The 568,298-nt window shown below is 50.4% G+C and overlaps 10 protein-coding genes, 4 long non-coding RNA genes, 2 other non-coding genes and 1 pseudogene across 41 annotated transcripts; 11 read left to right on the top strand and 6 right to left on the bottom strand.

Annotated features, from left to right (window-relative positions):
* Positions 1 to 16,184: 16,184 nt before the first annotated feature.
* LOC123652403 lies at positions 16,185 to 46,653 on the bottom strand. The gene is made up of 3 exons (XR_006741735.1): positions 46,257 to 46,653; positions 17,319 to 17,442; positions 16,185 to 16,318 (listed from the first exon to the last, which is right to left on the bottom strand). It is a non-coding gene; the product is annotated as an uncharacterized LOC123652403 (long non-coding RNA).
* TIAL1 (TIA1 cytotoxic granule associated RNA binding protein like 1) lies at positions 16,317 to 35,410 on the top strand. Of its 11 annotated transcripts, none has more exons than XM_036439224.2 (14): positions 16,318 to 16,497; positions 18,700 to 18,767; positions 19,260 to 19,321; positions 22,867 to 22,963; positions 27,954 to 28,052; positions 28,293 to 28,347; positions 28,546 to 28,633; positions 30,444 to 30,519; positions 31,901 to 32,009; positions 32,295 to 32,390; positions 32,497 to 32,581; positions 32,838 to 32,961; positions 33,294 to 33,433; positions 34,925 to 35,410. In XM_036439224.2, exons 4-14 carry the CDS (start codon positions 22,952 to 22,954, stop codon positions 35,049 to 35,051), a joined length of 1,011 nt encoding a protein of 336 aa, XP_036295117.1. In that variant the 5' UTR covers positions 16,318 to 16,497; positions 18,700 to 18,767; positions 19,260 to 19,321; positions 22,867 to 22,951; the 3' UTR covers positions 35,052 to 35,410. The 11 variants fall into 11 exon arrangements, with proteins under 11 accessions (XP_036295116.1, XP_036295117.1, XP_036295113.1 ...); XM_036439220.2 differs by having other exon boundaries at positions 27,903 to 28,052; XM_036439222.2 differs by lacking the exon at positions 18,700 to 18,767 and having other exon boundaries at positions 27,903 to 28,052.
* LOC123652402 lies at positions 37,458 to 38,866 on the bottom strand. The gene is made up of 2 exons (XR_006741734.1): positions 38,269 to 38,866; positions 37,458 to 38,038 (listed from the first exon to the last, which is right to left on the bottom strand). It is a non-coding gene; the product is annotated as an uncharacterized LOC123652402 (long non-coding RNA).
* A 5,829-nt stretch (positions 46,654 to 52,482) lies between the features above and the next one.
* RGS10 (regulator of G protein signaling 10) lies at positions 52,483 to 82,455 on the top strand. Of its 3 annotated transcripts, none has more exons than XM_036439232.2 (5): positions 52,484 to 52,841; positions 64,629 to 64,747; positions 65,833 to 65,919; positions 75,411 to 75,554; positions 81,968 to 82,455. In XM_036439232.2, exons 1-5 carry the CDS (start codon positions 52,793 to 52,795, stop codon positions 82,115 to 82,117), a joined length of 549 nt encoding a protein of 182 aa, XP_036295125.1. In that variant the 5' UTR covers positions 52,484 to 52,792; the 3' UTR covers positions 82,118 to 82,455. The 3 variants fall into 3 exon arrangements, with proteins under 3 accessions (XP_045438104.1, XP_036295125.1, XP_036295126.1); XM_036439233.2 differs by lacking the exon at positions 52,484 to 52,841 and adding an exon at positions 58,853 to 59,000; XM_045582148.1 differs by lacking the exon at positions 65,833 to 65,919 and having other exon boundaries at positions 52,483 to 52,841.
* A 15,071-nt stretch (positions 82,456 to 97,526) lies between these two features.
* GRK5 (G protein-coupled receptor kinase 5) lies at positions 97,527 to 254,576 on the bottom strand. 5 transcript variants are annotated; one of them, XM_045582147.1, is made up of 17 exons: positions 254,284 to 254,576; positions 233,761 to 233,895; positions 179,919 to 180,014; positions 141,093 to 141,205; positions 131,409 to 131,486; positions 116,391 to 116,491; positions 114,450 to 114,542; positions 111,193 to 111,256; positions 110,225 to 110,365; positions 107,109 to 107,299; positions 104,665 to 104,702; positions 102,972 to 103,061; positions 102,158 to 102,366; positions 100,467 to 100,604; positions 99,441 to 99,578; positions 98,802 to 98,933; positions 97,527 to 98,195 (listed from the first exon to the last, which is right to left on the bottom strand). In XM_045582147.1, exons 1-17 carry the CDS (start codon positions 254,333 to 254,335, stop codon positions 98,097 to 98,099), a joined length of 1,908 nt encoding a protein of 635 aa, XP_045438103.1. In that variant the 5' UTR covers positions 254,336 to 254,576; the 3' UTR covers positions 97,527 to 98,096. The 5 variants fall into 5 exon arrangements, with proteins under 5 accessions (XP_045438103.1, XP_036295106.1, XP_045438102.1 ...); XM_036439213.2 differs by lacking the exon at positions 233,761 to 233,895 and having other exon boundaries at positions 254,284 to 254,575; XM_045582146.1 differs by lacking the exons at positions 233,761 to 233,895; positions 254,284 to 254,576 and adding an exon at positions 252,364 to 252,673.
* A 148-nt stretch (positions 254,577 to 254,724) lies between these two features.
* On the top strand, positions 254,725 to 291,226 carry SFXN4 (sideroflexin 4). Its single transcript, XM_036439211.2, has 15 exons — positions 254,725 to 254,876; positions 276,212 to 276,250; positions 277,798 to 277,863; positions 278,257 to 278,331; positions 279,522 to 279,548; positions 279,634 to 279,688; positions 281,433 to 281,458; positions 282,186 to 282,239; positions 282,321 to 282,377; positions 282,504 to 282,569; positions 284,084 to 284,162; positions 285,223 to 285,338; positions 287,062 to 287,147; positions 288,660 to 288,777; positions 290,857 to 291,226. The coding sequence occupies exons 2-15, from the start codon at positions 276,212 to 276,214 to the stop codon at positions 290,932 to 290,934; spliced, it is 942 nt and encodes a 313-aa protein (XP_036295104.1). The 5' UTR covers positions 254,725 to 254,876; the 3' UTR covers positions 290,935 to 291,226.
* PRDX3 (peroxiredoxin 3) lies at positions 265,228 to 273,868 on the top strand. Its single transcript, XM_036439217.2, has 7 exons — positions 265,228 to 265,328; positions 266,901 to 267,036; positions 268,768 to 268,909; positions 269,897 to 270,032; positions 270,744 to 270,847; positions 272,377 to 272,542; positions 273,056 to 273,868. The coding sequence occupies exons 1-7, from the start codon at positions 265,293 to 265,295 to the stop codon at positions 273,107 to 273,109; spliced, it is 774 nt and encodes a 257-aa protein (XP_036295110.1). The 5' UTR covers positions 265,228 to 265,292; the 3' UTR covers positions 273,110 to 273,868.
* Positions 291,227 to 293,304: 2,078 nt separating the features above from the next.
* Positions 293,305 to 310,388, bottom strand: DENND10 (DENN domain containing 10). 3 transcript variants are annotated; one of them, XM_036439206.2, is made up of 9 exons: positions 310,241 to 310,388; positions 307,747 to 307,943; positions 305,811 to 305,890; positions 302,452 to 302,600; positions 300,548 to 300,659; positions 299,165 to 299,265; positions 297,648 to 297,755; positions 294,928 to 295,022; positions 293,305 to 294,745 (listed from the first exon to the last, which is right to left on the bottom strand). In XM_036439206.2, the coding sequence occupies exons 1-9, from the start codon at positions 310,293 to 310,295 to the stop codon at positions 294,569 to 294,571; spliced, it is 1,074 nt and encodes a 357-aa protein (XP_036295099.1). In that variant the 5' UTR covers positions 310,296 to 310,388; the 3' UTR covers positions 293,305 to 294,568. The 3 variants fall into 3 exon arrangements, with proteins under 3 accessions (XP_036295099.1, XP_036295100.1, XP_036295101.1); XM_036439207.2 differs by lacking the exon at positions 294,928 to 295,022 and having other exon boundaries at positions 310,241 to 310,328; XM_036439208.2 differs by lacking the exon at positions 297,648 to 297,755 and having other exon boundaries at positions 310,241 to 310,328.
* LOC118719650 lies at positions 301,656 to 301,752 on the top strand (annotated as a pseudogene).
* Positions 310,389 to 312,932: 2,544 nt separating the features above from the next.
* LOC123652401 lies at positions 312,933 to 323,012 on the bottom strand. The gene is made up of 3 exons (XR_006741733.1): positions 322,704 to 323,012; positions 315,811 to 316,111; positions 312,933 to 314,589 (listed from the first exon to the last, which is right to left on the bottom strand). It is a non-coding gene; the product is annotated as an uncharacterized LOC123652401 (long non-coding RNA).
* Positions 323,013 to 323,128: 116 nt separating this feature from the next.
* On the top strand, positions 323,129 to 356,601 carry EIF3A (eukaryotic translation initiation factor 3 subunit A). Of its 8 annotated transcripts, none has more exons than XM_036439203.2 (23): positions 323,132 to 323,323; positions 330,198 to 330,388; positions 330,542 to 330,678; positions 331,055 to 331,218; positions 332,681 to 332,880; positions 334,231 to 334,439; positions 335,353 to 335,524; positions 336,230 to 336,334; positions 336,709 to 336,807; positions 338,555 to 338,671; positions 338,920 to 339,105; positions 339,678 to 340,025; positions 341,022 to 341,126; positions 341,211 to 341,324; positions 342,734 to 342,856; positions 343,378 to 343,531; positions 344,113 to 344,297; positions 348,137 to 348,234; positions 349,021 to 349,290; positions 349,351 to 349,892; positions 353,052 to 353,253; positions 354,095 to 354,285; positions 355,384 to 356,601. In XM_036439203.2, exons 1-23 carry the CDS (start codon positions 323,275 to 323,277, stop codon positions 355,611 to 355,613), a joined length of 4,191 nt encoding a protein of 1,396 aa, XP_036295096.1. In that variant the 5' UTR covers positions 323,132 to 323,274; the 3' UTR covers positions 355,614 to 356,601. The 8 variants fall into 8 exon arrangements, with proteins under 8 accessions (XP_045438101.1, XP_045438100.1, XP_036295096.1 ...); XM_036439201.2 differs by having other exon boundaries at positions 349,321 to 349,892; XM_036439200.2 differs by having other exon boundaries at positions 349,021 to 349,625; positions 349,656 to 349,892.
* LOC118719665 lies at positions 336,441 to 336,570 on the top strand. Its single transcript, XR_004988226.1, has one exon. It is a non-coding gene; the product is annotated as a small nucleolar RNA SNORA19 (small nucleolar RNA).
* Positions 337,673 to 337,800, top strand: LOC118719664. The gene has a single exon (XR_004988225.1). It is a non-coding gene; the product is annotated as a small nucleolar RNA SNORA19 (small nucleolar RNA).
* A 2,879-nt stretch (positions 356,602 to 359,480) lies between the features above and the next one.
* NANOS1 (nanos C2HC-type zinc finger 1) lies at positions 359,481 to 363,088 on the bottom strand. The gene has a single exon (XM_045582143.1). The coding sequence runs from the start codon at positions 362,876 to 362,878 to the stop codon at positions 362,027 to 362,029; it is 852 nt and encodes a 283-aa protein (XP_045438099.1). The 5' UTR covers positions 362,879 to 363,088; the 3' UTR covers positions 359,481 to 362,026.
* A 76,761-nt stretch (positions 363,089 to 439,849) lies between these two features.
* CACUL1 (CDK2 associated cullin domain 1) lies at positions 439,850 to 479,417 on the top strand. Its single transcript, XM_045582219.1, is given in 12 exon segments — positions 439,850 to 439,912; positions 440,003 to 440,465; positions 440,468 to 440,587; positions 440,590 to 440,709; positions 452,521 to 452,647; positions 453,540 to 453,642; positions 461,143 to 461,238; positions 463,718 to 463,820; positions 465,777 to 465,866; positions 469,123 to 469,261; positions 475,662 to 475,705; positions 476,101 to 479,417. Coding segments are annotated over 12 exon segments (1,509 nt in total). The 3' UTR covers positions 476,142 to 479,417.
* Positions 479,418 to 507,446: 28,029 nt separating this feature from the next.
* LOC123652420 lies at positions 507,447 to 509,983 on the top strand. Its single transcript, XR_006741755.1, has 2 exons — positions 507,447 to 508,763; positions 509,830 to 509,983. It is a non-coding gene; the product is annotated as an uncharacterized LOC123652420 (long non-coding RNA).
* Positions 509,984 to 511,642: 1,659 nt separating this feature from the next.
* On the top strand, positions 511,643 to 515,114 carry PRLHR (prolactin releasing hormone receptor). Its single transcript, XM_036439198.2, has 2 exons — positions 511,643 to 511,869; positions 512,153 to 515,114. Exon 2 carries the CDS (start codon positions 512,159 to 512,161, stop codon positions 513,281 to 513,283), a length of 1,125 nt encoding a protein of 374 aa, XP_036295091.1. The 5' UTR covers positions 511,643 to 511,869; positions 512,153 to 512,158; the 3' UTR covers positions 513,284 to 515,114.
* Positions 515,115 to 568,298: the final 53,184 nt, after the last annotated feature.

Below are 568,298 nucleotides of genomic sequence, written 5' to 3'. Positions count from 1 at the left end.
CTGTGTTACGGGCTTTGTGGGATTACCTCACTGAGTCTCGGTGGTGGGGGCTGGGATTCCCTTTCAGCAATGAAGGGCTGGTTCTCCCACCCGCTGCAAACACTGCGGGAAGCCAGGCCCAGCTGCCCCGGGGGAACTGGCTCAACTGCAGAAAACGCCCTGGCCAGGCCTCCCCCCCCCCCCCCAACCTGCATGGGGGACTGACCTAGGGAGGGGCTTGAGGGCCTGCCCTTCTGGACAGACTGAGAACAGGGCCGCGGCGCTTTCCCAGCTCCAGAGCGCCCTCTGGGGCTGGCTGCTCCTTCCTTTGGGACTGCGTGGCCACTCAACGCCCTCCTCTGCCCAGTCCTGCCTCCTGCACGCCCTTTAAGGGCGTTGCTGTAAGAGAATTCCTTCCTCAAATCCTGCAAGCTCCCTTGGGCCTCAGTCTGCTTCCCAGTCCCCTCAGCAAGCAGCCTTCTGGGTGTGAGCATGATTCTCCCCGGACAGATGAAACAGTGAAGGTTTAGAAGCGCTAAGGAGCCCTGACCGGTGTGGCTCAGTGGATAGAGCGTCGGTCTGTGGGCTGAAAGGTCCAGGGTTCGATTTCCCTTCAAAGGCATGTACGTTGGTTGCAGGCACATCCCCAGTAGGGGGTGTGTGGGAGGCAGCTAGTTGATGTTTCTGGCTCTCTATCCCTCTCCCTTCCTCTCTGTAAAAAAAAATAAAATAAAATAAAAATAAAATGTGTGTTTTTTTAAATGCTAAGGAACTTGCTCGGTGTCCCAAAGCTCATGGCTGGGGGAGGCGGGTCTGAATGTAGGTAACTGGATCTAAAGCCCATGCCATTCACCGGGCACTCACTCAGTACACCCAGTGAGCGGATGGATGGGTGCACAGTCGGTCTCCATGGAGAACGTCTGAGGAGCTACAGCTCGGGAACAAAGCTGCGTGCCCGCGGTTTCTCTCGGCGCCGGGGCAGATGGCAGGCAGCCGCCTGGCTGACTCAGAGTCAGTGGGAGGACTCACAGGTCACCGCGGGGACTCAAGCCCAGCCTCCACGGTGAGTGCTCAGAGAAAATGTCTCCGCAAAGATGTCCGTGCCTGCACGGGTGAGTCCCTTTCCCATGGAGCACGGGGCTGGCACAGGAGCGTAGCCGAGGCCGCCCGGCCTGTGCCAGACGCTGGGCAGCCCCAGGCCTTTTGGTTTGTGTCTGGGATGTTATCACAGATCCACACACACGGCCGCGCACAGCTTCACCAGCCAGTGCCCCCCAAGACGAACCACTCCACTCTGGGCAGCCGACAGTGGGAGGCCATCCACGGGGATGGGCCCGAAGGCCTCTGACGCCCTGCTGGTCAGTGCTGGGGGGAGAGCAGCCTCAGCAGTGGGCGGCAGAGCAGAGAGGGGACAGGAAAGGTCTGGTTTGGTTATGCCACGTCTGGTCTCAGTGATAAGCTCTGGAATCACACCAGGGTGGCCCACCTGATGTGGCTCAGGGGTTGAGCGTTGACCCAGGAACCAAGAGGTTACTGGTTCGATCGCAGCCGCCGATCAATGTTTCTATCTCTGTGTCCCTCTTCTTTTCCCTCTCTCTAAAATCAATAAAAACCTATTTTTTAAAAGAAGAAGAGAAATAGGCCCTGGTGGAGGGGAGGGGGAAATTAACAGTGCTCAGGTGCAGCGTTTCAGATTATGGCACTGGCTTTGCATCTGTTTATTATGAGAAGTTCAAGTCCCGCTGTGCTCTCTGACCTCCGTGGCAGGGTACATCCTGTACCGGCCTCAGCCTTTAATCATAAACTGTCCTGTTTTGCTACTTAACTGTCCACGTTCCTCCCTGAACGCATGCCAGGAGCCATGGAAATGGGGACTCTCGCATTCAATTAATGGGCTAAGTGTGCCAGGACCTGATCTTATTGACTTCACCCAGCAACCCGGGCGGCATAAGCCCATTGTGCAGATGGAACACAGGCTTCACGGTGTGGGTTAACTTGCCCACATTCACCTGGCTGACCAGCAGGTAGAACCAGGATTAAAACCGAGTCCGAGTCCAAGGCCCTTACTCAACTACCAGGCTAAACACCCCCTTGCCCCTGGCTGCTTCTCCGTCCTCAGGGAGCTCTAGCTCAGCAGCTGCAATGGGTTGAATTTACAATACATTCACCCAGACCCTCAGAATGCAAACTCACTTGGCAGATAATGTCATACTGGGTTGGAGCAGGCCCTGGTCCAGTGGCCGGTGTCCGCCTGAGAAGAAGTGTGCACACCGAGTCACAGACAGAGGGAGGATGCCCTGGGAAGGTGGAGGCAGAGATGAGGGTGACGTGTTGACAAGCCAACGTCAGAAGAGGGAAGAGGCAGGGATGGACCCTCCCCCAGAGTCTCCCAGCAGAATGCGCTGACACCGGGATTGCCAAAGTCTGGCCTGCAGCACTTGAGACAATAAATCCCCGTGGTTTTAAGACACCCGGTTTGTGGTGCTTGGTTACGGCAGCTCAGGAAACAAATAGAGGAGCCTGCCTATCGATCTTTAGTGCCCAGTGCAAATGTCACTTCCCTCATCCCAGGCCTGCCCTTTGGGACAAGACTGACAGATTCTTTCACTGGTCCCTCATCAGACCAGCAGCTCAGAGAGGAAGCCTTTCCTGATTCCTCATCCCCCACCAGGCCAAAAATAAAAAATCTGTTTAAAGGATTATCTACCCTGAAAAGTACTAAACCCCCAACTCATTTGAAGTGAAATTCTTAAATATGTATTTAAGTGATGTATTTTTCCTCCCACTTATCCTCCAAAAATTTAAGGTCAGGTTTTAGTCATGTCACTCTGACTAAACATAAATCATTAGATAGCTTATCAAGCCCCCAAATCAACAAATAGTGATAGAAATGTAGGCAGGGAGTGAAAAAGTCGTTACCCCTATTCCTTTACTCCAGCAAACATCTGAGGGCCCGGCTCTATGATTGGAATGATGAAGGAAAGGTATAATACATAAGCTTGGCACCGTTTGTGAAGAAACGAGCCGTGGGAAGAGTCAAATTATATTACAACCCAGTAAAGCTGCTGCGGGATAAAATGTTCTGTCTATAAAGTTGGCCCAGCCTGCCAAATCTGGGAAGGCTTACGGGAGGATTGGACATTTGTGTTGGAAAAGTTTTAATTGGTGACACAGGTACATAATACAGAATTAAAAAGACACCAGCCATGACTGGTTTGGCTCAGTGGATAGAGTGTCGGCCTGTGGACAGAGGGGCCCCGGGTTCAATTCCGGTCAAGGGCATGTACCTTGGTTGTGGGCACATCCCCAGTAGGGCGTGTCAGGAGGTGGCTGATCGATGTTTCTCTCTCACTGATGTTTCTAACTCTCTATCCCTCTCCCTTCCTCTCTGCAAAAAAATCAATAAAATATATTTTTAAAAAAATAAAAAATAAATAAAAAGACACCAAAGGATATTGTACTGGTTTGCCAGGGCTGCGGAACCCAGGTACCACAGACTGGTTGGTTTACAGAAATAGAAATTTACTGTCTCAAGACCAGGGCGTCTGCAGGCTTGGTACCTTAGGACTGAGAAGGGAAATGTACTCATTACCTCTCTCCTGGCTTCTCAGGTTTGCTGAGCATCACTTCAATCTCTGCTTCATCTTCACCCAGTGTCCTCCGTGTCCAACCCCCCTTAATTTTTACAATATCCTGTTATATGTAATTATTAATAATGAACTACAACGTTCGCTAATGACTAGTTACTATAACCGTGTTGCATTCATTTCCCTTAAGCGTCTTTTTTGCAGGCACGCCGTTTCTCTCCACTAACACTAGCAGAGAATATTTTAGCAGCCGATTGCCACATCATTAGTCTTGAACTGACTTGTTTGGTGTGTACAACAGGAAATATTTTGCTTTCGGAGAACAAGAGAAAAATAGGTTTATTTGCATTACGCTTATTAATTTGTTATTCAGTGTCTGGTAAGTTAATGTTCAAAAAATATTAATTTTTATTAGAAATGTTCTACTTTAAGTTAATGATGACTCATTTATTTCAGCCTTTTGTATTCAGCAAGTCTCTATTGAAATAAACCTACGTTTCTATGAAAATCAAAGCTTTTGACTTTTTGTGGCCCACATCAACTTAAACCTGTTTACTTGGCCTGTATTGCCCTTTGAGTTTGACATGCTCGCTTTACACTGAGCAATAATGGCCCGGTGAAATTTTCCATATCAGTTCGTACAGACCTTCCTTATTCCTCTATAAGTGGCTGTATAGGAGTCCATCATTCATTTAACAGGTTCCTATTAATACACAGCTGCTCTTCAGCTGTTACAAACAATGGCACATGCACATCCTTGGCACATGACATTTTGCACGAATATAGGAGTGCATCTGTTAATGCTTGGATGTGGAAGTGGAAGTGTTGGTCATCGAAATAGCGCATTTTATTTTTTATTTTTTAAAATATATTTTATTGATATTTTACAGAGAGGAAGGGAGAGGGATAGAAACATCGATGAGAGAGAATCATCCATCACTGCCTCTTGCATACCCCCTCCTGGGGATGTGCCCTGCAACCAAGGTACATGCCCTTGACTGGAATCAAACCTGGGACCTTTCAGTCCACAGGCCGACGCTCTATCCACTGAGCCAAACCGATCTCGGCGGACTAGTGCATTTTAAAATAAGATATTTTGCCAACTTGCTCTCCAAGGGGGTCAGAGAAGGTTGGCCTTGCAGCGGCAGCATTCACAGCTCATGAATTAGTTAACCAAACTGTGTTAACTAACGTCTGCCCTTAGCTAACGCGATATTCCCTTTGTACTTCCCATTTGCATTCCTATTGTGATGAGCATAATTGAGCACCTTCCCATGCGCTGAAGAGACATTTGGAATTCCTTGTCTTTGACTATCTTTCGCCTATTTTTCTGCTGGTCCTGAGGAGGAACGACAAGGATTTTTAGAGATGCAGAAGAGGGAATAAGAAAGGGCACACGATAATAGCCAAAGCAGGTTCCTTCCTGCTGGAAATGCCGCTGCCTCTTCTCTTCATCCGGGTCCTGTCTGTCTCATCCTTCAGGACGTGGTAGAAGTCTCCATAAGGCGTCTTCCCCATCTGCCCAGATACTTCTAGTACAGACTTAAGAGACACAAATTATTTGCTTTTGGGTGTCTTTCTCTCTAAACAGAGAGGCCAACGGTCATCTTACTTTCGTCTTCATTTTTCTTCTGTCCACCTGTGGTCCCTCAGTCCAGCACAGGGCCTGTAGAGCAGCAGCTATGTTGGGTGGGTTACCCTCCCTGAGCCCTGTCCTAGCCCCTATTTCATCTTAGCGAGACTGTCCTGACTGCAGCCCTGTGCGAGAGAATCAGTATTTGGACCATGTGAACCTTGCCTCCCCAAATGTCTGCGCTCAGAGTGGATCCCAGAAAGCCAACCCAGCATGAGACCCGTGGTGACCTGGGGGAAAGATGAACTGAGCCTCAGGCTCTGCTTTTAGGAGTATGAGGTAAGAAACGTGGAAAGAACTGGCAGGAAGACAGCAGGGATGTGGCTGAGTCATGTAAAGGGAAGAGACGAGGAGTGAAGACTTGAGGACACCTGCCACTACTGTGTCCAGAACTGCCGTGGCTCCGGGAGGGCTGCCTGGGGGGTGGCTGCTGCTCTGGATTTCTGAGCCCCGGTTCGCCTCTGTGGTAGCCCACCTCCAGGACCTATGACCATCTCCCCCAGGTACTCGCTCTGTACAGGTGATGTGGGTACTCGCCCTCCCACAGGGAATAATGCTGACTTGGGTGACTAATGGGATTCACAGAACAGATGGTGCATGACTTCCAAGCTAGAACATAACAGATGTTGCAGATCCTGCCCGTGGTGGGGAGCCAATCACAGTGCTGTGAAGACACCCAAGCGGCCTGGTGGAGGCCCATATGGGGAGGAGCTGAGGCCTCCCACCGACAACCAGCACCGACTTGTGAGTGGATCTCCAGGAGGGCGGGTCTCCCTGCCTCGGTCAAGCCTTTGGATGACTGCAGGCCTCGCTGACATCTTGACTGTGTGAAACACTGAACCAAAACCACCTCGATAAGCTGCTCCCAAATTCCTGACCCACAGAAACTGGGTGAGTAATAAATGTTTGCAGCTACTAAATTTTGGAGGTAATATGTTACACAGCAGTAGATAACTAATACACCTTCTTGGGTTTTTAAAATTCTTTTTAAAAAATATTTTTATTGATTTCAGAGAGGGAGACATGGAAACATCAATTATGAGAGAGAATCATTGATTGTTTGCCTCCTGCATGCCCCCCAGGGATCGAGCCCCCAACCCAGGCATGTGCCCTGACTCTCCCCGTGACATGGGCAGTGAGCATGATAACAGTGCCTATGGTGGTACGTCACAGACTTATCCTGAAGGTCATAATTCATGTAAAATACTCGGAACTGTGCTGTCACATGATGAGCCCTACAATGTCAACTCTCACTCCCACTGCTACGACGATTCCCATTTTACAGACAAGGAGATGGAGGCTTGGAGATGTTCAGTAAGCCACACCCATGCTTTTAACTGTATCACACAAATATTTTCCAAAATGGTGGTAAAGGAAGGCAAACCAAGATCCGTGGCAGTGTATTTTCTTGTAAAGATAAGGAAGAGCCGAAACCGGTTTGGCTCAATGGATAGAGTGTAGGCCTGTGGACTGAAAGGTCCCCGGTTCGATTCCGGTCAGGGGCATGTACCTTGGTACCTATTGGGGATGTGCAAGAGGCAGCTGATCGATGACTCTCTCATCGATGTTTCTAACTATCTCTCTCCCTTCCTCTCTGTAAAAAATCAATAAAATACATATATTTTTTAAAAAAAGATAAGGAAGAATTCATTCACATCTGAAGATGATGATCAAATCAGTGGAGAACCTCGTCTGAAAACAGTCTCCCTAAACCAGTGGTCGGCAAACTCATTCGTCCACAGAGCCAAATATCAATAGCACGACGATTGAAATTTCTTTTGAGAGCCACATTTTTTAAACTTAAACTTCTTCTAATGCCACTTCTTCAAAATAGACTGGCCCAGGCCGTGGTATTTTGTGGAAGAGCCACACTCAAAGGGCCAAAGAGCCGCAGTTTGCCGAGCATGGCCCTAAACCAAGTTCAGCTGGATTCTGGCCATAGGTTGCTCCCCTCCTCCTCTCAGAGGGTGGCTGTTCCTGGCAGAGACGCCTGCCTTCGGGTGGGGAGAAGGGTTCACTGATGCTGTAGGACTCACCAGGCAGTTTATGGCGCCGGTTAGCTTCACCGGGGACAGGGGAACTACTAACCACACTGTCCGCTGATGTAAACTCCATTTGGATACAGTAATGTTTTTAAATAACCTCAAATCCAGTTATCACCGAGGATGGGGCTGGTTGAGTGACTGGAGAAATATCATTCAGATGGTTCATTAACTAATTAGAGCTCGGCAGGCAGCATCCGCCAGCAGGGGATGAGGCAGGGAGCTGAGCTCCCGGCCAGCGGCCGGCGGGGCTTCTGCGCTCTCCTGGCGCCGGCATCAGGAGGCGGCAATCTTTTTTTGCTTTCATTTTTTATTTAGGTATTATATGTGTACATATCTTACCATCGCCCCCCCGCACCCATACCCCTCCCCTCCCTCCTCAGAGTTTTGCGTCCATTGGCAGGAGGCGGCAATCTTGGTTGATACAGAGGGACTCTTCCCCTGCCTGCTGGCTCCCTGAGACCCAGAAATACAGCCGCGCCAGGGCCCCTCACAGGGCTTCCCACTGATTTCAGAGAGCGTGTAAGAGAAAGGGAGAGAGAAATATCAATGTGAAAGGAACTCATCCATCGGTTGCCTCCTGCACGAGCCCTGACCGGCCTGGGCTGGGAGGAGCCTGCAACTGAGACATGTGCCCTTGTCCGAATCAAACCAGCACCCTTGGGTTCAGAGACCAGCGCTCGACTGAGCCAAACCAGTGTGGTTAGGGTTTTTCCTGAACTATATATATATATATAAATATTTATATATATTTATATATATATTTATATATAAATATTTATATAATGTTTTTGTTGATTTCAGAGAGGAAAGGAGAGAGACAGAAACATCAATGATGAAAGAGAATCACTGATTAGCTGCCTCCTGCATGCTCCATACTGGGTATGGAGCTTGCAACATGGGCATGTGCCCTGACCCTTGACTGGGAATCAAACCATGACCTCCTAGTTCACAGGTCGATACTCAACACTGAGCCACATTGGCTGAGCCTGAACTTTTAAAATCAATGGCAGCGGCACCCAGTCTCCTGAACAGCAAAGGTCCCCCAACAACTCCAGGTTAAAATCGGCAGACCCCCATTTCTCTCGCCATTGTTTAGGGGAAAAAACTAAAAAGCAAACTTTAAGAGAAATAAAATTGAGCCTAGCTGGCTGCACTAGCCTATTTTTCTATTTTCCTCCAAAGTGAGTACCAGACATTTTGGGGGCCAAAGACAGGATGAACATTTCTCAGCCGGGTACACACACCCATCTGGGTTCAGTGCAGAGATCGTTTCCTGTGATCAGCCGGAAGGACCAGGCCACAGACTTAAAGCAAATTTTCCATCCAGAAAGCTGCTCCCATCACAGCTTCTTGCAGATGAACCTCAGGTGGGCGGCAGCCATGGCACTTCTGTTAAAGCGGCCCACTGGGGGCCTTGTGAAGAGGCCGCCTGGAGGCTGGCCAGTGACATACCTGCTGAGCGCCTGCACAGGCCAGACCTCAGTGACACTGAGCAATGCCCGGGGGCCAACTCTGAGCTCCGTCCTTAAAGACCTGCGGGCCTCGGTGGAGGACGGTTTCCATGTAACGAGCCAGGGGCCGGGGAGTAGGCGGCAAACCCCAGTGCAGTGAAAGCTGTGCCCAGCATGGGGTTGAGCAGGTCATCGACATTGGAGTTGGTTAAGTCAGTAGTGTGAAGAAAGGTGGGAATGGCCCTTCAGGTAGAAGCAAGCCGAGACCCAAAGGTCTGAGACGTGTGTGCCTGTGTGCGTGTGTGTGTGCGCATGTGCACACATTCCAGGCAGCTCAGGATTCAAGTGCAAGATGAGGTGAGCCGGGCACACACTTGCCCATCACCATCATTCAGCATCAGGAAGTCCTCGGGTAACGGCGCTGGGGGCATGTCTTCACGCCACTAGATTTCCAGGGCATGAGCCCTCCCAAGACATGCTGGGGCCAAGCACCCTCATTGCCAAGCTCCATCGTGGAGGGGAATGGGCCCAGGTGTTAGAATGAGGGTTCAGCGGGGGCAGATTGGTCTGAGGCGGCTGGGGAGCCGGAGCCGGAGCCGGAGCAGGAGCGGGACTTAAGGATGCAGCAATCAATCCAGAAAGGTCTCGGCTCTGGCCACAGGAACAAGATTCAGGGCGATGCGAGGGCAGATTCTGCTTTGCTCAGCGATCCTTCTGCGAAGGCGAAGATGAAGAAGGCAAAGGTGAAGAGGAGCAGGCAGGGCCTGGCTCGTGAGGCAGGAGCGAACACTGTTTCATTGGCTTGTATCCTACAGTTTGGTGAAGGGTGCCTAGTGAGGGAGGGCTGAGCGAATGAAACCTGCGACACGCGGCTGCCACCAGCTCACCCCTGGGAACCCAGAGCGGGAGTTAACGGGAGCCAGACAGCCCTAACCCTGTAGGTTGCTGAGGGACTTAAACTAATGAATTTCACAAAGTGCCAGATTCTCTGTTCAAATGGGGATGATGTTGCTCACGGGCTGTTGTGGGTGTCAAACCAAGTATGAGTGTGAGGTCTGGCATCACAATGAGTGTTTAATAATAATTTATTTCCAGGTGCCCAGATAAAAGGCTGCAGCCAGTGGCTAATCTTGAATTGTTCTGGCCACTTGGAGGCCCCCTTTCACGTCCCCACGGTGGCAGTGGGGTCAGCTCTTCGTCATCACACGCTTAGGAAACCGGAGTGGGTTGATCTTGAAGCCCCTCCCGCCAGCTTTTCCTCCCTCCTGCGCTGTTTTGCTGAACTCTGCTCATGGCTGGAGCAGGTGCTGCCCGCCTCTCCAGACCAGGCTGCCAGGAAAAGGGCACCCGCTGGAAGTGACGCAACCAGCGTTTGCATTCACTGTTCTGATGGAACTGGAGACTGAACATTCCCACTGCCCCTCTTGGTTTCAGAATCCAAGAGGAAATGATTTTAAGTTATTAAGGAGTTTGTTTTTATGATAGAAGTAATGCAGATTCAAGGTTTTAAAAAATACCTCAAGGAATCTGGGACACTGAGGCTGGATCCTTTCCCTTCTCCTGCCTTCAGCTTCCTGACCTGCAAATGAGCCAGTAGGGACAGCTCCCCCAGGGTGACCTGGAGATTAAACGCAGGCGTTGGAAGCATACTCGGTGCAATGCCTGGCAGAGAGCAGCATCTGACGTGTTAGTGATTATCATCGCAGCCATTCCATTTCCAGAGATAACGGAGGGTCTTTTTCCAGGAACATTTCATGCTTCCAAGAAAAAACATCTGCATATCCATGCACACAGAGATGTTATACTTAATGCTCTGCAGTGTCGTTTTCAGTGAATAATCATCTTGAGCGTTTCCATATTAATGCATATTGATCGCCTACATTCTTTTTAAATAATGGGCCAGTTTTTCATTGACTGATGTCCCACAATTTATGACCAAAGGAGAGCATTTGAAATATATTATTATATATCTGTTCAGAGGTTTTATATTCTAAAACATATGCATTCATTTGAATAATTCAAAGATCCTTTTCAACATTCACAAATCATAAACTTGACCCACATTGTGTGCCAACAGCACTGCCAAGAGGCAAACTGGAACCTCAAATCAGGAGCACTGTGGACCAGACTAGACATACCTACCTGCTGGGTTAAAAAAACAGAGTAGGTTACTATGCTTATTCCAGATTAAACTGGAAGTGTAGTAGTTGTTTGTTCGAGCTTTTAACGGCAATATAAAAGGATCACTGGTTTTACTATTATTTTTCTATTTGGCTTCCTGGCTCCTTGAATTCAATCAGCATCCCACTGTGCAGAGGTATTTTGAAGTGTGCGAGTCTTAATTGAAGTGGTAGTGCCTGAGACCAGATTAATCCCGCGAGCAACAGGGAGTCCAATTTGTGGAGGTAAATTGCTGTTGGCTCTGCATTTCAACTACTTTTGGCTCCTGGGACCCATCTGAATTCTGATGGAAGGCCGGGTGCTGGGAACCGGGTTGGGCCAGAGCTGTAGCTCCTGCTTCTGCTGAGCTCTGGGTTTCCCTGGAATGTCTGGCAGGAGTCCGCTCCGGCCCCAGGGGCCTGGTTAGATAGCACCTGGCATGTGAAGTCTGCTGAACGCACCAGGCTCCGTGGTGGAAGCTGGAGAGAGGGTGGACAAGAGGGTGGACAGGGGCCCTGTCCTGCAAGGTTCTCGATGGGGGACAGACAGGCATAAGCAAAAGAAACAGCTTGCGATTGCACCCACATGGGATAAAGTGATAAATGGGGAGTAACCGGGGACCCCACTTTCCGTTTGGTTAGGGAGGGGACTCACGAGCTGAGACTTGATAGATGAGAAGGGCCCAGCTCCAGGAAGAGGTGAGGAAGACCATTCTAGGCAAAAGGAAGAACGAAGGTGAGGCTGTGGGTGAGGAGGGCTCTGTTTGGTGAACTGAGACAATCCCCTGTGAGGAAGAGCAGGAGAAACTGTCCCAACGGGACCCATACTTGCGTGGTTGTAGAGACCACAGCAGATCTGGATCTCCTTCTCACTGCTATGGGAGGCCACAGACTCTAGGCCAAACGACGATGTAGTCTGTTTCCATCTTTTCAAAAAGATCACTTGAGTTCTCTGTGGAGAGTGCACCGAAAGGAAGGAGAACAGAGAAGGTGATGGCTGTTTTCCATGCAAGAGATGATGGTGGTGGAGGCAGCAGCCACAGCAGGTAGTTTTAAATCCTCTCCAGTAGGCCAGAGCCCACTAGAGGCTCCAGAACATCAAGGTTTTCCATGGATTTTCAATCAACCGGTCGCCACTCATTGAGCACTCACCTAGCAGAGACAAATGTCTGGTACCATCGGGGTCATAGGACACAGCCAGACAGACACCTGTCTCACTGAGTAGAATAACAACGCGGGCTCCTGGGACTCCACTTTTTATTATTCTTATATATTCTTTTGTATGTGTTACACATGACAACATGTTTTAAAGTGGCATTTTGGCTAGGGGAAGTCAAGAACAGCCAGATTCTACCTCTGGCCTGTCACTTCTACCTAGACCAAGTTCCACGGCAGGAGCATGTGCACAGGAGGCAATGCCAGGTAACTCCAAACCCCAGTCGAGGAGGAGGTAGCTGGGCACTACCCCTTTTCCTGGTATTGGTTGAACTATGAAACCTGTTTACAGGTTCTGAGGTCTAAGATTTACTAACCCAGAGCTCATACTTGCATCTCAGATTTTGTGGCTGTGATGAAAGGAAAAGTAGGGATATACCCAGAGGTCAAGATCAAGGGAACCTCAGAACCAGGTGCAGGGCTGGTGCAGGTCAAAGAGGAAGGGAGGAGGGAGAAGGTGGTTAAGTGTTCAGGGAGCAGGCCTGCCCTTCCTTATTCTTGATCCTATTTCATAGGAAAGAGAGCCATACCTACCCGGAGATCCCTTTTACTCAGAGACTCTGTCCACTGGCAAATCTGGCCCACTCCAGAGAAGCTTCTGTTAAATCAGGATGGAATCGGCTCAGGTGGGAGGAGGGCAGGAAGGGACCATGGATCCCTCTTCCTGGAGGGAACCCTCTTCAAACAGAGCAACTCCAGCTTACCATAATTTAAACTAGGGGTGTCGAACTCAATCAGAGAAGGGGCCAAAATCTAAAATCCAGCCTAAATCGCGGGCCGAATGGTTTACTGAACAGTCATAAACTGTCATTGTGATGGAAACACAGCGGAGTGCAGTGATGACAGCGCGGTGCGGGCCACGTGTTTGACACATGTGATTTAAACAGATGCAATCTGTGGGGCTTAATGCTAACTGCTTCCTTTCCCTTCGGCTCAGGAGCCTACAGTCTCCTGTGACGAAGGGCTAAAGACTCGCCCAGTCCTTTTATTTTTTTTAATTTCAGAGAGGGAGAGAGAAACATCAGTTAATGATGAATCACTGATTGGGTGCCCCCTGCACGTCCCGAACTGGGAATCGAGCCTCCCTCCCCTCCCACGGGAATCTGTGACCTCCTGGTTTATAGGCTGACACTCAGCCACAGAGCCAGTGAGAGCGGCTGTCCTGGTCCTTAGGGACAGAGCTCCCTCTGCTGGCTCACTGGCTGGGCCTTCAGAATGTTAAACAGAACCCTTCCTATAGAGGTGACATCAAGTAATCATCATCATAATCTACAACACGCTGCTGATTATACAGTACAATCACCTATTGCTATAGATTAATAATGTTAATATGAAGTACAGACAGGGCTCTGGAGTCAGCCTAGGCCCTTATTAGCAGTGAGCATTTCAATCTCCTGAGCCTCAGTCTTCTCATCTGTAAAATGGATATAATAATACTGTATCAATCGGGTCCACTTAGGAAAGCAGAATTTACACTAGTTATCTTGAATCCATAACTTTGTCTTTTCCTATTGCTACTGGCTAAAATCCACTCAATCTGTATCTCTTGCTGGACTATTCTTTTTTGTGTTTTTTTTCCCCCCCCTTTTAAATATATTCTTATTGATTTCAGAGAGGAAGAGATACGCCAATGATGAATCATTGATCCGCTGCCACCTGCACGCCTCCTACTGAGAATCGAGCCCACAACCTAGGCTTGTGTCCTGACTGGGAATCAAACTGTGACCTCCTGGTTCATAGCTCGATCCTCAACCACTGAGCCACACCAGCCGGGCTCTTTTTTCTTTTGCTCTTCTTGCTTGGGTTATTAAAATTATGTCACGAACTCTCTCAGGCTGAAATCATGCATTCCTATAATAATCCATACAACTGCTTGCATTACCTGCTACAATACACATCTGGTATACTTCTCTGCTTCATCCATACAGACGAGTCAAGGACCAAGAACAGCCAGGACACTCTAAAGCGCAGGAAGGTGGAGACTAACCTGCCAGGATTTGAACTTAGGAAGTGGAAGTTTTGCATTGGTGCAGGCACAGGGGGGTTGGCCGGTGGAATAAAACAAGGCCCAGAAACAAAGCTGTGCCTGTACGAACTTCTGGTGTGTGACTCTGGTGACCACGAAGGTCACTAGACCTTCCTGCAAGAGAACCTGCTACAAGGTGTGGAGTTAGTGGGACATAATTTTAACCAGGTCTTCTCCAGGTTAGAAGACAGCAACTTAACATCCGGTGTAGCCTTCATGCAGGGACCGGCCTTCCCGCGAGACTGCGGGAGCAGGGTCCTGGGGCAGGGCCAGGTCTGCGGGGACTCCTCACGGGGCAGTCTCTGCACGGGGCTCCCCAGGGGCCTAGCCAAGGCTTTCTTAGGGCTGCCCCAAATCTGGGGCAATTCCTCAGAAACCCTCCTCCCTTCTCTTACACAAGCGTCCAACCTGTGCTGCGGGCATTCTTGCCTTCCGTCATTTCTTCCGTGGGGCGGGGGGAAACCAAACAGTTCAGCCCCGGCCTTGGCCTCTGTGGGCCTTTGCTGTTCCCACTGACTCTCCATGGGGCTCAGCTCCCTAGTCATGGTCTCTTGGAAGCAGCCCACGTTGAAACACACCCTCCCCCTTCATACCGACATTAGCCGCTTTAGCTGCAGCTGACTCCCCTGGGGATTAGGATTGGGTGGAACCAGCAGACAGCAGCTAGCAGGGCAGGCCCTCCGTACCTCGGTAGAACCAACGCTCGAGGCACTGTTTTATTTATTCGTTACTCCTCACCTGGGGACATTTCCCCCCATTGCTTTTCAGAGAGGGAGGCGGAGAGAAAAAAAACGTCCTTTTATCCACTGACGGGCATGCACGCTGTCCGGGGGTCCCGGAGCGAAGCGGCAGGAATCCAACCCGAGAACCGTAGGAGCGCGGGCCCGCGCTCCAACTCGGGCACGGTTTAACCGGGCCCGCTGAGCTCGGGGCTGAAAACGGTCCTCGGTGCCACCATCCTTCATAAGCTTCCAGAGCGGTATGACCTCCACAACGTCCTCCTAGAGACGGTCGCGGCGGAGGTAGTGGGGAGAGTACTGTGGGGTGGGGGTGGGGGTGTGGGGAAGGGGGACTACAGGGCGAGCGCCGGTTTGAACGTGGCTTCCCACGTGCCCATCAAGGCTCCGTTCCGCGCCTACAGGCCGGGTCTCTGTACACACAGCCTTAGGTCCGGCACGCCTCCGCCCAGAGATGATTATTTTTTTCACTCTAATAAGTAAATAAAGGGGTGGAGGGCATTGCCAATGCACCTTGCGCCGACTCAAGGAGTCATTTCAATGCAGGACCACTCCTTACCCTTCTCCAGGGAGATCAAGGAAACCTTTAAAACCGGTAAAGCTTCTGCAAAGCGGGCTGCCTGGGCTGGGAATACCTGCTTGCGGAGGAGCGCGCCCGCAGGCCTGCGGGGCTGCGCCGGCCCTGGGCGCGGGGCGGCGGTTGGCGTCCGCGGGCCCGCCGTTCGGACCAGCGCAGGGCCGGGAAGACCCGCCGGCCCGGACACCATGCGGAGCCGGAGCGCCGCCGCCGGAGCCGCGGTTGAAGAAACCGCTCTTGGACTCGACGGAGGCGGAGGAGCGGCTCCGGCTGAGCCAACAGAAGAGCCTTAAAATGCCTGGAGCGCGAGGCACTCTGGGACTTGTAGTTTATGTGTGGGACGGCGTTTTCCCCCCCCCCCCCCCCCCACTGGGTTTCCCAGCCTTTTTACGTCGCCTTTTTCCTCCCCACCCGGTCCCGGCACCCCGACTTCCTGGTAGCCGCATGGCCTCGCGTACTACCGTACCCAGAAGTCTCCTCTTCGCGTCCCAGCGCGTGTCTCCTGTGGACTACAGTTCCCAGAAGCGCTTTGAAGCGCTGCCCTCTCTCATTTCCAGGACCACAATTCCCAGAGACTTCGGTTTCGCGGCGGTTCTCCTCTCACTCTTTCCTCGAGTTGGCCGGGCTCCGGCCGGCCAGGGGGGCGCACCGCGACGACGTGCTCCCTCGTGACCGGACACACGGTTTCCGCGGCGGCGGCGGCGGCGGCGGCGGCGGCCCGTTTCCCTCCAGGCTTAGTTATCCCTCCCGCAGGCCGCCGCGGCCGGCCGGAGCTGTGACCTGGCGGGCCGCGCCTGCGCCCTGCCCCGTTTCCTGCCTGGCTGGTGGCGGCGGCCATTTTGTCCATCCTCCTCCTCCTCCTCCTCCTGCTCCTGCTCCTCCTGGTTGGAGCGCCGTGTCCGGAGCGGGCTGGGGGGAGAGAGCCCGCGAGCAGGGGTCGGTGTCCTTTCCTTGCCCCCACCCGGTGCCCGGAGCCCCCCTCCCCTTCCTCCCCGCCCCCTCCCCTCCCCGGCCCTGCCCTCCCCCTTGTCCCGGGATCGCTCCGTCGCACCCACCATGATGGAAGACGACGGGCAGCCCCGGACTCTGTGAGTACCCGAGACGAGGGGGTGCCAGGCGCCGCGAGGCCCGGGCGCCGCGGGAGGGAGCGCAGGAGCGCGGGGCCGAGGCCGGGAGGCTCCCGGCGGCGCCCTGGCCGGGGCGGCGCGGATGCGGAGTGCATTCCTCGTTTTGTCCCCTTTTCCTCGGGAAGGAAGCCCTCCCTTCCCCCACCGGTCCCTGCCCGGGGCCCGGGTCCCGGGGCCCGCTCCGATCTCTCTGTCGCGCCCCCCTTCGCACGCCTCCCCAGGCCGGCGTCTGCTCCGCAGAGGCTGCGGGGCCGGCAGCGCGCCCGCCTTCCCCGCGCTCCAGGGTCCGGGGCTGAGCCAGGCGCCGTCTGTCCCCGCGGGGGCCGGGCCTGGCGGGGGTGGGACCGGGGGTGGGGCCGGGAGGGATGGGCACCCGCGCCCTCCGGGCCCCGGGCTCCGGCTGCTCCCCGGCGGGGCTCCCGCCGCGGAAGCCGGGCCCTCCGGGCGCCGAGCCCCTGCCCGCGCCCGGCCCCACGTGCCCCCGCGCCCGCGGCGGGAACTGGCCGCCCGGCGCCCGCTACTCGGGAAGCGCGGAGGGAGGGGTGCCGCCCGGCCGCCGGAGCATCTCTCCCTCCTTGGACCACGAAGTTTACTCTGCGCGCTCCCTGCGCTCCGCTGACAGCCAGCCAGCTGGCCGGCTGCTTTTGTCCTGTGGGTGCTCCCCCTGCTTCTCTGTCCAGACCCTCAGGGTTGGATAAAAAAAAAAAAATGATGCATTTTATCCACCACTCGTTGTGTGTCCTTGCAACGCTCCTCCTCCCAGCTCGCTGTGGCTTTCTTACCTGCAGCCCAACCTAATGAATGAGTTTCACCTCCCAGCCGCTCGCTGGAGTTCCTTGCCTTCGGAAGAGTGATGACTCAGCACTCGCATTCCCGTCTGGATCGTGAGGCACTCCTTCCTTTTTCCTGCATTAAAAATTAAAAAAAAAAGTCGAGTAGTTTCTAATGACACGTTTTAAGTTTGGGCACCTTGGGTTTTCCCAGCCTCTCGAAGCCCAGCGCCTGCCTGCGGTCGCTGCTCTGTTTTTCCTCTCGCCTCTGCCCTGTGGTGCTGATAGGGTCAGAGTTCGCCTGGCTCTGCTGTTCGAGGGCAGATTGCTTTTGGGGGAATGGATGCAGGCGGGTAGGTCCTCAGGAGGCTTGACAAGCTTCTCATCTCTTGGGTCTTACCAAAGAAACTGGCTCAGGGAGGCGGATGGATGCCTGTACCATATTGATACGGGCTTGACGGTTCGTTTGTTTTGAGGGGGCCTCGCACTTTTTCATTCCTTATTTTTCTCCTCACTAAAGTATCTGCCATCCTGTTTTGAGAATTTGAGGCCAGCTGAAGCACCAGATGTTTGAATGGAAAGCCTGCTTAGCGAAACTTTTCTATTTGTTTTGTTCCGTCTTCCATCTTGGCCTTCTTCTCCCAGAAAGGGAATTGGGACAAGCTTGAAATTTGTTAACATCTGTTGAAGCCAAGGCTTGATATTTAGTTAGTGTGTGTTTTGATGGAAGCATCTGGGAAAGCTGGGTTTGGAGCCAGCTAGCCTGTGTTTAACAAAAAGTAACATTGTAATGCCCTGGCTGGGAAAGGTCTCCAGTTCCGTTTTTGCAGGCCCCATCCCTGGTTAGGGTGTGCAGCAGCCTGACCTGTTTCTTTCTCACATGATGTTTTTCCCTCTCCCTTTCTCTCTCTCTCAAATAAAGACGGTTTTTAAAAAAGGTTACATTGTATCTAAGAAACTGAGACGTCATGATTACATCATAATAGTGCTGAATAATTGGTAAATCCTCATGGCATATTCTCATTACCTCTAACTTTCTTATGAAGAGAAGTTCTTGTTCCTTGCCATGCTAAAAGTATGCTGTTTCAGTACTTTTAATTCCTAGATCTCTGCATCTGTCTTGTCTTCATCTCCATCGGACCTTAGACTTTCCTCAACTGACCAATAACGGTAAACTAACTTCTTTGTCACTTACTTCTGACCTGTACCTTCTCCAATCTCCTGTTCTTTCTCCAAAACACACTTACTTTATCTGTGTTTGCAGCTGTCTAAAAATGTGACATGTGTACACATAAGTAAGGAAGCGTCTTGAGCCTTGATGTACATGCTTACTCTTCTGTCTTCCTGTTTCCTCTCCCACTGTTCTCATGGGAAGGGTGCTTTTTTTTTTTAGACAAGGACTGCTCCATCTTCCTAGGTCTTACCCCTGCAGCACTTAGTTCACTGCCTGGACAATAAGAGGTATTCAAATATTTTACAATGATTATACTCTTGTCATTAGTATTAAGTCCTTTTTTTTTTTTTTAAAGTCCAATTGATTTAAAGTTATAGGCAGACTTGATTGTCATATGCACATGATTCTGTCTGTTGATTTTATATATATTTTAAAACCTTCAAATGTAAAATTTTGAAGTAAAAGCAGATGTTTCACAACGGGGATTTTTTTTGGGATCAGATTTTAATTAAAAAAACAACTACAATGCATAGTAGTTTTAAGTTTATTTTACTTATTACTCCTGAAAGGATTCTTTAGATACAAGTAATGTAATAAAAACTTTCGAATGTGACTGTAGAGATTGATATCTAGTAGGGTTTTGTTTGTTTATGGAGCTCTTTTTATTTATTTGACATTGTGATCTACGGATTAGGTTTTCAAGTGGCCAGTATGTTTTAAAAGAATGTACTGTTTCCTTAAAATGCCTGTGTGTTACTAGTGAGGTTTTTTTCCTGCAGACACACACAAGCTAAGACATATGGTTCTATCATCAGAAAACAATATGGTGTTTATAGCCTAGGTAGGTCTTTAAATATTCATTACCTACAGTATTACTAATTTATTCGATGGTATTTAAAGTGGTATAGAATTGCTTTGATGTTGAGCCTAAAGTTTTTCAAATAGTTGCTTTAAAGGTCTGTTTTCTGCTGCTTTCCATTCTCATTTGACATTTATTTTGGGGTAATATGTATTGGGTAACTTGTGATTTAAAAAAGCAAACAAATGGGACTGAACTGCCTGATAGCTACCTTGTAGGACCCACATCTCAGATGTGTTGTGGGTAGCTCAAAATGCAGTGATTTGAGCCATGGTATATCTGAATCTGCAATCAACATTAAATTATCATGGTGTTCTATTATAGTTTACTTTCTTCATCCATCTGATGCACCAAAATGAGTAGGAATTGTGGATCTGGGATTATATTATACCTTCTTATGCAGTCATCCTTTATGGCTGTCCTTACTGATACTCAGTTGAAAGGAGGAAATAAACCAGTGATTGAGAGTATAATCTGAATAAGGGCAACAGCAGAAGGAAATACTATTAAATTCCATTGTAGTATCGACTAGCTACACCATGGAGTTGCTTGTATTATGGCTGTAATTAAGCCTTTCAACTTAATATAACATCAGTGTCCCTTATGTGGTTGGTCAGTTCACCTGTCCCTTCCCTGCACTTTGCCTGCCACCTGAGATGAACAGTGACAGATTGATAATTCATTAGATGCCCATTGAAGGGTGTTGTTGCAAAATCTCCGCTTGTATAGGAACTTTTCAAGAACTAAAGTAAAAACGTTACTTTTCAGAGAAATGTGGTTATACTATGTTATGTAAAAATGCTGTAATTTCAGCCCTGGTAGGTTACTCTTTCCAGAGTAAGAAAACATTCAGTGGTGAAATGTGTGATTTGTCATTTCTCTGAAAGGCATGATGTTCTTAACTTAAAATTCTGCCCAGTGGGACAGGGGAAGTAGTTTGGCAATGTGATCTTTTGCCTACCGTGCAGCTGGGAAGTTTCTATCTTAAGTTGAATTTTAACCCTGATGTTAGGGATGAAGGCATCATTTTCCACTTTTAATGCTTTCGCTCCTACAGTTCCTGTTCTTAGAAGGTAAAATAGACCGAAGGTATGCTTTTCTTTTTTCTTGAGTTAAAAATCGTTTACTCTGAGTTGACCTCTCAATACAAAATTTGAGTCATTTGTCTTTTTCTGTTATTTTATATATGATCTTTGAATTGAAATTTTATATTTAAACACTTGGAACTTTAGTATAAATGGCCTGCTTTATAACCAGAGCAGAAAGAAGTTTGCTGCTTTACCACAGAACTTTTAGTGGAGATATTTGAAAAATAGGAAACATTTTAAAACTAGGTTTTTCTGTATTTAATGTCATTCTAAAGTCTGGCTAACATTTTTGCTCTTTGGCATCAGTGCTTGAGATGTAAGTTAATATATCTAAATGTGCCTCTAGAAATTCTCAAAATTATAACGTATTGGAATAGATTGGCTTGAAATAAAACTCGTATGAAACAGTAACAGCTTTGATTGTGACTTATACTGTACTAGAAGGTAATTAGTGCCTTTGCAACAAATCAAGGTTTTAAGCAGTAATACAAATGTAAAACAATTTAAGATCTGTTACATCACAATGATCATTTTGTTTTAACTTTATTACTTGTTAGCTTCAATATGTGAAAATTAGTTTTATCCACGTCAAATCTCTTAAAAATAAGCTATCTAGCACTTTAGGTTAGATGAACATAATACTTAGGAGATCAAGGTTACTTGTTCACTTTCTTTATAGATAGGTCTACCTTGTGCAAAAAGGAAATTCCATCCATGATTGCTCACAAACCCCATATGAGTTGAAAAGGGACAGGCAGTTGCCTCGCTAACTCCTAAGGCTCTCACCTTTGCTGCTGCTGGAAGAAGTGTGCCGCTGCATGCCCTGGCCGGGCCTGTTCTGCTGTCATTGTGAGGGAGGGATGGTATGGGTGACCTAAACGAGTTTGTCCCTGGGTTAGTCTTCTGTTAATTAACATGGGCTTGTGTTTCAGTCTTAGAGCACACAAAGTAAAGGTATTAGTACTCACTGCAAGGAAATTCTTAGCTGAACTGGAAAGTGCCTATTCAGTCCTAATCAGATAATTTTCTTTATTACACATAACTTTACCTTTCTCAGTCTGTTTCCTCCTTTCAAAGTCTTCCATCTTAAAGCAGTTATGTATTTAGTATGTTAATAGATGCAAAGCTTATTTTGGTCTCAGTACTAAGTTTCCATATGTAACATATTAGGAAAATAAAAACATATGTCCATTTATTTTCCAGAAGAAACTGTTAATTTTTACAAATATTGTTTGCTTGGTGAGGTTCATAACAGGCAAATTATAGGAATTATACACTGAGGACCAGAAAGACTTAGAAGTTTGACAGTTAAGCTAAATTACAAAAAATCCATGGTACAAGAAAAACCAACGTTGTCATCTCTAGGTGATGGTGTTCTTTTTTCCTTTTAAAAATTCTTCTGTGTTTCAAACTTCTTTTTAGATAATGTTTTCTAAAATATATTTTTATTGATTTCAGAGAGGAAGGGAGAGGGAGATAGAAACATCAATGATGAGAGAGAATCATTAATTGCCTGCTTCTTGCACCCTCCACACTGGGGATTGAGCCCATAACCCAGGCCTGTGCCCTGACTGGAATCGAACTGTGACCTCCTGGTTCATAGGTTGACACTCAACCACTGAGATATGCCAGCCAGGCTGTGTTTTAAACTTCTTATACAAAATACATATATTCAATTTATAAAACAAACAAAAACTAATCCCAACCCTTTAGGCATACTCAGAAGTATACCTGTATTTGTCTTAAATTTTCTCGGAGTTTCTAAAGAAGTCTTTATATTTGTTTTATCTAGATCAGTATATATTTTGTTGATTACGATGTGTTTTAGGCTAGGAAATTTTATTTTACTTTGCTATTCTAAAACAAAACAAGAAGTAACAATTTTATTTAGCAAGACAAAACAGACCCATTTGATTTTTGTGTGTTTTGCTGTAACTAACTCTCTTTTTTGTTCATGTAATTGCTTTGATTGGAGGTCTAAGATAAACTCTTGTTATATTCCTTTATATCTAATATAAAAGGCTATTCCTTTATGATCAGGTGTTTTGATAAGTCAATAATTATGAGTATGTGTGTGTGTTTTACATTATTTTAAATTGTGTTTCATATTAAAAAGTTGTAGTTATCTTGAGATTGCTTTAAGTTTTCATTATTTTTATTCTAATGAGATGAGAAAACTATGCTTTTGGTATACACGATTATGTTCATTTGTTTTTTATAAAAGTCTTTTGAAGTGGTACATTAGTGGCCTAAGTACATTTGTTGCTTTCATAAACAAGGATTAATTTTACTTTCATAGAATGAGTCTTAATTGGAATAGCTATATGAAGTCAGGAAGTTAAAATGAACTAAAAGGTGATAAGTTAAATAATAACACGAGAGCCAGGGCTGAAAGAAATTACTGATTTTTTTTCTTTTTCTTTTTTTTTTTTTGTCCAGATACGTAGGTAACCTCTCCAGAGATGTGACGGAAGTTCTTATTCTTCAGTTATTTAGTCAGATTGGACCCTGTAAAAGCTGTAAAATGATAACGGAGGTAAGATCTTCCCAGTTCCATGTGCTGACCGTTAGCATGATGTTTAACATTTTGAGATACATGAGTTGACTAGTATTTTAAAAAACATTCTAAGTAAACCTCAAGTTATTCTGATGGGGAGACTCATGTTTGTTGTATTGACGTATTACTTGGAACTGGCTGACAAACTCGGTTTGGAATGGAGTTTTATTTGCAGGGACAAAGTTCCTGTCCTGTTATTCTCAAATGGTCATTCTTCACGATGTAGTTACCTTCAGGTGTTCTTCCTTGGAAAGAATTAATACAACTTATCTCAGAGTATGAAAAACTAGATGACATTTCATACAATTCAACAAGAGTGTTACTGATTTAGATAGTATACACTTAACTACAGTTTAGGAATTGGTGTATATTGGGTTATTTGCATAGTGCAACATTTTGCACCTTGTGTGTTTTTAGTAAATACTAATAACTGAGTAGCCTATTGTAGGTGGGAATTGAAATTGTTAGCGTAATGATTTTGTATCAACAGTTGTTAAAAAATTATTATTTACTGGGTAGCAGGTATTACGGTAAGTCCTAGGGATGTAGTGGTGAGTGAAATGGTGCAGAGCCCGTAGGTTAGAGTCTAATGAGGAGCCAGAGGAGCTAGCAGACAATAATGATGTAGGCTAATGAACGCGATGGGAGCAGTTTCACGTGCTGTGGGAGAACAGGGAAGTTCCAGTCAGCCTTAGTCTGGAGAGGCTTCTTAGAGGTGTTAGTGTCTAGGCTGAAGCTGAAAAAGAGAGTAGTGGACACTGGCTAAAAAGGAAGTTGAGGAAGAAGGGATTCCCAGGTAGAGAGGAGAATGTTGATCTGGTCTGGTAAACAGCGGAAATGCTTGAAAGGAAAAGACAGAGGTGATAGCATGCTTGGAGTTTGCAGTGGGGTTGGCTAGTCACAGAGATGCTAAGAGGAGAGGAGGAGTGTTCGGTAGGGACCACAAGCTGTGCTGAGGAGTCTGTGTTATGTCCTGAGTCAGGGGGAGTGTTAAAAATCTGTAAAGCAAATTGGTCTTTTGGTCTTTTTTTCCTGACTAATGATAATTATCAGTCTGTTCTGATATATTATGTTTCCTCTTCTTCCTATTTCTGATTATTCATTCATTATTTTCCACAAAATTTACTTTGTGCTAGGCATTATTCAAAACTGGAACTATGAAGAGAATAAAGCAGTTCTGGATGGTGATTGGAGGGTAGCTTTATGGGCTAGGTGTGAGGGAAGGTGTCACCTCCGAGCTGAGTCGGAAGAACGAGATGGTGCCATCTACATTCAGAGCTGGAAGCAGAGTTGGTATACAAAGCCTGAGTTGGTAATGAGTTTGGTGTGTGGGTTCAATGAAAGACCCAGGATAGCTGGAGCCTGGTGAGGGGCAGGGGAAGTGGTAGGAAGTGAGTGTGAAGAGATAGGCAGGGTTGGGCATCACAGAGGGCAGTACAGACCATGACAGAGCAGTGGGGTTTTAAGTAGGGTCATGTATTCTGATTTGAATTTTTAAGGTACTGTATTTGGAGAATGACTGTTATGTGGAGAATGGATTGTAGGGGCAAGAGTGGAAGAAGGGAAACCAGCTGAGTTTATTTCACTAGACTAGTTTAAGTGGTGATGTGGACTTGTTCTCTAGAGTGGAAGCCATAGAGATGGAAGTATATAAACGTGGTATATATTTTGGAGATAGAATAACAGATTGGCTGTGGGGCGTAATGGGAAAGACGACTTCAAGAAGGACTCTAAGATTCTTTTTCTTTTTAAATATTTTTATTGACTTCAGAGAGGAAAGAAGAGGGGGAGACAAAAACATCAATGATGAGAGAGGATTATTGATTGGCTGCCTCCTACACGGCTTCTACTGGGGATCAAGCCCACAACCCGGGCATGTGTCCTTTGACTGCAATCGAACCTGTGACCTATCAGTCTATATGCCATTGCTCCATCCACTGAGCCAAACCGGCCAGGGCAACCCTAAGATTCTTGTTTGTGCAATTATATGGATGGTAATGCTACTTATTTGCTAAAGAGGGCATGAGTAGGGGAGGCACAGGATGGATGGGGGGGGGGGGGAGTGGTGGGAATCAGGAACTCTTTTTTGGCAATGCTAAATTTAAGATGTGCAGTAGACAGTTAAATTGGCATGAAATGTAGGCAGTTGGATAAACTAGTTGGGTACTTGAGAGAGACCAGTGCTGATGATACCAGCTTGCAGTAGTATTTGAAGCCATGGGACTAGGTGACATCCAGTTCCTGAGAGTGATGTAGAGAAGAGTAGAGGGACTCCAGAGCATCTCTACACTTAGGACGTTTAGAGTCTAAGTTAAGAAGAACTACCGGGCGCGCGCGCGCACACACACATACCCGTGAGAAAGCAAAAACCAAGAGAGTATAGCGGAATGTGAAGGAGAATGTTTAGAGGGTTTTTTGGGGGTTGTCACTTGTTTTGAATTCTACTTGAAAGTCAAGATGAGGACAAAAGGGATCACAGCTGGCAGAGGTCACTGGTGAGTATAACAGAGTTTCAGTGGCTTAGTAGTTGGGCTGGAAGCCAGTTGGAGTGGGTCTAGAAGAGAATGGGATGTGAAAGGGGAAAGAATCATTAGAAACTTTTGCAAGTCATTTAATAACGACTTAAAGTGTTTTTATAAAAACCCGCATGTACAGCCATTGGAGGGGTAGAGGGATTTTAGTGACTTTTCAAAATTTACAACTCCCTCATTTGAACTTGTAAATAGTTGTAAGTCCTTGTATTTTTCTGTCTTGATCTTTATGTCATCCCACAAGAATTGATGACTACAGTCCTGGCTGGATGGCTCGGTTGGTTGGAGTGTGGGTGTTCCTTCCATACACCAAAATGGTTGTGGGTTCAATTCCTGGTCAGGGCATATGCCTAGGTTGCAGGTTTCATCCCGGTTGGGGCACATACAGGAGGCAACTGATGAATGTTTTTCTCTCAGATCAATGTTTCTCTCTCTCTTCCTCTCTAAAATCAGTAAAGATTATATCCTTGGGTAAGAATTTTTTTAAAAATTGGTGACCATAGTAATTAAGACGCAGTTAATTTTTAGTGCCACTTGCCTGTGGTGTAGGTGGGAAGCTTCCAAAGGGCATGAACGCTGCTCCAAACCAGCGGTCGCCAACCTTTCGGACCGCACGGACCAGCAGTGGTCTGTGGGCCACCGGTTGGTGACCACTGCTATAGGCATTTATTTTTCTTTCGTGAATTTCATTTCAGCATGTTAAAAATCATTCTTACCCTTAGTTTTATGTTTGTTTGTTTTTTACTTTAGGTACTATTTAGAGCTTAGCTTTCCCTGAATACTATAATAGATGTATATTACCTAGTAAATTTTTTAACACATCTGACATTTGAGATGTGGCAGAAATCAGTACGGTCTTAGATAAAAATGTAGTGTGGTGTGAATATATGAATGTGCATGTTTACGTACGTTGAATGGGGTCCGGCCTACTACCGCCTAGATAAGCATGCAGTCCACATGCATGAGTAGACGAGTTCACTGAAGTCTGTTGTTATAGCTCTACCACTGGACTTTCTGTGTTTGCTACAGTTATCAGTGCTTTCCTCAGAGGCCATAGGGCAGAAAAGGTAGGACTAAAAGGAAAAATTGACTAGTTGTTTTAGCTTATTTACATTTTAAATCCTTTCTTTTCTGACCGTTACTAGTAAATATTAACTTTCTTAAAGGAGGGCTTTAAGATTTGGAGTCCCATGTCCCCCCCCCCCATTTTCTTTCCCTACCTCTTAAGAACAGTGTTCATGTTGCTAGGACAGTAGGATTTTGTATGGGAGCCCAGAGTTTTCTTGTTAGTATTAATGATCACACTTTTTCCCATCTCAAGGAAATGCCTCTGGTTGCTTCGCCACTATTGTTTTAGACGTCTTATTTTGGATTTTTCTTCTAAAACTTTCCTGGGATGAAAAACAGTGATTGTTGAAAAGATCTTTATTTTATCTGGTATTTTTATCCTTTGTAAGTGCAACTAGAATTCCACATTTTTAATTTTTTTAGGGCATTTTACACAGTACAGTGATGATTGTTTTTAACCTTATGTAAATATATTTATACAGTTGTGTAACTCCAATTTAGGTTGCAGGTTTATAAAATTTACTTCCATGTAGGTTGTGAGATGATATAATTAGGTGTACTACTTTCTCATCATCTATAAACACCTATTTGCCAACTACTGTCAAGCATAATGTTGTAGAATATATATAATATTTTTTGAGTGTTTTTGCGATATAAAATTGTAGCTTTGTCTTGAAATGTTTAGTTAAAGACATTTTTAGAAATTTTTTTCTCAATCACTAGTTTATTTTTCTGGTCTTTGATGACCAAATTAAAAAATTTATAGAATCTCTAATACATTAAAATATTTTGAAAGGAAATTCACTTTAATAGCAAGTTATAAATTTGAACTTTTTCAATATTATTCTCATTTCTTATCTATAAAAGAAATACATAATCTCATCTCATCATATGTAGAGCTAATAGGAGTAAAGTTTGCAAAGTTGGTCATTTCTGTAATTTTGGTAGTCATGGGTTACAGTTAGTGAAGGATTCTGATGCATAAATAGAATTCATGTTGAGAATTCTGTTGGGAAAGAAGAGCAGTGGTAAGGAAGTGGTCCTTATCCATCACATCTGAACTGAGGTTTTGTTTGGTCTAATATAAACTTCTACTTCATATTTACCATACTTCACTAGAATTCTGTATTTTGATTTAATGCTGATAGTCATACTTCTGTGTTGCTTTGGCAGTTCTGTTGGCGTACAACAGAATCCTGAGGTGCAAAGTCAGGTCTAGCTATAACTCTTTATAAAGTGTTAGGCTTTCATAAACTTATGCAATCTCACCTGTACATTCCTAGCTATCAGTAATGTTTTTTCCTGGATTTTCTTCTCAGCAACCCGATAGCAGAAGGGTCAACTCTTCTGTTGGATTTTCTGTTTTGCAGCATACAAGCAATGACCCATATTGCTTTGTGGAATTTTATGAACACAGAGATGCAGCTGCTGCATTAGCTGCTATGAATGGGAGAAAAATTTTGGGAAAGGTAAGATAATAGAATAATGGCACCTAATGAACATACGTGTTTGCATGTCAAATTAGTTTGCATTATTGCTTAGCAAGTTTTTAAAAGAATATTCAGCTCTGCTGAGTGATGATTTTGCTTTATTCAGCCTAGTACTTTTATAAAAATTATCCTGCTTGATAAATGACTTAATAAGTGGTAAGTGTTATGCTTTTTAATGATATCCCTAATAATTTTATTAAATATAATCTTTATTTTTAGGAGGTCAAAGTAAACTGGGCAACAACACCAAGTAGCCAGAAAAAAGATACTTCCAGTAAGTACTCCTGCTGCGTTTTCCTGTGGAAGAGTTCTGAAATTACCCTGGCAGCATTACCAGCCTAAGTAGGGTTTTTCCCTTCCCTTCCTGTTGCCTATATAAGGTTTAGTAGCAAAAATAAAAAAAATAAATAAACATAAATAAAAGGTTTAGTAGCTCACTTAAGTATTTGATTACCAAATGCTTTGATTTCAGATCACTTCCATGTGTTTGTTGGGGATTTGAGTCCAGAAATTACAACAGAAGATATCAAATCAGCATTTGCTCCCTTTGGTAAAATATCGTAAGTATCATAATCAATACTATACTCAATTGTGATAGGCACAGTAGTATCTGATTAACTTGTATAAGAATTAAGGTTTTCTTTTCCTAATTAGTGTGATTTTTGTTTTGTTTTTGTTTTTATTAGATGTTGTTGAAAATGTTGTCATTTTAATGTTTTGGGATCTTGTTTTCATCTAATCCTGTGTATAATGTGTTTAAAAATTTTAAGTGATTGTTATCTTTGAAGCAGATGTTTGGGTGGTAAAAACTATTATGAAGTCCAACTTTTTGTCAAATGTTTTCGATATTTGGTGGTTAAAGATAATGGGTTAAAATAAATGTGATTTATACTGTGTATTAAGCTTTTTATTAGTGGGGGAAAGTAGATAAATCCTGGGGTATATTGTGGTTAAATGAAAATGTATATGTTAAATTATAATGATAAATGTTGTTATAGTATTAAGAAGTTTCAATGTTTGAGCCATAAATTTGGATTGTTTTCTGTTTTGTTAGTGTTTTATTCTGCTAATTAGGGCCCAAATGTGGTTTAATTTTTAACAAAGTTCATGCTCAAATTTCACTGTATGTTACTTGATCAAATATATTAGAAAACTAAAAGTGGTTACAATTCTATAAAATGTTTATCATAATTTATCTTTCTGATTAAGATCTATTTGTCTTACGTATTTCCTGTAGATTTAAATAATACATTTTAGTATTACTTTACAGGAATATGTTTCAACTAAGAACAACATCTTTCTGTATACAATTTGTTGTTCTATAGTTTTATTTGAAAGAAATATTTAATTCTTAATTTTCTATTTTGATATTTGCTTTGCTTTTTAATCTCTAAATGTGGTAAGTAAAAAATCAGTATAAAAATAATACAGCTTGCTGTTTTTCAATCTTTATTTATACCTGAGAGCTGCAGTTTTTCTAAAGTCCAAGTCACAATTAAAAGTAATAGCATTCTGGTTATTTTGCAGAATTGCTCATAAGAATGGACAGGATCTTGAAGGCTAACTGCAAGGAACTGTGCACACTGGAACTCAGTTGTAGATTTTTTTCTCATTTCTATTTATTCTTATTATACATTTATTTATATATACATATATTTTAGTATTTACATTTTAACATTCTATATTCAGTGGAGTTCTTTATTTCCAATCATTTTAACTTACTCACTAAAATTTCTGTGTAAATTTGTTGTTTTCGTACTGGTGTGCTTAGCATTGTTGTTAGTTTTTTATTCTCCTTTCTTAAATTTCTGAAAATGTCAATTTTTCAAAATTTACAGCTGCCCAAACTCCAAAATGATGATAGAGAATTGATCAAGAAAAATAAAGAAATCTGTTAACAGGCCATGTATGCCTTTTTAATTCCTATTTTTTCCTCTTTTTCAATTTTTTAATATTTCATATATTTTGTATCACTAGGCAGAAAACATTTAACTATTTAGAGATTGCATGGTGGTAAAGTAGTTAGCATTGTTACAGTAATTTATAGAATCAGTAAACCTTAGAGGACACTAGCCAATAGAATATTAGAAAAAGAAACCATTGTTCCTATTTATCTTCAGATTTGAGCATTTAGTTTAGAAAGCACAGGCTATTTGATTAGGTTGCATGTTTATTACATGTTTTTGTCCTACTGCTTTTTTCTAACAGGTAAAGAAGCGTTAGGGAGAGTTCAGGAATGACTGTAGTTAATTAGGGCTAACTGAAATTTTATTTTAAAAAATGCTCACAATACAGTGTGTGTGGTTCCTTTTAGTTTTTATTTTGAGGATGACTCTTACTTCCCTCATTTAGCTGTGCTTCTTTTCACAGGGACGCCCGAGTAGTTAAAGACATGGCAACTGGAAAATCCAAAGGCTATGGTTTTGTATCTTTTTATAACAAACTGGTACGTTCTTTCAATGCAATTTCAGTTTAATACAGAATTTAGTCATTAATTAATCTGAAACTTGAATGGTCTTAGATGTTAACTGCAAACACAGCTTTTATGTAATATTGTATGTCTTAACAATAGAGCATAATTCATTTTGTCATAAGCTTGGAAATAGCTGGAAAAAGATAGCCTGCTTATAAGGAAGAGTAATAAAGTTGCATTTGTGCACTGGTGAAGGTAAGATATAACTTAGAAGTAAAGCTAAAAGGTAGGACAAATGAGGTAGTCAGAATTTGGAGGGAAGTTAGACTGTATTTTGCCTTCACTTTGAAAATCTCAGTTTTAACTTCTAATAATTACTCATACTTTTGTAGCTGGGATATTAAATGAAAGTTGAAGCAGTACATCCTGACTTTTGCATGTATTTTTTAAGAAAGAAGTACTAAAATATTTAAGTATTTGCATTAACTATAACATCAGATTATAAAGTGGGCTTTGGCATCAGCATTTTAGAACAATTTCAGCAACTTAGATTACCTGCATTTATTGAAGCAGTAAGATAAAGAGCAGGGGTCATATACTTTCTTTGCTTAGATTCATTGCATTTGTTGCAAATTCGCATTAATTCTGAGAATCCAAATTCATTTTTTATTGGCAGCCACTTTACAGCATTTTTCAACAATGCAGAAAGTTTTCTGCTTTAAATGAGTTTTTAATATTGTGTTATAGTTACAATACATTGCTACTAGAATGTACATTTTCGGGGTTAGGTGATTTAGACCATAACGTTAGAGTTTTTATATATTATTCAGTAAAAGTTACATTACAAATCATAAAATCAAAATATTAGAAAACAACTTTTATGGGATTTCTGCCTTTTTATTTTATTTTATTTATTTATTTAAATATATTTTATTGACTTTTTACAGAGAGGAAGGGAGAGAGCTAGAAACGTCGATGCGAGAGAAATATCAACCAGCTGCCTCTTGCACATCCCCTACTTAGGGATGTGCCCGCAACCAATGTACATGCCCTTGACCGGAATCGAACCTGGGACCTTTCAGTCCACAGACTGACACTCTACCACTGAGCCAAACCGGCTTCGGCTGCCTTTTTATGTTTTAATCAACGGGATTGTGATATTTTTCTTGCATATTTGAATTATGATAAATTTCTCTAATGCTGTCGTGGTATTTTGAAATCTATAAATAATAATAGCTTTTATGAATCACTTAATATAAATAATTTTCTTAGTATATTAATCCAGCTTTGCTTAGGATGCTCAGGGAATTAATTTACTGATAAGATTTATTGGATCCAGCATTTTCTTTCATCTTCTGGGTCTTATATACCACAATTTTCTGTTTGTAATTGCTCTTTCTCTTTCTCTCTATAGGATGCAGAAAATGCAATTGTGCATATGGGAGGTCAGTGGCTGGGTGGTCGTCAGATCAGAACCAATTGGGCCACACGCAAACCACCTGCACCTAAAAGCACACAAGAAAGTAAGCTACATGTACTCTATTAAAATGATGGTGCTTCACAAAGTCATGTATTGGCATAGTCTTAATTGGTATAGTCTTAAAACTTTATTAGCATTGCAAGCCTCGTTTTATCTTGAATATAACTTTGGGCTTTGAGATATTATATTTGGAGCTGTGAACCATCTGATATAAATCAAATCAGAGCATGAAGAAAAATACTTTCTTTCACTTTTTCCCCCCCAAATGAGGAATATCTTAATAAAATATAATAATCTCTCAACATTTTTGTTTTCTCTGTGCATGTAGATAACACTAAGCAGTTAAGATTTGAAGATGTAGTAAACCAGTCAAGTCCAAAAAATTGTACTGTGTACTGTGGAGGAATTGCTTCTGGGTTAACAGGTATTGTGTTTGGTTTTCTAACCCCCTTCTCTGGAGCTTCATCACTATTATACCAATTTTATGATAAACATGAACCTTGAATAATCTATATGTTTTTATTTTTCAGATCAGCTTATGAGACAGACATTCTCACCATTTGGACAAATCATGGAAATAAGAGTTTTTCCAGAAAAGGGCTATTCATTTGTCAGGTAAAATTCTATCTGTAATATTATTACTCTTAAATTTGATTTGTTCCTTTCAGTTACATTATTTGATCTTCCCCCCACCCCCCAAGTATCAGAGGTTGTTATGTTAGTATTACTTTGTAATGTAGAACTTTAAACTACCTATGTAACGTACTCTACGATACCAATGCCAAATTGACACTTATAAACTAACAAGAGTGTATGTAAACTAGTACTGTGTTAAGTTCTTTAAAAAAAACTTTTTCTATTTTTCTCTCAGATTTTCAACCCACGAAAGTGCAGCCCATGCCATTGTGTCGGTGAATGGTACTACGATCGAAGGACATGTTGTTAAATGCTATTGGGGTAAAGAATCTCCTGATATGACTAAAAACTTCCAGCAGGTAATTCGATTTTTCATAGCACTGTTTAAGGTTTCTATCTTAAATATCTACATAAAAACTTTTAGAAACTGAAATTAAAAAATGAAGCATTTATCTGCTTTCACTTGATTTTTATTAATACTATTTCAAAAGTGATTATTTTGTGGTATTAACTGAATCTTAATACTTTCTTTTCACAGGTGTCACCACCCAATAAACTTAGACAATGATAAATAACAGAGTCCTATTCACATAAGGGTGCTTACTTAGTTTTTCTCTTCCTTGTCTCCCACTTTTCTTCAAATACTGTGTTTCTTACTTGTTTCCTAAAACAGTAATTTGCTTTTTCCTAGGTTGACTATAGTCAGTGGGGTCAGTGGAGCCAAGTTTATGGAAACCCACAACAGTACGGACAGTATATGGCAAATGGGTGGCAAGTACCGCCTTATGGAGTATACGGGCAACCATGGAATCAACAAGGATTTGGAGTAGAGTAAGTTTGGTTTTTTGTTTTGTTTTGTTTTGTTTTTTCATATATTTTACTGATTTTTCACAGAGAGGAAGAGAGAGGGCTAGAGAGTTAGAAACATCGATGAGAGAGAATCATCGATCAGCTGCCTCTTGCACACCCCCTACTGAAGATGTGCCCACAACCAAGGTACATGCCCTTAACCAGAATCGAACCCAGGACCTTTCAGTCTGCAGACCGATGCCCTACCACTGAGCCAAACCGGTTTTGGCAAGTTTGTTGTTTTTCAGTATAGAAATATGGTTCTGACAAGAGCAATAAAAAGTGTGTTTTTCTAGGGAGAATTTATTTAAATTAAATTTATCGAGCTATTAAAAAACTTATGAAAAGAGATTTATGGTGCTAAAAATGTTCTTATTACCTAGGTGAAAAGGGAGGTTGGGATAATGTTTGGTATGTCCTGCTACCTTTATAAGCAATTGGTAGAGTTTGGTTTACATTTCTAACGTACTATTTTATCTATTTGTTTATTTTGGTGTGGAAAAGATCTTTGTCTAGATATGTTCAGAAATGTAATGATTTATACCTGTTGGCTTGTGTGAGGAGTTTCAGAGATTTATCTGATTAAAAAATAGCTTGCTTTTTTTCCTTATTTGATAGAGTGGGCTGGTCCCCAGAGGTCCCTTTATTTTCACTTGTTCCTTTTTTAAAAATGAACTTGTGTTTTTAAAATTTCTTGTAAATTGATATACAGTGTGCAATATACAGTAGGTAGATGATGTGTTGAATCATTTGTCATTTAAAAAAATTAATATATTTTTCTTGATTTCAGAGAGAAAAAGAGGAGACAGAAACATCAGTGATGAAAGAGAACCATTGATTGATCAGCTGCCTCTTGTATACCCCCTATTGGGGATCAAGCCTGCAACCCAGGCATATGTCCTGACCAGGATTGAACTGTCATCTCCTGGTTCATAGGTCGACGGTCAACGCTCAACGACTGAGCCAAGCCAGGGGGCCATTTGTTTGTTTGTTTTCTTAATTAGTTTTGAGCTACTCTTCAGAGTAGTCATTGTGTTAAGTTGTGGGTATTTTCTTAACAATTTAAGACTAATATTGTGCCCAGCTGGTTTGGCTCAGTGGATAGAGCATTGGCCTGTGGACTGAAGGGTCCCAGGTTTGATTCTGGTCAAAGGCATATGCCTGGGTTTCGGGCTCAGTCCCCTATGGGGGGCATAGAAGCGGCAGCCAATCAATGGTTCTCTCTCACCTTTGATGTTTCTCTGTCTCCCCTCTCCCTTCTCTGAAATCAATAAAAATAAAAAGACTGTAATATTGTAATATGTATTCTACATATGTGGCTGGCTATGTATCAGTTATTTCTTTGCTCTTTGTTGTAGGTTTGTTGATTCTTTGTTGTCTATTCTGTGATTTAGCTCTGCTTGGTTTTTGTAAAAATGTACAGATGATTTTTCCTTGTGTTTGCTGAAGTGTTTGTTTTTCTTCTCTTTCAAGTCAATCACCTTCTGCTGCTTGGATGGGTGGATTTGGTGCTCAGCCCCCCCAAGGACAAGCTCCCCCCCCTGTAATACCTCCTCCTAACCAAGCTGGATATGGTATGGCAAGTTACCAAACGCAGTGAGCTGGGACTCTAAACAAAATTGTAATTCATAATAGCTTCAGTTTCCTGTGACACTCTGAAGACATGGAAGTAGACATCGGAAAACGGAAATATTTATTTTAAAAATGGAAATGTTTGGAACCTTTAGCACAGCTTTGCTTTGGTGAAGGACACATGTCTTCTAGTTCTGCCTTTTTAAGTTTTTGTTCATGATGGATATGAACATGATTTTTCTTTGTGTACAAAAACTAAAATAAAGTCAATAAAGACAATTCTGACTACAAATTTTATAGGAGAAATGGGTAATACATTTTGATTACTAGATACTATTCCATTTTTACCTTGCTATTCAGTATTTTAACTCACTGTTTTTAAAAGAGGAAAAAAAAAGGGAGGATCGTGAAAAACTGGGAATCACATATAAGTTCATCCTGAATCTTGACATTACCTTCCCCTACTCTGAGGTGGACCACATTCGAAGTCAGCAGAAAAAAAGTGTGATGTTGAGAAGAAATGCATGGTTTTGGAGTCGCTTTGGAGGAAATATTTACTTTATGCTTAAAGAAACCTGAAGCCAGACTGATAAAGAAATTTTGCAACCTAAATAAGGAACAGCATTGCCTGAGTTACTTGAGCAAATGTTGGTGATCCACATTAAGACATATTTTTAAGACTTTAAAAAGTGTTGATTATTAAAACTGTAGTAAATTACATTTCACTTTTGGGGGAAAATTCCAAGTATGGTGTTTGTATTAAAGTCAGACAGTCATACTTGTGCTTTTACATGAAGTTTAAATGATATACATTGTAAATATTAACTACAGTGTTTAAAAAGCATGCTTCAACATAGAAGTAGCAATGTAATTATTTGAAGTAACAACACACTCCACTGCATTGAATGCAATGGATTGATAAGAATGTTTAAGACTGACATTTCCAAGGTTGGCTACTATGTAAAATTAAAATTATACAAATTACTATACAGAAAAAGCCTTAAATTTAATTTCATATAAATCTTTGATGCAGAAATACATTTTAAAATGTCATTGCAGATTTTTTTCTTTGCCTTTTCCCTTTGCTTTACATCACTTGGTATGTAAACACCTTAAAACCTTGTAAGCCATTTCAAGGTTCCTATAAATTGTAAAATACAAGTGTTTTTTTAAAAGTCTTTGGGTGTTTTTTAAATTAGATATATTTTGCCCGATAATTTTTTAAACAAGATTGCTAAAACATCTTATTTAGACAGTTCATTGTACCAACTTATGATTGGCTCTTTGCTTTGACTAGCGTACAGAGTTGTGACTTTCCTTTTGGTTCCTTTGTTCTGTGTGGGTAGTGTGCCAGGGAGGAAAAGCCTGAACAGAGGCTGGGCTGTGTGAGTGCAGTTTGCAAATGAATTAGCAGGTGGAGAAGATGGAGGTTTGTTCCGGAGGCATTTTTCGGGCTGTGTGGATAAAATCTGCCTCGAACTTTTATCGTAACAGGGATGTAAAAGGGATAAAATCCTCTGTATTTGAATTTTGACAGCTAGGGGGTGCAAATGTTTAGGCAATATATTTGAAATGTTTTGAGGCCTGGACACCAAAATGAGAAAAGCCTTTATAGTTTAGTAAGTTGGAACTAATATCCACAGATGATTATTGAAACTTTTGAAATCTTACAATTAGCTTTGAAATAATGATGGTTTTATAAATTGGTAACCACAATAATTTTGGTATTATTTCCCTTTCTCCCCTATTTAGAAATACAGCCAAATGTTACTATACCTGAAAATTCAGTGTCTGAAGTTCATCTTTGGGCCAATTTTTATAGTCATCTGTTATATTCTTCTATTACAAAACTTACCCTTATTTCTTTTGCTCATGGTGTCTTTGGGGGATGTTATGGAAAAGTTACTTTACATTTTATAAGAGAACACTCAAGTACAAATTATATCAATTATGCCTCCTAATAAAAAATTTCTTGAATATATGTGAAACTTGAACAATTAAAGACTTAAAAATATATTGATAAAAGCCTATTAAATTTGCCTTTTTTGGTCTGCTAGTAAATCAATTAGCTTATTGCGATGACAGCTAAAATATAGCTGCAGTATTTCCTAGTTGTATATTCTATGAATTAATAAAAGTATAAGGACTAATTAATTATATTGCCATAGTAAACACATGACTGAAGTGTCCTTCGACTTAATCAGAAAGAGAACGAGAGTTCATGATCAGCTCAGTTAGTGGAAGTTATTTCATAGTAAGTTTTTTAAATATCCAAACAAAATGCACTACCTTAGAATAAAACTGTCAAGCTAACACCGGCCATAACTAAATGAAATCAGTGCTATTTTCATCCAATTTAAGCCTAAGAATTGTTGCCTTTTCCATGTTCATTAGAAACAGCAGCACAGATTCTTCGGCATGCAATGAAAGTTTATTTTGAGGTTGGTTTTGGTGATGTGTTTTTGACTGCCATCTTTGCTCTAATCCCTACTAGTTATTTCCCCCATGGCATTCCCACTTGGTTTTTATGTCTGCTGGCAGTAACAGGCTAAAACGACTGGCCAACTTAAGCCAAAGCTGTAAACCACAGTTGAAGTTAAGTCTTTCAATAAAGACTACACTCATCATAATAAGTGGCCTTTTCTTGTTGTTTATTATATAATCCAGTTGCCATGAAATAAGCAATTTTCCTGTAATTTGTTAGTGAAGTGTGTGGAATGTATAGACATTCCACTCCCGTTTCTGTGTTCTATGGAAGTGTTAGGAGTCCATTAGCTTTGTTGAATTAAATCTTAATCTCTGGATATAGAGGAGTAGAAATTTGCATGCTTCTAAAAATGTATGCTCTGTTCAATATTAGTACAGTCAAGTCTCAATTTAGAGTCCACAATGATGGAAACCGTTATTTTACATGTCTAGGTGGAACTTTGGTGGTAAAGATTGCATTTAGACAAAAACTGAGAATTTAGTAAGTTATCCGGACACTTCAGCTGGTATGGCCAACTTAAATCTTACCTACAGGCCGAAACCGGTTTGGCTCAGTGGTAGACGGTCGGTCTGTGGACTGAAAGGTCCCAGGTTCGATTCCGGTCAAGGGCATGTACCTTGGTTGCGGGCACATCCCCGGTAGGGGGTGTGCAAGAGGCAACTGGTCGATGTTTCTCATCGACGTTTCTAGCTCGCTCGCTCTCTCCCTTCCTCTCTGTAAAAAAATCAATAAAATATATTTTTTTAAAAAATCTTACCTACTGTAGTCAGCATTTGGGCTTCCACTTAATATATTAACTATTGAATTTTATAAGGAGACTTTGCATTCTAGTATGCATTGAAAGATAAACAATATTTTTACTAGTTTATGTAAGCCTTAAATGGTCTAAATGAGCAGGTTTTCTTCTATTGTATAGTGATAAAATGTCCTACCTAATTGTGTTCAAACAGGTTAATGCGAATTAGAGTGCCATCTATGCTATTTTTAAACAAGAAAATAAAGTAAATAATTATGACTTTTAAGAACTGTATTATTCCCAACTATAGTTAGTGTGGTATCTAAATGCCATATTAATATGAAATACGGGGTACTTAATTGGGTCTGTTTTGAAACTTAAGTGATGGGCTAGAACTAATTCACAAGGTAATTTGTAAATATTTCTTAGGGGCAAAAATGACTTGGTTTTAGAATTGACTAAAGGTGAAGGAAGTTTGATTTATATATAGGAAGCAGAGAGAAGGGGGAATATATATACTGGTATTTGGATTTTTAAAAATCTAAGGCAAAGGAAAGGGGGCACTTATAATAATTTACCCTTCTGTCAACTTAGGCTTTTGTTTGAGGGAAGAGAGGGTAATCCATGTAATATTCATAGTTTGTTTTTTAAACAAGAATGTCAGAGTAACAGCTGATTAAAGGTGTGTATATAATGACTTCCTTAATGTACCAAATCAGTTGTAATACATAAGCTACATTTTTTTACTTTTCCAAATTGCTGCATTAAAAAAAAGTTTATTACTTTATAAAGTAGTTGCCTTTACCTTAGTTTCTTTCTTTCTCTTTTTTTTTTTTTTTTTAAGATTTCTAAAATTGATTTTGAGTGGGAGGGACAGAGAGAGAAACATCTATAGAGCAGAACATGGATCTGCTGCCTCCTATACACCCTGCATTGGGGATCGAGCCTGCAACCCAGGCGTGTGCCCTGACCGGGAATCAAACAGGTGCACAAATGACTGACTGACAGGTTCCTGTGGAAAAGTGATCCATATCTTGAAGTTGGCTTGGTAAAGGAAAGCCAGAATGATTGCATGTTGAAAAACCATCTCTGTGCACATGTTGGTTTTGCAGCTGCGTTTAGCTTTTCTGTGTTTTGACTCTGCTTCGTTCTTGTGAACTGACTGGTTTGCAGAGAGCCTGGTTAGCGGGTCGTACTGCAGAATTGCATTTTTGAGGTAAACCAGACTTGGCTGTATACCATACTTGCCTGCCCAACTATGATGTTTTTGGTTTGTTTGTTTCCTGTTCATACATCTTTCCCCCCAAAATAATGGTTTATCAATGAAGTCCAGCACCTTCTGGGTAAAATGTAGCCATATCCAACTGTCTGTTCTGAGAACGGATACTAATGGTGTATAAATTTCAGCTTTTCAGTCAGTTACTGGTTGAATTATGAGTTGGGACTATTCAAGTCATTAGTTTAATATGATTACCTTTGCTCATAAAAGTAAATATATGTCAGCTAAACAAAATTGAGAATGCCCGTTTAATAAATTTTAGTTTGCTTCGTTTTGAAAAGGACTAAACTTGCAAAAGCATTTTTAGCTAGTTTACTTCAGCTGGGTTACATGTTAGCATATGGCCTGTCTCCTTCTGGGGAGAAGGTCTTGATTCCGAAGTGTTAAAACGGGGACAGACAGTCCTGGGCAGATGAAGTAAACCATGCCTGACAATCAGGGCTTGGATGTTGATATTTAATATATTAGTTTAAGACCACACACATTTTATCAAGACTAGGAGACTTCCTGTTTTTGAAAATAAAATATTACATTTTTATCTTATAGGCCCTGATCATTTTTATTTAATTAAGGTGTGTTTTTACTAGTCTATCTACTTGTATATTAGATGTTGGCCAACAGCTGCTGTTTTAAAATACTGCCTTTGAGCATTTTCAGGAAAATAATGGGATTGGGATATCTGTCAAAATCCACATTTTGTTTATTAAAACCAAGCACCTATTTTTAAAAATGGATGGCCGTTCCCAGGTTGCTTTGCTACTTTTATGTCTTTGGCTATGTCAGTCTCCCTCTCTCGAATGTAAGCTCCATGGGGCAGGGACTTCTTTTTGATAACTGTTCAAACCCTAGGTCTTACATGAATGGTACTTGGCACATGGTAGATGTTCAGTAAATGCTGCCTGCATGAGTGTAATTGAGGAAGTAAAGGTAAATGTGTAGTCTCTCTTGGGAAACAAGAACACCACTTGGTGGTCTACTTGAGTAGAACTTGATTGGAGGCAGCTGGGTGCTTGCTAAGATGCAGATTCTGAGGCTGCACAGTTGTGGTTGAAGGTAATCTGAAACGTCATCAGCAGGGGGTTCCTTTTTTCCTCTTCTGGCTCTTGTCGGGAAGAAAATCCTGTTGATCTGGTCACACATTTTCCAGAAAAACTACTTTTTGGAGTTCGTGATCTCTGTGATTGCTACTCAGTATAGTTTGTCAATTGTCTTTCAAAGGGTCTCTGAGCGCACTGCCTGGGGAACATAGCTGCCCCTGCACAGCGCTCTCAGGAGTGGGTGGTGCTGGCTAGTCTGGGGGGGGGGGGGTATTTTTTAGGAAGAGGGGCTACCAGCAAGGCAGAACTGGGTTCCTGGACAGGCAGCATCTGAGTATAACAGATTTGGAACTAGCCATGGGAAGTGACAGTTAAGACTCTTGAAGTGGCATTTATACTTATGGCACATAGACATCACAGGTCTGTGTGTTTCAGCATCTTTGCTGACTGGTTAGAAGGAAATTTCTTGTTTAAGTGAGAATAAGAATAGAAGGACATTTCTTACTTAAGTGACAGTAAGACAACTTATAAAAGACTTGTAGCAGCAGATAAGCTGAACTGTTGATCTTCCACGGTCTGGTACCCCCGTGTGAGCGCACAATTTACATAGTGTGTTATTTCAAGTGTACTTTCCTATCTGAAGAAGGGTAAATGTTTACTGAAGACCTTATTTTTTCTATGCGCTTAGTTTGGTTGGATCTTAAGTGTGCCCGGAATCTAGTTGTGCTGTCAAATGCAAAAGTTCAATTCAATTAATGTATCTGGAAATTACTTGCATTTACTCTCAAGTATTTATAACCGTTTTCAAATCTATTGTCTCTTTCCAGCAAATGCTTATTAGTAATTTTGACATTAAGTCTGGTGGTGATTTTGTTTGACTTACTAGACTGCAAAAGCAGAAACAACAAAATAATGTCACCGTAGATCTTGTCTTCACCTGCTTCCTATCGTTACCCAAGTCTGAACTACCACCTTCCATCCGAACAAACTACTGCAATCGCTTTCTGCCTGGTCTGTGGAGTTTAGAATGTGACCCAGAAAACCACACATGTGCACAGCCCAGAATGTTCACAAAGTGGACGCATCTGTGTCGTGGCACCAAGACTGGGAAACAGGACCTTGCTGGCAAAGACCTTCATGCTCTTTTCTAGTCTAATCTCCGCTAATCACCCTTTGGTGATTTCTATGACCATAGATTAGTTTGCTTATCTTTAACATAAATAAATGTGGAATTCAGCAGCATACTATACATTTTTATCCAAAAGAAAAAAGATAACCAGAAAATAGTGTTGACGAGGCTATGGAGAAATTAGAACTCTTATGTACTGTTGGTGGGATTGTTAAATGGTGCTATTGTTGTGAAAGACAATATGGAAGTTCTTAAAAGAATTAAAAACAGAATCACCATATGATTCAGCAATTGTACTTGTGGGTGCACACACAAAAGAACTGAAGGCAGATATAGGAAGAGACCCAAACCCATATTTATAGCAGCATTACAATAGCCAAGAGGTAGAAGAACTCCTGCCCACTGACAGATAAACTAAATGTATAGGCATGCAATAGATGATTCAGCCTTTAAAGGAAGGAAATTCTGACACACCTTCAACTTGGATGAACCTTGAAGACATTAAGCGATGTGAAATAAGGCAGTCACAGACAAATGCCAGTGCGGTTATACCTAAAGCAGTCAGATTTCTAAGAGAGTAGAGTAGAGGTCATTAGGGGCTGAGGGAGGTGGAAAGGGGATTGTTTAATGGGCACAGTTTTAGATTTGCAAGATGAAAATGTTCTGGAATCTGTATCACAGCAACGTGAGTACGTACCCTACTGACTGAACACTTAACTGTGGCGAAGATGGCCCTGCCAGGGGCTCCTTTGGGCTCCATCCCTGCAGGGAGAGGTTGCTGGTGCAATTCTTACTTTGATTCCCATCAAGGCACATGCCCAGGTTGCAGACTTGGTCTGTTTCTTCTCCCTCTCTCAAATATCAATAAATTACTTTTAAAAAGTTGGATGGCGAAGATGGTCAATTTTCTGTTGTGTATTTCCAGCACAGTGAGGAATATCATCTTTAACTTATATGTCGCATTGGAAATGAACAAGAGAATCATCTCTGCTTGGGCCTAGATACTATTCCTTTCAGGTGTCACTCCTCCCCAAATTTCATTGCCTTATGGTGATTTTAATCCAGCACATATATATATTTTGGTAATAAAGGTTAACCTTTATTTTTATTATTAGTGACAGAAAATGGCAAAGGCCAATGATGATCATATTAATTTGCTTGGGCTGCCATGACAAAATGGGTGGCTTAGACACTTCTCCAAAGTGGCAAAGACACTTCACATGACCACGAGACATATGGAAAAATGCTCAAAGTCACTCACTGGTCATCAGAGAGATGCAATTTAAAATGACAGTGAGGTATCACTTCACACTTGTTAGAATGGCTATCATTAATCAGTAAATGACAAGTGTTGGTGAGGATGTGGAGAAAAGGGAATCCTAGTACACTGCTGGTGGGAATGCAGACTGGTGCAGCCATTATGGAGCCCGGCTGATGTAGTTCAGATGTTGAGCATTAACCCAGGAACCAATAAGTCACAGGTTCAATTCCTGAGCAGGGCACATGCCTGGCTTGCAGGCTCGATCCCCAGTAGGGAGCAGCTAATTGATGATGTTTCTCATCCATTTTTCTATCTATCTCTCTCCCTTCCTCTCTAAAAATGAACAAAAACATATAAAAAATACAGTATGGAGTTTCCTCAAAAAATTAAATATGGAACTGCCTTTTGACCGAGTGATCCCTAGGTCAAACATCTAAATAGAAATATATCCTAAGAAACCGGAAACACCTATCAGAAAGAATGTATGTGTCCCTGTGTTCATGGAAGCACACTTTACAAAAGCTAAGATCTGGAAACAGCCCACGTGCCCATGAGTAGATGAACGGATAGAAAAGTTGTGGTACATTTACAACATGGACTACTACGCAGCAGTAAAAGAAGGATCTCTTCCCCTGTGAGACAGCATGGAGAGACCTAGAGAGTACTATGCTAAGTGAAATAAGCCAGTCAGAGAAAGACAAGTATCACATGATCTCACTCATATGTGGACTCTAATGAGCAAAATAAACTGATGAAAAAAAATAGATCCAGAGACACAGAAGCATAGAACAGACTGCGGAATCTTAGAGGGAAGGCAGAGGTGGGAAGAGATCAACCAAAGAGCTTGCATGCATAGATGCATAACCCATGGACACAGACAATGGGGTGGAGAAGGCCTGGGGTGGGGGTTGAAGCGGGTTAGAAGGGGACAGAGGGGGGAGAAGGGACACGTGTACTACTTTCAACAATAAAGATGTAATTTTTAAAAAATGGCCGCCTTCTCACCACATCCTCACAGTGTCCTCTGTGCATGCACAGCCCTGGCGTCTTTAATCTGGCATTTTTAATCTAAAGGCCTATAAGTATCAGATACAAAGGAAGAAGCAGATCAGCAACACTGGGAGATCCTACATGCCTGTGAAATGTAGCAGGTTACCTACCGACTGTGTTCCCCAAGGGTCACAGATCCATTTAGCCTATAAAGTTAGGAACTGGGGGTCCGCACTTGGAGAATTTACTGCCATTCCTGTGAAGGCTGAAAAAGCTTTCTGGGGACCCTGACTGATGAAGGTTGGGGGTAGCGGCCACTGAGAGCAGCTGGAAAGACTGAGGTTGATTTTACCTGCATCTATAAGTCCCTTCAAAGTATGGACGGGATCCAGAAGAGCCCTTGATAGCCCATTAGGCAAACGCGTGGGATTGATGTTCCTAAGGGAAGTCTCTTGGCATTTATGCCTGGAAGCATATGGCAGGAAGTACTGCTAATGGATCCTCCCGTCTTCATCAGCAGAGATCCTCTGATGGTCCTGATAACCAGAAATTCCTCTTTAGGGAGACATCTTTGGGCTTCAAACGTTGGAGCTGACGATGGCCAGGTCTCTGGAATGAATGCCTGCTCCAGAGAGATGGGAGTTGTGCAGACTGTCTGCCTCTCCAGTGCATTTGTCCAGCTGCTGTGCCAACCACCTTCCCGGCTTTTCAGTTTGCTTGCAAACTCATTTAAATATGTGTATGTATATATGCATACACATGCCGGCACGTATGTTTATTCATATAAACATGCAGGCATGTACGTTTATTCGTATGTGTATACACACTTTTTTTTACTATAAGTATCTTCAAAATCTGAGTTATGGCTTTGTATATTATTTTAGCTTTTAAAAAAAATGCCTTTATGGTACAAAACTTTGCATGTAATATTCCTTTAACACCTGACAAAAATATCAAACTTGTGAGCTGAGCCAAAGTACGTTTTCTGAGAATTTGGTCAATGTATACCTAGGAAACAAACTTTTAGGAAAGTGTCCACCTGGCTAAAATTCAAGCAAGAATGGAATGCTCTGCAGTCCCTGCATTTTTGTCAGATGATTTTTTAAAATACGTTTACTACCTTTTTTCACATATTTTCTACAACCACAAGTGAAAACACATAAAATAGCTTTTAGGTGTGATGTGAAGTAGAAGGTAGCTGGAAATCAGAAATGGGAACATTTTGATAAATGATCTCTCTTTTCAATATTGCTTTCTATGTCTCAGTTGGGTTTTATGATTTTAAGAAGCATTTTAGAGTTTTGGAGGTTAGTTTTATAAGCATAGATGAATAACCATAAGACTTTTAGTAAAAACCATCAAATTGTTATCATTTTAAATATGAATTAAAAACAATTTAAATTTTTAATTGTTCTGTCTTATACAGTGATTAGTTCACAAAATGTCTATTCTTTTTAATAAATGGTGATGAAAATTTGTAAGTATTATATGATGGTCATAAGTTTTAGTAATGTAACCTATTGCCTTTATAAAGTGAATCTTTTAATCATGTCATATATGACTGCTTTCCAAAGTGGCTGTGCCACTTTCTATTCCCACCAGCAGTGTGCTCTTGGTACGTTGCAGGGATATTGTCTACGTGTTGAGATTTCATGCTGGTGTAGGTCTGTCACTGTGCCCACTACTTGAGCTCTTTCCGTCTGGAGATGTGCTCCTCAATCTGGGCGATTTTCTTGAATTATATCTTTGGTTTCCTCTTCAGTTTTCTCTGTAATGTCTTTCTGGAACACGCAAGTATGACCACATGCTGATAGAATGGATGTGCCTTGCTCAGCAGGAATCGCCATATAATCTAAAAATACATAAAGGTTTCCGTTTTGGGCGTATCTTCACGGATGCAGCATGGCATGGCACAGGATGGAGTGCTATCCCAGGAAGACCACCTGCTGACGACCTGACCCAGGAAACCGAGCACCAGGCCCTGGCCTGTCCTCCCTCACGCTACCTGGGCCTCCAGCTCCTGACCTGCAGCGGAGTAGCTGACCTCGGAAGATCCCTGTGCTGGGATACGGCCTGAATGTGTGACTTGAAATACAAGGTGGGAAAAGCAGGCATCTGCTTGCCTTTCCCAGAGGAAAGTCAGAGTTTAAAGAGAGCAAAACTGATGTAGAAACGAGAGCTTAAATATTTATAGATTAGACCCAGCAGAGATTTTGACCAGTTTCCAACTACCGAATCCCCTGCTCCTGATTTAAAGGTATAAAATTGCAGAAATTTTGCCAAACAGGAAAATACAATGAAAATTAAACTCACCTGTTATCCCATCATCTAGAGATAAAAATGCACGAATACCTCCTCGAAGATGCTGTGGGTGGGATCCAGACCACTGCAATAAAGTGAGTATTGCAATAAAGTGAGTACTGCAATAAAACGAGTCATAATCTTTTTGCTGGTAGAGGGTCTTGCCTTCTATTTGTAAAAAGTTCAACTTCTGTGAGGCACCATAAAGCATAATAAAATGTATGCCTTATTAGTAACAATTGGCATAGTTTCCTACTGTATTTAGTAACATTTGGCATTTTCTCCTCTCCATGATGGAAAATTTTCTCTATATTTGTATCCTGCTTTTTTTTTTTTTCAATGAAAGCTTCATTATATGTATGTTCCTACATCACCAAATATTCTTTACACAGTTCTTACAACTGTTCAATATTCCATCATAGGGATACTAGAGGCCTGTGCACAACATTTGCGTGGGGAGGGGGAGGTCCTCTTAGTCCAGCCTGCACCCTCTCCAATCTGGACCCCTTGGGGGATGTCCAACAGCTGGGGATTGGGACTAAAGTGGCAATTGGACATCCCTCTCACAATCCTGAACCTCTGGCCCCTAATTGTTTACCTGCCTGCCTGCCTGGTCACTCCTAACTGCCCTCCTCTGCTGGCCTGATCACCCTTCACTGCCTCAGTGTGCCAACCTGATTGCCCCTCTGCTCCCCCCCACTGGCCTGGTCACCTCTTACTGCACGCCCAACCCCCTCCCCCCCAGCCTGGTCACCCTGACTGCTCCCACTCTGGCCTGGTTGCCCCCCACAGCCTGCTTGTTCAGTCGTTTGGTCATCCCTCACTAACCCCCCTGCCAGCCTGATCATAGGCAGCCATCTTGTGAGGGTGTGAGGGTTAATTTGCATATTACCTCTTTATTATATAGGATACTACTGTAACTTCGTCATTTCATTAATGGGCATTAATAACTACCATAAATACACTGATAAAAGAAGTGTTGTGATGTTCAACTTTGCACATAAGTCTTTGCATCTTTTCTCTCCTTGGCATAACCATTTGTGGAATTATCCACTGGTCCAATGGGTATATAAACATTCTGAAGGCTCTTACATTTGTTACCAAGAGCGCATCTTGACACTCCAGCCTCTCTTGCCTTCCAGAGAAGTCCTAACAGTTTACTTGCCTCTCTTTATTCTGCTTGGCGATCGCATCACTACTACTAACACTGCCAACTTTCGATAGTTTCTTTTTAAAAAATGTCTCTTTTTACTGTGTATAGGCGAAAGTTTGTTATTTGTTGAGACAACATTGTAGGGGGTGTAATTGAGATTGGAGTACATTTTTGTGTGCCTACATGTGCTGGGCACTGTGCCACATGCTCTGTTTATTGCTTGTGAATGCCACACCCTTGAATGTGGGTGGCAACCTTCTCTTGTCCAATCCCAGGGGGCTGTGTTAAGGGACACATAGCTGGTCTGCTATGTGGCCAGGATGAGTACCTCAACTCAAATAATCGCTCGACTCAAATATAATTTCCTTACCTATTTTACTATATCTCACCTGCCTCAAATGGCCTAGCATATTCTTTGTAAGAGATTCTAAAATATATGTTCAGAGACTCTGTGATAGTATTTGCAGCTTACCAGTATTTTAAAATTCCTGAGTAGGATAAAAAAGATATGAAACTCTAAGGTCAATCAATAATCACTTGGACATTCTGCTTTACTATAACATCTTGGCCTCTTGCTCCCTCTTGGTCTTGCTCAACCAAAGGGGGAACAGCAGGGATAGGAAGGGGCCAACGTGCTGTTCTCTTTTTGCCCAGAGGACTCCCAGGGTTGGCGAAGGGCTGAGACGATCCACAGAACGTGGACGCCGCTGCCCGGATGGCAGGCGCCGCAGCCGCGTGCAAACCGCAGGCGGCGCTGATGGCTGCACCTGGACAGGGCGGCTCGGCGCCTGTCCTCCATCCCGCGCACCTGCGGAGCCGGCTCTCAGGTCCTCACCCACAAAACAAGACACGAGCGATTTCAGGACGGACTTTTCTGTCCTGAAGCAAAATTTAAACTGTGTGTTTTAAACCTTTACCAGAGTGCGTGCCCATACACTCACAGGACAGCGAGAGTGAACTGAAGCTGTTCCGTTTTCACTGTATTTCCGAAAGTCCTGGCCACCTTCCGAGCTGGGGAGCACTCACAAGCCTGCCCGAGGCCGCACCAGGGCTGTGCGCGCGCGTGTGTGTGAGTGTGTGAGTGTTTCAGGAAGGCAGGGTGTGTGTGTGTGTGTGTGTGTGTGTGTGAGTTTCAGGAAGGCAGGGTGTGTGTGTGTGTGTGTGTGTGTGTGTGTGAGTTTCAGGAAGGCAGGGTGTGTGTGTGTGTGTGTGTGTGTGTGTGTGAGTGTTTCAGGAAGGCAGGGTGTGTGTGTGTGTGTGTGTGTGTGTGTGAGTTTCAGGAAGGCAGGGTGTGTGTGTGTGTGTGTGTGTGTTTCAGGAAGGCAGGGTGTGTGTGTGTGTGTTTCAGGAAGGCAGGGTGTGTGTGTGTGTGTGTTTCAGGAAGGCAGGGTGTGTGTGTGTGTGTGTGTGTGTGTGTGTGTGTGAGTGTTTCAGGAAGGCAGGGTGTGTGTGTGTGTGTGTGTGTGTTTCAGGAAGGCAGGGTGTGTGTGTGTGTGTTTCAGGAAGGCAGGGTGTGTGTGTGTGTGTGTGTGTGTGAGTGTTTCAGGAAGGCAGGGTGTGTGTGTGTGAGTGTGTGTGTGAGTGTGTGTGTGTGTGTGTGTGTGTGTGTTTCAGGAAGGCAGGGTGTGTGTGTGTGTGTGTGTGTGAGTGTGTGTGTGTGCGTGTGTGAGTGTTTCAGGAAGGCAGTGTGTGTGTGTGTGTGTGAGTGTTTCAGGAAGGCAGTGTGTGTGTGTGTGTGTGTTTCAGGAAGGCAGGGTGTGTGTGTGTGTGTTTCAGGAAGGCAGGGTGTGTGTGTGTGAGTGTTTCAGGAAGGCAGGGTGTGTGTGTGTGTGAGTGTTTCAGGAAGGCAGGGTGTGTGTGTGTGTGTGTGCGCGCGCGTGTGTGTGTGTGTGTTTCAGGAAGGCAGGGTGTGTGTGTGTGTGTGTGTGTGTGTGTGAGTGTTTCAGGAAGGCAGGGTGTGTGTGTGTGTGTGTGTGTGTGTGTGAGTGTTTCAGGAAGGCAGGGTGTGTGTGTGTGTGTGTTTCAGGAAGGCAGGGTGTGTGTGTGTGTGTGTGTGTGTGAGTGTTTCAGGAAGGCAGGGTGTGTGTGTGTGTGTGTGTGTGTGTGAGTGTTTCAGGAAGGCAGGGTGTGTGTGTGTGAGTGTTTCAGGAAGGCAGGGTGTGTGTGTGTGTGTGTTTCAGGAAGGCAGGGTGTGTGTGTGTGTGTGTGTGTGTGTGTGAGTGTTTCAGGAAGGCAGGGTGTGTGTGTGTGTGTGTGTGTGTGTGTGAGTGTTTCAGGAAGGCAGGGGGTGGACCAGGCAACCTCCATACCATGGGTCGGGGCCTAACTTCTTGCCTCATTTCCGGGGTCAGGGTCACCTGTCATCTTCTAGGGCCAGTGTTTCCCCAAACTTCTCTCACGATGAGAAGCACCTGGTGGAGTGGTTAAACTACAGATTCCCGAATCCCAACTAAGAAGTGCCAAGCTAGCGTTTCTGGGAACATACAGGCACAATTGCATACTTACCCAGCGCTCTAAGCTTGGTAAGTGTACAGTTTCACCTCTATGTCCCACCAGGGGATTCCCATCCCGAGGGAAGTTTGGGAAACCCCGTTCCAGGGAGAGGCCGCCGCGCCGGCCCAGGGCTGGCCCGGGTTTGAGTCTCCCTCTCACCGCAGGGAGACGGCTGCCTGCGGCGGAGGCATCGCCGCCGCTCCCACTGGGCGGAGGGGGAGCTCCGCGCCCGCCCGCGCCCGCCGACCGCGGGCCGCGCTCCGAACCGCAGCTCCGGGCTCCCGGCGGCCCCGTCCCGCTCCCGCCGACACTCACTCAGTCCCCGGCCTCCGGGGGGGTGGGGGGACGGAGCCCCGCAGGGACCCCACCCTGGCGGCGAGGCCCCGGCGACCCCGGAGCCCGGCGGAGCCCGGCGGAGCGCGAGGCTGTGCGGCTCGCCCGGCCCGTCAGCCCCGAAAGTCGCCGGCCGGGGCGCGCGCGCGGGAAGCTCGCTGAGACGTGGGCGTGGCGCGCGGCCGGGGGCGGGGCTAACTGAGACCTGGGCGGGACGCGTGGTCGGGGGCGGGGCTATCTGGGACGTGGGCGGGGCCGAGGCCGGGGCCGGGCCGGGCAGGGACTGGGGTTCGGGGCCGAGGCCGGGGCCGGGCCGGGGCTGGGGTTCGGGGCCGGGCCGGGGCTCGGGTGGGCTCAGACTCTGACCCCGGCCCGCGCTGCCCCTCGTCCCGGGAAGTGAGGGCATGGATTCTGGCACGTCCCCATCATTTATCGTTTTTCTCCCCGGAAGGAAACGGAGGGTTCCAGCCCCAAGTTTGACAAAATGCTCATTCTGCCGGCCTTTACCGAGCGTGCACAGTACGGAAGTAACAACAGCGGCTACGAGTTTTCTGTGCCATCTTCTACCAGGCGTGGTGCTAGGTGCTAGGAACACAAATAACCACCGTTATCACCAGTCTGCTTTGCAGATGCAGAAACGGGAGCTTGGGGAGATGGGGTTGTAGCCAGATCACACAACTAGTGACAACCCACCGAACCCAGGTTTCCTCCTCAGCAGTTCTTGAGCCCGCCCTGCCTCAGACCCTTCACCTCCCAGCTCAAGACTGCCCCAGCCTCCCAACCGCTCTGGCCTCCAGGGGGCTGTTCTGCCCTCCTCCCATCTGTTCTCCTCCTTATGGGCAGATGTACCCCTGGCGACGATGGGTGGTGGGCTTAGGGAGGTTCGCTTTGTCATGGTTTGACATTTTGCATATATGAACAACTTTTCGGGGTGCACTGAATGTTTAATAAAAATGTTCTAAAGGAAAACCTTGAGCTTTTGAGCTGGATTCTAACCTTTCTCCTAATCACCGTGGAGTTGCAGCCCCAAACCCCTGGAACTCTCAGGACCGGAAAAGCCTCTCTCAGGAGCAAAGAGGGAACGTGCTTAGAAAGACCAGAGGACACTGCTGTGAGGGGATGTCTAGCGAGAGAAAGGAGACGCAACCTCGGGGCCAGAGATGGGGTGAACCGGGACTGAGAGGGTGGGCGGAAAAACGAGCAGAACGGGAAGCTCAGAATAGAAGATATAAAAGAAAGTGCCAACTAGAGAAAATATTGCGAAAGGGGAGGGGGAGTGAAAGGGGTGGGGGCAGTGACTGGGGATCGGTTTAGAAAAATAGCAATTAGCCCGGCTAAAAATAAAGTCCAATTTAGAGACAAAGCCAGATCACAAGGAGGAAAATAAGACTCGCCAGAAAGGCAATTCTTTGCAAAGCAAACGCTCAAGAAAACGGGGCTAATGACATGCCTTCTCGGCGTGTTTTGCAGAAGAAACGAGATAATAGATCGGAGTGGGGCGCGAGGGAGGGGAAACAGCAGAGCCGGAGCGCGGAAGGCGTGCCACGTGGCCCCGAAGTTAAGAGAGTGTCCCGGGCCAGCCTCCGGGCGCAGGAGAGGCATCACCCTGCGATGGAGCCCATGGGGTTCCCACAGAATTGCCCCAGACCCGCCCCCGGAGCCTTGAAGGCCCAGGGCAGGTGGCGCCCAGGGCGCCCGCCCGCGGAGGCTCCGCTCGTCCCTCTTGGGGGAACCGCGGCTCGGACCCTGGCCGTGCCCCACCGGCATCTGCGGGTGTGCCCAGCGCCCCCAGAGCCCCGGTGGGCACGCGGGGGAGCGCTAAGATCCCGGACCCCGGCGGGGGTGGGTGGGGAAGCGGAGGCCACGGGCCGCACCCAGGTTTGGAGAACCCCGAGGCCTCGGCACCCCAGTCTGGAAACCTGGGGCTGGGAACCCGCGGGGGGTTCCTGCAGCGCCCCTCCCCGGAGAACACAGCCACCCTGACGCGGAAAATAAAGAGGCGGGCACATGGGTGACAAGTTGGGCGTCGCCAGGCGGGATGCCGATTGCCAGGTGCGCGCCGCGCCGTGTCCGGGGCCGCAGGAAGAGGGCGCCCGGGACGGACTGGAGTTGGGAGCCGGACGGGCGGGGCCGGGGCGGCATCGCCGGAGTCCTGGGGCCGGGAACGCGGGAACCTCTGGGGCGCGGTTCCCAAATCCGGGGGGGGGGGGGGGGGGGGCGGGGGCCGGGGGCGCGGGATCCTGCTGGGCGAGCGTCTCCATCCCGGGCGCCGGGTCCCAGCGTCGGGAGGCGGCCGGGCCCACCCTGGCCGCCTGGCACCCCTGGGCGGGACTGCGAGGCCCCGCGGGGCGGGCTGGCAGGGCACCCCGAGCGCGCCACGCGGCGCCTGGTGGGGAGGGCGGCGGGGCGGCGCGGAGCCGGCTCCTCCTCTCCTCGGCCTCCTCCTCCTCGTCCTCCTCGGCCTCCTCCTCCTCCCTCCTCTCTCCTCCTCCTCCTCCTCCTCGCCTTCCTCCCGCTCAGCCGCCGCGCGGCCGGGCCGCTCCCCCTTCCTCGCCGGGCGCCCGCGGAGATGTTCAACCGCGCGGTGAGCCGGCTGAGCAGGAAGCGGCCGCCGTCAGGTAAGCGGGGGACCGGGGCGCCCCCGGGGCCGCGGGCTGGGGATCGGGGCGCCCCCGGGAGCCGCGAGGAGCCGCCGAGCATCCTGCCCTCCCGCCCGGACTGGGGCGCGGCCGGGCGCTCCCGGCGGCTCCGCGGCTCCAGCTGCTCCAGCTGCTCCAGCGGCGGCTCCGGGGCGGCGGGAGCGCGGAGCCCGCCCGGGAGGCTTCGGGAGGAAGTTTGGCGGAAGGAGGAACCGGAGCGTCTTCTTTTCAGTGATGGGGGCAGAGGAGATGCGGAACCCCCCAAACTTTGCATGTCGTGTGGGCTCCGGAGGCCGCTGGGTCCCCGCTCCGGAGCCGCCTGTCTGCGCCGCGGGCGCCGGGGCCGGGGTGCCCGCTGGGCGCCCAGGGGGCGGCGGGACCTGGCCTCCGGCTTCCGAGGGGGCAGCCGGGCGCCTTCAGCCCCGAACCTGCAGCCAAAACGTGGGGACACCGTGACTATGAGGGTGGGCGGAGAGGACCCCGCTGTCGTTTCTATCAGGGAAGCGCTGACATTAGGTACAAAGGGTTTCGTCTTGGCTGTCACTCTGGACCAGCCTGAGCTACAATTTGGGGCAAGCTGATAGGACAATAAACCCCAACCAACCAACCAACCAACCAACTAACCAACCAACCAACCAATCAACCAAACTCCCACCGTGAAGAGGAAACCTGTCCTCGATTCCACCTTTTTTGTTTGTAGTAATAGCTACGCCCCTTTGGGTGCTCCATGTGGGTCCAGGCCCGTGTCCACCCTGCTCTGTGAACTGCCCGTCACCTCTAGGACCACCCGGTGAGATACCCCTGGTCCGGGCCACTCCGCAGCCCAGGGAGCCGAGGCAGGAGCTGTGGGGTAACTGGTGATGAAGAATCCAGGTGTGCCTGGCTCAGGAGTTCAGTGGCGTTCCTGCTGCCTCCCACTTCCAGAATAACTTGAGTCTGTACATGGTCCCCACCCTCTTTCCACCTCAGATCACTTTATGGGGGACGTTGTGGTTAGGGGATGGCCTGGATCCGGACTGGCTGGGTCCTGAATCCTATCTCCACCACGTAGGAGCCGGGGAACCTGTCTGTCTATGCAGATAAGGATCTACAAGGTGGAATAATCATAGCTACCTTTTAAAAAACAAACAAACATTTCTTTTTTAAAATTGATTTCAGAGAGGGAGAGAGAGAGAAACATCAATGATGAGAGCGAATCGGCTGCCTCCTGCTTGCCTCTAACTGGGGATCGAACCTGCAACCCTGGCATGGGCCTTGACCAGGAATCCAACCATGACCTTTTGGTTCATAGGTTGTCGTTCAACCACTGAGCAACACCAGCCGGGAATTTCCCCTTTTTGAGCATTTAATTGGAGCTGATTTCGTCTGGTTATGCAGATCATTGCATTTAATATTCAGGACAACCCTAATGAAGTAGAACACCACAGGGTTATTGTAAGGCGCATGTGTGAGTGTCAGTGGTCATGGAAATATGGTCGTATGGACTGCGGGCCAAAGCAGTTCCGTATGTGTGTTCCGTTTAGCCGTTCCCTCCTGCCGGACGTTCACAGACGTGTAGAGCAGCCCCCGGAGGCTGTACTCTAGAGTTAAACTCCTGGCTCCCACCCTGATGACCAGTTAGTGACCCCTGAGCCAGCTGCTAAATTGTTGGGAAATTGGGGAGCTGGTTGCCAATCCATACGTAGCTTGAAATGGGCTGCTATTGGATATTTACATCATGGAAATGGGCAAATGCTAACAATCAAGTCTCTTCCCCTCCACCCCCTCGTTTGCCGATACGCCTCTGCATCGATTTCCCCATCTGTAAAGTGGGCTTCATAGAGCTGTGGGGTTAAATGCACCAACGCATATGAAGCCCTTAGGGCAATGCCTGGCGCATAATAAGTACTCACGTGTGGTTGGCTCCCCCCCCCCCCCCCCCCCTCTTACAACAGAGCTGCTGCGAACATCCCTGCTCAGGTGGCTTTGGATCATTTTGGGTTTGAAGTCTTCCAAACAGAATGACGGAGTTATGGCCCAGATACGGTTTTAGGGTACTGTTGCAGGTGGGCAGGTTGCACCCCAGAAAGACTGGGGGCAGTTTCAGGGACACCAGTGGAATGTGCCTCTTTCAGGACAAGGCGTTTGGAGCCGGATAGAATGAGGGTAGGTGGCTGGTAGGGAGGTCAGTAGCTAAAAGATCGTGATTTGGAATTGGCTGCCTGGCGTCCAAGGGCTGGGTTTCCTTACGATGTTTAGGTTTCAAGTCTGTCCCCCTGACGGGAAAGGACAAATCAGGTTCTGCCAGTTGGGTCTCACCCAGCAAAAGAAGGAGCCAGTCAGAAAGGGGGCATGTGGGCCCCGAGGCAAAGGTACCACGGGACCCTGTATTGATTTTGTGTGTGTGGTTCTTTAAAATCTTTTTTTCAATATATATTTTTATTGATTTCAGAGAGGAAGGGGGAGGGAGCGAGAGATAGAGACATCCATGATGAGAAAGAATCATTGGTCAGCGGCCTCCTGCATGCCCCACACTGGGGGTGGAGCCTGCAACCCGGGCATGGGCCCTTGACAGGCATGGAACCCAGGACCCCTTCAGTCTGCAGGCCGATGCTCTATAGAGTCTATACTAACCCAAACCAGCGAGGGCTGAATTAATTTTCTTAAAGTGGCCCCACAAAAACAGGGCCCACCCCTGCAGGACCCCTGATTTGGACCTGGCTGCAGCCCCGTCTCCCAGCGCCTTTTACTCTGGACCCTTCCTGCTTCTCTTACTGCAGACGCTGTCTTTAAGCGGAGGGTTTGGCGTTCCCGGCCCCCAATTCTGAGGTTTCAGGTGGGATTCCCTTGTTCTCCTCCCTGAGGTTTCTCAGAATGTGCTCCACAGCCACACGGGGGTGGAGGGGGAGGGAGCTCTCACCAGACCCTCCCATCCAGTGCTGGGGACCGAGGCTGGAGGGAGAGTGGCCCCATGCCCACAGCCCCCCCCCCCCCCCCCCCCCCCCGTGCTTCTCATGTCCCTGAAAGTGTGAACACCCCCCCGAAGGATTCTGCCCCCCCGCCTCCCGCAGCCACCTGCACTGTTGATGGCAGCTGTGATGCTGCTTAGTTGAAAAGCAAAGCCAAGACCAAAGCCACAGCCCTGTGACCTGACCGAGTCTGGGGGACAGGAGGATCTCCCAAGGGGCGGGCAGGATCCCCATCTGCCAGCCAAGCCTCTCAGCAGCCCTCCCTCGGTCCTGTATTGCATTATCCCATTAAACTTTCGGGTCCAAATACAGATTTATTGCTGGGCTTAAGTTTTTATTTAAAGATGACAGTTGACATAGCAATTTTAATGCCTTTGTTTTAACAACCCAGCAGCAGAGCAGTCTTGGCAACTGGGACACTCTCCCTGCAGAACGGCCTGGCCCTGGGCTTGGGGTTCAGGGAGGCCCTGGCCCTGGGCTTGGGGTTCAGGGAGGCCCTGGCCCTGGGCTTGGGGTTAGGGAGGCCCTGGTCTTGGGTTCAGGGAGCGTGGGTGGGGCAGGGGCAGCGAGAGGCTGGCTGGGACGGGGCGGGGCGTTGTTTGATTGGGGCGTGGTCAGCACACAGCCAGCGGAGTCCGGGTGTCAGCGCTGAGCACCGGGCGGCCTGTAGACTGGGGCAGAGGAGCTCCTGGTGCTGTATTTACTTCCACTGACTTTGTAGTTGAATGGCCAGCCGACTCCTTTCCTCGCTGCCGTGAGGCATTCTGGAAGCCTAGACAGGTGCCCGTTTCCTGGGTGAACCGAGTCACTTCCCTCCTGCGGCTGAGTAATCCCCAGCCCCCTGCCCCCCGCCGGGCACTGGGAAGTTGCTGTTTAAATTAAACTAAATTTACTCTCCCGGCTGCTCCTGCTTCCCCCAGATAGCGCTCTGACAGCGCCCCAGCGGGGGCTGCGGGCGCGGGGCCCAGGCGGGGGACAGCAGCCGCTCCGCTCCTCGATAAGCGCTGTCAGGAGGCCTCCCCGGGACTGAAACAGTGCCCTGCAGACTTCCGGGGGCCACGTGCCCTTGCAAGTGCATTCACATCTCTCCGGGCCCTGCGTGTGGGTCAGCTCTTCTCTCTCCTCTGCGGGGTGCTCAGGGGCCCCTCATCGGGCCTGCCCCGTTCCACCCCCCTCCCAGCTGGTGGCTACATTCCCCCACCTCTGTGCCTTGGCTCTGGAGGGTGTCCTCTATCTGGCAAACCTGCTCTTCCAGCCTCCTGCCACCCCTCTCTCTCCCCGGAACACAGCCCATCCGTGGCACCTTTCCCTGGGCAGCTGCTGAGGCCCGCCCCCTGGTCAGGGACTTGTCCCGAGCTGCCCACTTCCAAAGGGACAGAGCAGAGAACTCAGATCTCTGCCCCAAGCCAAGAGCTACCTGGTCATCTCATTAAAACATATTTAGCCCGGCTGGTGTGGCTCAGTGGTTGAGCGTGGACCTATGAACCAGGAGGTCACACTTCCATTCCTGGTCAGGGCACATGCCCGGGTTGTGGGCTGGATCCCCAGGGTGGGTCATGCAGGAGGCAGGCAGCCCATCAATGATTCTCATCATTGATGTTTCTCTGTCTCTCTCCCTCTCCCCTCCCCACTGAAATCAATAAGTATATTAAAAAAATAGTTATGTATTTAGAGAATGAAGATGGAGGTGACTTTTCTCTTTCCTGCCTCCCTGCCTTCCTTCCTTTTTATTATTATTATTATTTTTTTTACTTTCTTCCTTTCTCCAGATGGGATGTTAAAAGCAAAGCCATCACCAACCATCTTTATCATTCCACAAATGCCAGGATGCCTTCACTCCCCGATAGGAGGGAAGATATAATCTCATGTGGAGACCTCTGTGCTGCACAGGTCTTCTCGGGAAAGGCCCTGGGGGAGGGGAGAGGAAGACCTGCCCTCCCGTGCCCCCTTCGGTAGCCCTGGGATCATCCACCATGCACACAGCTGTCATCGTCTGTTAAAAAAAGGAAAAAGCCACCAAAAATCCCAGACTGTCTTTCCCTGTCCACCCAGCTTCCTTGGCTTTTCTTTCCATTGCTTTTTAGAGAGAGGGAAAGGGGGTGGAGGGGTGGAGAGGGAAACAGCAGTACGAGAGAGACATATCGATTGGTTGCCTCCTGCACGACCCCTGACCGGGCCCGGGATTGAACCTGCCAGCCAAGGCACGTGCCCTTGATCCGGAATCGAACCCATGACCCATCATGAGACCCCTGAGCCAAACCAGCCAGGGCTCACATGGTGCTCCTTCTTCTCATTCCTCATGGGCCAGGGAAGGAAACTTCGTGCCGGCCCGGGGCACTGCAGGCAGATGGCCGTTGGGAACTCCAGGTCTCAACTCCTCAGTTAATTTTAAGTTCTGTGAGGTAAGGGGCCCTGCCTTTTATTTTTTACATCTTTCACAGCCCCTTCCTGCTCAGGCTCTCCAGCCAGACGGCCTCTGGTTGAACCCTAACTCGTCTGCTGCCTGGCCTGCTCCTTTGGAGCAAGTTATTTCACTTCTTTGTGCCTCAGTTTCCTCATCTGTGAAATGGACCAACCGTGCACCTCCAAGGGTTGCTGGGAAGTTGAGATGGGATCTGGTCAGTGCTCAGGAAGTGCCAGCTAATTTTACAGCTGCCACTCTCCTCTCTGCTTGCCCCCAAACGGCAGGACGACACAGTCTGCCCGGCTGACGCTGGAGGGAGAGTCACTTACGTGCCTCGAGGTAGGGGGCGGGGGAGAGTGACACGGAGCGGGAGAGCGAGGGCCCGGTTAGGAATACACAGGAGGTTCCTGGAAGCACCGGGGGAAAGTGAAAAACCATAATAACAGGAAAGTGAAAACCATAATAACAGGGTCTTCGCCCCCGCCCCCAAGAAGGGGCTCCTGGGGGCAGGCTTGTTTTTTCTGGGCCTTTGCCTAGAGAGCAAGGATTCCAGGGAGGCTGCGAACACCAGGCCGGCCGTCTTAGTTCCTTCCCTCTGGGGGGAACAGAGCCAGTGGCCATCTGTTGTTTAGTCCACTCAAAAGAGGATGTTGAGGTTTGTTTTTCCTTCGGACCCAAGGGTGCCTGGGAGGCCTGCAGCCCCCGGCCTGTCTCACACGAAGCGCCTCTGAGAAGGCAGAGGTTTGGGGCTGCCCGGACCTCCCCGGCGGACCCAGAGCATGGAACGTAAGCACGGCCCCTCCGTGGCAGGTGTCCTGGGTTCACCCGCCCCCGGGCGCTGGCCGGGCGGATGGGGCCGGGCCGTGCGGGGTGCAGGCAGGTGCACAGGGGCCCTTTGGAGGTACAGCCTGAGCACCAGGCTCTCTCGGGGGGGAGGGGGGGCCCAGGCCTCCTGGGAAACGGCCGAGATGCTGCTTCTGAGCCGAGCCAACCCGCTGCACGCTGCCTGCTGCCTGCCCCGCTCTTGGACGCTGGCTATTATTATGATTACTTGCACACTTTTTTTTATTTTATTGTTATTCTTTTCGGCTAATTGCAGTTCACGCAGACCTCCCCGCCCAGGGAATTGCGTGCCTGATGGGTAATTATTCTCAGAAGCTGGAGACGGGGGCTGACAAACGCTTAAGTGATATTTAGAAGATAGAGTGTTTCCATGACCCAGTTTCTCCAGAGCTTGCCGTAGATCACGGGACCTAACGAACGCACTGGCTGCTTCTGAGTCGGGGTGACTTTTTTTTTTTTTTTTAAATGGAGCATGTTTGATGTGGTGGAGGTGATCTGGGGTTGAAATACGTGTTGTGGGGTGTGTACTTTTTTTGAGTATCTTAGAGGAGTATGGTGTATGCGCACGTGTGTGTGTGTGTGTGTGTGTGTGTGTGTTGTACTTCAGAATTTAGGGTTAACACTCCTGTCTCTTCCTGGGCTTGAATGTTTAATGTGCTCTGGGTTAGGGGTAATTGGGACAGACCCTTTGAGGTTGCACGTTGACTCTGCTGTTGAAGGCGCTGGGCTTTCAGATTTTCACTAACATATTGTCTGACTTGGGGAAACTGTCAGAGCAGAGTCCCTGCCCAGACCTTCTTGCAGGCCAGCGGCAGGAATCCCTGCTGTAAGCACTCAGCTCCGGGGGGCGATGCAGACACCTTTCTGGGTGTCCCGGGAGGCGGTGTGCGGAGAAGGTCTCTGGCAGCGGTGACGTCGTGGCAGCTGTGAATAATGCATGGCACCACCTGCTCAGGCCCCGGCCCCGCCACCTGCACCGGAGGCCGCACCGTCTGGGACACAATGGCTTTTACGAAGCCAGAAGCCACACAGAGCCGCATACGCGTGGGCGGAAAGTGCGCGTACATGTGTTTGCATGTTAGACGGTCCTGGCACCGTCGGAGGGGAGTTTTGGTCGGCGCAGAATTGGACTCCTACCCAGTTCCCTCAGTCCTCTCCCCGCGGTGTGATGGCTGTAATCTCTTCTGGCCTCTGTGAGTGTGGAGATCAGCAGATAGTAAGAGTAAAAACGACAGCGCAGCCTGGTGCTAACGGGCAGGCCCTCTGTAGCAGGCCTGCCTGGGCTTGGCCACGGTCCCCATGTCCTAGCCGGGCCACCGGTACCTTACTGTGCCTGTTTCCTCACCTGGGGAGTGGGGATAATACGAACCACACCAGAGAGTCATTATGAGACAGAACATTGTAAACAACTTGTTTACTATCAGCTAATGGCAGATTCATCTGAAAATAAAGTTACTGAAAAGTAAGGATTGTGTCTGCAAAAGTCTGAAGTTCTAAAATGCTTTCAAGAGCCCAAGAGGTACAGAACTCATTTAAAAAAATATATATTTTATTGATTTTTTTACAAAGAGGAAGGGAAAGGAATAGAGTGTCAGAAACATTGATCAGCTGCCTCCTGCACACCCCTCCACTAGGGATGTGCCCGCAACCAAGGTACATGCCCTTGAGCGGAATCAAACCTGGGACCTTTCAGTCCGCAGGCCGACGCTCTACCCACTGAGCCAAACCAGTCAGGGCAGAACTCATTCTTCTTTTAGTTACAAAAATGTTTTACAGTTGAACTAAAGAACAACAGAAAGCAAACAGAGCTGGACAACCTTGAAACAGATGTTGTCACCAACAACTCCTTCCTAGCTTGAGGTTCTTGAAAAACCAGTGTCACCTCTCTCCCCGCTGTGCGCTCCCAGCCTGCCTCCCTGTGGAATCCATCGCCAGTGGACACTCCGATCGAAGAAGGAGAGAGCGTCTCGGGCCCTGTGGCTCCAAGCGCCAGCAGCTGGGAAGCCGGGTTCTGCTTTACTCTGAAGTTCGGAGCGTGAACCAGCTTGCTATGGAAGAGGTTATTTCTATCTCCTGTGCATTATTGGGTTGAGGATAACATTTAGAGGGAATTGAGACAGCTTAAGGGAACCTTTACCTACACCCAAAAGTGGCAGACGTCTGCTGAGCGGGGGACAGACCCCGAGGAACGGAAGTGCTGCGTTAGGGGCGGTCTGCAGGGCAGCGCCCCAGGGAGTGGCCTTCTGCGCAGTCTCCTCGGAGGTCAGGGATAATGGCTCTGGAAAGAGAGATGCTGTTAAGGAAATGGAGTTTGCAAATGCTGATCTGTCCAGACCGATCGATCTGTATTAATACCAATCAAGAAGGATGATAGGAAAGAAGGCATAACTGAGAGCCTGAATCCAATCGAAAGACTGTCAGGTTCCATCCAGCTGTTCCTGGTCACCTCCCGTGGGACAGGTGCCCTTTGCACCTGTTATTCCCCGGGCTCCATAAAATAAGGCGGCTAGCTTCCATCAGTGGGTTTTGAATTGTAAAACCTTTGGTTCGAATGAAAGCGGTTGCGGAAACCTGACGTGCAGAAGGGTCAGTGTATGAATGAAGGGCGAGGGGCAGTCGCCGCTGTCCAGGGCGCTGTCCAGTGGTGGGGACCGCTGCCTCAGCTCTCCACCAGCCAGAGCGCTCCTAGCGGAATGGGAGTCCATCGCGTGTGTGCATTTGCATGGCAGCACCTCAGTGGAGACCCCAACGGTGGTTTGGTTTGTGACGGAAAAGAATGCCAAGCGTTTTAGGATCCTTTGAGGCCGAGGGTGAAGACGCAGGGCCCAACCGATGGATCTGCAACAGCGAGAGGCACGCGCAGCCGCCGGAGGCTGTTCCCGGAGCCCGATCCTGTGTCTCCACTTCTATTCACTTAAGAGGGGCTCTGCCGGGAGATGGGGTCAGCTGGCCAGTGGCGCCCTCGGGGTCAAGAACAGAAGAGCGCGTTAGTGAGAGGCCTGGCAGAGCGAGCGCGGCTGCAGCCGTGTCTTCTCATAACGATCTCTTAATCTGATTTACACGTCGCTGGGGAGAAGCCCAGGGCTCCTCGGCCTGCCATTCCCGCTGGCATCTGCAGAGCGTGCAGGAAGGGGAGGTAGCGGCCACGAACCAGGGGTTCACTTTAAGGAGGCGGCAGATCCATTTGCGATGTGCTCCCGAGAGCCCGCTTCTCCACGAAAGGAAAGGATTTGTCCCAAATCGTTCCCTCCCACGCTCCATCACCAGTGTGCATGGAAGCACAGCCTCCCGCCCTCACCGGTGTGGCTCAGTGGCTAGAGCATCGGTCTGCGGACTGAAGGGTCATGGGTTCGATTCTGGTCAAGGGCATGTACCTTGGTTGTGGGCACATCCCCAATAGGGGGTGTGCAGGAAGCAGGTGATCAATGTTTCTAACTCTCTCTCCCTCTCCCTTCCTCTCTAAAAAATCAATAAAATATATTAATAATAATAATATAAAAAAAAAGGAACACAGCCTTCCAGGGGGTCCTGGCTTCCGCCTAATTTAACCCAAGTCAGCCCGAGATGGTCTCAAATCCAGGTAGTTTTCCTCGCTGCTGGGAGATGGAGTCTCAGCTGCTGGAGAAAGTGAAGCGTGTGTTGATCCCCAGTAGAATGTAGAGGTCATGGAAGCTGAATGACTACTAAGTCCAATGTGCTCTGATACAACTTTCCTCCCAACCATCCTCGTTCTCATCTGCTTGGCTGATTTAGTCTTTGTTTTTCAATCACAGTTTACATGCAACATTATTCTGTATTAGTTTCAGGTGCGCAGCATAGTGCTTAGACCCGTGGTCGGCAAACTCATTCATTAGTCCACAGAGCCAAATATCAACAGTACAATGATTGAAGTTTCTTTAGAGAGCCAAATTTTTTAAACTTAAACTAAACTCTATAGGTAGGTACATTGTTATTAACGTCATTAGGGTCCTCCTAAGCTGGCCTTTGCTAAAAACTCAAGGGGCCAAAGAGCCCGCAGGTGGCTTGCGAACCTCGGATTGCCGACCACTGGGTTAGACAATCCTGTACTTTACAAAGGGTTCCCCCCAGTTTGTCTGATTTCTTCGTGAAAAGCTTATTTCCTCCTAGATTCAGACGTTTCCTTATAGAAACATGTCTCTGCCTTGAAAGAAGAGGAAAAAGGCAATGGAGAAAAAAGCATTAGCTACAAAAATAGTCACCGGATAGTCTTTTAGGGAAGGGGAGAGAGGAACTATATAGCATGGCTGGGATCCACAGTGAGCGTCCAGGTGCCCGAAGCTTCCCCTTTTAGTCCGTGAGGAACCCGGGCTCTGGGGGGTGTCTGTGTTCCACGGTCTCACGGTTTGAATTGGCCAGACTGCGTGTGAGACCTGGGCTCTTCCCAAGTACATTCCATGGTTTCCCTCCATGGAAGGAGCCAGTGCCTGTAGACTGAGGCGTGTTTGTGATGTCGCTTCCTCCTCCAGGCAAGCAGCTAACGTGTGCCAGCTGGAGGTCCCCTGTGCCCGATCCCTTAGCCGAGGGGCTTTGGAGGCGTCTGGAGTGAGCGAGGCAGCAGATGGGCGGGTACAAAGAGTCATTCAATCCTTCGGTTCACTCATGTAGTTAACGGCTCCATGCTGGAGCCCGGGGGAAAAAGGAAAAATCAGTAACAACGATCCTGCCTTTATTGTCAGTGTTGGCATTTTGCTCGTTATGGGGTGTTTTGCATTCATTTCAATTTTTTCAAAATATTGCATGAAAATTTCTTTAAAAAAATATATATTTTATTGATTTCTTACAGAGAAGAAGGGAGAGGGATAGAGAGCTAGAAACATCGATGAGAGAGAAACGTCAATCAGCCGCCTCCTGTACACCCCCTACCGGGGATGTGCCCACAACCAATGCACATGCCCTTGACCGGAATCGAACCTGGGACCCTTCAGTCCTCAGACCGACGCTCTATCCACGGGCGGTTTCGGCGCATGAAAATATCTTGATGTCCGCGTGTTTTGGCAGCTCCTTTACATTTTGCACCTGTGGCCAGGGCCTCCTTTGCCCCAGCCTGGTCCCTGCCCCAGCACATACTTTGATTGGTGTGCCGGGCAACGAGCTACGTGCTGGAGACACAAGATACACAGGAGCTTTCAGACCAGAAAGAGTCAGTCATGCCTATAGTCACGGCTCCACACGACAAGTATAGGACAGAAAGTGTGATGGGGAAGGAGACTCTGTTGAGCCCAGGTGTCTGGGAGGATGAGGCTTGCGGGCTGCCTGCACTTGGCTGGTGGACACAGGGGTGGGGAAGGAAGTAAGGGGAGTGTCGGGAAATGACAAGTCTCTTCGTCGCCCGGAGCCTCAGTTTTCCTCATCTGTACAATGGAGGGATGGCAGCTCCTACTTCATAAGGTTGTTTGTTGTCAGGGCTAGAGTGAGCTCACTGGGTTAAGGGCCTCGGGTAGATTCTGGCACCTAACTTAATGTCCGTTAGCCTCAAGGGTGATTGTGTGCAGATGTCTTTAAACGATAGTATCTCTGGGTCGCACACACAGTGTGAACTTTGCTTTGCAGACATCCACGACAGTGATGGGAGTTCCAGCAGCAGCCATCAGAACCCCAAGAGCACAGCCAAGTGGGCGGCCTCTCTGGAGAATCTGCTCGAAGACCCGGAAGGCGTGAAAAAATTTCGGGTTTGCCTTTTTTTTTCATTGAGCTTTAGATGGGAGTGTAGGGAGGCACAGGCCCAGTTTTTAACACTGTCCCAACTCAAGAATAAGAACTTCTCAGCTGTCAATGCCAAGACGGGAAGTCATGGACCAGCAGCGAAGGCCATGCACAGAGCGTGTCTGGGTTTTTCATATAGCTGAGTGGGAGGGGTTGGGTCAATGGGGAAGACATACCATGTTCATTGATAGGATCTATTGATACAAAGAATGCCCAGCTCGGTGATGCCTGGGAGGGGAGGGGGGCATCTCTCTGAGCAGAAGTGTTGTTCTTTTGTGTGTTGGGGCTATTAACAAGGCGAGACAGGCAAGACAACAGCTGGCCAAGTGAAGTTGAACTTCAAGAGGAAGCTGATGGATGGAGAAGCGTCAGAGCTGCCTAGAAATAACTTTTTTTGGCCAGCAGTAACCCACGTGTCAGAAGGAGATGGTGTGAATTTGAAAAGTTCCCTGTGTCTGCCCGAGTTCCACCGAAGTGTGTCCTTAAGTCTGGGGTCTTAGGAGGGGGGAGGCAGGCAGGACTACCAATATTCCTGGACACCAGGCCACTGTGAACTTTGGTCTAGATCTCACGGAGGACACTTTTCTGTGTCACTAATCCCTAATGTCTGCCAGAAGAGAAATATACACACCTCCAACTTAAAATAGTTTTCACCATGACATTTTTTTTGGACATGCTTAATATATTTTCTTTTGTTTTGTTTAAAAAATGGGCCTGATTTTAGAGGAATGTACTTTGTTTAAACATTGTCTGGAAGGAACCAATATATCTTCCGCTTCAATTTACTTTCTGGTAATTTACTGTTAGCTTAGACTTGTGGAGAGAGAGCCTTGCTTCATTTTCACTCTTCCCTACAATGTCAAAGCCATTCTGTTCAAACGCACTTGGAACTCTAGCTTTTACGTTAAAGAAGAGCTTTGTTTTTCAGGGTGGACTTTTCATGCTCACGTTTTGGATTTTACCCAATCAGTGCTTGAAGGGAAATGTTTGTTTGTTTTTTAAAGTATTATAGAATACTGTTTTATGCATTTTTTTCTCTCTCTATCCATAGGAATTTTTAAAAAAGGAATTCAGTGAAGAAAATGTTTTATTTTGGTTAGCCTGCGAAGATTTTAAGAAAACACAAGATAAGAAGCAGGTATTTCTTACACTTTGTCATTGTGTTCTCCATAATGCTTTTCTCTGCCGTGTATAAACTCACAGCTGCCTTTCCCCATACAGTGTGACACTGCCTAAAGACATCTGATCCATACTGGGTTTGGGGGGAAGATTTAAGCTTCAGATGAGGTATCCTGTGTTGCTCAAATATTCATAAATTGAAAAAGAGGGCGTCGATCCTTGTTTAAATGGAGCTGTGCAAATGGACAAATATTTAAAGTAAAAGTAACGGTTTGTCACTTAGAGCTCATCACTGCGTACGGTTTTTTTCCTCCGTGAATAAGTTATGGGGATGCTCCCCTGCGTTTAGCATGTCGGTGTTTTGTACAGACGTAGTAACGTGACAGGCAGACGGGGCAGTGAGAGCAGGGCGCCTCAGACGGATCGTCAATTATTCACTCCGTCTTCATGAAACATCCTGTAGTTGGCAGGCATCCCACATGAAACGTGTCTGGCTGACCTCCTGGGGAGACATGTGCACTTTGCAGGCCACAGCCTTTCATTCTAATGTCAGCCAGCGTGTTTACCAGGGAAGGTTGGGTTAGTAGGGGTGTCGAACTCAATCAGAGAAAGGGCCAAAATCTAAAATCCAGCCTAAATCGCGGGCCGAATGGTTTACTGAACAGTCATAAACTGTCATTGTGATGGAAACGCAGTGGAGTGCAGTGATGACAGCGCGGTGCGGGCCACATTGCAAGGCCTGGCGGGACGGATTTGGCCCTCGGGCCTTGTGTTTGACACATGTGGGTTAAGGGGAGGTGGAGGGGATTGTGGGGAAGGAGGTCTGTGGAGTGGGGGTGTTGACCAAGCCTGTGACTGTGAATTTCTTTTTTTTCTTTTTCTTTTTGACTGTGCGATTCTAAGAGGCTATCAGCTAAGTGCTTCCAGGGTCCAGAAAGTAATGTCTGTGAGTGAGGCTTTCTGTGTGAGGCTGTAGGGAGTGGTGGGACGGGGCCGTCAGGGGGCAGCTGGCTCCTGGGCTTTCCCTGCTTCCAGTTCTGCCCATGTGGGTCTTCACGTGCCCACCCTTGCTCCCCGAAACCCGAGGGACCTTCCTTCCTAAGGCCTTTCTCTCGTCTTCAGCCCAGGGCTGCCTCTCTCTCCAGAGAAGCTAAACATTTGGAATTTGATGTGAACCAGCTGATATTGCAGAATTAAAAAAAAAAAAAAATAGTGAGACCGTGCCTGCCAAGCACAGCACATCCGTGGGCAGATGTGGCCTGTGGGCTGCCAGCTACTCACATCTGTCTCCAAACGCTGGGCTCCAGCAGCCGTCACGTGTGTGCAGGCCACAGCCTGGAAAACGTCCATTGGCTTATTCCAAGGCTCTTCTGGACTCAGACACGCTTTCCCCAGGATGGAGCGGGTGGCCTTCCTCTCTGCAGGGGCAAGGACGGAGTGCCCTTGGCCCCCGGGACAGGGCCCCGGGACAACCTTCCGTAAGTGCTGGATGGTGCCGCTGGTTTGCCCAGCATCACCTGAAACCCCAGCTCAGAGTCAAGCGGGGGAGCAGATGCCCACCCTTTGCCTGCTCTTTCTGTGCTGGAGGGGAGAGGGGCCTGGAGGTTGGCCAGCCCACCCATCACTGGACACACCGAGAAGCTAGGTTTCCCGAGGGCCCCCCGCCATTTCCCCTGCAGAACATGCTGGTGTGTCCCTCAGTTCGGCTGAGCTCAGCGATCTTCGCGGAGTGCCTGCTCAGGGCCAGGGACACGCGGGCACCAGACAGATGAGCTTCCCGGGGAACAGGCGCGGGGAAGGGCAGCCGCTGGCTGAGCCTCTGCCAGGGCGGCTGGAGAGGGAAGTGAGGGTTCGGGGAGCACAGGCCACGGGCCGCCGGAAAGCCCCCAGGGGAAGTGGCTTTTCAGCCACCAGACATGGCAGTGGAGTTTGGGGGTGGGGCCGTGCTCCTGGAGGAGGGGGCAGCATGAGGAGAGGAACTCCTGGAGCGGAGAGAGAAGGTAGACCAGATGGCTGAGGGCCATGCTCTGCTGAGCTCTTCAGCCTGGCTCTGCCGCTCTGGAGGCTGGTGGGCCGGCAGGGCCACACCTGCAGAACCTGGGCCCCCGGGAAAGCCATGTGGTAGGCTGCATTAGCCCACCCGCATCCCACAGACAGAGCTTCCAGAATCCGGCAGCCCCTCGCTGCCCCCCTGCTTCACCCCCCAGACTATGACCCCTGGAAGGTTCGTGTCCTTCCGCCTGGAATGTGCCTGGCGGTGGCTCCGGTGCAGGGCCTGCTGCCTCGCTGTCCGTCGGGGCCTGAGGAGGCTGGGGTCCGGGAGGGGGCGCCCCAGGCGCCCACACCTGCCTGCAGGAGCCTCAGGGCGGCGCCCATCCTGCCGGGGCTGTGGCTGAAGATGATGGCAGCTTGCCCAGGCGGCCGTGCGGGGACAGAGCCAGGATGCAGGCCAGCCTCCGTCCCGGGGCCTGGGAAGTGCTGGTGGGGCTGGCCGCAGGGGAAGTAAAACCTCCAGTAAGCTGGGAGTCACTCATTTAGAAACGCGGAGGAGGCCACCAGCGCGGGGAGGAGTCGGCTCAGCTGAGTTTCACAACCAGACTCACGGCATCTGTGGTTCGGCGAGGGTTCATCTCACCGTGCACGAAGGCAGCTGCGGGATCAGGGCACCTCACTGTTGCCTCCCATGCAGGCGTCTTCAAACTACGGCCCTCGGCCCTCGGGCCACATGCGGCCCGCAGAGGAGTCTGATCCGGCCCGCCAGGTTTTTTGGGCAGTGAGCGCAGCCGAGGTGTTACAGTAGGAATTAGTAGTTCATATAGTCTGGCCCTCCAGCTCTCTGAGGGACCGTGATCTGGCCCCCACTTTAAAAAGTTTGAGGACCCCTGGGACCCGTACTGGTTTGTTGTTCGTTCTCTTAGCTGGTTTATCCAGGGGCTCTCTCCTGAACACTTACTGATTTATCTGGTTGTATAATTCCTTTGTAAAAAAAAAAAAAAAAAAAAAAAAAAAAAAAATATATATATATATATATATATATATATATATTATTGATTTTTTTTTTTTACAGAGAGGAAGGGAGAGGGATAGAGAGTTAGAAACATCGATGAGAGAGACACATCAATCGGCTGCCTCCTGCACTCCCCGCTCCTGGGGATGTGCCCGCAACCAAAACACGTGCCCTGGACCGGAATCAAACCTGGGGCCCTTGAATCCGCAGGCCGACGCTCTATCCACTGAACCAAACCAGTTAGGGCTCTTGTATAATTTCTTTATTCATCTTCTGATGGTTGGCTTTCCCTGCTGCCATGCAGGCTCCGTAGGGTTTAAGATCTTGGCCTGCCTTCTCCCCCAGTGTGTCCACGTGGGTGCCTGAGCCAGTGCCAGGCACACGGGACTCCCAGCTCCTTCCACTCACGTCAGACGGCACCTGGGCACCCACCTGGCTGGGGAGCTAGCCTCCCTCCCTCTCACTCTGAGCTGCTCTTGGACTTGAGGGTTGAACGTGAGTCCATCCTGCTGAGGCTCGTACGCTCAGAGGCTCCAAACAGTGGGAGCTGTGTCTCCACCGTCCTCCCAGGCCTGTGATCCGCCCCGGAACAGGCAGGAAGCAGCCCCTTGGTTTGGGCGGTCTTGATCTCTGCCTTTATGGTGGGGGTGCTGGGGCTGTGAGGGTGATGCCCTTTACCCCACCCCCGCCTTGGGGCCCCTGGGGTGGTATCCCTCCTAGGTGTTCAGCCAGCAGCATGCAACACAGCTCCCTCCCTGTGCCCTTTCTCTGCGGTTTAACATTTTTCTGTCCAGCGCCTCTTCCCTGGGAATTAGCATGTGAGCTGCATCTATCTGCTACAACAAGGCAGCATTTATATTTTCAAAACCTCAGAAGGAAACTCCCAACAAGGTGTTCATTCTTCGGCTACTCCTGAATTCATTCATTCATTCATTCATTCACTCACTCACTCATTCCTCAGCATGCGTCTTCATTGCTGTTAGGAATCAGCATTTCTATGGGAGCGAATTTGTTTTCTTTGGGCCAGTGTAGAAGAGGGAAATGGATGTGGCAGCCTGTACAGATTTGTAAAAACCAAACTGAGAGTGGGGGAGGAGGGGGACAACGTGGTGGGGTGGGACAAGGTTTCTCCTGATCAGAGCTCTGAGAGCGGCCTGCACTGGCACGGAATATGCTATCTTTATTTATTGTAAGACATCGTCAGGAACAATTAGGTTGTTCATTCCTCTCTGCCCTCTTCGCTGGTTTCCTGGACAGAGTTCACCTGATCCCGGACACTCCCTCTGTCTTGCAAGTGTTGGGCTTTCTCTCTCGGCTGGCTTATGCTTTGACGTCTTGAGAACAATTATCCACTTCAGGCGAACAAGCACTCCGACACCAGCCGACGTCCGTCACACGGCTGGAGCCGGCCGCCATTGATGATATCCTTTAGGGTTAACAGAGTTAGGGGCGGGTCCATCATATTTATTGTTTTCATTGTAGCTTACTTAACACTAAAACTGGATCCTGGATTTTGGAGTGCTTGATATTCCTTTTTTTTTTTTTTTTTAAATAATATATTTTATTGATTGTTTACAGAGAGGAAGGGAGAGGGATAGAAAGTTAGAAACATCAATGAGAGAGAAACATCAATCGGCTGCCTTTTGCACACCCCCTACTGGGGATGTGCCCACAACCAAGGTATATGCCCTGGGACCCTTGAGTTCTCAGTCCAACGCTCTATCCACTGAGCCAAACCGGTTTCGGCATTGATATTCTTATTTAAAGTAACGGTAAAGGTATTTGAAATAAAAGAAATAAAATAATAAGAAATAAAAGCATTTGAAAATTCCCAAAGTGACCTGTGCAGCCTCAGGTGAAATCCGCTCGTTGGAAGGGCCAGCGCTCGCTCTCCCTCCGGTTCGGGCTGGCTCTCTCCAGCCTCTTTCTTCCCACGCGGACTCGGCCGGGTCCGGGCGGGACTGACCGGGCCCAGCGGCTCCTTTCCTTCCCCGCTCGCCTTTCATTCTCAGATGGTATCTGCCACTTCCTCTTCCTATCGCCGAGGTTCCATCACTCACATCCTGTCTACTGCGTGTTCATTATGGACATATTTACTGTCGGTTGTTTGCTGCTGAGCCCAAGAGGACGCTACAGTGAACATTTTTCTTCTTTGCACCATTTCCCGCCGTTTCTTCTTTTCAGAGTCCTTTAAAATGCTTCTCGATGCGATAAAATGCAGGGGCTCAGGCCTCTTCGCTCATCGCTCCGGCCCGGGTTCACCTGGGGACAGTCCCCCGGGCCTCGGACCTCAGCTCCCGGGTCTTCCCCGGCCACCGCTGGCCGTGCCCTCTGTCCTGAGGACAGCCATCGCCTCCCGAGGAAGGGGTCCCGGCAGGCGGACCTGGAAAGATCTTGCTGAATGAGAACGTGACCCCCCTCCCGCCGGCTCTCCCGCTTCATTAATAACCCGGACCGAGTGCGGATCGGAATGAAGTCCGGGCTGAAACGCATTCGTTGTTCCGTTGTCTTCACTGCTGTTGAGCATCAGGCTTTCAGTTGGAAGCTGACTTGTTTTCTTTGTGTTTTTTTTTTTCTCCCCGAAATATATAGCACAGGCTCTTCTTTTCGCCACGGGCGTCCTAGAGCTGTGTGCCGAGTGAGGCATCGGGAGGGGTGGGCTCGTCCCCTGTGTCGGCGTTTTACCGGAACATTTCATCCGGACACGATGGCTCTGGACAGTGTTCCTAGGTTATTGTCTTTATTTTTTCATCTCTTTGGCTTTTGGTGCCTACATTTCTCTGGGGGTTCCCACTTTATCTTCAAATCCTTCTGTGGAGATTTTTCACGCATTTTTGTTTATTTTCTCTAGACCCTCCGGTCTCTTCCTGGAGGCCACAAGCCCGAGGTTATGTTTCTGAAGGAAACACACCTCCCATCAGCTGGGCTGGGAGGCGGTTGCTAGGGGGTTTGCATGCGGGATTTCACTCCACCCCTCAGTCCACCTGTCCGTCCATGGGCTTCTCCTCGCCCTCCTGCATGCTCTGGTCAGTTCCTTAGGGAAGACAACTCCAGGTGGGGGGAGGGAGGAGGGGAGAGGGAGGGAGATGATGACGGGGTGCTCAGAGTTGCGGGTCGGCCTGGGGGTCTAACAGCCTCTTCCTGCTGCTGTCCTCTTCATCCCTCCGCCTGGGTCACCCGCTGCCCGCGTTTGGACGGTTCTTGCTGGCTCTATCCTCCCCCCCGGGGCGCCCCCCACCCCCACCCCAGGTGCTGAGGTCTGTTCTCTCTGCAGGGGAGCCGTTCTGCCCCTCCACCCCTCCATGCTCTCCATTTCCCAAGCCGGTTTCCGGAAAGACTCTCCAGTCTCTTACTTGCTATTTCCTTGCCTCACTCTCTGTCTGAAGTCGATATTAATGAGGGCAGCGGCTTGCTCCTTTAGTGTTCTGACGTGGCCTCTCCCGTTGGAACAGCCGGTGAGAGAGGCAGGAAGTGGCAGTCAGGAGGGAGATGTAGGGGATCTGGGTCCCCAGCTTCCTGGAGGAGCGGCTGCAGGGTCCCCTGGCGGGGGGGACCACCCTGTGATTGATGTCACGGTGTCTGTGGACATCTAAGGCCGCCTTTCTAGAGATCAGCTGGCAGCTTAGGTGAGGGCGGGGCTCAGATCTCAGGGGAGCACGTGGTTAGGAAAGCAGCTGGCCTAGGGCAGAAGTCTGGGGAACCCAGAATTTATGGGGGGCGTGGAGGGGGGTGAGGGACAGAGGGGTGTTGGAGAATCCTGAGAGGGCCTGGGCGCGGGGCCAGGGCCTGGGGACAGAGGGACTTGGCTCCGTGGCCCTCTGTGAGCCGGTGGGAGGGAGGCGGTGGGGGGCGGTGGGAGCCTGTGGGAGCCGGTGGGAGCCAGTGGGAGCCTGTGGGAGGCGGTGGGAGTGCGGCCGTGCACCCTTAGCCGTTGTGATGCTCCCATAGAAAGCTGGGGGCTGGAGGCCATTAGCTACAGGAGGGTGTGAGTGAAAGGAGGGGTTTTATTTTCCCGGTGGGACACATTTCGGCTGCTTCCTGGGTGAGGGCGAGGAACCAGACACACAAAGCCATGCTCTTCGGGGTGTGGGGGGTTGCGGGGGGCTGTGCCTTGGCGCTCCTGGGGGAGGGGACTGCTCTGCTGATGGAGGGAACTCGCTTCTCCTGCGTGTGCGGTGTGCTCTGTGCTGTGGGGGCAGAAGCTGCCTGGCACCTGGGCACCCGGCACCCGGGCTGATGCCGGCGGGAGGAGCCCAGGCTCACGGGGAGTCTGGAGGAGCTCCCCTGGGTGCGAAGCCCCCACAGGCGGTCCTCAGGCCGGGAGTCCTGGCGTGGCCCCGCAGGGTCCTTTTCCAGCCCCTTCTGGGGCAGTGGGTGCCCCCACAGAAGCCAGAGGGGGCTGGCAGACTGGGGCCCCCGGAACGTCCTGGAGCGCAGGGTCCTCTCGGGGCGCTGCGGGGGACGGGCCCCGTGACTGGCCTGCGGTCTCCGCGTCAGGGTTTCCCTTCCCGGTCACGCTTCCTCCCGGCCATAAGCTCAGCTGACGTGTGTGAGGCCGGGGACCCACAGACACGGGGAGGGCAGCTGGGGGTGTGCAGGGGGTGAGCGCAGGTCCCCCTGAGCCTGCTTCCTCCTCCCCTCCCAGCCCCCCACACCCCTCCTTTCCGCCTCCAGCTACCCATCACCCCACGTGTTTTCAGAGCCACCCAGTCAGCCTGGCTCCTCTGGAAGCGTGTGTGTGTGTGTGTGTGTGTGTGTGTGTGTGTGTGTGAGTGTGTGTGTGTATGAGTGAGTGTGTGTGTGAGAGAGGGTGTGTGTGTGTGTATGTATGTGTGTCTCTCTGTGTGTATATATGTGGTGTGAGTGTGTATGTATATGTGTGTGTGTGTGTGTGTGTGTGTGTGTATGAGTGAGTGTGTGTGAGAGGGTGTGTGTGTGTGTATGTATGTGTGTCTCTCTGTGTGTATATATGTGGTGTGAGTGTGTATGTATATGTGTGTGTGTGTGTGTGTGAGTGTGTGTGTGTATGAGTGAGTGTGTGTGAGAGGGTGTGTGTGTGTGTATGTATGTGTGTCTCTCTGTGTGTATATATGTGGTGTGAGTGTGTATGTATATGTGTGTGTGTGTGTGTGTGTGAGTGTGTGTGTGTATGAGTGAGTGTGTGTGAGAGGGTGTGTGTGTGTGTATGTATGTGTGTCTCTCTGTGTGTATATATGTGTGTGCATGTGTGTGTGTGTGTGTGTGAGTGTGTGTGTGTATGAGTGAGTGTGTGTGAGAGGGTGTGTGTGTGTGTATGTATGTGTGTCTCTCTGTGTGTATATATGTGGTGTGAGTGTGTATGTATATGTGTGTGTGTGTGTGTGTGAGTGTGTGTGAGGGGGGGGCGGGGCTGTTCGAGGGGGAGGGGGCTGAAGTGGGCTGTTTCTCGGACTGGCTGGCACTTTCAGGAAGTGGGAAACAGCAGCGTTTCCCCAAAACTCTCCTTCCTGGGAGAAGCGGGGCTGAGGGAGGCTGGCGGAGGGAGGGAGGCTGGGGGCTTCATGGTGGGGGTGTGTCTTTGAGAGGCAAACAGCCCCAAGGTGCTGCCCGGCCCGGATCTGGATCTGGATCGTGGGCCCGACGTGTCCGCTGGCCCAGCCACACGGATCTGGGGCTGCCTCAGCCTTGGGGCTGTGTCTGTGGATCCGCGTGTTCCGGGCGCTTCAGGTGAAGGGGATCACACCTTTGTGCCTTCCGTGTCCGGTTCTTCCGTCAGCATCATGTTTCACCGTCACCTGCGCTGGCCGGTGCCAGGGCTTCCTTCCTTGTTGGGCCTGCACAAGGTTCCCAGAGTCCTTTATTTTCTCTCTCCTCTCTTTTAATTAAGTTGATGGGGGTGACATTGGTTAATATGACCATTGGGTGTCAGGGTGGGTTTCTGTGCTCCCAGATCTGTAGATCGCACTGTGTGCCCTCCATCCCAGGCCAGACCGTCCCCGTCACCCTGTCTCCGGTCCCCCTTCCCCCATCCCCTTCCTCCCCGGCCTGGACTCCTTCATCTGGGGAGTTCACAGGCCTCTCTGAACGGCACCAATGGCACCCTGGGGGCCGGATGCGTCCCCACACCCTTTCCCGGTGGGTGTGGAGCTGTGCCGTGACAGGAGATGGAGCCGCGGGCAGAGCCCCAGTCCAGCCAGAGGGAGGAGCGGGCTCAGGCGGGAGGAGGAGGGAGAGCGGGCTCAGGCCGGAGGAGGAGGGAGAGCGGGCTCAGGCGGGAGGAGGGAGAGCGGGCTCAGGCGGGAGGAGGAGGGAGAGCGGGCTCAGGCCGGAGGAGGAGGGAGAGCGGGCTCAGCCGGAGGAGGAGGGAGAGCGGGCTCAGGGAGGAGGAGGGAGAGCGGGCTCAGGCCGGAGGAGGAGGGAGAGCGGGCTCAGGGAGGAGGGAGAGCGGGCTCAGGCTGGAGGAGGGAGAGGGGGCTCTGCCGGAGGGTGAGCTCACCGGGAACAGCTGTGTGTGTCGCCCGCAGATGCAGGAAAAGGCCAAGGAGATCTACTCGACCTTCCTGTCCAGCAAGGCCTCGTCGCAAGTCAACGTGGAGGGGCAGTCCCGGCTCAACGAGAAGATCCTGGAGGAGCCGCATCCCCTCATGTTCCAGAAGCTCCAGGACCAGGTAACCTGACCTCCCGGCCGGCGCTGGGTCCCCCGAGCCGGGCACAGGGAGGGGGGAGCCGTGCTGGCAAAGCAGAGGCCTGGAGAGCCAGGCTCCAGGTTTACCCCCCAGGCGGCTCCCCCACACCAGAGTGCTCCCGGCCTGCACATGCATGCTCCCGATCCGCACACAGCGTGCTCCCAGCCTGCACATGCATGCTCCCGATCCGCACACAGCGTGCTCCCGGCCTGCACATGCATGCTCCCGATCCGCACACAGCGTGCTCCCGGCCTGCACATGCATGCTCCCGATCCGCACACAGCGTGCTCTCTGTCTGCACACGGCGTGTTCCCAGTCTGCACACGGCGTGCTCTCTGCCTGCACACGGCATGCTCTCTGCACACGCGTGCTCCCGGCCTGCACACGGTGTGCTCTCTGTCTGCACACTGCGTGCTCTCTGCCTGCACACGCGTGCTCCCGGCCTGCACACGGCGTGCTCTCTGCACATGGCGTGCTCCCGGTCTGCACACGGCGTGCTCCCGGCCTGCACATGCATGTTCCCAGCCCGCACACGGCGTGCTCTCTGTCTGCACACGGCATACTCCCAGCCCGCCCACCGTGTGCTCCCGGCCCGCACATGGCGTGCTCCCGGCCGTGAGGAGCAGGCTGAACATTCTAGAAAGCGAGCACAAAGACTCAAAGTGCCCGGGAACCTGGGGCGGTTTTTGGGTGCAAATGCCCAAACACCATCGCCTGCGTCTGGTGGCCCAATACCGAGAGCTCGTTCCTGCGAGGCCCCTGCGTTAAAATGAAGCGTTACCATCAGGCAGCACGTAATGCAGGAACAATCAGGTTTAAAGGGACCTAGCGGGGTGAGTTGGTTTTCTGGAAAATTCTCCTGTGAGGAATGGCCATGGTCGCGGGCAGAGGGGGAAGGGGCACCGGGGGTTCTCACAGACACGGCTGGCAGGGGGCGCTGTCCACAGCGCGCCCCGTTCTTGTGAAACGTCACACACACCTGTCGTCAGGGGGCACAGGTTTCTGACTCCTCCCGGCCCTGTGCTTGCTGAGGACGTGAGGGCCTCACGTGGCACACAGGTGGCGGCTGTTTCAGCTCCACTCAGCGTCCTCCGTCTGCGCACCCAGAGGCCCCGGGAGGGCTGCTTAAAGCAGACGCCGGGCCCCATCGCTCCCGGGATCTGTTTCAATGCGATGCTCCCAGGCGGGAGGAGACGCTGCCCTCCCGGCAAGGTCCCGGGGATGCGGTGCTGCCCGCCCGGGACTGCACTCTGAGGACCGCCGGTCCAGCCCGCGGGCTGGCACAGAGCCGTATCGTGCACGCCCAGATCCCTCCGATCGGAAACACACGCTAACAGGGAGGCAGCTGCAGAGTGTTTCCACCTGACACAGGGGCACGTCCAACCCCTCTGGGGTCTGAATCAGACGTGGGTGCTGAAGGGACCCCGTGCGCCGGGAGACGTGCTGAGGGCCTCCTGGCGGAGGCGATGTTGAGTCAGTGGAAAGGACGCCAGGCAGACGGGCTTGTGGAGGAAAGGAAGTGGCACGTATGACCCGCAGGCAAGTCTCTGTGGCCCTGGCCGCACGAAGATGTCTGCCCCACCCGGACCTCCGTCTTTTCACGGTTTCCTACTGCATTTCCACAAATCACAACATGTGCCTTCCGATACTGTGCCCGGTGCCACTGGGCGTGCTGCACCCACGGCATCGCCAGGGAGTACGGCTCCGTGTGACGGAGGCAGCAGGGTTCAGGGATGCCAAATCCATGGCACAAAGTCACACCTGCTTCCCAGTCAGGGGCAGCCTGTGGCCGCTGCTCACAGCCCAGGAGGCCAGTGGAGCAGAGGCCTGGGAAGGCCGTGTCGGGACAGGCCCCCTTCCTGGCTGCGGACCCCCAGGCAGGAACAGGGAGTGAGACGGGCTGATGCCCCTCTATGCAGTGGGAACTCCGCTCTGGGGGGCCCAGCCACACCCACTAGAGGCAGACGTGGGGAGCTTTGCTGGCTCAGAAAGGAGGAGCACAAGGGACAGAGGAAGATCTAAGTGACAAGAGAAAAATATTTAAAAAATAACTTTTATCTACCCAACTATAAAAGTCACACGTGCTCCACAGCCACAACAAAGAATCATCCTTCCAAACCTGGACAGGACCCTAACGAGCATCGGATCGCTAGACTTCCGTCCTTCTTCCTACAAAAGCATGCAATGCACACGTATCACAAATGCCGCACGACTCTTTTAGTTCCAACCGTCCCATGTAATAAAGGCACAGGTGGCACAACACCCTTGCGTGACGCCATCACAAGATGGCCGCCACAAGATGGCCATGCGCTCAGCGGAGGTGGGGCCCGGCAGCCGCTCTGCACAGTGAGACCTGGGAGTCCCATGGCTCTGTGCAGCTCGGCAGAGTCCGGTCCTGGCAGAGGAGTCGGGTCTCGGCAGGGGAGGGCAGCTGTGATTTTTAGGGAGAGTGAAAGCGAGAGGGAAAGACAGAGAGAAACACATCCATTTGCTGCCTCCTGCACGAGCCCTGACCAAGGCCCAAGCCAGGGAGGAGCCTGCAACCAAGGTACCTGCCCCTTGACCAGAATCGAACCCGGGACCCTTTGGTCCGCAGACCGACGCTCTATCCACTGAGCCAAACTGGCTAGGGCCGTTCAGCCATTTTTAACACAAAAACCGAACTCAGTTCTTGCAGCAGATACGAAGCCCCATTAGTAAAACGTGCACGTACAGATGGACTTTCCCCGCCCTGTACCCCGTGCCCTTGCCGGGGAGAGCGGCAGGGGATTTATTGGGCTGGAAAACTCTTCACTGGGACTGCGCGAAAGTCTTCCCCGAGGGGCCTTCAGGCTGGGAAAGCTCGCTCTGCTTGGACGCCGAGGGTTCAGGGAGGGAGTCCCTGTCTGCAGCGGCAGACCCGGGGCATCTCACGTTGGGGCGCCCACGGAGGGAAAGACAGATGCCAGCCAGTCCCCGCTGGGAGGGGCCCGGGGAGGGAGGGCGCACGGCCGGCAATGACCCCGAGCTGTGGGGCCTTGTGGGCCCCCACCCCCACCCCCGGCAGGATCGCCTCCCCCGGCAACCATGCCAGACAGCTCCCAGTCCGGGCACGCAGCTCCCAGACGTGGGGCTGCCAGAACCGAAACCTGCTGAGCCACAGCCGTCTCGGGGGGGGAAAAGGAGAAAGAGGCTCGGAATGCCATTCAGCTGCCAGCGTGCGTTTTCTGCCTCCCCGGCTGCCTGTGCCCGGCAGGCGGACCGCGCCCTCGCTCTGCCGCCCGCCCCGCCCGCCTCACGCCTGTCCCAGGTGTGGTGCCACGTTTTCTCTGCCCCACAGACTGCCTGGCGCGCGTCGGTCAGGTGCTGGTCCCTGCCCAGGCCCACGGAGGCCCGTTCTCCCTATCAGAGCGTCCTGGTTTTACAGAACCTTCTAGAAGCCTGAGGGCGGCCTTGTTTTCTGTGCTCACTCAGGAGGGAGGGGAAATCAGTAATTCAGGTTCCAAGGGCTGTCATAACAAATTGTCACAACCTGAGTTGCTTAAAGCAGAAACTTACTCTCACAGCTCATGAGGCCGGAAGGACGAAATCAAGTTGTCAGGAGGTCTGCACTCTTTCAGAAGGCTCTAGGGAAAACTCCTTAAAAACTAAAAACTAAAAAAAAAATATATATATATATACTGTGTATATATATATATATATATATATATATATATATATATATATTTATATTTATTTATTTATTTATTTTAAATAAAATATAAACATATATGTTTTAAAAACACACATATATATGTTTTTATGTTTTTATTTTTTTATTTTTATTTTTTTATTTTTTAAAATATATATTTTATTGATTTTGTACAGAGAGGAAGGGAGAGAGATAGAGAGTTAGAAACATCGATGAGAGGGAGTCATCGATCAGCTGCTTCCTGCACACCCCCTTCCGGGGATATGCCCGCAACCAAGGTATATGCCCTTGACCGGAATCGAACCCGGGACCCTACAGTCCCCAAGCCGACGCTCTATCCATTGAGCCAACCTGGTCTCGGCTGTTTTTATTTTTTAAAAATATATCTTTATTGATTTCAGATAGGAAGGGAGAGGGAGAGAGAGAGAAACATCAATGATGAGAGTCATTGATTGACCGGCTGCCTCCTGCACGCCCCCCATGGAGGACTGAGCCCACAACCTGGGCATGGGCCCTGAGTGGGAATGGAACCACGCCCCCTCCCCCCCACCCCGTTCATATGTTGAAGCCCTAAGCCCAGGCACCTCAGCAGGTGCCTGTGTGTGGAGCGAGGGTCTAACGAGGAGGTTATTCAAGGTTGAACGAGGTCACTGGGGGTGGGCTCCAACCCGTGCAGCTGGTCACCCGGGGCCCTTACGAGTAGAGGCGATGGGGACAGACACAGCGAGGAGAGGCCCTGTGCACACATGGGGGGTGGGGTGCCTCACAGCCGCCTACAAGCCGGAGAGAGAGGACTCAGAGGGACCCACCCGGCCCACTCCTTGACCTTGGACTTCCAGCCTCCAGACTGGGAGCAGAGACATCCCTGTAGTTTAACAGCCACCCCCGCCCCCCACCCCTCCTCTGTCTGTGGGACTTGTTAGGGCCGCCCAAGCAGACGAATACGCCAGCCACTGGGCAAAGCATCCAGCCGCTCAGGCCCGGTTGCTTTCCCCGTGCGACCGGGCTTCTCCCGGGGTTTGGTGAGGTCACATGGGCACCAGCTCTGCCTGGTGCCGGCTGGAAGGCGCTCGGTGCACCCGCACTGCCCGAGTCACTTGGCCGGCTGGGTGCGTGCTGGACGGGTCTGCTCATTCGCCGGGGGGACAGTTAGCGGGCCGCGCTCACGCCACCTGCCCCGGGGTCAGGGCTGTGGGCCGCAGGTGGTTACACCTTCTTGGGAGAGACTTTTGGTGCGTTCTCTCCTCTGAGCCGTCTTCGCTCAGCTCCACCCTCCATGGACCGTGTGATCGGAGTGCCCTAGGGCCCTGTGGTCCGAGGCCGGTGCCAGGGAAGGCCCTGTGCAGAGATGCCAGGCAGCTCATGGCCTCAGAAAATGGCCATGGGGGCGGCGTCTCCTCTTTCACATCCGTCCGGCCTCCCGGCTGCAGCTGCCCCAGCGACCTCAGCGCCTGGAGGAGGCCAGGGTCCTGGAGAGGAGGCCCCAGCCCGTGGGACTTCTCGGGCCCTTGTGCCTTTGTTACCGAGCTCCCGGCCCCTGCCCTCGGCTCGCTGAGGGCGCCTGGGCCTCAGGCTCTGCTTGGGGGGGGAAGGCATCTGCCAGCCGCTGAGCAGCCGGAGCACTCCCTCTGCCGATGCCGCCCCCTCGCCCGCCCTCCCGCCTCCGGGCCCGGGCCCGGGGTGCCTCCAGCCCCTGCCTTTCTCCTCTCCTCTTTGAAGTGTGAGCCTCCGAGCCACGACAGGCAAACAGGATGCTCCCCTCCCACACGCACAGACTTCAGACGGACGCTGGTCGGAACCGCATCCTGCAGGCAGTGGGGGTCCCATCTGCCCTGACCTGGTGGGGTGGGGGGGGCGCAGGGCTGGGTGCGGGGGACGGGTCTCGGGGGGCTGGCTGCCTTAGTCACTCTCCGAGCACCGGTTCAGACTTGGAGCTAGGTGCTTCTCAGAGTTCCCGTGGGGCTCTCAGGCCTGCAGGGCTGGGCCAGGCAGGGGGTCGGGGTGGTAATGTCGGCTTGGCATGTCCGGGGAGGCCATGAGTGATGACTCCTCACCCCCTGTCTTACCCCTGGTGTGATTTTAGTATTTTCTGGGAGTTATTATTTTAATTATATTTTTATTGATTTCAGAGAGGAAGGGAGAGGGAGAGAGAGCTAGAAAGAAACATCAATAATGAGAAAGAATCATTGATTGGCTGCCTCCCGCATGCCCCCCACTGGGGATCGAGCCCACAACCCGGGCACACCCGAGAATCCCGTCGCTGCCCGGGACCTGCTCCCGGGCCCGCGAGGGAGCTTGCCCCGTGCAGCCTCCCGCCGGCCCTTCCGTCCGGCCTGTCCCTGAAGCCTTCCCCCGCCCCTTAGGCTGTGCCCTGGCTCCCGTGCCCGCACTGACTGAGCCTGCGGCTTCCTGGCGGGAGCAGGGGTCTGAGTTCTTAGATGTTGGCATCAGCTGATGGGACAGGGCCCTGCACCCCAGCCCGCCTCTGCGGGAACGGTTCCCGCTCCTCCGTCTGGTTCCTGGGCCATTTTCCCACACGAAGGGCCTCTGGCCACACGGCGTGAATCCGGGCTGGTGCACCTCGACTTCCGTGGAAAACAGAGCGGGGCTTGTTCATGGGACCCCCCCGTCCCGGCGTGAGCGGTGGCTACGTTTAATAAACATTCGCCGGGCGAGCCAGGGCCCGGCCGCCCCAGCCCTCAGCCGCCGCCTCCTCTCTCCACAGATCTTCAACCTCATGAAGTACGACAGCTACAGCCGCTTCCTCAAGTCCGACCTGTTCCTGAAGCACCAGCGGACGGAGGAGGAGGAGGAGGAGGAGCCGCCCGACAGCCAGACGGCAGCCAAGCGCGCGTCGAGAACGTACAACACCTGAGCCGCCGCCCCGCCCCCGCCCCGGCCGCCGGCACGGCCGCTCCCGTGGACGAGGGACCCCCTCGGGACCGTGCAGGGGTGGGGTCGCTTTACTGTCTGCCAGGACCCAGACGTACAAAGCCCGTCGGTGGGATCTGTGTATTCTATTAACGGCCTGGCCAGTGAGGGTTGCATGATGGCCAGTCTTACGTAGAAAACACACACACACACACACACACACACACACACACACTGCTTTGAAGTTCACAAGCTCATCGTGGTGGGCGGAGTCCTTAGACACTGGACACGGAGCGTTTTGCAGTTTGATTAAACGTCATGCGAGGCCACCAGGCAACACGTGTAGCCACCGCTGACCTTTCAAGTCTGTGCCCTGCCCACAGGTTCCCGGGGTGGCCCTCACAGGCTCAGGCCACGGCGGGGGGCTGGGTGCTGTCTGTTGGGCGCCTTTTGGGTTACATACTTCTCTTGGGCGGCTCTCAGTGCTGGGAAAAGGAGCCCCTTCCTCCCCCCTCCCTCCCCAGCCTCCTGTCAGCTCCTGCAGGTTTGGGAGCTGAGTGTGAGCATCCTCAGAGGGCTTTTCTCTTGGGCCCGGGTGTGTCCTGGTTTCGCCCACAGCCTGTGACATTTCATGCAGCACAGACAAATGGTTCACCCTGACAGAAGACCTCCAGGAAGAAAGACGATGGGAAGTCGCTCCGGGTCCCCAGGGCAATGGGGGTTGGGGGTGGCGTTGAGTGGGGCCCAGGGCACGGCCTGTGCAGGCTCCCCGTCTCCCATGGCCCGTCTGGGACACACCCTGCTCTGCCCGCCCTCTGCGGCACTCCGGGCTGAGTCTCCCCCCAGACAGGAATGCCGTCCACGAAAGGCTCCTTTCGAGGGCAGCCCAGCTGGGCCAGGCTGACCCCACCAGCCCGGTCACCCCCTCCTTAGAGCTGAGCCCACCAGCCTGCTCAGCGCAGGTGCCTCTGCTGACTCTCCTGGCACCTCAGGCCTTCCCCGCAGGTGTGCCCAGCCTCCCACTCCCGCTGGCAGACCTGGCGCTCGTGTACAGACACACGCCCGGTGCTGAGGGTGACCGACCGCTCTCCCGGCAGCCAGGATGCTCTGGAGAGGGAAGGGCGAGTTTACTTATTCCCCGGGGGCGATGGTTCTGTTCTGGGCGAAGCAGTTCGCAGTGACCCGGCTGACAACCCTCCTGCAGGGTGGCCTGTGGGTAAGGTGACCAGACGTCCCGCTTCTGGCAGTACGGTCCCGATTTTCAACAATTTGTCCCACGTCTCGCGGCCTTTTAAAAAAAAAGTCCCCATTTTTGGTTAAAAAAATGGGACTTTTTTTTTTAAAGGACGTGGGACAAATTGTTAACAATCGGGACGTCTGGTCCCCTTGCCCGTGGGACAGTCCCTTGAGTGTCCAGCCCGGGGCAGGATGGCCAGAGCCATTCACTGAGAACTCAGCCACCCACTGAGCGTCCACGGGAGCTGCCCGGGCTGGACCCCCCACAGGGCTTCCCTCCCTCCTCGAACGTCTCAGGCCTCTTCCCCCAGGACCAGAGAGGGACGCTCAGAATGACCCCCAAGGGCCCTGGCATTTGAGAAACTCAGTCCTTCCTGCAGAGTGGACTGATGCGTTTTACTTAAACACCAAACACTGCTTCCTAAGGAACGCTAGCTAAATTTCTTTTTCCACAAACTATTTCTATAGATTTTTTACGGAGAAGAAAGAACAGAGGGAGGGAGATCAATGTTAGATTTTGATCAGCTGCCCCTATGCACGCCGCCTACTGGGGATTGAGTCTGAAGCCCCCACCCCAATATGCCCTGCCCGGGAATCGAACCCAACCTTTCAGAGCCTGGGACAATGCTCCGCCAATTGAGCCATGCCGGCCGGGGCAGACGGATGCATTTTATTATTATTTTTTGAAATCTATATTTTATTGATTTCAGAGAGGGAGAGAGAGAGAAACCCATGATGAGAGAGAATCAGTGATCAGCTGCCTCCTGCACGCCCCTCACTGGGGAAGGAGCCCACAACCCGGGCCTGCGCCCTGACTGGGAATCGAACCCTGACCTCCTGGTTCCTAGGTCGACACTCAACCACTGAGCCACACTGGCTGGGGCCGCTGATGCTTTTGCAGGAATAAAGGCTCTCTAGTTTGACTTTGAGTTCACCGGCCAGGTCGCGCAAAGCGCCGTGCCCCCCCCCCCCCCCCCCCCCGCCACCAGTGTAGACAGAGGGTCATGTCAGGGTCCTTGGAGCTGAGTACCCTGCCTGGAGCTGCCTCTGAGAGTCTGTACCCACAGGGGGTGGGGGGCTGGGGCCTCTTTCTGGCTTCCCCCTCTCCCCAGAGCGGCCAGAACCCCTTGGAGGTGGCGGCGGTCTGGGTGTAGGACACTGAGTTAGGCCGTGGACTGTCCCCAAGAGCAAAGCCTCTCCCTTAGGGGTGGCCTGTAAGGCCCAGGGCCAGAGGATGGGAGCCGCATCCCGTAACCACAGCTGCCTCCTGCCGCCTGAGCTCGGCCACATCCCCGCTGTTCCCCCCCCCCCCCCCCCCGCCTGGCCGCCTCCCATGCCCCGCCAGACCGAGGCCGGCCCAGAGCCCAGCTCCGGAGGCCCCTGCGGACGAGAGAGAGGCTGAAGCGTAGGGGCCCGGTGCAGCAGACGCGTGCTCTTCCAGCTTTCACGCTCCCCGGCCCGTCCGCCCGCCCCTTTGTCGGTTATCCCAGGGGTCGGCAAACTCATTCGCCCACAGAGCCAATAGCAACAGGACAACGGTGGAAATTTCTTTGGAGAGCCACATTTTTTGAACTTAAATTTCTTCTAACGCCACTTCTTCAACATAGACTCGCCCAGGCCGTGGCATTTTGTGGAAGAGCCGCACATGGCTCTCGAACCGCAGTTTGCTGACCACGGGGTTAGGGTAAAGCTGCCAGGTGCCGGGAGTTACGGGCACACACGGCCCTGATGCTCGATGCTCCCAGGCAGCCTGCAGGTGGCTCACATGGAGGTCTTATTGGGGGTCAGGCTCGGGGTGCAGCCTGCAGGTGGCTCACATGGAGGTCTTATTGGGGGTCAGGCTCGGGGTGCAGCCTGCAGGTGGCTCACATGGAGGTCTTATTGGGGGTCAGGCTCGGGGTGCAGCCTGCAGGTGGCTCACATGGAGGTCCTATCGGGGGTCAGGCTCGGGGAGGCCGATGGGCGGGGGGACGGCCATTGGGAAGGGCATTGGTTACAGTTCCCAGAGGAGGGGGCCAGGCCGGGCCACCTGGGGAAGCCCCAGGCCCCCCGGAGGCGGAGGGCGCGGGCGGATGTGGGCAGGAGGCGTTGCTGTGGTTTCCGCAGGAAGGCCCGCCGGCGAGCAGGCTCAGAATCAGCCGGTTTGAATAAATTCTGTGGGCTCTGGGCACAGGGGCTGTCCCTGGCTGGCTGGCACCTGTTCCACGGCCCCGGGTGCCTGGCCCTGGGTGAGAGGGCAGGTAGCACAGGGGGCGAGGGCCTGAGAAGGGAGGGAGCTGGGGAGCCGAGCCCTGCAGTGGCTGCTTTGCTGTGGAAGCTGGGCTCCAGCTGTGGCCCCCCTGGGAGGTGTGGGCCCTCCGTGGTTAGCGAGGCCCAGGGGCCAGGGCATCAGAAGAGGAGACCTGCCTCCTGCCTCCACCTTAGCAGGACCGTCCCAGGGTCTCCACCTCTCCCTGCGGTGAGGCACCTGTGATGGGGCCAGTGGTTTCCCTCTTCAGTGCAGGGGCCTCAGGCAGAGCATGAGTGAACTCGCCAGCGAGCCCCAGGCCCCAGCATTCCCTAATGCCTTGTTCCGGCACCTTTATGTTCTCTGCTAGCTCCCTAGTGTGCATCCTGCGCTTTTTAAAAATATATATATTTTATTGATTTTTTACAGAGAGGAAGGGAGAGGGAGAGAGAGCTAGGAACATCGATGAGAGAGAAACATCGACCAGCTAGGCAGCTGCCAGGCTTTCTAAGTGTAAGTTGTGGTCTGTGTCCTCCCCACAGCCTCCCGGGGATGTGCCCACAACCAAGGCACATGCCCTTGACCGGAACCGAACCTGCGACCTTTCAGTCCGCAGGCCGACGCTCCATCCACTGAGCCAAACCGATTTCGGCACGCCCTGTGCTGCTTTTGCCATGCACAGAGAGCATGGCCTGGTGACATTTTCCTCTGTGACTTTAATTATCCCTCCCAGTCTATTCTGTGACCTGCTTGCTTTCTTTCCTACTCTTTTTTTTTTTTTTTTTTACAGAGAGGAAGGGAGAGGGATAGAGTTGGAAACATTGATGAGAAACATTGATCAGCTGCTTCTTGCATACCCCCTACTGGGGATGTGCTTGCAATCAAGGTACATGCCCTTGACCGGAATCGAACCTGGGACCCTTGAGTCCGCAGGCTGACACTTTATCCACTGAATAAACTGGTCAGGGTTCTTTCTTTTTATTTGTAATGATTTCAGAGAGGAAGGGAGAGGGCGAGAGAGATGGAAACATCAACGATAGAATCATTAACTGCCTCCTGCAGGCCCCCCGCTGGGAATCGAGCCCATAACCTAGGCCTGTGTCCTTGACCAGGGTTGAACCTGGAACCCTTCAGTCCGCAGGCCGACACTCTATCCACTGAGCCAAACCAGCCAGGGCAGCAGCCAGGCTTTCTAAGTGTAAGGTGTGGTCTGCGTCCTCCCCATGGCTCGCACCATCCCTTCCCCTCGGTGGCAGGAAGTGTGGAGGGATCACCTCACCCACACACAGCGCCTTCCAAGTGCCTCGTTCCCATCACCTCACCCCCACACAGACCCCCGAAAGTACGAGGCAGTGATTTTTCCCACTTCAGAGACCCAAAGACCCAAACCAATGACGTGCCTCACACAGACACGTGCTGGTGAGAGGGAGAGCCTGAGGCTGGAACGAGCTGCTGTCCCCCCTCCCTTTTCTGCCCCTTCCTTGTCTGGACAGCCGTCCGCCCCCAAGACCAGGGCTAGGGGAATGGGGAGTGTCTTCTGGTAAAGGTTCTCATTGGCTCACAAAACGTATTTCATGAGAACCTGCTATATCCCAGGCCAAATACTAGAGACAGGACTGTGGGCGATGAAAGGAGGCGGAAACCTTGCCTCCAGGACCCTGAGAGGGGGCGGTGAAGGATTGAGAAAAGACAGACGAGAGAATGAAAGCTGGGTCTGGGTGGGACGCTGCCTCTCTGATGAAGAGCTAGCGCCAGTGCCATGGATTACAAGCCCTGTCTTTATTTTATAGCCGATGCCACGAGGCAAAGTGAGGGCCTGGCCAAGACGTTTACAACGTTCTCCTGGGATCCGATCCTACTCAACTACATGCACCTGATCGAGCTTTGTTTGCTTGCAGCCTCTATCACTCAGGCACGTGGGGCCGGCCACGTGCTTGCACCATAGGTGCGAGCTCCCAGCCACAGCTGTTGGCTATCATTGTGCGGGGAGGCCCTGCCCTCCACGCTGGGACTTGAAAGGGGCCACGAGAGGACTGTGCCCGCTCTCAGTCTGAGGCTTGAACCTGTGCAAACTCTGTAGCCGCTCTCCGCAGCGGCTGGGACAGGCTTATGGCTGGGAACACCGCTTCCATTTATAAGCCTCTCCCCCGAGTACCAGGATGTTAAGCTTCATCGAGAAATGATGGGGGATTTTTTTTTTTTTTTTTTTTTTTAAACAACACAATGCTGACTGGTTTGGCTCAGTGGATAGAGCGTCGGCCTGCGGACTGAAAGGTCCCAGGTTCGATTCCGGTCAAGGGCATGTACCTTGGTTGCGGGCACATCCCCAGTAGGGGGTGTGCAAGAGGCAGCTGGTCGATGTTTCTCATCGATGTTCCTAACTCTCTATCCCTCTCTCTTCCTCTCTGTATATTAACACACACACACACACACACACACACACACACACACACACAAAAACAAAAAACCAACAACACAAGCAGGAGCGCTCTGCTCTGTGGGGACAGCTCTTCACCCCGGTCTCCGTCAGCTCCCGAGGAGGAGACTCAGCCAAGTGCTTTCCCCCTGACGACGGCCTGTGAACCGGGACAGAGGTCCCCGTGTGTCACCCACCCCCAGGCTCCGCTCTGCCTCGGAGCACGCGTTGTTTACAATCTTTGCGGCCGGCTCTGTCCTGTTTACTCGCGTCGGCCGTGGGTGTTCTGGAACTCGCATTCGCTGAAGTGCTAACTGGCCTTGTGGAGCCACCGGCTGCCAGGGCTGCACGTTTGCATCTCTGCCCACGGGGAGCTGCAGACAAAGCAGTGAGCTCTGTCTGGGCTGGTGCCTGGGCAGGGAGACGGGGCGGGGGGAGAGAGACCTCATGCACAGCTGGGGGCGGGGGCACAAACCTTGGGCAGAGCAGGTGGGCTCTCCTTGGATTCCCACAGGCATTGCGAGCTTTGCAAGTCCAAGTTGCTCCCACAGGGACGCGGGGGCCTCTCCTGAGTGAGGGCCGTGTGGGCCGTGCCCTCTCTGAGCGCTGAGAATGCTGATGGTGCTGTCTGCCCCTGGAAAGAAGGATCGTCTCTCATTTCCCACAAAGCCATGGGGCGGCGGGGCGTCTGCGGGTGGCCCAAGTCTCTCCTTTCCTGCGCTTCTAAGTCTGACCCCTGAGTTAATCCTCTCCAAACTCCAGCTCGCATGTATCCCCATTTCCACGGCCCTGGGCCCTGACCAGGCCGCCTCCCTCATCTCTTCCCCGGTTGGCATGACAGCCTCCTCACCCCACACCCCCTCCCCATCTTCACCCAGTGCCCATCTTTTACTTACTTTTTAATTTAAAAATATATATTTTTGTTGATTTCAGAGAGGGAGAGAGAAAGAGAGACGGAAACATCAATGATGAGAGAGAATCATTGATCAGATGCCTCCTGCACGCCCCCTAGTGGGGATCGAGACTGCAACCCCGGCATATGCCCTTGGCCGGAATTGAACCCGGGTCCCTGCCAACACTCTATCCACTGAGCCACACCGGCGAGGGCCAGCCCACAGTCTTTTAGGCCCCACCCCCACCATCTTTCACTCTACCAGGCTGGGCCAGATTTCTGCTCAGGCAAACCTGTGGCCATTCCAGCTAAAACATGGGCTTCCTTCTCTACCCTCCCTGGGAGAAGGCAGCCCTCTCCCCCCACCCCCATCCCCCCTTCCCTTTCCCCCCCTCCCCCCCAGCCAACCTTCACCCACCTTCACCCACGCCTCCTTTCCTTCTGCAGGACATGCGGAAGGACCTCGCCCCAGCCAGGGAGCTGGAGTCCAGTGTTCCTTTAAGAAAGTCTGGCTCTCTGTTCACCACCAGCTCTCTCCCTCCCTCCGTTAGTAATGTATCATGACCATCTTTCCTGCCGATAAACATAATCACACACCATCCAAAAAGGCCAGTTTCAAAGATTATCGAGGGAAGATAAATGCTTCCCTTGTGCTAATTTCAGCACAGTTTATATGCTAGTTTGCAAGTAGGGTAAACGGTTTTCTTCTTATTTAGGCATTTAAACTCTGTTTTTTAAACTGTTATGGCATAGGGATCGCCTAAGAGCAACAGATGTCTGCTTGCCAGAGATGTTCCCAGGAGGAGAGTTTACGGCTCCTTGGTCTCCAGAGGAAGGCTGGCGTTGCAAGTATGTGGCTTTTGGTCCACATGTCGCCGCTCCTACCGCTTTAAGAGGAGTGTGTGTGTGTGTGTGTGTGTGTGTGTGTGTGTATGTGTGTGTGTGAGATACAGGCTGCCCCGCAAATACCTGGAGGTGCAGATCCTGGTGGGTACAGAGGTGGGTGTGGGGGTCCACTCTTCATTGGCAGCTTTCCCCAGAATCTGAGCAGTAAAAGAATTTGTCGCCCTCCCCGATCCCCCTCATATTTCAAATGATTTCTTACGATCTGAGTTTGCAGATTTTTAGAGCTCTCTCTCTTTTTTCCTTTTTATTGAATCTATTGGGGTGACATTGGTTCATAGGTTCCGGGTGTACAGCCCTATAATGCATCACCTGTGTGTTGTGCTGTGTCTGTTACCTTTATCATCCTCTAGGCTATTGGTTACCGAGAGAAGGTTGGTTAAGAGCAGTCACCAGGTTTGAAATGCTCACTCGGCTCCTCCCCGTCCTGGGTGAGGCACATGCCTTTCCAAGCCCGTTTCCTTGGTGGTCAGACGGGGAGAACATGGGTCCCGGCATAAGATTCAACGGGATCATGTGTGTCATGTGTGTAGCTCGGTGCCTGGTCACTGGGATCCATACACACCAGTGACCCAGAGCAGCGGAGTGGTCTCCCCAAGGTGACGCCCAGAAGGCCAGCAGGTTTGGACCCATTTCAGCCTCCTTGCCTGGACTCTTGACCCCATGACCTCTGAATGGTGGAAGGCGGAGAGCCCCAATGGCAGGACCCGAATGCCAATCAGACGCTTCCAGAGGGAGGCGGGAGCAGGAGAGCGTGGGGCTCGGGGCTGGAGGATGTGCAGAGGGCAGGCAGGGGTGCGGGGACACCCGGTGGGCTTGGGGTAGGGCAGTGAGGCCAGGCGAAGGCTCCCTTGCCAACTGGAAGCTAGGCTCCTTGCCCAGCCAGGTGGCCAACGTCAAAGGGAGGGGTGTGGGTTAGCCAGTGGGAGAGCGGGGAACCCATGGTCACCTCGGGAGACACTCTGCATCCAAAGGGAGGAGCAGGGGGTGCAGGAAATGTCCTTTGGGGAGCCTCTGGCACCCCCAGTGACTTCCCCGTGGGAAGCGAGCCTGAGGAGCTGCCCTGATGTTCTCCCCAGATACCACCCCTTCCTGCAGCTCCCGGCTCGGGCTCATGGGGGCGCTGGTGAGCCGCGGAGGCCACTGCCAGAGGCTGCCTTGCACGCTCTCCTCCCCCTCCACCCCAATGAGCCCATCTCCCCAAACCTCAGTGGGCAGGGAGCACGGGAGCCTCTTTTTCAGCCCCGAGAGGCTGTGGGTTCACGTTCTGGAAGATGCTTCTCCGGAAAGACTGAACGCTCATCCCTTGCCCGCCCCACCACCCCTCCATCCTCCCGGGGAAAGAAAGCAGGAAGTGAGAAAAGATGACCCCAAAGGCCTTGTCTCCGCTTTGGAACAAGCTCTTCGGTGTGGGCCCAGAGGGCTTCGAGGACTCCGTCAGCCAAAACCATTTCCAGGAAAGAAAAACAGTGATTCCAGCCGAAACCGGTGTGGCTCAGTGGATAGAGCGTCAGCCTGCGGACTGAAGGGTCCCGGGTTCGATTCCGGTCAAGGGCATGTACCTTGGTTGCAGGCACATCCCCAGTAGGGTGTGTGCAGGAGGCAGCTGATCAATGATTCTCTCATCGATGTTTCTAACTCTCTATCCCTCTCCATTCCTCTCTGTAAAAAAAATCAATAGAATATATTAAAAAAAAAAAAAAAAGGAAAAAAAAAGAACTGAAGGCTGAATTGTCATTCTGGGTCCGCCCGCCCCTAGGCCTTCATTTGCTTGCTGGAGGCACTTTTTAAAGAGCCACTGAGCTGTCTGTGAAAGGGAGTGGCACAGAGGGGCCAGGCTGCTCCTGGCGCTGTGTTCCCGCGGTGGCCACAGGGAGCCGCAGGCCGCCGCCCCAGCTCCCGGTTCCACGCCGTCGTGTTGGGAGGCGGCGGGGAAGGAGGAGCAGGTGTCTCCTGGGAGCAGATGGGGCGGGGGAGGCAGCGAGCAACTAAAAACGAGGCCGCCTGGGTTCCGCCTGCAGCCACTTCAAAGGACGCGGCAGGTGCTGGGCCTGAGGCGTTCGGAGTCCGGCGTTTAGACGGAAAAGCAAACGAACGGCTGGGCAGCTCGTGGCACAGAGGGGCGTGGGCAGGCCCCTCCTCCCGAGAAGAACCGCGGGTCCCCCAGGAGCCGGGGGGCCGCAGGGGGGCAGGGGGAGGGGAAAGAGGGCGATGGAACCCGTGCTTGGGATGGCCTCGCCCACCCAGCTTCCGTCTGGGGACAGCGGGGGCGGGGACCCGCCTGGCATCGGAGACTCTCAGACGCAACCAGACTCTATGCCACTCCAGTGCAGGCTGCGGAAAGCACAGCTCCTTTGGAGGCGGAGCCCAGGGGCTGACAGCTGTCACCTGCCCAGACGCCGCTCCCCGTAAAACTCTGCGAAGTGTCCCCAGGCCTGCAGGGGGCAGGGGCTGTGCTCCTTCCGCTCAAATGCCCAGAAGCAGAAACCGGGTGACCTCTGTGGGGTGTCCTGCCCAGCGTGCCCTCCTCCCTCCTCCCCAGTGGCTGTCCCGGGAGGATCTGACGAAACTGCTCCCTCATCCATGGTTCCTTCGGCCCCTCACTCCCCAGCGAGAGCCCATGAGTGCCGAGCTCGATGGGAAGTGCTCTCGGGACACTCGCTTTGAAGCACAGTGATCCCTCCTTTGGAAAAACTGCTGCTTGAACTACTCTGTTATTCTTAGTCTCTCATTCTGTATGTCAACTCTGTTGGTTTTAGCCTGTAAAATAACTTTGATTTTGCTTGAATAGAAAAGATAAACTTAATTGTCTGACCTTGCAAGCTAGCCATCTAACTGGCACGCTGATATTGATGCCAGGTGCCTGTATAGATATGATACTCAAGGTCACAGGTGTTTGTGAGATATATGTACTCAAGGTCACAGGTGTCTGTATAGATATGACAGGTGTCAGTATAGATATGATATGCACTCAAGGTTGCAAATGGTCTGTAAAAATAACTTACCCACGGACCCAAAGGATACAAAAAGAGGATGCTTCCTCCGCCGGGTGCTCAGAATGTGACAGAGGTGACCTGCTCCGAACCTGCACGCAATAAAGACGACTCCTGACTAACCGGCTCATGAGGCGTCTCGTCCGGCTTGCTGGTCTGCGAGGCAACAGCTCCTGGGTTCCTCTCTAAGAAATAAAGGCGCACTCCTGGGATTCTGCTGTTTCGGAGGCTGCTCCGAGATTCTTTCCACGGTCCGATCGCTCCCTAGCGGCCGGCCTCGGGAGGCCCAGCCGGGAGGCAGGTGGGCATCGTTGAACCCAGAACCAGGTGCAACGAGGTGTTCTCTCCACGTGAGACCGCGAGGCCTGCCCATCAGCGCGTGCCTCTCTCGTCACTCAGGGCCTCTGGTCCGGCGTGAGACCTGAGGAAGTGCCTCAACTGTTGAAATGGCCACTGCGCTCTCTCTTGCTCTCTCTCCCTCTCTCTCTCTCTCCCTCCCTCCCTCCCTCTCTCTCTCTCTCTCTCTCTCTCTCTCTCTCTCTCTCTCTCGGACAGAGTTCCATCTCCACTGATGGAACTTCCTTGTACTCAGAGACTCTCAATCCCAGCACCCCCCCCCCCCCTGACCACCCCAGATCCCGTGGCTGAGCTTGGCCAGCACAGACCCGGGCAGAGGGGGGCTCTCTCGCAGGGAGTGTGATGCCCACCAGCTGTGGGCAGTGAGACACGAGCAGAGCAAGGACGACGGGCCAGGCCCAGAAGGTCAGGGGAGGGAAGGCCCAGGTGCCTACAGTGGACAATCGGCTGTAGAGTAGGGTCCTGCCCCGATGGTGACTTTTCCTCCCCGAGCACCGTGGTCGGCAAACTGCGGCTCTCAAGCCACATGTCGGGCTCTTCTGCCCTTTGAGTGTGGCTCTTCCACAAAATACCACGGCCTGGGCGAGTCTATGCTGAAGAAGTGGCGTTGGAAGAAGTTTAAGTTGAAAAAAATGTGGCTCTCAGAAGAAATTTCAATCGTCGTCTTGTTAATATTTGGCTCTGTTGGCTAATGGGTTTGCCGACCACTGCCCTAGCATGTTGGAGGTCACGAGGTTTGGAGCCCCTGACCTTCCCTCAGCTCTGTCAGCTCCAGCTCCAGCCCAGAGACGCAACAACACCAGTCCCCGCTGACACCAGGACCAGCTGCCCGGATAACGGCCGCCTGCCCTGGTGCCGCCAACACATCATTGGAAACCACCATCCTGAGTGGACACACCTGGGGAGCTGCCGAATATTCTACTGAGATCTCCCCCGGGGTCGCGGGTTTGATCCCCAGTCTGGGCACGGGCGGGAAGTCACCAGCTGATGTGTCTCTCTCACATCAGTGTTCCTCTACGCTCTTCTCTCTTTCTGCCTCCCTTCCGCTCGCTCTAAAAACCAATGGGAAGAATATCCTCGGGTGAGGATTCACAAAAAAACAAAGATTCAGAAACACGTTCTCTGTCCAGCAATGCGCAGAGAGAGAAAAACATGGCCGAAAGACGGTCGGACAGATGAGCAGAGACAGAGCTCAGGCCTGGGCGGTGGGGATGGGGAGAATGGGGGGGAAGAAGAACAGAGAAGCAACGATTCAGTGGATTCAGGAGGACAGAGATAAAGTTTACATCGATTTTTCTTTAGGAATAAAGAGATCATTTTTTTTTAAAAAAAAGCCACTCCTGCCCCAGCTTTTCAGATCTCCAGGAACGACGTTGCAGAGATATGAAGGCACACACCCCGCCCAGCGCCGGGCATGGCCCCGGTGCCCAGTTGCCCGTCCGGCCACAGAAGGACGGCTTTCCCGCCCCTCACAGGGGGACGTGTCTGTCGTTTACGAAAACACGAACAAACCCTGCCCGGCACTTTCCAGCCTCAAACCCTCTGTTGTCTCTGGGATCGTCGGCGAGTCCGGGGTCCGAGGAGGGGAGGGAGGCCCTTGCAGCTGGGCCGGCGGCTCAGAGGGCCTCCCTGATCGCCGAGGACCGGTGCGAAGCCCACTGAACCGCCCCCTTGTTACTGGTTTCTCCCTCCTGGCTGTGCGAACCGGGTCCCTCTGTGGGCCTGGCTCATTCCGGCCTCAGGGCCCCACCTGCCCCCGGGAGCTCCGTCCGAATCCTCCCCACATCCTGCCGCTCCTCTCTCCTCCCTCTAGTCTTCCATTTGCACATGTTCAAGGAAAACGTTTACCTTTGACATAACTACAGGGTCACAGCAAGTGGCAGGCAGCGAGTGCGGCCCCTGGACCCTTCACCCAGGCCTCCCCACCCCCTAACCCCCGGCTGCAATCAATGTGGCCACAGAGCAGCTCCGAAGCCGGACACTGACCTGGGCCTCATGCGTGAGGGCGGCTTTGTGTGATTTTTCAAACATCTATTCTTTCATTGATTTCAGAGAGGGAGGGAGAGAGAGAAACATCAATGAAAACAGAATCACTGCCCTCACCGGTGTGGCCCAGTGGATAGAGCGTCAGCCTGCGGACTGAAGGGTCCCAGGATCAACACCTTGGTTGCAGGCACATCCCCAGTAGGGGGTGTGCAGGAGGCAGCCGATCGATGTTTCTACCTCTCTCTCCCTCTCCCTTCCTCTCTGTAAAAAGAAGCAATAAAATATATTTAAAAAGGAAAGAAAAGAGAATCACTGACCACCTGCCTCCTGCATGCCCCACCTTGGGGACCACCGCAGTCACTGACCTCTCAGCCACGTTCCTGCCTCCGCCTTTGCCATGGCCGTCCCAGCCGTGGGTCTCCCACGCCTCCCCGCACGCTGAGCCCCGAGGAGCAGACCTGCCGCTTCAGTTTCCCCCGAGGGCCAGGCTGGCTGCGCGGAGGGAGCGCCTCGCAGAGGAGAGACCTGGGTTTGGGAAGTCGGTGGCGGAGTCCCCCCCCCCCCCCCCGCCCCCTTGGCCCCCAGCCCACCTCACCCTCGCCGGCTTCCTCCTCCCGCCAGGCGCGGGCAGAGCGCTCAGTGTCTGTGTTTCCCTTGGCGGGAGGGCCACCGGCGGGGTTTTCAATGGAACTTTACTGACAGCCCGTAAAGCCCACAGGGAAACAAACAAGGGGAACACGAGGACTGGGGAAAGGCTGGACTGGGGAAATGGATTTTTTTCTTTTCTTCCTCAGCACGTGGCGTGGGGCCCGAACAGGACGACAAGGGAGACAGACGGCCACGCAGAAGGCGTGGTGCCCAGGGAAGCATGTTTTTAATTTGTAAGAAATGTCGTTTTATCGATTTCAGAGAAGACGGGAGAGGGTGAGAGGTGGAAACACCAGTGATCATCCTGGCCAGTGCGGCTCAGTGGTTGGGCACCCACCGATGAACCAGGAGGTCACGGTTTGATCCCCAGCTTTCAGCTCAACCTCCAGTAGAGGGCGTGCAGGAGGCGGGCCCTCAACGATTCTCCCGTCATGGACGTTCCTTCTCTCCCTCCCTCTCCCTTCTTCTCTCTGAGATCGATAAAAACATATTCTAAACAACCATCTCTCTTCCCTTCCTCTCTCTTTAAAACAATCAATAAATCACATTTAAAAATGAAACGGGCTGGCAGGGCTGTGGATGAGGCAGGCAGGGGGGGCGTGGGGACATGAGCAGGACTCTGGGGCCTGTAGTAGCCTATATTACACTGGTGAGAGATCTTAAAAAATAACAAAAACGATACATGAAAGTGAGGTCCATATTAGGAAACCTCCCGGCCTCCCAACGGCGAGGAGGAGCTGTGGGGACGGGGTGGGGACTGGCCCGGCACCGCTGAGGGGCAGCCCAGGGGCCACGAAGGTTTGGGACACGGGGCTCCATGATTACTCCGTTTCTCTTAAAACAGAATAAAACAAACCCCGGACACCCGCTGCCCGAGGGCACACTGGCAGTCAGAGCCTCTTAGAAAGAAGGGCCCAGAGAAGATGCTGGCGGGGCCCGGCCATCTCACAGGAGGAGGGGGGCTGGGGCCAAAGCCCCGGGGGAAGTGTGCATCCCCGGAGCTGGCCCCCGCCCCTCCTCGGCCCGGACCAGGGCGGCCTGGCGGGGGGGTCCCAGGTGCGTCTCTGGGCATCTAATTTCCATTCTTCCAAGTGACCAGAGGGTGATGGCCATTTGGATGATGGCCATGGCCGCAGGGCAGAGAGAGGACGGTGATGGCCATGGGCGCAGGGCAGAGAGAGGGTGGTGATGGCCATGGCCGCAGGGCAGAGAGAGGATGGTGATGGCCATGGGCGCAGGGCAGAGAGAGGACGGTGATGGCCGTGCCCGCAGGGCAGAGAGAGGACGGTGGTGGCCATGGCCGCAGGGCAGAGAGAGGACGGTGATGGCCATGGGCGCAGGGCAGAGAGAGGGTGGTGATGGCCATGGCCACAGGGCAGAGAGAGGGTGGTGATGGCCGTGCCCGCAGGGCACAGAGAGGGTGGTGGTGGCCATGGGCGCAGGGCACAGAGAGGGTGGTGGTGGCCGTGCCCGCAGGGCACAGAGAGGGCGGTGATGGCCATGGCCACAGGGCAGAGAGAGGACGGTGATGGCCATGGGCGCAGGGCAGAGAGAGGGTGGTGATGGCCATGGCCGCAGGGCAGAGAGAGGACGGTGATGGCCATGGGCGCAGGGCACAGAGAGGGCGGTGATGGCCATGGGCGCAGGGCAGAGAGAGGACGGTGATGGCCATGGCCGCAGGGCAGAGAGAGGGTGGTGGTGGCCATGGCTGGCACAGATGAGAGAAAGGATGCCACCAACCCTTTCAAGGTGCGTGTGAGTCATTTTCTACGTTTAATAAAAACGGTCTCTCATTCGAGGCTGTGGAAGTCTTGAGTCACATTTTTTTTTTTTTTTTTTTTTTGGTAAATCCGGACCCCCCCCCCCCCCGCCCCCTCTAAAATGTCTGAAAACACATGGCTTACCAGTGGCTGCACAGAAAATATACACCCTCCAAGTCTGACTTTCATTTAAATACAAATATACAAAATGTAAACTGAGGCGATAGAGAAATTTACAAAACGTTTCTTTAAAAATAATAAAGACCAAGTTCCGTCCTAGTCAGGATGCTGTTAAAACGCACGCGCGTCGCTGCCGTCCTATCGGCCGGAGTGCTACTGCCACAGGCGACAGAGACGGAGCCGTCCGCCCGGGCGGGCCGCGTCTGCTCAGACCTGAGTGGAAGCTGGGGACCCGGGGCTCCGTGCCCGGGGGCGCCTCCTTCCTTCGCCGGCTCCGGGCCGGCCGCCCGTCCACCCTCCGGCGTGGACGCTCCGCCGGCCACGAGTTCTGCTCCTGAGGACAGGGCCTAGCCCGCCCCACGTGGACCTCCGGGCCAAGCGGCACCTAGCTGCTTCCGGTGGAGTTGGAGCTGACGTGGTTGGAGTGTATGTGGTGGTTGAAGTTGGTCTTGGAATTGGGCGAACTCTTGGAATTGTTCTGGTGCTGGGAGCGCGGGCGGGGGGGGGGGGGGGGGGGGGGGGGGGGGGGGGGGGGGGAGGGAGAGAGGAAGCAGGTCAGTCCCGTGGGGGCCTCTGAACCTGAAGACGGGGCTAGCGGGCGGGGCAGAGCGAGCAAGGCAGCCTCTGACCTAGGAACCAAGAGGTCCCGGTTCGATTCCTGGTCAGGACACATGCTTGGGTTGTGGGCTGGATTCCCAGCAGGGAGCATGCAGGAGGCAGCCGATCAATGGTTCTCTCTCATCAATGTCTCTCTCTCTCTCTCTCTCTCTCTCTCTCTCTCTCTCTCTCTCTCTCTCTCCTCTCTTCCTTCCCGTCAACAACAACAAAATTAACCCAAAAGGTCAGTATGCTGAGGTGGAAAAACCTTGCTAAAGGTCAACTCGGCCCTGCCCCTTCCACCTGGGCCCCTCAGCCAGTGGGTTTCAGGGCCGCAGACAGCTGCCTGCCCCCCAGTCCCCGGGCCCCACACCCAGGTGGGCTCTGCATGCTGGTCTCAACCCTGAGGACGTTCTGAGCCATGGTCCCCGGGCCGAGGCCAGGACCCGGGGGTGGGGATGGGGGTGGGGGAGGGGATGGGATGGGGGCTCACCTGACGCTTGAAGATCCTCTGGAACAGCCCTTTCTTCGGTGGCTCCGGAGGGTGGCTCCGGTCCAGGTCTGGCGGGAGGGTACCGTTAGGTCCAAACACGTTCAGCTCCTTGAAGCACTCCGTTTCTATCATCTGGAGGAACACACAGGCAGCGGGCGGTGAGGCTGCGGTGTCACCAGGGTGGACAGTCCCAGCGCCGAGCCCTGGCCCACCCCCAGCCGGGCCCCACTAGGTTGTCTGCCGCCCTCCGTCCACCGGGGCCGAGACCAGACAGCGCCAGCCCTCCCACCCGCTGCCTCTCCCCTGAGAAAGCCGAAGTCGGCACCCCAGACCCACAGCCACCTCCTGCTCGCCCCACCCAGCCCAGGCCACCCCCATGCTCCAACCCTCCCCACTCCAGGGCTCGGCCCCTCCCCCGCCCCATCATTTCCGTCTCATTCCATCCAACTCTGTCTCCAACGCAGTTCCATTTTCCTCCCTTCCCAGGCCTCCTCGTCCCTCCGACCCCCCACGACGCCCAGCACACCATGGGACCCGCCCCCGCCCTCTGACCCGCACGACGCCCAGCAGAGCTGGGACCCGCCCCCCGTCCCTGCACCCCCCGGACCGCCCCCGGCGGGGCGGCCGCCCGGCGCTGACCTCGCTCTGCCAGGGGATGGGCACGGAGCCCGTGGAGAACTTGGAGTAGAAGTCGTCGTCCGTGTGGTCCAGGTTGACGCCCTTCACGGTGGAGAACTGCTCGATGTCCAGCACGTCCTTACAGTACACGGCCCGGGGCTGGGGGGAGCGGGCGTCACACGGGCGTGCCCCCGGCCACCGTCCCTGCCTGAGCCTCCCCGCCCGCCCCCGGAACCTGGCTGCCCTCTCTCAGGTCTGCCAACGGGACCCTGGCGGGGGACACAGGAGCTCGGGGCGCCCAGGGCCAGTCACCCCGTCCCTGAGCTCACCCCTCCATCAGATGGTCTTTGTTCCCCGGAGGCCCCCGGGGCTGGGACGGGAAACTGTTCCCAGCGCCCGCTCTGCTGGGGGCTCTGGGCCACCCCCCGGGGAGAGCGGGCGCTGGCTCCCAGGGCCGGGGACACGCAGTCCAGTCCGGGGTGAGGGGCGCCTCCCCATCCCCTCCTCACGTTACAGGCACCAAGGGGCCCGGCTCTGCAGCCAGACGGGCCGGGCTGGGTCCCGGCGCTGCTGCTCAGGAATTCTGGGAACGTCCCACGTCCCACAGGCCAGTCTCCCCACTGCAGGCCGCGCCAGGGGAGCCCCGGGCCTGGGCTGTAAGCGCTGCCCGGGAGCCTGGGCCGCATGGGCGGGCGGGAATATCTCCACCTCACTCCCCCAGACACGCACTGGGCTGCCCTCTGCCGAGACCACGGAGACGCCCCCGGCAGGCCTTCCCCTCCAGGAACTCAGAGTTGGGGGGGAGGGCATGGGGGAGGCCCCCAGGGGCTCTGCGGCCTGTAGGTCTGAGGGTGAGGACTTCCTGGAGGAGGCGACTCCAGGACAGAAGCAGGACCCCCAGCCCCGGTGACACATCTGTCCCTGGAGGGCAGAGGCTGCCGCCCGCCCACAGGTCTCCTGGGCCCATGGACCAGGCCCAGGAGCGACAGTGGGCGAGGCCAAGGCTGAGAGCAGGCACAGGCCCCGTCGGGCGGGGGAGCTACTCACATCGGGAACGAAGGGCGGGTCCAACATGCCGGCTTCGAGGCGCTTGAAGTTCATGTTCCTGAAGAAGGGGTGCCTCTTGACCTCGGCCGCCCCCTCCTCCCGGCAGCCCAGCCGCTGCTTCGCGTCTTTGGTGAGCAGCTGTGAGGACAGAGCCCGTGAGGCCGTGCCCGGGGCACCTCCCTCTCACAGGGGCGGCCCTGGGACTCCCCGTGTCCCTCCTCCGGCCGGTGCCGCCCGGGTGCCCGCAGACACCGCCCGGCCTGCTCAGGCCCGGCTTCAGGGCTCCGGAGCCGCGGTGAGCTCTGTGGTCCTGCGTTCACGGCCTGGAGCCCGGGGAGGGGAGCAAGGCTCCCGTCCGTGTCTCCCCGTGACCACATGCCCAGCACCTGGTGAACGCGGGGCACCCCTGCTTGCTGAATCGGTGTGACCTTCTGCCACGGCGAGCTTACCAAGGGCAAGAACTCGGTCTGAAGGTCTCTGATTCATTTTCTCAACTCACCCATGGGGGTGAGTGAGGGAGAGAAGGAGGGAAGGAGGACAGAGAGGGAGGGAGGAAGGGGGAGAGGGAGGGATGAAGGGAGAGAGGGCCCTGAGGGTTTGGCCTCAGCAAGATCACATTTAGAGGACCCATCCAGGCACCACGGATGGGGTTAGAGAACGAAAGCTGGCTGCTTGCTTGGGGGTGAGGGAGGCCGAGGGGCCATAGGGGTGGGGAGGAGCAGTGCTGGGACTAAGGACCAGCAGGGGCCTGAGGAAGGTGGGCTGAGGATTGACCTAGAGATGGGGCTTGGGGTGGGGAGTGGAGGACAGGGAGATGACTGAATGTCTGCACCCCAGGAGCAGGGAAAGGTCTTGTGGCAGCCGAGACCGGAGGAGGGACAGAATCTGGGTCAGGGACCAGCTTCCTGGCGTTGCCGGGGCCTCTGTGGTCTCCTTACAGTCAGGCCCTCCTGTGCCCTGAGCTGGCGCCTGGAGGGGCCAGGGCCGGCCTGGCTGCCAGACCAGAGAGCGCGCAGTTCACCACACAGAAGCAGCGCAGGGTCATTTGTCAGAAGACGGAGCAAGGCCTCTGGTCATGCTCCCAGGTAACGAAGATGAGGGACATCGGTGTGACACCTGGATCCCCCGGGGGGCCGCTGCCGTTCCCTCAGTGCACACCAGGGGGCAGCAGAGAAACAGCAGCGCCTAGTCCAGGTGCCCCAAAGCCATGTGCCCAAGCCCATGACACGGGCAGGGCGCTTCTCTGAGCCCTGACCCCGATCCGGGACACATGCTGCTGCCCTCCCCTCTATCCCTCACCCAGTGCAGTGCCACTGCCTACAGGCCTCGCCCGACAGAACCGAGTCTTGTCAGCACACCCACCGGGTTCTCAAGCACCCCTAGGAGCCACGTCCCCGTTGACTCCCTTGTTCTGCCTCGCTCCTCCGGCCCCCACACCCTCCTGCAGGGCCATGACCTCCTGCTTCCTTGGAGGCCCGGGCAGGCGGGCAGGGGCCCTGCCACAGGTGGTTCCGGCGTGTGTTTGCATGTGTGCATGCTGCCCCTCCCTTGGTGTCTCACATGCAAATGGCAGGAGGCAGGTCCAGTCCCTCTTTCCTCCCGGGGCTCTGACCGGGGCCGGACAGGAGGCGGCCCGGCCCGGGGCGGGCAGGGTGGGAGAGGGGGAGAGGCCAGCGGGCCTCGGAGCTCACCATCTTGCAGATGGACTTGGCCTCCTCGGAGAACTTGGGGGAGTACACCTCCTCCGTCTCCAGGACCCGGCGGTCCACCTCCTCCCGCTTCACCTTCTCCTTGCGGCCCCGGAACGGCGACTGGCCCTCGATCATCTCGTAGATGAGGCAGCCCAGGCCCCAGTAGTCGGGGCTCAGGCCGTACCTCTGGTTGTTCAGGACCTCGGGAGCTGGCGAGGAGGGAGCGAGCAGCGAGGTGAGAGGCCGCCGGGGGCAGCACGGAGCCCGGGCGCCCGGCGTGGGCTGTGGCTCATGCCAGCCGGGCCCGGCATCCTCCTCCCTGACGGGAAGCAGGTTCCAGGCCCCGGATGTAGCTCTGGGCCTCTTCCCTGCAGCCCCAGGGGGATGGTCGGGAGTCGGCTCCGGGGGGCAGGGCAGGGCCCCGGCTGCTGTCTGCTTAGTCATGCTTGGCACCCGGCAGGCGGAGTGCGCTGTGCCCAGCCCCTCCTGACGGCCTCCCTCCTGTCACCGGTCTCCCGAAAGGCTGTCCACCAGCGGCTGGACCCCCACGTCAGCGGGGGCTCCTCCTGAGCATGGCTGAGTGCCAGCCTGGCCACTGGCCCCGAAGTGGACTGACTGGCTTCAGGCGCAGGTGGGCTCAGGTGGGGGTGCAGAGAGCTGGGTCCAGTCACGTCACACCTTGGGGCTCCACCCGCCCCGGCTAAGACCGCCCACCTCCCACCATCAGAAGAGACCCCGCCTCTGATCAGAGTGGCACAATGAGGCCAGGGATCCACGAGGGGGCTCGGGGTTCAGGGTCTGCGCCCACACTCACCCATGTAGCCGACGGTGCCCACCCGGCCTCGGATCAGGTCTCCCTCGGGGATCTTCACGGCCAGGCCCAGGTCGGAGATCCTGATGTGGCCTGAGGGGGAAGGGCAGGGTCAGCGGCCTCAGGCAGGCGGCGTGCCCCCGGGCAGGGCACGGGGACTGTGTTTTCATCTGCCCCGTGCAGAGGGGGCCCCCGATCTGCCATCTCGGGGTGACGGCAGACCCTGGGGAGACTCAGGTGCTGGAGGGCGTGCGAGCCGCCCCCCTAGGAGGGAAGCACACGGACTCGGGGCCCTCGCACTTGGCTGGACGCGGGCCACCTGCCGCATGCGACGCTCTGACTGCTGAGGGCAGCGTGTAAAACGCCTTGGCCCGAGGCTGGGATTGCCTCACGGAAGAAATGCGAGATTCTCCTGACGTTTTGCAACAGTTTGCTTAAGGGGAAAAATTATAAGGCAATTAAAAGGGAAGCAACTTCCCGTTCTGCCAAGATGGTCTTTGGGGGCTGTTTTCTCCCTCTGGAAAGACAAGACTGGAAGACGCCCAGGGCCCCGGAGACGAGGAGGTGGCCTGGAGCTCCCGGTCCCCGGCTGAACCCCAAGAGCAGAGACGGCTGTGCGGGGGCCAGCCTCTGGGGTGTCTCACCTGGTGGCCCACCAGGCACAAAGGGGATGCCACAGCCACACCCGGCCCTTCAGGAAGGACCCCTCCCCTCCCCGCTGTCCCTGAGGGCAGGACCCCCACAGCCTGGGCCTGAGCAAGGCCCTGTGACAGGGACCCCGACAGGTCGGAGCCGAGTGAGGCCCCCGCTCAGTGGCCCCGGACAAAGGCAGGAGAGGGAAAGGGGGCACGTGGGTTTAAGTCAAAGGTGGGCGTGGCACTGAGACCAGGAGGCTCATCCGTGCAGGGGAACGGGGCCCGGGACCCTCTGGCTGCCGCCCCCCCTGGCAGCATCGCCAGGCCATCCACACACTGAGGAGACCTGGCCTCTGAGCTCGGCTCCCTACTGATATCGCTGGGTGACCTTTGGCAGCGTGGCTCCTCTGAGCCTCAATCTTGTCATCTGTGAAATGGGCACAGGGATGCTGGCCCTGCCCACTCTGTGGAGATGGGCAAATCTAGTTTCCAGATTAAAAATGCGGAGACGGTTTCCCACCAGTTAGTGTGAGAGGCTAACAAGGATGGGTTACCGCGGCCGCCCTTGCCGTCCATGTGAAACGTTGACGGTGGCGACACACAGACACTAATGACCAACACGTTTCTCAGGCTGTGGCTGACCGAAGAATGTCCCCTCGGCTATCCTGTCAGACCCTCACCTCCGTCATCAGGCCTCTAAGCTGGCAGGGCCCATGCTTCCAGTGAAAAACAAGGAAGATGAAGTGCAGAGAAACTGTGTGAGGTCAGTATTTGCCTGGCATCTCTGAAATCCTGGACACCTCATCTCATTCCTCTCTCTCTCTCTCTCTCTCTCTCTCTCTCTCTCTCTCTCTCTCTCTCTCTCTCGGAGCTCTGTCCATGCCCACTGTCTTCTCTGGGTCCCCAGCACTGAGGAGAGAAGTGGCTCTCCCCTCCCCCTTGCCCACTGCTCCCCGGCGGGCCCAGGGCCGTGAGTGTCCGAGAGGCCCTCTGCGTTGGGTTGCGATGCTCGCCTCAGCGACAGGGCGGGAAAAGGACCTCCCAGCCCCTCCCGGACTCACCGTAATCATCCAGCAGGATATTCTCGGGCTTCAGGTCTCTGAAAGGGAAAGACCACAGTGTGTGAGTGTGGGCACCGGGGCGGCGGAGCGCACTGGCGTCTGGGCTGACCCGGTGGGCCAGCCAGGCCCGAGTGCTTCCTTCCCACCTCAGGGGGTCTGGTCTCTGGGTCAAGAGAATCTTGGGCTGATCTCTCTCCTCCCGCCCTTTGCCACAGGCATCTGCCCCTCGCTGGAGAGTGATAGGAAGGAGGTGAGGCAGAGGCTGGTCCTGCTCCTCCACACGCTGGCTGGAGTGGCACCAGACCCCTCCAGGGCTGGGAAGACCCCCCCCCCCCTCCCGGCCAGGTCTCAGCAAGCCCTGAAGGCAGAGCAGGGCCTGGGGATAAAGTGCCAGCTGCAGAACTGGCACGGAGAACTGCAGGGAAGAGGATGGTGTCCCTGGAGAAAGACCCCCTGGGTATTGGCCCCCAGGAGCCTGGCACCTCCCCAACTCCAGGGGGAAGCAAGCACAGCAGAAGGCGCGGCTGTAGGCCCGGCCACCTCCTCCTGTCCCCAGCGATCGCCTCCCCTTTGATGACATCATCACGCTCCCAGGAAAGGGAACCCCTGTTCGCAGGAGGGGCAGAGGCAGCAGAAGTGTCCGGTTCGCCAGGGAAAGGTCTCCCCAGGGTGAACCCACAGCGGCGGGATGGCAGGTGCCTCTCAGGTGAGCCGCTGGGCAAACCGTCCCGCAGCGTCTGGACTGGGGGTTGGTTCTCCACCAACTGGCTTTGTTTATGGAACAGCCGGCAGCTGTCCCCGCGGGCGGGCGTGGTGACTGCCCATCCTGCCGGCCTCTCACAGTGATGACTGGTGTCAGCAGGGAATTATTCACAACAAAGTACATTTTGTTGCTGTTGTCGTTGAATTTGCATTCTTTTGATGTGTTAACAATCCCAAGTAAGGGCAAGAGCGGGGCTTCCAGACCCCAAAGGCCAGTGGGCGGGGCCGAGCCCACAGCCGCCAGGGAGAGGCCCTTTTGGTAAACGAAGGGCACTCCAGTGGAGGGTTCATTTTTCAACCCTTAGGAAAACTGTCCCGACTCCTTCTATGGAGTGAGAACCACACACAAGCGTAACTGGGGAGACCGCATGCTACCAAGACCCCCCTCCTGGTTTCCAAAGCCTTCTTGGTCTCCCCAGGTAATCTCCGCCCAGAGCTCCACGCCAGGTCTGAGAGCCGCAGGGGACTGCTCAGGAGACCCCGGTGGGAGCCCACTCACCTGCTGGCAGTTCCAGGAATGCGCATTTCTGGATCCCTGACACCAGGTGCCCCTGCCTCCTCTGGGGACCCTCCCTCCCCCCGCCTGCCCTTTCTCAACAGCTCTTTTCCCAACGACAGGAGAAAAGCGGGGTCCCGGGGGCCCCATCAGAAGTGAGACCTAGTCGTAATAATCATAACGGCAGCTCAACAGAAGAAGTTATTTGACCACTTGCAGGGGTCCTCAAACTTTTTAAAGTGGGGGCCAGATCACGGTCCCTCAGAGAGCTGGAGGGCCGGACTATATGAACTACTAATTCCTACTGTAACACCTCGGCTGCGCTCACTGCCCAAAAAACCTGGTGGGCCGGATCAGACTTCTCTGCGGGCCGCATGTGGCCCGAGGGCCGTAGTTTGAAGACCCCTGATTAGAGCCTCCTGATATAGGAAATTAAAAAAAAAAATCTTCCATGTACCCACACATTTCAATAAAAGACTTTTAGGCCAAAAATATATTACATTATGGTAACATTATGGGAGGGGGATGGGGAATAGAAATGACAGGAAGTTCCTCACCACTGAAGAGCTTTATGCGTGTTTAGACAGACGATGATGGAAATCAACATGCTGCCGCAGTTGGATTCCCCTGGACCCCTTTGAAAAATGGAAGTAACTTCCATACCAACACATGGAGACCAGCCACCAGGGAAACAGACGGTGGCCTGTTTCAGAGTCCATCTTCGGGTTGTGAAGATGCTCGTGGAGGCCGTGAGACAAGTCCCGCCCCCGGTGACGGGCAGTGTGGGAGGCGTGGTCCAGCCAACACCAGCCACCATGTTGGCCCTGAGCCTCACCCTGGTGCTGCCCACAGAACCTGGACCCTGGGCCTGCCACACCGGGCAGTATGGATGGACGCAGGCCTGCTTATGGTGGTGACTCCCCGGGTCCTTCCGGGGCTGGTCTTGACGGAGGCCCTGGGCTGATGGTCCAGGTTACGGCCACCAGGCCTCACCAAGCTTCCCCGGGCACCGGACTGGAGGAGACCGGGGCCCAGAACACCTGCCCCCTAAGCAGCCCACTTCACTTCCTCAGTGTCAGTGGGAGTCTGCGCCCTCACCGGCAAGGACAATGGCCAGGCCTCGGCCCCCGGGCGGTGGTCCCCACCCTCCCAGACGCAGGTGCAGCCCGGCGGGCGGGCCGCCCACCTGTAGACGGTGTTCTCCAGGTGCAGGTCCTCCAGGCCGCACAGGATCTCTGCCGCGTAGAACAGGGCGCGCTCCTCCTCGAAGCCGGGGTTGCCCATGTTGTAGATGTGGAACTTCAGGTCGCCCCCGTTCATGATGGTCAGCACCAAGCACAGGGCGTCCTTGGTCTCGTAGGCGTAGGCCAGGTTGACCTGGGAACACAGGGCAGCGGCGCGGTGAGGTCCTGCCACCGCCCCACGCCCGCCCTCCCTCCTCGGGGCCCGAGCGGCTGCGGGACGGCTGGGCTAGGGGAGGGCAGTGCCTTCACGCCACCCCCGAACCCTGGCAGCCTCGGAGTGCCCTGCCCGCTGGCCCTCTCAGCGGGTGAAGGACCCCCTCCTTCCCAGCTGGGTTCCCGGTGAGGAGGCGAGGGGGGGGGCCTGCCAGGATGGCGTTCCTGCGTTCACACCACAAGCTGTGCGGGCATCCGTCAAACTGTGGTCCCTGTGGCTGGTCAAGAAGAGCAGGGCCAAGATTCCCTCCCGGCACCAGTAGCGCAGGGACCGGGCAGTGGGCTGGGTGGTAGCCTAGGGCAGTGGTCAGCAAACTGTGGCTCGCAAAGCTACATGGGGCTCTTTGGCCCCTTGAGTGTGGCTCTTCCACAAAATACCACGGCCTGGGCGAGTCTATTTTGAAGAAGCGGTATTAGAAGACGTTTAAGTTTAAAAAAAAATTGGCTTTCAAAAGAAATGTCAATCCTTGTCCTGTTGATATTTGGCTCTGTGGACTAATGAGTTTGCCGACCACTGGGCTAGGGGCTTCGAGAAGCAGAACACAACTTGGCAAAGACGGTCTCCTCCTGCACGCAGGACCCGCCTGGCAGAGGGACCATCATAGAGAGGAGCCAGCCCTGTGCAGACTCTGTGGATACGGGCTTGGGGGAGGGAGGAAGAGGGGGAGGACTGGGTCTGGGGCAAAGGACACTTCTCCACTGAGGGGCTGGCACACGTGGAATCTGGCCGCCACAAAACGTGGTGCAAACACAGGAACAACAGGGCCGTCGCTGAGGAAAGGTGAGGATTGCGCCAAAGGCGAGAGCTCTGACCAGGTGACCCCGAGGAAGGGCTCCGGGAGGCGCTCGGGACCGTCCTGCCAGGGGCAGAGGACGGGGCACCGTCGAGGAAGGTCCAGGCCCAACCCTTCCCCTGAGTGGGACTCCCCATCACCGACCCCGAGAGCCAGCCCTGCCCCTGAGGACTCACTGCATGGGCAGCCTGGAGGCGGTGACCTGGGGTCACTGTGGAAAGGGCTGTGACACAGGCTCACGGCCAAAACGCTGACCGCCACCTCCCACACGGCACGTTCCCCTGGGCGGGGCTGGGGGGGCGGGAGGGGACAGGCCGGGTCAGACCCAGAGACCACACCTCTGTCACCTCATAAAACCACCCCCTCGAGGGAGTGGAGGGAGTGACGGAGGCCCTCGCTGACACCTCGCCGGCCTCCAGGCACAGCTGTGGGCGTTTAATTGGGCGACCCGCGTGGAGAGCCCCTTGGGAACGGCGAGCACAGGGAAAGCGCACACCCTCTGACACAGCCAGGCCTCGGCCAGGGGATGCGGCCACGGACACGTCCACAGCCACGCCAGCGCTCAGGGGCGCAGCCTCGCCCACAGCAGCGTCACCCCCAGGATCACTCTCCCCCCTGGGGGGGCCCCCACAGGCCAGGGTCCCTCTCTCCCATGTCTCAAGGGAAGGGGGCATAGTTTTTGTTTTTTGTTAAAGGTGCAGCTATGTCTGGGTTTTTTATTTTTTATTGTATTGATATTTTACAGAGAGGAAGGGAGAGGAGAGGGCTAGAGAGCTAGAAACATCGATGAGAAACAGTGACCAGCTGCCTCTTGCACGCCCCCTACCGCAACCAAGGTACATGCCCTTGACCGGAATCGAACCCGGGACCCTTGAGTCTGCAGGCAGATGCTCTATGCACTGAGCCAAACCGGTCAGGGCTGGGTTTGTTTGTTTTAAGATCTATTATACATTGTCAGGGGCAGAGAAGACGGAAGCATGAGAAGTCTAGAGCGAGCCCATTGGCTAAACGTAATGAGTCCAGCATGTGGGGATGGTTCCGCAGAGGGAGCCTTCTGGTTTCCTTCTGTCTCCGCCTGTGCTGCTGGCGTTTCCACCTGGCGCACATATTGTTTGTTATGGTGACATGTGGCGGACGTCTAGAGCAGACCGTATGTCCTGTGCTCCTCCAAGTCCCCCCCCCCCCTCCTGCAGCTGGCCTGTGCCCGCTGGGACCGGCGCTGGCCCACGGGCTGTGGGCGGGAGTGAGGAGCGCCACGGCAGCCGAGGCTGTGACGGCCCCCGCAGGCCCCTGCGCACACCTCCGTGACTCCGGACGGGGCAGCTGCGGGGAGGGGGGGGGGCGATCTGACTGGACTCTATGTGAGTGACAGAACGATCTTGGTTGGCCCAGCCAGTGTGGCTCAGTGGTTGAGTGACCTGGTTGACCTATGAACCAGGAGGTCGCGGTTTAATTTCCGGTCAGGGCACAGGCCTGGATTTGGGGCTCCATCCCCAGAGGAGGGAGTGCAGGAGGCAGCCGGTCCATGATTCTCTCTCATCGTGGATGTTTCTGTCTTTTCCCCTCCTTGCCTCCCTGAAGTCAATACAAAGATTCAAAAAATAAAAAAAGAACGGTCTGGGTTGTTTCCAGCTGCGGTGAGGCAGGGTATATTTGTTACAGCAGCAGAGCGAAGCCTAGACTGAGGAACACAGCAGATGCGCACACCATGGCGCCTCTCAGGGTACCGACACCGAGGACACCGGTCTATGGGGGCCTGTGGACATAAAGCTCCCGGCTGGGCCCTGGGGGGCTTCTTCAGGCCACTGAGCAGTGTCCCAGGTGGTCCTGCAGGTCAGAGGCCTCGGGCCCACACACAGGGCGGCCAGGCCTGCTCTGTGACCTGCCACCAGGACCCAGAGGCGCGTGGGGAAGCAGGCGGGGCCTGGCTGCCTCTCGGCAGGCGGTCCTCCCACTGCTTCCCGTCTCCCTGGCGATGGGGAGCTGCCACACTGCAGGGCCACCCACTTCCCAAGGAACAGAAGCCCTGGTCCCTGGCCCCAGACACTCACCACGAACGGGCTATTGACCTTCTCCAGGATCTGCTTCTCGTTGAGGGCCATGGACTCCCCTTTCCTCTTCTTGATCCTCTTCTTCTCCAAGCGCTTGCAGGCATACATCTTCCCTGTGGCCCGCACCTGGCAGGCACAGACCTGGGTGCGAGGAGGAGCCGGGGTCAGGGACATGGGGGCTGCCCGAGTGCCTCCGTGGCCAGGACGCTGGGCTGAGGGGTCGGGAACAGATGGAGCCAGAGCCGGCTGTGCCTGGCCTTGAACCCACGGCTGCCCGGGACCACACCCTCGAGATCTGGCTCCAGCCTCATCTAGCCCTCCTGGAGGGAGCCCCGCCTGGGAGGTGCAGAGTGAGCCATCGTCAGCAATGCGGAGCTGGCCGCCAGGGCCTGAGGTCCCGTCCCTCTCTCAGAGGCAACTAAATCTCTGTCCTCAGCTTCCAACCAGAGGCAGCCATGGCCCGCGGGGCACTTTCAAGTAGCGGCTGCAGGCGGAAGATGCTCGTTGGGGACCAGGGACGGGAGATCCCCCCCGAGAACCCTGAGTATATGGTTCAGAGGATCGGGAAACAGGGCATTTGGGTTCTTGTCTCCGTTCTGCCCCTTGCTGGCTGGGTGCCTGTGGCTGGGCCACCTCACCATTCAGAACCTCAGCTTTCCCGCCCCTAAGTGAGCCACAGGCTGCCCCCGCCTTGGGAAGCTCAGACAGAGTACAGCAGCCCATACAGCAGTGCCATCTGGCCCCCTGTGTCCTCCCTTCTCCCGCCAAACACAGCCAAGGGCACCTGTTTCTCCTCCCCGGACTTGAACCTGAGGCTGCCTCACCCCCAGCCCCAGACACTGCAGACACACCTGACCCTCCCAAACGGCGTGGACCGAGCAAAGGTGGGGGCACCTCAGGCAGACAGAAGGGCCAGGAGAGGGGGCTGGAGCACAGGAACTGTCACCGGAAACAGGGCGCTCACTCACCTCCCCGAAGCCGCCCTTCCCCAGCACGCGGTACTGCCTGAAGGTGTTTTTGGTTACCGGTTGCCTGGAAAAAAGCAAGAATCATGGTGGTGAGATGCATAACCCATATGCAACAGACAGCGGCAGCATTTGGCTTAGGCGGTGCAAGGCACAGTTCCGTGCCCGGGGACCCCCAGGAATGACGGCTGCAGAGGGGCCCCTCCCGGGCTTGCTCTGGGGCTGGGTGTTCAAATTCCAGGCCACCTGCCCTCTGCCCTGCAGCCTGGGAGACAAGCGGGAAGGCAGAAGGCGCGAAACGTGAGCCAAAGCAGCTTCAAGGGCCTCTCCCTGTGGCTTCCCCTCTCCCAGTGGCTCCACTCCGAAGGAGGCCGTGAGCCCAGGGCAGGGAGAGGGGAGGGCTGGAGTCACAGAGGCTCAGTGTCCCCCGGAGGGCATGACGGAGACCTGCCCTCCTGCCCCTGCGCATCTCAGCCAGAGCAGCGGCTAGCTCAGCCCGGCTCCGAGCTCGGGCTGCCCAGCAGGACGGCGCCCTTCCAACCTCTCCACCTCCCAGGCCCCTTTGCTGTCCCCCCAGGACTCCAACACTGCAGGTCCCGTCTGCCAGCGGGATCTATGAAGTCATCATCACTTAGTGCAGGCGTCCTCAAACTTTTTAAAGTGGGGGCCAGATCACGGTCCCTCAGAGAGCTGGAGGGCCGGACTATATGAACTACTAATTCCTACTGTAACACCTCGGCTGCGCTCACTGCCCAAAAAACCTGGCGGGCCGGATCAGACTCCTCTGAGGGCCGCATGTGGCCCGTGGGCCATAGTTTGAAGACCCCTGATAGTGTCTCCGACTCCCCCTTTAATTAGCCCAGGCCAACCTCTGGCCGGGGGCAGGGCGGGGAGTGAAGACCGGACGGACGGTCCTCTGGTTGCCTAGAGCCCAGGGTTGCGGGCAGCTTGTGCTTTTTCACCCCTGGTCTGTTTGCTGTGAACAATCAGCTTGCTTTTTTTTTTTTTTTTTTTAAAAAACTTTTTTATTTCAGCTTTATTGAGTATGATTGAGTGTACAACTTGATGTTTTAATATGTACACTGTGGAATGATCACTACAATCAAGCTAATTATGTGCTATTACCATAGTTCCCTCTTTCTCTCTTCTTCCCTCCCTCCCGCCTCCCCTCTCCTTCTAATGAGAAGACTTAAGATCTACCCTCTTAGCAAATTTCAAGCACATAATGCAGTATTTGTTAACTAGGGTCACCATGCTGTCCATTAGACCCCCCCACAGCGTCCTCATCCTGCAAAATGAAGCTTTGCCCCCTCTGGCCAACATCTCCCCATTTCTCCTCCCTCCTCACCCTGGCAGCCAGCACTCTACTCTCTGCCTCTATGCATTTGACCGTTTTAGGTTCCACGTATCAGTGAGGTCGTGTGAGAGTTGTCTTTCGGTGTCTGGCTTATTTCACTTAGCAAGTGCCCTCCCAATGGACCCACGTTGTCAGAAAATGGCAAGATCTCCCTTTTCAGCCGAGGCCGGTTTGGCTCAGTGGATAGAGCGTCTGCCTTCGGACTGAAGGGTCCCAGGTTCGATTCCGGTCAAGGGCACGTACCTTGGTTGTGGGCACATCCCCAGTGGGGTGTGTGCAGGAGGCAGCTGATCGATGTTTCTCTCTCATCGATGTTTCTAGCTCTCTATCTCTCTCCCTTCCTCTCTGTAAAAAATCAATTAAAAATTATTTTTAAAAAAAGATCTCCCTTTTCAGGGCTGAGTAATATTCCATGGGGTGTGCACACCACCCTGTCCTCCTGTGTGCACTGCAGCATCGCTCACACTAGGCAACATGTGGAACGATCTAAATGTCCGTCACCTGGTGGGTGAGCAACAAACAATCCACTTTACAAGGTTAACACTGGCTCTCGGAACCAGAACTGATATTTTTTGTTTGCTAAGACAACAACAACAACTTTTAAAAAATCGATTTCAGAGAGGAAAGGAGAGGGAGAGAAACATCAGTGAGGAGAGACAGAGAATCATTGATCCGCTGTCTCCTGCCCCACACTGGAGATCGAACCTACAACCCGGGCATGTGCCCTGACCTGACGGGGAATCGAACCGTGAGCTCCTGGTTCATAGGTCGATGCTCAGCCCCCGATCCATGCCAGCCAGGCCAGAACTCTTTGTGAGCAACTCCCACGCCCCCCGAGAGCGCTGACCGGGGCCGAGGTGGGCGCGAGACTGAATTGGGCCAGTGACCTGGGTCGGCTGGAGGACAGTGGGCCCGGCAGCTCCTGAATGAGTCTCCGCGGAAACTCTGGCTGCTGGGTCCTGGAGCGGACCTGGGTTTTACCACAAACCCGCCCCTGTTCTCACAGGATGTCCCAGACCCAGGGCGCTCCCGGCATTCACTGCTGTGCCTCCCTCTCCCTGGCATGTCCGCGGGCAGCACAGCAGGGCCCTAATGCTCTCTCTCCTCTGCAGGGCCCCATGCTCGGTCTCTCTCCTCTGCGGGACCCACTGCTCCGTCTCTCTCCTCTGCAGGAGCGCCAGGGCTGGAGCTCCCTGCCAGGCACCTTGTCCGCTATCACCCAGGAGCGTGTCCGACAGCCGCCCTCGAAACCACATGAAGGCGCCCAGGCCCGACAGTTTACGATGCACGGAGAACGGACAGTGGGGTGACGTGACCGCAGCGCCCCTGTGCTGGGGAACTCATTGGAATACAATTTCTGAGGAATTTCTTGGTTAACCTTGGGGAAAAGATCCCTTTACTATTTCAACAGTATCGCGTGAAGGGGCCACGGTCTTGGCAGAGGCAGGGTGGGGGGACAGGAGGAAGGAAGAGGGTTGTCAATCATTTAGGACGTTTCTAGGCCAGTGTCCTGATGTACTGGCTTCAGCGACTTAGTGCAAAGGGCTTAACTTCTCTGATCTAAAAAGCCCGTTTCTCCATTTCCTGTGCTCGGTGCAGACAAGTAAAAGCTCAGAGACGTTGATGCAATGGCCCTGGGTCACACAGCCTGAGGGGGTGAGCGGAGGGTAAGCCACATTCGCAAGCACGGGCAGTGGGCTTCCAGACGCACCCACGGGAGCGGAGTTCACGGGAGAGAGACCGTTCACGTTGTGGGAACCGTCGGCCCACGGAGGGGACTGATTCTTACATGACTTCCCAGGTGAAAACCTGCCCCCCCATACACACACACACACACACACACACACACACACACACACACGCTGGCACACGCCTGCGTGTGGACTGCCAGGGCGGTACTCACCTCTCCAGCCACTTCCACTGGAGAAAGCGGTCAAAGTACATGCTGTCCAGGTACTCACGGAAGGGCCCTCCCCTCAGGTAGTCGTGCACAGACCTGTCGGGGGAAACAGACGGACATTCACTATCCTGGTCTCAGATGGGCAGAGCCGCGTCCAGCCGGTTCACGCCGGCCTCCTCCCCTCCCAGGTTTGGGAAAGGCAGACACACGGGGGCCAACGGCCCCATCCTCTGAGGAGGCGGTTGGAGATGCCCCGCTGGCCCCGCCACAGGCACCGAGCACCGGGGGGCAGCAGTGGGCACTCGGGTGGCATCGGGAGGGGGGGAGTGACAAATACTAAATACAGGACCCCAGGGACACGTTAGGAAGAAGAGTTAAGGAGGTCCCTGTGGGGTGGTGGTCAGGGAGCTCTCTGTAGAGGCAATGGGTGCTGACATGACAACAGGCAGACTCAGCTAGGTGCAGGGGAGGGACTCTGAGCGAGTGGGTGGTAGGGGCCGAGGGGGGTGTGTGGCCCTGAGGGCCCAGGACCAGCAGAGCCTCGGGGAGATTTCATCTCTGCAGCACAGTTTACGGTCACCTGCGGCCCGGCCCTGGTTGGGAACCCAGCTGCTTCCCTTTGAAAAGTGGTGATGCTGCCGAAACCGGTTTGGCTCAGTGGATAGAGCGTCGGCCTGCGGACTGAAAGGTCCTAGGTTCGATTCCGGTCAAGGGCATGTACCTTGGTTGCGGGCACATCCCCAGTAGGAGTAGTGCAAGAGGCAGCTGGTTGATGTTTCTCTCGCATCGATGTTTCTAGCTCTCTATTCCTCTCCCTTCCTCTGTGTAAAAAATCAATAAGATATATTTTTTTAAAAAGAAAGAAAAAGAGGCGATGTTGACCAGCCTGGCCCAGCACTTGGGACCCGGGGACAGAGAGGACATGCCCGTTAGAGGCTGTGTCCTGACAAACCTGAGGCCCGGGGCTGGCGTGGGGGGTCAGGGGGACCATGTCCTCAGGGGGACAGCCCAGGGACCTCACCCATTCTCAGACCTGACCCCCGGCCAGTTCTAAGAGGGCAGCAACCAGGCTTGTTTCTGCTCGTGGGGGTCTCCGCTCGGCACCCAGCGCCGGGCTGGGCCCCAGCTGGCCTCCCTGGTGTCCGTCCTCATCATCCGGCTCCCAGGGCACGGGAGCCGGCGTTCCTGTCCGCCCCTCCTGCCAGTGAGCCCTGGAAGCCGGACTGGGTTCTGCTCACCATGGCACCCAGCACCCAGCACGGTGCCAGGCGCACAGCGGGCACACAGTTGTCTGCGGACAGAGGCTGAGCAAAGTCCCAGACTCACCCAGCCTATGGGTGGCCTGCTCCAGAGGCCTCTTGCATGTAGGTATGTGTGTGTTCACACACCTGTCAGCTCATGGGGAGCGATGTGTGTGGGCACATGAACACGTGTGTGTTAAGCCTTTGTCGTGTGTGTGTGGGGGTTTAGGGGGGCTTGATTGGTACAGAGCTGGCACCAACTTATCTCCTGTTCCATCAGGGTCGTTGTGTGCCCTGCAGAGGTGATGGGGTGTCAGAGAAGGCAGTGCCCCCGCCTCTGGCGGGTGGCCGTGGAGGGGGCTGGGGGCCTGGGAAGGATTTCCAAACCAGCCAGACCAATCAAATTTGTGCACATTTCTCCGTCTCAACAGCCTAAGAGCCACTGCTTTCAACGCCCTTTGCAGCTGATGTTTTCTTTGGACTTGGCCCCCCCTATCTTTTTCCTTCTTAGGGTGTCCACAAACAGCTGGGCGGGCTTCACCGGGCCCTGGCCACTGCGACCAGCCCGCCATGCCTGCGTCCAGCGTCCAGGTGGGAGCTGGTGGCAGCCCCCCCACCCCACCAGGTGGCTGTGTGGCTGCCAAAGGCCAAGAGGGAGGGAGGAGAAAGGGAGGGAAGAGGGAGGCGGCCGCCGGGCACTTACTGAGCGCAGGCCGAGAAGAGCTCTTTGCAGGGCCGCTGTCGGAGCTTCTCCTCTGTCTGGGAGACCAGGTCCCGGCCGACTTGGGCGACGAAAACCGGGGACTGGAGGGAAGAGAAGAGGTGGCGGGTGAGGGGGAGGCGCAGGGCGGCTGGGTGAGTGAGGGGAGGGTGGTCTTCCCCGCCCGCCCCTGGCCCTGGGCCGCCTGCTCAGTGCCCAGGGTGCAGGGAGGTGGCTGGGCCGGAAGGGGGTGCACGGGCCCAGACTTCGGGTCAGGGTTCTGCTCGGCTGCTGTCAGAGGGGGGACCTCCTGGAGGTCACATGGCTCCTGTGACATCGCCGCCCTCATGTGCAGAACATGGACAAGGATGGCCCATGCCCTGGGTCTTCGGCAGAACCGGATGTGGTGGGAGTGCTCCCGGTGGGAGTGCTCCCGGTGGGAGGAGCCGTGCAATAAGCCGGCTCACTGGTGAGCCCCTCCCCCCCAGGGGCAGACTTGAGATGAGCCCCTGCCCAGCCTCAAGGTCACGTCCAGAAGGATCTGGAAGGGGTAAAAGGGAAAGCAGACAGGGCGACCCAGCAGCGAGGGGCGGGGAGCTCAGCAGCGCTATGATCAGAGCTTTGGCACCGACCCGCCAGGGTTCGAACCCCACATCTGCTCCTTGTAGCCGCGGGCCCCTGCTCAGCCTCAGTGATCAGGAAGATGATCAGAAACAACAGCTTCTCTCAGAAGGAATCAATAAAACCACCAGATCAAGCCCTTGGCCCAGATCCTGGCACGTGACAGAAACGTGTGCAGTAAACGTCCTGTCATTGCCTTCTGCGCCTCGGGTGAGCTGCCTGGCCGGAGCAGTTCCCGCTGGAAGGACAGCTCCAGCGTCCTCCCGGGGAGCAGCAGCCAGCTGGGCAGGCGGCCCCTCCCACCCCGCACCATCACCCTCCTCCCGCTGCTCACTCACCAGCTGGGCCCTGGGGTGGGCTTTTAATAAATCACAGGATTAATTGGGAAAATTGCAGGGAGTGGGCTCAGAAAGATGGGTGTGGACGCATCTTTTCCAAACATGTTGTGTTAGGAAAGACTTGCTTTCTCTTCCCAGCTCTTGAGTGTTGACATATGAACTAGGTCACGGTTTGATTCCTGGTCGGGGCACATGCCCGGATTGCGGGCTTGATCCCGTGTAGGGTGTGCAGGAGGCAGCCAATCAATGAATCTCTGCCATCATTGATGTTTCCAGCCCTCTCTTCCTCTCCCTTCCTCTCTGAAATCACCAGATGAGTCTGACTGGAGGCTGGGTGGGTGGGTAGGGGGTTGTCTGAGCCTCCTGTGCTCCCTCATCCACTCCCCTCCTCCCAGAAGGCCTCTGAGGTGTGGCCTTCACCCTGGGGCTGACCAGGACACCCCCAGGTGCTCTGGCAGAGGCAGGCAGAGCTGGTACGGAGAGGGCAGCTCAGGGCAACGAGCCACCGGGCCGGGAGAGGAGAGCCTCCGGGGTGGTGTCATCGGGGAAAGGCTGCAGGGAGGATGGGGCAGAGGCAGAGCGGAATGTGGCCTCAGACCTCCCTCCCCTCACGGTCCCTCCCACCTGCCGCCGAGGACAGCCACCTGGCTGCCTTCTCAGCCACACCAACCCCGCTCTCTGGCACCGGCTGGCGGGGGGCTCCGGGGGCTCTGCCCACAGCCGAAGCCGGACGGGAGTTAATGAGCAGCTAAGAATGTGTTCAATGTAACAACCGGGGCTTCAATCCAGTCCTTGGCTCGACATGAAGAGATTAAGGATTCCAACCAAACCGCTTTCAAGTGACTCCAGGGAATGCCACCTTTGCCAGTAAGACGGGAGGAAGAAGCGGCTGGCCAGAACCGGTCAGAACCGGAAACCCAGACGCCAGGGGAGACGGAGCAGCTGCTCAGAGGGCATTTCAGGGGGAGAAGTGAATTTCGGGGGGGAGACCGTTAGGAAGGCTCACGGGCGCTCCAGGCAGCGAGTGTACCCCCTCTCGTAAGAAAGGCTCTGAGGCCTCAGCACCCCCAGCCCCCACCCCGTACCCCCCTGTCCTTGAAGACGGTTCTGATCCCTTCCCCTCCCGGTCCCAGGGGCCCTGTGAGGTGAGCTGAAGGTGGGGTGTGCCCTACAGGCCAGGGGGCTGGGCAGCAATGCCGCCTGGGGATAGGGAAAGCAGGGGAGCTGGGCTGGGCAGTGCAGTGGCTCCTTCTACCAGGGCCTGTCCCTCTAGGAGGAAGCTAAGGGTCAGGGTGGGCAGGAGGGATGGGCGCCATCCTCCTCCATGTCCAACAGCAAGGGCCTTGAGGCCTTGGGTGTTTACAGAACGAACAGCAGCCGGAAGGTCTCCGAGGAAGTCCCCCGGGTCCTGGGACCCCTTCCCGCCAGCAGGGCCTGAAGTGACACTTACTCTTTGGCCACCACAGCGTCTCCTCAACCAGCGCCAGCCCGCGGGCCTTGGCTGAGAAGGACGCTGCCTTTTAGGGGTCTAAGTCCTTTCAAATGTGTGGCACCGAGTCTGGGGGCGTGGCTTCCGGCCCAGGGGGGACTGGGACAGGGTTTCTCTCCCCCGGAGGCCCCGCCCTGGACGCCTGCCTCCCGATGGTCACAGGCAGCCGAAGCTAACCAGCCGGCCGCCCTCGGCTCTGCCAGAAAGTCCCCTCTGACCACAGTCATGAGGACCCCGCGGCTCTTGGGAGGGCTCTGTGGTCACCTCCCGGGGCAGCTCAAGACAACGAGGCGTGCCTGCGGGACAAGGCCTCGCAGCCCGGGGCACTGGCCAGAGAGCTCTGTCCCCTCCCGCAGGGAAGAAAGCGACCTGCCCTCGGACCCGTGGCCTTGGCCAGACCTCCCTCATCTCTGCTCCATCAAAACGGAAACCGCTGCCCTAGCCGGTCTGGCTCAGTGGCTAGAGCGTCTGAAGGGTTCCAGGTTCGATTCCAGTCAAGGGCTCAATCCCCAGTCGGGGGCGTGCAGAAGGCAGCCGATCAGTGATTCTCTCTCATCATTGATGTTTCTATCTCTCTCTCCTTCTCCCTCCCTCTCTGAAATCAATAAAAGATTTTTTTTTTAAATGGAAACCTCTACCATATTCAGGCACATTATCAACCAGGAATGATTCAGTGCCCAGGCAGCCAAAAGCCAAGCCCCGTGGGCTCTGCCTGCACCCACCAGGTCATCCAGCCTCGGCCAGTGTGACGGTTAGTCCACAAGGTGGCGCTGCAGAGCCCCATGCGCCCATGCTTCACTGCACTGACACCCACAGGTAGACCTGCCTGCAGGCCTCTAAGACCGGGTGGCACAGGGGACACAATGCCCTAGTGAGTCCTCTCAGACCTGAGGTGTGCGGCCTCGTCATAACAGGTGAGGGAATAATGTGAGCTCCTTTGGGGGGCGGGGGGAGCCCTGAGGGAGAGGTCGATAATCCTGGGGTCACCCTCGGAGCCCTCGAAAGCACATACCCTCTACTTCAGTGTTTCCCAAAGTGTGGTGCGCGTACTCCCAGGGGTATGGGAAGAGTTTGGTGGGGGTACGCGTTGCACCGGAGTTTGGTGGGGATATGCACTGCACCGTGCTTAGCTGCGCCTAATTCTACGTTCTCGTGAGTACGAGGGGCACTCAGCGTTACGAAAATTATAGAAGGGGCACACATGTGTCAAAAGTTTGGGAAACACTGCACTTGTTCAGAGACTCGGGTCACAGGATGGAGCAGCAGGAGGAGGAGGAGGAGGTCGCAGAGGGCTCTCCTGGGAAGACCCCTTCGGGCCCAGCTGATTAACCCACGCGTGGCACAGAGGGGGGACTGACAGAACAGACCAGGGAGGGAAGGACCCCTCCACGGCCGCACTGCTGGCCCCTGGCAATCTATTCCGAGCCTTACTCCCCCCCGCCCATCACCGTGCCCCCCAAGGCGTCCTTCTCAGACAGTGTGAGGGATGTGACCTTGGCCCTGAGGAGAAAGCCCTTCTTAGGGCCACGGGGTCGGAGAATGAGGTGCAGCGGACTCTGCCTGTTTGGGCAAATGCTATTTGCATAATGCTCCCCCCGATCCCAGGCTAATGGCCACCATATGCTTCGCTTCAACATATGAAAACATCCCGCCGAGGAGCTCCGCGCTCATTAGCGGCGCTTCCATCAGCGAACAAAAGGTCAGCCCGGGAGACGGGCGCTCTATCTCCAGACGCAAGCACTTAGGCCTTAATGACGTGTATATTTTCATATGTGGGCAGCTGACATTTCCCATGTAAACTGTGTGCCGTTTCCCAATGTGGACGGGCGCGGCCTTCAGGAGAAGTGGGGCGGCCGAGAGGCAAGGCACTCTGGGAGAAAGAGGGTCCAGGGTCCCCGTCCTCCCACACGAGGGGCTGCCTGGGGTCCTTCCATCCTGCCAGACCGGGTGGGGGCAGCTGTTTTTGTGTGTGGTTTTTTTTTTGGGGGGGGACCACCATTCCCCTCCAGCACAGGAGCAGGGGAGGCGTGCTTTCACCACACACCCTGCCGCCCACAGACCGGTCACGAGGGGGTTCTGCGTCAGCGGCCCAAAGCTCTGCGCACAGCTGCCGGGGCCCGGCCGTGGGCGAGGGCGGGTGGGACCCGGGCTCCACTGTGAGCGCCTGGGACGGGGGCCGCCTGACGGTCACGATGCCTCGACGTGAGTTTCCCCACAACGTTCTACTTCTGTTGCTCCCCAGAACAACTGTAAGTGGGGGGCAGTGGGGAGGAGGCTGTTCCTGGTCACCAGCAGAGACTAGGCCTCAGCAACGCTCCTGCTCATTCCTGTCCCATCAGGGTCCACACCGCGCTGGGTGCTCCCCTTACCCGCTCACAGACTGACGGTCAGCAGTGGACCTGAGACTCCAACCCAGGCCGGCCTGCCTCCCAGTCCCGCTCTCGCCCCACTCGCTCTGCTGGGGTGAATGGTGATGCTCCTGGCACACGGGAGACCCGTCCACGTGGGGAAGAAATGTGTGTGCCCACAGGAGAGAGGCAGCAGGGAGCACAGGGTCTGGCCATCAGAAGCACTTTCAACAGGCCATCTGGTCGACCCCCAGCCTTCATGACAATGGGGTCAGTGAGAGTCCTTTGGGATTGTCTTAGTCACAACTGGCTGGAGTGCCTGTCTCAGGCCAAAATGGTGGGCTGGAGGCGTGGGGGTGGCCAGCAGGGGCCGAGGCATCCCGGTTCCTCAGCCCCTCAGCCCAGGGGTTCCTCAGCCATGTCTCTCTCAAGTTCATTCAATTGTCCCTCACCTGCCAATACATTCCTCCTTTGTTTGAGCAACTGGACTCAGTGTCTGCCCCTTGGTGCCAAGAATCCAGACTAACTCACCATCTGTAAGACCAGGAGGTGGGCCAGGTGACGAGGAGGACCCTCCAAACGCTACCCAAGCCACCAGGGGCTTCTCTCTCCTGATTTTCTCTCCCGTCCTCCAGTGGGCTGCTTCCAAGGTCCACACACTCCCTCAGCCCAGCTCCCTGGCTCCAGGGACGGGAAGGGTGAGGAAAGCAGGGCCGGGCAGGCAAGAGGAAAAGGCGGGGGGGGGGGGGGGCGTTCCAACCCTCACTCCTGGCCAGAAATGAAACCTGTGTGTCCAATCACAACCAGAGACAGAGGCGAGCGGCCTGCACGCAGCCTTGGTGGCGTTTCCTCACTGGAGGGCTGACTCAAGAGAAAGCGCCGTCCTTCCACCTCGTTCATCCAAACCCTCGGTGCCATGCGGAGAAACCGCCGCCACCGTCACCACGTCCGTCTGGGGCTGTTCCTCTGTCTGTCCACGGCCGGGCAGCAGACCCGAGCCGCGAACAAGAGCAGGACCAAAGGGAAAAGGCGGGGTGTTGTCTCCTCGGTCACCGGGGGAAATAAATCAGCCCGGCCCCATGCTCACGAGTGACATGCCATGAGGCCACCGCCCCTGCCGCGCGGGCCTGATGTCTGTGCCCCGCGGCTCTGGGCCAGAACACCCCCGGCTCCTCCCGGAGGTCTGCATGGTCAGCCTGGTGGGTGGACCGCACGGCCAGCCACACAGGGTCCCCGGTGCCCAGGCTGTGCTCAGTGCACGGTCCCCTCCCAGGACTTACCGACCAGCTGTCCACTCGGCCAGCGGAGGGCAGCTGAGTGTGGCCTCCAGGAGGGAGGGCTCAGAGGGGCGGCCACGTGGGACGCTGCGGATTCGTGGCCGAGGTGAGGTCTGACGGAGTCTGGGGGTTGCAGGGCTCTGACTGGGCCATAGGAAGACCTTCCTTCGTTCGGCCTCTGGCTCTTGCCCCCTGGGAGATATTCTGAGGAGGCCTGTGGCCAATGGACGCTTCTCTGGACACATGGAGGATGGCCCTGAGGACCCCGCACACACAGCAGGCTTCCAGAGGTCAGGGAGCGGGGGGGGGGGGGGGGGGGGGGCATAAGGCCAGGAAGTGCCGAGGGAGGGGCTCCAGCCTTTTCCCACGATGCCCTGCTGCCTGGCCGCCCTCCGTCCCGGGTGTCACTTCCCCGGGTGAGTGACGTGCAGAAACAGCCCCTGAGAAACCCCACGGCCCTTCGCGAAGGGCACCGCAGTTTGGGGCGTAGAGGATCCCGACCCCCGTTTCCTTTGCTGCTCAAGCGGCTCCGCAGAAACGAGGCTGAAGGACTGAGAGGCAGGACGGGGGAGGATGTTTTCCAAGCTGGCAGGGCTCCTCTGGGGGGCCTGGAGGGCTGGGCAGCTTTAATGAGGAAGAAGGGAAAACACACAAGCAACCCTGACCCAGACCTTGACTCTTTGCGTCAAGAGCGAAGAAGGCTAATTAGCGAAATGAAATGTGCCTGCAGATGTGGAGGGGGCCGGCCCGGCTCTGCCAATGCGATAATCCCGGTCACGACCCCACACGGTGTGCGAGGGGGGATGACGGCTGTTTGCACGGCCGAGAGCGGGCTCGGGAGTGGGAGGAGCGAGTGGGGTTTTTTCTGGTGAGCGGCTTGGACCCAGCCAGCTCTGCTGTGGGTCAGAGCGGCCTCGTCCAGGGAGACGGGGGAGCTTGGTCTGCAGGGCTGGGTGCAGGGTGCTCCCCTGGGGAGGCTCCCTCATTCCTGGTGCGTGAGAGGCCAGAGTGTGGCGAGCCAACTTTCCATCTTCCAGAACATCCTCCCATCCCCCGGCTTCCAGACCGGCCCTGCTCTGCAACTGTGTTGGAAATATCTTGGAAGGTCTTCCCCCCAATCTCCCTCCCCCCCGTGAGGATTTCATTCCGTGGGGCTGGGGAGGGGCAGGAGGGGCAGGAAGACCCAGGGGACAGAACCAACCCCCTCCCCGTAACGACCCCCTCCCTGTAACGTCATTTCTCTGCCGGGGCCCACCTGTCGGGCCACACACAGGCACCGGGGACCCTGTCACTGCCCCCCGAGGGCGGGGGTGGGGGCAGGAAGCCCGTGGCTGACTCCTCTGGCTCCAGCCACTCTGAGGAGAGGAACGCCGGGCAGGAAATACTCCACACACATGGGAACGGGGTCAGAGCCAGAGCTGGCTCCACCAGCATCAAAGGAACATCCAACTCCCTGACCTGGAAGGTCACGAGAAAGGAAGAGGGACCAGACGGGCCTGCTGGGCCTGCTGTGAGGAGCCCCAGCTGGCACGCCGACTCCAGGACACCGGGAGGAGCCGGAAACGAGAAAACCAGGCTTTGGGCAAAGAGAACTGGTTTTCCAGGAGGCTGAGGGTGGGAGTGATGGGGGGGAGAGAAGAAGGCCTGTCTATTTGAAGGACAAGCACACAGTCACTTTCAATGTTGTGTGGGGAGATGGTGACATGAGGAAATGCTAAGGACACCATGCAAAGTGCCGGTCGGTGCCCGGGCCCGGGGCCGATCGCCGGAGAGGGGCCAGGAGAGACGGGCCGGGTGGGACGTCCTCCGTTCACCCCGCCTGCCCTCCCGGATAATCTACTCATCCCTGAGGCACCGGGGAGGCCGGTTTGGGGGGGATTTTGTCTTTGATTAGCTTTTGAAGAAGCAATGCCGTGTTTGGCGCTCAGTAAGAGCTGCTCCTCCCTGCAGGTCTTACTACTGTCGGTGGCCAGAGTGGGAGGCGCCGTCAGACAGCACCTGGCCAGCCTGCCTCCCCCACCAGCAGGGGAGGGAGGCCCAGGGACAGGAGCCTGTGGCTGGGAGGGGAGTGGGAAGAGGACAGACCGGGGTTCGGCTCCCCCCTCTGAGCCCCAGTTCCTCACCATTCCAGCGGGCGGCTCTGGGAGCCGGGGAAACATGGAGTTCCGGGCACAGGGCAGTTGCCCAACAGAAGCCAGCGCTCATCTGTCTCGCCCCAGGAGAGCTAGTGGCCCAACTGTGGCTTTGTTTTTGTTTTTGTTGTCCCCTCTCCCTGCTCCCTCCTCCCGCCCCCTCCGTGTGGCTTGAGAAAACTCCATGGCAGGAAGTGGGAAGAGCCGGCCCAGCTGCCCTTCCAGTCCGGCTCAGGGGGGGCTCAAGCCGGGGGGAGTGCGAGCTCCCCAGGCTCCCCGAGGACAGAGGCTGTCCCGGGAGCTGGGAGACAGACGAGGGCCGAGCCATGTTAGCAGAGATGAAAAGGGGGTCCAAGGCCAGGGGCTGGGACCCCAAACCCCACAGAGACGGGGCAGGCCCTTGGAACAGAGGGATGTGCCTAAGCCACCCATGTTCTGGGCCCTGGGTTGCCCTGGAAACCAAGGCGTGGTCCGATGGGCGGTCGGACTCTACGTTGGCTCCCCCAAGGCCAGCGACCCCAGGAAGGAGGGTCAGAGGACAAGCCTGACTCCTGCTCTCGGCTCTAGGTCACAAGCCGCCATTTCTGAAATGCATCGTGGCTGGGAGGTGGTTATCCCAGCATCTCCCAAAGATGCCGAGGTGGTCTCTGGAGGCGAGTCATGCTGAATCCCTCCGGGAAACGGCCGTCCCTTTTACATTCTCAAGCCTCCCAGCCTGAAGGAGGAAGTCTCAGTGTGGGGCTGCCATCTTGCTAACGCATCTCCAATCCTTACCAACCGCCTTCAAACAGAGAAAAGAGGCCTCAGGCTCAGCGCCTCAGGCAGACAAGAGGATCCAGCGAGAATTCACTATCCACGTTTCCAGTCATTTTTTTTTTCCAGATGTGTTCCTGATACAAAGATTCCTTTTCACACTCCTTTCCTGTTCTGCGAAAAGGCGGCTTGATCGAAAGGAAAACGTATGTAAAGTAATTGTAAGGGTGGTGTGCAATTATGGCCAAAGCGGTGACGGTGCTTTGAGAATGACCGATGGACGTGAGCCCCTGGGGACATCGTTATCAGCCCCTTACTCAGATGGGCAAACTGAGGCTCCAAGGAGGCTCAGCAGGAAACGGGCAGGACCGGGTTCCACGTGAAACAGGACAGGGACGGAAGCTGCTAACTGCCCCCGTGGCCGGGGAACTGTCCCCTCTGAGAGGCAGCCGGCCGGCTCGGGCTAGCTCAGACGCCTGTGCTGCCGCCTGGGTGAGGAAGGGGAGTGATTATTGTTTCCTTTCGTTCAAACTCTTTACTCTGTAAAACTCGGCAGGCCAAACAAGCACCAGGAATAGGTTTTGGTTTGTGCGGGAGCTTGGGCTGATGGGGAGCCCCCCCCACACACACCCCCTTAACAAGAACGAACTTCCCTGCCTGCCCTGGCATTGTTCCGGAAACAAAGAGGCTGTGGCTGGGGAGGCCCAGAGAACAATACGCCGCCAGCGGACCTCCTGCGAGAAATGGTCTCCGAGGGCTGCCACCAGGGCGGGGCCTCCCAGCATCCCCCACACAACCGGGCTGCTCCCACACACCTGTCCGCCTCGCTGTCAGGAGAAACCCACACGGGCCTGTCAGCCGTCCCTGCCCAGGTCTGAGCTCCCTCGGACTCCGCTGTACCGCCTGCCAGGCACAGCGGTTGGGGCGGAGCAGCTCAAAGCTGGAGACCAGGCACGGGTGCTCCTGGGCCCCCATTAAAATGAACCACGGCAGGGTGTCCTGCGGACACTGCTGCCAGAGCAGGATGCCCAGCGGCTCCACGTAGGCCTGCCTCCGCTGTTCTAAATCAGCCTCTTGCCTTCCCCAACCTCGGTTGCCTGATGTGTAAAAATGGGCACACTCATACCCATTTTAGGGAGATCCAGGAACAGGCGTGTAAGATGGCATGGCAGTGCTGGACACAGACGGCCTAAAGAAGACTGTCATGTCAACTAGGAGAAGGGCGGGAATATTGCTGAAGGAGCAGGTCTGGCCCAAGTATTCCCAGCAGGCCATTGGGCTTTGGTTCTCCACAGAAAGACAGATTCCTGCTGAAACCGGTTTGGCTCAGTGGATAGAGCGTCAGTCTGCAGACTGAAGGGTCCTGGGTTCGATTCCAGTCAAGGGCATGTACGTTGGTTGCGGGCACATCCCCAGTAGGGGGTGTGGAAGAGGCAGCTGATCGATGACTTTCTCTCATTGATGTTTCTAACTCTCTATCTCTCTTCCTTCCTCTCTGTAAAAAATCAGCAAAATATATTTAAAAAAGAAAAAAAGAAAGAAAGACAGATTCCTGGGCTTGTCCTACGTGCACTACCATTTGTTTACTTTGTCCCCATACACACCCTGCTCCCTCCCAAAGCAAGGCCTTCTTACAAGGACAGGTAAGACAAAGTAAAAACAAGTAAAAAAAAACAATCCAAATTTCATAAAAATCTAAAATCTTTATCCTTCCAACGATACTGCCAAGAAAGTAAAAAGACAACCCACAGAATGGGAGAAAATGTCTGCAAGTCACTGATCTGATAAGGAAGTTGTATCTAGAACATACAAAGAACTCTTAAAATTCAACACGAGGAAGATGAGCAATCCCATCTTAAACCGGGACCAAGGATTTGCGTAGACATTTCCCCACAGAAGACAGAGAAATGGCCGCTAAGCACATGAAAAGGCGTTCCACATCATTAGTCCTTAGGGATATGCAAATCAAACCACAGTGAGGTACCACTTTGCACCTTTTAGGATGCATAGAATGAAAAAGACAGAAATGTCAAGTGTGGAGGAGGATGCAGAGAAAGAGGACCTTTCATACACTGCCGGTGGGAATGCCAACTGTGCAGCCACTTTGAAAACTTTTTAATCAGGTACCCAAGTGATTAAACATCAAGTTACCATGTAACCCTCAATTTCACTCCTAGGTGTATCCCCAAAGAAATGAAGACATAGGTCCATGCAAAAACTTGTGCATGAATGCTCCTAGCCGCATTATTCATAATAGCTAAAAAGCAGAAACAACTCAATCTACCCGTCGATTGATGGGAAGATAAATAAAATGTGTTACCCACACAATGGAACACTATTCAGCCACGTAAAGGAAGGAGGTACTGACACGCTCCACAGCATGGATGCACCGTGAAGACACGCTAAGGGAAAGAAGTCAGTCACAAAAGTCCATACATTGTCTGATTCTATCTGTGTGAAATGTCCATCAGAGGCAAATCCATAGAAACAGAATACAGAGGAGTGGTTGCCAGAGGCTGGGAGGAAAAGGGAAAGAGAGAGGCTGCTAATAGGAGCAGAGCTTCTATCGGGGCTGATAAGATGTCCTGGAATCAGATAATGGTGCACGCTGTACAACTCCGGACATTTTAAAAACCAGTGAACTGTACTCTTTGAGAGGGTGTATTTTACGGTATGTGCATGATACCTCCCTACAGCCAGTACTTCAAAGTGAAGTCTGTAGTGATGAATGATCACAGCATAGAATACTGCTTTCAGGGTCATTTATTATTGTTATCCATGTTTCCCAGCCCAGAGCAGCCCTGCCGCTGAACACCTGTCACCCGTATCGCTCCAATCTGCAGGCACCTTGTGGGTGAGGTGCCTAGATCCCTACAGAGCCCAGCACACGTGTCTGATTCCATCCGGGGGCCCCTGGGCAGCTCCTCTGAGCTGACACACCGGAGAATAGCTGTGAGACATGGCCTGCTGCCCCGCAGGCCTGGCTCAGTGGTTGAGCGTCGACCTATGAACCAGGAGGTCACGGTTCGATTCCTGATCAGGGTACATGCCTGGGCTGCAGGCTTGATCCCCAGTAGGGGGTGTGTAGGAGGCAGCCCATCAATGATTCTCTCTCATCACTGATGTTTCTCTCTCCCCCTCTCCCTTCCTCTCTGAAATCAATAAAAATATTAAAAAAAAAAAAAAAAAAAAAAGAAGTGCCATGCTCCTGGCCGTCTCAGCAGCTCAGAGACCGGCCTGCCACACAGACAATGCTTTCAGCTGCGGGGCTAGGGGGTGAGGACACGGGGCTAGGTCACAGAGCGCGGCCCCTCTACCTCCCACCCTGCAACACTGACTCCCACACCTGCCTCACCTCTACACCCGGATTCTTAGCCTCGGCCCTGCTGACAGGTGGCCTAGGGCAGGGATCGGCAAACTCGTTAGTCAACAGAGCCAACTAACAACAGCACAATGATTGAAATTCTTTTTGAGAGCCACGTTTTTTAAACGTAAACTTCTCACGCCACGTCTTCAACATAGACCCGCCCAGGCCGTGGTATTTTGTGGAAGAGCCACACTCAAGGGGCCGAAGAGCCACATGTGGCTCAAGAGCCGCGCTTTGCTGACCACAGAGCTGGGTCACAGAGGTGTTTCCTGGGTCAGTCTCCTCCCGCCACCCCCGCCTTGGAAAATGGCCCCTGGAGCCGAGGCACCTGAGCTGCATCTTGAGAAACCCGAGGCACGGACCACCTGGGCTTGGGGACCACAGCCTCAGCCACTGGCCGCCCCTCGCTCCCCAGCACCCGGGGCGTCTGAGGGGCCGAGAGGGAAGCCGGCTCCCGGGAGAGCAGCCACAGGAAGGCCGGGAAAGCGGCGCAGAATTTATTGTCGGAAAATAGTCGGCCCCAGCCCCGGGCCATAACATGTGTGCAGTTTAAACGTTAGAAACCGAGGCGCACGTGAGAGGGACCTGCTTGGCGGCTCAGGCCTGTGCAGAGCTGTCTGAGCTGCGGGGGGCTGGGCTGCCTGCCCGGAGCGGGAGGCGGCCTGGAGGGCCCCGCCTGGGGGTCCCCTGGCAGAGGCTGGGGATGAGGCTGGCCAGGTGGAGAGAGAGGTAGCCCACGGCAGCCCTCAGAGAGGCAGAGGGAGTCGGCGAGGCCAGGCAAAGAGCCCCTTCTTTATCATCGCTGAGCTCAGCCAGGCTGCAGGCGTGGAAAACAGTGCACCACAGGGGACCCGGGCTCCTGGGTCACCCAAGCCGGGCTCAATCCCGGCTGAGTGACCCCGGACAGGGACAGCCGGTCAGGAGCCTCCCGCCCTCCTCCTAAGGCGGAGCCAACAGCAGCACCTCACACGTGACCGCAAAGACTAAGGGATGGCGCCGGCACACAGTGGGTCCTCAGGACAGCATGGCGGCACTGCCTGCAGGGAGCTCAGGCAGGTGGGCAGAGCTGAGCCGCCGCGGAAGCGGCCTGCTCTGTCCCATCGGCTGCACCTGCGGCAGGCTCCCTGCTCCCGGCCGCTCAGCCTGTGCGCCGGCCGTCTGTCCCTCGTCTCTCTCCGGGGGCCGCACTCCATCACAGAGAACGTCGGGGTGGCGTCTGGCTCCCGTAGGCGCCCAGCCGGTGAGCTGTCCTCCTCAAAGCCCCGGGGTGAAGGGGCTGCTGTGGGTTAACCCCCTGGAGTCCCACAGACGCCTTCACCAGGGGCTGCAGGCTGTCAGCAGCCCAGCTGCTGCTGGGGGCGCTGCTGCACGTGGCCTGGATCCTGTCCACCTCCCCCCCCCACTCCCCGTCTCCCCAGTGGCTTCCGCCCGGGGACCAGGCTGCCCCGGCCTCAGTGCTGTCGCCCACGGACACGGGCCCCGGGGTTAGCACCCCAGGTGGTGGGCAGGGAGGGCCTTCGGAGTCAAGCTAATTAAGGGTCAACTGATTAATACTCTGAGGTGGGTCAGGGGGCAAAGGTCACACCCTGGGAGTCTCCGTGTCCCACCCGCAACACACGCCTCTCCCTGCCTGGAAGCGTCTCCTCTGCTTTCTCGCCTGGTTCCCGCCTTGTGAACAGCCCGTCCTTCCCTCGGTGTGGGCTGGGAGGCGGCAGAGTCTGTGGCTGTCCAGTGTGCAGGGACCCTCTGCCATGTACGGCCCAAGCCTCACCCGTTTCACAGCAGAGAACACCGAGGCCGGGGCAGAGGGCAGCCAAGGTCTCGTGGGCGTCAGGAGGGGGCGGTTTCCCGGCCTCCGTGCCTGTGTGTGGCCGCCCCGGCCACATGGTGTGGTGGGTGGGCAGCCAGGACCCCATCCCACAGGCCACGGTGCCCTTACTCCGCCAGCGGCCTGGGCGTGAGGAGCGAGCTTCCCGGGGGGCTGGCGCCCACAGAGTCCGGGTCCCGGGGGAGGATGAGGCCCCGCTGCCCACAGGATGCAGGACGCACACAAAGCTGTCCGCGTGCTGGTCCCATGGCAGGCGCTCAGTGCCTCCGGGAGGCGGGTCTGGGGGAACGGCCACGTCTAAGTAAGGGAATCGGAGGCCCAGAGGAAACAGGACGGCGTGGCTGGCAGAGCTGGGATGGAAACCCAGCCCCCGCCCAGGCCAGCTCCTCTGACGTGGGCACATTGATCTGTCAAGTGGGGGAAAGAAGACACAAGTTCCAAAGACCAAGGCGGCCAGGGCCCTGGGGGGAGGAATGGAAGGGGCTGGCACTGCCTCTCTCCCTTCAGCCACCACGGGGTGCTCCTGAGGTGGGGTCAGGGCGGCCCCGCACGCTCAGTGTGCTCCAGAACCTGCTTCAGAACACTCTGCAGTCTGTTATGTGCTCCACTAGCATCGCCTTTGCCAACACAGCCTCGGCCACTTCCCCTCCCATCTCCCCCAAACCCTTCCCTGCCACACGAACCCTCACAACCCCCTGCTGGCCTGGGCACCCGTGTTGGTCCTGCCAGGCATGGGCACTCTCTGGGGAAGGATGAAGATCCTGGGTCTCTGGAGACCCATGGCGGCCACGGCCCAGCACAGACCTGGGGCCCATGCTCCTGGGCCAGGCCCCCAGGCCTCCGGCCGTGGGTGTGGGCAGCCTCTTACCTTAGGGGTGAGGTACTTGGTCAGAATTTCCTTCCCTTTTTCGCCCAGCTTTTCATCTGGAGTAACTTCATATTCTGCCTGAAACGGAAGGAGGAAAAAGAACAGTGAGAGATTTGCTCACGAGCCTCTTGGAGTCACAGAACCTCTGGGGCCCCAGAAGGAGACTCCCTGGAGCAGCCCGTCCCCTTCTACAGGGCAGGGAGCCGAGGCCCTGGGAGGCAGGGGGCCCGCCACCCCATCCAGCCTGCTCCGCACCAGCGTGGACACGTGCCCGGGGCAGCGGCTCTCCTCCGGGCTGCACGTCAGAACCCCTGGGGAGCCAGCGCTGTGCCCGGGCCTCACCCGCCCCACCCCGGTCAGACCTTCTGGCGACAAGGGCCAGGCATCCAGGCGGCCGAGGCTGAGATGCCAGGAAGCAGGGCTGAGAATCATGGGCGGGCGCAGACAAATCAAAGGAAGTCACTGGAAAATAACAAGCCACCGAAGCGGGAGGCCCACCCCCGAGCGGCCGCCTCTGGCCACTCGGACCTTCCAGGCTGGGTGACCTGAGACAGCGTCCTTGACCTCTGCGAGATGCACACGGAAAAAGCACGGACTCACAGGGACTCTGTGCGGCGAGAACGGGAGAAAGCTCTTAGCCCAGAGCGGGGCACATACCCGCGTTTTCCCCGAAAATAAGACATCCCCTGAAAATAAGACCAAGCGCAACTTTGGGAGAAAAAATTAATATGAGACACTGTCTTATTTTCGGGGAAACAGGGTAGTAAACACTCAGTTAACAGCTGCCATCAGGGTGGCTGTTGTTAGGACCACACTTCGCCAGAGGACACAGTTTTTCAGATGCTCCTATCGGAACCTCCAAAGAGCCCAGGAAACGAGGGGGAGGGCGGGGCTCCCCTACCCCCTTCCTCTGCCTGTGAAGAGCAGGGGTGGTGGAGGGGGGTTCCATGGGGTTGCCCAGGGGAGGTGGCAGGGCCGGGACGTGGCCCTCCCAGCCCAGAGCACTTTGTCAACACCACCCGGGAATTTAGAACCCGAGGCAGCAGACCCAGCCAGTGGGCCCCGGCCCTGAGGGAGCGAGGCCTCAGAAAGGGGAGCCTTTTCATTCCCCTGGACCCCCAGGGGCTCCGTCACCGCCCTGGCGCCCTTGCCAAGCGCCTGAGAGCCTGGAGCTGACCAGAAGCCCGCGGGAGCCGCCTTTCCCGTGTGGACGGGGGAGCTGACCACGTTGTTTACAGCCATGTCAACACCACCTCCCGCTCGAGGATTTGTCAATCTCGGCCCCAAAGCACAGCTATTCCAGAGGAGGCAGAGACAAGGACGTCAGCACAGACGACAGAACGCCTCCCCACTTTGGCTGCCCCTCTGCAGAGTTAGATGCCCCAGGCCTTCCTGCCCTGGTTCAAGGCGACCTCTGGACCCCGTGGCTAGGCCAGTGTCTCCCAGGCCCCCCAGAGACCCTCCCAGGAAAAGGGAGGTGCAGACAGCCTTGGGGACGCCCACAGCGGCGGCCAGGCACGTTTCCATCCGGAGTGAGTGAGTGTCCGCGCATGACTGTGCCTCTTCTAACGGAGGGCCAAGATGCAATGGCTTTCTCCGAGGAAGAAACATGGACACAACAGTCCTTGGAGACACAGGACGATGGGATGGTGGGTCTGGAGGAATCCGAGCCACTTGCTCTGCAGGCTGGACACGAGGCTCAGAGAGGTCAAGGCCTGGCCTGAGGTCACACAGCTGGACGCAGCGCAGCCAGCACAGAGCACCGTCCTCCTGACCTCTGGGGGGCCCTGGCCTCTGCCCCTCTCCTCTTCGAAGGCCAATGGCCCTCACCATTAGGATGAGCCTGGTCATTTCTTAATGATTTGATTCATGATGTCCTGAGACCACTTAAGGAGAGAAGGTAGCTCTTTATTCTTGAGTTTTTCCTGTTTCCTTCTCACTCTATGCTCCCCAACAATCCCCCAAACTGATACTCATGTGAGCACACACCTCCACACAGTATGGAGTATATTAGACTCACCCTGAGAGGTGGGTATTATTATTCCCAATTTACAGATGAAGAAACTGAGGCCAAACACAACTAGTTCAAATGCAATGAAGCCGGCAAGCAACAGGGCTCGGAGCTGAGTCTGGAGTACAACGGACCCCGCTTTTCCAGGGTGAGGAGAGAAGCACCCCGTGTCTGCTGCTCTGGACGCCCCGCCTGGTGGTCTGGCACCATGGGGAATTTACCCAGACTGCTTTGCAAGGCCCAGACCACCTTTTGGGGTAACTCAATCCCATGCAAAACCCTGGATTTGCACCGTCCCAAAATACATCGGTGAAGACGGCTCTATTTAACCTCTCGGAGACCTGAGACTCACTAATCAGCCTCAATAGCCGGCTGAGCATATCCCTGCTCTCGGTGTGTATCCAAACCCACGTGAAAACAAAATAACATCGCTGTCAGGTCAGCTGCCTCCCAGCAGGGCCTGGCGGGCGGCGGGCGCCGCCGTTCCACAGGGAGGCAGCCGGGAGCACGCGGGGACAGCATCCCGGCCGGGATCAAAAGGCCTTTCTCCCGGAGTCCACGTCAGGTCACCGCCGCCTGCAGAGATTTGTGTCGGGAGGCAGCAAACCAGCGGCGGCTCCCGGTGGGCTTTCCACGCTGATTAGGTCTCCTGGAGTGACAGCCTTGTCTCCTCAGTGACACCACCCCCCCCAACACACACACACCAGGAGGGGCTCATGGGAGCCATGTCCTAAGAGGCCACCTGCAGAGAGGAGGCCCCTGGCTGCTCCACTGTGGGCAGAGCCCAGGCAGCTCCCACCACCTGAGGCAGGGGGTGCCCCCCTCCCCCCCGGAAACCCGCTGCCGTGGGCACACATGTGCCCGGGTAGTGGGCGAAAGCTGCAGAAATCACCCTCCACCGGAAGCCATAAGCAGCAGAGGAGAGGTGGGGCCGCCAGCCTAGGCCATCACCATGAGAGCTGGCAGGGAAACGGCGGAACTCCCTCCTGCCAGAGAGGGTGCTGGGACCTGTCCCCACCCCCACTGAGGGGACACACACCGTTCTCTCTGCAGGAATTCCCACAGGAAACCAGCTGCTGCCCACAGCTCAGCTCTAACAGCCAGGGCCCCAAAGGGCACCCAGGCCCGTCCACTCGGAGAGCATTTCTCTTCCCCAGATACATCGAGGTGCCCGCTGACGGAGGCACCCGCTCTTGGCACTGGGGTTTATGCCACAAGCGAGTGCCCTGTGGGAAGAAGATGCTGCTCCAACACAGAGAGCGAAACGCTACCCTGCGCTGAAGGCAAAAGGGGCTGTGTATGTACCTGCGGCTGGAGAGAGAACAGGACCTGTGTGCGTCCTCGGTTATAAGCTAACGCATCCCTCTCCCGGCCTGTTCCTACTGAACCACCGACCTCAGAGGACGCGGTGAAATAGGTCCTTTCTCGTAAGACACGCTTCCTCAGAGGGTGTTTGAGAGCTGGTAGGAAGGGACCTCCATGTTTTCAATTAAACTGGTTTAAAGAGCGGAGTGTCAGGCCGGCTGGCATGGCTCAGTGGTTGTGAATTGACCTGTGAACTGGGAGGTCAGAGTTTGATTCCTGGCCGGGGCACATGCCTGGAGTTGCTGGCTCGATCTGCAGTGCGGGGTGTGCAGGAGGCAGCCAATTGATCATTGATATTTCCCTCTCTCTCTCTCTCTCTCTCTCCCCCAACCCCCCATAAATATATATATAAGAAAGAGAGAGAGACAGAGAGAGACAGAGAGAGAGCGTGCGCGTGCGCGCGCTCGCAAGCTGGATGGAACTCTCTTAGCCTCTAGCTTCAGCTTCACCTCCTTCTCCCGGGAGACCTTCTGGTGCCCTGACAGGAAGGTGAAGTCAGAGATGCTATGAGGTCTGGCCCCTCCGGCTCTGTAATCACCGATGTGGTCAGCTTTTCCAGTCCTCACAGCAGGGACCAGTGACGTGCTGGTTGGCAGCGGTGCTCGCCATGGCCCTTTCTGGAGAAATACCCGCTCTGCCCTGTTGGCCTTGGTGTCCTGCCTGTGCTGACCATGTGGCTGGGGGAGGGGACTCTCTAGTTGCCCCTCCAGAGCCACTCCCCACCTTGCTGCTGGCTCCCCGGCCTGGACACCATGGTTCCTGCACCTCCCCCCTCTTTTAAATAAATACGTTTTTTATTGATTTCAGGGAGGAAGGGAGAGGGAGAGAGAGATAGAAGCATCAATGATGAGAGAGAACCATGGATTGGCTGCCTCCTGTAGGCCCCCACTGATCAGGAATCAACCATGACCCCCTGTTTCATAGGGCGAAGCTCGATCACTAAGACACACCTGAGTAGGGCCCTGAGTGTGGGCATGGCAGGATGCCAACAGAGCTCAGAGGCCATGAGACTCCCAGAAAATAGGTTAGAGAAGAAGCATGTCCATTTAAAAAAAACATTTCTATTGATCTTTAGAGACAGAGGAAGAGGGAGCGAGAAACATCAATGTGAGAGTAGAACACTGATCGACTGCCTCCTGCAGGCCCCCCACTGGGAATCGAGCCGGCAACCCGGGCCTGTGCCCTGACTGGGAATTGAACCGGCAACTTCTTGGTGCATGGGACAATGCCCGACAGAGCCACGCCAACCAGGGCAAGGTCATCCGTTTTGTTGTTGTTGTTGTTGTTAATCCTCCCGGGGGGATATTTTTCTATTGATCTTTTTAAGAAGGGTGGAAGAGAGAGGGAAAGGCCAAGAGACAAACATCTATGTGAGAGAAACACATCAATTGGTTGCCTCCCTCACATGCCCTGACCGGGGCCCGGGCTGGGGAGGAGCCTGCAACCAAGGCATGTGCCCTTGACCAGAATCAAACCCGGGACCACGGCTGACTCCATCCACCGAGCCAGGGCAAGTATGTCCATTTTTAAGAAGTCCATGGCAACTGGAACTCTTTCTGATCCTCTTTGCCCTCCAGGAGCCAAATCTAGCCATAGCCCTCATTTAGGCCACTGACTCTATTTCTTGGTGGGAAGGGGAGGGGGTCGTCCTTCTCAGGGTCCTGGGAGCCCCTGGACAAGCACGGTGAAGGCTGAGTCACCCTGCGGTCTGAGCAGGTGCACAGACAGTTCTGCTGCCCCCAGCCCCGGGGCCCCGCTCTGAAGCCGCCCGTCTCCTGCGGATTCGAGACGAGGACCAGCCTTTCCCGAGGGCGAGGTCAGAGCCCGACAGGACGGGTTATTTTTAATAAACTGCACTTGGCAGAAATTCGGGCGAGAGGTGGGCACGGTGAGGACAGCGCCGGCTGAGCCAGGGGGCACTGGCACTGGGCGGCATGCGACGCGCAGGGCAATGCCACCCTCTCCCTCCTCGGAGTTCCCGTCCGGATGGAAGGAAGGAAAATAAAAAACCCCCACGTATTCCAGACGAGCATCACGCCAGCCCTGGAAAACTCAACAACGGCTTCATGCGTCAAAGGTGTTCCCAGAGGCGGCCGCTTGACGTCACGATGGGCGATGGAAAGGCCCCGCCGGCTCCGGGAGAGGCGGACAGGACCGGGGAGCCGGGCGGCCTCCCTGGGTGGCAGCTCGGTCAGGGCGTGCGTAAAGAGCATCTGTCATGTCGACACCGGGAGCCACGCTCACGTCTCCCTTCCAACTGAAAACCCCGGAGCCGGCCCGGCCGCAGGGGCGTCTGCAGGATGAGAAGGGGCCTGGGCATCCGTGGGCTGTTTTCTTCTCCTCAAACTGAGCATCTGACGAGACCCGTGGCTGGAAAATTCCACTGGCTCCTGGGTTAGCCTCGCCGGCTCCGCCTCATCAACTCCAGACTGGTCCCACGGCTGCGGACGCAAAGGCGTCTTCCCCAAGGGGGCGCCCGGGTCCCGGGCTCGCCCTCGGGGTCCGTGCCCTCTCCATCCACATGCGTCTCCGTGGTGAGCCCACCCCGCCCACGGCTCTGAGCACTCGCTGTGCGGGGACAACTCCCCCGTTCAGGCTCGAACACATACCTCCCTCGCACTTGGATGTCTGATGGGCGTCTCTAGCTCAGTGTACCCAACGAGCCGCCCTCAGCCACCCTCTGACCCCATCCTTCCGGTGGCTCTGGTCAACACTTTTAAGTCATCTGTACATTTTCTCTCTCACCCACCAATACATCAGAAACACTGTGAACTCTTGCCCGGGCCAGACATACTTGGAAATATGGACATACTTGCCCTGGCTCGGTGGATAGAGCATCAGCCTGTGGACCAAAGGGACCCGGGTTTGATTCTGATCAAAGGGCACATACGAGGGAGGTCCCTTCCTACCAGCTCCGTTGGTAGGAGCGTCATCTTGTACACCCAAAGGTTACGGTTCCGTCCCTGGTCAGGGTGCATACAGGAGGCAGATGATAGATGCTTCTCTCACATTGATGTCTCTCTCTCTCTCTCTCTCTCTCCTTTCGTCTCGCTCTAAAAATCAGCAAAACATATCTTCGGGTAAGAATTAAAAAAAAAAAGAAACACTGTTAACTCTGCTTTCAAAACATGCCCCAAATCCAACCACGCTCACCACTGCCAGATGCTGCCACGTGGCTGGGCCGCCATCAGCTCTCACCTGGACGGCAGCCGCCCCTAACCAGAGCTCCCAGCTCCCGCCCCGGCCCCTCATGGCCTGTTCCCATCACAGAGTCAGAGAATCCTTTAAAAACCGACCTCAGACCACGCCCCTGCTCTGCTCAGAGCCCTCCAGTGCCCCATGTCACTACAAGTTCTTTAGCGGCACAGGTCTGGCATGACTGACACCTCTCCCTGCTCCCTCCACTCCTGCTGGGACTGAGAGACTTGACCATCCTGGCAAGAAGGAGCCCCGGCCAACAGGGGCAGGGCCAGAATTCAGGGCCCGGCAAGACCCGGGAGGTGGAGGACGAGAGGGCGGGCAGGGCCTGTTGGTAGGAGGTCTGGTACATCAGGGTCAGAACTCAGACGGTGTCCTGGATGCAATGCTTCCCACGCCTGGACGCGCGGTGCAGTCGGGAAATGTTACAAATGCCACGCGGTCTCCAGTCCATTCCCCAGACAGCGGAGCCAGGGCTCCTTGGAGACACCAGGAGCTCCAGGCGTGGGACAGGAAGCACCGGCTGAGCTGCCACCACACGGCAGCAGATGGCCAGGGGGCCGCCGCGATCACCGTGTCCTCCAAGGGCCCAGCAGCCAACCCGAAGGGCTCCCACTGGCCAACGAGGAGACCATCCACACCAGTGCCCGCTGTGCACCAGAACGCACCCCGTGAGCCCGTCACTGCCAGGGAGCCGGTGGGTACTTGAAAACACGAAACCAGGAAAGGAATAAAGCACTTCCTGTATGAACTTGACCACTGGGTGACCAGGTAGTCATCGAACGTGTTTCCCAGTTAGCAAATGAAGGGACGACAGACTCAGGATGTCGCCATGGTGTCACCCCTCATTCATCAACAGATTTGGGTACTGAATATCAGCACTTCATTTTTCTGTTGTCAGTCCTCACCGGAGGGTATTTTCCATTGATTTTTAGAGAGAGTGGAAGAGAGCGGGAAAGACAGAGAGAAAGAAACATTGATGTGAGACAGACACATGGATGCACGTGCCCTGATCAGGGTCAGGGATGGAGTCTGCAACCAAGATAGGTGCCCTTGACTGGGATCGAACCTGGGATCCTCTGGTCCACAGGCCGACGACGCTCTATCCACTGAGCCAAACCGGCCAGGGCTGGGTGTTCTCACGGCTGCTGCAGCGTCAGGAAGGACAACCAGAGAGTATATGACCCCTGACAGAGCAACTCAAAGCCACTTAGGCAGTCAGTCCCCTCCCTCCAGCTGAAATGGGCCTGATTACTGAGCAATTCACAAGGAACACAGAGGAGCCTGTTAAATGCCACGTGGGGGGGAGCACGCAGCATTCCGACCACAGGGCTCTGTTCTGGGTGGACGAGGGAGACGGCTGTCAACCGCTAACACGGGCATTTATAAACCAGGGGGAGCCAGACGTGGGAGTACGGACTAATAGTGGGTAATAGGGGATAATAATATTTGAGTTATGGTAATGGTATTGCGGTTATATCTTCGTTAAAAGAGCCCTTTTCGTTTGGAGACCCATCTGCAATGTTCACAGATAAAATAATACATGTGAGATCTGCTACAGAACGCCACGGAGGCGCGGAGGTGGGCGGAAAAGACTGGCCTTGAGTTCAACCTTGCTGAAGTGGGTGAAGGAAGCGTGGGGGCTCGTTAACCCACTCCGTAGGCTCTTACCTTTCTAGCTTGACATTTTCCACAATAAAAAGCCATGAAAATGCCAGGCCCCACCCCCCCAGAGAAACACACTGTGGAGTCTGGGCTTCCGTTCGCGCGCTGGTATTTTTTTTAAGGCTCCCCGGGTGTTTCTACTGCTCAGCCAAGGTGGAGAACGCTGAAATTGCTTACAGCAGACACGCAGAGAACCTGCACTAAGACCAGGACGGAGGCCATGGAGGGGAGGGCGCCGGTCTGGGAGGATCCAGGAGCCCTGCACAGGGTCCTTGATCGGGTGGGAGAAAGGAGGAGGGAGAAGGAGAGATCAAGGACGATGCAAAGGATTCAGGCTTGGGTGACTGGTTACTGGCCCAGGGAACGAGTCAGGGCTGGTAGTTTGGGGGGTCTGGGGAGAAGTTCTGGGTGTTTAGGATAGCGGTCGGCAAACTCATCAGTCAACAGAGCCAATATCAACAGTACAACAACTGGAATTTCTTTGGAGAGCCAAATTTTTTAAACTTAAACTTCTCCTAATGCCACTTCTTCAAAATAGACTCGCCCAGGCCGTGGTATTTTGTGGAAGAGCCACACTCAAGGGGCCAAAGAGCTGCCTATGGCCCACGAGCCATGGTTTGCCCACCACTTGTTTAGCACATGCTGACGTTGAGGGTCCCGTGGAGACCGTCAATGGGCAGTTGGGTTTGTGGTCCAGAGGGCCACAGCGAGACCCGGGAGAAGACACAGAACCGTAGGCCCTACGGGGCCGTTCCCTACACCAAGACAGCGGTGGGATGGCTGCAGCCAGTTGGGAACCTGGGGGCAGAGGCCAGGCGGAGGAGCTCCTGCGCATCCCTGCCTGCGGTCCCTCACATCTGCTGTGCAGGTGAGCGGCCAGAACAGGGGCAGGCGGCCCCCGTGGTGGGAATCACGGCCCATGTGCCAGCAGCTGTCAGACAAGCTGGAAACCGCCAACACGCGTTCAGTGCACACACACCTGCTGGATGCCAGAGTGGGCTGGGCTCTGTGTGAGGCAGGGGGGACCCGGAGCCAGGGTCCTGGCCTCAGGGAGCTTGCTTCCTAGTGGGCAGTAGACAGGAAACAAGTCTATGACCACGAACTTTGGACTTTTAGACAATGGGGTTCCAGCATGACCTCGGGGTGTTGGGACAACCACACAGCATCCCCAGTGCAGTCGTGCGCAGCCCAGGCCCCGGAATGAGGGAGCTGGCAGGGCCTCCTGTTAAAGCAGCAGGAATGGGGCCCGGCGGGGAGATGGCCACCCGCGGCCGCCCGGGGTGCAGACCTGGAGAGGACACGCCTGTCTGCACGGAAGTTTCCTGAGCAGCCATTCTGGTCGCCACGCCCTTCCAAGCCACACGGCCCAGCGTTTTCGTTGGGCAAACGCGATCGCTGATCCCCCGGGACCCAGGGCCCTCCTCCCCCCGGGACCGGGGACTTACCACGGAGTCCAGAAACTGGATGTAGCACTCCAGCCCCGGTCTCGTTTCACAGAACTGCCGGAAGAGCAGCCTCCCGATCGGCTGCTTGTCACACAGGCTGCAGTAGTCTCTGTCTGGAGACAAGAAGAGAAGAATGCGGTGAGACCCGGGGGAGGGCCAGCCAGGGCCGTCCCAGTCCCACCCACCCACACCCGGATGTAATGTCCCGGGTGGAGGGAGCGAGGTGCCTGGCAAACTCTCAGGGGCCTTTCTGTGCCCCCAGGCCCCGCAGACTCAGCCTCCGCTCCCAGCCCGCTCCCCTTCCCGATGCCCTGGCTTCTGTGTGGAGGTGCCATCCGTTCTGGGGATGATGGCTGCACCTGGCCGGCCATCAGCATGTCACATGCCTGGGTTAACGTGACCGGATAAGGGTGGCAGGCATTTCTCCCACGCCAGGAAAACCAGAGTGAATCACACTGGCGGGCTGAGCAGAGGTGGTCTCTTGGCCTGTGGAAGGGGTGTGAGGGGCAAGGCCGGAGCCTGCTGCCGCGTTCTTGACCCTGGGAAGGGAGCAGCTGCGAGGACAAGGCTGACTCGCAGAGGAGGCCAGAACTGGGGGGATTACAAGTAGACGTGGGGCCTGGTGGGGCCATGAGTCTCTGGATCAAACCCCGCCTGCAGCCCAACCATATCTGAAACACTTAATAAAGAGCCTTGCTTGTGGGGGGGGGGGGGGGGGAGAGTTAATTACTTGTAATTCAAAGCATCCTAATGAATACAGTAAAAAACAAACAAAAAACTTTCATTCTTGTCCAACTGGAACAAAGCCAGTCTGGGATGCTTCGAATTACGAAAAGCCTGCTTTTGCCCCCGGAGGCGCTAGAGGCCCAGGGACAGAAGTGGCCGTGGCCAGCCCTCAGCCGCTCAGTGGCCGCCAGAGGCCTCGCCACGGACGTGCTGTGTGCCCTCAGGAAGCTCGCGTGTCCTTTCTGGGCCCCAGGCTCCTCTGGAAAATGAAAGCCCACGTGGGACGTCAGATGGAGGTTGGGGGTGGGGAGGGGGGGGTCCCTTCTCGCCTCTTCCTGCAGTGGCTACCAGAGGCTTTCTCAAGGGCCGAGGCCGTGGCCGTGAGCCTCCTCGAGCGCCGTGAGTTTGCCTCTGACCCTGCAGCTGTGCAGAGACGGTCCGGAGACTTCATGGGGGCTGAGTCAGACCTGGGTCAGGAGCTGCCTGGACAGGAGGGCGACTGTCCTTGCCTCCGAGGAGGAGCCAGGACGCGGTGTTTCTCTGGAGATGGGGACCACAACGGGAGATACCAATACGGCCATCGTGTCCATGCACCAAGAACGGAGCCACGGGCAGGTCGGGAGTAGGGGGCTGTGAGCCTGGGTTATGGAGCTATACCGCCTGGGTTCAAATCCCAGCCTCACCACGTTCTGCCCATGTGACAACTCACTGGACACAGTTATCCCTAGGTTTCCTCATCCGAAAACTGGAAACGGCAATGGGACCCAGCTCCTGGGACTATCACGAGGCCTGAATGAGACAACACGTAGAAAGGACTCAGACCAGAGCCTGGCACATAGCAAATGCTTAACAAACCACCTGTTGTCATCATGGGTGTGGACTCTCAGTCTGCGCCATCTCCCTTCCTCTAGGGCAGTGGTCGGCAAACTGTGGCTCTTGAGCCACATGTGTCTCACGAGCTGCGGTTTGCTGCTCTGTTGACTGAGTTTGCCGACCACTGCCTTAGGGAAAAACACTTAAAAAAAACATTGTGATAATGTACTAATGTCTTTAACCTGAAGCCAAAACTTCCTGGGTAAGGGTAATGCCTTACACCACATGTGTCAAACACAAGGCCTGCGGGCCAAATCCGTCCCGCCAGGCCTTGCAATGTGGCCCGCAACGCGCTGTCATCACTGCACTCCGCTGCGTTTCCATCACAATGTCAGTTTATGACTGTTCAGTAAACCATTCGGCCCGCGATTTAGGCTGGATTTTAGATTTTGGCCCCTTCTCTGATTGAGTTCGACACCCCTACGGGTCGGCAAACTCATTAGTCAACAGAGCCGCAGTTTGCCGACCACTGCTCTGGGGACTCTTCTCTCCCGGTCTGTAAGAACCCAGCCATCCCTAACCAATCAGAGCCCCGTTCCCATGGCCACAACGATAGGTTCCCTGACCTGAGTGGGCCTCGGACTCTTCCAGGGTTTTTGTTAGAACTTTGCTAGGTACTTGCTCTTCTCTGGGTGACAAGGCTGAGGAACTGGCCACCCCTGAGCTGCCACAACTGTCCCTCCAGCAGGCAGTGAGCCCAGGAGAACGAAGCCAGCACCGGGGGGAGAGCCGAGGGAAGTGGGAACCTGGTGACCAAACAGCACAGGGGCCCGAGCCAGCCAGCCTGCCTGGCCAGCGGTGCCCGCAGGGTCCTCACCCCAGAGTCGGTGCTGAGGCCAGTTGGTGTTGGGTTTGACTCTTGCAACTGAAGGAGCAAGTGACTAGGTCTCCAGGCCAGAGTCTCACAGCCCAGCTCTCTCCCGGGAAACTGCCTGAGGGCGGGGACTGGTTTTGCAGGAGCTCACAGCTCTAGCTATTCTGCTGGACAAGAAGCCACTCCCACATTTCCCATTCTCACAAGTGGGCACTCTGATCAGTGGGGGCCCCTCCTTGAGTGGTTTGGGGGCTGAAACTAGCCTTGAGCTATCCCCTTAATCCAGTCCACCTCTCCATGCACAGACGGCTCACAAACAACCCACAGCCCTGCGGTTTTGTAGGATGGGATGTGGTCCAGGCCTCAGGGATCTTGGATTCTGTTGGAAAGGAGTGTGTGTGGGGGATGGGGGGGGGGGGGGAGGTGAGCTGACAAGATCCCGGGTGACAGTAATAAAATGTCAGGTCAGATGAGTGTCCTCCTCAGCCACAGTGGGAGTCTGGAAGGAGGCCTGGAGGGTGGCAGGTCTGGGCTGCACCTGTGAGCACACCGCCCTGCGGGCACGGCCTGCCTGCTCCCTGCCGCCCACACGCCCACGCCCACAGGTGAGGAAAGCAAATGCCCCCTGCCCTTCCCCATCAGCGGAGCTTCCCCGGCCCGGACACAGGAGAGGGAAGCACCTGCTGTCAAACTCCCGCTTTACTCCATCCTGGCACCGCGCGCCGCGCTGCTGATGTGGCTGAAGCAACCCCCGCCCCCGCTCCTCCGAAAGCAATTATGAGGCTTCATGTACTGTGTTGTGATTGCCTGAGGGCTCATCTGACAGCATTTTTCCCTCTCCATATGGCGCTCGCTGTCAGTATGGAAACAAGGCTGTCATAAACTCACAGCGTAGTAAACACCCAACATGAGCTGTCAGCACCTCCGTTCGTTCTCCGCCGCTCCCAGCGACACTCAGCATCCCAGGCAAGCACGCCGCCCCCCGGAAGCCCAGGGAGAAATAAAAGGAGGAGCAATCATCTATGCGGGCTCTTTTCTCAGCATAAGTGGGGAGAATGGGCCAATCTGAGGAGGCACCAGCAGGAGCGACAAAACCAAAGTGCGACGCTTGTGCATCTTTCAGAAAAGGGAGAACGAAGCCAGGGGAGGTGGGGAGGAGTCGGGAGTTGATGGAGGGGCGGGAGGAGGTGCAAATCCAAGCGCCTGGGATGGTGAGGGGGCTGGTGAGCAGGAGCGTCCAGGACAGTGGGGCAGAGCCTTCTGTCTGAATCTCTCAGGCTGGGGCCCCGCTGGATGCTGTGCACACAGACACCACGCGCGCGCACACACACACACACACACACACACACCCCTGCTCTTCTAGAACCCGGAACTCCTGCTTTGGGCCATGCGCCTTGTTGGTCCTTCCCTCCAGCCAGAAAGAGGCTGTTGTTAAGTATGACAGGAGGGGCACAGGGCCCGCTGCCCCAAAGAATCCAGCATCAGCCAATCACTGCAGCTGTATTCTTTCAGCTCCCTCACTTAGCCCACAGACTCTCTCCCGAAGTCTCTTGCTTTCTGATATTAGAAGGTTCCTTCAACTCTAAGACTCTCTTCTTGAATTTAACACCTGGGGAGGAGGGAGGGGTGGGTAACTGGGTGGGAAGGGGTGCACCTTATACACCCTAGTGGGCTAATGATCCAGGCCTAGAGTCAACAGCTGGCCATCAGCTGAGACCAAGAATAGGGGTGTGGTCCTAGTGACGTGGCCTTGGCCACAGTCCCAGAGATCTGGTGGACAGGTGTCCAAAGGAATCGTTGGTGCTCTGACATCGTGGATGCCACAGTGGTTCAGTGACTCCATTCTGGCCTCCTTGCCCTGGGGGTCCAGCCCTGGCCTGTCTGAGCCCAGCCTGCCTTCCCAGGGTCTCGTTCACCGCCCTCCTGAGTGCACAGTGGGCTCCAGCCCCTCCGTGGAGCGCATGGCCCCCTGGCCAAGGGCACAGCCCCGTGTCCTGGAGCTTGTGATGGTCTTTTAGGCCCCTCTCCATTCACGGATTGGCTGGGAAGAGCAGCACAGAATACGCTGCAGACGTTCGAGGAGGCACATGCTGCCGGCATGCCCACGGGTGGGTTTCGGTGGTGCTCAAGGGACAGCACGTGGAACATGGGAATGGGAGTGACAGGGTCGCCGAAGGCAATGCCGGCAGGGGAGAGGCTGAGTGCTGGGGAAGGAGAAAAAGGTCAAAGCCAAAGAAACGGGGCCAGAGGTGAGGATTCGGGGCGAGGAGAAGCCACGGTGGGGGGGTAGATCCCCAGGTGGGAAGCCAGGAGGCGTAGGGGCAAGAATCCCAGGCCAGGCCTCAGATCACTGCAGGGAGCCTTCGAGAACCGCTGAAGGGGGTGGAGGACCCACAGAAAATTAAATTGTCATCATATAGCCACCAACCCCACTTTGGGGTGTCTGCCCAAACGAAACGAAATGAGGACGTCAGAGAGCTATGTGCAGGCCCATGTTCACTGTGGCACCCTTCACAGTACCGAAATGTGGGAGGAACCGAAATGTCCACCGACCGATGCAAGGACTGAAAAACGTTATATACCGTACATACAGCTGCCAACCAACAGAGGGCGCAACAAGACCAGGGGCCCATCCTCCCCACCTCTGTGTCATTTGGGTGCTTTGCTGAGAATCTCCCAGGCTGCTGTCACAGTAAGCTGCTGATGGTACCCCCACCCCCCAAAAGGCACCTGCAGAAACCTCATCCCCACTGCGATGGTACTGGAGGGCGGGGCCTTTGAGAGGGTGGAGCCAGCACGCGTGGGATTGGCGCCTTTTCCACAGAGACCCTGAGAGCTCCTCATCCCTCTGCCCCAGGACCGTGGTCGACAAACTGCAGCTCGTGAGCCACACGTGGGCTCCTTGGCCCCTTGAGTGTGGCTCTTCCACAAAATACCACGGCCTGGGCGAGTCTATTTTGAAGAAGTGGCGTTAGAAGAAGTTTAAGTTTAAAAAGTTGGGCTCTCGCCAAGACTGGTTTGGCTCAGTGGATAGAGCACTGGCCTGCGGACTGAAAGGTCCCAGGTTCGATTCCGGTCAAGGGCATGTACCTTGGTTTTGGGCACATCCCCAGAAGGGGGTGTGCAAGAGGCAGCTGGTCGATGTTTCTCTCTCATCGATGTTTCTAACTCTCTATCCCTCTCTCTTCCTCTCTGTGAAAAATCAATAAAATATTTTTAAAAAATAAAATAAAATAAAAAATTGGGCTCTCAAAAGCAATTTCAATCGTTGTCCTGTGGATATTTGGCTCTGTTGGCTGATGAGTTTGCCGACCACTGGCCTAGGAGGACACAGTGCGAAGATGATTGCTTATGGACCAGAAAGCAGGCTTTCCCCAGACACAGGCTCTGCCAGCACCTTGATCTTGAGCTTCCCAGCCTCCGGAATGATGAGAAATACATTTCTGTTGTTTATCATTGGTATTCTGCCACCGCAGCCCAAATGTACTACCTTGCTATCTGGTCTTGGGCAAATCCCTTAATCCTGCCTCCCGCACCACGCGGGCAACCGGGGTGAGCCGTTGCTACTGAGCGCCAGCAATACCAGTCCACGTGCGTGCCCGGCCCAGGCTCAGCACAAGGCGGGCCCTACATACACAGCTGCCATTTGAACAGATCGCATCTCCTCCACAAGCCCCAAGGAGCGGTGGCTTTTACTCCCCTGAGGATGCCGTGGGGGGAGGGCAGTGGCTAGCGAACGGGGCCTTGACTGCATAAGCACCAAGGAAAGAGCGAGCCACCCCACCCACGGCTGAGCTGCTGGAGGCCCCCAGGCCCCCGGAGGGCAGGGGCCAGGCCTCGGCGGCCTTCGGCTCCCGCACTCGGAGCCTTCCCCTCAGAGAGAAGCCACACGTGTCCTCAGAGCACATGGCCGGGGTTAAACTCTCACAACCCACAGCCGATTCCTTCAAGACTCCTATCCCCCCCCCGTGGGACTTGGAAACAGGAATGATATTGATAGTGGAGATAAATAGATGCTGTCACTGTTTTCATTCCTTTCGAGTGACATGAAATGGGAACATACTTTCTTAATTAAGAGCCTGTGGTATGTGGACGCTTGGAGGGCAACCAGATTTTCCCAACCGAGGGCCAGAACACGGGGACGGCCCGCTCCGGAGGCCGGAGCCCCGGGAGCGAGGCCGCACTGCCCGCCTCCCCTCGGAGAGCTGGCCCCGATCCCTCTCGGAGGGGGAGCAAGGAGTCACGGCCGGGAGGGGGGAGGAGGGGGTGGCCCGCGGCTGAAACCTGCTTAGGACTGTTTTCTTCGCTGCCCCAGGCCCTCCTTGAACTTGGGCCAATGAAAATGCACGTCCCATTTCAGAAGTAAGAGCTAGAAACGCAGCTTCCTGAGGAAATGGAACCACTCAGGCCCGAGGCCCTGGAAATGAAACCACATGTTTATTGTACCTGGGGGGCGGGGGCAGGGGCGGGGGGGAGGGTGAAGGGGGGGGTGCCCCAAAGTGATCCCTGGAGCCATCTCTACCTTCTGGGGATTTGTTTCTGTTTCATTTGATTTAATTTAATAACATTGTTTTATCGAAATACCAGGAGTTGGGGATTATTATGGTTCTTTCTTGCGGGGGCGGGTGTGTGTGTGTGTGTGTGTGTGTGTGTGTGTGTGTGGTTCCTGGTAGGTCCTCCGGCAATTTAAGAAAACAGATGTAAGGAGACTGGGTCGGACAGGAGCCCCTGACGTTGCCACACGCCAGGTCTGAAACAGCCATCGGGAACGTGCTCTGGAAACAGCTTTCTCTGAGACATTCCTGCCAGCGCTGGGAGAACAATCGGGCGTTTGCTCGGAGGGAAGGCGCTCTGACGTTTGAAAGGCGAGATAGCATCACGGATAACGGCAACGCGCCGCTGCCCGCCCGCCCGCCTCCTGGAAGGCGCAGGCGGGAGGAAAAGGGAAACATTTGGTGTTTGGTTAGCAACAGCTGAGTGGGCTCCGATGACTTCAAGGAAGATGTTTCTATGTGGATGAAAAACGGCATATGGCACATTACACAAACACGCCCAGATTAAGCCCGTCCTCCTGTGCCGTGTGTCCCTCTCGTCCTGGCCTCTAGTTTCACCACGTGTCATACGTGTCACGTGTCTCTCTGCGGCACCAAACGTCTTACCAAGCTCGGTGGCACCTGGACAAGCCACAGGTACCATCCACTCGGTGGTAGGGTGTTTGAGGCTGGGCTGCCAAGCGGGGAAGGGATAGAAATGGGGAGGAAAGGGGGCCCTTGTGTGTGGATCTGTGAGGTGAAAAAGGGAGGTGGGTTGGAGTGTGCTTCTAGGGGCTCAGGGCAGCAGCCGCTACCAGCCCGGCCTCTTTGATGAAGGTCCAGGTCTCTGGCTTGAACCCGCCGGCTGCAGTCAAACCCTAGGAGATGTGTGGGAGTCTGGAAAAGGGCTGGGGGCCGAGCTGGGCAGGACAGGGGTGTACGCCATCACCGTGGGGCCCTTTGGAATAACCGGGCTCCCCCGTTAGGCAGTGACCTCGCCTTATTCTCAAGGCCAAGCAAAGCAGAGGAGTAGGGAAAGGGACGAAGAGCTGGGTGGGTGGATGGAGGGGAAGGCGGCGCAGGGGGGCCCAGGAGTGGCTAGGTAGACACGAGGCTGTGCAGGGTTGGCGGGAACGAGCCTGGCATGTTGGGAAGGCTGGGGACCAAGCGGGGGCCCGGGTTCCAGGCCTGGTCTGTGATCGCTGAGCTCGGGCTGTCCTATGTGCACTGCTCCGTCAGCCTCCCCTCTGTGCTCGCACAGGGCTCTGACAGGAGGGCCCAGAGGCGCCGGGCACAGCAGCATGGGAGCTCCCGAAAATGCCAACAAGAAGGAAACACAGGGACACAGGGCCCGCAGCTGTGGCCTGGGAAGCAAAGGTGTTGTGACCGCCAGACACGACCCCCTCGGGTGCAGCGCCTGGTGCAGGCGAGTGCAGAACTCCCTGCTCGGCCCTGCCTGGCCTGCGGGGGTCCCAGCACCTGGGAAGGCCTCCGTCCATGGCAGTGCTCGCCACCTGGCGGTCAGTGAGGTCCCCAAGGTGGGCGATCGGTGACCTAGGCCTCCCTCACTCTGCTCACAGCCAACCTGGGGCCGCCATCCTGCTGGGGCCACATTCTTCCTAAAGCTTTCTCCTCCCTGGAAAGAAACGTCCATGTGGGTACAAGCAGCTTTGGTAACTGAGATGCCCAGGCCACACCCAGGCCACTGCGTCAGATCTCAGAGGGTGGGTCAGCACTGCTTACAGCTCCCGGGTGATTCCAACACTGCATGAAATGTCCAGTTCAGCTTTAAAAAATATATATACATATACATATTTTTTGCCCTAACCAGTCTGGCTCAGTGGATAGAGCGTCGGCCTGAGGACTGAAGGGTCCCAGGTTTGATTCCGGTCAAGGGCATGTACCTTGGTTGCGGGCACATCCTCAGTAGGGAGTGTGCAGGAGGCAGCTGATCAATGATTCTATCTCATCAATGTTTCTAACTCTCCATCCCTCTCCCTTCCTCTTTGTAAAAAAACAAAACAAACAAAAAAAATCAATAAAAAATATGTAAAACAAAGAACAAAAAACACGTTACTATCTATCTAATTTATTTCAGGGAGGAAAGGAGGAGAGAGAGAAACATCAACGATGAAAATCACTGATAGGCTGCCTCCTGCATGCCTCACTCTGAGGATTCAGCCTACAACCCAGTCAAATGCCCTGACTGGGAATCGAACCGTGGTCTCTTAGGCTCATAGGTCGATGCTCAATCACCAAGCTACACTGGATAGCCAGCCCAGTTTTTTATCCCCGGCACCTGGGACGGTGCCTGGACAGAGCAGGAGCGAGGGTGCCTATGGAAGACGAAGGAATGACAAAGCCGATCAGGGACATGTGGAGACCACATGCTTCCAAATCCAGCAGTAGAAACCTTGGACCTGAACTTGCTCAACCCCGCCCCCCAATAGTTAACCAGCCAGAAATGAAGGTCTCCTGAAGCAACTAGATGACAGACAGTTGCTCCCAGTGGGGCTTCCGTCCGAGGGGAGCAGAGGGCTCTGGGTGCCCAGTGAGGTGGGGGGGGACAGGTGGTGTGCTGCACTGGGAAGTGGCAGCCATGATGGCCCAGGACCCCCAAAGAGAGGTGGGCCTGAGCAGGGCCCTGCCCGACCCCCGCTCCAGAAAAGCTCAGCAAAGGCCAGGCCTCTGGACTTCGCCTCCAGCTCCTCCTCTGACCCCTGCATGACCTCAGACCTGCCATTGTGCTCTCTGGACCTTGGTTCCCCTTCTACAAAATGAGGCTGGTTCACAAGGGAACTTAAGTGCCCCGCCTCCCAGTTTGGTGGCTCCACGGGGAGAAGGCTGGTGGGGGTGGAGACAGGGGCATGGGCATGGGCATGGGCCTCTACCCAGTACCAGGGTCCCTAAGCCCACGCAGCTGCCTGCCTTCCAGCGCCTGCCCGGGCCGGAGTGCCAGCAGAGTGAGCGTGAGCTGGACAGGCAGCATTTCTGGGAGGCCTGGGCGGGGCTGCTCGAAGGCGCCAGGGGTCCCGGCCTCCAGCAGTTTGTGAGGAGCCCAGCTGTTACTCCTCCTCTCTATGCCTGGTCTCTCAGAGTGCTCTTGTCATTTACCCTTGGATGACAATGCCTGTCCCCCCTTTTTGCCCTCTGCCCTGGCCTGCGGGGAGACAGCGGGGAGATGGGGAGGGGGTGTAAGGGGGGCAGAGGGAGCTCAGAAGCCATCCAGGGCCCTGGGGACTGGCCTCACCTGGAGTTGAGCTAATGAAGCAAAAGCCACAGGGGCGGTGCCAGGAAGTGGCTGGGCGAGCGAGGCCAAGGCAAACAGCGGGCTCCGTGCAGAGGCAGCTTGTTGCTTCCTGGGCCGCCGGCCAGGGCTTATCGGGGCTCCCAGCTGTGCCGGCCCAAGGCGCTGGAGGAGGAGGAGGAAATGCTTGGCGAGGCGAAGGCAACAGACGGACAGTCTCCTGCCAGTGCTGATGGCTCAGGGTCCGAGCAGCTCAGCCACCCGGAGCCTCTCAACATGACCCTCCTCAGAGGCTCAGTCAGCCTGGGTCCGTGCACTTCGCCTGCAAAGGGCTCAGCCCTCCCTCTTCATCGAAACTGTGTGAAAAGTCTATTCTTCATCTGAGACCGAACTCGTCTTTCCCTCAGACCTGCCCCCCCGGTCCTCATTTTTGGGGTACAGAGGACAAATGCTAGGCGGCAGTTATTCTCTGCTCCTGGAGTTTTCGCTCACACCAAATCATGATGATGATGAAAATAAAAGCCCAATTCCCCGCTACCTCACCACAGCACCCGTAAGACTGGCCAAACCCAGTCTGGGCTTCCCCAAGGAACAGAGCCCGGAGCGCCCCGGCCACTGGAAGCCGACTGAGAAACCATGTCCACGCCTCCCTTCAAGCCACCTTGCCTCAGCTCGGACCCAGACCCAGGAGGGGATCGATTTGGGACGAGAGGGGTGCACTGGTCAGCACCCAGAAGTCACCGAAGCTCACATTCCAAAGGAGGAAGGGGAGAGGCATGTTGCTTCGGTAGAAACCTACGTAGAGACAGCTGGGGTCTCGGGCCAGACTCCCCTTAGCGGAGTCACGCTCCGGTGCTGGGATCTCAGCCGGGGCTGCACGGAGCGGGGCAGAGCTAGTTTTCAGAAAGAGCCCTCCTTCGGGTCCGATGGTGCACTTCCCACTGCCACCTGGTGAGTGAAACCGGAAAGTGATGGGGTGCTTGCTGTCCAGCAGGCAACGTGCTGGGCACTTCTCACGCTTTGTTTCCTGCAATCCTCCCAACAGCCCTACGGAACAGGCGCTAATACCAGCCCACATTTTAAAATAGATATTTTATTGACTGTTTACAGAGAGGAAGAGAGAGAGGGACAGAGAGTTAGAAACATCGATGAGAGAGAATCATTGATCAGCTGCCTCTTACGCACCCCCTACTGGGGATGTGCCCGCAACCAAGATACGTGCCCTTGACTGGAATTGAACCCGGGACCCTTCAGTCCACATGCTGACACTCTATCCACTGAGCCAAACCGGTTTTGGCCAGCCTACATTATTAGATGCCAAAGAATGAGGAGCTGGCGAAGGCATTTAGTAGCACGAGGCCCCAGAGCAAGAGGCAGATGTGAGATTTGAACTCCTCTCTTCCTGTTTTGCTAAACAACTTTTCTGCATCTTTTAGCTTTTAGGGATCTGCCTCAGCAGCAGGCAAGGACCTAGGACCCAACCTCAACATCCTGGCAATCTCCAGCGGCCCAGAGGGCAGGGCACCCTGGAAACCTGGACATACCCATGACCTACTGGTCACTCCAAGGCTCCGGGCCCAGGGCTGCTCTGCACACTGAGTCCGGAAGCTCCTGTCTCCAGAGACGAAGGCCTGGGGAAGCCAGGCCGCTCAGGGCTCGCTGTCAGCTGGCCCGTGCGCTCCAGGGCTGGGCCGGCGCGGAATTCTTTGGAGCACTCTTCCGTCCTCGCCCCCTCCGGAAAGCCCGAGAATGCCGCCCCCTCCCCAGCTCTGAGCGCTACGGCTGGGAGGCCCGCATCTACATGGACACAGAACCTACATGCCATCGCGTTCCTTCGGCTGCTGTCCTCAGAGTTAGCCTTGTCCCCACACCTGAACCACAAATTCTCTCTCTCCGCCGCCTCCCCCTGGACGGTGTGCATACGTATGAGCTCACCCAAAACGAAGCCACGGACTCCAGCAGGAGCAGCCGTGAGAAAAGTCACTCGCCAGGCTCCTGTTTACCCTTCTTTCGTCAAAACAAACCCTTTGCTCCTTGGAGGGAGCGATCTTAAAAGTCCCCCGTGTCCACACGTCAATGCTTGGCTTTTTAATAGGGTGTTGGAATTGCGTCTCGCAGCACATTCCTGCGCTCAGACCTACAGCGAGACAGGCCTGCAAGCCAACAGGACGGGCGTCCAAACAGGGCTGGACCCAACTTGGAGCAGGCAGGGCCCAGGCTGCCTTGTTCCCTGCACCCCCTCGCCCCCCACTCCCCCCACCCCTGGCCCCACACCCAGCACAGGGCCTGGCACGGAGCCGGCAGGCAGGAACAGTTAACAAGTGAATGAGTGACAGGTTGACGACCTAACGCATCCATGTGCGAAACAGGCATTCTAGCATGCCTGTTTCCCAATCACTCTGTGCCGTGTCAGGGTCACGCAAGGATCCGCCACGCGGCAAAAGAGCCCTGCCTGGCGCCCACCTCCTCCTCCTGTGCCGTGCGGTCGTGTCAAAGCAGGGAAGGTTGTGTTGGGGGGAGCACAGTCACAGACATTGCGGAAAACCCGCAGGAAAGCCAGTCTGACCCTCTCATCTCTCAGATGGAGAAACGGAGGCCCAGGTAGGGGAGGGGCCTTGTCCTGTCCACCCCCTGGTGCCTGCTTAGCTGCCTCAGCTACTCCAAGGCTCTGGATCAGCATGAACAGGGAGGAGAAGTCCTTCGTTACAATTCAAAGGCCCTCACCCGAGGGTCCCACCCAGGTCTGGCGCCGAGATGCCCGATCAAGTTGTTCAAACCTCCCCCACCACCACCCAACCCCAGGAACTGACATTTTGTTTTTAAATATATTTTATTGATTTTTTTTTTACAGAGAGGAAGAGAGAGGATAGAGAGTTAGAAACATCGATGAGAGAGAATCATCGACCAGCTGCCTCCTGCACACGCCCCCCCCCCCCCCCCACTAGGGATGTGCCCGCAACCAAGGTACATGCCCTTGACCGGAATCGAACCTGGGACCTTTCAGTCCGCAGGCCGACGCTCTATCCATTGAGCCAAACCGGTTTCGGCTGGGAACTGGCATTTTAAACTCTGTGAAGTGCAGCTATCCTGCGGTCGATGCCATGCAGGTGTCTCACATAAATCTTCAGGGGCCCGTCTCTGCGTGGAGCCAAGGAGACGCTTTTGCTCATCAGGAGGGGGAAGCAAGGGCCTCGTGCCCTTTTCCTTTTTTAATCGAAATAAAACAGCAGTTGATCTGCCAGCAGGCAGTACCACTTCTTGCCAAATACCACGTGTTTGAAACCGAAGCCCTCTCAGCTATACAAACACGGAACAGAAGCCTGCGGGACCCCGAGCGCACGCTCTCCTCTCGTCCCGGTTTCTCTGTGAAGTGCCACATAGCTCATCGCTGTCTAGACCTGGGAAGCGAGGCTCAGCGGGGCACGGCTCTCCGCTGGCGCTCCTCCTCCCCCTCCGCCGGCCTGGCTGGGAACAGACGCTTTGACAGATATTTAACTGATGCTCCACCTAAGAGGCCGCCTCCTCCATTACTCAGCACAGGAGAGAAGGCTGGGGAGAAAAGACTAAGAGGAAAGACTGAGCCGATCAAAGAATACCATTGCGGTGAAACCCCGAGTTCCAACTGGTCTCCAGTGTAACCCACACGGCTGTTTGTTTTAAATCATTCCTTGCCAAGAACAATGTTCAGATGATTGAAAAATTCCACACTGAAACCCCCGACGCCGGCTTGTTTTTCCTCCTGAGCACCTGCGCGCAGAGCAGCCTCGCTGAGAAAATGCAGCTGACCACAGGGCAGCCGAGCTCTCCGCTCCCGGGCTCAGCACGGTCTTCCCGGGGCCGGGCTCGGAGAGGTCAGGCTGAGACTGCCTCTTGTTCTGGATGAGTCAGGGCCAGGGAGAGCCAGCAGCTGGGGCTCGGCGGGAGAGAGGCGGAGGCCCTTCCCTGCATGGGGTCTGCAGGGGCCTGCAGCTGACACACAGCACCTACACGTGTGTGCAGGAGGACGGGAATCGGGAATGTACACACACGGCCAGGTGCCCGCCACTGGGAGAGAGTCCAGCTCTTCCCAAAGGGGGCTCAGAATCACGTTTCATCCTGAAAGCTCAGCCTGCAGACATCGTTCAGGCACGTTGGGGTTCAGCTGGGGGAGCCGGCAGGACACCCTGAACCTCTCGTACAGACAGAAGTAGCTGCGGACTCCACCCTCAAAGGAATCCTGACCCAGCAGCCAGCTGGCGGTGGTCACGGCACTTCCCAGCCCCCTTCTCCTCACATTCCTCACAGCCAGGTTTGCTCAGCTCATGCAGCTGAGGTTGGATCTGATAGGCCAGGTTCCTCTCTCCCACCCCATCCCCCTTGGTGCCCTGCTGGGAGCTAGCCCAGAAAGTCAAGGGATCATCAGAAACGCCTACCACCTCACCCACCCAAGGGGCTTACGGTATAGCTCTGGGTTTTTCCCCTAGAATTCCTCCTGGATGAGAGGCGGTGGCGAGGTGAGGGGCATGGGCCACCTGGACTCACATCCCAATCACCCAATGTCTGTGCATCATGTTTCCTGTTGTAACAGGACTCCTACTTATAGCTGGGCACATGGCCACCCAAAGGAAAAACTACATTTCCCAATCGCCTCTGGGGCTACGTGTTGGTGATATGACCAAGGTGGCTTTTGGCCGATGGAATGTAAGCAGAAACAGTGAGTCCAATCTAGTTCTGCTTATGCCCTTAAAGGAAATGCTTCATTCTTTCACCACCCCCTTTCCATGGACCAGATTGCAGACACGGCGGGGCACCATCTTGGATCGTGTAGAAGACAACAACATCCTAAAGACAGAAGAGAAGGAGCAGCCACACAGAACGCCCACCGCAGCCCTTGACCCCTTCCCAAGCATTGCTCCATGGGAGAGAAATAAGCTACCTTATTTAAACCCACGTTCGTCTGGGTCTCTGTTACCGTAGCTGAACCTATTCTCTGCCTGGAACCATCACCTCCTAGCTGTAGGATCTTTTTCTGAGATTCACTTTCTTTGTTCTTAAATGGAGATAGCCATACTATGACTGACCTCATCGGTGTGATTCCATCGAAGTGCTTAGCACAGCCTGGCACATGGTACACCCTCAGAGGACACTAGCTATCCACTACTATTCAAAGGAGTATTCTTGCCCAAACCCCCTATACCCGTGGTCGGCAAACTCATTAGTCCACAGAGCCAAATATCAACAGTACAATGATTGAAACTTCTTTTGAGAGCCTAATTTTTAAACTTAAACTATATAGGTAGGTACGTATGGTAGTAATCGTTATTAACTCAATTAGGGTACTCCTAAGCTGGCCTTTGCCAAAAACTCAAGGGGCCAAAGAGTGACATATGGCTCCCGAGCCCCAGTTTGCTGACCACTGCCCTGCACCCACCTCCTTCACCACCCAACCCGGAGAGAGTGTGAGCGCACACTGCCAATGAGGGGTTAACTGGAACCAGGCTGATCCACCTGAGCCTCGTCTCCTTAGCCAGGCGGAGTTTCAGGAGTGGGAGGCCCAGATGCTGCTCCAAACACGGGGTACCCACCCTCCCTTCACCCACAGGCTCTGCTAAGGCTCCCAGGGTCCCCCGCACTTGAGTGGGAGACCGAGGGCTGTGCCCTGGGGGAGCTAAGTCCCCGAGTCTCAGAAAGCCTGGGTTTACTTTAAGGACGCCGGCCTGAAAGGCAGAGCACAGCTTCGTCTTCCTCCCGCGATCTCCCGGGTAACCGCTTTTAAAGGGCATTTCAGCAAGAGTTATAGTTTGGATGTTGGAAGGGAGTGAAGTCAACATAAGTGTTTTTTTTTGCTGTATATTATATAAAACAAACACTCTGCTTCCAGGAACTCCAGGCAGCACCCTGGGAGCCGCATCTGTTTTCGCAGGCCGGGGAAGTTGTGCAAACCTGCCCTCGTGGGGGCCACGCGGGAGCCACTCGGACCCACGTGTCTCTGGGGTCCCCAAGGGGCATGGGCAGGGGGGCAACCCTGAGCTGGCCACACAGTACCTGTGGTGACCCCGCCTTCCCTCACAGGGCTGGGCAGGTGGGTGCCGGGCACCCCTCCAGGGGGAGGCATCCAGGCAGTTTCTTACCCCTTTATTTAAGCAGCTAAACACAGATTGTACACAGGGCCACTGGGGGCTTCCTAAGAACTGGTGTTTCTTTTTTTTTTTTTTTTTAATACTGACTTTCTACTTGCAGAGCCATGCCTCTGATGGCACAGAGCACAGAGTGGGGGCAGCCCGCAACGGTGCCCATACTGCCCATGGGCAAGGGCTGCCTCTCAGTTCTGAAGCCCCTTGGAGCCTCCACCGGTGCGGGGCACCCATAACCTCTCCTCCAGGCCCTCACAGGCGGCCTTCCAGTCTGCCTGCGGATGGTCTGAGTGATTCCCGCCCCGCCCCCTGGGTCTGTGACTCATGCCTGTGTCCCCAGTGCCCAGAGCAAAGCCTGGCACGTGGCGGGTTCTCAGAAATGGGAGAATGACTAAATGAATAAATGAATGAATGAATGAATGAATGCTGGGCTTGCTGAATCGCGGCGTGATTTTAATCATGAGGAGGAAGGTGAAGGCTCCATCCAGGCAGCTGGAGAGCAGCAGAGGCCACATCCTGGAGAATGAGCGTGGGCATCTGTTCATGTGCGCCCGCAGGTGCCAGGAACACTCACACCATAGTGACCACACATGTCTTCGGCACCTACGGGCAGCCACACGCTTTCAGACCCCATGCTCGCACTTACTGCCACCCTGCGGGCTGGCATTCGGGGCCGAGGGCCTGGCCCGCACTCACACCGTGTCGGGAGAGGAGCTTGGGTCTGAGTCCAGGCCTCCTTGGCTCTGAAGCCCCCACTGCTCCCAGCATGCACCCAGGAGGCAGGAACCGGCCTGGCCGGACCGTCCCAGAGAGGAGACCTGCCCTTGGGAATCGGAGGGCGGAGGGCACACTGCTTCTCCCTCGCCGGGAAGCCGTCCTTTCCCACCGGAGGGGCCGCGGGGCCACGGGCTCAGGAACACTCAGGGGCCTCCCTCGGGCCAAAGGGAGACCCGGGCCTGGGAACAGCGCGCGGCCTGGATCGGAGGGCCCTGGGCCAAGGGCAGAGGAGGAAGGCCAGGGATGGGAGGCGGAAAGGTAGACACTCCGTCTGGCTAAGCAGGGGCAGCAAAGAGCGTCCAGGACTTGACCGTGCGGCTCCCTGGGCCGTTTCCCTCTCAGACGAGCTGCGGCTTACACTCTGCAAAGCAGCTTACTGAACACCCTGGGAGGCCACTGGGGGCCCGGTGTGCTAGCGGAGGAGCAGACGTGAGAGGCCAACGGCAGGCTCTGCACCCAAAAATGACGCGTTCACAGTCCGCTTTGGGGCAGCCCCTGGCACGGAGGCCTCCGTGGAGGGACTGTGAGAAACAGGAAGTTCTACCAAAAGAGCTGAGTCCCTCAGGCTCCCCCAGCCTCCCCAGGCTCTCTGGCCTCCCCTGGCCTCCCCCAGTCTCCTCCAGCACCCTCTCCCCTCCGCCGCCTCCCCCAGACTCCCCAGCCGTCTGCATTGTCCCTCCTGGCTGGGCACCTACTTACAGCCCCGCCTGGAACTGGAATCTGCCCGGACCCCGCGGAGGACTCGGTGTACGAACGCCGTTCTCTGCCTGGGGAACACCGCCCGCATTCCAGAAATGCAGACAAGGCAGGACTGTGCATTTTAAACCTGGCAGTGAGGGTTCCCTCCCCGGCCACAGCGAGCAAGGGAGTCTGAGAAGGGCAGACAGACGCTGGGGGCGGGGCGGGAGAGTTTACAGCCAGGGCTCTGCACACGGTCCTGTCCGAGCTCAGTGCTCCTTTGCCGAAGGACCAGGCTCCCCAAGGAGCCGGGGCTGGCTGCCATGCGCAGAGGCCTGGGTTCTTGGAGCCACGCCTGCCCTCCTTTGCCCACCTGGAATTCCATTCTCTTCCGCATCAAAGACCTGAAATGCTATCTGACTGGCTGCGTCGAGCTACAGCTGCCGCGTGGGCCAAGCACGGGACCAGACAGTCCCCTCTTGCCACATCAACGGAGAGGAAGTGGCTCCTGGAGAGCAGCCACAGCTCACCTGAACCAGTGGGGGGACCTCGTGTGAGGTTGCCCTGAAATGGGCGGGAGTCCCAAATGGGCCAACTTCCCAAGCCCAGCAAGTCTCTATATGCACAGACACCCCCAGAGTCACACACACACCTCCTCCAGGAAGCCTTCCCGATGGCCCAGCCCTACCCCTGGGTTCCTGCACAACTGTGACTCCGGTGATGTGCAGTAGAGGCCATCTCCTGGTGTGATCTGGGGCCCAAAACTGGCAGGGGCTCAGGGTCATTACAGACTGAATTGTGCCCGCCATCCCCACCTCCCCAAATTCACATGTCAAAGATCTAAGCCTCAGTGAGCTTTGGAGATGGAGCCCTCGGGGAGGTGTGTAAGGTTATATCGGCCCTAAGGATGAAGTCCTAATTCAACAGGACTGGTGTCCTTATAAAGGGAAGAGACATCAAAGACTGCTCTCTCTCTCTCTCTCTCTCTCTCTCTCTCTCTCTCTCTCTCTCTCTCTCTCTCCCTCCCTCCTTCCCTCCCTCCCTCCCTCCCCCCCTCTCCCTCCCTCCCTCTCTCCCTCTCTCTTTCTCTTTCTCTCCCCCTCCCCCCCCCCTCTCTCTCTCCTCCTCCCGCCCCCAGAGGAAAGACCACGTGAAGACACAGAAAGAAGGCAGCTGTCTGTAAGTCAGGAAGAGAGGCCTCACCACAAAGGAACTCTATTATCAGCACCTGAGCTCAGGCACACGGCCCCCAGACGGTGAGAAACAAGTGTTGTGGAAGCCACTCAGCCTGCAGGGTTTTGTGGTGGCAGCCCGGGCTGACGAACACAGGGCATGTGATCAAAAGAGGGAGGTTTGAGGCTCAGCCCTGCCGTTTACAAGCTCCGTGATCTCTAACAGCCATTTGGCCTCCGTTTCCTGGTCTGTAAAATAGAGCTATGCCTCTCTCTGCCCTGCCTGCTTCCCCGAGAGGCCTATGGATGCCCAGGAGAAGGCAGTCAGGTGGCAGGGTAAGAGGGTCTGGCCTGGGTCAAGAGGTGAACACAAGGTCAGTCCTGGCTCACCACTCACCACCTGGGAGGCCCCAGACAAACCACATGATCAGAGCGTCTACTGTAGGGGGAGCATTTGCTACGAGTGAGGCACACTCAGTCTGTTTTCTCAGGTGAGCAACGGGATGAGGATCCTGCAGCTCCGGGGAATGCAGCCCGATGCTAACATGGGCACAGCACTGGAGCCTGGGCTAGCCATGCCCTCGGGGCAGCCCCTCAGGAACGCTGCCTCCCAGCCCTCACTACCCCTGGCCCCGAGGCACTCACTGGTGCCCTGGGACCTGCGTGAGCTGGCCCTTTGCTGCCTCTCAGGGCACAATGGGGAAATCAGCTGGGGTCTTGGAAAGAAACGGCCAAGCCATGCCAAGCCACCACAGTATGATCCAAGGCCCACATACTTTCCATACACCGGGGCCTCTCTCCTCGGCGTGTGATTGGCACGGCCATCCCAAGAGGACCAGGATCTGTTCGGCAGACGCCGCCCGGCCCCGTTGGGAAGGCTGCCACAACACCTTGTCCAAAACCCAGTCTCCATGGGGCCAAGGCGTCTGAGTCAAGGAGCAGGAGCCCCACCCATCCAACACCCTGCTAGTGGCCATGCAGAAGCTCTGATACACAAAGGGGGTGCGTGGGTCACCACGTGGCCACGAGGGCAGGTGGGGGGTGAGAGGTGGGAAGGCGATGGGGGACCCTTGCTTGCGTGGAAACACAAGCAGAGCTGTCTAATGGCGGGGTGCTGAGTTTGAGCTTCAGTCACAATTTCCCTGGCGCCTGGACACAGGTCTTTGGAGGGCAGCCAAACCAACAAGAATTTGGACTCTAATGCTCCCCACCCCCCACCCACGGGGCAGAAATTCAGTCTAGGTATGCACCAGAGCGGACATTCCCCACCGATCCCCGTTAATGACCATGACCTTTTCAAACATCTCCCAGACCGCAAGCATCAATGGCACCCAGCATGCTCCCCCGTGGTGCCTTAGCCTCTCTCCCAGGAGACAGATCTGCAGGCAAGACACAGGATCCTCTTAAGGCACCTCCTTGTGGTGCCGAGACTGTCTTGGGCGCAAAGGAATTTGACCAGAGTAAGCAGAGGGCCACAGCCCAACCCGTCTCCCATTTAGTCGCTTTATCTTTGGAACAAAAACAAGCTTCACCTGCATTTTTGGTCAAATTGGTCAAATCGCCATTCCTTACTCAGCCCTGCTCTGTCACATGAAAGGAGAAAAACAACAACATGTACAGAACACTTTTATTGCCTCGGACAGGGCAAAGCACTTGGCAGCACGCTCTCTGCCTGGGCTCCGGGCTCTGCTTGGCCCCGGCTGCTTCTACACCTCACTGGCTGCTAAGAATCTTTCCTCCCCTCGCCTGGCGTCACCCACAAGCTGTTGTTCAGTGCGGGTGGCAGCTCGCAGGCCCAGGCTGGGTCTGCTCTGACAATGCCGTAGCAGGAGCGTGCGATAGCCAAGCACTGGTGGGTTGAAAAGGGAGAGCTGGAGACTACATTTCAGTAAAGCAAAGTCTTTATCCTTTTGTCAATGTGAGAAGGGTTCCCACACAGGAAGGCAAATCCTCCCCTAGACTGTGTCAAGAACTCGTGAGCAAAGGGACCAGTGGTGGCTGGGCTGAGTCTACTGCAGTGGCTCTCCACCTTCCTGATGCCGCGGCCCTTCAATACAGCTCCTCATATTGTGGTGAGCCCCAAGCATAAAATTATTTTCGTTGCTGCTTCACAACTGTCATTTTGCTATTGTTATGAATAGTCATGTAAATATCTGTGTTTTCCGATCAAGGTTCTCAGACCTACAGACTGTATTAGCACCTTACTTCATAAGTTCTCTAAATTTAAACAATTCTAGCACGAGTTATTTTAGAGTGAAGAGAATGAAAGATAATTATAGACCAATATAACAATTGTTCTCAAGGCTCAGAAAATGCCTTTTCATAAGGATTGTCTTTTAACTCACTGTTTCTCTTATCCTCCCCCCTCCCTCTACTTCAGCAGTTCTCAAACTTTATGGACTCAGAACTTCATTGCACCTCTAAAAATCGAGGGCCCCAAACAGCTTTTGTTTGTGTGGGTTATATCTATTCATATTTTCCATATGAGGACATAAAATTGAGAAAACTTTAAATACAAGAATAGACAAGTGTACCTTCCATTAACCCTCAGAGTGATGGTGTCATCACACATCAAGGAGCCTCGAGAAAACTATTCTACACGCACGAGAGAATAAGAGTGAAAAGGAAAAATAATATGATTGGGGATGGTTCTGCATTATTATGAAAATAGTTCTGGCCTCACCGAAAGGGCCTCAGGGTCCTCTAAAAGTCCTCATCTGCATTTGGAAATTGCCACTCTACTAGTTTCCAAGTTATCACTGTCTGTCATTCACAAATCCAAAATTCATCAACATGTTTACTTCCCTCCCGAAAGAGACAGCCAGAGCTCCCAGTGCATTCATTCTGATTATGCTCTCCCAGCTCACATGTTCTAATCTACAGTCCGGTACTTTAGCTCTGTCTTGTTTTTATTTAATCCCTCAATGGAGACATCATTTTATACAGCCAGCATTTGCTTAAATATAGCCAAATATTTACCAAAGTGGTTGCACAGCATCCCACCTTGTACCTCACACCTTCTGTCTAGTGTTTTCTTTTGCCTCCAAACATCCTAGCGTGAAGTAAATATGCAGAAAATTATCCAAGCTTTGTTCTTCTTTCTCTACCTCCTGTCTCTAATGCTGCTCTTATTCTCGAAAGGAACTTCCACTGGGTATAGAACTATAGGCTAACCATGGCTTTCTCTCAGCACTTGGAAGATATTTTACCATTTTACGGCCTCCATAATTGTTGTTGAGAAGCCACGCACAGACTCCTCACTGATCCCAGAAGGAAAATCTTGTTCTTCTCTCTGGCTGCTTTTAAAATCATCTCTTTGTCCTACGTGCACAGCAGATTTATTTTTATTTTATTTATCATCCTTGGGATTCAGTGAACTTTCTATCTGAGGTTTCATATCTGTCAAAAGAATCTGCAAAATTCTCAGTCATTATTTCTTAAAACATGACCTCCTTCCCATTTTCTGTATGATCTCCTTCTGACAACCCAGCAGGACAGGTATTGGACCTTCCGCTCTGTCCTATATGCCTCTTACCCTGTCTTTTATTATTCCCATCTCGGTATGGGTCTGGGCTGCGTTCTAGTTCGTTTATTTAAACGTAGCTTTCACCTGCCTAATTTTGCATCCACTAAGTCTAATCTGCTCCTTCATGTAGCCATTGAATTTTTACTTTCATTTATTAAATTTCCATTTTGCAAAGTCCTCTTTTCACATCTGCCTTGCCATTTTAAAAAAATATATATATTTTATTGATTTTTCAGAGATGAAGAGAGAGGGATAGAGCGTTAGAAACATCAATGAGAGAGAATCATCGATCAGTTGCCTCTTGCACACCCCCTACTGGGGATGTGCCCACAACCAAGGTACATGCCCTTGCCCGGAATCGAACCCGGGACCTTTCAGTCCGCAGGCCGACACTCTCTCCACTGAGCCAAACCAGTCCCAGCAGCCTTGCCATTTTTTATAGCCTCTTCTTCCTCGCTCATAGTTCCCAGTCTCTCTTACACTTGCTACGAAATGTATATATTGTACATCCCACAGGCTCTTGATACGAAGTCACTGACACCCCTTCCGCGGAGAGGCTGGGTCTGTGCTCCCCGCCTTTGAGTCTGGGCGTGGCCTCGTCACTACTCCAACCAACAGGGCGTGGGCAAGGAGACGCTCTGTGACGTCCCAGGCTGGGTCACAAAAAAGCTGGTAGCTTCTGCTTAGTTCTCCATCTCTGGGATGCTCACCCTCGGAACCAGCCACCAACTGTGAGAAAGCCCAGGAGAGGAGCCGAGGCCCCACCAACAGCCAGAACCCCCAGACCTGTGAGCACATCCCCGCTCCCAGATTTCAGGTCTTGCCCCAGGCTCTTCGAAGGGGTTGGGGGTGTGTGTGTTAAAACACAGAAATAAGCCACCCCTGCTGTACCCTCCTTGAATTCCAGACGCAGAGTCTGTGAGCATAATAACTAGCTGTTTCATGTCCCTGCGTCACTCAGCCGTGGAACATTGGCCAGTGTCTCTCCAGTGCCTACTTCAGGCCTGCTGCGCAGTGGGTGCTTAAATATTTATCGGATTTACAAAACACATCCATTCGCTGACGTATTCTTCTTCTCCTAGCATCTACAGCCGCCTCTTCAGAAAGGCCCCGTTCCCATCGCTGGGTATCTCCGACCCCTCCCTGGAGCCAAGGCCAGTGACAGAAAGCCCTCCAGCTCCCAGAGGGCTCCCGCCCCAGCCATGCTCCTCCTCGGAGAGTGGAGGGGTGTGGTCAGCTCTGCTTCCTGCGCTCTGCGTTCCACCCTCAGAGCCAATAAAGCACCCATCCCTCTGTTTCCCAAACAAATATTTAGATTGCCCTCGGCAGCGGTGTGGATGCCATTGAGTGTTTCGTCAGGTTCTTTCAGGACAAAAGTGATGGGGGGAGAGAAAGACGTTTCCAAGCAGCACCTGCCTCCTCCGGCCCAGAACTGACGCCAGGAGAACCGATTTTAGGAGCGAGGCCGCTGCTAAAAATAAGGCTCAGACGTATAACGACCTTAGCAGGTACCCGGCCTGGGACGTGGGCCGCTGGCAGGCCGACGCCTCCAGGAGCTGCCTGCTTTCCGAAGTGCGTCAGCACCTCCGCCACGCCCCACCCCACCTTCAATTGGGGAGGCCCGGGCTGGACCCACTAACTCCCTGCAAGAGGGATGGCTGGACACAGGGGAAGCCTGGATTGGGGGTTTTCATTAGAAAGTAACAGCCTTTCTGTTTCAAGAACAGAATGCCTGTCGGCGTGTTGCCAAGGAAAAGCTCTCCAGGACCCGATGAAATGGTAAACAAGTACCACTGTAATTAGCATATTGATAGCGGTTTGATTTCTAAGGCCCCGTGAAAGCATCTCTGCAGCCTCTTCACAATCCTACCTGCTTGGAGGTGATTGCACAACAGACAGAGCCCTGGAGTCTTCCCCCCCTCCCCCCCATCCCCGCTGCTTCTACTTCTAACTGGCCGCAGCCAAGTCTCCCATCGAGAAGGGAGGCCTGGGGTTCATCCCACCTCTCAGCTCCCGAACCTTCCACCTCCGGGGCAGTGAGAGCCCTGACACTCTCTCCACGGGCTGACAAAAAAGTGAAAAATCCTCCCAAAGTGAAAAGGGCACATTTCAGACACAAAAGGCCCCCACATCTCAGCAGAGGGGGCTTCGAATGAATGACTGGTTGACCTTCCGTGAACAAATCCTCAGGATAACTTGGGCAACTCCAGTCCACACTTGCTCCTCCTGGCAGCTAGCCAGCAGGCGTGCCCAAGAGCCGAGAAGGGAAAGGGGAACACAGGCCTCCAGGGGGTGACGAGAAAGAGAGGGTGGCAACCTGCAGCTTCCAGGCCTCACCACGGCCTGCCTGCCTGCCGTGAGTGGCACAGAACCCCGCCCTTGCCTGGGGCTCCCTGCCCTCACCTGGATTTGATCCTGGTCTGTCTGGCTCCTGATCAGGAACTACTTATGCTATATGATACAGTCCTGCAGTTGGTCAAATAAAGGTGTAATTATTTTCTCCCAGCGCATAATCCAGGAAAGCTTCCCGGAGGAGGTGGCCTTGCCTGAGGGGTAGGATTTAGGAAAGGCAATTTGGGTGGTAAGGCAGACCAGGATCAAATCCAAGTTCTTCTCCTTCCTAGTCATGTGACCTCGGGCAAACCATTTCACTTCTTTGAGCGTCGCTTTCATCAGCTGTCAGTCGGGATAGCAACACAGGCAAAGCCCCTGGCATCCCACGAGCATGCAATGAACTTGAACTTAACTTTTCCAGACATCAGTCCACGGGTGAGCCCCTGTCATGACTGCTTTCCACCATGACTGACCACCTGTAATCGTTACCACGGTTACTTAGTTACAATATTTACTTGGTGTTTTTCTTTCTTTAACTTGGATTTTAATGAACTCCCTCAGCATTTTTCAACCTGGCCTTTCTAAACGCTATCCGGTGGAACGCGCGGTGGAACGTGGCCCGGCGGTTACTGTTTATTTTTGAATGGCATGCACGGAAATAAACGCACAGCCACAGCTCATCCCTGCACCACCTGAAGTCATCTCACACGGGAAGAGGCGTGCCTGCCCCCCTCCCCGGCGCGGCTCTGCTGTGTTTAGGAATGACGGGCACACGCATCTCCCATTCCCTAACAACCGGTCTCTTTGAGGGCGGGCCGGGCTGCGTTCATCTCTGATGAATCCAGCATCTGGGACGGAGAAAGAGCCTGGTGAACGTTTGCCTAATGAGCAGGAGAACATTCCTCACAGACCTGGCCGGAGAGCACAGCCCGATTCCATTCCAGCACATTCCACGGGCTGTCCAAACGCTTCGGCTGCCGGGCGTGTGTTCTATCAAAAGCTTACACATCAGAAGTGAGCTGTCAGCGGAGGAGTCTGCCATGGTTTCCACCAACACGTCCACGAACCGTAAGCAGCCTTTGCTGTCATGGGGTTTGGTCCGTCTCACGGCGCCCCGGCCAGGCCCGTAGTGGCCAGCGGAATGTGGCAGGGACGTCGCGGGAAAGGGGTTCTTCGCGGAGGAGGACAAAGAGAACCCGGAGGGCTTTGGCGCCGCCGCCACCGCTAAACACATCCTTGCAAAGTATTTCCACCAGGGAGCATGGGCCTCGCGCGGAGCGAGGGGCGGTAACGTTCTGGAAACACGGGGTCCCGGAGGAAAGGTGAGCGGTGACAAGGCTGCAGGGGGACCCGCCTGTGTGTCACAGACACTTTCTGGGGAAGACGGAAATGTTTTGATGGGAAACGGTACACTGGGCCTGCGAAGAAGTAACCAAGTCAAAGGGCTGCTGGCATGGAGAGAATGTTTTACTTGGCAACTCGGACAGAAAGGTAACTGGCTTCTCTTGCCATCTCACCGTTCCGTGGCCAAACGGCAGATCTGAGAAATGAGGCAGGTGGAGGCGGCGGGCTGCCGGGGACCAGACGGCGGGAGAGCAGCGTGCAGACGGCGCTGCCGCCAGAGGGTCCCCAGGAAAGAGGCAGGGGGCTCCTCTGACAGGGACCGGCTCAGCCACCCCGCCACCGGCCCAGAGGCGGCCTCCTCCCTCCCCCTATGCCCAGGCAGGCTGTGGGGTGCTCGCCGCCCCAATGAACCCCGAGAAGCAGCAGGGAGCCGTCCCCGGCCAGGCCTGGCCCGGAAACTGGTGACTTAGGCAAACTCCCAGGAGCCCAGTGTGTAATGCGAGAATGAAGATACCACCTCCTGGCGGGATTGCTGGGGGATTACGTGAACTCAGCGAGTGTGGAGAGGGCCGTGCAGGCTGCACAGCCCCCGCAGCCTCGGTGGGGAGTGGAGACAGGCACACTCGGAGCGATCGCCGAGGCCATGGGGCTGAGTAACCCCCACGAGGATCATCGGAATCCCTGGGGGTCCCGTGAGCGGGGAGGAGCGCCATCCCTGAGTCTCCCCAGCAGGGCCCAAGAGCCAGCCAGGGCCTCTGAAGCCACACGAAGGGCCGGCCAGGTGGCCTGTGAGCCCGAGGAGGCGCCTGGGCCGTGCTGCTCAGCCCGCGTGTCCCCGGAGACCCAGGCCTGCCAGGAGCCGTGGGGGAGGCTGGCCGGCAGCGCCCGCCAGTGGAAGCCAGCTCCAGCAGGGGCGCGCTCACCCTCCGTGACCCCAGCCCCGTGGGGCTTTTTCCTTCCTGTCCAGGAAATGATAGCTCTGACCCAGGAGGTCACGGTCAGGAAATAACGGAAACACACGCCAGAACCCTGCAGACGGCGGAGGTGTGAGGCCGAGGCTGCCGGGCCGGGCCGTGAGCGGCTGCGGCTGCACAGGACGCTCCCGAGGACCCCTCTCGGGCCCCACCACGTGGTGCCCTCCCGCCACTCACTCCTCCCGGCCCTCCCTCGGTGACTCTGGCTCTGTGGACACCTTCCCAGCTCCCACAGAGGCCCAGGCACTTGGGGGGAGACTGGGGGTGGGGGAAGCTAAGTTATACCACCTAGAACCTCTAAGTCGGCTGAGTTAGTAACTAGCCATTTGAGGGATGGGAGTGGGGCTAAGGGAAGCGGTTATGTTCGGGTTGCATGGAAGCTCATGCAAGCAGAGCGGAGAACTGTTCCCTTCAAGTTCAAGTCAAACGAGGCCGGGGCCAGGGAGGGGAGGGCAAAAGCCCAAGAGAATGAGCCTCGTGGCCGGCCGGCCAGGGGACTGTCCGCTCCCTCTGCGCCCCAGACCCACATTCTGATCCCCAGTCAGCCCCCTCCTGGAACGTGACCGAGATGATCTCCGGGCACAGCAGGGGCAAAGAGATGGACAGTGTGACATCCATGCCCATCTGCCACCTTCCGAACGGCCCTGCAGGAGGAGGAGGGCGCGAGAACAGCCAGCAGGGGAGCGAGAGCCCGCCCCCCAGAAGCGGGAGGAGAGACAGGTGGGCGGCGGGAACAGCTGCTGGCTCAGAGGCCTCACCCCGGGACCCGCGTCACGAAGAGAAACCTGCCCCCAGCCCGGCGCTGTGGGTGGCAGAAGCCCAGCTGCTGCCTCGAGCCTCGGTGTGCGGGCCTCGGAAGGGGGGCACTGGCGGGGCGTGGCAGGGCCTGGGTGGGCACCGGAGGGCGCTGTCTCGTGTCTCCCTGGCATCGAGGGGGTAAGGAAGGGGAGGACTCTCTTATCGCCCCGGAGGCCCGGCCTACTCTGCCCACCGCCCCTCCTTGCTCTCCGCTCTCACCCTGAGGATGGCTGCAGGGGCTGTCAGAGGTGAACATTCACTGGCTCCCTACTACCTGCCGGACGAGCACCCAACCTTTCCAGATGGAGTCTCTGGCCTGACCCAGCCTCTCCTGGACCTTCTCCCTCGTGGCTTTTCCTCACGCAGCCCACCAAAGCTGCACACACATCATCCCCTTATATGCCCCATGCTGTCCCACCTCCAAGGAGAGGGTGTGACCAATGGGGTAGAAATCCACAGCCAACCTGGCCTTGTCTCAGGCCCAGGTTTCTGCTGCTTCCAGAGCTTTGTAACTGAGCAATGCACTCATCTCTCTGAATCTCTGCGTCTTCGTCCGTAAAACGGGTTGGAAAATGCACCTGGCCGGGAGGGGTGGGTAACCACTCACTGAGCTTGTCTACAAAGCAAGTAGCCCGGCCACGCTGAGCACCCAGGAAATGCTTGCTGGCTGGGTGATGTGATGCTGCTGAACTGCCAACGTCTCCCCTTTCTCCCACTTGTCGCCTGGAAGCTTCCTGTCCCATAGAGATGTCCTTGTCTCCCTGCCCTGCCCAACCTCTGGGCAGCTGGTACTAAGGACAGACATGTGACAGCTGCCCACTCTCATGGCTGTTTCCCAGCACCATGTGTGCGCTTTCTGCCCTGTCTTCCCACCAGGCCAGGTCCGTAAGGGATGGAGCGGGCCTCATCTCCCCCCTGGACCCTCGGCAGGCCTCGCCCAGCCCAGAGTGAAAGCTGAACAGGGATTCGTGGATGGGACTGCCCATCACCCATGAGTCTGAGAGGCCCCTGCTGCCTGGAGGAGGAATGGAGGGCTGGGATGGCCTTTAGGAAGGGGAGGAGTATACCATCTAGAACCCCTAAGTTGGCTGAGAGTTAGTAACTAGCCATGTGAGGGATGGGAGTGGGGCGAAGGGAAGCGGTTATGTCCAGGTTACATGGAGGCAGTAACTGTGGCCCAGCCCATGCTGCCAAAAGCCACTTGTGAAAGCAGCTCCCCACCACCTGGCAGCTCCCCGGGTCCCTGGCACAGAGCGAGGGCTTACCAGATGAACGAACGAATGAATGAACAGATACACTGAAAGCCAGCGGGATCTGGCAGCCGCCTCGGGCGTGGAGGGAAGTTGGGAAACAAGGCTCTGACTAGACGGGAATTGAACAACGGTGAGGACGATGAGTAACGATGACGATGAAGGGAGAGGAAGATGAGCTGAAGCAGCTGCTGCCCACGGGCACTCCCTGGGTGCCAGGCCCCAGGCAGAGCTGCCCTCAGTCTGCAGTTACCCCCGGCAACGCTCCCAGTCCCGTTTTGCAGACGGGGAGACTGAGGATTAGAGACGTGAGACCACTTGTCCGAGTCACAGTAAGGAACAGAGCCTGGCTCAGCCCCAGGCCCCTCAGACACGCGAGCTCATGCTCTTCACGGTCTCCATCCCAACGTGACTGAGCCCCTCAACCGTCTGCTCCCAGACGACCTGCCTGGGGCAGAGCACGGGGCTTACAGCCGCTGGGCACCCCTGGGGTGATGACACCCAGGCCTGACGGCGGAGGGGCGGAAGGAGAGGCTGAGAAGGGATGTGGGCGGGGTGAAGCCGGAGCAGTGAGCAGGGGTGCGGAAGGCAGGCCCGGCCAGCGCTCGGAAGACCTCTGGCTCGGCGTGGACCACGGCGGGAAGCGACAGAAGCCGGTGGTGATGGGAGTGGATGGGATTTTCAGAAAGAGCCTCCGGCTGCCGCATGGCGCCTGGTTGGAAAGGAGTGAGCCCAGGGGGAGTCCAAGGTGACCGAGCAGCTCAGCAGGCGAGGAAAGCGCCGGGAGGAGCGAAACAGCGGGGATGGGGAGAGAGGGGCCGGCCCAACACAGACGGTGGAGGCAGCGCTGCCTGGTTTCGGAGAGAGGCAGGCCATGTGCCCGGGGCAGGGGCAGGGTGGCAGGGCAGCGGGACAGGGAGCTCTAGGCCTCTGGGCAGTGGGTGGGAGGTGGTGACGGTCACTAAGATCAGACACAGGGCGGCTGGAGAGGAAAGGGTCCTGGTCATCGGGGAGACAGGGGCATGACCTCAGCCGCCTGCCCCACCCAAGGGCCCCAAAACCACATTGAAAACGGACACCATTTGCAGAGCGCACTACCAATCCCTCTGCGCCAGCAACTCCTGTGGCCACTTGGTCATCCCCTGGGTCCACATTTTAAAGTTGAGCCAATCGAAGCTGCGTAACTTTCCCAAAGACTCTGACTCCAGGAGGCAGCACGAGAGCCAGGGGCCTCCGCCTCCCAGCCCAGCGGGGACGTTACAGCCACATGTCTCAGAGCAAAGTGTTGCCTGACTCCTGGGCCAGGACGCAGATGACAGGGGGTGCGATTCTCCCCGCAGAAGCAGAACAAGCTCCGAAAGAGCCAGAAACCAAAATGCTAACTGCGGTTATCTCGCTGGCAAGTTTCTCGATTGGTCTTCAGAGAGAAAGGAAGGGAGAAGGACGGGGAGAGAGAAGCATCGATCGGCTGCCTCCTGCACGCTGCCTACCAGGGATCGAGCCCCCAGTCCCGGCAGGTGCCCAGACCGGACACTGAACTGGCAAGCTTTCGGTGCCCGGAACAATGCCCAACCAACGGGCCACACTGGCCAGGGCGCAGCGGCGAGTTTTAATTTTCCTCTTTTTAGATTGTACGTGGGAAATGGATCCCTATACCATTTTCGTACAGAGAAAAAGAGCTGAAAGATCATCTCAAAAATAATTGCTCCAGATGACGCCAGGATAGCAGAAGCGCGAAACCAAAAACAAAAACAAAAACAAAAACAAAAAAAACAAAAAAACAGCCCACAAACACACCAAAGGCCGCGCTTGGCGAGTTCCTGGACTTGGCGTTTTCCTTTCTGCCAGCGGCTGGGACGGGCCGCGGCCAGAAGCCCCAGGAGCTCTTGGCGGGGATACATTTTTTGTTGTTCTCTGGTTGGTCATTTTGTTTTATTTTATTTCAAAAGTTTATATTGGCCCCCAACTCTCCCTCCACCCACCTTTTCTCTCCTCACCCTCTCTTGGGTGTGGCTCCGGGTCCTCGGAACAAGGAGCAGACGGAGCCCGGGCAGTAAAATCCGTAAACAGAGCCCGGGCAGAGCCCGTGTTGTCCCAGCACCTCTTTACGGCGGATAATGTCCTGCTCAGGCTGCCGGGGGCCGGCTGGCCTCGAGGGCGGGCCGGTTTGAGGTCCCTGTGGCTGCCTAAACCGGCTTGTGTCTCCCCTCTTTTCAGCGACAGGCCTTCGCGTGGACAGAAAAGCCCTTCTCACACCGGGGCCCGCGGCGGATTGGGGCTGGCAGGCGGGGCCCGGGGTGCTCACCACACCCCGCTCGCTCTGCCCGTCGACAGCAGGTTCAGGGGAGTGGCGTTTGCAGGGGCTGAGCTGGAGATGGAACATTCCGGGGGAAGCAAAGGAGGCAGAGGCCCCTGCACCTGCTGCTCGGGGTCAGCTCAATGCGTGTGGGCCTCCTGACCCCTGAGCCAGAGATGGGCACGTCACAGCGGACCGCCAAGATGTCCGTCTGAGCGCTCACTGTCATGGCAAACGCTAGAGGACACACCACATCGAAGAGCACAACATAAGCAGGTGCTGGGTATGGAGGAAGCCCTTGCAGTTCAGGCTTATGCTGGGCTCTGGGACGAGGGGTTGTATGCAAGATACCTCAAAGGAAGAATCACCCACAGAAAAGAAATAAGCCACACGCGGGGGAAGCTGGGGCCTGGCTGCTACTGTAGGGGGCGCAGAGGGGTAAAGGGAGGGTGGGGCAATGGGCTAGCTCCCTGCTGGCCCCGCAGGGGTAACCACTCCCCTGGAGAGGGCAGCCGAGACAAGAGGAATGCTGTGTTTTGGTCACTGATGTAGCCTCCGTGCCTGACACTCCATAAATATGTCTCAACTGGAAAGACGTAAATCCCATTTACAGAGAATTTTCATGACATGGGAAAATATTTTTTGAAATTGTACTAAGAAAGAAAGGAAGACACACAACTGTGGGTATGTGCACCGGGGAGAGCTAGAAGGAACACGGAGTGGTAATGCCGGCTTAGAGCGGAGTGACATTACCGGTGGCCTTCCCTGAACATTTTCTGTGTGTGTTTTAGCAAAATAATTTTACCGATTGCCATGACTGGAACAATAACGACAACGGCAAAAAGAAGGGATGGGAAAGACCAGGCCGCACGGTTTGGGAAGCCGTTAAGCCTCCGTACATGCTCCCGTGGCCTGTGGACACTCGGGGAGCCTGGGCCTGCAGGGGTTAACCCGAACCAGGCTCTGGAGGGCGGGAAGGGTCTGCCCTCAGACATGGGAGTCAGGGTGCCCTGGCTCCTGGAACTTGGCCTCCACAGACCATGTGAGAAGGTGGGTATCGGGGGTTGAATTGCGTCCCCACATAAAAGATATATTAGAGTCTTGACCCCAGCACTTTACCGTGTTTCCCCGAAAATAAGACATCATCTGAAAATAAGACCTACTTACAGGTTTCCTTCTGAGTGAAATATAAGGCATCCCCCGAAAATAAGCCCCCCCCCCCCACTAGGCTAAACATGAGAGATTTGGTCCACTGATTCTGAAAGAAATGGAGTCACAAGAAATTCACCAGGAAATTCAGGAATTGGATTGTTATGATGATGTTCCAGAAGATGATGACATGATTGTCATTGAATAAATGAGTAAATTCCTGATACTGTAGGATTTGTTTGTCTGGTTTGTGTTGACAACCACCCTACTCCCTTACCGTATACAGGTAATAAATTTCCTTTATTTTCATTTAACAATAAATGTGTACCGTATTCTTCTTCATGGAAAAATAAGACATCCCCTGAAAATAAGACCTAGCGCATCTTTGGGAGCAAAAATTAATATAAGACACGGTCTTATTTTCGGGGAAACAGGGTAGAAGATGGCCCTATGTGGAAACAGGGTCCTTACAGAGGCGATCCAGTGAACATGAGGTCATTGGCATGGGCTCGAACCCAAAATAACTGGTGTCCTTCTACAGGGGGAATGTTGGACACAGACATTCACACACAAACACACAGGGAGAATATGTGAAAATAAAGGCAGAGACGGGTGGCACTCCTGTAAGCACAGGAACGCCACCGATCCCAGCACGCCGCAGTGAGGGGAGAGGCCTGGACTGGATTGTTCCTCCCCGCCCTCAGAAGGAACCAGCCGGCCCACATCCTTACCGGAGACTTGCAGCCTCCCGGGCTGGGAGCTCATGCCTCGCTGGTGTCTAAGTCCCCAGACAGTGGCACTTGTATGACAAACTGGGACAGTGGGGGAAAGCCTGCCTGGGGTCAGGTCATGGGGGGGAGCCTCAGCAAGCCACTTGTCATTCTGGGACTCAACCTACTGGTCTGGAAAATGGGAGACCTGGCCTGGAGCAGTGGGTGTCAAACTTGGTTTTAACGCTGGAATAAAACCTTGCCCAGAGGCCCAAACCAAAAAGGGAAAAAGAGACCCTGAGGAGGTAGACGCTTTCCCAGGGCCCCATCCCATCCCTACGGAGCGGCCGTTGACAATCACAGCGCCAGGCCGTCTGGAGAATCCTTCTCGGAGCGACATCCCGAGCATCAGAAGTGAAACCCGCTGACCGGATGGCTGAGCAACTATCTCCCACGCGCTCAAGCTCGTGCCGGCACGGAGCGCCCGGCCCCCTGACCTCCGGTGGGGTGGCGAGAGCAACGTCTGGAAAACAGCGGGCAGACAAGCCAGGCTGCTCCCGCTCCCGAGAGCTACAGCTGCGAACAGGTCACCTGATGTTCTAAATCCGCCACATCTAAATTTATCTCGCCCTCCAAGGACGAGCAGATGGGGGCCTTATCAGGGAACCGTAAGTGGCTGAACGACAGACGTGACACGCCCTTATCACCCCAAGGACGAGGATGACGTCTCCCTGACGACGAGATCCAGAGCTCGATGCCACCCTGGCAGCCTGAAGGGCACGGGGTCACTCTGGCCCCCCTGGGGGAGGCGGGACTGGTCCCAGGAGCCCGGAATCCTCTCCAGACCCTGCCGTGTGCCTGGCGACCCCAGGGGCCAGGAGCCCGTGGGCAGGAGTGAGCAGAAAGGGAAGGTGTCTCATAGCCCAGCCCCTGCTGCATCCCCGGGAGAGGACCCGAGCCCCCATTCCACTCAGTGACACCGAGGCTGTGCGGGCAGGGACCACGTGGACTGCGGGAAGGGGCCGCTGCTGATCGGACTGCAGAGTTGAGCACCTACAAGGAGGCTGGACACCCCAGAGATGGGGTCCCGGGTCAGACTGAGCTCATCCAGGCCTGGGCTTCCCTCCAAAGCCTCGCAGGACAGAGGCCCTGAGATCCCACTTGCGGGACTCCTCTGTCCCTCAGGGTGTGCAACAGCGGTGAGGCTCCGACCATCCTCCGGAGTCCACAGACTCATCAGGAGACCAAACGCCCAGGGAAGAGGGACAGGCGTCACTGTCCCCATTGCCCCGCCGTGGCATCAGACAGCAGGTCTGGTCGTTATTCATTCAGCTTTTAATGGCACGAATAAGATGCCCACTCACTGTCCCTTTAAAATACCACTTTACAGAGAAAGCAAACCTCCATGCCTTCCCTGTTAGGGGTATAACTTTCCAAAACAATCACATGTCCCTGCAAAGAAACCCTCCCGCCAGGCCAGGGGGCTGGGCAGAGAGTGGCGCTCGGCTTCCCCGGGCATGCTGTGGTTCCAGGAGGAATCTCTCCGGGCGGGCCTCCAGGAGGAAGAGACTGGAGGCAGGGACTTAAGAAAGGGTAGGATTCCAATGCCCCCAAGGCAAGGGTTGCTGGGACACTGGACCCATGTGGTGTCAGCATAGAAACGGCTAGCTTCATTCATTCCTATAGTCAATTCAGCTTCTTTTCTTTTTTTTTTTTAATTATATTTGTAATTGATTTCAGAGAGGGAGGGAGAGATAGAAACATCAATGATGAGAGAGAATCATTGATCGGCTGCCTCCTGCATGCAGCCCACTGGGATGGAGCCCGAAACCCGGGCATGTATCCTTGACTGGAATCAAACCTGAGACCTTTCAGTCTTTAGGCCGACACTCTACCCACTGAGCCAAACTGGCTAGGGCCAAGTCAGCTTCTTGAGGAACCTCTAAGGCCCTCCGAAAGGGCCTTCTACCTCTGCCCTCAGGCCACTGGAACCACATTGATGATGACAACAATGATGATGACCACGACGTGATGGCATATGCGAGGCACTCTGCCAGCCCTCCCACCGGCTCTACCAGCTTGGCATTAGTGTCGCCATTTTAGAGACAGAGAAACCGCAACCTGGAGAAATTAAACCACTCGCCCACCATCACTCGGCTGGGAGCAGTGGAGCCACCATCGGACCTTAGGGCCTGTGACCGAGTCCGTCCCCGAGACTGCCCGCTTCTGCGGCCTGCAGCCCAGCTCTGCGCCTGCACCAATGCCGAGCACACAGCAGGGGCTCGACAGATATCCGTAGGCCGGTTTCTGGTTTAACACGTTAAGCCCTCAGCCTGCTTTGTCTTCCAGACGGAAAGCAGAGCGTCAGTCACGGGCGACTGGGCGCCTCACGTGCAAAGGAACACACGCAAAAGCTGGGGGAGTGAATTATCAGGTCCGAGGCCAGTTCAAGGCAGGCTTCCCATTATTGTGGTGTTGTTCTTTAAGGCTAAGGTTCGCAGCTCAGAGTCCCTGCTCCCGCGGAGGGTTAAGGCTTTGGCCGGAGGCTCTACCACCAGGCGAACGGAACGTCCCCGGGCCCGGGGGTCTGTGGGGGCACCGGGCACCACAGCAGCTCGTTTCTGCTACCAGCCTCCTCATAAACGTCAGTCTCGCCAGGGGGCGCCGAGGGGGCCTTGATTTACGATATAGCTTTTGGACAGTTCCTACAGAAATATTGCCAAACAGCGGAATAATCAGCTCTTTCACTCAAGCCCCCTCATGCGTGTTTTTTTTTTTTTAATGAAAGAATAAAGTACGCAATGAGCCTGAGCTAAATAAATAAAAATGCCGCACTTTTCCCCAGCAGAGCTTTCTGCGTCACTGAGAAATATTTGCAGACCTCAACAATCTTTTATCTTCACAATGACGCCCTCGCCTTCCAAGTTTTGGAAGTTCTGAGAACGCCTTTGATTTGCGCCTTTCTCATTCAGGCGTCTTCAAACTACGGCCCTCGGGCCACATGCGGCCCGCAGAGGAGTCTGATCCGGCCCGCCAGGTTTTTTGGGCAGTGAGCGCAGCCGAGGTGTTACAGTAGGAATTAGTAGTTCATATAGTCCGGCCCTCCAGCTCTCTGAGGGACCGTGATCTGGCCCCCACTTTAAAAAGTTTGAGGACCCCTGTGAGAACAATTAGCTGATTAGCAATGTCACGGTTGGGTGTTTCATTAAGAGCCCTTTCCTCCTCTCATGGCCCGGCTGCCCTCTGCCACGGCTGCCTAAGATCAGTTACTCACGTCTGGGGCTCACAGATGTGTGGCAGGAATTTCTATCTTGATACTCATCGCTGCCAATTACAGTGTCTGGGCTGGGAGGAGAGCAACATCCATGCCGCTACTTTATCAACCCACCCACTCACTGTGCCAGCAACAGAGACTCCAAGATGGACAGGACGTGGTCCATGCCCGCAGGGAGCTCACACAGACGGATGCCCTGGGAAGCTCAGCGTGATGCCACCTCCTCCAGGGATGGTCATGTTCCTGATGGGTACAGACCCTTGATACTTTGCCCCAGCTCAGCAACCTGCTTCTCCATCACACAACTTTCTTAGCTTGTTATCTCTGCTTGTTCCCCCTCTGTCTCCTGGGCAAAGCCATGCATGAACTCCAGGGGCACATAATAACTGCTCAGTAAACACTTGTTGAATAAAAAAATGCACCTACAACCTACTTTTTGTTTTTTAAGAAAGACTATATATATATATATATATATATATATATATATATATATATACACACACACACACACATATATATATTCGATATATATATATATATATATATATATATATATATATATATATATTGATTTTATTTTATTTTTTTACAGAGAGGAAGGAAGCCACGGGTGGGGGTGGTCTGGGTTTATTCCGGGCGGGGGTCTGGGTTTATTCCGGGCGGGGGTCTGGGTTTATTCCGGGTGGGATGGAGGACTCTGCAGAGGTTGCGGCAGGGGACTCAGTTTTCATTTTCCAGAGTCACTGGAAAGGAGTGGCCTGTGGCTGCGCAGGGCAGGGCAGGGACAAGGCGGGCATGGCCTCCCGGGCCACCGTTCTGGGCAATCCAGAGGGGGCAGCGTCCCTCTGATCCCTGGGTCCCCATGGGCTCTGCATGTCCACTGGGCTCTGATCAAAATGGGCTCGATCAAGAGCCTTCCCCCGCACCACCCCATGCTGCCCTCTGGGCCCAAACGCCCTTTCACCTCAGCCCGAGCCTGTCCTGGGCTGTCCTCCCCAAGGGCTTCGGAAAGGGAGCTCATGGCTCCACAAGGAAAATAAACGCGGCTCTCGCCGCTGTTTGCTTTGTGTCCTGGTCCAGAGGAGCAGTGAGGTTTTTACTGAGAGAGCCTTCCAACAGGACCCCAGCAGAGCTGGGCAAACACCGGGGCGACGGACTGTAAACAGGCGGCAGGCCCCGCGCTGGGGCCCGGGCCACGGCTTAGCCCCGGTTTGCGGCGGCCTTCCTGTGTTTCCCCGGTCCCCTCACTCTGCACTCACACAGAGTCTTTTCTATATCCTCTAGGACAGGGTTTCCCAAAGTGTGGTACGCGCACCCCCAGGGGCACGGGAAGAGTCTGGTGGGGGTACGCGTTGCACCGGAGTTTGGTGGGGATATGCACTGCACCGTGCTTAGCTGCGCCTAATTCTACGTTCTCATGAGAACGAGGGGCACTCAGCGTTACAAAAATTATAGAAGGGGTACACATATGTCAAAAGTTTGGGAAACACTGCTCTAGGAGAACGGAGAATTCACGTCCCCACGCCAGCACACACGTGTCTCACACCTTCCCGGGGGAGTGGGTCCTGCCAAGAGGACGTCCATGGACCTGGAAGGACCCCTGGGGTGGGGTCCATGGGCAGAGAAGAGCTGAGGTGAATCCTATGCTCCCAGCGTCCCCCAAAGCGGAAGTGATGAGGGCAGGGCCAGGTTGACTAGAAGGGGGGGGACAGTGTGTCTGTGGGAGGTACCTGACCAGGTGGGAGCTGTGCCACTGAGCAGGGTGGCCCCTCCATGAGCACTGACATCCCCACAAGAGGAGAGGGAAGAGCAGATGCTCACCTCAGTCTTGGCTCCCAAAAGCCTGGGGTCGTTTCCCAAAGGCAGGACCCCCAAGGAAGGGAACTGTTACATTTCGGGGCTCAATGCTGGGCCTGGTCCCCTCCGCCATTCTCCCTCAGGCTGTGTCACCCCCATCCAGTTACACAACCCTCTGCGCCTCGGTGTTCCCATCTGAAAGGGGGAGTAGAATAACAGTACCTGCCTCAAAGGGTAACAGAGGCAATCTGCCCAGCACCCACCGAATACTCAATAAACGTCGCTGCATCTTTACGTCAATCAGCAAGGACGCCGGCCCGGAGCCCTGCCTGGCATCATGGCGTTGGTTGGTTTGTGTCCGACCTGCCATGTGGGGGTGAACAGCCCCTTGCGCACCCCCCCCTCAGCTCCTCCCCACGCTCCCTCGAGGCCGGACACTCACCTATGGTCCTCCGGAGGTCTTCACACTGGCTGATGTGAGGGAACTTCAGGATTTCCTTCCACTTCTTGCTTTTCCCTTTGCGTTTTCCTCCGCCCCCTGCAGAGATGGAGGACAGATGTCAGTTGATGTTGGTGAAACTATTACTATTCCCATGGGACAGACAAGGAAACAAGCGGGGGGTGGGGGGGGAGGCCTACAACCTCACAACTCACTAATGGCGGAGCCAGGTCCCCAGCCTGAGCAGAATGCAGACCCCAGGCACTCACCCCCACCCTTTAGACACTCTCCCTCCAGGTGCACTGAAAGCACGAGTACTTCTAAGAGATCAGAGAAGTCTGGTGTCAGACCTCAGAAGTAACACAGCACCTGTAAGAGGACCTGGGAGGGAATCTCCCTCGCTGTGGCCCGAGACTATGAGCTCCAAGAAATAGACGCCATCCCAGACCCAAGGCTGCAGACTTTCTGTTTGACCCACATGGTGTGGTTTGCCCATTCACTGGACCAACAGTCAAGAGCTAAACCTTAGGAGATTTCGCATACAAATCCAATTCAGACTTCACCCCATAACCCAGCAGCTGGAGGTGGGCAGCAGCTGCCCTGTGGACAGGCCCTGTGGCCTCCACTCAGGAGCTTGCCCAGCCTCCTGGGGGGCAGAGGTCAGGATGTGCAGCCCCCAAGGAGAAGGCTTGCAAAGCCAATGCTGCCGTCTCAGCCACTCACAGGCTGCAAAGCCTCAAAAGGCCATCAGCATCAGCATTCCATATCCCTTCCACTCCCCCCATTCCCACCCTCGTCATTCCCAGACCCGGGATGAAGTGCTTTTTTTGTGTGTGGTAAAATATACACCACACAAAATCGATCCTCTTAACCATTTTTAGGTAAACTGAACTCTATACCCATCAAGCAACTCACCATTCCTTCCACCCACCCCTGGCAACCTCCATTCTGTTTCCTACCTCTACGAATTTGACTACACTAAGGACCACATATAAATGTAATCATACAATATGTGTCCTTCTGTGACTGGTTTATTCCACTTCACATAATGTCCTCAAGGTTTATCTATGTTGTAGCGTGTCAGAGTTCATTCCATTGTTAAAGCTCAATAATAGTCAGTTGTGTGTAGAGACCTGTTTTGTTTATCCATTCATCCACTTGGGTTGCTTCTTCCTTTTGGCTATTGAGAATAGTGTTCAATGGATGTAAGTCCCAGCTTCCAATTCTTTTGGGTATATGCCTATGAGCGGAATTGCTGGTGTGGGGCAGGAAGAAATTTTTCTCTTCCATTCAAGGTTCGTTTGCTTTTCTTTAATTCTAATACTTAGAGTTAAAGAAAATCTGCATGAGACAGAGCAACAGGAGAAAATAACCAAATTTAATTAAATACATATGTTTGGGAACCCAACGAATACAAGAGAGTCAAAGACCTCACAGACATGAGAGGTTCAGAGACAGACAGGTAACACGAGGTGTATACAACATTCTGAACTAACTAAGGATGGGATTAGGCATGTTGGGGCTTCACAGGGGAGGAAGATCGTTGCAGGATGTGCCATAATTGTAAGTTTGCCCTCCCTATAGACAGATCATAAAGTTTTTTTGTGGTAATAACCCTTATTATGGGCAAAGCCCCTAATTAAAATTCTTTAAGGGAGAAGTAGCAGTTTCTTATGAGCCCATCTCAATTGCCTTTAGCTCAAAACCATCACATACCATAGAGGCACCTTTTGGGGTGACTCATTCTGTACCCCTATGTTTAGTTTTTTGAGAAACCAATGAAGTACTCTTGACAATAGACTCCTAGGCTGTACCCCATCAGGCTGTTCCCCAACTTTCTGTGATTGGAAGCCAGGAACGTGACATCTTGAAGGGCTCCTCAGTTAATTCTCAGGTGGCCAGTCTATAGAAACCAGGAGTCTATTTTATCCATATGTGTGTGCGTGTGCATGTGCGTGCGTGTGTGTGTGCGTGCATTTTTTATCAATGAACTTATCCATTAACTTAAGAAAATTAACACAGATTCGTCAATTCATTCAACCACCAGTGTTGTGCATCTACTAAATGCTGAGTGCTGGGCAGGCGCTGGGGACATGGTGAGAAGCAAAATGGATGGGGTGTCACGTACTTGGAACTCCAGCCTCTTAGGTCACCCAATCTAGCAAGAAAGACAGACACCAGAGGCTTCATTTCAGCGGTTCTCAACCGCTCTCAGCAGGGTGTCCCCTAAAAGGCCACAGGGGCCCTGGATGGCCCAGCCACGCATACCCCCCTCCCCTTCCTCTACAAGTCCCTAAAAGCCGGCCCCTCCAGAACTCGGATAGGACGGGGCAAGGTTCTTCGTCTTAACAACAAAGAAAACCTGCTTCAAAGAGGTCTCCACTTCCAGACACATATTTGGCTTGTAAGTAAGCTGGTAGGTTATTAAATTGCATATTTGATACTGTTTATTATTCCAGTTGGACTTGCTCGTTTCTCAGTGTCCTGAGGTGGCCAGGCCAACCTACCCTGTGGCCCCGGCTGCCCCAGGCCCACCGCCCCACTTGGGAGGGCTGTCAGGCCTCCAAGGCAACCTCCCACCTGCTCAGGGCCCAGCCCGGCCCCTGCAGGCAGATGGCCGGTTCCCAGGCCTGCCCGTCACCCGCAGATCAGCTCGTTCTCTGGCCACCATCTCCCCACGCGTCACCTCCCTCCCTGGAGTGGCTCTCAGGGCCTCTGCGCTTGCCTTTTCCTCCATCAGGGAACTTCTCAGTGGGCCTCCCGGTTCAGACCGGAAGCCCCTGGACGGTGCCCGGTGTAACCACAGGCAGCTCGGACACAGGCACCCCCCCTCCCACAACAGTTCAGGGCGCCGCTGGTCAAAGGAACAAGGACGCAGGGTAGAGAGAGGCCCGGGCTAGGGCGGCCCCAGGATTCCGAGGAGGGCTCCTTTCTCCCGTCCACTCACGGCACGGTCTATGGGTCACAAGGGGCCGGGAGGCTTAGAAAAGTCAGCCTTACGCTTACGGGAGGGAGTAAATGTTTAGCAATCCGAATTCTGTTGCTGGGTAGTAGTCTTCAGAATATACGTATAGGGAGGTGGCGGGGGGCGGAGGGGGAGCGTGAAGCTGCTCTCAGCACACCGTGATCAAGGTCTGGGAGGTTCTCAAGTATCCTAGTGACCGTACGTGGGAAGGATGCTCTGTGTTCCCAGCCACGAGATGCCGATGACTCACCGGCTCTCGGCCGGTCAGATGGAAGGTAGGGTTACCATTTAGCCTTTGACGTCCGTGCAGCTAAAGAATCTGCTCCGTGCCTCTCCGCCCAGGTAAGCTTTCACGACTCAGTTTCCACGGCACTGCCAACAGAGCTGCTTTTCCAGAAAACAACACCCTGGGAAGGCCGTGGGCGTTCTCCAAGGCCACGGCCCAGCGGAGGCGGCCGGGTGCTCTGCCGAGGGAGGGACCCCTGCGTCTGCCGCCTCCACTCCTGCCTGCCTCCCGCTGACCTTGCTGTCACGACCAGAGTGCCTCCCCCACCCCCACCCCCGCTGAAGCTGATGAGGGAGGTATGTGGCATCTCACTGGTGCAAACTTTCTTTTCATTCAGCCCCAAACAAGGCAGGATCCCAATTACAGGGCCCGATCGGGGGCAGCGTCACGCAGCGACTCGAGCCTTTTCGAAGGGCCGTGATTACAGCCTAAGTGCGCTCGAGGTGACCTCGGCCTGCAGGGGACTTTGTCCAACCCAAGGCGCTTGGCAACCGCTGTGAACGGGAGGCAGGCCACTGGGGCAGCAGGAGAAAGCAGCACCCCTCTGTCCACTGCTTTCTCATCTGGGATCAGGCGGGTGGTGCCAGGCAGGGCAACAGAACCCCTTTACTTCAAAAGGATTTTTCTTGGGAGATCCTGGCAGGTGAGATAGACAGCAAGAGAGACGATTGGGTAGGTGTGGGGTGAGGGAGGAGAATGGAGCTTGCAAATACAATATACCAGGCCCCCATCCTACTTGTGTGGGTCTCACTTTCTGGAAATTCCCAGCACTTGTAGGGTGTCTGCCTCAGGGCACTCTCTGCTGTGAAGTTTCCTGGATGCCCAACCAGCGTGGCTCCGTGGTTGAGCGTTGCCTATGAACCAGGCGGTCAAGGTTCGATTCAGAGTCAGCGCACATGCTCGGGTTGCGGGCTCAATCCCCAGTGCAGGGCATGCAGGAGGAAGCTGGCTGATGATCTCTCTCATCACGGATGTTTCTATCTCTCTCTCCCTCTGCCTTCCTCTCTGAAATCAATAAATATATATATATTTTAAAAAGGTGACTCCTCAATTTCCCCCCAGCCCCTGCCCTCAGCTCCTAAGTTACCTCACTGTCCCAAAGCACTCAAGTGGGAGGCCGGGCTCTGGTGGCCCCGGAGGGGGGAGGGGGGGAAGGACCCCTCCATAACTGCCCAATGACTGACTGCTTAGAAGAAAACGTCACAGCACGAGGGGCCACCAAAGGCACCCCTGGGCCGGATCTCGGGGGGTGGGGGCCATTGAAGCTGGGTGGCCTGAGTCCTGAGTCCTCAGGGCCGGAAGCAGCAGGGAGCCCTGGTGTCTTGGAGTGTGTCCAGCGCCCTCTGAGCTGGGCACAGCGCCCCAGGGTGGGGGAGAGAGGGATGAGGGGGCGTCTGGGGGGCACAGAGCCTCTTCCTACCCAAACGTGCTCTCCGCAGCCTAACGCCACCACCACCTTCAGCACGTGGTGGGCACTGGTCCTTCTTACCACCTCAGACACCTGGAATGGGCCCCGAACACTGGAGCTGCACAGCCAGGCCAGGGGGACACTCTGCCCAACCTCAGCGACGCAAGAGGGAAGCAGCGGAGGGGAGGGCTGAGCTTTTCTGGGTCCTGTCAGCCAGCCTGGGAGCTGAACACAGCTCTAATCCGGGGCTTCTGCTGCCCCGGGACCCTGCTGGGAGGGTCAGCGCAAAGCCATGGCGGGCAGAGGGGAGCGGACACCAGCACACCCAGGCCTTGAGGCCGGCTCCACCCTGTGGACAGGACGTGGGGCGGCGAAGATACGCAGTTCTCCTGACCCCAGAACATTTCGTGGTGCTGTAGCTGTCAGCCTCAAGAACCCGAAACCTCCAGAAAGTTCTTCAAAGGAAGTGCCTCGCTGAAGTGGGGCGAGGCGTGGGAGGCGGCACGGGCCTGTGGGCCTGTGGGCCTGTGGCCTGCGGGCAGGTCCCAGCACCTCCGGGCCCCACCTCACGGCTCACCGCAGGCGGGTTCCCAGAGCAGACAAACCTCAGGCACACCAGAGGGAACCCACACCTCAATTAGGAAAACCCAAACCAACACCAGGCCTGGGAGTCGGTTGCCATGGGGATGGGAAGACACAGCCCCTCCCCAGCAGCACTCTGAGCAAGGAGGCCTCTGGTGTGGCTTTGCGGAGGGGGGGGGGCGGGCAGCTGGGCACGGTCCTCCCAGGAAACCCTTGCTGCCAAGGGCAGCCCTGAGCCTGGGCCACCTTGACCAGAGGCTGCCGCCCTTGAGCGACAGCTGCCGTCTGCCGGGGTTTCCGATGCCCTGAGGCCTCCTCACCACAGCGGGAGGGGGAGCGGGTATCACTGCATGTTACCGGAGCCCTGCCGCACCCCGGTGCTATGGCCTTGCTCAGTCATGCAGGGCTTTTCCCCCCGCAAAGATGCCCCTGTCCAGTTTGCATCTCGGTGCTGAGAATGAGAGCCAAATGCGCAAGTGCCTCGCGTAGAGTAGGAGGCTCACAACATGTGGCCATTCCCATCACCTCCACCACCACCACCCCCAATACCACCATCCCTGACACCATCACCACTGTTCATGTTACCGTCATCGCCATGGCTACCACCATCCCCATCCCCACCGCCATCATCCTCATCGTCATCCTCCACATCTCACTGTGGTAGCCGTCCCGACCCTGGACCAGGGGCCCCTTCTCCCCGGCAGCATAGAGAAAGACGGGCAGGGTTGGCCTTCTGACACCTCCGTCCAGGCGCTGAGTAGCCATAGGCCCCAGGTCGGCAAACTTCGGCCTGCGAGCCACATGCGGCTCTTTGGCCCCTTGAGTGTGGCTCTTCCACAAAATACCACGGCCCGGGCGAGTCTATGTTGAATAAGTGGCGTTAGAAGTTTATGTTTTAAAGAATTTGGCTCTCCAAAGAAATTTCAATCGTTGTAACTGTTGATATTTGGCTCTGTGGACTCACCAGTTTGCCGACCACGGCCCTCACTGATAGCACAGCCAGATGCCCTTTGTAAGAGTCAGGTGCAGAGTGCACTCAAAGCCCTAGCACTGGGCCAGGCTCTGGGCGGGAGCCAAGCCAGCACACGCAGAAGCCTCTCACTCCCCGTCCTGGCTCCCACGCCTCCCCTCCCTGTGGCTCCCCCTCTCCTTTCTCCCCCTGTGTCTCTTTAGGACTTTCGAGAACATTTCCTTCACGGGGAAGCAGACCCCCGTTCTCCTCTTGCAAACACTAATGGCCTGCTTTAAAAAATGTCCTTTCCAAGGAAAATCATTTTTCCAATGTATTTCTGGGCTTACTACGCTCTGCCCACACCGGTTTTCACAGTTGAGAAAGTCTGGCCACAAAAATTAACTTTTCACTGCGAAAGTAATCCCCTTCTCTCAGCAAAGCCCAAACGTGGTCACGTTTGTCTCCGCGATGTTTTCTCTGGATTAAAAAAGAAGAGAAAGAGGGGAGAGGGAGGAGGGGGGAGAAGAAGGGGAACCGACTCTGAGAAAAGCCACTGGCAGTTACAACCCGGGCCCGCAGCACAACGGCCACTATTTTGTTGGAGAAATAAACAGGACTATTTGCTCCTGCGAGAAAAATGCCCCGATTTTTCATAGGATATTCATAAAAATATTTGCATTTCTCTGGGAGTAATAATTACTCCTGCTGTCCCCAGAATGCATCACCTACTCAAAAGAAGCTGAACAGACTCTTTTGAAATCATCCCCGATCAAGTCTGCCCGGCGACCTGGGCCATTCTTTCGGCAACGTGACTGCTCGCAGGAAAACGCAGAGGGCTGCGGTCCAGCGGGGCCCGGGAGAGCCAGGCCCCGGCCTGAGCGCTTCAGCCCCATCACCTTGGGGTCTCCCCACACAACAGCTAAGTGCATGTTTTTTAAAGATGACGAACAAGCCCAGAGAGGCTGGGTATCTGGCCCAGGGTCACACAGCCGCTCAAGGACTAAGCTGGGAGTTGTACCTAAGGATCCCTGGTTCTTAACTCTCGGTCCATGAGCCTGACACGGAGTTGGCTCAAGGAACAGATGAGGACTGGGCCCCGGCAAAGGGTCCCCAGACTCTGAAGCCACGGGAGCCCCAAACCAGCACAGCACCGGGGCCGCCGTGGAGAGAAGTGTCTGACAGAGAGGTGAAGTCTCCGGAATGGGGGCCAAGGGAGGGTGCTTGATTCATTCCCACCTGACTTCACCCAGAACATGCCCCCTCCTCCTCTCGGTAAAGGGCACCACCCTTCATCCAGTCACACGGACAGAAATAAAAAGTGACCTAATGCCTTGCCTTGAGCTCGGCGGGTCCCAGCCAGAGTTCTTCCTTCACACAAACAGCAGCACACTCTGCCCGGTTCGCCCCCATTCACCTAGCCCCGTGGTCGGCAAACGGCAGCTCGCGAGCCCCATGTGGCTCTTTGGCCCCTTGAGTGTGGCTCTTCCACAAAACACCACGGCCTGGATGAGCCTATGTTGAAGAAGTGGCGTTAGAAGAAGTTTAAGTTTAAGAAATGTGGCTCTCCAAAGAAATTTCCATCGTTGTACTGTTGGATATTTGGCTCTGCTGACTAATGAGTTTGCAGACCACAGAGCGAAGGCACGCACAGCGTTTAGCACAGCGAGGAAAGCTCAGTGACAGCGCGTCAGCTACCCTCGCCTCTGCATCAGACTCAGGACTCACAGACGTCAGAGCTGGGAGGGACCGGCCCTGCCCAGCGCTGAGCTGCACCCTCTGAGTTAGCTGGGGACACAGAGGCCCAGAGAGGAGAGTGAGTCACACAGCATTTTCTCACGCAACCCCCAGCCTCTGCTAACCACCGCCAGCCACAGGCCAGCCCGAACGAGGCCCGGCAGGTCCTGAGGCCGCTCTGCAGCCGGGAGACGCCGGAGGACACGGCAGCCAGCCGGTCACACGGAGGGGGAGGGCGGAGCTCCCTGGCAGAGCGTCTGTAGGAAGCACCTGCAGGTGAGGCCGCCCCTGGCCAGGATCTCATGCCCGCGCTCCCACCCCACCCTCCAGGCCCGGGAGCCAGCGTCAGACAGCGCGCAGCTTTCCTCGGGAGGGGTCAGCAGGGCTGAGGTCCAGCGGGACACCAAGACCCAGGATCAGGGCCAGGAGCAGGTCCTCTGGACTGCAAATGGGAGCCAGGCCCCTCACTTCCTTCCTTCTCCAGGCGACCTCACATCGGACACCTCCCCTCTTCCGGCCTCCATCTCCCCTCCATCAGGAAAGCGAGGTCCTGGACCAGACCAGTGGCCCTCAATCTGCAGCCCGTGTGTCCAGGGTTCGGGGCCCCGGACCGAGCTTCAGAGCGCTCTCAGAGAGGAGTGTGTGGGCACAAAGCTGCAGCACACGCCGGCTGGCTGGGCCAGGTGTCAGAGTCCATCCGGGTACAGCTGAGGCTGAGCAGACCCGCTCAGAGGTGATGGTGATGAATAAAACGGGGAACAGTGACTCGCCTCACGCAGAGGCCCATTCGGCGGGCAAGTTCCTCCCCAAAATGGGAGAGGAATCATGGCGAGCCCTTGGGTACCTGGCAGAAGCTCAGCGAGGCTTGCTGCTTCCAGCCAAAGAGGCTGACTCACTCCGAGGGCCCTGCCCGCACACAAGTCGGGCCTAGGCGGGCTCTGCCCCCAATGGTTCCATTTCCTACCATTACTCTGACCTCCAGCTGACACCCAGGACACCTCGGAGGCCTTCCCAAGACTCAGAAGAAGGCCTTTCCCAGGGTGTCAGAGACAGCTGAGAGCAGACCTTCAAACAGAGAGATGCCCAGAGTGGTGTGGCCTCCAGAACAAAAGCCAGGCCTTCACGTACGTCCTCACTGGGAAAATTATAAAATTATTTCCTGCCCCAGGGCCTTTGCACATGCCATTCCTTCTGCCAGACAGACACTTCCAGCAGCATTTTTTAAAGTGAAATATTTCAGGCTCAAAGGGAACAAAAATGTATAAAACATAGATAGCTGCGGGTTTTGTGAAAATATTTCATTCATCCGCTCCTGCTGAGACACATGGATGTTATGGTTCCCAGATTTTCACCATCGCATAGAAGCTGCTCTGAGCACTCCGACACACATCATCCCCACTTCACCTGGCCAAGTCTTCAGTCTCATCACTCCCTGGACCCCTCCTCACCCATCCAGGAGCTGTGTCCCCACATTTCTCTCCCACTGCTTCCCAGTCTCTCCTTCCAAGCGGCTTAATCTGTCTTTATTGGGATCCCTCCAAGAGGACAGGGACGACGCCCCTGTAGCTCACCTCGTGACCAGGGCCTCGGACAGAAGACCTCACAGTAGACCTCAGTAAGTGTCTGTCAATGAACGAGCGAGCAGAAGTGCCCCCCCCAGAAGCTGGCCATCTGTGCTCCCTTCCCTCCAGGACTCAGAACCTGGCACGTCGGAGCCCTGGGAGCTGAAAGGTCAGAGGCTCGAGGCCAGGCCCTCGGTGACGAGCACAAGCCGCGGTTCACACCTCCATCCTGACGTCCCCAGGGCTCCCCGCAGACAGACACTCTGCTCAGCCGCAGCAGGTTGGGGAGCACACCTGCCGCCGCCACCACCCCCAGCGTAAGAAGCAGATGCCCTGGGAGCCTGGATACCTGGACCAGCGGCTGCACCTCATCCTTCAGCATCATGAGGCGGCTAGAGTGCACAGGCCCCCACCTGCTGGCCACACTGACCTTGGGATGAGGCCAAGGTGCAGGGCTGGCCATGTGCCTTCAGCTGCTGTCAATCGTCAGGGTCTGTTTCCAATGCTTAAGCGGATGCACTGGATGCAGAAAACTGGGGGCAGCCAAGCAAACAGACATGCGTTAGCTGTTACCGAGTGATGCTCTCTCCAGGCTGAGCTCTCTCAACTCGCCCCTCACCCGGGCGAGGCAGGTCCTGCTCTGACAGGTGAGGACACGGAGGAACCGCAGGCACTCTCTCCTTGCTTTGAAGGAGCCAGGGCCTTAACCAGCGGGCTCAGAGACCACCCAGTGATGCATGCCGGAGACAGAGGGACGGACAGACCCACGTAGACACAGTAAATGAATGATATTCTAAAAGACAAGCAGCTCCAGGCCTCCCTGCCCATCTAGCTAGCCCTGCCAGCTGTGAAACTTCCGGGTACTGGGTCCGAAGTCCACCCTCCAGGCACCCAGTGCAGACCCAGGTTCAAGTCCTGGTGGTCTACCCTTGTTAGCCTGCGTGGCCTTTAGCAACGCGCTTCCCTTCCTGGCCTCTGTTTTACCCTCTGTGAAATGGGCTAATGCTTCCTGGATTGGGAGGACCAACTGAGGAAATGGACGGGAAGCCCAAGCACTAAGGTGAGTCCTGGTGGCTTCCCGAGCTGCCAAGGGCCCCAGGGCTCCGAAACGCCATCCCAGTCCTGAGCCTGCCCCCCCCCTTCCAGGCCCGGAACACTGGACCCCGGGGACGGAGAGGAAAGCATGCGCCACCCTCCCACACGTCCACCGCCAGCCTCTCGCTGAACACAAAGGCTGCTGACGGGCACCTAAGCGCCCGCCCAGAACCACAGAGGGCACGGGCTGTGACGGCCTGGGGGAGGGGAGCACCCCAGGGACTCAGGGTGGGGCGCAGTGGCAGCCACCCGCCTGCCCCCCGCTTCCTGTGCTCCCCACCCTGGGGCTCCTCGGGCCGAGAGGAAGCCAGCCCGCCTGCCTTCCTACACTCCCTCCTGACATATCAGCTGCCTTGGGGCACAGTGACTTTTCACTTTTATTTACTCTCCTCCGACTCAAAACAGTCTGTATTCTGAATCCCAGGAGCTGGGCTCAGTCATGGCCTGGCCAAAAATAAAACACAAAAAAAAATAACAGAAAATCAGAGCCTGCCTCTTTAAGAGACAGGGGAGCATCCTAGGTGTACACACACACCACAGGCGAAGAAACTGAGGCTCAGAGCCCTGCCTTTGGTAACACACAGGGATGGGAGAGTCGGGATTCCAGCCCGGGTCACTCGAGCCTTTCAAAGACGAATACCATAGCTCAGTCAAGGCATGCTGCCTGAGAGGGCTCTAACGCAAGCCAGTGTAAACCTGGCTGGTGGTCACATTAGAAAGAGGAAAAGGAAATTGTGAAATTAATTGTAATAACATACTTTTGAGTCAGTATGGAATCAGTATAAAAAGTGATCAGTGAGACGTTTCACTTCCTTTCACACTCAGTCTGAAATCCAGTGTATGTGATACACCACCGCATCTCAGTTCCCACGGGCCACACCCTCTTCCCCCGGACATCAGAACGATGACTGCCCCCCTCCGCGCTCAGGAAAACGTGGCACTGTAACCTGCCGCTGTGACTCTCGTCCTCAGACCCCGAGGGAGTCCCCTGGGTTCGCCCAAACCCACTCCCCGGCGGCAGGAACAGGCTGGGGGCAGATCAGGTGGCGCCTGGTCAGGTGTGACCTGCAGGTGGCAGAGCACGAGGCGGGCAGGGCGGAGGCAGCTGCGGTGGCCACCCAGATGGCAGGGCTGGCAGAGCTCCTGCTGGGGCCCAGAGGTCTCCTCTCCCTGCAGCTCTCACCAGGCCTGGGCCCGGAGCAGCCCTCTTGGACAGCAAGGAGAAAGGAGCTGGAGGGGAAGGAGGAGGGAGGTGCCCAAAGGTCCCTCCCTCAGTAAGAGAAGGACAGCTGCTGACAGCTCTTTCCGCAGATCCCTGCGGTCCTCTTCCGGTGCACAAAGCCAGCACCTCAGACGGGGATGGGGGTGTCGGTTCTCAGGGCCCTGCCTAGGACAGGGACAGGCATGGAGCAGGCAGAGAGGGCCCCCCCACCCCCGGGTGCATGGCTGGTGGGGGGACAGTATGGCACATTGGTGACAGTGCTGGCTGCTGGTTAAGACTTCATACCTGGCCCTGGCTGGTTTGGCTCCGTGGATAGAGCACTGGCCTGTGAACTGAAGGGTCCCAGGTTCAATTCCTGTTAAGGGCACATACCTGGGTTGTGGGCTCAATCCCCAGTAGTGGGCGTGCAGGAGGCAGCCAATCAGTGATTCTTTCTCATCATTGATGTTTCTATCTCTCTCTCTCTCTCCCTCTCATTTCCTCTCTAAAATCAATAAAATATATATATATTTTTAAAAAGACTTAATACCGGAAGTCAAGGGCTTGCTGGTGAGCTCAGCCCATCACCAGCTGGGTGACCTTGGGCCAGACAGGCTTTGAGCCCCGGTCTCCATATCTACCAATGGGAACAGTGTACTTGGCCACCCGGGCTGGGAATAGCTGAGAAAACTCAGGTGGGCTCCTGGCTCGGTCCAGGCTGAGTGCTCCTGTCCCGCCACTGCCGTCACGGAGGACCAACCACTTAGCCCCGTGCTTTACCTTCCTCCCTCCCCAGCCGTATTCCGCTCCCTGGGCCCATCAGCCAGGGCTGCCCACGGCTGCCGCTCTGGCATTAAACTCAGTCCAGGTGAATCGCCAAACTCCCAGTCTTCCAGTTCCCCAGCCTCCAGACAACAGCACACCGGCCAGCCCTCTGGCCCCGGAAAGGCAGCTGCAGGCAGCCCCTCGGAGTGGGATGGTGGGCATGTGCAGGAGCCAGCGCCGCCTGGCACCTCAGGGAGAACACGGACCCTGGGTCCACCGGAGGAGAGGACACCCTGAGTGAGCAACCTGGGAGGTGAGTGGGACAGAGGAGTCCCATTGAGCCCCAAGCCCAGGACACATTCTGGATTCTTCTCTCTCCCTCCCCTGCCTTACGCTCCACACCGGGTTCAGCCCCAAATCTGTGGGCCCCAGAGCAAAACCCATCCCTGTCTCCTCCCTCTGTCTCCACGGCTGCCATCCTGGACATCTCCTCCTGCCATGCAACTGGACCGGCCTCCCTCACGCTCTCGCACCCTCCAAACCATTGACAGCATCTGCTCCCCAGCAGCCAGTTAGCCAGACCCAAATCAGATCATGGAAGTCTCTTGCTCAGAGTCCTCTAATGACTTCCCAGCAAGCTGGGAAGGATGTCCAGCGGCCCATGCTCTACTCCAGACGCTGCCCTCCTCCCGTTCCCACGGAGACTTCCAGCTCACTCCCGCCTCCAGGCCTTTGCCCAGCTGTGCCCCCGGCCAGATGAGTCTCATGCTGACTCCTTTCTGACTCACGTGGAGACTCCCTGGGCATCCCCCCTAAAGAGGCACCGTCACCTGCAGAGTCTGCCTTATTCTGCTCCCTGGGCCCATCAGCTGATCCTGCTCATCTCATTGGCTCCACTGTATGCATCGCCATCAGGAATTATTACTGTTTATGCACTGATGGGTTACTTATTCCTACATGGCAAGATCATCCTTGCTTCCTTGCTTCACGGCTGCTATTCTGGACATCTCCTCCTGCCATGCAACTGGCCCAGCACCCCTCTCCGAGGGCAGGGTCACCTGCCTTGGTCACTGCTCATCCTCAGAGTCCAGACAATTCTGGGCACACGGTCCTCCATAAACGCATGTCACCATCCTCCTCCCCACTGAGCAGTCTGGGGAGGGTCCCAGACCCCACTGACTCCCGCTGTGACATGACACCTCCTAGCACTGCCTCTGAGAGGGGCAGGGTGGGGCAGGGGAGGAGAAGGGAGCAGATGCTGTCACCACCAGAACGACCTTTGCGCCAGGCACAGCGTCTACAAGCAGTGGCGGGGCAGGTGGGGCGCTGGTCACCCTGGCAGCAGGTGGTGCCTCCAGAGGCCCCTGGCAGAGGCCCCAGGGAACCCCAGACCTGAGAGGAAAGAGCCCGACAGGCCCTGCCCTGCCCTCCCTCCGGCTCCCGGCCCAGCAGCCGCTGCTTCAACACCTGGACAGCCCTGCTTTCTGGCCCCCAGAAGTATTTACATTTTGATTAGGTCTGGTTTTCAACCACCAGGTAGTCTGGCCCGAGGCCGATCTGCCCGGCCTGCCCAGCTGTAATAACAGAGTGCGCTGGGGGGCGGGCAGCAGACGCGGGGCCCAGGGAGGGAGTGACCACATTTCCAGGGCCCCCTCCCCACCCTCTGCCCTCAGCCACCTGCTGGAGAACGAGAACAGCCGGCCCTTGTGGACAGAGGCGGTGAGCTCCTCCGTGAGCCCAGAGTGAAGCCCGCAGGGCGAGGAGCGCAGGCACCCTGACCCACCCCAGCCCATCCCTCCACCAGGGGGTGTCTCACCCAGGAAACAGGAAGTGAGTCTCCCAAACTGGGGCCTTGCACCAAGTCCCAGCTTCGTCCTGTTGGACGCATTCCGGGGGCTCTATGATGGTGGGACCTCGGAGGATTGGGAGTGAGCCCAGTTACTTATTTTCCAACCTTCAGGTCTCCTTGAAAGCGTGATTCTAGAAGCAGCAAGTGACACCCTGCCAACATGGACCCCTGGATTCAAAAAACACAGTAGACATCTCTATCTGCGGCTTCAACTGCCCTTGGTTAACCGTGCTTTGAGAACATTGAATGCCCAGGATGTGAGTCATGCTCCCGTCCAGTGCATCCACACCGTGTACCTACCTACCGGCCCGTTAATCACTTAGCGGCCTTCTCAGCTACCAGATTGACTGTCCCAGGATCACTTGCTTTCAAGTTGCCCTTATTTTACTTGACAATGGCCCCAGAGTGCAAGAATGGTGATTCTGGCCATTCCGATATGCCAAAGAGAAGCCGTCACCTTGACCAGGATATGTATATACTAGTATAAAGGGAAACAGGGTAGGTAGGGTGCAGGTGGAGCTGAATGACAAAAGTATTTTGTTAAGCTTGTGAGCTCCAGACAGATGGCGTTGGCTGCTGGAACTCAGGGGTCGCAAGTGCCACGATTGATTAGCAATGTCTGCCCCTGGCACGGGCAGGGGGAATAATGCTGTGCATGCTACATGTTTGCTGTCGAGGACTTAGCTAAAAAAAAAAATAAAAAAAGCAAAACCAGCAGTGGGAATTCAGAAAGCCTAGGATTCAACTGGTAAGGAAATCTGGTCAAAGTAACTCAGAAAGAGAGCCAGGGGCCTCGGACTAGCAAAGAACGAGCCCCTGGCAATTTCAAGGGCAAAGGGACAAATCACTCCCAGGAAGATCAAGTCACGTCCTCAGCAGCTGTCCGATGGGACATGTCCCAGAGCCATCCCCCATCTGGGCTGTCATTCAACCGCCGGTCCAGTCCCAGCTCCTCAGAGAGACACAGCCCCGGGCTTCTGCAGGAGGCAGGAGGACATTTGACCTTTAGGGCCCAGAAATAAATTCCCAGCGTCAGGAACACAGTTTGCTGCTGCACTGCGGGGCGGGGGCGGGGCGGGGTCTCCCTGATGTACACGGGGGCGTCCTGTGTACAGGCCAGGGGGCAGGAGCCGCTGGGCACAGAATGTCCCCTGCTGGCATCCGCCAGCCAGGGCCGTGCGGGAGGAAAGCACGGGCCTTCCCAGCAGGGCGCCGTGGGTACTTTTCTGGGACAAAATAGGCACTTCTGCCTCTGTGTTTCCATCTCAGCATGAGGCCCCAGGAGCAGGCTCCTCCGAGCAGGACGGCCTGGGGCAGGCTTCCCAGGAAAGCCAACCCCGTTGAGGAGGAGGCGTAGAGGTGAGCAGCCTGGATAATTACAGGGTTGGAAGAAGGGCAAGTTCAAGACATCCCTCAGCCTCCCGCCACTGGGTGACTTCCAGGGAATGCGGGTTATTTCCCAGAAGAGGGAAGGAGAGCTTCCTGTCTCTACAGAACAAAAGGATACGGGGGAAATGAACCCCCTGGCCTTACAGGATTAGCGTGAGACCGGAGGGGAAGGTTCCAGAACGCATCACACCGAATTGAAGGAGGAGGCTCTTGGTGCAGCGTCTCAGGGTGTGTGTGTGGGGGGGGAGAGGGGGGGGAGAGGGGACGGGGATGAGGGGGAGGGAGATTTGGGGAGCTCTATCCGGAGGGACCCCAGCCCACCGCTGCTAAAGGGTGTTACCTAGGCCTCCTCCTCTATCGGCAGGAAGAACAGTCCCCATCCTGAACCTCAAGGGGCTGCTGTGAACATCGAATGCGTGGGGAAGACGGTGGAATACTACAATACAACAAGCCAACTGCCACTCATGCAGCCGCGTGGCTGAATCCCGACGCCGGGCGTGAGTGAAGAAGCCGGAGGCGAAAGAGCACACGCTGGACGATCCACGCACCAACCCATGGGGTCAGAACCACCTCGGGGCAGAGGGCACGGGGGCACAGGTGCCAGGATGCGTGTGCTTTATGATTCCCACAGTGCGTCACGGTTTCCGCACTTTCCCAGCAGCACTGCCCCTCAATAGAAAGCCCACCCCCAACGGTCTGGAAGGCTTCTGTAAGCCTCCCGGTGGAGATATGAAGGCGGGAGAGTGTTCTAACACACGAGTGCCACCTTTAAATTTCACGTGTCGTTCTCCCCTAAGAGAAAAGGCTGCTGAGCGGAGGGGAAAGGTGCCCTCGGTCTGAGTCTGGCGCCGCAGCTGGGGGCTGCTCGCTGTCCCCGGAGCTGAGCGCCCGTGAGGATCAAGGGCTGCGTCAGAAAGCCTGCCTTCACGGGGGGCACGTGGCACCCCGGGGACGGCTCTGTCGCCGTCACCATGAGATTGGAGGCACCTTCAACCCACCCGCTCTCGTCCTCACTGACAGAACGAGAGCTTGGCTACACCAGGGGGTTTCAAACTATCTCACTAGGACCCCACTGGGCGTCCCATTAGAACCATTAATCCTCTTTCCTAAGGCCTGACCCGGGCTCTGCTGGTCCTGGTCGCAGTGTTTCCCCAGCGAGGGGGGGCCACACGGGGAGCCAACTCACTGCCGCCGCGGAACCCAGGGGATTAGCAGGTGACTGCCAGGCACCTGAAGACAGAGTGCTCCTGTCACCGCTGGACACGATGGACACCTATCGCGTCCTCCAACCAGCGGTGTCCATTTCAGGTTCAGCATCAGAGCAGGGTATTGTTCCCGCTCCTGACCCGGATACCACCTCCCAGAGACGTTGCAACGAGGGACGATGGGGCAGCACCTGCGCCACCGGCTCCTGGCACTGACTGCTGCCAGGGCTGCCGGGCACCATCCCCTCCTCCCTCCCACAGCACACCTCCTGGCACAGGTCTGTGCGGGGGGAAGCTCTCACCAGCAAGCTAATTGGCTGCTGCCTGTGCCTGGCCAACTGCTGCCGCCCAGCGTCACGGGTCAGCGGAGGATGCCCGCGGGCAGTCACTCAGAGGGCGACGACTGAGTGCCCGCCCACCGCTGCTCCTCCCCTGGATGCCAACCCTGCCGTCGAGGTTTTGCAACGGTCCTGGGGCGAGGAGCACATGATCCAGGCAGCGTGGCCAGAGGAGAGCGCGCTGGATCACAGGTCAGGAGCCTGGCTCAGGCCGCATGCATCTAGGTAGGGCTCTCCCAGCCTCGGTTTTCTCATCTGTGAAATGGGAGGTAAAAAAAGACTTCCCCCTTCTAGTTCACATGATTGCCGTCAGATTCAAAGAAGAATGTAAATGAGCCCCATGTCTGCTTAGTTCCGCGCTGACGACCTCAAACAAGGGTCGTGACTTCTTCTCCGGACCGAACCGCAGCTTCTTTATCTATAAAATGAGACAATTCCGGCTCCTATCACTGCCAGGAAGGCGATAGGAGATGATGCCCCGAAGCACTTAGTGCAGAGCTCAGAGCGACTCGAGAGCCCCATGCTACCCGGGATTAAGCTCTTAAAGGCGCTTTGCAGGCCACAAAGTCAATAGGACCGGGAGCCCTGCCCTACCCTGGCTGGCCAGTGGCACGCTGAAGTTGGGGTAAAACCCCAAATGCACTTAGTCCCTGCGGTGAAGAAACCCCAAATGCACTTAGTCCCTGCGGTGAAGAACAGAGCTGGGGGCTTACTTATTTTTTCTGAATTCTCTGAAAGACCCTCAAAATAGCCACCCGCCCAAGGCAGCAGCCCCACAACAATGAGCGGATGAGTGGCGGGCCCAGCACCAGCGATTGTAAGCACCGAGGAGGAGGAGGAGGAGGAGGAGGAGGAGGAATAGGAGGAGGAATAAGAGGAGGAATAGGAGGAAGAGGAGGAGGGGGAGGGAGGAGGAGGAGGTCCCAAGAGGCAGGAGGTCCCAGGAGGGGGAGGTCCCAGGAGGAGGAGGTCCCAGGAGGCAGTTCCTTCCTGGCTCTGGGCAGCAGCTCTGCACCCACCAGCACCCAGGGAAGCCGGGCCACACCCACTCACCCAGCCTCAACCTGGACAAGTGACCCCAAAGGGAACCTGTGCCCAGATCCCTGTTTTTCCAGGGACACCAGGCTGAACCCCCGACCCAGGAGGGCAGCATCGACTTTCCTGGTGAATTGGGGACACGTTGGGACCCCGAAGGAGCCCTCCTGTGCCTCTGGTGCCGCCTGCAGAGAGCGGGCGAGATGCAGCCCCAGGAGACGCCAGGACCGTGGAGAAAACTGCCCGTCCGGTTACCCCGCCCTGCTCACCTGCCAGCACCTGCCCACAGCGGGCTCCCGCGGCCTCCTTCGGGGCGTTCCCAGGACCCGAGACCCCCAACCCAAGCCCACCCACCACCCGAATGCCTCCTCACCGCTCCAGGGCCCACCCGAGTCTCACCCTCCACAAAGCGTCCCCTGCTGCTCGCACAGCACCAGCTTTCCTGTCCCTCGTGCTCTGCACCGTCCTCCCCGGGTGCGCTCCCTGAATCAGCGCTCCCGTCTCTGACTGGCACGGCGCTGGCCTGTCGCTGGGATACTGGAGGAAAGCCCCCGCGTTAGGGGAGCCCAGTCAGAGGCTGAGACAGGCACGGAAGTGGACGATGATGCCCAACAGACGAGGCCAGGGGTCGGCAAACTCATTAGCCAACAGAGCCAAATAGTAACAGGTCAACGGTTGAAATCTCTTTGGAGAGCCACATTTTTTAAACTTAAACTTCTTCTAATGCCACTTCTTCAACATAGGCTCGCCCGGGCCGGGGTATTTTGTGGAAGAGCCACCCTCAAGGGGCCAAAGAGCCGCATGTGGCTCGCGAGCCGCGGTTTGCGGGCCACGGCGCTAGGGCTACGGAAGGGGACGCCAAGCCCACGGCACCTAGAAGGCTACCCAGAGGAGGGCCATCTCACCGTGACCCGGGAGAACAGGGAGGTGGCAGCCGCGCCGAGGGTGCCGGGACCAGAGAGAACTCAGGGGGCGGGGTCCTTGGGAATGGCTGGACCACAGGGAGTCAGTCAATCAACAAACTGCTGTTGGGCCTCGAGCGGTAGACTGAGGGGTGGGGGGCATCTGGCACAAACACCCAAGGTGCAGGGAGGCCGCCTCCTCCCGGCCTCCGGCCTCCGCTCATTGCCATCGGTGGCTGGGGGCCACGTCGCTGACCCTCTCTGGGTCTGCGATCCTACATCCAGCAGGAGAGAACCCAGGGGCTCAGATAAGCTCCCAGCATCCTTGGCCCCCGCAGCGGGGGAGAGCGAGAGCAGAACCTTTGCTGTCCCCAGCCCGCCCAGCCACGGTCCCCACGGCCGAGACCGAGCACGTCCGCCCGCCGTGGGAGGGGAATGCCGGGCACAGCCCTCCGCGGCTCCCGCCTGGGTCTGCAGGAGAGGAACGGGGGCACAGCCACGGCCGGCCAGCTGCAGCCCGGCCAGAGAACCCTCGTGGGATCACGGGGCAGCAGCCTCCTCCGTGGGCTCCGGGCAGAAATAGATCCAAGTAGCCCACTGCGCTGAAAAAAAAACAAAACCACCTGCCGCTCCCCGGCCCCCGAAGCCTGTTTTCAAACGAAGAAAGTTTTTACAATGGCCGTGAAGGGAGAAACTACGCCACTCCCTTGCCATACTTTCTCATGAAGTTAAAAATACAAGTGTTGGAGGGGGAAGAGTTTTGTTGAAGGTCAGAGGGAGGGGAAGGCATGTTTTTCAGAAATCTCAGAAAATAAACAGACGCAGCCCTGACCCGCAGGCTCCCTGGGAATGTGACCTGAGAGCCGCTGGGGGTTGCAGAGCGGTTTGAAGGGAAGTCCAAGGACACGGCAGAGGCGGAGGATTAGTGTGGACACTGTGTCCCCCTCTCCAGATGACCGGCCCGCCGGCCACCCGGGACCGGAGTGTCCGGGAGGGAGATGAGAAGGGCGAGGAGAACTCAGAGCAGGCAGCCCAGCTGCCCTGGGAAACAACCCCAGGGGCAGCGAGGGCCGCAGAGGCTTAACCAAGCCAGCCAGGCTGTGGGGACACACCCCAGACAGGCCGGAGGAGTGACAGCGGTAGACACAGGGTCACACTGGGGCCCTGTCCACCCACCTCTCAACAGTAGCTCCAGAACCCCCGACAAAGCCAGCTCTGGAGAAGGTCAGCAAAGCAGGGTGGTACGTGTTTATTAAGCACCTACTATGTGCTAGGCCTTGCAACAGGCACCGCAACTAGCAAGACAGATCAGGCCCCAGTCTGCATGGAGTTTATATCTGGGTCCTCAGAGCCCCTCCACTCTTTCCTCTACCCTCAGGAGACCTTCTGCTAATCTCACTGGGTAGAGACGCTAGCTTGCTGAGCCCAGTGGCAAAGGGGCTAGAGCAAGCCATGTCCCTGCCCCCCACCCTGGGCTCATAAAACCCTGGGGTCTTTGCAGGCGGTTGGGATGGGGAGGGGAGCAGACCCCACACCATTGTCCATACACAGGATGTGCCCCCATTTGGCTAATGTTCTCTTTCTGCGTCCCTAGCACTGAGCTAACCCTGGAGGAGCGGACACAGACTGGGAGGACCACCCAGCCCAGAGGAGGAACCAAGAGCAAAGGATTGAGACACGCCTGGGAGGGGAGACAGCAGCAGGGCTTTGCAATCAGATAAGGCTCAGATTGGATCTAAGCCCAACCGTCGGCCGACTGTGTCTCCCTAGGAGAGTCACTTCGCCTCTCTGAACCCGTGTCCCACATGGGAACGTGGAGATGACAGTGCCAACCTCGTGGGTGGCGTACGGGCACTGGCTTGTATGTCATTGGCATTTGACAAAGCAGAGCAATGCTCAGCCGGGCTTTACAGAGATGGGAGCTCAGGGGAGGGGCCGTAGAGCTGGCCAGAGAAAGTCCAAAAACATTTTAACAGATGAGCTGTTATCTGAACCGAGCCTGAGATAGGAGTACAATTCCTACAAGAAAAACTAGAGATGATGTTCCAGGCCCAGAAGAAATGGGCATTTCTTTTTTCTTGGAGATTTTCTAAAATTTCCTTATCCTGAAATGAAAGATTTGTGATGCATTAATAACAGACAGATGGCCCTAATCAGTTTGGCTCAGTGGCTAGAGCATCAGCCCCACAGACTGAAGAGTTCTGGGTTCAACTGTGGTCAAGGGCACATTCCTTAGTTGTAGGCTCGGTCCCCGGCCCCACAGTTAGGGCACGAGTGGGAGACAACCAATCGATGTCTCTCTCTGTGTGTCTCTAAACCTCCCTTCCACTCTCTCTCTAAAATAATAATCTATACTAATAAAAGAGGAGGATGCAAAGATGACCATACCTTTGTGATACCCACCAGCCAATCAGGAGTGAGTATGCAAATGAACCCAACAAAGATGGTTGGTTCATTTGCATACTAGGCGCCAAGCAGCCAGGGGTGGAGCAGGACGCTTGGGTCGTCGCATGGCAACAATGCAGGCATTCTGCACCCCCTCCCCTCCCCCGCCCAGCAGCTCCAGGCCTCTGGGCAGCATGGGAAGGTAGAAAGGTAGCTCTGGGCAAAGGCGGTGCTGGCAGCCAGGGGAAGGGAGGCCCATTCTTGCACAAATCTTCATGCATCAGGCCTCTAGCAATAACAATATTGGATGGAGGTGGCTTTCCCCTCCCTCCCTCTTATTCATCAATATAAACTTATTGAGCACTTACTATGTGCCAGATGCTGTTCTAGGCATAGGCCACAGATTAGTGAACCAAACAGACACTTACATTTGACCCTCACAACCACCCACCCAGAGTAAGTCTGGCCAACGTATCAGCATGGACACCATTTAATAGACGAGAAAAAGAGCCACAAGTTAAGAATCCTTACTCAAACTCGACCACTTGGAGCCAGAACAGACACAGCAGGCAAAAGCACCTTCCCCCCTTAACCCCACACCTCTCCCCCCAGGACCTTCACACCCAGCAGAGGGGAAGGGTGACCGTCCCCCCAGAGGGACCACTCCCAGGGGGCGCCGGCCTGGCGGGCTGAAATGAGTGGAGGCCGCTGCCCGAGACCACAGGCTCCCGGCTCCCTCATTACCCCCGCCAGCCACTCCCAAGCGTCCATGTAAATAATCAGTTAAACTCCACAACAACCTTTTCCCTTCCAATTATAGCAAGCTGAAAAGCAGTATCCACAGAGGCCCCCAAACTCCTGAGAGAACTGAACTTGCCCTCATGCCCAGGGATCACGGGGACCATCAGGCCCACGCCGCCCACCGAGCACTCAGATGCCGACGGAACGCCAATCAGGTTGCGGCAGGCGTGTCCGCCCTAAAACCTAATGTACAAAAAGCCATCATCTTCCTTTCTGCAAGGTTTTTCAGTAATTTATTTAGTCAGATTCTACTTCAAAGGACTTCAAGCACTTTGGGAGCTCAATTAATGAGAGGGATTATTAAGTGAGTTCAAAATCTTGATGAAATACTAAGAATCGCTGGTGTGGGCTAAAGGGCACGGGAGGGGGCTGGGGACTGACGTTCTGTCCTCTCCGTTTCTGAATACATGAAATTTTTCAAAATGAAAAGTCTTTAAAACCCGGATAAAATAACAATTCGAAGCCATAATGCTGTAGAATGAATGAAAATCAAATAGTCGCAGGAAGTTCCTTAAAAATAACCCCTGGATTTGTGAGGTGCATGACCCTACAAAGTGCTTCCACATGTGCAGCACCTAATTTGAACTTCCAAGAAGAGGAGGGGTAGTCCTAACCGGTTTGGCTCAGTGGATAGAGCGTCGGCCTGTAGACTGTAGGGTCCCAGGTTCGATTCCGGTCAAGGGCATGTACCTTGGTTGCAGGCACATCCCCAGTCAGGGGTGTGCAGGAGGCAGCTGATAGATGTTTCTCTCTCATCGGTGTTTCTAACTCTTTATCCTTCTCCCTTCCTCTCTATAAAAAATGAATAACACACACACACACACACACACACACACGTGTATATGTGTGTGTGTGTGTGTGTATATATATATATATATATATTTTTTTTTTTTTTTTTTTAAGAAAATGAGGGGTTACTAGCCCCGTTTTGCAGATGGGGAAACTGAGGCTCAGGTTCACAGGAGGACTTGCCACCAGGACCTTGTGCAGTGAGAACTTGAACTCGGCTCAGGGCTTCACTTAGACTTGATCCCTCCCTCCGCTGGCCCAGCCCCATGAGCAGCTCCTGCTCCTCCACTCCGTCTCAGGGGGTGTGGCTGTTATCAAATACTCAGGTTTATTTAAACGCTAAACTACTTTGCCACCACCCCAGATTTTACGAACTGCACCACGGCCCCCCACAAGCCATGCTGACCTGACGTTTCAGTCACTCCCCAGGGCCCCTCGGCCCAGCCAGCATCCATCTTCCCTGCTGGGTCTGTCGATCAGACACTGGCCTGGCCGGTGGGCGGTCCTCAGCATTAAACGTTTCCAGCGGAATGAATCAAGTCATAACGGAAGGCTTCCCCTGGCCAACTTTCACTGCTCCCACCCAGACTCACCTTTTCAGAAGCTTTGTGTGGATAGAGTCTGGCCAAGATTCCTCTGATCTCTGCTCTCAAGCCAGGAATCCAGGGGGCTGGGTGGGGGGGAGGACTGGGGGGAAGGATGTGAGGGGGGCAGGAAAAGTCTCACCACCCACTCTCCTCCCACTGCACCTTAGGAGCAATCCAGGAAATGTTCCGAGACCCGCTTGAGAAAACTCGTTTTTTTCTGCCCTCCCCCGCAACCCCCCCCCCCCCCGGTTATTTCTGGTCCCTCTGCTACGGACCACCTCCGAGCCTGAGGAGCCCTAACTGCGTCAGCCCCTGCTGACCCGGCGATGGATGGGTCTGATGACTTCACTCCTGACACCAGCCCGGAGACGTCCGCTATTTGTATACTCAAGAACCCCTGTTATGTCTGAAACCTCATAACCTTTTCCCAAGAACACATCGTACCTGTTCTGGGCTCCGGGAGTTTTGCAACCGCCGTTAGCCAAAAGCAACACGGCTCCGAGCCAGATCCCCACGCAGACTAGCAAGGCCTCCCTGCAGCTCAGACGCTGGGAGCCCGGGGTGTTTGTGCTCTGCACGGCCCTGCTGGGCCCTCCTGGAGAGGGGGTGGGATGCTGGGGCGTGAGGGTAGCCCCTGGTGGGACATCCCTTTGCCCGTGTGGCAGCTTCCCCCAGCGCTCACACTTGGGGAGGAAGGCACAGCGAGCGCTTTTGGGAACCCAATGCACATGCTCAGGCCTGCCATTCCACCTCCATCGGCTGCTCCCTCTTCCCACCGCCCCCCGCTTCCCTCCATCCCAATGACGGACAACTCCCAGCCCTCACGCAGTGACTGGCAGAGTGCTCCAGAGCTGCCCGCCCGGCACAGAGGCCAGTGGACACAGGTAGCCATTGAGCACACGAGACACGTGGCCAGTCCACACGAAGATGTGCTGTAAGTTCAAACACACGCTGGATTTTGAACACCCGGTATGAAAAACCGTAACATGTTGTAATATACTGGTTACATGTTAGAGGTATTTTGCATATACTGAATTAAGCAAAATAGAGTAAAGCGATTTCAGCTATTTCTTTTACTTTTTTAAAATATATTTTTATTGGTGTCAGAGAGGAAGGAAGAGGCAGAGATATTATAGAAGCATCGAGGAAAGAGAATCATTGATAAGCGTCCATGTAAATAATCAGTTAAACTCCACATTTAATCAGTTAAACTCCTGCATGGAGATCTCCTAGTTCCAGGCCCGGGGAATGGGACAGGCAAAGCAAGACCATGAGTGAGGGGCAGTGCAGTGGTCCACGGGCCCGGGGTCTGCGGGGGGAGGAGTCAGTGAATCACTGTTTTGGGGGTGCAGCTTGGATTTGGACTCTAGGGAGACTGTGCTGCGTACCCAGGCGGAACGGCAGGGGCGCGCCACAGTGGAGGGACCACGTAAGAAGCCGCAGCGGACAGGGGAGCGGGAGGCGAGGGCGGATCTTTGGGAGGGAGACCTGCCGTGCAAGACAGGCCTGACAGAGGGTGCCGGGTTTTCTGGCTTGGGGGACCAGGCCACGCGGGCTGTTTTGTGGGTCATGAGACGCGCCCTAAGAACTCAGAGGCTTGGTAGCCACCGAACCTGCCCACAGAGTCGGCCACGGCTGCGTCCTCCTTCGTCACTCAGTCACAGTAGGAGCTTTCGGCCCCGCATCTCGGCGCTGTGGGGATCGGAGGACCCGATGGCCTGGTTCGGGGATGGCAGCGCTCGAGGGCATGCTTCCAAATGGGCAGGGGCCCAAGAGGAGAGGCAGCCACTCACTCACCACCCTGGGAACCTGAGGCAGCCTGCCAGCTTGGGAGGCTCAGCACGCTCCCGCCAGGGGCCAGCCAGGTCCCTCCCTGCGGAGAGGATGCGCGTGGGGGCGGGGGACCGCAGAGCAGCGGCCTGCACACAGCCTGGGCCTACAAGATGGGGGCGAGCCAGGCGCAGGCACCACCACAGCGAGGGGTCCCTGGCTGCCTTCGGTGTGCTGGAACCCCAAGGAGAGCTAACAGGCCAGAGGAGGGGGAGGAGAGCCATCTCAGGGCAGAGATCACTAAGCCACGTGCGTCAGCCAGGAGCATGGGGCGTGGAGTCAGACCCCAAGAACCGCCTTGGGAGCGAAAGGAGGGGCGATGCTTCCCCTCGGAGGTGCGGAGGCAGGGTTTGCACTAGGTCCTGAGATCCCCAGAGAGAGAAATGAGCGAGCCAGAGCGTGGAGGCAGCCACAGGAGCACATCCGTGTGCCGGGGCCAGAATGAGCAAGTCCTGTGTGCGAGAGGCAGGCCCTGGGGGTGTATCCCACAGGCAATGGGAAATCATTGCCTCCATGGCATTCGTGAAGAAAAGGTAGCAATTGCTCCAAAAATTAAGCATCATTCAGCAAGTCCACCTCCAGATGCATACCCCACAGAACAGAACACTCCGTGCCCGAGCAGCACTAGTCACAATAGCCAGAGGGTAGAAACAACTGGAGTGTCCATCAGCGGGTGAACGGGGAAGCAAACTGGGGTCTGTCCACCCAGTAGAACATTCTTCAGCCAGAAAAAGAAACAGAATGCTAAAAAGCGCTCTGAGCCGAAACCGGTTTGGCTCAATGGATAGAGCGTCGGTCTGCGGACTGAAAGGTCCCAGGTTCGATTCGGGTCCAGGGCATGTACCTTGGTTGCGGGCACATCCCCAGTGGGAGGTGTGCAGGACACAACTTATTGATGTCTCTCTCTCATCGATATTTCTAACTCTCTATCCCTCTCCCTTCCTCTCTGTAAAAAATTAATAAAATATGTTTGTTTGTTTTAAAAAGCGCTCCGACACGGATGGACCTTGAAAAGACTGTGCTGAGTAACACAAGCCAGGCACCAAAGGGCACATCCTGTGCGATGCCCCTTACAGGAAGGACCCGAAGCAGGCACGCCCATAGAGGCAGAACATCGTCAGAGATATAACCAGGAGCCAGGGGGAGGGAGAAGTGGAGAGGCATTGTTTAATGGAGACAGAGCTTCTGTCTGAGATGCTGAAAAAGTCTAGAAAGGAATCATGGTGATGGCTGCACAGCACTGTGAATGTATGTCCCTGAATGGTGCGCCTAAGAATGGTTAAAATAGTAAAATCTACTTTGTGCATATTTTAGTGCGCACACACACACTAACAAAAGACAAAAAACCTACAACATTATGGGAGCCCCCCCACACACTCCTGCTAGGCTGAAAAAGGGCCCCCATATGAGGATGGTCCAACCATTAGATAGCAAGGACCCAGCCCCCCGAAATGGAGACCCGGTGCACTTCCGGGCAAGCCTGGGGGAGCTGAGCCACAGGTTTATCCCAGTCCGCCCTGAGACCGCTAAGCAACAGCCAGGCAGTAAGCCGGGCAGCCCGCTGCAGAGATGGAGGGAGCTGGAGATGAATGACACACGGCAGATCAGGGCCCCGAGGACCGCCGCTGAGGCTGGCGGAGGGAGGGACGGCGGGCTCTGCTGACGTTCACACGCCTGCAGGTGGCGGAGCCACCGAGAAAGAGCCCATTTGGGAGCCGGGGACCACCCGTGTGCCAGCCCTCAGACGGGAGGACGGATGGTGTGTGTTACAGCGCCCGCTGCCATCATCGTCGCCTGCGAACACTCAGACAGAGTGTGCTTGGGGTGACTCATTCCCAAACACCTCTTGTCCCTGCTCCCATATCTGAAGTCCCTTCCACCTTGACCGCAGTTGCTCTGCAGAGACAGGAAAAAGCCCTCGGAGTTCAAGGTTCTAAGACTTCCCAACACCCACAGGTAAAGCCCAACATCGTTGGCTAGTGCATTCAGGGGGTTTCCGTGTCTGGCCCCGGCACAACACTCAGGCACCAGATTTGTGGGGATCGGGACAGCGGGAACCCAAGCGAACAGGGAGGCCGGGTGGTGGGATGCACGGCCCCTCCTGCTCCACCACCACCAGCGGGAGGTGTGTGCCAACCGGCCGGCAGCACCTCCAGGAACAGAACAGACTTCCCGCGTCCCGAAGGCTGCCCTATTTTTCGCAAAAGCTTCCCTTCCACTTCGCTGCCCGCCAGAAAATGGTGTGAGTTTCTCCAGGGAGAGCACTTGCTGAAACACCACGGGCCAATTGACGTGTGTGTCAGCGCTGGCGCGGGGCCTGGAACACAGTCCTTATCCTGCTGGGCTCAAGCTGGCCTGAGCCACAGAATGCCAGGACTGCCGGCCACACCACTGCCTCCCGGGCCCGGCGTGCAGGGGAGGGGCGTGTGCACAGCGGAGGGAAGCTTTGCTGTTGTCACTGGAGTCAAGTCTAGCTCAGCCACCCTCCTGCCCCTGTCCTCACCCCCAGTAGCACTGCCCCTGCCCCCTTCGGAGTCTCCTTCCATCCGAAAATCTGCCCCTCCTGCCCTTTGCCCCAGGATGCTGAGCTCCGCCAGGGACAGAACTGTCCTATCCCTACAAGGAGCACCTCGCTTAGGGCTTGGCACTAGAGGGGCCGACCATAAGTGCTGGGTGATGGGCAGAAGCAATGGGAGGATGCCGGGAGGAGGCTGGGAGGCGGAGGGGAAAGAGGGCCTCTGACCCATCCCTTCTGGCTGCTCAGATTCCAGACTGCACCCTCAGGGGGCTCATGTCAAGCCAGCGGTCAGTCCGGAAATGACCCCCAAGGCAGACGAGCATTCACGGGGAAGCCTCTGTGTGGAGTCTGTGGCGTTAGATAAGGCCGCTCCCTGCCACGTGGCCCATCAACCCTCTGGAAAGTCGATGCCTCTGCAGAGGCGTGGGTGAGCGGAAGGTGCGTGTGGATGGAAAGAGTCCGAGCTGCGGCCGCTGCTTCTCCAGCGTCCCCACACAGAGGGGCGGCTGCAGGGAGAGGCCAGGGCCAGGCTCGCTCTGAGAGACCTGCCACTCAAGGCCAGCCACAGGGCCGTCACCTGGTCTCAGGGAGGGAAAGGCTAAGGGAGAATCGCTGGGGAAGCTTGTGTAAAAACACAGATTCCTCGTACAGTGGTATAATCACCTTAGAAAGCAGTGGGTCCATTTCTAAAAACAGTAAACCTATACCTATCACCTGATCCAGCCATGCCATCCTAGTTATTTACCAAGAGAACAGAAATGTGGATCCAAAGAAGGATGTATAAGATGTTCTGGCAGCTTTATTTGTTACAGGGAAAAAACCTGGAAATAACCTAAATGTTCAGACAGGTGAGTGAATAAGCCAACTGTGGTGTACACTGAGTGGCCAGACTGTTATGACCTCTGAACGCATGATAATCTGGCCACTCAGTGTATATCCTATATAGTAAAAGGCTAATATGCAAATTGTCCCCTCAACCAGGAGTTCGACCAGCAGGCAGGCCGGCCAACTGCCCATGTCCCCTTCCCCTGGCCAGACCCCACCCATGCATGAATTCATGCACCGGGCTCCAAGATACACACACACACACACACACACACACACACACCTACACTGAGTGGCCAGATTATTATGCATTCAGAGATCATAATCATCTGGCCACTCGGTGTACATGTACATGTAGTGGAACACTACTCAGCAATGAAAAGGAGTAGCCTATCGAAACACACAGCAACATGAGGATCTCAAAATGCTTATGCTGAGTGAAAGAAACAACACAAAACAAAAGAATACTTCTTATATGACTCCAATTATAGACGTTTCTGGAAAATGCCAAGTCATCCAGAGTGACCAGAGCAGAATAAGTGGTTGCTTGAGGTTGGGGGTATGGCAGGAAGGGATTCTCTCTGGTCATTGATGTTTCTCTCTCTCTCTCTCTCTCTCTCTCTCTCTCTCTCTCTCTCTCTCTCTCTCCCTTTGCCTTGCTCTCTGAAATCAATAAAATAAAATCTCACCCTTTACAGCAGGATTTGAGCTGTACGTTTTTCCAGCCAAAGCCCAGCATAACCCATCACTGGGGCTAAACGTGTGTGCGAACGAGAAGGAAGGACACCAGACTTGGGGATTCCTGTCTGAGTCTCCGGCACCCCAGCAAGACGGTCCCCGAGCTCCCGCAGGCCGTCCGGTCTGATGCCGATGTTAAGTGCCTAACACCCATTTTTACACGTGCTCAGCCTTCGCCCCCAACCAACGCGGCATTTTTACTCCAGTGAGTAATTTCTGAATGCCTTCCAAAGGCACCCATCTCATTTCTTGGCATCCGACGCGGATCCTCAGCCAGACGGAGCAGCAGCCAAAAGCACAGCGTGCCACGACTTTAACACCATGGCAGCAGAAGAAATAAATTCTGCCTTGAAGAATTCAGGCCTGACCTCGGTTCCAAAGGTCATCGTTTATCACAGGAAATAAATGGTTCGGCGTCTGTTTTTCTTCCTCCGTATCAGGCCTCCCTCGCAGGAAAGTTTAAGTAAATGAAACGCAAAACTGAAAGGACGGGCTGTCTCCAGGAAGTGGTAACAGGCGCAGTGGTCACGGAGCCGTCCCGCCCAGGGGAGAGGAACCCCGGCCGCCCGGGGCTGTGCCGGACGGGTCAGGCCCGGGTCACAGCCACCCAACACCCAGGTCGCTGCTTGGAGACGAGAAACCAAAGACGCAGATCATGGTGTGCCCTGTCATTTGGCTCTGGATGCTTATCTGGGCCGGACCCTCAGTGACAGAAACCTCGCTCCCTACGAGGATGGTGGGACGGCGGAGGGGGGGGGCGGCGACGGCAAGAGATACACTATGACCATGACAATGGGAAGGACACCACCTACTGAGTCTCCCCAGTGTGCCAGTAATCATTCTCTGGTACCCATCTGGTTTCTTCTTCCCCAAATCCAGCAGCAGGGATCCTCCTGAGCCCATTTTACAGGCCAGGAAACTGCTCCCCACCCCCTTCTTCAGGGAGGCCCCCCATGTGCTGGCTCTGGGCCAGGGCCAGGCCCACCTACACACCTGACAAATCCAAGCGCAGTTCATGCTCATGCCCCCCGTCCCCGTGACTCAGGAAAGAGAAACGCTCGGAGGAGAGAGGCAGCATGTCCACGTCACACAGCTGGTGAGAGCAGGAGCCAGGTTGAAGGCCCAGGTCTGTTCCTTTCGGTGTCCAAGTTCGTACTATTGTCCTGTTCGGCTGTGCATCCACACAGGCGGGAGTGCAGAACGTTCTCAACCATTTCTGATGAGCAGGCCACACCCGGGAGGATCTCATCAGCCTACAGCCATGAGCTCCTCGATTCCACTTCCGGGTCAAGTGGGTCTGCAGGGAAGCCCTGCCCAGAAGGATCGCTGAGGAGAGTCCACAAAACAGAGCCCAGCAGACAAGTAGCAAGAGTGGCCAGCACCAGGTTCTATACCCGTTGTTTTCCAAATATCAACCCCTTTAAGCCCCCAACAGCCCTATGAGGTAGGTACTGTATTTACCGACGAGGAAACACACTTTCCAGGTAAGCAACTAAGAAACGATTTGGCACAGGGGTTCAATCTCAACTAACCTGGTTCTCAAACGTGGGTCCCCCTGGACTAGCCCAGCATCCCCTCCAACAGCTGAACCTCTGCACGCAAGGGCGGCGCAGATGGGATGGGATGGGATGTGTCATTTACAAGGTCAGACCCATGGTTGACTCTTTGGCCCCTTGAATGTGGCTCTTCCACAAAATACCACCGCCTGGACGAGTCGATTTTGAAGAAGTGGCGTTAGAAGAAGTTGAAGTTTAAAAAATGTGGCTCTCAAAAGAAATTTCAATCATTGCACTGTTGATATTTGGCTCTGCTGACTAAGGAGTTTGCCGACCACTGGGCTAGACCACCCAAGGTCTGCAGGCTCAAGGAGTCGGTGACTCAGGGCAGCCCGGGGTCCAGGCCTCAGGCCTCAGATTTCTCTTTGTCGGATGTGTAGGTCTGTATATGCTAACGGTCTGTTTACTGGGGCAAAACAAAGAAGTCCACGCAGGCAAACAAAATCTGTAGGAAACACATTGTTCCAGCAAGTCACCGGGGCAGGAAACAATAGAAGGGAAGGCCACGCGGAGATGTCTGCGAAGACAGACAGACAGACTGCCCTGCGGTCCCAGCCCGCAGGCCTCTGCCCAGCGGGCAGGCTGAGAGGCCACAGGTCTCCACGGCGCCTCTCAAGGACCAGCGCCCCAGAGGGCGTGGAGGATGTGACTGAGCACGTGTGGCCAGGGTGGGGCTTCCGGCCAGCACGCCAGCCCCTCTCCTCGGCGGTGACGGAGCCAGCGGGCGCCTCCTCGGGCTTCCCAGTCTCGTCTGACAACGAGAACTTTGGAAAGCGCCCGTCTGCTATTCAGCAACCTTTGGGCGGGTCCTGTTATTATTATTAACAAAGATAAGATTATGACTAATAATAACACGCGTGACATTTAAATGCAGTTTGTCCTATCGCTCTTTTCTCTCGGAGGTGGGGTAGAGTTCAAACTCCACCTTTGCATTGCTCCCGAGGCCAGCCAGGCCCATTAGCCTGAATGCCTTCCTAAGAACTAAGTGATTTTTTTTATTTTTTTTATTTGAACTGCGTGCTGGGCACACTGATGTTTGGAGCTGCTAGAAGGAAAATGCCTGTTGTTTGACTGACAAAAACCATACTTAACTCTCAACATCACGCCATAGAAGAAACCTCTGAAAATCTAGAGGACACCCCTCCCCCAAACTAATTCATACATCCTCCCAGCATGGGAAGGCCTGCGAGCCAGGCTGGTGCGATGGAGTTGGCAATGGGCAGCATGGAGCAGGCCCAAGCAGCTTTGGTCCAGTTGGGGAGGTGGATGGCACGCCAGTGAAGCAGCAGACGTACAGTGACAAATTCTGGTGAGGAGCAGGAAAGGAAGAAGCGAACAGGGGCTGTGATTAGGAATGAAGGCGCTGGCAGTGGTCGGCAAAGGAGCCCAGCTACTGAGACAGCACAGGAAAGCCCCCCGAGAAGCTGAGGTTTATGGAACGGGTGAAAGGCAAGGGAGAAGGCAGAGGGGTGCGGGCAGTGGCATCAGTGTGCGGGAGGGCACACTCAGGGACCTACAAGGGGGCCAGATGGCAGCAGTAGACAAAGCAGGGAAATGGGCATGAGGTGCAGCTCACAGGGCAGGCAGGGGTAACAAGCCCCGATCCCCAAAGGTCAACATCTGACTCTGCCCTTGAGTGGCCTTAGCCTGTCCCTGCATCTCTCAGGGACTCAGTTTCCCAATTGTGCCATGGTCCAGGCCTGGGGCTGATGAACCTCTTCCGGGATGGTTCCGAGGACGAGGCCTAAAGAGCTGAATTCAGTTTCTCTGTCAGTCCTGCACCGCCTCCGAATTTTAAAAAAATATTTGAATTGATTTCAGAGAGGAAGGGAGAGGGAGAGAGAGACAGAAACATCAGTGATGACAGAGAAGCACTGATTGGCGGCCTCCTGCATGCCCCACACCAGGAACCAGGCCCCCAACCTGAGCGTGTGCCCTAACCGGGAATTGAACCGTGACCTCCTGGCTCATAGGTGGATGACCATCCACTGAGCCACGCCGGCCAGGCTGCCTCAGCATTACTGAGTTAACACGTGTGACCCTCGATAATGTGAGCCCTTCCTGCTCTCATCGCTGGGCCGAACCCCCAGCAGTGGGGACCGTGAGGAGCCCCTGAGCACATGGCGAGGGGCTGCGGGACACTCTCAGGAAATCCCTCCCGGCCGGGCCTCGGGACTCCCACCTGTGCCCATTCTTCCTCCTCACAGGAAGCAGGCCACCACCATTGTCTATTGTCCCCGAGCCAGCCGCGCCGATTGTCCGAGAAGGAGCCACACGCCACGGCGAGCAAGGAGAAGGTGTCGGGGCTACACGCTTCCTGGGAAAAGTCCCTCTTTGTTTGGAAGAGATGCCGGTTCCTTTCTATGTTTCTATGAGAGAACAAAACAGACACTCGGCCCGGAAGCGTGTGGGATGAGGTAAGTTGGATCGCCTGGGACCAAGGCCCCACTTCTACCGTGAGAAGGAGCCTCGACACCCTTCCCCCCTCTGGAGGGTGGCTTCCCGGGCCCACAGGGACTGGGCTGTCAGGTGACGGCACCCCCTCTGTCTAGTCACCCCAGGAGCGAGGCCAGCTGGAGCCCAGGCCTCTACAGACAATGAATGGACCCCACCTTTGGGCCCGGACAGGTTCTTTAATGACTAAACAAACAGGGCAGCCCGTTCCTCTATGTCCCGAGATGATGACAACAAGGACAATGACAACTAAGGCCATGGGCTCCTATGACAAAGACACACACTTAGTTGGCCTTTGTCATGTGCCATGTGTTAATGTTTAAAGCTCAACAACTCCGTCATTATCCCATATCACAAATGGGAACTCAGAGGCTCAGAGAAACGGGGTTGTCAACTCCAGGCCACCTGGCCTTCCAACTACAGCCACACTCCGTCTGTGCAGTGAACGCAGCAAAGGGGTCGAGCTCATGACGCGGCCGCACGAATGGAGGCGGGTCCTCGGACCTCAGGACCATCTGTGAAGCCCTCACATGAGGCAGAGGGAGGTCGAGGCAGGCCTCCCCCAATAGTAAATTCATTCATTTGTGCGCGCGCACACACACACACACACACACACAAAACACTGAGTTGGATTTTGTTTTTTAAATAATCTGATTATAGTTGCCTAATTAACACAAAGCTTGACAGTTGACTTGGCTAATTCAATTCTCCCATCTGCCGCTTCAGAAGTAACCGGTGAGGCCAGACCACAGATAGGATTTCTCCACCTCGGCGTGCACGCCTGGTGTGGGTGATGCCAGTGCACCGAACGGGGCAGAGCTGGCATCAGCCGGCTCTACCACATCCTCTGCCACCTGGTAACAATACACACACCCTGCAGGTCCCAAGCCCTGGCAGCCTTCCGAGAGGACACTGGCTTGGGGATCAGCACAAATGAGGGGACCCTGTCCTCTTCCTGTGTCTGCAGAATTCAGTCGGCTTTAGTCCCATCATATCCTCAGGGGACACTGTTTCCCGTGAGGCTGCAACTAGGGCTTTGGGCCCAGCTGGGCAGACGGGGTGGGGGGAAGGGCCCATTTTCCGATGCTCAAGCAGCCGCCCCGGTCCCATGTCACCGTGTGTGGGGCTGTGCCAAGGCAAACCTCCCAATCAAAACCGTAGCTTTGAAAACCTTCCTCGAGGTCTTCTAACCTGACCTCCCCTGTTTCGTGGAGAACAAAGCTCAGGGCCCACAGGCGGTGCTGGACCTGCGTGCCAGAACCAGGTCCGGTCGGTGCTTTTCATCCCGGCTCCACCATGCCATCTTCTAGGAGCGGCAGCACGAGTCGGAGCAGGTTCTGCCAAACGGCTGAAAGGCCGCGAGCAGCCTCTCCTCGGCAGGGCGGGGCCTACGCCGTCCCCCGCCCCCACCCCTCCACCCCTGCCCCTCTGGGTCTACCACTAGGAGGGCTGATCACGTGTCTGCTTGGGGAGGGATGGACACTCAACCCAAGAGACTCCCATCCCTAGGCTGGCTGGTTCTGGAGACTGGGGAGGACCGATAAACTCTTTGTCCAGGACCCTGAGACAAAGCTGGGGGCACTCAGCCATGGGGATATGAGAGCCACAGGATCACACAGCCTGGGGGACAAGGCGGCCACCGTGGGCCAGGGACTAAGTTAGCAAGCAGTCCTTGAATTATGCAAAAAACAAACAAACAAAAAACCCTGACCTTTGTTCCTTATTTTCCAGTCCACTTTGCATCCTCATGGAGCCTGTCTTGAGGTGCCCATTGTAACTGTGCAATAAACCACCCTCCCCTTTCCTGAATTAACTCTTACGGGATTTCCATTATTTTGCTTTATTTTATTTTATTTATTTTAGAGAGAGGGTAGAAGGAGGAGAGACAGAGAAACATAGATGTGAGAGAGCCACATCAATTGGTTGCCTCCTGCACAGTTTCCCAACCAGGGCCAGGGCCTGCAACCAAGATACATGCCCTTGACCAAAATCAAACCCAGGCTGATGTTCCACTGAGCAAACCAGCTAAGCTTTAAGATAGATATATATAGTGTTTTTGTTTTGTTTTTTATTTCAGAGAGGCAGGGAGAGGGAGAGAGAGAGAGAAAAACATAAATGGGAGAGAAACATTGATCGGCTGCCTCCTGTGCACCCCTACTGGTTTGTGTCCTAACTTGGAATTGAGTCAGGGACCTCTTGGCCCACAGAACGACGCTCAATCCACTGGGCAACACAGCCGGACGGCGTTTCCCTTTTTCAGACCAAACCAGTAAATGGAACTCACTCATCCCATATCGGTGCATAAAACCACACGGCGAGCAGAACAGAGAGGCAACTTGGAAAGAGCACACATGAGCATGTGTGATGCCTGTAGGTCAGAATCACATCCAAGCACAGCCGCTCGGAGTAATTTAGGTCATCCTATAGACACACAGACGAGAGGGCCTGGAGCCCTTACGCTGCCCTAGACCCAGACTAGAGAGGAGCGGAAGTGGGAAATGCTGAAATCGGAGCGGTGTGCCACGGGAAGGATACAAAGACTGCCTCACAGTCTGCAGGGGTGGGTCCAGCCCCTTGCAGCCCACGAGATTCTCGAAGGCCACAGAGTTAGCTTTCGAAACCGCTGGTTGCTCCAGCATCAAAACCTTCCGTGGCTTCCTAGTGCTAAAGACCTACCCACTTCACTGAGGCACCCAGGCCCTGGCTTCAGGCTCCAGCCTCCTCGCCTCCTCCTTTCCCACCTGGTAGCCTGCGCAGTCTTTCTCTTCTACAGACAAGTACAGAGGGAGGGCTCACAGGCCACCCTTAGGTGCCCTGGTTTAAGGCTTTGCCTCTCAACTTACCACCGTCCTCAAAGCCTAAATCAGGGCGCAGTCAGCTCAGCCTCCTGTGGGGAGGGCTGTCCAGCCCCAGGTGGCTATCCCTTGTCTGGCCAAGGCGAGAAAGCCTGCAGCCCGATGCCAGCTTTCCCAGCAACTATGAATCCAGCCCCCAGACTGTAAGCTGGCAGGAGGGGCCATGTATACCGGTGAGCAACCAGTGCCAGATAATAAAACCATAATCCCACCCCTACCCCGAACCCTGCAAACTGGCGGGATCCAGGTCTTGTGGGAAAGCAGAAGGAAAAGCCCTCTGGTTTCTTGACCAGCTGCCCCGTAAGTAAAAGCAGCGAAGTCTCCATGTAGCGCTGCCTTTCCGCAGCTCTGATGCTAGCCGCAAGGATTGACAGTGTTCCCTTGGCCGACCCTACGGCTTTACTATTTAAACTTCCTTACCTTTAAGAACATACGAGCTATGAAAGGGAAGGAAAAACTCGCTGGAGGGTGGCTGCGCATTTGGGAAGGGCTCTCTTTGGTAAACAACCGGCATTGTTTCTAAAAGTAGGTTAAGAACCCAGACTGCTCAGGCCACAGCCGCCTCGGATAAACTTCCCGGAGACAATGGGGGCGACTGCCTCGCTCACGACATCCTCCCAGCAGAAGCCAGGGGAGCCCGGTCTCCAGGTGGCCCCGGGCTCAGCTGGGGGTGGGGTTCTGGGAGAACTCCCTTTGCGGGCCCCAGAAAGGGAACCAAGGTCGCTCAGTGCATGGGACCAGGACTGCTCAGAGCGGAGCCCAGGCTTCAGACCTAAGCAGGGCCCTGGCCTGAGCAACTTCCTGGCATTGGCTGCAGCTCAGAGGGCACCGGCCAGCGGTACAAGACCAGGCCCCGCAGAGCCCAGGGTGTTGCTGGTGCATCCAGAACGCCTGGAACTATGCACATGCCCTTCTAGAAGGGGGGGGGGGGGGGGGGGGGGGGGGCTTGCTGCTGTCACCGTGGAGCCCAGGCACCAGAGGGGGGCTGAGAACCCCAACTGTCTTAGTCAGCTCAGGCTGCCATAGAAAGTTCCAGGCTGGGGGCCTAAACAGCAAACGTTTATTTCTCAGAGTTCTGGGGGGTGGGAAGTCCAAGATCAAGGCGCTAGCCAATGAGGGTTCCCTGTGAGGGTTAACTTCCGGGCTTATAGACACTGCCTTCTCAGTGTGTCCTCACATGGCAAAAAGAAAGCAAGCTAGGTCCCTCGTCTTCTTCTTTTAAGAACACTAATTGCAACCTGGGGCCCCACTCTCATGGCCTCATTTAATTCTAGTTACTTCCCAGAGGCTCAGCTCCGAATACCATCCCACAGATGTCATGTGTATCAACAGAGGTTCTGCTGGATAGAATGGCTCTGAACTCTCTGACCCTCCCCCTGGCCACAGCCAATTGGCCCAGGTCAGGTCACCTGACCAAAGGGCAGCCAATGAATGGCCAGTGTGCCTATAGGATGACCTAAATCAAGGGCTTTGCCCCATTTCTAGGCAGTGACTCACTCACCAATCAATTTCTCTCTCTGGGGAGTCTGCCCTCAACCCTCAGTCAGTGGGTTGGGAGTGGGAAATGAGAGACACCCCGGCAGGAATTATGAATCAGAGAGTAGGCCGCCAGTGGATGGAGCCATGCTGAAACAGGGGGCATGGAGAGCAGCTGGAAGGAGTCATCGGGCACCTGAAGAGCGTGCCCCTTCCAAACGCTCTTCACCTGGGACGCTGTCCGCCAAAGCAGCTCTCCCCGCACTCCCAGCAGCTGGAAGTGCCCGGAAATGAGGAGCCGTGGGCCGCGGCCCTTGGCCAATGACGGGGGGGGATGGTTGAGAGCCCGGCCCCTGGGCCCTCGGGTGGGAAGGGACTCAGGCATGCGCTCTGTACTGTTTCCAGAGGTCCCAGAGGCACCGAGGGTGAGTTGCCCCCAGTGGTGACTTGCTTGATGACAATCTTTCATTGGCCTCCTTTTGTGTCCTCGGTTCTCCACTCCCCTGCTGGCGTTTCCCAGGACCGCCTCCCAAACAAAGCACTTACACTCAGATCACCACCTCTCCGTCTACTTCTGGGGGAGCCCAAACCAAAACACGTAAGCAGTGTGTCTCTGTTCCTCGCAACGAAAAAAGCCAAGCTCAGAGAGGCTCCGAAGAGATATTTTGGGGGGTTGGGTGTCTAGAACCTAAGGTAGGGGTGTCGAACTCAATCAGAGAAGGGGCCAAAATCTAAAATCCAGCCTAAATCGCAGGCTGAATGGTTTACTGAACAGTCATAAACTGTCATTGTGATGGAAACGCAGCGGAGTGCAGTGATGACAGCGCGGTGCGGGCCACATTGCAAGGCCTGGCGGGACGCCCGCGGGCCTTGTGTTTGACACATGTGACCTAAGGGATAAAGAATGCATGCCCATCACTGCCGGGATTGTAGAGTGCTCTGGCTCTTTGGAGAACAGTGCGGAAGTTTCCTATAAAATTAAACATAAACTTACCCCATGGCCCATGAATCCCACTCCTGGAGATTTACCCAAGGGGAAAGAAAATGTATGTTCTCACAAGAAGCTGTTCATGAATGTTTATAGCGGCTTTATTCGTAATCACCAAAAGCTGGCAACAGCCCAGAGGTCCTTCGGCTGGGGAACAGGTCAGCGATGGAATGCTACGCAGAAGTAAAAGGGCCTGAACCGCCGGCAACACGGCGACTCCAAACGCAGGACGCTCAGTGGAGGGCGAGTCACAGGCTCTATGATGTGCCATTCCACTTACACGTCATTCTTGTGAAGACGAGACATAGGGACCGAAACAGACCAGTGGCTGCCAGGGGCTGGGGACGGGGGCAGTCGGGGACTCTAACAGAGTCTGGGGGAATTTTTTTGTGGGGGGAGGGAGGTATGTGTTCTTGATGATGGTAGTAGTTACCTGACTGTGTATTTGTTAGAATGTGCAGAACTGTGCGTTGTACAAAGGTGGGTTTTACTGCATATAAAGGACATCGTCATGAAATGAATGGGGAAGGTAAAAGACAACGAAGGCACTACTCTGAGCCAGGGCCTCAAACACACCCTTGGAGTCATTGCATCATGGCAGCCCAGGCGTGGTAAAAGTAAGCTTTGCGCCAAGCCGGTGGGCCGCCCACCCCACCCACAGCATCCTCTCTTTTCTTCTTCTTTTTTCTTTTTTATAATTGCATTTAAAAATTTTTTAGTTATTTTTCTGGATTCACTTTTTTTTCCATTTTTTTATTAAGGTATTATATGTGTACATATCTTACCATTGCCCCCCCCCCGCCCCGCCAATCTCATACATGCCCTCCCTCCCCAGAGTTTTGCATCCATTGGTTATGCTTATATGCATACACACAAGTCCTTCGGTTGATCTCTTATCTCCCCCATATCTCCCTACCCTCCCCGCTGTAATTTGACTGTTGCTTTACTGTCTCTGTATCTATCTTTTTGTTCATCAGTTTATAATGTTCCTTACTATCCATAAATGAGTGAGATCATGTGGTGTTTTTCTTTCATTCACTGGCTTATTTCACTCAGCATAATGTTCTCCAGTTCCACCCAGGTTGCTACAAATGATAAGAATTCCTTCTTTTACATGGTAGCATCAGCTGATGAGAGCCAAGGATGTCTGACTGCGGCTGTGGGCCTAAGCCATCAGTCGGACATCCCCTGAGGACTCCCAGGCTGCTAAAGGGCTTAGGCTGGGCTGAGGGACACCCCCTCCCCACCCTACCCCCCGCCAAGTGCATGAATGACGTGCAGTGGGCCTCTGGTTAGACTATAAGCCCCCTAAGCAGCAGGACCAGGTGTGCTTGCTCCCCACTGTCTCCCCAGCACCTGGAACAGGGTGTGTGACAGTCAGAGTTATTAAATGAACAAGACCAGAGTGGGGGGGCACTCTAAAACTTGTCACAATATATTGTCTGAAGATTAAAGTAGGACAAAATAGACAAAACCTTTTCTGGCCTTCAAGAGACAGAATTCAGTTTTGCTGCGCGACCCTGGGCAAGTCTTGGGTCTTCTCTGGCCTGCCGTTTCCTTTTCCTTTAAAATCAGCCATTTAGCCGAAACCGGTTTGGCTCAGCGGATAGAGCGTCAGCCTGCGGACTGAAAGGTCCCGGGTTCGATTCTGGTCAAGGGCATGTACCTTGGTTGCGGGCACATCCCCAGTGGGGGGTGTGCAAGAGGCAACTGATCTATGATTCTCTCTCATTGATGTTTCTAACTCTCTATCCCTCTCTCTTCCTATCCGTGAAAAATCAATAAAATATATATATTAAAAAAAAAAAAAAAGAAAGAAAAGTAACTTATTTAAAAAAATTTTTTTTTAAATAAATAAAATCAGCCATTTGGCCAAGATGACCTTTCAGGCCTCGAGCTGGAGGACCTCAACACTGCATGATTCCGAAAGCATTTTCCAAGGGCGTTGAGAATTAAGGCAGTACCATTTCCAGGGGGAGTCAGCCACCCAACCGTCCCCATGTGTGGCTCATCCTCTCCAGTTGGTGTTTGGTTTGGGCTAAAAGGCAAGCGTCAGAGCAGACACATCAGCCTCGTTGACTAAGGCGTAATATTTTCCATCAGGTGTCATAGCATGCTGTGCTTTCTCCTTCTCCCCGGGGGCCTCCCCAGAAACGGGTCCACATGAGCAGCTGAGGAGAAAGCCCCGTGAAAAAGCATGTATGCATGCACACAGAGACGCACACACGCACCCCTGCGGCAAAGAACCGCCAAGAGCCAAACACTGAACTCCCTCCAAGCTTCTCTCCCTGAGGCAGAGCTCCAGAAGCTGTACAGGGAGATGCTGCATTCTTCCAGAATTGTGTCATTATCACAGAGAAGTTCACTCGACGGCCTCGCATCCACCCGATCGAGTGGGGCTGGGCCGCCCAGAGCCACAGGGAAGAAAGCACTGGCCACTCACAACACGTCCACGCTGAGCTGTGACCTGCAGACCAGCTGGGCATGTGCAGGGATGGAGCCCGGGCTGCTGGTCCAGTCTTGGAAAGGCTGCCAGGCCCAGCAGGGGTTAGAGTCCATCAGCTGGGCACGTCAAATACAGCAGCTGCATTGAGGGGTTCAGCTTCTGGTGAAAAGTGGGGGGGAGGGTGCACAAAGTGTGCCCCTCTTCTCCACAGGCAGGTGCAGGGGGCTGTGGGGTCCACTGAGGCGGGAGAGAGAAACATCCGCAACCTGGTGGGACTTGTGTTCTTTTTGTTGTTGTTGTTATCGGAGGCTAGTGCAAAGTTTTACTTTTCATTTTCATTTTTAAATATATATATATTTTTTTATCTTTTATTTATTTTTATAAATAAATCTTTATTGTTCAGATTATTACAAATGTTTTTTTTTCCCCTCTCTCTCTCCCTTGCTCCCCTCCACCAGGTTCCCACCCAACCCTCTGCCCTTTCCCACCCCCATTGTCCTCATTTCATAGGTGCACAGTTTTTGTTCAGTCTCTTCCCGCACCCCCCACTTCCCTTTTCCCCGAGAATCGTCAGTCCACTCCCCTTCCATACCTCCGATTCAATTATATTCACCAGCTAATATTGTTCATCAGATTTTTTAATTCCCTTGGTTTTTAGATTCACTTGTTGATAGTTACATATTTGTTGTTCATAATTTTTATCTTTAACTTCCTCTTCCTAAAGAACCCCCTTCAGCAATTCATATAATTCTGGTTTGGCGGTGATGAACTCCTTTAAATATATTTTTTATTGTTGATAGTATCACAAAATCTTCTATTTCCCCATCCCCACCCCCACCCCTACCCCCTAGGCCTTCACTACCTTATTGCCTGTGTCCATGGGCTATGCATACACTAGTAATTGTGTAAGTTCTCTGGTTTATCTCTTCTCATTTCCCCCAACCCCACATGGAGGCATGCCAGGCTGTCCCAGGCCTCCCTGCTTCCGGGCTTGTTTTGTGATGCGATGCTGAGCCTGAAATAGTTCATGGCAGCTCCCATCCCTCTGCTTTCCCTTGGAGTGTAAGGACTTCATCAGGGGGCACTGCACTCCCGCTAGTTACCAGATCTGAGCGCAGAGGAGCCCGGGGTGGAGTGGACACCCCTGTGTCACCCCTGGGCTGTCACCGCTAGCCAGCTCTAGCTCAGAAAGGCATGGCAACCACACTTCCACCCCAGCAGGTTAGGACAGCAGGGGTCTGACACCGGCCGAAGCAATGCGGGAGAATGTCAAGGCCGGGCCAACAGTCCCTGCCCAGTGTGGGGCGGGGCCTGGGCCGTCAGCGCTGACCCTTGCCCTCCAGTGTCTGTCACTTTCCCTAAGAACTCCGCTTGGACACTTGATTTAAAGGCCCCGGGGGAGGAGAATGACTTACTTGATAAATTAATCTGGGCAAGTTCCCAAGTTCAAACCTTCAACCACGGCCTCATCGCTCAGTTTGCTCAGGGAAGAGGAATGTTCTTTTTTATTTTTATTTTTTAAGTATATTTCTGTTGATTTCAGAGAGGAAGGGAGAGGGAGAGAAACATCCATGATGAGAGAGAATCATCGATCGGCTGCCTCCTGCACAGCCCCCAGAACCCGGAACCCTTCCACAGGCTGACACTCTATCCACTGAGCCAAGCCAGCTAGGGCAGGAATGTTCATTATTGGGATCGCCTTTAAGACCCCATAAAACATAAGGCAGAAACCATGGAATGGTCCAGCTGGCGTGGCTCAGTGGTTGAGTGTCGACCTATGAACCAGGAGGTTATAGTTCGATTCCCCATCAGGGCACATACCTGGGTTGAGGGCTCGATCCCCAGTGTAGGGCATGCAGGAAGCAGCTGATTGATGCTTCTCTCTCTCTCCCCCCCCCTCCCTTTCTAAAATCAATAAAAAATATATATATTTTAAAAACTTATGCACTCCAGAAAGACCTTGGGGGCCATACACACCCACGTGAACTGCCTTTTTCATTTGACTAGTCACTCTTACAGGGTCTTTCGGAGTACAGAGCCTACTTCTTGTTTTACGCGGTTTTAATCAGGGCGACTCGGCTCTTGGTTCCTGCGAGAAATTCTGTCAAATGTTTCGCATTCCTCATAGGGAACTACTGTCTATACAAGATCCCAATAGTTACATTTTAGGGCAAGCAGCCGTTTTGTTGTTGTTTCTTAATGTAAGGGGGGGGAAAGTGAGGAGAGGAAGGAATGCAAATGTTCGTCATTGAAAACACACACAAAACCAGAAACACCCCCCACCACCCCATGCACGAGCTCAAGAATATCTGGGTAACTTCGCCTCGGGTTTTGCACACGCGCTAACGGCACATGAGAAATGCTACTGCAAAGGCCGTTGACAGGAGCGCGAGGAGATGCCTAAAAATAGACATTTCACCCCGAGGAGGGTTATCTGTTCGAACTGCATCATTCTCAGCATGACCGAGCAGCACAGACTAAGACATGGGAGCAGGGAAAATGCAGTAACGTGCACTATCACAAATTCCCTTCACTCAGCACAGGAGGAGATAAAGTCAGCCATGACTGGGCCACTCTCGTCCAAGTTCACTTCCCATTTTTCACGGAGCTCCTACCCCATGATGCTGATTTGGAAAAGTGAAGACGGGAGACGTAGGGTGTCTGACATCCCCTTGTCCCTTCCCGGAAGTAGGGGAGTAGAGTAGCAAGTTGTGTGGAGTCCCCATAACTGGATGCGGGCCCCACTTGGGCTCTACTCGTTTGGGGACCTGGAGCAAGATATGTAACTTCTCGGAGCCCCTCTGTTCCTTCATCTGTAGACAGAGCGGGTTGTGAACACTGAAAATGGGAATTTACAGGTCAAAGGGCTCAGCACAGAAGAGGCTCTCACTCAACGAAGGATGAGCGAGTGTGTGCTGACTCTGAGCCTTCCAGGGAGGGTCAGCCCGGAGGTCTGGGCACGGCGCTCCGAAGGGTGGTTCTGACCCTGAAGAGCCGAGACAGAGTTCATCGTGACCCAGATCTTCTCAGACTCCGTTTTCTTATCAGCTCCCTGAGTTCTACCCAGTGTTTGTTAGGACTGTGGGAAAGCAGAGACTCCACTGGTGGGAGCAAAACTTGGTGGAGCGGTTCTGGAAGGCAGATAAATAGACTGACCAACACACCCCTCCCATCAAGCCCACCTCCAGGTGTCTGGGATGCCCTTGCACATGTGCACAGAGAGTCAAGATCATAACAAGAATGTTATAGTAGCTAAGCTTTATTGAGCATTTTATTTTTAAAAATATATTTTTGTTGATTTCAGACAGGAAGGAAGGAGAAAGAGAGAAAAACATCAATGATGAGAATCATCCATTAGCTGCCTCCTGCATGCCCCCTACTGGGGATCGAGCCTGCAACCCGGGCATGTGCCCTGGCTAGGAATTGAACTGGTAACCCCTTTGTTCCTGAGTTAATACTCAAACTCTGAGCACACCCAGCCGGGCATACTGAGTGTTTGAAAAGTTCTAAGTGTTTTACATGTAACTTATGCATGCACATTTGCTACGTGGTACATCTGGTGGATTCCACATGGGATATTTATTTCATAGTTGTATCAAGTAACTTAACCCTACAAGGCAGTAATTATGATGAGCTCTGTTTTACAGAAAAAGAAGCTAAGACGTGGAGGGCTTAGTAACTGCCCTAGGTCAGGGGTCAGCAAATGTTTTCCATTCAAGGCCAGATGGCGAATATTTTAGGTAGACCAGATGGTCTCTGTCACAACTACCCGACGCTGCTGCTGTGACATGAACACAGCTCCCGACAACAGGTAAACAACTGTGAGTGGCTACGTTCCCACAAACTTTATTTATAGGCACCGAATTTTCTATGTCGTGTAACTTTCATTTATCGGGAGATATTGTATTCTATTTTTTTTAACCATTTAAAAATAAGACAATCATTCTTGGCCCACTGGCCATACAAAAACCCACGAAGGGTGCATCTGGCCCGAGGGCAGTGGCCTGCGGACCCCCGCCCTAGGTCACCCCCAGGGTGAGTGACCTCCCTCTTCAAAGTCGGGCGTTTCCCTGTGCCCTGATCACGGCCCCAAAAGCCGGCTCCCGGAGGCACATTCATGCTCTCCGCTATCGTGACTCCATCACATAGCAACGGGTAGGGAAATGGCTCAATAAACTTTGCATTCATATTGTGGAATGCTCTGCAGCATTAAACATTCATGCACTCATGTACCGACGAGAAGCAGCTCGGGCCGTGTTAAGTGGAAAAAGCAAGCTGTGCGTCAATACACACCTCATAACTACATATGTGTTAGAAAGAAAACTGGTTATATACGTGTGTGTATGTGTGTGTGTGTGTGTGTGTGTGTGTGTGTGTGTACGTGCTTTTCACGGCCACGGAGACAGGCAAAATCAGAAAAAGATCTGGAGGAGCAGGAAGCATGAGCAGCCAGAGCGGGGGGGGGGGGGGGGGGGGGTGTCCATGAGGGGGTGTCTGCTTTCCGGGGTGTGTACTTGGCTCTATAATTTGAACCTTTTACATCCCGGATGCATCCTTCTATTACTTGCGCAATGAAAGAAAAAAAAGTTTGAGGTCCTGGTTACGAGGCGCCACTTGCCAACATGCTTTGAGCTCTGGGCGGTTTCCATGTCCCCTGATCTAAGCGCAAGCTGGTTACAATTAATTACGGCAGGACAAAGGCATCCTTCCCAGAGGAAAACAAACAAACACGCAAACAAAGGTGGCATCAGCTACAGTGAGTGAGTAAGCGCCTGCGTCCGGCCTGCTCGATCAGTGTGATTCTTCCTTTTAATTGCACCGATGCATCACCTCGCCTTCTCAGGCCCCATCAGCCCTCAGACCAAGGGTGGCAGCCGTAAGCAAAGTCTCCCAGGTCTCCATCTGCGGGGTGACACTCCGGGCGGCGTCCCTGCCCGCACAAACTTTAAACGATGGAGTTACTTCGGTTCGTTCCCGCCGGAGGGGGAGTCACTGACGGGGGAAATGAGATTTCCCTCGGTGCCAATTTTTAAATCCAGCCTCCAGGTCATCCCATTTTTTTTGGACGCTTCCCACAGTCACATTTTTTGTTTGTTTGTTTTACATGAAAGAGCACATTCCCTCTCCCGGAGCCAGGTTTACCATTTTCCACTGCTCTTATTAAATGCATCTTATTCAAATGGAATGTTCTCAGAGTTTCCGCCTGTCACTGGCCCGGCTGCCTCCGGCTCTGTACAATCACATCTGCAGAAAACACCAGGGCCCCAGCCCTCGCTCTGAGCCTGGGACCTGGGACTCGTTCTCGGGTCTGAGCAAACCCTCCCGGGGGCCCTCAGCCCGTTCTCCTCTGTGCCGTTAAAGCGGCAGCTGGCCCGAGCAGAGCTTGGAGGTGCTAAAATGCAAATCTGTGAGGAGATGGTCCTTTTCAGGTGCCATTCCCACCAGAGCTGTGAGGGCCTTCTGTTGACCAAACAGTGAATGTTTTCAACCCCAACCAACACCTGGCTTGGAGGGCACAGGAGGGAGCTTTAAACCTCAACCAGGCATGCCACACCGCTCCCAGAGGCATGACGTAAGTGGGTGCTTTGCCAAAACTGGCGAGACAAAGCTACCGGACCAGCACTGAGCCCGGCCATCACGTTGTGGCCTCCCCGGGTCATCTCTTCCAAGGCCAAGACCGACATCCTCCGTCGACTCCTTTGTGCTGGAACATTCCTCACCCCGTTGGACAGGTCGGTTCTAAATCTTTGCGTTGGTGGTGGGGTCAGTTTAGTATTTCCTAAATGCTCTCACCACAGGAAGAACAAAAATTCAACTGTTATACAACTTAGTAGGTAGGTAGACAGATACAGTGTGTGTAGTTTAAAAAAATGTAACGTGAGATCTACTCCCTTAAGAAAATTTCAATTACGTAACACAGTGCCACACTGTTAACTACAGGCTCAGTGTGGTACAGGCCCAGCACCTGCCAAAAATGAAGTCTCACTGACGCACAGCCTTGTCATTGGTGGAGGGATAGGCTGTGGCTGCCTTCAAGCTGCAATGGCAGAATTCAGTAGTTGCAACCGAGAGCACATGGCTCATAACCCTAAGATTTTTACTATCTGCCCTTTACTGAGAAGCCTGGCTAAGCACTGATATGTAGGATCAAGGCTTAAAAAGTATGTCTAGCCGAAGCCGGTTTGGCTCAGTGGTAGAGTGTCGGTCTGCGGACTGAAGAGTCCCAGGTTCGATTCCGGTCAAGGGCATGTACATTGGTTGCGGGCACATCCCCAGTGGGAGGTGTGCAAGAGGCAGCTGGTGGATGTTTCTCTCTCATCGATGTTTCTGGCTCTCTATCTCTCTCCCTTCCTCTCTGTAAAAAATCAACAAAATATATATAATTTTTTTAATTTTAAAAAAAAGTATGTCTACACGCATAATGTGACAGAAGGGACCATTGTGGGTCAGATGAGTGTCTTTTAAACACTGTGATTAGCGTCACTGCCAACAACTTTAAAATCCATGCTTCTACCACTCAGGCATATCCGTTACTGGTTGAGCCTCATGCCCAACCAGGAGATGCCTGGTTCTCACGTGGTTGGTTGGGGTGGGCAGTCATGGTGTACACCGGCCCGGCACTACTTGTTTCCCCACAAGGGCCAGTCCTGTGATCCCCACCAGGTGAAGACAAGTGATGCTGTGACGCCAAAAAGGCCTTTCCAGAGGCGATGCCCTCTTGGCACTGGGGTTGCTAAGAGAGCTGATAGGAGCCTCCATCCAGCCAAGAATGAAGCAGGGGGGAGACAAGCAGAGCTGAGAGCTGGGGACAGAAAGAACCCCAGAAACACTGTTTTACGCCTCGGACACACGAGGCCATGAATTCTCATTTCTGTTGAAGCTAGTTAGAGTTATGTTTCTGTCACTTACTACCAAAGGATTTCTGAGGACTGTGGTTGTGATCTTTTCATGTGCTACTTGTTGCATTTAAGAGTTCATGTATTACTTTTCATGTTTGTACATCTTCTTAATCATTTTCATCTTTAGTGGTACCTACCCCATTAGAGATGGGACAAGCCCCTACTGGGCCGCTCAGCCAACTGACACCAATGCAGACCTCCCTGGGTGCTATACCCTAACTCAGCAGACCTTCCCATGCCGTGGACACTCCTGGGCACCATGATGATGATGTCATGGGCAGTCCTTGTTACAAAAGAGACCACGGCTAGCTAGCCCCGTGCCCACCTAACGCACAAGCACAGACATCACCAGCCAGGTCCCCTCCCCATCCCACTGAGACACAGCTCGCGTACGTTCGTTTAGCTGTCAGAGACCTACATCCGCCATTTCTCCCTGCCTAGACCTCATGCCTCACAGTCAAGATCCCAGGCTGTCGGGTTCCCGAGCTGGCAGGAAAACTTTCCCACTGAGCCCTCCACCTTTGGTGTCCTGGTCTTTCTCTTTTAACAGATTGTAAGTCACCTGTGTTATTGGCAGGTGATTCCCTCAAAGAGGCAAGTCCCCAGATCAAGACAGATCCCTCATCTGCCCAGCCACCCCAATTGCCCCGGAGCCTGGGACCAGAGCCGGTCTCAGTACCTGCTTGTTGGGTGGATGAATAAATGAAAAAAAAATGAATATATCCTACGTGCCAGGCACTAAGCCATGTTTCATAATCACATATAACACTGCCTCTTTCTACAGCATTGCCAGCTTTGTTTTGGCAAAAGATGTTCCCAGCGAGATTAGCCGTATTGGGACGAAATCTGAAGAAAAACCTGTATTAGGAAAAGCAACTTGCACATTTTGGCAAAGCCTCGTTGAACCTGTCATAGGCTCACAGGGCTGCGAAGAGAGTGCACTGAAGGTCAAATGTCCTGGGTCACTGACACGAAGGTGCTCAGGGCCACTCCTCCTTTCTGCCCAAAGGAGTCAGCAGGCCTCAGGACCACACAGGGGCCCGGGGCCATCCCCTCCTGTGGACATGGGCCATCTGAGATCACGGATGCCCTTTGCCCTCCGTTCGGTTCTCACCAGAAGCCCTGGGGATAGATGAGGGTACCATCCCCATTTCACAGATGGAAAAACCGAGGCTGTAGGAGAACCAGCGGCTATAGGTCACTCCAGCTGGGAAGTGTTAAGCTAATTCAACAAGGCCACTGGACCTAGGTGGCTCTAATGCCCTGGCAGCCAACATAAGCAAACCAAAACCTAAGTCTGTTAATGTCTCAAGGTTACGAAAACAGAACGCCAGAGGCGACCAATCACAAACAGCCAACTCGGCTTGAAGCTATAGCCAATCAAACAATTTTCTTTCGTTGCTTCCACACGTTCTCTATAAAAGTCTATCCCCAGGCCCCGTTTGGAGGAGCACTCCTAACCACGTCTGGTTTGGCAGTGCTTGATTTGAAGGGATTTTTGCTCAAATAAACCCTTAAAATGCTTACTATGCCTGTTCATCTCTTAACAGAAACAATTAGAACCTGGATTTCTTTTTTTTTTTTTCAGTCCGTAGTCCCCACTCTTGCAATCAGCCATGCTCAAGGACAGACCACGTAGCCCCCAGCGAAGCACTGAGAGCCCTGGCAGGGATCCTGCTCCTCTGGCCTGGGGCCCTTTGGCCCGGGCATCTGCATTCCTCCATGTTCCGGCTGCATGGCATCAAGTCGAGGACTCTCTGCATCCCCTTTCCTTTCAAAACCATGCTTGTCCCGGGCTGCCCCATGCTGACAGAGGCAGCTCCAAGGGGCACGAATGCAGCCCCCCAGCCGAAACCGGTTTGGCTCAGTGGATAGAGCAACAGCCAGTGGACTGAAGGGTCCCGGGGTTCGATTCCGGTCAAGGGCATGCACCTTGGTTGCGGGCACATCCCCAGTGAGGAGTGTGCAGGAGGCAGCTGATCGATGTTTCTGACTCTATCCCTCTCCCTTCCTCACTGTGAAAACACAATAAAATATATTTTAAAAAGAATGCGGCCCCCAAGCCCCCAGCAGGGTTAGGGCTCCTGACTGGGAAGCTCCCCAGTTCTCTCATTTGTTGTGCTAGTTTGTTTTTTTATTATTTATTTTAATAATCTTTCTCAATAGCAAAACTCGCTTCCTCTCTTTCCAGCAAGAAGTTAGGCTCTGAAGGTTGCAATGTCATTTAGATGACAAAAAAAGAACAGGAAAAAAAAAATATATATATATATATATACATATTTAAAATGGAAAAAAATTACATTTTTCAAATGCCTTGGTTTCAACACCCCCTCCCAAAACAACGTTTTCTACTGAGCTTTTCCTGGCCTGGCACGGTAGAGCGACTATAATGGATTGTCCAAACAGGGACCCTTTTAAGAATGAAAAGGGACACTTTTAACCCTGACACCAGCCATACCATCACCCCGCTTTGGGGGGATGGAGGGGATCAGAAGCCCGGAGAAGAGTGGAAACCACTGCCAGACAACGAAGTGAGGGCACGTAAACGCCGGCCCTGAGACAGTCAGGGCACAGCCACTTCCACAGGGGAGGGGATTCTCTCGTCCCACTCACTCTCTGCCTCGGCGGCGCAAGCCCCTGCAGCTACTCCGTGTCCGCAGAAGGTGGGCATCTTCCGGCTAGCTGCCCCCAAGCCAGAGCATCCAGCTTCTGGGTCTTTCTTTCCTAGCTGTGATTCTGAAGTGCTGAGACTAAATCTTTCAGGATCCAGAACTTTCGGGGAGGGGGGAGGAGAAGGGGGGGTGTCTAGTCTCAAAACAAAGAAGGCTGGGCGATCACTGGGTCCATCCCAGCCGCCGGGCAGGGAGGGCCACGCCCAGCGTGCCAGATGGAATCGAACCTCTGCTCTTTCTCTTCAGCCTCCGGAGGAAGTCGTGCCACCTCCCTGGGCGAGCCGGTCCAAAGTTTAATTGAAATCTTCAGGGCCAGGCTCCTCTCCATCCACGCCACCCTCCACCCAGACCCAGGAAACCAAGAACGTCCGACTCTCCCGCCGCTCATCCGGCCAGCCCCCGGCCGCTGGGAGGGGGACCTTCTCCTCCGCAGACCGGAAAACCCTCTCTGGGCTCAGAAAACAACACACACACACTCACACACACACACACACACACACACACAGACACTCACACACACACACACACTCACACACACACACACACTCACACACACACACTCACACACACACACACTCACACACACACACTCACACACACACACACACACACTCACACACACTCACACACACTCACACACACACACTCACACACACTCACACACACACTCACACACACTCACACACACACCCTCACACACACACACACACACACTCACACTCACACACACACACACACACTCACACTCACACACAAACACACTCACACACACACACACTCACACACACTCACACACACACACTCACACACACACACGCGCACACGCACACGCACCTCCTCCCCCCACACACACTTGTAATCCCCTGGCTGATGGTAATTGGAAAGACATGCCATGCAAGCAGCAGAGCTTCCAGCATTTCTAGCCATTTCCACGTCAACGGGAGCCCCTCCCCCACCCCAGCCTCTCCCCTTGACAGACAGACACAGCCCATTAAGAACTCGCCCACAATAGTCTTTCGTGTAAGGACATGTAAACAGCATCATTCAAACCTACAGGCAGGTATTTCCCAGCTCACGGCTTCCATTTCCTTTATTGTGGAATGTTTACCGGGGGGAGGGGGGAGGGGGGGAGTGTTCACCTGCCTTCCCCCTCCCCCACCACCCTGCTCCCACTCTCACCCCCTCCCTTCCTCCTGCAGTCTCCCTGAAGTTCAAGGGTCTTCCCCTTGAATACTGCTTCGATCAGGAAGCTTTGTGTGTGACTTTTCCTTTCTTGGGGGAAGGCCCCAGGTCATGCCTGCTGGCTCCTTGGTTCCGACATATTCCTACTGCTAATACCTACATAGGGCTCCTGCCAGGGCTCCACAGTAAATGAGCAAGATTTCCAGTGCCTGCTGAAATTACACTTTAAGCAAACTGTGGCTGCACAACTGGCTTGTTTTTTTCAAAGAAGAACTTGGCCCATTACATAACGAAGTTTGTGAGGCAAATACACTGTGGGAAAGCACAAGGGCCCCACACCCGGAGGCCCGTCAGGTGACACAATGGAGCACGGGGACTTGGTGTGAGGCGAGAGGGAACAGTGTGGTGTGTGGTGACATGTCGACCCCAAAATAATCGAACAAACTCCAATTATAGACAAATGCTGTCATGAAAACATTCTTACCTAATTCTTACCTAGAACTTGTGATTTACTAAGAGAAGTCTTATATCGGGAATGGTATGTGAAATGTTCTGATTTTTAAAATAGTGTGTGGGCCAAGCCCTTGTGACCCCTGCACTAGGTGAAAAACAGCTCCTGGTGCAACCAGGGCCCCGTGCTACTGGGCACGGAAGAACCCAGTGCCAGGAGCAGCCCCCTGGCCATGGGGTGGGGGAGAGCCAGGCCTGGGGATGGGCATGTGGCCAAAAGCAGGTCCCAGGCCCCACCACTCAAAGCCCAGCTCCTCTGCAGGCTGTAGCCTCTGGGACACTTTCTGGGAATGATCTTATTTTTTAGGAAGGAAGCAATCAGGAAATAGAATTCACTTTACTGTAATTCACTTTACTCAAGTTCACATTACAGAAATCCACTTCACAGTCAGCTTTGCTAAAACAGATCCATGAAGAATGTGATGGGCAGTGGCCTTGTCCCAATACATATATACAAGATAACTGAGCATAAAGCCCTTAACTACCTCCCAGGTCCCTGTGATGGAGCAAAAACCAGTAACTCGGACAAATAATCCACCAAGCAGAGTCTGGACCTTCTTTCCCTAACCCAAACCAGGGGATTGGGCCCCGCAGAGAAGAAAGGTGAGTGTAAGAGTCATATTCCCTTGCTTGGTTTAAACAATTGAGAAGAGGCATGACCCTGGGCAAGTTACTTACCCTCTTTAAGCCTCAGTTTCTTCATATGCAAAATGGGGAGAATGGGGACACATTCCTAGTAAGATCCCTCTAAGGACTGAGAGAGAATGCATGCTAAGCTGTAGAATGGGGTAAAGATATTAACACATTTTTGGAACAGAAAGGGAAACTGGAGGTGAAATTGAAGTCCTAAAGGGAAACACCAGTGAGAATGGATTTAGTACTTGGCACAGTGCACAGCACACGTTCAGGGACCCATAACAAGTTAGCTCCTGAGTAAGACAGCTCCCCAGCAGTGAGGCCAGGGTGACCTAGAGGTCCCAGAGGGTGGAAGCAAGGTCTCCCCAGACAGGTCACCTCAGTGCCCAACTCTACACCCCCTGGGAGCAGCCAGGGCCAGAGCCGTTACCAGCCACAGCTCCAGCCAACTCCAAGCCAGGCCCCGAGGCTTCCTGCAATGTCTTCTCTCCCTGGCTCCGTCTTCCCGGTGGAGAGGGGCTTCCAGCCTTCCTGGCAGGTGGGAGAGGTGAGACTGGAGCTGAGCCTGAGGAAGACAGGAGCCCTTGAGCTTTCAGACTGGGCCGCCTACCCTCGCTGTCCAGGGCCCCACCTTGGGCCTCCACATGAGCTGGGACTCAGCTTCCATTCGCCTTTGGTCCTCTGCCAGCCTCAGGCATCTCCTGGGGAGGAGTGGGCCTGGCATGGGCCAGAGTCTGGATCCTGGATTCATCATTCATTCAAAAGGTATTTATTGAGCACCTCATGTATACCCGTCACACAACAAAAAGCCACAGACACGTGGCCAGTCCTCCCGAAGCTTCTAGGCTACCAGTCTCCAGAGCCATCTTTTTTTCTAACAACAAATTCTAACACGTTTTCAAAAAAGAAAAGTCAGAAATTAATCAAGCAGATGTCCCTACCCCTTACCTTCACATGAAAATGGCTTTTTGTTATTGAACCAATTCATGAACTTGGGGGAGTGTGAGCAGCTGGAATGTGCCTTGTCACGGGTCCTCAATGACAATAAAATTGTCACACTCCCACTCCACAGCGCCCGCAGCGGGCAGCCAGCCCGCAAACAGTAGTACGTGGGTTTCTTCTTCGCCAAGGAGCTAATTTACATAACCCTAAAGGTGCGACACTGTTTGTAAGCCTTACTCTCTTGTTTTAACGTTTTCCAATTACTTCCATGTCAGTGAAACCCAGGGTCCGGTGTTCCAACAATAACAGACAAATCAAACTGCTCTTACTCTCTGGCCACATTGTTCACTCTCCTCGTATGTCTCTTTTTTTAAAACATATTTTTATTGATTTCAGAGAGGAAGCGAAACATCAATGATGAGAGACAATCACTGATCGGCTGTCTCCCGCACCCCCCCCCCCCCACTGGGGATTGAGCCGGGCGTGTGATGCTCAACCTCTGATCAGACCAGCCAGGCTCCTGTTTGTTTCTTTCATATAAAATCTACGCGTGAAGAACATCATAACTGAGAAAAACCAGGTTGAGGAATTACAGTTATCACCCATCCTGTGCTCCCAAATTTCAAAAAATAACCTCAAAATATAGTTCTGCCTCCCACTGGCTGAAGGACTTGGGAAGAAATCCTAAATCCTCTATACCTCTATAGTTTCCTCGTTTATAAAATGGGATTCACCAGTTGGCCTACTTCATTGATTTGTGGTAGGGACTCAATGAAATATGACGTATACAGTAAGTATTAGCTACTTTTACTGAAAATTTTTTGCCAACACCAATGTGAGGAAGTGAAACATGGTGGCTGAAAGGATACCAATGCTGGGGCCTGGGTTCAAATCCTGATTTTCCCATTAATAACTGTGACCTTGGGCAAGTGAAGGCCTCTCTCTGAGCCCCCTTTTTCTCCTCTGTGGAACTGGGGTAAAAATATCCCAGTTATCTACCTAAAGGGCAGTTGTAAAGAGTGCCCTAAGAGTGCATAAACGCCGCATTAAGTTTATAACTATTTTAATAACGGTGAAACCAAGGCTTATCGGAGGTGCTGCCCTCTCCGGGAGGGGCTGGCTATCAATTAATTGACACACGTGTCCGGGCTCCCACCAGGAAGCAGCTTTGGGATATAACTAAGGTCTGTGCAGGCAGCATCCACTTCTGGACTCACACTCAGCCATTGTTCCCAACACCTTGGGCTCACATATCCATGGAGACTGGCCTGTTTGTTTACTTGTTTCCTGATTTTTTTTTTTCTTTTCTTTTTGCCATAACTGGAGTCCATAAGGGCAGCCAGGTCAGGATTGTATTGTTTGTGGCAAACATCAAACGCACCTGCCTCTGTGTCCAGGCAAAGTCTAGGATAAGTGCTCACTCAGCCTTCCTTGACTCAGGGCAGCCCCTCTTCATCCAGGACCCTCCCCTCCAGGCCTGCCTTCTCGGGCCCTTTAAGGCAGGTAACCCCTGAAGATGTGGCTTCTAGCCCAGGGTGAGTCAGCATCCTTTGACTGTAAGTGTCAACTCTTCGATTTGCCTAAACAGGAAGGGGTGGGGGTGTACATCTGGCTCCCAGGATGGCTGGCAGCCACAACCAGACAATGCGATGAGGCCTGCGTCTCTCCCCCGTGTCGCCTTTATTCTCAGGAAGATGGTGACAACAGCGGCCAGCATTCCCAGGCTTCCCTCCGCCCTCTCTGGACCCTGAATCACATCCTCATCCCTGACCTGGTCCCTGAGGTCAGAGAGAGAAGCCGTGCTCTGATTGGCCAGGGTGGAGCCAATGAGAAGTCATCCCCCACCAAGCTCGTGGGCTGACCATGAGGCGTGGTCCTCCTGGGAAAATGGAGGTGCTGCGGCCAGGGTGAGAGGGCGTGGGGGCCTGGCAAGGAAAAAAACAACAAAGCCATCTGTTCCCTCGTCCTCCAGAGCCGCAGCCGTGCGGCACCTCCCAACGCCTCACCTCGGCCAGGAGGCTCTGTGCTGGCCATTCCTCCACCCGCTGGGGCCGAACCACACCTGCGCCCTTTCCCAGAGCCAGCAGCACCGCCCAGCTGCCCTGCGGTGTCCCCTGGGTTCAGACTTCATTGTTTTGTCCCACGCCCCTCACATCCCATCAGGGGTCAGTGCTATAGATTCGGCCTCCCCAATGCTGCTCCTACCCATCCCCCCCCCAATAACCCCACCCCCCCCCCTTTTTTTTTTTGCAGGACCCTGGCCTCCCCCACCCACTTCTCAGAACGACAGCCCACTGAGCCTCACAGTCTGTGCGCCGGACCCAGCGCCTTCTAACCCAGCCAGCATCAGCCTCCTCTGCTCAAAAGTGCTCAGTGGCCCCATTTTGCCTAAAAGTTTAACTCTCGGCTTCTCCGCCTGGCATTCGGAGACCTCCCCGAACGACAGACAGTCCCACCTCCAGCCTTCCTGCTCCCTGAGTCCCTACAACTGCTCCACGCCCCATGCAAACGCCGCCTCACACCCCGTCACCGCCTCACCACCATTTGGCTCTGCCCTCCCCGCTGCCAGGGCCCCCTGTCCCCACAGCATTCCAGCCCGGAGCCTCAGGAGGCGAAACTCTCCCCCACAACTCTGGCTTCGGGATCACATCCAAGTTCCAACGCTCACCTGCTACACGACCTTGGGCAAGTACATTCGCCTCTCTGCTGGATTTGTCACGTGCAAATGACGATACATAACTCATCGGACTGCAGTGAAAAACGCATCTCTAGCAATTTCTCTGTAAGGGCTCTGCTAATAGTCACCAGCTTCCCACTATCAATCACCAGCTTCCAGCTCAGCCCCATGCACCTCCCTATGAAGCCTTTACTGACAGCCCCTCCCTATCGAGGCCGCCTTTGTACTTCCATCCCACAAACGCCGTGTTCCCCGTGTTCCGTCCTTCCCCCAATTAGGCTGGAAGTCCCAGAAAGGGAGGAGCGGTCTCTTTCATCATCACATTTCCCTCGGCTAGCATGCTACACCCAGGAGGGCCTGAATCCTCTCAGGGACATCCACTCGGATTCTGTGCATCCCAGAGTATTCCCGCTCACCGGCTGGCCCTGGTTTCAGGATTTCAGACAGTCAGGCTCTCTCTTCTTCAACTCCCAGCTTGTCAAACAAGAATCAAAGTGCTCCCCTCCCACCAACCATCACACAGAGATAAAGATAAAATAAGCAAGTGATGCCCTAGGCCTAGTCCGCTTGGCTCAGTGCATAAAGCGCTAGCCTGCAGACTGAAGGGCCCTAGGTTCAATTCCGGCTAAGGGCACAGGCCCAGGTTACAGGCTCCATCCCCAGTGGGGGGCGTGCAGAAAGTAGCCGATCAATGATTCTCTCTTATCATTAATGTGGTGTGTTTTTTTTCTCTCTCTCTCCCTTCCTCTCTGAAATCAATAAAGACATTTTTTTAAATAAGCAAAGTGATGGTGGTTGCTGTTAAAGCAAACCCTCAGCGCCATGCCCAAGGGCATCAGGACCGTCCCTACTTCCTTCGTTCTTGTCCTCCGCTCCCCTCCGCCAAAATCGCCACCCACAGGGGTTGCCCGGTCCCCAATGTGGGTCGTGCAGGTATATGCCCAGACCTGGAATTGAACCCGCAATCTTTGGTGTACAGGACAATGCTCCAAATTAACAGCCACCCAGCCAGGGCATGAACATATTGTTTGAAAGAATCTATTTACCCACACTACCTTAACCAGGCATTATCAGTGTTTAAATTGTTGCCAATCTAAGATCTTGCGTATATAAGATTCTGCTGACTAGTGAGACTGAGCATCTTTTCATGAGTAGTGGTCCCTATTACTGCCTGTCTGACCAGTACCCTCTTTTTTAACCCTAGAAACCACCCCAGCTTCTCTGGCTGTAACCAGAGCCACCATATTCCTATAACTTCACCCCTATGACCTGCAATCTGAGAATCTAAGAGTTGATGCCTGCAATCTATGGTAATTGTCCCGGAGTGATCCACTGACCCAAGACAGCCAGGGAGGGGGGGGGGGGGGGGGGGGGGGTCGCCGCTGCCTAAGGTTTTCCAAAACAGAATTGGAGAAGGAAAGACCAGTCTTCTCTCCATTGGTAGAAGCTGTCGATGTGAAACTATGAACATTTCCCCATTGTATGGAGAAGATAGTGAGGAAATGTGAAGTTGGTAGATTGAAAGAAGTAGATGAGGGCAATAAGGAGGGCAGTGAAGGGTGCCAGGAGGTCCCAGTTCCAGGTGACGGGGGTCCCGAGGCCATCCCAGGCCCGCACTCCGCTCCCTCCCTCTGACATGCACGCCACCTCGGTCTCCTCCCAGAGAGTTCTCCTATGTCTGTGCTCGTCCAGATTGGATTTCTGTCACTGGCAACCAAGACTCCTGCCCAATTAATATATCCTCTTTACTGCTTAATTAATATACTTCTTCTTTTGTGAATCACCTCTTCACACTCTTTGCTCACTTCTCTACTGGGTGTTTCCTCTTTCTGATTCATTTTTATGAATCACATATAGTGGGGCTATTTTCTCAGCTTATCACTGACTTTTATCTTTTGTTATGATCTCTTTTCTCAGAGAATTTTATTTTTCACTGTCAAATGCGTCAATCTTTTTTCTTATAACTGTACCCCAAACTATAAGAAACAGTCACCTATATTTTCTTCTGGACTGTATATAGTTTCATTAAAAAAATATATATATATATCTATAGATAGATAGATAGATATATTTCCTTATTGATTTCAGAGAGGAAGGGAGAAGGAGAGAAAGAAACATCAGTGATGATAGAGAATCACTGATCGGCTGCCTCCTGCTCACCCCCTTCTGGGGATCGAGCCCACAACCCAAGCTGGTGCCCTTGGCTGGAATGGAACCTGGGACCTTTCAGTCCACAAGCTGACGCTCTGCTCTATCCACTGAGCCAAGCTGGCTAGGACTAGTTTCACTTTTAAAACTCTAGATCTTGCCGAAACCGGTTTGGCTCAGTGGTAGAGCGTTGGTCTGCAGACTGAAAGGTCCCAGATTCGATTCCGGTCAGGGGCATGTACGTTGGTTACGAGCACATCCCTGGTGGGGGGTGTGTAAGAGGCAGCTGTTCGATGTTTCTCTCTCATCAACATTTCTAGCTCTCTCTCTCTCTCCATTCCTCTCTGTAAAAAATCAATAAAATATATATATATTTAAAAACCCTCTAAATCTTCAATGATTCTAGAATTTTCTTAGTTAATATAATAAATCTAACATTGTATCTTCCCCAATAATTAGTTAGCCAGTTATCTCAACACCATTTCTTAGGGAAGCCATTCTTTTCCATGGGTTTGAAATGCTGCCTTTTCCACATACTAACTTTTTTACATACACTTGTGTATCTGTATCTAGACTTTCTATTCCATCCATATTCTTTCCTTGGTCTCTACAATCATGAGGGCATTGTCCGTATGTGATGATAAACATACAGAGAGACTAAGCCACTGGCCTTGGGACCCGAGACAAATGAAGAGCAACGCAAGGACAGAACCCAAATGGCAGCCTCCACCTTCCGCCACTTCCAGCTGAGAAAGGGTAAGCAAAAGACTCACCAACCCTTGACTGTGACATCTGCGTCACCAGCCAAGAGAAGGAGGACACCGAGCCCAAACGCATGAAGTTGCAGGTGAGTGAAGAAATGGGTCGGACTGCCAGGAGCCCTCAGGAACGCTGGCAGTGCCCATTCCCATCTCTGAGCCCTCCCCCTGTGGGTGACAACTGTCCCCAGCCACAAGCCCTGACAAGTAGGGAATGCTTATCAGTCTCCAACTCCTTGTGGGGTGCCTCCAGATCCACATGACAATGCCTCTCCTCACTCACGTCTCATGGAAAATTCTCACATTTTTCTCAACAACATTGACATTGTTTTCTTTGGCCAGACAGGGCCCTGTGTATTTTTAAGCTTTCCAGGAAGGCTTTTTATTAAGATAATACAGTGCAGAACAATCAAACTGCTTTATTTTTTACTTTTGATCTAATTTGCCTTTCTGTAATCCACTAAAGAAAATACCAGAACCATGGACTTGCCTTTCTTAGATTGCAGGCATTGGTTCCATTAGCAGCAAGGAGGTTCCTTCCTGTTTGTTTCTATTGCACTACCTAACCCCTCCCAGCTCCCATTCTTTCCTTGGGGGTAATTTTAATTTTAATGTGTAATGCCTGCTCTTCAAATTAACATCAAATCTTATTATGAAGTACCCACAGTTGTATTACTATCGGTGGGAAATGCACCAGCAAAAATCTCAAGATCTGAAGGGTGAAAATAGCTACAGAAATCACCTGGGCCAAGGTACACATCCATACGGCTGAGAAAAGTTTGGCTCGGAACGGTCAAGCAATGTGCCTAAGCTCACACAGCCATGGTGGTGGCACATTCTCCCTTGCCCTGCAGCCTTTCCAGGAGAAGCATTAATAGAGCTTTTAATGGGAATTGAAACATCTTGGCTCGGTGCATTGAACAGCATAAGGTATCATATTACCTTGAAAAGAAGAAAAAAAATGGGTGTCTTGCCCCAACTCTGGGAAGTTATTAGCCGGCTATGTCCGTGAGCTTTGCCAGATGTCAGCAGCACCACACTGGCGTCTACTAACAGATGCTAGCCCTGGTGTGTCTGTCCCTCCAATGTGATGTGCGATGGAAGAACTGGCCTCACCTGAGAAGCCAGAGGCCAGGCTTCCGGCTTCAGCTCTACAGTGGGTATCCCACATCACAAGGCGTTCTCAGCAAAGGGTGAGACCTTTATTCCGGATGCCCTGCAGAGCAGCAGAGGGCCTGGGACAGACACTCCCAGCACCTCCAGAGGGAGCGTGGCCTGCCTACAATCAATTTCGGACATCTGGCCTCCAGAATTGTGAGGCGAAACGTTTCTGTGGCTCTGAGCTGCAGCCCTAGGTAGCCCTAGGAAAGGAATAGAGCCTGGGAGTCAGTAACAGAGCCGCTGAACTGCTCGGAGGAAAACCCAGGCCTGGGACTCGGAGTGAAAGACGGCTTCTGCTCCAGCCCCACATTCTGCCGCCCACCTGGGCTCCCTCCGGTCCTCGGCCCCCTTCTCTAGAGAAAAGGGAGCTGGCTTCCTGCACTCTGAGATGACAAGGAGCCCGCAGCCACGTTCAGATTAATCACCCAATTAATGGGCAGCCTTTCTCCGTCTGGTCTCTCTGCTGCTTCCAGGCAGCTGTGAGCCACGGGAGTGCGAGCCAGCCCAGCTAGAATGCTTCCGGGAAGAAAATACCACTCCCTCCTCCAACACTGACAAAAATAGTAAAGCCCCCAGGCTCTGGACTATACCCTCCTGCCCAGCTTCTCTCAGAGGGAGACGGCGTGGGGAGGCAAGGCCAGCGGCTTAGGTTGTATAGTACTGTTTCTATTTGAGCTATTGATTCTCAAAGGGACTCATGGCACACTCATGTAGGTAAATCACATGCAAACATTCAGTCAAAGCAGTTACCTACGGAAGGGCCCACAACTTCCACAGAGGAGAAGACCGTGCCAAATGAAAGACGGGAGTGAAGGACGCGCCGTGAAACCAACACCGGCACATGCACACCCCTGAGAGAATTAGGAAAGGGCGCCTCTACCCAGGGGAACATTTCCAGATCCACCATCTCCATGGCGTGACCGAGGCCTCCCTAGAGCCGTTCAAGGTCCTTACGGGTGGGAACAGATGCAATGGGTCAGCCCCTGAGGAGGATGGGAGAGCAGTGGGTCCTTGCCGGGTGCCCTTGGAGAACCATCTCACCACTCGGTGCTTGATTTCTCTTTCTTCCTAAAATGGAAATGATAATCAACAGAGCTGCCATGTCTGGGTTGCGGGGATGATCAAAGGAGGGAAATGCGGGACCACCTTTGCAAAGCTGTGGGGCTTTGCCTGTGTTTCCTGCCAATTTACACATTCAAAACACAGGGGCAATTACAATGTCTTTGCCAAGTACAGTCTTTGACTGAACCTGATTTTCCTAATCCAAGCTTTGAATACCACAGGAAAGATGACTGAACAGTGAATGGAGTGGGGGGAGGGGGAGGCAGTAAAGGGGAGTATCAGATTCCACAGGTTTAAAAAGCATCCCGACCTCATGCGTATCATGTGCCTTCCTCATAAGAAAACGTACTTTTTACATCTCGAGGGCCACAGCTCCCCTTCAGAAATCATCGCTAATCTTCCCCAAGCGAAGTGTGGGGAGGAGAGGAAGGGGAGGATGCTATTAAACAGATACCACCATTGGGGGGGGAAAAACACACACACCAACAAACTGAAAGTTTTTAAATACATGTATAAAGATGTTATACTATGGGCAGGATGTTCCTACCCTGTTTACAACGCACTTAAAAATCGGAGAACTTAAGTGGCTCGCCGTGGAGCGTTTGACAGGGTGTTTTATTAAACGGGGGTAAGACAATCGGGGACACGGACCCCTTCCGAACAAGCCCTCAGGGTCTGCTGGGAAACACCCAGCATTCCACTGGAACGACACTCTGTTTCCAAAGTCTTTCACAATTTTTCCTGACACCCATCCATTTCGTGGGAAACTGTAAACACATCCAGGAAGGCTCTACGACACACTGTTGACTGAAAACAGCCGCGGGGCGGCGCGAAGGCTCAGAGCCCGTGTGTCTAAAATGCCTCTGTGCGCCCATACACGCACAGACACGGAAACGGGGGGACATGCCCACCTCAGCGCTGACAGCAACGCTCCGGGCTGGGGCTGGTAGCAGAGCTGCGAGAAGAGAGAGTCTGATGTTCTTCTTAATGGTTTGCACTGCTGTTTGAATTTTCATTAGCAAGCATTGCCGGTGCAGATTTATTATTTTTTTAATCTTAAAAATTAGCCCAGCTGGTATGGCTCAGCGGTTGGGTGTTGACCAGGAGAGCACGGTTCCATTCCTGGTCAGAGCACAGGCCCGGGGTGCAGGCTCGATCCCCAGGGAGGGGTGTGCAGGAGGCAGCTGGTCAATGGTTTTCTCTCATCGTTGATGTTTCTCCCTCTCCCTTCCTCTCTGAAATCAATTTTTTTTTTTAATTAGAATGATTCCTATTTAACTGTGAGTCACAGCTGCACACGTGATTGCTTTTCAAACGTCTCTATATGTTAGCATGGCCATTCCCAATAGCTGGGAATATTCCCGAGGGAAGGAGCTGTGAGCAGCAGAAAAGAGTGTCAGATGCAAAGCCTGGTGCTGGGTCCCCACGGCGGGTGTTTAGGGCCAGTGGTTGGCAAACTCATTCGTCATCAGAGCCAACTATCCACAGTACGACGATTGAAATTTCTTTTGAGAGCCCAATTTTTTAAACTTAAACTTCTTCTAACGCTACTTCTTCAACATAGACTCGCCCAGGCCGTGGTATTTTGTGGAAGAGCCACCCTCAAGGGGCCAAAGAGCCGCATGTGGCTCTCGAGCCGCAGTTTGCCAACCACGGCTTTAAGGTAAGTCATTAACCTCTAAGAATGGGGGAGAATAAGGCAAGCCTCACAGGACTATAAAGATCAACTAAAACAATGAACCCAGACTTCCTACTTCTTTAAATGATCATTTTAGAAAGGAGATGGGAGACTCCGTGGCTAAGCCAGTCCTCCTTTCAGAGCCAGCGTGGTGCCAGGTGCTAAGCACACACCGGATGGATGGTGCCGGGGAAGAGGAAAGCCCGGGCAGGGCCATGCCCATCGGAACTTGGCTCCCGTGACGTCCTAAAGTTCTCGGCCGACACCCAGGGCGAAGGAAATGACACGGGTTCACGTCACGCGCTGGCTCGGGGGGAGCTTGACTCCGGACAGGCCTCTCCAACGCTCACCCCTCACGGTCATTCCTGAAACGTGTGCAAGCTGCCAAGGAGCCCGGCGAGAGGAGCAGGCACCGGGGTAGGCAACCGTCAGGCACCCAGCGGTGACCAGCAAGCCAATTGAGACGTGGACTGGAAGCGTCCCCACAGCCCAACGCTCACCTCGGTCACCCAGGAGCTGTCGAGGAAACCAGGTTTGCCCTCCTCTCATTTCTAGGCTCGCGATAGGTTCTAGAGAATTAAGCTTTAATTTTTAAAATCCCTCTAATTGGGTACTACCGATGGGAAGACATCTGGGGCGAATATCTAGGCCCCGTGCATTCCGTCCCAAGCCATGGTTAGTGGTTTGGAAAATGAGCGTGCGGCGAAATAACCAGTGGTTACTAATTATTATATATCATAGGGTTTGGCATCCTCCTCAGAGCCCAGTCATGCTGGCCTCTTCCTCTTCAGAGAGGATTACAGAATTGACTGTTTAGAAATTTCTTCTCCGGGTTACCATACATTTTCTTTGTCTTAATTGGATCCAGCCTCTTTGCCCATGAGCAGAGAAAGGCAGTTTTTCTAGAACGATTACATCCTTTAAATGCCAGGTCATCAGCCATTCCTAGGCCTGGAGGATCACTGGTTTGGCTCCCTGTTTTCTTTCCATTTTCTCAGCCTCGTCCTCGTCGTGATGGGAAAGAGCATGTGAAGATGGTACCCTACGCTACCTCCGAGTTAGCCAAAAAAGGTATGCGTGGTACAGCGTGGACCATCGCCTCTGACCCACACGGAGCCTCGGAATTGGGGCGAGCTGTTTTGCCCCAAATGTTTGGTCTAATGCAAATATTTACTTCTCCCAAAACAAGTAAAACAAACCATTTCCAAATCGGGGACAAGGGTGGGGGAGTTGGCCAGGCGTTTTTCACAGCAAAGATAAACATTTGGAAAACATTTTCCAATTCGCCCTATACCCTTAGTTAATCTCTCTGAGCCACGTTGAATCATTTTCTAATTTACCATCAACTGTGACATCAAGACCACTTCTGGAGGATCTTGCTGTCTCTGTCCCCCTGCCCCCCGCCACACACACACACACACAAACTTAGATGTAGCATCCAAGTCCATCGTTTCTGGAAACTTCTGTTGAACACCTACTATGTTCCGTTCATCTGTGACTGTAGACTTAGTGGCATCTACCCACAAGGGCACTTGGCTTGGGAAGAGCTGGGTCTTGAGACCCCCTTTTCCCAATTCTTTGTCCCGCCCCACCTCCTATTTTCCCTGGAGCTCCAACTCCCTCTCGGGGGATGTTACCTGAGCACCCTGAGAGCTCTCCCTGAGCGCCTGACCGGATGACTCGGAGGAGAGACCGAGAGCACGTGGGCATCAGCCTGATGACGCTGCTGGTCCCGGGCCATCTGACCTTCTCCAGCCTGTATCCATCTCCCCGGCCAGTGAGTGTTGCGACCCAGGCCAAGATGGAATTTCATTTTCAAATGAGGTTTCACAAGGCCTTCTATCAGATACGTGGGCCAATTACACTGGCTGCCTTCCCTCCAGCCTGCAGCTGGGTAACCCTATCCCTCACCCCTCTTCCTCCAGAAGCCGCGGGCTTCACCTTCTCTGTAGGAGCAGATCAAAGGCCTGCCTTCCGGTCCCCTCATTACCAGGTGGGATGTCAGGCCGAAGCTCCAGTCTCACCGCGACCCCCAAGGAAGTCCATAGTTCTTAAGACTCTACACACACACACACACACACACACACACTGATATGGTTTCTAAATGCAAGCAGCCATAAGGTTACCACTGGGAAAAGAAGGGGCTAACCCTTTGAGCGCTTTTCCAGAGAAAAGGGCTGCTTCACACATTCTCTTTAGGACAAAGAAGGGGTGGGGAGGGTACCCCGAATCTCACAGATGAGTCACACCTGTCCCAACCCAGCCCCCTACATTTTTAGGTACAGAAAGCTGCAGAGACATGAGTATACACCTAAGGTGCCCCCACCAGGCAGAGGTGCTTGAGGGCAAGGATCCCCCAAGGGGTAGCAACAAGCCCCCAAGGAAGGAGACCTTGGGGCAGATGTGGCCTGCACTTGGCAAGCCAATGCCAGCAGGAACTGGCCTGCCCGTGACTCTGGCAAGGAAAGGAGGGGGTGAGGCCACAGCCAACGACAGGTCCCCACCACCACCTACCCATAGAAATATCGATGAGAGAGAATCATTGATCAGCCGCCTCCCACACACCCCCTATGGGGATGTGCCCGCAATCAAGGTACATGCCCTTGACCGGAATCGAACCCTCAGTCCGCAGGCCAACACTCTATCCACTGAGCCAAACCGGTCTTGCCATTTATTTTTTTAATATATTTTTATTGATTTCAGAGGAAGGAAGAGGAAGAGATAGAAACATCAATGATGAGAGAAACTCATTGATTGGCTGCCTTCTGCACACCCCTTCTGGGGATCAAACCTATAACCCGGGCATGTGCCCTTGACAGGAACTGAACCTTGAGTCCACAGGCTGACGCTCTATCCACTGAGCCAAACCTGCTAGTGCTGACCTGACCCTGCACTTTTAATATGTTGGTGTGTGTGTGAAAACAGAGGTGGAGGTTAAGGGGTAGAGGGACACATGGGTATAAGAAAAACACAGGTAAATGGGGCTCCAGAAAGGATCACAGCTTGTATGGGCACACACACATGTGTAGGCATGTATGTATAATATATACATGCCCTTCTCCTCCATCACTGATTCATTTGACTTGACTAACAGTTCGACACTTAAAGTGGAAACACCTACTGCGAGGATTCACCTATCAGGCACGCACAACCTAACAGGAATACACGATCCCCGCGGTCAGCAAACTGCAGCTCGCGAGACACATGCGGCTCTTGGGCCCCTTGAGTGTGGCTCTTCCACAAAATACCACGGCCTGGGAGAGTGTATTTTGAAAAAGTGGCGTTAGAAGTTGAAGTTTAAAAAAATCAGGCTCTCAGAAGACATTTCAGTCGTTGTACTGTGGATGGTTGGCTCTGTTGACGAAGGAGTTTGCCGACCGCTGCACTCTCCGATGGCGCTCGGGTTGGCTCTTGGCCGAAGGCAGGGTGGGGGAGGAAAGAGACAGCCCCGCGTCGGCCCCTTCGCCAGGAAGTGGGACGGAGCCCCTCCTCTCTCTCCCACGGGGACAGCCCCAGGGGGCTTCCATTGAGAAACGATGCTGTCCTGAGGAACGGGTTTGGCTTTCGGCGTACAGTATGGCAGGGAAGAGGGGAGACTTCTTTTTGAACATTTAAAGGAGTCTGGACAGTGGCCCAGGGACCGTGGCCCAGTGGCTTTGTTTTGTCTCCGCTCTGTCCCCCTCTGTTGGACCAGGGAAACCTCCGTGTTGGAAAGTGGAGGACAGACGGACTGAGAAGGCTCGGGGCATTGTGGCCCTGCCTGCCCCGGGGTCTCCGCCACTTCATGACACAGGAATGTGCCTGTCTGTCTATCTCAGCGTCTTCTGCTCTCTGCCCAGGCCCCCCGAGTTGCCCTTTGAGGTTCATGGAATCGTCATCGCCTTAAAAAAATGTGTCAGTTCTCCACAGATTACAAATGGCTAGAGACAAGGCAGGCCCCATGGAAATCAGGCTAATGTATTACTGACTTGTGACACCGAAGACCCAGCACCGGGCTGTTTCATTGTTTCCAATGCTAATGTTTCTTTCTACCGGCCTCTCTAACTGGGCTATCCTTAAAATGTTTCAACTCTCACAGGAAACGGTTTTTAGAGAGAAACCATTTGTGTGTTTTTGACATCATTCTTTGCGGTCTTATTTCAGTCTGTCCCTGTTCAAAAGAAATGGAAACCCCTATCGTTGTTTTCCCTATTTTCACCCTCATTTTGGAGTGCCTTTTTGAAATCCATGGAAACAGGTATGTTTTTTGGTTGTTGTTGTTGTTTTTTAATTCCTTCTGTAGAATTACTCTACATATAACTTACTTTTTTTTCTTAGTAAAAATAGCCTCCTATCAGGAGTTTCAAGAAGGAACATAGGGCTCTGTATGTATCCATAGTATGCACTTAATTTGAATCAGGAAAGTCAATTGCTCAAGCTAGGCAAATTTCCCAACAAAATATGAAGGAGAAAAAGATGCCCTGCCTGCCGGTAGCGCAGTTGGTTAGAGCACCTCCCCATAGATGCCAGCGCTGTGGGTCCAGTCCTGGGTCAGGGCACATACAAGAGTCAGCCAATGAGTGCATCAATAAGTGGAACAGCACGTTGATGTTTCTCTCTCTTTCGCCCTTCCTCCCTCCCTCCCTCCCTCTCTCTCTCTCTCTCTCTATCTCTCTCTCTCTCTCTCTCTCAAAGCAAAAAAAAAAAATTAATTTAATTTAAAAGGAAATATGGGTGACTGACCACCAACATCTATGATTGTCCATGAACTGAATTTTTCTCTGGAGTCAGTCCTAATCCCCAGACTCAGCCCACACCCTTCTGGTCTCTTCCCCCGTTCTCCCCTCTGTCTCCTCTCCTTCCCCACCATTTACCCCTCTCACCCTCCTCAACCTTCCCCCAAGTATCGTGTCAGAAACGGGGTTACCACGCTCCTGTTTAATTCGGTGTGTGGACCTCCAGAGCAGCTCTGTCCGAGTGGACTTCCTGCAGTGCTCAGAAGGCTCTGCTTCCGGGAAGTCTAACAAGCAGCCACTAGCCACATGGACCACGGAGCCCTAACGTGGTTCCCGTGCTCAGGAATGGAACATGTAATTCTAATTCACTTAAATGTAAATAGCCACTTACGGCCATAAGCTACCGTGTTGGACAGCATACCTTTAGAGGGCTAGACGCCTGTAACCCCAGAACTCTGACCCTCAACTCCACCCAGGATGCTACCCAGAAAAACCACTATTGAAAAAGCAATAAAAACATTTCTTAAAAAATTAAGTTTTATGGTTACAAAAAGATATCGTGACAGGAGTTCGTGTAACTGCAGGAAACAATAGAAAGAGATTACAAACAGGTGACTCATGGAAAAGGAATTTGTTCAGTCTTACTAACCCTAGGCTCCCCTTCCCCCATCACCCCCCCCACCCGCCCCAACACACTGTACGCACCTCACACATCAAAGTAGAAGAGTGAAGACAAGGGTTTTGAGATGTGCCTTTAAGTGATTAAAATGGATTATGTGGGCTTAAATGATAGGAGTGGTTTCTACTTTAAAACACATCCTGTTATAGTTCAGTGAAATGTTTCATTTAAAAACAACATAAATATTGAAAATGTTTTAATCAATAAATCAAAGCTCTTCTAGTTTTTATCTTTTGGGGGGGTGAAAACAATATTGTTCCATTTAGTACTATCTAAACACTGGAGGAAGCACTCAGAGAGGAAGGGAGGAGGAGAGAGATGGAAACATCAGTGATGACAGAGAATCACTGATTGGCTGCCTCCTGCACACCCCACCCTGGGGATCGAGCCTGCAACCCAGGCATGTGCCCTGACCAGGAGCCCAACCTTGACCTTCTGGTTCATAGGTTGATGCTCAACCACTGAACCACACCGGCCAAGCTAACCATAAGGCTTTCTTATTTAAAAACTGTCTAGATGTTATAATACTTTACTTTGAGCCACAAATATATTGGTAACAAACATTAACTTTAAATAATTGCCTGCAGTCCTGGGTGCTTTTCTACAAACACTGGAAGCTCCAGGTAAAGGTTGAACAGCCCTTGGCAAAGGTGAATTTGCTCGCATATTGAGCTCCGTCCTGAAATTCACTGGGACATTATGGCAGCCCAGACCCAAGAGGTATCATTTAGCAAGCCACTGCAAGAGCAAAAGCTTCTGAAGACATACTTCAAGCGAGGATTAGCTTGGGCCCTGCAAGAATCAAGCTTTTTGGAGTTTAGAATCTGACAAGCAGCAGCTAAGCTCTTGAAAGATGAGAGTCTTGTGAGCATTTATCTGATGATTTTTAAACACAGGCAGCTGGGTTCGTTAAAAATCTTTCTGCGAGAGGGCAAGGCCTTCTGAAAACACGGCTTTTGGTTTCTCTACCTCCAACCTGTCGGTACTGAAAAGAAACTTGGAAAACGTAAAAGGCAGTTTCATTTAACATCACTGCCCTTCCGAGGCCAGGCAGCCTCCACGCTCAGGGCTGCCTGCGCGGATGACAGCTGCTGCTCTTCCGAGTTCATCGTGTGCACGTGGGGCGGGAGGGAAAGGGAAGGCGGCCGGGCTTCCAGCCTGCTGGGGGACACTCAGTCTGTCCAGGCAGAGCCGCCCCTCTGCTGGATGCGGGCTCCCTCTCTCCTCCTGCCCTCCCGGGCCTCTGCTAGCCCCCCAACTGCACCTAGTCCCAGGTCCCCAGTCTTGATCACCATGAAGAGCCAAGCCAACAAGTCAACAAGCTACCGGAGGAAACGGTTCTTGCATATTCTGGCTTTCAGCAGTTGTGATCAATGGCAAAGTCGTTACATTTCTGACGTCTCAGTTCCGGTGCTCGGTGCCTGCTAGAAGCCCGCTCAGGAAACTGTATCAGTCCTCCCTGTCATCTTGATTGAGCAGATAGGACTCCTGCTGGCCGGTGGAGAAAGGGAAGGTGAGCCCCCGCCGCCCTTTCCTCACCACAGCTCACTCAGGGTGAGGCAACAGATCTAGAATATGATAAAGACACAAACACCTTCCTGCAACAGATAACAAAGAAAGACACTCTGCAAACACTCTCACTGCTGTCACTTCCACACTAGCTTGCTTGCCAATTTTCTGAGATACTGAAATGTACGTAGATAAAATTAGTCCGAACTTAATCATTTAGCTCATCTCCATAAACAGGCATGAATTGTCTCAATTTCTTTCCTCCCCACCCCCCACCACCCTCCTAATCACATTTTGGGAAAGTTACCTAAAGTTCCGAAGAGTGACCAAACTGATATTTTCTCATGAAAACAAGATAAATAAACAGCCCGCAAAATACGTTTGGGAGGTTTAAAATGTTGAACCCAGATCTCCATCTTATTAAAAAAAAAAAAAAAAAAACAAACAGTCACAGAGGTGTCATTTGCTTGCTATGTTTTGTAATTAATAACAAGGAATTATTTTTACTCTGATATTTAGGTATAGATTTTCTATTGTATTGCTATATTCAGGTCTTTCACTTTATATACTTCATTATGGAAAGAATCTAAATTTACAATGAATTTAGAAGTAATCTGCCTTGGAGAATGTATAACAATAACAAAAGATAAGCCCCAAAATTACCCATCCATCCAGACAGCTACAAATTCCTTAACAGCCTTTGCAAAGTGTTTCTGTCTGTCTTCAGAGGCCTGTTTCTCTATTGTTTGGGACAAATATGACTTTTACTTGAAAGCCACATTTCAGATTGTTTACAATATATTTTGTTAAGTCAACTAAATTAAATTTCACACGCACCAGCTGTATTTCTCCATCCGCAACCATTCACAAGAATCTTCAAGTAAGAAGTGTTTTTTAAACATTCCAAACAACTCGGATTTTTAAAAGATACTATCGGTTTTTACGTTAGATATTTCACCAAGCTGACTAGAACCTTCATTTCTGAGTATTTGGATAATATAATTATTTGCAGAATTACTTCATTTAAAAGAATGGCTTCCAATATGTGAGAGCCAAGAAGAGAAAAATAAATCGCTTTTATTTCTCTAGGCTCCCAGGCTAGTTAGAATATATGTGCTCACATTTTTAATAAAGACCCAGCAGAAAGAAAATGGGAGCACTTAACATCATGGGTTCTGTTTAGACAAAAGAAAGAGGAGGAGAGAAGCAAATTTTAAAATGCAGTCTCCATGTAAGTGATTAATTTTTCTCACTCATGTGTCAGTCTCTCCATTTCCTTCCAGGCAAGGCCCTTTCCATTTCAAAGGCATCCTCAGGAGCTGTTTTCTCACCATGAGAAGCCTACCAAACTCTCAAAGAGAAATCGCCTACCAAACTCTCAAAGAGAAATCGGAAAGGACAAGGGTGCGTAGGGCACTTTCCTGAGAGCTTTTAATCCCTGCAATTCCCACTTCCACAGAAACCTCCAGCCTGCAGTGCTCCCGCCTGAGGTTCTGAATAAAACACAAACTGCTAACCGGCCGAACCAAAATATCTGCATTAATCTCGATGGGAAAACAATAACACAACAACACTGAGGAGATCGCTTTAGAGAAGAAAACTGGTAACACTTGGCTCACCCCAAGCAAAACATTTGAACAGAAGCAACCTAATTCGAACAGGAAAAAGCACCCCCCAGGCAAAGGTACGTGTGGAGCCACACACCTCTGAGCCTCGGGAGCGAAGTTCCACGGACAACAGGAGAAACCAGCGGAACCCGCAAAGCCTCCAGCAGCACGTCCACCCCAGTGCTTTCCCAAGAAATAATTTCAGAACAGAGAGGGGAGAGAGAAACTTTCCCAGCCCCCGAGCCCTGAGGTGTACACCCCAATCCCGCCACTAGGTGGCGTCTGAAAGGTGGGGGCGTGGGCTGCTGTTTTCTCAGCTTCTTCCCCTCTGGGACGCACTTTCCAGCCGGGGGGAAGCCCCCCAGCCCCCACTGGATCCAGCTCGCTAACATTTTTGGATTTGGCAAAAAGGGAAGAAAAAATCAGGCCTCAGAACCTGAGCTTGCCTTTCCTTCCAATCTGTTCTCTCACCAAAGCTGGGCAACTGGGGGGTGAATAATTGATAGATCTGAATATTTTAAACTCTGCTGGCGTTTTCAAAGCAAACCTTCCAGGCGACCAACGGCTTTAGAGGGACAAGTGACGACGGAATTACGACGCGAACGCTGACGTGCTGGGCTGTGCACCGCTCGGTGGCGTGGACGGAGCCACAAGGTGATGGGACCGGCTGGGTAAACACACACCGTTTTACTGCTGGCCAAACATTCCTCCTCCATTCATCAGAGTGCGAGAGTGGAAACATTCAGGCGGGGGCATGGCATCTTCGTGGACTGCTCCCCGAGGACACCCTTCTGAAGTCAGGACCTTACTTGGGCTGCCTTCTACCTTGGGTGTCAAATCAAGTCTCCTCCCACGATGGAGGGAAACCACGTCCCCGTTTTTAAAAAGAGAAAGGCTGCACCCCAGAGCTCAAATCTTGGCAGGAGAGACGTTATGTAAATTCCAGGTGCTCCTGGCTGTCGTATGTTTACAGGCGCAGGGTCGTTTCAGGAACCACCTAAGTTTCTGGGCCGCTTTTTTTCTTTTTTTTTTCTTTTTTTTTCTTTTTCTTTTCATCTCAAGGAAGCGTCAAAACGTGTTTATAGCTCTGACTTTCGGATCTTTACCCACTCCGTGCAGACATTTCCTGCCAGCTCAACGCAGGAAATGTAATGATTCGCACCCAATACGCATGTAAGCACCGGCCACGCTTACCTATCTCTCCTTAACTGAGCCCCAATCAGTTACCTCCCTCACGTCCCGCCAAAAAAAGTGGGGGGGGGGTCTGGGGGGGGTATGACCTCTGAAATCCTGACTTGTTTTCTAGATGGTTGGTACATCCATCCTCTCGTTATTCTAGGAACAGGCTGATTCCTCAACATCTGACTTTGCCTTTAAAAGGCTTCCTTTCCACACGACGGGATTTCCCTGCGAAACATTCCCAGCGGCCGGTTTCCAGCAACAGCCTGTATCAACTCAGCCTGCGCAGGCGAAGACTTGGCTCCTGCTAATTCCACCACCACCACCACCACCCTCCCCAACACTCACACACACACACACACACACACACACACTCACACACACACACACACACACACACTCACACACACACACTCACACACACACACACACACACACACACACACACACACACACACACACACTCACCCCCATCCACACTCCCAGGACCCATCCCGGGCCGCTCCAAAAGCTGTTTGTTTGTCTGCACGCGGGCCCCTCTCTTCCTGAATGGATGCTCTCCCCGCTGACCTTTCCGCCAGCCGCCGCGATGCCCGGGAGGCTGCAGAGCAGGAAGCCGGGGGGACCTTCCAGCATCCCCTGCCCCGATGTCCCTCTCCTTCTCCACCAAAGTGCGGATTCCCCGAGCCCGAGGGCGGCCGAGCCCAAGCGCTTGCCGGCGGGGCAGCTCCCCGAGGTGTCCGTCCCGCTCGGACCAACTGGCCGCGGGCACCCCGCGCCGCACACGCCCCAGCCCGCCCGGCACCGGCACCTCCCGCGCCCCGGCCCCGCCGCTTACCTTCCCTGGCTTTCAGCAAGACCGTGTTGGCCACGATGTTTTCCAGCTCCATTGACAGCCGGCGGTCAGCGAGGGAGCCGGTCGGCGGGGCTGTCAGCGCCTGGGGTGCTGCCGCTGGGTGCTGCCGCCGCCGCCGCTGCGGGAGCCGGAGCCGGAGCCGGAGCCGGAGCCGGGAGCCCGCCTTTCCTACCGCATTATTCCAGCTCTGGTCCCCTCAGAGTTTTCCCCCTCTGCAAAGAGGAGCCGCCGCCGCCGCCGCCGCGTCTTCCTCCCTCTGGTCCCCCCTCCCCCCTCCCGCAACGCGCTCCCCCCCACCCCCCACCCTCGGCGCTTCTCTGTCACTCCATTCTCCTCCCCTCCGGCTCCCTCGGATGCTTTAATGCCTCGGATGCTTCTGCCTCCCCTCCGTCCCTCCCGGGGGTGTGGTACTAGCTAGGCTCCGGCGGGCCTCACTGCGCAGGCGCCGGCCCCGGCCGCGCCCACTGCCTCGGCGCCCGGGGCGCGGGGCCTGCTGGGACTTGTAGTCTCCCCGGCGCGCCGCGCGGTGGCCGGGGCGGCACGCAGCAGCTGCGGGAGTCCCGAGGGCCGCCCGCGCCCGGCGCCCAGGGTGAAGGCGGGGAGCGGCGCTGTAAGAGGTGGGTGGGGGAATCAAAGGCCCGCCCGGCTGGCTGAGCAGGAGCCCTCAGCCCTGGGGCCGAGCTCGCACGCCCGTGCCCCGGGGTCCGGCTCGCCCGTTTCCCGCCCTGCCGCGAGCCCGGAGAGCGAAGTCACAGGCCGCGGCGGCGGCCAGCTAAGTGCCACGGCCCAGCCGGAGCCGGTGCGTGTCCGGCCGACCGTCTGATCTACTCGGGGCCGGAGGAAGGTCGGCCCGGCCCGGCCCGGCCCGGCCGCGCGCCGCACCCCCTTCCTGTGGGCCACGCGGGGACTGCAGCGGGCCCGCACCCGGCGGCCCGGAGCTGTGCGCCGCCTCGCACGCACACGTGCCCGGCCGCTGACAAAGGTGCACTTTGTTTCCTCCGAGGGCGCCAGGGGATCTGCCGCTCGGCGGCGGCCGGGCACCGGCGGCCGCGTCGGTGGCCGCGCAGCCTGAGCGCCCCCTGGCGGCGGCCGGGACTCCGGCGGTCCCTGCGTGGGAAGCGGCCGGTGTGGCTAACAAACTGCCTTGTAGCACGCGGAGTCCGCAAATCCACGAGCCGCATGACATCCGAGCTCACTGAGATGATGCGCGAAGAGGGAATCGCCTGAGCCGGCATTGGGGAGTGTTCACGGGGAACAGCGCCAAGCTGGTGCTGCAAGTGCGTTTTCAAATTCCCGGCTTTGGAGCTCTTGGCGCCTTCCTACTGTAAGCTCAGGACACTCAGCCTCTCTTCCTCTGAAGGCCCCACTCCCGGGAAATGGGCCCGCCGGCACCCTGGGGTCTGCGACCAGGGCGGGGTGGGCGGGGAGTGGGCTGACCCTAAGAACAATGAGGCCTTTGCCTCCTCTGCATCCTGCGGGCCGGATATCCTTTCCTCCGAAGCTGGCCGTGGGCCTTCTCCGTGCAAAAGGAGGAAACCTTCTGTCCCCAGGGCTGCCAGGAAGTGGCAGGGAGGTGCCGGGAGAGGCGGAGAACAATTATTAGGCATTGGAGAACATGAAGAAATTAATAGACTTTCCAGGCCTTGGAAACCCGAAGGCTGGTTTCCTAATGGATTACACCCACAGCCACCGCCACCTCCACTTCCTCGGGTCTGGATGTGGGTCAGTGGGACTGCCCGGGCCTTTCTTGTCTTGTCTGCAAAGTAGAGGCAGTAACGGTTTACCTGACTTCTGGGGCACCTTCCGCTCCAGGGATTGTCCCCCGTCAGCCACTTAGGCTTGGTCTTGGCTACATACCCTCGTGCCCAGAGCCCTAACTTAGAATAGGAAGGTCCGTAAGGCCTGCTGCAGTCCTAGGTTTATTTTGGCTGATATAAAACACACACACACACACACACACTCTGAAAACTAAACTAGCCGAAACCGGTTTGGCTCAGTGGATGGAGTATTGGTGTGCAGACTGAAAGGTCCCGGGTTCGATTCCAGTCAAGGGCATGTACCTTGGTTGCGGGCACATCCCTGGTAGGGGGTGTGCAGGAGGCAGCTCGTCGATGTTTCTCTTTCATCGATGTTTCTAGCTCTCTATTCCCTCTCCCTTCCTCTCTGTAAAAAAATCAAACTATATTTAAAATAATAATAATAAAACAAAAACTAAATTTGAATGCCTTCGATGAGTTGTCCTTCCTAGCAGCCTTCTCAAACGTGTATGTGCATACAGATCATCTAAGGATATTGTTAACGTGTAAATTCTGTTTCACTAGGTTTGTGATGGGTCCTGAGGTTCTGTTTCTAACGAACTCCAAGGTTCTGTCCACCCTGCTGGTCAGTGCACCGCATTGTAAGTAGCAAAGCTCTACAGTTATAATCCTCACCACCCTCCAATGCCTGATATCGGGCCCAAGTCACCAGCAATTTTACTTCTTTTGCTTCTATAGGCTTTTGGGTGTGTAACGCTGGGAAAAAATCCCTGGGTGCCCCCACCTCCTTTTAGAATAAGTAGTTCTGTGTGGTCTTTAGGCAAGCGATCGCCTATCTGCTTCTCTGCCTCCAAAATAAATGGCTGTATTTCAAGTATCTGTGACTCTCTGAAAAAAAATAATAATAATGAGAACATTCCAATACAAGAATGGAATGATAATGGCTAGATTTACAGGATACCGAGTGTAATCCGGGCCCTGTGCTAAGTGCTTTCCATGGGTTATTTCGTTGACCATCATGTCTGGGTGAGGTAGAGACAGAGCCCCATTTTATAGATAAAATCACCAGGCTAGAAAAGTTTTATAACTTAAGGTCCCACAACTAATAATAAGTAGACGACCTGGGATTTGAACCCAGCAGTCTGAATCAGAGTCTTTGCACTTAATTTCTGGCTAGCTCAGGCCGGCAGGCACAACTTGGTTGCTATTGTTCTGTATGGCTGACCTTACACTGTAAGAAGGCAAAGCAGGCAGTTGGCGAAATGATTAAGACTTGAGGGTTTTCCATCCCTGTCCACAATCCCACCATTAAAGCTTCATTCCTTTCAATTAACTGCATTAACTACTCACAGTCACCTTGAAAAACGGGTTTGATTCATTAAATGTCAGTAGGTAAATAGAGACTCTTGTTGGCTGATAGCAAGAACGGAAATCCAAACGGAGGACTGGGTAAGTGTGAGAGGGATGGGAATATGCCAAAGACAAATACTCGCTTCCAAGCCACTCGGGATCAGTTGAGCTGGAAATCAAAAGAAACGGAATCTTCCCATTCTGTGGGCACCTCTCTCGCATGGCTAAAGCTGCTGGTTCAGACTTCTCCTAAACAGGAACTGGCTATTTGGAAAGTGATAAACCTACCTTCGTCCTAATACGTGGATTGCTTTGGCCCGAACAATCAAACTTCGTGAATAGAGCCGGAGCTGGAGTTTTCATTTCTTCCCTTGCCTCACTGAGACTTTCTAATCATCCAGAAACAGTTGGAGATAGTGTTTTCATTCTCCCGCTCACTCCCTCATTCTTCAAAGTCTACCTCTGTGCCAAGCACAGGAGGGAATAACAAGGTGATTTCCCAGAAGAGGAAGGAAGGCAAACTGGGAAGCAACCCACTGAGGTGGAATAAAGGCCGTTGTGGACAAATATACAGAGGGCTGGGAAACGGAGAGAGAGAAGTGATTCCAGGCACCTGGGACGATGCCAAGGCAGAGAGATGAGAACGGAGAGCGGGGTTGGAGTTGTGAGGTGTCTAGTTGCTTTCCCTCTCCCCTGAGAAGACCCTTCATGGACGGGCCCCAGTGGTTACCAAATTGAACATTAAAGTGTTGCTATGCCACCCAGCCGGCATGGCTCAGTGGTTGAGCATCGACCTGTGAATCAGGAGGTCACGGTTCTATTCCCCATCAGGGCACATGCCGCGGTGCAGGCTTGATTCCCCAGTAGAGGGTGTTCTATCTCTCTCCTCCCTTTCTCTCTGAAATCAATATATATATATATATATATATATATATATATATACACACACACACACATATATATACACACACACACACACATATATACACACGCGCGTGTGTGTGTGTGTGTATATATATATATATATATATATATATACACACATATAAAATTTTGGCTATGCAGTAGACCATCTATCACTTTTCTGTTAATATTTTTCTTTAAAGTCAAGTTGTTTTAAAACTTTTAATTCATCCTAGCCCATTACATTTGTGAAGTGTGAGGAGGAATAGAAGTATCACACTTCAGAAAATACTGACTTCCAAGCAACACACCTCCAAGCAATGGGGCCTGGGAAGCCTTTGGTTCAGGAGGAACTAGCTGATGACACATCTGTCCGGAGGCTTCACCCTGGTGTTGCCGAATGGCTATGACCTAGGGCCGTGGTCGGCAAACTGCAGCTCGCGAGCCACATGCAGCTCTTTGGCCCCTTGAGTGTGGCTCTTCCACAAAATACCACGGCCTGGGCGAGCCTATTTTGAAGAAGTGGCGTTAGAAGAAGTTTAAGTTTTAAAAATTTGGCTCTCAAAAGAAATGTCAATCGTTGTGCTGTTGATAGTTGGCTCTGTTGACTGATGAGTTTGCTGACCACCGACGTATGGCCATCTAAACACCCAGCTTGATAACAAGACATTCCAGGTTCATCCTCTGAGCTCTGAACTGCAAGTTCAGAAAGGAGATTCCTGGTGAAATGCACATGTCTGCTGATGCTCTCAACCACATGTGGTCTCTGAGAACACAGGCCCCCTCCCCTGGTGCCAGGTTCAGTTGGCAGAGTCCCCACAGCAGACTTACTTGGGCACTGATTGCTAAAAAGTTGTTGCCTCCATTGTATTTAGAGGAGATCTGTGGCCCAAGGTCAACTGCTAAGTGGTTGGTAAGGATATTTATTTAGGTAAGCCTCTGCCTTCCCTACTCAAAGGCCTGAACATACTAAGTGCCTTACATGCAGTGAGTATTTGGCAATATTTGCTGACTTGGAGCAAATATGGCATCACTCAACCCCACTTACACCTCTGGGATACTAGTTAACATTCAAAATTCCCACAGCTCTGCCAGATCAGAGATAACCAGGTATCAGAGTAAACATCACAGAGAGCCATGGGCAATCTCTCAGGGCCTAGAACTTCCAGCTGTCTGACTGTACCTCCATCTGTCTGACTGTACCTCCATCTTCAAAGGCAGCTGAGTCCTGTGATCAGCCTTCTCATTAAACTGATCAGCTGAAACAGGTTTGGCTCAGTGGATAGAGCGTCGGCCTGAGGACTGAGGGGTCCAGGGTTCGATTCCGGTCAAGGGCATGTACCTTGGTTGCGGGCACATCCCCAGTGGGGGTGTGCAAGAGGCAGTTGATCGATGATTCTCTCTCATTGATGTTTCTAACTCTCTATCCCTCTCTCTTCCTCTCTGTAAAAAAATCAATAAAATATATTTTTAAAAAACTGATTATACAACTTTAAAAGAAACTAAGCAGACCAAGTTCAACCCACTTTTCAGAGTAAGTGAAACAAAATATCTACCCTGAAAATGGTGCAGTGCTGAGCAATCAGGTAGATTTAGATGGAGGAAAAAAATGTTAAAATTGGTAAGTAAAAAACACAGCAAAAGTATAAAAACTAATTCAGAGTGGGAAAAGGAAAAACAGGCTCTTCTCACATACTCCACTGAAAAGTCAATGATTTTCTGTTAATATGGATAAGCAAAAATTCCAAACCATCACTATGGTCTTTTGTTGTTGTTGCTTTAACTTGAGAGAGAGGAAAAAAAGGAAGAGGGGGAAAACTGATTTGCTGTTCCACTAATTTTTGCATTTATTGGTGGTTTCTTGTGTGTATGTGCTGAGGATCAAGCACACAACCGTAGTATATCGGGAAGATGCTCTACCAACTGAACTACCCAGCCAGGGCCACTTATAATCTTTTTTATAACCAGCATCTACCAGGTGAACCTGACCAAAGCCAGGTTCATTTGTTTAAGCTTGATAGCCTACAATTGAAATTGGTTACAGTCTTGACAACCAAGATAGAACTGTTTCTTTAAAAGGAGGAGGTAAGATAAACAATGTGCTGTAGCAGGTTTGGCTCAGTGGATACAGTGCCAGCCTAGGGACTGAAGGGTCCCAGGTTTAATTCTGGTCAAGGGCACATGCCCGGGTTGTGGGCTCGATCCCCAGTGGGCAGCCCATCAATGATTCTCTCTCATCATTGATGTTTCCATCTCTCCCTCTTTCTCTCCCTTCCTCTCTGAAATCAATAAGAATGTATTTTAAGCCAGGACCGGTTTGGCTCAATGGATAGAGCGTCGGCTTGGGGACTGAAAGGTCCCAGGTTCGATTCCGGTCAAGGGCATGTACCTTGGCTGCGGGTATATCCCCAGTAGGGGGTGTGCAAGAGGCAGCTGATCGATGACTCTCTCTCATCGATGTTTCTGACTCTCTATCTCTCTCCCTTCCTCTCTGTACAAAATCAATAAAATATATTTAAAAAAAAAAAAAAAAAAAAGAATGTATTTTAAAAAAAAAGATAAATTTAATGCAATGTAAAAAAGCCCGTAAAACTAGATGACTCACAGGTGACTTGGGCTCCAACGGTTTTACCTTAATGCTGCAATAACATAAACTTTCCTTTTCCAGAGACACTGAGCTTAATTATCTTTGAGATCTCAGTACAAGGTTTTTGCTTTCCTAAGAAAGGCCATTGTAGGTACGTGAATATTTAATTGACTGAATAAAAGGGCATACTTGTTCCCTTCTTGAAATCTCAGCTAACTAGCCAGTTATATGCTAAATAGAATTTAACAAAGACTCGAGAGTTTTTAAAAATGTAATGTGTGGGCCCAGCTGGTGTGATTCAGTGGATCGAGCGTTTTCCCATGCACCACGAGATCTCTGGTTCACTCACTGGTCAGGGCACATGCCCAGTAGGGCTCATGCAAGAGGCAGCCAATCAATCAATTGATGTGCTGTCTCTCTCATTGATGTTTCAATCTCTCCCTTTTCCTTCCTCTCTAAAAATCAATAAAAACATATTTTTTAAAATGTAATGTTTTGTGCAGATTGCTCTTTGACAATTACATAAAATAGAACCTGGTTTCTAATTTGCTTAATTGATTTGGAGCAGCCTCTTTTCCTCCTGGAGAAGCAAAGGCGTGTGTTACCACGCTATAGAAATAAGTTTTGTGCAAGAACACTCGTTCCCCGTGGCTGTCAAAGTCTCCTCCGTAGAGAGAGGATGCCATCTAGCACAGACGATGGGGAGCTGCAGCCAGCCCTGAAGGACAAAATAAACGCCAGGCTCCTCCTTCTGTGGTCTACAAATGAGTCCATGAGTGCGCTGGGCCAGTGCATTTACAATGCAGTCCCCACAGGCTGCCAAGGCGATTCTGCTTGTGAAGTGGTTGTTGGGCAAAACATGACCTGAACAGCACAACCTCTCACCCCACCTCTACTCAGCCTCTCGGCCTCTGGCCCTGCATCCATCCGACTTGGGAGAGCACTACCTAGAGCACATGTGTCAAACACAAGGCCCGCGGGCCAAATCCGTCCCGCCAGGCCTTGCAATGTGGCCCGCACCGCACTGTCATCACTGCACTCCGCTGTGTTTCCATCACAATGACAGTTTATGACTGTCCAGTAAAGCATTCGGCCCGCGATTTAGGCTGGATTTTAGATTTTGGCCCCTTCTCTGATTGAGTTCGACACCCCTAACCTAGAGCAAGCTTTGACCTTGCCTTCTTCTCCATCCCAACCTTCCTCCTCCACCCCACCTCCACCCCTGGTGTTTCCCAGGAAGAGAGGGGTCCCCAGCCACCATCAGCCTTCCCTTCCCGAAGGGAGACATCCCTTCCAAGTATTTTTTTAAATGTATTTTATTATTTTTTTACAGAGAGGAAGAGATGGATAGAGAGCTAGAAACATTGATGAGAATCACCGATAAGCTGCCTCTTGCATACCCCCTAGTGGGGATGTGCCCGCAACCAAGGTACATGCCCTTGACCGGATTTGAACCGGGACCTTTCAGTCTGCAGGCCAACACTCTATGCACTGAGCCAAACCGGTTTCGGCACTTTTGAGTATTTTGCAGCCCAGTTTAACCCCTCTTTATCCCCAGCGTCTCCATCCCCGGGTAGGAATTTGATTTCGAATAACTAAAAGCCTCTCGAGGTGTTTTCCTAAGATCAAAGAGCCTTCTTCCCCTTCAGATGAATTTTCCCTCCACCCTTAGCACAACAATAACAACAACAACACTGCTGGCCTAAACAGTTCCTGACTCCTCCTCCTCATGGACACTTCAGAAAAGTCAGTGCCAGGTCACAAAGCATGTACCATACACACCAAACCTTACCGTCTGCAACGCATCTGGGCTCCGTCTCCCTGCCCTGCCAGGGCTCCCTCAGTGAGGGGCCTCAGGTCATGTGCCGGGAGAAGCTGCTTTTCATGTCCCCGTGCTGTTTGCTTTCTGCCCTGGAAAGAGGAAGGACTCAGCAAAACCCAGAGTGATGTTGCCATCTCTAATTGTAGCCCCAGCTCCCAGAATGTTAGCCTGCGGTCGCAAGGAGGTATTTTCCTAATCATCATAAAAAGCAGCGATGGCTTTTCATCTGTCTTTCCCTCCACGAGGCCCAGAAATCCTCCTCCCGAACTAAAGAGGAGAATTTCAGTGACTTTCTACTCTTTTGGCAATGAGGACAAGGTCCGTTTGTCTTTCTCCTCTAGGGAAACCATTTGTGTCCTTGCTGTGACAGCTAGAGAAAGCTGAATAGGAAGATGGTGTTTTTCCCCAGAATAAATGTGGAAAGAACATTTGGCTACCATGTCAGCACTGTTTACTCACTCGGCAAACTATTTCTGAGCAGTCGATATGAGCTAGACCCTAGCCTAGCCACCGGGGCCACAGAGATGAGTAAGACATGAAGTTTACAGTATGGTTAAGACCCAGACACAGCACAATAAAATTCCCATGTGATATGACAAGAGCGATGAGGATGAGAAAGATGTGTCTGGTGCCTTCTGGGCACCTGGGAGGGTTCTCTAACCTGCATGGACCGAGAAGGAGGTCAGGTACAGCTGGGAAGAACAGAACTGATACTGGTGACAAAATACCAGTCACAGTTACCTTTCTTGGAATGCACAGATGGAGGGCTCTGCCTGTCCATCCGGAAGCTTTGGCTGTAGCCCAGGATTAGCTGAAGGCTACTCATCTTGCAATCCTGAACAGGTCCTTGGAAGACTCCTGTATGAAATTCCTTCTGGGCCTCTCGGCCTGAGGTGCTAGGGTATGTCACTCCCCTTAGGGCAGGGAGATCAACCTTTCGATAGAGATCAGCCACCAGGAAGCCAGCATGTCCACCGGACAGTCCCTCCAATGTCCCGGAGCCAATGGATCTGGTGCGCCTGGACGAAAGCTCTTTAGCCGCAGGCAACGGTCTCAGCATCCTGTTGGGAAAAAAAGCAACAAGCAATGAGACTTCCTCTCGAGCGGCCTAGCGACCTGGGAATTGGGCTGCTGTGTTGGGCCCCTGCTTGGTGAGAGAGAAACAGGAATGCTGTGTTGAGTGTGCCTAACCTGCCCAAGGGATGATTGCGATTTATGGAGATAAAAATTACAAAATGGGCCTGGAGTGCTCAGTGGTTAGAGCATTGGCCTACTCACCAGTGTTCAGGGTTCGATTTGATTCCCAGTCAAGGGAACATACCTGGGTTGCAAGTTTAATCTCCACCCCAGGTCGGGGTGTGTGTGGGAGGCAACCATTCCCTCTCTCTCTCTCTCTCTATCTCACTCTCTCTCTCTAAATCTTTCATTGCTAATGCTTTCAGGTAGATGCCATGATTATTCCCATTTTACTGACTGATGTGGAAACTGAGGAATGGAAAAGTTAAGCAACTGGTCTAGGAATGATGCTCAAGTCACCTGCAAAACTACAAGTGACAGACCAGGAATGTGACCCCAGGTCCTGGTGGCTCCAGAGCTCTGCCATTAACCATTAAAGCAGTGTTTTCTCAGCCCAGGGTGACTTTGTCCCCCAGGGGACATTTGGCAATGTCTGGAGGCATTTCTGCTTGTCACATCCAAGTAGGAAGACAGGAGCAGACAGAACCTACGTAAAACACACACACACACACACACACACACACACACACACACGAGAGAATAGAGGGGCAACACCAGGCGAGTCCCCAAGGTGATGACCCTCGATTGCAGAGGCAGAACCGGAAGTAATATGCAGGTGATATGCAGACTCAACAAACTACGTCGGTAATGCACTGACTGGTGTTTGGAAAATGCCATGTAGTGCCTTCAGCTTGTCTCTTTTACCGCAAGGCCCCTGTGAGGTTTCTATCTGTTTAATGAGCTTGCTCTGGAGTACCATACTTACCACAGATGACTTAAATCTTCCTAATCGACAGAAACCAAAATTTAAACCTGTCCCAATTCTCCCAATTTTGGGAAGAGAGACCAAAATGGAGGCCCACACACCAACCCCAAAGGTTTTCAGGACCTGAAAACCTCGACGTGTCTTACCCACTTAGCTTATTAACAGACTACAACTGCACTGAAATTAACTCCACGTGCAGAAGCCAAAACAGGAAACATCTTTTTGCAGAACAGGTGTAAACAGTATCAACAACAAATCAGCAGCTACTGTAAAAAGTATCCAGCTCCCCACCTGAATTAGTCCTTTTCAGGTTGGGGCGACAATCAGAGACAAAGTATCGCTTTCCCAAGTATTCAGCCTCAGAAAAGCCCTAACAGGAATTTACCCCCAACCATAGGGGCTGCCCCCGCAGGGACCTTTAGACGCGGAGCATCCAGAAAGGAGGCGCGGCTGTGGCTCCGCGCGGCCCGCCTGGGCTCCAGCTCAGGCCCCGCCCCTTCCGGCCGCGGCCCCGCAGGCCCCGCCCCCTCTGCAGCCGCGCGCTGCCCGCCGCTCCCGCGTGCACTGAAGATGGCGGTCGCAGCGGGAAGGCTGCTCCGGGCCACGGTGAGTGCCTGCCAGCTGGGAGCAAGTGCGGAGACGCCGTGGTGGCTCCGGGAACGTGCTTATCGGACAAAACCCCGCTCCCTCGCGGCCTGGGGGGGGTTCCGCTCTTGGAGGGTGTCCGCGGGTAACGGGCCCAGAGGCCTCCGCTAGGCGAGGCTCCCTGCGCCTGCGCAGAACCTCTGTTCCCCTCCTCCACCCCCGCGTTGGTCCCCTCCCCTAATTCCTCCTGCCTCGGAGTCGCCGCCCGTCCCCTGCCCCGAGCACAGGGTCCTGGGCCTGGAGGCGGTGACCTGCCCCGGGTCCCGGTCCTGCAATAGACGCCATGACCTTGGAAAGGGACCTCGCCTTCCCGAATCTCATTGCACTTTTCTTACCTTAAGATGGAAAGGATGGTGCCTACCTCGGGGAATGGCAGTGAGCATCCGCCAACTGCTGGATGGAAGCCCAAATGCTAAAGCGACCCAGGTCTGACATGCAGAAGGCACGTCTCTCCCGCTCCCCGGGCCTGCCCCTTTCGCCTTTGTCCTGGCCAGAAAGGCTAGGACCTTCTTGCTACCCACCTTCCCCTTGCTCATGGCGGGGTTCCCTGCAGTGCCTTCTCTTTGAGTCACGCCGGACAGTTAGACTGAGCAAACAGTTTTCCCTTGAGCCCCATCCAAATTCTCCTGCAGGCTGAACTTTGCTCCACTTGTTTGCTTGTCCGTGGGGCGCTGGAAAGGCCTTGTCTTTTCTAAGGAAAACCTTGACATGGGAGATAGTCGCAGCGTGTTATTCTGGCAAAGCGGTTTAAATGCACGGGGCCTTGCCAAGTCCCCTTGTTGTTGTTTTAAAATATTTTTTTAATGATTTCAGAGAGGAAGGGAGAGGGGAGAGAGATAGAAACGCCAATGATGAGAGAGAATCGTGGATCGGCTGCCTCCCCCTGCAGGCCTCCAACCAGGGATGAGCTCACAACCCAGGCATGTGCCCTTGACCGGAATTGAACCCAGGACCCTTGAGTCTGCAGGCCGACACTATCCACTGAGCCAAACCGGCCAGGGCTCCTCTTGGTTTTTGAAGCCCATGTGTTGCTTTTAAGAGCATGGAGTCTTTATGGACTTGGAATTCCCTATCCCTTGTAGTCTTTTTAACAATGTATATATTTAAATAAAAAAGTGTGTGTTTAAGAAGTACAACATGATGATTTGATATCATATACTCAAGTGATTGCTGCAGTCAAAGTAACCTCCCTTCCCAGTTACCTTTGTGTGTGTGTGAGATGGGTGCTCCCTGGGCATATTCCCAGGGTTCAGTGCTGTATTCAGTATAATCATGCTGTACAATAGCTCCCCAGACTTCATCCTGCATACCTGCAACTTTGTATCCTTGGACCAACATCCCTGGCAGTCTTGAAGGAGAAGGAAACGGAAGAAATGTTAAGAACATGGAGATGCAATCCATGCAGTTAGAGTTTGGGGTTCGGTATTTGGTTCCTGGAAACAAGGACAGCTGAGGCTTACCGGCTTTCCGCAGGGCCGGCCTTGAGCCACCGTTCTGGGACCGCTTCCTAACATGACGTGTTTCTCTCTCCAGGTTGCCCGACACGTGAGTGCCATTCCTTGGGGCATCTCTGCCTCTGCAACCCTCAGGCCTGCTGCTTCTCGAAGAACATGCTTGCCAAATGTATTGTGGCCTGCTTCCAGTCAAGCAACATCCGCCTTCAGCACCAGTAAGTGTTAATGCCTTGTTTTGACCCAGGTAATGGGAACATGAGTCCTCATCTCTGGCCAGGGGCTCTGAACCCAGCTCTATGTTAGACTCACCTGGGGAGCTTTTATTTATTTTTTAAGTACATCTTCATTGATTTCATAGAGGAAGGGAGAGAGAGATGGAAACCTCAACGAAGAGAGAGAATCACCGATCGGCTGCCTCCTGCACACCCCCCACTGGGGACCTAGCCCGAAACCCCCGCACATTCCCTTAATTGGAATCGAACCTGGGACCCTTCAGTCCACAGGCTGACACTCTATCCACTAAACCAAACCGGCCAGGGATCACCTGGGGAGCTTTTAAAAATGTATCTTGCCCTAGTCCCACCCCAGTTAAGTTCATCTCTGGAGTGAGATCAGAACATCAGTATATTTTTTTAAAAAATCTCACCAGGTGATTCTAACGTGCAGCCAGAGTTGAAAATCACAGGAAAACTGCCCTTGCGTCTCACTTCCTTGTTGCTTAGCAGAGGTTTTAGTCCTGTGTTGGGAACAGGGTGGGGAGAGATGACTCAGATGCCCTCTGTGGCATGAAGGGGTGTCAGGTAAGTGGGGTTGGCAGACAGCATGTTGGGAATTAGGCTTTTGGATTCAAACCTGTGTGTTGGCCTCAGTGTGTCGCATTAGACCACGGACCCCTCCATGATCTGAGGGAAGCATATCTATTTGAGATTTACACTCCATTTTCTAGACTGGTCTTTGCTAAGATCAGCCTCAGATAACGAGTGATATTTGAAAACGGGTCCTTTAAATTTCTCTCACCTTTTATAACGCTTATAATGGTTTGGGGGATATACTTCAGCAACGCTTTTGTGAACAGATGAAATGTCCTAAAATGTTTTACAATGTTATCACCTTGGAACATTTACAGTTTCCTAGTGGTGATTTGATGCCACAGAATGACAACTTTCCTTGTTAAGGGTCCCAGATGCCCACTCCCTGCAGCTCCTGCTGTTTCTGAGGCCCAGGCGTTGGCATGGGACCTCTTTTGTCCCTTGCCTCCCAGATACAAGCATGTCCTCCCCAGCGCTGCCACATCTCTGGATTTCTTTCCTTTTTCCCTGGTCCCTGCCACACCCTTCCCCGGCTTGCTTCTCACTCGGATAACTGCAATCTCCTAACAGCAGCCTCCCCTCCTCCCGCTCCCCTTACCCTCCCCTACCAGAACCTTCTTCCTAAGAACAGCCAGCCAGCCCCTCTTCCAGCCCCAGAGCCTCCTTTATCTCTTCTTCCAAGAACAGACTCCTCGGCCTGATACTTGAGGGCCCTCACAGCACGGCCATCAGCCATTCTTGCTTTATCTGCTCTTCTCCCGCGCACACCTGCTCTGTCTGTTCTGATCGCACGTTTACCCTCTTCCTCCCTCCATGCCATTTGCCCTGTCCCACCTGCACTTGGCAGGATCCGAACCATATTTAGGATCCATGTCCAGTTCCATGTCTTCCTTAATTCTCTGTGATTCCACCCCTGACATCTTCAGACATCTTTTTAGTTTCCACAGCACTTGCCATTGAATTTGTGTACAATCTAGAACTATGGGAGGAAAAAAGAAATTTGCCAAGATGTACAGTTGAACTGATTCTTTTCATTAATTTACGCCGCCCAGTAATTACTGTGCGAGATTTAAATACAGTCAGTCGAATGCTTGTTTTAGCAAACAACGAACTCTGTGTGCCTGTGGGTTTTTTCAGGTTCCTCCCGTCATGCTCCTGCCGTCACCCAGCACGCACCCTATTTTAAGGGCACAGCCGTTGTCCAGGGAGAGTTCAAAGAACTAAGCCTGGATGACTTTAAGGGGAAATATTTGGTGCTCTTCTTCTACCCTCTGGATTTGTAAGTGTCGTTTCTATGATGCTTTTATGTCCTTGTGAGCGCAAGCAAAGATCCCTGCACACTGTCATTGCCTGTGTCTAGTTAGGCTTCTTCTCAGAGGAAGGATTCTTTCCGAGTTTTTATTACTGATGGCCTTGTTGATACAGCTTGTATCTGTAGCTACTTTACAAGTAACAAAGTTAGAGGATGGGGTGGCCTTCTTTTTAAAGTGGCAGGGTTTTACAGTGAGACCGTACTCTTACTGAAGACTCTGGAATGGTGGTTCCTGCAAGCCAGTCTATGGGGAAGTTTGCAGTGGTCTAGAGGAAAATGAGGAAAGTCAAGATGATAAAATGAGGTGTTTTTTTTTTCTTTAAATATGTTTTTGTTGATTTTTAGAGAGGAAGGGAGAGGGATAGAGATAGAAACATCAATGAGAGAGAAACATTATCAATCAGCTGCCTCTTGCATGCTCCCTACTGGGGATCAAACCACAGCTTGCACACATGCCCTGACTGGGATCTAATGGTGACCTCTTGGTTCCTGGGGTGATGAACCCTACAACTGAACCCCACCAGCCAGGCAAAATGAGTTTTCTTATAAAGCTACTTGATTGATTGATTGATTTGAGAGAGAGAGAGGAGAAAACATTGATTTGTTGTTCATTTATTTATGCATTCATTGGTTGGTTCTTGTATGTGCCCTGACCAAGGATCGAACCTGCAACCTTGATGCATCCAGATAATGCTCTTACCACCTGAGCCACCCAGCCAGGGTAAAGCTGCTTTATTTAAATAAAATCGTTCTTTATTTTTAGACTGTCCTCCCACCTCCACCCCCACCCCATTTCTAGATATGATTCTTAACTAGAAAGGAGAGTCCAGTAAGGATGTTAGCCATTTTGCCTTTTTCATCTTTAGGAAATCAGACGAGTTTTCAGAGTTCTTATTGTTAAGATTTTGAATCCTCTCAAGTTCTCTGATGAGAGTCTCTGCCCTTTTTCTCCAGCACCTTCGTGTGTCCCACAGAGATCATCGCTTTCAGCGACAAAGCCAACGAGTTTCACGATGTGAACTGTGAGGTCGTCGCCGTTTCCGTGGACTCCCACTTCACCCACCTCGCCTGGATCAACACCCCGAGGAAGGTACAGGCATCCTTCGCCCGCCTGTGCTCTGACCTCAACTGAAGACTAGCCTGGAAGCTGTTAAAGCAGGAGTAGTCTGCAGTGGCTGTTTGCAGGAACTCGCCTGCTGGCAGCTTCTGTTCAGCTGTGTCTTCCGTGGCATTGCTTCGCATGCATCTTTACTCCCCGCTACGTCTGTCTTCCAAGAGCAAACCGCAGCGGGAGCAGGCTCAGCAGGGCGGGGGAACGGCGGGGTCTGGGTCTGTTGCCTCCCCTCCCGCCAGTACCTGTCCATCCCATGTACCTGTCCATCCCATGTACCTGTCCATCCCATGTGCCCTGCATGGCTTTGTATCTTTCTATGTATCTCTCTCGCTCTCTTTCTCAAATAAATATTTAGAGGTGGGGGGGGGGAGAAAGAATTAGGAAAAGAAAGGGCTAGTATTAGCTGGGTTTACATCCTGCCTCTGTCCCTTCCTACCTGTGACCTGGAGCAAGTGACTTACCGTCCGCGCTGCAGCTTGCTCCCCTGTAAATGGTGGTGGTCGTAGTATCTGCTCCAGGGTAGTCGGCTAGAGGAAGTGAGCTATGGAGCTGAGAGCAGTGTCGGGGCCGTTGTTGGTGCTCAGTGACTGCCGCCTGTTGCCATGATTGTCGGGCCGCACCTTGTGCACCTGGCCAAGGCTGTGCGAGAGCAAAGACGAGAACCAGCCCTGTTTGCATTTCTATTAGAATGGCGGCTTGGGCCACATGAACATCCCACTGTTGTCAGATTTGACTAAGCAGATTGCCCGAGACTACGGTGTGCTGTTAGAAGGTCCTGGTCTTGCGCTAAGGTAAGATCCAGTTCCTTATGAATTTAACATTGTTTTTCATGTGTAGCATCATCCCACTTCTTAGGGAATTTATAGAGACCTTGGTAAAGCGTTTGGAAAACCAAAAATCTTTAATTTTAGCTTTTTGCTAAGCACCGATGAATGCCTTGTTCGAGGGTTGGCAGTCTTTCAGAAATAGCCCAGACATGTTTGTCATTGTCTCCCCTCCCCCTTCCTCCTCACCCCTCCCCAGCACCGCCCTGTGTCTCTTTCTGAAGAAGGATCTCGTGGCTTGATGTTCATACTGCGCCACTGTTTCTGAGAGCCGCTCTCATGGGGCGCACATTCCTGGCATCTTTGGGGGAGGGGAACTGGCAGGGTAGAAGTCAGTATCCTGGAATGGGTGAGATGTCAAAAAGCTTTGGAATCAAAAACAGCTAGAGTTTTTGTGTGTGTGTGTGTGTGTGTGTGTGTGTCCCCGAGTCCGAGTGTCGTGTGTCCGTCTGTCCATCCGTCCATCCAAGCTCAGCTCCTAAATAGCTGTGCAACTTAGGGCAAGTTATGTCACGTCCTTGAGTCCCAGTTTTTCCGTAGCTCAAATGAGAATGTACCTCCCATGTTGGTTGTGAAAACTAAGCAAGATGAGGCAGCTACAGTTCTCAGCACAGGTCCTGGCACCTGTATGACCCCTGTCTCAAAGCCATTTCTGCTTTTGTGGATTCTGTGGTTAGGCCTTTTTTCCTTTAAGTGTGAACGCTTTCTGCCTTTGAGTCCCACATTCAAGCTCCGCCTTTCTGGAAGAGACAGAGAACAGAACGTACCTTAGAACTGGCATCTTGATGGCCGCTGAGTGAAGGAAGGGTTGGTAGAACTTTACCTCCAGAAAGCAGTTTCATGGGGGGGTTAAATGGTGATGGAAGGACACTTGGAGTGGTGAACACACGGTACAATATGTGGATGGTGTATTATAGAACTGTACACCTGACACCTATATAATTTTATTAACCAGCGCCACCCCAATCAATTCGATAAAAAAGAAGAAAAAACTATTCTAAAATAAAATATATGTTAAGTTTCAAGTAGGTTTTTCCTTTAGATTTTTGCTCTGCATAGACGAAATTCTTTCTGCAAAGATTTTCCCATGGGATTTTTCCCCCATGTACCCAAGAATTCACTCATTTTATTAGTATTTACTGAATATAGATAAAACACATCTGTACCCCTTCCCATTTGCTTATGGTTTCTTGCCAAGAGTTGATACAGCCGCCCAAAGAATGCTCGCTAAGTCACTGATAAGGAAAGAAGTCTCTGCTCTGTGTGACTTTTAGATCCTGCGTGACATTTAGGTCCCATTTGTGAACTTGACCGTACTGCCTGTTTTCCATGGCGGCCTGGTCCAGTCCTGCCTAACGCTGAAAACTTTGTTTTAAGCATGTGATAGCACTTAATGAGTGCTTTTATAAGGGGCATTAAAGCCAGGAGGGAGTAGAAGTTAGATTCTCTCTCCTCCTGGGACTGGGGATGTACTAATGGGGGCAGTTCTGGTGCAGAGGCCTCTTCATCATTGACCCCAATGGAGTCATCAAGCATTTGAGTGTCAATGACCTCCCGGTGGGCCGAAGCGTGGAAGAGACCCTCCGCCTGGTGAAAGCATTCCAGTTTGTGGAAGTCCATGGAGAAGTCTGCCCAGCAAATTGGACCCCGGATTCCCCTACGGTAGGTTTCCTTTTCTAAAGCCCTGGGACCCCAACAGGTACTCACTGCCTCAAGGGCTGCTGGCCTGGAATGTCCATAAAAGGAGCTCACACCCGGAGCAAGGCCACTGATGATGCACAAATGAATGAAGCTGCTGAGAGGGGGGACCTATGGTTAGGCAAGCTATTAATGTAATTTTCACCCATGTGTTTTAAAGGAAACAGTTCAGCCTTGGAAAAGGTAAAGAATTTTAGGCTAGCCTGGCCGATATGGCTCAGTGGTTGAGCATCAACCTATGAACCAGGAAATCATGGTTAGATTTCTGAGTTGCCTGCTTAACTCCCAGTAGGGGGTGTGCAGGAGGCAGCCAATCAATGATTCCCTCTCATTGATGTTTCTCTTTCCCTCTCCCTTCCTCTTTGAATCAATATAAATATTTTTTTAATTAAAAAAAAAAACTAAAAATGGAGAATTTTCAACTCACTTTTGAAACTACTATCTTAAAGTCAGCTAATTAAATGTTTGTCTTTTCAGATCAAGCCGCATCCAACAGCTTCCAAAGAATACTTTGAGAAGGTAAACCAGTAGATCATCTCATGTACACCTGCAGCTTCTCAAAAGAACCACAGTTGGAGCTCATTTTTAGCATTTCAAAGATGATTATGTGTAGAAAGCAAAAAGCAATTATGTTTGCATTCATAAATAATACTCTAGATGTTTTGTATTGTAACATTGTCTAAGGCTTTTTAAACATGGTTAGGTACTAACCTTAGTCCTTTATTGGTAACTTCTTGATGGCTAGCTAGTTTATAGACTGCCTAGTTCACCTGTTTCTTTGATCATGTCTTCAATTGGAAACACTTCTTAGCTTTACCTGAACCTCTGTGTACACCTGTGTAGGACAAGTAAGCGAAAGCCTCTGATCAAGAGTCCTGAAATTTCCTTTCTGAATTTCTTTGTATTAAACAGGGTATTTTTGTGTGTGTTTTTTTAAGATTATAGCTTTAAGTTTTAGTACTAGCAGTCTACTTTAACTCTTGGAGTAGAGATATATTTGATTGAAACAATGTGAATCATGTATTTAAAAAAAAAAAAAAAAAAGTGGCAAAGTGACCTAACTGATCATGCATGCTCCTCATCCCTAAGAATTGTAGTTTCAGTAGTTATTTTGTTTATTTTATTTGTTAGCTGATTTAATGTCTGCATACATTTCTAAATATTGATTGGAGGTAATTATAGAGGATATTTATTTAATCCAGGAATTGCATTTTGAAATCATTACAATTATATTTTCTGAAGCGCTCAATGTAAAGCATATAATAAAAAATATATATATATTTTAAAATATTTGCATTTTCAACGTCATTCGTTGTTGGTCCGGCTGTTGTGGGCTCTAAGTGTTCTCTGACTACGCCAGCAGACAATGTACTTCACTCGGGGCCCACAGAGAGGAATGAGACCATGGCTCCATGCCCAAGGAGCTCAGTTTAAGGGGAAGAGAGAAATGGAAGCATCTGTTCATTATTTCAATAAGCTCATGAGTGCCTTCCATTTGCCAGGTGATTTTTTGGAGGCACAAGAGTGAACCAAAAAAGACAAGCCTTTTCCTTCCTGCACCTTCACTCTAGAGGGGAAAATACAACAAACATAAAAACACACAGACTGGAAGGAAACATTGGCGCGGAGGCTAGAGCAGAGCTGCAGGTGTTGTAGGTAGGGCTGTCAGGGAAGGCCTGGGGAGAGACCGTCTCCGGGTCTGCTTGCTCATCTGTAAAATGAGGGCAGTTGTACCTGTCTTAGGGTTTTGGTGAGGATAAATAACATGCAGAAAGTGAGGGAGTTAGGAAAACAAGAAGGTGCTAGGCAAAGGCCCACGGCAAGAGCGGTTTTGTGGGAACGAAGGCCAGAAGGGCCCTGTGACCTCAGGAGCAGTGGAGGGGGGAATGCTCATGAGCCCGGGTGCCTGAGGGGCAGCCAAGGCCTTTGGGTTCTGTTTCCAGGCGGGAAATATCAGGAAGGTTTGAGAAGAGTTACATCATCTTGTTCGAAAACGATTACTTGCACCTTTGTTCAGGCTACACTGCAAAGGTCCAAAGGGGAGCAGAGAGGTCAGCCGGGCTGGAGTGGTGACACGGGGATAGGACCAACAGAATAATACGGGTGTGCTAAAGACAGTGGTACAATAAATGCACTCCTGGGTCATGAGGAGGGCACTTGACCCAGCTGTGGGCGTCAGGGAAGGCTTCCTGGAAGAGGAGGTGGCGTGTGAAGATCATTGAAAGGTAAGCCAGATGGGCTGAGCAGAAGGAGCTGCAAAGGCACGTGGGCCTGAAGGGAACCATGACCTGGTTTCATGTTCCTGCAGAGGAAGGCAAGAGAAGAAATAGGTCGGTGGGGTATTAGCGGCCCAAACTGAGCACTTCCAAAGGACCTGCGCCATGTCAGGGCTTCTACCTCTTCTGTCATCGATCCTCAACCAAACCCCGAGTCAGCACAATTAAGTGACATTGTACAGATTCATAAAGAGACCTGGAGAGCCAAGACCGGTTTGGCTCAATGGATAGAGCGTCGGCTTGGGGACTGAAAGGTCCCGGGTTCGATTCCGGTCAAGGGCATGTACCTTGGTTGATGGCATATCCCCAGTAGAGGGTGTGCAAGAGGCAGCTGATCGATGTCTATCTCTCATCGATGTTTCTCTCTCCCTTCCTCTCTGTAAAAAATCAAAATAATATATAAAGAGACCTGGAGAGACTGACTTGACTAGGCCCACCCACACAACCAACGGGCGGTGCTCGTTCCCCAGCCAGGACTCCTGAGGACCCTGAGCACCCCAAGCCTCACACTAGCTTCTACCAACACACACCCCCTGCCCGTCCCACTGGGCGAAAGGTAAGGGCCCGCAGGAAGAAGGAAGGTGCGTTTTTCTCTCTACCAGTTGCTACTCGATCTGGTTTTGCCCCAGAGCTGGAGAAAACAGTACACTCAGCTGGGTTTCATGCTCTGATGTGGACCTTTCTCCATCTTTTTGAAATAAGGAGTCCACATTTTCAGTTTGCAGTTTTGATTATCCCCCGTCTCCGCACGCTGGCTGTAAGGGACAACAGGAGGGATCTCTCAGGGTAATGTCCAAAGCTTAGGTTGCGCTCCTGCCCGGAAGCGGCCTGTGGACCTAGGGGATGGCCATGCAGGGTGGCGATGCCCTGGTCTGTGGGAGAGGTGGGCCCACAGGAACAGGGGGTGCGCCGGGACTGGGACAGGGAGGCATAAGTGTGGGATCTGGGGCGTTAGGAGGCGGTGAAACCGAGCAGCAGGCACATCGAGCGCCAGGAGCTGTGACATCGGGTGACATCGAGCAGCGGGGAGCAGCGGGGAGCAGCGGGGAGCAGCGGGGAGCAGCGGGGAGCAGCGGGGAGCAGCGGGGAGCAGCGGGGAGCAGCGGGGAGCAGCGGGGAGCAGCGGGGAGCAGCGGGGAGCAGCGGCGGGGCCCGGGCGGCGCACACAGCGGGCGCGGGGCGCGCACGTGGAGACACCCCGCCGCCGGCACCGGGAGCGCGCACGGCCGGGGCGGGGCTCGCCGCGGCTCCTCCTCCCGCCGCCCGGCCGCCGGCCTCTCCGGCCATCACGCCGGTCCCGGGAGGACCCGCAGGAGGAGGCGGAGGCGGAAGCGGGCGTGCGGGGTTGTCCAAAAAGATGGAGCCCAACGCGCACTTCTGGATGACCGAGCGCCAAGTACGGCGGGCGCGGGGGGCGGGGCGGGCGGGCCCGGTGACCTTGGGCAGCCACGTGGCCGCCCGACCCCTCCCCGCGCCTCCTCCCGAGGGCCCTGGGGAGACCCTGGCTGGGACCCCGTCCGCTCTGCCCCGGGCCTGCTGGGAGGTCCCCTGCAGATCGCCCCGCGGAGGAGTCAGCTGCCCTCGCCGGCGTCCGCGCTCTGCGGCCCGGGCTGCCCTGAGCCGGGGGCGGCCTCCGGGTGGAGGGGAGCAGGTCCTCCCCGAGCCGCCGCCTCCCAGCAGGTCCTCCCCGAGCCCCCGTCTCCCAGCAGGTCCTCCCCGAGCCTCCGCCTCCCCGCCTCCGAGGCGCGGCCATCCGGAGCCTGGGCCGCCGGCACCGGCCACACGGGCCCCGCCTGCAGGCAGTGGCCGGGCCGCGCTGTCCAATAGCAACAGGACCGGAGTCCCTGGGTGATTTAAAATTCTCCAGCAGCCAGGTTACAAAAGCCAAAAAGAAGCAGCCGAAATGAATTTGTGTCATATATTGTATGAATCGCAATAGCTACAACACATTAACATTCCAACGTGAATTCTATAGAAAATTATTAGTGCGATATTTTACTTTTTTTTTTTTTAAGTTTTATTGATTTTCAGAGGGGGGGGGGGAAGGGAGAGAGAAACATCTGTGGGTCGCCTCTGGGAGGGTCCTGACTGGGAATTGAACCTACAGCCTAAGTGTGTGCCCAGACCAGGAATCGAGCCTGCAACCTTTTGGTCTACAGCCCAACCTAGCCGCCTGGCCAGGGTTACATCCTTTTTATGGTCTTGGAAACCTGGTGTATGTTTTATTTTTAAAAACATATTTTATTGATTTTTCACAGAGAGGAAGGGAGAGGGATAGAGAGTTAGAAACATCAATGAGAGTTAGAATCGATCAGCTGCCTCCTGCACACCCCTTCCTGGGAATGTGCCTGCAACCAAGGTACATGCCCTTGACCGGAATCGAACCTGGGACCCCTCAGTCTACAAGCTGACGCTCTATCCACTGAGCCAAACCGGTTTCGACCGGTGTATGTTTTACATATAAATTACATCTTGATTTTGCGGGGCCACCTAGCCAGGGCTCCATGGCCGCGTGTGGCTAATTGGACAGCGCAGTTCTAGTACATTCTCCTTCAGCCATCCCCTGAAGGCGGGCCCAGGCCTCATTTTCCAGGTGGGGAAGTGGAGAAGGGACAGGGAGCCCATGTTGTCCCGGCAGAGCCCAGACTCAAACCCTGTGAGGTCTGGGGGCTTTTTGAAGCAAACCGCACCTCCTTTCTCCGCATGACAACTGTTTAACTCCTTAAGGGCAGTCTGATCCTGGAGTGGGTCAGAGCACAGGCCACGAGTCGTTGCCCGGCTGGGTTCCTGGAGTGCATCGGGCCCTTCTAAGCCTCAGTCTTCTCACCTGTAGGGATTCTGGGAGAAGCTGCAGGTAGACCACCCTGTTAGGTTGTCCGAAATAATGCTAACCATGAACATCTTTGTTGTTCTGCTGTTAACTTCCGGGGTGCTTTTCTGAAGTCTTTTTTCCAGAGATTTGTTCAGTGGACAGAGTTATTGGATCCTACAAATCTGTTCATTTCGATTGTAAGTATTTTTCTTGTTTTCGGAGCTCATGGATTTTACCTTTTATTCTGAACCTGTGGAGAGCAGGTGAAATAACAATCCACATAGATCACCATGCTCTTACTAGTCCTTCGAATGAGCTTGTTAGATGGAAATGTAATAAGTAAAAGTGGGCATCCAGGTAACACGAGGACAAGCCCGGGCCAGGGGCTGGAGTTCAGAGGGGATGAGACAAGCCTTGCTGGGGACGGAGGGCAGACGGGCAATGCTAGTCCCCAGGCCGACGCTCCTATCTACCGAGCCAAACCGGTCAGAGCAAAGCCATGACTCTTAAATCTGTGGATACATCGGATTGTTAAGCTTTAACATTTCTTTAAATTTGGTTTTATAAGATTTCTTTATATTTGATTTTAGAGCAAAATAGAGAAGGCGAGGCAACTGTTGCTAACAAATGAAGATGGGTCCATTCACGACTTGCAGGACAAAAGGGTAGGTACCGCCTGCCTGGTTCAGGGCTGGGTGTGGTGGCCTGTGGGGGGTTCTGCCCTCAGATGCCCTGAAAGCTGGTGGACCTTGGTCATTGAAAACAGGGGGCACGCTTTTTCAAATGGGGCTTGTTTTTTCATTGTTAGTGTTCCTTCTCATGAACCAGATTAATATCCGGTGCCAGTAGGAGAAACCAGTAATAAGGAGGAAGAAAATCATGGGCTTCCTCCCATGGAAGGGACACTGGGGGAGATTCTCTGTGGTCCATTCCTGGAGCCCTGTGGCACATTCCAGAATTGAGGCGGGTCTCCCGAGTTGGAATCTATTTCTTATTGGGGCCGCTGGACTTCGAGGCTGGCTCTGTTGCCAGGGACTTAGCTAATGATGTGCTGGGTCAGGGATCGGTTAGGTATTGGCCTTGAGTCCTCTTCAAGGTCAGAGGCTTAGGGACTTTTAATGTTTTGGTTGTTGATGTTTTTTAATTGAGTATATATATATATATATATATATATATATATATATATATCTCAATGTATATATTGATTTTAGAGAGGAAGGGAGATGGATAGAGAAACATCAATGAGAGAGAATCATTGATTGGCTGTCTCCTGCATGCCCTTACTGGGGATCAAGCCCAAAACCCAGGCATGTATCCTGGCAAGGAATCCAATCAGAACCCTCTTGGTGCATGGTTTGATGCTCAACCACTGAACCACACCGGCCAGGCTTGCTCTTTTCTTTACTTGGATTATCTCTGTGGTTGTTGTAAGCTCGTTTTCTGTTTGGTTTGTGCTCTCCCTGTGGTATGTAGCAGTCTGCCCTCCACTCTGAAAAGGGGAGCAAAGGCAGCATCAGAAATAGACAGGAGAGATTTGTTTGCTGTCAGGCCACCTTTAAAGCTATTGCTTGTGCCCAGCTGCTAAGTGGCTCAGTGATTGAGCATCGACCCGGGAACCAGGAGGTCACCAGTTCGATTCCCGGTCTGGGCACATGAGCAGGTTGCTGACTCAGTCCCTACTGGGGATTGTGAGGAGGCAGCCAATCGATGACTTTCTCTCATTGATGTTTCTCTCTTTTTCCCTCTCCCTTCCCCCCCACCCCCAAGATCAATAAAAATGTATTTAAACACACACACACACACACACACACACACTCTCACACTCTAAACTATTGCTTGTTTTTTCTCTTTTTAGATCCAAGCAGCTTGGAACAGAAGTCTTGTAAGTTTCAGCCCCTTCCTAATGGTTAGCCCCGAAAAGAACAAAGCCAAACATCACACTAACCTGTGTGCTTCCCTGTATGAAGGCAACAGTGCATCCTGACAACAGCAAACTGATCCCGGGTCCGTTCCGACCTGCAGGTGAGCCGCGTCTAATGGCAGAGGGGGCTGGAGCAGGTGATCTCTGAGAGCTTATTGTAACTTTTTTTTTCTGGAAGGATTTCAGAAACCACCTCTTTCCAAGAACGTTTGAGAGCCGTGGGGAGAGCAGATTTGGGGCCCGGAGTGGTGTCCAGTGCTGGGGAGAGAGCTGGGGTTTGAGGGAAGGGACAGGCTTCCTGCCTGAGCCAGGCTGTCGCCCTCCCAGCACCTCCATGTGTTCACCAACCCCAAAGCTCTCCAGGCCGCCTGCTGGCGTTGTTATTTTTTTAATGTCTGTTTTTTAAATATATTTTTATTATTAATTTCAGAGAGGAAGGGAGAAAGAGATAGAACTATCAATGATGAGAGAGAATCATTGACTGGCTGCCTCCTGTACTTCCCGCCCCCTACTTGGGATTGAGCCCACAACTTGGGAATGTGCCCCGACTGGGAATTGAACCATGACCCCTGAGCTGTGCAGGTTGGGCAACTGTTAGTATTTTTCTTTCTTTCTTTTCTTTCTTTCTTTCTTTCTTTATTTATTTTTAAAAATATATTTTATTGATTTTTTTACAGAGAGGTAGGGAAAGAGAGAAATTGATGAGAAACATCACTCAGCTGCCTCCTGCACAGCTCCCACTGGGGATGTGCCCACAACCAAGGTACATGCCCTTGACCGGAATCAAACCTGGGACCCTTCAGTCCGTAGGCAGGTGCTCTATCCACTGAGCCAAACCGGGCTGCTAGTATTTTTAAATGGAGGCTTTCTTAGTTGTCCCTGGGTGATGAGCTCAGCCTCCAGCCCCTCTGCTCCCCGGAGGAGGAGGTTGGGGAGGGGCGCAGAAAGGTCCAGCTTTCTCCTCAGGTGGTTGGCTCCCTGGCAACCAGCCTCCAGCCTGGGGGCTTTCCAGAGTCCCCTCTGCCGTGCACTCGGTGTGGCTGGAAGGAGCATGTTATGAGTAACCGTAACCTTGACCGAGTTCCTCTCCCTTGGGAAATTCCAAGAAGTTTAGGATCTCTGTGCTGGGAACGGGGAAGGAGAGCAGATTCACACATTTTGTGTGTTACTGTTACTAGAGGCCCCGTGCATGAAATCCGTGCAAGAGCAGGCCTTCCTTCCCCCAGCTGCCAGCACCCGCTTCCCTCTGGCACCCGGGACCCGGGCTTCCCTGGAAGGTCGTCCGGAAGGACGTCGGTCTAATTAGCATACTGTGCTTTTATTATTATAGATAAACCACAGGTGTATTACGTTTGCGTGGCAGGGTGCCCAGGTGCCGGTTAACACTGCCTACCTTCGGCGAGGCTGGTGGGCGGGAGCCTCGTTAGTTCTTCCTTTGCTGGGCTCGTGTACATTTTTGCCACATGCACATGTTATTTTTATTAAGAAAATAAGAAGCCAAAACCGGCGTGGCTCAGTGGATAGAGCATCAGCCTGCAGACTGAAGGGTCTCGGGTTTGATTCCGGTCAAGGGCATGTACCTTGGTTGTGGGCATATCCCCAGTAAGGAATGTGCAAGAGGCAGCTGATCGATGATTCTCTCTCATCGATGTTTCTAACGCTCTATCCCTCTCCTTACCTCTCTGTAAAAAGATCAATAAAACATATTTTTTGAAAAAAAGAAAGAAAATAAGAACGAGTAAGAAATACCCTTTGGCATCGTGCCTTGCAGGGGCTGGAGAAGAGGTGTGGGGAGGGCTGCCCCTCTGGCCTCTCAGCGGCCACTGACCCCCTTCTCTTTGCCAGCTCTGCTGCCGTTCACGGCGCCCATGGTGAGTGAGCCGCTCCGTGCTGTGCGAGCGGGAGGCACGCTGGGAGGTGGGGGAGGTTCGGAGGGTGCCCATCCATCTCCCACCTCCAGCTCCCAGCCCCGCCCGGGACTGCCTGAGAGATGGTCCTGGTCCCTGCCTCGGCCCTGTCTGCTCGTCACCTACCCTGCCCGCCCCACACCACGCCCCACGTACCTGGTCAGGCAGCCGGGCCTCCGGGAGGTCCACAGGGTGTCCCAGGGAGCCCTGGCTTTGACTGCCTCCTGGGCACCAAGGAGGAGCCGCATGCGTTGAGAGGTGCATTCCCCACGGAATGCCCCTTCGCCGTTTCTCCCCAAGCCCTCGCCCTGCCACCCGCCCCCGCCTGGGACCTGGAACTGCCCTCACCGGGGCCAGCCCAGCGTGGCTCTCACGAGGTGACAGCACGGCTCTACCGCTCCTTCCACACCTTCCCCTCGGTGTCCCTGCGGAGGCCTCCTCCTCAGCTGCCCTGCTCAGCGGCAGGGCTCAGAGGCAGGGGCCACGGTGAGACCAGTGTCCTCGCTGCCCAGGTGGTGCCCATTCTACATCGCTTGCTCCATGACCGGTGGCCCCTGCATCACCCCGTCCTCCCCTCGTCCCAGCTCCCGGGGGCCCTTCTGCACGCCCCCTGGGAAGTTCTTGGCTCCTCCGAGCTCTCGCTCCCCTGAAACACTATAACGACTTTTTAATTTTTTTCCTTCTTTTAAAGGTATTTCTGTCGCTGGTGCAGGTGAAAAGCCTGAAGTCTATCATTTTGCCTCAGGTAGCACGCATTTCAGTGTCCTGATTGCTCAAGTCTGTTCTTAAAGCCAAACTGTGACTTTCTGCCCCCGTCTTCCCACAGCTGTCTTTCTGCACCTACAGCACGGCGTTCAACCTCATCAATGGGAACAAGAGCTACGTGAGTACCGGGGGCCCCGGAGGGTGGCAGCCTTGTTCTGCGGCTGTTGGGGTTACTCTTTGTGTTCGTTATCTTTCCCGGGTAAACTGTGCCACTGGCTAAACACACCCTACTGTTTTTCCCCAGCATCGTGGCCTCTACGAGACTGTGTTACTAGCGACGGGAGTGATTGCTTCTACAGCCTTTTTCGGAGTAGGTATTTTAAAATGTGTGTGTGTGTGTGTGTGTGTGTGTGTGTGTGAATCTTCACTGGAGGATATTTTTCCATTGATTTTTTAAAAATATATATTTTACTGATTTTTTACATAGAGGGAGAGGGAGAGTTAGAAACACCGATGAGAGAGAAGCATCCATCAGCTGCCTCCTGCACACCCCCTACTGGGAATGTGCCTGCAACCAAGGTACGTGCCCTTGACTGGAATCGAACCTGAGACCCGTCAAGTGCCCAGGCCACTGCTCTGTCCACTGAGCCACACCATCTAGGGCGTTTCCGTTGATTTTTAAAGCGAGTGGGAGGGGGAGAGACAGCGAGAGAGAGAGAGAGAGAGAGAGAGAGAGAGAGAGAGAGAGACATCCATGCCAGAGAGACACATGGATTGGTTGCCTCCATACACATCCTGACCAACCAGGGCCGGGATCGAGCCTACAACCGAGGTGCCTGCCCTTGACTGGACTCAAACCCGCAACCCTCCCGTCCACAGTCTGACACGATCCACTGAGCCACACCAGCTAGGGCTAAAATCTCTTTGGCTCTTCAGAATTCAAAACAAAACAAAACTTTATTCTGATGGTAAACTTACATTCCACCTTAAACAATTCATACAACACGATTAAGAGTAAAGAAGAAAATAAATCACCTGTAACCCTGTCCCCCCTATACTCACGTGAGTATTCCAGGTGTCTAGGCATATGTGCGGTATGGTTATCTTTTTAAGAAATTAATTTATGCTCCACAAACGTGGTATCCACATTGTATGCTGCTTTGGGTGTCAGGACATTAGAGTGGTTAGAAGCGTAGACTTTAGAGTCAGGTGAGGCTAGGTTTGTATCCTAGCTTACTTCCTGAACAGCTTAGCGACTCTGGGCACGTTAATGGCCCTTCTTGAAACCTCCGTGTATTCCTCTGATGACCAGGAGAACAGCTCCGGGCTGCACAGATTAAAAAACCCACAGAGAGCCCCGCTGGGGTGGCTCAGCGGTTGAGCATAGACCCAGGAACCAAAAGGTTGGCAGTTCGATTCCCAGTCAAGGCACATGCCCAGGTTGCGGGCTGAATCCTGTGTGAATGTGCTGGAGGCAGCTCGTTGATGGTGTTCCTGTCTTATCTCTGTCCCTCTTCCTTCCTTTCTCTCTAAAATTTCATTAAGAAAAACATTTACAAATAAATAAGTAAAGTAAAAATACACGAGAGCGTGGCTGGTGTCCTCAGTGGTTGAGCATCAGCCTATGAACCAACCTGTCATGGTTCGATTTTCCCCTCAGGTTGTGGGCTTGGTCCCTGGTGGGGGGTGGGGCAGGGAGGGGCTGCAGCAGCTGATCAATGATTCTCTCTCCCTCTCCCTTCCTCTCCGAAATCAATAAAAACAGAGAGCACTGGCCGAGGTCTGACCAGTGATAGGAATGAGGTCGATGCTAGCTCTCTGCCGTCGAGTATGTTCAGCTAATGGCTTGTCCCGAGCAGTAATGGTTTTTCTCTCTTTTTCTAGATACTCCCTCGTTTGCTCCTAATGAAGAACACGGTGAAAAACGTGTTCCTCCGGGAAACCCTGCCTGCCGCCATCCTCAGTAAGCAGGGCGCTGTGCTCCGTGAGGCTGTGAGCCTTTCTCCCTCTTCGGGGATGGCCAGGTCTCATGACAGCCCCCCTTGGCAGCGGGCGGGCGCCCCGGCCCACACGAGGTCTTTGATGTGAGAGGTGACACGTTCTCTGCAGACACCCCTGTAACTGTCAAAGGGTGGACACACACCTGGAAACACAAAGCACGTTCTAAAGACGATCTGCCAAGCCCTCTCCCTGTATTTTTCCCTTCACCCTGACAGCAGTTCATGGGTGGGCAACATTACCCCCATTTACAGGTGAGGAGACTGAGGCAGGAGAGGGTCATCGGAAGGACTGGTGGTCTGACTCCAAGGGAGTGACAGAGACATTGACCAACTGTGTGTGTTTTTTTAAAATATATTTTATTGATTTTGTACAAAGAGGAAGGGAGATAGTCAGAAACATCGGTGAGAGAGAAACATCGATCAGCTGCCTCCTACACGCCTCCCACTGGGGACATGCCCGCAACCAAGGTACATGCCCTTGACTGGAATCGAACCTGGGACCCCTCAGTCCGCAGGCCGACGCTCTATCCACTGAGCCAAACTGGTTTCGGCTGATCAGCTATTTTAAGTTTGCCGTCTGCACGTTCACTGGCTCACGCTACAGATCTGGGTTTGGGAATCACTACAGATCTGGGTTTGGGAATCGGTGCGTTGAAGAGTTGGCAGAATGTCAGTGGTGACATTTGGGACATTGTTATGGAAACCTGGTCAGACCAGCTAAGCCAAAAACGGGGGCAGACTTAAAGGGGTTTCTCCTGGAATCCTGTCAGGAAGCCGGGCTGGACTCTCCGGGGGGCTGGAGCCTGGTTTGCCTGGTGCTGGGTTGTGGTCAGGACCCAAGACCCACAGGCCAGCAGTCCTCCCCGGGCTCCAGTGCCCGCGGACAGCCTGGCTGGCCCGGCCCCAGCCCGGCGGCCCCTGCAGGCTGCGGAGGCACAGCCGCAGAGGGAGAGGCTGGGCCCCAGAGCAGACGTCCCCCCGCCCTGGACGGAAGCTCACCTCTCTGTTGTGTCCTCTTCACAGCCCAGGTCAGTGCCCTGAGTGTGGCCACCTCCCGCAGCTTGGAGCCCCTGCGAGGGATTGAGGTCATGGACAAGGAGGGCAATGTCATCGGCTATTCCCGGAGAGCCGGGACGAAGGTAGGGGACCACGGTGACGCAGTAGCTGCTTGCCTTTGGGGTATCGAGTCCATCTCTCCGGGAGGAACTGCATTTTTTTTTTTTTTATTTTTTTTTTGCTACGAATGCCACATTGGGGTAAAAGAAAGCTCGGATGCTCTGCTTTAGAAAGAAAAGCGTGTCTTTTTCTTAAGAAGAAAGTGTCTGCCCCTGTGCGTAAGCGTGAGCGTTCTCGGAGCATCTCTCTGCCGCCGAAAGGTTTCTCCTCGTTGGCTAAAGTTTCAGCAAGTGCGTAACCGGCAGTATCTGATGGTAACCGGGCACCTCCGCTCGGGAGTCTGAGCTCCGGCCACGCTGTCCTCCCTCCCCGGCTCCTCAGCCACGCGGAGCGAGCGGCGCCTGGCGCTGTCCCCTTCGGCGTGCCTGCCCCTCGCCCAGGGGACACGTGGACGGGGGCCGGCCTCACCCACGGACGGTGGCACGCCCCATGCTCACGGCCACTCTTCTCTGCCGGAAGCGGAGCAGTTTTGTTTTTTTTGTTCCTGAAAGTTTATTTTGGGACCCACCCTCCTCGGCTCCCTCTGTGGTCGCAGGGAAAGGCATTGTCTGCAGAGGGATCAGAGGAGCAGGTGCGGGTTCAGCCAAGACCCGGGGAGTGAGGTGGGAGGCAGGGAGTTGGGAGGGGAGGAGGCCTGTGTCCTTATGTACCTTGCACAGAGCAGTGGTGTATGTGGGGTTGTGTCTTACCCGGGGGGGGGGGGGGGGGGGGGGGAGGGGAGGTTGGGGGGGACTTTGAAGTTAACATAGTGTCGTTGGCGGCCATAATTTCCCCTGAAAGTCTCCTACATTGTCCTCTAGTACACATGACTTTGTGCATGTAACCCAGACAGTAAATTATACCTTTACATGGTCACCGCATAGAACATGTACAGAATAGGAAAGATGACAAAACATTATAAGATCTACATACCTGTCTGTGCAAAGTAAAATTTTATAGCATACTTTTTAAAATATTTTTATTGATTTCAGGGAGGAAGGGAGAGGGAGGGAGAGAGAGAGAAACATCAGTGAGAGAGAATGGTCGATCGGCTGCCTCCTGCATACCCCCTACTGGGGATTGAGCCCACAACCTGGGCATGTGCCCTTTACAGGAATTGAACCTGGGATCATTTAGTCCACAGGCCGACGCTCAATCCACTGAGCCAAACAGGCTAGGGTTACTTTTAATTGCACAAGCAAAAATGGGTGCATACATGCAGACCCGTGGGTGTGACCCTGGTGCACTCCGAGCTGGGCTCTTGGAGCAGTCTCCGCCTGGGAGGGGTGGCAATAACGGGGGGCTGTTCAGGACAGGGAAGCCAGCGGCAGAACCCTGGCCTGGAAAGAAAATGCAGATTGGTCCTCATGGCAAACACCAGCATTTCTACCGGGGGGATTGCCATTTGGTTCTAGGTTTGCTTATTAGCTGCCTTTGCTTATTCTTAGCGTTTTATTTGGAACGGTCAGTGGACTGATGGAGGCCATTGCGGAGTCGGGAGGTAAATCCGCCTTCAGTTACTCCTGGCCCTGACCCCAGCTGTCCTGCCAGCGTGTCCACGCCAGGTGCTGCCTCCGCCTCTGCCCACCTGTGATTTTTGAAGCGAGAAGGGAGGGCTGCCGTTCGCTTGTCTCTGTCCTCGATCACAGGGCCCCTGGAAATCGTCTTCCTCCCCATCCTAAGCCGCTTCCTTTCGCTTCCCGTCAGGCCGTCAGAGACACAACGATATCCAGAGTCGTGCTGTTCGGGACCTCGGCTTTTATTCCTGAAGTCTTCTCGCAGTTTTTTAAAAAGTAAGATGCAAGCTCGTCTCCCCGGGGAGGAGGACACGTTCTGACAGTCAGAATCCTTCTAGAACGTGTCTGATCCAAAGCTGGTGGGCAGGGCGGGAGGAACGTGCTTCCGTGGTCTTCCTGCTGGGCACCTCCATCCCGCTGGGGACAGGACCGACCTGGAATCCAGATGTGCACATGCCAGGGGACCTGGCGCCGGGCCCGGGCTGTCCGCAGCTAGCTCTGTGCTCGGCCACGTCCCAGCGTCTGCTGAGGCACGTTCCCCCGCTTCCAGGACGACGAGTGTCGGTGATTTGCAGGTTCTCCCAGCTCTGATGTGCTATGAAGGCTGCCCCAAGCCTCTTGCCCCTCCTTCCTGCCAGGCATGGGTTAAATTAGCGTAAGTGGCCCCAGGCCCAGTCGCCTGTCATCCCATTCGAGAAGCAAGCACCAGCCTGTTGGGAGGAGGGCCCAGGGATCAGCCAGTCTGCGAAGCCCGGCTTGCCGTAGTGCAGGCTGGAAGGGGGCCGTGTTGGTTTAGATACCGGGTGCAGGCAGCTGAGCAGCAGCGGCCCAGTGTGGGGACAGCCCTCTCCTCTCCCGCCTCACATTCCTTCCCGTGGATGAGGTATGTGACTGCTGACACCTCCTAGGTGTAGCCTCACAGTGTCCTGATGAAAAAGAGAAACACAGCAGACCCAGGACGTGACGGGGAGATGGGGGAAGGTGGAAGGGAGGCAGGGAATGTCCTTTGCTCAGTTCACAAGCTCCCGGGAAGGATTCCATCGGCCCACGTGGGGTCACCTGCCTGTTGCTGAGCCAATCCGCTCGGTCCAGCATGGGGAGCTAGGAAGCCCCAGCCAGGAGCGTGGTGGGAGCATCTTTTTCAGGAAGCAGTAGCGTCCTGGGCGGCGTGAACTGTGGCCTCCCACCAGCAGTCCGGCTGGAGGGGCGTGGAGACTCCTGCTGGGTCAGGATCTTGCTGGACGGCTCTGCTGGCCTGAGCTGGGCTCCGGGAAAGCTGGGGCCCGGGGTGCCTGTGTAATGGGACCGGCTGTCTGCTGGGGAGAGATGGTCCTCGTTTCCCAGGGGGCCCTGGGGTGCCCAGAAGGACCCTGTGCACCCCACAGCCATGATAGAATCCAAGGCAGGGTGACCCCGTGGCTGGCTCACCTCTTTTCGTTTTGCCTCTGGATGAACCCAGAGCTCAGAGGAGAAAGGGACGTGTCTGAGAGTGCCCAGTCCCATGCAGAGCCCCACCAGACTGCAGTACCCACTGGCTCGGACTGACCCCCAGGATGGGGTTCTTTGCATCTTCCCACACTGTCTCTCACTCTCTCAAAGGCCGGGGTCAGTGGCTCTGTCTCGTGTGTGTGTGTGTGTGTGTGTGTGTGTGTGTGCGTGCGCACGCGCGCGCTCAGGGGGAGGGGGGGATCCTGGGGAGCGATCAGAGGAGCAGATGCACATCTAGTCCTTCATCCGGGGCCTGGACTGGCTGCCTCTGAAAGGAGCCTGTAACCTTCTCCCTCCCAGGACCCCGTTGTTCGTGCGATACCCCCAGTCCTTGTGGACCCTGAAGCTGTCTTGTACCATCTTGGTCATGGGACTGATGGTGCCGGTTTCCTTCAGCATGTTCCCGCAGATACAACGGGTAAGTGCCCCCACCTGACTTCCTCTCAAAAAATAACTTTTTCTGCTGAAACCGGTTTGGCTCAGTGGTAGAGCGTCGGTCTGCGGACTGAAAGGTCCCAGGTTTAATTCCGGTCAGGGGCATGTACGGTGGTTGTGGGCACATCCCCGGTAGGGGGTGTGCAGGAGGCAGCTGGTCGATGTTTCTCTCTCATCGACGTTTCTAGCTCTCTAAGTATAAAAGAAAATAACTTGATTGACACAGAACCCCCCCCCCCCCAGATCCCTTGTGCGGTTTTGGATTCAATTTTCCTTTTTTTAAATAGGTTTTTATTGATTTCAGAGAGGAAGGGAGAGGGAGAGAGATAAACATCAATGATGAGAGAGAATCATGGATGGGCTGCCTCCTGCATGTCTCCCACTGGGGATAGAGCCTCAACCAGGGTCCCCACCCTCACCCCCGGCAGGGAATCCAACCGTGACCCCCTGGTTCATAGGTTGTTGCTCAACCACTGAGCCACACTGGCCAGGTTGGATTTTGTTTTTCTTAACAGTATATCAGAAGCGTTTTTAGGGGATGTTAAAAAAACATCACCACCTTTGAGCTATTTTAAAGGTTTTATCATTCCAGTGGAACACTCTGCAATGGTAGAAATGTCCTATAAAAGTGGTGTCCAGTACGGTAGCCACTGATCGTGTGGCTGTTGAGCACTTGAAATGCGGCTGGTGTGACTAAGGGACCAAGCTGTAACTTAAATCAGCATCACATGCTGCTGGTGGCCACGGTATTGGGCTGCACAGGTCCGTACACTAGGACCTGTTATCATTCGTGCTGAGTTGGCCTGCCTGGACCCAGCTCCTCCAGACCTGGATCACTTTGCTTAAACCCTGAGACTCTGTCTCTGTCTGTCAAAGAGAGATGGCAGTGATAGTGTCTCTGTTGCTGGTCCCAAGGACATTGCTGATGCTAATGGATGTTAGGGGTTTCTGGCATTTCTTGGCTGAACATCTCAAATGCCTGTTTCTGTCACTGAAAAACATCTGTCATGGCTCAGTGGACAGAGCATCGGCCCTCGGACTGAAGGGTCCTGGGTTTGAGTCCGATCAAGGGCATGTACTTGGTTGCAGGCTCAATCCCCATCTCTGGTTTGGTGCAGGCGGGTGGCAACCAATTGATGTTTCTCTCTCTCTTCCTCCCTCCCTTCCACTCTAAAAGTCAATGGGAAAATATCCTCGGGTGAGGATTAACAACAATCATAGCATTTACAGCACAGCACTAAAGTAGGTTGACAGTTGAGTACACAAAACAATTTATTCTTATATTACTATTTATTATTTTATTTCCATGGGAACAACTGTCTTTTTTTTCTCTTTTTTTTTCTCTTTTTTTTTTTTTTGCCCCACCTTGTATATTTACGGAATGCTTTTATTCACAACCCAAATTCTCTAAGTTTAGGCTTATATTATCGTTAATACTGGCAACTTTGCTAGCGCCTAGCATAAAAGTTTTAAATTATTTAAGATAGTTGCTATCGGCCAAGACTGGTTTGGCTCAATGGATAGAGCATCGGCTTGGGGACTGAAGGGTCCCAGGTTCGATTCCGGTCAGGGGGAATGTACCTTGGTTGCGGGCATATCCCCAGTAGTAAAATAGATAAAACAGAAGGAAAAACCTTCTGAATCCTCAGTCCTCTTTTAGAACAGTTTGCTACGAGTGCAACAAAAGCGAACCCTTTGCAAGTAATCCCGCCTGTTGCCTTGCCCTGAGTGGATGGCTTACCGGCAGGTGCCGTCACTGACAGCAGCTCTCAAATCTCGTGGGACTGGTGGATTGTTAATAGGGGAAGCTGAGTGATGCAGACATGAGGGCTTATTGTAGTCTTTCTGCATTTGCTTCCTTTCGACGTTTTCCAGAAGAATGTTTTTAAGAGGTGAGGTTATTATTATTATTATTATTATTGCTCTAAATTAGACTTAATTGACAAAAAGTTAGGCTGTGAAATAAATGCTTTCTGAAAATGTCTTTAAAAAAACAACAAAAAACTTGGCTTCTAAAGCAAGCAAAGTTTTACTCTATTAAGATCCTAACTTTGTTTTTCAGATCCAGTGCAGTAAGCTCGAACAGGAAATTCAGTTTGCAACAGAAGAGACAGAACTGTTCTATAACAGAGGGGTGTAGGGGTGCATTCGCTGGATTCTGCTCTGAAAACCTTCCTCTCAAGGTTTCAGTTTCCACCCCTGAGCCCGGTCTCTGGGAAAGCCCCGCGGTGTCTGCGCAGACAGGATGGCTGCCAACCATGTGTGCCAAGACCGAGTGGAGGCTGGTCATGCCCGGGCTTCCGGCCTGGATGGGAGAGGAGATGCCTCCCCACGGGGACTGCCGAGGGGCTGGGTGATGGCAGATTCCGCTTTCTGTTTGTCAGCCTGCGAGAGGGCACTGGGAAATTACTAATAAACTGGTCTAAAGCTGAGTGTTTGCGAAAAGAAAGAAGGATCTATGGAGCCCAGGGCACAGGCACTAAATGGATGGCGCGTCTCCAGGTAAACATGGACCCCAGGTGAGCTGTTTTTCCCGCTCAGCCTACTCCCATCCTGGACAGCTACTTAAAGCGTTGCCATCCGCCAGCAGCTCCTTCCTCTTCTTCTTCACAGGCCAACCACCCTGCCTCCTGCTCCGCAGGGAAAAGCAAGGCCTTGGCAGCCATGGAACCTCTGGCCCCAAACCTGCAGCCCCTTCTCCACCGCAGCCCCCTCCCCCTGCACGCAGGGCAGCAGGGCCTCGGTCCTTGGCTGGTCCCTGGTTTACTCAGCCCCTCTGCTTCTTCCCGGTGATACTTAAACTGCTTGGCGCACCCGTCTCATTAAAAAGCAAAACCCCGCCCAGGCCAGGTGGGACCGTTGGTTGGGGTATCAATCCCATACCCCAAAAAGTTGTGGGTTGGGTCCTCAGTCAGGAGGCAGCCAATCGATGTTTCTCTCTAATCCCCTTCCTCTCAAATCAATAGACATATCAGGTGAAGATTAAAAAAAAAAAAAAAAAAAAAAAAGGCAAAGCCCTCATTCATAGACAAGCTTTTTCAAATACTGTCTACCTTCCCTGTTCCCACCCCACCTTCTCCTCCACTGAGACTGTCAGCCATGCCCGCCCACACTGTGCTGCCACTGCTGGCTGCTCCACCAGGCTTTGGGCTTGTTTATTGTGCCCTGGCCAGAGGCTCACACCCAGCTGCCCCTGCAATTCTGGATGCCCACTGGAGGCCTCCCAATCTCAGGAAGTGGAAACGCCTCAGTTGCATCCGACAGGATCACTGGCGTCACCCTGACTCCCTCCTCCCCCCACTCCCATTCAAGTCATCTCAAGAACTCCCTGTCCCCAGCTACGGCCAGCTCAGTCCAACAGCACCCCCTGCTGGTGAGACGCCTTATTTCTGCTTGGCTCCCTGTCCAGGCTCCAGCTGTCTCTTCTGCACCACACCTGTGTAATAAGCCTTCAGCGGCTTCTCAGCACTTCAGGATCAAGTTCAAATTCCTTGCCATGCGGGCTGAGAGAGCCTCGGCCGTACTCCTCTCACACCGCTCCCTTTCTTCACTCCGGACCAACAGCAGGCTCCTCGGAGGCCGTGTTCTCTCTGCTCTAACTCCTACTTATGCTTCAGGCCTGACTTGGACTTCGGTCACTCCCTCCAGGAAGCCTTCCAGGATTACCAGTGCTGAGTCAGCTGCCTCTCCTGTGCCCCCTGCACTGTGTCTAACACTTGCCACAGCACAGTGCCATGGCCTGTTTGCAGACCCAGTGCCCCTGTAGACTGTCCCTTGAGAGCAAGAACTGCCTTGTGCATCAAGTAAGCCCTAGGGCCAAAACCGGTTTGGCTCAGTGGATAGAGCGTCGGCCTGTGGACTGAAGGGTCCCAGGTTCGATTCCGGTCAAGGGCACGTACCTTGGTTGCAGGCACAGTGCAGGAGGCAGCTGACCAATGTTTCTCTCTAGATAGTTTCTAACGATCTCCCTCCCTCTCTGTAAGAAATCAATAAAATATATTCAAAACAAAACAAAAAACGAAGCTCTAGGATACAACAGTGCACTGTGCAGAGTAGGTACCCGAACATTTGCATCCTGCAGAAATGCTTCCGACACACCCTGCCCAAATCATCAAAGAATATATCTGGCTTTCAGTTTTCCCTGGACCAGAATGCTGTTTATCGCCTAATTTGATGATAAGTGTTTCACAAGAGCCTAATAGGATAAAATTAATCAAACTGACCTACCAGATGTCTCAGTGCAGCCCCAGGCTTACACTCCACAAAAGAACAAAACGTGAAAGGCCCCAGGTGAAGGCTCACCCGCTACAGAGGAGCGGAAGGCGAGGGCCACCCTGAAGCTGGGCGCTGGAGGGCGGGCGCTGGACGTGCGGGTGGAGGAAAGGAGCCTGGCCCCTCGTCACTTTCAGAGGCGTCTTTTAATACCCCCCGCACACCTGCACTTGGAAGGTGCTGCTTTTTTTGGAGAAGAGAAATTCGAGAAAGGGCACCATTTCTCATCTACCTAAACATGGTTGAGTATCAAAATATTTCCATTTTATTTCTGCATCATACATTTGCAATTGTAACAATTTCGATCATTAGCTAATGCAGTTATACAAAAATGAGGGAGAAAAAAATGTTAGTATTCATTTTCATAAAGTGCAGAATTAACTTTAAATTGTCTTAGTAAACAAAACCTCATTTCAGGTCCACCCTTACCGGCCGAGGGGAGAAAGGGCTATTTTAAACCTTTTACTCAAGGGAAAGAGCCACTAAAGACAAGATTTTCTGCAAACATTTTTTCTGGGTGAGATTTCCAAGGACAACAGTACTGACTGTCAAATAACCTCTCAGAGTTCATGTGAATACATACAATAACCTAACAAGGACTTTCCTATGAAGAGAGAGGTACACACTGAACAGGAGCTTCCTGTGTGACTAAGTCACTTTTTACTGGCGTTACCCGAACACCTCTGATTCAGGCCCCTGCAGGCAGCTAATTCTTACACTCGCTCGCCAATCGTGTCAAGTTGCTAGTTCAGTTATACAGGCATTTATATTCCAAATGGCTGCTTGTCTTACTCTGCTATGCAATAAGAACTGGCGTCTTTCAAAGGAATATTGCTAGCAGCAGGGTTAATTGAGCACTGGAGCTTCCGTTTGCCAAACGCTTACCTCTGAGACAGTATAAATACGGGTTATTCAAGTTGTCTACTCAAGTATAAAATCTATGCAAAAGCCTCAGAATATAGGTAAAATGTTCAAAGGCCACGTAAATTTTTTTTTTTTTTTTACAAGAAAGTGCACCTGCAGGGTCTTTTGAATGCTCTCTGGACAGTCCTGCAGAAAACTTAGTAGTTTGGCTCAGAAAGGAGAGTTCCTCATGAGGAATTAAAGTTCTTCCTAGAAGAATACAAAGCAAAATTTCAGGCAGCTTTCTGAAAATAAATCATTAGTGGCGACACAATGAGACAAACTGGAACTTATCACAAAGGCTTTCGGATCTGCTGTGACTTACACGGGAACTCGACAGAACTTTTTCTCTGACGCCAGCACATCAGGCCATTTTATAACTCATGTGTGGTATTGTAGTTACAGCACTTGGTCCGACATGGATAACAGGCGTGAAACTGATCAGGTAAGAGAAAATCGTGTTTTCCTATGTTTCAGTGCTTTTCAGGTCAAATCTCAATACTTCCAAATAAATCATTAAAAGAGACCATTTTCTTTGTTATTTTCAGCATTTTACATAGTTAGTGGGTAGGCGCGTCCTCAGCGAGACCATTTGGCAGTCAGATTTTCAGCATCTGCTCGGCGGCTGCGAGGTGGTAAAGGAAGTTTTCCGTTGCTGGTGGGAACCGTCTTTGCTTTAGTGCCTCCAGATTGAGAACACGCTTTCCTCCGTCGCCTGAAGCTTCTGAAAATGGTGCCAAGTTGGTGAAGATTTCTTTTGTTTTTAGGGAAATGTCCTTTAATAAAAACAGGAAAATATGCAGTACGTTAGCACTGAGAAATAGGACTGGTTTGTTGCATTTTAACAGAATCCTTCCTGATATTTTTAAAAGTATATTAAATTAACTTTATAAATTAGAAAAAGTGAAAATTCAATAGAAAATTCAGGAGCTGAGTGAGTCGTCGGGTAAGAAGTTACCTGTATGACTTGGCTGTCCGATTTCTCTGGATCTTCTGCAGACTGAACAATCAGATGGCCCATCTCTTTGTGCAGTTTGCCCATTGTCATGGCCTCTGGTGAGATTAAGAATATGTTGTGTGAATATTTAGAAGTTTAAATAATAATAAATAGCCCTGGCTGGTTTGGTTCAATGAACAGAGTGTCTCAGGTTCGATTCTGGTCAAGGGCACGTACTTTGGTTGCAGGCTCCTCCCCGGCCTAGGCCTTGGTCCAGACTATTGCAGGAGGCAACCAATAGATGTGTTTCTCTCACATCGATGTTTCTGTCTTTCCCTCTCTCTTCCACTCTCTCTAAAAATCAGTGGGAAAATATCGGCGGGTGAGGATAAAAAAATAATAAATAATCATGCCATCTATCTGAAAATCTGAAAGATCAAACAGAGGGAATTTTCAAAAAGCAACTGACACGGAGCTATTTGAGATCTTGCTCCCAGGTATATGTTGTCAGTTTGGTTCAAATAAAAATCTTATTTAAAAAAAAAAAAGCAACTGGCAACCCGCCCCCCCAACTTCCTTCTTGCTAAACACATGCTGGGAGGTAAAAGGCAGAATCATGAATTATATACTTTGTGTCCACAATAAACACACACCAATACCAAAACTAATTTCTCCTCAGACCTACCCGGTGAACACTTTTATTTTCCTCTAGACAGCACCTAACGAAAGTTTAAGCCCAGAGCCTGACCTTCCTGCCCAGGTCTTTACCGTTAGGAAGGCACGTTTATCTTTCTGGCAGGAATATTGTGAAAGCAGCACTTCCTGACAGCCCGCGGAAGCCCTGAGCGTTCGGTGTGGCAGGGCCCTTACAACGGAGCGGGGAAAACCACTCAGCTGCATTACTTATAAGCAGTGCTACTCTCTGCAGCACATGTGTCAAACACAAGGCCCGCGGGCCAAATCCATCCCGCCAGGCCTTGCAATGTGGCCCGCACCGCGCTGTCATCTCTGCACTCCGCTGCGTTTCCATCACAATGACAGTTTATGACTGTTCAGTAAACCATTCGGCCCGCGATTTAGGCTGGATTTTAGATTTTGGCCCCTTCTCTGATTGAGTTCGACACCCCTACTCTGCAGCAAGGGCAGTAACAAGTTTGTCTGTCACCCCAAGGGGCAAACATGAACGTGCTGCCTGGGCTGAGCCCACTTTACAGACTCAGAGCAACACAGGGCAGCAAGGAGATGGCCCCCCTTTCAGCAATGTGAGTGGCCCAGCCACAGCTAGTTTCCTATCACTTTTGCTTTACAAAAGGTAGTATTGCCTAAAGGTGGTTTTATATTTAAAAATTTTCACCATGAGCATGCATTGTTTGCAATTTTAAAACAAATGAGAGAAAAGTAGTTCTGGTTCTATCTAACAAAGTCCTTCATCAGCCAACACTCAGCAATTCCTACTTTCAAGAGAAAGATACATAAATGACAACAGAAAAGCTATTCCCAGGAATTCCCATCTATAACCAACACCTCACAAGTGCCTGGGCCCAACACAGTTAACTCAACATTTACCATTTTACGTAGCTATAATTTGGGACAATTTCCCTTCTAAATGACACTAGAACACCTTTTCTTGATCGTAGCTCCAAGAATACTTTCAGGTCCTTGGCTTACTGAGACATCATTCAGATTTCCACAGAGGATCACAGTCAACCCTTGTACAGTGACAAATGTCTCCACGTCCTTTAATAATGCTTCCTTCAGGAGGTGCCTGTTTCCTCTCCCTTACGTGGGACCAACTTATTGGCTTGCTTCTGACAAACAGACTACGGAGGAAGTGATGTGTGACTTCTGAGACGAGGTCATAAGGGCACTGTGCTCTCCGCTCTGTCTCTGGGGGAAGCCAGCTGTCCGGTCATGAGAACTCCCAAGCTGCCTGTGGAGAGGCCCAGGTGGAGGGCTCCTGCCAACAGCCCTGTGAGTCAGCGGGAAGTGCAGCCTCTGCCCCAGCTGAGCCTTCAGATGACTGCAGCCCTGGCACTATGCTGATCGAAAACTCATGAGAGCCCTTGAGCCAAAACCTCCCAGTTAAGTCAGTCCTGAATTCCCGTCCCACCAAAACTGTGAGATAAATATTTGTTGTTTTGAATCCCTTCACTAAGTTCAGAAGGGATTTTTTTTATACAGCAACAGACAATATGCCTTGTTTGAATATGAAGTGGAGGGGGGGGGGGCGGGGAATGGGAAAAAAAAAAAAAAAAGAATATGAAGTGGAGAAACAGATTAAGACTATCTTATTAACACACACTGTGCAGCATATCAAGGATTATTACTAACACTTGAGGCCCAGTGCACGGATTTGTGCACCAGTGGGGTCCCTCGGCCTTGCCTGTGCCCTCTGGCAATCTGGGACCCCTCAGGGGCTGTCAGACTGCCAGTTTCAGCCTGATGCCTGCTGGCCAGGATGAGGGACCCCACTGATACACAAATCCACGTGCTGGGCCTCTAGTATGTATATAGTGCGCATCATGGCTACCAGTTAAATGGTTGCTTAGGCTTTTATATATATAGGTAGATGGCTATTCCTATAAGAATAAATGCCGTGTTATAGACACACAAAAATCCCTCCAGCAGTTAAAGCAAACCCTCAAATACTGGTTTTAGAGGATCAGTCTAAAAAAATACAACTGCTTGGTTTACATCTTGTATCAACAACAGAACAGAACAGAACAGAACAGAAAACTAACCTTTCGCATGTGGGGCAATGGTAATCTCACTGTCTGCCAGATTCACAAACACGTCATACAGGTCTGATCTATTGCTCACCTCCGAGTCTACAAATCCGGCAATGTAGCCTGTGTGAAAAATTGAGTATGAAGAAATCACATTGTGAACACATCAAGAGAACTTAGTCTAAAAAGCTAACCAGCTGCTGCTTCTCACTGCTTTACTTATTCAGGGCACATTAGCTGTGCCTGCGGCATTTATTAAGACTACGTTATTGTCATTGCCTGAAGAATCTCACATAACTCAAATGTTCCAAAGCCAGACTTCGAGTCAATGAAGGAGGATGAAGGAAAGCATTTACTTTTCAGTCGTTGCTTTTGGGGCAAAAATGACAGATGAGGCAGAAAATAGCAAGGGTGCTTTTGATCAGCATTCCCCCTGTAGGTCCTTGTCTTCAAGATGTCATGGCCAAGCACCCAGGTTTCTTGGGGTCAGTGGGTGGAAACAGTATCATCATTATCTTTCACCAACTTCAGAACTGATGCAGTAAGTGCTATGGGAATCAGGGCAACGCTAGAATTAGCAGACTTTTGGAATTGGTGTGAACAATCCCCAGACTTCTCACATTTCTTTCAAAATATGGTTTTATTGGTTTTTGAGAGAGAGGAAGGGAGAGGACAAGAGATAGGAACATTGATGAGAGAGCAACATCAATTGGCTGCCTCCTGCATGCCCCCTACTGGGTATCAAGCCATCAACCTGAGCACGTCCCTGACTGGGAATGGAACCAGTGTCCTCCTGGTACCTGGGACGATGCTCAACCAACTGAGCCACACCAGCTGGGCATACAAGTATAACAACATCATTTAAAAATAATTTTATTTTCTTTAAGGAAAATCTATGACAAGGCATGGCTCATATTATACAAATCATTGATAAGGAAATTTTAAGACTTGACAAATTAAAAATAAGTTGTATTTTGATGACGGCTGCATAACAATGTGAAGGTATTAATGCCACTGCGCTACACACTTAAAACTGATTGAGCTGAGCCCTGGTTGGTTCGTTGAGCATCATCAGGCTCTGTTCCTTGAGCATCATCCCCTACACGGAAATGTTTCAGGGTTGATCCTGGGATCCCCAGTCCAGGTGTGTGTGGAAGGCAGCAGGTCAATGTCCTCTCCCATTTTCTCTCTCAAATCCCCCTGCTCATTCCCTCTCTGGAATCAATAAACGTATCCTCAGGTAAGAATTTTTAAAAAGTAAAAAAAAAAAAAAAAAAAAAAAATTAAGATGAGAAATTTTGTGTTACATGTATTCAATTTTTCCTAAATTAAAGGGGTCGGGGAGGATTGGTTCCATTTGCCAAAGAAATAGTAACTGATCAGTACTGTCCTCAGAAACACACCCAGAAACATACACAAACACACACACACACACACACACACACACAAAATACCAAAAAAAAACCAACACACAAAGAACCAAGAAATCCTAGTTAGAGCCAAGCGCCCGCTCCGGGCCTGTGCCCGCCTACCTGGGCACAGCTGCAGGGCTTCCAGCTCATCGGCGTCCAGGTGCACGTACGAGTGGAGAATGGTCCAGTCCTGTCGATGCCACACCAGGGCAGGCAGGGTTCTGGGGAATCAAAGTGAGAACGCAAATGGCTGCTGGCCTGCACCTCGGAGACTCAGCTTCCCTCTTCTTGGGGGAGGAACTGGATGAGAGGCAGAGGGAGAACCAGCCCCAAATGGGCCATCGGCTCCAGGCTCTAAACAACAACGTTTACACTCTGCTTTGGGTGTCAGATTAGCTGCAAAAAGCTCAAGATGGAGCTTCAAAAGAAACCTGGTAAAGAGAAATGCTTCAAAGGTTTCTCTCCAAACACTCTACACTATAGACTGCACGGAGAGGGAGTCTCAGATCTGAAGGTACAATCTAAAGAGGGCTCTGTCAGAAAAAAAGAAAAGAAAGAAAAAAAAAAAAAAAGGAAAAAAAAAAAATATATATATATAATTTTTATTCAATACTAGAGGTGCGGTGTATGGATTTGTGCATCGGTGACGTCCCTCAGCCTGCCTGCAGGGATCGGGCTGAAACTGGCTTTCCAACATGCCCTGAGGGGTCCCGGACTGTGAGGGGGGCAGGCCAGGCGGAGGGACTCCACCAGTATAACAATCGTGCACCGGGCCTCTGCCATCCCCCAATGGGTCTGTGCCCCAGCAGCAACCTACCCCACAGCCAATGAGGCATCAGGCTCCCTCCTCCCTGGGTCTGGGGTGCAGGTAAAGCAGTTTCGGGGCCAACAATGCTCCAGGAGCAGCCTACCCCACGGCCAGTTCGCAAGGAGGAAATTAGCTAATGAAGAGGAAGTAGGATCTATCTTCCTTTCAATGTGCAATAATCCGTGCACCAGGCCACTAGTTTATTATAAAAATGTGGTAAAACCAAAGAATGTGGTAAAACTGAACAGAAAGAACAACTTACTGAACAGGAGTTAGGAAACTCTGACCCACAGGTAGTCCCTGTCATTACACATAAAGTTTTATTGAAACACCATGCTCATTCACTTACATAGGTACTGTCTACAGCTGCTTTTATGCCACCCATAACAGTTAAGTAGTTGGGGCAGAGACCATAAGGCCTACAAGCCTAAAATATTTCCCCTCTGGCAAAGAAAAATTTGTAAACTCGCTGCTCTAAAATATTCATATTTCTAAAAAAGAATCTGTTCCAATTCAGTGACCTTGAATTGCTAAATAAATCTAAACTGGATCATAAGACCAAAATGGTACTTCCACCCCAGCCAACATATTCTATTTTTACCAAATGTGCAACACAAAAGAGCGTACACTGACACACATTGTCCTAAACTAGCCACCACCAACATCTACGCTGTCTTAAGGATTAGAGAGAATACCTGGTAAACTCCTGAACAGCTTCTATTTTGGGGTGATAGACGACAATTCTTTTCTTCAGCATCAGTGCTGTGTGTAAGATAACAGTTTCCATTCCAAACTGAGATACAACGTCTTAAAACAAAAGAAAATATAGTTTTACTACATTAAATATTACATAAGAAAATAAGGTTTTTATTGGAAAGAACTCTTATCATATGAATTCAAAATTATTTTCAACACAGAGAATAAATTTCGGTAAATGTGGTAAGCACAAAATTGTCTTATCTGGTGGATGGGCATTTCAGTCCATACATGTGCTCCCCAGGGTGGGTGTCACAGCTGCCTGCACCTGTCCCCCACGGGACATACATACAGCCAGACTCACAAGAAAGTGGAGTAATGGTATAAAGGGAACCGGCACTGTCTGAAAAACTCTTTTTTTTTTTTTCAATCCTCACCCAAGGACATTTTATTCCATTGCTTTACAGAGAGAGTGGGAGGGAGGGAGAGGGAAAGAGAGAGAAACAGTGATGTGAGAGAGACACATCAATTGGTTGCATCCACACATCTTCCCTGACTGGGAAGCAAACCCACAACCCAGATATGTGCCCTTGGCAGGCAACTGAACCCTCAACCCTTTGGTTCCAGTGCTCACGCTCTAACCATTGAGCCACACCAGTGAGGGCAAACTCAAGTTTTAAAAAATATCCACTGACAGCCCCTCCCTCTCAACCACCCACATCATTACTTAAGTCCTTCTGAGACAGCGGGGTGACACTGGCACCTCTCCAGGGATGCTCAGAACCAGACAGAACAGTGGCATTAGTGACGACAGGCAGGTGCTGAGGGAGGACCAGAGGAAAGGCTGGCATTGCCCCAGGAACTCTCCTCTCCTCCCTCTCTTAAGGGCCCGGAAGTCTGCGGCTTCAGTCCTCGACTGTCCCAGCCACTTTGGATTTTCCAGGGAGAAGGAAAAGGCAGGAGCCGGGCGGGAAGCCTGGGTCCGGCCTGAGCGCCCAGATGGAAGAAGTCACGGCTCTAAGGAAAGAGCACTCTGGGAGCCAGTGGAGCCCTGGAGTGCAGCTCACTGGTGACAGACATTTCTGTTTTAAAGGTCAGAATCGGTGCGCGCTTCAGCAGCACACTTTCTAAAATGGGAATGATACAGATTAGCATGGCCCTGCGCAAGGATGACATGCAAATTCATGAAGCATTCCATATTTCACAACCAAGTCAGAATCCTGCCCTGGCCAGTGTGGCTAAAGGCTGAGTGTTGTTCCATGTACGGAAGGGTCACAGGCTTGATCCCAAGGGGGGGAGATGCAGGAGGCAGCCGACTGATGTTTTTTTGTTGTTTTTTTAAAGTATATTTTATTGATTTTTACAGAGAAGAAGGGAAATGGATAGAGAGCTAGAAACATCAATGAGAGAGAAACATCGACCAGCTGCCTCCTGCACACCCCCTACCGGGGATGTGCATGCAACCAATGTACATGCCCTTGACCGGAATTGAACCTGGGACCTTTCAGTCCGCAGACCGATGCTCTATTCACTGAGCCAAACCGGCCCCGGCCCGATTGATGTTTTGCTCTCACCTAGATGTTTCTCTCTCTCTAAAAATAAATAAATATATAAATACACACACACACACACACACACACACACACACACACACGAAAACAAAATTCAAGAAAAACAGTAAAAGTCAGAATCTTTTGGAAAGGAACCCCACGAAAGTCTGCTTTCCTCTGACAGAATTTCAATCCAATAAGGCAATGGAGAGGCTGAAGTACTGTCTACAGGGGAAATAATGCTAGGTGGGCAATCTATGTGGAAAGGTGGAAAAGCAGTCTACTGGGAGACTGTCTGGCTTGGGATTCTGTTGTCGGTGAAGTAATCCGGGGCGGGGGTTTGTTTTCTTTACCTTTGATGGAGCCCGCAAGGTATGCCTTTCGGGCGTCAAAGTCCTTGCTGAGGAAGGAGCCGTTCTCTTCGCTCTGGCAGATCCCCTTAGTGAGGACCGCGATGTAACTCTCCATCATCCTCACCGGGCTCCCGTGCCTCAGGTACAGTCTGGGAGAAAGGAGACGGCCGTCATGCTTTTGTTTCACACGAGTCACGTGAAGAGATGCACCAAGACTAGGCGTGGCCCTTTCTAAAGCTGAAGCCAACTTGCTTATACACCCTGATTGCCGACTCTTTTCCTGGCAAGTGATAGTTCTAAAATTTAATTTGAAAAGGTGTTTATAAAAAAGCATCACCTGCAAGACCTCTGCAGCTGCTCCCCTGCTTATATCTGGGGAGACCCGCTACAGCCCGCTGGGGCAGGAGTGTAAACCAGGGCCTCCCAGGCCTCATTCTGCTCAGGAACAGCGAACACTTATCTCCTTCTGTCTTACACTCATTCCCAGCTGGTGTGCTTAGTCATAGTGACTCTGCTTTATTGCTTGGATTCCTCTGACAAGAAAGGAGGTTTATGCAGTGTTCCCAGAGAAAGCAGTAATTAGTTGTAAAACCCGTATTTAATAGCAGAGTCCCAGAGATAACTATATTTAGATCATTAAGAAATCAAACTCCTTTTTGAGTTTTCGGTGATAAATGCACCCTGGATACATTCATCAAGCTGACTCTTCCAGAAAATGCTGACAGGAAGCTGGCTCCGTTAATAGCTCGCTGTGAAATCAATCCCTCCCCGGAAATGTCTGCCTGTGAGTAACCGAATCTAAATTCTGCTTGGAAAGCAGGGCTGGGTCTGCTTGGGCCTTTTAGCAGCTGGCGCAGAAAATCGGGAAGAAAATAAAACCAACGTTTAAGTGAGATCACTTGAAAATGATACTTATTGTAGACTGATTTTAATTAAGATCATGAAAAGGAGTTTTAACTGTTTTATCAAATTTTGTCAGTCATCAGTGTTTTTCTATTTTTTTCAATGTATAGAATGAGAAAATAAAAGGTACCGAACAATGACTATGGCAAGCTATCATATATAACACAGTCACGCCATGAACTCATCCACAGCTCATCTCCAGTTGGATACACATAAAGCAGGCCAGGAGCGGCCTCGGGGGTGGGGGTCGGGAGGTAGAGCTGGAAGCTGGGAACGGGGAAGGGACTGTTTTCACTGCGTAGACCCTCCAGCACTGTTGTGTGTGTTTTAACTCCGTGCTTACAGGACCACCCAAAATACACCAAACCCAAAACCACACCATCACATTATAAAATAGAAACGACAACAAGGAAGAGAGAACCTAAGAAAGGTAGGATACGATGACTTCCCCCATGACAAGCCTGGGCCATGAGAGACTGAACAGAGGGAGAAACCCCCCAAAACCATTTCACAGGAAAAACTCAAAGCACAACCCAGGGGACCATATTCCGATGGAGCCACAAGCTGTCACACGTGGCTTAGGCCACGGACTGTGAGTATGCCAGGTTTTCCACCAGAGCCATTAGCGGGAGGGGCCAGAAGAGGAAGAGGTTCGTGCCAACTGACCTGGATCCCATAGAGGAATGAGCCCCAACCCCCATGTGGCCTCCGTGCCACCTCAGCAGCATGCTGTGAAAGGACCACGGTCACCTCACCATGATAACAGCATGTCTCTTCACTATGGCATACTAGCACATCTGAAACTAACAGACTGCATGTCAACAGTTACTAAAATATTAAAAAATATATTTAAAAGTGTTTGTCTATGTGCATGCAAACACATGCATTCATGGCTTTATGGAGAGTGTGTGTGTGCATGCATGCACTTGAGTACACTGGTGTGTACACATGTAAAGGAAAGTAGGAGGATTCACTAAGAGGCAGGAGCAGAGGAGGGGCTGGCAATAGGTCTGAGTGCTCAATGCCCTTGCACAGCCGCAGAAGAGAATCCAGAATGCGACAAGGCCATGGCACCACCGAAGCTGAGAAACGCGCTGGGCTTCCTGGAACTCAGTGAAGTGACCTAATCCGGCCTCCATCAACTGAAATGGGAGTCCAATGTTTGTTCAAAAACACCTTTCCAATGGCTTTAGTTCACAGCTGCTGAACAGCGTCCCTCCTAACAACAATAATCTCTTTTTGTGCCATATTAGCAGACAACTGCTGATATGAGCCATGCACCTGGAATTTATCTTAGGACAAGAAGTCTTTCTTAGCATAGCTGGCTGCAAAAACAGGAAAACTTCATTTTGCCAAAATACAACCTAACGGCTATGCCGTGTGCATGCACATAAAAATGGCAAAAAAGAAACCATTTATCAGGCTTATAGCGGGGAAAAACAAAACTCGCCTCATGCACACCAAACCCAAACTCCTCCTCCCTGGATGTGAGCCTGAGGGCTGAGTAACACAGAACACCGAGGCTTCTACGTCTAACTCATGACAACAATGTTTTTAAAAAACTAAACTAAAACCCTGCGCAAGTTTTCATTATAGAAAAAAGCCAATATCGCCTGGCTGGTTTGGCTCAGTGGATAGAGCTTCGGCCTGCAGTCTGAAGGGTCCCAGGTTTGATTCCGGTCAAAGGCACATGCCAGGGTTGCTGGCTCGGTCCTCAGTGTGGGTCATGCAGGAAGCAGCCAATCAATGATTCTCTCTCATCATTGATGTTTCTCTCTCTCTCTCTCTCTCCCTCTCCCTTCCTCTCTGAAATCAATAAAAATCAAACATATATATTAAATAAAAAAGCCAATACTCCTCACACACAAGAAAGATTTAATCAAGTCTGGTAGATATGCTTGCCAAGGTAAGAAAGTAAATTGGTGCATTTTAGATAAGTTTTTTCAACAACTAGGATCAAACTAAAGAAGTCTACCAGAATCACAATTAACCAATCAGTGATTTTTTAGCTCATTATTCCAGCTAAGGGATGTTTTCCGATGCTTTAGCATAATTCAAAATGCTCATTAACTTTCCCCAAAAGGACTCCCACACACAGACCTTGCCACATACAAAGCAGTCTACCACTTCATAGAGCACTTAATTTATTATTCTGTTTAGGAAAATTCTGGATTGGAAAGGAGTAGAAAGAAGTAACAGACCAAACATGGCAGGTGAGTCCAAACACCCAGAAACCACAACAGTTGTGCAAACAGCTTCTCCTCCCCTCAAATTCTCCCAAATAAGAGGAGCATATCTTGGAAGCCAGTTCCTCTTTATAAAACAGTCTGTGAAGGGCCAGGAAAGGGTAAGTTGGGGAGACAAAGGAGAAGTCGACTTCCTCAGTGTAGAAATCTGCTCTAACACTAAGATCTTCATTTTTGTATATTAGTATTTAATACGGTTTTCATACAGACCTACACAATATCCTAGTGAAGGCGGCATATTTCTCTGGGTTAAAATCTTTGGCGGTCAGAACAATAGAAAAATGAGTCACCTGTCCAAAAGAAACAAAAAAAAGTACACTTTTTAAAGACACTTGAATAGAATTCATTTTATCACTATATTTTAACAACCGCTTGTACAAGATATACCTGCACAAAAAGGAAAAGACCAAAATGTAACCAAGTTCTCACTCGCTTCTTTTACTCTTCTATGTATATGCACACATAAAACATTACATAGACATATATGTTGCATTTCATACACAAGAGTGTAATACTTTGCCAGTGTTTTTTGAAAACAAAAATATTTCAAATGTCAAAGATGTGCATTTTTATTTTATTTTATTTATTTATTTGTGTGTACATTTTTATTTTAAACCCCTTACCATCATCAAAACAGAAATAGGAATGCTATAGCAGACCTACCAATTTAGCAAACTATTTTTCATTAATGAAATAGAAGGATGGGAAACAACAAAAATATATCTCAGTAAAATGCTTATAATAAAAAGTATACCATTCCAGAAATAGTTAATTCTCTGTAAATTGCTATATAATCTAAAGGGCACTGTTATAATATCTTTCACCTATTTATATGCCTCATTTATCATAAATATAAATTTGATAATCATTATACCCATTATTCACATTAATGAGAAAAAATTTAGAACTTTACAAAAGCAAAGCATTTAAGAAATACATTTTAAAAATCATATTTTGAAGGGTAAAATTTCAAAATCTTGCTATATTTCAAATCTAGAAAAATAGACTTGAAATTGCTGTTGATATAATTTGACAGTCTGCAGGGTAAAACTTAATAAATCTACCTGAGAATACATCAAGCCTTCACAGCAAGAACTTAATAAACATAAACCAAAGATTTTGTAACATTTGGAAAACCACCTTTTAGCAAATTTACATTTTCTAATTATGAATTTCTATTTTGTCTTAAACCTCTACCAGTTTTGAAATTATTGCCTTAAAATTGTTATTTTAAATGTAATTCCTTATATTTAAACTGGTATCTTGGACATGCTTCATACAGTCTGGTTATTGGCTGTAAAATTATCCCTGAAAAGATAGTCTTCCCTCAGGAGCATGCCAGGAGCTCAGCCACTTCTCCCCAATATTATTTTCTTTGAAAAAACCTGCTGGTTGTTTGGACACTCACAAGGACCACATAGTGGTTTTCAATATGTCACACTGATCCTGTCCATGTCAAATGACACAACAAAAAACCGGCTGAATACTTGAGTTTCCTTAATTACCCTTTCTATTTTTAATATAGCTTTAACCAGCCACAAGGGAATAAAAACACATTTTCTTAACTATGCCAAGGATAATTATATCCTCTAAAATAGGTTTTAATGATGGAAAAATACTTCTATTCAGATATTACTTTGAAAGTACTTGTACATATTTCTCTTCCGTCAGAGTATAACCCGAACGAGGCTTCACCACACCAGCTACAGGGCCAGTCACATAATACACACCAACAAACATTTATAGCATGAATGCGAGTGAAACATGAAAGAAAACATTCATGAAACTCATATGTAGCCCTAGCCGGTTTGGCTCAGTGGATAGAGCGTCAGCCTGCAGATTGAAAAGCCCCAGGTTCGATTCCGGCCAAGGGCACATGCCCCGGATATGGGCTAGATTCCCCTACGGGGGTGTGCAGGAGGCAGCCAATCAATGATTCCCTCTCATCACTGATGTTTCTATCTCTCTCTCCCTCTCTCTCCTTCTCTGAAATCAATAAAAACATTACAAAAAAAAGAAAATCATATTTAATGTTTTGCACAAGCACACTGTGAATAATAAAATATAAGCTAAAAAGAGTTACTAAAATAATCTTACACCACTTTAAATATATATATATATTTTTTTTACCTTTATGCAGTCATACCTTTTTCAAAACTGAAGAATCTGGAACTTCAACTGTTGTGATATAAAACCATGTTCTTCTGTACTGACCAAAGACGAAGGGATGGAGGAGTCTGTTTTCATCTGCGAGGCAGCATTTTCTCAGCAGCAGATTCCTTAAAGTAGCTGTCGTGGAAGGATAACACCAAACCCACAGAACTTCTCCATTTGTGTCCTTTTCTACGGTGGAAAGATGGTCACTGTGAGAATGTCAAACAGCAGCAAGGAAGTGAATTGAGTGGTTACTCAGAAGCACTTAGTGGAATCACTTTTAACATCCTATTTTACAAAGCAACCCGGAACTGGTGAGACCCCTAATTCCCACCTGCCTCTACTGCTCAGATTGCCTAGCGCTCCTGACCTTGGAATTGTAGGCTACTGGAGTAAATCATGTTACCTACTGATGGTGCAAATTCTATATTTAAAACTTTAATTTTATCCTCAAAGTAAACAGCTCAATAACAAGAGGAGCAATCTACTAATAACAAAAACTCCAAGCAAAAACAGTCTAAATTTTAGAGAAATTTACTGCACATATAGCACCAAGAATCTACATTTTGATCCACAGCAGTGGTTCTCAACCTTCCTAACGCCGGACCCTTTAATACAGTTCTCCATGTGGTGGTGACCCCCAACCATAAAATTATTTTCATTGCTACTTAATAACTTTAATTTTGCAACTGTTAATGAATCATAATGTAAATGTCTGTGTTTTCCGATGGTCTTAGGTGACCCTGCTAGCGGTTCTCAACCTGTGGGTCGCTGCTGTAAAGGCTAAGATCATCGGAAAACAGATATTTACATTTCGATTCACAACGGTAGCAAAATTACAGTTATGAAGTAGCAACAAAAATAATTTTATGGTTGGGGGTCACCACAACATGAGGAACTGTATTAAAGGGTCGCAGCATTAGGAAGGTTGAGAACCACTGCTTTACAGACTTAAAAAAATACTTATTACGGAAAATATCAAGTATATAAAAAAGCAGAGAGAATAACAAAATTCCCCCATCTTCATCACTCATCTCTCAGCTTCAACAATTACCAACATCTGGCCCTCCTTGCTTCATAAGGGGGAGGAGTGTTTCCCCTTCCATTATTTTGAAGCAAAAAATAACGAAGCCTGCTGAATTGAAAATGATTAAGTCATCTTTATCTTCGCTGTTACCAAATAAAGTCAGAGTTTAACTCAGCCTTAACTCAGCCTTACCCAGGCAGGACTGAGATGCCCAAGTCACTTAGGTTTGCTATGAAACAGTTTTAAAATCACACTTAAAGAAATGTTCACAGGGGTATGAGATTTATCGGGACGATCGCTTAGTCAGTTACATAATGTCTAATCACTGAGGTGTCCCCTTAAAACGAATATAATATTGTATGTCAACTGTAATTTAAAAATCAAAAAATGATTTAATTTTTTTTAAAGGTGTGACTACAAGAAGCCATTTCCAGAGAAATGCACTTCTTGGAGGCACTGAAAAGTAATCAGCACATTTCGCCCGTTTTTTCTTTAATGATCCTTGTATGCACCAGGGAACTGGTGTGTAGGGGTTTGTAGAAATCTCTCTTCAAAGGACATGGCACCTAGGCAGCCGACAGACGTTCCTTCCACCGACCCCGTGCTCGCCGTCGCCTATCAGATGAATGGTTCCTGGAAAGCCCAACCCCGAAACGCCGCACGCCGCCCCGCACACGGCCTGGGCCGCCCCAAAATCCCCACGTACTTCCTTCCTCTCCATTGATTCCTCAAAACCGGCGGGGCCCACCCAGGGGATTAAGTCGACACCCGCGCTACGGGCACAAGCTGTATCTGCTACGATGAAGCTGGGGCTCTGGGACCATCCTGCAAGTGTCCCAATCCTGGTCCCGCCCCTTTCGAAGGTGCGTCGGTGGACACCCCGAAAAGTGTGCCTCAAGCATGACCCGCAGCCCCGGGAGCCGAAGGGCGCGTTAAACGGAGACAATCCAGGCATAAAACGCTGCACCCGGACTGGTGGTTGGCCACCGCGTCTCCAGTCGCTGGGTCACATGATCCAGGCCAGTCGGGCAGCGGGCCAGGCGTGCCCACCTCCGAGAGACGCCCGGCCGCCCCCACGCCCCATTCCCCTCCTGAGCGCGGCTGTCGGCCCAGCCGGGGTCCCGCCCGCACAGCGGCCCCTCGCAGCGAGGGAGCCCGGGCCCCTTCCCCGTCCGGGCCCGGAACGTCCAAGGCTCCCCTCCCTGCACCTCGGGGAGGCCCGAAGGGCCGCTCCGCCCCGCCGCCCGAACCGGGAGGGCACCGAGGGCGGAAGGGCCCGTGGCCGCGGGTCGAACCCAGCGCCCAAGAGGCCTGGCCGCGCCGCCCCCTGCCCAGGCCCAACCGGAAGGGGGTCGCGCCCTCCCCACCGCAGGGGGCGGGAGGAGGGGCCGCCCCAGGCTCAGGCAGAGGCGGAACTGGGGTGCGGGCGGGCCTGGGGGCAGGGCGCCTGCGTGCTCACCGATCAGCCCTACTCCGAGCATCAGCTGAGTGTCCGCCGCCCCATCCGCAGCCATCTTCCGCCGCCGCCGCCGCCGCCGCCGCCGCCGCCGCAGCGCGCCGCTCCCGACGCCCCGCCCGCAGGCCCCGCCCCCTCCTCAGGGCCCGCCCACCCATTGGCCCCACCCGCAGGCTGAGGCCCCGCCCCTCCTCCAGGCTCCGCCCCACGTGTCCGGACTTCCTCCCGGCCCCTCCATTCACCTTCAGCCCTCGGTTCTCGGAAGCCTCCCTCAGGCTCCGCAGCTTCTAACCCAGATGTTCACCCGCCTTCCCTTCAACCCACATCCCTTGGGCTTTCCTCATCCTACCTCTGCACTGCGCTAAGAAGAGGAGTCCCGCCCTGGCTGGTTGGCTCAGTGGATAGAGTGTCCGCCTGCGGACTGAAGGGCTCCAGGTTCAATTCTGGTCAAGGGCACATGCCTGGGTTGCTGGTTCAATCCCCAGCAGGACGCGGCCTAATAATGCTTCTCTCTTATTATTGATGTTTCTTTTTTTAAAATATATATTTTATTGATTTTTTACAGAGAGGAAGGGAGAGAGAGAGAAACATCGATGAGAGAGAAACATCAATCAGCTGCTTCCTGCACACCTCCCACTGGGGATGTGCCAGCAACCAAGGTACATGCCTCCTGACCAGAATCGAACCTGGGATCCTTCAGTCCACAAGCAGACGTTCTATCCACTGAGCCAAACCGGTTTTGGCTTATCATTGATGTTTCTAACTCTCTCTCTCTCTCTCCCTCTCCCTTCCTCTCTGCAATCAATAATTTGTTTTTAAAGAGGAGTCCTGAGGATGGACGAAGTGTCTCCATTCATTCATTCATTCATTCATCCAAAACAAAATAGATCCTATTGAGGATTTGCTTTAACAATCTCAACAATATATCAGCCTGCATCAACCTGCACCTCAAATACCTGCTTTTGTTGAAACACACATGCGCACAAATATGCACGTGCAAGAATGTTCATGCAGAGCTGCCAGTAATAGCAAAAGTGAAAAATCACACAAATCTCTATTAATAAAGAAAACTGAAAAAATTAATGGCATGTTCCATATTACAGTCATTGAGAGAGTGAGGCAGACACATTTGTACTAACTCACTATGATCCCATATGTATGTAAAACTCCAAACCAATATGTATTTAATTTTTTATTTTGTTTTAAAAAAAAATCTTTATTGTTAAAAAAAAAAAAAAAAAAAAAAAAAAAAAAAAAAAGAACTACCAGGTTAGATAGATGCCTATGTATTAAAAAAAAATTCTTTATTGTTGAAAGTATTACATATATTCCCTTTTCTAGCCCATGCCCATTCCTGCCCCATGCTTTTACCATCCACTGTCTGTGCCCATGGGTTATGCATATATGCATGCAAGTTCTTTGGTTGATCTCTTCCCACCCACCCACCCTCCCACGCCTTCCCTCCGATATGTGTGTGTATATATATGATTGGAGATATGCACGCCCAGCTGCTGACAATGGTTAACTCAGAGGAAGGGTGTGGGGGAACAATGTGAAGGAAGGTTGGGGGCTGTGCACCTGTGTCAAGGTGAAGCTATAGTAACCACCGTACCATAAAGGTGTCTTAAGACCAAAAAACAAAGCAGGCGAATTTATTGAATATAACAGAACTTACTGTAAGGTAATTTACTTACAGGGAAGATTGAGTCGGGATGGGAAAGACAATGACTCAGTAGTCTACACAGATTATTCTTCCCTACTCTACAGTTGTTACAGCAAAGGTTTTCTAGTGCAGCTGAACTGCTAATGATTGACAAGGCAAAGGGACAAAGAATGCAGCTTGAGCCAGGAACCATACCTCCAGGTGGTCTTATGATGGATAATTGCTTACCATCGATGCCAGTACCTAGTTTGATATTTATCTCGGTTGCTATGTCATTCTGGCCCTTTACTGACAGGAATCTCGGTTACAGGATACAGTAATCATTAACTAGGAGGCGTTGGTGTTGGCTGAGACTCAGCATGGAAACTAGGGGGAAATTAGAAGGCACAGGGAGATGGGGTCAGCTTTGTTTACATCAACATATATATAGTACCCTGAACTATATAAGTAAAATGCCTATATATTTAGAAGTGTATAATATAAATGTCTATATTTATACATACTTTTAAGTGTATATATTTAGTACATTATGCATAATAAATGTACTATATGCAAGGTCCATAGCTGTAAAAAATGTCATTGAAAATGCTGAAGATAATAACATTCTAACAGATGCTAATGAAAAAGTTTTCTCCAAGTAGGTAAGACTTCAGCAGCTTTTTCTCCACCTTTTATTGTTATTTCATAATTTTATTTTCTGGGACAGAGGCGTTAAAAAGTATATTCTCCGGCCCTCCATTCTGTTCCCATCAGGAACCAAGGCTGAGAAGGAAGATGAGGTGGGAGCAGGATGAAAGTGTGTTAGTCAGTGGTCGGCAAACTCATTAGGCAACAGAGCCTAATATCAACAGTACAACGATTGAAGTTTCTTTGGAGAGCCACATTTTTTAAACTTAAACTTCTTCTAATGCCACTTCTTCAAAACAGACTTGCCTAGGCCGTGGTATTTTGTGAAAGAGACACATTCAAGGGGCCAAAGAGCCGCATGTGGCTCGCAAGCCACAGTTTGCCGACCACGGTGTTAAATGAATGGCCTCTCCCTGCCCCTGGGGGGGCTGTTCATGCTGTGTCTTCAGCAGGCCCTGACCCTAAATATTTCCTCAATGAATGTTAGGGAGCAGCTCCATGGGGCCAAGGCCTGTAGGTGCCACCTTTGTCTCTGGCACATAGGGGGCACTCAGAAACTGAATGAGGATAAAGACAGCAGTCAATGGATTCTAAAACAAAGTTGTTAGAAGCTGGTGGGTGCAGGGAGGGAAGGCTAATGGAGGCAGTGGCCAAGCTTGGGTGGAGTGGGACACAGGGCCAGGGTAAAGAGGTTATCCATGGGTAGGAGGGAGGGTCAGTGGAATTGATGCCACCTTTCCTCCCATTTCACCACTCGGTGCTGCCAGACCTGCCAGACAGGTTCACCAGAGTTAAGGGGAAGGAAAAAGGGGTGGAGAGAAGGAAGGGAGGTATTCCCAATCTTTAGCAATAAGAGTGTTGAACTGTCACTAACGGAAGGAACTGGGATGTGGAAACAGACAAACCTGAACTCTAGTCCCAGCTCTGCCATCTTAGCTATGAAACCTCACTATGTTGTCTTTCTTCTCTGTGCTTGTTTTCTCAGTGATCAAATGGAACTATTTATCATGTCCTCTGTACTTCTCCCCATGAAGATCTGAATGAAGAAAAAAGCCTTTATGCTGTTTTTATGGATAGAGATAGCTTTGTGTCAGAGGTCCCCAAAATCAGCCTCAGATTCAATGATTTGTTGGGGGACTCGCACGTTCAGCATATAGCTGTCCTCATGGCTATGATTTATGACTGCCAGAGAATACCAAGTGAAATCAGCGAAGGGAAAAGGCACATGGGGTGGTGTCCAGAGAAAAATAGACCCACACTTCCAGAATCCTTTTCTAGTGGCCTCACACAGGACACACTTAATTCCTCCAGCAACAAGTTGTGACAACACACATGAAAACTGTTGACCAGGGAAGCTCATTAAAGACCCATGCTCATTAGAGACTCGGGATTTTTATTGGAGCATCTTCTGCCTAACTCATATAAAAATTCCAGGCTCTCAGAAGGAAACGTGGTCAGCATGAACCCCATTGTTTATACAGAAAGTGGAGGCAGAGTCAGTCACGCTTATGAATGCTGGGAATGGTGGGAGCACTCCTGAAATCGAAGTTCACAGACACTAGCCAAGGGCCTACTGAACAGCAGACTTTCCTAAGCTGTGTCCGGTTTGCACAGCCTGCAGGCTCATTACTCCGCAGGAAAAGAGAAAGAAGTGGTTGGCACCAATGGGGGTTTGAAAAACGCCCAAACTGTCTGGGCGTGTGGACAAGGGATTGTAAGGCGGTCACAGATGTTCTAATTCCCAAGTCCCTGGGAGCCAAATGGGCCCTTTTTATGTTTTTCTCATGATTGGACTTAAGGAGAGATTAGGCATGTGTCAGCTGAGAGAGCCACTGGAGTGGCAGCTCTTTAAGGGCTTCCGGCAGCTTGGGGAGCAGGAAGTAACCTCTGGAAGGCGCTTCAGTCAATCCCCCTGACACTGTCCTGAGGGTTAAATGGCTTCCTGCGTCTGTGAGGCTTCCTGACCATTCCCCAAAGGAAGCAGTTCTTGTGTCTCCACAGTTTCAGGTGCTGATGATGGGACCTGAGTAGATCCCGGGCTCCAGGAAGCCTCGCTTTGGAGCTGTGTTGCATTAAAAGAAACCGTTCAGCAAGAAAACGGTAATTAAAGTAAATTCAGATCCTTATCTACATTTTTCAAACAACATTAAAGAGGATAAAATTCATTACCTACAGTGATTATTTTTTTTTTTTAGAGAGATAGAGGAAGGGAGAGAGGGAAACATTGATTTGTTGTTCCACTTATTTATGCATTCATTGATTCTTTTTTTAAAATATATTTTTATTGATTTCAGAGAGGAAGGGAGAGGGTGAGAGAGATAGAAACATCAATGATGATCACAGAGAATTAGTAATCGGCTGCCTCCTACACGCCTCCCACTGGGGCGTGTAGAAGGCAGCCCACAACCCAGGCATGTGCCCTTGACTGGAATCGAACTTGGGACCCTTCCGTCCCCAGGCCAATGGTCTACCCACTGAGTCAAACCAGCTAGGGCTTCTCTTTCTTTTTCTTCACCATTACCCTTCCCCCGCCCCTCTATTCTTCCTCTTTTCTTATTTCAACCCTTTCTTACTTGAGTCTCCTACGCCACTTCTCCAGCTGTCTTCCCAACTCATTACCCTATGTACCTAATGAGTATACTACCGTGTTTCCCCGAAAATAAGACCTAGCGCATGGAAAGATAAGACATCCCCTGAAAATAAGACCTAGTGCAACTTTGGGAGAAAAAATTAATATAAGACACTGACTTATTTTCGGGAAAACAGGGTAGTAGGTGTGGGGAAAAGAGAAGGTAGGGATGAAAGCTAATATCAGAATATTAGAGTAGCTTGGTTCAATTTCTGGTCAGGCCACATGCCAGGCTGTAGGCTCAATCCCCAGTGTGGGGTGTGCAGGAGGCAACCAATCAATGATTCTCTCTCACCATTGATGTTTCTATGTCTCTCTCCCTCTCCCTTCCTTTATGAAATCATTCCATATATATAAAAGCCTAAATAACTGTTATGACAGGTCGACCTATTGCGTATGACACGCGCTGACCACCAGGGGGAAGACGCTCAACAAAACAGCTTCCCCTAGTGGTCAGTGTGTTCCCACAGCCAACCTCCCACAGCTGGCCAACCTTCTGTGGTCCCTCCCCCTGGCCAGCCTGTCCCAATCAGCCCTGATCACCAGCCAGGCGGCGGGACTCCACTCATGCACAAATTTGTGCACTGGTCCTCTAGTAAAAATATATTAAAAAAATATATAATAAAACAACACAACACCCATTTATTAGCTCACAGTTCTGTAGTTCATAATTCCAGGTGTCGCATGATTGGGTTCTCCAGAGTTTTTTCAGACCGAAGTCCAAATGCTGGTCAAGCTGCATTCCTTTCTGGAGGCTCTGGGGAAGAATTTGCCTCCACACGCATCCAAGTGGTTGATGGAATTCAGATCTTCGCAGTTGTAGGACTGAGGTCTCTGTTCATTGGCTGGCTGTTGGCTGGCAGACCACTCTCAGCTTCCAGAGGCCATCTGCAATTCCTTGCCCTGTGGTTCCCTCCATATTTCCTCTCAGGCTTGCTTTGAATCTCTTTGAATGCTTTAAAGAGATTTAAAAGGCTCATGAGTTTGGTCAGACAAACCCAGATAGCTCTCCTTTTTTATCAATTGTAACATGTATAACCTAATCACAGGAATAATAACACATGATATTTACAGTTCCAGGTATTGTACAAGGGGGTGTCTTGTGTGTGTGTGTGGGAAGAGCCTCTTAGAATCTGCCTACCTCAGTCTCCATTCCTTTATTTATTCTGTAAGAAATAAGGCGAGCCCCCAAATTCAGGGGTCCTGGTAGAATGTGAATCATACTCAGGAACCAGGCAGCAAGACAAACACCTTTACTCCTGCAGGAGGGTGCACAAGACATGGTCTGGGAGCACGCACACACTGAGCAAGCAGTCTGCTCCACTCTTTCATTCTGATGCATGTGACCTGTCCCTCACTCTTGATTGGAGCTCAGGCACACAGTCTTTCTCAATTGGCTAATTTGAAGGGAGGAGTTGGCCTTTGCAGTTCAAGATGGTGGCCCTCAGGGGAGCTGCAAGTCATGTGGCCAACATGGTGGCTGCCACGTCACGTGGGCCAAAATGGCGACTGTCTAAACTGTTCTTTGACAGAAAAGAATACTTGTTTATTCTCACAATTGACACATCTCATGTTTATGGAGTGCCTTCCCTGAGCTAGGCATAGTTCCAGGCATTGGGGAAACAGTGGTGAAGAAGACAAGCTTGGTCTCTTAAAGCTTACCACCTAGTGTGGTGAGACAGACAATAACCAAGGAGACTAAGAAAACTATCAGTTAGCAATGAAAGCTCTGCTGAGAACTGACATAGGATGGAATTTAGGTTTAAATTTGGTGTCAGGAAAGGAGAGGAAATCCCTGAGGAGGGGCCATTTCAGTTGCTCCCTGAGAAGATAACATGCTGAAAAATCCACGTAAAGGCTGTCTAATATCCACAAAACCAAGAGCAAAGCCCACACCCTGTGGTTGCAGGGTTCCTTCTAATCATATTTTACACACTTAACAGAGACGCCTGTTTTCAAACCCCACCCAAAACCACTGTGCACAGTGTCTTACTCATTCTGTTTTCTTCACCCTATTGGGCTTAACCTCCTAAATTCCCAAGCGGGAGCTGGGCTTCAAGGCATGCCAACAATGGCGTAAGTATGTGCTCTAATTCCCACAAACATGCCTCTAACTTCCCCTCAGCGCTGTACTGGAATCTGGCGAATATTAATGGATGAAGACTCTTGGGTGTAAGTATTTGTACAAATACTGCCAGGACACCTTCCTGCTAAAAATATACGCAAGTGAATCTGCATCCCAATTTCCTGCTTTCAATCTGCAGAACCTAAAGATCCCGTGAGAACTGTCTGGCACAGGCATAGTGCATCCATCGGCCCTCGGTTCACCACCGTTGAAAAGATTTCCAATCCCAGTTGGATACTTGAGAGGCTTCGAGGTTTCGGACCTTGTTTGTTATCACGAAGCTGGAACCATGAGGTGCTCTGAAGCATACACTAAAAAAAAAACTACTTTCTGGGGGTTGACCATGTGCCAGGCGCTGTCCATACACTAAGATGAACCGTCCCAGTCATGACCTTCAAGGGACTTCCAGGAGAACAACATGCAGATGGGCAATTATTATATAGGAGGCTTGCTTTAATCAAGTAAGTCTTTTTTTTCCCCCCAACAAATATTTATTGAGTACTTCCTCTGTTCCAGGCAGTATAGATATCAGAGATACAGCAGTTGAACAAAACAAAAACAAATCCCTGCCCTTGTCAAACTTAGTATCTAGACAGTAAAGACAAACTCAAAAATACATTCGGGATCAGATGGTGATAAGCAAATAAATGCTATGGAGGGAAATTTTTTTAAAAAGAGAAAAGTGGCCCTAGCCAGTTTGGCTCAGTGGATAGAGCTCAGTCAGCCTGTGGACAGAAGGGTCCCAGGTTCGATTCCGTTCAAGGACAGGAACGGATTGATCCCCAGGAGGAGGCGTACAAGAGGCAGCTGGTCAAGCATTCTCTCATCATCGATGTTTCTCTCTCTCTCTCCCTTTCTTTTCTTCTCTGAAATCAATAGTTGAGGGAAGGTGACACTGGTGTGGGATGGGAGGGGCCAAGGGGAAGGGGAGGAGTTGGATAGGGCCCTACAGGTCATTAAAGGACTTTGGCTCTCACTGCATGAGCTGGGGAACCACAGAGGGTCTGATGGGGGGACTGACAGGATCATCTCACTTTTGTTCTGAAAGAACTCCCCTGCTTGCTGTGAGGAGAGGAAAGAGAAGGGAGGGAAGGGGAAACAGGAAGACAAGTTAGCAGGTCTTATATACGCTGTGGAGGTAGATATGAGATTTGTTGAAGGATTGCTTGGATGTGGGGATGTGACAGAAAAAGTAGTCAAGGATGTCTCCAACATTTGTTGCTTGAGCAAGTGTAAGATCAAGGCTGCCATTCTTTTACATGGGAAATATGACAGGAGCAGCTAGCTCATGGCAGAAGACACAAGGAGTCTGGTTTGGGGAAGGTTGGGTTATGCTATATGCCAAATATTTAATGGATGTGTCAAATAGGCATCTGGGTGTGAGACTGACTGGCTTTCAGGAGAGAAGCCAAGCGCTGGTAATGCAATTTTGTAACTTATAAACATAGAGGTGATGTCTGAAGCCACGAGCTAGAAACAAGAGCCGAATATAGTTAAATGGAAGAGGTCCAGGGGCTTGGCCCTGGGACTTTCCAACCTTAGAGGTCGGAGTGGTGAGGAGACATCAACAAAGGAAACTGGGTATTCAGAGAGGCAGGAAGAAAATCAGGAAAGCATGACAAGTGAAGAAAGTGTCTCAGGAAGGATGGCATGATGAACACTGTGTGTGAGCAGAGATGGAACCCAATGCATTAGTAGTACATAGGAGCTGGATTCATTTTATTTATTTATTTATTTATTTTTAAAATACATTTTTATTGATTTCAGAGAGGAAGGGAGAGTAAGAAAAAGAAACATCAATGATGGGAGAGAATCATTGATTGGCTGCCTCCTACACACCCCCTGCTGGGGATTGAGCCCTCAACCCAGGCATGTGCCCTGACAGGGAATCAAACTGTGACCTCCTTGTTCACAGGTTCAGTGCTCAACCACTGAGCCACACCAGCCGGGCTCGCTAGCATTTTTTCAGAGCATCCTGTCTGCCTGATTCTCTGCGAGGCATTAGTGACACAATGGTGAACAACACAAAGATGGTCCTTCCCCTCTCTAAGTGCACAATCTGCAAGAAATTACACTGAAGTATGATCAGTGCAGGCAGGATGTTGTTAGTGCTCATTGCCGTGGTATCTAAACTAAATTGGGGGCCAGGAAAGAATCCTGGAGGAAGTGACGATTAACCTTAAATATAAATAGGTGGCTGTCATCAGAGCAATAATTGGATGGTGAAGAATGTTCCAAGTGAAGTGATGGCATGCCTCCCAGTAGAGGCGGGAGAGAGCTGTCTAAGGCAGTGTTTCCCAACCTTCTCTCATGATGAGAATCACCTGGTGGAGTTGTTAAAACACAGATTCCCGGATCCCAACTAAGAAGTGCTAGACTAGAATTTTTGGGAACATATAGGTAAAATTGTATACTTAACTAGTGCTCTAAGACAGATTTTATATACAGAGCACTAAGTTAGGTATGCAATTTTACCTATATGTTCTCAAAAATTCTAGTTTAGCACTTCTTAGTTGGGATCCAGGAATCTGTGTTTTAACAACTCCACCAGGTGATTCTCATCATGAGAGAAGGTGGGGAAACACTGGTCTAAGGCACTGAAAGACTTTGGGTGTGGTGAGACATGGGCCTGGAGAGACAACGGGGGCTTAGAGTCTCCATCTTCATAAAGCTTCTGGCAAGTGCTTCAAGTCTTTCTCTCTCTAGAAAGCAAAGTCTAAGCAGGCAGGAACCACATCTGCCCTGTTCACTGCTGTGTACCTACAGGTGCTTACTTCCTGTGTGTGGCACATGGTATGCACTTGATAAAGGTTTGTTGAATGAATGTATAACTGTGAATCTTAGGTTACCTCTCTGAAATTTATGTTCATCCGTATAAATATCATCATTACAGCATTCTTATAAACAAAACGATGAATGTAAAAGCATTCTGTAAACTCTAAAATATAATGCTTGTAAAAAATCAATAAAATATGTTAAAAACAATACAATGCTTGTTTTAAAGCTGTAAGATATTATGCTGCAAGTATGTTTAAGGTAGTACTTCTGTTTCACCCTTAACAACTGTTTTTTTTTTTGAGAATCTTATTTTCTCCCCTCAAGTCAGAAACCCCCCAAAATATCATATTAAGAGCAATTATCCAGTCATATGTAGTATAAAAGTAGCCTCATTAAGAAAAAAAAATCCTTCATCAATCTGATCCCTTCCTCTTACCATTTCCTAAAGTGGTTTCTAACATATTCATGTTGCTTATTTTCTCACTAGAGGCCCCGTGCACAAAATTGTGCACTTGGGGGTGGGGGTGTCCCTCATCCTGGCCTGCACCCTCTCTCAGTCTGGGAGCCCTTGGGGGATGTCTGACTGCTGACTTAGGCTCGCCCCCCACTGGGAGCAGGCCATCCTTAACACTGCTGCAGAGGAGGGAGAGGCTCCTGCCACTGCCACTATGCTCGCCAGCCTCGAGCCCAGCTTCTGGATGAGTGGTTCCCTCCACCCCAGCCCCGTGGGAGTACACTGAACACCATGGGGCATCTCCTGCATCAGCATCTGCCCCTGGTGGTCAGTACACATCATAGCAACCAGCCATTCTGCCATTTGGTTGATTTGCAATAAGCCTTTTATTATATAGGATAAGTGAGCATTAATCAACAGCAAGTTGCTTTTCTCCTGGCCCAGAATAGATCCTATCTTGTATGACCTGCACCAGTGAATCAAGTCCTTGAAAGTAGGCATCTTGTATCTTTTTATTCCCAGCATCTAATATTATGGCTGTTAGTTAGTACTGAATACCTGCTGGTTGAATTTAATAGGTAAATTTATCCTGGAAATTGACATTATCCCTTTACTTATTCACAAATACAGTATTAGACCCTAAATAACTTTACTTAGTGCACTTAAAGGATCATCGGTTATCACCAAATGCTTCACATGCTTTAACTTGAAAGAGAAAAGGTAAAGAAACAGAGATATTGGATTTCATTTACTTCCCAATTTTCTAGTGTTTTCCTTGTTTTCATTATTTCTGCCAAATAATGAGTATTAATTAATGAGGTAATTTTATTACTGTTTTCATTCAGATAAGATAATGGAAAGATAAGAATGTTAGAAAGCTTTTTCTGCTATCGATACTTAGGCCAGGTTTCCTTCCATTTTATTCTGTTACGTCTCTCTGTGGCCTACTAGTTTTTTATCTACAGTATTTAAAAGCTGTATTTGCTCTTATGTGTAGCTCTTTAATTTTGACTTAATTATTATATACACACCCAAGTCTCTTGATCCTGCCCCATAAAACAGTTCCTACAGCTTCTTAGTACTTGTTGCTCAACGCTGTCTGGCTCTTACGTTTTTGGGAGTAAGCTCAGACATTTGGAATGGTTTAAACATTTTGGAGGAAGAACTCTCTGAAACTTAATTTAAAAATGATCTTTTTTAGAATTTGTGATTTTTTTTTTGTCTATGCATTTCCCCAAATTTTTTTCACAGTGATAAGTTTACAGTTAAATAGACACCCCCCCCCCCCACGCACACCTTTGCTGAGGCAGAAAAAATGAGGGGAAATTCTTTTTGTGTGTACATACTGTGGTTTTTCTCGTTCATTAATGTAGTACTCATTAATTCACACATACCCTCCATTATTACAAAACGTGCAATACAAATTGCAATAATTTATTCCACTGCTGCTTTCTGAATTTCTCTTCTGAAGTCATCTTCATTTCAGACCAAGGGCTTGAGCAATTATATTATGTTTCAGTGGCTTTCAAACTCTAGGTGTAAATAATGTTTGCACATTAAGGTTATTAATCAACAATAAAGACTGCAGCAAAAGGCCTGCTATACATTGATAGACTGGTCACTAACGCTTATTTGTCTTACGTTTGCCATGTGTGCTGTATGTAAAGGCGACAACACTCCACGTGTTTGCGAACACGCAGGTCTGTTCTGCTGCAGCGCTTTTGCCCTCTGCCGGGTTGCTGTCCCTGGTCTGTCCCATCTTTAAGGTCTCAGCTCCCCACTAGCCTTGTCTGGGAGCGCCCCCCTCACTCAGGCAATCTCTGTCACCAACGTTTTTATTAAAAAAAACACACAAAACAACAACACCTTTTCGAGAGGAAGGGAAGGGTAGAGAAACATCCACGATGAGAATCATTGATTGGCTGCCTCCTGGAGGCCCCCTACTGGGGATCCAGCCTGCAACCCGGCATGTCCCTTGACAGGAATCGAACCCGCGACCCTTCAAGTCCGCAGGCCGACGCCCTATCCACTGAGCCAAACCGGCTGGGGCTCACTAACATTTCTATTTCACCTACATATGCAATGAGCTTGCTTCTGTAGTTATCTGCTGCATCGCTCCTCCCCATGCTAGTCCGGGATGGGACTGGCCCCCACTTTTTTCCGGGGTGAGCAGCGCCGACCTGAAGATACCTGCTCGGGGCATTTCCGTTACACGGATCCATTCATTCTGCCTTTTCCCTCGGCCAAGGCGGGCCTTTCCTGGGCGATGGACCCGACTGATTCTAACTCTGCACCACTCCGCACAAATCACCGTAAAAATAAATCTGTGCGGACGCCAGCCTTCTAGCGAGGCGGACACTCTGACCCAAACCTCTCCGCTCCCAGCCCGACTGTCGCCTGAGCGGCGCGGGGCCCGAGACGCGCTCCCCTCGCGTGAAACCCCCGCGTTCCGAGGGGACCTCTGAGAGCGCGCCCGCCGCCGCCGCCGCCGCCGCCACGTCAGCCGACGCGCGTCAGGCCAGCGCGCCTGCGCGCGGGAGACCGGTGGTGCGCACGCGGAGGCCCGCCCCCTTACATCCGGGGCCTGGGCCGCGGCGCCGCCGCCGCGCGGAGGTCACGTGGGCCCCTCCTTTCCATCGCTGGCTGGCTGTCTGGGCGCGGGCGACTGCTGGTGAGGCGCGTGGGACCTCGCGCTGGTTCCCCTTCGGCCCGGGCCACTGAGGAGTTCCCTGACGCTGGGTGAGCTGAGCCTGCCGCCAAGATGCCGGCCTACTTCCAGAGGCCGGAAAATGCCCTCAAACGCGCCAACGGTGAGTAAGGGGGTCGGGGCGCTCCGGGCTGGGGCGGCCGAGGCCTCAGAGGTCGAGGGGCCCGCGCCTGGCTTCTCCCTGTTCCGCTGCCTGACGACGGCCGGAGACGGGGGGGTGGGGGGGTCGATGGCGGCCTGTCCGCCGCCCTCCCAGACCGTAGTTGGCGGCATGGTTTCCCTTCTCGTCCCAACTGACCGGGGAGTGGGAGGCGCGGAGCCGGGAACCGTCGCCCTGGGGCCCTTCCCGTCCCCCCGTCGTCGCCCTCTGGTGAGTCTCGGGGGGCCGCCGCCCCGGAGACGGAGCCCCCCGGGCTGGAGCTGGCTCCCCCACCCCGCCTTCCCCCGCCGCCGCTCCCCAGGCCCCGGGTCTCCTCGCCTGCTTAGGCCCCCGGCGCCCCGGGTCGCCATCTGGGAGTGCCGGGGAGGAGGAAACATGGCTCCCTCCCGGGGACAATGCACGCGAGAACCTCGACTCCACCTCCCGCCGGGGCCGGGGCCGGCCGGTCCCACCCCCGGCCCTGCCCCCGGGGCCCTCCGCCCCCCGAACCCCGCGCGGTGCCCCGCCGGGTCAGGGTCCAGCTGACTCTCCTCCGGCCACCCCGGGCCTTGGCTTCGGGCACTCTGACCCACAGAACCGGTTTTCAGTGTGGTGTGTTTTTTTCTTTTTCCGGCATTGATTATTGGCTGCCCCAAAGCCCGTTCGGAATCACAGGAAGTTGGGCCGGAGTAGTTAGTAGTCACAGAGAGACTGACTGCACGTTCTCTCCCCAGATAACGAAACTGAGGCCTAGAGGGAGGGAATGGGCTGCCCAAGGTCACTGCGCGGTGAGAGGCTGGCCCGGGGCTGAGGCTGAGGCCCCCGGGCGCCCCAGGAGCCGCGGCGACTTCTGTCCCCGGTGTGTGCGCTGGAGCCCGCGGCCTTCTCGGGGAAAACCCGTGCGCGCCCCGATGTATTCAGCGGGCACTCATCCACGTTGGCGTTATGGGGGTTACACGTGTATCACGCCTGTCTCGGATCTTGAATTAAGTTTAAAAAAAAAACTTTCTTTAGGGTTTTCTTAAAGCCCCTGTCTGCACCCTTCCTCGCCCCACACCAGTTTTGGGTCTCATCCCTGTTGCTGATGGGTATACCTGGCGTGTTACAGTGTTAACGTCTGTGGGGCTTATGTTGTGTTCGCTGGTTTGAAAACTCTTTTGGGAAAGGTCAGGTCAGTCATTGCATGAAATTGACCTGGCAGGGCTAGAGATGTGTTTTGTCACTTGCTTATCGTTTTAACTAAAAGTAACCATTTCGGGAAGAGTTGACAGTCTGGAATAGGTTAATTCTACATTCTGTGGGCAGAGTAATTGTTTTTTAAAAAAGCTACATCTAAAGATCTGATCAACTACCCATTCTAACCAGCTATCTCGTGGTTAGAACAGGGGAGCTGTTTAAGTTTATAGGAAAGAAAATAGAAATTTATTACAAAATAAAGATGACCTGTAGCAGAGTTAGGACATATTTTTTTAAAGTTTCAAAATTTACCATGATGTTAAATGACTTGGGTAAAACTCGACTGGGTTTGCCATCGTAGGTCTGTTTCACAGTCATTTGAATGCTTTTACCCACGGCTTCCTTCTCCCTTTCTGATAGGCTGAAGCGCACTGTAATCTCCGTGGCCTGAAAGTTACTCAGGTTTTATTTCCTTCATCACTCCTCCCTTCTGAACCTTCCTATGAACTTAATATTTCAGTAACTTTTTACACTTAGTAAGGATACATAATGTGTAACAAATCTTAAAAACTTTTCACATTTTCTAAGTTGAAATTGATTTGATTCATGAAGGGGAAGTTGGGCAAAGCATCTAAAATTAAAGTAGGCAAGATGAGAAGGATACTGCTGGCCGGGAGTGAATTTTGTTTCTGTAGTTTTGCAAAAAAGACTGTAGGCTCCTTGTTTTGGCCCTTTTAAGCTGTAAGATGGGTGTTTCTGTGGTAGAGATGAAAGGCTTTGCCATTCATGTATTAATTTTTGTACCTTTGATCTTGTAAGAGATCTCTTCAGTGTCAAGGTGAGCAGAATGTAGATGGTGAATGACACTGCTTAAAACTAAATAGGATGATGATAAAAAGCACCTTTCAATGGGAATAACCTCATTTTATCTAAATGTTTTATCTAACATTTGTAACCTCAAACACATTAAGAGCAAATCCATTAATAAAATGTGAATAAATTTAAGTAGAATAATCTTTCAGGTCACCCTGAGTCTGTATACCAGAGCAATGTTTTTGGAAACAATTGCAGTAATTTTTCAGGAATATGAGAGCTTGGCCCAGCAGCTACAGGCAAAAAATTCATAACCTGGTATCACTTGGGAAAAACCCTTTTTCCAGATTATATTGTTAGTAGTGTCAAGTTAGCTGCTTCTGATCCTGTAAAAGCTTTTTAATTACACTACACGAGGAATATAAAAATAGTTGTTATTAAACCCACAAATTGTGTAACAATATAGCTTATCTAGTTGGTCTGCTGAAGAAACAAGTAAGATTGAGAGGTTCACCTAAACTTTTTCTTTATAGGTAGACACACAGTGTCACTCATTGTGGCTGGAAGGTAAACTCAGGATGCACTAACAGTTTATAATTCCAGATTTTTATTTTTGGTTCAGGAATATCAATCTGGAAAGGAACATTCTTTAAACATAAAAATAGAGCCTTTAGTGTGACAGTTCTTTCCAGACTTAACCCCTCACCCCAAATCAGATAATTCAGAGAAACTACATCTAAATTCTCCTTGTATATGTTAGGGTAAAGACATCATGGATTATCATGAGAAATCTGTACCCATTCTAGTTTTTTCTTTTAAAAACATCCTCGCCTGGTATCCATGTTTTTGTTGTTACTATTTGTTGATGGTTGAAGTGCTTGTTCAATAAAAATTATTTTTAATGCATTTGCTTTGGCTTTGAAAGAATGTATGGGATTCGGAAGCAAATGTAATTAGCTCTCTAGGAGTGAAAAATACTTTTAATTCTATTCCTAAATAAGACTTATTTTTAGAATGTCATTAAGAAACCATACTCTTGCCGAAACCAGTTTGGCTCAATGGTAGAGCGTTGGTCTGTGGACTGAAAGGTCCCAGGTTCGATTCCGGTCAGGGGCCATGTGCATTGGTTGCGGGCACATCCCTGGTGGGGGGGTGGGGTGTGTGCAGGAGGCGGCTGGTCGATGTTTCTCTCTCATCAACATTTCTATCGATAGTTCTCTATCTCTCCTCCTCTCTGTAAAAAAAAATCATTAAAATATAGTTTTTTAAAAAAGAAAGAAACCATACTCTCTCATTTAAAAATCAAGAGATTGGGAAAGTGAACTATTTTTAGACAGTTTAGTATTTTGCCATCACACCATACTGGGGCCAGCTCTCAACTTTAACTCTCTTTGTCCCTATTTTATGTTAACAAGATATTGACAGTACTTAATACAGTAATGTAAGGTTTAAATCTTCAATATAAGATTGGGAATTGTATAGAATAGGTCATTTTAGTGCTGCTGTTAACAATATTTTCAATGTAAAGGATACATTTAAAAACATTTTCTCCCCAATTTTTGGCTGGTAGATACGGTTTTTGTTGTGAAAAAGACCTAAATTCTACTGTTGCATTTTAGAAAGTAACCTCATGTGCATGCTCCAGGAATAAGATCCGATAGGTCCACCCCTTAAAACAAGAAAGGTTTATTATTCCAACAAGGTATCTAGCTATAACACGTCTTGTAGCATTTTGGGGGAAGGGTGTAATAAAATTGACAACTGAAAAAGGACTTTCTCTCTTAACGGAAATGTTAATATTCAGTTTATTAACTTGAAGTATTAAAGAGGGATTTGCATTTATTTACATATGAGGAATATTTGATGAAGTAGGATATTATATAAAGGTATTTATTTCAGTATGTTGTGTTGTGATTTACTAGTGTCCTGTTGCAAGCTTTTTCTATACTAGAGAGTTACAATGTTGTTTGTAGCTTTCTCAGGGCAAAAAATGTTCAGTCAACATTCCTGAAAGATGTGATAATTGGAAGAAGAAATATTAGAGAATTACTAAACCTGTAGTTCTAGTAAAACCCCCAAATAAGGGGCCCTTTTGCCTATCCTTTGGTTAGCACAGAGTTGCATGATAGATAATGCTACACATTGTCAGTTTATTCTTAATTCTTTGTCAAATATTTTTAAAAATTTATTGATTTTTAGAGAGAAAGGAAGGAGTGAATAACAGAGAAACACCGATTTGTTCCACTTATTTATGCATTGGCTGCCTGACCTGGATGGAATCCAAAGCCTTTGCATATTGGGATGACACTTAAACCAACTGAGCTATCTGGCCAAGGCAAAGCATTTTTTTTTTTTTAATACGTTTTTATTGTTTAGATAGAGTGAAAAGAAGGGAGAGGGATAGAGATGTAGAGACATGAATGAGAGATCGCTGCCTCCTACACACACCCCCACTGGGGAATCAAGCCCACAACTCAGGCATATGCCCTGACTGGGAATTGAACCAGTGACCTCTGACCAATATGCAAACACTGGGGCACACAGGCAGGGCAGATTAAAAAAAAAATTTTTAATATATATTTTTTATTAATATCAGAGAGAAAGGGAGAGGGAGAGAGAGAGAAACATCAATGATGAGAGGGAATGATTGATTGGCACATCCATGATTGTGCACATCCCCTACTGGGATCGAGCCTGTAACCCAGGCATGTGTCCTTGACCAGAATTGAACCCTGGACCCTTCAGTATGCAAGCCAACGCTCTATCCACTAAGCCAAACCCAATAGGGCCAGATTTCTTTTTTAAGGAGGAAATTAAATGATTTTAAAATGAAGATGTAGTGTTTTAAGACATTTTGTATAGTGTAAAACTAGTGTTTTAGTGCTCCCAAGTTGTTCAAATGTTCAATGAAAAGGTACTGTATGTGAAATTTGGCAATTACATATTGAGTTTATGTTGAACATAACCTGGTGACTTAACCCCTCCCCCAGTTTATTGTTTGTGTAAAAGAAAGCAAAAAATGATTTAAAAAAAAAAGATAAATTTCAACTTTAGTCAGAAATAATGTGATAGAGGGACCTTTGCTTTTGACTGAATTTGAAAATGAACAATATACATAGAACATGAGATTAGAACTAGATTTTGAACTATTGCCAAATATTGCCTTCAGTTTTAATTGGCAGTAAATTCAAAAGAGTGTTTCTTTGCTTTATATTCTAAAACATCCCCCTACCTCCCCAGTTTTAAAAAATAAAAATTGGAGATCTTAAGTTTTAGATTTTCAGAAAAACTGCAAAGGTAGTACAGAGGTTCCATATATACAGGCAGTTTCCCCTATTAACATATTAGTATAATAGTACATTTGTCACTTGACACAACTAATGAACAAATACTGATGCACTATTATTAACCATTCAGATTTCCTCAGCTTTCCCTGATGTCCTTGTGTTTCAGGATGCATCACATTTAGTTGTCCTGTCTCCTTAGGGTTACTTGGTTGTGACAGTTTCTTAGACTTTCCTTTTTGATGACCTTGATGATTTTTGAGGGGTATTGGTCTGGTATTTTATAGAATGTCCCTCAATTGGGAATCTGTCTTACTATTTCCTCATGTTTAGACTGGAATAAGTGGAGACATACTCTTTGCTCATGTTTTGGCAGACTAAATTTTAAATTGTCAGTTCTACCAAACTCGATGTATAGAATATCCCAATTGAAAATCCCAGCGAGTTATTTTGTAGATATCTACAAACTAATTCTAAAGTTTATATGAAAGGCAAAAGACCTAGTATAGCCAACACGATGTTGAAGAAAGCATTAGGACACTCACACTACCTGGTCTAAGACTTGACCATGCATTCCTTTATAGGAACCAAGACAGTGAAGTATTGGCAAACGACTAGATAGATAGATCAATAGAGAATATTCAGAATAGAGAGCCCAGAAATAGACTGACACAGTCAACTGATCTTAAAGGAACATAAATTTAATATGTTTTTTTGCCTCAAGTATTTCTTTTTTTAAACACTGTCTTTTAAAAAAATATTTCTTTTGATTTCAGAGAGGAAAGAGGGATAGAGAGATAGAAACATCAATGATGAGAATCATTGATCGGCTGCCTCTTGCATGTCCCCTATTGGGGATTGAGCCCACAACTCGGGCATGTGCCCTTGGCCGGAATTGAACCTGGGACCCTTCAGTCCGCAGGTTGACGCTCTGTGCACTGAGCCAAACCGGCTAGAGCTTGCCTCAATTCTTAGCATGAACTATAAGCAAAGATTACATCATTCAGAGCACTGGTGACTAAAATCACACTTTTCTCCATTTGTTGGGGAGACTTATTTTCCCTCATTGACTTCAGTTTCTGAAACTTTAAAATCATTTAGAAAGATATGTTTATTTCAGAGGAATTGTAGACCATATTTTGAGATAGTAACCGGTTTTCATGTTTTTGTTTTTAAAAAAAGTATATATTTTATTGACTTTTTACAGAGAGAGAGGGGCGGGTAGAGAGTTAGAAACATCGAGAGAGAAACATCGATCAGCTGCCTCCTGCACACTTCCTACTAGGTATGTGCCCGCAACCAAGCTACCTGCCCTTGACCAGAATCGAACCTGGGACCTTTCGGTTTGCAGGCCAATGCTTTATCCACTGAGCCAAATCGGTTAGGGTCGTTTTCATGGTTTTGTCTTAGATAATTTTGGCATAGTTTTAGATGTCAAAAATAAATGTGACCTAAAAAGAGATGGTAATGAGTTCAGAAAGTAAAACAGCCAATTTAAAAAGCAAGATTTAGACTTTTGTGTAATATATATTACTGATTTTAATTCTGTTGAATTACCTTTCCAGAATTTCTTGAGGTTGGCAAAAAGCAACCTGCTTTGGATGTTCTTTATGATGTTATGAAAAGCAAGAAACATAGAACATGGCAGAAAATACACGAACCAATCATGTTGAAATACTTGGAACTTTGTGTGGATCTTCGCAAGAGCCATTTGGCTAAAGAAGGATTATACCAGTATAAGAACATTTGTCAACAGGTATGTACAGAGCTGGGTTTAATATTTTTTTATAAGTGCATTTAGTAATTTTGACTTTACCGTTCAAAGTAAATATATGCTATGCCACAAAATTTGCTTTCAAGATATGTTTTGTTGGGGAAGTTTTATTTATTTTTTGTTTGTTTTTGTTAGGTGAACATCAAATCTCTAGAGGATGTTGTGAGGGCATATTTGAAATTGGCAGAGGAAAAAACTGAAGCAGCTAAAGAAGAATCCCAGCAGATGGTCTTAGACATAGAAGATCTGGATAATATTCAAACTCCTGAGAGGTATGTGGGTTAAACTGCTAATAAACTTCTCTGTGTTTTTCTATACATGTGTCTCCATCCTGATTTGAAGTAGGTGTTTATTAGAAAGATTGCTAATATTTGAGGTTTCAAATGTATGGTAACCAAAAAAATCATGTGTTAGTCAAAGTTAATAAAAGTGAAAAAGTACAACCTTTAGATTGGTATATATTAATATAAATGGTTGTACTACGGATTGGGAATTCAAATACTTGGACACTAATAAGCTTTATAGTTTGTCCAAAGTTGTAAAAGATTATGTACTATTTTATAATGATTATCGGTTTTGGTGTTTTCATCATGGCAAAGTAGAAAACCGTGTCTAAAAATGTTTTCAATATATTTTATGTTTTTGTAGTGTTCTCCTAAGTGCTGTAAGTGGCGAAGACACTCAGGATCGTACTGACAGGTTACTTTTAACTCCATGGGTTAAATTCCTGTGGGAATCATACAGACAGTGTTTGGACCTTCTTCGAAACAATTCTAGAGTAGAGCGTCTCTACCATGATATTGCCCAACAAGGTAAAACAAGAACTGATTTGATAAGTTGACTTACAAATATAATTTGCAGCTCAGGCCCTTGTCCTGGGCATTGAAAGGTTGCTGGTTTAATTCCTGATCAGGGCACACATGCCCAGGTTGTTAAGTTCAATCCTGATGGGTGGCATATAGGAGGCAGCCAATTCATGTTTTGTTCTCACAACAGTGTTTCTCTTTCTCCCTCTCTCTCTAGAAATCAGTATAATTTAAAAAAATCTTAACCAATAGATTTTGCAACAGATTAACTGTTAATGTTTTTCGTAGTACTTCTTTTTCGTAGTACTTATTTTACATAGTTTTTATCCCTATTGAAATATTTGCATTAATTTGAATAGTAAATGACTTTTTAAGAAATTGTTTTACTATTTGAAGTAATTTTATATGAAATGTATTTCATTGATGAATGAAAGACGTTTTAAAGTCATTTTGGAGTTTTCCAGGTACTAATTGAAAAATATAAACTTTTTTATTGATATTATTTATTTTTATTATTAGAGAGAGGAAGGGAGAGGGATAGATAGAAGCATGGATGAGAGAAACATCATTGATTGGCTTCTTCCTGCACACCCCCGACTGGGGATCGAGCCTGCAACCCGGGCATGTGCCTTGACTGGGAATGGAATTGCGACCTCCTGATTCATAGGACAACACTCAACTACTGAACCCCACCAGCTGGGCGGAATATTAATGCTTTAATGACAGCAAGTAGTTCACATGCACATCTATGTACACAGTTAAAATTAGCTTACCACAAGTCCCCAATGGGTACAGTTTTCATGAGTACAAAAGCTACCTGTCTATGCAAGTTAGGTTATAAAGTTCACTGTACATTTTGAACAGCATGGGGATTAGGGTTGTCGGCCCCCCATGCAGTTGAAAATCTGCATAGAACTTTTGACTTGAAATGTAATAGTCCACTATTAGAAGTCTTAATAACATAACCAATTAGCTCATGTTTTATATAAGTATCACATACTATATCCTTATACTAAAGTAAGCCAGATGGGGAAAAATGTTCAGAAAATTGTAAGGAAGAAAAAAAATAAATTTTTAGTACTTATTGAAAAAAACCTGGGTGTAAGTGAACCTGCACAGCTCAGACCTGCATTGTACAAGGGTCGTCTGTATTTCAGGCTAGAATTTTTTTTTGCTGTTTTAGGATTTGAAATAAGTGTTTGAAAGGTGAGTCTTTCTTAGACCCCGATTTGAATAATTTCCCATTGGTAAAGTCAGAACCATAATTTAGTCCTAGGACATGCTAATGACGATATCCAAAAGGTGGTTGGGGCATATGAAGTGAATTATAACTCTAATCACTTCTAAAGACATGATTAGTTTGGTAAATCTTATTTAAATAGCTTATCTTAATACATGAAATAAAACTTATTCAATACCTAAGTTGATTGTGGAAAGTACCTAATACATTTTACTTTTATGTTTATAGCTTTCAAATTCTGCCTCCAGTACACCCGGAAGGCTGAATTCCGTAAGCTGTGTGACAATTTGAGAATGCACTTGTCTCAAATTCAACGTCACCACAATCAAAGTACAGCAATCAACCTTAACAATCCAGAGAGCCAGTCTATGCATTTGGAGACCAGGCTTGTTCAGTTGGACAGTGCTATTAGCATGGAGTTGTGGCAGGTAACAGCTTATATTGTATTTTCCCCTTTCCTAAGTATCTTTATCTTGATACCTGTTGGCTAGTTTTTTTTTATTTTTATTGATTTTTTTTTATTTTTTATTTTTTTACAGAAAAAGGGAGAGGGACAGAGTTAGTTAGAAACATTGATGAGAGAAACATTGATCAGCTGCCTCCTACATACCCCTCACTGGGGATGTGCCCGCAACCAAGGTATATGCCCTTGACTGGAATCAGACCTGGGACTCTTCAGTCCACAGGCCGACGCTCTATCCACTGAGCCAAACCAGTTTCGGCTGTTGGCTAGTTTTTTATAAGTGAGGAATTAAAGCTTGTCTGATGCAGTAGGAAGAGTTCTGGACAGGAAATATTACAATATTTTGGTTCTAGGTGCCAGCTATGAAGTCTGGGCCAAATCGTGTAATTTCTTTTGGACCCAGTTTCTTTCCATATAAAATAGTTCTTCCCAGTGCTACCTAATGTGTGAACTTTTTACTGCATGATGAAATAAGTCCAGAGGAGAATGATACTGTATTTTGTAAAAGTATTGGTGATGTCAGGTTGGAAATTAAAAAACAAAACTTGTCTTTTACTGTGAAAAAAAAGTGATGCACTGCATTTTTCTCCTAGGTTTCTTGGTGTTGCTTCAACTTAGCATACATGATGGGTAATCAATGCTATGTTGGAAATCCCAGCCATGTTGGGAATCATTCTCTATTTGGCCTTTTCACACTAAGAATTCCACAAAGACATTTTCACATGATTTTGTAGTCAGAAGTTGAAACTTTAATATATTTAATCCCCCAAAATCTAATTGAAATTGAAGAGAAATCAGTAATTTTTTTAGCCAGGTGAAAAATGGGATTTGATTTTCTACTATTTTCTTATGATAACTTCCTTTTTCTGTAGGGACATCCTTAAAATAACTACCTGATGAATTAAGGAGGAAAAAGTTATGTAGAAAGGACAATTATGTGAGAGCATAATCAATAAAATAAGTTATTAAAAAAAAAGTTATGTGTTCATTATAGAAAACATGGATAATTGTAAAGACAATATTCATATATGATCTTATAACTCAATAACTTCTATTGTGTTTTGTGTTCTTCTAGATTTTTTTAAAGTCTGCTCTTTCTACTTTAAAGAGTTTTAAGAATTTTGTATTTTTGCAATTATGGCAGTTTTTAGAAATATATCAGATACTAGGTTACAGATGAATAAAAAGAACCACACATGAAAGCATTTTATTTGCCACTTTTATTGTGTTTTGTGCTTTAGGTTTCATAATGAGATTTGAGTTAGATTTTTGTTTCGTTTAGAATGTATTGACTAATTTATTCTCCTAATTTTAGGAAGCATTCAAAGCTGTGGAAGACATTCATGGACTATTCTCTTTATCTAAAAAACCACCTAAACCTCAGTTGATGGCAAATTACTATAACAAAGTCTCAACTGTCTTTTGGAAATCTGGAAATGCTCTTTTTCATGCATCTACGCTCCATCGTCTTTACCATCTATCTAGAGAAATGAGAAAGAATCTTACCCAAGAAGAGATGCAAAGGTAAGAATATTATAGTTGGATAGAACTGATGTTATGAAACAAATGTCTATTACTGAATGACATGTTCTAGATGAGGGTTTCTCAACCTCTGCACTATTGATATTTGGGTTTGGATAATTCTTTGTGGTGGGGGACTATGCATTTAGGATGTTAGTATCATTCCTCGTCTATACTCACTGGCTTCTAGTAGCAGTCCTTCCAGTTTGTGATAACCAAAAGTGTCTCCAGATACTCTGCTTGGATAGTATTATTTTCTTTTTTTAAATTATTTTTCCTTAATATTTTTATATTATCACCCGAGGATATTTTTTCATTGATTTTCAGAGGGAGTGGAAGAGAGAGAAAAATATTGATGTGTGAGAAACACATCGATTGGTTGCCTCCTGCAATTGCTTTGATCAGGGCCTGGGCATGGAAGAAGCCTGCAACTGAGGTATGTGCCCTTGACCAGGATCAACCTGGGGACTTTTTGGTCCACAGGCTGACGCTCTATCCATTGAATCAGACTGGCTAGGGCTTGGGTAGTATTCTTGATCTTCAGTAGCTATCTTGTCCAACTCTGCCAATGGTGCAATTGAGAAAAATGGAATATTAAAAATATTGAATATAAAAGACAGTGTTAAGGTATAAGCTTTCTATTCATATATATAAGTATTTAAAACCTATTCTTAGATTTGACAGGAGTAAGTGGGTGGATGAAGTTTTTATTCTTAAGGTATTTATTTTAGTACGGTCCATTTATATATAATTTTATGCTTTAACAAATATTTATGAATATAGTTCACACTCACATAGTGATATACATAGTCTGTCACTGGCATATCATACTAGCTAGAATGGTTAAAGAGTAATGTCTTTCTGCTTATCAAGTAACATTTACACATTTAACGGATTTTGTAACTTTCTTCTGCAGAATGTCTACTAGAGTGCTTTTGGCTACTCTTTCCATCCCTATCACCCCTGAGCGTACTGACATTGCTCGACTCCTGGATATGGATGGCATCATAGTTGAAAAACAACGGCGCCTTGCAACACTGCTAGGTCTTCAAGCCCCACCAACACGAATTGGTCTGATTAACGATATGGTTGGTATACGTTTGAGCATGCAAATATACACTAGAGGCCTGATGTACGAAATTCATGCAAAAGTAGGCCTTCCTTCCCCTGGCTACCAGCACTGGCTTCCCTCTGGTACCCGGCACCCGGGACCCGGGCTTCCTTGGCTTCCCTGGCAGCCCTCGCTTTGTCCAGAAGGTCGTTCAGAAGGACTAATGGTCTAATTAACGTGTTATGCTTTTATTATTATAGACACACACACACACACACACACACACACACACACATAAAAAAAAGAGAAATATGTTAATTAACCAGGACGCAGTAACTGGTCATCGGGACAGGAAGAGGTTGCCTGTGCCATGTCGGGGGCAGGGCAGAAGGGGCCTTTTCACACCTGCACTGGGGGAGGGCCTGATTGGCTCCGGCTCCTTCCAGAGCTGGAGACAGAAGGCACGATCGGCTGCTTCCAGGGCTGTGGCTACTGCTGGGCCTGGCGACAAGGCAGGGCTAGACTAGTCACTCAAGGATGGGCAGTGCCCCGTGATTTCAAATCTCCTGCTGAGCTCCTAGTATTATATATGCTTTGAACAGAAAATTCAGGTTCTACAATTCATGATTAAATACTGGTGTTTTACTTCTTAATCATTTTCCAGATTTCTAATTCTGTATTTTTTTAAAATCAGTTCACAATTTTTCTTAAACAATTAAACTTTTTGTTTTATTTACTGTAGGTCAGATTCAATGTACTACAATACGTTGTCTCGGAAGTGAAAGACCTTTACAATTGGTTGGAAGTAGAATTTAACCCCCTAAAACTCTGTGAGAGAGTCACAAAGGTAAGCCTTTGCGTTTATGTTTGATTGTATCACCATATAGCTTGTCCTAGTGCAGTTTCAGATATATTTCTATTAAGAGAGAAGTATTGTCCTGTGTTTGAAGTCAGTGCACATTTCATTGTCTTTTTTCTTTATGTCAAGAGAAAAGATATTTCTGATGTGCTAAACAAACCTGTGGAGGTAAATTAGCAGCATGGCCCTGCTTAGCCATTGCTGTCAGTCACCTTCAGACAAGTATTCACAGCTTCATTACACATTCTGCATTTTTTGTTGTGTTGATATTTTTGTCTAAGGAAATTGAAAAAGTTCTGTAGATGTTTTAGTATCTGTTACATAGAAAGTAGAAGTCTTTTTAATTTAGTGGATTTTTATAGGTTCTAAATTGGGTTAAGGACCAGCCTGAGAAGGAACCAGAGCTGCAGCAGTATGTCCCACAGCTGCAAAACAACACCATCCTCCGTCTTCTGCAGCAGGTACGAATGAAAAATGGATGTGTTATGTAAGAACTGGGATTCCTTCCTTGGTTGTTTTGATTGCAAAACTGAAAAATTTAGGAATGACATAGGAAGTGAAGGTCTCCCCAAATTCTATTCCCTGTCCAAAATTAATATTCTATTTGATATGAAAAAAGAATTTTACATAATTTACAACTGCTTTTTTTTTTTTTTTAACAGTATCTTTGTACATTTTCCCTTGTTAGTAATGTAGGTTCCTCATTTTGTTTAATACCTACAAGGCTTTTCATTGTCTAAGGCACATGTGTCAAACACAAGGCCCGCGGGCCAAATCCATCCCGCCAGGCCTTGCAATGTGGCCCGCACCGCGCTGTCATCACTGCACTCCGCTGCGTTTCCATCACAATGACAGTTTATGACTGTTCAGTAAACCATTCGGCCCGCGATTTAGGCTGGATTTTAGGTTTTGGCCCCTTCTCTGATTGAGTTCGACACCCCTAGTAAGGGTACTAAGACTGAATATTCAGACTGTTGATATAAATCTATTTCTCGGCTTTTTGCTATTAGAAAAATGTTGCAGTGAGCATTTTACACTTATCTTTGCATACTTCTGTGATTTTCTGTAGCATAGAATTAGGCATAGACTTTACATGTTTAAAGCTTTAGTAGCTCCTGAAAAGGGTCTATTAAGGGACATAACCAGTTGTAAATGAGAAAGCCTTTTCTCCTGCTTACACAAGGTATTTTCAGTCTTTTAACATATTTTAGTCTGATTTCTCAAGTTTGACTAGTGTAGTTTATAATACAGCTTAAAAGTTTGTTTTATCTTTCATTTGTTTCATTTGGGGGAGGGGCTTTTTTTTATATGTTCACTTCAGTATTTGCGCACATTTCATTGACCTGCTTTCTCATATATGTGAGCAGTGTTATTTCTCATGTGCTATACAAATAGTTGAAGGTTAATTAGCAGTGTAACTAAGTAGTAATGCTGCCAGTCTCCTTCAGACAACCAGTTTTATAAAAAGCGTTCAGGTGAATTAGGTGGCTGGTGTTTATCTGCAAATTTGTGACCAGTTAGGTTTTTTTGTTTTGTTTTATGAAACTATGAATAGATGTTTTTCAGAAATGATGTGGGGTGACTGTTTAAAGCAGCAGTTGCCAACTAGTGGTCCGTGAGGTCCGAAAGGTTGGTGACCACTGGTTTAAAGCATGAGACTTGGGTTTGAGAGCCTTTGATTGGAATGCCAACTCTAGCAATGTACTGTTAATGTAGCTACTCTGAGCTTCAGCTTCTTTTTTCTGAAAAATGGGCATAATTTCTACTTCCCATCCTATCCTATATAATATATAATATAATAAAAGCCTAATATGCTAAGTGTCTTGACTGTTAGTTCAGCCATTCAACCAGTTGCTATGATGCACACTGACCATCAGGGGGCAGGCACTGTGACCTATAGGTTAATTTGCTGCTGGTGTCTGGCTGATCGGGATTGGGTGAGATGGGCTGGACATGCCCTGTACCCTCCCACGGTCCCTTCCTGGCCTCAATTGTGCACCGGGGGGGTCCTTTGGCCGGGCTTGTGGTTATGAGGCCAAAACTGGTTCTCCGACATCCCCCAAGCGGTCCTGGATTGCAAGAGGGCTCAGGCCAGGTTGGGGGACCCCACTGCACTGAGCCTTTAGTGATTTTTAAGACTGCATATAAAAAATGCTGAATAAACGATAAGCTATTCTTAGTAACCTTGTGTTGTTGTTTTTTATACAGGTGGCACAAATTTATCAGAGCATTGAGTTTTCTCGTTTGACTTCTCTGGTTCCTTTTGTTGATGCTTTCCAACTGGAACGTGCTATTGTAGATGCAGCCAGGCATTGTGACCTGCAGGTATGTGCTGTAAGGGGACACTGAGGGGAAGGCAAGGCCCTTTAAGGACTAAAAACACAAAACCTTTGTTTCTTAGCTCTTGGTACATTGGCACCGATTTAAAGCTTTCCTGAGCTAATCTTGTAGGTTTTGTATTCAACATTCTTTCATTAATTTTTTCTCAAGTTCAGTTGAAATTTTTTATCAGAAGTTGGACTTGATATATAAATATAGACTTAACTATTGATGATAATATTTACTTTTCAAAGGTTCGTATTGACCACACTTCTCGGACCCTTAGTTTTGGATCTGATTTGAATTATGCTACTCGAGAAGATGCTCCACTTGGTCCTTATTTGCAAAGTATGCCTTCGGAACAGATAAGAAACCAGCTGACAGCCATGTCCTCAGTACTCGCAAAGGCACTTGAAGTCATTAAACCAGCTCATATATTGGTATGCATCTTTGGGAGAAATAGACTACAGAAATTATGAGGGGCCCTTATGCTATGTCTTTCACAAAAAGGTTTGAGATGGTGTCTGAAAGAAGGGATTTAATATAGATTATCTATTCAGTTGTATTTGGTATTTTTGGTATTTTTAGCAAATGTCTATCAGATGTACAGAATACTAAGATGCCTTCCATTGGGTAAAATAATACAAGTATTAAATGGGCGTACAGCAGACCACACAATGATGATCCCAAATGGGGGTACTATGATTGATTGGGCTTTGCCTTCATGCCTATGACTTTTTCTTTGTGTGTTAGTATTCCTCCCTGGCTTGAACACTTCAAAGGAGATTTGGTGCAGAGAAAAGTTGACCTAGCAAATACAGGCTTTTCAGCTATATCATTGCTGTGGGAGTAGTGACATAGCATTTGGAACTGAGAGTTTGTAGTTTGAATAATTCATCTACTGTTATTAAATGCAAACACATAGGGGTAATACCTCAGGATTATTTAGTAATTTTTGATGGCTAATACCATGATATGTCACTTAATTTTTAAAATGCGTTTGTTTTTGAAGCAAGAGAAAGAAGAACAACATCAGTTGGCTGTTACTGCATACCTTAAAAATTCACGGAAAGAGCATCAGCGTATCCTTGCTCGCCGTCAGACAATTGAGGAAAGGAAAGAACGGCTTGAGAGTCTGAATATTCAGCGTGAGAAAGAAGAATTGGAGCAGAGGGAAGCTGAACTCCAGAAAGTACGGAAGGCTGAAGAAGAGAGGCTGAGACAGGAGGCAAAGGAGAGAGAGAAGGAACGCATCTTACAAGAACATGAACAAATCAAAAAGAAAACTGTTCGTGAGCGGCTGGAACAGATCAAGAAAACAGAACTGGGTGCCAAAGCATTCAAAGATATTGATATTGAAGTATGTAGTACATTACTCATTAAACTTAGTTTTATCCAGATTTCTTAGAAGCACAGTCCTTTATCGCTTATTGGTTTATTTTGGGTTATTTGGTGATTCATTTTTGGTACACAGGATTTATTAACTAAAATCTGTGAAGTAAGCATCTATACTAATAATCTATATCAGTGGTCGACAAACTCATTAGTCCACAGAGCCGAATATCAACAGTATAACGATTGAAATTTCTTTTGAGAGCCAAATTTTTTAAACTTAAACTTCTAACGCCACTTCTTCAAAATACTCACCCGGGCTGTGGTATTTTGTGGAAGAGCCATACTCAAGGGACCAAAGAGCTGCATGTGGCTCGAGAGCCACAGTTTTCTGACCATATATCTATAAGAATAAAAGGGTAATATGCAGCCATGGGCTTAGGCAGCCAGGAGCCCCAGCGCCTGCTAGGCCCAGGGTTCAGGTTTCACAGCTGCCACGGCCAGCAGTGGCAGCAGCAGTGATGGGGGGCGGCACCTTCCCCTGATCAGCCCTGTCGCCTCCCACAGAGGGAGGCCACAGGGAGCGGGCCTAAGCCATCAGTAGGACATGCTGGGCTGAAGGACCTCACTACCCCGCCACCCCCTAGGCCACAACTTTTCTGCCACCTGGCAGTGGGCAACCACTAATCTTTTTGCCTTTAGATTTGGCTATTCTAGGTATTTTATGTAAATAGAATCATGCAATATGTTTTGTGACTAAATTCCATCTATAGTTTTTTGTGCACTGGGTCTAATTTGTTTTTAATAGCTGTACAGTTTTTCAACACTGTTAAAAGGGAGTTTGGGTACATGCATATTTTTGTCCTTATAATCAAATGGAAACATGGTTGTTGTAAAACATTTTTACATTGCTTAAATTTACTCATTGTGTAGAAAGTAATTTAGGTTTTGATTCTAGAAGCAGTGCTCCATTGCATTTTTATTACATTCTTATTAATGATTGTGCATTTGTATTATCTTTCAGGATCTTGAAGAACTGGATCCAGATTTCATCATGGCTAAGCAGGTTGAACAACTAGAGAAAGAAAAGAAGGAACTTCAGGAACGCCTGAAGAATCAAGAAAAGAAGGTAAATGAAAGAACTGGTAAAATTTTAACATGTCAGATTAAAAAATATATATTTTAAAACTACATTTATTTTCATGTTATTCAGATTGATTATTTTGAAAGAGCTAAACGTTTGGAAGAAATCCCTTTAATAAAAAGTGCTTATGAAGAACAGAGAATTAAAGACATGGATCTGTGGGAACAACAAGAAGAAGAAAGAGTAAGATTTTAATTTAATTGAAATATTTTTAGACTGTAAGCTAAAATTAAATCCTCTGACACTATTGGGTCCAGGATATCAAAATTGATTTATTTTATTAATCCTCACCAAAGGACATTTTCCATTGATTTTTTGGGGGGAGAGTGGAAGAGAGGGAAAATCTGAGAAACACATTAATTGGTTGCCTCCTGTTCTAGCCCTGACTAGAGCCTGGGTCAGGGAAGAGCCTGCAACCAAGGTACTGTACCCTTGACAGGAATCGAACCTGGGACCCTTTGGTCCAAAGGCTGGTGTACTCTCCACTGAGCCAAACCAACTAGGGAAAAATTTATTTTGTAATCTTTTGCCAGAAATGGTGTGCTTTAGTGGATGCAAACTAACGGATTGGTGGATAGATAGAAATTTTCACAGTGAGATTAAAAAATGAAACTTATAAAATACAAAGGATAGCTGAAAAGTTTAACTTTTTAGTACAGAATTGTGCAATTATCTAATATTATAACATACCCCCAAAATAAGCTTGTTACTCATTTATCAGTTATTCCTCATGTAGAACTAAATTTTCTACCACCTGGCTGTAGAAAGTTTCAACCACTAATCTTTTTTTGCCTTTAGATTTGGCTATTCTGGGTATTTTATGTTGTTTTGTGACTAAAGAATTCCATCTATAGTTTTTTTAGTCTTTGTTTACTTGATGATACAAAAGTAAGGTTTGCTTGTAGTAGCCAAATTTATAATAAAAAGAAATGACTTGGTTCTGGTTAAAAAAAGAGTAAAGTAACCACAGGCAGGAGACAGCATCCATTTGTGGGGACTGCAGTGTGGAGAATGCAGCCCTCTTCTTAATGATTGTTGTCATTGTGGGACAAGTATTGCCAGTTCTTTCAAATATTTTTAGAAGTTGAAATTTTTGTGATATAAAATTAGGAAAAGTGCTACAACAGACCAAATAAAATATTTGAGATAATTTGCTGCAGTCTCTTACTGAAGCCTTTCATTTTTTCCCCTTATGACACAAAAGGAAAAGCCTTCTTTAATCTGTAGTTTATCTTGCCTGAACCTCCAATTGTTTTTAAGGAAGAAATGCCTTTAATAATTCAACCATAGTGTACTAACATTTTTGGTGTTTTATTTGTTTTACCATATATATATATATATATATATATATATATTGTTTTTCCTTTATAGAAATTTGTGCTACTGTGGGCCTAAATAAAAACGTTCTTGCAGATGTCTCATTTATCCATCTTTCTGATTGCCTTCCTAGGGACCTGTTGGCATGAAGGATAGTAAGGTTGATAAGGCACAGGAGCTGCTTGTGTTCTGCAAAGATAGGCCAGGATTTGGGGTAAATTAGTAATCAGATAATGAATGCTTTGGAAATTTAACTTTGTATTATGTGTTTGCAGATTACTACTATGCAGCTAGAACGGGAAAAGGCTCTTGAACACAAGAATCGAATGTCACGAATGGTTGAAGACAGAGATTTATTTGAAATGCGACTCAAGGCAGCACGACAGTCTGTTTATGAGGTACATTTATGGCTTCAGGGAAATGTTCATGAGCTTTAGTTTTGCCTTAAGCGTTCTTCAATACAGTAGCACATTCTTTATTGAACTAACATATATAATGTTACCATTCAAATAACATTTTAATAGAAAATTTCTTAAATATTCTCTAAGCTAAGTAATCAACCATCAGTATTTTTCTAAAGGCGCTGGTGGGCTGCATAAAATTTGCAATTGATAACAAGCTTTTGTTTACTATTTACAGAGAGAAAGAAAAAATCAAGTGTTCTGTTCATAGCATTCTAATTTAATCATTCATTTTAGTTTGTATGGTGGTAGGCCCACTTCATATTGTCAACAATTTATGTGTTTAGAAATTTGAGAAAACCTTTAATCATTTCGAAATTCTAGTTTTTTTACTTGAAGGTTGCTTTTTATGGTTCCAAGAAACCTGCAGTGCTTTTGTAAACTTAAAACTTCATTACTTTTGTAGCTTTTCCAAAAAACTTGATATATATTTTTTAATTTGGGGTAACCAATTACAGGAAAAACTTAAACAGTTTGAAGAGCGATTAGCAGAAGAAAGGCATAATCGCTTGGAAGAACGTAAAAGGCAACGTAAAGAAGAACGCAGAATAACCTACTATAGAGAAAAGGAAGAGGAAGAGCAAAGAAGGGCAGAAGAGCAAATGCTAAAAGGTAACTGTAGACCAAGATTGGAGGTGGGATTGATTACACAAGGTTGATATTAGGTCAGTTTATAGCAGTCTTATTTAGAAAATATCATACATGAATTGAGATGTAGGGATCATTGACTTATTAACTGCAACTAACTAGTTCTCAGTTTCTGGGATCTTAACTTTTGCTTTATGTGAAGATACTATGTCATATCAGCTGAAATCTCACATTTTTGGTGTTCTTTTAAAAATCAATATTGCTTTTAAATTTTTTATTACTATATTCTGTGTAGTACTCACATTTATTTAGGAATATCTGTCAGATGAAGTCTGTCAAATGATCCTTTGTCTGGTATCAGAGATGTTCAGGATTTGAGGAGGGATTCCTAGTGTCTTCTTAAGTCATTACAAAACTTTTAATGATGAGTGGCATAATACTTGTTTTCTCAAATATCTGTCTGTTAGCTGATAGTAAGCTATTTTTAAATTGTTAAAAAAGGATTTACCTCTAAATTATGCATGTTTAATACCAAAGAAGTAGACCTAGCACTGAAGGAAAGGTGCAGGTAGGAGGCACTCTCTAACCTACTACATTTTATATAGAGCGTGAAGAGAGAGAACGTGCAGAACGGGCAAAACGTGAGGAAGAGCTTCGAGAATATCAGGAGCGGGTCAAGAAGTTAGAAGAAGTAGAAAGGAAAAAACGCCAAAGGGAGCTGGAAATTGAAGAAAGGGAGCGTCGTAGAGAGGAAGAGAGAAGACTTGGTGAAGATCCACTTTCTAGAAAGGTGAGTATGTAAACATTGCTTTCCCTGGGATGACTTGTTCTCTTCACGATACATATGTCAATGCATATGTCAATGTCTGGGCTTGGTGTTTTGAACCAGTTTCATTCAAGTCTCTGGAAGTCTGGTATTGCTTTGTCTTCCCAAAGGCAGAAGGTTTTTAAAGGGAGAAAATTGAACTTCTGTTAGTGGATCTGAGATTTTTATAGGCTTCAGTCTATTGCACTTGTCAGTCAGAGTGAATCTCATAAGACTTAAGTAGTTGACAAGATATAACACTCATTAGTGCTATGGAAAGAGGGACTCTTCTGTGTTTCTAGGAAAGAGTTTTGAATTAAAAGATGTGAGTTCTCTTAGCTCCTTGGCACTCGAAATTGGCGGACCATCAATATTCACAATCCCCCTGGGAGCTTGTTAGAAATGCAGAATCTCAGGCCAGGCACCAAACCTGAATTAGAACCTGCTCTTTAAGGAGATTGCCAATCAGTTCAAATGCTGCTCTGTTATATTTAATATGCAGCTGTTTACCTGCTTTTTAATGAGATTGCCAATCAGTTCAAATGCTGCTCTGTTATATTTAATATGCAGCTGTTTCCTTCCCCACTCTCTTGAGTCTCTTTATTTCCCCCTCCTGGCTGATAGTACTGTTACCCACTTATTCACAAGAGTTTTGAATCCCTCTCCTCTCTATTTTTATACTCCTGCCTTACTTTAGTTTTCTTTTGCTTATATTACTTACTGTCTCCTTACTATTCTTTCTGGTCTTAATCTTCCTCCAGCATCAGACTGCTGATTTTTCATACTGAGTATTTGATCATTACACCTGCTCTTGGGTTGCAAACCTTCTTTTGGTTGGTATTCATTACTAGGAACCAAAGGTTAAAGCATGTCTTAGCAGTTAAGGCCTTTCATGTTGACTGTTTTTTCATTAGCTTTTCTTAGTCATCTATACTTCAGGCAGACTGAGCTAGCTAGTTTTATCCTTTTATCATGTGTCTCTGCATGCTCTTTGCCTATCTTTTCTTCAATCCTTTATCTGTGTCATATCTTCATGAAGCCCTTATCTTTATTAGAGGAACTGTTACTACGTTACCTGTGTAGTCTTCAATTTTAGTTTAATGTGTATGTGGATGATAGATTTTTACTTCGTTACTCTTGTCACTAATTTCTATTTTTACTTCCTTGTTATCGGTGGTTGTGGCTTATATGGTTTCGAATTTTTTTGAATTTTAGTACATTTCCACTTGAGGTAACTTCCTATGATTGTGGGTTTCCAAGTTTTTGTTTGTTTGTTTTTTAGTGTTTGCAAATCTGTTCATCGTTTTGTGCATTTTAACATTTAGAGTCTGTTTTATACCCTTCTGTCCCCCACCTTCACCTTCTTTTAATTAGAGAGTTTTTAGTTTTTAGTCTTTAAAATGTTTTTATTGATTTTTACAGAGGAAGGGAGAGGGGGAGAGAGGTAGAAACATCAAAGAGAGACATCAATGCGGATCGGTTGCTTACTGCAAGCACTCTGCTGGGAATTGAGCCTGCAACCCAGGCATGTGCCCTGATGAGGATTCAAACCAGAGACCTGGTGTATGGGTGGATGCTCAGCCACTGAGCCACACTGGTTGAGTGGAGAGTGTTTAGTTGTATCTATTCACATTTAACATGGTAATTATTACTACTTGTTTTATTCCTAATATAGTTTAGAGTTTTTTATTTGCTTCCATGTGCTTGCCATCCCTTCTTTTCTTTAAATCAAACTTAAGAACTTTGTTTTCTCTGTTTTTATTTTATTTTATATTTTATTGATTTTTAATTTATTATTTTTTAAATATATTTTATTGATTTTTTTACAGAGAGGAAGGGAGAGAGACAGAGAGCCAGAAATGTTGATGAGAGAGAAACATCGACCAGCTGCCTCCTGCACACCCCCTACCGGGGATATGCCTGCAACCAATGTACATGCCCTTGACTGGAATTGAACCCGGGACCCCTCAGTCCGCAGACCAACGCTCCACCACTGAGCCAAAAATAGTTTCGGCTGTTTTCTCTGTTTTTAGTGATGACCATTTGTTTTCCAAAATAGCCTGTAGATTTTGAGAACTTTTGCCTCTTCAGAACAAAACAAAATTCTGAGCATACTTTTATGTTGCGTTGAAACCAGCTGCATGTTTTTGCCCCGCAGAACGTATAAAAGTTCTAAGGACTCATTTAAGTTTTAGAAAGCCATATTGGCAAACATTATTTAGTTTAAAATATGTTTACACTGTATCACCTTTCCCCCTTTGCAGATAACTTCTTTTTGTTTTGTATTTTATCATCTTAATTTTTTCAGAATGTCTTTGTGTATGTCTCAAAAGAGGTTTTGTTTTTATCTCACAGTTGAACAATGGTTGAGCCAGTTCTAAATCCTCCTCTCCAGAGACTTAGCCCTCTGCTCACTGTTCTAGTACACATTGGGGAGGGGGCTTGATAATCGTCTTGGCAGACACTCTTTAGACTTTTCTCTATCTTTGGGGTAAAGATTTAACACCATCGTTAGTTGCCTACATGTGTGGTCTTTATGAGTCATCCTTTTTGGCACATGTGCCCCTTTCAGTCAGAGGATTTACTCAGAGAAGATTGGATTTCCTTAACTTAGGGAAATTTTTTTTCTCCTTGTCTCTATTCTGGCCTTTCAAAGTTCTATTTATCTCTCTCACTGTTTCATTTTTTCAACTTTGTCCTTTTGTAACTGGTTTTCTGTAATTCCTGTTAGTTTCTATGTATATCAATAAAGCCTATTCTGCTGTTGATCTACCAAGTGACTTTAAAAGTTTTGGCGATCATGTTAGTTTTTCAGAATTCTTTTCATGTTTGTTTATTGGCTCTCATAGCCACTCCCAAAATCTCCGTTGAAGTTCTGATACTTGTACTAAAACCTCATAAGTTGAAGTCTTTTGAGTTTAATTTACAGGATGAGTATGAATAGTAAGAGAAACTTGGTCTTCTGGAGTTGACATTCCCTCCATTGGAGTTGTTATGAGTTACTATAACTTAAATTGAGTAAATATTTTCTCCCACAATGTTCACTTGGGAACGTGTCTTAGAAGAACAACTTCCATTTTAAGAGATAGCCTAGAGTCAGTAGCTCTGATGACAGATGACTTACCTTATGGCCATTCTTGTCCTTCACTGCTTCTTAATGTCAGTTGTTGGAGGCTTTTATTGCCAAGACACTTTAAATTGAAAATTAAGACCCTCATATTCATCTACAAGGGATTATAGTTATTCTCAGCTTCTTAGATTTTTATTTTAGTTCTCCCATCCCATGCCTAGAGCTTGTTTTCAGTGTTCTTTTCTTCTGACTTTGGCCTTATGTTTGTAGGAACAGTCAAGCTGTGCCAGAAGTGTTTGTGATTAAAATTATATGCATTGCTTATAATTTTCATCTTAAGGGTGTTGAGTATCTCTCACACCCTCTCCATAATTTTTATTGACAACATAATATTTTGAAGAGGGAAATGTGAATCTAACAATCCCCTATTAAACATTTCATTTGCTCCACTTCTTTAGTAGGCACTGTGATGTACATTTTGGGACACTCAGCTTTTTACACATCTTATAAGGGAATTTCTAGTTCAAAGAAAATCTATAGACATTTAAATTATTCTAGGGGGAATGCTGCCAGATTGCTTGCAGGTGGTTATCAATTTATAAATCCATTCACAATACTTTTCACTATACTGTCAGTCTAATTTCAGATTAAGAGAAATAATTTTAAAACATTTATGTTTAATATAAAACATTTGCATAATAACAATAGTAATTGTTCCCAGTGTAGTGCATCTTACTATCTTTGGTCAATGTAGGACTCTCGCTGGGGAGACAGAGATTCAGAAGGTACATGGAGAAAAGGACCTGAAGTCGAATCTGAGTGGAGAAGAGGCCCACCAGGCCCACCAGAGAAGTAAGTAGAGTTAAGGAAAATGGTACCAATCAATCACAGGTTCTGTTAATATCTCATTGGTGGTTTTCTAGTTTGGTTTATTTGTAGGGTTGGGGAGAAGAGAGTTGTGAAGAATTGTGTATATGTCTCGTACTAAAATGTTTTTCATAGTTTACTTCAAAACTGCTGTAATTGCTGACTTCTGAACATCTTGAGGAATGAGTTAGCAGTTAGAGTAAGAATGAACATTCATGACATTTTTCTTTTCCTTTAAATTTCTTAAGTAGATTAAACCATCCTTTATAGTGAAATTGTCAAGGTTCTCCAGGAAAAGTATAGATGCCCTTTTAAGGCAGTTGTCTGTTTATTGGTTTATTATTTATTGATGTAATAGTTTGGATTTTATTTAAAAAAATTTTTTTAATTAGGAGAACATATTGTAGGAATATGTTTAAAGGATTTATGCCAAAGTGATTTTTAAAAGTGCACTAATTCCCAAAAGCACCATGTGCTTTTTTTTATTTTTATTTATTTTTAATATATTTTATTGATTTTTTTTTTTACAGAGAGGAAGGGAGTGAGATAGAGAGCTAAAAACGTCAGTGAGAGAGAAACATCGACCAGCTGCCTCCTGCATACTGGGGATATGCCCGCAACCAACGTACATGCCCTTGACCGGGATCGAACCCGGGACCTTTCAGTCCGCAGACCGACGCTCCACCACTGAGCCAAACCTGTTTCGGCAAGCACCATGTGCTTTTTAAGAGAATTATTCTTAAAGATTTTTTTTGGCTTGTTGCTCTGTAGGGAGTGGAGACGTGGAGAAGGGCGAGATGAGGAGAGGCCTATTAGAAGAGATGAAGATCGCCCAAGGCGGTTGGGAGAAGATGAAGATAGAGAGTCTTCTCTTAGACCAGATGAAGATCGGATTCCCAGGCGGGGCTTGGATGATGACAGAGCCCCTCGACGTGGTCCTGATGAAGATAGGTTCCCTCGCCGTGGGGCAGATGAGGATCGGCCTTCCTGGCGCAATGCGGATGATGACAGGCCCCCCAGGCGAATTGGTGATGACGACAGGCCCCCCAGGCGACTCGGTGATGATGAGAGGCCCCCCAGGCGACTCGGTGATGATGACAGGCCCCCCAGGCGACTCGGTGATGATGACAGGCCTCCCAGGCGACTCGGTGATGACGACAGGCCTCCCAGACGAATTGGTGATGAAGATAGGGGAAGCTGGCGGCATATGGATGATGATAGACCACCTAGACGAGGGCTGGATGAGGACAGAGGAAATTGGCGGGCAGCTGATGAGGACCGAGGACCAAGACGTGGTATGGATGAAGATCGGGGGCCGCGGCGAGGAGGTGCTGATGATGAGCGGTCATCCTGGCGTAATGCGGATGATGACCGAGGCCCAAGGAGAGGCCTGGATGATGACCGAGGTCCAAGGAGAGGCCTGGATGATGACCGGGGGCCCAGGCGTGGGCTGGATGAAGATCGAGGACCTTGGAGGAATGCCGATGATGATAGAATTCCCAGGCGTGGTACAGATGATGACAGGGGTCCTTGGAGAAACATGGATGATGACCGGATCTCAAGACGGGCTGATGATGATCGGATTCCCAGCAGAAGGGGCGAGGACTCAAGACCTGGTCTCTGGAGACCATTTGTCAAGCCAGGTAAAATTTTGGGATTCAGAAATTCAGATTGCATTCTTTATAGACTCTATTTGATATATTTACAAGTAGAAAGTGAAAGTTTTACACAATCTAGTCTCCACTGTTCTATAGATGATAGCAGGTTGTTCCAAACAAGGAGTATCTCAAATGACTACATTTTTATTTTTTTAATTAATAAAAGTTATTTTTCAACTGGAAAAAACCCCACAAATTTTAATTGATATATGACAGATTGGTTTGTATTCCTATTAGTTTTTAAGTAAACTGATCTTTTACCTTTTCTTGAAGATCTCTGCAGTGACTTATGTCAAAGCTTACTTACCTTCAATGTCCCACACAAATTACCACCCCTTTTTCTCTTTGTTTCCTTTTGCCTTTTTGATGCTTTAAGTGCTTTTCTTCCTGTGTCCATACCTTCAGTGTCCTTGCTCATCAGGTCCTGTCCTGGACTAGCCTTCTTGTAATAAACTTTTGTCTGTACTCTTGCCAACCGTGGGATTATTCTCACAGCAAGAGCTCATTTCCTTATTTGTTAGTCTTAGGTCTGATCCTCTTTTCATACTTCACTGCTTTGAGTAATTATGTACAAGTCTGTGATTTTGACGGTCTCCAGATGACAACTTCAGATCTCTTGTTTCCAACTGTATACTGTACAGAGCGCATCTCTACCTGAAAATGTCAGTGACACTTCACACACCTGTCAAAACTGACTTCACATACAATACTCTACCCACATGCATACATATAAGCACCCAATTCTCTTTGGGATTCCACTTTCTTTTCTTTTTTAATGTATTTTATTGATTTTTTTTTACAGAGGATGAGAGAGGGATAGAGAGTTAGAAACATTGATGAGAATCATCGATCAGATGCCTCTTGCACACCCCCTACTGGGGATGTGCCCGCAACCAAGGTACATGCCCTTGGCCAGAATTGAACCCAGGACCTTTCAGTCTGCAGGCAGACGCTCTATTCACTGAGCCAAACTGGTTTCGGCTGGGATTCCACTTTCAAGCTAATCGTATAAGCTGCAAATCTGGAAGTCTTTGCTTTCATCCTTTAAAGCTTTTATTTAGTTTAGTTCTAGTTTATCAATGTTCCTTAAGCCCACCCACTTGTATTTCCCCTGCATGTTCTTGGGTCTGGTCTACCATCATTCTTTAACTCTTGCTGTTACTGGTCTCTGCTAGCTCTCCCACCCCCAATTTGAGTTTTTGTGTAATAACCAGGGCAATCTGTTCTAAATGCAAGTTTAAATACCAGCTTCCTTGCCTTTACCTTTTGTGGTTTCTGTTGTATACTCTGTCTCTTCTAGTGTCACTTCTTCCTACTGTCTAGCTACGTGACTTTGGGTAAGCCACTTAACTTTCTGTGCATCATGTAAAATGGGGATAATAGAATAGTCAATTCTCATTAAGTGGTGATAGTTGTATTTTATAAAGTCTCTCTGAATTCTGAACCATTTGCTCCTAGGGAAAAGATAAGGTAGGTTCCTGTGAGCCTTTTAGTCACAAGTTTTGTCAAGCAGTCAGTAATACACAACTTGCTTTTTATATTTCTATTTAAAGATATTTAATATATAGTGTTGATTAATGTTGAACTCATAACTAAAGTATTGTAATATTTTCCTGAATAAACTTATCTAACACAAATATTTTCTCCCATCCACTGCCTTCTTTGCTTGGGAACACTAGAGAACATTTTAGCCCAATCCTTGGAGGCCATTTTAAACGGTGAAATCACCAACCAAAAGCTAAAAAATGCAAAACTAGACCTTCAATAAAATACTTATTTGAAGTATGAGAGATGCAGCAAGAAGGCAATGTTGCCTTATTCAACCTCTGCTGAAAATGTACTGTCAGGTGACTCAAAATATTTTGCAACTTTGCACATGTCTGCTAGTGACTATAAAAGTTCTAGAGTATTAATTTTGGGGGTATAAATTTTAGCATACAGGCAAATTAGCAAATATGAACTCTACTCAGCTCAGAGTTTGGAATAGTGCTATGGCACATGATAATGTACATGCTAACAGCAATAATAATTGTTAGCCTTAAAACTGTAATACATTTTCATTGAGATCTCTGTTGCCTTTGGCCTTTTTGTGTGCATATATAAATAAATAAAATGGCTCTAGCAGGTTTGGCTCAGTGGATAGAGCATTGGCCATCAGACTGAAGGGCTCTAGGTTCAATTCCGGTCAAGGGCACGTACCTTGGTTTCAGGTTACATCACCCGTTCTGGGCATTTGCAGGAGGCAACCTATCGATGTTTCTCTCACATCAATGTTTTTCTGTCTGTCTTTTTCCCTTCCACTCTAAGAATCAATGGAAAAATATCCTTGGCTAAGGACTGACTAAATAAAATGTTTCTAGCTTTGGACATTCTCTGGATAAGTGTGAGGTACTGGGCAGGGTCCAAGGCTTTATCCTTGCTTCATGATAGCATAGGTGGTAAATGATGGAGAGCAGTAATAGGACAGGAAAGAGTGCTTTTGGTTAGGAAAGTTTTGAAAATGTGGCACTGTCTGAATGAATACATAACTGAGACTCTGTCGTTTGTTTTTAAAAATATATATTTTATTGATTTTTTACAGAGAGGAAGGGAGAGGGATAGAGAGTTAGAAACGTCGAAAAGAGAGAAACATTCATCAGTTGCCTCCTGCACACCACACCTCCTCCTGGGGATGTGCCTGCAACCAAAGTACATGTCCTTGACAGGAATTGAATCTGGGACCGTAAGTCCACAGGCTGACGCTCTATCCACTGAGCCTAACGGGTTAGGACTGGGGCGCTCTGTCTTTAGAGATCGATCTAGCTCCTTCCCTTCTCCCTTTAAATTTTTGCTTAAGTGAGTTGTTTATCATCAAAACATACCCAAAATAACTGCATACAGGATACTCAACCAGGGCTATATAAGTTTTTTATGTCATGTGTTCCTGCATGTTAGAGAAACAGGATAGGTAGTCACAAATAGGAGCTGGAATCTTGTGAAATGATGTAAGTGGCTTTAGTTTGTGTTTGTGTGTGTTTATAGAAGTTGGAGTGTCTTAAATTAGTATGTAGAATGGTGCTGGATTAATATCAACATTAAGATCTCTATTCATAGTTGCCAATCTGTTTCTTGAGTGGAAAATATTTTTGCATCTTTAAAAAATAGGTGGATGGAGAGAGAAAGAAAAAGCCAGAGAAGAAAGTTGGGGTCCACCTCGAGAATCAAGACCACCAGAAGAACGTGAATGGGACAGAGAAAAAGAAAGAGAGAGAGATGGTCAAGATCGCGAAGAGAATGACAAGGATCCAGAGAGAGAAAGGGACAGAGAGAGAGATGGGGAACGAGAAGATCGCTTCCGAAGACCGAGGTTTGATATTTGAGTTGAAACTATCCATGGAGTTAAGACACTCCTGAATATTCCAGACCATTTCGAGAGATGGTGTTCCTCATTTGTCCCTCTGCCAATATTTATAAGAATTATAGACTTAAAAATTTTTTTTAGCTGTCATTTAATTGAATGTTTCTTTTTAACAAAGTGTTAAAATGGAACCATGAGCTGTGTGGCTGTCTACATGTTTATATAACTCTGGTAGTGGAATAAGTGCAGGTATCTTTACCAGTCCATTTCTTTTTCCCTGTGGTCTGGGTCAATCAGTTTTATTTCCCTTAAGTTCCTAAAAGCCCCTTTACTTTTTAAAAAAATTGCCTGTTGGGGTGACATTGGTTAATAAAATTGTATAGGTTTCAGAAAGCCCCTTTACTGTTACTAGTGGTAATTCTTACTTGCTGCTTTTGGTTATAGTGGCTGTATACTGATAAATCTAGGCCATCACTATTTAATAGAATTTTCTACAGGCATGAAAATGTCCTATACCTGTAATGTCCAATATGATAGCCAGACTCATTTGAGGCTGTTGACCATTTGGCATATGGTTAGTGCTCCTGAGGAAGTGTCTTGATTTTATTTTAGTTAATATAAACTTAAGGAGCCATAGATGGATAGTGGCTACTGTGATGGACTGCACACAGCCAGATGTTCTTATTTGCCTGCCACTCCTGAGGCACAGATTGAGATTAAGTGATGAGTTTAAACTTTATCCCTGTTATATTAATAAACTCTCTGAGGACCATGTAATATAATATATTCACTATAATTCCACATATAGTCTAACATCAGAACTTAACATGTCATTTTTGAATGGCTACAGGGATGAAGGAGATTGGAGAAGAGGGCCAGCTGAGGAAGCTTCGAGCTGGAGAGATTTAGGTCGCCGTGACGATAGGGATAGAGATGACCGCCGACGTGAGAGGGATGATCGCCGAGACCTAAGAGACCTAAGAGAAAGACGAGATGACAGAGACCGCAGAGGACCTCCTATCAGATCAGAGCGTGAAGAAGGTAGAGACTGTCTACACAGCTGCTAACCATCGGGAATCATTACTGGGGAATTTTGGGTTTTGGATTTTTAATACCTTTTTTTTTTTTTTTTTTAAATATATTTTATTGATTTTGTACAGAGAGGAAGGGAGAGAGATAGAGAGTTAGAAACATCGACGAGAGAGAGTCATCGATCAGCTGCCTCTTACACACCCCCTACTGGGGATATGCCCGCAACCAAGGTACATGCCCTTGACCGGAATCGAACCCGGGTTCCTTCAGTCCCCAAGCCGATGCTCTATCCATTGAGCCAAACCGGTTTCGGCTGGATTTTTAATATCTTATAAATTTACGTGGACACCAAAAATAAGATAGTGGACATGTATTCAATTTAGAATCCATGGTTCTCTTAAACTTGTCAGTGGTTGCTCTGAAGTTAGCTTATCTCTAAATCCAAAGTATAGTAGTAGACTAATTAAATTGGATAGTAAGCAAAATATAAAGTTTAAATGAAACAATTTGTCATTTCTTATAAAAGTAAGATAGATAAGTACAAAGTGGAAATAAAACATTCTTTCTCTGAAATTGTAGCAATTGAAACTAGTAGAAAAATACTTCCAGTATTGAAAATGACCATTGCACCTAAGTAATTGTCTCACAAGCTTTTAATATAATGTTAGTACAACTGGATTATAAGGGTATTTCTTCTTTTATAGCCATAATGAAAAAAATGTTCTTATGGCCAACTAGTTGTTAAAACAAGAGCTCCAAGATAACCTTTTAATTTTAAAATTTTAATTCAAGATTTTTGTCACTTTGTTAGTTTTTATAGTTAAAATAACTAGGACATTTCCCAGGCCGACGATTTCGTCTTCTTTGCAAATTTGAATTATATCTCTAAATCTCTATATTCTTTTAAAGGTTTCGTCAGAAAATGTGTCAAAATGATTAAAATGTGTTTAGCTTTTGTGTTATTTTTTTTTTAATGGCAATTCTGTATTGTTTCCTTTAATACAGAATTTCTGAGTAATTTGAGGCATTTCTTTAGCTGACGTTCTGTTTAGTCTCAGCCAATAGAATATAGTACAAACACTCTCTCTTCTTTAATTAAATTTTTAGTGAGCTCCTGGAGACGTGCTGATGACAGGAAAGATGACCGCGCAGAGGAGCGGGATGCCCCTCGTCGTGTTCCTCCCCCAGTTCTTTCAAGAGATCGAGAGAGAGACCGAGACAGGGAAAAAGAAGGTGAAAAAGAGAAGGCCTCATGGAGAGCTGAGAAAGAGAAGGAATCTCTTCGTCGTACTAAAAATGAGACTGATGAAGATGGATGGACTACAGTACGACGTTAAGTCTCAAAATAATGGATTCAAACTCACGTCTTACATAGGTTTGAACACATTCAAGGATTATTATACTTGTGCTCAACCAGTCTAAATTGGATTCTTTAATGTTGTCTCACCATAACACAAAAGCATGAACTTGTATTAATCCTATATAATAGATTGATCATGCACTGTATCACAGAAGGTTGGAAAACCTTGCCATTTTCTGGAATTTAAGGTGTTGGCATTATTTCATCAATCACTTGTTTACAAAAAGAGAAAAACTAAAAAATAAATTTAAGATGTGAACCCTTCAGGTATTGAGTAACACCTGTATCTTGGTATAGACTGATCTTTTTTCTTTTGATTTTGAAATATCTGATATTAATTTGGAATGAGGTAAGGTTCTGTTAGAAAATGTATTTCAAGACTGAAGCAGGGAGCTGAAACAATTTTCAAACTATTAGCAGTTGAGACATACCTCTAGGCGGTTTGAGGTATCAACTAAATATAAGAAGTTTTTAGGTTTACTATAAGTGCAGTAAACATTACACACATCTGATACAGTGGGATTTTCTGCAGATTTTACTTGAAAGAGGTGAGTATAAAGCAATTTGCAGTCATCATTGAAATGACAAGAATACTGCTCAAGTGTGAATCCAAAACAGTTACAGCTTTTATATTTTAAAGCATTTGGTAAAGTTCCTGATACTTTTTTCTGTTGCCAATAGCAAACTGCTTTTCCATTAATGGAGAATTCATGCCTTTCAAGCATTTTAAATATGACAATATTTATAAATGTGTGGTTTGGAGGACTTGTTTAAATTCTTTTTCTTAATTTCTTTTCGCTTTAGGATAGATCCTTCAACAGGTAATTTGTAGTAACGACTGTGTTGACTTCAATTCTGGAGTGTAGTAGCTGTGTTAAAGATAACTATTTGGTCTTATTGAAGCCAACACAGAACTTGCTGCTGTGTTTTTTCTTTAATGATAAATAAAATACTTACAGAATTTGTTTTTGTGTTGATTTGTGGTTATATTTAAGCTGCTTTGTTTATAATGGTGATGTTTGCATATTCAGTTGTTGATCTTACTCGAGCTTTACCTGTGTCATTAATTGTCTCATTACGCAGTAGCGAAGGAAGTAACCTACGTGTACTAGAAGGCAAATGTGGTCAGGATGTTCCCCTAAGCCAGTGGTCGGCAAACTCATTAGTCAGCGGAGCCAAATATCAACAGTACAATTGAAATACCTTTTGAGAGCCAAATTTTTTAAACTTAAACTTCTTCTAACGCCACTTCTTCAAAATAAACTCTCCCAGGCTGTGGTATTTTGTGGAAGAGCCACACCCAAGGGACCAAAGAGCTGCATGTGGCTCTTGAGCTGCAGTTTACTGACCACGGCCCTAAGGTGTCCTTCATGAATGTGGACCCCTTAGTTTCCCTGTCATGTGTTGTCTCTGTGAGCTTATGCATTGTGTGTGCTGCTGGCGTGCACACGTGGATGTGCTGTACCATCTTGGGTCTTTCTCTGAAATTAGAAAAATCACAATTCAGAGAATGTTTGTTGCAACTTTATAGTGGCTGTAGCCACTTAACAGTGCTGATCAGCTATTTCAAGTGAGAACTCATCCATGCGGCTACTTTTCTTAGTGGTTTTGGCAACCTACAGTTCTTCATTATTGTTCCACAAACCAGTGTTTTGTTATTCAATAATAGTTCAGCTGTAGACACACTGTTGTAGTAATTATCTTGGTAAATATGATGTCAAGAGTCAAGAAAAGCCATAAGACAGATAATAGAGTCTGTTGTAACTTTTTGCCTTCACCCATATATATATCTCAAAGTTGCAAATATAGCTACTCTTTTTGTGGAGAGTGGCTACAGTGTTTGGACAGGTTCAAGCCTCGGACTAATGAGAGGGCACAGTCCTCTCATGGCCATGTGCAAATCCCAGCTTGGAGGGCAGAGCCCTCCCTGCACAATTTGACGAACAGCTGTAGTTGTAAGCTTGTACCTATGGTCTGAACACGTGGCCCCACGTGCTTGAGTGATAGAGGCTGCAAGCAAACAAAGCTTGATCAGGTGCATGTAGTTGAGTAGGATCGGAACCCACAAGAATGTTGTAAACATCTTGACCACGCCCTTATTTTGCCTCTTGGCATCGGCTATAAAGTAAAGACGTCTTGTAGTCTATGGTGCTGTCACTAGCTCTCAGGGGACAGTGTCCCACCGAGATCCAGCTTTCATTCTCGTCTGTCTTTTCTCAATCCTTCACCGCCCCCACTCAGGTTCACCCTTGGCTATGCTGGTGCGGCACACTCTTTCACAAAGCATCCTTACTAAAATTCCATATTTTATTATTTTTGCCTGATTATATGTCTTGAATCTGATGCGCCCTCTCCATGGAGTCATTGCTTCAAGTGATAACTGCTGTTTTGGTATATATTGATATAAAGGTTTAAATTTCAAGATAAAGTGATCTAAAAGAGGTCTGACTTTGTAAAGATGGTCTGTTAAATGTTTGTGAATTACCAGTCAGATGAAAGAATGTATTTGCTCGAACCTCTTTCCAGTTATATTTTTTGGAAATATGGGTGATTCAAGTAAAGGATGTGTCGACCAGTAATCTTTCTTAGTCTCATCAATAAAATTAAACCAAAAAACTTCTTTGTATCCATATAAGTAACATCTGTGCATGGTGAAGTTCTAGCAGAGGTTTTGTGGTATTTTTCCTTTTGGTAATGGTATAAATTGGTCTGAGAAGTAATGAGATTAAAAAATCCTTATAAAGAATTGGTTCCTTCAATTGAACAGTTATGCCTGAAATATTTGTATGATCCTCCAAGGCTGGTAAAATGTCTTTTTCTGCCCATTCTTCAGAATCACTTGACTGTTGGGATACTATCACATTTCTCTTGCCTTCTTGATGGTCTAATGTCAGACGCATTACTGTCTTCTGACAAAGTACTTCAGCTGACTCCCACTCAGCCAATCAAAGTGTCACACATAATTCAGACGTTTGGCACTTGTTTTTTGTAAACCTTTGCCATAATAAAATATGGATGGAAAGAATTAGATGTATTGCTCATAATGTCTAAGTTCGGACCGGAAACAAGTATACTCGTGGACAGTCAGCAAGGTGGTAAATTATTCCTCACAATGACCAGTGAGAATTCCTGTTGGTACAGCTGTAAGGCCAGAAGAGGGAGTATTGATGCTTTTTTAATTAAATAATATCAGATGCAGTCTTTTCTGTGATGTTACCAATGATGGTAACTACTTTTTAAACAGCTTCCTTTCTAAACAAGCGGAAGTCTTTAAAAGGTCTTTTGTGAGTAGAGTTCCTTTTCTTTTGTAATAAGTAAAAGAAGTCTGAAGTTAGGAGAGCCGGGCTGTCCTGAGATCAAGGCCCCACTGGACAGTTCACTTAGGCGGCTTTGTTTAGAGGACTTCAGGTGCATGCCTGTTGGTTAGGCTTCCAGGCTTCTCGGCAAGCCCTCCCTTTCTGTCAGGACCCTTTCCCAGACCCACTGATGTTCTCCATGTTTTTCTTGGCAGTCAGGATCCGGGGCATTGGAGGAGAGAAGTCTGCTGTCCGTTTGTGATCCTGCCCTTAGGTTTCCACTTTCGGGACCTTACCCCCCTCCCACCCTCGTGTGTTATCACTGGTGTCAAAGCCGACCAGCTTACCAATGAGAAGTCAGCCATGTTCCCAGTGACGACTGCATTTTTAAACGAGAATACCATTACTTTTAATACAGGTTGTTGAGGGTGTGTAGAGATACAGTGGCCAAAAAAAACCCCCCAATCCCATTAGTTGTCCATAAGTGGCTACCAGGAGGAAGTTGACACCTTTATGTGTGGGATGTTTTTTATCAAGGATTACCTGTGTTTTTACCATTTTGGTTGTGGACTGATTTATAATTTTACAAGGCTGACACACATGGGACACTACGGGAGGTATGTTTCTCATGTGGCCAAGAACAGAAAATTTGGACTAAAAACGTGCCTTTTCTTTCCCTTAAAGTAGTACATATACTTGTGGTATAACTTTAAAACATAGTTTTGGCTTATAATAAATCTTGGCCAAAAGTTGTAATCAGAGTAATTCTGCAGCTTCCAAAAAGGACTTCACAGGAAAACTGAAATTCAGACATTAAAAAGCACTGGAACTGTCTCTACAGACAGGCAGTTTAGGGCTGTCCGTGCCTCCAAGGTCGGTATTGAGGATTCCATACAGTATTTTGCTTTTAGCCAAGTATATAGTATGTTTTTTCGAAAATAAGTTTTTCATGTTTTTTTAAACTTTGAAGAACTGGAAGGTTGATTTTAACTAGTGTGGTTAGAATACTTTTCATAAGGTATCTAGAATATTAATGACATTAAGTCTAAATAAAACACTTTTAATGTTAGACAGGAGAGTAATGCAGATCTGAGGGGAAGTGATAGGGATGTGTTTGAAGTGGATTAACGTAACGGTTGCCGAACTAATTGTGAGGGTCTTCTGGATACCTCCCCAATACTCTTCTGACAGGGACTTGAACTCCTTGTTCAAGGTGTTCCCATTTAGGCACAGCCCACCAATGGATTTGCATACTGAAGATATATTAAAGCTACAAGCCTGAGCCCTGGAAGCTGTGTCTATAATTTGGCTCTTTTAAAACACAAAGTAGCTGCCGGCCTACTCCTGGCTGAAGAATGACTGATCGGTTTATAGTGACTTGAAAAGGAGAATAGCAGTGGGAGTGGTAGCACGGATTCATGTTGACCTGAAAATTACCCCCACAGCACAATTTAAGCTGATGTATTTTCTAGCAAAAGGAGCGATTACATGGCTTTGTTAAACTGCTTGAGTTTGGGCCCAGTCACATCTCAAGTCCTATGGCCTGGGGCTAGACAAGCAGGAGTGCATTTTTTCCCGGCGGAAACCGAAGTATGCCCTCAACCCTCTCCCTTGATGCACCTTCCCTGAACAAAAAGGCTCAGAGCTATCCAAGGTTATCTACTCCAGCCTCCGTTAACCTTCAAAGCAGTGTTCAAGCCAATTGCTGTGGAGGAAGCTAGCTTTTTAGTATGAAAGCAGTCTAACCTCTAATAACCTAAACTTTCAGATAAGCATTTTGTGTTTCTGGTGGATTCATCTTTATTTCCACTTTTGCCTCCTGTCTTGACCTAGTTACACGTTTAAACTTGGTGGGTTTAAACATGAGGGTGGGAGGTAGAGTAGTGGTTAAGAACCTTTGCTTGAGGATCAGGTTTAATCTCATGTATGGGTAACTAACTGGTCAGGTTCCAGAAATAGCCTGGGGTCTTCCAGTGAGAATGGGAACACACGGAGGTCTAGCTCCTTGTCTCCAACCCCCAACTCCATACTTAATGCTTATTCTGGTTTGAGGACTGCCTTAAAGCCAGGCAGCCCAGAGTGGAACCTTCTTGAACATAGATGACTGCGTTAACCTTCCGGAGTGCAGAGGACTTCATCTTCCATTTAGTTTGAAAGGCAACAGGTGGAATGAGCTTCCCCTGGTTTGGAACCCTGACATGGAGCGACTCAGGGTCAATCCAGCTCCCTCTCCACCTCAGTATCACAGTGTTTCTAAGAACCGGGAAGGGGGAGGTGCATAGACAAAAAGCCAAGTAGCAAAAGTTCTAGGTAAGATTAATGAATTCATATACAGTTACTGTATAAATACACAAGTCAATTTCTTAACAGCACCATTTCCAAGTGTATACACAACATGATCTATAGCGGCACATTTTTTAAAGGTGAAAAACAGTTTCTAGTGAAGTAATAAAAGATCTGGTACATAGGAGAATAAGGAGCTGTGTTCTACCCGCTACAGATTGTGCGTTTTTACACCTCCAGCTAGGACAGAAACAAGCCACGAGGAGGGAACGCCCACCCAAAGCAATACCGGAAAGTTTTCAAAACCTTCACTTCTCAAAACGGATTCTACCAGGGGCTGCTTCCCCTGGCACCAGAATAACTGATCAAAGACAACTAAACACCTCTTCAAACAATAAAAGTCACTTTGCCGACATTCCATAAAATCGCCTAAGTTCAATAGAGAGGCTTTTAAAAAAATATTCTAGACCTAGTAAAGTGCCTCCGTGAATAAAATTAAACATCCAAGATTAGACAATTTCATACCGATGCGCATCTAAAATAGGTCGGAGTATAGATAGAGAGTAAATAGCGCCTCTAAGTTGCCACGTTTCAGTGAGCGGGACGCGCACAGCCTTCGCCGTCCGGACGTGCACAGACTGGAAACCAGAGAAAAGTCAAGATTGTAGCGTCTTGTCTCCTCCACGGGACTCCGAACGGCCGGCTTGCTTTGGAAAAAAAAAAATAAATAAACCAAGACGACATCCCAAGAAGAACCGAGGACTGAGCTCCAGGAGGAAGCGATGGAGAGCGGGCAGGCGGCCGGCCGGGCTCAGCGCAGCTTCCTGCCGGGCGGGCCGTCGCGGGGGCGCGCGGGCGGCGCCTTGGACAGCGGGCAGTACTTGATGGTGTGCGCCGTGTCGCCGCTGGCGCCGCACAGGGGGCACGTGTAGCGCCGCAGCACCGGGCACAGCACGCGCCCGTCGGGGCCCTTCAGGATGTGCGTGGTGTAGAGCGCCACCGCCTCCTTGTTGTTCCGGCAGAACACGCACACCTGCAGCTCGGGCTTGAGCAGCCGCGCGGCGGCCGCCCCGGGGGGGGAGGAGGAGGAGGAGGAGGACGCGTGCAGCCGGGGCTCCGCCGCCCACGCCAGCGCCCGCTCCTCCCGCGGCGGGACCCCCTCGGCCGGGGCCGCGGCGGGCGCGCAGCCCAGCAGCACGGCGGCCGCGCGGCCGGCGAACGGGCTCAGCTCGGCGAAGCGCTCCTCCAGCAGCGCGGCCTCGGCGGGGCCGGCGCACAGGTCCAGCGCGCCGCCCAGGCAGCGGGCCCGCGACCCCGGCTCGTCGCTGTCGTCGTCGTCATCCTCGTCGTAGTCCGGCGGCCCCAGCGCCGGCCCCAGCGCCCCGGGCCCGGCTCCCGCGTGGGGGGAGCAGCAGGACGAGGAGGAAGAGGAGGGCGGGGAGCCGCCGCCGCCGCCGCCGCGGTCTCCGTCTCCGAAGCCTCGCTCGCCGCGCACCGCCTTGGTGATGAGCGTGGCGAGCCCCAGGTAGTCGTTCCAGGAGCTGAAGGGCGGCGGGTGCGCCGGGCCCGGGGCGCTCACGTAGCGGGCGCTGGGCACGAGCGCCATGGGCGGGGGGGCGCGGCCGCGGCGGGGCGAGGGGGGCGCCCAGGGGAAAGCCTCCATGGGCGGCTGCGGGCCGCGCGCGCCGCCTCCCCGCCGCCGCCGCCGGCGCGGGCGGGATGGAACGGACGCGCGGAGCTCAGCCGCCGGCCGGCCTGCCGCGGGGGTGGGGCCGCCCGGCCGCCTTTTATCCGGCCCCGCGCCTCCACGCCCCGCAGCCTCGCCGCTGCGGCCCTGCCCTCTGCGCTGCCCAGCCCCGGCCCGGGCGGAGGCGGAGCGGAGGCGGGCGCGCCGGGGGCGGGCGGGCTGCGGGCGGTGCGCGCTCCGCTCCGGCCCCAGCAGCTCCGGCGCCCCGCGCGCTGCGCCAGCTTTGCCAGCTGCGGGGCGGCTTTCATTCCGGGAGGGGGCGGGGCGGCGCCTCCGCGGGCCCCGGCGCTCATTGGCTGCCGACCAGAGCCCCCTGCGCCGCGGGTGCCGCTCAGGACGCTGATTGGCGGAACGGGGAAAGGGGCGTGGCCTGCCCGCGCAGCCCGGCGGGGAGGGGCGAGGAGAGCACAGAGAGGAGCCGGGGAGGGGCGGCCGCTGGGGTCCGCCCTCGCCCTCGCCCTCGCCCTGGCCTCCGCCTGAGCTCTGGGCCCGGGGTTTGCACAGGTGACCGGGGGCTCCCTGGCCGTCGTGGTGATACTCGCCGAGGACGGGAGGGGGCAGGGATGGTGATGGAGGAATGCCCCGACCTGCACGCACCCACTTCCCGGCCCTTAACCCTCTGGGTCAGAAGCCCCTGCTGGCCCCCCGCTTCTCACTGGCATCTGCGGGGAAAACTGGGGAGGCGGCCTGGGCGCGGACGGAGGATGCAGTTTTCAGAGGATTAACTTGTGACACTGAATAACTTGTTGACACAGCACACCTCTGAGACTCATAGAGGGTCCCAGCACGTCCCACAGTGGCCTCCCAACTAGTGTACAGAGACTGGATGGCCATTGACTGGTGACCTCGGTAAGGGTGGGCATGGGGCCAGAAAGCCTTCCTCCAGCCCTAGCGTTGGTGTGTGTGTGTGTGTGTAGCTCTCCCTCTAGTCGCCCCTGTCCCTAGGATTGTACCAAAATCTGATGGGTATGTGCAATTTGAAAAGTGAAGCATTTTCACTATCACAATTGGATACTTTGAAATGAAAACATTTTTGGGGGGAAAAATCAAGATTTTTGATTAGGAGGATGCAAGGTGGGCATGCCCTTCCCAGGGGAAGGGGCAACACTTTTGTGTTTTCACAGAAAGGCACTGGGGAGGGCCCTCACAGGGTTCTCCTCCCCCGTGGCTATCGGAACGGGAATGGGGTGGCTGGAGCTGGCAGCTCTCATTGGGCCTGAGGCCACACTCACAGCTCTGGCTGCGCCCAGCAGCCTTTGAAGGGCCCAGAGGAGGATGCCCAGAACCTAGGCCTAGCACCAGTTATCACTAGAATGAATGAGTGAATCAGAAATCAGCAGTAGAAGGGATCTCTGCAGTCATTTGATCCAATTTAAAAATATATACATATTTTATTGATTTTTTTTTTTTTTTTACAGAGAGGAAGGGAGAGGGAGAGTTAGAAACATCGATGAGAGAGAAACATCCATCAGCTGCCTCCAGCATATCTCCTACTGGGGATGTGCCCACAACCAAGGTACATACCCTTGACCGGAATTGAACCTGGTCAGTCTGCAGGACACTGAGCCAAACTGGTTAGGGCTGATCCAATTTAAAAATATATATATTTTCATTGATTCCCGAGAGCAAGGGAGAGGGAGAGAGAAATAGAAGCATCAGTGATGAGGGAGAATCATTGATCAGCTGCCTCCGCACGCCCCCTACTGGGGATCAAGCCTGCAATCTGGGAATGTGCCCTTGACCAGAATTAAACCTGGGACCCCTCAGTGGTCAGGCCCATGCTCTATCCACTGAGCCAAACCAGCTAGGGCCATTCTTCCTGTACCGATGAAGACAATGAGACTCAGGGGAGAGAGAAGGAGTTCTCTTAGATCCCATGGTGACTACGTACCAGCGAGAACTAGGCCTCGGGCCCCATCGCCCCTGGCTTGGTGGCCGTCCTGCTGTACCATGGACCCCAGAGGCATGTCAGCGTCCATGGGTGCATTGGCCGGAGTCAAGTGTAGAACGCAGGAGACGCGGGGTGATGCAGCCATGCCTTTGGCTTGGGCCTCAGCCCTCAGGGGCAACCCAGGGGCCAGGTGGCAGGCCAGGGAAGGGCCAGAGGCAGTAACGTGATGCCCGTTCTGGCCACCTGTCCCTGCGAGGGGCTGAAGACACGCTTTCCCAGTCTCTCCCTCACCTCCTGCTCCCCGAAGCTTGACTTACGTCCCGAAACCAGGCAGTGAGAGTGTGCACTTGCCAACCCGGTTCCTTTTTCAAGTTTGTGTTGGCACCCGCGTGGAAAAGCCATTCCTTCATCTCCACCCCTTCTCCCACCAAAAATAAACACCGGAGCCCGTGAGGCGCGAGGCTCCTGCAGAAGCATGGCAGGTTTGCTGACACAACTCCGAGCTCTCGCCATGAGAGCGAGGCCCCCGGAGCGGTAGGAAGGTTATTATCCTATAAATGGAAAGTTCCACTCCGTTCGCACGGCCCTGCAGCCTGCATGCTTTCACGGTATGCAGACCTTGCAAGGGCCGAGGGGTGGGGGCCTCTGGCCGGAGGACAGCTCCTGCCAGGGAAGTTTAAGACCCGCCAGCTGCTGCGTCCGATCCCCCGGGTCCGCCCAGGGAGAGGAGGGCCAAACACGAGGCCTCTCGCCGCTCCTCCATGTTGTCAGCCTGCGGTTTGACCGGGGTGGGGGGGGGGTGGTAATAAACACCTGGAAGTGCACCTGAAAAAGAACAGGTGCCCCAATTTAGAGCCGAGGGCCGCGCGGTGGTAGCGAGGATGCTCGGGAGATGCCCTGCAAAGGGGTGGGAGGGACTCGTGTGTCCGGGGTGGTGTGTGTGGGGGTAGTGGTGTGTGTCTGGCTCCAGGGTCTTCCCACAGGCTGCTCACCTTGTCTGCTCCCAACCCTGTCCACGGCCAAACACCAGTAAGAGTATCTGGAAGTGGGGCCCAGAGTGCGTGAAGGCTTCTGTTTTGGGGACCTGCTGGCCTGTGCACTGGGTGGCCATCGGAAGGCCAGGGTGGGTGCCTGGCCCAGCTCTGGGCTCGCTCTACCGTTGCTTTTGGTCGCCAAGCCGAGGCCGTGAGCTCCCAGGCTCTCTTTGAGGGGGTGGCGCTGACTTCGGAGATGCTCTCAGCACCTCCGGTGAGCCTGCCTTTCCCCCCTTTTTCCAGAAGTCTGAAACAGAGCAGGCAGGGCCAGCCGGAGTATGACAGTGCCTTCATGGGAGTCCCTCGGATTGGTGGAAGCAGGGAGGCAGGTCGGGACGGCCTCACACGGAGGAGGTGAGAGGGTGATGCTCAGGTTTCTTCGGGACGGCCTGTGGGCACAGGCAGGAGGCTCTGGCAGGGCAGGGGTGGGCGGTGGGGGCGCCGATGGGCTCTGCGTCCTCACCTCTTCTCGGGGCCCCAGCCTGGGCCGTGTTCCTGGAACTGAACCAGGAGGGACGACACACAGGCCGAGGCCCTCCAGCGACATGAGGTCAGCCCCGGGGAATGAGGCAGCCACAGAGACGCTGCGTGTCGGGCTCCGGGTCCCGCTGACTCGCCTGCCAAGCTCCTTCCAGGGGCAGGAAGTGCTGGGCTCCCCAGCCCTGGGGCTCGGAGGTGGGGGAGGTGGCTTGGGGCAGGTGAGGGCGCTCTTTTCTGTCGCCGTGTTGACTTTGTCCACATCCTGACTCTGGCCAAGCTCAGGGTCCTGGGGCTGGTGCCCCTCCCCTCTGGGGGCTTGGAGCTCGCCGTTGGCAGCTGAGAAGGCATGCGGTGAGGTGGCGGGAGCTTGCGGGGCCTGCGGTGGGTGTTCTTGCTGGGCCTTCTGCAGAGTGGCACGGGGCCTGGGACGGGGGACTCAGGCACCCCGGACCTACCCTTCCCGGCATCAGCCCGGGGCTGGCTCATGGCGTGAAGTGGCAGCCCCTCTCCCTTCTGGCTTCCTCTTGCTCCAGGTGAGTCTCCTCCCTCAGCCTCGGGGATGAGCTGGGCCAGGTGGAAGGCAGCCCCTGGGCCAGGGCTGGGTCCGGAGGGGCTGGGGACCCTGGCCCAGGCTCTGACGTGTGCGGGGAGGTGCGTGAGGAGGACCCCGGGAGGGAGTTGGCTCCCTTGTAGGGAAAGGAAAAACACCTCCATCTGGAGAACGGCCTGCGGGCAAGGCTTCAGGACAGGAGGGAAGCTGGCCCTTCCCACCGGCGATGGGAACCGTGGGGACACTTCCCTGGGCGGCTTGGCGACTTGTTCCACGAGGTGAACGCCTCTGTGGCTTCCGCCGCGGAGTCCGGCGTGCATTCGCTTGCATCCGAGTTCGTCCTCCTTGAAATGGCAGTAATGTGAAAAAGATGCGGGCGGTGCGTCTGTCGGAAAGTTAGGATCTGTTGAAACCAGTTTATCTCAGTGGATAGAGCGCCAGCCTGCGGACTGAAAGGTCCCAGGTTCGATTCCGGTAAAGGGCATCTATCTTGGTTGCGGGCACATCCCCAGTGGGAGGCGTGCAGGAGGCAGCTGGTTGATGATTCTCTCTCATCGATGTTTCTAGCTTTCTATCCCTCTCTCTTTCTCTCTGTAAAAACTCAATAAAATATATTTTAGAGAGAGAGAGAGAGTGAGAGAGAGAGAGAGAGAGAGACAGAGAGAGAAAGGAAAGGTGGGATCCGATGTTCTGGGGGAGGGCACTGGCAGCCAGGTGGGCATGGTGCCTGTGGACCAGGCAGGGAGGAAACCGGAGACGGGGAGCCAGGGCTTTGCCGGCCTCCTCGCTCACGGGGCTCTGCCTGGCGATAAAGCCTCCAGCTGGCAGCGGAGACAGGGACAGGTGCCTGGCCAGGTGCTTCCGACCAGGTGCCTCGCCGCCCGCTCAGGACCTGCCACAGCGGCCACGTGGCCACGTGAGGCAGGTGCTGCGATCGCCGCATGTCCCGGCTGAGGGGCAGGGCTCCCACTGACACCTGTGTCCCTCCCGCTGCAGGGCTGGGCCTGCTCCATGCACCTGGCCTCCTCCGGCCTGGGGCCTCGGGGACACATGGGAGAGGCTGGGAGTGGGGGCAGGAGACGGTAGAGGGAGCTGCCTAGGCCAGTGGTCGGCAAACTCATTAGTCCACAGAGCCACGTGTCAACAGTGCAATGATTGAAATTCCTTTTGAGAGCCAAATTTTTTAAACTTAAACTTCTTCTAATGCCACTTCTTCAAAACAGACTCGCCCAGGCCGTGGTATTTTGTGGAAGAGCCACACTCAAGGGACCAAAGAGCCGCATGTGGCTCGAGAGAGGCAGTTTGCTGACTGCTGGCCTAGGGCAGCACTGGGCACACGGCACCCTATGTGTGAGAGATTGCCCCCCAAACAGAACCAGCTCCATGTCAGACGGTGTGGATGTTTCTCTTTATCCAGTCGTGGCTCCGCAGGTCCAGTGGGGAATACGTTTTCTCTGTCACACCCCCCACACCCTCCCCAGAACAAGCAGGTTTGCTTCTAGAAAGCTGGATTGTCCCCGTTTTGCTTAAAAGCAGGACCTGCCTGGGCGCTGACAGCCTTGTCCTCAGGCTGATGGTGCTGATAATCACAGCAATAACAGCGGCTCTCAGGCGCTCGGCATGAATCACATCATTCATGAAACCCTCCCAGCGGCCCTGCAGGGACACCCGCTTCAGGGAAAGGAAAGGAAGTCTGGGGAGGCGAAGGGAGCGCGCCTGGCCCGGCGTCGGCCAGCTAGATAGTCACAGGCCTGTGTTGTCCTCCCTCCTCCCTCTCCGGGCCCACAGACATCCGTTCTGTCAGAACTCACTGCGTCCTGCATCATCGTTGGTCAGCTGCCTCTAGCACACCCCCTACTGGGGATCAAACCTGCAACCTGGGCATGTGTCCAGACTGGGAACCGAACCGTGACCTCCTGGTTTATAGGCCGATGCTCAGCCACTAAGCCATCCTGGCCGGGCGTGAAATGCTAAGCATCTTGAAAGTGGGCCTCAGGTCTGCCCTCAGCTTGGTGCCCGAGGCCTTGCTAAAGCTTCGAGTGAGGGCGTCTCCCTGGTGGAGCAGACCAGGATGGTGCTGGTCCCGGTGGGCACAGAGGACCCGCTGCTCTGCTGGGAGGGACATTTTAAATGGCACAAGCCATTTCCGACATCTGCCGGTCTCACTGGCCGAGGCGGACCTTTCCCCAGCTGTCCCTGTGCCCTGGGGCCGTGTGGGCATTTGCGTCTGTCCTGGGCTTCTGGGCTTGGTGACCAGGAAGGACGCAAGGTGGTGGCCTTGGGGGACGGAAAGTGAGCAGCTCGAGCAAGTCATTCCTCCTCCTGGACCTCGATTTTCTCTCATTTAAACTTGTGTGGTTTTTTTGGCTCTTCCCAGCCCCCACGGTTACCTGTTGGCCATCAGGACCTGGGCCTGCGTGGAGGAGCCTGACCTTCCCCGGAGCTCCTGGAGCTCACCCTCTTTTTTTAAAAAACAATTTATCAATTAAGTGTTACATATGTGTCCTTATTCCTCCCCTCCCCCCCTCACACACACCCCTCCCCCTGGAGCTCACCCTCTTTTTTTTTAAAAAAATTATCAATTAAGTGTTACATATGTGTCCACACTCTAACTGACAGCTGACAGCCAACCCCCCAGGCGTCGGTGGGACGCCAACTGGTGCTCCCTGGCCGCCGGGATGCATGGCCACCAGCACAGGGTGCTTCGCGCACACACGGATTTCCTCGCGTGCTGGAGGCCGGAGGCTGAAACGGTCGAGCTGGGCTGGATGCAGGGCCGCTTCCTTGCGGGAAGCTCTGGGGGAGAGGCTGTTTCCTCGCCTTTTCCCGTTTCCAGAGGCCGTCTGGCCCCTCCTGGCCGCCTCCCCCAAAGCCGGCATCTGCGAACTCCGTCCTCTTACCGCCTCACGCTGCCGGCTCTCTGTTTTCTCTCTTCCATGTTCATGGGCCCTCGTGCTGACCTTGGGCTCATCACCCAGGGTGACCTCCCTGTTGTAAAACCAGCTGGTCGGCCACCTTAATTCCACTTCCTGTTTTACTTCCCTTTGCCTCGGAGGGTAACAGTCACAGGTCTGTGTGGCCACCGCTGTGCTGACCGCACTAGCTGAGTGACCGTGGGCAGGGATTCTCCTGAACCCCAGCTTCCTTATTTATAACAGGGTTTCTTTATTTTATTTTTAAAAAATCCTTACCCAAGGATATGTTTATTGATTTTTTATTTTTGGGCGGGGAGAGAGAAACACTGAGGTGAGAAACATTGATCAGCCGCTTCCTGCATGTGCTGGACAGGGGATTGACCTGAAACCCTTTAGGTATAGGGATGGTGCTCCAACCAGCTGAGCCATCTGTCCGGGGGCATAATAGGGTTTTTAAAATTTTATTTTATTGATTTTTTACAGAGAGGAAGGAAGAGAGATAGAGTTAGAAACATTGATGAGAGTCATCGATCAGCTGCCTCTTGCATGCCCCCTACTGGGGATGTGCCCGCAACCAAGGCACATGCCCTTGACTGGAACCGAACCCGGGACCCCTCCGTCCACAGGCTGATGCTCTAGCCACTGAGCCAAATCGGTTTTGGCATAATAAGGTTTCTTTCTTCCTTCCTTCCTTCCTTCCTTCCTTCCTTCCTTCCTTCCTTCCTTCCTTCCTTCCTTCCTTCCTTTCATATATTTTATTGATTTTACACAGAGAAGAATTGAGAGGGATAGAGAGTTAGAAACGTCGATGAGAGAGAGACATCGATCAGCTGCCTCCTGCACACCCCTCACTGGGGATGTGCCCGCAACCAAGGTACATGCCCTTGACCGGAATCAAACCCGGGACCCTTCAGTCCCCAGGCTGAAGCTCTTCCACTGAGCCAAACCGGCTTCAGCAATAATAGGGTTTCTTAACCTCAGTTCCACTGACCTTTATTGACATAAAGAATGTTTTAGGGGGCGGATCTGTGCATTTCGGGGGGCTCAGCAGCACCCCTGGACTCTGCCCATAGGCGACAATAGCAACTGCTTCCTTCCCCACAGCCTGGCAGCCAGAAATACCTCCAGACTTTGTCCCATGTCCCTTGGGGGCAGAATCGCCCTCCATGGAGAACTGGCTTATAAAATGGGTATCTCATAGTGTTGTTAAGAGGGTCAGACAATGCCGAAATCGGTTTGGCTCAGTGAGCATCGGCCTGTGGACTGAGGGGTCCCAGGTTCGATTCTGATCAAGGGCATGTACCTTGGTTGCAGGCACATCCTCAGTAGGGGGTGTGCAGGAGGCAGCTGATTGATGTTGCTCTCTCATCGATGTTTCTGACTCTTTATCCCTCTCCCTTCCTCTCTGTAGAAAATCAATTAAAAAAAAATATATATATATATAAAGAGGATCAGACAAGGTGGGAGAGTAAAAGGATTGACACGGTGGCTGGTGCTTGGTAAGTCCTCTAAGTGGCGGCTGTCCGTATTTTACATTTCTGGGTGCACATTACTGTTAACGATAATTAAAACAAAAGTTACCAGAAATAAACTTATAGCAGTTGGGCACTAGCGAAGATGAAATATCCCCAAAGCCCAAGGTACGTTTTTAACGCAAATACTACAAATGAAATGTAATTATTCCCATAGTGGGTTAATTCCTGTTACGAAAAACGCTAACAGTATAGACAAGGCGAACATTTTCCTTCATCTCCCCAAACCCACCCTCTATCCTTTCCTTCCCAGCGGAGACTCCTGAACATAAAGGCCTCGAGGGCAGGGACTTCATTTGTACTTTTCATCATTTTTTTTTTCTCCCAAAGGTAGGAGCGTGGCAGGCACATGGTAGACATTCAGTTCACGTTTGCTGAATGACTGACTGACTGAATGAGTAAATGAATGGGTTTAGTGTGTATTCCAGTATTCCAGTTCTTTTTTTTTTTTTTTTTTTTTTAAATTGCTATCTAAATCTCAGTGGCTGTCTTTCCCTTGTTCCACAGTTTACTAGCTAAGAGGTCAAGTCCCTTAACCTCTCAGAACTCGGACCATTTTACCTGCAAGACAGGGTTAATAATACCGTGGATGGGGTTTTCACAAGGTAGGCCACTTGTTGGTGGGCTCGCACTCACATTCTTTCACGTTCAGTACATCTGAGATGCTATGTGTGGTTCTGAAATTTGCTTTTTTCACTTCGTATGTCTTAGGGACTTTCCAGGCCTGTATGTATAGCGCCTTCTCCCCCTGCTTAGCTGCTGAGAAGATGCAGCGCGGTCTAGTTCAGGGCTGGTGTCAGACTCCCTGCTCTCCACCTCCCCACGTCTGGCCGTGCTCAGCGGACAAACATCTTTTGCTGAGTCACTGGGCAGAGCGCTCCGCAAGCTGGAGGGGCCTGTGGATGCTTTCGTTCCCATCAGCCGTCCAATCTTCAGGTCTCTTTGTTCGAATGCGTCAGAGTCTGGTCTGGAAATGTTCCCGAGGTTATTTTTAGCCTGTTGGGCCCGGGGACCAGCCGCTGATGGAGACGGGCTCCGGGTCAGGGGCTTGGCCACACGTGCTGCCTTCAGCGGACGGTCCAGGGCGGTCACGGGCTCCGGAGACCTGCCTGGGCCCGGGGTGGACCTGGCCCGGAAGCCGATGTGGGGCCAGTGTTCTCCTGACTCAGCCTGGCAGTAGGTAAGGGACCAAGGGGATTCCCGGGCCCTGTTCTGGTTGGTCCTGCTCGGACTGTCTGTGATGGCGGTTGGATGCCGATGGGCCTTTTTCACTCGGGCCCCAGCCTCTGCCCTTTCTCAGCTCCAAACGAAGTGTGAATGTCGGCACCGCAGTGCCTTGGCCCAAGCTGTTTCCTCTGCCAGGAACACCTAAAGTTTCTTCTCAGAACTTTAAAAACAACAAACAAACATATTTTTATTGATTTCAGAGAGGAAGGGGGAGAGAGAGAGAGAGAGAAACATCAGTGATGAGAGAGAATCATGGATCAGCTGCCTCCTGCATGCCCCTTACTGGGAATTGAGCCTGCAACCCTGGACATGTGCCCTTGACTGGACTCCAACCCGGGACCTTCAGTCTGCAGGCTGACGCTCTATCCACCGAGCCAAACCAGCCGGAGCCTCCCTAAGCCTCCCAGGAGGCTGGATGAGTCACCAGGGCCCCCGAGGTCCTCTCCTGTCACGTGTGCTGATGAACAGCTCCCTTCCTGAGCCGGAGCACCCATTGTCCGACCACAGGAAGAGCGTCCACGTGTGCCCTGACAGCCGGGGGATGAACGCTGACTGTCTGCACAAGCTCGGGTGCGCCCGTGGCCTTTGGGTGAATCGATCACACCTGTCTCTCCGCCAGAGGCGAGGTCCGGCGCCGCCTCTCTGCTCGGGGACGGCCCAGCTGGAGGGCAGGGCCCAGGTCCTGGCCAGGAAGACACAGTGGCTGCCCCGCGGGTTGCTGTGAGGCTGAGCCCTGGAATCTGCTGGGGAGACCTCAGCGTGGTGGCACCATCTGCCCTGGCTGCTGCCTCAGCCCCCGGTGTCGCCTTCAGAAGGAACTCCTCAGGCAGCAGTGTCCTGGGCTGGGCAGGGCCCCCAGGAGCTGTTCCCTCCTCCGGACGGACCCAGGCTCCTCTCCGTTAGGTGAAAGGACAGGCGACGGCGTGGAACAAACGTTACTGCGATTCACGGTTAACAGGGTCACGGAGCAGTAGGACCTTCCCCCTTTCCTTTAGGGAAACATTTAGTAGGCAGAGTGGCCGCTGAACATTTTGTGTAAAATAGGAGTATGTGAATATGTAAAACTAGAGGAGGGACATAAAATTGCTAACGGTGGTCATCTCCAGGTGCTGGGATGATGGCTGACTTTTTTTATTTTTATTTTTTGCATAGCAATACTTTTTTAAAAAAAATACTTTGATTTTTTTTTTTACAGAGAGGAAGGGAGAGGGAGCGTTAGAAACATCAATGAGAGAGAAACATTGATCAGCTGCCTCCTGCACACCTCCCACTGGGGATGTGCCCGCAACCAAGGTACATGCCCTTGACTGGAATTGAACCTGGGACCCTTCAGTCTGCAGACTGACGCTCTATCCACTGAGCCAAACCAGTTAGGGTGCAATACTTTTTTTAAAAAAAATTTGTTTTTCAATTACAGTTGATAGGAAATACTATTTTGTATGAGTTTCAGGTGCACAGCATAGTGGTGAGACAATCATGTACTTTACAACATGCTTACACTTACTTAAAAATACAGAAAATTCAATCCCAGGATGTTAGATTCCAAATTCCGTGCTCCTGGCTCGTCTGTGCTGCTCCCTCTGCTCCTAAGGCCCCTGAAAGCAGTGACCCTACTCCTCGTCCCTGGAGACTGCAGCCGGCTGGCCACAGAGACCAGGCCCACCTGCTCAGCAGGCCTTGGTAGCTGCCTGTCCACTCTGCCTCCTCCCTCTTGCTGGGCTCTCTGCATTGCACACCTGAATGCTGAAGTCCATTTCCCAAACAGCCCCTGTGGAAGTCTGGGTCCTGAGTGTTTTTCCTCCTCTTTCCACCACACCCACTGCCCCTGCCCCCATGTTCAAACCTCCTGTGGGCCCTGGAGAGGTGAGAATGAGAGGAGAAGGTTGAGGCTGGTGGGTGGACTCAGGTGGATCTCCTTTGCTCTCCTCTTCGTCTCAGCTTGAGCTGCTCCAACAGGATACCAGGGATTGGATGGCTCAGAAACAGCAGAAATGTATTTCTCACAGTTCTGGAAGCTGGAAGTCCAAGATCACGGCAGTGGTGGATTGGGTGGATGTGATGTCTGGGGGCGGCCTGCAGTGGGGCGCGTAGCTGGCTGTCTTCTCTCCGTGTCCTCACATGGCCTCTTTGATAAGGGCACTAATCTCATTTGTCAGGGCCCCACCCACAAAACCTAATCACCTCCTCAAAGTCCTACCTCCAAATGTCCTCACATTGGGGATTAGGTTTCAACATAGGAATGAGTCTAAAGCATTTTCCTTCCTACTCAGACTCTGGGTCACTCCTGGCCCTCACCTTTCCCTCTGCTCTCCTGGCTCTTCTCCTGGTATATCCAGCCCAGCCATCAAGGCCAGCTCAGGTGCACGTCCTCAGCAAAGCCTTGGGCAGTTGGCTGGGGAGGTGAGTTTCATCTGCCCAGCAATGCTTTCCCACACTCCTCTGGGTTTCTCTGGAGGACTCCCTCCTATCAGGTGCTCCTGCTACGGCTGTCAGTCACACCTCTGCCCTTGCCACAATTGTGGTCATAACATGGGCTGACCAATCAGAGAATCTGATGCTCATGGCCACCGGGATTGGTTCAGGGGTGGGCATGTGACTCAAACAGGACCCGTCAGACTCTCCCCTGAGATTGATGTGGAAACTGTTTCAGAAGAGAAATGCTCTTTTCACTGTCACTGCCCCCCTGGATGCTGGGAGTTTGCAGCTGCAGGTGGCCATCTTGCCTGCCTAGGAAGAGCATCTGGGCACAGACAGAGCCCCAGTGATGTCATCGCACAGCTTCCGTGTCCAGCTGCACCTGAAGCAGATGCTCCTGGGCCTCCCATTGGGTGAGCCAGTAAGCCTCCTTTTTGTTTGAGCTGTTCTGGGCATCTGAGGAGACCTGACTCCCTCTGCCCCTCAACTCCCAGTGGCCCCGGCCATGCACATTTTTGGAGTTACTAACTCGTATATATTTTTTAAGTTTTAAAAAATTATTTTAGTGAGAGAGGAAAGTAGAGGGGTGGAGAGAGAGAAACATTGATGAGAGAGAACCATGAACCAGCTGCCTCCTGCACACCCCTTACTGGGGATGGAGCTTGCAACCCAGGTATGCGCCCTGACCAGCAATAGAACTGACGACCTCTTAATGCACAAAATGATGCTCAACCAACTGAGCCACACTGGCCAGGGCACTAACTCCTATTTTTACTTCCGCTCACGTTGTTGCCACTTGCTGCCGTCCTCCTCAGCAGGACCTGCTCTTTGGGGGCCCACAGCTCGGAGCCCACAGGTCATTAATAATTGGTGACTGAGCGAACCCAGGGAGGGCGGGATGAGCATGTGACCGCCTGAGACCCTTTCTGCAGCAGCTGCCGCTTCCGCTCAAGGCCAAGCTGGGGCTGAACTTACCTGGCGAGGAGACCTGTCAGGAAAACAGACAGATCCAGCCCCACCGGCCAACATTCCTGCTTCAGGAATGAGGCTGGGCTTGGGCAGTGCCTCGATGGCCTGACCTCCCGCAGGCTGCGAGAACAGGCAGAGTTGTTTCTGGAGCAACGAGAGAGCCAAAAGCCATGGCCCTGGCACCTGCCGGGGACAGAGCTGACATCAGAGTGCGTCTTGGCCCGTCAGAAGGCAGCCAGGAGCTGGCCAGGGGGTCGAAGGCAGGCCCCGACGTGGCGGTGGGGCCGTGGCTGGGGACTGTGGTCCGCTGGGATGGACGGGCAGCTGATGTCCTGCCAGGCATCTTGACCACAGACAGCTCCAGCTCCCGGCGAGAAGTTCAGATTTATTCGCTGTGATGCAACCCTGGAATACAGGCTCTGTTTTCAGTGTGGCTGCCAGAATAAAAGTTATGGATTAAAAAAAAAAATGGACTCAGAGGAGCAACATGCTTCCAGGTCTGAGACTTGTAGAGAGCTTGGCAGACAGTGGAAGGAATGTTTTCCTATAATAAGAAAGTGTTTTGTTTTTCTTGAGCTAACCTTTCATAATACATTCAATTGTGGTATGTCGGGGCAGGATTCGTTTTAAAAAATATATATTTTATTGATTTTAGAGGGGGAAGGAGAGGGAGAGATAGAAACATCAATGATGAGAGTCACTGATCGACTGCCTACTGCATGCCCCACTCTGGGGATCGAGCCCGAAACCTGGGTATGTGCCTCAATGGGGAATGGAACCGTGACCTCCTGGTTCATAGGTGGATGCTCAACAACTGAGCCACATCAGCCGGGCAGGATTCTTTTAAATAATTCTTTCCCGCAACATAACATCGGCTGGTCTCAAAGGGCCAGAAAGGATTTTGATGAGTCTGATACTGGTGAAGAGAAAATGTTAATTTCACAATTTTCCCCTAGTTTGCTTTGATTTGTGGAAGTTGCCTTCTCCTCCTCCCACTGACTCTTCGGGAGGGTCTCTCCCCATGAGAAAAAGCACTGCTCACCTGGAATGTTTTGGGGCGGCCGATGCTGGTCTTCCTCGTGTCCCTTCCCTCCCTCCAGCTTCACATGCCTCTGCACACAATGTAATAGCCTCCCAGAGAGCCTCAGGGTAGCTGGGATCAAACCCATCCCCCCAGAGAGGGGGCAGGGAAGGGAGGAGGAGGCAGGAGGGGCCTCCGGGCACCAGGCCTCGGAGCTGGGCTCTGCGGTTCTCTTGCCGAGTGGCCTCAGGTGTGTGGTTTGTTCACTTGCCCAGCGGCTTCAGCTGTGTGGTTTTGCTTTTGCTGAACCTCAGTGACAGGATCAATGCTGGGGCAGGAGCGCCCCAGGGCCTGGGTGAGGATAGAGTGAGAATGCAGGGGATGGCATCTGTAAATGGTGGAGAGCTGGGCGGGCCCCTCAGGCTTTCCGCCCAGCGCTGATCCCCCGGGGGGATTCTGACCCTTTGCCACCCCGCTGCCAGGGCCAGCTGGGATGGGGACAGCAGGGGAACAAACTGGCCTGAGTGACTCGGGCAAGAGCTGCAGGGCGCCCCCTGGTGTCCATGGTGATGGGTGTATAACCCCCTTTCCAGAGGGCGTGCACACCGCCTGGTAAAGCAGGACTTCCGGGCTGAGCCAGGCAGTGTTGGGACCCCCTTGAGTACGCACAGGAGCCCACGGTCCCCCTGTAGAGGGCGCTTGCCCTGAGTGGAGCCTGCAGGAGCGGGAGTCGCTCTGGGTGAGACGATGAGGGAGAGTGAAGGTGAAGGCCTGGGACATGACTGTACGCGGCTACACCCTTTGTGCACACCGCACACGTCGGCTCCCCTGCGTTCATAAAGCAGCATTGTTATAAAAACGATTGCATGTGTACACCTTTCCACTTGTAGGTTTTTTATTTTTTATTGATTTTTCACAGAGAGGAAGAGAGAGGGGTAGAGAGTTAGAAACATCGATGAGAGAGAATCATCGATCAGCTGCCTCTTGCACACTCTCTACTGGGGATGTGCCCGCAACCACTGTACATGCCCTTGACCGGAATCGAACCCGGGACCTTTCAGTCCGCAGGCCGACCCTCTATCCACTGAGCCAAACCGGTCCCGGCTCCACTTGTAGGTTTAAATCAAGCACAAGAGGGAAGGACGCAGTCAGAGATGCAATAACCATTAAAGGTCTGAGGCTGCTGCTGGGTCACAGCACAGGGCCTTACAGCAAACTCTGTTAAGTAGGGAGTACAGTCTAACAATGAACACTACAGTGTAGCGCTCGTGCCCCCCCCCCCCACACACACGCCAGGCACACAACTACATGTGCTGGGCTTTTCACAACACGGCTGGCAGCACAGTAGCTTGTTTCCATTCACATCGCCATCAACAGGTGAGCATTGGGTGGTGCTGACATCATGTCCATAGCCACGTCACCCAGGTGGCCACGTCAGGGAGTACCCCTAGCCGGTTTGGCTCAGTGGACAGAGAGCATCAGCCCGTGGACTGCAGGGCCACAGGTTCGATTCCCATCCAGGGCATGCACAGTCTCAATCCCCAACCCCAGTGGGGCGGGGCGTGTGGGAGGCAACCAATGGCTGTGCCTCTCTCTCCCAGAGATGTTTCTCTCTCTGCCTCTCCCCCTCCCTTCCACTCTCTAAAAGTCAGTGGGAAAATAGCTTTGGGTGAGGATTAACAATAAAAAAAAAGTGACAGGCGGGAGAGGCGGTCAGAGAGGTGACGAAGGAAGAGGCAGGAGAGCGGCCAGCCCTGTTGCTGGCTCTGAAGGCGGAGGAAGGGCCTGCGGAAGGAACGGCACCAGCGCTTGGCGGCCAGCCCGCCGGGAAACGGGCTTCAGTGCTGCCCGGGGCAGGGAACGGGATCCTCCCGCCACCGAGGGAGAAGGCGCTGGGCTCTCCTCTGGAGCTTCCGGAAGGAGGGCAGCCCTGCACACGCCTGACTGTCAGCCCATAAGGCCCCCCTTCCAGACTCCTGGCCTCGGAACGTAAGGAAGCATTTGTGTTGTTCTAAGGCACCACACTGGTGGTAATTTGTCCCAGCAGCAATAGGACACGGATTACACCTCCCGCCCTCACACACACATCGGCCCTTCCCTCTTCTTCTGATTCAGTCATAACTCACAGGAGGCTTCCGTGTTCACAGGGAGAAGGTTACACAAATCCTGGTCCCCGCTGAGCCATGCAGTGTGCCACACTTCCATTCCTTTTAAAAAATATATATATTTTATTGAATTTTTACAGAGAGGAAGAGAGAGGGCTAGAGAGTTAGAAACATCGACGAGAGAGACACATCAATCAGCTGCCTTTTGCACACCCCCTATTGGGGATGTGCCCGCAACCAAGGTACATGCCCTTGACTGGAATCAAACCCTGGACCCTTCAGTCTGCAGGTCAACGCCCTATCCACTGAGCCAAATCAGCCAGGGCATTGACTTTTTAAAGAGCATCTCATTCTGATTTCGTGGATTGAATATTTTTGCTAATTTACTTGATAATCTAACATCTGAGAAATGAACGGTTCTTCGGTTCTCCCAAAGGTTTTCTCTTCCTGCATCATTGCTGTTTCCCCCAACTTGCTTTTCTCTGCTTAATTATTTCGGTCTGTCTTTCAGGTTAGACGTTTTTCTTTGATGTCTGGTGACCCTTGCCTGTCTAGCCATATTTAAAAATACATACCCAGATGCTGATTGGTTGCTCTGACCGAATGAATAGGCTTGTCCACTGCAGGCTTCACTTTTCTAGTGTTTTCATTTTGGTGACTTTTCAACATCTGCTGCACATCGGAATCACCTCATACAACGAGCTCATACAACGAGGATGGCCGACTCGACCCCGATTAATAAGTCAGCCTCTCCGGAGCGTGGGGCTGTGAGGTAGGGACGTTTTCAGAGCCTCCCCAGGCATCGCTCATGGCAGGCCAGGTTGAGAGGCCCGCTGGCAGGGGATTTAGTCCAGCTGTCTTGAGAAACAACAGTAACAGGAACATGAGCAGAACCTGTAAACGTGTAATCCCGCCTGTCCGACAGCACGCTGGCTGCTCCCCGCCCACACAGACACGGTAGGAAGTGGAGCAGGACATCGTGTCTTCTCTGACAGAAGTCGATTTTAAACCAAGCATCCCGGAGAGGAAAGCAGGGGAGACATTTTCACCTGCCCGTCACCTGTCCTTAGAGGACACAACATAAACCCTTTTGGCTGCTTGGACTCGGTCAGATGCCCCGTGAAGAATTTGGCAACCTCTGGCTTTTTTTTTTTTTTTCCCCTTGGCCAGCGTTCTGAAATCCGAGTGGGGGAAGAAGACGGTGGGCCTCCATCTCCAATTCTTGAGCTTTGATTTAATTTCCTGTGCTCGGCACAGGTCGCCCCTCCCCAAGGTTCCTCGGTGTCCCCCCCCAGTGGAGGGATCCTGTTTTCCTGTCTCCGGGGAACCAGCTTCCAGTCTTTTCTGGGGCAGGAGGGGCACCTGGCCAAGGACGGGAGTGGGAGGAGTCACCAGGGCCAGACTTCCAGCCAATCCTGTGTTTCCAGCCCCAGCGCTGCCCCTGCCGCCAGGTGTAGATTCCTGGCACGGGGTTCAAGAGTGCAGACCAGCTTGGGTTTCAAGCTTTCTCCACTTGACTTTCTGGTCCCAACTCTGTCGGTTACAATTTATCCCTCTGCTTTCCAGCTTCCTGCTGTTTCTCATTCCTTTTGTTCTTGTGTATTTATTCCTTTAAAGAACCCCTTGACTACAGTTTTAATGGGGTTCAGGGAGGAATCACCCGCCTCTCACCCATCACCTTTCATCAGATGCCCTTACCATCACTCTCCTCACCGTCACCGTCCTCACCGTCCTCACCGCAGTGAGGATTGAGGGTATCCCTTTGCGTGGGCCTGGGATTGTTTTAACTTTAGGGAATGGCGAGGTAACTATTTCTGAGTTAGCTGCTCAGGTGTGATTTATCTCCCAGGAGGCTCCGATGTAACTGCAAACAAAATGGTCTCTTGGAACCTTCTAGGCTAGGGCAACAATTTTCAACCTTTTTCGTCTCACGGCACACAAACTAATTACTGAAGTTCTGCACACCAGCTAGCACACAGGAGCTGATGTGACAAAAAACAGAAAAAGAAAAAAAAAAAGGTGTAATTAAAAAAATCACAGTAATTACCCTTTTTGCTCCAGAGTGACTTTTTAAAAAAGCAGTGGCCAATAAGGATTTCTGGGACCAAGAATAAACGAACCAGACACAACCTTCTTATTTATGTAATGTGACCAATACAGTGCAACTCAGTGATGGGACCCATGGATGTATGGCTCAAGACGGGGCCTTCTCACTGGCTGGCTATTGTGTTGGCTGCTGTCATTTTTTTTTTTTTTTTTTTTTTTTTTTAAATATATTTTTATTGATTTTATACAGAGAGGAAGGGAGAGAGATAGAGAGTTAGAAACATCGATGAGAGAGAGTCATCGATCAGCTGCCTCCTGCACACCCCCTACTGGGGATATGCCCGCAACCAAGGTACATGCCCTTGACCGGAATCGAACCCGGGACCCTTCAGTCCCCAAGCCGACGCTCTATCCATTGAGCCAAACCGGTCCCGGCAACTGCTGTCATTTTTTAAACGTGACAGTCTAAGGGAGAAGAGCCCCCGAATAAATGGAATCGCATGTTTGAAAAACTCTTGCGGCACACTGGCTGGAGTGCTGTCGGGGGCGGTGGGCTGGATGAGGAGAAAGGGCCTGGGTAGGACATGGGTAGGACAAGCTCTTTTTTCCTTGACGAGACACCTGTGTGCCTGCTTCGCACAGGAACGTGCTGGGACGTGTCACAGTGGCTGCCGGCATGTTCTGTGGGCTTCCTTCCCCCAAAAGCATTGTGCACTTGGGCATAAACATTTCTTCTTTCGCTGCCAAATGCCGGATGTGTAAAGCCAGGCTCGGAGCTGTGGGCTGGGAGAGGCGTTTGCCGGGAGGAGAAGCAGCCGGAGATTCTGGGTGTCGGGTTTCCACGGAGGCGCCTTGCCGTAGGGATCCGTGCGGGTCTGTGTGTGACCGGGAGTGGAGGCAGGAGCTGGAGGTGAGTGGGGGTGGGGATGGGGGCGTTAGGGGCCCACGGGGGAAGCTGTGGGCGTGAGGCTCCTTGTGCCGGCTGGGCGGGAGGAGGCGCCGCTGTGGCCACGGGGAGACCAGTTACCGGGGTGAGACCCCAGACGGCAGGTGGGGAGGGAGGCGCCCGGAAATCCGGACTCGGGGCTGCAGGCAGGTTGCCAACTCCACTGAACTTCTGACGAACCATTCCAGCGTCGTATCCCGTCTGGATGGAGGCAGCTCGGGGGAGCAGCCAGAGGCCACGCTGCAAGGCAGGGACGCAGAGTGTGCTGGGTTAGTGAGCGCCCCCCAGCCTTCCCTCTTGCCCCCCTCACTGCCCTCTGCAGGGGTTGGCACACTTTTTCTGTGCAGAGCCAGACAGCAGACATCTTAGGCTTGGGGGCTGTCAGGTCTCTGTTGTCGGTGGTGGGTTGTGGGAGCCTGCGAGGCTCTGGCCCCCAGGCCTGATGTCAGCGTGACCTCGGTGACCTTTCCGTGAACATTTGCAAACTGGAGGAGCTTTCTTCCAGGAACAGGAAGCCAGAGCTGGAGGAGAACCCTGCCTCTGGCTTCGGGCAAGGAGGGAGGAGCGTGGGGAGGAGGACTGGGGTGGGGGGGTGGGGGGTGGAGGGCGTGGGAGTGGGTGTGGAGGAGGGGGGGATGCCACCCTGGCCTTGCCTCTGGTGACCAGCACTTGGTCCCTCTGCCCCAGGCCCACGGAGGCTCCCTGCCCTCCGCCCATGAACTCAGCAAGGAAAGGGCCTGACACAGCTGCTTGGCGGGCACTGCGTGGGTGTGAGCCGTGCACCCTCAGGTCCCTGTGGACCTGAGCCTGGGGGGCACCGAGGAACCTGGTGTCTGGCAGCCCGGAAGGAGGTGGCGGTGCCCGGGAGGGTGACTGGAGAGGGGGAGTGCCCAGGGGGGGTCCCTGAGGGGAGAGGGCGCAGGGGCTGCTCCCAGAGGGGAGGGTGGGGGTGAGAGAACCCGTCCCCGGGGAGGGAGTGCTTACCGCTCCTGCTGGAAGGACCAAGGGCAGGGAGTGGTGTCAGAGCCTGGAGCTGGAGTAGCCCATCGGCTAGAGCTGCTGACCAGAGGGCGAGGCCCTGGGCCCTGGTCATCGGGGACAGACTCAGTCCCTCCCCCGCCCCCACCCTCTTGTTGGGCTTTCCATTGGCTGAGCCTAAGGGTGCAGGGCGGGGTGGGGAGGCCGAGGAAGACACCTCCCTGGGGCTTCCCGGGACCCCAGCCGCCTTCCCACCCGGGCAGTGTCTGCGCCACCAACGAACGCTGCTCCTTTTGACCAGGAGATGTGCCTGGAACTCGTGCAGCTGCCTCCCCGTCTCTAACCGGGAAGCACCGAGCACCACGCCTGTGGAGCGATGGCCCCTCGGCTCCCTGGCTCTCACGTCCCTGACCTTGAAAGAGCCATTCCCCGGCCGGCCGTCGCTAATGGACCTTCAGTGAGACCATAAAACACCGGCGCCGGGAGGGACGGAAGGAGGGAGAGGCTGCTGGGCCGCTCCTCACGTCCCGATGGGTGGGTGGGTGAACCGGCTGCGGTGCTGGGCTCCCCCCGCACTCCGTCCGGCCGCCTTCCCCACCTGGCGCGGCACCTCTTTCATTGTTGTTGTTGATCCTCACCTGAGGATGTTTTTCCATTGATTTTTAGAAAGAGAGTGGAAGGGAGAGAGAGAGAGAGAGAGAGAGAGAGAGGGAGGGAGAGAGAGAGAGAGAGACACTGATGTGAGAGAGACACATTGATTGGTTGCCTCCCACACGCGTCCCCATCAGGGCCGGGGATCGAGGGAGTGTGCCCTTGACTGGATTCGAACCCCGGGCTAGGCGGCTGAAGCAGCAATGCTGATAAACCGGAATAATGCATGCGTTCTCCTGGCGCTGCCCGGCGCTCCCCTAGTAAAAGCCCGAGCGATGGAGTCTGAGAGGCAGAGAGCAAGGGTCAGACCCACCAGGGCAGAAGCTCCGCTCTGGGGTCCTGTGTGAAAGGACCCAGGCACTGGTCTGGCTGGCCACAGGCCCATCTGCAAAGTCCCCTGGGACAGTGGTCGGCAAACCGCGGCTCGCGAGCCACATGCGGCTCTTTGGCCCCTTGAGTGTGGCTCTTCCACAGAATGCCACGTGCGGGCGCGCAAGGACAGTGCGATGGGAACTTCGTGGCCCACGCACAGAAGTCGGTTTTCGGCCTGGGCGAGTCTGGGTTGAAGAAGTGGCGTTAGAACACTCAAGGGGCCAAAGAGCCACATGTGGCTCGCGAGCCGCGGTTTGCCGACTGCCGCCCTGGGAGGATTCCGCCCGCCTTCCTGGAAACGGTCCTGGTGGCCCCAGCGCAGGGATGTGCTTGGACATCTGTGTGGGCGGAATCGCCTGCATCCCCTCCACATCCTCACCTCCTGGCGGCCATCGTCACAGCTCCTGCGCCCTCAGCCTCCCCCAGTGCGAGACGATGTCCCCACAGCGGGGGCACCCCACCCGCACCCCCTGAGGAGGCAGGCGTGGTAATGTTCCTTCATTTTTTTTATTTTTCCCGCAGGCTGGTCTCATCACGGGGAGGAAATAAGCTCCAGGTTTTCCCTTGTGCAGGGAGAAACTCAAGTGACCTCCCCTGGAATTCCAGTGGTGTTTCTTGGCAGAGCCGGATCTCGGGAAGGAGGAGGAGGGAACCCTGAGGTTAGGGTCAGGATCGGTGGTGGGCGGGTGGCTTTTCCTGGGGACTCACTGCCTTGGAGCCTCCTTGTCCTTGGTGGAAGCCCCAGGCCCGTGTGTGCCCAGCAGGCCCGTCTGCAGGGCCGCGGGGCTGTGGGCTGTGGGCTGTGCTCCGCTGCTGGGCTCACTCCTGCAAGAAAATGGTCCTGATAAAACCAAAAGCCCCCAGAGAAAGGACTCTCACCGCTTGCGACAGCATGCATGGGCCTGGAGAGTGTTACGCCAGGCAAAACAAGCCAGGCAGAGGAGGGCAAGTGTCAGTGATCTCACTCATAGGCAGAATCTAACGAACCAGATACACTGGTGATCAAAAAATAGACCCAGAGCCGAAACCGGTTTGGCTCAGTGGATGGAGCGTCGGCCTGCGGACTGAAGGGTCCCGGGGTTCGATTCCGGTCAAGGGCATGTACCTTGGTTGCGGGCACATCCCCAGTAGGGAGTGTGCAGGAGGCAGCTGATCGATGACTCTCTCATGGATGTTTCTAACTCTCTATCCCTCTCCCTTCCTCTCTGTAAAAAATCAATAAAATATATTAAAAAAAAAAATAGGTCCAGAGACAGAGTAGCATAAACAGACTGTTGGACCTCAGAGGGAAGGCAGGGGAGGGTGGGTGGGTGGGAAGAGGTCAACCAATGAGCTTGTGTGCATCTGTGCATCACCTGAGGACACAGACAATGGGGTGGTAAGGGCCTGGGGGTGGACGGGAGCGGGCTGGAAGAGGTTAATGGGGGAAAGGAGGACCTCTGCAATACTTCCAACAATAAAGATTTAAAATAAAATAAGTAAAGCCAAAAGACCATTTGCCATGGAGGATGGCAAATAAACTGCGTGAGCGTGCGTGTGCGTGTGTGTGTGTGTGTGTGTGTGTGTTTGGGGGTGGGGGTGGGGGTGGGGGTGGGAGATGGAGGCAAACATGTCTTTCATGGGGTGTGTGTGTATGTGTGCCTAAAAACTTCTGTGCTCTCTCTTGCCGAGTTTCCCCAAAGCTGTGTCCATCACTCCATAGTGTCTTCTTAGCGCTCCAAGTGCTATTTGGCAAAACCCTGTTAGGAGCATGCTGCCGTGGCAATGAAGCCAGGACCCGAACCCCAGCAACGAAGGCAGCGGGGGTCCCTGAGGGCTGACCCTGCCCGTCGGTGTGCCTCGCTTCCTTTGATCCTCGAAACAATCCCAGGAAGTGGGTCCTAGGACGTGAACCCTGTAGCCGCTGTATAGAATCTCCACTGTGAGAAGGAAGCCGGGTCTTGGAGGGGCTGGGTCACATGCCCAAGGAGGTGAGAGGCAAAGCCAGGATCTGAGCCAGGTGGTTCACCCTGAGACCCTCCAGCTCTTCATTCTTTTTTTTTTTAAACAAACAAACCTATTTTTTAAAAATGTTTCATTGATTTTTTACAGAGAGGAAGAGAGAGGGGTAGAGAGTTAGAAACATCAATGTGAGAGAATCATTGATCAGCTGCCTCTTGCACTGGGGATGTGCCTGCAACCAAGGTACATGCCCTTGACCAGAATCGAACCCAGGACCTAAAAGTCCGCAGGCCGACGCTCTATCCACTGAGCCAAACTGGTTTCGGCCAGCTCGTTATTCTGTCGTTGATTTGGGCATAGCATTCAGTCCCAGTTACCGTGGGCAGTTAGACCCCCATCTCTGGTTAACCAGCCCCTGACCCCCACCCAACCACTGCTAACCAGCGGTTTCCAGGCGGCCGTTACCAGGATGCCCACACCCCGGGCTTCCTTCAGGAATGGCGTTAGGGGATTAGGAGGCAGAGATTGTTTCGGAATAGCGATGGGAGGCAGCAGTTATTATTTTTCTGGTACAATGGGGGGGATTTTCCTCTCTGTTCTCTCCCCCTGCTGAAGGACTCAATGGGCTAAGTAAGAGAAACAGCAGCATGCGTTATTTGAAAAACTGTTTAGTGCAATTACTGCGGCAGACTTGACTGAATCTGAAAATGATAGATGGCAATTCTTAATTTCCCAGGCCCTCCATCCTGGCAAGCAGTTTTTTTTAGAGACTAGCAGTGCGGCTAATTGCCGGTGCGCGGTGCCCGTGAATACACGGCTTCCCCTTTTACAGAACACATTATGCTAATCGCCCCACATTCCATTTTTCAATGAAAGGTCAGCGGAGCACTATTTGTTCAGAATGTGCAATTTAAGCTTCATGTCTGTCATTAGAGATAATCTGGGTTTGCTGTATCGAGTGGGGTTGTCATGGAAACCAGACCCGCCAGCTCTGTTTATGGCCTTCGGAGAATACACACACACGTTGCGTTTATTTCTCTGGAAAGGAAAAGGAATCAGAAATCATCGAACAATTAGGGAGGGTTGGGGAACAAAGCGGTAATAGCCCAGAAGAGAGAGCTTTGTCATCCGTCAAAAATCAATGAACTGTTGCACAGTCGGTGTAGCGGGCATTCAAGCAGGTGACTTGAGGGACTTGGACGAGGGTCTTCTCGGGAAAGAACAAGAAAAGGGGAGTGGATGTGCTATTATTACGCCGAGTACGGAATGAATGCTAATGCGTTTTATCCAATCAGTTATATCCTTGAAAGATATTTTGTGTAAATAGTGAGTGTCTGAGAAGGCTTTTCTGCTGTTTATTTGGACTTTCATTTATGAACCCCACTGAGCCGAGACGATTCCCTATTATGGTTTCTCTGCTCTTCCTTCTGTCACTGAGAAGGACACTCCCAGAAAGCAGTTCAGGGATCCTGGGATTTAATCTTTGAAGATCCTTCCTAAGTAGCATGAGAGTAGTATTTATGTATATAAAAGGCTAACATGCTAAGTGTCCGACCATCCGACCAGTCATTATGATGTGCACTGACCACCAGGGGGCATCCGCTCAACTCAGGAGCTGCCGAACTGCAGTGACTTGGCAGCAGTGGTTCTCCAGTGACGAACCCCCAAGCCAGAGGGGAGGCAGCCCGATTCCTTGCGGGGCCTCATGACTCCACCTTCAGCGTGGGTTATGTTGCTGCGGCACTATCAGCCCCGAATCTGCTTACTGCACACTTGCATTTGCATTCCACACCCTGTACGACAGCAACTCTGCAGAGCGCCCTCTCACACTCCGGGTCCCCTCGGGGGATGTCCGGGAGCCGGTTTCAGCTGATCCCTGCAGGCCAGGCCGAGGGACCCCACCTGCCGAGGGACCCCGCTCCGCAGTGTGTCTGGCCCATCTCGCCCAGTCCTGCCCCACTGGCCACCTTTTAATTAATTTCCTTTCCATGTGTACGAGTCCATGTACCAGGTTCCTAGTTTACCCGTCAAAACACAGGCTGCCCAGTTACATTTGACTATTTTTTTTTTTTAAACATTAGTGTATTCCCCAAATTTTATCCTTGTGCTGAAATTATTTGTTGCTTACCTGGCATACGAATATAACGAGGGGTGGGGGCGGGGTGTCCCATATTACACCTGCGACCTGGAGCCTGAGGAGCACAGGGGGGTGAGGAGGTAATTCTTTAACCTCCCGCCTGCCTCAGGCGGGGCTGAGGAGTGAGCAGTGTGGGCACAGGATGTGTGCCCAGGTCTGGTTCTGTTAAGTCACAGAGTAATTGTGCTGTGATTTGCTAGAGGCATCAGCAAAGTCAAGTTAAAAACAGTCACCCCCTTGGAAGCGGCCAGACACGCGCTCGGCACAGCCACTCCACAGGAGTAAAGTTTCTCGCGTTGTTTTTCCACCGAAGGAGGGTTCAGACCTCCTCTCCTGGGGCAGGAGAAAGGCCCCCCCAGGTGTTTCTGTTTGTTTGGTTTTGGTTTTGGAGCTGGTCTCAGTCATCTGTTGGAGCTGGACCGGAGAAAGAATCCATGGGTCGTGCTGCTCAGTCTGGGCTGAGAGGCTGGGTTCGGTGAACTGTGGCTCTGGCCAACCGCCACCTCATTATTCCAACCAACCTCCATCCAGGCAGCATCGCTCACAGAAATCTGGCAGAAAACGCATCACGTGACTACCGGGAGCTAAGTAAAACCCAACACACACACACACACTCAATTCCACACGTGGGATTCCGTGGGCTCCGCCCTGGGCCAGGTGCTCGAAGGGACCCAAAACCAGACGATGCCAGTCCTCCAGGGACTGACCTTGGCCAGTGGGAGAGAGCCAAGCACAGATGTCACTCTAGAGCACATGTGTCAAACACAAGGCCCGCGGGCCAAATCCGTCCCGCCAGGCCTTGCAATGTGGCCCGCACCGCGCTGTCATCACTGCACTGCGCTGTGTTTCCATCACAATGACAGTTTATGACTGTTCAGTAAACCATTCAGCCCGCGATTTAGGCTGGATTTTAGATTTTGGCCCCTTCTCTGATTGAGTTCGACACCCCTACTCTAGAGCGAGCAGATGGGGCCGGGGGCCAGGGCAGAGGCGGGAACAGGGTGCCACGGGGATGTTGGTGCCACCAGGGGAGTCTGGGAAGCCTTCGTGGAGGAGGGGGTTCCTCAGCTGGTTTTGGAAGGGGCTGTGTGTTAACGCAAGGAGAATGTCTCTTGCAAGGACTCTCCCTGAATATGGGGGCCCACACCTCAATTCAGTATGTTCTCAGGTCAGTTCCTACCTTGATGACCTCTTCAAAGACCCTAATTCCATTCGGAGTTTCCAGGTGGACATGGATTTTTGGAGGACACTATTCAACCCCCCACAGTTACGAACGACCAAATCTTTTAGGTTTCACAAAATACAGAGATTTCTGCCTTCTCTAGAGCAATCGCTGGCCCAGTGCGGCTGTGACGGGCTGGGGCGGAGGGGCACCTGGTCCTTTCCCCACGGCGTGACCTCTCCAGGCCCGTGGTCTCTCTGCTCAGGGTCCCCCCTGTCCAGGCCCTGCCCTGAGTCCCAGTGGAGCAGCCACACCTGGGGCTGGAATTGGCTTCCCGCTCCCTCGGGCCTTCTCAGGGCCTCTTCACGACAGGTGCTCATTTATTCTGTGCACGGCCCCCTGGTTAGCGGTATTTACTTCCAGAGTCAGAAGTATTTTATTCCAGTTAGGAACACTAGATTGAAACCCAGTCAGCGTCAAAAAAAAAAAAAAAAAAAAAAAAAAAAAAAAAAAAAATGCAGGTCAGGAAATAATTGAGAGTCTTGTGACGCAGGGCAGGGCGGGAGAGTGCAGGCTCCCCGAGCAGCCAAGCCCTACAGCTCCTGCTCCGATGCCTCCTTGGGAAAATAACAGCCTGAGCTGGCTTCCGGTTCACACCTGTGGAATGTGTACAACGACAGTTCCTTCCAGTGTGAGAGCTTGGAATTCTGTGTGCAAAGGGCCAAGCGCAGCCCTGGGATGTAGTGGAGGCTTCACAAGTGTCTTGTCAGTAAAGGATAAAGGAGCCAGCTGAAACCGGTTTGGCTCAATGGATAGTCGGCCTGCAGACTGAAAGGTCCCAGGTTCGATTCCAGTCAAGGGCATGTACCTTGGTTGTGGGCACACCCCCAGTAGGAGGTGTGCAAGAGGCAGCGGGTCGATGATTCACTCTCATCGATGGTTTCTAGCTCTCTATCCCTCTCTCTTCCTCTCTGTGAAAAATCAATAAAATATATTTAAAAAAAAAAGGATAAAGGAGCCAGTTCTTCATACTTTGTATTACTTCCAGCTGAAATAGGAGAACTAGTTCAGATGCAAATAATAATCTTCAAACCGCACTGACGAAATCAGAAAAGAATGCTGTTTCAAGAAAGATCGTCCTTGGCCCCTCCATGCAATAAACTATGCCCTTTTTCAGTCAAAAAGGAATTCACTCCAAGATCAAGAGGTAGTAATTCCAGAAGTAGTAGTGATGACAAGCATCAATGGTTTTTCCAACAGATGGAAAGATTCCATAATTACGGAATAAAATAAAGTAATTTTTGAGCATCTAGTATAGCATTTCCAATTGAGTTAAACAAGTTAATAGTGCCCTAGGAAAAGAGGGCTCCTTGTTAAATATTGTAATTTGGGACAATACTCCAAGTATAAAGCTTTTTTTAATATTGCAGGACTTTTCAGAGCCTCTAATATGTTAATGTGCAGTATGTATTTCCTAAAGGAAGATGGAGTATTTTCCAAATATATTCTGTCGTAAATAAACTGCCTTCCACTCACCCTTTTTTTGGAGCTAACATTGCATGGAACACTGCACTGGGTAATTTAAAAACATAATTATTTATTGTTGAAAGTACTACATATATCCCCTTTTTTCTCCCCATTGACCCCTTCCACCCTGACCCCCACCCCAGGCCCTCACCGCCCCATGTATGCATGGCCTCATCTGTGTCCAGGGGCCATGCATACGTGCCTACAAGGTCCTGAGTTGAATACCCCCTATCCTCCCACCCTCCGCGGTCTTCCCTCCACGATCCCACACTGTTCCATGCTTCCATGTAGCCCATCCACTGAGCTTTTATTTTAGTTATTATATTTTTCATTTCCAAAATTTCTGGTTCTTCTTTATATCTTTTATTTCTTTGTGAGCTTCAGGTGCATTTTTCATTTTGCTTCAGGTGCATTTGCAATTGCTTGTGGGAGCATTTTCATCATGGCTGCTTTTAAATCTTTGCCATATAATTCTAACATTCCTGTCATCTTGGTATTGACATATATTGTCTCTCTCTTTTTTTTTTTAATGGAATTTGAGCTCTTCCTGGGTCCTGGTATGGCGAGGGAATGTTGACTAAGGCCTGGGCATTTGTGTATTGTGCTGTGAGAGCCTGTATCTTATTTAAACCTTTTGTTTTGCTGGATTTCCCCAACATCCCTTCAGTAGGGGAAGTCGTTGTGCTGTTTGGTACTGCTAGGTGGAGGTAGACATCCAGGTTTGTTGACATATGAGGTGGAGGGCTTCTGGTTACTGCTGGTTAGTTCTGGCTCCCATGGGGTCCCCACGGACACTGCAGGGGGGCGGGGCTCATCACCACACTGCAGGGACGGGGTACAAGCCCTGGCTCCCGACTTGGCCTTCTCTGGTGCCATCTAAGTAGGGGTGGGGGAAACCGTGTTACAGCCTCAAGAAGGTGAAGATCTAGGCTTCCCACTCTGTCTGTGTTGGAATGGGGAGAGGAGGGACCATAACTTTTTTTTTTTTTGAATTAAACTTGGGACCCCTGAGTCCGCAGGCTAATGCTCTATCCACTGAGCCATACTTGTTAGGGCTCCCAGAGTCATCTTTTTTTTTTTTTATTTTAAATTTATTGATTTTGTACAGAGAGGAAGAGAAAGGGATAGAGAGTTAGAAACATCGATGAGAGAGAGTCATCGGTCAGCTGCCTCTTGCACACCCCCTGCTGGGGATATGCCTGCAACCAAGGTACTTGCCCTTGACCGGAATCGAACCCGGGACCTTTCAGTCCCCAAGCCGATGCTCTATCCACTGAGCCAAACTGGTTTTGGCGGGACCATACCTTTATTGACTGAAAGTGTTCTGCCTTGTGAGAATGGCTCTCTCCTGGCTCTTTGGCTAGAAAGAGCAGGCTTCTTGGGTGTGTGTGTGTGTGTGGGGGGGCATTTTTGGGTTGTTGGCTCTTCTGCTCTGTGCCTGGGATATCGGGAGAAAAAGGAACCCAGCAAACTCACAATGTCATTCCGCGGATACCGAGTTCTACCTCCTTCCCTTTACTTTCCAGTCTGCTTACGTGTGTTTTACAGAGGCGGTTCGGGGCGTTCAGTGGCACACAGTGGAAGAATTAGGGGAAACGTATGCCTATTCCATCTTCCTGGACGTGGACGTTCCTCTGGACTCACGGTCATTTTATAGTTTAGGTTCTAATCCAGTGCTGTTTGGTTTCTTGTTTTGCTCAAAATTTCCCAGCTCTAGACATTGGCGGTGCCTTTGAAAAGTTTTTATCAGAATTCCCCTGAACTGCTTCAATGGCCAGGAAGGAAGGACCCCCATGAAGGGGCAGAGCCCTGTGTCCGTGTGGGAGGAGAGCCGTGGCTGCCTTCAAGCCCTTCTTCCATCCCACAGCTTCCAGAGAGGCCTCATTTGAAGTCATTTCTGCGGCTCCCCCAAGCGCTGTCCTCTGTGGACTGGAGGTAAGCCAAGAAGCCGATCCCCAAGCAAAGGCCCTGGACCCCTGCCTCTCCTCCCCGGGGTCCTGATCCTTCTTGTTTGCTTCTGACGACTCTTCCTCCCACCGTAGCGGGTGGAGAAACGGGATCCGGCCGAGGCGATCACTTATCTGGGGTGACAGCAAGGACACATGAAAAATGTGCCGGGGAACACAGGAGGACAGTGATCAGAAAGGCTTTTTCTTTCAACCTCAATCATGATGTTTTGGGCGTCGGCTGGAGTTTCCCAAGTTATTTGTAACTGTCCACCCCGGTTAGGGGATGTATGTTTTACCTAAATATAGCTAATCGCTCCTAATCGAATGATAAATGTGTGTGTCCCACATGGAAGCCCCACGGTTAGCCGCCTCATTATTGAAGTTCAGGGGGATGATGGGACTGTCACCAGAGAGACACTGGACCAGCTGCTCCAAGCTGCTCAGCGTGTGGATGTGTGGGTCCTGGGAGTGTGTTTGGTGGGAGAGCCTTCGTGTTGGAGGGAGGCAGCCCTCACAAGCTCGGTCCTTTTAGAATTATAGTTTAGAATTACGTCTTCCTAGCGGCCGATGATGGGGTGTGCGGGACGCTGGATTGTGTTCCTCGGGAGTTTATGCTGCGTTCAGCCAGCATCTGGCTCTTTATTTCCAGTCCTTCTTGAGGGATCCCCTCGGGGCGTCGCAGTCCCAGACTTAGTGGGTGCCGTTTCCCGTTCATACAAAGGGAAATGCACAGAATGCGGGAGCTGGCAAAACCTGATCACCGCTTCTCAACCCTGGCTGCTACTTAGAAACATCGTGAGAAAGAAAAGACACGGATGCCTGGGCCCTGCCTCTGCCGATCCTGACGTTCTAATCTACACCAACCTGATAGAGTAGGTAGTGTGTGATTTCCATCCGCCAGAGAGAGGCCCCGAGGCCCAGATTAGTTTCCTCCCAGACCCCTGGGGCTGGGAGCAGAGCGGGATTTGCTCCCAGGAGATCTGAGTCTGGAGTTCCAGATCTGAACGCACTTCCGGGAAGTGGGCCTTGGCACTCCGAGGTGCCCTGTTACCCCAGTGGTTCTCCAGCCGGGCTGACTGCTAGGACCCCCGGGGCAGGGTTTTACTCAGATGGACACCTGGACCCCATCCTCAGAGGTCCTGGCTGGGCTGGGGTCTGTGCACTGACGGGCTTTTTGAAATGGCCAGGTGATTAGATATATAGCAATGGCTATATAGGTCAACCATACAGACCATCTGCCACTGTCCAGAAGCAGACCCCGCCGCCCAGCGGTGGAGATGACCTAGAGGTAGTGCCAGGACCCTCGGGCTGCCCGATCTTCTCACAGAAGGGCCTCTGACGGAATAAGACCCTTGATCATTTTATTTGTTTACATTTTGGGTTTACATTATATCGGGTCTAGTAATAATGTCGTTTTTAAACATTCGTTTAAAATCTTGCTTGGCGTTGACTTGTATTGACATAACCTTCAAACACGTGGTATCGACAGAACGTGTGAAGTGCAATTAACAAGTTTTGCTTGAAAAAGTTTGTGTTTGGTTTGGTTTTTGTTGCAAAACTAGGGCTAAGAAGATGGTGGATGAAGAGTATATTCGGCACTGCATGCTTTACGAGTTCCAATAAGGAAGAAAAGCAAGTGAGGCTGCAAAAAACATCTGTAGTGCTCTTGGTCAAGATGCAGTTAGCGCCAGAAAATGCCAGCGTTGGTTTGAGAAATTTCGCGAGGGAAATTTTTCGTTAGATGACAAGAGTGGTGGAGGCCGTGTGTCCAATTTTGATCAAGAAGCTCTTCAAGCTCTTTTGGTGCAAAATCCTCAAATTACCCAACAAGAGCTTGCGACAACTTTAAATTGTTCACAAAAAACAATTTCCAATCAATTGCGTGCACTTGGCAAAGTCCAAAAGTTTGGAAAATGGGTTCCTCATGAGTTGACCGACAACAACCGTAATCAAAGAGTCACAATTTGCAGTTCGCTCCTCTCTCGTCAAAACCGTTTGCCGTTTTTAGAGCAAATTGTTACCGGAGATGAAGATTGGGTGCTGTATGTTAATTTGAAAAGGCGGCCTCAATGGTTGGACGAAAATGAGGCTCCCCAGCCCACGCCAAAACCTGACTTGCATGCGAAAAAAGTGATGTTGTGTGTTTGGTGGAATTTTAAAGGAATTCTTCATTATGAACTTTTACCATCTACCCAAACCATTACAAGTGCAGTGTATAGTGCCCAATTAGAAAGGTTAGCCCAAGCTTTAAGAGAAAAAGAACCCGCGCTGATTAATCGGAAGGGCGTCATTCTTCACCACGATAACGCACGACCGCATACTGCAAGAATCACTGCTGAAAAACTGCGCCAGTTGGAATGGGAAGTTCTCCCTCAACCTGCATATTCTCCTGATATTGCCCCTTCCGATTACCATTTGTTTCGTTCTCTGCAAAACTTTCTTCTTGGAAAAAAATTTAATAATGAAGAATGCCTCAAAAATGCATTGACCGAATTTTTTGCATCAAAATCACAAGAATTTTACAACAGAGGGATTAAAATGCTTCCTGAGCGTTGGGCACAAGTAGTAGAAAACAACGGCAACTATATTGTTGATTAAATTTTGTTGTATTGTTTAAATAAATTCGATTTAAAAAAAGTATTAGAAAACGACATTAATTATTACTAGACCTTATATTTAAAATATTCTTAAACTGGTGGAGAACATTAAAAAATGGAGAGATTTCAGCCCGACAGGCGTGGCTCGGTGGTTGAGCTTAAACCTATGAAGCAGGTGGTCACGGTTCAATGCCCCATGCCCGCCTCCCCAGGCAGGGCACTTGCCTGGGTTGTGGGCCTGATCCCCAGTGGGGTGTGCAGGAGGCAGCCGATCAGTGATTCTCTCTCGACATTGATGTTTCTATCTCTCTCCCTCTCCCTTCTCCTCTGAAATCAATATATATATTTAAAAGTAGAGATTTCACATGGAAGTCTGGATGGCAGACTCTACATAAGACTATCTGGTAGAACTGGCTGGAGCTGAGCAGTGGCTGCTCCTTGTGGCAGGGTTATCCTCTCCACTTAGACATGTCCCCACTGCCTTCCTGGCACCCCCACCCCTGCCCCAAGGGCACTGCCATTACGGTCCTAGGATGCTCTTCATCATGAACCCTTGAGTACTTGTCATAGCTGCTCTTCGAGATTGCAAACACCTGAAGGTTTTCAACCTGGGGCCAACTCTGCCTCCGAGGGCCGTTGGGCAGTGTCTGCAGCTCTGTTTGGTTGTCACACTGGAAGCTGAGAAGCAGCGCTACCTGTATCTACTGGGTAGAGGGCATGGATGCTGCTACACATCCTACCGTGCACAGGACAGCCCCACAACAAAGAATGACCTGGCCCCAAAGGTCAATCGTGCTGAGGTTGAGGAACGCTGCCTTCAGGGTAGGGAATGTGCCTCCGGTTCCATCTCAGAACGTCCCAGCCTGGCGGGAGCACGTCGTAGATGGTCCATTAAATGTCAGCTGGCAGCCTGACTGATGTCACTGTGCTGGCGCTCCCCCTGCTCCTGCCGGGTGTCAGCCTCCCGCATCCGTGCTTTCCTGTGTGCGCACCATATGGCCCCGCAATCCGCGAGCGAGTCAATAAAATGCCTGCCATATGCGAAGGAAGTGATCGTATGAATGAGATTCTGAGCAGGGACAGAGCCGTTATCTCATCTGAAGAAGGAGACTGAGTAAACACAGACTGCAGCAGGCACTGTTCGTTGGGAGAACCAAGGTGCTCTGCTGCGGGGAGGCTCATTGCTTGAGAGGGAGGAAGTCTTAATCACGCTTTTCATGACCACAGGGGTCTTTAAGTCCGTCCTTCATTACCTGGGTGGGGAACGGTACTGACTTCATGGGGTGTCCCAGGCGGCGTAAATGAATTGTAAATTGCTCCAAGTGGCCTGTCGGGCATCTAGCTCCCATTCCTTTGCAGGAAAGGGTCAGACGAGAGTGAGTGAAGGCTCTGCAGGAAATGATATTAAATAGCCCAAGCTGCCGAAACCAGTTTGGCTCAGTGATAGAGCGTTGGTCTGCGGACTGAAAGGCCCCAGGTTCGATTCCGGTCAAGGGCATGTACCTGAGTTGCAGGCACATCCCCAGTAGGGGGTGTGCAAGAGGCAGCTGGTTTATGTTTCTCTCTCATCGACGTTTCTATCTCTCTATATCTCTCCCTTTCTTTCTGTAAAAAATCAATAAAATATATTTAAAAAAATAAACAAGTAGCCCAAGCTGAGGCGTGCTGCCTTAAGGCTCCAGGCCACCCTTTTGGGAGCAGGGGCCATGCCAGACTCAGCCTGGCTACCACTGTGTCTGCCTTGTAGCAATGCCCAGGGGGAGTAGCACATTTAAGATGACCAACCAGCCATCCAGGTGTGTCTGGGACTGTCCCAGTTTTAGTATTGAAACCCTGTGACCTGGGAAATCTCTCTGCAGGATGTGAAAAGCCTTGATTTTTAGCGATGAGGAAAGAAGGTTGTAAGAAAAGTACAAAACCTATCCTACCGCCCAAAATATAGGCCGAAAACAATGCTGCTTTAGTGTCAAATGGGCATGGACTAGGTCAGTGGTCGGCAAACTCCTTAGTCAACAGAGCCAAATATCAACAGCACAACGATTGAAATTTCTTTTGAGAGCCCAATTTTTTAAACTTAAACTTCTTCTAACACCACTTCTTCAATATAGCCCGGGCCATGGTATTTTGTGGAAGAGCCACGCTCAAGGGGCCAAAGAGCTGCATGTGGCTCACGAGCTGCAGTTTGCTGACCACAGGGACTGGGCCATTTGCCTTCTGTAGCTGCTATGGCTATTTCCTCTACCTTTGGTCAGTCTGGCTCAGGCTTATCAATTTTATTTATTTAAAAATATTTTTATTGATTTCAGAGAGGAAGGGAGAGGATGAGAGAAAGATAGAAACATCAACGATAAGAAAGTATCATTGATTGGCTGCACTCCCCACACTGGGGATGGAACCCGTAAACCAGGCACGTGCTCTGACCTTCTGGTTGAGTGGTGGCCTCCTGATTCAGAGGTTGACGCTCAACCACTGAGCCACACGGGCTGGGCTCTGTCCAGTTTTCCAGTTGTCTCAGGCAGGAGGGTAAATCTGGTTGTTTTCCACCACTTTGGTGGGAAGCAGAAGTCCAAATCTGTTCTTTGTGCTCAGACTGCCCCTGCGTCCTGGTTTAAGCACACTATGGTGATTTCAAGAATTAGAACATTTTGCTCTCTTCCTCCTCTTATCTTATCTGCGTCCCCACAGTGTTTTGATGACCTCTCTGCTCTCCCCTGAAGTCTGCGACTTAATACATTCTATTTTTACTCACTAATCTTGATTGACTTTCGTCCTCTAATGCAACCACTTTCTCTTCTGAACAATACACTCTGACATACACACATGCGTTTCTTCTTCACCCTCTCACCCATCAACCAAGGAAAATGGCAGCACTGCCGGCTATACAGAACTGAATTGTGTCCCCCTGTCCCTATTTGTGCACTGAATCCAAGCTGATGGTATTTGGAGGCGGGGCTTTGGGGGAGGTAATGACATTAGACATAGAGAAGGTGGCCATCTGGAAGCCAGGACTGGCTCTCACCAGAGACCAAACTGAATCTTGGTCTTGGACTTTCCAGCCTCTAGGACTGTGAGAAAATAGCTTTTTCCTATTGCTAGGGTAAAGCCTCCTAGTCTATGGTATGCTGTTATGGCAGCCCAAGCAGACTAACAGAGCTGCCATCTTTATGCAAACATAAAGCTCAGCGAACGAAAGGAAGGATGTGATCCCTTCCCAGGCCCATAGAGTCATTGGTTGGCTGCCTCCCGCACACTCCCTACTGGGGATTGAGGCTGCAACCCGGGCATATGCCCTGACTGGGAATGAATCCTGACCTCCTATTCATATGTCAATGCTCAGCCACTGAGCCACACTGCCAGGCTGTTTTTTGATTTCTTGATGCCTATTTCTCTAAAAGGGACTGAGGAGATAGATAATTTTTTTTTTTTTTTGAGGTGGATGATCTTTACATATTTTTGCATGACATTTACACACCCATTTGTGTCTTCACCCGAGGGACAGTGGCTGCCCCTTTACTTGTTAGCATCTAGCAAAAGCCTACGACATGTCCTTCTGTCGCTGCTGCCACCTATAGCAGAATGCATCTGGTTTGGGATCAACATATCTCTCGCCTTTAATCTGGATAAAATATGTAAAGAAAATAAGACTTGGGGGCATGGTGCAAGCCGTGCCCCGAAGGATCTCTTGGTAGAAATTTAATTTTGTTTTTAGTGATGTGAGGTTAGAGTAGGGGTGTCGAACTCAATCAGAGAAGGGGCCAAAATCTAAAATCCAGCCTAAATCGCGGGCCGAATGGTTTACTGAACAGTCATAAACTGTCATTGTGATGGAAACGCAGCGGAGTGCAGTGATGACAGCGCGGTGCGGGCCACATTGCAAGGCCTGGCGGGACGGATTTGGCCCGAGGGCCTTGTGTTTGACACAGGTGGGTTAGAGGATAGGATTATATCTCTCAGGCAGAGAAAGTCGTTAATCAATAGAGGGGCCTCTTAATCCTCCCAGTTCTAACGAGACACTGTAAGTCGCCTTTTGCGGGTGAAAAGCGGGTATCGGTTGGGTGTGATTGACAGGCTCCTGCGGCAGGTTTGCCGTGGCACTGGGTACCCCGTTCCTCGCCAGCCTAACCCTGCCTGCCTGGCACGAGGGGCAAACAGGGCAGAGATGACTTTGCCGCCTCCCACCAGAAGGCTGACAAGTGAGGGTCCGGGCAGTAGGGTATGGGGTAGGTCCTTAGACATCAGCCCCCATGCGAGTGTGGTCCCTAAGGAAAATGTCTACAATACAGAGACTGTCCCAGGAACAACACTTCACTGTCAGCACAGGGGCTTCCCTCCTTTGCTGAGGTCAGAACTTCAAACCTGGTGGTGTGTGTGTGTGTGTGTGTGTGTGTGTGGTGTGTGTGTGGCATGTGGGGTGTGTGTGTCATGTGGTGTATGTGTGGTGTGTGTGTGGCATGTGGTGTGTGTGTGTGTGTGTGTGTGTGTGTGTGTGGGTACGTGCTCATTGATTGGCATAGTGATCCTGAGTGAATAGCAGAGGGCACTGTCTTCCCCCCATTGTAGTGAGAGAGTCCCTGGAGGTGGGGGTCCTGGGGTGTCGCCTTCAGACAGCCCCCCACACTCGGCCCCCCCTCTCCTGTTCCCTCCTGTCCCCTCTCCGGCTCTGACTGATGGAAACTGGTGGCGAGGCAGACACTCCGCCGCGCTCCTGCTCTGGGGCTGGGGTCCACGGGGTGTCATTAGATCAGCTGGGCAGCTTTTCCATGGGGCTGGGAGGCAGCGGCTCAGGGGGCGCGGCAGGACTGGGGAGCTGTCCTTTGCTCCCCGAAATCCAGAGCAGAGCCGCTGCTCTGAGTGCATGGAGATGTGACGGTTCAGCTGGGAGCCCTGCCCCCCAGCCCAGGCTGGGCCCAGACACTCGGTCCAACTGCCGGGCAGCCAGACGGATTTGCGAAATGGAACAATTAAATTTAAAGCGAGCTGTCTGAACCGATTTTCCCCTTCATCCTCAGCCAGCGCTCAAGCCCTCTTCCCAGCCTTGTCTTCATTAGCGGCCGAGGCGGCCTGGACGGGACTCAAACGGCCGGCTCCGATTGCGTGCTCTGTGCCCGGAGACGCCGGCTCCTGGTCCGCCCACCGCCTGCCCGCACCCTTTGGCTGTCCCCACCCCCGGGGTCCCTGAAGTCAGAAGCGCAGGGGCCTGCCCTGGCAGGGCTCGCTGTTAGCCACACCGCTGTGCAGGGCTGGGGTGAGGGGTGAGGCGGCGTTTGCTTCCGGCCCATGGTGAACAGTGGCCTGGAGCTTGGGGCTCCCCCGAGACCAGAAAGAAGGGGTGTTCAGGGCGTTGTCACTCGTGTTGTGACTCCTTCAGGCCTGGTGCTCAGGGGGGACGGGCGGAGGTGAAGGGTTCCCCCCTCCTGGAAGAGCTCCCTTCCTCAGCCTCTCCCGCCCGCCCCGGTGGGTGGACAAGGCCCACCTGGGCCGAAAGCCCCGGGAACAGAGAAGAATCTGCAAGGGGCTCTGGGCAGCGCTGTGACGTAGCTCCTTAGAAAGATCACGTGCCAGTGCCCAAATGGGGAAACTGAGGCCCAGAGGGGGAAGAGGAGGGTGCAGAGTCACACCGCGAAGGGAGTGAGTCAGGCTTATCATCTTTATTGTCCCGGGTCACACAGCTCTTGGGCACAACACGGCACCTGGCACACAGCAGGTGCTGATAGTAACTGCTGGCTGATTGAGTTAACGGGAGCATCAGTGGCATAAAGGAGAATAGTAACTAGATCCTTCACTCTTCAAGGTCAGGGCCGTGTTGTCCTTCATCTCTATAGGGTGTCCACACCCCCCTCCCACAACTGTATATACACACTTTGAGTAATTATAAAGGCAATGTTTATTAAAATGCATTTCATTTTCAAAATTGAGCCACTAGCTGTTAAGGTGTGTATACATTTTTTTTTGGGGGGGTGGGGGGTGGGGTGGGGTGGGGAGAAACACCCTCTATATTCCAAGAGCCCAGAACAGGCCTAGTAGGCAGTAGATGCTCAATAAAGATGTGAGCATCTAAATAAGTCCGTGTAAATAGAGTCTACACCTCCCCCGTTTGGCCGTCATTTTGGCAAGTGACGGGCAGCCATCCTCACCAGGACCTTTGGTGTAGCGGAGGGACGTTCTGGGAGTTAGGGACCTATTTCAGCACGGGGTCGGGGGTCAGGACCCCCGGGTCAGAGGTCAGGACACCCGGGTTCCAGTTCCCACTGTGTACTGATGAGAGACCTTCATCTTCTCTTCAGTTTCCCCTTCCATAGAAGGAGCGGGTTGGGCCAGCCGGTCCCCACAGCGCCCTCTGGCTGCCGTAGCCGGAGGAAGCGCCGGGGCCTGTAAGGAGGTCCAGGGTCCAGGGAACCCAGCGGTGGTGCTGGCTTCTCCTCCTGGCTCTCCTGCTCCCTAAGAAGCTGGCAAACGCTGGGCGCCTCAGTTTCCTCACCTGTGAAATGAGCACGAGACGTACCCGTCTCCTAGGGCTGTGAGAATTAAGTGAGGAAACACACACACACACATCAGGTGTTTAGCATGGCATCTGGCATAGAGTAGCTGCTCCCTTGCTACCGTTTATTATTTCCCTTCTTATTGTGGTTTTTAATTCGCTCCTGACAGAGAGGAGATTACGGGGCCAAAGGTTAAGAGGTTTTTATGGCTCTTGAAAATGTTGTGACAAATTGCTTTTGAAAGGACGGTGCCTCTTTCAACCCCATGAGCAACGCCCGGGCATCAGCTGGCTGCTTTCTCCCGTCTTCCTGCGTGCTCTGGGCCAGATCCAAAGCACGGGGCCCGGGAGATGCAGACCGTGATGGACTGACTCCCTCTCTGGGTTTTTGGATCCTCCGTCTTCCCACCCCCACTCACTTCAGCCCTTCGTTCCGGGCCCAGAGGGTTCTCTCTGGCCTTGAGTGTGCCCCGTGCTTCTTGGCACGGCATTTTTCCAGAATTGTTTTGGGCTATGCTGATTTCTTGAGACATTAGCTTACGCTTTGCTCTCACTGTGATTACTATCATTCCCACCCCATTGCCAGGTGTCAGCCACGCTCGTTCCCACCCGTTGCCAGGTTTTGTGTTGCAAGGCATGATGGGACCTGCGGGCAGTGTGGAGTGGGCGGGGCGAGGGCAAGGGACGAAGCAGGGGTCTAGACTGATGGTGGGGATTGCCTGTCAGGATGCAGGCGCCAGCTGTGGAGGTGCTCAGAGACGGGCCCGAGCAGCAGGTGGTCATGGGAGTCAGGGAGGGAGGGATGGATCAGGGTTGAGGGCAGGCTCTCTGTCGGTGGCTCTGAGCACGAAGCCTGGGTCCTGGTCAGAGGCCCTGGGTTTGGGGCAGGGCCTGCTTTGAGGGAACCAGGGAGATCTTAGAAGGGCATGCAGGCCTAGGAGTGACCTACCGTTATGGGAAGAGGGGAGGAGGGGATGGTGGGACTTGGGACCCAGGAATGGTCCTGCCCCAGCTCCTGGCTCTGGCGGGCTTGCAGGTAACATGGCCTGGAGTCACCCCAGTCACAGTCATTGTGGTTCCAGCCTACGGGAGAAGGTGGAGGCTGGGCCATCAGTCAGGACCAGTACCTGCGGTGGGTGTGACTGACTGTTGCTTCTGCAAATCCCTCTTTAAAGACACACTGGCTTTGTGTGTGAGCTCCTCGTTTCCCCGTGCTGGTGAGGCCTTCTGTCCTGGCCCAGGGCCATGTGCAGGTCCCCGGGGTCTCATGCTGAGCAGGCACCGTCCGTCTTGACGGCTGCCCATGCTTGGCCGTGGGCGTGCGGATGCCCCAGCCAGCGCCCTGGCCAGTCCCTGGGTGAGCGTCACAGTGGCTTCCCCCAGAGGCCCTCTGGCTGCCTTGGGAATGGATCCAGTCCTGCAGACCCCAGTCTTCCTGCCCAGCTTAGAGAAGCAACCTCTCGTCCCCCTGTTTCCTGCTGTTCCTGTTCCTCCTTCTTCAGAGACACCCAACTCTCTCCTCTCACCTCCCCGATCATCTAGCACTGGCCGCTCAATGAAGCCAGGACAGAATTTCTGCAAACAACCCCGATTTCAGGCCCGGGGTCCACACACTGCTTCTGAGCGAAGGGGAGACTCAGGCCCTGGCCTGGAGGGCACGGTGGGGGTGTGAGAAAAGTACAGCGAGAGCAAAATGTAGGTGAAGGTTTCGGTAAGTCACCTCACAGCCCAGCACCAGCCATTCTGGAGATGCTGCGAGATTTTCACAAACTCGTGCCAGTGGATGGACAGTCCACGCTCTCCACCCCAGAGCGCCCTGAAATGACGGAAAAAGGGAGTCTGTGTGCACGTTGGTTTTGTGTGGTGAGCAGAACCCCTGGTTTAGTCTGCGCCACTGTTGACAGAGATTGAGTTCGACCTGTGCTGCCCAGCGCTGGCTCAGGCACTGTGGGCTGGTTAAAAGGTTTCTAATTGAGTTAATATTGCATTGTCATTTCAGGTTCCCAAACTGGGGTCTCTTTAGCCCCTCTTTCCTAAAAAACAAACAACCCCCCCCCCCTCAAATCCAACACTACATTATAGTTCAACCCAGCATTCATGTAAAAGAACTGCAAGAAGTCATTTATCAGGCACTGGGCCCAGCACATCCGAGCCGTTTATTCCTAAGCCGCTTAATAGCTAATTACATGCTGCCTAATAGGAAAATGCAGCCAGGCCCCGTTAGGGAGAAATCCAGTTGTTTGCGGGGCACATTATGGAGGTGCAGGCTTGGCATTCCCCGCGTTCAGGGCCTGCGCTCCAGGCTCTCGGTGAGCGGAAGACCTGGAAATAGAGCCGCTGTTTTCCTAACAGCCCTGTTCCCTCTAATGGCCATTCTCTCCCCTTCCGTGCGGCGAGGTAGGGAAATAGTGGGTGCTCTTTGCCGCAATTTTCCTGCCGTGACTTCCCCTCCGTTAAAAGCCCCAGGAGAGTGTTTGCCTACCTACTTATTGGCTGCTGTCAAAAGAGATAAAGATTCATGAAAAACTCCACTGCCGATCGCCAGCCAATTCGCAATGGTTCCTGGCCGGTGTTTGAAGCAGAAATGGTTTTCGTGGCAGAAACTTGCTTCTGTTTTCTGAACAGGGCTGGGGGAGGAGGGTGCTGGGGGACGGTTTTGCTTCCAGTGGCTCCACTTCCTCTGGGCATCTCCTAGGAAGACCTGTCCTAACGCACATGGGGTGAGTTCTCACCAGCGGGGCCCCGGTGTTTGGCTGAATGAAATGGCCGCTCGGGTGGCCTGTTGTACATCACCTCGTGACGGAGGAGCACAGAGCCATTTCTCTTCCAGCCTCGAGAAGCCCATCATTCTAGAACATTCCACCCAGATGCTGGGCAGGAAGCGATGAGGAGAAAATAGACGGTCCTGTCTCCACAGTCATGCAGGGGAGACACGTGCAGGGATGTAGGTGGTGATGTTCTTGAAAGATAAGCAATTGACGGCCTGTCGCCAAGAATTGATGAGGGAGAGCCTGAAGGATGTGGCCGTGGGGCCCTCAGTGGGCCCGCTGTCTGCCCTGCTGCGGGCTACCCCGGCCATCTGCAGGCATTCCAGGAGGGTGATGCCCTGGCATTGCTCCTTCTGACCGTCTCCACCTCGTACCCTGCAGCTGCGGAACCGAGGGTCCTGCTTCTGGCACACAGTCCTTCTGGGTGCGGGGGGCCAACCTCCTGGCCTGGGCCTTCCTGAGAACGGCTCCCTGCCCACGAGGGCTTTCTCCCGCCTGCTCCTAGACGGCTGTGGGTCCGGCCTCTTCCCTTCAGCAGTGCGGCCATAGGAACTCCACACCGAAGCCAGCTATCGGGCTTATCAGAAAAACGCACCACTTATAACATTTTCATCCGCCATTCACGCTGTGTTAGTAAAACACTGCTTCTAAGGAACGAAATTTAGTTGGAGAAACTGCACTGAACTTGCAGTCCTGAAACGTAGCCTTTAAAAAAAGGTTTTTTTTTGGATGTGCATATGACAGAAAAAAATGACAGCCAGCCGTGTCTATATGGAAAGTCCTGCATTCGATGGCCATCAGCTGCTAAGAATCCATCGTGATTCTCCTCCCAGGGTTAAGCTTTCCTCTGTCCTCTCCCACCTGCCTGGCGGAGATGACCTCTGAGGATGTCCTGGCAGACAGCGGGGCTGGAATTCAGACGCTTGCACGACAGCTGAGCGCTCCATGCAATTCCTTGTGTTGGGAAGGCAGGGAGGAGAGGGCTGTCTGCGAAGATAATGACCGTGCAGTCTCCAGCTCCTTCTCCTTGCCGCCGGATCTTGGAGGCAGCCCACAAACCAATTGCATCAAGCAGCCCCTGCTCTTCTCTCATCTGCCATGTGGGGAACGGGGTTGTGTCTGGCTCAAGTAGAAACGGGCTGAAGTCCTGGCAGCATGGGCCCCGGGTGGAGGTGAGGGATGGGCTAGGGCATGGTTCTGGCTGACGGTCAGTATCCGAGGGGACGGATCCAGAGCTGGGCCTGCCTGGAACAGGAGGTGGACGCCCAGCCCAGGCCACGGGCCCGTGCTTTCTCTGCGTTTCCAGCTTTGGGCCCAGAGCCCGGCACAGGAGCAATACATGTTTGTGACCGAACGGAGTCAGCACTGGTATAAGATCGAACACTGCAAGGAAGCCAGCCGAGCCCGCCTCCCCTGGGAAATACAGTCATGTTCCTCCCCAGCTCCTGCCTGTGGGATGAGGTTGGCGGAGGGAACATGATGAGGTCTAGCCTGTTAGCAGTGCCAACGTCTGACTCTCTATTGAGAGGAAGATCTGTGTTTTCTGACTTCCCAGCACCACCCAGGAAGGGACCCACGACTTCCAGGACCTGGGACCCAGAGTGACTGTGGCTGCGTCCCTTGTTCCAGGCTGAAGCCAGTGACATCCTGGCGGTCCCTCCGGGAAGGCAAGCCAAGCCCACACACCGCGGGTGGCGTGGCGAATGTCACACGCACCAGCCAGGCCTCCGCGGAGGCTGTCATTCACACGTAACAGGCTGTTTCATTTTCGTTCCCAGCCCTTCCTCCCTCCTTTCTCTGTCCCCCGCGCGCCCTTGGCACGTTCTCAAGGTCGTGGTCACCGCAGAAAGAGCGGCCTTGCCTGATTACAGCAGAGAAAAGGACACGCTGACTTACGGAAAGCAGAGCAACCCTCTCCTTCCCATCATTGGAGCGTAATAAAAGAGGAACCGTGTATTAGGCAGAGACCGTTAGCTATCCCTCTGCATTGAGCCTGTGCTTTCTTCTCTGGTAAAAGCGCCTCAATTCTAACGGAGCACAAAACGACTCGGAATAAAGCCTGCGTTTCCTCGTCTCCCTCACGGTTACGTGTGGCCATGTGGCTAAATTCTTGTCATGGAGACCTAAGCAGACACGATGCCTTCCACTTCCTATTTCTATTTTCCTTTCATTGTTTTTTTTTTTTTTTTTTTAAAGGAAGTATACTTTATATATAGATCTGAGCTATACTCTTCTGTGAAACTCGACCAATGTACACACTCCAATTAAGAAACATTTTATTATTTTTAAAATGCTTATTTATTGATTACAGAGAGGAAGGGAGAGGGAGAGATAGAAACACCAATGAGAGGGAATCATTGATCGGCTGCCTCCTGCACGCTCCACGCTGGGGACTGGGCCCACAACTCAGGCATGTGCCCTGACTGGGAATCGAACCGTGACCTCCTGGTTCATAAGTCAACCACTGAGCTATGCCAGCTGGGCTAGGAAGATTTTCAATACCCATGAAAGTTCCAGCCCTAAGCAGTTTGGCTCAGTGGCTAGAATAGGGGTGTCGAACTCAATCAGGGAAGGGGCCAAAATCTAAAATCTAGCCTAGATCGCGGGCCGAATGGTTTACTGAACAGTCATAAACTGTCATTGTGATGGAAACGCAGTGGAGTGCAGTGATGACAGCGCGGTGCGGGCCACATTGCAAGGCCTGGCGGGACGGATTTGGCCCACGGGCCTTGTGTTTGACACATGTGGGCTAGAGCATCAGTCTGCGGACTCGAAGGTCCCAGGTTCGATTCCGGTCAAGGGCATGTACCTTGGTTGTAGGCACATTCTAGGTAGGGGGTGTGTAGGAGGCAGCTGATTGATGTTTCTCTCTCATCGGTGTTTCTAACTTTCTATCCCTCTCCCTTCCTCTCTGTAAAAAATCAATAAAATATGTTTAAAAAAGAAAGTTTCATACATTCCCCTTTTTGATTGATCCTCTCTCCATGCCTCAATCCAGACCCTCCCTCCCCTTACCATTCCCGCCACCCTAGGCCAACCACTGCCCTGATTTCTAGCTCATAATTCGATTTTGTTGGTCCTTGAACTTTATATGAATGCAGCTTACAGTGAGCACTGATTTGTATCTGGCTTCTTTCACTTATGCCACGCCTGTGAGATTCAACCAGTGTTGTTACTTTTCTCAATTGTTCATTATTCTCTGTTGCTGAGTAGTGTTCTGGGATATAAATGTATCACATTTCACTTATCCATTCTCCTGTGGATGGACGTTTGGGAGGTTTCCGTTTTTGGAGTTATTAGATTAAGGCTGCTATGAACATTCTGGTACACACATCTTTTTATGGACAGATATTTCCATTTGTCTCAGGAATAGCATTGCTGGGTCAGTGGTTGGGGCATGGTTAACTGTAGAAGGAATTGTCAGAGTTTTCCAAAGTGGTTGTCTTATTTTACACTTCCTCCGACAATGCATGAGTGAGAGTTCCAGCTGCAGTGCATTCTCACTGACATCTGGAATTATCAGTTGTTTTCACTTTCAGCCATTCCAGTGGGGTACATTGGTATCTCATTATGATTTTCATTTGCATTTCCCTATTGACTAATGATGTTGGGTAACTTTTGACATGCTTACTGCCTATCCATATGTGTATTCTTTGGCGAGATGTCTATTTACGTGTTTTGTCTATTTTGAAATTGTGCTGCTTGTATTTTTCTTTCTAAATCCTAGTTTATTGAGGTATAATCTACATGCAGTAAAATTGGGCGTCATGGAACTCTACATTCATTTCTAGTGTAGCGTTCAAGAACGTGTTACAATTGCATGTACACGGACAACCACTGCCACCAGCAAGATCTAGAATGTTCCCGCCATCTCGCAATGTTCTCTCAGTGCCCCTTTGCCTGGGCAGCCACCAGTATGCTTTGCCATTGTACGTGGTTCTACCTTTCGTGAAATTTCAAATGAATGGGCTCACACGTGTGCACTCTTCTGTGTCTGACTGTTTTGCTCAGCGTGTCGTTTTTCATGTTTACCTATGTAACTGCATGCATCAGCGTATTTCTCTGGAGCGTGCAGACCCACTGCTCTGTCCTGCTGGTGGGGTGAGAGGCGAAACCAGCCAGTTCTCCCTGGAGTTCTCCTGTTATTCATCCAGCCTGCCTTTCACCTTAAAAAAAATAAAAAAAATCTGCCGAAACCGGTTTGGCTCAGTGGATAGAGCGTCGGCCTGCGGACTGAAGGGTCCCGGGTTCGATTCCGGTCAAGGGCATGTACCTTGGTTGCGGGCACATCCCTGGTGGAGGATGTGTAAGAGGCAGCTGATCGATGATTCTCTCTCATCGATGTTTCTAACTCTCTGTCCCTCTCTCTTCCTCTCTGTAAAATATCAATAAAATATATTAAAAAAAAAATAAAAAATAGCCGAAACCGGTTTGGCTTAGTTGGTCTGTGGACTGAAAGGTCCCAGGTTCGATTCCGGTCAAGGGCATGTACCTTGGTTTTGGGCACATCCCCGGTAGGGGATGTGCAAGAGGCAGCTGGTCGATGTTTTTCTCTCATCGACGTTTCTAGCTCTCTATCTCTCTCCCTTCCTCTCTGTAAAAAATCGATGAAATATATTTAAAAAATATATATAATAAAAAAATAAAAAAATCTGGTCACAAGAGGTTGGATTGCAGTTTTAGATATGTTGGGTTCACATGACATTCAGCGCCTCAGGGCCTCCAAATCCAGTCTCCGCGACCCCAGGAAGCCAGTGGCTAAGTGATCTGCCTGGGCTTCCTTGCCCTTCTTGGCAGAGCTGCTGACGGGGCAGGCACTGTCGGGCTGAGCAGTTTATTTTTGCTTCTGGGGCTCTTCCAGGCCCCGCCCCCTCCTCCGGCCCGCATGGTCTGCGCTAGCTCTGCCCTTGGTCAGTCTGGCCGAACGGAGCCACATTTCCAAGAATTTCCCTGAGCGTCTGGGCTGGTTACACCCCCAGGAGACACGGTGCCCCAGACTCAGAAGCTGGGGGTGAAAGGGGGGGGGGGAAGCTGCGACGCCCTGTTTTACACTCAGGAGGTCAGCGAGGGCCCCCTGAGGGCTGGCCCAGCTGCCCCCGCTCCTCCCGCTCTCCCCAGCTCCCCTTTTTCCTGAGTCGGGGGTCAATTGCAGGTGCCCCTCTGAGGCAGAGGGTGTTAGCGTTTCCTGCAGATCCGCCGCAGCACCGGGTCTGGAAAGGGTGAGCAACAGCTGCAGAGTCTAACTGGTCCCCACAGGGCCGGCTGGTCCTTGCCTTCACCCACGTTCACGTCTCCTTTCTGATGGCCGGCAGCCTGAGCGCCAGCCATTCCGGCTTCACACTCAGCTTGCGGGGCTGTCCCGCCAGCTCCCGGCCTCGCCTAAGGTCAGGCTCCGGAGAGGAACCCCCGATTCTGTCCTCAGGGCGGCAGCTCTTAGCTCTTTCCCTCTGACTGGCCCTGGCTGCTACACAGCCAGCGAGAGCTGGGCCAGGCCTCCTCGTTCCTAGAAAGCTTCTCTGTTCAGGGCAGTGGTGGGCAAACTCATCAGTCCACAGAGCCAAGTATCAACAGCACAACGATTGAGATTCCTTTTGGGAGCCAAATTTTTTAAACTTAAATTACTTCTAACGCCACTTCTTCGAAATAGACTCGCCCAGGCCGTGGTTTTTGTGGAAGAGCCACCCTCAAGGGGCCAAAGAGCCGCACGTGGCTCGAGAGCCGCAGTTTGCCGACCACTGGTTCAGGGGAAGCCACGTGTGCCCAGATCGGCTTCCCGTCTTTGCTCTGGCGGAAAAGCTGCTGCCGTGGCGCTCTGCTCACCTAGGAAAGGAAGCCAGTTCGTCAGGTCACCCTCGCATCCTCTGCTCGTTCCTAAGCCCACAGAAAAGCATGATTTCTGTATCCGTCCAAGTTTTTGTTTGTTTTAATAGGATCAAGCCTTCTTACATCCTTCTATTTCCAGCAACACGGAAGTGTCCTTACAGCGAGGGTGTGTGTGCCCTTCTCATCCCCCTTTCCCCTCTCCGGGGCTGGGAGCACCCATTGTGCTTGGACCCGCCACAGAGATGGCTCCCCCTGGATCTCGGGGGGGTGGGGGGGTGGAAGGCACTCGGGAACCGCCGGCTGCCAGCATTTTGACACAGGAAACGAATACCGTGAGGGTCTCCGCCACTCATACTTCTGGTTTTCTGATTCATGCAGCCACACTTGTCTCTAGAGTAGGGGTGTCGAACTCAATCAGAGAAGGGGCCAAAATCTAAAATCCAGCCTAAATCGCGGGCCAAATGGTTTACTGAACAGTCATAAACTGTCATTGTGATGGAAACGCAGCGGAGTGCAGTGATGACAGTGCGGTGCGGGCCACATTGCAAGGCCTGGCGGGACGGATTTGGCCCGCGGGCCTTGTGTTTGACACATGTGCTCTAGAGGGTAGAACTGGCCACGGGGGTTTTGTGGGGGCATTCAGGGTGGGCAGGGGAGAGGAGAATGACAGAAGCTGGGAGCTAGCTGAATGACAGAAGTCGGGCTAGTTGGCGTGGGTCTAGGCAGCACAGGTGACGAGCTGAGGCCGTGGCAGAGGGAGGACGGGAGGGGTGAAGAGAGGGTTTGGGGGGAGAGGATGTAGATTACAGTACTTCGAGGAAGCCTTGCTGTGTGTCATGTGATGCAACTTCCCTTTTGGCACTTCCTTACCACACTGCTGCCCGCGGTTTTACTGCCAGCTTTGCCCAGTGGCCAGAGAAGTGTCTACTGAATGAGGACAAAAACTGTCTTACAGAGTATCGTGCTTTAAAAAGATATTAGCTTGTAAGAACATGTAATAAATAACTTCAAAGTGCGGTGGGTTTTTAATTTGAAGGGATGCCTTTACCATCTATGGAAAACACTGTGTAATAGGAAAACAGAATGCTCGTGGCCCGCCTGAGATCCTTCTGTATAGACTTAGGTTTCTTCTCCAAGCTGTGCTGAGATGGGCCTGGATGATCTGATTACCGCGTGTTCGCTGGGAGGGGTGGTTGAACAGTCTTAGCATCATAGAATGTTCGGGCTGGAAGAGCCACACAACAGGGTGAGGCAGAATTTCTAACGAATTCCTAGGTGATGCCAACCAGCGCTGCTGGGCTACAGACCAGACTTTGAATAGCAGGGGTAAGACCAAATGATATTCTCCCCTAATTACTCTTTACTTCGTGCACGTGGTTTTCCTCATTGTAACTCTAAGGTGCTGGAGGTGGCGGGGAGGGTGTTTTGTAATTGGGACACCCTCAGACGGGCTGCTGAGTTCAGTCTCAGCCAGACCCTCTGGGCTCACCTCCTTGAGAGGCTGTAAGAATGTAAACAAAACCCCGGGAGATTTGATGCAGTACTGCTGGCCGCTTCCTTCTAGCCACTTTTAAAAATATATATATTTTATTGATTTTTTTTTTTTTTTTTTTTACAGAGCTAAAGGGAGAAGGATAGAGAGTTAGAAGCATCGATCAGCTGCCTCCTGCACACCCCCTACTGGGGATGTGCCTGCAACCAAGGTACATGCCCTTGACCGGAATCGAACCTGGGACCCTTCAGTCCGCAGGCGGACACTCTATCACTGAGCCAAACCGGTTAGGGCTCCTCCTAGCCATTTTTATTAGTTTTCCCCAATATCTCCTCTGAACAGACTCAATTAACATATTTCATCTCCACTAACTAAGCCTAATGCATTTCCCTCCTAACAGAAAATATTTTAATTTTTATGACTAATATCTGTCTCTCCCACCACATACCAATACCTTTAAAATATCTTCTATCCCTATAAAAAGACGCCTACTGCAGCCCGCTAAGCTCATCATCCGTACTCCCTGTCAACCAACGTCAGCAGGTTCCTTGACCCCCTGAGCTCCGCTTCTCTCCTTGTAAAATGGAGCTGATCAGCCCTGCTTTGCAGAAATGGTGAGGCTGACGTTACTAAGACAGTGAGCTTTTCTCCTTCCAATCTACCGTATTTTTCGGACCATAAGACGCACTTTTTTCCCCCCAGAAGTGGGGGGGGGGGGGGGGAAAGTCCCTGCGTCTTATGGTCCAAATATAGCCTACACATAGACTTTAAAAAAAAAGTTTTTTTACTTGCCCGGCTCTGTGTGGTCTCTGTGTGCTTGCCCGGCTCTAAAATGGTTCTAAATGCTGCTGTTTACTTTACAGGGTTGATTACATGTGTTTATGACTGTGATGTTGGGTTTTAATGCACATAAAATATTTTAGGACACTATTTGTTTCAGAATCTTTTTTTCTTCATTTCCCTTCTCTAAAAACTGGTGCGTCTTATGGTCCGGAGCGTCTTATGGTGTGAAAAATACGGTAATCTGTCTCATCGGGCCTGGTGAGGTGGCAGCCAGGAGACAGCTCCCTGGAGAGGAGAGTTCATTACTCACAGTCCCCATGGGAGGGGACACGCCAGGCCTTCAGGGCCAGGTGGGGAAGCACCCTGAGGGTCACAGGACAGGAGGTGCCAGGGGAGGGCATGGCAGAGCCGGAATGTGGTTTCTGTGGGAAGGAAAGGGGGAGATAGGGTAGGCGTATTGGGACACTTTTAGGGTTGGGTAGTTGGAACAATGTCGGTAGGTTCTGGGCCAGGAGGGTGGTCTCTGGCTGTCTGATACCTGTGGTGATTTAGGGTCTATGTGTGTGGGAGTCTCGGGGGCATACAATGGCTGTTTGTGAGGATTAGAAACAGGAGGTGGTTGGGTGTATGGGCCTTAGGTTGGTAGGTTTGCGTTTGAAGGCTCTGCTTCAGGCTCTTTGCTGTCTTTAGGAATTAGTCAGGCCTGGGAGGGGCAGTCTCTCCAGGATCAGCAAAGCCCCATGTTGGCCAACATCAAAAATACAGACAAGCCCGGCTGTCATGGCTCAGTGGTTGAACATTGACCTGTGAACCAGGAGGTCATGGTTCAATTCCCGGTCAGGGCAAAAGACCGGATTGTGGGCTTGATCCCCAGTGTGGGGCATGTGGGAGGCAGCCAATCAATGATGCTCTCATCACAGATGTTTCTATCTCTCGCTCTTCCTCTGAAACTAATAAAAACAACAACAAAAACAACAACAAATGATTAATACATGGTGTCAAGTGTGGCTCAGGGTCAGTCACACCCGCTCCCCTGCAGACTGCCCTTTGCCACCTCCAGTGAGGAGACAACTCATGTAAATGTGGTGACTTCCAACCAGATGGCTGCCTCCCCCCGCCCCAAGGCTTGTCCTGCTGCCCTTTCTTTATAGGATGTCAATGGCACTGCTGCTTCCACCTCACGGAATTTCCAAAAGGCTGTGTAATCACAGACCCATCTAACTCCGAGCCCTGGCGCTCACAGGAGGGGGAGAGAAATCCCAGATTCTGGTCCCTGTGAAGCCAGCTGCCTCCTGCACACCCCCTACTGGGGATGTGCCCGCAACCAAGGTACATGCCCTTGATCGGAATTGAACCTGGGACCTTTCAGTCTGCAGGCCGATGCTTTATCCACTGAGCCAAACCAGTTTCAGCCGTTGTGACTTTTTAAAAAAATATATACATATTTTTATTGATTTCAGAGAGGAAGGGAGAGGGAGAGAGAGATAAAAACATAAATGATGAGAGAGAATCATTGATCGGCTGCCTCCTGCATGCCCTCTACTGGGGATCGAGCCCACAAGCCTGGCATGTGCCTTGACCTGGAATCAAGCCATGACCTCCTGGTTCATAGGTTAGCACTCAACCATTGAGCCACACTGGCCAGACCGGCTTTGTGTCTTTAGAGAAATGACTGAACCTCTCTGCCTCATTGCCCTCCCTTGAAAAACAGTGAAGCTGGACTACTTGAGCCTTCCAGGTCCTTGTTGGCGCAGGAGTTCCAGCAGGGGGATTGTTTAAAACAGCGTTCGCCGCTACAGTCGGAAGGACTGTGAAGAGTGTTTGTTCAGTTCAGGCAAATGGTAAATGTGTCGGCCACTCTAATGAAGCGAGTACCTTTTTGCTCTAAATGCCATGGATGTTTATTATCAGATTAAACTCCAGCAGGCCTAATTTTAGCTCTCTTCCAATTCAAGTGGAGCAGTGAAGATTAAATGTTAGGCATAATTAAAGATGCAGATGTAGTTATATTGAATTATAAACCTCATTAAGTGCAACGTCCCAGGAAGGCCCCGGAGACCAGCTACAACGGACTTGCAGTCGCAACACTGCAGTTATTAAAATATTGTAAAGCAAATCTCATTCCCAAAATATTATGACTTGGATGGAAAGACTTTTTTTAAAGACATGGTTGGATTTGGTTTCACGGGTAATTTCCCTGTTCTGCTCACAGGTGGTTGGGAAGGAAAACCTTTTCCTTGACATCTTCACAGAGGGCCTCCCTGGGGTGTGGCCTCCCCCACCCCCACCAAGGTGGGTTCTGTTCTCCTGGGCTATGGAAGTTCAATCTCAAGGTCAATTGGATTCCGTTCTAGAAGGTGGTAACGGGGGACTGGGGGAGAGGATAGTAGTTGCTAAGGGCTGGAAGGCCATGTTTTTAGGCATATACAGATAGGTTTTCTTGGTGACATTTCGGTGTTTTTTTTCTGTCAAAAAGATAATACATTGACATTTTATAAACTTACGCAACACAGAATATGATAAAGAAGTAAAAAATATAACCATTCCAAGATAATGACTTAATATTTTAATGCATGCACCCCTCTTTCTCAAATATGACAAAAATAATAGATCCTGCTGAAACTGATTTGGCTCAGTGGTAGAGCGTTGGTCTGCGGACTGAAAGGTCCCGGGTTCGATTCTAGTCAGGGGCATGTCCCTGGTGGGGGGTGTGCAGGAGGCAGCTGGTCGATGTTTCTCTCTCATCGATGTTTCTGGCTTTCTATCTCTCTCCCTTCCTCTCTGTAAAAAATCAATAAAAATATATTTAAAAAAATAAAAAAATAATAGATCCTGCTTGAAAAGCTCTTTTCCATCTATTTTCTTTATTTAATATGAAGTGGACATCTTTCCAATAAATATGGGGATATAATATTGATGTGTTCCCTTCCCAAATGGCTAATGACATTTCATTGTATAGACTTGTTTAAAATCCAGCACCCATTATTGAGTATTCAGATAATTTTAAAAAGACTAAAAACAAACAAACAAACAAACCAAAAAACAAACAAAACAAAACAAAAAAATACCCCACATCCAATTAAAAACAATACTGTAAAGGATATCCTTATTTGCACATCTTTGCATAGCTGGCTAAGAAAACTATAAGACAGTGTCAGTTATCTGTTTGCATAATAATGCTGTATAATAAATGACCTTAAACTCAGTTGATTAAAACAAAATGCATTTATTTACTCCATGAATCTGCAGGTTGGCAATTTAATTGGGGCTCATCTGGGCTGTTCAGGGCTTGGCCGGGCTCACTCACATGTCTGTGGGTTGACTGCAGGTTGAGTGACCTCAAATGACCTCGGCTGGTACAGTTGGGGTGTCTCAGCCTTGCATGACCTAGACATGTTCTCAGGACAAAAGCAAAAGAACGAGAGAGAAAACAGAAACACGCAAGGACTTTTCTAAGGTTCACTTGAGTCAAGTCTATTAACTTCCCATTGATCAAAGCAAGTCACATGGCTGAACTCAGCTGCAAGAAGTAAACCAGGGAAGAGCTCAAAGTCACGTTTCAAAAGGCTTGGCCACAGCGAGGGTGTAGATTTGGGATAGTTGAGGTAGTCACTCTCCCACAGGCAGTCAAAGCACGTGCACATTTAACCTTGTCTGCCTATTTGCAAACTGTCCAGCAGATGGGACCAACGGGCCCTAACACTGACAATGAATGAGCATCTCATTCATACGTGGAGCTTCCCATTCTTGGAACTTCCTTCTGCCCAACAGGCACTCTGCTCCAGGGGACTCACCTCTGTCCTCACTTTCCCACAGAAACCTCATGCTGTTTTCTCCCAGGCTCCTGCTGGCCTTTCCTATCCCTTTCCTATCTCTCTCTGCCCTGTATGACCCGCTCACCCTATATCCAAATCCCGCATATTATTCAAGCTGCCTCTGTTGCTTCAGCAATACCCATGGATCTTGCTTTCCTCTGAGCTTCTCTAGAGCAGGTAGTATGACCAAGCTGTCTCAGTTTGCCCAGGATTTTACTGGTTTTAAAACATAAAGTTCCACAGCCCAGGAGCCCCCTCAGTGCTGAGCAAACCCAGCCAGTTGGTCACCATAAAAGAGGGGTTTGGCAGGCTGTAAGGGTAGATGGTGACTAGTTTAGGCTCTCTGGCCACACGGTCTCTGTTGCAATTACTTGGCTCTATTATTATAGCGTGAAAGCAGCAATAAACAATACACACCAAATGGGTGTGTCCAGTAAAACTTTATTTACAAAAATAGGCAGCTGGCCATTTGGTTCACTTGCCATTGTGTTCTGACCCCTGTCCAGAGCTTAATATTGTATTGCACAATTTAATTCTCTGTCATCTTTTCCTTTTATGTTGTTTCACGTGGACTCGTCTTTTCTTCTTGGTTGGAATGTAAGGGATGTTTAATATCCTGATATCATGCTCTGTCATCTTACAGCTGTATGAACAGCCATAAGTTACTTAATCTTTCTGGCCTCAGTTTCCTAATCTGTCCAATGGGTATAATAATGACCCCATAGGTATTTGTGATAATCAATGAATTAATTGTTGTACAGTGTTTGGCACATAGTTTGTGCTCAATGAATGCTAGTGGCTGTCGTCGTCATCATCATCATCATCATCATCATCATCATTGTCGTTATCCCATGTGTCTTCTTCAGTAGCTGGCATAGTTCTGGTTATAGAAGAGGCTCCCTAAATAGCACAATAAAGACAGATGATGGTCACGTGGGAAGGGCCCTTAAAGAATGTGTAATTCAACTTTCTCATTTCAGAGATGATTATCGTGGAGTTCCCACCAAGTTAAGGAAGGTTGATGCTGTCAATCACAACGGACAGTATATTCCCCCAGATGTTACCCACCCTCATTGCCATCGTTACCATCAGCCCCTGCAGGCCCAGAAGCCAAGTCCCAGCATCCCTGTCATGGGCAACCTGAGAAGGTCAGCCTTTGTCTCATTTTCCATCTCCAGTCTTTCCTTGGGATGGAGTCCATCCTCCTGGGCTGTGCAGGTGAGGCTCAGAAAAGGACCAGCCTGAGGTTGTGGCTGGAAGGCCCAAAACAGGCAGAATCAGGTGTGAGGAGTACAGTGAGGACAGCGGGCAGAACCAAGGCTGAGGGCGCACAGGTGTGCTGCATTCACCTTGACTTGGGGCCTGGCGTCTGGTGTGTGGGTAGACACTGGCTCAGGCAGGCCACACGGGCCTGGACCATGCCCTGCCCTTCGGGTGGGAAGGAAGAGAGAGCCCGTGGGATGCGCTGGCCCACTGACCTTGGGTCAGGACCCCACAGCCTGCTGCTCCTTCAGGGCACGTCCTCAGGGACCTCTTCCATCTCCTGCTGGCTCAGCTTTCATCTGGGAAAATGAAAGACCAGGCTGCTGGGACCCCTGCCGCCGTCTTTTGCAGCAAGAGTGAAACTTCATGGTCCCACTGGCTCGAGCACACACTTCCCAGTAATTAGACAAGTGGAGATCAAAGCTGACAAAGCTGCCCCATCTCTCAGCACAGGAGATGAAAGGTAAATATTTCCAGTCACAGCTTTTCCCCCTCATTAAAAGTGAGGTGTGAAATGTCTTTTCCTTACTTTGAAGAATACTGATAAGTTCAAGGTCACCCCACATAAGATATCTGGTCTGACTACCTTTGTTATCCCACATCGAGCTTCATCTAGATATATCGGGTTAACTGGAGGGGATTGCAGGGGCTAAATCATGTCACATTAGTCTGAAGGCAAAGGGAAGTAAAGAAAGGCACCAAGACGGTCACTGGTCAGTGCTGTGGACAAACCTGCGCCTCGCACATTGTCATCGGAGCTGGGACCTCTCTGTGCTGGACAGGTCTGGGCTTCCGAGGCCAGGAGCTAAGGTGAGTCTGGGAGTTCCACATACAGGCTGAGGCAGGTGGGCGGGCTCTCTCGACTGGGTCCCTGAAAAGGCCTTTTGAGATTGGCTGTTTTCTTCAAAGAGCCCATCCTTGCCAAAATCCATTTGGCTCAGTGGATAGAGCGTCGGCCTGTGGACTGAAAGGTCCCAGGTTCGATTCCAGACAAGGGCATGTACCTTGGTTGTGGGTACATCCCCAGTAGGGGGTGTGCAGGAGGCAGCTGATCGATATTTCTAACTCTCTATCCCTCTCCCTTTCTCTCTGTAAAAAAAATCAATATATATATATATATATATATATATATATATATATATGTAATTTATTTATTTTTATTTTAAAAAGACCCCATCCTTAAGGGCCATAAAGCCAGGGGCAGCTGGTCTACCCAACTGAGTCTACAAACCCTTACTGAGTGTTGTCATCTATGTCTTTTTGTTTTGTTTTTTCAGTGCACAGACAGACCTCTCTCGAATGAGCTCAGCTGAAGGTGGTTACTAGAGATACCACAGAAACCCATAAGAATCCAAGAACAGGAACAACATTTCCTAGAATTTGTCCAGGGGCCTGTTTCTCTTAGACCAGTGGTCGGCAAACAGCAGCTTGAGAGCTACATGCGAGCCTCGATTTGCCGCTCTGTTGACTAATGAGTTTGCCGACAACTGGGATAGAGGCTTAATCACAAGAAACAACAACAGCTTGTAATTATTAGAATCGAGAGTCTAGGTCAGTGGCCGCCAAACTCATTAGTCAACAGAGTGGCTTGTGAGCTGCAGTTTGGCGACCACTGTCCTAGACTCATCCACAAAAGTCTGGGGTTGTGGGTGGCCCCCGAACCTGTATTTTTAACAAATGAGTCTGTTGCTTCCAACGTTTGAGCACTATTGGTTTTGGGGAAAATTGCTGAGGAAAAGGAAGGGGCTAAGCATTAAAACCCAAATACACTAGAGTTTAAGTTATCTCCAATAAAAGAAGGCTTTAGGTTATTTCTTTCCATGGGAAACTGCCCAGAATCTTTAATCTAGAAAAAGTCCTTTCAGGTTTGTGCAAGAAATGGTAACTTTTTTTATATGTAGTAAGTCTCCGGTTTTCTGTGCACTTTACCAGCCTGAGCATAGAGAAGAGTCATGTTACACGTAATAATCCCAATTAGCCTGCCTGCATCTCAGCTGCACACGTATCTCTAGCACTCTTAGGATGCCACTCAAGCAATTTAGAAAGTTCCCATGAAGTAAATTAAACCTCTTCCAGCAGGTGGCGCCATGGGGTACCCAGAGTTCTGCAAGGCATCTGCCATCTTGGACCAGGCATCTCCTGGATCAGACCTCAATTCAATGCCCAGACCTTCATGGCAGGACCCCTTTTTTCCATGGTGGGACTTGGGCCTCCATCCCAGGACCCTGACGTCCATCCAGGGCCTTGACCTACATCCAGGGCGCTGACCTCAATCCTGGTGCCCAGACCCTCATCCCAAGGCTCAAACCTCCATCCCGGGTCAGACCTTAATTCAGGACTGAGACTTCATGGCCTGACCCCTATTTCCATGGTGGGAATCTGACCTCCCTCCAGGGCCTGACTTCTCTGATAGGACCTAGAAAGCTATGTCAGGACTCACACCTACAGCTGGGATCCAGACACCATTCTGAACCCAGACCTACATCCGGGACCCAGACAACCACTCCAGGGCTCTGGTGTCAATCCTGGGGTACGGACCTTCATCCTGGGTCCCAGACCACCATCCCAGGGCCCAGACCTCCATCCCAGGATCAGACCTCAATTTGGATCCCAGACCTTTTGTATTTTTATGGCGAGACTCAGCTCTCCATCAATGGCCCTGACCTCCCTCCGGGGCCCTGACTTCAATCCCGGGGCCCGATCCTCTATCTTGGGGCCCAGACCTCCATCCGTGTTCAAATTCCCAGTTGTCTCATAGATGTCATAGTTTATTTGACTCAGGAGCCACAACAAATCCATACATTGTGATTGGTTGACTTGCCTCTTACCGTGTTTCTCTGAAAATAAGACATCCTCCGAAAATAAGACCTTCTTACAGGTTTCCTTCTGAGTGAAATATAAGGCATCTCCCCAAAAACAAGCCCCCCCCCCCCCCAGGCTAAACATGAGAGATTTGGTCCACTGATTCTGAAAGAAATGGAGTCACAAGAAATTCACCAGGAAATTCAGGAATTGGATTGTTATGATGACATTCCAGAAGATGATGACATGATTGTCATTGAATAAATGAGTAAATTCTTGATACTGTAGGATTCACAGTTTGTCTGGTTTGTGTTGACAACGACCCTACTACCTTACCGTATACAGGTAATAAATTTCCTTTATTTCCATTTAACAATAAATGTGTACCGTATTCTTCTTCATGGAAAAATAAGACATCCCCTGAAAATAAGACTTAGCACATCTTTGGGAGCAAAAATTAATATAAGACACTGTCTTGTTTTCGGGGAAACAGGGTAGGTTTCTTTTATTCTATAGTTTTCCCTCCATCTCCTATTTCCCTCTTGCAATTTAATCCTGCAGGAAACCAGGCCGTTTGCCCTCTGGGCTTCCCCAGGCTTTTGGGTTTTACTGATTGCATTCCCTTGCTGTCCTCTAACCGCCTCCCTGCTGTTTCCTATAAATGGGTCGTTGAAACTAGAAGCTTGATCAGATTCAAACTCACTTATTTGGGAGGGGGAATCAATACTACTTCCTTCGAAATATGTGGTTTTGTGTTCTGTTAGAAGGCCTAAGCGGGCTGGTTCTCTTTTTCTCTGTTCCTTTCTATCTCTGCCCCACCTCTGTTTCTATACCTCGTTGGGATATAAGCAGCCATTGAGGATCAATGCTTAGGCTCGTTACTTTATTAGGGATTGCAGAAATTGTGACTCTAATTCTATCATTGCTCTTTATTAGCTGGGATACTTCTGTAATGAGGAACTTAGCTGTGTCCACTCTGGTTCTTCCATGGCACAGTCATCTTAGGAAGGACGGGTTAAGTACTTGATTGCTTTAATTTTACCAGTTTTCAAAATGATGAATGGGCTCTCCAGCACCCTCCAATGTTAACCAGTTCGCTGTCGTACCACACCTCACGGATTTAAATATGTTTGCTCTTTCGATCCATGGTCGTTATTGCCCCATTGATGCTCACATTTTCCCAACCTTGGCCAATGGGTGCTTCCTCCCCACTGGCCCCTGAGTGCTTCGTCATGACCCTGCCAGGGACATGGCCAGTCTCATACATTTTCTGTGCCAGTCCTGAAACCAATCATTTCTCCAAGTAGCCCTGCTTCCTTTCAGTTGGAAATGGTATTTCAAACACATTATCTGGGTTGGTGATTGTTTCTAGGCCTTTTTCAGTGAATAAATCTCGGAGCTAGTTTTCTCCACGAGCCGCAGTTTGCCGACCACGGGTCTAGCAGAACCCCCACATGGTGTCCCCGACGTGCCCATGCAGGTCTGTTCTCACTCAGTCTGAGTGGGGGTCTAGTTCTTTTGACATGCCTCCTCCCCCATTTTCTTGCTCCACTTCCCCATCCCCATTGAGTCTTGACGTGACCTCAGAGTGTGATTGGGCTTGATGTGAGGGCTGAGGTGAGAGAGTATTTCAGGATCCCCAGGGTCCTATCACCAAGGCACAGTGATAAGGCTGTAGGAGTCAGACAGAGTTAGCAGACCTGACTTCCAGCCCTCAGTCTGCCTTGATAACCTCCGTAAGCCTCAATGTTCTCAGCTGTACAATGGGATTTTCCTATGTACAAGGTGGGGTGATGCAAACCTCCTCTCAGAGGGGTTATGAGGATGAAGTGGGATCATATATAGGGATTGGACTTGAATCTGATTACCAGTCGGGCCGCTGCACCCTGGGGTACAGAAGGGGTGGCTCGGGAGGGGTTGGGTCCCAAGCATCACTTATTGCTGGTGGCAAACCAGGACCAGAGCATCTCTGCCGGCCAGGCTGTCAGGGAGTTTCTTTTGCCTCTAACTGTGACCCAGCCGCCTGCTGGTCCCTGCGCAGTGGGTGTGCCCAGATAACAGCTCCAGCGCTTGGTTAAAAGCCCCTGCGCATGGCAGCCTCAGCCCCCTGCTCCAGGTGCCTCTTACTGTTCGGTTTCTCCGTCGTGATGGACTGAAGTGCCCGAGACCCACTTCCTCTCCTCTCCACGAACCACATCCACAGACAGCAGAGACTGACTCATCAGCTCGATCTTCACTGGCCCTTCCTTGTTAATCAACTCCTCCTCCTGATCCCTCTCCCCTGCCCCCTCTTCTCAGATAGAGCCGAGAGTGTGGTTCACTTGGCATTTCAAATGCCCCAAGAAGTGCTTTCATTCACAGCGGGGACTGATGAGTTAATTTTTTAGGAAATAAACCGAGCGCTCAGGAGCTGTTATAATTTCCTGCCCCCAATGCCAACATCACAAAGAATAGCACAGTAGCACCTCAATCTGCTGCTTGCATATGTTTACTTAATCACATCGGAATTCTCTTTGAACTTGACCCCAGGGGATGGAGATTACAGAACTGGCTGGTCGCTGACATAATCCGCTGAAACAGAGTTCTAGGTCACAAAGAAAACTCAGGGATGAAACGCAGAAGGGGCGGTTTGTGAAAAGCATCGAGCCAACATGGCTCCCCATGTGACTCCTGCCCCACGGGGGTTCTGGCAGCAGGCTTGCCCAGAGCTGCCTTCCCACCTGAGACTGTGGGCTGCAGACTGGCTGGGGGGAGGTGAATTCTTTGAGAATAAATGTGTCCCTACCTTGAATTTCCAAATGGCATGCCAACGAAGTGTCTGGTTTCTTCTGGTTTCTGGAAAGTGCAATGGTCAGTGGGGTCCTAGGCTCGGCTTACGAAGGCAAGGGTGGTAGAGTGAAGAGTGTTGACTCTATTCAGGTCCAAGGGTGGAGTGCAAATCTGGGCACCAAAGACTTCAGACGGGGCAGGCGCAGATACATGCAAAGAGGAGCACGGGTGGCAGGGGACGGGTGGAGGAGTGAAATGACAAGTCTAAGACCAAAACTTGCCCGTGGGATCCAGACGCTCCAGCTCCTTGCTGTGGAGAGCCGCGTGGCCCACAGGTGACGGATTAGTGCAGGGGTCAGCAGCTGGCCTGTGGGCCAACTCAAACCCCAGTCTGTTTTTTGTATGGCTTGTGAGCTAAGAATGTGGTTTTGGTGTTTTTTTTTTTGTTTGTTTGTTTGTTTGAATGCCATTTGGAAACTCAAGATAGGGACGCACTTATGTTCACATATCAAAAATCAAAAGAAAAATATTCTGTGACATGAAACATATGCAATTCAAGTTTCAGTGTCTATAAAGTTTTATCAGACCACAGCCATGCTTGCTCAGGCTGCTTTTGCGCGGCCATGGCAGAGTTAAGCTCTGCAACAGAGCCTGTGTGGACCGCAGAGCCCAGGATATTGACTACAGAAATACTTGACAGAAAAAGTTTGCGCGTCTGTGGAACAGTTTGAGATTCCCAGGTATAAAGCGCAGGTTTGAGATCACGTGGGTTCTGGATGGAATTAAGGCCAAGTGACTTGAGCTATGAACTAATTGGTCTCAGGGGAGGCCAGTTTCCTAATCTGTGAAATGGGTTTATTAACATTACCTGTCTCAAAAGGTGTGCTGCCCCCTAAGAACCTGCTGACAGAGCCCCTGGCATATGTCAAGGTATTCACATGGCTGGGGGAGCCACAGAAATGAGTGGAGAATGTTTTCAGACCTGAGTCATCATCTGAACCACTTCCTTCTGGGACTCCCGATTGCACATTTATTAGACTTAATGCCGGATGTTGGGCATCATTTAACACCTGTGGGTCTTGATCTGGCATCGAGAAGGGTTCTGGAATCTGGAGAAAGGGCTGTGCATAGATTAAATAAGAGTCCAGAGATGAAACATAATTCTAAAAGGCATATTGGGGGAGGCAGAGGAGCTTGGCTGAAGAAACCAAGTTCTCCTTGTCTCAGGACCCCTTGCTTTTTATTAACACAATTTGTCCTAAGGCAAGGTAGATATATACTTCACTTGGAGACGAGGTGCTGTACGCTCTGTGTTATTTATCCAATCAGCCGGGCCACCGCACAAATCAAACAGTGGGTCTCATTTTTAAAGCTGTGTTCCTGACAGTGATTTTTCATTTAATCCCCCAGAGCTAACAATAGGTAATCAGTTTTCCTTAACAAATGACCTCCTTTAACTTCATTAGTTCATAATTAATTTGCTAGCATGTAACCAAGATAATTAACACTCTTGATTAGAGACAGGCCAAAGAAGGGACCTCTTTTCTCGTGGCCAAGGCAAATGTGGATTACAATCCGAGCTGTTCCCGAACAGTGTGATTCATTGAAGGCGGTGGTGGGTGATGGGTGGGATTTGTTTGTAAAATTGAGATGTAGGCAATGTGAATGGGTCTTGCCACGGGGCACTTTTATTACCAACTCATGCTTTGAATAATGTTGCTTTCTTTTCCTTAAATACAAAGATATGACTGAAGTCAGAGAATGGAGCGGCCACTGAGTATGCTTCATGGAGACGTTAACTATTTGGAGAGACTCTCTGCTTGTTAGGAAGGTGTTGGGGGGTGAAGTGGGGTGGGAGAGGGGAGAACAACATACAGGACTTAAAATATAACGACCTTCATCCTGAGCACCGCCTCCTGAGTGGTCCAGGCCCCGTTGCTTACAAAGCACCTTCCTTCCTTATCTGGTCCCCACACAGCGCTGTGACGAGGGTGTCGCGGGGGTGGGGGTGGGGGGGACCCGCTGTTGAGCCTGTGTTCAGATGAGAAGTGAGAATGAGTTGACGTGGAGCCAATCCAGGCACTGCGCCCTCTGCAGGCTGGCCTCTGCATCTTTCCGTCCTTCCTGAAGACAGATGCAAGTGTCGGGGGATTTAGCGCGTTTGTATGTCTCAGTTTTACCAGTGAGGGAAGCAGGGGCCAGGCCCTCACTGGGAGGAGCCCTCCCTCTCAGACCCCCCCAGGCTGTGCCCTCACTTGTTGCCCTGCAGCCCGGGTCCAGCATCAGAGCTCACCCGTCACTCCATCAGGGGCCCGCCCTGCCGGCCCAGCGCGCCTCCTTTCTATGCATTTCCATATTGAACCCCACAGCATCCGGTGACTGGGCAGTGCCGATGTCTATTTATACGGAGGAGGGCAATGGGACTTAGGGAGCAACTTGTCCGTGGTCAGGAGGCAGAGCTTGCTTGGTGGCTCCAGGGCCTGCATTCTCCTCGCAGAACCCCTGGCACCTGGCGGAGAATCACCTGGATCTGGATGTGACCTTCGTGACCTTCGCTCAGGCTGCTTGCTCAGCCCGCCCTGTCTGGAGGCTCCGGGGAGAGGAGCCTGGGGAGGAGGAGGAAGCCTGGGCATGGCGAGGCCTGGGAATGAGGGATGTGTGCTAGTGGCGCTGGGGAGGGCAGCTGGCCATAGCAAGGAAGCCAGGATCTCACTCAGCCAGGGGCGGGCAGACCCCACAGATGCAAACAGGGCCTCTTGCATCTGAACCCTAAAAACACAATTTCTTTTTCTTTTCTTTTAAAAAAAATATTTTATTAATTTTTTACAGAGAGGAAGAGAGAGAGATAGAGAGTTAGAAACATCGATGAGAGAGAATTGTCATCAATCAGCTGCCTCTTGCAACCCCTCCCCAACCCCCCTTGGGATGTGCCTGCAACCAAGGTACATGCCCTTGACCGGAATCAAACCTGGGACCTTTCAGTCCGCAGGCCGACGCTCTATCCACAGAGCCAAACCGGTTTTGGCTAAAAACACAATTCCCTGGGTATTCTGCTCACTGGGAGCCTGTGGGAGATGGAGTGGGTGTGCTCAGTGGGGCTGGTGTTTGGGGCTCAGTGGTGGCAAGCTCCAAGGGCCAATGGGAGGACCGCTTTCTGGTGTGCCCTCAACCTCAGCCCAAGGAGCTGGTAGGAAGGAAAGCGGGGGACAAGAGGTGGGCACTGCAGGGGTAGCAGAGATACTCTGGGCCACGGGCCGTGCTCAGAGGGAGCCAGCCCAGACCCCCGCCCACAGGGAGGCGAGAACCAGAGGAGCAGCTGATCCGACGATAGGCTGTGATCTATAATTTACACCCCGCGTCTTCAGGAGGGCCTGGTGGCTGCCTGCCAGCAGCCTGGCACTGCGGGCTCTGCTTTGATGAAGCCGAGGGGAGTTCCGGGGTCCCCCGGGTTAGGTGTCACTGAATGAAGGCCATCTGTGCAGCAGTTTCCCACGTGTTAACTTCTTTATCCTCACGGCACCGCTGCCGAGTCAGAATGAGGATCTCCGTGTGATGGTGGGGAAACTGAGGCTCGGAGAGTGAAGTGACTTGCCCGGGGCCCCACCCCTGGGAAAGGCAGGATTTAAATCCAGGTCTGACTTGGTCAGTGTCCAAGACCGTTCCTGGGAAGCAGATGGTGATGCCATTTAAAACCTCTGATGGAATTCTCTGTGGTGCCTACAGCCATTTTAGGCTTAACCCAGCTCTGCTCCTTACCCAGATGGGTCTAGCCGCCCACTGATCTCAGGCTCATATTTCTCTACGACCATTTCCGCCAAAACATGGGTCTTGGCTACCGCTGAACAGACTGTCTTTTGCTGTGTTGAGGAAGGAGGCAAAGGGGTGTAGAGGTGACTATCTGTATCCTTGGTATGCCCAGACCCAGCCCTAAGGATACCTACTACCCGCCTCTCCAATTAAAGGGTTGACTTATAGATGATGAGGTTCTTAAGCATGTGACTCTAAAGCTCGGCTGGTGTGGCTCAGTGGTTGAGCGTGCACCAAGAGGTCGCTGGTTGGATTCTTGGTCAGGGTACATGCCTGGGTTTCAGGCTTGATCCCCAGTAGGGAGTGTGCAGGAGGCAGCCAATACATGTTTCTCTCTTATCGATGTCTCTCTCTCTCTCTCTCTCTCTCTCTCTAGTCCCTCTCCCTTTCTCTAAAATAAATAAAAACATATTTTAAAAAAGAAAAATAATGTGGCTCTGAAGTCAGATTGCCTGGTTCTAATGTTGGCTTTAGAGCCACGAGGTGATTTATTATTCAGCCCTGGCCACCATAACAAAATCTTAAGACAGGGCGGTTTAAACATCAGGCGTTTATACTCTCACAGTTGTGGAAGCTAGAAGGTCCAAGATCAAGGTGTCCGCCAGTCTGGAGTCTCTGGAGGCCTCCTTCCTTGGCTTGTGGGTGGCCATCTTCTCACAGTGTCCTTACCTGGCCTCATCTCGCTGAGAGCTTATCCCTGGTGTCTCTTCCTCTTCTTACGGGGAGACCAGTCCTATTTGATTACAGCTCTACCCTTATGACCTCAGTTAGCCTTAGTTCCCTCTCTAAAGGCTGTCTCCAACCACACTCACACTGGGGGCTAGGGCTTCAGCAAATCCATTTTGGAGAGATACAATTCTGTCTCTAATTGGTGAACACAAGAGCCTCCCTAAGCCTCAGACAATGCATTGCATAGAGCAAGGTCTCAGTATGGTATGTGTCCCCATCACCACCATCACCATCACCACCACCATCACCATCACCATCACCAACACTACCACCAGCACCATCACCATCACCACCACCAGCACCATCACCATTATCACTGCATTATGACAATCAGTCTAGAGGGAATTACCAGGACCCAGGGGGCTCTGGGTCCTATTTGTTTTGTGGTTCAAGGTTGAAGCCCCATTGGATCACAGTGAGAAAGATCTTGACCTTTGACACTCAATGCTTATTTTACCAATGAGGAAACAGGCTGAGCTAGTGGCTCATCTAGGGTCACAATGCCAATAGCCTGTCCCCTGGCCCGGCCTTCCCAGAGGTTTCTGAGCCATGACAGTGACCAGTAGGGACCAGGGGACGGCTTTCAGCCCTGTTGGAACTGCCCATGAAGTTTTGGACAAATTCATATTGTTTTTTCTTTGGATGTTCCATGGGCTGTTTCTCTCATCTATTAGCTGAGTTCCTGTGACATAGTGAATAAAGAGTAGCTATAAGTTGCCCAGTCCCTACCCATGGGCCCCCAGCCCCGCCCCTCTGTACCCCAGCTCCTGGTGTGATGACATCAAGCCCTTCCAAGGGCAGCCGACCATTTCCTTGCCTCGCCCCATCCAGGCATCTGTGTCTCCCTGGGAATCTGGACGGAAGTCCTCGCAATCCCCCAGGCTTCCGTCAGAAGGGCCCGGTGACTCACTTGTTTTGACAGTGTAATCTTTCTAGTTAAAAATAATGCAGGAGCTAAAAACCCCAAAGCCCATCAGGGCCTGGCAACTCAGTGCGTTTCCAACTGAACATTCATTCCCACCACCCTCCTTCCAGCAGAATCCCAGAGGCGCTCAGGTAGGGGGTGCAGCCTGCTCAGTCCCAGGTCTGCCTGGAACCCAGCTCTCTCCCCTTGGCCAATGGCTCCTTTAGGGATGAGCACGTGACCCAGTTCTGGCCAATGGGACTGACTCCACCACACCCTCCTACCCCCAGGTCTCATTACTTGAGAGGTAAACCTGTGTCATTTAAGCCAGGTTTACTCAGGTGTTACTTGCAGCCAAAGTCATCCCAAAGGAAGCTAGGTTATGGGGTGGGAAGGAGCTAGTTTATGGGGTGGGGAAGAGGTAGGTTATGGGGTGGGGAGGAAGCCCTTGTCGCAGCCAAGGGAGTGAGGCTGAGAGAGAGTGTGTTCTCACTCAGGGATGGTGGAGGTTGCAAGGACACTTGATACAGCCCCCAGTCTTGATGTCTCACCTTGTGATGGGCGGTGAGATGGTCCCCCCACCCACCTCCACTTTTTTTTTTTAAAATATATTTTATTGATTTTTCACAGAGAGGAAGACAGAGGGATAGAGAGTTAGAAACATCGATGAGAGAGAATCATCAATCAGCTGCCTCTTGCACACCCCCTACTGGGGATGTGCCCGCAACCAAGGTACATGCCCTTGACCAGAATCGAACCCGGGACCTTTCAGTCCGCAGGCCGACGCTCTATCCACTGAGCCAAACCGGTCTCAGCCCACCTCCACTTTTGTGTGACAGACCAGTGGGCCCTGTTCTGAGAAATGGGGTCAGGTCGTTCCCATCCCAGCCTCACTGTGCTCCCTCCTCATCAGCTCAGGGCAGTCACACTCTGCCCTCCCATGGAGATCCTCTTCCCCTTCTCCCCCACAGCACCACCATCCTCACAGCTCATTCTATTTCTGGGCTTCAGAGTCACCTGCGGATTCACTAAGCAGCTACTGAGAACTACCCATGTGCCAGGTCACACTGTAGCTCCGGGCAGTGGGACCCAGTGGGGTCCAAAGTGAGGAGAGGAGTCTCAGGTGTTCTGGGCAGTAGGCCAGTGCTAGGCAGAGCCTGACACATGTGGGGAGGTCTGGTCCCCATGTAAGGTGTCAGGACAGAGGTGGGTGTGCCCTGGGCTGCGTGGCCCCATAGCTGAGGGCTCTGCCTTGGGGGAGAGCCCCAGGGGACCATAGCCCAGGGTCCACAAGTCTGGCCCACCACCTGCTTCTTTTTAGAGCCTGTGAACTAGGAATGTGTTTTTGTTCTGTTTGCTTTACATTTTAAGTGATTCATTTAAAAAAAAATTATACAAGTACCTACACAATATCCCTCAATCTTGCCTCTTGGCCTGCAAAGCCCGAACGATTTGCTCTCTGGGTTTTTATAAAGTTGGCTGGCTCCTGGCGCTGTCTGGTTTCAGAGTTCAGCCGTGGGGGCATGGGGCTGCCAGGGGAGAGGCCTGGCTTTGACCTTGGCCCTGGGGAGCAGGAGATGCTGGGCTTACTGGCTTGGAGTTCAGTGTGCCCACAAGCCCTCTGGGTTTTCCCTGAGGCCCTTAGGCCAGAGCGGCCCTCTGAGGTCTGAGAGAGGATGTCAAGCTCCAAGAACGAGGCACTCCTCTCTCTCCATCTCCCCCTTCCTCCCCCCCCCCCCCCCCATGTCTTCCCGGGGCCATTGGCGCTCCTGCCGGCCGCTCCTGCCGGGAGCAGGTGTGTTCCTGCCAACCAAGCAGCATCTTCCTGATAAAAACTAATGAACTGCGTTTACCAGCAGCAGGCCCCTGCCATGTGGCTTCCTCCTGGGCTGCCCATCTGTGGGCCCTGCGAGGCCCCCAGAACCCTCCCCCATCCCTGAGTCAGGAGCAAGTCAAGGTCCCTGGAGCCAAGGCCAGCAAATCTCTGCTTAGCCCGTGCCAGCTCCTGGCCACCCTCCAGGCTCCCAGCGGCACCGCCAGATGGTGGCTGGCGGAGGGTGGAAAGCTCCCGGGAAGGCCCCGGGCACGGAGCAGCGGGGAGCGGCCAGCCGAGCACGAGGCACCCTGACCATGGCCGTGGGGAGGGCTCCAGGTGTGGCCCATCAGCTTTTATTCCTGACTCCTTGCCAGCCAGCCTTCCTCTCCTCTCCTTGTTGCTGTCCCCAGGGACTCGCCAGCCGGATGCTTATCGGTTGTAAAGGACAAAGGCCAGATGTTGGTGGGTGTGCGCAGCCCCAGGCCGGGCCCGGGGTGACCTGGGAGGGCACCTGCTCTGTGGTCTCTTACCAGTCCTTGCAGATGCCCCAGCAGACCCACTCTGCCTTCCGCCCGGGGTGAAGGATCGGGGTTCGGGATGTCACCCGTCTGGGAACTCCCCGGTCCATCCTGTACCCCTGGGCCACCGGCGGGGCTGTTCAGGTGAAACAGTTGCCCTAACGTGTCAGGGCTGTGACGATGGTCCCCTGTGACGATGGTTTCCAGCATCGTGTGACTCACAAACAAACCCAGGCCCCTCCTGGGCCATGCAGGGCCTCAGCCTCGTGCGGTGAGAGCAGCAGGTGGATGGGGCCAGAGGAGAGGGCAGAGCTGGTCAGGGCAGATCCTGCTCCACATAGAGGGAGAAATACCGTTAGAAAAGCCATCCCTGCGGACTCTAGGGTGCCTCCTCCCGGGGAGCACGTGGTGTGCTTCCCACCGAGAGAGGAAGAGTGTGTGTCCATGGCCTCGGGGATCTGGGCTCTCACTAAGAGGGGGAACCCGGGAGCTCTGGGCTTCCCCCCTGCACCCACCATGCACTCCGTGAGTAGCCTGCCCCCGCCAGGAGGGGACCGGAGCCTGAGATGGCCCCCGGAGAGCAGATTCCCATCGGAGCAGGCTGAGTCTCGGAAGTGCCCGTTGCCATGGCAAAGAGCCATTTGTGGAGAGCCACGCTGGTCCCTGCAGAGCCCCGCCCGGCTGGTGACCCTGGGGCCCGGCCAGTGAATGGGCCGCCTTTTGAAGATGAAGATGCAGAGTCTCCAATCTGAATTTAAGCTCCGTGTCTGCCTCCCCTTTGACGGGCAGCCGCCCGTGGTCCGGCTTCGTGCCTGGAAACAGCGTCCCCTCGCCGCTCTGTGGCGGGGACGGAAGCGCAGTGTTCTTTGGACGGTCACACCCCCTGGGCCTCAGAAAAGAGCGATCACTCTCCGAGCTGTTGTGTGGGGCCAGCCCTGGCCGGGTTTGCCTTCTGGCCCTTGCACGTCCCTACACCAAATTCTTGGAACCCCTCAGGGCCAGGGCCTGAGGCTGGGCTGTAGTCAACCAGCACCTCTTCCTCTTTTGGGCTGCTGGGTGGATAGAATGAGGCTTGGTGTACCAAGGGGCTAACAAGGCCTGGCCCCGGGGAGGAGGGGAGGGAGGACTGGTAGGGAGAGGGGGAGGGGAAAAGGAGGGGGAAGAGGGGTCATTCATTTTGATGGGAACTAGAGTGACCACCTGTTTTAGTTTGCCTGGGACCACGGGGACTGGGGCTTTGAATCTGAAAACTAAGGCAGCCCTTGGCTAGCGGGGCTGGTTGGTCCCGTGTGGAAAGCTGGGCTTGGCTGGGGCCAGACTCAGTGGCTGCCTCCCAGCTCCTCTGAGCCTCTCTGGGAACGCGGCTTTGCGGTCACTCTGTCATGTGAACCCGGAGTGGCCCCGGGGGATAGGTCTCCTCTTGGTTCAGTCTGCACCCGAGTCCCTCTGTGGATCCTGTGTTCCAAGAACTGGTGCCCTGGGAACCTTGGCAATGCCCTGAGGACGTGATGGCCCCATTTCACGGGCACCGGACCATCCCCAGGGGTGGCCCGGAGTTTGTCCCTGAGCGCTGAAGGTCCAACCCAGAGAAGCAGAGGCACCGTCAAGTCCAAGGGTGGGGATGACACCTGAGGAGGTCCAGCGCTTATGAGAGCGTGAGACAAAGCCACTCAGCGGTTGGGAACATTCAGAAGCAAAGCTGGTGATCTGGCCATGGGGTACGTGCCCTTGATCAGAGTCAAACCCGGGACCCTTCATCCCACAGGCAATGCCCTTTCCACTGAGCCAAACCGGCTGGGGCTGCTTTACTTTTTTCCTAAGTGAGTCATGTTGAGGTACTTGGTGTGCTGCTAACATCTCTCTGTTGGCAGGCGCTGCTTGCCTGGCTAATCTTTACTGGGGGAGGCTTCTAGAAGCTGGCGCCTTGTGGTGCAGGCGTGCATTCTCTGGACCCGTGGGGATCTCCGCTGGCCAGTCCTCTGTGTGAGCAATCTGGTTCCCCTCCAGTGCACCCCTAAGCTGCCCCCTCTGGCAGCCACACCTACAGGTCCTTCGGCCTGGAGGCAGCCGCCTCCCACCATGTCTGCTGGAGGCCTGAGAAAGTCACACAGGTGGTGGTGAGGGCACCTGGGGGTAGACAGCTGCCTGCCTAGCCTGGCCGCTTCTCTCCAGCCCTCTTAGCCCTGGCTGGGCGAGGCGCATCTGGAGATCAGCACTGTGCGATGGGCTGAGAGCCGGGCTCCCCTCTTGTGACCGCCCAACCCCTCCCTCCAGTCTTCTGCGATATTTCTCCTCATTGGGCTTCGTGGCACAGTGAGGGGAGCAGTGCCAAGGAGCTGCCCTTTCTTCCCACAAACATGCCCTGAGTGAGAGAGAAATTGCCCTCCCAGCCCTCCCCGACCCAGTACAGAGCGACTCCTTGTCCCCATCAGCCTCGGGCCAGCAACCAAGCACTTCTTGATCCTCTGATCAAAGCTTCCAGGCCCCCAGGCTCTGCCAAGGGCAATGAGCCCACGCACCGTGAGAAAGCCAGGTGCCTATCAGAACAACCTTAAAATCATTCGTTCCTCCATCCCCACCTTCCTCCTGGACTTCTTCCTTGGCTGATGCAATATAAACGGACTTCCAGGGAGTGGCAGGATCCCGCCTTCCGATGGCTAGGAGGTGAACACGATGGATGTGGCGGCTGCAGCTGCAGTGCTAGTAACTACCTTGGGCTATGAGGTAGACTCTGCGTGGTATTGGCGCCAGAGCAACAAGTTAGAAGGAGTCTGGGTTCCTAACAATCATCCAACTGCCTTTCCAACCAGGGGGTGCTTGCCTCTGGTTCCCTACGTAAAGAGAAACGTGCCTTCTCTTGTTCAACCAATCTTGTCAACCTTCTGCCTCTCACAGCCAAACCTCACATGCTGAGAGTCGAGTGCTCAGCTGGAGGCCTTCTCTTTTCTGGAAAAAGCATTTTCTTAAGATAGTCAGGATTGAAAGATGAGTGGAAAGGAAATGTCTCTTGCATTATGACTTGAAATTCTTTTTTTTTTTTTTTTTTTTTGCTAATCAGGGCTCATCGTTTCCTTGGCAATAAAACACCCTAAAATCGCAGTAGGCTTCTTGGTAGGCACACGAGAAAATGCATTGTGTACGGTGTTAGTATAGGATGCACAATGAATCTGTGATGACATTGTGTTTCATTGGATTCCTACAGATAAGAGGACAGAGACTCAGAGGGGCTGTGTGACTTGCCTAAAGTCACACAGCCAGTTTGAGCAGAGGCAGGACTAGAACCCAGGTCTCTGAGTCTTTCATACTTGGCTCTCACAAGGAGCGAACAGACACAGCAGCTTCCAAATGCAGCCTTTTCACTTGGTGCTTTTAATTAGCATATAGAAAATATGTTGCCAATATAATTTAATTATGATTAGGTAACCAGGAGGCTGATTATGTTGTAAATCTAGATTAAATAGCTGTTGTTTTCAATTAGGCTTGATTGTCGAGGGTTTTGACACTTTTTCTTGCCTCGAGGAAAAACTTCATTATATAACTTTCCACTTATTCACTTGCATCTCCCCCTCCCTCCCCCCCGCCCCAGGTCTGGGGTGCTAATAATTGAAGTTCTCAGGACACCCATAGTCTGCTGCAGATTTGAACCTCAAACCATCCCATTGGTGGCAAGGCCCACCAGATGCTGCTGAGATGTTGTATGAGGGTACTTTCAGTTTGTAACTGGGGACACAACTGAAAAAGTATGGAACCTCAAAGCGACTTCAGGTCCTGTGCAGTAAGAAGCATGGAGGCCAGGCAGTTCCAGGGGCTAACTCACTCCCAAGCCTTCCTTGAGACCTAGGCTCAATTCATCTTCCTGCTCTACCAACCTGAGCATGTTGGCTTCTGACCTCATGCTTTTGATGAAGTCAGTGGTCGGCAAACTCATTAGCCAAAAGAGCCACATATCAACAGTACAAAGATGGAAATTTCTTTGGAGAGCCACATTTTTTACACTTAAACTTCTTCCAACGCCACTTCTTCAAAATAGACTCGCCCAGGCCGTGGTATTTTGTGGAAGAGCCGCATGTGGCTCCAGAGCCGCAGTTTGCCGACCTAAGTGGATGTAAGATAGTTGCCACAGCCCAAGCTTGTCCATGTCCCCAGAAGAGGACAGTCCTTCCTTGCATCCACGGAGCCTCTAGTTGGCGTCTCACGACGCCTTGGCCAGGCTTGCAGCCCATTTCCAAGTCAACTCCTAGGGAATCTCCATTGGCTTGGAAAATTCCAGATTCATTCTGCAGAGCCTTTCCTAGAATCCATGGTTATCTGATGCCTTCAAATGAGTAGAGGCTATGGGGACAAGAAGTGGCTGTTAGGCTCCCAATGGTCAATGCCTGGAGCCAGTGTGGGCATGCTCTCGGCAGGTCTGGCTGAACTCAGCCCTGTCTATGTAGGATTATTATTATTCACAGTGTTCTTGGACACATGGACAAGCTGGCCAAGGCTGTGGCTGTCAGGACGGCCAGCTTCCTTTTCACGACTGGTTTGGAGGGTGGCTCTGAGTCCAGAGGAAACGCAGCTCCTGGTATGGGCCTCGCACATAGTAAATGCATGGCTGCCTTCCCTGCCCTGGGATTACTAACCAGCTCAGTGTCTTCCCATGTTCTCTCCCGCCCCCTTGGGGACATTGTCTTTCCCAAGAGAGGCTTCCATTTTGAATCTCTGCACAGACAGCCTCAGAACTCGGGGACGACTGAATGCGTGCAAGTGAACAATGGAGCCACGTGGTTATAGAAGGCTGTCCCATTCTCAGAGAGCTAAACATATTACAAAATCCTCGATCACAACTGTTCATTGACAGGTCTTGATCGTATCTTGCTGCTTTCTGAACTTAATTTTGTTCTTTTACTTTGCAATTACACCTGTGAGTAACCAAGACCCAGTGCATGGCTGATAGTGATTAGAGTTTCTGTTTGCAGCACTTTTAATGGTTTCCATCTGTGTCTAAATGGGATTAACTTTATAGCTTTTTAAAAATCACTGGTATCAGTGCATCCAGTTTTCCATTTTCTGCTCATTTTTACCAAACAATAAGGTAAAAACATGCAATTTTCATAAACATACACTGTTTTCCAGGTAATCAAAGGGAGCTGCCAAAATTGACCTGTTGGCTGGCAAGAGGCGCCCCTATGCCAAAGCTAAAATGTTTGGGCTTAGAGAGTATGGCAGGCAGTTTTGGGTATAATGTATGAAAATGTCGATTGTGGGAACTCCCTTCCATTTGCTGGATGGGCTGCTGCCTGATTCATGAATCATTCAGTGAGACCAATTAGATCTTAAAAAAAAAAATTTAAAAATGTGATTGTGTGTGAAACATGGAATTGGTTTCTGCCCCTTCTTAAATATGACAAGAGAGACAATAAGTCCTCTCTGTGATTGGTGTGGCCTCCAGAAGGTTCTGGACTCTGCCCAGGGCTACTCCATGGAGAGTGTTGGCATCAAGATCATGAAGCATCTTGGTCCAACTTTCTGGAATGCCAATAAACATACACTGTTTTCCAGGTAATCAAAGGGAGCATTTTCTGGATTGACTGGCCATGAAAAACCAGGTGTTTTGTGCTCACTGCTGCCAACCACAGACATGCCCATAGCACCTGGCAGTGCTGGCTGATGGCAGAGGCCAGTCCTGAATTTCAAAATTCAAATTCAAAAGCCCCCCGGGAAGGGCTTCACTTTCAGACCACAGCTGTGTTAGGCCCAGGTGTTCCCTTCCCCTAAAACTCCTTTGGGATTGGATGCACAGGATCGTCCGTGCTGCTTTCTCACCCCAAGTGCAAACAATTACTTTTACTAACCCTAGTTCTCATTTCCAAACTTCTCTGTAGTCTCCCCTGGCACAATCCTGTAGCCCTTTCTCCCTTTACAGTCCCTTTCGCTGCACCTTCTAGAACAGTTGCTCTGTGGTCAGCACATTCTCTGTATTGTTTCCTCAAATACTCTCTCCATGTCTTTGCTCAAAACTCAGCTCTCTCGCTGAGCACAGCTTCCCTGCGGCCTCTGGAGGGGACACTTATCCCTCAGACCCCGAATTCCTACAATGGGGAGGTGGTCTTGCTGTCCTCCTTGTTCCGTTTCATTCTTTCCTCCCCCCTCCCCGCTCCCCCCCCCCCCCCCCCCCCGTGCCCTCCATGGGCTCACACCATTCCTCCCTCCCCCCCCCCTCCACCATGGGCTCACCCCATTGGATTTTCCCACCTCACCTCCTCATCGTGACCTTCTCCCGGGTGCCACTTCTCACTTTCACTTCTGGATAACCTTTATCGTCAAGTCCACTCCTGCCACGAGGGAAGCTTCAACAGCAACATGGATGGCCCTTCAGGCCTCTGACTCTATGTCCCTTGTCTCCTCATCAGGCCAGTTCTCATATTTGCAGCAAGATACTCCATCCCAGTCTCATCACATTTCTTGCAGTTGCTAGGTGATTCCAGATGCATTCTGTCATGTTTCTTCTGCTTGGAAAGTTCTCTTTCTACCTTGGGGACTGGCTAACGTACAACCACCCTTCCACCTTAGCAGAAATATGCTTTTTGGAAAGTTTCTCCTTGGTCACCCATGTTCTCTGTTCATGTCCTCTCGTAGCCATTTCCTTCATAACGCTTGTCATGGTTTTTCTTGATGTGGTTAATTGCTTAATACTCGGCACCTCAGTGGAATGGAAACTCCTGCAGCCCCAGCACAGAGCCTGCACAGACATTTGTGAATGACAGAGTGAAAGGAATAAGCCTGCAACAGGGTGTGATGGGAAAAGCTTTTGTTCTATAGCCTCCTTCAGCCTAAAATCATTTCCTTCAGCGCCGAACTCCATCGGTTATGGAGAAAACCTGCAGCATTATCTCTGTTCCCCAGCTAGGATGGAATTTAGGATTCAAACGATAAGCTATAAAAGGAAGAAACAAAATCCAATATGGAAAGAAATACCAAATAGAGAATACTCCCCCGAGTGGCTACACATCTCCACTGTAAACAGTAATCTCTGTGTTCAGCTATTGAGACTAGCGTTATTTACATGTTTCTAATCCTCTTACCTTCTAATCAAGATCATCCCAATAGCTTTCCATTTAGACTTTCAATCGCGTTATGCATTCACAGGCATTTCTTTGTTAAGTGCTGCATTGGTACCATTATAATCTCCTGGGCTTAAACAAGTATTCATTTTTCTTACTTCTAATGTAGCTCAGCTCTATCAGAGCTACGTTTTTAAGTTTTCCATGCTAATGCCTTCATGCAACTAATAGTAAATGTGAAATGAAATATCAATAGCAATGAAATCACCTATATGTCTGAATGTTGTCTATCACAATCTTCTCTGATTTCATTAGTTTTTACTTGGCTACTTAGGCATGTACAGTTTTTGGACTTTGTCATAAGAATTTTCTTCTCTTCTTTCCTCTTTTCGCTCTCCTCTGAGCAATTGCATTGTACTAAGAATTAGGTGAGATAGGATAGGAGAGATGAAAAGAATTAGGTGGGATAGGGCCAGAGAGATGAAAAGCGGTAATAACAAACTTTGCTTTTCCTTAAGGAAAAAAATGTATCTCATAGAATAGGCAATGGTTTAAGAGCTGATGAAAGAAAAAAGGTCTGTTGATGACAAACTCAGCTATTAGTCTGAAAAGGCTAATTCTTCCTTCTCCTATTGTTTTTGTTGTTGTGGCCGGGCATACAATTTTACCCCCCTCCCCCCCCCAGTATTCCATTCAATTGTCTTTTACTTAAAAATGCCCCCTCCCCTTATTTTGTATTCCCAAAATGTCCAGGCCCAGAGAATTAAAAACATGTGCTGATTTATAAAAATGTTTTTAATTAATATAAGGGAGCATTGTCTGAAATTCATTCCAAGTTATTGATAAAAAACATTCCATTAGGATTGTGCAGAATATATTGGGAAACTATATAGAAAAAAAGCTGAAACAAATATGGACACTGACGTACATTAGACAGTTTTTTAGTGGCTGAAGTGATTCTTCACTTCTCACTAATTACATATTTGTTGAAATAAGGATTTATTATCTGCTAGCTTAAGTGTAATAAAGGGTTTTTCTAGGCACTCCTTCTTAGCACCAGTAGTTAGAGAATGAATTCCACAATATGCAATTATAACGTATTTTGATATTACTGCTATTGTTATAATTTGAGAATGCAGAGGAATTAAAAAAAATGAAGAGTTACATAATCTTTCTCTGACCCTCAAGACTCTGTCAATCTTGTAGTCTGATTTGTGAAATAGGGCACGAAGCTTAAAAGTTTGCTAAACTTTCTGGCTTCAATGTATAGAGGAGTTAGAAACTTAAAAAATACCCATGAACATTTCAAACGCATTGATTTTTTTTTTTTAGTCACCCTGCTAAGTTTCAGTTTTTATTCTCGGGTTTTGAGGTTTGGGTGGTGTGGGCTAAGGCCGCGAGTTAGCCCATAAAGGAACGTGCTCAATGTGCGAACGTTTTCAATGGCTCCCTAGCTCCGTCCCCAAACCAAGGCCGGGCTGCGAGGCCCTGGACGGCGCGAGGGCCCGGTAAACCCGGTGGGCCCCCCAAAAACCTCAGGGTGGCGGGTGGCACTAGACTGGGGTTGGCATTCCGCTGCAGGAGGCGGCCAGGTTCTCGGTCGTCAGGGCAACCAGGCTGCGAACGCGCATGCGCAGCCGAACTCCCCCTTATGACGAGAGGCCGAACGAGGGGGCGGGGCCGGACGAGGGGGCGGGGCCGGAAGAACGCTCACCCCGACCGACCGCCCCTCCGAGTGCAGCCCCGGCCGGGGCGGGGCGAACCTCTGCCCTATTGCTTTAGGGGGTGACTCACAGACCCCGCCCCTTTCCTCTTGGCTTCCTCGTACCACGTGTTCCCCCGGCCACGCCTCCAGCCGCCCTTCCCAACGGCCTGTGGGAAGCTGCTGCAAAATGTCGTGAGGGGCGTCACCGCTTTACGGTCGCCTCTCCCCGACGAGAGGCCGGGAGCGCCCACCGCCGCCAGCCCCGTCTCCCAGAGTCAGCCCGGCGGAGAGCGAGCGACCCGGCGCCCCGCCGCCCTCCCCGCCGCCGCGCCGGCCCGGCCCCCGGCGCTGTGGCTGGAGGAGGCCGCGCTGCCCCCTGGCCCGGGGCCCAGACGGGCGGCGGTGCCTGTAGGACGGGCGGGTGCTGGGGGCCGGCCGGCAGGAGGGAGGAGACCATGGAGGAGGAGGAGGGGGGCAGCTACGAGGCGATGATGGACGACCAGAACCACAACAACTGGGAGGCCGCGGTGGACGGCTTCCGCAGCCCCCGCCGCCCCTCGCCGACGCCAGCCCCGCCCGCGAGCCGCCAGGGGGCGCTGCCGGCGCCGGCGGCCTCGGCGGACAGGAAGGGCCCCAAGAGGGGCTCCCGCTGGGGCCGCCGCCGCGGGGGCCAATGGGGAGGTCATGATGGTGAAGAGCTGCGACGCCGCCGCCGCGGCCAAGGGGGTCCCCGCCCCCGGCCCCGGCTCCACCATCAGCATCAACAGGTCCACCTCCAAGTTCCGTGAGTCCCGCCGCCGCCGTCCCCCCTCCGGCCGCCCGGGCGCCCCTCCTCCCCGCCCGGACGCCGCCCCCACCCCTGCGGAGCGGCCCCGCTTCCTTTGTCTCCAGGCCCGGGTCTCCCCTCCCCTCCGGTCCCCGCCTCCCTCCGCCCAGCCCTCCGCCCCCGCCGCGATCGGTGGCCGCGGCCCGGCGTCTAGGGTTACCCGGCCCCGCGCGGAGCCCGGCGCCCCGCCCGCTCGGCTCCTGCCCGATCGCCGCCGGCTGTCACCCCGCTCTTCTCCGCGCCCCCGGAAGCTTCCCCTCCAACGGGAGAGCAAAATAAGGCTCAGCTTGCGTTTCCATAGGGAGAGGACTTCCGCTTCTCTGTCTCTCTTTCTCTCTCTTTTATTTTTTATTTTTTCCTTTTTGCAGCCAGAGAGCAAAATCTGGCAACTTCTGTTCTCGCGCTTTTAGCCAGTCTACGTGAAACTAAGTTGGGGGTTAGACAGCTGAGCTGTATCTGCACTCGTTCTTTCCCTTCGCCGGTGTCTGCACACCTGCTTCCTGATAGGAGAATTGCATGCGTTGCTTGCCTCTTGAGTTAAACCCAGGCATCGGGAGCTGTGACATCCGTTCTGAAGCTCCTAATCTGTAAGATTGTTTTCAACAGTCTGCCCTGGTAAGAGCAAGTTATGCAGCCCGTGTCCCAGTCCAAACTTCGGGGGCGTGTTGGACTTTTTTATTTTGGCGGTGTGCCGCAACGGGCTGTTGCAGGCAGAAAAAAAAATTAAGGCCAAAATCTGGAATTCCAAACCGCCCCCAATCGGGAGGTACGCTTACCTAGTTGGGGGGGGGGGGGAGTGTTTTTGTTTTGAGAGGGTTTTTTGACCATCACAGACAGATCTTTCTCTTCTATTAATAACTGCAGTTTTTGAATGGCATCTGGTAAAGCAACTGGAGATGGCATCTCTAGTTACTAATTTTATCAATCTGCACTAGGAATTGTCCAATTAGCACTGCAGAAAACGATGCCTTGATTCAGATACTGTATATAATCACTGCCTTACGCTTGTGTGTGTGTGTGGGGGGGGGAGAGACAGCTCATAGCCATACGTCTTCAAGATACCGCTTTAATCAAAGACATTCATGTGTAGGTAAGGTTGGCTTTAAGTTTGCTAAAGTTTCTGGCTTCCATGTATAGAGGTTGGTAGTATTTGTATTTGATTTTTTTCCTGTTATGCATGCATGGGAATAATATTTACGTGCATAGGTTGTGTGTTGAAATCTGTGTGGTGAAAGTAGACCTTGGACAAAGTGTCAGGTTGACTTTTCTAAAGGCTGAAGGAAGCTTGTTTTAGTGTTTTCACAGAGTTCATTTGAAGAGTTCAAAAAACAACATAAAAAAGCAGAAATTAGTGAAATTAGGGAACAAATGACTTGCCAAACCAAAAGATTGTTCTTTGAAAATAGTAAGCTAGACAGACCTGTGTTTAACAAGATTGTTCAAGGAGAAATGATTGCAAATAAAGTAAGTGAAAAGGGAAATAACGACAAACATGAGATTTAAAACATAATTTTATGAATTTCTATAGGTTAATAAATTTGAAAGCCTAGATGAAATATCTAAGTACTTAGAAAACTGTAAACTCTGAAAGCTGGTGACAGAAGAAAAAGATAGCTTGAACTGCTTAATAAATATTTAACACACTGAAATGGACCCAGATAATCTTATAAGTGTAGTTGCATTGAACTTTTAGATACTAATACTTAATTCATTTTTACAAGTTGTTCTGGGAAACAGAAAAACAACAAAAAAAAGTCAAGTTCATTTTATGAGGTTAGTGAAATCTCGGTTCTAAAACTAGATAAGGATAATATGAGAAAATTAGCGATCTGTTGCACTTATTAGCAAAGATTTGAAAATCCTACACAATAGGATTTTTACACTGTTGAGGCCCAACAGTATGTTAAAAAATTATGATCTATAGAGTTTGTTTTAGAAATGTAGGCATGGTTTAACATTTATTTATAATGTAATTTATCTCATTAATAGGCCAAAAGAGAAAAATCATGATTATCTTGATACCATAAAATTATTTAATAAGTCCAGCTCAAAATACAAGGTAACTGTGTAAATGTCATTACCAAAAAGCTACAAGTAATACAATACTTATAGAGAAATTTTATATACATTCACTTCAAGATGGGTAATAAGGATACCTCCATCACTATTACTGTTTAACATGATAAGAAAGGTTCTAGTTAACACTATTATAAAGGTATAAGGACAGGAAGGGAAATAATGAAATTCATCATTTGCAGATAATATCACTTACAAGAATTAGAATCAAGAGATAAACTATTAGTAAGAGTTTATCAGGATTGGTGAATTAAAGATTAGCCTACAAAAAATTAATAGCATTTACTACACTAGCAATCAAAGGTAAATATTGTATAAAATAACTGGAGGCCTGGTGCAGGAAATTCATACACGGGGTGTGTGTGTGTGTGTGTGTGTGTGTGTGTGTGTGTGTGTCTCAGCCCGGCCTGCACCCTCTCGCAATCCGGGCCCCTTGGGAGATGTTCGACTGCCATTGGGCGAGACCCAGACCCAGCTGGCCCCACCCCTGCCAAGCCCTGCCAGTGGGGGACACAACGTCATGTCCCTGGGTAGGGACGCAGCTACTGGGCCGGCACCCCCACCCACTCACGGGTGCCTGGTGTGCAGGCTGCCTCCTGTTGATTGGTCATAATGACGATTACATATTAGCTCTTTATTATATAGGATAGTAACAAAACTATAAAGTCTCTAGGAATTAACCCAAGAATACATAAAACTTTTAAGAATACATAAAACTTTTAAGAATACATAAAACTTTTAAGGAGCTGTCTCCTCTGCACTGGCCAAATAGGCTAATGCAGTTGTCGGCAAACTCATTAGTCAACAGAGCCAAATATCAACAGCACAACAATTGAAATTTCTTGTGAGAGCCAAATTTTTTAAACTGAAACTTCTTCTAACGCCACTTCTTCAAAATAGACTCGCCCAGGCCGTGGTATTTTGTGGAACAGCCACACTCAAGGGGCCAAAGAGCCACATGTGGCTCGTGAGTCGCAGTTTGCCGACCACTGGGCTAGTGAAATCAGAATGCCATACAGTCACCACCCCTACCTTTCAGGTGTTTGTATATCCTCAGGGATATACCGTATTTTTCGGACCATAAGACGCTCCAGACCATAAGACGCGCCAGTTTTTAGAGAAGGGAAATGAAGAAAAAAAGATTCTGAAACAAATAGTGTCCTAAAATATTTTATGTGCATTAAAACCCAACATCACAGTCATAAACACATGTAATCAACCCTGTAAAGTAAACAGCATTTAGAACCATTTTAGAGCCGGGCAAGCACACAGAGACCACACGGAGCCGGGCAAGTAAAAAAACATTTTTTTTAAAGTATATGTGTAGGCTATATTTGGACCATAAGACGCAGGGACTCCCCCCCCCCCCACTTCTGAGGGAAAAAAAGTGCGTCTTATGGTCCGAAAAATACGGTACTTTGCATTATTTATTTGTTATTTTGGTAGGAGGGGGCACTTCTAGGGGGTTTACTTGTTCCTGCCTGTACTGGTGCCCCTTACCCCTGTGGTTGAGATGAGACCTGGAACTTGGGGTTTGGCTCTACCACCTCACACCTCTAACCTTATCCTGCCAGAACCAGCGGCAGTATATTCTTTTCCTCGCTCTGACCTTCCAAATCTCACTCAGGTGTAATGATTTAGTTTAAGTTTCTATGCTGTCTTAGTTTTCTGTGATGATGATCACCAGATCTCAGGAGCTTACAGAACAACAAGGGTTTGTGTCTTGCTCACGTTATGTTGGTGGCGGACAGTTGACGGGCTCCTCACAAGTCCTCATTCTGAAGAGCAGCTCTTTTCCGTCCCGCCATTCTTGGCAGAGGCAGAGAAGAGTGGCCAGAAACACAGGCTTTTACAGCTTCTGCTCAACTGTAGCAAATGTCCCATCCGCTCATTGACCGAACATGCAGTTCCGTCTGAATGTGTTGGGGGGTGAGGGCAGTGGGACTAGGGTTTGAGGGTAAAAGGCAGAGAATAGATGGATGGAGGGAATGAGGGCGGGAAGGAAGGATCCTGAGTTGATTGATTATACTGTGCTGTGATCGCTTGAGAATTATTGCATCAAAAGTTTCTATTCTCTAGTATTTTAAATTGAACTCAGTGAAATTATTATTTTTTTAAATGTCTGGTTCAAAAACATGTTACATATTGACTGTTGAATTGAATGACATTAACTGATTTTTATTAAATCATAAATAAATTTGCCCTTTACTTGATCAGGTCCTGTCTGCCAACTTTCATATTGGTAGATTGTTTCACAAGTGGATCACTTAATATATTCAGGTCTTAAAATACACACTGTTCGCAGCATCTGGTGGTTATTTGGGTTAGTGGGAGTTGTGCGGCAGCAAGCGTCCCTGTGCTATTGATCGATGCATCCTGGAATCTTACTGGGGATCTTGTCTCGCCACTTTTTGATATGTATTACACAAAGTGGCTTTGATGAAACTGTAAGAGACAGACATTGTAGCGTTTATGTAAGCTCCAGTCTTAAATCCCTAAAGAGAATTGAATGTTGTTTACTTCCCCTTTAAACTGTAACACTGTAAGTTGTAGACCGTTGTAATCACATTTTATTTATTTATTTATTTTTTCTTGATTTTTTACAGAGAGGAAGAGAGAGGGATAGACAGTTAGAAACATCGATGAGAGAGAATCACAGATCAGCTGCCTCTTGCACACCCCCTACTGGGGATGTGCCTGCAACCAAGGTACATGCCCTTGACTGGAATCGAACCTGGGACCTTTCAGTCCGCAGGCCAATGCCCTATCCACTGAGCCAAACCGGTTTCGGCCATTGTAATCACATTTTAAACTGTTAAGTGTTATATAAAAAAATGATGTTGATATCCTTCTTTAACAGGGCAAGCTAGCCTTTAATTTTTCTTACACTTTTGTGGACATTTGGCTATTAAGCTCTGAAGATAGACTTACAGAGACATGTAATTTGTAGTTGCAGGTGTGCTGTCTAGACATCTGAATGGCATTTTACTCAACAAATATTTATTCTGTATACCAGGGTAACAGTATAGCCTCTGGTGATGAATGAGACACAGTGTAGTGTAGGAGATAATGGACAGGTGATTATAATTAAAGTTATGTATGCATATGGTAGCATAGAGGAAACGGAACGTTTATAAAAATGAATAGAAGTTTGTCAGGAGAATTGAGGATGACTTGAAGAGACTTGCAGAGGAAGCAAGTGCTTAAGATCCAGAGTTGAAATTATTGTTGGGACATAAGGTGTGAGGCACATAGAGTGGCACAATTAAACGTGGATAGATAGAAAGGTCTAGAGAGTCCTGACCAGTGTGACTCAGTGGTTTGAGCGTGGGCCCATGCACCAAAGGTCGCAGGTTGCTCCCTGTCTCCTAGTCATGGGTGTGTGTGTGCGCACAGAAGGCAACAGTCAGTGTGTCTTTCTCATATGGATGTTTCCCTCCCTCTTCCCTCCCTCTCTCCCTCTCTCTCTGAAAGGCAATGGAAATCCTCTGGTCTGTATTAATAACAATAAAAAAGGTCTAGAGAGCGACGGGCATGTTAGAGGTAGGGTTTTCTTCTATAGGAGCCACTGAAAGATGTCAAAGGAGTCAGCCTGGTGAAATTTGCCTTATGTGCTAGTTTAGATGAGAAAGGAGAGAGATTGGAGACCTAAAGACCAGTTACTTAGTGGGTTGTAATTATTATCGTCTAGACAAGAGATGAAGGCTTGAACACATACAGCAAACATGTCAAACTCAAAGGCCAAATAAACAAGGGTTAAGTTTATTTGGGCCGCAACAAAACAAAAGCTTCAATTTTCATAGAAACGTAGGTTTATTTTGATAGAGACATGCTGAATACAAAGGGCTGAAATAAAGGAATAATAATTAACATAAAATAATAAAACATTTCAGTAAAAAGTAATATAGTTTCTTGAACATTAACTTACCATACCAGACACTGAATAACTGCACAAATTAATAAGCATACAAGACATAATGTGGCAATCGGCTGCTAAAATATTCGCTGCTAGTATTAGTGAAGAGAATGGTGCGCCTGTGTGTAAGGCGCATAAACAAAAGGAATGCAACACAATTAAAGTAATCAGTCATTAGTGAACGTTGTAGTTCCTTATTAATAATTATGGATAACAGGATATTGTAAAAATTAAGTTACAAAATTTTTATTAAAACATTTCTTACATATCCCGTTACATTGACTGGGCCGCAAAAATATTCATTGTGGACCACATGCAGTCCACAGGCTGTGAGTTTGACATGCTTGACATACAGTCTTGGAAGAGAGGTGGTGTCAGATTTTGGAAATATTTGGGGACTAGACTCTACAAAATTTATGTGTTAAGGAGAGAGGATAAAGACTCAAGATTGCTGGTTTGGATGACTGGGAGCTGGCATTACCGTTGGCCTGAATGTGGGAGGAGTATAGGCAGGTCTGTGTGTGTGTCTGTCTCTTTAAAAGATGTCTATGGACCATTAAGGAAGTGAGGATTAGTAGCAGTCAGTCAGTCTGAACTTTCTCATTCTGTGCTTTAGAATATTGGAAATACTGAGATGAAAATTTCATTAGATTTATTTTTCCATTTCTGAGGATTTAAGATTCAGCAAACTCTTTGGACTTAAACCAAAACTTTGCTCTTATAAAAAGCTTGTAATTTGAAAACTCAAACTGAAAAGACACATAATTAAAATTAGTGGTTCCCTCCCCTGCCTCTTCCATTCCTGGACTTATCACTTTTTTCCTAAGAGTTACTTTTAATGCATTTAGTTGTTTCTTTTGATATTTATCCACTCATTTTAATGTGTTAATATTGTTATTCTTTAATTTATCACTTTTATATTACCTATTGACTTCTCATTAAGGTGAGGATTTAGTTCTCACACACCTCATCTCTTAAGTTAATACCACTTTTTGGTTCAATTGATCATATTTACTAGGTGTACTGGTTAATAATGGCTGATTTTGTAATCAAAGAAAACATGATACTTTGAAGAGAAACATTGAAAGTGCTTTATTCAAAGTAATGTCCAATGCTAGCTACACATAGCATACCATCTTTCAGGTAATTTGTGGATACTGTCCCAATACAACTTTTCTTGTATTGAGGCAAACCACTCAGAGACCCAATTTTCCACTTCTTCGTACGTTTTAAAGTGCTGCTCAGAAAGTGCGTGTGCCATGGATTGGAACAAGTGGTCATCTGAAGGAGGAAGGTCTGATAAGTGCGGCTGGAGGCCTAATACTTCCCAGGCAAGATCTTTTAACGTGTCTTTAACTGGTTTTGAAGTGTGTGATGGTGCATTATCACGAGGCAAAATTACTTTGTTTTCTGGAACATTCTGGTTGTTCATGATCAAAAGCATGGTTCAAATTGATTATTTGTGGTCAATAGGGATCAGTATTAACGGTTTCACCTGGTTTTAGAAGCTAATAATACACCACACCTTCCCGATCCCACCAAACGCAGAGCATTATCTTCTGAAGCGATTTGGCCTTGTAGTCGATATCGATGGTCGACCTGGATCAACCCATGATTCAAAAGAAATCCACTTTTCATCGCCAGTCACAATTCGATGCAAAAAAGACTTTCTTTTGTGCTATTGAAGCAGTATTTTTCTGATGACTTTTCGGCTTTCTATTTTTCTTTCATTCAGTTGATATGTCACCCATTTTCCTTCCTTTAAAAATCTTTCCCATTGCTTGTAAATTATTGGAAATTGTTTGCTAAGCAACATTTAATCTTTCAGCAAGTTTTTTTAAAAAATATATATTTTATTGATTTTTTTTTACAGAGATGAAGAGAGAAGAGAGAGGGATAGACAGTAAGAAACATCGATCAGGTGCCTCTTGCACACACACACACACACACACACACACATCCACCCACTGGGGATGCACTGCAACCAACGTACATGCCCTTGACCGGAATCGAACCCGGGACCTTTCAGTCCGCAGGCCGAAGCTCTATCCACTGAGCCAAACCGGTTTCTGCAGCAAGTTTTTTTTTTTTGAGGTTGACAGGCAACTTCATCCAATAATGCCTGTAATTGTTGGTCTTCAAACTTTTTTAGTTGACCCGGACGTTCTTTGGCTTTCACATCGAAATCATGGCTTTTATAGTATTTAAACCAGCGTTCACAAGTATCTTGAGATGGAGCATGTTCACTGTAAGCTTCCTGAAGTATACGATAACTTTTTCTTCAAAATGAAGTAATGAATTAAAACTTCCCGCAAATGTATTTTTTTTTTTGGGGGGGGGGGGCACAAAATTCGACATTTTTAAACGTAAAGATATCTGATGTTAACACCTTCAGCAAATTTGACATGAAGTTGTGAAGCTTGCTGTGAATACAAAAAATAGCATACATATCAAATCGCATATATATCAACATATGTGTAACTCCATCTATTGAAAAAAAATCTGCATTATTTACTGGTACACCTAGTACATTATGATTATTAGTATGCAAATAGTTTCTCAAGGGCCAGGAGTGGACTCAGATTACATGTTCTTTCACATAGAAAGAACTTCGGAAGTTGCCTTGTTTATACTTCAATGATTTTGTCAAACTCATCTTAAAAACACTGCAACAGCTTCCTCCGATTCACCATATATCTGTCACTGGTGTTCTCACAATGCTCAGTTAATCAGTATTTTCTTTGTCTGCTTGTGAAGCTGTGAGTCTTCCTGTTCCTATTATTCTTTAGGGTCTTTGCATAGTTGCTACTCAGGGACTTTCCAAATAGTTACCTGATGTCTTCCTTTTTATTGGTGTGTTATGTGTGTATGTGTGTGTTGTATTTACAACATATCTTCTGAGAGAATTTGTGTGTGGATAAGTTTGTATATAAAAAAATGCTGCTTTCATACTTGATTGATAGTATGTGTATAGAAATCTTAACTGAAAATCATTCTTCCTTGGACTTTTTAATGTTGTTTCATTGACTTTAAGCTTGCAGTATTAGAATGGAGAGCTCAGATACCATTTGACTTTTTTTTCCTTGAACATTTCTGAGATATAAAAGGGTAATATGTTAATTAGACCAGATGTCTTCCAGACGTCCTTCCTGACAAAGCTGGGGCCAGAGGGAAGCCAGCCTGGGTCCCAGGTGCCTGCGGGGCGGCTGGAGGAGGGAAGCAGCCTGGGTCCCGGGTGCTGGCTGGCGGCTGGCGGCTGGCTGCTGGCTGCTGGAGGCGGTGCCAGTTGACAGCGGAAGGGGAGCCTACCCTTGCATGAATTCTCGTGCATCCAGCCTCTAGTGTTTTTATATTTGTCAATATTTTTCTCGCTTTACAGTTTCTCTGTTTTCCCTTTTCTCTGGAATTATTACTGTTAGTCAGATGTTGATTTCCTGTTTTGATTCTCTAAGTTTGTTAATTTTTGCTTTGTTCTGGGAGAGTTTTATTTTCTTAATTATCTTTGTTTTTATCATATCAATTTTTGTTTTGATCTCTCCTGTCTGAGACTTTGCAAATCTTGATGATTTTAGCTCTATTAATATTTAAAAGTGAAAAAGGCTAATTGGTAGTTCTGGGTTTGAGAGGGGCCTTTCCAAGTAAAAGTGTGGGCTTCTCTGCAGATCTGCTGTTCTGTGCAGGAAGTGCCAGATATTAGTATGTGAATGCCTTTTCTCTGGGATTGCTCAGTTTCCGTAAAGAAGGACCTTCCATTTGAAGGGACAACGATGGGGTGGGTTGGTGGAGCAGGAAAGAAAGTACATTTCTTCTGGCTGGTGGCATTCTAGAATTAAAGAGAAGCGCAGGGTTAGATATTTGAGCATTTCTGGTGTTGACTTAAGTCCACAAGCCCTGTGTGACTGACACACACACACACACACTCTCACCCCCATTCCCACCCCACCCCTACTATGAATCTGTGTCTTAAAGTTTCAGGCTTTTATCTTCCAGCTTTTTGCACGAACAGTACTTCTCTTTACTGTTTAGTCTTCCAGTCAGTCTTTACCTGTCATCCACCAGCTCTCTCTGCCTTTAATCCACACTCATTGTATCCTGTCCTCAAGCCCTGACCTTCTCAGAGGCCTGCAGGACACCTGTCAGTGCACTTAATGGTGTTTCTCCCTCAGCACACCTGCCTTGCACTGCTGCCTCAAAGTTAGACTTTCCTGGTCTTAATGCCATGGAAAGGTTACTTGTTTTTAAAACCTGCAGGAATCAGAATTCTAAAACTGTGGCTGACTTGCATATGGTTAGTGTACAATAGTTTACACCTGTGTCATCTCAGCTGAGTAGGTGCTTCCGATTTGAATATTTTAGATAGATTGGAGTTGGAGAATAACAGATGAGAAGCATCTTGAAGCTCAGTGACTAATATTTAGAAATAATTGATGTGATAGAAAGAAGCTAGGTAAAGGCTTTGTTTTGCCTGGTATCTCTGCCAGTAATCAGCCATGGACCCTTGGGGAAGTCAACCTCTGAGCTCTCCAGTTTCTGGCAAAACAATAAAATACTGGATGTAGTAGTTGTTAGTCTGGTCTTCTGAGGTAGTTCATAAGACATAAGGTGTGTTAGAGGCTTTGGGTAGTTCTTTTTAACATTAGCTTCATTTCATTGTTGTGAAATCGCTGTCAGCTTGGATATCAGAGTTGTTAGGACACTTGTGATAAATGCTTTATTAAACCTGGAGTGAAGGAGTAAGCTAGCCAGGGAGTAAGGTAAGCCTTCAGTGTAAGGCTCTAGTTTAGGGGTGTCGAACTCAATCAGAGAAGGGGCCAAAATCTAAAATCCAGCCTAAATCGTGGGCCGAATGGTTTACTGAACAGTCATAAACTGTCATTGTGATGGAAACGCAGCAGAGTGCAGTGATGACAGCGTGGTGCGGGCCACATTGCAAGGCCTGGCGGGACGGATTTGGCCCGAGGGCCTTGTGTTTGACACATGTGCTCTAGTTCATTGATGCTTTTTTCTGTTGGGCTTATCCAAAGTGTAAGATAGCAAGAGCCCATCAGAGTTACAGTAATGTTAGGAGGCACTAGTAAGTCTCTGTAGGTTTTCAGTAACTTCTTTTGTTACTATACTATAGTATTTTTTAAAAATGATTTTATTGATTTCAGAGAGTAAGGGAGAGAGAAACATCAATGATGAGAGAGAATCATTGATCAGATGCGCCGCCCCCCCCCCCCCCCCCCAGTACACACACATACATTGGGGATCGAGTTTACAACCTAGGCATATACCCTGACTGGGAATTGAACTGGGACCTTCTAGTTCATAGGTCAATGTTCAGCCACTGAGCCAAGCTGGCCGGGCATTACTGTAGAATGTGGACTTTAATTTTCATTGATTAGGTAGATTTTCCCAGGGATGTTCCATAACCTTATTGTGGCTCACAGATAGGAATCTTTTTATAATGGGTATTTGAAGGTCAGTGCATGTTTGAGTGGCTCCACTGATAACGGAAGCTTATGGAAACCAGTGATATTTGCTTGTTTTGTTTTTAAAGATGGACACACTCATAGTAATTCCTTTTAAAATCATAATTAATGTTGCTTAGAATCCTTGACCAGGCTGTTTTGGTGCTGTTTTGTTTTATGAAATAGGATAGTAATTGATTTGTATTTAGGTGATAAAGTGTCAGTGTGAAATCTAAAAGAAATTTGACTGAGGATACAAAATTGCTCTATTCCTGTTTGTTTACATGTGGTAACAGTAATATTTATTTTACTTTTTACTTTTAGTAATGAATGTTATAACTATTGAAGATTATAAGAGCACATACTGGCCAAAATTGGATGGTGCCATAGATCAGCTTTTAACCCAGAGTCCTGGTGACTATATCCCCATATCCTATGAACAGATATACAGGTAAGGTGGATTTAATTCGCCTGGGTTTGAGAGGGTATATTGAAGTTCATGGCAGCTTGAGTGTGATAGTATGTATGCATATAATATATAATATGTAATATGTAATATAATATATAATATTAGGCTCTAAGTTATTTATATGTTACACACATGTGGATTGGAGGTTTGATTTATACTTTTTGCTTCAGATTTGGTTTTCAAATCAAGATAGAGTTAACTCCATCTCAGCCTGCCATCCGTGCCATATATAATGCAGAAGAGATGGAGGTCAGCAAAAAAGGGCAAGATATGTATTTTTAGTCTCACAGGGAGACTTGAGCTTAATCTGCCGATGTTTAGTGCCACACAGTTCTAACTCTCAGGTTATTTTGTTTCCCAGCTCCTGGTAAACGGAAGCAGCAGATTAGTGAGGAACTGGGGTGGGTATGAGATCAGCCCAGTCACAAGAGGAGGAAGTGACAACTGAGTTGTTCCACACAAGTGAGGCACAAAGAGGTTACACTGCAAATGCTTTTGTGAGTTAGAAACGTTCTACCCATAACACTCTCTCTTCCTTATTTTGACATTCATTAAAATGAGAGAGAAGCTGGTCTATAAATAGTTACCATAGTCAGACTCTCAGATTATCACCAAATATTTAATTATCTAGTATTGATAAAATGTGCAGTAGAGTGCTCATAAAGATTTATTTGTTGCTGGTGGTAATACCTCTCCCATCTAAACACTGATTGGAGCAGGGTAAATTTTTTATTTAAAAGTAGTGATTGGTCACTGTTTTTACATCTGAATTGGTTATTTGACCAGAGGCTGTATATACAGAGTATGCTTTAACCTTGGGCTGAATTACATGCTTCATCATTAACCTGGTTTTTCTGTTTTGTTTACCCTACAGTTGTGTGTATAAATGTGTATGCCAGCAGCACTCAGAACAGATGTATAGTGATCTGATTAAAAAGATACCTAATCACTTAGAGAGAGTCTCAAAGGAGCTGCAGGTAAAGAACTGATTGTTTTGCTTTTTGCTTCCTTGGGATTTTCTGACTGGTTGGAATTAGCCTGTGTAATAAACCTCCGGAGGCTTGTTAATTTGAGTATGAGATAAATTTATAAACGTTTTTTAGATGGATATTGACCAAAGCAGCTAATTTTGTAATAGGTTGTTATTTTAAAATTTTGACATACATTGTGGAAATTTTTAGACTGAATATATTTCAGACTTTAACTGATTCATTTATTACCATGTGGATATTTATTTAAAACCTCCCCCCCCCCCCCATGTGTACTTCAGTATTTGGTGGCATTTGTAATATAAATGTGTATATGTTAATTTTTTTCTGAAACTTTCAAAAGATTATCTTTGAAGAGTGATTTGCCTACTAGTTACTAAAATTTACTAATTATGAACAACTGAAGTCAGAATTTTGTGGATAAACCCTCTTTAGACAAACGTCATCCTGGCTGTCAAATCTGGGGCAGGTTGTAGAAAATACTCTGCTTAAGCAAATGCTTGGCCTCTTGGCCCCCCAGCATCTCGCTGCCTCAGTAAGTTTTCCAGTGCTCGAAGGTCAGGTACTATTTTTATGCCAGGGCCAGATCACATTTTAGTACTGGCGTGGAAGTAACATGATGTATAGGAAAGTCACTCAGCAATAAATTATGGATCCACACCACAGTTGGGAAGTACTCCAGCAATTCTGAAATAGCCACTCTAGAAAGTGCTGGGGCGTGCTTTGGGCCTAGATATTGTTCTTTACTCACCTGTGTGCTGAGTGATCTTAGTCTTATTTAGCCTAAATTGTTGTACTTAATAGCTTTCTTTTTTTTCCTCTTAATTATAGCCAGAGCATTGTTTATCATAGCCAAATATATACTTTTTCTGTAGTTGTAAAGTGTTTTCATCATCTTTTTGCCACAAAATACCAGATCTTTATTCAGAGACACCTCTAAATTGCCAACAAACAGCCAGATTCTCTAGGTGTTTAAAATCAGAGCAAGGGTTGCTTTGCTATTTGTGTTTTGTCCGGTGGGTGGCAGCATAACTCAACTTGTCTTGTATATTTTTAAAAGGCTCTAATATTTATACCTGTTGAACTAAAAAGTATTTTTAAAAACGTTCATTTCCCCAAATATGGAATTTTATGCCTTTCCAGAGGGAGGGAGATTTTAGATAACAAGAAAGTTGCCTGCTATCCTTTTTACATAGATTTCTAGTAAGATAAACATTGTTGCCAACTCTTCACATGCATGTTCTACTGAAATTTTTTTCTAAATAAGTTATTTGGAGATCTATTTATTAATCCAAACTTGAACTTAAAGCAGTTGTTATAGCAAAGTTATTTTTGTCTCAAAATTTGTCAATGAGACACCCTGTACGTTTGCTATCCTTTGAAGGAAGGGACCGTGTTTTTTCCTCATAGGCTTAACATAATGCCAAAATCCAAGGAGAAGTCTGCAAAAGTACTTACAAGTTGATAAATGGCATTTGTTAGCTTTACAACTGATATTACTAGAACCATCTACTTGGTTAGTTCAAACAGCATCCTGGACTCAGAAAATGAAATTTGGGATGAGCAAGAGAGTCAGATCACTTAAATAAAGAACAGTTATTTGCTATTGTTTATTGTCACAGTGAACACAATACAATTATGAGTTGTGCTCTTTTTAAAACTTTTTGTTTTGAGACAGTTATGTTCTTAAATTGGAAAGGATATAAGAAAAAAGTTTTCTTTAAAAAAATAAGCAAATAGTGTTAAGGTGGTAGATTTCGCCAAGTATTAAGAAATGAAGTACATAAGAAAGTGAGAAGTTATCCTAGTCCACCGGACTTCTTTGGATATTTTCTGTATTAAGTAATCCTCGGGCCTTTATAACCTCTTATGTCACCTAGCCAGTCAATTTAAAAACTAGGATTAGAGCCTAGATTTATCTCATGGTTATATGGGTAAGCTGAAGGAATCCTGGATTACAGAGGTTAGACTTTAATTCAGTTTACTGTTTAAGCTATTTGGAAAATGAGGGAAGTTATATTTTAGAAATAAATGAGGGAGAAATGTCCATATCAAACTGGTATTAATAACAGGAGCAGTTAACTTTTAAAAAAAATATTTTATTGATTTTTTTACGGAGAAGAAGAGAGAGGGATAGAGAATTAGAAACATCGATGAGAGAGAATCATTGATCAGCTGCCTCTTACACACCTCCTACTGAGGATGTGCCCGCAACCAAGGTACATGCCCTTGACCGGAATCGAACTCAGGACTTTTCAGTCCTCAGGCCAGTGCTCTATCCACGGAGCCAAACCGGTTTTGGCAGGAGCAGTTAACTTTGAGAATCAGGAGAGAAGTGTCTTCTGGACTCCCTTTGACTTCTTTATTGTTACCTTTAATTAGAAACTCATTCTTACAAATTATCTGAGGAGTGTCTAATCTGTATGTTAAGGTTAAGGTTCCTGTGGTTCATTTATCTTTTATATAATTTACCATTTTTTGGATAGTCTACTGTGGAAACTGTCTTCACAGCAGGAATGAGAATGGGATGTCAGATGTATCTTGGAGGAAATTTATTTTTATAGCACCTTTGTCAGCCTCCAGTGTAATTTTGTTGCTTCTGGAGCCTTGACAAGTCTGTCCATTGGCAGAATGCTCTTGTTCTGGAAAGTCAAGGAATAAGCCAGGTAGACTAAAAGCATATTACACATTGTTTTGCTAAAGTTAGTCATGTAGAGGCAGATTTTTAAAAAAGGAATTTCTAATTTGACTCAGAAAATAATATTAAGGATCCTTGAGAGAGCAATCAGGTTCATTTGTGTGTCCAAAATGCCAAAGTCATATTTGGTAATATAGGAATGAATGTTAAAAGGTTTAAAATAAAATTGGAGAATTTTTAGCATTTCCATTTGACTTAAACCTTTAATTTGCTGAAATTCCCCACCTTTTTATGCATGTTGTATACCTTTTCTGCCATATCATTACATATATCAATCAGAGTTAATTTATAGACAGTTAACAGTTTGTGGGCATCTTTGCATCTAGGGTTTGCTGACTCTCTAATTCTTGACATTGGGTTATAGTTTGATTTTTCAAAGGTGTTTCTTTTCTTTTTTTAAATATAATTTTATTGATTTCAGAGAGAGGAAGGGAGGGATAGATGCATCCATGATGAGAAAGAATTATGGATTGGCCGCCTCTTGTATGTCCCCTACTGGGGATTGAACCTGCAACCCGGGCCTGTGCCCTGACTGGAATCACACCCAGGGCCCTTCAGTCCCTAGGCTGATGCTCTATCCACTGAGCCAAACCCGGCTAGGGGGATTTTTCAGTGTTTCTTAATTTTTGATAACTGACCTTTGCTGGTGACAGGACGGCTGGAGGGTTACCTCCAGCAGTAGACAGTTTTTGCCTTAGATCAGAGAAGGGTCACCAGGTGTAGGTGGGTCCCCTCTTCCCTTTTGCTTTGTATCTGAGCAGCGTCCAGGGTACTTGCAGCTTTTGTTCCTGTCTTCCATTGGCAGCTAATCCCCACCTTTTCAGCTCCAGGAGGTGCAGTCAAGCATGGGCTTCTTCGGGTACTTCTGCCCCATCCTCAAACCTGGCACCTGTGTGCCACAGAGGGCGGCTCTCACATCTCTTTCACTGCCTTCAGTCTTCTCTCAAAGGCCCAGTGGAAACCCATGGAAAAGAGCTGGCGGCTAGGTGGGGACTGCCCTGGTGTGAGGCTTGGGGGCTTCTGCGCTGTGAGCTCACACTTGGCCTTTAGTGATTCATTCAACTGCTGTGTTTTCTTGCAGCTTTTATGGCTGCCATCACCAGAGGGGAAGCAGTTCGGATATTCTTTCTTTCCGTAGAGGAGCTTGTCAGTCTTTATAATTCATTTCACTTGGTTGGGCGTATGGAATATAATATAAGTGTGAGACTGAATGTCCTCATGAATTTCTGCATGAGGCACTTCACTGTTCCATTTTACTAACTATAATCAGTGAATTTGATAAGTCAAGAAATGGTTAAATTTACAGAAAAAATTCACTTATAGTCTTAATACTAATGTTGAAATGCTAGTGTATTATATTTTTACCCTTTTCAGTATAATTGGCAGCTAAATAGTCACTATTGCCATGCGTCAATGCCTTGTGTTGCATGGTGATTACTGCTCAACCTTTTCTTGAATTCTCTATAGACTCCCTTCCCTTAGAGCTCCTCTCTCCTTTGAAGTGGACATTTCTAAATGCTGAACAGCTGCCAGAGCAGCTGTTTAAAGAATCCCCTGAAGTTCTCATTAAAAATGTACCTTCTGGAAAGTTTCTGAGTCAGGACTTTGGAGTGTGGCAAAGGAATCTGTCATGTACAAGTTCTTCAGGCATTTGGAGAGCTGAGAGCTGAGTCTTTGAGAGTCCCTGGGCTATTGAAGAACCATTGGTCCCGAAGCTGTTCTTGCTCTTAAGCACGGAGTGGTGCCATCTTATGTTTAAATATAATCTGAAGCTACTCACATTTGTACCCCTTAAGCGCTCTGGGCTAGAAGTGTCCAGGCAAACCTGGATAATACAAACAACAAATCACAGGTTGAGAATCTAATGAAGTGGGACTGATGAAATAGACAATGGTGTGTCCAGACAGTTATTAAAATTATGTTGTAGAAATATACTTGACCTGGTAAATGATGATATGTAGCTGAGTGATAAAAGCAGATTGCACGCACTGACACAAGAACAGAAGAACATGTTAATGATGGTTATCTACCTGATATTAGTAGTTATTTTTCATTTGTAATTGCATTTTTAACTTTTAAAAATTTTAGCGAACATACATTACTTCTGTAAAGATAGAATTGTAGTGTTTGTTAGATCCTTCCCTCCCACCTTTTTCTCCCTATTTCATTTTAACATGGAAAAGTCATTATTTAAAGAAAACAGGAATGTTTTTGTGAACACAAAAGCACATATTCTTAATTTTTCCCGTATCATTTTGGTGGGATGGGGATGGGATGTAGGTAGAGGAGGGATAGAAATAAGAAACTGTGGCCCTATCCTGTTTGGCTTAGTGGCTAGAGTATCGGCCTGCGGACTGAAAGGTTCCAGGTTTGATTCCGGTCAAGGGCATGTTCCTTGGTTACGGGCACATCCCCAGTAGGAGGTGTGCAGAAGGTAGCTGATTGATGTTTCTAACTCTCTATCCCTCTCCCTTCCTCTCTGTAAAAAATCAATAAAATATATATTAAAAAAAAAAGAAATTGTGGAACTTGTTTGCATTTTACATCTGCGGTGTCCAATTCGGTAGCCTCTAGCCTTATGTATTATGGTAAGAGTGTAAAGAGTTCCTGGGACCAAAATATGTGAGAACTACTAGGATAAACAGTGTCCCAGTTATATTTTTAGAACAATTGCAGATCAATGTGATTTTATGTTAGCTTTGTGTGAAAGGGGGTACAAATGGGATACTTTTTTTTGTATATATATAAAATCCTTCTGGAAGGATATAAAAGAATTAAGTGTTGGTTCAGTGAGGAAGGAGTGAAAGGTAAACTCTAAGCCTTTTTGAACTCATTTGAATTTTAAGCCAGATGACTATATTACTCATTAAAACAAAATTTAAAACATTCCTCTTACCAGCCATATTATACATTTTAGGGAATCTAGGTCTGTTATGAAAAATTGGAGCAAGTTTAGAGTAGAAGTTATTTTTCTGGCAGCTTGCTTTTTCTTGTTTGAGAAGAAAATGAAGCTTGCTTGCTTCAAGGGTAAAATATTTCATTTAATGTCCAAGCCAAATATATTCATGTTGAAATAATGTAAATCAAATAGGTAGTAATTTTCCCAGTGGGGCCCAAGGTATACCAAATTTAAGTTTTAAGGACGAACAATTTTATTAGCTTTTAAACATAGTTTTTCTTCTAGGTTCCTAGTAAAGAGATTGAATTTATTTTAGGAGATCGTTATAATTTATAGTCCTGCCATTTAAAAGGGTTTGAATAAGTGCTGGGTGAAATGTGGAAGCTAAGTAAATGTTCTGACATTTGATTCAGTACAAAAAGTGCTTTTTATTACTCATAACCTTTGGGGTTTCTTGAAAAGAATAGCTAAGGAATTCAATTTTATTTATTCTGTCTGCTATTAAGTATGCCTTTTGATCAATGTTCGTGCTTTTAACTTTGAAATAGATAAAGTGTCCTTTCATGGAAAGGGAAAAATCATTTTAATGCAAAAACTCTTCAGATTTCCCCCCAAATAATAATTTTAAAATTTATTTCTTTGAATACTGAAATACAATTTCTAGAGTTCTTTGAAGCACTTTAGAGAAAGATAGCGCATGTGTTTCTGTTCATTAGTTATAGTTAAAAGTTTGCCCATAATGTGGAACCATTTCCCCAATTTCTTTAGTTAATAAGGAATGCTTTTCATAATGTTAGTGGGTTTTTATGAAGTACTTGACAAATGGGTAGTTAATTCATTAAGTTTACTTATTAGTTGCATATGCATATATAATATTTGGACATGCAAATATATATATGCATGTAATATTTACACAGCATATTCTTTGAATCTAAACACATCTTAGAAGTAGCACAATTAGTATTTTTTAATTTTATATGTATGGAAATTGAAATTGAGAGTACTAAATGTATTGTGTAATGTCATACAGCCTTGTTACAAGTAAAATTTAGATTTTAAAAAGGCTAGGTTAGATTTCAACCAGTTAAGCAAAGCTGTACTTAAATTTAAGTAAAGCTCTGTTCTTGCAAGACATGCCTTTATGTATACCTACTATGTCCCAGGCTCTGTGCTCAGCACTGGAGATGTAAAGATAAGATATAAATCTTGCCCTCCAAGAACTTGAAGTTTAGGGACAGTGGGAGAAGTGTGATGGTGCCTTTTTGAGAGGCCATATATCCCAGATATTTATGAAGAAGTGATAAATCTTGAAGGATAAATATAATAGAAGTAGCCAGGTGAATCTATTGAGGGGGTGGTGTTAAAGACTTCGTTCAAGTAGAAAATACTCCAGGAAGCCTGACAGCACACTGATACTTGGTAACTGCTAGCAGTTCCATATGTTTGCTGGGCTGGGCTGTGCATGAGGAAGAGCAGAATATGAATGGAAAGAGGTAAACCATGTGCCCTAAATTGGAAATGTGAACTTTTTTCTAAAGGTTTTAGGAATGTAAGAGATGGAAGGACTCAGATTGACCAAAGTTTGAGACTTAGCTCTTGGGCTTGTTAACTGTGGGACCATAGTCAAGGGACTAAATATTTTGAGCCCCAGTAGCTTCATATGTAAAGTGGAAATACGGGCATTTTGCAGACAGTTAGGAAGACTAAGAAAAAGTTAAAAAGGCACTAGTGTGCACCAAAAGTTTAAGTACTCCCTAATGGAAGCTGAATTAGGAGGAGAGATCCCTTACATGTTCTAAGCTTGTAAGAAGAGCCTTTGCATTTTAGATTGTGACAGAAGGTCTTTAAACCTGCTTTCCCAGAACGGTCACATTTCTGTTCTTTCCCACAGGCCAGCCCTCCAGATCTCTATATTGAAAGATTTAATATAGCTCTTGGACAGTATATGGGAGCATTGCAGAGCATTGTGCCTCTTTTCATATATATGGTAAGTTAGAGCTTGGTTTACAGGTCCGAGTATCGAGAGTGAAGTGTGTTCTATTTGTCTTTTACTATATATTATGGTAGAAATAGAAAGTAATCTATTTTAGGAATGCTTGATAGTGTTGGGATAGAAGAATTTCCCGTTTTAAAATTACATAAATAATATTGCTATGTAGACAATTAGGCATTAATATCAGTAACCACCCTATTAGCATTTATTTTATTTTGCCATATGGAAGATATTGTTCTTGAAAAATAAAGATGTATAAGAAAGATTTCTTATCCTCAGAAAAAAGAGAATGAATACATGTATCTAAAAATCATGAATGCCAACTAAGTCATTCTCTAAAAAATGAGAAAAATAAAATTTGCTTCCATTTTGATGATCTATTTCATTTGGAAAATTATGCCTTGAGTAAAATTTGTAGTCTGTTGACTCTGTTGATTAGTTCTTCCCCCTTTGAATATATAAAGTTGTAGAATCTTAATGTTCGTGTTTTTATTGAGTGGAGAGGTTCATTATCCCAATGGAGTAAATTCATTATCCCAATTCCTCTTTGTTTATTAGATTTAAGGAATGGGATGTTTAGGTTGATCCTATATTCTATAGCATAGAGATTACATGTTTTATACCAGTCTTCAAAATTATTTATTCTCCATAAGATATACTTTATTGGGGAAAAAAAACCCCAAAACACAAAACCACCACAAATTAATAACTAGGAAAAAACACAAAACAGAACACTGGAGGAATTTCTGTGATCAGCAGGGACTATTATTTAAGTACTTTATTGAGGATAATGACAGTTGAAAAATAAGCAGTTAAAAATAATGACGTGTCCGTATTATTTTAGAGAAAAATCTTTCCCAAGAGACATTAGGTGAAAAAGCAAAATACAAAGCAGTGTGTAATATTTTTCCATTAGCAAGTGTTTTCTTCTTTAGTAGGAAAAAAGCATATCCACATATTACATAAGTAGTATTTTAGAAAGATTATACGAAAGTGTCCCTAGTGTAGGATAGGACCTTTGGGAATGGGATAGAGGGTCTGCAGTGGGACAGTTCTTTTTTATTGTGGAACCTTTTGCATGGTTTTAATGAAAAAAATTTTTTTATTGATTTTTTACAGAGTGGAAGAGAGAGGGATAGAGAGTTTGAAACATCGATGAGAGAGAACCATTGATCAGTTGCCTCTTGCATACCCCCCATGGGGATAATCCTACAACAAGGTACATGCCCTTGACCGGAATCGAACCCGGGACCCTTCAGTTCACAGGCCGACGCTCTATCCACTGAGCCAGACCGGTTTCGGCGCATGGCTTTAATTTTTAACCATATGTATACTATTTTATAATTTTTTAAAGAGAAAAATAAAACTTGTGTTAAGAATTGAGAGAATCAGCACGTTAACGTTCCTCTGCATTTTCCATTCCTACACATTGAGTTAACATTTACACATGAACAAATTCAATCTTTTTTGACTTGTCGGTCATTCTTATTAGGATGCTTCTGGCTGCCAGAAATAGAAGGCCTGATTCAAAGTGATTTAAATAAGGGAAAGAATTAGCTCTGTCATGAAATCCAGAAATAAGGCAGTCTCCAGGGTTGGCTGAATCTGTGGTTTAAGTGTCACCAAAGACTCAGGTTCTTTTCTCTCTCTTTGGTACACAACATCTTGGAACACACCATGTTCTCCTCATGGTGGTAAGATGACTGTAAGACACTTTTTACTGGAGCCTGTGTTTCTTTCAGTTATGGGCTATCTTTTTTTTTTTTTTTAATATATTTTATTGATTTTGTACAGAGAGGAAGGGAGAGAGATAGAGAGCTAGAAACATAGATGAGAGAGAGTCATCGATCAGCCGCCTCTTGCACACCCCCTACTGGGGATATGCCCGCAACCAAGGTACATGCCCTTGACCGGAATCGAACCCAGGACCTTTCAGTCCCCAAGCCGACGCTCTATCCACTGAGCCAAACCGGTTTCGGCTCAGTTATGGGCTATCTTGGGTCATGTGTCTATCTTTGAACCAGAGACCATCCCTAAGGAATGCCATAGGCTGAATGGCTTAGACTAAGCATTGAATGGAGCTTATGTTGGGGAGTCAACAGTGCATGTTCAATACCTGCTTTGAGCCTAGATCACTAATAAAAGGGGACTTTTCAAAAGGCACATTAAGTGCTTGTCACACAGTGTGTTTCCATGTGTCTGTACATCATCTCTGTCAAGTCATGTCAGGTATCCCATGTTCTTTTGGAGGTGTATGGTTTATTGCATTTCATCTTTATGTGCTTTTAACCCCATGCCAGGAAGATGTCTAAGTAGGGCAGGGCCTTCTTTTTGTTGTTTGATGTTGCATTTTTATGTTTTGCTTGATGCTTTTATGAGTTGTTTCCTAAAATAATTTATTTTTAGGGTTTCTATTTTAGACTGATCATTTCCCCTAACGATGCACTGAAAAATAACTTATTTTCCCTTTCAGAATAAGTTTTACATCGAAACAAAACTTAACAGAGACTTAAAAGATGACCTTATAAAGCTGTTTACGGAACATGTTGCAGAAAAGCACATTTACAGCCTAATGCGTAAGTAATTACCTTACAGGGGTTGAGAGAACACTAGCAATGATACACATAATTTTTTTATCAGAGAGCCCTGGCACAGCAGAAAGTGTTGAAGCCTAGTTCTGTAGAAAGAGGCACAAAGAACTGAAAATGTGAGTTGAAGGTCACCCAGTGAGCTGGGAGCTGCTTGACTCTGTTACCGGACAGTGCCTTCAGTTCTGGCCTGACACTTGCTACCTGCGACAGTGGAGTAAATATTATCCAGGAGTTCACCCCTGACTTTGTTACTGGTAACTCTAGAAGGAGCTCAGTGTGACCTCTTTGAAGTGTAGCACAGAATCCTCTCTGATTTTTACTCTTTAGTGCAAAAACCCTTCCCTCATCTGGCTCTATCATATATATATATATATATATATATATTTTTTTTTTTTTTAAATATATTTTATTGATTTTCTACAGAGAGGAAGAGAGAGGGATAGAAAGCTAGAAACATCAATGAGAGAGAAACATTGATTAGCTGCCTCTTGCACACCCCCCACTGGGGATGTGCCTGCAGCCAAGATACATGCCCTTGACCGGAATCGAACCTGGGACCTTCAGTCCACAGGCTGACGCTCCGGTTTCGGCTCTATCATATTTTTTAACTAAAAAAATATTTTTATTGGTTTTAGAGATGAAGGGAAGAAAGCTAGATAGATACTTGAATGATGAGAGAAAAATCATTGATTGGCCGACTCCTGCACATACCCCATTGAGGATCAAGCCCATGACCCAAGCATGTAACCTGATTGGGAATTGAATCGTGACCTCCTGGTTCATAGGTCAATGCTCAGCCTCTGAGCACTCTGGCCAGGCTAGAATTTCTGTTTTAAACATTATATTTTGAAAATATTTCCTATAGTGCTTAAATTAACATTTGTCTCTTTAAAGTTTATGCCATTCAAAATTATAACTGTCTACTGATGATAAAATCCGAAGGATAAACTTGAACAATGCATCTTCGACCTTTATATATCAATAAATTCAGTGTAACTCACATTGTATGTTTGAAACTGTGAGGTCATTGTTGGCCGAGTGAGATGGCTTTTCCATTTAAAAAAAGGCAAGAACAGAAGGAAACCGCTTGTCCAATTTCACAACCCTGGCATACAGTAAAATTATGCCATGTTTTATGAAGTATTTTAGTTAGTAACTTGCAGGTCTTTGATAAATTAAAAATGAACTGATCTGTGTCATGAGTATCTTTTGTATCCACTAAATAATGGAATTTGCTTGTATCTGTTAATGATGTTACCTAGAAGAATTATTTCTATTCATTTAAAAATGTTCTAATAAAATCTTTGTCCTGCAGAAAACTGACTCTGTTGTTACGTTTAGGGTTCTGTGGTTACTAAAGTCATGAAAGTGAGAAGGATGAGCGAGCATGATCTCTCTTGCCATTACCTTTAGTTTAAAGAAAAGTACATCTGTAGCATTTGGGGAAGTCAGACTGACTCAGAAAGTCAGTCTGACTCTGATTGCAGTTACTGAAATTACCAATAATATGCCTTTCAGGAAAATTCCAAGGGCCTCAACTATGGTGATTTGGGGGAAAGAGAAATGATTGAGAGAATTACAGAACATTTCATCCCCCAAGTGTACATTTTTTGAATCAGGAACATAATAGGAAGCACTTTCAGCTTATTCACCAAGTACCATGAATACCAGTGCTTTTAGGAAGGTTTACTTGTTTCAGAAGCTCCACGAGTCGAATAATTTCCATTAGTATTTCAACAGACCTGTACATATTTGTTAGATCGAGCTCTGCTGCATTGGATTTAAAAACAATCTTCAGTGTATAAACTCTCGTTTTGTCCTCTTGGACCGTTCATTTCTTACACTTGTTTGCTCTTCCATCTTTGGGAGAAATAATAATAGAGAAACCTTGACAATAAGTGTTACATCATTTTTATATCCCATCTTGTCTTTTTATTTCAGCTTTACTTTTAGAAGCCCAGTCAACACCATTTCAGGTCACACCTTCAACTATGGCAAACATTGTGAAAGGCCTGTACACTCTCCGACCAGGTGAACGCACACATCGCTTCTTTTGGGGTTGGACTTGTCTGTTTGTGGTAGTTCCATGCCTGTCCAGCAGGACCGTGCTTTTCTCAGTGTTTTCTGAGGCCCCATGGTATTTGGATCGTTTTGGCAAAAAATACTGAGTAGATACTCATCATTGTGAAATGTAAACAAACGACTCCATTGCAGTTATCTCTATTCTAGTAAAGCCAACGGAAATACAAGAAATAATTTGTAGGAGACACTTGGGATAAAATTGACTCTCCGGTCTGGCATTAATCTTTGTCTTTTTTGTTAGGGAGACTCTCCTTCACTTCTGTCCCACACTACCCATATACATAGACATATAAATTCATAACTCCATCTTCTTTGGCCTCTTATGTAACTTGCCAGCAATCAGTTGGTGGGTTTTAGAATGTATCCCCCTGGGGGAAGGGGGACTACTTTACCTTTTTGTGAAACTTTTGTCATTTGAGGATTCAATGAAATAAGACCTGATCTAAATTGCCTAACACAGTACCTGATACTATAAGCATCCTAACATGAACTGTTACTTCCATTCAGTTGGATTCAGTGGTTATATTAATTGTTGCCTTGATTTTTTCTTAATTTAAAAGATGTATCAGAATTTAGCTTGCTAAAGATGGAAACTTTGTAAAAATTGTACTAGAGGTGGAGTCTGATGTCATACTTTTTTCTACTTTAAACAGCATTCACACTTAATGTTACTTAAATTTGACCAGATCTTGCTCCGTTCTTCATAATTTTTAAACAAATTTTTTGTATAAATTACTTATATAAAGTAGCAAAAATATTTTATATGTCCAATAAACTGATGTTTTTCTTTTGTAGTTTCTCAGAATTTTGACTTTCATTTTACTAAATGTGATGAAATGGTCCATGGATTTATCCTTTAGTTTGGGAGGCATCCGAGTGCAGTTTGACAAATTTCTAAATTACACCTCTAAGTAGGTTGCTTTATCATAAAAGCTCTGGCTTTTATCATGAGTAACAAGCTGCAGAATGAAAGTAATTACTCTGGGTAAAAAGACTCATAGATACATGCTCATCTAAATGCCATTTTATCTAAGTTTGAGTTCTTATAATAGGATTCATATTACTTGTGTAGAGAATTCTGTATTTGAGAATTGCCCTTTTCAGAAGGTGAATTTTTTCACAGACTAGCCTTCTGTAACCCTAGGCATTTTCTGAGATAATATTAAACATATTTTGACATTTACATGTCTTGCCTATTGTGTTCATGGTTTATTTTATTATTTAAAAAAAATAATTCTTTCTTAAAAATATTTGTTCCTGGTTTATTAAAACAGTTTTATTCACCTGACGATTAAGGTTAAAATGTTTTAAAAGTTGAATTTTATCTATTTATTTATTTTTGAGTTTTAATTTATCTTTATTTTTTAAAGTATTATAGATGTCCGTCCCCCCCACCCCCCCTTAAACCCTCCCCAGGCCTTCACCGCATATTGTCTATGTCCATGGGTTATGCATATGTGCCCTCTTCCCCTTCCCTCTGAGAATCCTCAGTAAAAGTTGAATTTTAAATGTAAACTTTTTTTTTTTACTATGGTGGTTCTCACATGCTGATCTTTGTATAATGAATGTATCTGGATCAACCAAAAAGGTTTTCTAAACTCTAGATTCCTGGACCCTAATCCTTGGAGATTCTGATGACTATTATTATTTTAGGTGTGTTTTCATTTGGCCTTTAGAAGCTCAGCTTGAAAACAGTTGTAGCCGTGCCATCCTGCCCTTCTTCATTTATACACACACTTTTATTTTGTTTCTTCATGTATATTTTAATGACTACCTGGAGTTCCATAAAAGGGCAGGACTGTTTGACTCCTGCCAGCTCACCCTGATTGGTTAGTGGTTCCCCAGAGCACTGTAGTGAGTGAGACTTTCTAAACCATGTCTGAGCTGAGCTGAGATGGAGGGAAATGATTGAGAACATTTGCCATGAGTTTGAACAAAGGGTGAGTGGATTGGCTCCTGGGTCATTTGTGGTATTTATTTATTTATGTATTTATTTATTTATTTATCTATTTATCTATTTATTTATTTATTTTTGCAATCTCTAACTTGGCTGTTCTGTTGAATTTTTTTACTTATTAGTGACTCAGCATTGCACAGCATTGGCGTAATTTTTTTCAAATTTAGGATTATATATACTCAGATGATTATTTTTAAATTGAGCTCACTGGAATAAATAGGACTTTGACATTTTATGGTTCTTGAGGTGCACAGCTAAGATGTTTTCCGAGAGGGGAAATTTGAAGAGGTCAGATTAAAAGAACCCAAAAGGGTATCCATACTCAGTTAGGCCACCGGCAAGGAAGGAGCGTGCTGGTTTCACTGCACACCCGCTGCCGAGTGCATTCCTTACAGTTAGAGTTCAGGGAGCAGGGGGAGGAGATTGTGCTTATTGTCCTTGAGTTTTTGTGAGTATTTATTAACAAGGCTTTTATTCTATTTTTATTTTTTATTGTAAATTACTTAGTCCTGCCTTTCATTTTCTGGTCTTAATGATTTGTAAAAATGCCCTATAATAGAAGTATGAATTAATCATAAATGCAGATATTTCTTAGACTTCTCTAAGTCTCTTATTTTATTTCTGAATGTTTTCCTTTAGATTGTTCTCTTGATCATTTATCTTTTAAAAAAAATATATTTTATTGATTTTTTACAGAGAGGAAGAGAGAGGGATAGAGAGTTAGAAACATCGATGAGAGAGAATTATCTATCCGCTGCCTCTTGCACACCTCCTACTGGGGATGTGCCCGCAACCAAGGTACATGCCCTTGATAGGAATCGAACCTGGGACCTTTCAATCTGTAGGCTGACGCTCTATCCACTGAGCCAAATCGGTTTCGGCCATTTATCTTTTTTAAATAACTGAATAACGATATAATTATTTTCTTTTACTGTTTACATATATTTAATTTGCTGTAGTTAGCATGAGTCAAAATAGGGCTTTCTTCAAAAGTACTTACTAGTTATCTCCAGCGCACTTGTTAAATGGTAATTTCCCGTCCATTTTTGTGGACTTCTTTTTTATATGTCTACTTATTACTACCCGCACAGTTCTCTTCTTGGTCCAGTGTATCGTCTTAACAAATGCTTTATAGGGCTAATTTCCACCAAGTCTCTTCCCTCCAATTATCTCCCCCCCCCCAATGCAATATATACTTAATTTAATTTGTCTCTGATTTTCTTAATGAATTGTTTCCTTCCCTCACAGAGTGGGTTCAGATGGCTCCAACTCTATTTTCTAAATTTATTCCAAATATCCTCCCTCCGGTGGTGGAATCTGAACTTTCTGAATATGCTGCTCAAGATCAGAAACTTCAAAGAGAACTCATGCAGAATGGTTTTATGAGGCAAGTTTTTCCCTTTGTGACAAAATAACGCCAGTCTCCTCAGGCCGGTTTGGCTGGCAGGGGCGGGGGGCCAGGGTCCTTAGACAGAAATGACTGTACCAGAGTCGAGCTGTTCCTGGAGAGGTAGGCTGCCTACGTCCGGAATGTTGAGGTTGGGTTTTGAGTTTATGGAAGCTGCTCTTCACTAAATGGATTTTGAAGAAGGAATTTCTAAGTCGGTGGGCAGTTACCTGGGCGGCCTCCAAGAGCTCTTCAAACTTTGATCCTCATATTAGTTCTGAACATTTGGAAAAGCATTATAGAAATTTTATGATGAGTTATAGGTACTTTTATGACTAACCTACAATAGTATAAAGAGGCTTTACATTCTTTCTCTTATTTTCACTTTTGCCCTAAATTCTAGTTGTTTCTTCTTCTTCTTCTTCTTTTTTTTTTTTTTAATAAAATATATTTTATTGATTCTTTACAGAGAGGAAGGGAGAGAGATAGAGAGTTGGAAATGTCGACCAGCTGCCTCTTGCACACCCCCTACTGGGGATGTGCCTGCAGCCAACGTACATGCTCTTTACCAGAATCGAACCTGGGACCTTCCAGTCCGCAGACCGACGCTCTACCGCTGAGCCAAACCGGTTTCGGCTAGTTGTTTCTTCTTAAAAAAAAGTAGTTTTCTCTTTGATGTTGCCGGATGTTTATCTTCCTTGGTTTTGACATATACACTTCGCTGATTTCTCTAAAGTGTACAATTCAGTATCATGATTATAACCCAGAAAATCTTGCGAAGTGCGTCTTTTCAACTACAATAAATTATATAAAAACTTGGTGATTCCCTATGGGAAAATACCCTCTCTGTCACCATCACTGAAGGGTGTTTAAATCCTGGTATTTTCAGTATCCTTACTCTTTACTTACGTTTTTATATCTCTTCTTTATTTGGATCCATGGCATTAAAGCAAGAAAGTTGTGGGAAGGAAGACAGCTGGCTTCCTCATTAGGTCACACATAGTAGTAAGTTGTCATTGAGGCCAAATTAAGTCTCAGAATATGGTCTTACCAAGACCACTGTTACCAAATCTGTGGTTTGAGCACAGGTTAGGAAATAAAGCGGATAATCTGTTGACCCATGGGTTGGCATTTTCCCCCATCTTGTCCTGGTGGCATCTATGCCCATGTGGTAGTAGGGGCACTGAGTAACCACTGTCAGTTTTCACTGGGAAGGCTCAATGAAGCTGTATCGCTAGAGGGGCCTCTACACCCCATTTTGTTATAGCAAGTTAGGGAAGGACAGGCCAGTGGAAATAGAATGTAAACAGCTAGTTTCTCTCTCTCATACTCAGTGGTCACGTGTTTCCTGACATTAATTGCAACATTTCTAACAGCACTATCATTTTCATACACAGAATGAGGCCATTTAATGCCATAGTAGTTTTACATATTTTCGAAGAGCTAATATATTTGTGTGGTTCAAAAATCAGAATGAGAATAAAAAATACATACTCTGAGAGGTTTGTCCCCACCTCTCTTCCTATCTACTTACTCCCACCCCATTAGGTAATCATTTTTTAAAATTTTCTTATGATTCCTTCCAGTGTAGGAAGGAATATGTTTTGATCTTAATTCATTTCTTACACATTTGATTGTGTAAATATACTACAACTTATTTAACCAGTCCCCAGTAGATGGCAACTTGAATTATTTCCAGCCTTTTCCTGTCACAGAGAATGCTGCCATGAATAGCCTTGTCCGTGTATAATTCTATACCTGTTGCAGGTATATCTGGAGAGTAAATTTCCATAAGTGGGGTCGCTGGGCCAAGAGTAAAAGCAGTTGTAATTTTGGTTAATATTGCCAAATTGCCCTCCATAGGGGATTGTGTTTTGCATATGAACCAGCTGCGTATGAAAGTGCTGTCCTTCACGGCCGTGCATGTGGAGTATGTTTTTAACTTTGGGATTTTTGCCAGCCTCACAGGGCTGGTTTCATTGGCATTTCTTGTTAAGGGTGAGGCTGAGCACAGCTTCATGTTTGTGTTTTTCTGTAAACTGCCTGTTCCATGTCCTTTTTCCATTTTTCTATTTGGTTATTATTGTTGTTTTTTTCTTAGTTTCTGGAAGCTCTTTCTATAGTGAAAAGATTGATTCTTTGCCCGACATAAGACTTTATTTTTTTGTCTTTTGATTTGCTTATGGCATTGGTTTTTCTTTTTAATTTGAAGTTATGGAGAAGTTTTTATTCATTTTTATGTAACTAACTTTGTCAGGTTTTGTCTTTTTCTGGCTCATGTGTTCTGAATTCTAGTTAAAAGTTTTTCCTTACATATTTTAAAATAAATGCAGAATAATCTGAGTATTCCTTTTATGTCTCCCCCTCACCCCAGTAATATGAGGGGGAAAATCATACATTTGAGGTCTTTTATGCTTATATTCATGTTTTATTGAGTGTGCTTTTAATTTTAGAGATGAACTTACTGGTGTCTTTAACAGCCTTCTGAAAGCTTTGATCTCTGTGAAGCAGCTTAGAAAGTACACTCTAGTGAACAACTCTGAACACCTTGAATTACCTTTCCGAGCAGGGTGGATACCAATTTAAACACATCCAGAGGCATTTCCTAACTCTGATTGTGGAACTGGAATAAGACACTAGGTTGCAGGACTGGAAAGTTTGCTGGGGTTAGGTAACTGACTCCATGAATAGCTTCATGCAACACTGCCCTTCTTGTACATGGACTAACATGGACTGTTTGCCAAGGCCAAGCTGACCATATTCAGGGAGGTGCCTTGGAGTTGAGTTTGGATTTTTTGTTTCTCTTAGTGGGATCCTTTCATGCACCTTCTGCCTGAAATTTTTAAATGTTTTCCAAGAGGTGATAAAATTAAAATGTCTTATTTCACAGACTGAATTGGGCCATGTCTAGAATTAAGTTAGCAGTTTGTTATACATTTACTGAGACTTAAGGTTTGCCTCATAAATTACTCTGAGGAATGCTTAGCACAGAGTAGGCCCTGCCCAAGCTGGCATTCTTGGACTCACTCTGCCCCACTGCTGAGCTGGCCGCCTGGCAGAAAGGATGTGCAGCACCTTACATGCAGCCGGGAAGGAGTCTGCCTGCACTTCCAGCTCTGGTTCCATGCTTTGCCCCGCCAGCTGTGATGCCTACCTTGATCAGTATTTGGCTAGAGTTATTTCAGAGGAAATTGTATCCACCAATGCAAAAAAAATAATAACAAAAAACAAAGAATATAGTACAGGCTGTTTTAACAAGAATTTTGTTATTGGCTATTCTGCTGTGAGCAGTCACTTTATGGTTTCCTAGAGGCCTGATGCATAAAATCCATGCGAACGGCTGGGCCCATCACAGCCCTGGCTGCCTCCCGGCCCCATGGCCCCACCCACTGGTTGTTAGGGAAGGTTGTTCCACCGCCTGGTTAATTAGCATATTAGCTCTTTATTGTATAGGATAGAATGCCTATCAACCACAATTCCTGTTCAGCTTTGCAAACTTTTTTCATTTAAGATTCTGCCCCACTTCCATGATGTATGGAGTCCTGAATAGGCAGTACACAGCTTTCATGTGGGTGGCACAGACTAAGTCTTTGAAATATTTTGAAATAATGTGTGAGGGTTGTAAATACAATATATCCTCTTTTGCATTTAATGGGCAGATTCTCATTTGAGCTGGAGTTATGGGAAAGATATTCAGGTGCATAGAAATACAGTGTGGACTTATTTCAAAGCTAGAATGAACAAATAAGCTAAAAGCAACATTTCCTTTTTATCTATTACCTGCATAATAGCATTGATTATTGCCAGGGAAGACAGATTGGTATCTGTTGTTGTCATATTGCATTATAGAAGATAAGCTCATTTGGGAACGTCTAATGTGCGTGCCCTGAGATGGAGAATCTCATTCAAACCAGCCCGTGGTCTTCTTCAGAGTGGCTACTCGATAGCTTTTAAGGGCAAACAAAATGTACTTTCTGAGTAATTGGTACCTGGGTTTCTGAAACAAATAGAGCCTTATAGATAGGGGTTTTGTTGGTCTTCTGGCTGAGAGGTTCCTCTGGATTGGAGCTTTTCCCTTTAGGAGCAGGGTTTGGAGCGCGGCTCATAGCTTTCCCTGCTCGCCACGTTAGATAATGCCCTTGGCAGCCTTTCTCCTGCCTTCCTTTTTCCTGTCAGTCTCACATCTGTATTTTTCTCCTGTTATTTCCTGCATGTTCAGTTTTTATTTGGCATTTGGGGGCTGGGAATGTGAGGTTCCAGATACGAAATTCTACATTTTCCTGTTGATCAGCTTTAACCTGTTTGTTTCAAGAATATTTGGTGACTACTGCTGAGACAATACTGTGTAAATAGTAATAATGTAAGATACTCACTGGCTTATATAGTGTTCACAGCAGAGATCTTTGAAAAGTGGTGTTAGAATATCTGTTCTAACATCCAGATTCTCTGAGCTGCCTGAGGCCAGTTCATGCTAAATGTGCACATTTTCCTCTCAGTGCCCAGCCCTGAGAAAAACAAGGGCCTTCCATTGTGCTTTCTGCCAGTCATTAGACTCCCCACCCAGCCTCGCAGGAGGTTCTTTTTCCTAGTCTGGAGCACAAACCAGAGAAAGAATGGGAAATTATTTATGCTTTTACATAAGATTGCTCTGGCTCTTGTCTGGACTAAGATTGTTCAGAAGCAGAAGATAATTAACTTGAGCTAGCATTTTAATAACCTGTAGAGGCTATTTAAGAACTATTTACTAACTTGTTAATTCAGCAGATACTTATTTTCTACTATGTGCTAGACACTGTTCTGGGTACAAGGCAACAAAGCCCCTGTTTCTACAGAGCTTGTGCTTCAATGTAGAGTGATAAATAATAAACATGTAAACAATTTATTTCAAATAATAAGTGTTATGAAGAAGATGAAACCGAGTGTGTGTGAGAGAATGAGTGACCAGGCATGTGTGAGGGGCGTTCCAGCTACCGTGGTAATGTGCCGCCTTCCCGGGAGGAGACATGCCAGCCAGGGAGGTGATGATTAGGAGATAGCCGTTGGCTACCAGGGGAGGAGTATTGCCGGCAGAGGAAATACTAGGTACAAAGTGCCAACGTGCCAAAGGGGCAGAAAGAGCTAGAGTGGCTGAGGGAGCAGAGCTCGGTGAGGAGGAGGGAGAGGTAGGCGGGGTCAGATCTCACAGGCCTGGGGAAGTGAATGCGAATTGATTTTGAACTGTAATGGAAACCCGCTGAAGGGCTTTACTCAGAGGCATGAAATAATCTTATTTGTGCTTTTACATAAGATCAGTGGCTCTTGTCTGGACTAACAGTGAAACTTGCAGATGTGTAGGGGAGAGATGATAAGTGTCTTGGATTGGGGTTGTCGCTGTGGAGTAGATGAGTGTTGGTTTATTTTGGATTATGTTTCCAGGGTGAGGGAAAGAGGGGAATCAAGGACAAGCCGGGTTCTGGCCTGAGGAATTGGGTGGCTGTTCATTTGAGGAAGACTGAGGAAGGAGTGCGTCAGCAGCGTTCATGTTGGCCATGCTGCATTGGCAGTGTGTGTAAATTACTGGTGGTGATGCGGCCTCTGGACTGCGTCTGATGTGTAGAGCTGGGCATAGAAATCTGGGACCAATTGGGTATAGGTAGGATTTCAAGCCACAGCACCTGTGTGATTGTTGTTCTATCTAGGCTAAGGAGACTATACAAAGAGAAGTGGCCAAGGACAGGACTGGCCAGAGTTAAAAGCTGGGGAATTGGTCGTTATTACTCATGGCTTTGATATTTTAGTCATTTGTCTGAATTATTGTCTGAGAAACTAGAGAGTTGAAATAGCATTTATGGGTAGCATAGGATCTGATCAGAACCTATGATTTTTCATCTCTAAAGTGGAACTAGAATTCCTTTGGTGTTTGAAGATGAACTCATTAATGTGTGTAAAGGTTCATGTTCTTCTGTTGCTAGAAGGGCATTTATATTCATTATTAATGAGATTCTGAGATTTTTCAAAAGCTTTAAGCAGTTTTCAGTTTCATAATAGAGCTTTTTAGGGTAAGATTTTGAATTATCCTTTCTATTTCATATTTGAAATTTTCCATAAGGTCATGAGGGATATTGATAAACCCAGGTTAGTCTTCAAAGACATTTTAGTCTGAACTTTCTAGAACCCTGTATAAACCATCTTTGAAGATAATATTTCCTTCACTTAATAGCCTTCTATATTTAAAAGATAGCACCATTTAGCTAAGAATATTCAGTTTATAAATGACTCAGTTACTGTATAAGTTTGATAAGTGTTAGAATTGAAATGTCTGCTGTACTTCTATTATCAATTATGTCAATCCATTTCTCCTGTCGGTATGTGAAGATGTCAGTCAGTTCAGCTGACTCACTCCTTCTTTTTTAATCCCCAGAGGTGACCAGTCCCGGAAGAGAGCTGGGGATGAGCTGACTTATAGTAAGTACTGTGTTCCTCACCAGCTTTGATGTTTGTGATGTAGATAGGCCCTGGCAGTGAGAATAATGATACCCACAGGGGGCTCATTGGGCACCGTGTGTGACCAAGGGCAGACTATTCTGCAAGCTGCGCCCAGATGAGGTCCAGCTGCTGCTGGTGGTTCTCAGGCATTTGTCAAGAGGCCGCCCGATTCTGTAGTCACCTAGAGTAGGACAATGACCCAGCTTCAGCTCCTGATGATCTAGCCCCCCTTTCACTCCACTCAAAACCACTTTTTAAAAAACCTCCTTTTGGGCGATTGGGAGACGGGGAGGACTGTGTGTATAGGCGGGTGCTGCCATTGTGAAGCGCTCTCTGCTATTCATCCTTTTCCCTGTTCTGACGATCTCTTTCAGACAGCCCTTCAGCCTGTGCGAGTTCCAGAGGGTACAGATAGTGACTGTGTTGAAGGTACTTTCCTTCCTGCCACAAGGACACACCGGAGCTGCAGAGACTTCCGAGCACAGCGGGTCCTGCTCTCAGGCGCTCTCCCAAGGCTGTTCTCGGGAGAGGACGTCGGACTTCTTTGACTTGTAATTTTAAAAAAACAAAACAAAATTTTAACAAAAAAACTGTCAGTTGCTGCTAGACTCGGGGATGATTTTGAAATGGGACAATCTTTTAATGAAATCTATTAATCCATGAGGAACAGGCATCTTGAAAAGTGACCGTTGCTACATGTAATCTGGCAGCCCAAATCAGCAGCTTCCTCCAAAAATATAAGAGCAGAAGAATTTTTATAGCACTGTTTTATTCATTTGTGGACTTGGCGCTCGGCATAGTCATGTCACACATCAAGATACGTTTAGCTTTAAAATCGAGCAGATCATTACAATACAGTATTTTTCACCCCTAACCAAAACAAACTCCTTTAAAAGAGTTGGTCTTTGTTTAGATTTAGAAAGTCTTGTGAAAGGAAAATGCTTATTCTGTTTTTGCTATTCCTTCTCACCCATTAGCTCACAACTTCTTTCTACTCTGTGCCTTGAGCTTTGTGCACTTTGCAACTCCGTGACCATGTTGTCAAACTCACAGATGCTTCCGGAAAAAGCTAATGGTATCGTGGGTTAACCCTCCAAGATGTCAGGAGTGGCTTCATAGCAGGATGCTGAGTGAGTGGGAAAATGAAACGTCGCCTATTGGTCAGATTGCCCCCGCTTCACCATGGCATACTCATCTTAACGTCAGGGACCAACTCTTACGGAACATTTCCATTCCCTCTGTCTCTTAACATGACTTCACCAGCTGCTGTCGTATTGGCATCGCGCTAGTCCAGGCGTGGCCAGCACTTCGGCAATAAAGCTCCCCTTTCAATGTGGAGAATCATCCAACAGTAAAAGCTGGCTCCCGAGATGCTCTAGGAAGCGGATATGGTTATTAAATCCCAATGTAATCAGTGGTGTGGGATTCCTGATCCATTTCATTTTAAATGGGTAGGATAAATACTTTTTTTTTTTTTAAGTCTGTAGTCTGCATCTTGTGAACATTGTGTCTAAGTCTGAAAAGAAGTAGCGCTGCTGTGTTTGAGGCCCCTTCCGGCTGTGGGCAAGCTGTGTGTTTTGTTTTTCTGCACCCACAGTGCTATTTAGTTATTTAGACTCTGAAGCATATTCTAGCTGTTCTTGAAAGGCAAAGAAAAATAGAAAGATTTGGAAAATGGCAAAAAACTTTCTTCTCAATTCTGTTTGACTGTAAATGGGGCGCTATGCTTGAGTCTATGAGGCTATGTCAGACTAACGGTCACCTCTTCAGAGAACTTGAAGCAGAAAAAGAAGACGGTAGGGACACCGTCACACTTCTGACTTGCAGGATTTTTTTAGAGTTGCCTCTGCCAATTCAGTTTGTCCTTTAGGGAGTGGGAGAGAGAGAAGTGTGATCTTAGGAACGTGTAAGTCATCTAATGGAAGTCCTCAGTGTGAAGTCATTACTCAGAGAAGTAAAAGGAAAGGTGGTCAGCTTTTATTTTTCTAAGCACTTGTCAACCAGAGTTGATGGATTTTGTGGAGGCCGTGAGTTAGACTAATTCTGTGAGTATTTTGGATTGTATTTCTGAACACTGAATTGCTGTAAGAATATACACGGGTACTGCCTGTGCCCTGAGTAGTTTGATTTGCTGCACCAGTAACATTCTAGTATCAAGGGAAAATTCCCTTTTACCACGAAGGCCAACTTTTACCTTCTCAATGGACTGCTTGTTGCAGGCTTATCAATAACACCTGCAACTAAAGTCTCTCCTGAGTGGTTTTAATAATAACTTCTTCGGAAATAAAATTGATTTTTAAGAAAAATGTTGATAGGTTCTTCAGTAATTTAATAATATACCCAAATGCTTTTCTGGGAGAGACTATTGTTTGGCCAACAACAACAGAACTTTCCCTATAAAAGCATTGTATTATGATGTGAATTGGCATTAAAACGTTTGGATGTTTTTGTATTAAGTAAATTGAGAAATATTTTATATTGTCTTTTTATTTGTAAAAAAAAAGTGGGCAGAATAGAGTCTGTGAAAGTTAGTTTTTGTAAAGTTTTGGGCAGTGACTGAGCCAGCTCTGGGTCAGGGTTGGTCCTGCAAAGCCGGAGGGGAGACCCTGTAGGAGGCATCTCCACTTTCTCCTGGCCCATGTGACCTGTCATTTCTCATTTTCACCCCTGAGGTACATTGCTGTATGAAGAACTCATTTCTTTATTTCAAGCCAAAGTTGACCTTGTTTAATTGGGGTTCTTAGCTAAATTCTTCGTTTGCAACACGAGAAGAAATAAGATTTGTCCTCCATGTTTGTTTTGATGAAGCATTGTTTGCCAGAAAGTATTTTCTCATGTTTACCTATATTCTTGCCAGGATAGTATATAGTTTCTCCACCCAGTTGACTTTTGTGGGGCCCAAGTCAGAAAATTGTACATGCAGGTCGATTGTCAACGAGTTGATTTGGCTAAATTGACTAGTGTGTTGTGTGCAGCCTACACCTAAAACCTTCCAAAAGCAAGCCAGTCCAATCCCATTGGAGTCCTGGCATGAAAAAGTATAAATAGAAGATAATGGTTTTGAGAGACGGTACTTTACAGTTGGCTCGAATCTTCAGTAACAGGGTCCTCTGATGCCCTCTGTTGTCACGGCCGTACCCTAGTCTAGCAACTACTATGTTTTTTGTGGGGCAGAAAGCAAACCCTGACACATAGTTCTTATGTAGAATCTGTGAGAAGAAGTACCAACCTGGATGCAGGAGTTGTGTGTTACTACATTTTACATTTTTCTGTCCCTTTTACAAGTTTGAGGCAGCTCCCTCCATTTCTTCGGGGCACAGGATGGAAACCCATTTGTGAGTGAGAGAGATTGCAGGAGAAAGGATGCCCGAGGCTGTGACCACTGCACTGCAGCCCCAGCAGTGCAGCCCCCTCAAGCTGCCGGTCCCCTGTTCCATGCTTCCCGCCGGGTTGCAGATTTGCACACACAAAGAATTCCTCAGGAAGAGTTGGCACATACATCACCTTGCAGTGTTCTGTGCTGACTGCATAGGGATTCGAGCGCCCTTCAGCACAGAGAGAACTCGGAGTAGTGGTCTGTGCACACACGCTAGCAGAGGTACGGTGATCCAGCGGACACGAAGGTTTCTGCAGGTATGAAGTGAGCAGGAGCACTTGTATCCTAGTCTTGCATAAATCCGTTTACTCTCCCAGGGTAACCTTCCAGGTTGGTCGTCATCTTATGGAGGCTGGCTGTAATTTCTTCTGTATTTACTCTGTTTTATCACAATTATTTTCATGATTATCATGCTAGAATTACTGCCCATAAGCTAAAAGTCAATCTACCTAATAAAAGAGTAACATGCTAATTGACTGTACCTTTGCAACACCCACTAGCCAATCAGGAGTGAATATGCAAATTAAACCAACAAAGATGGCTTGTTAATTTGCAGGTGCAGAGCGGCCGGGGGCGGGAGGCTTGTGTTGTTGCCATGGTGATGACACAGGCTTTCTGCACCACCACAGCAGCTCTGGGCCTCTGGGCAGTGTGGGAAGGTGGAAGGCGGCTCCTGCCATAGTGAAGGCAGTGCCGGTGGCCAGGAGAAGGAAGGCCCATTCTTGCATGAATCTTCGTGCATCGGGCCTCTAGTTGTTTAATAAGCAGCTATTGTTAAAATAACTGAACATTGTTTTAGGGATATACACTAATCTGAGATACTAAAAAACTTTACAACTAAAAAACCAACACAAGATAACCCACGTTAGCTATCCAGTCACTGTTTGGATGTTTTCAGTTGATTTTTTTTATGGTGTCTCATTGAGCTTCAGAGTATTATGTTTACTCCAAATCTAGGCCTCTTGAAATTGAAGATCAGAATGTGAATTCTGCAACTGACACCTGTAAGAGATCGGTCCTTTTTGGTTGTGTTAATGTTTTCAGTGTGATTGCATAAGATGAAGTTTATGTTTATCAGAAGTTAAAATAGAGGTCATAGTAGTTTATGGAGAAGTGGTTTTCTTATTATTTTTATTACTTTGTTGAAATTTGCCTCAAAGTAGGTTTACCGTTGTTTGTATGGAAAATACTACAATCATTAATAAATACTACAATAATTAATTACAAATATATTCTTCCGCATACTCACAACTGTAAACCTCCCCTTGCCCCACCCTGTATGTGAAAGAACCCCTATTATTTTCCAAGGAGAATAATTTTCCATCTGTCCCTGCTGTTTATGAACTAAGTCATTGCCATATCCATGTTCCCTCCTCCACTGGCCACGCCCCTGGTTTGAACCTCTTTCCACAGCCAGGTGACACAAGTGCATACCCTGTTTCTGCTTCTGTCGATGTGGCTGTGGGGGAATTACAGGAAATGCTTTCCAGAGGCACATTAAGCCCCTGTAACCCTGCTGGTTGGGAATTATCTTCATTTCTGGTTGGACTGGATTGTTTAGGAAAACGTTAACAGCTTACAATTCTGGAAAATTTATAGTGTGGCTTTGGGGCGGATTCTGTGGTTTGAAAAAAATAAATATTTTGTATTGATTCCCACATGTCATTTTAATTTCGTAGCTGTGTACTAAATGCACTAAGACTGTGGCTGTTCTCCTGGAAGGGCACGTTTTGCTGAACAGATGGCAGTGTAATTGCTGTCATTAGTCTTGTTTGTCACTGTTACAGCCATGTAGTCCAGGGGAGATTATTTACATGTGAAGTGGTGGGGAGATACGGCTGGAAACGGAATGCTAATGATGAATGGAAGGTCAGGGCAGACAGGAGGCTTTGCCGCCCACCAGCATGGCCAGAGCAAGGGTGAAGCATTGACTCTAGTCCCTGGTGGTGTGTGTTTGTTGGAAAGCATGGTAGAGCTTAGAACAAGACGTCCTGCCCATCAGCTCTTAGAGATCCAAGCAAAGCGAACTGGTGGGTGAAATGCCCATTGACCGGGTTTCAAAGCCACCGACTTGGGTTCTGACCTTTAGCTCTTGGTTGCTTTGAATCAGTCCTCCAGTGTGAGGGTGTAGACTGTCACTCTACAGCATTATGGTTAATGAAACCTTGTACAGGTGTCCTCGGCCTTGTTTTACTGGTACCTGGCTCACTGGAACTTTGTGATAGTAGAGAACTTCATGATTTTGCTCACAGCACATTCATCATGCCTCCTAAGTGATAACCACACTTAGCACACGTCTGTTCTGCCATGATCATTAGCCTGCAGTGGGTGTCCATCTTGACCTCTCTACCAGTGATGAAAAACAATGTATGTGTATGTAACTATATACATATATAATATATATACAGATGTGCATATATATGTAGCTTTTCTTTTTTAGACACTGGATACATTGTGGACTTTTAATCAAAACTTCTGATTGATTTTTTTTGCATTGATTATACCGTGCTTTTTACAAAATAAGCCTTTGTGTTTTCTTGCTGTGAAATCAGTTATTTCCCCTAAGGTTTCTTGAAATCCTGCCATTTTATTTCTCTCGCTGTCCCTTTGCAAGTCTTCTGAGAATGCTGATTCTTACCCTCTTTTTGAATAACCGGAGCTGTGCTGTAATGGTATTTACCTTCTGATGACCACACAGAGCTGTGTTTGGTGACTCTATATTTTATTTTTCTCTGCATTTAAGTCACCTGACATTTTTCCTTCAGGTTTTGTTTTTTCCCCCCAAATAGGGAGCTGTTTAGGTCCTCTCTTCTATTAGCATTATTAGCAGTTTTTAGTATATATTTGTTTATTTTCTCAATTGGCCTATTTAGCAATAACCCAAAATTCTAAAACATTTGAATTTCAAAAAACATGATATAGTAGAAACAGCATTACATATATAAAGTGAGAATAAAAGTTTAGTCTCAACTAGTATATGTTCTTTGGTAGGTTATTTTTCTGAACTTAAGTTTCTCCATATTAATATTAAACCCACTCCCACCCACCCCCAGATTGCTAGTGATAGGGCCTCTATATATGGCAATGGGCTTAATTTTCCAGAAGGATATGATTATTCTAAGTGTATTAAGTATGCACCTAAGTGACTAATAATACTAGCATACCTCAAAATACATATAAAGAAAAAAAATGACCTTAACTACAGGGAGAAATAGAGTGATCTACAAGCATAACAGGCATTTTTAAAAAATATATATTTTATTGATTTTACACAGAGAGGAATTGAGAGGGACAGAGAGTTAGAAACGTTGATGAGAGAGAAAACATCGACCAGCTGCCTCTTGCACCCCCCCCACTGGGGATGTGCCCGCAACCAAGGTACATGCCCTTGACTGGAATCGAACCCGGGACCTTTCAGTCCGCAGGCCGACGCTCTATCCACTGAGTCAAACCAGTCCCGGCAACATAACAGGCATTTTTAATACTCCTTCCTCATAATCATGCAGAAGATAAAATTAATGATCATTAAGAGCATAGAGTTTTAACATCAATTAAAAACCCACCATGGTTGAAACTGGTTTGGCTCGATGGATAGAGCATCGGACCCAAAAGGTCCCAGGTTCGATTCCAGTCAAGGGCATGTACCTTGGATGCAGGCACATCCTTAGTAGGGGGTGTGCAAGAGGCAGCTGATGGATGATTCTCATCTATGTTTCTAACTCTCTATCCTTCTCTCTTCCTCTCTGTAAAAAACCAATAAAGTATATTAAAAAAACAAAACAAAAACAACCCACGATGTACATTTGAAACTAATGTAATAGGTCAATTTTACCTTAAAAAAAAAAAATTAGAAACCTAAATGCCCAACAATAGGGATTGATTAATTATAGTGTGCCCCTATAATGGTGGCATTAAGTGGTCTTGTAGAAGATTGCATGATGAACTTATTGGATGACTATTATGAAGGGAATGCACAGAATGGCTTTTCAAAAAGATAGAGAATTGTTATTTGTTTTAAATATATATGACTTTAAAAATCATATGGAAGTATTAACGTGAAAGTAGGAAAATCTTCATTGAAAGAGGAATAAAAGGAACTTGGCTGTGCCAAAACAAAAGAATAATGTTTTTAAAAGAAAAATTAATTTTTTACCCTGGTGCAAAAATAGACAAGCTAATGGAAAATTGTTTTAAAAATAGACCCAAGAGTGCAAATAAAGATGGCTTTTTGAAATAATTGCAGCCATGATGGATTATTCAGTAAAAGGCATTAGTATAACTAGAGAAAATTAAATTGATTTCCTATTGTACCATTCACCAAAGCCAATTAAGTTATAAAAAGCTAGAAGACAGCATAGTTAATATTTCCTTGGGTCTGGAGAAGTTTGCTCCATGTATATACACACACAATGACAAACAGAAATACGCATAAATCAGTCACCTGACCACATGCCGCTGAGTGCTGCCCCCAGCATGTATGTGTATGTATATGTGTACATAGACCTTTTAAAATCATGTCTATGTACTATGCTAATACATGTAAGAAAATAGAAAAAAGACGAGGTTAAACGTTTTAAAATATTTTTGTGTGTGTGTATGGTTAAAAAAACACATCACCTTTTGCTCTTTCTAAAAATTCTTCTTTTAGTGAGAGCCTTATGATTAAAAATGCCTCAGTATTGCTCTAGCCGGTTTGGCTCAGTGGATAGAACATCAGCCTGTGGACTGAAGGGTCTCAGGTTCAATTCCATTCAAGGGCACATGCCTAGGTTGCAGGCTCAGTCCCCAGAAGGGGGGAGGGAGTGTGCAGGAGAGGAAGCTGATCAATGATTCTCATTACTATTTCTCCCTCCCCTTCTTCTTTGAAATCAAATATATACTAGTATATCCCTCATTATTTTTGCAACTCCTGGTTTTATCACTATGATAAAAATAATGTCTGGTTCCAAGGTCAGTTTATTGTCATGGCGATTGTAGCTGGAAAAGCTGCTTCATTTCGGTCTGTGGTTCCAAATGGCTGCTTTCCTGAGAATCAGCTCCTTTTCAATTCCATTCACTAGTCTCAGAAATGTTTTGTTGAAATCATTATAATACATTTCCATCTCTCGCGGCCGGGCCTTGTTCTTGCTCAGCACATGGAGGCGGCATGGTCACGTTGGCAGAGAAGGGGTTCCAGGACCAAGAACTCCCGTGGGGCTCCCACTTCCCAAGTGTAAGTGTGCACTTGGGGGACTTTGAGGAGGCGAGTTTCTGGCTGGACATTTTCACAAAGCTTGAAGCATGGCTCACCTTCTCACAAGGCACATAATGTGAATTTCTTTTAGAAACAGCTACTTAACTGTTAATTGATCATCCTTACCTTGAAACATCAGATAAAATCTGTTCCCCCCCCCCCCCCTTAATACTTTCCAGATTACATATTTTTATTTTTATTTTTTATTTTAAAAATATATTTTATATTTTTTTCACAAAGAGGAAGGAGAGGGATAGAGAGAGAGAAACATCGACCAGCTGCCTCCTGCACATCCCCCATTGGGGATGTGCCCGCAACCAAGGCACATGCCCTTGACCGGAATCGAACCTGGGACCTTTCAGTCCACAGACCGATGCTCTGTCCAACTGAGCCAAACCGGTTTTGGCCAGATCACATATTATTGATAAGCACTTGTCACCACTACCAGAAAGATGGGCAAATTGCAAACATTTGTCTTTTTGTCAATAAAAAGTACATCTTTAACAGTACTAAGAATGTTGGTGTGGAGGTAACCAGCAAACCACTTTCGGGGTTTAAATGTTCCCGTCGCATCACCTCCTGTGAGGAGTGCCTTGTGGGGGACACACCCACGACGGTCTCCTGGCAGATGGACCAGTGTCCCCTCCTCAGTGTGGCTCTCGGGACCCCTCGGGTCTACGTGCTTCCTGACCCTGTGCATGCGTGCGTGCGTGCGTGCGATGGGCCACGCTTCTTTCCTCTTAACATACATCACTCATGTTCTCCTGCACCTCTGTGGGTCTTGTTTGCTCGAGACCACGGGGTTAAGCATCAAGGGGAATTTATTGCCTCACAGCAGTTCCAGGGGTGAAAAATACAGCAGCTCCTTAACCACAGGGGCCCCGGTTTCTCCCAGCTCTCTGCTCTGCCAGTGCATGGGAAGACCAGGCTTCCGGGGCATACGGAGAGGGGTGCTCCGTGCGGGGGTCAGGCCCAGAGACGCCCAAACTAGAACCAGTGTCCTGCCAGCACCTCCAGGAAGCACAGCTGAGGGCTCATCCTTGTATGCGATTTGGAGGGAGGATGCTGTAGGCCAGTGGCCGGCAAACTCATTAGTCAGCAAATATCAACGACGGAAATTCCTTTTGAGAGCCACATTTTTTAAGCTTAAACTTCTAATGACACTTCTTGAACATAGACTCGCCCAGGCCGAGGTATTTTGTGAAAGACCCACACTCAAGTGGCCAAAGAGCCGCATGTGGCTCTCGAGCCGCGGTTTGCCGACCACTGCTGTAGGCCAAGGACAGACATACTCAGGGGAGGCTGACCCCAGTTGCAGGGAAAGCTCGTCCTAGGATCTGCACCGGACTGGGATTTCAGGCTCCTCCATTAATTGGTCAGGCAAGCCACCGAGCCACTCTGACCGTCCGTCTCCTCGTCTGGAACAAACAAAACACGGGCCCACGTTGTCTGCCCAGCCTCTGTGCCCTTCTTCATAGACGTTATTTCGGGGAACTGCTCCTCCCTGTTGGACGCAGTCTTGGGGCGCTGCTGGTGCAATTGTCCCACCTGCCCCACCCATCGATGGGCACAGGACCCACGCCAGCCAGGCTCTGTCCCTGGAGATGAAATTTGGAGCAATCTGAAATCTGGGAAGGACCGGCAGGTGCTGCCCTCCCAGGAGCAGACACACTGGGCCTGGGCCGGGGTTCCTGCTGCGGAGACTGTGCTTCCCTCTGCCGTCCGCCCTGCGCCCGCCGGGGCCTTTCCTTCACCGGGACGCCTGAAGGTCCCGTGCTGCTCGCAGCCCAGGAGCTCTGAGACCCCGAGAGACCCCCTGGGCTCTTTCCTCCTATGACCCCTTCCTCACCAGAGGCTCTTTGTTAGCCCCGGAGAGCGTTTCTGAAACGAGGTAGTGAACCGGGAAGTTCACACATTAAAGAGGTGGAGGCCAGCTGGTTTCTTCTCTGCCCAAAGCCAAGATTCCCAGGATGGAGGGAGCAGGGACGCAGCCCCCCCGAACCCGTCCTTGCTCACCCACTAGCACCGGGAGCCAGGTGTCAGCTCACCCAGCCCCGTCGGGCACGGCTGGGCCTCTGCAGGGCTGTGGGTGTGTGGGCAGCGCTGGCCATACTGTTTAGTGACCCGCAAAGCCCGGCAGCTCCGGGCCGAGCATGTGTAAACGGCTCCGGCCCCGGAGCCGGCAGTGAGGGGGCATTCATGGTCTCCGGGGGCAGCAGGTGTGTGTGTGTGGCCGCTGCAGGAGCTCCCAGGGCCAACCTCACGGCCTGGTCCTCGGCGCTGGCCTCCTGGGCTTCGAGTGGGAGCCCAGGGAGGGGTGGGCAGGCCACCGGCACCGTTCGGGGACTCTGCCCCCCACACACACTGGCTGAAGTGATTGGGGGTGGGCAGGGGCGAGGGTGGCCCTCTCATTACCCGGCGCATGACCCCCTCGCTGCTACAGAAGGCCGTGGAGGGAGAGCCCACGTAGCCAGCCCTCGCTCCGAGCCAACGCTGTGCCCGCCAGGCGCCCCACTCAGGCCTGTGAGGACAGCTCCTCTCATTTTCCACATGAGGTTTGGTCTCCCCGGGGTCTGCACAGCTGGCCGCCTGCATGGGGGCACCATGGGGTCCACTTGGAGGGGTGAGGCCGGTCATCTGTCCTCCATGTGGCTGGACAGACAAGGTGCGGCTGGTGCTGTGTTAGCTCTGCTGGGCTGTGTTCCCGACCTTTGGTCCTGAGGAGCAGGGTTGTTGGGGGCCGCTGTCTGCTGGCCACTGAGGGTGACCTGATCGCCCCGCCGGTGGGGATGGGGACAGGGGACCTCCAGAGCCCGCTGCAGTTGATCTAGATGAACGGGCGTAGACGGGCTTCTTGTTTTCCTCAAATACATGGATTTCTAATGGTTACTGTGGCAACCAGGACTGGCTCCATGCATTGCCCAGGGGAGGGCACGGACACCATAGGGCCTCCCTTCTTGCCCTATCCTTCGCAGTCTGTGAGTTCACGGGGGTGGAGAACGGGGTGCCACGAAGAGGGCTGTCATTCTCAGGCCCCAGGATAGAACAACAGGATCAGAAACTCCTGGGGGGGGGGGGGGTGGAAGCTTGAGGCCAGCAATCTGTTGTCACGAGCCCTCCTGGTGATTCTCGGGCGGGCGAGGGCTTAGAGCCGTGGTCGGCAAACTGCAGCTCACGAGCCACATGCGGCTCTTTGGGCCCCTTTTGAGTGTGGCTCTTCCACAAAATACCACGGCCTGGGTGAGTCTATGTTGAAGAAGTGGCGTTAGAAGAAGTTTAAGCTTAAAAAATGTGGCTCTCAAAAGAGATTTCCATCGTTGTCCTGTTGATATTTGGCTCTGTTGGCCAATGAGTTTGCCGACCGCTGGCTTAGAGCCCAGCTCGCAGGGCCTTCGGAATCGGGTTCGAGCAGCTCCTGCTCTGCCCCGGCCCCACACCACTCCCTCCCCAGCCAGCAGCCTTCGGTGGCCCGGGGCGCCCTGTGGTCTGTGCCCGGACAGGGCCCTCCTCTCCAGACCTGCTCCCCCCCCAGCAGGCCCAGAAACACGTGGTCAGGAAGGGCTGCCCGCCTCCCGGTGGGGCTGCATGAACCTGCCATCGGTGGGGCTGCTTCTCAGACGGTCCAGGAGCGAGCCCCGTGGGGGGGTGGGGGACACGGAGGCAGCTGAAAGGGAGGCATCCGGGGGCGAAGGCTTGCTGTGACTGGTTGTCAGCCCCGGATGACAGCCACCGCCTGAGCCCCACGTCCCCAGGAGAACGACAGGGGAAGAGAGCGGGGAGAGGGGAGCCGCAGAGCAGCTGTGCCGGTGCTCGGGGCCCGGCTGCTGCTGAGCATCACGGTGGAGCCGGAAGGCGGGGCCGAGCCACGGAAATCAGAACCCAGGGTGGCGCTCGGGCGCGGATGGTTTTTAAAAGCTCCTTGGACGATTCTTTCTCCTTCGCCCCCCTCCAGCTTTACGGAGTGTAATCGACATTGAACATGGTGTGATTGAAGGTGTATGAGGTGTTGATTGGAGGTGTGCATACACTGCAAAGAACTACCACAACACGATTGGCTAGCACGGAGTTACCATTTGGTGGCGGTGGTGGTGAGAACATTGAAGACCTAGTCTCTTAGCAACTTTCCAGCGCACAGTGCAGTTTTGTGAACCGCAGTCAGCACCGGGCACACTGAGTCCCAGCCCTCCTTCAGCTTCTAACTGGGAGTCTGTCCCCTTTCACCTGTATTTCTTCCTTCCCCCGCCAGCTCCTGGCACCCACCCATCTACTCTATTGTTAAGAATTTGGCTTTTATAGGCTCCACGTGTGAGATATTACAGAACGTATCTTTCTCTGACTTATTGTCACTTTAGCAGAACGCCCTCCAGGTTCATGTGTCTTGTCACAAAGGATGGGATTTCCTGCCATTTTTTAAATAGCAGAGTAACATTCCACTGTGCTCTCGTTCTCTCTCTCTCTCTCTCTCTCTCTCTCTCTCTCTCTCTCTCTCTCTCACACACACACACACACACACACACACACACACACACCATACTTTATCCATTCTTCCATTGACGGACACTTAGGTTGTTTCCATGTCTTGGCTGCTGTGACTGATGCTGCCGAGAGCATCTCAGAGATGGGAACTCCATGATTCCAATGTGGCCAAGACCGACCGCCACTGCTCCCCTCCCTCTTAAAGGGCGCTGGGAATGCCTTGGAGAGCTGGTGGGGAGCTCAGACCCCGACTCAGTGCGTCTGGAATGGAGCTTTAGGGTTTGCCGCCGAGGAATGCTCACCGATCAATTTGCCAGATGGCCAGTTGGTCTCCATGGCCAACTTGTGGTATGATTTGGTCAATGTAAAGCTTAGTATCCTATTAAGGGAAAGCTCACTTTTGCTTAAGGCATTTCATCCACAGAAAGACAGTACCTGCTTTCACTAGAGAATTTTAGCGCTTATGCTAATTTTTTCCATGTATATTTTCAGTTCGTTTGAATAATTTTATGTTTTACAAAATGATTGTCGGTGAGTGGGCTGCGCTTGGTGTCCGTGAAGAGGTCTCGGCGGTTCTGGGAGAGGAACCTCACAGCTAGGGCTTCGGGTGGGGGAGCATTCTGACCACCCCAGGACCCCCAAATTTATCAGGCTGGGCCTTCATTTATTTCACATTCCAAGCATCTGGTGCTAAACGTGTTTGGAAACTGGGTCTAATTTTATCTAAATGCTGCCTTTGGCAGTTGAGAAACATGAGGCTCAGAGAAGTTAAGCAACTTGTCCGAGGTTGCACAGCCAGGCCGTAGACCAGACAGGTGCTCCAGGCCCTGCCTTGTCAGCACTTGCAGGTAGAACCTGCTCCTCCTCCTGTGACCACAGACTTGCCACAGTGTCAGAAGTGGACAACAGCAGAGCAAGGTCTAACGGAGGTGCTGCTCAGTCCCATCCCAGAGCACGCTGCCCTCCTCTTCTTCACCCACCCGCCCCGGGGAGCAGGCGGGCTGGGTCCAAAGCCCCCTGCCAGCGCTTCCCACCGGAGTTTCCCTCAGCTCTCTGCCCCGTCTGAGGAGGGGGACGGGGGGTCAGTATTCGGACCTGCCGCGCGCAGACAGACTGAGCGTTAAGTGAGATGGTCTGAGGAAAAGGCTCAGGACCATGCCAGGCTCACAGAGTGGTTCATGTCACCCCAGGGTCTTGGGGGAGAGGAGGAAGGGGAGATCCTGGAATCGGTGCTGGGGGGTTGGGGGAAGAGGATGGGGACTACTGTCCAGAGGACTGAGGGACCTGCTGGAGGGGCAGCAAGGTGCTGCCTCATGGTTGTCCAGGCCGGCCCTGCCCTCCCTCTAGGAGACCCCACCTGGAGGGTCCCCCACTCCCCAGCTGGGCCAGGCACAGACACCCAGGCTTTGAGAGCACGTGGGCAGGGCAGGGCGCTCAGTGGTCCTGCCCAGCGCCAGGCAGGTTTTTTTTCCCCAGGCAGATTGTTGTCAGCAGCACTAGCAAAGGGAGGGGGGGTCTCATGCCTTTTAATTAGACGTGGGGCTTTTCTATTTCCTATTTCCGATAATCCTGTGCCCGGCAGGGGGTGGGGGTGCGGGAGCTGCCGGCAGCCAGCCTGGGTGGCGGCATCACGCTTTCCCAGCCCTAATTTGAAAAATCGAGCTGTAAAAGTCAGCCCTCGGCTGACTCAGAGCCATTATCCCTAATCATGCTGAGGATGCATTAGCCTCTGCCTACCAGTTCCCGGGGCGGCGCTCGCTCGGAGCTGGATCCCACTGGGGGCGGGGAGCTCCCAGCCCTGGTCCCTGGCAGGTGCCCTGTGCCAGGGGCTTGCCCTGGCCGGGAGGAGGCGCCTTCGCCGCTCTGCCCACGGAGCTGCCGTGGACGTGGCTCTGCGCCCGGCTGCATCCTGGCCATCTCTGGTCTCATCGCAGCTCGGGTCCCTGCTCCCAGCCGCAGGGGAGCCTGGCTCTGACACACTGGAAGCTGCAGGAGCTGGAAGGGGCATTAAAAATGATGAGGGAGCCCTGACCTGTTTGGCTCAGTGGGTAGAGCGTCGGCCTGTGGACTGAAGGGTCCCAGGTTCGATTCCGGTCAAGGGCATGTACCTTGGTTGCGGGCACATCCCCAGTAGGAGGTGTGCAGGAGGCAGCTGATTGATGTGTCTCTCTCATCGATGTTTCTAACTCTCTCTCCCTCTCCTTTCCTCTCTGTAAAAAAATCAGTAAAATAAATATTTTAATAAATGATGAGGGAGCCCTGACAGAGAAGGACCCCAGAGACGTCCTCGACGCACCGGCAGTGAAAAGGAACTTGTGAATCAGCGTGTGGAGGAGTCTCGGTGTGTCCGGGCTGCCATCACACAGCACCGGGGGCTGGACGGCTCCAGCACAGGACACTTATTGTCTGCACTCGGGAGGCTGGACGGCCAAGACCCGGGAGGCTGCAGGGTCGGTTCAGGTGGGGACCTGCACACAGCTGCTCTCCTGCCGGGTCCTCCCGGGCTTCCTCCCGCCTGGGGGAGGGGCTGGGGGAGGGGCACTTTCTGGAGTCTCTTACAGGAACGCCAGTCCTATCAGAGCACTGGGCCTCATGTGACCCTAACGATGTCTTTAGAGGCCAGTCTTCCAGGACAGCCACACGGGGGCTGGGCCTGCAGCACGCGCCTTTGGGGGGACACAGCACCCCATCCCTGGCACACCCTGCTAGGGTCCTCGGGCTCCGGCCCGCTCCTTTGTTCAGAGGTTGGGTCACTTGGGTGACGTGACACGCCTCTGAGGCCCTCTGTGTCCCCTCCTGTGCTCTGGGGGAGATGGCACCTCCACCTTGCACCTTCTAGAACTGTTAGGAAGAGGAAAAAGGTGACGGGGAGCTGGCGAGAGAGCCCCGTAACCTGTGAGGCCCCCACAAGGGGAGGTCCTGGGAGGGGGCGTTCACAGAAGTCTCAGGGGCGGCATTTGCGCTGACCGTGGTCACCCGGACCAACACCTGGAGGCCAGGGCGACCCTGTCAGTCAGGGAGCAGAACGGGAGGTTGCCATGGTGATGAGGCAGCAAGCGCCCCACTCTGCTCCAGCCGGGAGACTCGGCTGTGGTCGCAGACTTTCCGAATCGTCAGGATGAGATGGAGATTGGACTTGGTCTGCTGGCGAGCGGCTGATTAAGGCGGCCCAGCAGCTCCTGACCTCGGCTGCCCGAGGTGCTGGTGGGATGGCGGGGCTGGGCTTGGGGAGGATAAAGGAGCTGGAGAGAGACGTGGGTGTGTCTGTGCCTGTGTGTGCATGTTCACATGTGTGTGCGCACGCGCACACATGCTACACGCTACGAGTATCTGGTGGGTATAGTAGGTAGAGGCCCGGGATCTTGCCGAACGACAATGCACAGAAGGCCCCACCGCCAAGACTGAGCTGTCCCCCAGTGAGGGCGGTGCTGAGGCTGAAACCCTGGTGTGTGTTGAGCTGATGAATCTTCCTTGTGCAGGGCTGTCCTGTGGGCGGTAGGTCATGCACATGCTCACGCACAGCACACATCTATTTTTTCTTTTTTTAAAAATTTCTTTATTGATTAAGGTATCACATATTTGTCCTCAATCCCCCCATTCCAATCTCCCATCCCCCCAGCTCATGCCCTCACCCTCCTATTGTCCTTGACCACTGGTTAGACTCATATGTGTGCATGTAAGCCCTTTGGTTGATCTCTCCCTTTTATCCCCACCCTCCCTCTGAGGCCCACGGCTCCTTGTCTCTGGGTCTGTTCTTGTTCAGCACACACCTTCTTACCTCTGCGTCGGGAGGTGGGGGGCGTTCCTCAGTGCCAGCCGCTGCCAGCTGGTCACTGCGCCCGTTCAGGCCAGGTCCCAGCTGCCTGCTCCGCGCTCGGAAGGCAGCTTTCAGACGGGAGATGTTTCCACAAGTTCGGCCTCCTCCCTGCCCGTGCCCAGCCTTCCCTGGAGAGAATTCAGCCTTAAATGCTGGTCATTATCCTGGCGACGAGGTTCCTGGGAGAGTGGGTCTAAAATGCTTTATCCGCGTGTGAGCAACTGGGCTCTTCAAGAGAGAAACAAGCTCATCTTATTTGCTCTGAAAGCTTCCCATCTGGAGCCCGATTTCCTGCCCTCCGTTCCCCCTGCCCCTCAGGCCTCCCACCTGGACAGCTGTGCCTTCCACTCCAGGGAGGGACACAGGCCGCTGTCTCGGCTCAGGGTCCTTAACCTCTCCCAGGGCTATTTGTCCATGAGCCCGCGCTCTCCCGGGCATCCTCATGGGCCCTTCGCCGGCACAGGTCCCAGCCAGGCGGCCTGAGGACTCACATCCGTGGAGCTGTGATTATCCATGGTAATCAGACAATTATTCCAGCAGCGCCCGCATCACGGCAACACATCCTCAGCGTGGTCACGGCCTTAATTCCCATCGAGGTGAGACAGCACGGAAGATCTGAGAGGCCATGGCTGTTAGGTGACTGGCTGGTCCTCAGAGGGAACACGCAGGCCGAGCCTTGCCTCTGGTTCTGGGGACATGGGGGATAGTGTGTGGGGAGTGCATGGGCTTTGGAGCCCAAAGCGTGGAGCTGGCATCCCGGTTCTGTCCTCAGTGAGTAGCCCTGGGAGAATGGCCAAAGCTATCCCGGCCTCAGTTTTCTCATCTGTGAAGCGGGTTTGACTATAACAGGACGTTACTATAGGACGTTGGCTGTTGATTGGCTGCTCCACGTCTCCTCTCCCTCCTTTGGTAACAGCTCCTCCATTTCCTTTTGGGGAATTACCTCCCCCTCCAACCCACCACCAGGTGCAGTATCAGAAGGACATAAAGCAAGGTGTCCAGCCCGCCCCTGGCTTGAGTGATCATGTGACCAAATTGAGCCAATCACAGTGAGCCCAGGTGGGGGCACTCTTGGAATGACAGGTGCTCCTCCTTCTGGCAGCCAAGCCCTGACAAGACTCCGGAGAGAGAAAACGCTGTCTGGGTTCCAGATCCTCAGGTGACCCCCATTTCTCCTGCCTTCTCGTCACTGCCAGGAGCTAACCCATCTCCTTCCAGTAGGTTCCGTGTTGCTTCCCTTCTCCAGAGTTAGTTGCTCTTGCTTGTAACCAAAGAACCCTGGATTAGGAGAAGAGGGCGAGTCAGGTGGCATAGGTAAGCGCCCGTCCCAGGGCCTGGTACCCAGTGTACTCAGCCAGCGGGGCTCTCTCCCAGTCCCTGCCCCGAGAGGAAGCGGAGGAGACAGCCCTAAACAAGTGGCCAACATGTGGGGAGCACCCGAGGGCCGAGGCTGTCTGCTCCCAGGCCTGTCCAGTCCCTGCCTCAGAGCCTTCACTCACTCTCCTGACTCCTCAGGGTGAGGGGGGAGCTCAGGGGAGGGGCTGCGGAGGACCAGGGATCTAAGATGTCTCCCTCCCTCCTGCCAGCCCATGTCCCCCAGGCTGCTGAGCCTGCCTGTTCCTCCCCCACCCCCTCCCCGACCCAGCACGGGGAGAGGCCCCCAGACGCAGAAGTTGTGATGATTTCAGATTTCACCTCCATGTTCGGACATGGGCTGCCTGGAGCCCCAGCCATTTGCCCAAACCTCAGGAGATTGCTACCCGAGGCTTCCAAGAGCAGCATTAGCATCTGCCTCGAAATGCAGTGATCTGGGTCTGAGCGAGCTGATAAAGTGCCCCCTCCTCGCCCCCTCAGAGGGCCTCTTCAGCCCAGCAGCAGCTGCTTCCCCTGCAGCCGATTGGAATCACATCTGGGAAGGTCTGAACCAAACGGGCCATTTCTTGTTGCACAAATGGATGCTGAGTGCGGAGATCAGCGGCGCTGCTGGAGAGGGAGTGGAAAAAACCAACACCCAACCCGGAATGTCTTTGACTTTAAAATGATCTGGCCTTCTGCAGGGACATACATAAGTTTTTTTCTTCTTTTTTTAGAGGCAGAGGGAGCTTATGAATTATTTAACCTAGACCTCAAGATGACTAACTGCCCGAGGTGCAGAGGTCTCTCCTAACGGTGACAAAGCCCAGTTCCTCAGAAGTCGTAACAATCCTAAATGTCTATGTCCTAATACCGTTTCCCCGAAAATAAGACAGTGTCTTATATTTTTTCTCCCAAAGTTGCGCTAGGTCTTATTTTCAGGGGATGTCTTATTTTCGGGGAAACACGGGTAGCAGAGCTCAAAACAGGAGATGCAGGCCTGGCAGGATTGAAGGGAAATCAGACAAATGTACGACCATAAGAAGAGATGTTATTACCCTCGGGAACCGATAGAGCGGGTGGACAAAGGGTTCAGAAGATCTGAACAAACCTACAAGCCACCTTGGCCCAGATGACCTTTATTGACGCCTCCACCCAACAGCAGAACCACATTTCTCTCCCCTGTAAGGGGAGCATTCGCCAAGGTGGACTGTAGGCTGGATCATCAAACAAGTCTTCATATATCTCAAACGGTTAAAACCATATAAAGAATGCCCCCTCATCAAAGTAGAATTATACTTGAAATATAAACACACAGAAGATACCTAGAAAAATCTCAAAATTAACAGTCTGGAAATGAACAGACTTTTAAAAATCCTCTGGGCAAAGCAAAAGTCCTGAGGGGAGTCAGAAAGCCCTGCAAATCGAAGGGGCAGTCATGTTCCCGTCCACTCTCAGTAGACGGGACCGACCGCCCCGGCTTGCCCAGGGCTGTTCCAGTCTCATTGCTGTGAGCCCTGGGTCCGAGAAACTCCTCAGTCCGGGGCCAACCAGGAGAGCTGGTCCTGCCATGAAATATCTGGGTTCAGACTGTGTGTTATGTGGTCATCTCAAGTGTAGGGCTTCTGTCTGTCTCTCCTTTTCCCAGCTATCTTGAGGTATAATTGACAAATATAAAGACTATATGTTTAAGGTATATGAATTGGTGCTTTTGTATATATGCATTGGTATATGTGTGCACTGTGAAATAACCACCGTAATCAACTAATTGGTATACCATATGTAGCTGACAGTTTCAGGTCTTAAGTTTAAGTCTTCCACTCATTTTTAGTGCTTATTGCAGATGGTGTGAGTGAGCGGAGGGTCCAATTTCACTCTGTTGTGTGTGGATGTCTTGTTATTGAAGAGACTGGCTTTTCCCCATGGTATATTCGGAGACCCCTTGTTGGAGATCAGTGACTGTCAGTGCTTGGATTTATTTTCTGCTGTCTTATCTTTTTCCTTTTTCTCTTCTAAGGCGTATGAAAATATTTGTTTAAATGACACCGGGTGTGCTACGTGATCCTGGGTACTGTGTACTTAGTTCTGGGTACTGTGTACTTAGTTCTGGGTGCTCTGCACTTGGTTCTGGGGGCTCTGTACCTTGGGGCTCTGTGGTGTTTCTCTGGGGAGAGGCTCCGGTTTCTCTCTTCGGATAGTTGGCGCTCAAGCGATGCTTCAGTGCCGATTGTCCCAATTATGCCCCAATTAATTGATTACCTGTCTAGACTCAGTGGGACAAAGGCAGGTGACCAGGAGTCAGCAATAATGGCCTGTCTCCTGGTACTTCAATGTCTGGACAGCTGAGCCGAACCGGAACACAGGACACACAGACAGAATGAGTGTGCAGTCACACAGGGTTTATTTACCGATTCCTAGTGGGTCCCAGGCTCCGGCAAAGGCCACCCGGATGCACACCAAAGGACAGGCGATGATGAAAACAGAGACAGGCAGGCGGCCACAGGTGGTTCAGGCTCACACAGCAGAGCAGTCAGGGGCTTGTCTCAGAGCGCCGTGGAGTCCTCCTCTCATTGGGCAGGAGACCTCAGCTGGAGCTGATCCCGGGTTATATAGGCCGAAGTAAACAACTTGTGTCCTTACGAGTATGGGCCAGACCATGTGCCTTATGCTGGGAGCAGGGCGTTTACACTTTAAGGGCTCAGAGCTTTTACATCAAGATAGTGGGGTGTTCATCAATTTTGGAAGTCTCAGCATATTGGGGGTTTCCATACAGCAAACATTTCACACAATCATTTTCTCATACCTTAGAGGGGTTATGTTATTATAACACAGGTGTTAACTATACCTACACACTTTGAAATCAGTTCCAGAAAGCTGAGCCAAGGGTTAAAACCGCCAAGGAGATGGAAGTCGGTGAACCACGAGGGAAACGGTTACTTAAGCACAGCTTCTGTTTGTTTACCAGGGAGATGAACAGACTTGATTTCTGGGGAAGGTGGGCTGTGTTTAGCAGGTGGGAAACATTTGGAAAGGTACTTGTCTTCCCTATGCCCGTCTTACTTCCTTGGGACAGTTCATTCCCTTGCTCAGGGCTAATTGGAAAGATCTTAGGGAAGAAGTCCTATGGGTCTCGCTTGGCTTAGCTGACCACCTCTGACTCTATCAACCGTGGCCATGAGAGAGGTGGTGGTTATTAATAATGCTGTCAGTATAGGTATAGCTTTTTAATTAGCCAACATACTGACTTATTTCTCATTTCTCTGGAACCACTAGCATAGGAAGTTCATACTGGACTTGCAGCCAGCTTACACCTCACAGCTTCCCACCCTTTCCCCATCACCTGCCCCAGGCTGATTCCCAGCAGATCAGCTTACCTAATGGCCATTGTCAACTCACCACAGGGACGAAGAGAACAAAGTTAAAAGATAAAATTAAACTGGGTAGTTTTAACTTGCCGATTTCCCCTTTGTCTTCATAGAGGTATTTTGGGGAATGTTTAGTTTATCTTTGCTTTCACTTCCTGTTGCTGAAGCCAGAGAGACCCATGGGGAGGGCGAGCGAGAGAGGAGACCTAGAGGGAAGGAGGGAAGATGAGGAGACATGAATATATTCATAAGAACACTCATAAGACGATGGCCTTAAGATGATATATTCATTGAATATAATTAGCTCACTCAAAAAGATATTCAAGAAAAAGATACGTGCAGAGTATTCTTGAATAGAAAGAATTCCGCTCACAATGTTCTTCTTTTGAATAATAATACGGTAATGAAAAATGTATTCGTAAGATCCTTCATATTCAAGATAATCTTAAGACTATATTTTATTGGGTCCCTCAGTTTCTCCCTCTCTGTGTCCCCAAGTCTTATTAACTGCTCTTCCTTTTTTTTTTTTTTTTTTTTTTTTTTAATCCTCACTAGAGGATATTTTTCTATTGATTTTTAGAGAAAGTGAACGAGAGAGGGAAAGACAGACAGAAATATCCATGTGAGAGAAATACACTGATTGGTTGTCTCCTGCATGGGCCCTAATCAGGGCCCTGGCTGGGGAGGTGCCTGCAACGCAAGTGCGTGCCTTTGACTGGAATCAAACCCTTTGGTCTGCAGGTCAATGCTCTATCCACTGAGCCAAACCAGCTAGGGCTTAACTGCTATTCTTTGGTTATTTTCACCTAAATGGCCTCCATGCCTTCAACTTGCTCTTTCATCCATTTGCACATCTTGTCATGTACACACTAGTTTGCCCTGCGTCTTTCTTCCACACTGGCTCCGAGTCTGGCTGAGTCTTAAGTAAATAAGTGAGATAATGAACAGTCATTTCCTTAAACTCACACCCTATACTACCCATCATCATCATCATCACCACGCCCACCATTAACATTGTCTAAATAAGTGTTCATTTTCTTGATAGCTACTCCTCACTGAGCGTTCAGGCTGGGCTTGCAGCCAGATTAACCCTCACACCTTTTCCGAGAAACGTGCCACTCGCCTGGGGGAAACTGCGTGACTCTTGAAGACGAGAAATCTGGCTTCATCCTTGGGTGCCAAGCCCTCATCTGTGAGGGGGGAAAGACTGGAGCTCTGACACCTTTGGAAAAGGAGAGTTTGTGCCCCTGATGCTTTCACATTGTTGAGGAAGCGTTGGGTCCTTTTACACAGTTTGGCGATCGTTCTAAAATGTGTCGGGTGTGCGTGCTGCGTGTTCTGTCAATCCCAGCAGCGGCGTCTCCCGATGGCGCGATCTGGGCGTGCGATCGCCACACTGCGCATCCCCCTGTTTATTAAGTCACAGCTGCCTTCGTTGGCGTTCCCCACGGCAAGTTCTGTGGCTCAATGAGAGTTTTATTTCACCGCAGAAAAGGAAAACATATTGTGTTTCCAGACTGTGTTTGCGCTTGAACTTGAAGGCATTTCCCATCGTAGTCTTGAATCCGGATGTGCTCATCACCTGCCTGTTTCATTTTGACTTTTGTCGCTGAGGGCACAATTAGCCTTTAATTCTGTTTTAAATCTCTGTCATAATTACATCACTCTTCACCCCGGGGGCTTAAGCTCTTGATTGTGTGCTAAGAAGTGACAAAGCTTCAAGAACTAAGAAGCCTGTCTGTTTAACATTGTACAGAGAATCCCAGGATGGTTGGAGGGATGATGCATGGGAGGTGGCTGACACCGGGACTGAGATCCTTCAGCCGGGTGTGTCTGGTTTGGGAAGAACCCTAGAAACGGAGCTTCCGGTCCCTGCTCTGAGCACTCAGGCTTTCCATCTGGAAAAGGGGGGTCGTCACCACCGATGTCTACTGAGAGCTGCCTCTGGGCTAGGTGCTAAACTACACTCTTCAGTCACTCATTCTCGTGAGGTGGGTATAAACATGACTTCGTCCATTTTACAGCTAGGAAAATGGAGGTCATGACCCACAGCCACATACCAAGTTCCTGGTGGAGACCGGATTTGAGCCCAGCAGTCTGTCTCTATAATGCACGTTCTTCACCTCAAGCTGTATGTCTAACTCGAGAGCAGTTGCCATCCCCGTTTTAGGAAGGGATTAAATGTGACTCTGTTTGTGCTGGGTGAGCTGCTTCGTAAGCTCAGGAGCTTCTTGGTGTTCTTAGAAGCGTCCACACCCTCATGTCGGGTGCCCTCACGAGGAGGAGCGGGGTGAGGAGGCTGAGGGGCTGGGGTGTGCATCCAGGCTCTGCCCTGTCAGCCACAGGGTCTTCAGGAAATCACCCAGTTTCTCTGAGCCTCACCTTCTGGGTCTGTAAAATGGGCATAACACGCTCACCTACTTCTCAAGTCTTTTGTGAGGTGGGAGCAGAGCCGGGAATGTTGGGAGCGTGGGGAAAAGCTAGAAGGGGCTGATACGGTTGCAGACATTGACTGGGGGCTAACCCCCTTCCGGGATTCATGGAGCCATCACAGCGGCAGCTCCTTTAGACTCACAGGAGCGCCAGGAAGTGAGGGCTGTGTGCACCTGACCTTACAGAGGAGGAAACAGGCTCAGAGAGGCAGGCAGCTCACCCAGCGTCACACAGCCAGGCAGGGCTGGAACGCTGGAGCCCCTGCCCGCTGCTCCCACCACAGACCCTCTCGGGCGTGGCTTTTATTAAAAAAAAAAATTGATTTTTTATAGAGAGGAACGGAGAGGGATAGAGAATTAGAAACATCAATGAGAGAGAAACATCAATCAGCTGCCTCCTGCACACGCCCTACTGGGGATTTGCCAGCAACCAAGGTACATGCCCTTGACCGGAATCAAACCCAGGACCCTTCAGTCCTCATGCCGATGCTCTATCCACTGAGCCACACCGGTTAAGGCAACGGGCGATGTTTTTTAAAGGTCTCCATCCCCCTCCCCTCCCAGCCTCCACCAAGCCTCTGGACAGCCACCTCTGGGGCTCAGCCCATCCCCTCAGGGCCCTCAACAAGTTTATTCCCCACGTGATACCTGTCCCCTTAGTCATCCTCCTTGCAGCCCCGCCTCCTGTCTTCCGTGAGACTTGACCTTGCGGAGCAGTTGTGTTGGAGGGGGTGGCAGTGAGATCGGGTTCTGGCACAGAACTCTGCCCGGCTGGGACGGTTGGAGTCTGTGATTGGCAAGACTGAGCTTAGGGAGGCTGCTATGGACCCCACACCTGGCTGGGCACCGGGGCAGGCCGGAGGCTTGTGCAGCAGGAAATGCAGTTAGACTCTCAGAGTTCATTCGGAGAATAGAGGCTCAGTGCTGCTAGCCTATGTCCCCAGCCTCTGGGGTGGCCAGGAGGGAGCTCTCTGCCCCGGCCTACGCTTCCTGTCTCAGGGAAACCGAGGCCCAGGCTCTCCTCGGGCTCCAGGTCGCCTCCTCCCCCGCGGTGTCGGCTGCGGCTCACAGGCCTTTGTGAGTGAAAAGGCAGGAGGCGAACAGACATGGCACAAATCAATTTCTTCCCCTGCAGAACCAATGCTCTGCCTGTAAGGAGTCAAAGGGAAAAGAGCGAAGTTGGAGTTTAGACAGCGGACACGATGCTGTCTCGCTCTGTCTCCAGGGAGCGCTTGCTTCTTGTCGTGTCCCTGCTGGCTGGACCGACATCACGTCTTTCCCCCGCTGCGATCTGGAAGCTGTCAAGTCTCCTTCAAGTGGATTCCACCTTCCCAGAGCTCACAGGATGCCGCGGGAAGCGGCTGGTCTCAGGGGGCCAATTAGTGAGACAAATAAAACCCAGGATGAGGAGACAGCAACTTAGGGCTGGGCCCAGGATAGAGGAGGCCACCGGCACCGGAGGAATTAGGACGAGGGCGAGGTCAGCATGGTCTCTTTTTTCTAGGTTTTGTAAATTAAACAGGAGATGCCCGGTGGTTGAGCATGGGCCTCTGAACCAGGAGGTCACGGTTCCATTCCTGGTCATGGCACATGCCCGGCTGGTAGGGGGCATGCAGGAGGCAGCCGACCCATGATTCTCTCTCATCACAGATGTTTCTATCTCTCTCTTCTTCTCCCTTCCTCTCTGAAATCAATAAAGAAATATATTTAAATTATACAATAAAAAATAAGTAAAATACATTTTTAAAAATAATACATCTGAATTTATTAGAGTGAGTGCTTTAAACCAGTGGTCACCAACCGGTGGTCTGCAGACCACTGGTGGTCCATGAGGTCCAAAAGGTTGGCGACCGCTGCTTTAAGATAGAGGTGAGGGAGAAAAAAATAGACATTGCCAAGAGGAGGGCCTTGGCAATGTCTACTTTTAGATAGAGAATGAGAATGATCATAAACTGAGGAGCAGGCCGAGTTCCCACCTGAAGTTCACACACACACACACACACACACACACACACACACACGCCTATGCCGTGGAGAGCAGGAATAAGGAGGGATCTGGGATCTGGGTGACAGACCGCTCTCTGGGGCCCGGCATGGGCTGAGGCACTCCTACTGGGAAGACCAGGGTTAGATTGGGGTAAAGTCTGAACAGTTTCAGACCTTCTCAGGGCCAGATTTGGGCCGGTGCTAACATAGAGGCATTTCCTGAGATGATTTCGGAGTGTCTACTCCGGTGCAGAATGAGGACTGAGATTCTGAGCACCCAAAGACAAGATGAAACTTCTGGCTCAGTGCTTCTCAGAGCAGGCGGTGTGCACCCATCGCCCGGCTCTTAGGAAAAGTTAGGTTCTGAGTCAGGAGGTCTGGATGGGGCCGGCGATTCTAGTTCCTAACCAACTGCCAGCCTGTAGACCCACCATGGAGTAGCAAGGCCCTGAAATAGTTAAACCCATGTTAGTTGGTTCCAGGCCAGTAAATAGAATTGAACAAATAAAAAGGAGAAATGAAAGCAAGACCGTCGCAAGGTCTAACATTTCCCCCAAATTGTCAGCTGCTTAAACATTGTGTTTACAACCGGACGTTTGCTGGGAAAACACCTTGCCTTGTGTCCTGGGCGCATGTTGTGGTTGATAATGAAGATTTGTGCATGAGAAACGCCTCAGGGAGCTCTGCAGTTATGTGTAATTTTGTGGGCTTGTTGTAAGAAAAGAAACCCCACTGCATCCTTTAATTATGTTTTTGAAATCTGTGTTAGGGAAGGAAAGTAGCTGGGGGAACAGTAAACAGACTATTACAATTTAAAAAAACAACAACACAACCTTGCATGCAGAGTCTTCACATGGCCGGAAAGCGCCTGGAGGGTGAGAATGAGTAATTGTTTTGATTGGATCTGGTGAATCACAGGCATGAACAAAACCCAACTCACTAAACTCTGGAGCCTGCCCACAATCCCACAGGCTGCCTTTCCTCGTGGTGTTTAAGAGGACCCGTGGACTAAATCATTTCCCTCAGGGATACTTCCCTTAGCGGAGTGCGAATCCAAGGGCCTCAGGTTCTCTCCCAGATGAGTCAGAAGGCCAGATCCACGGAGAGAAAAACCAAAGTGAAGCGGTAAAGCAAGCATGTCAAACTCAAGGGCCGGATGCATCATTTATTTGGCCCGTGTTAGCCTTTGAGTTTGACATGCTTGCTGTAAAGGATGTCCAGGTGCATCAGATAGAAGAGGGACCGCCTTTTATTAAGGAGACAAGGGGCCCTAGCTGGTTTGGCCCAGTGGATAGAATGCGGGCCTGCAGACCGAAGAGTCCTGGGCTTGATTCCTCGTCAAGGGCACATACCTTGGTTGCAGGCTCCTCCCTGGCCTGGGCCGTGGTCAGGGCTCATGCAGGAGGCAACCAATCAATGTGTTTCTCTCACATCGATGTTACTCTCTGTCTTTCCTCTCTCTCTTCCACTCTCTCTAAAATCAGTGGGAAAATATCCTCGGGTGAGGATTTTAAAAATAAACAAACTTTAAAAAAAAGAGACATGTGGTGTCATGCAAGTGTGTGGACAGGTAATGTCATCCAGGTGTGTGCAAACCATCCAGGTGGGTAGATCGTTGTCTCTCTGCGGATCACAATCTCAGACCCCTGAGCTATCAGAGCTTGTGGAGACCTTCAGGAGGGTCCAGTCCAGTGGTTGGCAAACTCATTAGTCAACAGAGCCAAATATCAACAGTACAATGATTGAAATTTCTTTTGAGAGCCAAATTTTTAAACTTACTGAGATATAATTGACATTGTAGAACCATAACATGTACAATGTGTTGATTTGATATATTTCTTTTTAAAATATATTTTATTGATTTTTGTACAGAGTGGAAGGGAGAGAGATAGAGAGTTCGAAACATCAATGAGAGAGAGTCATTGATCAGCTGCCTCTTGCACACCCCCCACTAGGGATATGCCCACAATCAAGGTACATGCCCTTGACCGGAATCGAACCCGGGGCCCTTTAGTCCCCAAGCCGACGCTCTATCCATTGAGCCAAACCAGTCCCGGCTGATTTGATATATTTCTATATTGCAAAATGAACCCCAGCATAGCACTAGTTAACACTATCATATAACTACCATTTATTTCTTTTTGAGGTGAGAACAATTCAGATCTACACTCTTAGCAACTTTCAAGTATACAATAAAGTATTAGTAACGAAAGTCAATAAATTGACTAAATCTAATGCTGTCCATTAAGATCCCTAAAAATTTTCGTCTTATAGCTGGAAGTTTGTATTCTTTGACCAACATCTGGAGCGTCTTGGTTATGGCAAGGTCTATAGCAGCAAAGAAGTTGTAAACACACCTAAATGTCCATCAACACCACTCTGTTCCTGTGGGTTCAGACATGTGTCTGTAGACACGCAGGGCAAGAACAAGTGTGACCTCCGGGAGGTACTGAGATCCAGGGTGGAGGTCAAAGGAGACGTCAGGCTCATCTGCTTCGTGTCTATAAAACATGAGAATGTGTCACTAAAAATAACTTGAGCCCGGCCAGTGTGGCTCCGTGGTTGAGCATTGACCTATGAACGAGGAGGTCATGGTTCGATTCCCAGTCAGGGCACAGGCCCAGGTTGTGGGCTCGATCCCCAGTGAGGGGCCTGCAGGAGGCAGCCGATCAATGATTCTCTATTGTGGATATTTCTCTCTCTCCCTCTCTCTTCCTCTCTGAAATCAATAAAAATAAAAATAAGGAACTTGAAAAGGACAGAATATAGAGAAAGTATTAACTTCCTACAATACATTTATCTTCCCATATTTATCATCCAGGGAGGAAAGGAAGGAGGGCTGAAATCCAATGTCAGGCCCCTCTGGCAGTAGGCCAGGCTGGGTTTGGCGGCTGCTTTGTGCCCTCTGGCTGGCATCTCAATCATGGTGAGGAGGTAGGGAGCCAGGGATCTGTAGATTCACTGCGTAGAAGCAGGCTGTAGGACAGCGGTGCTCACACTGAGTATGCAACAGAATAGCCCGCAGTGCTTGTGATATTTCCATTTTCCCAGCTCTCACTATCAGCCACTCTGATCTCATAGGTCTGCCTTGTGATCCAATCTGCATTTTTTTAATAAGCACCAGAATTGATGCCGACGAAGCTGGTCTTTGAACCCCAGTGGGTCGAGGAGAATGCACTCCGTGTTATTCGCCCTCTGCAGAGACACTGCTCAGGATGTCTTCAAGGATGAAAGCTGGGGCTGTTTCCCTGGTGACCAATCCCCACTTGCTGAGAGAAAACACAGGGAGGACACACCTTCCTAGACATTTGAATGGTCAAACTGCCATCCCTGAATGTCGTGTGAAAAACACCACAAGGACTATTCCAGTTTTACATTTTGTTTAAAAATAAATAAATAAATAAATAAATAAATAAATAAGCATAGAAGGGCCCTAGCTTACGAGATAGTAACGCCAGAGTGCACTTGCATGTGTCTGGATAATAATTCAGAGGAAATAAAGAGCAGTGGTTTGGGCTCATCGCTGTGTTTTGTCAGGAGGCGTCTATCAATGGAAACCCCAATGAGGGGCTTCTGCAAGGTCCAGATTTCTATCTCAATGTGACTGCAGAGCCCTTCACCACTTACTGCCGTGATGCAACTGCACGATGATTTTTACCGCCCATAAGAGCCATTTCCAGTTGATAATGAAACAGGATTTGAATCAAAAGTATTAGGTCTAGTAATAATTAATGTCGTTTTCTAATACTTTTTTAAATCGAATTTATTTAAACAATACAACAAAATTTAATCAACAATATAGTTGCCGTTGTTTTCTACTACTTGTGCCCAACGCTCAGGAAGCATTTTAATCCCTCTGTTGTAAAATTCTTGTGATTTTGATGCAAAAAATTCGGTCAATGCATTTTTGAGGCATTCTTCATTATTAAATTTTTTTCCAAGAAAAAAGTTTTGCAAAGAACGAAACAGATGGTAATCGGAAGGGGCAATATCAGGAGAATATACAGGTTGAGGGAGAACTTCCCATTCCAACTGGCGCAGTTTTTCAGCAGTGATTCTTGCAGTATGCGGTCATGCGTTATCGTGGTGAAGAATTACGCCCTTCCAATTAATCAGCTCGGGTTCTTTTTCTCTTAAAGCTTGGGCTAACCTTTCCAATTGGGCACTATACACTGCACTTGTAATGGTTTGGTTAGATGGTAAAAGTTCATAATGAAGAATTCCTTTAAAATTCCATCAAACACACAACATCACTTTTTTCGCATGCAAGTCAGGTTTTGGCGTGGGCTGCAGAGCCTCATTTTTGTCCAACCATTGAGGCCGCCTTTTCAAATTACCGTATTTTTCGGACCATAAGACGCACTTTTTCCCCCCCAGAAGTGGGGGGGAAAAGTCCCTGCGTCTTATGGTCCAAATATAGACTACACATACACTTTTAAAAAAAAGTTTTTTTACTTGCCCGGCTCTGTGTGGTCTCTGTGTGCTTGCCCGGCTCTAAAATGGTTCTAAATGCTGCTGTTTACTTTACAGGGTTGATTACATGTGTTTATGACTGTGATGTTGGGTTTTAATGCACATGAAATATTTTAGGACACTATTTGTTTCAGAATCTTTTTTTCTTCATTTCCCTTCTCTAAAAACTGGTGCGTCTTATGGTCCGGAGCGTCTTATGGTCCGAAAAATACGGTAACATACAGCGCCCATTGTTCATCTCCGGTAACAATTTGCTCTAAAAACGGCAAATGGTTTTGACGAGAGAGGAGTGAACTGCAAATTGTGACTCTTTGATTACGGTTGTTGTCGGTCAACTCATGAGGAACCCATTTTCCAAACTTTTGGGCTTTGCCAAGTGCACGCAATTGATTGGAAATTGTTTTTTGTGAACAATTTAAAGTTGTCACAAGCTCTTGTTGGGTAATTTGAGGACTTTGCACCAAAAGAGCTTGAAGAGCTTCTTGATCAAAATTGGACACACGGCCTCCACCACTCTTGTCATCTAACGAAAAATTTCCCTCGCGAAATTTCTCAAACCAACGCTGGCATTTTCTGGCGCTAACTGCATCTTGACCAAGAGCACTACAGATGCTTTTTGCAGCCTCACTTGCTTTTCTTCCTAATTGGAACTCGTAAAGCATGCAGTGCCGAATATGCTCTTCATCCGCCATCTTTTTAGCCCTAGTTTTGCAACAAAAACCAAACCAAACACAAACTTTTTCAAGCAAAACTTGTTAATTGCACTTCACACGTTCTGTAGATACCACGTGTTTGAAGGTTATGTCAATACAAGTCAACGCCAAGCAAGATTTTAAACGAATGTTTAAAAACGACATTAATTATTACTAGACTCGATAGGAAAGCAAATTGCCTGCCTTTGGAAAGGAATGTCATAGAAATGGCTTTCGAGCCGAAACCGGTTTAGCTCAATGGATAGAGCGTCGGCTTGGGGACTGAAGGGACCCTGGTTCGATTCCAGTCAAGGGCATGTACCTTGGTTGCGGGCATATCCCCAGTAGGGGGTGTGCAAGAGGCAGCTGATTGATGACTCTCTCTCATCGATGTTTCTAACTCTTTATCTCTCTCCCTTCCTCTCTGTATAAAATCAATAAAAAATATATTAAAAAAAAAAAGAAATGGCTTTCGAGTGTTTTGTTTTGGGTTATTTATTTATTTTGTTCATTTGTTTATATTTTCTACTCCTAATAGACTAAGCTGAGATATGCCACCCATGCTGCTCATGTCTGATGATGGCTAAGACTCCAATCAAAAGTTAAAAAACTGAATGTGCTAAGATCTTGAATTGAGTTGATGGGTCAAGCCTTGTGTCTCTTAGTGTTGTTGATGTTCTGTGTAGGGATCACCAGAGGAGGTGACCTGCTGCTGGGTCCCCGGTCTTCAGGAATTCGGGGAGGTCCAGGGATGTGTGCAACGAGGCTGCCTGTGGCCAGAGGGCCTAGATAGGCCAACGTTAGGGACTAGAGCTACCCTGGAATCTAGGGAGTGATGGGGGAGCAACTCAGCCAGCCTGGGTCTCCCCTCAGCCCTGGATAATCCCATCAAAACAAGCCATCCTGTCAGCATCACTCATGGGCATCACACTTGGGATAGCATTAAAGGCATGCATTTGAAAACTAAACTGAACCATCAGGGAGGAGGAGAAAGGAGCTGTACCCATGCATCAGTCTTGCCTAATTACTCACCCCAGGGCCTGACAGGGATGCAGGGCTCACTGGGAGCCTTCCCCCCTGGGGGAAGAGAAGGAGGCTGGGAAAGTGGGAGGATGGATTCCTGACACAAAGCTTCAGCCCCGTAGGACATTTTGATTATGAGAACATGTACTCTTCATTCATTTCCTGCCACCTGAACACTCACAGAGAGTCATAATAGGCCCTCAATTGTTGCGTATGTTTACGTAAACATAGGAAGGGGGACACATTGAAACAACATGTGAAAATGTTGATATGGCTGAGTAGAAAACGTTATGAATGTGTGAATGACTCTTGCGAATTAAAATGAGTATGATCTAAAAGGGTAAGCACAATTCTAATTTGCTGAGGCAATTAGTGAATTTCCCGGTGATCGTTAATGCCTTCCTCTCATAGCAGGTGGCGGTAGTAGCATTTATTATGGTCACCGTGATTTATGTAGACTTCCTGCGTCCTCTCTAACGTGCACATTTCCAGGCAATAGTGTTTCGTGGTGGTTGTTTCGGGTCCTTGGTTCTTTCCATAATGTCTCACCCCGGGCTTTGCATGCCTGCTGAACAATAATAAAATGGAGGAAAGCATTTAGACTGAAGAGCAGTAAATTCTTCTCACTACAGACGATCTTTAGGAGCAACATTCAAGTGGAAGGGTTGGGAACTGCAACCCTGAACCTTCCTTTGAGAGGCAGTGACTTAAGGCAGGGCAGAGGATTATCCAAGACTAGGACGGTTACTGTGTCAGCGATGTGCACTTCCTTCACTGTGTACATACTGGATCTTCTCAACGTGCTCCCGAGGTGGGCATTTTTACGAATTTCATATATTTTCCCAAACGGAGGTTCTTCCAGCATAAAGCATCTGCCCAGCGCTCACATTGAGTGATGGCGGAGCCGCCATACAAGCTCAGAGCCATGTGCTGTGCTTATTGGGCTTTGGAATCAGTGATCTCCTGTTTGGCAATGAACTTGGGCTCATCTTAGGGCTTTCTTAAAGCATCATCTTTTCCCATTCCCTCCATTGCTCTTCCAGGAAGCGATGAGAAGACAACCTGGTAAATGCAAGGTTTTGAAATACATTTCTGGGGTTCAGAGGTCTGAAGAGAGCTGGCTGGGACGGCTGGTAGCACTTCCGAGCAGAGGGCATTGTGAACGTTAAGAGTGCTGAATTGGTTTAAGGCACTGGTTCTCAACCAGCGGTGATTTTGTCCCCTCCCCCCACCCCCAGGGCATGTTTGGTAAATTTTAGAGGCATTTTTGGCTGTCACAATTGGATATGTGTACTCCTGGCCTCTAGAGGGCAGAGGCCAGGGATGCTGCAAAACTTTCTACAGTGCGCAGGACAGCCCCACATATCACAGAACTGTCCTGCCCCAAATGTCACTAGTGCCGAGGGTGAGAAACCCTGGTATGAGGGGTTGCTATATTTCTTGTATCTTTGGAAGCTAGTGTTTTTTTTTTTTTTTTTTGTAGGGGGAGGGAGGAGCCTTTAGCAAAATTGATTATAACTCAGGGAGTGTGGGTTTAGAATAGATACAGGCCAGTGGTCGGCAAACTCATTAGCCAGCAGAGCCAAATATCATTAGTACAATGATGGAAATTTCTTTTGAAATCCACATTTTTTAAACTTAAACTTCTTCTAGCGCCACTTCTTCAAAATAGACTTGCCCAGGCCGTGGTATTTTGTGGAAGAGCCACACTCAAGGGGCCAAAGAGCCGCATGTGGCTTGCGAGCCGCAGTTTGCCGACCACGGATACAGGCATATGAAATCGGTTGCTTTTGTTCCAATGTTGACTTTTCCTCCGGTATGAGTGAATCACTGAAATGTGGAGGGTGGACTCATTTCACTTCCTTCTGTGCTAACAGAGATGTCTGCACCCAGAAGACAAAGGACAAGGGCCAAGAAGCTCTGCCCTCTGGAAAAAGGACATGAGATGTGAAGACCGCTTCAGAGGAGTGTCCTGTCAGAAACACCTTCACCTGTAGAGGATTTTTACAAGCTTATTGGAGCCAAACTGACCATGATTACCGGGAAGCAAAATCTCAACAGATTGAGAAAATGCTCCAGAGAAAGGCAGTTTGTTTTATACATTAGAACCAAAGGAGAAGGCGTAGGGAGGGTAACGTGAAATCCACTGGTGGCAGATTAGGGAGGGGGAGAAAGTAGAGCGGGAAACCTCCGGGATTGGATAAAGAGTAAAATGGAGAAACACACACTTTGTTTCCACGAGTGCATAAGGCAGTTAAGAATGAACATTTACAGCACGTAGAGATGGTATTTGGGGAACAAGATAACAATGAGGAGTTCTGGGGTAAAGCACCTGGTGCAGTGGGTAGGCCTTTGGGTCTGGCAGAAGAGATTAATATTCCAAAGATAGGTTATCTCAGCAGCAGAAAGACAATAGAAGGGCTTGTTTAAGGTAAAGATGGACCCTTGTAAAGGGAGCTACTGGCCTAGGCTGTGACTACCTGCCATACCCCCCCTTTACTTAGGAATTTTTATGTTCAGACCATCCAATGTGGCTGCTTTCAGTCTCTGAGTTTGTAGGTCCCCCTTTCCCCTCTCATCCCCACCCAGACCCCATGCAGGCCTCCCCTGAGATTACCAGGTTACAAAGATTCCTTCTCCACCCTCCACTTTCTAACCCAAGGTGGTTCAAGTTAACTCATTTCATTGACGTCTTAATGCTACTAAAGATTTCATGCAACTTTTAAGCTTCTCAAATGTTTGTTACTTTTGTTATCCTGGTGAAAATCCTGCAACTACTAGTGTGTGTGTGTGTATATATATATATATATATATATATATATATATATATATATATATATATATATATATATAGAGAGAGAGAGAGAGAGAGAGAGAGAGAGAGAGAGAGAGAGAGAGATAAAGAGAGAAGGGAAAGGGAACTGTGTCCGAAAAAGCCAGTGTGGAAAAGGGTGCAGTGGGGCCAGGCATTGCAGTGTGTCTGGGGAGTGACACTGGCGTGAGGGCTGTATTGTCTGACCCTCCAACCCCCAGAGACCAGGTGGGTTGGCCTCCAAGCCACCCCACTTCCCTCTAGATAGCAGCCCCAGCCCAGAAAGCAGGCGGCGAGGCGGCTCTTTGAACCAGGCCGGTCCCTTTTCTGAATGCCTGGGACCCACAGAGGGGTCGGAACTCCCTGCTCCCCTTCCCTCAATGCTCCACAGCACCCCCAGCTTGGCCCGCGGGAGCTGTCCGCGGTGCTGAACCCTGTCTTTGGCTGGGCCCTATCTGCACGTAGGCTGAGGGCTCAGGGGGTCCTGGGGAGGGAGAGGGCGAGGGCCGAAGGTCTGTAGCCAGCTCCAGGCTCTACATCTTAAATCCCCCCCTTCCTGCGCTGCTCCCTTACCCCCAGCCTGGACTCTCCGCAGAATCCAGCGCTGAAGGACGGGCCCCTCATCTTCCTCCCACATCCCCTGGTGTATCTCACCCCCCGCCCACCTCTTCCTTCGCTCCCTCCTGACTGAAGCCGCACCAGGCCATCCCGAAAGCACTGGCTCCAGGCTCCCCTGGCCCGCCCCCCCTTCTCCCCAGCGAGCTCCCGCCCAGGTGTGTCCACCCTCCCCGCTTTTCTGCTTCCATCCTCCCCACCCTCGCCCTCCTCTCTCGTGGTCTCAGCCCCAGCGGGAAGGTTCCGCTCCGCCCCTGTTTTCCATACAAGGGAGCGGGGCGGGCAGAGGGGAGGCGCTCGCTCCCGGTCCCCCTCAAAAGCTGCGAGCCCACTGGCAACTCCTGAGTCTGCTCAGCTCCCGCGGAAAGAAAAGCAGGAAAAAGCGAGAAGCCTGCATCGCAGCGGTGGGGCGTTGGACCTCCAGGGGACAGATCCTCTCCCTCCCTCCCTCCCTGGAGCGCTTTCCCGCCCGCCACGCCGCACTCAGCAGGTAGGACCGCGCTCCCGGGTCTCGAGCTCCTGGGTCTCGCCTGCGCGCGTTGCCAGAGCCCTGGGCGGACTAGAAGGCGTTTAAAGAACCGGTGCACGTAGAGCCACGCATAGATGTATGTTTGCAGAGGCGGGAGGGCAGCGCTTTTAATTGTTACCTATTTTGGCCAGTGAGTCCAAAGGGGGGGGGGGATCTAGGTAATTGGGGAGGGGAGGGGAGTGGTTGAGGAGGAGGGGGCGGATAGAGAACGGGAAGTGAGGCTCTCTGATTTCCCTTTGTGCAGGTGGCCATGGCCTCCCTGCCGACGACGCAGGACCCCTTGGCTCCTGACTTGCCTTCCGGACTCCCCCCAGCAGCGGCCTCAGCTCCGGGGGGCAACCAGAGCGCCGCAGAGGCCCCGGTGGGCAACGGGTCAGCCGCCGGCGCCGGCGCCCCGGCCGCCACGCCGTTCCAGAGCCTGCAGCTGGTGCACCAGCTCAAGGGGCTGATCGTGCTGCTCTACAGCCTCGTGGTGGTCGTGGGGCTGGCGGGCAACTGCCTGCTGGTGCTGGTGATCGCGCGGGTGCGCCGGCTGCACAACGTGACCAACTTCCTCATCGGCAACCTGGCGCTGTCCGACGTGCTCATGTGCGCCGCCTGCGTGCCGCTCACGCTGGCCTACGCCTTCGAGCCGCGCGGCTGGGTGTTCGGCGGCGGCCTGTGCCACCTGGTCTTCTTCCTGCAGCCCGTCACGGTCTACGTGTCCGTGTTCACGCTCACCACCATCGCCGTGGACCGCTACGTCGTGCTGGTGCACCCGCTCCGCCGCCGCATCTCGCTGCGCGTCAGCGCCGGCGCGGTGCTGGCCATCTGGGCGCTGTCCGCGGTGCTGGCGGTGCCCGCCGCGCTGCACACCTACCACGTGGAGCTGCCGCCGCACCGCGTGCGCCTCTGCGAGGAGTTCTGGGGCTCCCGGGAGCGCCAGCGCCAGCTCTACGCCTGGGGGCTGCTGCTCGTCACCTACCTGCTCCCCCTGCTGGTCATCCTCCTGTCCTACGTGCGGGTGTCCGTGAAGCTCCGCAACCGCGTGGTGCCGGGCTGCGTGACCCAGAGCCAGGCCCACTGGGACCGCGCGCGGCGCCGCCGCACCTTCCGCCTCCTGGTGGTGGTGGTGGTGGTGTTCGCCGTCTGCTGGCTGCCGCTGCACGTCTTCAACCTGCTGCGCGACCTCGACCCGCGCGCCATCGACCCCGACGCCTTCGGGCTGGTGCAGCTGCTCTGCCACTGGCTCGCCATGAGCTCCGTCTGCTACAACCCCTTCATCTACGCCTGGCTGCACGACAGCTTCCGCGAGGAGCTGCGCAAGATGCTGCTGGCCTGGCCGCGCAAGATCGCGCCGCAAGGCCAGAGCATGACCGTCAGCGTGGTCATCTGAGGCCCACGGCGCCGGGCCTGGGCTGGGGAGCCCCGTGACCACTGGTCCCCGAGGGTGCCCACCGAGCTCCGGCTGGAGGGCTTGTTCCTAGGACCGGAGCTCAGCCAAGACGGGCAAAACTTCCAGCCCAGCAGCGCCCCTGCCCCGCAGCATGGCCTGATCCTCTCTAAAGCGTTGCTTTGGTGCCAGTGCTTTGCTTGGGGAGAGGAGAAGGGATTTATTATTTTTCTCTTTATGCTTTAAAGGCCAAACAAAGCTCTTCGGGTTTAAAACAGTGTTTCCATATCATGGCTGCCTCCCAGGCCTTGTCTTCTGTTTGCTCAATTCGGGGAGGAGAAGGAACAATGGGGGTTGGAGTTAAAGTGACTGCGTAGGAGTTTGGCAAAGCTCTTCTGTTTGCCTTTCCAAACGGATGCAATTGTTAAGGCTGAGCTGTAATACCTGGTATTGCTTAGTGAATGCGAACCCATGTATTTTCTAAAATTGCGGGGAATATGTATAGCAGTCTACATCTAGGCTGTTAGCATTTCCTGAATAAGAAAGACCTTGATATGCCAAAAAGGTTTTCATTTGAAATCCACTTGCATTTAGAGTACAGCACACTTACAAACGACCTTTGAAAAGGTCTTGCTATTTTGTTCCCTCTCCTCATCCTCAACTTCCATTTGAAAATAATGAGATAAATTAGTTATCGAAGAGATAAATAAATAGGAATAAAGGGGGAAAGGCACCAGTCGCTTAAGGGGACAGGTAGCCACGCAGAGGACAGACATCCTAGCTGTGTGCATGTTTGTGTATGCACACCCAGGGCTTGCCACTAGGTGGGCACACACATGTTTCCTTTCCTGAACGTGCAGTGTCAGCTGCGTGCCACAGCATGCTCCTGCGTTCTCCACTTGCTCGGCTGCAGCAGATCCACAGCTGTCTTCTCACCGCTCAGCGCTTGCTCTCTAGTGACATGCTTGGAACATGATCAATCCAGATGACAAGGCCCGGGAGAAGTTTCCTTAAGGCCCAGACAGAAAAATAAGCAGCCACTCCCAGGATCCATAGATCAAACATGCCGTTCCTTCCACACACGGTTAAGGGAACAGGTGAAGGCCATTGAGCCACGACACCATGCTGCTGCTTCTCACCTTACCCTCCTGAGGGCCTTTTGTAAACGAGGACAAGTGCCCTGTGGCGAGGGTTTCCACACTGATGTTGGCACAGCGGCTGGGCAAGTGAGGGAAGGAGCTTAGGAAATGACGCGTGAAATCCAGCTGTCAGATCAGCCCCTGAGCAGACGGGGCCTGAGCTGTCTGCAGCCTCTCGGTCACCAACTGTGAGATTCCAGAGCCGCCACCGCTTACTAAGCAGCTGGATCAGTGTTCCCCCACATCCGCTCCTCTCACTCTCAGAAAGGAGCCCATTAAGGTGTTCCCTGAAAGGAAGGGAACGAGGAGGCGATTTGGGGATGGCAAGGATCCGATGCTATTACTCCAATGCCAGCAACCAGGATGGAAGCGTGAGGTTTCGTGCTTGGGCTAGTTATCAGTCTGAGTCGTCAGTAGTTATATGACTGGAGTTTTCGCAGCATGGGGAAGGGTAGGAAAAGCCTGGCTTGGGAGAAAGAAAGACAGGTTAATGCAAGCTACCTTTGACGACGACACTGACACCCGCTGTCGGCTTCCCCTGTGGGTGTGGAGAACAAAGACCCTGTGCTCTCAGGATGTAGCCCTCCCACAATCTTGTGTCACTCCCCTGTCCCAGATGCATCCCAGGGACAGGTTCCTGGGCCCCCAGCGCTTCCATTACTTATGAGGCTCAAGGCCACACTTTTCATGTTTCCTTAGAGCCGTGGTCGGCAAACTGCGGCTCGCGAGCCACATACGGCTCCTTGGCCCCTTGAGTGTGGCTCTTCCACAAAATGCCATTGCCTGGGCGAGTCTATTTTGAAGAAGTGGCGTTAGAAGAAGATTAAGTTTTAAAAAATTGGCTCTCAAAAGAAATTTCAATCTTGTACTGTTGACATTTGGCTCTGTGGACTAATGAGTTTGCCGACCACTGCCCTAGAGCATTCTTTGGTTGAGTATGTGTAGAGAGTGGAGGCGATGGGGGAAAGGATGGGATTCCTTGGGGAGAAATATGATGAATTGGGGTCTCTTTGTTGCAGGTTACATTCACTGGTTCTCAGCCCTGGCTGCTCCTAGAGTCACCTGGGGGAGCTTTTAGAAAACATCACTGCCGAGGCCCTCTGCCAGAGAGTCCAAATGATTTGAGATGGCGCTGGGCCTAAGTGGTGGTGTTTTTTTTTTTCCCCCTCTCAAAGCATTTCACTTGCTTTTAATATAATCAGAGATCTATAGGTGTCCATTCAACAGTTTCCTTACAGATCTATGTGTAAGGCACTGCATGAGTCCAATCAGATCAGCTGCATTATGAAGTTATACACCATGAATTATTCCAAATCCAGAAACTGAAGTGTTCCTTGATTAACCTGATGTAAGAGAGTCTGTATCAGCTGTGAGAAGGAAGTGTCCCAGTAATTACTAGAAAAGCTGCCACCTGCTTCTATCTCGCTTACAATTTAAAAAATTTTAACACTTCTATGGATTTTATGGAGAGCCTAAAGAGGTTGGGGAATTGTGTTGTGTTTATGAATATTTTTTATAAATTAAGCCAATTGGCAAATGAGTAGCAACTAATTAATTCTTACCCTGTTGAAATCTATTTGGAACTAGCTTGACTATAAACCAAACTTAAAAAAAAATCTCCCACTCCTGACCAGCGTGGCTCAGTGGTTGAACGTCGATCTATGAACCAGGAGGTCATGGTTCCATTCCAGGTCAGGGCACACGCTAGGGTTGTGGATTCGATCCCCAGTGTGATAGCACGCATCCAGTCCTCTTCCTGCAAGGAGTCACCAGGCCATAGACCTGGGAACTGAGCCAGTCTGGCACTTGGCAGCAGCCTTTTCCCAGGCTGACGGGAGGTTCTGTAATCCTCTTTGCAAGCATTGTCACCAGGTCTCACTTTTGGCAGTTGGTCAATAGATTTATCTCACTAAATCGGCTGGGGAGTGTTTCAATATGTGTTGGCAACAGCTACCTGGAATTCGCAACTGTGAGAGATGCGAAGGTAGCAGTATGTTTATTGATGGAACCTTCCTGAATTTTGTTCTTGTGGACGTTCAGCCTGCTCTTCTACAGGGGTTGCTAAGTTCCAGGTAGGCTAGTTAACACCTCTGTCCTGTGGCCTGCATTCCTGAACATGGAGTAGTCTTGCAAAGGCAAGGCACAGAACTGACATTAGGGGGACCTGGGAGTGAGCCCAGGGCCCATCCCCCCCCGGAGCACCTTTGTTCCCTAAGGCAGTTCCTCGACTGGTTTTCCTTCATGCGCTGATGTCTTTGCTATGTGTGTGACATGCATGTGTGGCTGACTCACTGTGTAAAGCTCTTCAGGCTGGGGCCTGTACTGTGTTTGACATATTTATTTGGGTGCTCAATAAATATTAAGTCAGTAGCAGAGTTTTCGGTTGTGGGATTAATAAACCAAGCCGGTTACACACACAGTGTCACTGCACAACCCGAGGATGACACAGGTTCAAGCAAGGATAAATCATGCCCAGAAAAACATGCTGCTCAATCTAGATTTGTCAGTTCCAGCAATTTCAGGAGGGAACTTGGGTTTTCTGTGAACCCTGGGACCCAACCTCAGTAATGACAGCATTTCAGGATATGGCACCAAGCCCTGTGGTCTCCAAGATTGCATGGAATAAATGCAAAGGCCCATCAAAGGAAGAGTAGAGAATTTCAGGATTAGTGTCTATACCATCATGAATCTGGCTCATTATTTAAATGTTGGCATTTTAGCACCCTCTTCCACATATACTAGTAACTTGGGAAATTTGAAAAACATTCAACACTTGAACCTTTGAACAAAATATGGTCATCTAGATCCCAAAACATTCATGACAGGATCATAAGCAGGACTTACTGGTACTTCTAAAATAAAAGTTAAAAATGAATTTAGGTTCACCTTTCCAGGGATCCATATATTTTGCTAAATGAGTTAAGCTAGACTACAGATGTTGGAAATGCAAAATATTTATTTGGGATGGATGAGCATTGCAATCTTGATCATACATCCTCAATGAGTCCTTGGAAGGAGAAAGCCTTATTTTGAATGGAGTGTGCACACTTCCAACAGGCTCTGCATGGTTCTTCTCTTCTTTCCAATTCAGTTCCTCTTCATTTCCCACTCTTTAGTTCTCTGTCCTGTCTCTTTTCCTCTTTCCCATATCATCTATGAAATACCTTCGATGGGAAGCTACGCCCACCCCAGTGAAGGGGAGCTTGTGAGATTCAAGCATCCATCTCCCTGTGGGTCCTTCTAAGGTGAGTCATACTGGAGAGCGACCCTGCTATTCCCTTGCAGAGGGTGGACTGCACCCAAAGAGTGGCGGGCTGCTGTCCTTGCATTTGCTGCCCACTGTGGGGTCTTGGAGCTCACACACCTGATTGTTTCACAGGTGACTGAGCAGTAAGGGGTAACAAGAGTTTGCACAGAATCTCTGCAGGGCCCATTATCTGACAAATCACCTAGAGAGCTCACAAGGGGGGCCTAGCAATGAGAGGTCAAATGTGTCTCCTTAAGTCAGAATAAGTAAATAACAGAGTCATTTCCTGCTTCCTCCCTCAGCTCTCAAAAAAATCCTCTTCTTTACTTGCTGATGACTAAATCCTGTCCCCACCACCACCCCTTCATCTCCTCCTTCCAGAATGGCATCTAATGATGAATGGAAAGCTACACCCTTCCCTACCACTCACAGTAAGTTATTGCCAAGTAAAAATAAAATTTGAGCTGGAAATATGAAGTGGGAACTGCAGGCCTGAGCTCTGGGGTAGAAGTCGGGCACTTGGCTTCTTCCCTAACCCACAGCACCAGTCGCCCTTGGTCTTTGTCGGTGGAGGCTTGCCCGTCAGCTGGGCAGGAGGCTCACTGCTGCAGCATGACCTGCCCCAGGGCGGCCAGACGGGTGGCCTGGCCTTGCTGGGTGGGACCTGCAGCAAGCAGGTCCCTGTGCGGAGCGAATCCTTCTGAGGCTGCTCTGCTCCTTGGAGGGCAAACGCTGGGGCACACTGACCTCCTCATTACAAAAAGGACCCAGCAGCAGACATCGGGGGGAAATTAGAGAGCGTGTAAGCACCTTCAATGGCCATCACCATTTCTTAATAACAGGCCCCTATTTATTCCAATTTCCTTCCTACCCCGGGCTTCTCCAGGAAGCCCCCTCTCTTTCTGTGACATAGTTACAGAACGTGGGGCACTTACACACCAACATTGCTTTCTGGGAGACAAATGTCTTCTTAGGCTTATAGTGACACTAGAGGACCGGTACATAAAATTCGTGCATGGATGGGGGTGTCCCTCTCCAATCTGGGACCCCTCAGGGGATGTCTGAACTAAACCGGCAGTCAGACATCCCTCCCACAATCTGGGACTGATGGTTCCTAACCACTCACCTGCCTGCCTGATTGCCCCCAACCACTCTGCTGCCAGCCTGATAGCCCCCTAACTGCTCCCCTGCTGACCTGATTGATGCCTAACTGCTCCCCTGCTGGCATGATTTTTCCCAACTGCCTTCCCTTGCTGGGCTGAGGGGACTGGGTGACTGAGGCTGGATGAGGTGGGGCTGAGGGGACTGGGCATGGCCATCTTGTGAAGGCATGATGGTCAATTAGCATATTCCCTATTTATTAGGAGGATTAATAATAAATGCTCTTGACGTGCAGCTGATGGAGGCAGGTGCTTCTTCCTGACCTAGCCACCAGGGAGTGGCCTCAGCCAGGACATGCAGGTGCCTGTGGTCTCATACATCCCTCTGCAAATGAGGTGAGAGGAGGAGGAGGATTGGAGCTCGCAGTTTTGCTGGGGCCTGCATGCTGCACCAACACATCTAGTGCCACCACTAGTGTCTCTCGCCCCTTGCAGGGGTGAGTTGGCTCCCGGGACGGGCTGAGTGTCCAGAGCTAAGCTGCTGGGGCCATTCTCCCTGCCGGAGAGCAAAGGGTGTCTCCGCAGCACGTTGGTGGGGCGTCCACAGGCCTGCGGTTCTGGGTGTGCAAGGACCACTCCCGAGCCCACGAGCTAGCGGGCCGCTGACCTTGGCCTGGGCTCCTGAGTCGCAGCGCTGGGTGCCCAGGCCTTCCTCTGCTTCCACGTGGTCCGCCTGCATCCCCGCCACCTTTCCCTGTGGGTGTTTTTGCTTCCTGTCTCCCTCTGAGCTCATGGCTGTTCTGCAGCTGCGCCATGAGGCAGCGGCTGAGCTCCAGGCACCTCGGTGTGGCCAGAGCGCCAGACCAGCACCAAGGCCACATGGGCTTCCGGGTCCTGTCTGCGGGCCTCCGGACCCCGCAACACGGTCCTGGCGGCCTGTGATGTCTGCTGCCCTCACCCCACCCCAGAGCGTGTTTCCCTGCTCCGGAGCCTGGGCCTGGGCCTGGGCCTCGTCTCCACGCTTTTCAGGGTCTGCTCGGCCCCTGGCGCCTGTGCACCTGCCGGCCCGGCTCCAGGTCTGGCCTCACTCTTTCCCTCCAAAGGCCCAGCCAGGCCAGAGGCCAAGCCCTGGGTCTCCGCCCCGCCCTGCCCCGGCCTGCGTTAGTGGGGCGCTGCGGGGCGTGGGCCACTAGGGGCGCCCCGGGGTCCTCGCGAGACCCCGCGCGGGGCGTGCGTGCTGGACAGGCCGCTCCCTCCACGGGCAGCGTCCCGGTGCAGGTCCCAGGCTCTGGGGCTCCTCCTAAGTCCCCGCACCCCTCCCGGCCCCGCACCCAGCTCCTGCAGGCGTTCTTGGTTACCGGGAAACCACGCAGGACTCCCGAGGTACACGCCCGAGCCTCCGCAGGGCGGGCCCCGAGGGGGGTGCTGGGGTGGGTGTTGGGGGACGGAGACGGGGTGGGGTGGGTGGGGGTGGCAGTCAGGGTGGGGTGGGGGCTTGGAGAGCCTCGGTTCCCTGTCCCTCCCGCTTCTGGCGTGAAGGTGTCACCCCAGAACCTTGGCCTGTTTCCTGCTTGTTGTCCCTTCTGGGCGGTCACTGGACTGGAGGCTCCTTCCTTCCCACTGGCTGCCAGTGTGTGTGTGTGTGTGAGTGTGTGTGTGTGTGTGTGTGTGAGTGTGTATGAGTGTGTGTGTGAGTGTGTGTGTGTGTGTGAGTGTGTGTGTGTGTGTGTGAGTGTGTGTGTGTGTGTGTGAGTGTGTGTGGTGTGTGTGTGAGTGTGTGTGTGTGTGTGTGTGTGTGTGTGAGTGTGTGAGTGTGTGTGTGAGTGTGTGTGAGTGTGTGTGTGAGTGTGTGAGTGTGTGTGTGTGTGTGAGTGTGTATGAGTGTGTGTGAGTGTGTGTGTGTGTGTGAGTGTGTGTGTGTGAGTGTGTGAGTGTGTGTGTGTGAGTGTGTGTATGAGTGTGTGTGTGAGTGTGTGTGTGAGTGTGTGTGTCTGCGTGTGTGTGATGTGTGTGTTTGTGAGTGTGTGTGTGTGTGGTGTGATGTGTGTGTGTGTGTGTGTGTGAGTGTGTGTGGTGTGATGTGTGTGTGTGTGTGTGTGTGTGTGTGAGTGTGTGTGGTGTGATGTGTGTGTGTGTGAGTGTGTGTGTGTGAGTGTGTGTGTGAGTGTGTGAGTGTGTGTGTGAGTGTGTGTGAGTGTGTATGAGTGTGTGTGAGTGTGTGTGTGTGTGTGAGTGTGTGTGTGTGTGTGTGTGTGTGTGAGTGTGTGTGTGTCTGCGTGTGTGTGTGTGATGTGTGTGTGTGTGGTGTGATGTGTGTGTGTGTGTGTGTGTGAGTGTGTGTGTGTCTGCGTGTGTGTGATGTGTGTGTGTGTGTGTGTGTGTGTGTGTGTGCAAAGAAGGAAGACAGTGGAGCCGCAGGTCCAGAGGAGCCGGACCGCTGGGCCTCTCCGGGCAGGTGACTGGCCTGGAGCAGGTCCCCCCCCCTAGACCCCCAGGGCGCTGGGAGCGGAGTCCCTGCAGCTCAGCTCACACAGGGTATGTTTTGTAGGAGAGGGGGGTCAGGTAGTGGCACAGAGAGTAGCCCAGAAGAAAAGCAAAAACCGCCTGTTGGCCCACAGCTCCTGCTCCTGGCACTTGTGGGATCTAAAGCTAGGCCTATCGGTGATGCTATCCACCATAAAAATACATTAAAAAAAATGAAGCTAGACCTCCCGCTGAATAAAGGACCTCGAGATTTAGATTTTCACAAAGTTACAGAATCAACAGTTCCTTTTCTTAAAAAAAAAAAAAAACAATAGGTGAGACATTCCCACTCATCTCTTCTGAGGGAGCTCACGGGTTGTGCTCTCCCCGGATTCTCCCAGGAGCGCACACACACACACGCACAGGTGCGCCCTGTAGAGAGTGCCAGAACGGGGCGGAACTGTGCGCGCCGTCCTGCAATTCACGCTCCCTCCCCTTAAAACGAGACCAGGCCAGCCTTCGTACGGGGCAGAGGGGGGCAGTGGGGAGCCATTGCAAGTGTAGAACCTCCAAACCGAGCACCCCCGTCCCTGTGCTCTGTGTTTGCCCGGACAGCGGGCCTCTTGGCCCACGTTGTATGAAGGCTGGCGTTGAGACCGAGCCCAAGCCCACAGTGGGTCTCTCAGGCAAACCCCTGTCCCTCCTCGGGATGCTGACCAAGGGAGGTCTGAAATCCTATCTTTTTTATTTATTTTTTTAAAGTATATTTTATTGATTTTTTACAGAGGGAGAGAGATAGAGAGCTAGAAGCATCGATGAGAGAGAAACATCGACCAGCTGCCTCTTGCACACCCCCTACCGGGGATGTGCCCCCAACCAAGGTACATGCCCCTGACCGGAATTGAACCTGGGACCTTTCAGTCCTCAGACCGACGCTCTACCACTGAGCCAAACCGGTTTCAGCTGAAATCCTATCTTTAGATGGAATTTAGTTCCTTCCTTTCTTGCAACAGGATCACCCCTCTCTTCCTTCCTTTGCTCCTGGCTGTTTTCCATGGGAATGGAAGGTGGGAGGATGTTTTGGCTGCCTGAACGCGTGTCCTACCACACACACACACACACACACACACACACACACACACGGACAGGAGCAATTTGTCAGGCATCACCACGCAGGTGTTCCTCATGATCATCAAGAGGTAATGACACCGGGGACGGCAGCGGAGCCTGAATGGAAATCGCCTGCCTGGACCGGGAGGAGCAAAGATCGCGGGAGCACGTATTTGTCAGTTGCTCGTGCTTATTGCCAGGTAGGCTGAATGAGTCCATTCGTTGAGGGTGGTTTGGCTTTGAGCTCATTGAGTTCTCATCAAAGAACTCATCCCCCTGACGCACGGTCGGCGGTCCTTCTCCGAGGACAGTCGCTCATTAGGCGCTTCTTCCGCTGCGAACCGGGCCGGTGAGCAGGCCAGCCCCTGACACCGCAGCTGGCGGGAGAGACCCCGGGAGGCCTTGTGCATCGCAGCAAGGAGGCTGGTCTCCGGATTGGACTGCTGTCCGTCACTGGGACAGGCCGGGCACTGCCCACAAGACAGGACCCTGGCTCCCGCTGTGCCAGCTGGGTCTGGGAGACGATGGAGGGTTTCCCGCTGGCTGGTAGTGCTGCCAGTTAAAACACCCGACTCTGGAGGGGCAGAGAGTCTGGACCGGAAGGACCCCGAGGGAGCATCTGGCCCAGTGCCCACTCTGAACAGATGAGGTGACTGGTGTCCAGAGTATGTGGGGCTGGAACCCTGGCCACAGAGCCCGTGGCAGTGGCATAGCCGAGACCTGCTTTAGCGAATTGCTTCAATTATGTCTTATTTTTCTGATTAAAAAAAAATAACAGTATTGTTAAAATCAATAATCTTACGGTTAAAACCAGCAACTCATAAAGGGAGAAGTGGAAAACATAAGTGGTTGCTCACGTCACTGTGTTTCTGTAGGATGGAGCTTGTTTGAGACACTGCTGAACCGGACACTGATGTGCATAGGGGCGATGCGTATTCTTTGATGAGTACTAAACGAACTCAAAACCAAATCGCCCTAAATGGATGGCTCCATGGTATTGTGGTATTTGTGTATAGCTGTGTGAATGGACTCAGGGTTTAACGTGAAGGAACGGAGGTGTCCAGAGGGAGTTTAACTTGCCTGAGAACTACAACACTGAGCTCACAGCAGGGATGGTCTAGGTGGGGTACGTGAATTTACTTATCTGAGGATAAGCGAATGCTCCTTTCTTTCAATCTCTGGGACCCTCAGCTCAAGGCCACAGGGAGGGGGCGTCTGATGGACCTGGCTCGTTCCCTGGGTCCTAGAGAACAAGGAACCGCGTGCAGTCCCCTCAGTCTAGAATGGGGGAGAGGGAGCGAATTCCTCCAGAGGACGTGGGAGCGCCCTCAGGAAGGGGGACGGACAGCTTCAAACACACTTGTCTCTAGAACAATCTTCTCAGGACACAGAGAAGCGTATCTTGCCTCTTTCAGATGCTTCTCTCCCTTAACTCATGGGTGCTCTCGGACCCTAGCTGGGTTCCCCGGGTGGTGAGAGCGGGGAAACATGAGCTCTGGCCCTGGGAACTCACAGCTGCCCTGGGCTCAGAAGACAGTCACGGAGACCGCAGAGGAGGCACTGCCTTTGCCTGGTTCTGGCATCAGAGAAATTACTAACTCCATGTAATTCGCTGGGAAAGGTCTTTTCCTCCTGTGTTCTGGAAGAGATTGTGTAGAATGGACGCCAATTCTTTATATGTTTGGTAGAATTCTCCAGTGAAACCATCTGGGCCTAGAGATTTGCTTTTTTGGAGTTTTAAAATTTACAAATTGAATTCCCTCAGTAGTTGTAGGGTTATTGAAACACTTTATTTTCTAAATAATTGAAGTGTGGGAGTTGGTGCTTCGCGAGGAAGCGGTCCATTTCATCCGAGTTGTCAGATTTACGTGTGCGGAGTTGTTCATAGCATCCTCTTATTATTCTTCAGGTGTCTTCGGGGACTGTGGTGACATGCCCCGTTTCATTCCTGATGTGTATAATTTGTGTCTTCTGTCTCTTTTCTTTGTCAGTTTTTTTTTTTTAAGATGTTTGCAAATGTTAAAATCTTCTCAAAGAACCAGCTCTCTCTCTTTTTTTTTGGTATCTATTCCTTTATTGTTTTTGTTTTCAATTTCATTGACATTTGCTCTCATAAATTTCCTTTCTTCTGTGCGTGCCGAATTTTTTCTTTTTCTGTTCTTTGAGGTGCAAGCTCAGGGCATTGGTGAAGACGTTTCCTTTTTTCCTGATGTATGTATTTAGCCTTGTAAATTGTGCTCTCAACATTGTGTGAGCTGCATCCCACAGTATGGTTCCTTTTCATTTAGTTCCATGTTTTTTTTTCTTTTCTTTTTCTAAACATGTTTTTATTGATTTCAGAGAGGAAAGAAGAGGGAGAGAGAGAAACATCAGTGATGAGAGGGAATCCTTGATTGGCTGCCCCCTGCACACCCTATTCTAGGGATTGAGCCCGCAACCATGGCGTATGTCCTGACCAGGAAATGAACTCTGACTTCCTGGTTCATAGGTAAATGCTGAGCCATACCAGCTGGGTGGTTCCATGTGTTTTTTTTTTGTTTGTTTGTTTTGTTTTTAATTTCTTTGAGATTTCCACTTTGATCCTGGATTGTTTAGAAGTGTGTTCTTCAGTTTCCAAGTGTTGAGAGATTTTTATGTTACTTTCCTGTTATTTATTTCTGGTTTGATCCCTGTGGTCAGAGATCACACTCTGTAAGATTTCAGTTCTTTTAGAATCGTTGAGATTTGCTTTCTGGCTCAGGAGATGGCCTCTTTGGGTAGACGGTCTGTGCTCACTTGGAAATAATATGTTTTCTGCTGTTGTTGAGTACAGCCTGCTATGAGTGTTGATTTCATCTTGTCGAGTAGCTGGAGTGGAGGGCAGGTTTTGCCTGTGGATTATCTGGCTTGCTAAGCTTCTTTCCCGCACTTGGCTGGAGAGAGCAGGCTTCTGAGGGGATTTTTTTCTTCTTTTTTTGTTTGTTTATGTCTAGTGATGTTTTTGTGTTGCCAGAGTTTTAGCTCCAAGACTGGCATCCTTAAGACAAAGAGACACCCCAGGGAACTCACCACTGGGTCGCTCCCCAGTTCCAAGGTCCCTATTTCGCCTGCCTTCTTCCTCCCACCCTTCAGAATCTTCCGTTTTACTTTGTGTCTCATATCTAGGATTCTGGTTGTATTTAGCAGGAGGAATAGAAAAAAGCACATATACTCTGTCTTCCTGGATAAGGAAGTTCTGAGATGATGCTGTTAAGTGCACAAACGAAAACACATTTACAGAGGACACCGGTTATACATATATATATATTTTAAAAATATATTTTATTGATTTTTTATAGAGAAGAAGGGAGAGAGATAGAGAGCTAGAAACATCAATGAGAGAGAAACATCAACCAGCTGCCTCTTGCACATCCCCCACTGGGGATGTGCCCACAACCAATGTACATGCCCTTGACCGGAATCGAACCTGGGACCTTTCAGTCTGTAGTCCGACTCTCTAACACTGAGCCAAACCGGTTTCAGTGACACCGGTTATATTAAAACGTAGTTGCCAGATATTAGAAACCCACATGTGGGATACATAAGCATGTCCATTTCTCTATGAATGCATTAAAATACCCCGTGGTACGTTGATGGCCACCGTAGCAATGCTGAGGTAGCCATTTGTATGAGCCGTATTTTGAGAACCTGACACTGTGGTGATGTAATGTCAGGTGACCCTCGATTTCCGCTGGTGACAGTATCTCTCACCCGACTCGGTACCCTTCTGCCTGCATTCACACTTGAAGGAAATGCCAAATTTTATTGTAGGCGAGTCACCAATAAAAGTCAGTGACTTCAGATCCCACGCTAAAAACTCACTGAATTTTCAACCCTGTTGAACAGCCCCTGCTTCCAAGGACAAAACTGGGTACATTCTGAACCCTCAGCCCAGAACAACAACAGTAAAGCCTGCGGAGACCAAATAATAATAATGACGATCATTTGAGACCGGAAGGCCACAGTGGTCCATTAGTAAGAGGGCCAGGCCCAGGCAGCCCGGAGCACAGCTGGGTATGATTAGGGGACGGCAAGAAGCCGAGGTTCTGGGCCAGAGATCCTTCCTGCCCCGAGCCACGGCACCCCACCATGGCTGCCTCGGGGTCAGCGAAGCCTGGTCTTTGCTGGTCACCAGGGAGACGCCGTCTGAGAAGAGGGGGAGCCTGACAGCTTCCTGGGCAGAGTTTAGTAAGAGGAGGCCTGCCCCGCCCTCTGCCAGCCTGCCAATTTCCCACTCGGTGCCCGTCCCCGCTACACAGAAGTGATTTTCCTCCGGGGACATTGTGTTCTGAGCTGGGGCACTTGGGCCCGGCTCCCACACAATGGCCCGCAGCCCGGAGGGGCGTGCGGTGCGTGCACTCCGCGTGTCCATCAAAGGCAGGCCTGCTTTGTGCAGCCTCGAGGGGCACGGGAGCTGCGCCTCCAGGAAATTGAAATAAGCACCCCAATTTTCAAGCTGCCAATTTGATCCCCTTTGTCCGGGGCAGGCCTGATGCTGTGGGAAGGGCGGTTGAGTTTCTCTGGCTTCCCTTTTGGCTTTTCATTAAAGTTACAAATGACTGAGCCTCGCCTGTTGATGAGAGGGAGCGGTGTGAGCAGCCAGCGGCGCCGGGAGGAGATCTGGAGCAATGGTGCAGTTGCTAAGGAGCGGGGCTGGGCCAGCTGATTTTGTGGGCATAACATGGCCTGGCACTCTCATCTCCCGGAGCGTTTGCTTCCTCTGTCACGGGCCGCTAATTACAACACTGAGGTGGAGAGCAGACCTTTGCAAACCTTGTGGAAGTTTCCCCGGTCAGAGTGGGGCCGAGAGCTTTGCTTTTACTGTTGGAGAGAAATGTCTTCTGCTGCGGGAAGAAAGCTGGCCAGGCCTCCCACTCAGTTTCTGCCAGACCAGTGGTCGGCAAACTCCTTAGTCAACAGAGCCAAATATCAACAGCATGACGATTGACGTTTCTTCTGAGAGCCACATTTTTTTAAGTTTAAACTTCTTCTAACGCCATTTCTTCAAAATAGACTCGCCCAGGCCGTGGTATTTTGTGGAAGAGCCACACTCAAGGGGCCAAGGAGCCGCATGTGGCTCTCGAGCCGCAGTTTGGTCTCAAGCCAGACCAAACTCTTGCACACGCCGGCCCTGGCTCTGTCACCCGGGTGCCTTTTAATAAAGACCAGCGTCTGGGCCCCGTTGCCGAGGGCTCTGATATAAGCGGTCTGGGTAGGGCCAGGCATGAGATGTTTAAAAAAGCTTCTTCCAAGTGATTCAAATGGGCTGCCCAGGCTAGAGCCACCTTTCTGCCACTGTGCCTCACACTCAAAGCCTGAGAGCTTCCTGGATTATTTTTTATAATCTCCTAATCACTTTCCCCCATCCATATAAAAGAACTATAATAACGAGCTTTAAACGAGCACTCTATGTTTTACCTGCACGATCTCTTGGATTCCTTGCAACCATCTGGTGAAGTCTATATTTTTGTCGGCCCACTTTTACAGATCAGAGAGGCTAAGTGCCCCGCTGGCAAGTGACAGATCTGCATCTGGACGTGGGTCTTGCTGCAAAGCTCAGCTCCTCCTGCCCGTGGTTTCTGTCCCCACCTGAGAACACGGGCCCCCAGTTACAGGCTCCGCTTCCGCTTAGGACCGGCTGTAGCCCCGGTTGGGGTCGTAAGAGCCTGAGACGGGATGGAGGGTCAGGTGACTCAATAGCTGGTCAGCCACATTCCTTAGCTTGGATCTAGGGGCTCAGCCCTGAGGAGACACATGTGGGCTTCAGGCCTGGATTCAAATGCTCCTCATCAGCCAATGTCTTCGTTTCCTTAAGACCCAGTGTCCCCACCTGTTGGTGAAGGTGACGAATGTACCCATTGCATAGAATTGTGGGATCAATAATATCGAGTGAAGCAGTTAGAATAGGGTGTAGCACACGTTACTCACGAAAGGATGGTTTCTTCCCTGCAGCTTTATTGAGATAGAATTGACATATAATACTGTGTGAAGTTAAGGTGTGTAGTGTGCTGTTGATTTTTATATACTGCAAAATGATTGCCACCATAGCTTACCTCCATCACGGCACACAATTACCATCTGTTGCTTTTTGTGTGTGTGTTTGGTGAGAACATTTAAGATCTACTCTCAGCTGAAACCGGTTTGGCTCAGTGGATAGAGTGTTGGCCTATGGACTGAAAGGTCCCGGGTTCGATTCTGGTCAAGGGCACGTACGTTGGTTGCGGGCACATCCCCAGTAGGGGGTGTGCAAGAGGCAGATGATCGATGTCTCTAACTCTATCCCCCTCTCTTCCTCTCTGTAAAAAATCAATAAAATACATTAAAAAAAAGATCTACTCTCAGTAACTTTCCAGTATCTATAATAATACAGTCACCATGCTGTGCATTAGAGTGCCAGACTTACTCACCTAGAACTGGAAGTGGGTATCCTTGGACCACCATCCCTCCATTGCCCCCAGCCCCCTGTCCCTGGTGCCATTGTTCTGTTTCTGTGTGTCCAGCTTTTGACGATTCCCATATAAGTGAGATCCTATTACACTGGTCTTTGTCTGGCTGACTGACTTCGCTTAGCATACACGATTCCCTCCAGGTTTCTTCCTGTTGTTGAAAATGGCAGGATTTTGTTCTTTCTCATGGCTGAATAGTATTCATGTGTGTTTGTCTCTCTTGGTGATTTTCAACCTTTCCAATGCAGGTGACTGCTGCTGTAGAGCCTAAGACCATTGGAAAACACAGTTATGAAGTAGCAACGACAATAATTTTATGGTTGGGGGTCACCACAACATGAGGAGCTGTATTGAAGGGTCGCGGCGTTATAAAGGTTGAGAACCACTGGTCTAGATATTTTCTTTATCCACTCATTCGCCGACGGTCACGTAGGCTGTTTCCATGACTTGGCTAGAGTGAGTAGTGCTGCAGTGAACATGGGTGTGCAGCTAACTCTTCCATCTCATTTTTGTCTGAAAGGTTAGATGTTATCATCATAGTCATTACCACGGACATAGCACTCAGAGGCTGCCTTACTCCCCATCTCGGGTCCAGAGACGGCCAGCGCCCAGCACAGTGTCTGGGTTCCAGGGGCTGGCTGCTGTGCGTCTGTGTCTGGGCTCCCTGGTTCAAACACAAACAGCTGACCCCGGAGACCAATCGCCTCCCTCTGCCTTCGGTCTGTTAAACCTTCTCAGGCAGTGAGGACCTTTCCCTAAATGTATTGGTTTGAACTCCTACCTAGTCACGCTGGCTTTTCCCTGAAAAGGAATGTATTGGCTGACGGTGGTGGATGCACCTGAAAAGCTCAGGCCTGGCTTTAGGCAGGATGGGTCTGGGGGCTCAGAGGGGGTCCTCAGGCTTCTGTGTGTCTCTCTGCAGCTCTGAGCACCCCTTCCTTGGGGCCGTCTTCAAGCACAGGCGGGTCGTCGGAAGTCCAGGCTTACCATTTTGCAGCTAGCAGTCCCCCTGTACAGGAATTGCTTACCCCCATTAATTCCAATAAAAGTCACGCTCAGACCCACTTGTTTTCCGCTGGCAAGGCCACAGTGTTGAGTCAGAATGGAGGAATCAGCAGATGACTGCACACTTCATAGCCGGCTGGAAAGTGAGCCCAGCCTGGTGCCCAGACACCTCAGAGGCCCGTCTGATGGCTTGTTTACACAAACGAGAGTCTGGGTTAGAAGAAAAAATTAATATGCCAGCCTGATATTTAAAAAAAAGAAAAGAAAAGAAAAGAAAAAAGATTGGAGGTATTTGGATGATTTCTCAGAGCACAAGGTCTGTGTCCAAAACTGTGTTGAACCTAGAGCGCCATCTTGTGATCCATAGTGGTATTTTCCTAGGATGAACTTTTCTCCTAGGCCAGTGGTCGGCAAACTCATTAGTCCACAGAGCCAAATAGCAACAGTACAACGATAGAAATTTCTTTGGAGAGCCACATTTTTTTAAGCGTAAACTTCTTCTAACGCCACTTCTTCAAAATAGACTCGCTCAGGCCGTGGTATTTTGTGGAAGAGCCACACTCAAGGGGCCAAAGAACCGCATGTGGCTCGCGAGCCGTAGTTTGCCGACTCCTGGACTAAGTGGATATAGGATGGTTGCCGCAGCCCCAAGTTCCTCCATTTCCCCCAAAGAGCCGCATGTGGCTTGCAAGCTGCAGTTTGCCAACCACTGTCCCAGGCTAAGCTTCAGGCATCTCCCATCCTCAAAGAGCACCGAGCCGAGTTGGCTCTATGCTGGGGACACAGAAATGACAGTCCCCACCATGAGAAGCCCAGCCCAGTTAATAAATACCACGTGGAAGTATCCTACGGGATCCTGGAGGGGGAGGCGTCATCTCCCCCCAGGCACCCGAAGGCCCGTCTGGAGCCGCACCTCAGACATGCCTGAGGAGCGAACAGGTAGCAGTTCCTCTCGGGTTCCCCATCACTGCTCTGTTTGTGTGTGTGTGTGTGTGTGTGTGTGTGTTCTTTTAAAATATTTTTAATTGATTTTTTATAGAGAGTTAGAAACATTGATGAGAGAGAAACATCGATCAGCTGCCTCCTGGGGATGTGCCCGCAGCCAAGGTACATGCCCTTGACGGGAATCAAACCTGGGACCCTTCAGTCCACAGGTCAACGCTCTATCCACTGAGCCAAACCGGTTTCAGCTGCTCTGTTTTTCTTATGGACACAATCCCAGGGCCAACAGTCTCTGGCATAGAGTCCATTTTCTCAATACAGACCTTTCTCTCAGCGCTGGCCTACCCTTTCTCTCCTTATCCAGGATTTTAGGATCAATAGTCCCCTTGGCGTCCGACCCTCAGTCAATGAGAGGATCATTATAGATCTAAGTCTCTGCAGAGCCTGAAGGCAGAGGAGGCACAGCTAAAAACAGCCCACCCTGCACCGCAATCTGTGCTCCAGATTTGAAGTCATTCCCGATGCCTCATCTTCTGTGCGCACAGCTCGAGGGCGCCGTGGGCCCGGCGGAGCCAGGTATCGAGAGCCCGGGAAAGTGCACAGACCCAGAGCAGGTCCTGGCATCTCTTCCTACAGAGCGTATCCCAAGTTTATCCCCCCCGCCCGTCACCTCTGCTCCTGATCAGGTCCCAGCCTTCCTTACGGTCCTCCTGGGCCAGAGCCCTAACTCCTCCACTTGCCACCGCCTCCTCCCTCTGGCCCTCTCCTGTCATTGCCCAAAGTGATCCCTTTAAAATACTGCCATTTGCAACAACGTGGATGGACTTGGAGGGTGTTCTGTTAAGTCAGACAGAGAAAGACAAATGCTGTATGGTCTCACTTATATGTGGGATCTAAAGATCAAAATAAATGCACCAACAAAGCAGAAACAGCTCTGGCCAGGTGGCTTAATTGTTTGGAGCTGTGTATCATACACCAAAGGGTTGTGGGTTCGATTCCTGGTCAGGGCACATACCTAGATTGTGGGTTTGAGCTCCAGTTGGGGCGCATCAGAAGGGCAACTGATTAGTGTTTCTCACATTGATGTTTCTTTCTCTCTCTCAAATCAATAAACATATCCTTGGGTGAGGATTAAAAAAAAGATATTTATAAAAAGCAAGTCAGATCAAGTATTGAACCATCCTTGTATTATAAGTCATACCTGCATACAGTATTATTATTATTATATGAAAATTTGCCTATTTGATTTGCAATTTAAATTTATATCTACTTCATAAGAGAGTTTCATCTATTGTTTTTTTTTCATGGTATGTTATCAAGGTTATGTTAAACGGAATGAACTGAATTGGTAAGCTTACAGTGTTCATAGACTTATAGAACTACTTATATAAGATGGAAATGATAGGCCCTTGAAAATTAAAGGTAAATAAATAGCCTATAAAACCATTTGGGCCCCGGATCCTTCTATTATAAACTACTTTTTCAGTTCTTAGCCTATTTGTCTAAATTTTTGCATTTAGGGCTAATCATCTGCTTAAATCCCTTATGTGTTTCATAAGATAGTTTTGAAAATTTAAATGTTCTTAGCAAACTTTAATTTTTATCAAGTTTTTAAAATTCAGTATCAGAATTATGACCTACTTTCCCATGATTTAAAATATCTTCTACATCTTTATTTGTATCTCTTTACTTATTTTGAATTCTCAACATGGTTTCTCTCTCTTTTTTTAATTATGCTATCTAGAGATTTGTTTATGTTACAATATTCTCTTTTCCCCCCTTGTTTTCTGATCAGTGTCCCCTTTTTATATTTATTAATAAGATTCTGCTGTTCTTAGGTTTGCTGTTTTGCAAGGAACATTTTCCCCTTCTGTTATAAGGCCGAAGTCAGAAAACCAACCTTTTTTCCCTAGAAAAATTCCATGACATCTTATTAACAAGATTCTCAACACACAGGAGCTCCCACAATCCTCTGTCAATTAATTCATTTACACAATCAGAAAAGCAAATTTATTTTTTCAAAAGGGTGTGCCCCTGAATGCTTACCTTAAACATCTTCAGAGATGACTGGGCAGTTCTGGCAGATCCGTTCATAATTCGTATAAAGCATGGGAGGTAGCAGGCTCAGCTCCCTGTCACCATCTGAACTGTACACACACACACACACACACACACACACGTGTAGGAATTGTCTTCACGTACCTCCCTGAGCGGTGAAAAGCTCTGTTTAGCTCAGTGCTTCCCATAAGATCGTGCGTCTCATTGTGGTAGGTCAGAATAACAACAGCTCAGGGTGTAGGGCCGCAGAGGCCTAGTTTTACATGAAAATGTCACCAATAGAGAAAAGGCCCGCAGAACAACCAGCATCTACTCAGCAGCCACGTGCCCAGCCCTCGGCGGGAGCTAAGTGACCTCGAGGGTGGACAGCTTCCTGCGCGCGGAGCTCACGTTTGTCCACCGCACACGGGGCCGCGCAGCCGCTGTGCCCGTGCGTGGGGATGGCCCTTAGAGCAGCGTCTCACCAAGGAAAAGCAAGAGACTTCTTACCGTCTCCATGTTGCAAACAAGCTGCCCCTTGTGGGAAAAGTTAACCCTGGACGCACACTCAGGCAGCTGTCGGGTGGGTGTTGAGCCCAGGTCTTGGTGGAGAAGGACGTGCCCTCCCGTAGAGGGTGGGGAACATGAGGCACCTGGGCGTCGGTAGGGTGAGGAGGGGGCCCGGCAGGGGGTGTTAGAGCCCAGCAGGGTGAGGGTGGCGCCCAGGCAGAGAGAGAGCCCAGTGGTGTCGGAGCCCCGTGGATTGAGGGGTGTGCACAGGCAGGGGCAGCATCCGGGCTACTTTCAGCTGCTGAGGGTCCCAGGACCAGCCCTCCTTCTGCTCGCCTGGTGTTTGCCTTGCTGGTTCAGTCCCCTTTGACCTGGGCGCCACCCCAGTGACTTCCCAGTACCCCTCCCCCCACCCTTGGCCATTGGAGCGGGTTGGAGTTGGGACAAAGGACACAGAGACCACAGACACCCCAAGAGCAGCAAAGGCAGGCCTGCCTGGACCCGGGCAGGAGAGCCGGGCAGCGTGTCCTGGCGCGGTGGCACCGGGTGCCATGGGACCAGGATGGTCGCCGAGCTTGGTTTCACCCGAGGGGATGGGAAGCAGCAGGAAGTCACACTCAGACTTCTAGATGCTTCTGCCGGGTGTACCCGCCATCTGCTCCTCCGTGTATAATTACATGTGTTATTAATGAGTTCGTGGCGGCGGCTGTGAGGAAGCACATTAGGTAGTCAGACTGCCTTTGATGGGATAGTTCATGCTAACGTGAGGATGATGTGCGAACATTTAAATATGTGACACTCATTATCAAAGGCTGACCGCACAGCAGTGTTGTGTTTCCCCCCAGATTCTTTCATGTTCTTTGTCTCTGTGTGTTCCTACTCGTTCTGGGGGCTGGCACCCAGTGGCTAGTCCATCCTTTCCTGAAGGACCCGGTTGGCATTGTGCTAGCTGGGGCAGCCAGTCGTCCTCCGTGCTGTCCTACAGTCCCTGGGCCCAAAGCCGCCTTTCTCGGAAAGGAAAGGAAAGTTTAGGTTTCAATGAAGATTTTCACCTCCCAACAGCTGCCTTCCCCCCTCACACGGCAGAATTTGAGGACTCCCTCTCCCTCCCTGGCCCCTCTACAAGCTGGAACTGGTCTTTTGCATCTGAAATCACCCACATCAGCCCCTTCCCAGGTTTGCTAGGCAGTGTCTCACCCTCTTCCGCTTAGAAACCCTGACCTCCGGAAGGCGGCAGACATGTCCTGCGTGTGGAAGCTGTCTTTCAAGTCTGCTGTGTTGTCTTTAAAAATGGTAAGAGTTTTGAGTTCTCCTGGAGAGGACATGTGCGTTTGTTTAAATTTAAAATTATTTTAAAACTCTTACAAAATTTTCTCTGTTCCTTTGAGTGGAATAGACCCCCCAGAAAATGTGCTGTGTTTCTCTGGGGGCTTCATAGCCTTAGCTCTCCGCTGGGCACACTTTGGGGCACACCGGCCGACTGGTGTCCAAATTGTTGGTTTGTCACTCAAGGCCTTTCTCAGATGGCCTTGATCTACGTCCCCCCCAGGGGACCCCAGTTGGTACGTTCCCTCATTTTCCAGACAGCCTGGGAGGAAGGGCGCTTGTCCACTGTCCACCTCCAGAGTCTACACAGCACTTTGTACAGAGTAAGGTATCCCCTGGACAGTCTGACCTCCGGGGCACCATAGTCGGAGTGGCCAGCAGACGGCACCAAGGTTTCTGCCAGAACGGCCTGGCTGGTTTGTCGTTTGGCTCGGGGTTGGTGAAGGAGAGAGAATGCAGTTTCCCCCAGGAGTCTCCTGGGGTCACATCCCACCTCCCACACTCTCAGCCCGGCCCCTCCAGGCTGCCCCTCCAGCCTTCAGGGAGGAGGCCGGGGGAGTGAAGAAAGCTGGGTGGTTCAAATTTCCAGAAAACCCCCCGGATTCCCTTTCTGTCTCAGAGAGGCTCCAGGGAGTGAAGAGAAAGTGATTTAGCATCAGGCAACGGGACAACTTTTTCTGTTGAGCAATAGGGTGTTTATCAGAGGGAAATGGCGCTGAGGTTAAGAAATGACACTATATTGAAATACTATCATCATGTCCTCCACTACCACCATCAGCAGCACCACTACCAGCTATATCATCATTACCTCCCCTACTACTAGGACGATCACACTATCCTTCACCACTGTCATCACTGCCATTGTCACTATCACCACCATCATCACCATCATCATCATCATTACCATCATCACTGCTATCATCATCATCATTATCTCCCCTACTACTAGCGCTACCATATCATCCTTATCCCTACTGTCATCACTGCCACCATCACCATCACCATCATCATCATCATCATCATCACCATCACCACAATTAACTCTACCACTATCACAATTACCTTGTGTCTTGAGCTGTGCAGATTTAAAAAATATATATATTTTATTGATTTTTTACAGAGAGGAAGGAAGAGGGATAGAGAACTAGAAACATCGACGAGAGAGAAACATCGGTCAGCTGCCTCCTGCACACCCCCTACTGGGGATGTGCTCGCAACCAATGTACATGCCCTTGACCGGAATCGAACCTGGGACCCTTCAGTCCGCAGACCGACGCTCTATCCACTGGGCCAAACCGGTTTCGGCAGAGCTTTGCAGATTTAAGAATACTTTACATGTGTTACCTACTTCTTACCACTTGATCCTTGCCAGAGATGCTTCACACCGTGTGGTAACTAACATCCAGGAGCTTGAAGAGTGACGACAGTTTGGTAGGAGACCTGAGTAACTATGGTTTCTTTCTACACAGCACGCTTTTCCCTGTGAGTGGCTTATGGTTTCTTTGGGGGATCCCCAGCAAAGCAGAAAAGAGTGACAGTGTGGGTGCTCCGCTATGAGGGAAAAGCCATCACTGTGCTTTAGAAGGAGCAGGGAGAGCAGCTACGTAGGGGAGAGAGACCACACCTGCCCTGGAGGGCTCTGTACGGACGGCAGCAGGTGACTTGAGCTTAAAGAATGAATGGGTTTACTCCCTCTGGATGCTGTGTGTGTGTGAGTGACCACTGTCAGGATCTGGGACGTGTACTCACCGGTTCTGTATTGGATGTTTATGGCAGGATCATGGGACCATACGAAGCTCTAAAACACAGGGCCACTCAGATGCTCAGGGTGGTAGCAAAGGGCACTGAAGAGGGTCATTATAGATTCTCCCAGGACAACAAGCCAGGCCTGGTGCAGCCAGGCTTCCAAGAGGATCCCAGGCAAGGAAGGTTTGATCAGAACACTGGTAGGAAATGAATGCCAAGGCCCAAGAGACTCGAACAGGCCACGCCCACCCTCAGGCCTCTGAACATGCCAATGGGGGAGTGGCCCGGGTCCCAGGCTCAGCAGGGACGCTCTGCGTTCTTGGTTGGTAAGGGCATGGCTCTCTGGGGAAACTTGGGGAAAGGAGAGCTTTTTTCACACCTCCTGCTGGTGTGGCTGGATAGAGGCCCGTCTTTATTTGCTGTCATGTATGTATGTCAATGCGGGCACAGCCTAGGGATGGATTCATTAGGACGCCGCCGCGGATGTGCCCACAGGAGAGGAACGTTCGAGAAGGAAGAAAGATAATGTATATTTATCAGTCCAGTTTTAGGTGTCTAACATCACAGGCAAATATAAATGCCTGGAGAGGATCAAGCCAAAGGATGAGCTCATTGGGAGAGGGATTTGCACAGACGGCCTGTGAATCAGTAACCAGCTCTTCCTTGGGCACACCAGCACATGCTCATGTGGGTTTGTGTTGCTTTTTAAAGCATCTCGTCGAAGAAAATTTATTGCCCAACTACTGCTCGATGGCAATTTTTAAGACGCACTGTGAATATTTTCAGGAACCACATGCTTGATTTTATGTTAGCTTCATGCCACTGAACAGGAAGACGCTTGGTCTTCCCGATGATGAAATGACACTAATCGTGCAATTAAAGGAGACAGCATGTACGCAGTTGGAAGTGACAGCCGTTTCCCATAAATGTGTCGGAGCCTGGCTCCCTTGGATAAGTAAGGATGACATCACTCCCTCCAGTCCAGGCCAGGGCACAATCCACTTTCCCTGCTCCCCTGCTGCCTAGAACTTTCTTTCTGGGTCTTAAAGAAGGCTTCCCCCACGCTAGCCAGTTTGGCTCAGTGGAGAGTGTCGGCCTATGGACTGATGGGTCCCCAGTTCGATTCTGGTCAAGGGCACAATTCTAAGGTTGCAGGTTCGATCCCTAGTGGGGGGGGGGGGGTAGGACGTGTAGGCAGCAGCCAATCAATGATTCTCTCTCATCATTGATGTTTCTCTCTCTCTCTCTCCTTTCCTGTCTGAAATCAATAAAAATATATTTTAAAAAATGAATAAATAAGAGAAGGCTTCCCCAAACCAGAGCCTCATGCTAGGGTGTGTTTCCCAGCTGTGCTGGCTTGGCTGCCGTGGTGGGAACAGCTTGCAAAGGAAGGAAAAGGAAAACGTTAACCCAAAATCAATGGGTTGCACATGGTGCCCGCTGGAAAGAATAAACAGGCAGAAGATGAAGGGCTGAGCTTGCACATGCGAACCTGTCTGTGCCCTGGCATCCGGAGGGGGCGGCGTGGCTGCTCTCTCTTCCTGTGGCCACGTCTCAGCCCGCGCCCGTGTGAGCGTCTGGGGTGTCAGGAGGGAGGAGGGGGAAGGGGACAAGAAGGGAGCCTGGAGGGTTTACATGGCCTAGTCCTCATCGTCTCTGCAGGCCCTTGAAATAGGAGACTGCCTTGGCCAGGAGACGGCCCATCAGGGAAGAGGGAACCTACATCTTCATGCCATCTGCAAAGACCCTGTTTCCAAAATAGGTCACATTCATTGGTATCGGGGTGAGACACAGACATATCGTTCTGGGAGACACCATTCAACCCACAACCCTCAAATATACTCAGGTTCCCCTCCCCCTACCCCCCTCAGGGTTCAAGTTCAATTGTATGCACAGAATTACTTAACGTTTTATTGTTTCAGAATAACCAGCTGAAGAAAGCCAACCCAACATGATTGGTTTGCTGTGCTTTTCTCTCTCTCCGCATTCAGGATAAGTGTACTCATTGACATGTTGGGGATCTTTGACACCATTCCCTCCAACACGGTCCCTCCCACCTTCCTGGTGGATTCTAAGAAGGAGCTTGGGCCTGAGGACTGCAAAGAGCGTTCCTCACCACAAGGGGGCAGATGGCAGACAGGGCTGTGAGCATGTTTTCCAGCATCTGATCTGGGTCATGGGGCTTGCAGCTCCTTTCTGGGCCAGGCCAAGGAACCCCCTGCTGCTGTTTTTTTTATCTGGGAAACGTGTGCAGAGGAGAGTCAAGGGCTTTTTCCCTCCACTGAGTGAATCTGTCTCGGAGAGAGCAGCAGGGCTGTAGGTCTGAACTACAAAATGGATCTCACAACCATTGACTTCTCTGGATCGCAGAGGGCCACACCCAGCGATCCGACTCTTCCCCCAGCAGCCAGAGGATCTCTCAGAAGCCTCGGTCACCTTATGTCTCTTCTTGTTTAAACTTTGTGTGGCTTCTCTGCCCTTCCCCTTGCGTTTAGAATGAAATCCGTGAGGCCTGGTCTGCACGCCTCTTTTCTGCAGCTGCCCGGACGTGTTGGCATTGAGTTGGTTTTTTGGCCTGGCCTGGGTGACAGGCCTATCCCTAAGTCAACCCCCACTGAGCACTGGGTGTGTGGGAGCAGAAGATACATGGGTTGGCATTCCGTTTCCTGCCCCCAGATTCTTTCTCCACCCCTCCTCGTTTGCTCTGTGCCCCGAAGGGGTGTCCTTTCCAGGTGGCATCACCGGGGCACCCTTCCCTGGCTGCCTTCTCTTAGGGCCTGGCCAATGGACTGTTCCAGCAGGAAACCGGGAGGGAAGTGGAAGGGATTGGGGGTCGACCTCCTCTGCTTTGGGGCCCTGTCTCTAGAAATGGCAGGCCAGACCTCAGCAGCAAGCTAATCTACAGGTCAGAGCCCCACCACCCTCATGGCAGACAGTGGACAAGCAGAGGGAGCGTGAGCCCTGGGTGGTGAGGTTTGGGTTCTAGTCCTGACCTGCCCCTTGCTGGGGGGCTGGATGATCAATAACATGTTTGGGTGTCGGTGTCATCTCTACAGAAGGAAGGACCAAGTGACATTGTGTTAATCCCAGTGTGTGGCCCTTAGTAGCCCTTAATAAATGAGGGTTCTTTCTACGGATGCATATATTCTTTCCTGGTTACCGTATTTACTGTATATACTGTGCCCATCTGGAACCCCACAGAAAACTCAACCTTCTATAGTAGGGGTGTCGAACTCAATCAGAGAAGGGGCCAAAATCTAAAATCCAGCCTAAATCGCGGGCCGAATGGTTTACTGAACAGTCATAAACTGTCATTGTGATGGAAACGCAGCGGAGTGCAGTGATGACAGCGCGGTGCGGGCCACATTGCAAGGCCTGGCGGGACGGATTTGGCCCGCGGGCCTTGTGTTTGACACATGTGTTCTATAGGATGGGGCCAGCCAAGAACTGGATTCTCAGTGAGCAGTCACTTCCAAAGGGCCATGTTGACACCACGTCACCTCCTCCAGGTCAGCCAGCTGGAGGTGCTAATGGACGGGCTAATAGAGCATCTTTCTCATCGCCAAACTTGCTGCCTCCCCATGCCTTTTTGAGTTTCCCAAAATGCTCATTGAAATGAAAAATCCACTTTCCCAATGGCCCTTGCCTTGCATTCATTTGGTGGCAGTGAAACGGAATTGCCACCATCCCGTTCAGAGATGGACCCCACGGTCCTGCAGCAGACGGAAGCTGACAGCTCCGTGCTCCCGGGAAGGGGCAGGTCCTCCCGGCGGCACCTCCTGTGAGATTAATATCACATGCATCTGTCGGGAGGTCATCTGCAGTTCGTAGGTTAGCAAGTGACGCCTGTCTGCCCAGAAGCCGTGTGAGCTCTCTGGAGGGGGTGGTGGGCCCTGGTCTGGGCACATGCAGGGGCAGGAGAGTGACACAGGCATTCCCAGGTCCATGTGACACAGGCATTCCCAGGTCCATGTGACACAGGCATTCCCAGGTCCATGTGACACAGGCATTCCCAGGTCCATGTGAGGTTATCCTGGAGCCAGGAATCAGGGGGTGCCCATGGAGGGCTTCGCTTTATTTTCATTTTTATGGAAATGGTGGCATTCTGTCCTTGTCAGGGGACATGCTCTTTCCACGGTGCTGACAAGGTTCTCAGAGGCTGCCAGGCTTCCACTGTCCGGTAGAGACGCAGCGCAAGGCACGTTCAGCAATCTGTGGTCTTGGCCGCTGGACTCGGTTTAATCAGGTGTTAAATGTTGAACTTGGGAACATGAGCACGATCTCCGCCTATTGGAGCAGAGAGCGCCTCACACATCCCGGGAGCTTGGTAACGGAGTGGGGGCTGCTGCATTTTTGTTTTGTTGCTGTTGTTTTCAATGGCACATGGCGAAGAAGCGTCAGAAGTAAGAAGCACATTCCTTCCGACAGACAGTACATCCTGTGTCTCTATTCCCATTTCCGGCTCTGCAGTTTATGTCGGCGTGTTTGGCCTTGGCGCGCGCTGGTGGACTGTGAACATGCAGAGAGGGAGTTAGATGACCTTCCAGAGCTCCCTCTCCTGCGGAGGGAGGCAGACAAGGAGGTCAGTCCTTTGGCTCCAATGCACACACACATCCAAACGGCTGGCTAATCCGTTCTCCCTCCTCTCCTCCCAGACGCCCCTCCAGGGAATATACAGGAGTCAGCATTACCCTTGGAGCTTTTTCTTAGTCAACAAAAGTCAATTGTTCTCTCCAGCCAGGCCCGGAGCCCCCCTGCGGGTCTGATGAAGGTCTCCTCCTGCTATTTAAATGCCCGGGCAGAGACGCAGCATTTACCAAAAATAAATGTTGCGGGGAAGACTTGACATTTATTTTTAAAATGAGAGGCCATCTTCCCATCACAGCCTCCGGATTGTTAGATATCCTTTTCATTGCACCAAATGATTCATGTTAGCAAATAAATCAGCGTGGTCGGCCAGCAGGCTAGCACCGTCTCTGCTCGCTAGGGTTTTGTTGAGCAGGTGGGTTCTGGTTTTTCAGGGCAGATGCAGGCTTGCTCAGCGATGAACTGTCAGAATACAGCAAGGCCACAGCCTGGTAGACCTGATGCATAGAATTCCCCAAATCTGTTTTCAGCCTTAGCCTGTAAAACTCGAAGTAGGATGATACCCAAGGAAGGCAGCAGGAAGTGGAAGGGAGCACTTTGGTGATGGACTCAGATCCAGGTCATGACTGGAAGCTCCTTCCCCCAAATAGCTCATCACAGTTCCCTGGTGGAGTTGTAGAAACCAGGTGGGTTAGTATGAGGACAGACCAGGGCTTTGTCTGGAGAGTTTAGCAACTGAGCGGCATTCTGGTTCTGTTTTTATTAAAAAAAAGAAAATTTTTAAAAAATTGACTTTTAGAGGAAGGAAGAGGGATAGAGAGATAGAAACGTCAATGAAATAGAAACATTGATTGGCTCTCCCCTGCATATCCCCTACCAAGGGTCAAGCCCACAATGCAGGCATGCACCCCGACTGGGAATTGAATTAATGGGTCAGTGTTCAACCACTGAGCAACACTGGCCAGGCCTGGTTCTGCTTTTATTTTTATTTTTATTTTTTAAATATATTTTATTAATTTTTTTACAGAGAGGAAGAGAGAGGGATAGAGAGCTAGAAGCATCGATGAGAGAGAAACATCGACCAGCTGCCTCTTGCACACCCCCTACTGGGGATGTGCCCGCAACCAATGTACATGCCCTTGACCGGAATCGAACCTGGGACCCTTTAGTTCGCAGACTGACGCTCTATCCACTGAGTCAAACCGGTTTCGGCTGGTTCTGCTTTTAATGGCTGTGCTCCTGCTAGACCATTTCTTTGTGGTTTCACAAGGCCAAAATGAGACATTTTTGGGAAGCTAGCAATCTGAATCTGTGCCAGTAACCTAATGCACATTCTTGTTAGTCTATAGTCTAGTCACTGCCCCTTTAATATTCTGGTCCTGCAAGACCTGTTTACCTAAGTACTACCCCCACTTTAGAGAGGCCGTAAACCACGAACAACCTCCAGACAGAGTTAGCAGCACTGGCACCAGGCCAGGTCTCACAGCCCCTACCCCAACACACGGGGCTTTTTGCAAAGCCCGTGAAAGGTCTGGAAGTCCCACCCTATATTTGGGGTACAAAGAAACTAAAGGGTGTAACGGGAAGGCTTCCTCCATAGTGGTTTGCTCAGGATTTGGAGAGAAACAGTCTCCCCTGAGTCCTGTACTAGTTCATGTGAAAAACCTGAAAATCAGTGGGTTTTTCCTGTGCCTTCTGTGTATTTTTGGGTCGCCTGGTAAATTCTGTAACGTAAGCATCTAGCTTCTCACCTCTCCTAGCAGCGTTTGGTCTACTTACCCCTTTTCTGCTTTACTTCCACTTAATGGAGCAGATGGGGCATGACCAGGATCAAGGGCCCAGGGCCACTCTGGCAGAGGTTAACTGTTGAGCCATCAACCTCAAGGAATACCTTTGGGGCAAGATTGCCTACATATTTTGTGGGGTCGAGTGAAAGATGACAATTCAGGGCCTTAATTAAAAAATCATTGAGACTTTAAAGATGGTCACAGCAGGATCCAGCACAGGGCCCTTCTGGACACAGGGCACAGGCTGCATGCTCATGAAACTGGCCTTGCCATTGGGGTAGCGGGGATGGGATCAGGGTGGAAGAAGTCATGGCAGTTTTAGTTTTGACTTCTCTTCCTGAGAAATGAGAGGGGAGCACCTTTCAGAGTTGGAGGTGAGCCTCCCATCCTCCCTGCCATGGGAAGGGAAGGGACATGGCTCTGCTGGAGTGGACATGTGCTCCAGACAGGGACATCTCTCCAGAGAGTGGCCCATTGAGCTTCTAGAGAGCACCAGATTTAGAAAGTGGTCCCTGTGTGTGGTTACAACAGACTGTTCAGGGACAAAGAGGAAAGTCACTCAAGGACAAAGTTCTCTGCTGGGACTGCACCAGCCCTTAGCTCCTGCCTGCTCCGTTATCCTCTTTCAATGCTCACAGATGATGAAAGCTGAAATGTTCCACGAACCAGCATCAGCTGTCTACCTAAGACAATTCTAATAGTACTCAGGGAACCAGTATGGAGAACCCAGGAATATATATCACCCTACCCCTGCTTGTTTGAGACAAATCATAGGCTTGAGGAGAACTACCTCAAAACAGGAAACCAACAAGGGATTCGTAAAAAGCTTCTGTGTCATAAGAGGTGATGCGTGGCAGTCAAAGGATAATGAATATATATTTGAAGAAATAAATTTTGGATATGTAATCCTAATACGAATAGGAAAAGTACTAATGTGCAATCTTGAAAAACAAAAATGACAATTAGTAGAAAAACCATTAATGGAAACAATGGCCAAATAGAACTTAAAATGATATTCTGATCATTTAAGAGCGTACTTGACACTGTTGAAAATTCATATCACATGTGGAAATCAGGCTTGGGAAAACCCTCACAGAATGCCAAGGAAAAGGGCAAAGTGGAGAACTTAATCAGAAAGATAATAATGGTTACATAACTCTATGTGTCTAAGTGAGGTTGCTGAAGAAAAGAAAAACATTCAAAGATATAATAGAAGAAAACATTCTGAACTGAAGAAAGAGCTGAATTCATAAATTGAAAGAGGGCTGCATGTATAGGTAAAATGAACTAAAAATTGCCAAACCCTAGACAAACATCCTTATCTTGACACTTTGAATTTTAAAAGCATTTCTGGTTACCTAGAATGGGGCGGGGGGGGGGGGGGAAAGTCAGGTTGGCCTCAGAATTTTCTGCAGTGTTAGATTCCATGAGACAACGGAACGACATCATGAAGGTTTGTGAGTAAGAAGGGCTTCCATGTAAGAGTTCTGTGGTCAGCTGTAGCACATGCTTTTTTTTTTTTTTTTTTTTTTTTTTTTGCAGCTGGCACCATGCTTTCTCCAGCCACGGGCGATTTCAGCTGCCTCTGGTAGCAGTTCCCAGACATCTTTCCCAACTCACACTATTTGGGCGCTCTTCCAAAGCTGCAGAAGCCAGGAGTAAGAGAGAACTTTGGCCAATCAGAGATAGAAGTTTGTGGATGAATGCCCCAGCTTCTTTGTGGAACAATTTTGAGACCCATTCTACGTGGTTTCCCAGGGGCCCCCAGTTGCATTGGGCCCTAGTTGCTCACAGCGGTAATCAGCTCAAGCATATACCCATTATTGGTTTTTCCATCTTTCCTGTCTCCCCCTATTCCCTTACTGCTGCTACCTGGGAACAGCTCCAAGATCCTCATCTCAGGCTGTTTTGGGCAGAACCTAAACTAAGACTCCTACCCATTTCTTATTTTTGTATGGAAGTAGCAGAAAGGAATTCTCACATATTTAAGGACTCAGAAAATATTCACCTATCCAATTTTTGTGATGAAATTACACGAACATATACTACAGCCACATGAGAGATGAGCAAAGTTAAGACCTCATGAGTGAGGAAAAGTGTGTGATGAAAAATTTTAAAAGGACCCACAGTGAGCATAGAAACCAATTAAGCATGGAATTATCTAAATGACTGTGGTAAATGTGGTGTTAAAGCAACATACATATTATAACCCTTGAAAGGGCCATCAGAAACAACAACATAATAAACACAAAGATATATTATTTCTTGATGTTGATTAGTCGAGGTGCATAGCATAAAATATAAATTTTAACGTCTAAAAGCTACATCACCAAGATGAAAAGCAGGCTTCTCCCTTCTACCCCTGATCCCGAGTCATCTAGTTCCCTTCCTTATAGACAACCACCTTTGCTTGTATTTTGCATCTTGCTTAAATATTCAGTGCATATTCTAGCAATTCCATATATACCTCTCCCCCTTTTTTGGTACAAATAACATGGGAAAGAAGCTTGCTGTTTTTACTCAGTGAATGTCGCAATAACAGCTTTTGGAAATCATTCCTTCTTTTCTACAGCTGTGGAATATTTCTTCGTAAGGGTGGACCCCAATTTATTTCGCCAATCTCCCACGATGGGCTTCCAGGTTGTTGCTAATTTATTCCAATCACAACAGGGATTCAATGAATAACCTTAGCACGAGTATCAGATTACTTGTCTCTTTTCCCCTGGAAACTCTTTCCGCCCTTGAGTTTCAGGACACTGTGCTTTCCTAGTTGTCCCGAGACTTCTCTGGCTGGACCTGCTTAGTCTCCTTTGCTAGCGCCTCTTCTTCCACCTTGTTCTCTGAATGTCAGTCACTTGAGGATTGCTCCTGGGTTCTCTCTCCTCTCTCTGTACTTCCTCCCTGGATATTCTCATTCATTCTAGGCCTTCACAACCATCTCAATGCTAATGATTACTCACATTTTATATCCAACAAACATCACTTCTAAATTCCAGAGCCTTCGTGATAGTCTCACTCATATATCCCATAGACACTGCAGTCTTAACATACCCCCAAACAGGAAATCTTGAGACTTCCCTTCTATATGCTTCATTTCCCATTCTTCCTTAAATCAGGTAACAATAGTATCATCTCTCTCATGATTCAAGCAAATCCTGGACACAATTGTTCCTCCAAAATATAGCTCAATCCTTCTACCCCCCTTTTTTTTCCCCGTCTCTCCAGTGCTACCACCATTATATAAACCACCATTATCTGCCTCAAGGACCAAGGTAACGCCTTGGGTGGTCTCTCTGTCTCCACTCTTGTCTCCAACTATCTACTCTCCACTCAGCAGACAGAAGGACGTTGTAAATCAGACTTTTGCTTCTATGTCAGGGCAGTTACGATGCTGTAATATAAGGACTTGCTTTCCCATTTGACCCCCTGCAAAATTGGGGGGTCTCCTTGAGATACAGCTTGTCACTGACTTTCCAGCTCCTAGAATACTGCGTGCACCTACTGAAGAAGGAAGTTGACATGAAACAGCTTCCAAATTACAAATGAGATCAAGAGGACAACTAGGTCAAGTTAAGAAGATATTTTCTAAATCATATTAAAATTTTGGGGTCCATTAAAGCAAACGTTGGATATCCTGATCCATCTCTGGTCTCAATGTTCTTTCCTCTTCTGTCATTCTTTGACCTTTAGATCAGCAGTCGCCAACCTTTCGGACCTCACAGACCACCATGGTCCATGGACCACTGCATCTTTCCTTTGTGCACGTGGACCATGGACCACTGGTTGGTGACCTCGGCTTTAGGTGACTTGAAAGAGGGCTTTGGGAGAAGTAGAGATCTCCGTGGGCCACCATATGTGAATCTTTGAGAAGATTCCTTGTGCAGGGACCTCTAACAAGAAATGATAGTGCTAATAAACTTTCAAGATTCCTTGTTGTTATTCTATTTGTGAACAATAATGATTATTATGATCTTTTCCTCTGTATAGACATTTTAAAGACTGGTTAAAGCAGCTCAGAATTAATTTATTGGTAATGAACACTTTTAGCTTCATTAGACACTCAGAAGCCTACTACATTATCATTATCTGGATGCTAAATTTTAATTGCATGCAGCCTGGTCCCTCAATAATTAACACATTGCATATCCCACCTAATTCACAAACTAATTGTCATTTCTTAGATCTTAATATTACTTGCTAATTTTGCCAAGGATAAGAAAAAAAATCTGACTGTCAAAACTCCAGAGAAAATGACATTATGCAGGCACAATAGTGACAAAACAAGTTAATTTATTGCAAAGTCACCCAGAGAAGGAGTTTTTAATTGCATATTTGTTACCTTCATAAAAGACGTAAATGGCTTTTAGTTACATATTTGCTTATTTCTTACATATTAAAAAAAAAGTGTTAACAAGCCCAATTAAAATTAATTGCAAGGTCCAAGATCCAAGTGGAGAACCGAGCGTTAGCAAACTCCTAATTGAAGCTGAAAGAGGAAGAACAAAAGGCGGTGCTGGTGGAATGGGAACCAGACAGATGTTTGACTGTGGAGATGGAAAATGGTTGAACGACCCAATATGAAGAAGAGAATCTGAAGAGAAAATCAAACTTGATAATAAATGGGGAGAATTTTATCCTAATCACATTAACAGTTGCCTAACTGTGATCTACTTCCAGAGGCTCAAAATGGAACAATCCCGAAGGCTCGTAGACAACGTTCAATGCAGCACACTGCTGGTGTAGTATAGAAAGTTATACTAATGAAATTGCCTCTCATGGCACAGAATCCCTGGGTAACTTTCCAGGTCAATGTTGATGCCCTCTGTATGTGGCAAGCTCTACATGTACTTCTTTCTGTTGGTGACTCTTGGCATCTTCAATGAGCCGGGGCTGCCGTACCATTTAGAGGGACTGGCAGATGGGAAATCCTTTAACCCGCTGTTTTCATGATGGGCTGATTCTGACAAGAAAGAATTCCACTTCCTGATAGGACCTTACCCTAGTACTGCCAGCGTCCATGTGGCCTTCAGCCTATCGGGTATGTGCCCAAAGGGAAGATGCCTCTGTATACTCCATTAAAAGTCTCCAAAAATGGGAAGTAGTTTTCCTAATTACAAACAACAGAACATGCCGTCTAACACAGGGCTTTCCCAGGGAAGGGATGTTACATCGGGAGGAAAAGGGCCATTTGTAAATCTGCAAAAGAAGTAGAAAATGCCCATAGATCTCACAAATCACCTAAATCATTTATGTTCAGTGTGTTTTCATGGTAGATTGGAGCCAACATGGGCAACAAATGAAAGGAGGACCCCTTCCATTTATTATGCTGTGTTTCTACCAGGCTATCCATGGATTGGAAATCTTACCTGATAAATTAAAACTGATTATCAGCCAGTTAACTGAAAAAAGTTGGTTAAAGCAGGGAATTACAAAAGGTGACATATGAGAATTTTATTCAAAATAGTTTGTTTTTACCCATACTTGGCATTTGGGAAATCTACCTTCACCGAGGGAAGTGTAGGACCCATTCCACTTCCTTTAACCCCAGAGAGAGAACATGTAGTTTGTAGATGAACTGGGCAGCATTTCTGCAGCATCACATTTTGGAATAAAAGATTGGGGGAACTCCTGGCTATTTGAAAGTCCCTATTTTGGTTGGGAAATGTCATTAGACCGGTGTGCATCTAAGCATCCCCCCAGAAAATCTCCTAGGGTTGGGAAGTGCTGGGAAAAAGGTGTTCTCATGGACTTCTGGGAAAATGTGAATTGATAACCTTTTCTGGAATAAAGGTTGGTCACGTGTTTCAAAAGCTCTAAAATGTTTACTTGTTTGGACTCCATAATTCAACTCTAATTATTCCACAAGTGATATCAACAAGATAGACCCTATGAAAATAATCAGGAGGGGATGAAAAGACTTAAGTACACGAATGTTTACTGCAGAGCTATGTACATCAATGGAAAATGGGGGGTAAGCTAGCGGCCAACCACAGAGGGTTCAGTTAAGTAAGTGATACATCCACAAATGAACGCTATTCACTTATTAGTAATCAAGCTTCAGGAGAACACTTAATAACACGGGAGAAGCTCAGAATATAATCAGCTATAAAATATGCATTGACCCCAATTTTGGAAAAGGAAAAAAGTATGTAAGTCTATAGAAAAAGGTTGGAGGTATACCCCAATGTTAATAGTCTAACTTTTGATGTGATTATGAATAATTTCTTAAAGATAAATCAAGTTAATCTAAAAAAAAACATTTTAACCTAATAAAAGGTTAACATTCCTGCCTCTCCTTCCCACTCGCCAACTGTCAGCTCCCTTCCCCAGATGCAACCATTACCAGTTTGCGCTTCCTTCTGGAGACATTCTGTACAAAATAGGTGGATTTTCATTTCCTTCATAATACGTTTCTGTATTTTCTAAATGAAAAATAAAATATTTCAAAAGTATGTTTCACTTTACTTGTTCAAAATCTCCATCACTAGTTTCCACTAGGTCTTGAATTATCATTGTATCACATAAACGAAAAGATAACACGGAAGTTATTCAGCTTTTCACTTAATTTCCATTTATATTGTGGAGTGAAAAAACAGCTTCTTGTAATTGTACTTGAATAACCAATTTTGATACTGTTTTTATTAGTCTTCTCATGGCATGAAGGCCCAGAAATCAAATTGTTCCACTTCTTTATCCATAATTATGTGCAATTAAAATGCCTACAGACCCTAAAGTTTTCTTCCAAGCTCCAGACCTTTCAACTGTCATTCTTTATTATCTCGAAGCCCAACACTTCTTAGTAACACTTTGTGTACACCCCGTTAAGTGAAAGAGGAAGTATTGTATTTAACTGATATGGCTGTTCTTTAATTAATCTGCATTAGCTTTTTTGATATGGGTACTAATTGTTTTCTTTGAAAAAGAAATCACCATGGATGTGTGATTCTTCTATGCCTGTTGCTCTTCAAGAAAAGAGTTAATTGCAGAAAACAGGAAATGTTACCTCTTTAAAAGTAAATCATCAGTTTCCCATGTCGCTCCTAATCCTAATTCTGACTTGCATTCACAGGAAACATGAAAGTGTTGGTGATCAGCAGAGATTCCTCGGAGTTTTGGCGTTCTCTTTCCATTTATTCATAAGGTAGGAGGGATAATTACAAAATGAGGTTGGAATAATAATAAGGGGTTCTTTTGTTTATTTTTAACAACTTCTAATGGCTATGCATTGAGATATTGAAACCTCTCGAGGAGGGATCAAGGTAGGAAATAAATCCCCACCTGGAACTATAGTTACCCCTAAAGGAAATGATCGTTTCCCCTCCTCCCAAGATGACTTGATTCAGTTTATTATAAAAATGTAAATAGCTTATACGAAATAGATGGATTTAACTACAATTACCGCACCCCACCCTCATTAAGACACCCTTTCCGATATATCAGTGTTTGGAGTGTTTATAAACAAGTGTTACCCTAACAAGAGCGATAATGAGTTAAGTGAATGAATGAGGGTGTCTAGATGAAGCAGAATAACTGAACTTGAAAGAGATCATTAAGCCAATATCCTCCTTTTTAAAATGGATTCACAATATTTTCAGACCATGTTTTCATGAATGTAAAACCTAATGCCGAATTCTGCCAAAAGAAACAATGATTGAAACTTGGTAATGTGTTCCACTCTCTGTTTACGTGGTATTTTTTCCATTAGGAAACAGGATGACATCCTTGTGCCTCGTCAGTGGTGGCACGTGCCAGTGTATGAGCTGTATAGTTTTCATCCAAGTGAGCCGGGCTCTGGGTAGAACAAACAGCCATATGGGACCCCGGTGAATTATGCATGCTTTTCCCTAAACAGCTCATGTGTTTTCCTCATTAGAGCCCAAAATAGTGCCTTGTGCTTGACTTCATCGCTCTGGACTTTGGCTTGTGCCTCTCCCGCATGCTCCGGAGTTGCTAGTTCACACATGGCAAGCAGAGGCAAAGCGCTCTGGGTGCGAAACAGCCCTGAGCGGAAGCGATAGAAGCTTGCCGTAAGCCATTCCCACTAGAAACGCAGAAATGATTTTCCAAACACTCAGGGTAGGAGCACATGAACGTTAGCCCTAACTCTTTGAGCATCGCTGGCCTGTTTCGTTACCCGAGGAACCGAATCTCTGAGTCCCACTGATGAGGCCTGCAGGACTCATAGCCCAGGGTTGGAGGGATGACTGACAGATGCTGAGCTGGAGCAGCTCAGGCTCTGTCTTGGGATGTGAGCCACAGAGGTGAAAAGTCACATTACCACGCAGGCCAAATGCCACTGGGGGTAGCCACGGGGGAGCAGAGGTTGGCCAAAGCATCAGTGGAAGCTGCAGAGGTGACCTGAGCGGAGCCTTGGAGGGTGGAAAGGCCTCAAAGGGTGGGCAGGAGCAGGAAGGGCCCCAAAGACGAGGGATCAGCAAGGAACGTCTGGGAACGGGGTACCAGCTGGACCCCACAGCCACTGTTCCAGATGTGGGGATTGTGGGGATGTCATTACCAAAGGCTGCTGGAAGCTAGGTCTTTGGGGTTGATTTTATTTCATTAAAAAAAATTATATATATTTTATTGATTTTATTTATTTATTTATTTATTCATTTATTTATTTATTTTTAACAGAGGGGAAGGGAGAGGGATAGAGAGTTAGAAACATCGAGGAGAGAGAAACATTGATCAGCTGCTTCCTGCACACCCCCTACTGGGGATATGCCAGCAACCAAGGTACATTCCCTTGACCGAATCGAACCTGGGATCTTTCAGTCTGTAGGTCTGAGCCAAACCGGTTAGGGCCTTTGGGGTTTATTTTATTTTATTTATTTTATTATTAAAATAAATTTTATTTTTTTATTGTTCGAAGCATTACAAATAGTAGTACATATGTCTCCTTTTTTCCCCCCTTGACCTCCCCTGGCCTCTCCTACCCCCCAGTACATGACTTCACCTGCCCTCCCCCTTCCCCCCCCTCCCCCCCCCCTGTGTCTTATATCCATTGGTTATGCTTATTTGCATGCATACAAGTCCTTTGGTTGATCTCTTACAGCCCCCCACCCCAACCTCCCCAGCCTTCCCGCCGTAGTTTGACAGACTGTTCAGTGGTTCTCTATTTCTATAACTATTTTTTCATTCGGGACTGATTTTAAATAGAGCTGGTGGACTTGGCCCGTCAGTCACGGTCTGTTCACTGAGCGCTAGGTGGGGCCAAGCACTGTGTGGGCACCAGCCTTGGTGTGGCACAACGCTCTCATTGCCCCCTCGGGGGAGAAAGAGAGGAGGCTCAGAGAGGGGAAGTAACTTGGTCAGGGTCACCCAGTGAGAAAGGGCCTGGACTAAGGTCTTTTTTGTTTCAATCTCACCCCCACCACCGGGCCAGGTAGGCATCTGATTGAGACAGACCCTTGGGAACAGATGTGCTAATGATTCGAACAAAGAACTCCATCGGAGCTTTAAAAACCGCTTCTGCATTATTCACGTCTCTTTGTAAGCGGCGAGAAAACAGCCCACATCCTAAAAGACCCGCACAGCATCGGTAAAAATGTGTTCATTTGTCGTTCATGGCTCGTTTTATTTTTAGATTAATGAAGATCCAAATTAAACCATCGGAGTGCAATCATCCCGATAGTTCTTATCACATTTTGCTCATTATCACTTCATTTATATTTATGATGAGGAACAGATGGTACCGATGTAATATTTCCATGTGTAGCGGATCCAGCGAGGAGGAAACATCTCATATTAGCTGCACTTATCAAAATATTTGTACTTAGCCACCACGGAAATCTGAGCTTATGTACTATCTTGTCACCATGTCATAGCTACCACTTAGAAGAGACCATTTAAATTAGATATGTGAGGGGGGAATGCATCATTCATTATTCCTGAATGAATGCACTGAACTCTGAACAGTAATTATGGGTGAGTGGTAAGGAGAGAGTCATTAGGCTCGGATGAAAAACAGCAATTAGAGTCTGTTGTCTTGGTGGCACGCTCAGATTTTTTTTTTTTTTTTTTTCTTTCAAGCTGTTTGCGGAGAACACAGAGAGGCAAAGGGAACAGTTGGTGACAGTGGCACCAGAGGAGCTAGTGACAGACAGACAGACAGTGGGCGTGGTCACCAGACTCATGAGCCCGCCTCCTCTCCTGAGTGGTAGCTGGAAGGAGAAGGCTGAGGAAAACCTGCTCTCAGATGTGAATTATAAAGCCTTGTTTTAGAAAAATGTATTTGTATTGATTTCAGAAAGGAAGGGGGAGGGAGGAGAGATTCTTCAAGGATGAGAGAGAATCGTGGATCGGCTGCCTCCTGCACACCCCCTTTCAAGTTTCTGCAACAGGAAGCGTGCAACAGAGTGTTATTTTAAAAGGCTTTATAATTCACCTGGCCGGTGTGGCTCGGTGGTTGAGCATTGACCTATGAGGCAGGAGGTCACAGTTCGATTCCGGCCAGGGCGCACGCCCTCTGTTGCACGATTCATGCTGCAGAAACTCGAAAGGGGCAAAGAAATGGCAGAGTCCTGTGTCCCCCAGATAACTGGGCCATGTTTGTTTGTGATCCCTTTCTTCAAACACGTGGTCAACCCACAGGTATTGAGCATCTGTTCCTCCAGGCACCTGAGAGATACAGAGGCCTATAACATGCTTCTTGACTTTGACACGTGTACAATCTCATCTGCAAGCCAGACGTGATAGAAAAGGACTCCGGGACCAAAGAAAGGGAAGTGTGTGCACTTGGCCCACAGTCGTTGGAGCTTTGCCTGAGGGGAAGGGGGTCTTGGAAGCGGGAACCCGCTGAGCCCCTTGAAGAAGGGGAGCTTGGGGGAGCCATGGGCCTGGCATTGAGCCCCAAGGAGCCACAGCCAAGTGGCCCTGGAATCCCAGTCATGTCTGGGCTCCTTGTTGAATGACAAGTGTCCCCCCAAAGGGACTGAGGGTGGGTGGACAAGCTCTGCCTGTAGAACCAGCAAGAACTTTGCAGAAATATGGTTTGAGAAACTGTATTTAATGTGAGAGACAAACTGGACACAAAGATGTGGGAGAAAGGGTGGCCGTGACCTGGTCTTCGGTTGGGGTGCGTGTTCAGAGCAGGCACATCCTGCTGTGACGGGAGCCGGCGAGCGGGTGGCTGTCACGTGCTGTGGCAGGGAGGCAGCAGTGCCATCCCCGGAGTGGACGGCAGGGTGCTGTCTCGGGCTGGCCCCGCTCATGGCCGTATGGGTGAACGAGCTCTCTTTGCTTTGCTTTGTTCCTTTCCTGAGCCCTCTGCCTGAACTCAGCACGAGTTTCTGGGGGTTTGGAGGGGGGAGGAAGGAGGAGGGAGAGGGGAGTGGGAGGACCTGTGTCTCAGGGCTGTGCTCCAACTTCCCTCCCCTCCCGGCCACGCTGTGTGCACTCTCTGTCCCTCAGGGCGAGGCCTTTCCCAGTAAACCCGGGCCTGTCGTGCTCACAGGCCTGACAGGACGCAGGGACATGCCCGCGTCCCACAGAGAGCCGGCTCAGGCCTCCCAGGCGGGGCTCCCGCTCCCCGGTGGCCCCGAACGCTCCAGAAATAATAACCTGACATGGTGGGGGGCATGTGCAGAGCGCAGAGGTGGTGAAGCCTCAGAGACTCGTGTGCCGAGCACGCCACTGCAGGCTCCCAGCCAGCGGATGCTTTCTGCAGGCTTTTAACGTCGCTTGGGGCCTTGCAGCCACAAGGGGCCAGCAGCTCAGCCACTCCCGGGACCAAATAGGTTGTCAGTTGAAGGCAAATGTCCCCTGTGGAGGCCTAGGCACCTCAGCTGCACACTCAGGTGAGCCAGCTCTGTTCCAGGACAGCCTCTGACCGTGGTCCATCCAGGCCAAGGGGTCCTGAGCGAGGTCATGACCTCAGGCCCTGGGGTCAGACCAAGGGGTGTGGCCACTCATTTGATGACTTAGTTGTGTGAGCGGGGGCAATGTACTTACCTCTGTCTCAGGTTTCAGGTGTGGGGAAGGGGTGAGACAATAGGACTTTTCGGGGTTTCCTGGATGATGGTGTGAGGCGCTGAGGGCAAAGGGCCTGGCCCGAGGTCTCCACGGGGAGGCCCTGAGGACCTGAGCTGTGGCTGTGGCTGTGGCTGGACGTCTGGGGAGAAGAGGCTGCGCTCGGCTATGCAACCGCCATCATGCGGAGGTGGGGGGACCGGCTGGGGGAGAGGCAAAGGGAGGAAGAGCATTTCTGATGAGGGACCAGCAACGCAAAGGCGCGGACAGGTCTGAAGCGTGGGGGGCGAGGCTGGATGTCTCCCTGTAGGTCGCGTTCAGGGAATATTCTGGATCCCAGGCAGGGTCCAGCCTCTGAACAACCCCTGGTGGGACCCAGGCCCAGCTGGACGGGCAAGAGCCAGGCCGACTGGAGACGGGGAGCCTTGTGCCTTGCCTGCAGGGCCACTCGGCTGCCTACCTCATGCCATCACTGTGGTGTCACTGGTCCCGCGCTGAGTTTGATCTCTGCGTATTCTTTTCCTGGCAGATCCCCGGCCATGCTGAAAAGTCATGCCAGGCTGAAATGCAACTCGGGTCACACTAGCAAGGATTTATTTAGCATCTACTATGTGCTTAGGGGACCGTGCCTTAGACAACAGTGGGTAGACAGTTAATCCGAGCCTCAGTGTACACACCTATTAAATCAAGCTTGGACTCAATGGCAGCTGAGGGTTTCTCCTCCCCCCAGTTCTGAACTTAGAGGAAATCCTAAAAGAGCTTTGAGTTTTGCTGGGAGGATAGTTTTCCTTTCACTGTGAGAAGATTGTGTAAAACAAAGTATAGCCAAGTGCACACAATCAGCTTAATTCTGAGTTCCACAGAACAGCCACTAAGCATAAGTCAGCAAGTCTGGTCATGGTCCATATCTGAGTACCTAGCATGGCCTCGGATTTGGGCAGAGAGAATGCAGCCTGGGATAGGATCACACTCAGCTGGAGTCCTGAGCTGCAGCTGGGGGGAAGCAGTGGGGGAAGCGGGGGGCAGGAGGAGAGGCACAGATGCCTCGCTCCCCCTCGAGAGGCTGTGAACCCGGCATTGACGCTGAGCGACCTGAGACGCTGAGAGGCGAGGTGTTTCTCAGGTCTGATGGGAAGGCTTCTATCGATATGTTTGGTGACTGTAATCGCAGATGGGTTGAGACGGCCCGCTCCCATTCGCTGCTTACGAACAAGCACAATTAGAAGCTGACGGCAAACACGCCTCACGAAAATTATCACATTTAGTGTGATTCCCATAATAAAAGCAGGAGCCAGCACAGGAGTCTTTTCAATTTACACAGAGAGCCCTGGGGTCTCTCCACAGTCGCTGCTGAGCCAATGTTTCTGAGTAAACTTTATTAGGAAAGCAGATTGAAAACTCCCGAGGCTCCATTCCATCTTGGTTTACTCTCTCTCTCTCTCTAACACACACACACACACACACACACACACACACACACACCCCTTATTATTTTTTTCTTTAGCCAAAGTGTTCATATAAATGCTACCCAGTTATTAAAGGACAGAAGAGGCACGAGGTCCTATAGCTACCACATTCTCCGTGCCCAGCGAGAGCCAAGTCTCCGAGGGGCTGCCTAGACCTAGGCTTCCAATTCCATTGTTATCGGCAACACCCATTTGTGTCCTATTGACTTTAAGAGGCCTTTTTCCTGAGAGATACAGATGAAATGTTTGTTTTTTCATATGTTGTTTGTTTAGGGAAAACAGATGTTCGGAGGGGAGAAATGAACTTATTCAGAATCGCTCTGCTATTCGGTGCTGGGGCACGCTCTGACTCTGGGGTGAACCTTCCCTCGGTTTCCTGCCCTTGTCTCTGTAGGCCCCAGCGAGGCAAGGACTGGACATGCAAAGAACCGGTTCATTCAAAATGTGTTTATTAGTATGATTATTATTTAAAATATATTTTATTGATTTTTTAAAGAGAGGAAGGGAGAGGGATAGAGAGTTAGAAACATCAATCAGCTGCCTCCTGCACACCTCCTACTGGGGATGTGCCCGCAACCAAGGTACATGCCCTTGACCGGAATCGAACCTGGGACCCTTCAGTCCGCAGGCTGATGCTCTATTCACTGAGCCAAACCGGCTAGGGCCAAAACTCATGCTCTTTAGTTTCGAGGGTATGTTGCCAGCAAAGAGGGGAGCCACGTTCCGGATGGGAGGTGCAATCCAGAAATGTTCCATAAGAGGAACAAAAGGGGGCGTCTTGGAGGAGGGGGTACTGGGGCTTACGTGAAGGCTGTTAATATCTTAGTGTCTGGCTGTTGACACAAAACATTTGTCGACTCCTGGCACATGCCTGGCACTGGGACCCAGAGGGCACAGGCCCCGCTCCCGCCCACAGCCCTCCGCCCTCGCCATCTGGAGATAACACAGACAATTGAACACACGTGCGGCCCTGGGCTGACTGTACGTCTCATTTCCCATTGCTCCTTACGCAGCCCTGCCCTCCACGTCTCCCTCCTCTTCATCACGCCTTATTTCTCATTTCTTACGTCTGATTCCTCTACCGACTGGAGCTAAGTTGGAAATGGAGCCTTTAGTGGCGGACAATTAGACAGTAAATCCCCTCGGCTTACATGCCACCCGATCCATCACCTGCCCTGTTGCTTTCCGTGAGTTACTACGTGTGAACTACATATGAGCTGGACGTGCAAATCCGGCCCCATCAAATGCAGGCCTTCCCCGGCTCCCGCCCCTCGCCCCTTCCCTCCACGGCTCTTATTCATGGCCAGTCCTCCCCGCGCCCCGCGCCCCGCCGGTCCGACAAGAGCAGATCCTTCAAAAGCGTCCTTCAGGGACTGTCTATTTCATTTCGAACTTGACACGGAATTACTGTTTTTGACAGTTGAACTTTTCAGCATGCTTGATACAAATATTTCAATATCCTGTTACCTGAGCTGAGGGGAAGATAAAGTTCTACACCAGACACCTACAGCGGCCAGGGAATAGGTTTCCCGGTGACTGATTTAAAGGTACAGTAATAGCCAGCTGGTTAATGAGCTAACCAGGCTTTGGGAGGGCAAAGGTCAGCAGGGAAAGTAAACCCAGTAACTCAGCCAGCGCTAGGGGACCCACACAGGGGGAGAAACGCTGCCTGTCAGGCGGTGCCACAGTTCCACTCCCAAGTCCATTCCCAAGGGGACAGAAGGAGGAAAAAACATCAGTGAACATCTAGAATGTCTTCTGACCTACCCCAAGGGAAGGAGGGCGGGTGGGGAGGAATAGCCTCAGTGACAAGAAAGGGAGCCTCATGAGTGCTGGTGAGCCGGACATGACGGGAGGGTGATTGTCCCTGAAGAAGTGTTGTGTGGTAGGTCATTGGGTAGAAGAACAGATGTCAAAATAATGGACATGCTAGTGTTTCAAGTGCACATGCCCCCCAGCTGGGAAGAAGCTGGAGGGACAGGTGTGGGAAGGCAGAACCTCTCAGAAATTAGAACGGACCCATGGAGCTCCAGGAACTCTGGGGCAACACTGGCCAATAGAACTTTCCGGAATGATGGAGATGCTCTCTTCTACACTCATTTCGTGGCCTTTCGCCACCCGTGCTTGCTGAGCACTTGGAATGTGATATTTCTGAGAAACTGAGTTTCATATTTAATTTGGTTAATTTAACTGTGAATTTAATCGCCACACGTGGTAGTGGTTGCCATACTGGCAGCTACCCATCCCTCATGGAATGTGGCTCCCCATGTCTCACCCCTTTCTCTCTGCCAGCTGCTGCCTGTGCTCTCTGCGCTTCGAGGGCCTTTTCTGCTGACGCCTGGTTTCTGCCTCCCTGTGATTCTGACGAGGGTGGATCATCTTCTTTCTCTAGCAACAGTATTCATTCCCCATTGTCGCATAACAATAGCACCAAAAACCATAATGGCTTAAAATAACCCACATTGGTCATCTCGTGATTTCCATGGGACAGAGGTCCCGGTGTCTCTGCTTCAGGGCCTCACAGAGCTGCGCCCGAGGTGCCTGCCGTGGCTGCAGTCTCGTCCCCGGTGCGCCTGGGGAAGGGTCTGCTTCAGACCTCTGTGCGCTGGAGGGAGTTCGTTCCCGGCGGGTTATTGGGCTGAGAACCTGTCTTTCTGGCTGTTGGCTTGAGGTTGCCTTAGGCTCTGTGCCACCTGGGCCTCCTCGAAGCCAGCAAGTGCCCGGCTGGTGTAGCTCAGCGGTGGAGCATCTACCCAAGAATCAAGAGGTCATTGGTTTGATTCCCAGTCAGGGCATGTGGCAGGGTTGTGGGCTCGATCCCAGTAGGGGGCATGCAGGAGGCAGCCGATCAGTGATTCTCTCTCGTCATTGATGTTTCTACCTCTCTCCCCCTCTCCCTTCCTCTCTGAAATCAATAAAAATAGAATAAAAACAAACAAACCAAAAAGCCAGCAAGAGAGACGTCCCTTCCCAAGGCGGACGGCACACATGCCATCATGGAACCCCGTTCACACAATCACACACATCCTGCCGTCTCTGCTGTGCTCTATGGATTAGAAGCAAGTCACAGGTGTCGGCCATCCTCCAGAGGGGGGCTACCCCCAGGCCTGAACTCCAAAAGGTGGGTCACGGGGCCACCCTATAGTCAGTCCTCCACACCGACGTTTCCAGCCGAATCTCTCACTGCATCTGGCCCACCCATGTTCTCGGCATTTCTGTTGTTCAAGTTCCAGAGGACGGAAGTAATCAGCCCAGCCTTTGCACCTGGCTGTATGCACCCAGCCTCCAGTTGGGCGGCCAGGGGTGAGGTCACAAGGTCAGTCAGCCTCGTCCAGGTCCTGGGTCAGCAATGACTGCGTCCCTTGTACCCAGAGTCCACTGGGGCCACGCCCAGCAACCTGGGTCTGCGGTCAGGTCCCTGCCTGCCCACCTAACAGGCATAGGAAATTCGACTCCCAAAGCCTGGAAGAGGCAGCTCGGTTTTTATTCTCCTCCTGTGGCTCTCCGCCTTTATCTGAGGTGCGGAGAGGAGAGGAGGGCCCGAGGCAAGGAACTCTTTGAAACTGGATCCAGTTACACGTTAGACAAATTAAAGGAAATGTTACTTTACAGAGTAGAAAGTAACCCCGCGGAATTTGCCTCGTTCCAAAAGCAGAGAGGGCTGGGAATATAAATGGATTAAAAAATATAAGTGACACAGCCATAAATTATGTCGATGAAAATAATCCAAATGATTAGCAATATGGGAACGGTTAAACAAATTACGGTAAATGAACATCGTGGAATGTTAGGCAGCTCTTAAGAATAATGATATGAAAACAAAAACAGTGTATTTTAGAAAAGCATCTCCTATCCAAAGCTGTAAGAAGAAACTCAGAAGACCAGAATTTAAATATGAAAAGGTTACAGCGTTGGAAAATTCTATACGCATGGAAGGCAGCACGGAAAGTGTTTGACTAGGAGAGTCTGAGTGATTTTTCCATCAAATATCTTTTATTGTTATCATAAATCTTATTATGCAAAAAAAAAAAAAGTTTGGAAATAGATGACGAAGAATAATAGCTAATGTTCTTTGACCTGACCCTGTGCTAAATACTTTCCATGCCTTCTGCAGGGTGGTCTCGGCTGTTGTCCTTAATTTGCAAACGAGGAAACTGAGGCTCTCAGAGGTCAATTAACCTGCTCCCCCAGATAGAGGGACTTGAACCCAGGCTGTCGGGCTGTAGGCTCTCTGGGCAAAGCACCCCAAACCTGTAAACTCTTCAAAGACTTGTGGTGAATTTGAAGCCTGAAACAGAACAAAACAAAACAGTGCGTTCAGTCCAAATTCAAGCTCACACTTGATAAATGTAGGATGACATGCCCATAGAATGTGACATCATATTCACTTTATTGGAAAGTTTAGGATTCACAACAAGGAGAGTTTCTCAGTTTGCAGGAATTCCCGATGGCCCGTGGTGATTGTTACAAAATTCCAGACAGTTATAGTTGCGTTGCTTTTGGCCAAATGATTTCACCAATAACCCTGGAAAAACCATTCAAATCATCTTTGCAGTTAGCATAGGCGGTGGGTGCAATTAAAAATATTTGATATGGCCCTAGCTGGTTTGACGCAGTAGATAGAGCATCGGATATCGGACGGAAGAGTTTTGGGTTTGATTCTGGTCAAGGGCACCTATCTCCATTGCAGGCTACATCCCTGGCCCTGGTCAGGGCTGATGCAGGAGACAGCCAGTCAGTGTGTCTCTCTCACATCGATGTCTGTCTGTCTGTCTGTCTGTCTCCCTCCCTCCCTCCCTCCCTCTCTCCCTCTCCCTCTCTCTGTGTCTCCCCCTCCCTTGCACTCTTTCTAAATATCAATGGAAAGATATGTCTGGTGAGGATTAACAACAACAAATATTTGACATGGTGTGGCATCTAAAGCCTATCACTAGCCCGGTCCGGAGCCCCCGCTTAGAACAGCCCGTCTCCTGGAGTCAGCTGCGGTCTGTTCTCTCTTGCCTACAGAGAGAGGTCGTGCGGTACCTCAGCAGGCCCAGACCTTAGGGGTAATGGGGAGAAGGAACACAACGGAGCAGAGGGGTGGGAGGAGTCACGAGTAGGGGAGGAGGGGCAGCTCCTAGCCACTGACAGTGGGCTCCATGCATCCCAGGGTTGAGGCTGTATGATATTAATAACTGGACTCTTATTCTAAAAATCTTTGTATTAATTTCAGAGAGGGAGGGAGAGATAGAAACATCAATGATGAGAGAGAATCATGGATCGGCTGCCTCTGCATACCCCACACTGGGGATCGAGCCTGCAACCCAGGCATGTTCCCTGACCTGGCATCAAACTGTGACCTCCTGGTTCATAGGTCGACACTCATTCTTATGCTCTCATAAGGATCCCCACTGTGTGTGTGTGTGTGTGTGTGTGTGTGTGTGTGTATGCATATAAGTGGGTTGTCTGGGGGGCATGTCATGGTAGTAACACTCAACACTCCAAGTAGGGTGCCTCTGCTTTTCTTTGCAATTACAACTTTATGGGTCCACATTTCCCCAACAGGCTGCCAATGCAAACTATAGCAATCCCCAGAACCAACCGCATGCTTTAGGGGAAACGAGCTGTGGACAGACTTTCAATAATGAGGTGGCGGTTGTTAGTCACCCCACTCAGCTGTCCGAGAGCGAGTGCCTGACAAGCTCCTGGTGTTGGCTTTATCATTTGCAGCTTATCCCACTCCTGCAAAAGCAAGTTTATCCCAGAATTTGCTGTCTATGGAGGTCACCTGCAGGGGGTTTTAAGGGCCCATCCCACCAGCACCTTCAGTTTTGAAGGCATCACCCAAGCAACGATGCTCTTTCCGGAAGCGATGAGCTAGCATGCTTTGAATGTGGAGTTGCTGGAGATTTCATTCATAGGTCTTCCCTCCTCTCCCTCCATCATGCCCCTGAGCCCGCTTCCCTACCAAAATACCTTTCTCCACTGACAGGTGGCTTTTACATGTAACTTTTCATTAAGTTACCGGAGGGGGCCTCTATGTAACCCCTGGGAGGCACTTATGAGACAGGGGCCAAGATAGCATCTCAGGGCCGGGCCTCTTGTGTTTCTAGCCTTGCACACTCATTTTTGATGACACCCTCTAAATAACGTTCATGGCCATTTTTCCCCCTTCTCATTCCCACCATGCACTGGGATCTCATTGTGGTAAGTCCAGCCGCATGTCACTTGATCAGGGTAATGCAGAATAATTACGGCCCATTGCACTTCATTACACCGCGGTAATGGGTGGCGGCCCCGGCTTCAGCTACAGCTGCTCGGAAAACTGAGCTGACATGGATACTGTGGCAGGAACGACGGGACGGGGCCCCCATGCAAATGGCAGGCATTAGCATCCGGCCAAGGGGTTCTGAAATGCAATCTGCACTCGGCTCAGGACACCTGCTTTGGGTCTCTTGTTTTTTCTCCTGGACACAATATGATGATCCTGGAATAAATGAATCCATCAACCCGTGTTCGGCCTCATGAAAGGTCATTGAAATGCCAGAGAAATGCTAAATGCCACGGATGCATGAGGAGAGTGATATTCCATAATGCATCGTTTAATTGTTTCTAATGGTTCGCTTTACTGGCACCGTGGACACCCTGCTGCAGGCTGAACCCAGTCTGTGGATGCCTGTTTAGCACCGGCCAATTACAAAACAATGAAAAATGGTGCAACGCTATAATAGGGCTGTAGGGTGACCCTATACTATAATCTTCTGGAATAGGACACTTCAGATAGTAAAATGAGTCAATATTAATCGTTATCCTGGGACAAGGGACAGAAACCAGGACCATTCCAAGAAAAATGAGGCATAGGGAGCTGCTATGATCTTTGTTCTCTATCCTTACCCTTACAGCCAAAGCTAGCGTCATCCGGAGAGGACAAAAGTCATGAATTTGGCCCTCCTTCCCCTAGCAATGCATTCCAATGGCCTTTTTAGTCCAGCAAGGAGATGTTAACATAGGCTGGGAGCATCTGAGAGAAATCGAGGTTAACCGTAGAGATCAGGGAGTCATCCCTTTGCATAGGTATATATGAATACATTCATGGGAAAGCCCAAGGTTGGGAAATGCCATTATGGAAGCAATGGACAGAAGAGGAGAGGGTAGTCGGGAGAAGGAAGAGCTTAGAAAAAGGAGGAAGACCAAGAGCTGCAGCATCGTGGGAAGTGAGAGAAGCATTGGCAGATAATCATTGGGTCTGGCAATCGGGAAGGTCTGACAGCCAGCCCCCAGGGGTCCTGCCTCCAGGTGTTCGTGTCCTGTGTGGTCACGCTCACATCCATCAGGATGTCCCGTGTATCTCCAGGGGGGATTGCTGAAAGGATAGAGTGTGGCTTTTGAAACGAAGGTATAAGGTACACTGTAGCTTCCACAATGCTCTCCCTTTGAGTGATCGAAGGGAAGACAGCAGCCATGTCATGAAGATGCTCAAACAGTCCTGAGGATAGGGCCTCCTGCCAAGAACTGTGAGTGAGCCATCTTGGAAATAGTTTAGTTACAAAGAATACGTGCTTTTTTTTAGGCTTCCCAAAAGCAATGCCCACCAGCTCCTTTTCAAGGCAAAGGATCCTATAAGATTTGATGAAAAATATGATTCAAGACACTGTGAGCAAAATCTGCCTTATTACTTATTAAAGTTGGTTGTCTTTTAACTTCTCATCCCCCTGCATTTCCCCGTAGATAAAGTTTTATGGCCAGGATCACCCACATAAATGGTTCCATCATCATCATCCTAAGTGGGTCAACTTAGAGCACAGGCCACCTGGGATTACCGGATGATGTCCAAATGGCATCGGCATTTACAATATTTCCTGAAGGACAACGGCAGTGTCAGTGTGTGATCCGAATCTGTTTGAAATAAAAGAAGACGATGGTGGTGTGGCCACAGGGCCCTGCTGGGGTTTACTGACATCCACGTCCTTTGCGAATGCAACCGGGATGTGGCATTTGCAGGGAGAGCTGAGTTTTCTCTATTAGCTTCCTCCGGACCTAGACCCTCCCTTTGCCCTGCGTCTCCTTAGCTAAATCACATCCCTGATCCACTCCGAGTCATGAATTAGTAAAGAACCATGAGATGCCCTATCTGGACCAGCCTGTTTAATCTTTCATGGCGGGCTCCGGGAAGGATGCCCTTTGAATGGCCATTTCTTTCCTTTTTTTCCGAGACCCTGCAAGAGTTGGCCAAAACAAATGCTGCCTTGTGTCCTCCATGCTCCCTCCAGGAATTTTTTTATTTTTTGTTTTTTATATGGGCTCAGAATGAGAAAGGAAGGAAGGAAAGCTGGCACTCAGGGTGCTGTGTGCAGCTGCACTCTACAAGGTGTGCAGCGGAGGGGAGCGCTGCTGAAAGCCGGAGCACACTCCCCCTGGCCCCTTGTGGGGGTCCCCCCCCCCCCCCCCCCCCGCCCGGCGGCGGCCATGCCCACTGAGGGGAGGGGTGGGGCAGAGGTCCCGCCCCGCAAACACTGATCCCACCAACCTTGTTCTTTCCTCCTCCGCCTCCTCTTTGTCTTCTCTTCTCTCTCACCTCAGCCAAAAACCTACATGAAGTCCCCTGTAATTTGTTTTTCTCCCCAAGGAAAGGTTAGTTCTTGTAGCCGTAATTCATTCACAGGAAATTAGACACAGGAGCAGGTGGATGCCTGAGGTAATCTGAAAAGCACGTCGAAGCGCTTTTCCTCAGGTTTGTCCAAGGCCCTCTCCCCATCCTGAATTCCTGACGGGCCTCAAGCATCGCCCAAGGGGGCTGGCTCCTGGTGGCCACACTGGAATCTGAGGAGGTGGGGTGTGTGGGGCTGACCGGACTGGAGCGGCATTAGAGCTGACTGTGACTCCTCCCAGAATCCCCTGCTCTTCTTGTGCAGACATTTCCTTCTGGGGATTTTCATCAAGTTTTTAAGTGTTCGGTGTCAGTCCAACATGGTAGGTTTTGGTTGATATCCATACAGACTCTTCCGGTTTACCTGTCGTTAACAGGACCAGCAGACTGATGAAGGAACGTTTTCATCTTCTCCTTCTGAGCGTTGAGCCAGAGCAGGCACAGGCCTGGAAATGGCAGATTTGAGTTTCGTCCTGGCTCCTGTCCGACTTCCGGCATGGCTGGCTCCAGGCACTTATTTAGAAAGGTTGCTGTCTTCATGACACGGTCTTTTCTTCTGTTAAGGACAGCATCATTACCCTGCCTGCGTGGCTCAGTGGTTGAACATTGACTTATGAACCAGGAGGTCATGGTTTGATTCCTGGTCAGGGCACATGCTCGGGCTACAGGCTCGATCCTGGTGGGGAGGGGGAAGAAGGGCGCACATGCAGGAGTCAGCCAATCAATGATTCTCATTTCTATCTTTCCCTCTCCCTCTCTGGGGGGGAGACAGCATTATGTACTGTAGAATGGTCTGGAGTTAACTCCTCATTCTAATTTTCCCAGTGGGCTTGGCTATGACCAGGCTCTGGGAAGAGGCAGTGCCAGAATGGGAACCCGGCTCTGCCTCACTCCTAAGCTTAACTCCATCTCCCCAGTCCATCACCGAGCAGAAATGCAAACCTTAGACCCAGTGTGATGTTTCTGTATTCCATCGGTTTAGCCAGCACCCTTCTCCTCCCCCAATGTCTCTGTTGTGACCAGAGCTACTCTGAGCACGGGAATTACCTTCATGAAATACGTATTGTCTTGTACAACGTGGTGTAATAGCAATGATGGATTGCTTTAGTCCATAAAGTTGATCGTATCTAAGGTTATGCTGGCTTCCAACATTCTTTTTGGGTTAGCCCTCTTAGTGATCATCTCTTTTCTAAACTGGCCGGTGGCGAAAGAACTCTGAAAAGTGCTCACGGGTGTGCAGAGAATGGAATAGTTTTCAGTGCTAAAATCGTGTAAGCCACCAAGCCATGAAGATAACACAACAGTATGACATTCTGGAAAAAAGCAAAACAATGGAGACAATGAAAAGATCAGTGGTTGTCAGGGGTGATACGGGAGGGAGGGGGGGAGGAATGAATAGGCAGAGTACAGAGGATTTCGTATGACGTTGTAAGGATGGATATATGTCATATACTTTGTCCAAATCCATAGAAGGTACAATACCAAGAGTGAACTTGAGGTAAACTATGGACTTTGGGTGATCATGATGTGTTGACATAGGTTCATGCTTGGTAATAATAAGGCACCACTCTGATGGGGAGGTTGATATTGGGGAGACTATGCATGTGTGGGCCAGGGGGTATATAAGAAATCTCAGTGCCTTCCTCTCAATGTTATTGTAAACCTAAAAGTGCTAAAAAAAAAAATTCATTAAAAAAATGTGTTCAAGGGACTATAGTGGAGGGACATCTACACTATGACTCAGCAGGGCACACAGGCTGTGTGACAACAGGAACGAGTGCTCATGTTCATTAAAAGACATGTCTAAGCCCTGGCTGGTTTGGCTCAGTGGACAGGGCGTCAGCCTGTGGACGGAAGGGTCCCGGGTTCGATTCCAGTCAAGGGCACATGCCTGGGTTGTAGGCTCAAATCCCAGTAGGGGGCATGCAGGAGGCAGCTGATTAATGACTCTTTCTCTTATCATTGATGTTTCTACCTCTTTCTCCATCTCCTTTTCTCTCTGATATCTATCTGTCTATCTATCTATCTATCTATCTATCTATCTATCGACACATCCAAGAGTGTTTGCCAGGAGCTTTAGTGATAAGAGCCCAAAGCTGGAGACAACCCAGAAGATCACTGGCAATGCTAAATTGTGCTTGAGTTGTAAAATGCAGCCCTGGACGGCATGTAGTGAGAGTGAGCGCATGGGAGCTGCGTGCATCAATGCGGAAGTGCCTCGCAGAGAGACTGCTGAGCAAAGGAAAACAGACACTAAAGAGTATGTGCCCTATGGGTCCCCTTACAGAACTGAGGTGCCATGTATGGTGGTTGTCAACTTGGAAGAGGAACAAGGAAACTCACCGGGCACTGGGGATATTCTGCATACTGACCCGGTGGGGGTTACATGAGTGTGCACATAAGTACAAACCTGCCCCTTAAGATGTACGCACTTTGCGTGTACCTCCACATTTAAAATGAAATTGAAAACACTCAAGAACACAGAGCTGTTGGGAGTTGGTGTTGGCTCCTGCCAGTTGACCCACAGTCTCTAAGGTTACCCCTTGCAAAACCTCCCACTCTGTTGTTCTGAGGTCACGTCTGGCCCAGTGGGCAGCCTGGATCGGGCAGGAATGCCTGGCATCAGTCCCATTGGGCGTCCAGCATGTGGGTGCCTGTGGCTCATCCTTGGCATCTTCGTGACTCCTCACCATGCTGCTCACGCCATATTTTCTCAGGGGCAGGCTCCCAGTGACTGGTAGCTTTGCCTTGAACCCACTGCTTGGGACACTGATGCCACACCTTTCTCTTACCAGCATCTCCCCCCACCACCTCCTACAGTCATGGGGTATCGAATGGACTGATCTTGAACCATGTCATGTGACCTGCGTTTGAGGACCCCCACTTTCTGGAGCCTCTTGTCATGCCCACTGCCTGGTGGACCCTCCTGATTGCTGACGGTCCTCTCTGATCACATACGGGGCCTCTGGACCTCTGAGGAGCAGTCCTAAGGTGAGTCCCTTCACCTACCCCTTGGCCCCAGCTTCCTGTCACTGCCCACTGGGCCATGTTGATGAGCCCAACCACGCGGCACCCCCCCACCCCTTCAGCTGCTGGGTGTCTGATATGCCCATATCAGATAGAATACTAAAGAAAACAAACGTTTCTTTAAATTCCATAAGACCTAGAGGGTGCAGTGAGACATACATTAACACTTCCTTTTGAGCTCTCGCTTGTGGCATTTCTTCGGAGAGGTAAAGCTCTATTGCAGCTGCCCATTAGCCGCTCATGTCTGAGGCACAGCGGGAAGGAGGAAGGAGAAAGATAAAGGGATAATGCCCCGGAGACAGTCAACCCAAAAGGCTCAGCACCACGTGAATGGTTTTGAGTGCGTACGATCTGTTTCTATCATTGTGTTGTTCACAAGCCATAAAGGCAAGGAGAGAGCAAAGTAAACACGGCCACTTAGGAGATGGACGGAACACAAAGAGAGACTGAGCCACAAACGACG

Source organism: Pipistrellus kuhlii, unplaced genomic scaffold (genome assembly GCF_014108245.1).
Source record: "Pipistrellus kuhlii isolate mPipKuh1 unplaced genomic scaffold, mPipKuh1.p scaffold_m20_p_15, whole genome shotgun sequence".
Taxonomy (NCBI): domain Eukaryota; kingdom Metazoa; phylum Chordata; class Mammalia; order Chiroptera; family Vespertilionidae; genus Pipistrellus; species Pipistrellus kuhlii.
The sequence above is the reverse complement of the archived record's forward strand: the minus strand, read 5'-3'. Positions and strand labels throughout refer to the sequence as shown.

Bases quoted from the DNA above. Each gene is read 5' to 3' on its own strand.
- TIAL1 (XM_036439218.2), top strand. From the start codon at position 16,466: ATGATGGAAGACGACGGGCAGCCCCGGACTCT. The intron at 28,348-28,545 runs GTAAGTACTCCT...CTTTGATTTCAG, and splicing joins CCAGAAAAAAGATACTTCCA to ATCACTTCCATGTGTTTGTT. The intron at 30,520-31,900 runs GTACGTTCTTTC...TTCTCTCTATAG, and splicing joins TATCTTTTTATAACAAACTG to GATGCAGAAAATGCAATTGT.
- RGS10 (XM_036439232.2), top strand. From the start codon at position 52,793: ATGTTCAACCGCGCGGTGAGCCGGCTGAGCAGGAAGCGGCCGCCGTCA. The intron at 52,842-64,628 runs GTAAGCGGGGGA...TTTGCTTTGCAG, and splicing joins CAGGAAGCGGCCGCCGTCAG to ACATCCACGACAGTGATGGG. The intron at 64,748-65,832 runs GTTTGCCTTTTT...CTCTATCCATAG, and splicing joins AAGGCGTGAAAAAATTTCGG to GAATTTTTAAAAAAGGAATT.
- GRK5 (XM_045582146.1), bottom strand. From the start codon at position 252,658: ATGTTAGCGAGCTGGATCCAGTGGGGGCTGGGGGGCTTCCCCCCGGCT. The intron at 111,257-114,449 runs GTGAGTACCGCC...GCTTTTTTCCAG, and splicing joins CAGTGGAAGTGGCTGGAGAG to GCAACCGGTAACCAAAAACA. The intron at 110,366-111,192 runs GTGAGTGAGCGC...CCTCGCACCCAG, and splicing joins GGAAGGGCGGCTTCGGGGAG to GTCTGTGCCTGCCAGGTGCG.
- PRDX3 (XM_036439217.2), top strand. From the start codon at position 265,293: ATGGCGGTCGCAGCGGGAAGGCTGCTCCGGGCCACG. The intron at 268,910-269,896 runs GTAAGTGTCGTT...CTTTTTCTCCAG, and splicing joins TTCTTCTACCCTCTGGATTT to CACCTTCGTGTGTCCCACAG. The intron at 270,033-270,743 runs GTACAGGCATCC...CATTTCTATTAG, and splicing joins GGATCAACACCCCGAGGAAG to AATGGCGGCTTGGGCCACAT.
- SFXN4 (XM_036439211.2), top strand. From the start codon at position 276,212: ATGGAGCCCAACGCGCACTTCTGGATGACCGAGCGCCAA. The intron at 277,864-278,256 runs GTAAGTATTTTT...ATTTGATTTTAG, and splicing joins CAAATCTGTTCATTTCGATT to AGCAAAATAGAGAAGGCGAG. The intron at 279,549-279,633 runs GTAAGTTTCAGC...CCCTGTATGAAG, and splicing joins CAGCTTGGAACAGAAGTCTT to GCAACAGTGCATCCTGACAA.
- DENND10 (XM_036439206.2), bottom strand. From the start codon at position 310,295: ATGGCTGCGGATGGGGCGGCGGACACTCAGCTGATGCTCGGAGTAGGG. The intron at 299,266-300,547 runs GTATTCTCTCTA...TTGATTCCCCAG, and splicing joins GCTGTTCAGGAGTTTACCAG to AACCCTGCCTGCCCTGGTGT. The intron at 297,756-299,164 runs GTAGGCGGGCAC...TTTTTCACACAG, and splicing joins AGCCCTGCAGCTGTGCCCAG to GCTACATTGCCGGATTTGTA.
- EIF3A (XM_036439199.2), top strand. From the start codon at position 323,275: ATGCCGGCCTACTTCCAGAGGCCGGAAAATGCCCTCAAACGCGCCAAC. The intron at 330,389-330,541 runs GTATGTACAGAG...TGTTTTTGTTAG, and splicing joins ATAAGAACATTTGTCAACAG to GTGAACATCAAATCTCTAGA. The intron at 344,298-348,136 runs GTGAGTATGTAA...TGGTCAATGTAG, and splicing joins AAGATCCACTTTCTAGAAAG to GACTCTCGCTGGGGAGACAG.
- NANOS1 (XM_045582143.1), bottom strand. From the start codon at position 362,878: ATGGAGGCTTTCCCCTGGGCGCCCCCCTCGCCCCGCCGCGGCCGCGCC.
- PRLHR (XM_036439198.2), top strand. From the start codon at position 512,159: ATGGCCTCCCTGCCGACGACGCAGGACCCCTTGGCTCCTGACTTGCCT.